Raw genomic sequence first — 576,716 nt, 5'->3', positions numbered from 1 at the left:
AGAAAAGCCCATATAGAAATTAATAATTTTGTCTTTAGAATAGGGCTTGACTAGCTTGCAGCAAATACAGCATAGTCACACTCCAAATGAAGAAGCGAAAGCAAAACCCTGAACAGCTATCCACTAAGCAGCACCATGTAATGCTGAATCAGTCAGTGGTCCTGAAGAAAAAAATAGCATGTGACTATGTTATTCAAGGCTGTCACATAATGTAACCAACTTCAACTTTAACGCTTCCCAGCTTTTCCATGCTTGAACTTGCAACTATAATGCCTTTATTTGACTGCGTGTTTACATGCACACACTTGCATGCATACATAAACGCAATAAATATACATATCAGATAGAAACAATGAGTCAAAATGATGCAAGTTTTAGAAGAAAGAACACATTACCTGAAAAGGAAAAATTCAAACTATTCTCCTAAGATGACCATGTAGTTCCATACTCTGTTATTTGGTAGTACCATTCAGGCTCCATAAGATGGCAGACCTGCATATATTTAACAGACGTTAGTGTAATGCCATTGCTGTAAATACATTGCTTTTAAAATGGTTCCTTTAAATGGATGGTGCATGTTTTTACTCAGAATGTTTTGAATGTGATATATTTAGAACTGTAAGGAGCTCTGCCTACTACTCCATATTACCTTTCCCATACTCACTGATGGCTTTGACGTGGCCTACATAGAGCACCCATTAAAAAAATAAAATGTAGCATTAGCACTGAGTGATGATTGATTTGCAATGACCTGCACTTGATCAATGTAACTCTTTCTAATAAACATGTTACTGGTATTTATTCCCATAGATTCATTCTAGCAACTTGGGCTCAAAGTAAGCTAATTCTTAGAATGTAATTGCTGTCCTGAACACACTAAAGCTCTTGAATTATCTTTTAAATAATAGTCTGCTTTACAGGAGTCTATTTGGGGCAATAATGATTTACTTGTTAACCCTGAAATTGGTATATTTATGTCCCATTGAATGATGATGTCACTTCTAAAAGCTTTTTTCAGGTTCTCTAATATTAATGTAGTTCTATTATTTGTACAGCCATTACAGTAAATTAATAAACAAATTTGCTTTATGACTAACTTACAATGTTTAAGGTTGTTCTGGAGAATACTGTGTGATGCCTTTACCAGTGCTTTATACCCATTTCCTTTCCATTTGTTAAGACCTCAAGCTGTTTTAGACCTAAGATTTTCAAACGTGAATTTTTTGAAAACGCTATCATACTTTCAATGACAAAGTAAGAAACGGAATGAGCTTGCAATCTCGCTTTTTTGTTTCACTTTAGCAAACCCTCGCTCATAAACGTTATAATTATAATTACACAGGCATATAATTTCCCCATAAAGGTTTCATTGCACTTGTTCCACTTGGCGAGGACAACAAGGAAAAGTGGCTAGATTGGTTTTAATATTTTGAAAGAATTCTTTGGAAAAAAGACATTAAGAAGTGTTCATGCCAGCAGGAAAGCAGTTTGTACTCAGTAAGGCTGTGAAAAGGAAATAATGATAATTTTAAAATAAAAAGTGTTCTACTTCCTAGCAAGCAAACAGAATAAAGGAAACAAATTACCATAGCATTTATCTCAAAATCCTTCCAATAGCACATCATGAATGTTATCCTGAAAACTGTAGTTAGGAAGAAAACTTTCACTCGAGTCAAGAAATTGGGTGGTTATGTTCATATGCAAATTTGCAATTTTTTCATACGTAAACATGCTCTTTAATAATTGCTTAGCAGTGAAACCTTATTTAAAATACTGCTCTCTGACACGTTCACAGACTTCTTGCTGACTCACTCCTCAAGAATGGGATTTTGAAAAAAAGCAACAAAACCACACCAATAACAGAAATACTGAAGAATTTAGATAATGAGTGTCTGTAACCTACTTCTACGTTTAGACGATTATTGTATCTAGGTTCGCAGATGTGCCAGGAAGTTTTTGCTGGTTTGAAACTCCCATGGTTTTTAAAGCTGTCCTGTAAGCCTCTTACTGGTGCAGAGAAGGCTTTGTTATTTGTTTGCCTCTGGTTTATCTATGCTTATTTCAATTAGAGACATATAAAAAACCTCACACAAGTGGTTGTGGCATGTCTGCGGCTCCTTATGCAACAGGGCTGCAGTGGGTTTTGGCCAGACCCAAGGGGTCCGAGACCCCCAACATGCCCCAAGTCCCAGATGAAAGCAGGCCACCCTCACGTGCCCCTGCACAGCTTTGCAGTTCAGGTCTAATTTTGCAGAAGCATCTCGTGTTGAAAGATTTTGCAGCGTTTCAGCAAGATATTTAAGAGATCACTCCTCACTTTATCGTGCGTATCCTCCTCCAGCTGTCACTCAAACTGTCACTTCCAGCAACAGTCCCAGAAATGCTTCTCACACCGATAGCGGAAGGGCAGAATAAGCAAATCTGTACTGCCACCTTTTGTGCCTCTGGCACCCTGTGTTATGGGGAAGGAATGAGAAAAGAGGCTTTGTCTTTCTGCTGCTTTTTGCTACACACACCCGTCTTTGAAGAGGTGACTGAGGAAAAGCTGCTTCCGGCCAGTTCTGGCCCCTGCGCCAAGCAATCGCTATTGCTGCAAGCTGCAGCACCCTAAAGAGGCGGGAAACCTAGCGGTAGGGCTGCTGGCACTGCCAGGACGGGCCGAGAGCCCTACGGACCCCGCAAGCCCCTGCGGGCGCGGCCACTGCCAGGCTCCGGGCGGCCGCCGCCGCCGCCGCCGCCGCCGCCATACCCGCCGCCGCCCGCAGCCTTTCCCACAGCCGCCCTCCCGTACACGCACTCCAGCATCTCCACTTGACGCATTGCAGGTAGAACGCAACCAATCAGAGGGCTTGACTCTTACCAGCTAACCATTGCAGAGTCCCTTTAGCCAATCAGGCGTTCCCTGACAAAGTGCTGCTTCAGATGCCTCAGTACCGCTTCCGTCGGTCGCCGCCGTGCCAGAAAACGGTAACCTTCCGCGAGAGGATATAGGCCGTGCTGCTAGCGAAGGCGCAGGCGAGCAGCTCGCTGTCGCCGGCTGCACGCCGAGGGAGGCCGGCTCGGCGGCGCTGGCGCTGCTCCCGGCGCCTCAGCCGCTGGCGCGGTGGGACCCGGCAGGGCGCGGGGTGCCGCTGCCGGGCCAGCAGCGGGGCTGCCGCCTTCCCCCAGGCAGTTGGCGGCCGTCGTCTCGGCCGAGCCCGGCGGAGAGCCCTCCTGCCCCGGCCCGCCGCGGCCCCGCGGGCTGCGGGAAAGGGAAGCAAAATGACAGCTGCGCTCGGGAGGCTGCGGGAGGCTCTGGGAAAGCAAAGCGGTTTGTACTGTGCCGCCCGGGCCCCTGCTGTTGGTTGTAATGTTAATCGCTATCGGCGGTCCCTGAGTGGAGACCGGGAGCCTGGAGTCGCCAGAGCCGAGCCAAAGCCTCAATTCGGGCACATCTTAAAGTGACTCCAGAGGAGCTGCTGAGCTGTCCGTGCCAAGCCGGCAAAAGGCATTTGCCAGAGACACAGCCGCGAGCCCTGCAGTGACTTTCACCGAGTTGTGAGTGTGGCCGTGGCACCTCCGAGAGCGCTGAGCAGCACCCGCTGTCCTGACCGCCCAGCGCACGGCACCCGGGAGAACCGCCAGCCCCCTAACGAGGGGCAGGTGACAAGGGAAGCATAGTGTCTTACCAAATTACTTCGATCTCCTGCAGCACACTGAAGTTCCCAGCGTATCGACAATTATTCCTCTGTAACCTTCCCTTGGGGTGCCTGGTTAAAAATCCACCCCCTTCCCCATACCCACAGAGCAAGCAACAAATACACCTTACTTTGACGTGCAGGTTCAGATGTAGCTCTGTTTTGGTGCCAACGCAACGCTGCGGTTGCTGGCCTGGGGCAGCGGTGCGAGATCCCTCACCTTACTGAACATCCAGCTGGAACAGCCTGTGCAAGGCCCTGGCAAGGGTGTCTAAGGAGGTTTGCCCTCTAAGCACGCTCCCTGGCCCCACTGGAGGCCGAGGGATTGATGTGAAGATCTTGGGACAGCCAAAATTCTAACGATAGTATTTTTTTCCAAGAGCTAAGCTAGATGACTACTTGGTGCCCGTGGACCCGTCACGGAACAGAGTTCATTTTTTTTTTTTTTTTTTTTGCAGAAGCCTGTGGGCCAGCAGTACGTCCCTGAGGAGAGAACAAGATGAGACAAACGAAAGAAGTGGGAGGAGGAGTAGGAAGATATCTATGTTTAAATGATTTAACCCCATAGTAATAATAACAAAATAGTCTATTTTGAGTCTTTTGCTTTTTGCTTATTTGATGCTGAATATCTTGTTTCAAGTTATATTTTAGTTAAGGAGATTGGTGCTCTGTAAGCACCTAAAATAGAATATGGAGATAGAGACAGCAGAAGGAGAATGGATGCCAAAGTGAAATGATCTGGAGTGCTGAGCACTGCATCAACCCACACACGGGCCCACCCCAAGGATAGTGATGCAGAGAAGTCTTAGATGGTGCTCCCTGCTTGGAAAAATGATGTCAGTATTGGCAGACCCGTAACTAAATTGAAGGCCAACCAAAATAAACTCATTAAATGTACTTCCCTTCTATATAGCATAAAACTCCCATTCTCGGTGCAGTGCACCTTTGTGTTAGGCTTGTGCTCTTTAACAGTGCTGCCGACAGCTTCACAGCCAGCAGTAACAGTGCACTTACTAAATATAAGTACTTCATTAGCATCTAGCATACTTCTGCTACCACAAAAATAAAAACAAATAGCCATTGTGTGGGGAAGGTCAGTGCTGCTTGCCATGAAAGGTGTGCACAAAGTGCTAGATGGCGGGGACAGATCAGATTTTAGGCATATTCTTATTTCACAGAAGCTGTCAGCCTCAGAATAAGGCAGGCAGAACAGAGATTTAATTAGGTAGCTGATGTGAACTGTACCCTCACAAAAAACATTGAGAAGAACAGCAGACCCCATGGGACAGCTCTATTTTTCAGGTTTACAAAGACAGACATGTTTTCTTGGTACCATTTCTGGAATCTCAACAGTGATGTGAGGGGCTTTAGGATGGAGGCACATGCACACTCTGAGGGTCAGACATTTTAAGAAGCTGGAGTTCACACATGGTAGTGCCCCCAAAGTCAAAAACCTAAAGTTCTAGACAAGAACTGGATCAAAGAGGAACCTTAAGGGGGATATCTACATTCTGGAGGCATCAGATGTTTCTGTTGTTTTAAAAATTCTTTTCACTAAAAGACTTTTAAAAAGACGAGCCCTCAGTAGAGGATTTCCTAGGTACTGCCATGCCAGGTTCCCAGGGGAGAGGCAGTCTGTTGGCTCTCTGGCAATAGGCTGCAGAGATTGGAATTAATTTTTCGGTTTCTGGGAACTGATACTAGAAATGCATCTTCTCTTCGAAGCTGTTGAAAAACTTAGGGGTGTGTCGTCCCCCCCCAAATGTTGATCAGGCAGCTAGAGAAGTTACTTCATTATCTGGTGGGTTTATTATTGATGCACGCCCAACCAACATAAAATAGCTGTCCGAATACACATAATGATTCCATAGCTTTCTTCATGTACTTAAGACAAATGAAGAAGAGTATCACCCACCTGGCAGTGATTCTAGCTTCCAGTACCTGTAATTTGGGATGTATGTGTAGTACTTCTCAGGCCAGCTCCATAGTATGGCGGGTTAGAGCGCTAGTTGTCTCTTGGACAGCAGTATTTGACATCCATTAACTCAGGTGGTTTTGATCTTGTAGCTTCTTATCCCAAGGAATCTGACAAACTGATAGAAATTGCTCACTTCGGGTGTGTGAGAGAAAGGAAGAATAAATCCCTAACTGATGCAAATTAACATGGATTTATTGACTTCAGGGCATGTTTACAGTTGCTGAAAATCTGTACCAGAAACTACAATTCTGATTTAGAATTATGATCACCCTTGAACTGCTTATATGGAATTATTGAATTTTTTACCTCCAGCTGTAGCATGAAGACTTATGACAGCCCTACCTGACCCAAAGATATTTTTTTAACATAGACCTACTACAAAATTACAATTTGGGGTTAAGTAAGGATGAGTTGTCCATTAGGGGATGTATCTGTGGATTTTACATACCTGTCTGCCTATGTCATATACGTTCCCGTATATTTATTAGTTAAATTTACCTGGGACTTCTATTGCAAAATTAATGTCCTGGTTTGCCCCACAGGAATATTCAGGTGAAAATGAATTACCCATGGACAAGGGACAGGTGTAAAAAACAATGCACACAGCTCATTTAATGATTTCCATTATGTAAAAAAGCAATCCCGAGTATCTTCGAAGATTTTTTCCCCTATGTTACATAGGACAAACTGAAACGAGAAACAACGGTACTGGAGCTGAACGAACTGATTTCCAACCTTTCTTCAGCACTTGAATTCTGAAGCATATTTGTTTACCATTGTTTATTATACCATTATAAGCTATATATTGGTTCAAAATCTGTAGCTAACAGCAACAGCTGTTCAGTTTTATCTTCGTTTTAAGACAGAAATTTCAGCCTATAAAGCAAATCAGGTTTTGGCCCACTCAGTTTTCCAGCATATTCTTAAGAAATGAAATGCAAACTCAAGCCATTCCTAATAAGGTGAATCTGACTAAGAATTGGTTTATTGTTTGTTACTTGCATCATTTAAAATTTTGAAGAATACTCTATTGAAATTAGAATTAGGAACTTTCCCCATCATTAGAATGGCTGTGCCTGTATGTTTCTTTCTATACAGAATATTTTTAAATATATTTGTGGGAAAAATAAATTGCTTTTCGTTGACAGATATATTAACTGGAATCATCATCAGAGAATATAGTTCATATACATGTATCCAACAGTGAAGAAGCATGACCTAGGTATGCTTGACAATGTGATGTAAAAATATGAAATACTTAGCAAACATACATAAATATTCTGTCATCTTCTGCATTTGATTCTTGAAAAATCGTGGATACAATTTGGCTTTTATCCATAAAAACACTAATGATAACAAAACATAAACAACAGAAAAATGGAACGAGTAACTTCTGTTTAGATCGTGAATCATCCAATGTTTACCTTCCTATGAAACTTGCAATTACGAAAACTGACAATGAAACACATACTCCAGTGTTTCTCGAGAACTCTTCATAGGACTCTGAAGAAAGGCTGGGTTTTTAAGACTGTGGAAAAGTTTTGTTCTTTTTTCATTTATTTTACATTTCAAGTCTAAAAAAAAGTAGGGGAAAACTCTTTGGTTTAAAAGAATAATTTTATAATGTTTGATCTGCAGGATGTATAACTGAGTTTATGTATGGGAGCAGGTCTGTAGTTTGCATCAGTGCAAGTCTTTTTAAGATAGGATTTTTATGGTTCCCAACTCAAACTGCCTTAAGTTTAAAACATTAAACTTTTCAAATTATTTGGCCTCAAGGATGTGAATTTACATAGCTATGTAGAAAAGGATTCACTAAATTAATTGCAATGTATTAATAATTTAGTTGTAACCAACAGCTAAATCAGTTTTATATCACCATCTAAAACTGCACAAGACAACGGACACACAACATAGGTAGCAACTACCATTATTCAGTTACATAGATGGCCTTCTAAGGCTTCATGCTCCGTGAAAATCAATAATTGTATGTGATTTTGATACCTGCTAGTGGGAATGAGGCAAATACAAAGAAATCATGAGCATATAAAAGATTGGGGGGGGTTGTGAGTTTTTTTCTCTCTCTCAAAAAGAAACAGTAACCTACAGGAACATGCATGTTCCCATTTAAAAGAGCTACCAGGTCTGGAAATGTTAAGATTAAAGCAAATTTTATTTTCACCTCTTGTAATGTGGTCAAATTCAATTCTGTTATAGCTTTTTATTTCAATGGAGTTCCACCCACTTATCTACAATCTTAGTGAAGCCCATAGAGTATTTTTTATAAGGACACTGGCTTAGATTTTCACAGCTGCCAATGGCATTTAGAAATACTGATTTTGTGGAAAACTGTCTCCCCCAAAAACACTGCCTATATGATCAGAACTTTATAGAGAGGGTAAAAACCTATTTTTTGCTATACCAACAGAATTCCAATTGACTTGAAAGACAGTACAACAAATTCAAACCCAGTTTGGGTAGCTCACACATGTAACTGGCAATATTATAGCCATGAAAACTAATTATGAATTTGTTCCAGTTGCACAGATGTTGCATGCACGTATATACTTGATTTTGGCTTCTTATACTTCTAACTTATTATATACTGGTTATCTATGCTTATTGTCATAATATCAGCCTCCCAGCTGTGCATTATATGATAGACAAACTTCTGTCCATCTGTTCTCACATCCATTCTCCCAGGGCAGATGTCTGTGAAATGTTTTAATTTTGATTTTTTTTAGCTTATGTATATATGATATGAGAAAACAATTTATATGTGTGAGGCCATGTTCTTCAGTGCTTATGTTAACAAAGCCAAGGTTGAAAAGCACACCTGGCCACGTAAGTAGTCAGGCTTAGTATTTTTACAAGTTCTTAACAGAATTCCTCCTTCTATCTTACACTGCTCCCAAAGAATGGACATAAGTCTCTGCAGAAAGAGAGACCAACACTGTAACCTTACTAGGACACTAAGGCAAAATTTGAAAATGTAACACTAGGTAGAATGGTTGTAAGTCTTTCACTGCAACTAATAAATTTATAAAATAATCTTTTGTTACTATTACAGCTTAAACACAAGTCAACCAAAGTATGCTCAGTGATAGAAAGTAAAATAATTTAGAACAGTAAATCTATCCAGTCAGAAATTCATCTTAATAGCTATTGCATACCCCTCTGTTCATAAAAAAGCTCTGTAGCAATGGGATGGCCAAGTTCTATGGTTTTAGGCACAAATACTGGGTAATTCCATGGCACAGTTCAGCTCCCACTGAGATCCAGGAGATTGTGAATGAGACTGTAGAAGACCCTGGCAAATCATTTGACATTGTATGTCATTGGAATGACAGGGGCATTTCTTGCCTGCCCACAACTGAATGTAAATTTTAAGAGAACAAAGAATACTGATCAAAATCTAGCTGTACAATTGAGTGAAAGCAAATTTACAAAGAGCAGGCAGATGCCAGTTTAGATGAGGGCTTTTCTACATAAAATAAGCAGCAAAATATTAGCATTCTGTTTTGTTTACATTTATCACTGCCGTATGTCAAATTAGGAAAAAAAATTCCCCTTAGTCAGAATGTTATTTTGGAGCATTAGCTATGAAATATATTCAAATACAGAACGATTCAATTTAACAGAAACTACTGCAGAACCTAGCTGTGGCACCTTAATTGATCATCTTGAAATTTTTCTTAAATAAAGCAAGGTAACTATATTCCAAACTACTTTAAAAGTAACTTTATTTTAAAATTTCATTTTTAATATAAATGAATTATTAGCATGAACCATCAAGAGTTAGCAAAAGTAGACACAAAAAGCTAAAAAAAAAAGGAATAAATGCACAGCAATCCTTCTGCTCAAAGGCCCTGTTAATCTTTGGCAACATGCATTGAATGTGACTGAGTGGCTTTTTACTTCACATTTCCAAGTTTCTTCACGTATGTTCAAATGCTGTAATGCTGACAGTTTGTAAGAGAATCTATATACATTTTAATTACTAGTCTCATAGTCTCTCCTCAACAGATAAATCTAATCCCTTCATTTTCTAACAAGTGAAGGTTTAGATCAACCCAAGAACATATTACATGCACTTAAAATTAACTTTAAAGACTCTAAAATAAGGCACTCACATTCTAAACCATCACATTTCAATGTTGGTAAGATTATTCTCCTAATAATACCTTCAGCCTTCCACATTAGAAACATTTTGGCCAAAGATCATGAGACTGCATTAACTCTTTATCTTTGTGAGACAATTGTACAAATTTCTTAGCCCAATATTTATATAGAATTCAGTGTTTCAATAACAAGATCTTCACCTGTGTAAGACCAGAACAATGAGGTAAATGATTTGTTCATGAACATTGTTCTTCACACATCCCTGTGCAACTCGGGGAGTTCCAAGATTCACTTATCCAAGCAAAAGCTCTTGAAGCCCACATCAATTGAACGTTGTGCCATGTTTTCCAGAAAGAAATTAAGCTGGGAAAATAAGAGCTTAAAATTGTTGGTCTGGTTTGAAAACAAAAGATCAATTTATGTGTTCTTCCATAGCAAGAAAAAAAATATTAAAAATCCAACATCACTGCTTAGTAGTTAAAAAAAAAAAAGTATATTAAAAATAGGAGGCTGGGCATTCTGCATCTAAAATGGAAGCTGTCTGTAAACCTATCATTTGCAGACTAGCCAGCTGCAAATTGGTTTTCTGACACCATTTCGTATGCTAGTTTCTACACAAATGTTAGGGTGGTTTGGTCACCAAACTATGACACATTAAATAAGCTCTTTTGTTTGCTATGAGAAATCCTTCTAGATTGTAAACAGGTAACTGTTGTGTTTGCCAACCTACCACTGTGTTCCAGAAGGGCAGGCAAATAAATTTTAACTTCAGTGGTAGAGCTATTGAAATTGTTAAACAAACAGAACCCAACTGATTTTGTCTTTATTTGAAACACTGGAAGTATGCACGATTTTTCAGAAAGAGCAAAATAGAAAAATGTATTTTAAAAGATTTAATGCTATACTGCAAGCAGATCATCAGAATTATGCCCACATTGGAAATACTGCTAGCTTCCCAATCCAGAGAGGCCCAAGCTAAAACCTTAGCTAAAAATATCTTGAGCTACAAGGAAGCTCAAAATCTAAGGGTACCTGTCATGAACGGAACCGAAATCCATGATTCCAGTGTGGGTCCATGTTTGTGCTTCCATGCCTATTAAAGGAGGTACAGTGTGAAAGCTACAATATTCACCTTATTCACCTGGGTTATTATCAGTTGGTGGACAAAATCCTCAAACCCAGAGCGGACAGAGGAGAAACGAAGAAAACATTTGACATCAGGACATGCTTTTGCTGCCTCTCACTTGTAGGCTTCAGCCCTTCTGCTGAGAAGGGGCTCAAGTGACACGTCAGTTGTAGACGATCTGATTCTGGATTGAATTTTACCGTCATCTAGATTTTGGTGCTTGCCCTACGACTGAAAAAAAGGCAGCTGTGCTCGCTTCAACATACCAGCTTTACCGTCTCTGTCATACCCGCCTTGTCGTTCAGATTTCCCGAAGAATGTGCTTTATTAACGCGATCCCCCCTGTGCCATCATCCTCTCCCAGATGCCGCCCCGCGCTCCCCGGGGGAGCGCAGGCCACCGCAGCGCCAGCGGGGATGCTGTCTAGAAAAACCGAAACGCACCAGCTCGGCCGAGAGCCCCCTCAGCCCCGGGGGTCCCAGCCTAGAGAGCGACGAGGAGATGGGGAGAGGTCTCAACGCGGGGCCAGCCGCACCCGGCGGGGTCCCCGCGGTGACGCAGCCCTGCGGCGGGCAGCTCTCTCCCCGCCGGCCCGGCCGCCCCCCGCGGTCTCCGCCGGCGCCAGCGCTCGGCGGAAAATGGCCACTGCCGGGGCCAGGCTGCCCTGGCCCCTCGGCTTGGGGGAGGAGGGGGGGGGGGGGGGCGGCCGCGCAGCCCGCGGCTGGCTGCAGCCGCGTCGCCCCGGGAGCTGGGCCTCTTCCTCGGGCGGGGTGAGGGGTGGGGGGGCTGCTCACCCGCCTGTCCCTGCGTAGCGCTTACCTCAGGGGACGAGGAGGAAGGGGAAGGGGAGAGCAGCACGGCGGGGGATGGGGAGGGGGTAGGGGGCAACCGCTGGGCTGAAGCTCGCCCCGGCCCCAGCTCCCGCAGCGGGCAGGCGGCCGCCGGCCGCACCTCTGGGGGCGAACGGCCGCAGGGGGAGGAGGGGGGGAGAGGGCCCGCCAGGGGAGGGGAGGGGCCGGGCGCGGAGGGGGCAGGGCTGTTCGCCGCAGTCACCCTCACATACCGCGCCGGGGAGGAGAGAAAAAGGCCCCGCTCTGGCGGAGGGATACAGCCTTACATATATAGTGGGACGGCGCAGGCTCACACCCCCAGCACTTCTGCGAGCCGCGCCGGGGAGCAGGCAGCCGCCGCCGCCGCTCGTGGTCGCGCAGTTCGTGCAGCCGCCGCCGGGCCCGCCGTCGCCGCGCCATGGTAGGTAGCTCGACCGATCGCGGCGCGGGGTGTCGGCTGGCGCTCAGGGGGCTCGCTGGGGCGCCGGGGACGGTCGGTGCGGTGGAGCCGGCTTCCCGCGGGGCTCCCCCCCCACTCCTCCCCGGGGAGGAGGGGGCGGTGGGAGGCCGCAGCCCTTGCCGTCCGGCTCCCCGCGGGGTGAGCGGGCTTGTGGCTATGGACGACGCCCCCCCCCCCCCCCCCCCCCGCGCGCTGCGCGGGATCGCCGCGGAGCTGTGGCCCTTCCTCTTCCGCCGCTTCCTTCCCCTTTCCCCGGGGCCTGCCGTGTGGGCGCCCCGGCCCCGCGCCGTCCCGCTGCGGCCCCGCCTCGCCTTCCCCCGCATGCGGCGTTCGCTCCCCTCCGGAAAGGGCCGGGCGCGTCTCCCCGGGGCCGGGGCCCCTCCGCCGGGCAGGGCGCGTTGCAGGGCGGGGGCCGTGCCGGGCGGGGCGCGGGTCTGCGGGCGAGGAACCCGCTCGGCTCCGGCACCAGCTGCAGTGCGCAGGGAGCGAGGGGGGGGGCGGCCCGGGGGAGGGCACCGCGCTGCAGCTACTGCGCCCTCGCCCCCCCTTCCCCCCATCCCCCAGAAAAACGCAGCAGTGGCGGCGAAGCCCATCGTTGTCTGCATTACATCATGTCTCCTCCTCTTCCTCCCCAGCCCCCGCGCACCCCCCGGCTGGGGAGGACCGGGGCGCAGTGCGCGTTGTTCGGTTGGAAGCGGCCCAATGCCTCCATGGGGGGCTCGGCGCGGGGAGCGCAGCCTTCCTTCTCCCCCGGGGGCTGCGGGGGAAGCGCCGCTGCCCCCACCGCCGGGATTGGGAGGGGGGGGAAAGGGATGGAGAAGGCTGGCTGCGGAGCTCAGGCGCCCTCCCGGCTGAAGGATGAGGACGTGGTGTGGCCGGCGGCTGGAGAGGGAGGGGAAACGGGGACGCACTGCAGCAGTGGGTGGCTGCCGGCCGGGAAGGGCGCCTGTTGCGCCGGGCGGGCTGCGAGCCTCCCGCTCCCCCGCCCGGGCGATGCCAGCCTCCGCCTCGCCTTCCTGAACGCCTCGGTAGTGGGCATCATCCGTGGCCGTCGGGCGCTGCGGTGCCAGCCCGGACTCCTCGCAGAAGAGGGCTAGAGGAAGGGCTGGGATTTTCCCGGCGGTTTTTCGCTTCCTACGACAGCAGCGAAACAGTTGCAGGCTGACCTCTAGTCGCATTTTGGCAATCTGGGTGTTCCTCGGCTCTGTCTCTCCATCTCCCCTTCCCGTCGGGGAAGGCTGACATCACCAGGACAGGATTTGATGACTTGGCTGGGTGGGGTGATGGCTCCAGCCCTGGGTACCTTTGTCCTGTAGCTAGGGCGAGCGGGCAAGGGTTGTGCCTGTTGCTCGGGAAGGTGAACCTCATGGCGGTTTGGGGTCCGGTTGCATGCTTCTGTCATCGCGGTGTGTGGGAAGTTTATTTTCTTTTTAATTCGAAATCTGATTTTTAGAAACATCTGGCGAGCTCCGGCTAGTGGGGCAGTGAGCCGGTGCTGTGGGTTGGAGGTTTTTGCCGAGGTGTGGCTCTGTTTCCTGTTCTGCGGGGCATTGAGTCTGTTATGTAAATTCCTTAGATAATCTTTAAGTAAAACCTCGCATTTTCTGGAAAAATCAAAGGAGAGCGTGGAAAGTCGAACTGGATTTTGAACACAAGTTTTTTTGCTGTTATTAAAGATTTATTAAATTTGAACTCTGTCTTCATCTGTTAGCATTTCTACCTTTTTCTTCCTCTCAACCCCCTGTGCATATGGGGAATTGTTTAATCATTACATACGGGCATGAAACCAAAACCCCAAAACACCCAACCCCAATCAATGCCTGTTTACAGGTGAAATTTGTGTATGTCATTTAAGGTATATACCAGGCTTTCAGCCCTATCCTATGACCCTGTGCAGGTGCTTAACAGATTATGTAGCCTGTTAATTCTCCATTGTATTTGTTGCTTTTTGCTGCAGTTAAATGGTTTTTGTTCTTGAAGAATAGTATTTCAGGACAAAAGGTTTACCAGATGCCTGCTTTCTCTGACCTACAAAACTCTCTGTTCTATTAGTAAAAGCTGTGCAGTAAAATGAGTTTAAAAGGAGTTAGTACCTTGTAGTCTCCAGTATTTGTGACTAGGTGTGTAAAATCCAGGGTTTTTTCTTAATTACTAAGAAAATTTATATTTTTCCATAAAGACCTGGTTAACTCCTTTGAGTCCAAACAGCAGAGTGTTTTGTGATGCTCTATCCATACAGAAGGGAGAGGCTTCTGGAAGGATGTGGCTAGCACAGTTAAGCTCTGGGAAACCCATTTAATTGCCCACTGAGCTGTATGCCTTTGAATGTAGCAGTGGCCTCTTGATGTACAGAAGATCTTAAGCAGGCATTTTAAATCTTGCCACTTAAGGTGATGTGTAAAAACAACCTGCATATCAGTGTGAGGCACCTTAAACTGCTTGCCTGAATGGAAAAATTATATGATGCTTGAAAACGGGCATTTTCTTTGTCAGAGATGGCAAAAATCTCCATAATACAGAGTAGTAATTCCTCCTAATATCACACCACAGTCCTTTCCTTTTTGTTAAGCTTGCAGTAGGCTAATACTTGATGCAATGTGGTGGGGGAGGGCAGACTTCAGTAGGGTTAGATCACTAGGTGGCACACTTGTCATTAGTCCACTAATGTGCAGATACCCCCCCCCGCAGTATTAGGGTCACTATACTGCTAGAAATGACATCCGATGTGATGTGAAACCCCAAACACATGTCATTAAGGATTTCATGCCTCTCTGACCAATTGCAAGGAGCCTGCCCCCGTGTCCTTTGCTTGACCAAATCACATTCTCCAAGTTGAAGAATGGCATGTCTGGTTCTTCATGTGCAGTTTCAAAGCAAGATAGCTTATATGCTCTTGGAAACAGCTGCAACGTGTAGGTGAATGGAATCTCCATGAAGAGGTAGAATGCCAGGGTTTGAAAATGGCTTTGTAAAAGTAATGATACATTGCTACTGAAGTCTAAAAGAAATGTGTTGTGGCTTGATGTAGCTAGAGGTAAACAGTATTCTAAAATGTTCTATTCTTCGTGTAGGCTGATCAGCTGACTGAAGAACAGATTGCTGGTAAGTATCTCGATGAGAAATGATTTTTTTTTGCTAACTCCTTGTGACTAAAAGAAAATATATCATCTCAAACATAATGGGGGAAAAAACCTTTTTGACAATTTCAAATATGTACTAACACTTTTAAAAAAATTCTGGAAGATTACTGGTTCATTGCCTCTTAATTTAGACTGCTTGTTCCTTGGACTACAGATAATGATTTTTTTTTAGACTTTCAGACTTGAGCCAAGTCCTTCTAGATTTCTTGCAAACAGAAATAATTTCTAGACTCAAGTGAACTTCTTGGAGTCAAAGCAGACCTAGGTACTCTTTTCTTTTTAATAAAGTGAAGATAAACTTGAAATGGCAACAAATAAACCTAAAATGGATTTATTACACATTAATATAAGCCAATGTCTTTTAAATAACTTCTGTCAACGTGTCTGTAATTCAAACTGGTTAGGAGAAGGAGCATTATTTGACTTTCTGGAGACCAGTCACCTGCTTGTGGCTGACATCCATTCCTATTGTCTGCTGCCTTAAAAATAGGTGGTAAATGACAACACTTAACTTTTCCCTTAAGTCTGTTAATGGTGAGGGGAATCCAGTGGGTCCCTACTCTTGTCCCAGTCAGCTGCTGTTTATGGTGCCAACTGTGCCTCAAGCAGGATGATGTTGAAATGTGTTATAGAGTTGTAATACAGATAATAGCCACTTGAAATAAGTTTGAATATATTATGTGACTTATGTGGTGGTACTGTAAGTTTTATATTAATATTAGAGAATGTTAATTCTCTCAATACATGGACAGTTATGTGAAATGTTTTTTAAAATTGTACCAGATGTTGTCAGTGGAGTGCATTTTTTAGTATACAGATTTATCATGCTGGTGATGTTACTAAACACTGGGACTGTTTCTGCCTCTAGAATTCAAGGAAGCCTTTTCCCTATTTGACAAAGATGGTGATGGTACTATCACAACAAAAGAACTGGGAACTGTCATGAGGTCATTGGGTCAAAATCCAACAGAAGCAGAATTGCAGGATATGATCAACGAGGTAGATGCTGATGGTAAGTGTTGGAAGGGTAGTTATTAGTGCTGTGATCACCTTAAGTGTGTATGACTGCCACACCTGGGCTTGGTCTGTGTAGAGATGATTCTGTGGCATTGGTCTCTTTAAGCAGTTTTGAAATACTCTATAGAATCTAAACTCAGAGAGGTGTCAGTCTTGATTGCTCTCTGCACAGCAGTCAAAGATGCTAACAGTTTTAGTGAGAATCTAAGAAAGGGGATGGGCAGAGACAAAGTTACACTATTTGCTTTTAATATTTTATGGGTCACAGGCTTCCTATTGTTATCTGACTTGCCCTGACCTGCTGGTAACCTGTGTTTCCACCCAGCTTTTCTATACAAGTTTCGTCAGCCAGTGTTGGTCTTAATAGCTGTACTAATGTCTGTGGTTTTGTCTAAGGCCAAGAATGTAGTAGGAGTGGAATAATGCTAGTCTTTCAAGAATTGAAAACAATAGGAGAGGCTGTATAGTCTAATGTAGTGTAGATCACTAATAGACAGAGGGGAGGAATTGGAGGCAAAAGCAGGAAAGTTTTTCTATCATAATTATTTTAAATGGATTCCAGAAAGGGTAGCTATGCATCTTGTTTCTGAGATTCCAGACAGGCTAGCAGTTATGAAAAGGAAAAATGCTTTCCCCTGCTCAGTGGTGTCAAGGCTTTGATCTTTTATGTTAGTTGTGACAGTGATTTTTCTCTAATACCTCTCTAAAAGAAGAGTGAAAGTATATTGGCAGGACTATAGATTATCTGATGATCAACTACATTGATTACAACTACTTTCCTAAAACTTGACCTTAGTTGCTAACTCTTGGATGCAGATACTACAAAACTTTAGGCTTTGCAGTGCTACATAGAGTTTGTGTATAGTGGTTTCTCTAGGATGTAGTCCACAATGGTGCACTGGCAGATTAAAAATGAAAAGAGACTGAGGACTTCAGTGAATATGCCTGCCCATCTGTTTAAACTTGTTTTATGGCAGAATGCTTTGCTGTTATTCTACGTGCTCATTGAGGATTTTTCAAAGTTGAGTACAAGACTGGTATTCAGATTTAGCTGATAGATAGTAGGTAAAGCTGGCCACGGTGATAAATAGCTGTGTATTTCTTAATCTGGAATTGCTAAACTGCAAAGGTTTTCTTAAATGGCATTTAATTAGCTGCTTTGGTGTGGTTAACCAATGAGTTTCTACATTTCCCTCCAGCAATGAGTAGATCTTAGCTGCACAGTGAACTATTTAATGCAGGTTTTTTAGTCATATAGGGCTGAATCCTGACTATACAAATCTAGTTTCAGGTGTTTTTAAGAACTTGTTTCTTTACCATCCCACTTTTCTCATAGCCTTGAGCAGCCTGAAGTTTTAATCCTTACTTTGAATGAATAACTTCTAAAAATGTTAGGGGTGAGGCCTGGATGTTACCAGGGATTTTCAGTTCTGCAGTGAAGTACCTATAAGAACACCTACAGCTAAGCGTATCAGAAATACCAAATAATGGCAGCTTTTCTCATGTCATTGGAATTTGCAGATCCTTGTTGCACCTTAAAGTGGTGCATTACTTCTGTGATGTATAATGTAGGTTGGTAAGGAAGTTGATTTTTAACAAGGAACAAGTACTTGAGCAGCTTAGTGGAGTGTAGTTTTGTCAGATTTTAGGTATCCTGGATAGGATATATAAAGTGCCAGCTTTATAATATGTTCTTTTCTGGAGTCTGTCACAGCAATTGGGAGATTCTGAAACTATGCAACTAATTTTGCGGAGTGATTTGAAGTAAAGATAGGTCTTAGTATTGCTTCACCTTGGAGCATCAGACTGACATTTTACTTGCAACTTGGGTGGCAAACAGTGGCTTAACACAGAGAGAAGGTGACAGTTGGTTTTGTTGTGCTGAAACACTGCAGTGACAGTGGCTACTACACATTGTAATAGCAAAAATGCAGTGGTAGCCATTTAGGGAGAAGATCCATTTCTATATGAATGGTTTACAGAGGATCTGTCAGTCTTGCCTCAAGCAAAGTTAAATGCCAGATTTTTTTTTTGTATAAGGAAAAGCATGGAAGTTTTAATTTTTGGAATTTTCTTTTTGTTAAGGCAATGGCACTATCGACTTCCCTGAATTTTTAACCATGATGGCCAGAAAAATGAAGGACACAGACAGCGAGGAAGAAATCCGTGAGGCATTCCGAGTCTTTGACAAGGTATTAATAAAAGTACAAATATTCTTTAGAAGCAGTAATGGTGTCCATCTTTTCCTCAGTGTGTTTGTTCTTGTCTAGAAGGGGAAAAAACTACTCTAGTAGAAGTAGAGGAACTGGATGGAAACAGCAAGGACTGTTCTGGAAACAGAACCAGATTTGTTGCAGGCTGGTTCTACTTGCTTTACACAGCAGGTCAAAGCTTTAGGCTCATCCATGAGGAAAACTTTCTGGCCTTTCTTCAGGAGCAGAAATGACCAGAACTTGATGCTTGTTGTGCTATGGAGGGGTTTTTGGGGGTGGAGGGGTGGGATTTTTCTGTACCTTCTGACTGTGGGGGAATGGGGAATTGTTTGCATGGAAGCACAAGGTTTTATACTTCATAGAAGCTTTTGAAGCTAAGATGATGTCAGTATTTAGAGGGACATGTTCTGTTTCCCAGATGTGAACTGTGAGGTTGCTTTCAGGGAAACTTAAGAGCTCAACTCCTTCTATCTTTAAGGATACCTGGGCATACATGATGAAGGTCAGTTATTTCCAGAACAGGGGTTCCCCTCTTTGGATTGTTTGGATATGACAGATGTTGCAAGAGAATTGTGTTGAGTAATGGATGGTGCAGCTGCTAAGCTGATGCACACATGTGTGGAAGAAAGCCTTATTACTTCTCCTTTTTATGGAAAAAAAGCAGCAGTCTCCAGTACTTTGCTGAAAATGTGCTAGTGGGAATGCTTGATTGGTTAGCACTTCATCTACCCTGTAGGGTTATTTCTGCAGACTAGATTTGTGTTTAAAGCTGTTGAGGTAGCTTATCTCCTGGTGATGGCTGTATGAACTCCTGCTCTAAGCTAGTATATTCTTCCTGTATATGGAAGAGGACAGTTTCTGAAATGGCTAGGGATGAGCTCTAGGTTTGAGTAGTGTTCATGGGAACACTGACTTAGAAGTTCTCTTTTTTCTTTTTTTTCTGCCACAAAGCTTTTCACAACTTCTTATGAGTAGAATTTAAATACCTTCTTAGAAGGTTTGTTCTGTTTTGTTTTATCTAAGAAACCTAACCTAGCACCTGCAGTCTGGTTAGGGGTAGTATTACACAGAAGAGAAAGCTGGCTTTATTTTTGCTGATGGGAAAATTGGTTGGTTGGGGTTTTTTTGGCCTTGCTTAGGCAGCAGAGACTAAACAATTTTGTTTCTGGGTTTATTTTTGAAAGCTCTTTAAAAGCATTAAAAATACCTTATCACAGCTACAAATCAAGCATACAGGTATTCTTACAGTACAGTAATTGTATAGAATGATACAGTGGTGTGTGGCTTTGTAAGGCAATGGAACTGGTACATACTGTAGGGTTATACAGTGTATCAGGTCTGTGTATCTGTCAAGTGCTGTAAGGCTGGTTCAGAAGCAGTTACTGGAAACCTAGATGTAGTTTCAGAGTTCATCCATGTCAGGATTGTTGATCATGATCTTGTGCAACTCTTTCCTCACAGGATGGCAATGGCTATATCAGTGCAGCAGAACTACGTCATGTTATGACAAACTTAGGAGAAAAGCTAACAGATGAAGAAGTAGATGAAATGATCAGAGAAGCAGACATTGATGGGGATGGGCAAGTCAACTATGAAGGTAAGAAGCTGCTTGTCTTGACTGAAAACCATTACTCTGAGTGAAAGCCTGTTGCATAGGGCATTAATTTCTGGTACCTTGAGACACCAGTTTATTCGATTGTCCACTTCTGTGAACAAAAACTTCAATGCAGTGAAAAGAGCTTTTTTTATGCGAAGTGTGTTTGAGAGACGTACCAGTCGAAGTATGCTGGAAGCAATAAATCACAGTGACATTTTATCTTTTCAGAATTCGTACAGATGATGACTGCAAAGTGAAGAGACCTCCTTTACACCTTTTTTCCTCTAGAAGAATCAAATTGAATCTTTTACTTACCTCTTGCAAAAAAAAATGTTCATTTATTCATTCTGTTTCTGTATAGCAAAACTGAATGTCAAAATACCTTCTGTCCACAAACTGCATGTAATGGTTGGTGGTCCTGTCCCCAAAAGATAAAGTTAAACATCAGTTTTACAATATAAATAATTGTACTACCTTGAAAATAAAAAAAAAGGAAGCACTTAGTGAACTCAAAAGTTCCATTTGCTAATGACTATTACACTGTTTGGGCTGGCCAGTTTTTCATGCATGCAGCTTGACAATTGAGCACAGTCAGACATTTGTATTAAAAGGAAAAAAAAACCAACCTAAAGGATCCACTCTTTTGTTCAACAGTGGATTCTAGTTCAATTTGTAGTAGAAATTGTCATAGCTGGTTTACTTTAAAATTGGTTTATACCTCAGGATGGTATGCAGCAAAATGGTTGAAGGATGCAGAACTTAGCGAAAATGCCCTAAAGGTTGAATGGTTCTCCTGTACGTAGCAGTGTGCTCCAAAAATACGATGATCTTAACTATGGATGGCATGTCTGTGTTAAAATACTGGTTTAACATTGTCTGCATTGCACTATAGTGAAACGGGTGTCGGGCTGTTACCGTTCACAAAATTTTTAAAAGAAACCTTCACCAAGGGAGCATCTTTGGACTCTCATATTTTTAAAACCTTCTGTACCATGACTTGGAGCTGGCGGAGTAGCCTGTGGACTTCAGCACAACTATCAACATCGCTGTTCAAGATATTACAATTTATGTCCATTCCAAGTTGTAAATGCTAGTCTTTTTTTCCAATAAAAGACCATTAACTTAAAGGTGGTGTTAAATGCTTTGTAAAGCTAAAATATATATATAATTGAGATAAACCAAAAAAGCAGTAGGAGGGAAGTGTTTCTATGAATGACTTGCTGCTAAATTATAATGCACATGTATGCAATAAGTTATCCCCTATCTTTTCAAGATGGCAAGAACTGACCTCCTGTAACCCAAGACCTTTGCTATAAATAAATGAACTTGTGCTTGCCTTTCATATTACGACAATGTTAATTTAGTTGGTCTCAAAGTCGTGTAATGCTGACTCGTCAACTATCAGCACAGAAGTAACACCTCATTTCACTAAAGTGGAGAGCTCTAAGCATGCATGTCAATACTGGGGAAACATGTATAGGTTGCTTATGTTATTTTTGACAGGTTATAGAAACTAGTTGGAGAATTTAGACAGCATGGACTTCATAGATATCTATGATTCTCAAACATGCCAAAAAAAGGTTTTCTCTACCCACAGAAAGAAAACAAAAGGATATATCTTTTACAATATGTAAAAAAAAAAAAAAAAACCACACCAAAATCAAACCAACCCCTAAGCCTTTTTGGAAACTGGGGCTATTATGTCTTGACTATCTTCTCAAACACTTGCATGAATTTTGTGGGGTGGAGAAGAGAATTAGGGTTGATTTAAAAACCATCTTGTTACTTCTGCTTTGCATGCATTAGCAGTGCTTAGTCATTCCAGGTCTCTGAGTAAGTGTTCTCTGATCTTCAGCCTCCCCATGAATGAGTGGTAAAGCAGCTGTGTCCACTCTTCTTTGTTTGAAAGAAGAATGCTTTTTTTTTTTTTGAATGGTGGATCCTCCTTTTGGAAGATTTATGCTTGGGAGGGAGGGACTACAGCTTAATTACCTGAGTGTAAGTTTGTTTCCAAATGTGACTGGAGTTGCAAACTTTAATTGCTTAATTGCCTTTGGTTTTGGAGAGTATTAATACAATCCCTTGAAGGAGATGAGTCTCCATTCATCCTGTCTAACTGAGGTGCCTGTGTTAAGAACTTTGTTGCATGAAATGCAGCTTTGCTCAGTGGGGGTCAAGAGACACCTCCAGAAGGCAATTGAGACTATCTGCCTTCAGTGATATTTTTTTTTTTCCTTGGGGGGTGGGGGAGTTCTGGGTGACTAGGGACCCAGACACCTTAACCAAGTGCCTAAAAGTTAGATGGGCTGAATGTAGGCAATTGTTTAGATCTAGTTGCAAAGACTTTTTGCTATGGCTGTGTATGCTGTCCTAGCAAACTGGCCATGATGATGGGAATGTCTGACTGCCCTTTGAAAGTAGAGTCTTGCATGGCAGCTGCGAACTCTACTTTGGTAGTGCTTGAGAATGACTGCACTGATTCTGTAGACCAGCTTTTAAAGAGAACGTACTCAAGAGACAGGCAAGGTAGGAGCAATAGTTGCTGCTCTGAACTAATTACTTCTGCCTGAGTGTGCAGAGAGATCTTGTCTAGTAGGTAAATGCTTCTTACCATCTATCTGTTGTTCACTCACGGTTGGTAGGGTAGTTCATTTAAGAACAGCTGCTTTTAGCTTATTCAGTGTGCTCTGTGCTTGCTAGCAAAGAGACCTCATTCCTGCAAGAGGTTCTTGGCTTGATTAGAAATTGTCTGGCAGTGTGCAGTGTTGGTATGCCCTGTAACTGAATCTGCCTGGAGGTATCTAATTATTAACTGACTTCAGTACCACATCAACCTCGAGTAAATGTATCCTCTGTACAGGACTTTAGCTCTGTTCCCTTCTGCATAGTGAATATCTAGAGAAATGAAATGGTGTCATCAAGGACTTTTTTTAAATTTTTTTTTTTCTGTGAGTGCGTGCGTGTGTGGCTTTGGCTTTTTCCAAATGTGAAAGTGTGGGCTGGATACACTTGGTGCATGGCTTAGAAACATGGGACTGGAAAGAACTTCCTGGGTCATCAGATCCAGTCCCCTGCTATTGCAGGCAACCGTGTCATATAATCCTTTTAATAAACTGATCAAGCTTAACCACCTGCTTGTAAGTGGCTTGTTTTCATGGAAGTTCTGTAACTCATGTTGCTCTCAACTGATGCAAGTAATATATGAAATATGAAGTTAATCAAAAGGTCCTCCAGCTTAGCTTTAGGTTTATCATTACACTTATTTAACTGACTTTCTCGAACCTGTTATTCTTTGCACAACACTCAGGAAAGTGTTGAATCTTTACACCCCCTTGCTACGAATAAGAGTTGGTGTGCTTGCTTATTTTTTTTAATGGAAAAGATGGATGTCTGGCTTGTTGAAATTTGTTAGATATGTTAATTGTCAAGGCAAGAAACAATTGAGTTACTTGTATTTGATACATAAATTTAAGGCTAGAGTATACATAACCATTTTTAAAATACATCAACTTGCAGTGTAGTTTTATATTTAATACTGAAATTGTACTGCTAAAGTTTAAACTGCTGTTAATCATATTCCTCTTCTGATCATAATGAAAAAATAAAGGGTAAGAAAATGCTTAACATAGATTATTCATTATCATGCTTATTTTATTAATAATTCAGGCACTGAAATGTCTCCAGGTATGGGGCATTTGTTTTGTTGGGTGGGGTGGGGCAAAGGGGGGGGCGGGTGTTACTGATGTGGTAAAGACTCTTATCCCCCAGCTGTTTTTTCACAGTTGTGCAGTTTCAGAAACACAGATACTATCAAAAACTGATCAAGAAATTACCTTAGCCCTTATTAATGCATTAAATGCACATGTGGGTGTGGGTCTCATCTGTGGGCAGTGTTCAGTGCTGCAGCTGCAAGCTCCTGTGCCCTGCCCAGGTGAGTGGGGAGGGGGATGAGGCTGTATCTTGGTCCCTATATTGCAGTACGCGTGTGATGTGAATGCAGATCCTTGTTCCTAGGTAACACCATCCTAAACTAAAAGCATGATCTTGTGGTTTACAAATAACAGTGTTAATACAGCTTGCTTTTCCCCTGCCATGAAACTAATTGGAACACTTGTCTTACTGCAGTCCACTTCGGGTTTGGTTGGGGTTTTTTGGTTTGTTTTTAAAATTTAATGATGAAGTGAGATCTGACATAAAGGACTGTGGCAGGACCATGGCATGTCTTCTGACCACAGACATCCAGCTGTCGAGTGAAGACAGACGATGAAGGCTCATTCTGTGTTTCTCCTGACTGGCATATAGGAAAACAAATGGTATACTTGCAAACAGAGCGGGTGGACCTTTAAAATCAGTAAGACAAGCACATAGAAAGTTGTGTGGGATTTTTACATCATTGCAATTCCAAAATACTAAAAGTGGGGTTTTTTAAATCTAAATGCGAGATTCTGAAGAAATTAATTAGATGATGAATTGTTTATGGATCTGGAGTTCCAAAGATTCTTGATGTTCTTTGCTATAGAAAATTTGTATGAAGGCCCAAGTCCTTGAAGGACTTTATATTTTCTAAGAACCGCTATCAGTGAGTGTCCTAGGGAAGCATTCAAAAGATATTTGTAATAGTTGATGGTTTGTTCGAAGTTTGATACTAATAAAACTGAAGTTTTGAACTGAAGTGGCCAAATATCCAAATAAATGGCAGAGCTGCTGATTAAGTAGATACTAAGAGAATCTCTTAAAGTCCCATGAAAGATTAAGCACAGCTGATACCTAGCAATAAATGAGTGCTTGTGTTGCGCTCTGCCCTACCGGTGACGGTAACCAGCAGCAGAGTAGAGCAGACCAACCTCTTGTGCTCTCTTCCCTGTAGCGCTGACAAGGACCTTGTTCTTGCCTCTCTGTGCAGTGCTTTGCTTTGCAGAGGCAGGAGCGCACTTCAGGGCGCAGCACAGCCCTTTCAGCCACCTCCAGGAGAAAAAAAAAATGGATAAAAGAAGTGTATTGCATCAGAGGGTTACATTTCTCCCAGATCCCTGTGGAGCCTGAGATGCTGAGTGACACCAGCACTGTATAGCAATGTTAGAAAAACAAAGTTGAGAAGCAGGTCTCCCAGCATTGCCACAAGGTACCCTAATAATAAGGTTGCAAGTTGCCCTTTCCGACATCCCTCTAGGTGTTGGACAAAGCTGACTCTAGCTGGCAATGAGTAGCACAGCCTTGTATGTGGTGACTGCTTGTTCTGATCTTTCATAGAAGTTTCATTGATTGGGGAATCTTGTACAGATCTCTGAAGAGCCACTTTAATTTCCATTGCCTCAGAAGTCAGCATCTGCAGAAATACTGAAAGAATTATTCATAGTACAGCCTTTCCTGGCAAAAATGCCTCCTACGATAATTAGTGGTTGAAGTACAATATGAAAACTGGGCTAATCACCTAAAAATGAACCAAAATGTTTTCTGAATATTTCTTTTTATTTCTAGATCTCTAAATATGATGTATTTGAAAAACAGATTTTTGAACAAAAGTCCTACTTGCCCTACCAGTTGCAGTATTTAAAATGGACACAATATTTGAACAGGAACCAACTGGATCAACTGAGAAATCCATAAAAAGGCATTAAATAGCATTCCCCATTTTACTGGTTTGTAGTGGGGCTGGCGATGACAATGCTGACAGTGCAGTAAGTGTTCTGAAAAAGGATATGGTGAAAGAAACGGATAGGGTGAGAGCAAAAAGAATACCTGAGCGTGGAACTGCTTTGTAGTCTTGTCTGATGGCGTATTTGTTGCCCATAAAGCTATAAATATTTGATTGTGAGCTCTCTGGCCATTACGTTTTTCTAGCAGCGGTGCTGTCACTCAGTTTGTCTGCTTTTCCTAACCTGGCCCCAAAGCCCCCCCATGCTAGCTCTACTTACACCTGAAAATATACAACCTGGAGAAGTTAGTTGTAAGTCTGCTGTGGTTCAGAACTTTCCAAACATGCTCTGCTTATTCTGAGCTTTCTGTACTAGTATATCAAAAAGAGTAATTTCCACCAGACATTCTGGTAGGAGGCAAAATATAACCTCAATTTCAGATAGGTTTTTACTGAATCTCTTTTGTTAAATAAAATACTTTAACCCAGAGTATTTAGCTCCCTAGGAACCTGTGTGCAACATCATCAAAAGTAGTTTCTCAAGGATTTTGGCATAAAAAATTGTGGATATTTTCTAGTAACTTATTTGTTTCTTTAGATACTAATAAAGTAAAAATTCCTACACACATACACCAGATGCCCTGACAATTAATCAGTATGCATGATGCTGTCCACCCTATAGCTGAATTTAAGACAAGTAGATTCAATCTGTAAATCAAGTCAGTAAGTAAAACATCTTTTCACTACTAAAGAAGATACCACGCTCTACAGCACAGTTACAAAAGCATAACTAAAGTGTGAAAATTGCCTTGCTGATTTATTTTCCGTCAAATTAATTTGTAGAGGAAGGTAAGTAATTTCTTCAATAGCTGGGGTTATTACTCTCTTCTATATTAAACACTTGCACACATGGAAAATATTATGGTGAAAGAATGGTCTTAGGGCTACAAAACTAAGCACTCAAGATTTGAAAAATACTCAATTAAGGTTATCCGTGAAACTCCAGTTTGGCCTAGTGCAAATGTGATTGCAAAACATTGTTACACCGTCTTGTCTCATACTGTACTGCCCACAGCATCTTTGCATCAGTGCATTAAATATTTCATTGCAACTTTATTTTTGAATGCATTATTCCATACCCTAGTCACTACCTACTACCCAGCTCTTGTTCCAAAGACAGAATTACAAGTTTCTTCAATTTTTCCTATGGCGCTTAAGTATCCGAGTGCTTCACAAATACTGCTTTCTTTTTAGGACACACAGCGAAGTAAGGACGTGCTTTATCCTCATCAAACAGGAGCTGAGGTGCAGTCACAGAAGTCCAAAGCAGTAGTTCTGAGAGCTCAATCTAAGACATTTTCATTTGTCAGCATCATAATCATGCCTTACATGTGGTACAAAGAGACCTCATCAGTAACGGGATCCTTCGTGTCTGAAAATCAATCTAAGCCTCTGGGTCAGGCAGTTGTTGACCAATGTGCTTAGAGGAAGTGACCACCTATAGACAGCTGAGTCCGAGCTGTTGACCTGCCCCACACAAGGACTCCACGCAGAGACCATGAGTGTGTGTTTTCCAGGGCAGCAATATCCTGCCTTGTCCAGCAGGTCAGCTTTTCTCTTCTTCCAGCCCCCATATCACTCACTATGCATTGCCTAATTTCTGCAACACAAGAAAAGAGACCAACTATGCAGAGTTTCTTTCATTGCACCATGCTGATTCAGCTCCCCTTGTGCCAGGGAAGATGAGCTAAAATAAAGAGGGTGATTTCACGCTAGGACCACAAGATAGGAGGGTGGAAGGGGAGTAGGGGAATAGAAGTGGCAAAGAAACTCAATTCTGGCACTTCCTAACTTTGAGGTGTAACTTTTTGCTTTCACTGCTGTTTCAATCCTGTAATTTACTACTGCGAGAGCGAAAGCAGAACTACACTCCCAGCACAGGAAACTCCGTTGTGTGGCATCATGGTGACACCCCTGTGAGTCATCATCTGAGCTGCTGCCTTTGGGTTGGGCACAGACTGTGACCTCTTGAGGTAACAGAGGGATGGTAAGCAAAGCTCTTCTGCTTCCTCAGCCAATCCAAAATGGGGTGGGGTGGGTGGGTGTGTGCTTTGCCCACTGGTTTGCGGAGGAAAGATGGATTTGGGGACTGTGAGAGCAGCTCAGGCCTCTGCAGGAGGCTGTGCTTTAATGGTCCTAGGCTCTTCCACCCATCCACTGTAATCACCACCTCATACCTCCTGTCCTCTGCCTGTACTGCCCCTCCCTTCCTCTCCATTTTATTCTCTACACTTCTCAGGCCCAGCTTGTGCCTCAGACTTTTCTAGGTTTCCTTGTTGCATGCTCCTTGCCCCTTCAGGGAAGTAAAAGCCACGTGCATAAAGAAAGCAAAACAAGAATTCATTCACCACTTCCCATTGGCAGGCAGGTATTTAGCCATCCCCAGGACAACAGGGTTCCATCACACATAATGGCTCCTTAGGAAGAGAAATGCCCTATTTCCAAACATTCCCGCTTCCTTCTTCTTCCCCCATCTTTTGTTGCTGAGCACAACATCATATGGTCTGGGATATCCCTTTGGTCAGTTGGGGTCAGCTGTCCCAGCTGTGTGCCCTCCTGACTTCTTGTGATCCCACAGCCCAGTTGCTGGTGGGGTGTCATGAGGAGCAGAAAAGGCCATGACTCTGTGTAAGCACTGCTCAGAGGTAGCTAAAACACCCCACTGTTTGGGTCACAAATCCAAAACCCAGCACCGTACGAGACACTGTGAAGAAAATGAACTCTATCCCAGCTCAAACCAGGACATCAGCCCATCTATTTCTCTCTCTGATGAGGGCTGCCAAAGACACATCTTCTTCCAGATCTCCATTCCCAAAATCACCCACCAACTTTTTGTCTTAACCTGCTGATTTTTCACCAAGCAATGTTCTTCTCTGTGTTGCCTAAGACAGGGCAACCACTCAAGTCAGGGTGCAGAAGAAAGTCTTCCTGTGGTCTGCTCAGGCCCCAGGTTGTAAATGTGGATCTGAGTCTTGCTTGGCTTGCAGCAGCAGAGAGCTGTGGTTGCAATAAAAAAAAAAGATACAGTGCAGGTTGCCCTGAGCTTCAAGCTGGAGCTACCTGGTCTGGGGAAAGGTAAGCTGTTGGAAGTCTACCTTGGCCACGAGTGCAGCTGTGAGGGTGCAGGGCACAGCCTCACTTATTTCCTGAAATGGTGCTTTCATCTCAGAAGAGTTACTGCTTTTGAAAATGCGAAGTGCACCACTCTCTTGTATTATACAAGTATCTTCTCGCATTCAAGAAGAGCTTTGCTGTCCACTTCTCCTGAGCAGAATCATATTAGATGTAAGCTTAAGCAGTCACTTGACCCACCATTGACACCCAACAATCCTGAGCTTAAAATGTGGTAGATTTTTAAGGGATCCTCTTTGCACATGGGTTGTTCCCAGCAGAGATCAATGCATCAAGTCTTGAATTTGGGGCCGTAATGTGGTGCAGGGTGTGTGTAAGTCTGGGACAGTGAGGAAAGTGGGACCAGGGACAGACTTTCCAGAGACACCAGGATCCTTCCCAGTCCTCTTCTCCCACCAGTTCTCCTCGCCCTCTCTCTTCCCTTCTAACCTAATCTTCATCTCTTCTTAGGCTTCATGAGCCACATTTTAATCTATTCTGCAAAGAGCACCTCACTGAACTTAACTCTGTTAATAGAATCATAGAGTCATAGAATAGTTTGGGTTGGAAGGGACCTTTAAACATCATCCAGTCCAACACCCCTGCAGTGAGCAGGGACACCTTCAACTATATCAGGTTGCTCAGAGCCCTGTCCGAACTGATCTTGAATGTTTCCAGGGATGGGGCTGCTACCACCTCTCTAGGTGAAACCTGTTCCAGTGTTTCACCACCCTCATTGTAAAAAAATTATTCCTTGTATCTAGCCTAAATCTGCCCTCTTTTAGTTTAAAACCATTATCCCTTGTCCTGTCGCAGCAGGCCCTGCTAAAAGTATTGCCCCCATCTTTGTTGTAGGCCCCCTTTAAGTACTAGAAGGCCACAATAAGGTCTCCCTGGAGTGTTGTCTTCTCAACTCTAACTCTCTCAGCCTTTCCTCATAGGAGAGGTGGTCCAGCTCCCTGATCATTTTTGTGGCCCTAATAGGCAGCTTTAGATTAGGAGATCAATTACTATTTGCTAAACTACTGCAGGAGTACCCATGCACAAAAAGTACAAGTAGGAAGCTCTCGATTGCAGAAGTATGCCTGCAGAAAAAGTCACATAAAGTTTGATTGCACTGATATTAAATTATTATGGTAGTTTGAAGTTTTATGAAGCAATAGTTATAATAATGCCATTTTAGTGCTCTGTACTTAGACGCATTAGACCTGCTTCCGTGCAGCAGGTAGTTACTATCTGGGGAAAAATAACCTTCCTTCTCTGAGGTGGCAAAAAGCTTCTTCATATCAAAGCTATTGCTGTTAGTGAATATGTATAAATGAAAAAGTAAAATCTAATAAAATATGTATAGCTAGGTACTTTTTTCCAGACTTTTGCGGTACATTGCTTACGATGAAATAATGGAATGCAGTTTAGTGCTGCTCATTTTAGCAGGATAGGGAAAATTCAGATTCTTATTCATGATTAATGTCCATCACATGCAAGTGACTTCACACTGTCAGTCAAATGGTACATTACTTCAATGATGAAGTACGAAACTAATCTGTTTGTGGATTGTGAATTACAAAAGCAATACTGAATCTCACATGCAGCTTTAGTTCCTAAGCAATTATGCAGAGGTTATAGAATCTGCTTGTATGGTAACGTAGGTATTTTTAGTGATTTACAACTTGAAGGCATTGTGTTGACCAAATTTCAGATTAAATTAATTTGAGCAGTTAACACAGTAACAATTGGAGTAGGCATTAAGGTCACGTGGCTGAATTGGTGAGAAAATGAAACCATTTTTTTAGGGCTATTGCTGGCTGCACACTGTTGATGCTAGTTTTGGAATTTATTTCGTCTCTTCAGGCTTACTCTGTTGGATTGACAAAGTCCTTTTACATGCAGGTTTTCTAATTGCATGTATTGAGTATATTTCCTTCTGAGTGAATAGGTTGCTGTTTAATATTTCAGTCTGGGATTTGACCTGTTTTGCAAATTTATCACCTTACAGCAAATTTTATTTCAATTTTATGTTTCCAAATACAAAAAATCCATCACTCTTTTCAATGAAAACCAGCAAAAGCATCACTCTACGATCATTATGTTCTGTTCCTGCACTACCAGCTTGGTGCCCGTGAACTCTGGCAGTTAGGCAGCATTAGCAGAACAAGGCAGATTCATCATTAGCTCAGAATTTCTTTGATTCTGGAGATGTAGGTCAGACCAAGTTTTACAAAATGGGGTTTTGTGGTTTCATTTAATTTTTGATTATACCCTCTATAAATAAAAAAGTTTAAAAGGAAAAAGGTGTTCCTGGTATAAACAACAGCAGGGAAGTCAGACTGATGGACTTAGGGAGGAATAAGAGATGAGTGTGTTTGGCAAAGCACTTTCGCAGAAGAGTTCCACTAGGGATGATCAGAGATTTCTCTAGAGCCAGCTCTGGAAGAATCCCTGCAGAGAAGAGAGGCAGTGGGGGCAGAAGTGTTTGAGGGAAGATCTAAAATAGATGAAAAAGGTGAAACATGCAATTGGACTTGGGAATGCAACCTGCTATAAATTATAGAACCCTGCTGCAGAAGCAAATATGCCACAACCTGCATTAAGCTCCCAGACTCCCTGCAGGGGCTGGAGGGGAAGAACCACTACACAGGAGAAGATTCAAGGAGTGCTCAGGACCTGTATAATGTGGACATTGGGGAAAAAGTATGAAGAGGTGAAAAGCAGACTTGCTTCTGGGAAAGATGTTCACCTGTACAAGTTTTGTCTGGTGCCATGCCTGTTCCAACTTGTCTGGAAGTCAAATAGCTGAGGACCATGCAGTTGCTGTCACCAGACATCGCTGTGGTCAGCCCTGGGATCATGCCTTACCCTGCTAGTCTCCAGGCTTTAGCTACTTCATTCTGGGATGCTTAAAGACATCCCGGACTTGGACTTGACAGTGGTATGTTAATGGTTGCACTCAGTGGTCTTAAAGGTCTTTCCCACTTCAGGTGATTCTGTGGTTCTGTGATCTCCGTTGTGAGGGAAGTCAGTGCTCCAAGCCTGCCTGCAGGAAGGGCAGTGCCAGCAGGGCTATCCCTGATGGTCAAGGCTGTCCTTTGTGATACAGGGGACAGAGGACAGCTTCTCTCCATCCCTGCACAGCTTTCCACCTTGCATAGAATGAGTGACCACCACTTGGTGCACAGGAAAACAGCACGCACAAGCAAGCACATGTCTCACCTCTTACTCTTCCTGAAGAGGGGAAAGCTCCATCCCACAACCTTGCACCAGTGATGCTGGGTTCAGGATAGTGAAGTTGTCAGGGGACCTAAGGCTGATGCCCAGGCTTGTGCACCCCAGTCATCAGGAAACAGATTTGGGACCCTACTGCACAGGCCCCAAGGGGGCAGGGGCTATATTGGATATAAATGTTGATGCCAAGGTGCTTACAAACATGTCCAAGAACCCAGAAAACCATTTTCAACACCATAGCCTTTAAGTGGCAGCTGAGCAGGGGTTTAGGGTCCTTGGGAGGAGTGGGACACAATTGTTTTGTATTTCCAGTTTCAGCGATGACTCTAGTGGTGGCTTGGCTTTCCACCTAGTCTTTAAAACTGACCTTGTCTCCTGTGCTGCAGTCCATGTTACCAAGCTGCGTACTGGCTTTTTAGGGCATTTTCTCTATCCAGTCATTGCCCACATGCAGTTATGCTCAACTTTTAAAGTATTAGCAGACCACAGTTTAGGACTGAAGCCTTACACAGGACTAAGCTTGAACATGGACTGTTTGATTGAAAACTGTCAGACAAGAGCTTTAAAGCATACCTGGAGCAGTTGTGAACGGTTTAAAATACAGCACGATATTTTCTAGCTCTTTCTTTAGCCTCTAGCACTAATTTTTTATTTCATCACACCAATTTTAAAACTAGCAAAATAGAGACTACAGAGAAGGTATAACAGGCCCAAAATTAACACTTAGTGGCAAAATTACAGGTGAACACTTTCCTCATTTTGAACAATTTAGCAAATGGTCTAGAAAAAGGAATATGGTGCAAAGCCGTCCAGCCCAGGTTCATTGGTTCAGATGTGACCTGCAAGAAGTTAACAGGTCGTTGCCAGCATATGCCTGCTTGGCAGTCTGCAGAGGGGTGCTGCTTATAACTTTACCCTACGTAAGTACTTGTGATTGCTGATTTCCCCTTCACAGGTGCTACTATGGCAGGGGACAATACTCATTCTCCCAGTCTGCTGGTACTGCAGTTGCTAAATAGACATCCTCATTTTCAGTGGGCTGAGCACACACAGCTCTGGAGTTTAAATGCATGCCTCTGCAGACCACCCTGCAAGTGGAGGCCAAGGCTTAGTGTGTTTCAGTGGTGAGAGGCTGCTCAAGCAGCCAGGGCTGTCCTTGTTGTTGCCCTTTGTGGGGGCCAGGGCTGGTTGCTGCAGCAGGCATGCGTGCTGGCCCAGCTGAGGCTCGGGCTTGGGCACCCACTGGGCGTCTGCCACTTCCCAGGCAGGTTTCGCAGCCCATGCCAAGAACTTTGCTGCTCCCGCCAGCACTGGCGGCTGATGAACCCAGCTTAAACCAGCCAGGAGAGACCCACCCAATGCTTCGGCCGTCCTCAAAGTCTACTCTGGCTGCTCCACAGGACTGGGCTGGAAAAGGGATTTGTTGTTGATATTGTTATTGGAGCCAACCGGCTGGCGTGAGCTCCCCCGCTCACTGCATTTTATTGCCCTTCACAAGGAAGTCAGCCGTGGAGACGGTTCCTTCCCGCCCAGCTGAAACCTCCCTGTGCCCATGGGAGCAGAGCAGCTGCCAGGCCAGATCCCGCACGGCCAGCCAGGAGCCGACCTGAGCCTGGCACTTGGGGCTCACTGGCACACGCCGCCCTAACCACCAGGCCTGGGGAAATGTGACGGTACGTCTGCATGTCGGCAGACTGGAGGGACTGGAGGAAACTGGTCTCAGCTCAGCAGCTCCCATCGCTGCTGCCCGAGATATAAACACAGGGAAGGAAACATCTTACAAATGGATGCGGGCTGTACACAGCCATCTGCATTAAACATTGGCAGCCAAGCCCCCCGCAACTTTTGGCAAATTCAGATTTAAACTTTGTCAGTGGTGTCTATCTTGTTAATCAATGAAACACCCCCATTCCCCTCTTACCCCCAAAAGCAGTATGTTTGAAATTCAGATGCAGAGAGAAATTTCACACCTTTAAACCTCCCTACCCCCCAGTTGTTTATAGCATGCCAGACATGCTGTTTCTTTTTTTTTCTCCTTTCTGGATCAATATAAACATCTTTAATACTTTTGTAACTGGTGTCTTTAAATATCATCAGGAAAACAAATACCAGTAAAGGATCATTTAAATCAAGGGACAGTTCTAGAAGGACAAATGGGTAGGAAGGGGCCCAGGATAAACCTACCTTGGAAATTAAAGTCTTCCTGGCATCAGAAGAGCATCTGGAGCCACTGTTCTGTAAGTAGCCTTGGGAGAAAAAGAATTGGCTAATTTTTGCTCAAGCTTTACCAAAGGGAATAGATGATGTGATTACCCGAATCTCCCAAAAGCCAACCCCAACCCTGTCTCTTGCCTTCATAATGGCATACAGTGGGGCTAAACAGCCAGGACTCTTTATTATATTTCAGGAAGAGTTTTATGGCAAAACTGGTGTTTTCCCAACATCCAGTCAGTTTCCCTGTTCCTAACTGAAAAGTTCCCTCCTTTTTTGGTTTGCATTTGTTGCAGTTTTTAAATATTATTTAGCAATTACAGATTCTGCTCATTATGCCCACAGTAAACTAAGCAGAAGGGTAGCTTTCCATCAAATCCGTTGAATTCTGGGTATCTTGTGCAGCTACCTTGTTGTTTTTTTTTTTTTTTTTTCTGGTTAAAATCCTCTGTTTTGCAGTGATGCTGTTAGTGAACTGCCTGCCTGCATATAAAAAACATTACCATATTATTTCCTTATGTCCTAATGATTAACTCAGCTTCTGCTTGTCTTAATTTTATCCTTTTTTAGATAACTAACAAAGTTTCTTAAGTGCTTACTCAGGTCAATGAGCTCAAGAGCTAATGCTCAGAGAGGACTTATTGGGAAATAATAATAAGAGCTCAATAAGGATTTATGAGCCTCTTTTGGTTGATGCTGAAGCCTGGTCTGAGGCAATAGTGACACGTACATTATTACCATATGCCAAATACTCAGATTTTTGCTGGAACAAGTTTGATAGTGACAGTTGACTTCCCCCAGGGCAACTTGCCTCTTATGAACATTATCTTCACTGTAAGCCTTGTTGGATGTCTTGAAGGACAAGCTGAGAACTAATTGGGAGCTGGATAGCAAAGGGCTCATGCATAAGGATGAATCCTGGGCCACAGGTAGGTGGGGTAAGGAAACCTAGTGTTAACACTTCCAAGCTGTATCTGTTACTGGGTAATTAGAAGATTTCGGTCTTCAGGGGTGCACAAACTGTATTATCCACTCAGCCATTCTTTGAATTATTCACAACTCATTTAAAAAGATAAGGGAATGAACTATAAGATGCATGCACATAAATCATAGCAAGGTCTTGCCAGTACCCGCTGTGGTCAAGAATGAAACACAGCTTCCATTGCAATCTCTTTTTGTCACATGTTCCTAATTTGGAAAATAAAATAAAAGTAGAAACAGCAACTTTGAAGCAAACATATTTGGTTTGGTCGCTCTCCAAGGTTAATATTTAGGGGAAATTTGACTATCACCTTTTTACCTTCACCTCAAATTTTTTTTTTCTTTAAAAAGAAAACAAACAAAGAAATTAAATGTGAAGTGTTCAAGTCAACAAATGCCAGGATATGCAAAAGGGAAGTTTCTAATTGCCTCATTGTCTGGCACTGCATTTTGTGGGCTTTTTTGTTAGGTTTAATATAAAGTTAAATAAAATAATATCTGTAGTTTAACTCATGCCTCGCAGACTATCCAGTGGGGCAGGTTTTCAAAGTCAGCAATAGCTTGGTTGAAAAGAGAACAGGAACTTCAGAATGGTAAATATTTTTGAAAAAAATCTGGCCTCTTTCTTAGGTAGTCAAGGCTTTCCCTGATGAACAGAGGAGGTATCACTCTCCCACCAGTTTGTCCCTCTGAGTAAAGTTCCTGAGATGGCATTGGTTGTGCAGCTTGAGTTTTAAAAAGTTTTAAAGCGCACTATTTGAAGTTGTGTATGATTAGGTAATACACAGTGCTATGCTGAAAAAAAGGGAATTGTGCACTCACAGAGAATAAAATGACCTATTAGAACCATACATGTATTAATGCAGAATTTCAATGAATATTAAATATTACAAGAATGTAATTTTGGGTTACAGTTGACTTATACATGCAATCCCATTGACTTTAACGGAGGGGAAAATTTGCTACTTTTCTTTCTTTAACAAATTGTTCATTAAATGGTTGAGAGTTCTCTGTTGAACCATGTGGCACTTGAAAACACCAGTATCTTCATTGCTGATTCTTCAGTTATGATTCTGCTGAAAGTCTCCATTAGAGTTACAATTTTGCCTTACATTATCTACTGTACTAATGGAATTACCCTCTTTTGGGCCACTTTTTACTTTGCAACAACAGTTTCTGTGTTTTGTTCTAATTTTATTTCTGCTCCTTCAAGATGGTTTTCTAATGAGTTTTTCTGTGTGAGGTGCAATGGCTTAGGTGTCTGGATGCTGCAGGCAATACAGTGCTATTCTGTAAATCCAGTGCCTACTTAGATCGTGTTAGAGGATGCAAGGTCATAGACCAAATGAAATTAACAAACTTACTGTGTAATAATCTCCTCACAGGGAAATGCATACAGCGTCTTGTGGCTATTAAGAAATTGGTTAATTAAAATAAGAAAACAAATTTGAATTACGTGCTATAAAAGTGGACATAACATCAAAGAAGGAAGGTCTGGGATTTGTCGCGGGTCCTAAAGATAGTTCACAAAGCTCTGTGGATAGTTTAGTAAATTCCTAGGCATCAGCAGTATTTGTAGGCAATAAGATTGGTGTCTTTAATGTCTAAACATATTTTATTATATGAAAATATTGCACGATCATTTTACATGGTTTGATCCTCATGCCACTGATGATACTTTTCATTGATGGCTTGAATGAGTTTAGCCTTTTCAACCTCCTAAAATAGCAAAGGTGTTCACAAGCGTTTGGACCAGCTCTTAGACATACTGTATCCCCTTGACTATAACTTATTTTAACAGGCGATGTGGACACAGTACTTGAAACTGTGCTGATGGGGTTGATATTACCAGATACTTAGCAATCCTATGAGATGTTGAGAGATTTCTAGTGAAGTCAGTGAGAGGCAGAGTGCCAGCAGAACACAAATTAGGTCCTATCTGCTTCTTTGCACTTTTTCTGAAAATGCTTGCTCTTTCGTGCTGGCTAGTTATTGCTCTGCTTTATTATTGCTTATGAAAAAGTAGCAGAATAATCAAAGTCATTCTTTTTGTAATTATATCGGAGTAGTGATTTAGTGGGACATCATGTTTTTCTAGGGGGATTTTACAAAGCTTGTTTTAGTCATCTGGAATGGAGATACACAAAGCTGTGCAGTCCCAGTACCCAGTTAAAGACTGTTGGAACAAATACGCAACATCATACATAATAGAGTTGGACAGTTTATTTATTTGGAATAAAATACTGAAGAATTGCTCCAATTAGAGTGATGTTTGTCCAGGCCATCTTTGTCAGACTTGAAAAGAAAATACTGTGCTCTTCTTGATGCTCTTTTCTGTGTTTTTCTTTCTCTCCTCACACTTAATCTCCTGGCTTACTTGCTTTCATGGCTGCTGCAAGCCATGCAATTTAAGAAAAGACCTACAAATAAGGCTGTTGTGTTTGCTACTATACATTTGTATTCAAACAAAATAAAAGGCAGTGTTTGAAGATAGGTAGAGCCTGCTGACATCACCATGGAGGTCCTTCTGCGGGCCTGGAAACCCTCACAAGGAGGACACACACCTTTTTTTCCCACTCTTTATTCACACAGAAAACATCAGCGTTTGAGCTCCGTCTGTGCCTGGCAAGCTCCTTTTGGACATGAACATTATGTGCAAGACCACAACAGGAAAATACGGCATGCTCTTGAAACTGAAGACAGGTTTTTAAGAAGATAACAGTCCATGGGGATGCTGCCTTGCTGGCAGCCAGTCTAGTCATTAGCATGCAGATGTGGTTATTGGTGCCTCTTCCAGATTCCTCCTGCCTGCAGTGCTTGCTTCTGCAGCTGGTTTCCTGGCGTATGGCTGTATGAGCTGCAGCTGCAGTGGGGGTCGTCCCTGTGTTTCTCAGTGTGGATTGCAGATTTCAGCCCCGCAGCAAGAGCAATCCTGGAAGTTTACAGCGAGGTGCACAAACTCAAGGGCTGGTAGAGTTTGTCAGCAGAGGGCATAGTCCTGGGAGGTGCCCCACAGGAGCTTCATCCCACAGGACCTGCCCATTTCCATGTAAATCGTGGCAAAGTTCAGATTTAATTTTGTTTTCTCTACATAAATCTTCCTTACGCTTAAAGCTTATAGCTAACTCTACTTTTTTCTGCTATGCAGAATATGAGATGAAGATAACGTATTCCCTAAAAAATCAGATGGTGTTCTGGAGGGCTGTGAAGACCACTGAGTTTCACAAGTAGTAACTGTAAGCCTCTTAAGACTCATGGTAATATTTTAACCAGTCATCTTTCTTCAGGCTAGAGAAAAAAAAAACCTGTCTCACCCTGCGTCTGCACACATAGCACTAGTATGATTCATCATGCTTCCCTTCTTTCTCAGAAGCTGCCTTCACAGCCGTTTGGTCCTCATATGTTCTTTCACAGAACTGAATTTGGCATTTTTTCAGAATTACAGAGCAAAGTGTTCACACCATAATCAGAAGATGGAAGAAGTTAATTTTTTTCAGGCAGTTGGGCATATTCATTTATTTCCTGCGAAGTATTTCCAGCTTCAGTGGTGGATATAGTACTCACAAAAGGGTTAAAGACTTCTCTGCAGTTGCTAGGTAATGCTGTCTTGTCATTGGGACCACTTTCTAGTTAGTGACAGCCTTTCTGGTGATGTAATGCTTAAACAGTAATTGAGGAGTGCATTAAATTACCTTTTTATTTTTCTTGTTTCCTTTAGCAAGCTAGGAAATGAAACACAAAAGCCTGCAGCATTGTGATATTCTGGCTTCATGGATAAATCAATCAAAAGCCAGAAAATACAGAAGCTGAACATTAGTCTAAGGAAACGTCTTCACCTCTGAGAGCATGAGCTCTCCTGCTAACATATTGCAATACAGCTTTTTGTAGAATACAGCTTTTTGGGTAGGACCTGTCATTTCAGTCTACCTTGGTCCAAGTGATGGGTCACTACAATTATAAATATGGAAATGTCAAATGGGCTATATCACAATTAAAAATTCCTTTGCTTGCTTTCATTTTTTTTTTTCTTCTTTCTCTTTAATTCAGCAATTAGAACTGCTCTTATAAAACAACAAGCACTGTTTGGATTCAAATTGTTTTTGGACACAGACCAAACTGCTTGAACCCACATGCAGACTAAGGTGCAGCCAGAACCCATGCAGTCAGGTCAGTTCCAGAGGTGCATTCTTTGGATATCAGATCTGAAGTAATTGCTGATTTGTTCCTAAGTAACAGGAAAACACGTTAAATTGAATACAACTATTCAATAAACATTTCATTCTCATTCCTCTTAATTTAATTCATCCAAGTGGTTCAACCCCAGATCCCTCCTTTCCTAGTGTGTAGTGTACCTGAGAAGGGAGCTGAGACTCAGTGGGGTTTTACACCCTTAAAACCCTCAGAGCTTGAGAGAGCCCTTGACCCCGGCTGTGGCACACCCCACCTGTGCTTGCTCTCTCAGCCTCTTGGGACTCCCTCCTCCAACCCCCTGCCCATCCACAGTTCTGTGTGGACTAGGGGGCTAAGATGACACCTGCCCTAAAATTGCACAACCCCAAACAAGGCTGCTTTAAAGTGAGCACAGCACAGGCTCAGCAAGTGGTCCCGGATCAACACAGCAATGCCTTCTTTCACGTGGCCTCTTTCTCCATGAATATCTTTGATCGTGAAATAGCACTGGGAGTCTGGGGACTTGGGGTGATTACAAGGTGTCTGACTATCTTTTCATGCAAGCAGGGCAAATGAACTTGCGGATGCCATCCCCGAGGCAGGATATTACCCTAGATTAGAAAGTAATCACATAATGGAGAAGCGGATATTTATATAGCTGGCACCATACAAATGGAGAAAGCTATGGGTAAACACCAGTTTATTTTCTAAATCTCTTTGCATGACCATTTATGAAGCCTTTGGTGACTAGGAGAAACTGCACACTCACTCAAATGTATATAATTGTGCTGAGCTCAGCTGATGTGCCTGGATGTTGCTGAGAGTAGCTGTCTTAACCAGCAACAGCAGCAACCCAGCATCTTTGTACTTCCCATTTGTCAAATTAAAAGGTCCTATTTCAGACTTTCTCTTATGTATACTCCTACAGTGCCATGTTCAGTGGAGACATGAAAGGAGAGCAACTGCTGTCTGAGATGTGTGTGGGATTCAGTGCCAGGAAAGGACAAGAAATCTGCAGGCTTCAGCACCTAGCTTTTTTATGCTGCCAATAAAAACTAGCAAGAATAAAATATACAGGCTGAAAGGAAAAAGGAAATAATTGTATCCTTATGTGAGCCCTCTCTGTGTTTTGGGACATGCAGTCACTGCTTAGAAAACAATACACAGGATGAGATCATTCTTGTAGTCAGGTTCAGTGCAGGTATTATTTACCAGAACCGCAGTGTACAGAGACTGTTCGCAGGGCAAGTCTCTCCTACAACAGATCTTTTGAATGCTTGTGGCAAGTACAGTGACTGCTAATACGAAAAAGTGGTAGCAGGAAAATAAATGGCTCCAGATTATGAACCATTTTAGATAGATAGATTTTATTACACTAAGTTGACTTTAAGCCTGTATGTAGGTAGCTATACTATAATAGGGATTGTGAAGTATCACCATAGCTGTGAATGGCATTTCATTTCATTAGATATATTTCTTCTTACTCACTCATTTGTCTCATCTTAAAAAACATAATCCCCTTAGACAAATACTTGATATATAATGCACTGTCCCAGCCAAGGGAGCATGCACTGTTTTGAAGTCGTCTTCTCTTGCACTTGTGTTTCTCCCCACACAGAGCAGGTGGTGGACAAATGCCTGTTGCAATGCTAAACAGCATCTGTGGGTACCACATCCATCCTGGAGGGCTGAGAGACACATGCATGTGAGGTGAAGTCTGGTTTACTGATTTGCTCATTTCTCTGTTTCTGAACCCATTATTAACAGTGGTGCCATGTCTAATGCAGGGGAAGTGTTTGAGAGAGTTACAGAAACATCGAACGCATTAAGAGAAGAAGATTTATCTCCACAAATCAAGACTTTCAGAGATAATCCCAGGATCTCTTATTGTCTTCCACGTAAGTAACAAATTCACAACAAAGACTGATACAGGATGGTAAGAGATTGTTCTACATTACTACTGAAACAGAACTACCACTTTGGTACTCTTTAAAAATACTTTTCCCTCTAAGGATCAGTACTCTCTGCAAACATCAGTTACACGAATGCACACATAACCATGCTGACTGAGGCTCCTGCCTGCAACGCCAGCAATCACTACTACCCCTGCCTTCCAGAGAAAGGGCATAGCATGCCAGCAGTCTGCCAGTCCTCTTCCAAGTATAAATCTTGGCATAAAGTGTGGTCCAAAATTATTCACCTGGTCTGTGATGCATCTAACCAGAGATAACTACAGTCACCTGAGTACCACCTGAAGAAGTCCCGGCAGTGCTGCTCACAGGGTCTTTTGTGTAGCTCCTGCGTTTGTGTCTCCACAAGCGAGCAGTATTTCCTCTTCAGTTTCCTTTCATTTGGGAGAGGTAGAACATCATCCTCATTCACTGGTTTTGCTGGAGCAGACTGAGTCTTTCCTTTTGCTAGAACAAGAAATACATAGATCAAAACCAAAGTGGAATAAACATATATTCCCTAGTCTCCATTTCCTAAGCGTATCTGAGCTTAAGTCAGCGTCTATCCAAGATCTTTCCCCACACTTTGTGGCTTCTGCATGGATCCATGAATCTTCCCCCTTGCAATGATTTCCTTTGACCACGGCTTATTTTGGAAGTGACAAGGTCTTAGCTAATATAAAAGCCTTCTCCAAAAAGAAAGGCGTTTCTTCTTACATGCACCCTGACAGGTTAATGAGTTCTAGCACCAACATCTGGCTTCTGTGTTCAGCTACTGGCAGTTTCTGACCTCTGCTGTCATCAAAATATCCACCAGGTTTTACCTCCCAGCCGGCCCTTGAAGAGCCCCGTGAGCAACAGGGTGAGTGTGCAGGGGAGCCATGCGGGGAGCTAGGGGATATGTGCCCCTACACACACACGTGAGCCAGAGACACCCATGGTTCTGGACAGAAATGGGAGATTCAGGGGCCTGTGGGGAGCTCTGCTCCATCTTCCTTTGTCTAGCACTGTCCAGGCCTAATTCTAGACTGGGCACATGTGTTTTGTCCTCCTCCCAGTTCAGCAATGGTTCCCTTCACCAAAACCCTCTTACAGTAGTGTTGTCTGCAGGATTGGGCTCCTGACAAGTTATTTCTATTCTGTACATGCATTGGGGCATTGTCATCAAATGGTTGCAGAGGTTTGTTTCTGCCTCTCCTCTCCTCAATAAATCTTCAATTTGGGAAGCAGATTTCATTTTGCTGATTCTGTCCGACTGTTCATTATGCTGGATTTCTAAGGCACTTATGCTTGGCTCAGTGATTTCTCAGAAAGGGAACGGTGCCTATTGTAGTTAACCCTGTAAAATGTCTAATGAATAATTAAATAGCATGTTGTCTGTAATTCAGCTTTGTCAGTTTGGTCAGTCAATTGCTGGTTGCTGCTCCTATCAGACAAAAACCTTGCTGTGAAGCTTGTTTAAAATTCAGCATTTGCTAATTAGCATTGTTCCGAGTGTAATTCTAAGTGCCACTTCTTCAGGCAATTCAAGAGAGCAATGTAGAACTTCAGTGTCTCTATGGAGACCATCTATAATTTAAAAGACAGAAACAACAGTTTAATGCCTTGTAATACTTAAAAAAATCACCAGTAACTCTTTCCAAAATACCCCCAAAATACAAATAGAAAAAGGATTGTGCCCTACTAGTATATGAAGCCAGTCTGTTGAAGATCGCTGAACTGGGTTAGAGATGATTCAGTGAAACTAGATGAGGGTTAAGTTAAAGTACAAGGATTAGTCTCAGGGGTTTAAATTAAATGCTGAATAAATATTTAAAATGCAAAAGATCGAATCATTAGGCACATGTGCCAGCTGTAGGAAGGTAAAAGCATTTTGTTGGATTTATGTGCAGAAAGACCAAGAAATGAATTCAACAGCCCTACTAACCATCTGGCTCACAGGACCATAAGCCATAACAGATCTTGATTTCCAGGGCAGAAACGAAGCGGGTTTGATCACCCACACTGGGCATCTTGCCTCCAGCAATGCCTTATATGCGACGCTTCAGAGAAAAAAACATTGGGCATGACAGAAAGACAGGGTCTTCTGTAAATAACTAGCAACCACACAGGCGAGCTCTGATGAATGAGTAATGCAAGATGTACGTACAAAGCTGTGCCTCCTCCTGTACAGAAGTATTACGGCTGATCAAAACCTACTGCTGAAGCTGTTGGTGCTTCAGCACGTTGGGGAGAGGAGAACTGACTGACTGCAGCAGGGCATCGGAATAAACACAGCTCCTGGGGCTCTTCAGGCTTGCAGACAGCTCACTGATGCCTTGGAAACTCTAAAATCATGAACAGAGAACAGTGCTGGGTACAGTGTGAGAAAAATATGTGGAGAGCAAAAGCCATGTTCCCTACAACCGAGGAGCAGAGTGAAAGCTCATGGTGCAGAAAAGAAGGTCTCAGTAGCTGTGAAAGAGCCCCATCCTGGTCCAGACTTACACTTTGCACCTGGCAGCTTTGGGGAGCTTCCTCGTCTGGTGGCATGTCATGAACTCTGCAGGGAGGGTGGGAAAGGGAAAACAGGAAAGGAGGAAGAGACAGGAGAGAGCCTGGGTAGGGAGGGTGGGGAGTAGGAGTACAGCAGTTCTCAAAGTTGGGTTGGAGGCACTAGATATGAGGAGAGATAAGCTCCATCCCATGATGGATGGGGAAAACACAGCACCTTGTAAGGCCCAGCACTGACCCAGGCGGGCTTTGGGTAAAAATGCTGTGTGCCCTGAATTTTGCAGGTAAAGGGGAACACAAGTACAAATCTCACCATGCAACCTGCGGGAATAGGTAGGATAAAAGGTAGGCTACTCTGCCTGAAAAGAATAAGCAGAAGCTAAAGAAAACTTCTAAAACTGAGGTCTTTATTACTCAAATTTCTCTATACCTTTTTCAAGGTTGTCTTGCAGTTGAGAGCTTCTGTTCTCCTAGTGTGAAATATCCTAAAATAAATAATGCTATCTCCTCCAATGGTGCATTATAATCAGAGTAGGAGTTTTTAAAAAGCCAAGCGGAAATGTGTGGACTAATTTCTAGCTGAGTTGATTAGAGATCAGTTTTCTTACATCCTTAAAGGTGCTTTAATACAGTAGGATTTCCTATTATACATTATTAGATCACAGGAAATATTTACTATTCAAAATTGTTAAGGAATACATTTTACCTTATTCATTGTCTTATTTCCTTTGCCCCTTCAGCAATAATATTCATTAGTGCCTGTAAAAATAGACATTTAATGAGATGTTTACTTCATTTAATTCAAGTCTAGTATTTTCTGCCTGGAGTACAATATCTACTTAGTGTTTTATTTCTCCATTAGATACACGTTAACTACGTAACTGGATATTAGGAGTGAACAGGGATTTTGTTCTTTAATACCAATAATTCTGGGTTTTTTCCCTTATTATTCACTCACTGCTCCAGCTGATGTCAGTGGAAGGATACATATAGAAATAGCGTGATCAGACAACTCAATGCACTTCATATTTCATGCGCAGCACTATTTTTCTTGAAGAAACAAATGCTTTTTTCACACCAGCTTTAGTTTTTAGGTGGCTTATGTGATATCTTGTCTTGCAACATCTTCATTTGGAGCACTAGGGCATATGCAGCCATGAGATGAAAGAAATGCTTTGGTCATGGCAGTTTTCAGAAGTCCTACTTGGCATATGATTACGGGTGTCTCACTCTGCTGCTGCCCTTGCCATCTCGCTGCTCAGCTCACTCACTTTTGTCTTCTTTTCCCCCTTTATTTTCTTGCTGCCCCAATATGCACTCTTGCTATATGTGACTAGTTACCCGAGCCTTCAGCAATCATCTTGAAACACTGTCTTCGCAGAAGCCGCCAGCATGCACTGAAATCCCGCTCCTTCCAGGTGGTAGAGTGTTGGTCGAACCAAGAAGCTGTATATGCTACACCTGTTAAGTGTCTGAAAGAACACACATAGGGTGCAATTCTGCAATCAAATGTCCATCTGTTCCAGCAAAGGTTAAACCAGTGGTCCATGGTTGCAAAACTATAGGTTTGAGTTTGCATCACAACTGTTGGTGAGTTAAAGAGGGTGAATAGCTGGAAGTGCCATACCCCTTTCTTCCTACAAAACAAGCACGTGTATCTGGGCACAGCAGGTCATACCAAGCCAAACAACAGTAGGGTTGGATCAAGCTGGCTGGATTTTGGCAAGAGCCTTACCTCCAAAGATAAATATTTTTTTATTATCTAATATTTATCCTGGAATTATGCCTCAACAACACAGCCATACCTCTGTTGAAATTTTCTGGTGGATCATCATTACTTGACTGCAAAAAAAAAAAAAAGCAAAGAAATATCCCATCAAAAACGACACCTTCTTCCACCCTCAGCTCCAGCGAGGGCATGTTTCAACACAGCTGGAATCAGCTGGAGTTTGTACCACAAGGGCATCCTGCCTGGAGCCAAAGAGGCCCCACCTCTCTAATCATATGTACATCTATTTTGAAAACAAAAAATTAGGATCCAGCTTCATCCCATTTACTTTTCTTTCAGTCTGCTGGTGTAAATAGATACAGGACATATATTAAGACTCTGTGAGATGCCTTCTGACCTACTGGATTGCACTTCAGATATCTGCTTCAGACCTCTCTTTTAATATCATGTCTTCCACTTCAGACTAGGTCAGCTATTGTTGTATTAAGAATATTAGAAGTGTTTTTGAAAATGTAGTAAATTAAAACCTACCATTTCTTATGTGTTTCTTCTTCTTTTCCAGTGACATTGTTTGGGCAATACATCGTAAAAAAAGCCTCACTACAGTGATGTATGGCACTAATCTATCATGCAAGCGCTATCTTTTTGGTGATATATTAGAACAATGCATCATTAAAACATCATCGATGTAGATATGTATTACTCAGCTACTGACTGGCAAGCAACAATATATGTATGGGGACTTAGATGGGTTTAATGTATTAAATCAAATGTACATGAACTCGAATCTAAAATAATAATCGCTGAACACTGTTAAGACTGGTGTGAAGTCGTATATTAATAGGTATAATGAGAGCCTCCGCAAGACATTTCAATTAAAAAAAAAACCACGCTGTTTTAATGAAGTGGTGGAAGCTGCCCGTCTGCCACCCACATTGTTTTCCTGTTCCAGAATGGGCCACAAGGAAAGAAAAAGGCAGAATGAAAAGATATAGGGCAATAGTCCAAAGGCATCACTGCCTCCCACAGCTTTGATGGGAAATAGGAAAAATAATAAAAGCAAGTGAAAATTTAAATGGAGAAAAGCGGTACCATTATTTTAGGATTTGCTGACAGCTTTGGGTCTTTTTAATATCCCTGACTTTGAAGTTAAAACAGGGTCTCTGGTATTTAATAAACTGGAGTGAAGTGAACCACGGGTATGGGCACTAATAAAAAAAGTGAAAGCGAAGCATGACTGTGTGTGATTCATTAGTTTCTAACAAATTATGTGGCTTTGTCCTGGAGCATTTGTTAAATTCCATGTCTTTTTCTGGAATGATTCCCTTTGCCCAAATGAAAATATGGGGGTCACATCTGCTGAGGAAAAAACATGTTGACAGAGCTCTTTGCAGACTATTTCCTTTTGTGCCAGAACATAAGACACATCTCTAGTTTCTGGATGTTGTCAGCTCTTCCTGACCCCATCATCTTTTGGAATATTCAGAAAATACTCAGGGGGTGTGGGAGAGGCTGTTGCATTCTTCTATATGGGTTCTTTTTGCCTCCAAGTGCAAGGTAAAAGCAGAAGCTGTGTTACAAACCTCTGCCTGTGCTGGTTCCTTTGGGGGGATGTTGTTAGTTTTGTAGGGATTCTCACTGACCTGAAAGGTAACTTTTTTTTTTTTTAATCATCTGCTCTTCATTTTACATGGTAAGAACGCTCCGCATGGTTAATAATTTCGTCTCATAAGCCATATAAAAAGTAACTAATTTTTCAGAAGATTATTACAGCAAAGCATAACAACTGTTTTATTCAAGTTCAAGGAACATATGGGTGTCAGAGCTGGGACTGCAGTCCGTAGGCTCCTCCCACGTTTTCCTAGACTTTAAACCATATTTACCTTCCAGAACTTCCAGTGGTCCTTCACATTAGTTTACTATTTTTTGTGAGTCTGATTTCTTATATTACCATGTTACTAGCTTAACCAAACTTTCAGGCCCACTGTCATAGCACAGCAGATTCAGCTCAGTAATATACAATATAAATCACTTATTCCCAATCTATCTTTATTCCTAAAGAGCGAAGTGGATGATTATCCCACAAAGAAGCATTCTGTGGACAGGGTTTGGAAAGAATAATCCAAACTCCAGAGTAATCTCTAAGGTGCAGATGTACCCTGCTTTGCAAAATGACAAAGTTACCTACTAATATTAGACTGAAATCAGGACATATCATGGTTCAGTGATGAAACTGCAAATTGTTTGGCTATATTAACAGAAGGAGAGAGACATGGGAGTGGGGAGCAGCATGGGGAAACCACTTGGTAGCATTTTGTAATGATGGGGAAGGGAGGGAGTGTGTTTCTGATACCGGAGGAATCATTTTCCACACAAAGACCTTTCCCTGTGTACAGCCTTGAGTGCATCCTGCACTCCACCAAGGCATGCAGCATTGACAGACATTGGGTCATCACATGCCCTGTAACTTCCAATAACTAATTTCTCTTTCCACAGAAAGAATATTACATCAATGAATATCATTGACACAGTGAGGTGGCAGCGAATGTCCTGGTTCTGCTGTTAGTGACGCAATGTAGGACAGAGAGAAAATAAACTGCCTAGTAATTCGAAGGGATTGTCTGGGAATTTTTGTGAAAATCTGAATCAATCTGAAAAATTGATGTGGATGTAAAAATTCAGTAGTACAGGGCACTGCAAACTCCCCTGTTCTTTTTGCAGTTCACGCCACAGTTTTTCTTGTGGCTTTCAGCAAGTCCCTCAGATTTTCTAAGCCCAGTCCGTAAAATCAACCTTGCAGTCTTTTGCCATGTCCTGCATAAGGAAGCAGTAAAGATTTATTCATTCTTGTTTTAAAATTGCTGTGAAGATGAAAACTGCAGTATAAATTCTGCCTGATGTTCCAGTGGCCTCCTGGTTTCAAAGGCTGCCAGGGTTAAAACGGTAGGAGACTGATTTAGGTAGAAGTCAAGACACAATGTGGCTGATGCAGGAGTCAGACAGAACATGTTCACCAGCAGCAGCCTGAGCGGGAATGACACATGGAGAGATGATATATAAAGCTCTTCAATACCATAAAGGCGCACATAAAAGAATCTCATTACTGCCTTTTGCACTCTCTAGCCACTGTTCCTACAACTCTATTGGGCTCTGGCAATAGTGAGAAACATGTTAATGAAATAGAACACTGTCTGGACCATCTGGGAAGGATATTGTGTCAGGTTGTATGATGAGATACACAGACATCCTTTGGAGTTTGCCAAGAGTGAGACAATAATATGCATGCTTAGAATAAAAACCCTGCCTTTGCAAGCAGAGAGCAAAACATCAGAGGGGCAAAGAGGTGGGAAGAGAAGCTCACACTGTGACACACAGCGGCTCTGTCAGAGCGCATGAAAGGAGCTGGCAAATGCTCCGTCAATGCCTTTCATAAAACCTGTCAAGGTAAGACAAGAGGCAAATGCCAAAGCAATGGATACCGGCATGCCTGCCTCAGTTAGAGCTGGAGCACAAACACATGAATCCACCCCACAAGGATGGTGCAACTGCTTGTTGCTGTGGATGGGAAAGTCGGTGCAGGAAAGAGCCCAGAAACTTTCACTCAGATTTTCTCTTTAAGCAATGGAACAGAGAAATTAACAGGGTTAATAAATAACTTGGAAAATTCATCAGCAATTAAGAACCAGCACCGACACATTGAAGTCCAAGCATATTGAGCACTCACAGTGTGGATGATGATGCTTGAGACGGAGCCTTATTCTTGCCTAATTGAACTTGCTGCAGATCTGAGTGGCCTCTACAACAGCACCAAAACAGGCCTGGGAACAGGAAGGGCTCCAAGTGGTGTGCTCAGCACCATCACCTGCAAGAGAGCTGAAACCCACTAGGAGAGCTGGGGCAGGAGCTGTATTTGGGAGCTGACCTGAAACCCTGTGAAATCTGTGGAAGGAGCCCCATATATAAAGCAAAAGACATTGTGATTCGTGTTACAGTGTTGTTACCATAATTTCTCTGCGTTGTGGCCATGTCTGTTGAGTTAACACATGACAGGACCCATTGCTCCAGGTGCCATACCTGTGATGCCAGCCCAGTCCCACAGCTTGGAGCTGGACTCAGTCCTGTCCACCAGCCTGGGTCTATGTCAGCCCTGAGGCCCAGAATAAGATTGAAAACACACACAAGCACATGGGAAAAAGCCATCCAAAGGGTGAGAAGCTGCAAATGATTCAGTACATTATTTTGCTATGTGGTTTCCTGGTGAGTCCAGGCTGCTGTGCAGTGACACGGTGTATTGGAGCAGCCTTCCCAGCATACATGGGAGCAAAGCAGCGCACAATGGTCTTGTAACCTACCAAAGTGCCACTGAGGTCCCCGCAACAGCCCTTTCCCTTCACACATTTAGAGGATCAATAATAACTAATTAAAACATTGCCCTCCTATGTTGCCTTTCAGTCATGGCATTTTATAGACATTACTAAACAAAGCTTCCCAGCCCCACTGGGAGGTAAGGTGATTGCTGTCCATTGATGGATATTTACAGCTGGATAAGCAAAGGCCTGGGGTGATGCAAGGCTGGTTGCTCACAGCTTTGCCCGAGTGGGCAAGGAGAGAGGCAGGGGCCAGGAAAGCTCCCCTTTTCTCTTGTGTGGCCTTTCCCAGCCCAGCTGGCCAACCGGGAAAGAGCCTGGCAGCTCTGGGGTGTCTGTCTGTCACTGTGACAAGAGGTCTTCCCCAGAGGGATGGGACTGCACATCTCACCATGCATGTGCCAGCAGCAAAGGGACTGCTCACCGAGACAGAGAAAAAGGCACAGGTCGACTGACAGACAATTTGCTCAACACCAGCAGGGCATTTTTTTGTGGCTGAGGACTGGTACCCAGGACTCTCAGTGGCGACTTCTCCCCTGTCAGTGAGATGGCATGGCTTGGGGGTAGCTGAAATGAACAGTCTGTAAGTGAGCAGGCCAAGCTTTTTATCATCTGAAAAAGGAAGATGATCAGGGTCAAGACATTGGAGTGACTTCTCATAACCAAGTTGTCTTATTAGATTGCTAGCTCCAATTTTGGGCCCAGACGTTGTAGCATATAAAAGCTGACAGAAATTTATGACAGAAAAGCTGCCTTTGGGCACTCTAGTGTCCATCGTCAGCAGTGCACACAGTCATTTAATGTTTCTTCTGGGCTTACAGGGTAAACATTGTTTTTATGTAACATACCTATGCACATGCACATATGTGCAGGAGAATCTGGGAACAGTTTTGCTGAATTCTATGTGGAGAAATTAGTCTACCTGAATGCCATGTTGAATTTCATTGCATTCATATCACCGCACATCTGGCACAGCTGTGGTCCTCTCTGGCAGACCAACAGCCTGTGCCTCCTGCAACAGCTATGTGGAAAAGGCCTTCTGTTTGCAGTTCTGCCTTCTGCAGCACTCTGCCTCCCCTAAGAGGCTTTACATGATGTAATACATATTCTGCTTTTTCATCCAGCAAGGTAAACGATCATGAAGACTCACTTTGCCTTCCTCTAAGCACAGCCTCCTCCGTGTGTAGTGAAGATAAATATTCAGGCAAGCGACTCATCTCAAAAACATCTAGGCAAGCATTCATGCTGTTTTAAAAACTCCCTGCCTGATGCAGTAGTGGCAATTGCCACAGAAAAGCCTATAAACAAAATGAACAAATAGATTCTGAACCATTCAGAATCAGGAGAAGAAAGCAATAGTAATGCTTGCTATTCTGCACCCACTTCAAAATCCAAAACAACCGACCAAAATTGTTTTCCTAGTTATCTTTTCATCCTTTCCCTAGGCCTGTTTCACAAGGTACTTAGTGGAAATGAAAGCAATAGTTTTATATAGATAAATCCATAGCATTGAAAAGAGACTGATCTCTTTTCTCTAGGTGCTCTAATGCTGCACCAGTCTATATGATGTTTGAAAACCATGTGGCAAGGAGATCATTCTCTCTTAAATTCAATAGACTTTTAGAATCACATTTATTCACTTCTATGGAGTTGTTCCATATGGGATTTCAGAGCCTTTTATAAAAGAAGGTGCACTTTTTTCTCCTCTCCCCTCCCTCCTTTGTGCTTGTTCTTTCACCAGCACAAAGCTGAAGTGAACAATAGTATACACTCGGCTTTACATCCCACAACATCCCGGACTCTGAAGAGCAGAGAATAAATACACAGCCAAGCTGTTAAAGATAGCAAGTTCAGTGCAAGGGTAACTCTGGCTCTGGCAGAAAGTTCTGGTGCTGGTGGAAGAAGGTTCATTTTAGGAGCTAAAGAAAACGCATACTGAAAGCTGGTTCTGATGTGGGCTGGCTATAAAATCCCAACTGAGTCACTCTGCTTCTCCAAGCTGCGTTTCCTACAGCTGTAAAATGGGGTTTTGGCCCAGAAGCCTGGGTAAAGGTTTTATAAGGCATTATAAAGGACTGAAAGGAAGTTAAATAACTTTGCTTTTTTCATGTGGGAGGGCAGGAGCAAAAGACAGAAGGGAAAAAAGCAAATACACTGAGTGGGAGTGTGGGGACAGGAGTTGGGACAATTTATTAATTTGGTTTCCATCTCATACTGGTAAACAACTTACAGCTGGGTGAATCTGCTTTTTGATCACTCTCTGCCTGATGAGTGTTTCCTCATGCTGGAGCCCCAGCCCCTGCTGCGTGCTGGAGGCTGCCCCTCGCTGTCCTGCCTGCCAGTGTCACCTCCCTGGAGGTGCTTGCTCTGCTTGTCCCACCTCAAGGAGCTGTGCCCAGCTGGCTGCCTCCCCACTTTGCTCCATGAGGGCAGCTGGGGTGACCGTGACTTTGCACCCTGCTGTTGCCGCGGCACCTTGCCTTCCCTCAGGCTGAAAACTGGGCTGGCGAAACATGTCTCCATCCCCAGCTGGTTTGTTACAGAAGGGGAAGGTAAACTGGTTCTGTCCCCCCAACTCAGATGTCTCTCTGGAGACATCGGTGAGATGTGGAGGCCACCCATGGAACCTTGGAGAACAGGGAGTGAGAGTGGGGCAGGTCAGAGACCTGGGTGAATCTGTGTGGGAAAGACAAGGTCTTGCTTTTGTCCCCTTCTCACCCGCATCTCTGGGAAATCATGTCCTTGCCTGCTGCTATAATCACTGATTACATGCCATTTGCCTGTTGTATTAAAGCTGCTTGCTTAATTAATATCATTTTAAAGGGCGGTCTTGGCATGAGGGAGACAAGCTGTTTTGAACTCCAGTAAACACATTTAGTATGTGATCATCATAAGCCACTCCTGCAGCCTTTCTACATTGAGCAGACAGAAAGCACCATGAGTTAATGAACTGTGTTTTAACCACCTGATGCTGGTCAAAGCTTTGATCTATTGGGTTTAAGGCTGGGTGGAGGAGGGGAGGCAGAGTGCTTTGCCACGCTCCCCGGTACAACTGAAACTGTTAATCAGCCTGCTCTGCAGTCTACTGCGGCGTTTGCTTTATTAAAGCTCCCTGCTGCCTGTACACGTTCACTGGCACAGACATCGAGAGACAAGCAAACACTTACCCAAGTGCAGAGTACTCACTGCTGCATTGCAGAGTTTACTGGCATAAAATGATGGGGGTAGGTAATCACAGGTGGAGGCTTGGGTCCTCCCTCAGCCTGCCTGCATCTGCAATATCTCATGCATTTCTGTAATAGGGGATATGAGGAGGGCTGAGGGAAAAATAATCACCTTTAGGACTCTCTTTCCAGCTCCTAAATGTCTGGATAGCTGGCATTGTTTGTACTAATCTTGAGCATGATCTGTGCTGCTTAATGCGGTTTTTATTCACAGTTACTCTATAAAACTAAAAATTAATTTCCTTTGAGGTATTCGATGGGGTAAGCATGATTTTATTTGTTATTATTATAAGCTAACCTTGCCTCTGCCCAGGGGCCCTCTATAAGATTGAGGATGCTGTTGTGCTGTGGAAGTATTCAAAGAAAATTCAGCCCCTTCAAGGCACTGGCAGCCTGAGCATTAGAGGCTTTCTGGTTTTCCTATATGTTGTTTCGTATAGAAGCTTGAGCAGGATGAAGTCATTTTTGTAGGAAATTGTACGTGATAAATTCAGTTCATTTTTTTCCCACTAATAATTCCATCTATAGGGTTATACTTTTTTCTTTCTTTTTTTTTTTTTTTTTATTTTGTGCCAGCACAGAAATACTTGATTATTCAAATAATTTATTGAGGCTTAATACCAAATTGCTGGTCTATTTTGTAATGTCTGTAACCGCATTGGATTTGCCATTTTCAACACATTTTTTTTTCTGGAAGAAAGCTGGTATTTGCTTAAAAATTGCTAGGTGTTGCTAATCTACTGCTGTAAATATGCATGTGAAAAATTAATTATAATAATTTTGTTCTTCATGAGCAGCTGATTCAGGGTTTCTTACATACCTGAGGAATAGAAGGGGAAATATCTCAGCTGCCTTTTTTTTTTTTTTTTTGATGGAACAAGGATGGCTCAGATTTCTTCTCCCTACATGTTTCCTAGTGATACAACATTGCAGTCTCCGCCTTACTTCACTTATGTCTGATTGCAGAGTATTTAGCAAAGGAATTCGAGTGCAAGGCTTAGATTTGAAGTTAACCATCCATTATACTAGGCTTTGTGAACAGATGTCAGCTGAACAGGAGATACGATTTAATACGGAGATATTAATCTTGAGGCCTATATGAAGGTGGGCTCATATCATTCTGGTTCAAGCTTGGGAGAGTTTAGGGGAAAGAAAATATTCCAGCCTGCTTTTTATTGAAAAGCCGGGATATTTCAGTCCAAGTGTGACATCTGTGGCAGCACTGGTTACTGACAGGCTTCTGGGACAACCTGGCCAGCAGGACTGTGTATTATGGGAATGACAGCTCCATGTTCGTATGGCAGCTTACCTGCTGAGTGAACACGTTCTGTGGGAAAAACATAACTTACCTAAAAAGAACTACTGGGGCTTGATTTCTACAGCTGTTGAAGACCCCATGACTCCCTTAGAAATTGGTGGGAGCCCTAAGTACCAGCTGCTTCCAAAAACAAAGTCTCATCATCAAGATGATGATCATGGAAGAGAAACCAAATACGATTTCATTATTACTTTAACCTTCCACATCCCAGTTTTCATACCAATAAAATGAGGATGACATTTTACTACCTTTAAGGAACTTTAGGGATTAATGAAAGATTATATAATCTTAGGAGTCCTGCAAGGAAGACTTGGGAAGTGACACAGTGTTATGCTGTTAAATTGCTCAAAAATGAACACTTTTTCATCATTCAAATCTTACTTTAATTCCTTCCTCCAGTGACCCTTTCAGTGTTAATCCACCACACAGAAGTGTTGCGGTTTTAATTAAAAAGGAAATCTCTATCTCACTAAGCTTAGTCTGCCATCTGATCATGCAGTATGGTTTATGGACAGTATTATCTGTCTAATTTACATCATAAAACCGTGACTTAAGCAAGGCAGAACACACTGGCATCCCTCAGTAAATAATGCTGTGCTAACCAAAGTCAGCAATGTTTTAAGGAAAATTCTACTGTAAGAATGGGGATGTGAGTACATCGCACATGGCGCTGCACACAAGGAGGGTTACAGGGACACAGAGATCTCAGTGGGATACCTCATTAAAATAAAATCTCTAAATTGAGTTTGGAGAAGCTTCTGAAAATATATGTTCCAGCTCAACAACAAGATATGAATTTGAAGCAGGATTTACTTGATTAAATTGTTTGGCTTCTGGTATAATGAAGGCTAGTGGTCCCTACTGACCTTTAAAATCTGTGTTCTTAAATATTGGCAGTGGTTATGTCCCAGGTCACTGGGAACCCCATAACTCAAGTAGCGTGGTGAGCTGCAAATCTATGAACTGTCCTGAGGGCCTGCACAGGGCAAATATTCACACTGGGCTGACTAATATCCCCAAATCCTGTCCCAGCAGGCGACAGGATCAGCACAAGTCCAGGACTCAGGCAAAAATCTCCTCTTAGTTGTTCTTATGCTTGGGTCAAGGTAAAGCAGCTGTCCCATGGCAATACAAGGGTGAAGAAGAGCAGTAAAAAGAGTTTTGCTGTTCAGCTCCCAACAGAGCTGGCACATTAAGGTAGCAAACGTGATCCAGGAGTTGCTGAGCGAAACCAGAGCCCTACGACAACTATGTTTCACATTACTGTCAGATTTTTAAAATATTGTGGGAGGAAAACAGTGGGGGAAAGAAGAGGAGAGAGAAACTGGATCTTGTATTTCTTATTAGCAGAGGAAGGAGGGAGGCACAAGATCTGTGTCACACTCTAAGCTCTTTACCTCAGAGGAAGGTGTACCACACCTGGCAGAAATTAAGTATTAATGTATCAAATGATGTCCAAAAGCACATAAAGCTCAAGGGACTGCTTATGATACCCTTTGAAAACAAGATCTAATTTAATTGATTTGCATATCCTGATACCCAATCTTGCAAATTAGCATCAGTGGGTTAATGCACTGCTACCATTAGGCTCCCTTGAGGTTATGGGAAAACTGTATTCAACAAACTGCAGGCACTGAATTGAAGTGTCTGGTCAGGGAAAACCAGATCAAACTATGTTGTCCTAATTGTGATGCAGTTTGGGATGCAGTAGAGTGGTAGCAACCCTTGGTAGAAAGAAACAGTAAATTGATTTTGCTGAGAACCTCATCAATCACCGATCACAGTGACCCATGGATCATTAATCTCATTAAAAGTTCAGCCTCATGGTGGAAGTAATAGCAGGCACACTGAAAGTGTGTGAATTAGGTATGCTTTCAAAAATTTGAACGGATCTGGCTGGCATCCTTGAGGAGAACTTAATTTCTAATTTGGGCAAATTCTTCACTGACTTTAGTTGAACTTCAGCCATTTACTCTGTGTCGGATGCCATCTTCAAGGCCTGTGGAAAATGTCCAAAAGGTATCTGCTGGCCTGTTATTGAGCCATGTTTATATATGTTTATACCCAAGTCAGGGAAGGAAGAACTGAATCAATGGGCATGGTACATCACCTCTTAATGCTGTGATTGACAACAGACCTGCTGCTGTCTGAGCTCTTTAGGTTAATAGGCTGGGAAACACGTCTGAGAGTACACAGACAGCCCTGATTTTCTGTGTTTCTGTGAATCCAAGGAGTTTGCATTGTTTTGGAGGACGATTTATGACAAACAGTAAAGAAAGTCAGTTGTTCACGTTGGTCTTTTAACTACAGCAGAGCCTATTGTATCATTGAGCTGAAGATTCTGCTGTCTTCAACACGGGCTTTCGTATAAAAAAGGATGAGTTGTGAGGGATCCTTTTTGTTAGATACTGGACTTTTGGAGGGGAAGATGCTTAATATCCCCAGGACAGTGTCAAATGCTTTGCACAAGTCCAGGTAGATGACACGAGTTGCTCTTCCCTTGTGCATAAAACTGCAATCCTGTCGCAGAAGGCCACCAAATTTGTCAGGCATAAGTTGCCCTTGGTGAAGCCATGTCGGCTGTCACCAATCACCTCCTTAGTTTCCATGTGCTTTAGCATATTTTCCAGAAGGATCTGTTCCATGATCCTGCTGGGCACAGAGGTGATGCTGACTGGCCTTAGTTCCCCAGGTCTTCCTTTCTTCCCTTTTTTAAAATAAGGGTTGTTTTTCCTCTTTTCCCGACAACAGGAATGTCGCCGAACTGCCACGACTTCTCAAATATGACGGATAGTGGCTTAGCAAATTCATCTGCCAGTTCCCTCAGGACCTGCAGATGCGTCTCATCAGGTCCCATGAGTTTGCGCACCTTCAGGTTCCTTAAATGGTCTTGAACTTGATCCTTTCCTACAGTGGGCGGTTCTTCATCCGGCCAGTCCCTGCCTTTGCCTTCTGTGCCTTGAGTGATGTGGCTGGAGCACTTGCCAGTGAAGACTGAGGCAAAAGAGTCATTGAGTACCTCAGCCTTCTCCATATCCCGGGTAACCAGGTCTCCTGTTTTCTTCTGGAGAGGGCCCACATTATCTCTAGTCTTCCTTTTGTCACTGACATACCTATAGAAGCTTTTCTTGTTGCCCTTGATGTCCCTGGCCAGATTTAATTCTATCAGGGCTTTGGCTTTCCTAACTAGATCTCTGGCTGCTCAGACAATTTCTCTGTATTCTATCCAGGTTACCTGTCCTTGCTTCCACCCTCTCTAGCCTAGGCTTCCTTTTTTGTTTGACTGCTTTGTCAGTACAGAGTCACAGTTTTCCAGCAACAAAATATGCACAGCAGCGGACTTTAAAGCCAGACAAAGCATTGTTAGTCAATCAAAGGAATTGGTTGTCATACACCTAATTGGTTCCTCTCTTCTTTCATAAGGTAGACAAATGAATCTGTGGTATTTCCTTGTACCTATTTGTAGAGTTGTAAGAGCATGTATGCAGTTGCCAAAACTCCTACTGTGCACAGCCGGAAAAATTGTACTTATTCCTCTCAGACCTTGTGAACACAATCCATGACTCTGGGTGCATCCATGCAGTCAGTTTGTAGTCAGACTTGCTACTTGGCCCTGGTCTCCCAGTCATCTACATGCAACCATATCTGCCCAGCTCCTATCTGAAGCAAGCTAAATAGCTGCCTCTGTGAAGAAACTTGGATGCAGTTGGGAGGGTTGTTCTCAAGGATCTGCACACCACACACTCTACCTACACAGACCTGGGCACATTCTCTCCCTCCTCCCACAAGCATTCTCCAGCGCCTCTAGGCTCATACTCATGCACACAAATGTCACACAACTGTGCTCACAAGACTTCTAGTTCTCATGAAAAGTACAAATCTAGGGAGCTCTAAATCAATCCTCTCATTATTTGACCACTTGAATTTTTTTACTGAGCCTTGTGAATAAAAATCTAGAAGTTTGTCAGGTGCAAAAAGAAATTCAGGAGTTCCATATTCAGGACTTCCACACTCAGGGCTTCCAGGATGTCCACATACCATGAACTGGCCGAGGCCAGTTTGTGCTGTGGGTTTGGCCTGCAGTGTAAGTAATTTGACTTCAGATTCATCAAAACAAAGGCTGCACATGTAAAGAGCTGTGATGTCAACCGTCATGCTGGTGCAGCTTGACGTATATGCTTCTGTCGTGAGCTACACCAGTTTGGAACTGATGTGCCATAGCAATATGCTCCGTGCTGTTCTGTCACCTGGGACTTGAGCATCGCACTGAGTCTGAGAGATCTAGGACCTTCACAAGCCTTGAGACAGGTTAGACTCTCTGGGGCCATTCCTTCACCCCTTCCAGCTTTATTGTAATGCTTAGGACAAGCAGAGGACCCCAAGAACAAGGCCATGCCTCTGGCATCGTCCCTAGCTCTGGTAGGTGTCTTGCCTAAGTTATATTTACTGGAGACACGAGACTAAAAACTTAGGTACAACTTTAGGAAAGATTAGATTGTTTAGGTACAACTATGTTTAGGAAAGATATACTGTGTGATTCAGGCATGCTTCATCAGAGATGGGCAGCTCAGGGGCCAGGAAAAAGAGACTCCTCTCACCCCATGCCTTGGGTACCACTCACACACACACACAAACACACACACAAGTAGCCTTTTCCACCAGCAGCCTCCCATCCTTGTTTGCCAACAACGACATCCAGGCCCCATGAGCGCTTCCATGTAACAACTTCCTATGTCACAGCTTGGCTGGCAGCTGAGAGCCAGGCATGTAATCGGGGCAACAGTAGTGCACAAACACCATCTGGCCAAAAATCATCTCTAACAGGCATCCATATGTAGCCATCCTTAGCCCCAGTTTGAGTTGGTCTTGCCTGCACCCCAATGTGTGAGGTTTTCTATGGCGGGACTCTGACACCATGTGCTGAGGAAGCAATGTCAGCAGATGCGGTCATAGCAGAAGCAGGCAGCGTGTTTTTGCAACAGCCTCTGCACTCCTTTATTTGGCTTGGCCACCTCATGAGGAGGATGCTGGTGTGGTTCTCTGCCATGCCCGGGGCAAGTGCATTCTGACCCCGATGCTGAGGAGGTGTGAGGTTACTCACCCCCAATTGCAGAGAGCAGTGGAGACTGGTAGGATGCCAGATTTGTTCTCAGAACACTGCAGTGGGGTCATGGTTCACATAGTCCTGAGGGACACGGGCCAAATTGTACAGGGCAGCCAGGGCTTGCTCTGGGTGCGAGCTGCAAAGACAGTGTAAACAGTTTTTTTGTCTCCTCCATAACAGGGTCCCAGTACATAATGGTGGGTTTGAACACAGTACGCAAACCCAAGGCTTAATCATGGATGCAGGGAAGCATACCAGACCATCGCTTCCTAGATTGTTGAGTTAAATGTGCAATGTCTAATGTTAATATTAACCTATATACTGAATGGTTTGGAAAGTACCTCTTTGTACTGAGCTCTCCCAACTGAAACACTTCAGCTGCAGAGCTCTCAGCACAGAACTCATTTTTCTGAAACTTGCTTTCCCAATTAGCTGAAAAGAGCCTGGTTGTTTTCACCCTTTTGATCACATTTTAACTCCTGTAATAGCTTTACCTGAGACGGATTGATGAGCAGAGATTCCTTTAACAATGCTATGATTATACTTTTTGTGTGAATGAAACTTTTCATGTAATTGGCCATGAATTTAGGGAAAGCCTTTTTAAACTCTATTAACATTAACCCTTCTGACTGGTATGATTCACATCTGTCACACAAGGGTATTTCACTGAGCTGTGCACTTTATTAAATGTAAATATGTAAAAGTAAACTTAGACCAGACTGAAAGTCCCGAGTCTGCTTACACCCCAACATGAACTCAGGGTCTCTGTCATATAGTTTCAAGTGCTCCAGCTGGACACGACTACCCCGTGGCAATGCTACGCTTCATCAGACATGCCTGCTTCATCCCTGCCTGACTAAAGAGTAGATTATGTGATCCAGGGCTATTACCAGTAACCTGGACAGAAACTGCATAGCTCACAGGTACAGCATGCCTAAGCCTGTGGTCAGACTGGTGCTTTCACCTCAATATTGTTGTTTTTGTCTATAGCCTGCAGAATATCTGTCCTGCCTTCATGGGCAATACACCATGGACTTGAAGAAGTTCAGGAAAATATGCTTTATGAGGAAAGACTCAGAAAGTTTACGTTGTTTTGTTTAGCCAAATGTTGACAGAGGAAGAAAGGATAACTCTTTTCAAATACATAAAAGGTCGCTGCAGAGAGGAGAGGATAACCTGTTCATTATATGTGCTGTACACAAGACAAGAAGTAAGATGCTTGGATTGCAGCAGGATAGATCAAGGGAAAAACTTCCTATCGGTAAGAAGGTGAAGGATGGAAACCAGTTATCAGGAGGGCACAGTGTTTCCACCTTTTCACCAAATGCCTGTTGGGCATGTCATAGGCAGGGGCAGGGCACCTGTGTAGCATAAGCAGGCAGAGACAGCTGGGTCTGAAGGGAGAAGAGCCTCAGTGCCCCTGAGCAGACCCCAGGTCACCGTGAGCAATAGCAGAGAGGTTCACATCCCTTTTCCCCCTCTGTTAGCAGGATTGCATAAATATCTGTCACAGGTATAACTTACTTAGGCTTATTTTCTAAGCAAAATAATTAAGTTCCAAAGCTGAGAGAAAAACCGCAGGTGATCTGATTCTTAGTTATCTATTCTGCCAGCTAGATCACAAATACCACCGTTCCTGAAATATGAAATTAAGCCAGGCTAATAATGACTTTTCACCACAGTACCATTTAACATATAGGTGTTAGGAGCAGCAGCCCCAAGTCCTAGGGGACCATGAGAAACCTTAATTAGGAGGTGTGGACTTTTTTGGGAGGAAGTGATTTGGTGGGCTAGAAAGGTATTTTTGGTGTTCTCCCTTGGATGCGACCATGAACAATACATGATCTTTGTGTCATTGTTTTTGTAGTAGGTCATATTTTCATGATGTCAAGCATGCTGCTGTCTTTTCTGCAATAAAGCTCATCTAATCAAAACAAGTCAGAGCTTATCTAAGCCCCTAGCTGGAGATATCTCTGTGGTGGCTACAGAACCAGGTTTCCTAGCAACCTAAAAGGCATTAGACAGGGTTTTGTCGACGTTTATCTGTTACATACAAAACCCCCCGTTTGAATAATGTTATGGGTGTGACATCAACTGACAAAAGCCAGGAAATTGAGAGCTGGGGCTGATTTTCTATCCTTGCTGCTCATCACGATATAAAACAAAAGGCACAGTCATGTGAGTGATGAACAGAGCAAACCAACGTTTATATTTCCTGGCTTTTGTCCCAAACGAGATGCCATTTAAATGAGGTCCTTGGGATTAATTTCCTCTGTTTAAGACAGGTTTAATGCTCACAGTAGGTAGCATGTTGGCAGCGCGGTCAGCTTTCCCATGGTCTCCCTTCTTCCTCAGAGGAAAGAGATATCCCAGCCCCTCTGTGATCTTTGGTTTCTCCATGGTGAAACCAGTTTTCAGATCGATGCCTTCAAAGGTGAAGGTTGCAAGCCTGCTCTATGCAGGGCCACCACTGCATCCTTTGGCAGTAAAGATGCTCCAGGGTAGAGCTGGTGAGGACAGTCAGGTTAAAAACTCCATCTTGCTACTGGTGCCCAACTTTATACACAGGAAGATGCCTTTTATAGTTTTCAAGGAATTCTTGGTATGGATCTTGGAATGGATCTTGTTATTAAGTGTTATGAAAACAAAAGGTCAGGAGAAAAATGAATTAATGCAGGTGGTTTTTTTTTTCCCAGATCAAAAATATACTGAGGACTGATGAATGGTCTGAAAAGTGATACTTCAGCAATGTCTTTTATTTCTCCACTTGTAGCAAGAGGAGTGTTTAAAAATCTCACAGCTTGCAGTTTGTGGAGGAGACTGATGGAGGAAGGGATGGAAGAACTACCATTGCTGCTGATTACCACTTCAAATCCTTGGGGGAAAAGTCCTCTGGAAGTGAATGGGAACTGATCACCTCTCTACAGACTTCTTGAGTCATCCCACAGAATTTAACAGAAAATAATTCTTTTGCTTCAAATTGGTATAAAGTGGCTTAAAAGTGCTAGAAAAAATGTGTTCATTTTCACAATCTAAGTTATCAGCTGGGGTAAATTAACTTAATCTGACTTCTGTGCAACTCTTTAAATGTGTACCAGCTCTGTCTCTAACTACATGGCTTTTCGTCTGTGTATTTGCAGTGCTTTAGTGGTTTCATCTCTGAGTCTTTCACACAAAAAGAACAGCCCTTTTTTACATTTGTTTGAGTCTTGACAGGAAGGGTTTATCTCCATGTAAATTTTTCCAGCCCAGTTGTGAAACCTCTAAAATGGTTAGTAAAGAAAGTTCTGATAGAACTTAGCTATAGTTGAGTACTCCCCTGTTGTAAGGGAAAATCCCCTGAATCCCTGTCAGTGGGTAAGAAGCGGGGCTTTCATCCCCTCCATTCTTCACTGTAATCTTCATTAACATAAGAGTTGGTGTTTTGCTCCACACTCATGGGATGCCATACTGTTTGAACTCCAAGGGGCTGGTGGAATAAAGGCACTTATACAGGTCTCTCTGCTGGCCACAGCCAGCATTTCTTTAGTAAGCATATCATGAATATATACACTACATATACCACAATGGAGAGGAATTACTATGCACAAGCCTTTGAAAGAAACAGAAGCAGAAGGAGGTTCTTGCACTTTCTGCCGACATCATCTTTACTGTCCATCCATTTGTTCCCCATTTAGCCTCCCTACTGGCAAAGCTTCTATTATGTGTGCAAAGACGAGACAATGGGAGCCCACTATGCGGCAAAAGCATGCATTGTTCCACAGCTCCCTATAGAAATCCCTGCGTTCATATGACCCATTTTCCAAAGTTTGGGCTTTTTTTTTTTTTTTCTGAAGGGAGAGGGTAAGAGGAAAATGGACAATTCTCACAGCTCTACACAGATTAGTGATACATTCATGCCTGTACATTGAGGTGGATAAAATAGCCATATTTTTCCCCAAAGTACTTATTTGTAATGCATGCATGAAGTCACTTAACAAGCTTAAAATATTTAGAATGTTGAGCTGAATGGACAGTATGGGGGGGGAGAAAACAAAACTAGCAGAGATAATTGAATACACTTAGCGTCATAGCAGCTTTACATAGCTGTATCATATTCTCTATGGATAACACAGCTGGGACAATATGGTTAGAGTTTTAAAATATCTAGGGATTTCTGTCTTAAGATAGTTGTCAGTAATTACAAACTTTAACATCAAACATCTTTAGCTCAGTTAAAATATACACCTCTTTAATGTATGATAAAATATTGTAAAGTAGAGAACATTTTCCCTTTGTTCTTTATTCAGGACTCAGGTAAGCAGGAAGGGTCTCCGAGAGGGTCTCTCCTGGAACTGAAGTCTGCCTTGGGGAAGCCACAGGCTGCCAAAGGCAGGTGGGTTAAAACACAGAAGACAGAAGTCCCTTAGATTTGACAGTGTTTGAAGTGCCTAATGAGATCAAGGAGAAAGGTTGCTATAACACAGGTTCATATGACCTGTAAAACTGGTAAAGTCCTTCAGCGCTGGAGAAAATCTTGCTAGATCAAATCGTAAGTTTCCAGCTTCATTCTGGCTGAGCCTAAATCTGTACTTTTGCCTTTGTTCTGAGTAGGACCATGACCTCAAATCCAGAGTTTGCAGCAGCACATCTATCTCAGCTCACATCTAATTAACTGCTCAATTAGAGCAGCATTGAGGAAACCCTGCTGTTTGGTTTCCCTTTCTCTCTGGTGCCTGATGCCACTCGTGGCACGACCACGGTTCAGCACGAAGTGCTCAGAGTGGCTGAGCCTTCCTGATTATGCACAGCAGGTTCAAGGTGAAGGTCTCCTCTGCTGGGGCTTTTCCTCTCTCTTCTGAGATAATTGACCTTGCTGCCACCACAAAGCCCTGCCCCAGGTTGTACCACTTGCACTGCAGCCAATTACCTTAGCTGGAGCTGGGGACTAGTGCCTGGCTGTTTAATTTGGAAGAGTAATATGAAGGTCACCGAGGAAGGTAATGCAGTCCTGTTGATTGAACATGTGGATAAGGGCACCACAAAAACATAATCTACTTTGTTTGGGATGCGATAAACCAGGTTTATGTATGCAGTTGGCAAGCAGTACTTCTGAGTGCTACTCCATCAGATAATCCAGACAGCAGAGCAATTACATATCCCTCCGGTCCCCTAATATGGCTTTAATCTAAGGATTAGGTCATTTTCGTATTTGTAGGGTTTTCTAAAGCAGTATGAAAAGTAACATTTATTTCCTACTTGTTTCCTGATTTTTACTCATGAAATACTTATTTCTGTAAGCAAGCAAAGGTAGTTTAAGGGGAAGATTTCTGACATTCCAAAGGGCAAAACCTCAGTGGGACAAGCCCTCTTTTTCCATCCACAGTAAGATGTCCAGAAACCCCAGAAGACTAACTGATGCAAGCAGACACAAAGCAGCTTCTCTGCATATGTGTAGATGTTTGAGGTGTTACTCCTGTGAGACTCACCACATGCATGAAGCCCAGGAGGTCTGTGGATGGGCAGTAAACTTGCTGTATAGGTCTATCCAGTCCAGCCATCACAGTGCACACCAGGGAGATCAGGTCTCTTTACAACAGTCCTGCCCAGCACTTGCACACCCCTTTCTGACAGGGACCCCTGGCTTACTGTTCTGCACTGGGCAGGGTCGTGAGAGAGAAGGAAGGAAGTGATTGTGGTGCTAAGGTATGATTGATGTGATCCTAAGGAACCTTCTGCAAATGGAGGCTGCAGATTCATTGTGCTGCCAGCCTGTGGCCTCAAGCAGACCCTGTATTCTAGCTCCTGGGATCAGGGTCCTGCATCAAAGCTGCCACGGGGTTTATATGATTCAGCTGCTAAGCAGAGGGACGGCTTTCTGACCAGGGAACTCCCATCTGTGCACATACTTCTTATCAGGTGTGAAGTGTGATTCAGTGTTGAATTCCTGGAGGTACTCCAGCAATTTTACATTCTTTCTGAAAACAAAGAACCCAGGGAGAGCTGTCACTCATGCTGCACCACTATGGATTTGGGAGAAGGTGATGATGGACCAGACACCTATAAGAGTTTAAAATGCAGAATCATTTAAAGAGTGGTTGGAGTATTTTTCCCTTCCAACCCCTAACATTCTGTGACTCTGTGATTCTTCTTCTTTTTTCTTTGGAGAGAAAGTTTTTTTATCTCTGTTTTCTCATATTACTCTTCTGAGATCAGTTTCATTTGTTTACCTCTTGAATTTTACTGTAATAAAGAATGACAAAATATCATCTGAAGGGACATGTAGGCTCTATGTCAACAACATGCATAAACATACACCTGACTACAAGCATATGTGGCTAGATGGTTCTTGTGCTTAACGACAGAAGCATCTGTCTGATGTGAGGAAACCACTAGCTAAGGCACTGCCACTGCCTGGTGTGTCAGCATTGCCTCCTCTTACCTCCCTGGCACTGGGATGCTCACACCACTACCCAAGGAAAGGTTTTTAATTACGTAGGAACTTCTCTGGGGAAAGCAAAGGTGCTAAGAGCATGCTAGGGCAGGGTGCAGCACATGAAGCCTCAGGACTGACAGAGACCTCTAGGTTCTGCTTTCATCCCAGGTAACAGTTATGTCCTCTTTCTCTGGATCTTTCAGAATTTTTCATTCTCTTTCTCAATGGAAAAAACCTTGCAGTCTCAGGACATGTCAGGTGAGGTTTTTCTGACCCAGAAAGAGAAGTATGAATGCCATTGAAAAGGGCATTGGTGAGGTCTCCTCCAGACTAGTGTGTCCAGGTCTGGTCATCCCCTGCTCCAGAGACATTAACTCCAGCAGAAACAAATGCAGAGGATATCTGGAGAATGGACAACCTATCTGACAAGAAGAAATTAGAAGTGCGACATATTACCTGGCAATGTGAAAGGGTAAGAGTAAAAGTCTTTCTCTCTTTGGATGTGGATTCACAATTGGTTTAAACCAATTGATGTCCAAGCTGTTAGCACAGGGTTTTTTGACCTCTCTCTGCCTGTGCTTCATAGTCCTGACAGCTCCCTTGGCCCATTGCTTATGCTGGCATAACTGCGGGATCAGGGTTAATTTTCAGCTAGATGAGTTTTCCGAGACTGGTTGACCATGAGGTCAGCAGTAGCACAAGCTCTAGGGCTGTGTGGAGTAAGAAGTGCGACCAGGTTGTCAAGAGCAGAAATGCAGGATGCGTCCATGGCACTGGCTGGAGGGAGGTGAGGGAATGACTGTTTGGAAGCAAACCACACATAGAGTCAGCTTAAGCTAAGCATGAAGCCAGAACTGAGAGGTTAACATCATCCAGGGAGAACTATTTAAGCTGTGGTACAAGGCTGGCACAAGAACAGGTGGACATATGGCTATGAATAAGATTAGGCTGGAAATTAAAAGGCTTCAAGCCACAAGAAGAATGGGGTTCCAAAATAACTTTCCAATGAGAGTGGGGGGGAGGGGGGTCAGAAGAAGTCAAACAAGTGTGAGATCGAGCTTAAGGAGATTTACATGACACAGTTGCTGCAATAGCGAGGAACCTGGGCCAAAGACCCAGGAAGTATATTTCCACCCTGTCTTCCCTGCTTGCTTTCATTTTGACTTTCTCTGTTACTCTCCTTTCTCCTTCTTTTTTTCTTCTGTTCCTTTTTCTACTTGGATGACAGGCCAGAAAATCCTCTCTGTACATTTTCTCTGTTGCTGTTAAATCCATTCAGCAGAACAAGGCAAGGGCAAATCCCATTCTGGTAGATCTCAATGGGCTTATTGAAGTCTGCAGGCAGAGCCAGCACGAGGCTGACCCTTGGGGCACAGGAGCAGGGGCTGTGGGAAGCCATGGTGCCCTGATGACACAGCAGAGTCCTTGCCCTCTTGGGCTTGGCTGGTTGCCCTTGCTGCTGCGCCATGGACATGCTTGTGCCTTAGCAGGCTACTCAGCTGCAATGCATTTGATTTCTGCTTGGGGAAGCCGATGACACAATGTCTATCCGAGAAGGTAGTTGAGAGGTTAGATTCATTTAGAGGATGAAATGCTCTGCGATACCCAAGTGCCTGCATAAACAGCTATGTTTCTGTGGAGCACAAAGGTCCAAAATACATGTACAGCTGTAATGACCATCACTGTGAACATTACATTCTGTTTAATTGGAAATTGAGAGGCTGACCAGGTAGCACTTGTCAGGAGGAAGCAGGAGATGCCCTGAGAGTCTGGTGCCAGGAGCCACAGGGCAGCTGCGCCTTGCCCTGCCACTGGCACTAGCTGTAAGTACCCAGCACTTTTGGAGTACAATCCTCCCATGCTCAGCAGGGCTGGTCTGAGGTGAAGCAGCACAGTGCCAGGCTTCCTCTGCCACACCGGTAGCACCATCAGAGTGTGTGATTCGATCCTGCACCACTAGGCTCTGAAATTGAGCTTGCAGAGAGCAGCTTGTTTTAACATATAGTAAATAAAAAGAAGGGCTTTTTGGCAGGGGGTATAATACATCCTGGCACTGTCTGCTTCATTTTCACTGGTGCCCACTTGCAGTGATTCTATTTTACAGTTTGCAAAATAATTGCTTTGTTTTCCTAATACGCTGTTCTGTAAAAAGTAAACATGTCTTGCAAGAAGTTGATCAATTAATATAAACCCAAGTAGTTTAGATGCTAGATAGACCAAGTCACTTTTTTCTTCTATTACACTATTGCAGCAGCTGTTTACGTCATGGGCAGTGTCCTGGTTTTGCTGGGATAGAATCTTAGGCCAGCCATGGTATGCAGGCTGTTAACAGTTTCAAGCCAGCCAGGTGCTTAAACTAGGAGGGGCAAAAGCCAGTGCAGCTGAGCCAAGCTGGCTAGCAGGTGTATCACATACCACAAATACTCATTATAAAAGGGGAAGTTTGCTTGGGGGGGGTTCTTTCTCCTGGGTCTTCTTCTCCTGTTGAAGGTTGCTATCCCTGGAGGGGCTTGCTTGTCCTTCTGCTTTCCCATTTATTGTGACTGTCTATACATTCACTGGGCTGAGTATAACTTTGTATACATACTGGCATTAGTATTAATATTAGTTTTCCTGTCTCATTAAATCCATGTTCATTTTGACCCATGGTCCTTCTCTCCATTTCCAGATTCTCCTTCCTGTCTGGTGAGGGATCATCAGGTGATAGAGCAACTGCTGTAGATTAGCCCTGGATACGGGCTAAATATACACAGGCAGTCACCTGAAAAGTTGCCACAGCTCTATTAGTTTGAATTAGTGCCTTCAATTCAGAGACAGAAAATTATTGCTTTTCACGGTTGAGGCTGCAATTCCACAAGAACCTCAGCCATACATCAGCTAGTTGCCATAGTCATGTTCTTCCTCCCACCCTGGCCATGGGACCCTGCTTCCTACATCAAACAGCTCCAGTACTAACCAGTCCTGATGCCCAGCCGCTTCAGCATGCCAAACGGGCAGAAAGATATTTGCCTTTATTTTACTAGGCCAAAGGGGGCATGTCCAAAGTCACAGGAGCTGGCCAGAGAGCAGCCAAGCCTGAGGAACCTGCAGTTAGATGGGCTCAGGCTGATGTGTAGCAACAGCATCCATGTGTTGCTCACAGTTTGTGGGGAACAGATTTAAGGAGTCCTGTGGCTTAATTCAGCATAGGTGTAAGCAGGAGCCTTCCTTAATTGCCACAGTGATAAATTAAGCTCCTTTCAGTGAAATCTAGCTATTAGAGATGACATGCACCTACATATATACCCATCTAAACACAGTATTAACAACTGAGTGAAGAATATTACAACTACTCAGTTTCTCTCTCTTGATCAGTGTTGTGTGGGTTTTCCGTTGCTGGAAAAATAAGTTAATACTCATTAAGATGGAAGTAGAATACAAACTAGAAACTTCCAAAGTGTCTGTCGCTTGCATTTGTGCAAATTAACATCTGCAGGAAACCCTAGGCCTTTGTTTTTTTTTCTGTAGATTTCAGGTTCCACAAGTAGCACTGGGCACAGGATTCATGCTGTCCTCCTGCTTACTCTAACCAGGTCATGCTCCATCAGTCCCACAGAACTTAACAACAGGTCAGTATCCTACACTGGTACCTGTTTCACCATCAGGTGACAGGGCAAACAGCTGCTAGCTGGAAGTGCCTCTGACACAGGCAGGAGGATGTGACCAGGTGTCCTTTGGGTACCATGGTCCTTCTGAGTGGCAGGTGAATATTCAGAGGATTTACAGGGTTTTTTTTTGTGGTGTGTTTTTTTTTTTTTTCCCTTTGAAAGTTTCTGACAAGGTATAATCTTTACAAAACCATTTTATTTACAGCAAATGAACACAAAATCTTTTTTGTCTAATTACAATAGAAATAAAAAACTTCCAGGACATTTTCATGCCCCAAATCTGCCTATATTCTGTGCCCGTAGAACTTGCTGCTGACTCCTTCTCGGGGCTATTCTTGCAACATCACCCATTGCTGTTTGGGCAGGTTTTGTTGTTTTTTCCCTCGCACACACATGTGCACATCAAACTTGCATTTATTTTGGCCAGAGAATCACTTTGCTTGACCCCTCATTGGGCCCAGAGTTTGTCCCATTGCATTGGATAACTGTTACTTTTATCAGGTGTTTCACTCTACAAAGGGTCTTAGCTGAGCCTGAAGGAAGTTTTTTTAGTGCTTTAACCAGATCTATGATTTTGGGTAAGACATATTAATGCCTTCCGGTATTATTAGTTCTCTTGCAGCAATGGGTAAAGTATCAGATCTTAGAGAAACACTTATCAGCTGTGATGTACTTCTCAGAAAAATCTGAGCCTATAAATAATGAAGTTCTTCCCTTGCTGGAACATCCCTGATTATCATAATCCAGAGGTATCACTACAACCTGCAAGATGTAGCCATGCACATAACAAAATTTTGCGTAATATCAAAATATCCTCTATATTTGCAGGGATCATGTAATAAAAAAGGAAGAAATTGTCCAGCATGGTGGAAATCATCTGCTTAAAATGAATTATGATTGAACAAATAGCCTGAGGACTGGAAGGAGCTCAAAAAGTCAGCAGAGCCCATGTTCTGGGTGCAAAGTAATATTGTCTACTGATCTGTGCAGAAATGTGCACATTTATATTACTTATATGTGGAAAAGCATGTCAGTTGAAGGGAAAAATAGCTGGTACTCTATCAGGTTAGACCTGATGAATACCTGCCCGGAAGCTAACCTAATATCTGCGTGCCAGACACCTGACATGATGCCCAGGCCACAGAACAGTCTGTAATAGGTCAACTTTTTGGTGAAGGGCTGTATTTACTGAGGCAGATTAAATAATATGAGACAGAAGAAGGTGGAGAAGAATTCAGCAAATGTTTGTGGTAGCTTAGTGAGGTGGGTGAAGCTATAGATATGTTTGCAGACCTTATTTTTGCTCCATCACATTCATGGCTGTTCTGCCTCCGCAGGCTTTCGCTCACCTTCTGGGGTCTTCCCAAGACATAGTCAATGCTGCCTTGAAACCTGACTGTCACTCAGTTGGCTGTTGTTCTCATGGCATCAGCGTGTAGTGCCTTTTCAGCCATCAGCTTCTGGACTTCTTGTGTGAGGTTACTGTTTCAGTTTGAATAATGTGGGATCAGAATGAACTGTGGATCCATAGATGGCTTCCTGTGCTCTCCTGCCTATTCCTTATTGGATTGTAGTTTCACAAGTATAGTTTCATTAGAAAGGCCTGCAGCGGAGATTACCTTCCCACTCTTTCCTGTTTACATCATACTGCTTATGCATGATGGGCAGAACAGTCTTTTCCTTCACTACATTCCCCATGTCAGACGTTTATAGATGCACAGAGGCCACTTTGGTTTAATTTTACAATGTCTCTGTGGGAGGGAAGGTAGGGTTAAAGTGGTTCATTTGGGCTCAGGAGCACTGGGATCGGTTCCTCACTTGATATACACATAAACTGGATAATTATTTTCATTTCTTTTTTTTATCTTGTGTCTTTTTAAAATGAGCATAATGACATTTAGATATGCAGGATCACAGCAGGCCAGAGATGACTGCTGCAGCAGTGGGCATCAACCATCACAGCTTTAAGCTCAGTTATCCCTTTCTCAAAAGAGGGAGAAATGTTTTGAAGAGGTAGGAGTTGCTGCGGTGAATTGATAACTACGACTACGACCCAGCTAGCCTGGTATTTTGTCTGGCAGGGACACCCACCAGGCTTCTAGGAGGACAAGGCAAGAGGCAGCACAGAAGGCCAACGGTGGTAATCTGCCACAAAGAAAAATCCATTCCTACACCCCCTGATATGTGAGATATTACATGGAACATGATTTACATTCCCTCCAAAATTCTTTGAGTTTGTGCTTATGATGCACTTTTAACCCATTGAAGTGCCTAAGTCCCCCTTTGAATCTACACTTTGATTCTATTCTCCACTTGCATAATGGCCTCTGACAATGACTTTCCCTGTCTAATTATTCATTGTATGAAAAAATATTCTTTGAAAGGCTTTGAATTAACAAACTTTCTGTTTAGTGGATGTCTTCTGAATCTCTGATTAGAATACTCTGTCTTTTCTGTATCAGTTCTACCAGACTTCAGAAGGATATCTCTGTGCTGTATGAACTTTGCAGTATTGTATTTTATTTTGGAGCCTTAGTGTAGAAATGGAATATGGTAAAGTCAAAAAAAAGGTCATATTTTTCCTACCATGGCCAGTGCCTGCTCAAACTAGAAGAAAAAGGATACTTTTTTCACTTAAAAATCTAAATTCTTCTTCTGGTGTAGCTGCTAGGCTTAATTTTCAGCCAGCCTATGCCTGGTACAGGCATATACAAATGCATATGAAGAAATTTCTGTTACTTCTGATGGAGTTGGTGCCATGTTTTGGCAACTAACTAGCATTGGAGATTCAAATGATCGAAATAAATATTTTTGATTGATTCATATAGTTCTATAATTGTAAATTATGAAATTTTTCAGAGACTGATGACATACCTGGACATAGTATTAGAGCATTACCTGTACAATCTTCTATCTTGCCTTAACTGTTGACTTCTTTAGTGCTATATTTAGTCTCTTGTTCAAGTGTATGCCCACATACTATAGCGTTGAATCAGTGCCTTAAGGAGAAGACACATTTTCAGAGCTGGAATGAACTCAGTGTGAGTAGAAGTTCTTGAATATACACTGCATTTGGATTTCGTCTGGGTTTGCTTCTTACACACATTCCTTTCCCTTACAGGTTTCTAGCCTGTTCAGTCACATGGACTGGATATTTTCAGTAGCTGCTTGGAAAACAGGGTGACTTAGATGGGCTGCAGCAGATCTAAGGTTTAGATTCAAGAACCTCTCAGGATGTTTGCCTGCCAAAGACAAGGAGCAAAAGAGCAGGGATTAATTTATTCAATAATGACTATGAACACATTTTATTCTCTGCCCATGGTCACCCAACTCATTTGGAAATCACAGAAGCAGGAATTTCTGATGTGAAAAGCTATGTTAAGTCCCCTAGGTCTCTTCCGTACAAACAGCAGGGTAGAAATGAGAAAAAAATGACACTTGCATGGGAGTTTCAGGTACTGGCTACCACATACTTTTCAAACTTAAAAAAGCACATTTTTTTCTCCTGCAGCAGCTGACTTTGAATGTCCTTGAAGTCTGGTATTATGCATTCTGGCAAGCAAGTAGAGAAATGAGCCAGATGCATCAATTTAGTCATATAGGGAGGTTTCTAGTAAACTTCTGCACAATGGGGTAGTGACAGTGTACTTAGTAAAGCCACATGCTTTTTTAAAAATAGTGCTATTGATTTTGTTAGTGTGTGTATCAAATGTTACCACATTCATTAGAACAGCAGCCTTCCAAACACTGCTGTAGAGCAACCAGCAGGACTGGAGTCAATATCCATCTGAATACTGGCTTGCTTTCAAAGGGCAACTTAAAATTAGGGCATTGACTTTTCATGTTATAGAGGAAAGATTTTAAAGGGAGCATTTATCAAATAGAGTTAGGCAATATTTATCAAATACAGCTAGGCTGCGGGTCCTGTTTGAGCAGGCAAAGATGCATGCATACAACCATGTACAGCAGTAGCAAAACAACACGATTTATGTTTATAGACATATATTAATGTCTAGGATAATGGTCTAGTATAGATACATGAGAATAAAGAGGAAGACGTTTATCTAAGGAAACTCAGTTCCAAACTCCTGTGTGGGTATATTGAAACATCACTGAGTAGGAATGTAATGTATTACACTGATTAAATAGATACTGTGTCTGTGCCCTTATAATGTAATTTTTCTACAGTGCTGTGAACAAAGCAACACATTAGGACAAATACATCCTTTGTTGGCAGTAGGTTTACAGCCACAAAATACAGTCCGTTGTGGCTGTTGAAAAAGAGCTAAGATAACATAGTAAAATCAACTTTTTTTTTCTCCCTCCTTGTAAGGATGAGAGATGAGAGAAGAAGAATGAGGGTCATTCCACTTCGCACAGATTTACTATGAATTTGTGACATACCTGTTTTTACTTTTTCCTTTTTGTATCTGTTCATGCAGCCCTTCAAACTTTCATGGTTCCTGAGAAAAGGCTGTGCAGAATGGGTTGTGCACCTCTGTATTCCTAATGTAAACCCATGAGGGTAATTCAAGTCTCTGGAGAACAAATGTTCCCACTGTCAGGGCACTGCTTGTTTCCTCCACTAAACTGATTAGGTTTATCTAATATCTGTGGGGTTTATTTGGTTGGTTGTTTTTTTTTTTTGTCAGGATTTCTTTTAACCCAGATAGGGTCACCAGCCCAGTTCAGCACACTGCTCCCTTGACAACTACCTACCTGCGATGGTGTGAGTGGGGAGGAGAAGAGGTGGAGATGTCTGATTGCATTGCTTTAGCTGCTGGGAAAAATGGCCATAGGAACAAAACCGAAACCACCTCCTGAAGTACCCTATTTCTCTTTCTTACTTAGAGAGGGACACAAGAACTTCAAAGCCCCTGACTTAAGCACCTTAGATAGGTGGAAGAGAATAGACATTTCCACAGTTACATACAAACTTTATCTATGTCGATTAACCCTTCAGAGATGCCTCCATTACTGCTTTCACTGCAGAAGGACACTTTGAGGTGTCTGGTGCCAGCGGGTAGAATTGTGTCCACGGTGGTGGCTCCCAGCTGGCCCAGGGACACTGTATCTGACCTGGGACTGCTGCTACAGATGCTCAAGTCAGTGAAAACTTCACAAAATCCCTTGTTGACCTTTTCCCACTTCCCAGCCACATGCTGAAGGCATTGGAACACATTTTCCCTCCTTTCTATATTTTCCTTACTTCCTCTTTTGTAATGCAGAGTGGCAGTCTAAGAAGATGATTTAGTTGGTTTTACTGTTTGCAGGTCCTGTTAATTTTTAACCTGCTTGCCACTGTGACTTGTTTGGTCAGGTTTGGGTTTTGCACACTTCTCTGAAATCTCAGCCGTGACACACTGAAAGGTCTTTTGTGATGTTATTGTGCGGCAGTTAGATTAAACAAAGGTCTTGGAGAAACTCTGTTTCTAATGGAAACAAAAGGCAGAAAAGACCTGTCTCTATTACTCTCTCTATTGAGCTGAACTCATAGTTGACACTGGATGCCTCTTTTCAGTGTGTATCTTACTTTGAACCAGGTTCACATATTCCTAGTGATGAGACTTCCCTTATTTTATTTTCTTTCATGTTAAATGCATTATTACTGCAAAAGAATCTTACTCTTTGTCTCGAGATGCATCTCCCTAAGATCTTCATTTCCTGCTCCAGAAAGAGAAACCATGGCTTTGGGCAGTCAACCTGCGTAAAGCATAGTTTTAGCAGTTTTATTGTTCTCCACAGATTATGACCTCTCTGAAGTCTCCCTGAACTGAATCTCCTCTTACTGTTAACACTATGACCAAAGTTGGGCTCTAGAGTCTAAGAGGTCACCAAGTAATCCTTATCACTGTGAAATATTGCATTTATCTTGTCTCCTTTGATGAATGCTGAACAATAATTTAAACCTTTCTTCCCTTAACAGCAGGGTAGATTTTCATCTGGAGTTGAGTCTGTCAAAACTAATTCAAGATAAAATAATCAACAGAATGAGGGAAAAGAGTATTGAGGAGCAAATATGGGGGGCACAGGGGGTTTCCTGAGTCTGCCTTGTCATTATACCACCAAAAAGCACTGTTGTAACCAGTGAAATTAATTCTTGACTTCTTTTCCACTTAAACCACCAGTTCAGAGGGTGCCTTTAAATGAATCTCTTCAAGCAGTAATTCACAGGTGGCAGCAGGCTCAGGGTGAATTTAAAACATCAGTTTGAGAAACTTGACCCCTGTGGCAGAAAGGCTGAGTTCCTAAACTCCGAAGTGTCCAAAATACAGACCCATATCTCTGTCTGATTTTATGAAATGAGACTAACATTCTTTACCAAGTTTGTAAGATACTCCCGATCAAGGCTGCCATGAATGTGCCAAGTGTCAAATTAGACTTATTTAGGTAACCCTTCTCCTCCTTCATTAGTTAACCTTCTTCTTCTCCCTTTAGTTTTGGGTACTTTGTAGCTACCAGTGACCCAGCTAGGATCTACCATGTGGATTGCACATTGAGCTCTGAGAAACACGAGGTGTGGACACTGTTTGGAAATTAGTCAAATTGCCAAGTTCAGATGATTTATTAAAAGGTAGCTTTTTATGTCCTTTTTTATATTTTTCCTTTCAAAACAATCAGATTCTTTTGGAGCATGAGAAACATAAACAGCAACACCATTTAATCCCATGAAAACTTCATTTTGGTGATGCCTTCCTGTAAATAAAACACAGTACCTCAAAAACTGCTTTCTAGAAGAAAAATGTTCTTAAATGGCCATGGACATAATATGAAAAAATATTTTTTGAAACATTTGCAGGCAAAAAACCTCAGAGGATCCTCTTGCTGCACCAGTTGCTGGACGCTTCCAGTGTGGAAGGAGAGGAAAATCTGGTTTTGCCCATGCCAGTCCCAGCCACCCTCAGCCTATACACAGAGCAGAATCTGGGCCCATTTTTTAGGGGGGGTGTAACACTTTCCCATCTGGAATGGCTGTGCTGAGGGCTGCAGTTCACCCTCTGCCTTCTGTATGAATGGACACATCAGGGAGGGTGAAGTGCACCCCCCAGGGAAGGGTGGGACATGAGGCCAAAGTGGAAGAGATGATAGAAAACTGCTCAGAAGTCAAAAGAGGTTCTATATGTTATGAACTTGATTTGTTAAATTATCTCCAGATTTTATTTTTCATTCAAAAGTGGGCTTTTTCCTGACTAGAATATTATCTATTTGAAGCCTAAATGACTTTCACACTAAAATAAAAATTAGATTTCTGGACTTGAAAATTCCATTTTAATTGAATGTTTCAGCCCTTCGGAATTTAAAGAAACTGAAACTCTCTGAAGCCAAATGGCAGACATATTATTTGAAATTTGATGACGAATTTGCCCTTAATTTTATCCAATTATTTTAAGAGGTCTTTCTGTTACAAAGCATTAAAAAGCATTACTAAGGACAGAGAAGTGCTGGCAAAATCTTTTTTTTTCTGTCATGAGGAGCCTGTACAGAATTGCGTGGGCTTAAATAAAATGTATCTTGATAGTTTACCTTAAAACTCTCTGTCCTTTTCCTCAGTTCAGCTGAATCCTATGAAATAGATACGCAGCTTGGAGAAGTTCTTCACACCCCCACAAATGCTAAAAATGGCCCTGATACAACATGTATTTATGTAACAAAATCATCTGCATTAATATCTTCCTTTCCTTTCTGCAAGAAGCACAGGAGGGACCCAGGCTGACACATTTTCATGCAGTGCCTTCCATTCTTCCCCTTGCATTTGGGGCAGCAGGGAGAAGCTGTGTTTTCCCTTAAAAAAACAGGCCATATGAAAAAAAGCAGGAATATGATGTGACTATTAATAGGGTCTTCAGCTGCAAACCTGCAGCCCAAGCTTTAGGGCTCTCTGCCTTTGAGTATTCAGTACTTTGTTATGGATCAAAATTGCTTGGTTACGAGAGTTCTGATCACTGACGTTATCCCGATCTTCCAAAATAAAGAGGGCATTAAAACAAAAACATTTCCTCTACTTTATCTGGAAAGCCAAGAGACTGGCTGGCTGATGGGATCAAGCGTGATGTATTGAGCCTTTAACCTCTTACTCACATCAGAACGAAGAGAAAGGTGTCCCCACTTGGCAGCTGTTTGCTGTCCCATTTGTCACCAATCACGTTCAGGTGGAATACTGCTCTCTAGATCACAGCCTGTCCCCAGGCACCTGGGCAGATCTATAGGCTGAGAAGAGGACTCAGGCACTGTGGGAACAAAGAGAAGGGGTTTATCTTGGCCTTCCAGGGCTGGCTCCCCGGCTGAGGTGGAGATATGCTGTCAGGAAGGGGAAGAAGAGTGAATTATAGGTACTGCTGCTGCTGCCGATAGGGTTGGAGAAAGTCTCGGTAATCCTGCCATGTTTAGCATCACCAAAATACCTGGGAAAATCAACAGCCAACAAGCCTCCCCATTTTTCATAGGGAGACTTATGTACCAGCTCTGCTGTTCCCCTACAGATATCAACAGCCGAAGGAGCTGTAGCCCTTCCTCGCACCACAGCTCACTGTGATGGCTCCCAGCTGCAAGCCGGCTCCTTGCCAGCTGCATTATTCCCAAGGGGTTGTCCCAAAGAATGACCTTCTAGGCCTGTTAAACCAATGCTCCCCCGCCCCAACCTGCTGCCTGTTGTGGAAATGAATCCTGACCAGCAGCGAGAATCAAACCAATATTCTCAACAGCAGCTGTAAACTTGATAACCTCCCTGTCCTCCTTTCTCTGCCCCCACCCCGTCCCTCCCTTTGGTTTTGAAATGAAGGCAGATACATGCTGGGAGAAGCAGTGCAGCACTCTGCTTGCAGGATAATATGCAGACCACATGTATGTATTAAAGTCTGTATGGAGTTATAATGAGCCAGGAGCATTTAAATGCAAGCCAAGGGGAATTTGCTATTCTGTGTGGGCAGATTTCAATTGTAAGGTTGGCAGCTCTGGTATCCTGTTCTCTAATGCCATGGGATGAGAAAAAATAGGCTTTTCTTTCAGAGCAGTTGATTATTGAATCCGCACCAGCTGTTCACCCTAATCCAAGCTTTCTGCGCTCGCTTCTTGTAATAGAGGCATCCCTCATCCGTCCATCCATCCGTCCATCTCCCCGTTCTCATTTTCATGGCTCTTTTGTAATCTTACAGAAAGGTGGTTAGCAGATATCAGCAATCTAAAGTGACATAAGCGTCACTACCAGGCAAGGGTTATAACTAATTAATGAGAGAAGAAAGGCACCCCCAGCCGTATACTGAAACTCAAATTATCTTTCACATCCACTGCAAGATGGGAAAAAAACCATCATGAATCAGAAGGCAGAGAACTATTTTTTAACAGTGACACCTGACTCTTGCCCGGCAAACCGTGTGGGATCAGAGCTGGAGTGAGTCCTGAGCTGGCACAGAGCGGCGGCTGTCCCTCCCGCCCCACCACAAACCGAGGGACCTGCACCCAGGCATGCGGCAGCAGTAAAGGAAATTTATCGGTTTTTTTTTTCTTTTTTCTTTTTCTTTTTTTTTCATAATAAAGGGGGAGGAAGGGGTGAGATAAGAAGTGAATTACTTCTGGGTGCTTCTCACTCAGCCTGCAATGTTATGTAAGGCTGGCACAGCTAATGTCTGCTCTGCTTCGCCATCAGCCTGGCTGTTTCACACAATTATTTCATCAGTCTCTCCTACTAGACATCACAGTGCTATTGTGATTAGTCACATTTATTAGGATAGTGGATAAAATAAAATTGGCAAGCACAGGGGCCAAGTTGCATGAGGGACTGAGTGAACACGGCTCCAGGTGGTCCCTGCCCCAGAGACATTCGAATCTCCTGGAGGAGAAGGACAAGGGACAAGGGGGCAACACACAGCAGCCAAAAGAGGGGTATGAAAGCAGCAGGAGAAATGCTGTTTCTTGAAGAGCTTTGGCAGGGGAGGGTGAGTTTAAGTGGGAATGAGCTGACTGGGAATAAAAAGCAGCAGAAGAAAGGACATTCTAGGGCAAAGTGGGGTGGAGGAAAAGGTAAAACAGTAAGTGACAAGCTGAAGAACAGAGGTTGATGGTGGGGAAAAAAGAAGAGTTTGCTCAAAAAGGCAGCCAGCACAGCAGATCCTCCCTGCCTGCATGTCTCCTGCCCATTTTGTCTGCTGCTGCTGCTGCTGCACATTTTAGCCCTCTGTCCAGTTCCCTCACAGTGTTTCTCTGTCTGAAAGGTGCCTCCTTCCCTGCTCACCATGCCCTCCTGGGCTCAGGGGATAACCCCACGCTTTGTGAAAGGGCAGCCTGTAGCCTCCTTGTTGGAAATCTTGGTTGAGTTGCAGAGACTGAGTGTAATGTCAGAACCATGCAAACTGAAAAGCTGCTTCAGCACTAAAGATTGTATCTTCAGGTCTGGAAAACACAGATCTGGGATGCTCTGGGGAATGTTGGGGAAAGTGGACTGTGTGACCTGAGAAGGGAAAGATGGACAGGCATGTACAATTGCATTCCTGTATGTTATAAACATATGGATGGGAAAATGAGCCCTTGAAGTGAGTACTTGACTTCCAGGAGCTGGAGACACCAAACTGTGTGTGTAACCTAGCTAACAATTTAAATCAGTATATCTGGACAATTTACAGATAAATCTCCATAAAGAATTGGCTTGGCAACTCATTAGCTGACAGATGTTAATATAAAAAGAGGGCTGAATGTGATTCTTGGATGTGTAGAGAGAGGAATAACTTGCAGTAGTGTTATTTTTCCTTTGCAAATGGCATTGGTGGCACTTCCAGAGGACTACAGGATAATGCTCGCATGACCACGTTTTTCAGCAGGGTATTGAAAAAATTATAAAGTTGCAGAAAAGAGTTCCAAAAAGGCTTTGAGAAAATTAGAACTATAATTTGAGATAATACTTTCCAGTAAAACATTCATAGTGCTTAACCTGCTATGTTTATCAAAAAGAAGATTGAGAAGTGTCTTGATTACAGTGTGACTACCTTCACAGCGCGAAAATACCAGGTATTAAAGAAATCTTTAATTTAGTGGAGCAAAGCATAATAAGAAACAATATTTGCAAAATGAAGCTGACCAGATAAATTTATATGAGAAATTAGACGTAATTTGTTTTTTAACAGTAGGAATGATTTCTGACTGATCAAATTTTAAGTGCCAAATTCTTCACCGGTGGGTGTGTCAGATGAGGACTAAACTCCTTTCTGAAATATTCAGTCAAATACATATTTTTTGTGATTCACTGCAGATCATACTGGGTGAAATTCAACAGCTTGTGATATAACTTGGTGGTCTTTTTTGCCTAGAACTCTGTGAACAGCCTATGTATCCACAAGAGGTCAAAGCTTTTCAGTCTACCCACTTTATCTGATCACTTCCTTCTTTACCAGCTTATAGGTGGAAAGCTGATGGATCTGTACACGTTTGCATAGTGGTTAGACCAAATCCTGGAGATCCTCCAATTCACATGCTAAATAACTATAATTAATAGTTAAAATACTTACAGCCTCAGTTTCAATCAAGACTGACTTCCAAGGGTATTTTTTGGGGCTGACAGCAACAGGAAGGCAGATATGAAGGTTATATGAGTTGGGTGAAAACTGGGCAGAAGTGCTAATTTGACAAAGTGGAAAGTCGCTTAAATCTGGCACTCAGCAGGTACCTAAAATGGTTAAAATTGACACATAGTTCTTTGAAAGTACTGTCAGAGGGTGGTTGATAGGGCGCTGGGAACTGCTGGGTGTAGAGTAGATGCTGTCTGGAATCTTCTGGATTAAACAAGTATTACATGAAGTCTGCAATCATGACTGGATTCAGTGATTCAGTAATTCAGTCACTTCTAGTCATATGGTCCTAAAACATCCACCAGCGGGCTGTGCTGGTGTGCACCAGCAGGAGCTCTAATCCAAATGCTGCAAACACATTTCTTTAGACCAGTGTGTCTCTAAGAAGGGAGCTGGTTGGCATGAACCTTGGTGTCAACAACAAAAAAGGGCAAATATGTCCCAAATATATTTTGCCAGCGAGTTTAATAGTCACAGTACTTTATAGGACTTCTGAAAATGAACTGCAGCTGCCAGGCTGTTTGTCTCAGCAATTTCTACCACCCCATGGATCCTGTCAAAAAAAAGGGAAAGAACATCCCATTTGAGCAAAAGGCTGGTACAAAGCCTGCCAGAAATCCTGCCCAAATGTGAATCAATGCAGAGCCCTTTAAACACTGTGGCCCAGCCCCACTTGTGGCAAATTTACCCCATGATGAATCAGTGCTAAAATTGTCACATCTCAGAAGCCTGTCTTTCTGTGCACAGCCTGCTCCTTTCTCACGCTTTCAAATGCACAGCCGGCCCGTTTCGTACACAGCTGCCACGGTGTGATTTGCTTTGTGTTTATGCCTCAAGCTTTGCCTCTCTGTTTCCGTGTCCCCAGCCTCAGTCTATTTTATGTCATCCTAGCTGGAATGTGTGCAAGGGAAACATCCCCTTCAGCCACACGTGAGGGCATCAGGGCTGCAGCGATGCTATAGAATCATGCCTAGTTTCTGTGATTGACTCTGGTTGCTGTTGTGGGGTGAGGGGTTGTCCTCGTACTTGCCAGCCCACTTATTCCTGCCCAGCACCCCATCAGGTGCAGCTGGGCCATGGGTCCTGGGACGCCAGTCTCTGGCAGCTCTGCCACTGCATCCTGTCCATCACCCAGGGAAGGTGCTGATGCAGCATGGCAGGGGACAGACGGCCTGACAGACACAGCATGGCTCCCAGCCCTGGCAACCTGCGGCTCCCAGCTCTCTTGGCATGGGCATATCAGGTTTGGATCTGAGCCTGGAGCTGTGGTGCAGACCCTGTGTGGTAACACGGGTGTAAATCGGGAGCGGCAGTTCTGAAGTGGGTGAAGTGGCATTGGTGTGGAGTGGCGGTACGGGGGCTATACTTCGGTTCGAGAGAGGGAGAGAGAAGGATAAAGGGAGGGAGTGCTAAGGTAACCACAGAAACATGGTATCCTTGGATATTAGCAATCGTGACCTACTTCTGGGTATTCACTCAATTTTAGTGCTGTTGACAAAGGAGGAGTAAGATGGAGGGCTTAAAGCTCTGGGAGGAAGAAAAGAATCTTGCAGTCATTTTCTAGGATTGGGATTATTCCTGGTAATATTCAGCTAATGTAAATCTTTAACAGTTTTATTCCCTTGCACATCATACTGTTTTCATTCCTGTTTTATATACCATAGAAAGTGTTTTAATAATAACTTTCTGAAATATAATGGACAGAGTTGTATTGTTATGTGTACAGTGTAGACTGGAGTGACTGATTGGGGTGTTGTTGTGCATGTATAATCTAGGTACTGTCAGTGGCACTAATCATGGTCTGTATTTGACTTAGATCAGAGAGAAACCCTTGTTCACACATGGCACCTGAACCTGCAGGGCTCCTGGCGACCCTGCTGCAGCTCAGGAAAGATCTCCACTAAAGTCAGTGAAACCACACTGTTGTAAACTCAGGAAAAAAGGTCCAGGGATTCAGTGAGATATGGAGAATTTATACTACGTAACTGAAAGCAACTGAGTCTGTCTATTTTATGCCAGATTCTTTCAGACCAAAAAGCAAATTACAAGGAAAATTACTGTGAAATCACAGCCATTCCTAAACGATCAAAGGAGGGCTTTATTGATAAACAAAAACAGATGTGAAGACAAGAATGTTGCCTGCTTTTGAGCAGTGAATGTCCACTGTAACAAGTAGAAAATACATAATTTAGGGCTTCAACTGAACACCAGTGAAGCTTTCACTTCAGTGGACCATGGACCAATGCAGTGCAAAAATCTGTACCTGGTGTGTTAATAAAGACAGAAACTGAGGTTTGAATGCATAACTAGCTTCTAGTCTTCTTTCACTTTTGACAATTCTGTTCAAAAAAAATAGTTAATAACAAATCAGAGCTTGTCAAGGTGTATTTTTCTCAGCTGCAGTTCCTTCTTCAGTCTCAAACATTTAGACTGCTGGCAAAATGAACCAGAAAGAAAAGAATCTGAGAGTCACTGGTAGTGAAAGTGTAGCTTTCCAGCATAACTTTTTATTAACTGCTAAGTGAAGACCAGATTAGCTAATACTGTTGCCTGAATTCTATTCCAGTATTTGGTATGTGCACAGCTGCCTTCTCTACAGATTTAAATCCACAGGTATTTTATAGCTCTATCTCCTGCAGAACTTGAATCTCAACAGCAGGTATTGACTAAAGACACGGCTTGAAGAAATCCTGCATAGCCTTTCACCTACACCACATGTGGCTCAAGCCGTGTTCTTAATTCTCAGAGCAGTAAATGATGTGCTCAGATTTGACTCTTCCCACTTTATGGGTGGAAAACTTGTACTAGATGGAGGTTAGATAACCTACCTAATGCCATACAATGATTCATTTTGCAATATGGAGTGGAAATTTATGAATCCCCAGTCTGACAGAGCACAAGACTGGACCCTTGCCTTCACAGGCATTGACTCCAAAATTTTCAGTATTTCTTGCATCTGTTCAAGAAGGATTCATAGTCAGCTGGTTTCTGCTGATGATTTAAGCATTGTCTCATGTAGACTTGCTTTGATCAGGCTTAGACTGTCTGGATTGAAATCTTGGCTCCGCTGAGATCAGGAAGAGTCTTACCATTGACACCAGTGAGTTGTGATTAATGAAACTAAATCTCTGCCAGTTGTTCTTACCAGCAGCCTTGTCTACTCTACATGGTAGAGCCTCACATACACGGCGCTACCCTGGCAATAAACATCATATGAACCTCTGATGGAAACAATAGTAAATTTTGGGCATGCATCCTACCCTGCCTCCTTCTGCCTCGCCTCATCCCCCACCATCAGCACAGAATTCCTGGGGAGAGCATTAAGCAGGCACAAAGAAACAAATATGGAGGGGGCGGGGTGGGGGGGACTTGTCAGCGGGCTGTGGATAATGCTGAGCTCAATGTGCAGTTTTGCAGTGCTGTCTAATGCCTATGTCCTCAGGGAGGTAGACTTTCTTATTTTGAAAAGGGCTTGTGCAGCAGGTTCATGAAAGATTTTTCAGAAAAAGCCTGCCTCAACAACCTATTAGTAACACAGCCTTATGACAGACTCAGAGATATTTCTAAAGCCGTTAGCTTAATTTATTGTGGTTGGACTGGGTGATCTGAGGCTTTATTTTTTGAGAGGAGACATTTTTTTCTGTTACACTCCAAATTTGGTGGTCTTCAATTAAAAATACGTGACACACATTGACTTTCTGGTCAGATTTTTAATACCCTCCCTGCACCATACTATACTCTTCCTGCTAGGGTGTCTTAGTAATTGAATAGTATTTCCCACAAGCCTGTACATTTCCTTCTTCATTTAAATAGTTGCTTATTCTTTCTTTACTCTAAAGCTGAACTTAAATGAAATGTAATTTACATAACAAGTCACTCAGAGACTATTGTGTGTCAAATAAAAAAACCTGCCATATTTTATCCTTTCCAACTGACAAGCAGAAAGAAATATGTTGAAAGGGATGTACCCAGTTATTAAGGGGTTTTGACAGCACTTTTTTTTATTATTATTTTTTATTTATTTTAGTAAAGTGCCCTTGTCATAAACTAGGACTTTTAAACACAAAAATATCCTGAAATATTAAACTGTGCTATCTGGACTTTATTCTTGACAACAGGCAGAATTACAAGGCAAATGACTTGTAGGGAGAAGTTACAAGAAAGAGGCAAAACTAGTAAGAGATCCATGAAGAAGTGGAGACCCAGTAAACCGGTTCTTACATATCATACATGAGCAATTCCATTGACTTCAAGTAAAACATTGTAATACCAGATCCTTTCATTCTTGTTCATCTGCTTAAAATTGAAGATGTGCTTTGCTGCATGGGATTCACAGTGAACAGTGCTTTGAAAGACTGAGTTTTAGGTAATTAGAATCTGAGCTTACAATTACCATCAAATACCTAAGGAACATTGGGCAGCAGTAAAGCCTTATATCCTGTGAAATGCACAACTGAGGTCATGACCACCTGAAGAGATTAAATATCCAAAGCAGTTTTCTAAGGCTAGCAGTTGGTTTTCATGTGCAGGTCACGTTTCAAAGCGGTAGTAATCTGCCTATGGCAGTTTTACCCACCTCCAGTGTTGTATTCTGTCCCAAGCCACATGGCATTATGAAGCCATGCTCTTCACTGAAAAAAAAAGCTTCTGCTTTTCAGCAGAGAAGTGAGTCTCTCAGTGGACTGTAACACTAATGTGCTGCAGTCAAGGTGACAAGAAAATATTTGTGGTGAAGAGAAACATGTAAGTTTTTCTTGGAAGAAGGTGGGGTCTGAGGGGGCTTGACCCCACCTGTGAGCCCTCATGGGCTGCAAGATCTGAAATCCTCCAGCACCAAGGACTGACAAGTCTGTCCATGGCCTCCATCAGCATTAGACATTTCTTCCTGGTGCCTCCATGAGAAAAAATAGCCCTGTATTTGCAGCTTTTTGCCAATTACGTGATTAGTGGGAACACTGGATATCCCACTGAGGAAAATCTAAGAATAACATTAATAATGTAATCCTTATGAATTTAAGCATCATCCAGAGCCTTTCAGAAGCAGTAGAAGGGACATGATACATCCTGCAGCTAACATGGCAACTTCAAAGTGCATGGACAGAGTATGCACAGTGCCACTAAGTGATATAAATACTTCTCTTAGCACTCCATGCCAGGCTCCCTGTTGATACAAGCTGTTCACAAGAGATCCAGGCTAAACCTATCCGGAGACAGAAGGAATCCAAAAGGTTAAGGTTTTTTAGATGGAAAGTATATGTTGTCTACAAGCTTCCAGTTACTAATTATCCAGTACGTCTTCAAAGTATCATTTTCTGCAGTGAGCTAATCTCTGTACTTTAACTTGCGTGTTTACTCACCAGGGACAGCTTGCTTTGGGAATGGTGGGGTCCACCCTCACCAGAATGACACAAAACTTAGTAGGATCCTTTTGTGCCGTATCCCCACCTCTGCTATGTGAGGACAGCACACACATTAGCACCAAGCCCACCACCACATCTCACCACACTGGGAAGTGCACATCATGAGGGGAAGCACGCTGTGCCTGCACAACACACCTCCGCAGGGATCCCCGTAAGTCAAAAAGCCTTAAAGCCAACCACAGTCCCCAGGCACATCCTGAACAATAAAAAAGTGATTATAGAAGTGCCTGCAACAGGACCAAAGCCACAGTGGAGATCCTGCAGTCACAGGATCTGGCTACATAAGATTCCATGCTGGTCTGAGGAGACACCTTCTTCCCTGTCATCTCAGAGCAGCTCAGCAAAGTAAAGGGCATTTCTGCCACTTATTACAGTGCTCACTGACAACACTACAGCAAGCATTACGCAGGCAAGGATGAGCAAGAAGATGCCGGCAGTGCCAGGCATCTATAGAGATTTGGAGTGTCCATCATCGCATCTCTGTCATAGGATGGAGGTTGCATTGTTCAGAAACGGCGACTGTCCCGAAGGACTGGCTGGGTAGAGTGAGCCAGGAAGTGGCCACTGATCCTTGGGTATTGCCTCCTCTTCCTAAAAATCTCTAGTTTTCAAACTTCTCTTTTTCTTCAGTATGTTCTTAGAAGGATGACAGGTAACAGTACATCTTGAATTGGGCTACCTGATTATTTCTGATGTGGAAATCTTTGTGCTGTGTGTGAATTTTGAATGGGAAAGGGGCATTACTCTAGCAATACGTAATGTAAGCATACAACCATAGCTTCTAGAAGATCCTAGAAGTTGCATAGGTCTCATTTTCCTTTGGACAATTCTTTTTCCTAAAACAGATTTTATGGAAAGTTCGCTGTAGGCAGTTTACCTCTGTTTTACCTGCCTTGGTTACTGGTGAAGAGAAGAGCAACTGGAGGCATTTGCAGACTATTACATTTTTAAAATCTGGGGGGGTTGCACAGCTTAGGAGTCTATATGCTTTTCTGAAAATGCTGCTCATTCATTAGAGCACTAACTTGGATGCTCAAGATGCTCCTGGCCAGCTACAGAGTTGGGTGACCTTGTATATGTTACTTAACCACTTTACACTAGTAAAAGACAACTTTCTCTTATAAGTTTTTTGTTAGAATATGAATATAAAACATTGTAAACTACTCAATGTGGCACAGTGGACAATATACATTTAAGATTGATGTTTATGTATTGATAAAGCACAAGTCTCAGATGACGTTATTTGGTGTGCTTAATCAGACAAACACTGAAATAATCAGGACCTTATTGAGGATGTAGCAAATTGTCCTAACCACACTTGTTTTGCAGAGTATCTTGATAGAAAAGGACCTTCTAGTTCAGAGCCAGAAGCTTTCCATTTGGCAGCCATGTCTCCCAGTCTCTATTCCATTTCTACATTTATGTCTTGCTGTATTCCTGGTTCCTCCTGTGCCAGGACTTTCAAAAGTGGCTACGCATCTTGGATGCTTCAATATCTGAAGAGCTCTGAGGTGCCCCCTCAGTGCCCAGGTGCTCCTGTCACAGGCTGCAGGTACAGGAGAACAGGAGATACAGACCCAGAAACAGGCTCAGAGTTCAGTCTCTTATCTCCCTAGAGCTGCAGATGTGCAAGGCAAGGCCTGAGTTCAAGCCGCTTCACATTCCTGTGTGGTTCCCCTTGTATAAATCCATCTGTGAGAAGCTCTACTGAGCCTGGGAATACACACACACATACACACACATATATCTATATATCTATATCTCTATATCTATATCTATATATCTTGGGTGCTAATACATAAAAATTTGCATTCTGCATTTTTTGCAGTCCCATAACATGTCCCATGAGACAGACAGATTAATATCAGTCAGGCCTGTTTAACCTTGTTAAGTGTGTTCAGTTCATTCCTGGGTATCGAAAGGGTTTAAGTAGTAACCAACATGCTTGTGTGAAGACATGCCCACCAGCCTGATGAACTGTGTGTTTTGACTTTTGAACAGTATAATACAGACAGAAACAGCAGATAAACATTGAGATGCCCTTTGTTTTTAGGAATAAGGATTTTCACCCGCCAGCAGAGCCAGCGTTAGTCCATACCCTGCTTCTGGGACTATCCCCATTCAAAGATCAGTTACCTCAGGGGAAGCCATAGGAAAATGCATTGAATGCTTATGGAACAATCTGCCAACAGGGGACGTTTCTTCTACTCCTACTTAGCATTTAGCCTAGACTAAAACCATGGGAATTAATTGCCCTTTAAAATGTTTTTAATCCTGTCTAATACAATCATGGCTATTTTTGTCATTCGTATCAGAATATAATTCATCTTCTCAGTCCTTTCAGGATGAAAAGTCCACCTCTGGCATTACAGTTAATGCCACTACCTGTCCTCCAGAAAATGTAGGGCATCGCAGTGAGTTCAACTTCTTATTCTTGCCATGCCATGTTCTTTTCTTTCCAAGCAAAGAAACTAAAGCACAGAGCCTGCCTGCGTGACGGCTCACTGTGGAGAAGGATAACTACTCGTGACATGGGAATAGGACCAGGAGTGGCCAAAGTCTAGAAGGAAATTGAAGCAATGCTAATGCCACAGGCCCAGATTCCTGGTCCTTTCCCATTCCACGTGTACATGCTTGCAGTGAGTTACCAAAGCAGGAGGGCTCTGCAGCACGCCTTGCCCTGCCAGAATACATCTCTCAGACACTTGTCTGTCTCCAATGGCTTTGGCCAACTCATCAGGCTCTGGGACAAGTAGACGTTACTATCCCTTTACAAGGTAAAGACATCAACAGACAGAAGTCCAACGAGGCAGACATTCTCTGGTGAAGTCCCCCTTCTGGTGCTTTATTTTACTATGGTCTACTAGTTTTGTATTGAATTCTTGTTCTCTACAAAAAGTCTTTTCTGGAAATGAAGTAAATGAACAAATACCAAGCTGGCTACTGCTATTATTGCTAATGTAATGCTAGCAACCTGTGGCCCTCCTCACAGCAGCAGCCTTGGATTATGCTTCCTACAAACCTGGGTCTGATACACATGTAAGCAGACCTAAATAGTCCTGTGATGTCCGATGTACTATACTGGCATCTAAAGAGATTAATGGTCTGTGGATAACGGATTAAGAGAAATATAGACAATATGTATACTGGTACATTTAATACAGAAATATAAGATAAAAGCACAAATATAAACTTTCCCCCTTTTCATTCTTTTTTCCTTCTTTTACACCAAGCTCTGTTGAGATTTGTCATCTTTTAAATATTTTTAGAAATAATGAAATAAGTGATGCATTGTAATCCCAGTAGAGGCCTCACCATTGTACCCTCAGGCATTGCTCTGCTATTTTAGGCTCTGAAAGAGTGCAGTTTAATAGAGTGAGAAGATCAGAAAGCTTTGTCTTTGTCCTAACTTGATGTCTGAGTCCTCTAGGATCTGCTCAAATGCCCTGGGATTTTTGCTTAGTTCTTTTAAGCATTATTCCAGTGCTGTAAGAGAAGACACTTGAGCTGGGACCATGCTTCATCTCCAGAGGCAAAGATGCTTTAGGGTAATCATTTCATTGCCTAGGGATTTGGGGGAAGTTTAAGGCATCACTGTGCCTGAGGATTTCAAGCTATATCAGGGACCAGAAGAGCCACTGGCATATATCAGAGCAGTTTCCACAGCCCAAATCAGCCCACAGCCTCCAGAGCAGCATATGCTACAGAGTATTTTCTGCTCTTAGCGCTTTTCCTTTCATCCCTGCCATCTTTGCTGGGCCTCGTAAAGCATCAGGCTTGGAGGCACAGCAAGGATTGTTCTTGTCTGTTAGTTACTCAGCTCTGGTCCACATGTGCTTCTAACTCTTACCATTCTGCGATTCCATGATCCTGTGTGCCTTTAGAAATGTACATCGGGACCAGACCTAGGGCAGAATCTGTCACTGTTGGGCTGGATTTCCAGTGATTTTCAAATTGTGACTGATGCGAACTCACTAAAGAAAAAAATCTAGAGGGATCTCATGTGACATGAATAATTAGTTATGGTCATAACTGAACAATTGTTATGAAGTGTGAGCGGCTGTGCATCTGTTTTTATCTTTATGTAATCAAACCAATATTAGAAATAAAAAATACGTAACAAATAAGTAAGGAATGCAATAAAAAATTCTTGAGAATAGTTATTCAGATTTTAAATGAGTTTCCATAAATTATTCTCATGCCTTTCCTCCCATCGTCAATGAATATTCAAGAAAAAGGTTCATGGTCAAGAGTATTCACAAAAATAGCTCGTTTTAATTAAGTGATACAGAATATTCACAGAAGTGCATTTCCTATTCATAACTGTCAAACCCACACCAGAAACCTTTCTTTAATAATTTTGCCTGCTCCAGCAGGACATGGAGACCTTCCACCCGACCTCTGTATCCCACCAAAGTGCTCAAGCTTTCTACATGCAGGAACAAGACTCCTCTCTATTTTCTCTTTAAAATTCTGCTTGATCCCACTTCATATCCACAAGAACCTGAGTATTTTTAAAATATTGTCCTCTGTCTTCTTATTTGTCTGACATTTGGCACCAAAGCCCCTTTGTTGAGCAAGATGATTTAAGCAGATGAAGCAATTGCCCAAAGCAATGACCAAAGGGAAAACATGAGTGAGGATTTGATTTCTGTGAACAAGAATATGTACTGTAAGCAGTGAAAAAGCTTGAATTAATGGTTACCTATGGCAGAAAACCAGGAGCATGCAGAAGATTTTTGTGCAAGAAAACTGAGAAAACTGCCTTTTTATTAAACCTTACTGTGATTGTGGATTTTGTGGGTGTCCTTTGTAACCAAACAGGGATCAGTAAAACCCAGTTTCCATGGACTACATGCAACCAAAAGGCATGATAGTTCTTGTTCTGTCAAAAAACACAGGGAGATGTTAAAAATCTGGTATTTGGCTGATACATCTCAAAAAAAAAAAAAAAAAAAAGGAAAAAAAGAAGATGGGAGGAGTCAATGGGGCTGGGGTAGGAGGCTGGGGGCCTTGACTACGGGGTTTCTCTGGAGTGGCTGTCTGCTCCATGGGCTGAGGTACCGTTGGAGGAGCTGGGCTGAAAAAGCAAATGGAGGAAGGAAGAAGAGCATTTCTGATCGACATCAAAAAACCCAGGAAGTGGTGCCATGCTTCTGTCAGCCACGTGGTACAACAGAGGCAGGGGACCCATGTGGGAAGGCCACAGAGCAGACAGACATGTCTTTGCCTCACTGCCCTCCATGTTTACTTAAGGCAGAGGAGGCAGCCCTTCCTGAGGTTCTTTTAACACAGGTTTTAGTAATCCATTTCACGTGAGTTTCCTGCTAACGAGAGGAGAGAGAGGAGCTGGGGCAGGCTGCGTTAGGAAGACTCATCGGGATGGAAATCACACACTCCCAGTCATCTATTTAAGAAACGTGTCAGTGCAGGAGTGGGAGCACAGTGACTCAGCGCAGGCAGTGGCAGCAGCAGTGGAGGGGACCCATGGCACCCTCCATCCTCCACCACTGCCCCTGGCTTGACCACCCCACTGGACTGCACTCCCTTCTGCCTCCCTCCGCCATCAGCAGCAAAGAGGCATCTCCAAGGAACCACTGCTGGGTGGCCCCACATCACCCCTCTTCTCCACCAGGTTGCAGAGAAGCCTGCCACAGGCATACTGTGGCTCCTGGGGAAGGGTGTTGGGGATGTGGGGTGTGAGGACAGCTTCCTTCCCTGGGAGAAATGGTGATTTCCAGCTGTGACCTGGAGCAAGATTTGCATTGGGGTCACTCCAATATTGTGTAGGGCCCAGTCTGTCCCAGAGCTGCTGGAACAGGCAGAGGAGATGGGCACACTGGTGGCTCATGCCCAGCCTGAGTGCCAGGGCTGAGGCTGCATTTGTCTGCGACAGGGCTGGTTGCGTGAGGGGCTTTACCAGTGGAAACACAGTCACAGTTTGTGCCGCTGGGCAGCATCAGGTTTTGGCAGTTTGCTGAGTCTAGACCTGCCCACAGCATGGCGTGGCACACTGGTGTGGTGTGAGGCCCGAACAGCCAGCAGCTTCCCCAGTGCTGGGACATGTCTAGCCACAAGGCTGCAGGGTCTCGGGCAGCAGCTTGTCGGCAGGGTGCATGCAATTTGTAACCCCTGTGGGTTCAGTGTTACTGGAAACATAGTAATTTAAGGTGCAGAGCCTCTTTTTCAGCTGTCCTGCGTGTTGTAAGGTAAAATGAAGCAGGCACGTATGCCCAATACCTGCTTAAGGTAAAGGTAAGGAAAACATTTGATTATTAATAACTAATTATTATATGTATGATCAGGTAGGTCTGGGTCAGTCTTAAGGAAAGTGCTACAGAACTTGTACCAGGTCACTGAATAGCCACTTAAAATTCATTTAGATTTTTAGTTTTTCTCCTCCAAAACCATCTCCCAGAGATCACTTGCAAAGCCGGAGCAGAAGGCAAGAAATGACTGTGTCTGAATGGTTTAGTTATGATAGGGGTCTACTTGGAGGGGCTAGAGACAGTTTAAGTTAAAATGGATTGTTAATGTTGGTAATGCGCATGATTGCACTCTGCTTCAAAAATCCTTTGAGGCAGGCAAGTTATCCACATCTAGATGTTGAAACACGGTAAGATTAACATTGCGTCCCATGTGTATGAAAAAATGCAGAAATTGAAGATTTGTGGGATGAATTGTTTTATTTTTTTGCCTGAAGAGAAGTAACATGTGAGCAAGAATAATTTTCAGAATTAGAGAGTTTGTGTTTTGCAAAGTGTCATGTGAATTTAGTCTCTGGCTGTAGCAGGCCATCAGTTCAGTGGCATAACCAACTAAACACAGAAAACAAACCAAACCAAACTCAAAACTTTCTTGACCAGCAAGAAAAAGATTTCACCAAATGAAGGAAGTTATGTTTGAAAAATTCTTCAGAAAGGTTGCTCAGGAGGGAGCCATTCAAGGACTTCTAGCTGTAGGGTAAGTGGAAGAGCCCTGAGGGTTTATCTGCAGTAACAGTCTTGAGAGTAACCTGTCATTGCTTCCCAGAAGGATAACATTGAATGTAATAATTAACCCATCTATAACCAGCATTTCTCTCTTAATAGAGGAAAGGGGTGGAGAACAGCCTGTCAGAGTGCTTGCTTTCTTAATTGTTGACAGCGTACCCTTGCAATGGGTACATCTAGAAAGTGCAAGATAGCACTAACTGCAGAGCAGGTGGAAGGAGGGGGAAAAAAATCCCTTGTTGGAAAGCTAGGAACACTTATAGCCAATTGGTATTTTTGAATGGAGCTAGGAGGACAATTTTCCTGCCTTTTCATCTATAAATAAACGACTAGAAATAGATTTGAGTGCTGATGGGACAGTGTGGTCTATTTTCTGCCTCTCAGCAGGATGACCTGGCTGTATGGAGGACTATCACTATCCTGTATCTCGTTTTGAGGCAAAGAGTCTCAACAGGTTGCTCAGAAAACAAGTTTAGACTGAGTAAACCGAAGAGAGTTCATATTTTGGCCTCAAAGACCGAATTCAAACATCGATAATTCAGTTGCTAGTATGCAAACCTCCAGACAGAAAACCACCAAAAGTTGCTGCCACTGATTGTTCCTGCCCAGCTCCATGCAGGGGCTTCACTTTTTCAGGATGGGCTTAGCTCTTTCTGAAAATCAGACATTAACATGCTACAAAATTTATTAGTGCTCCTCCAAGTCCTCGCTTGGGTTTTTGCTGTCTGAGGTACCCCAACAGCCAGTATTTGTTGAGAGACAGATGAGGATGAAGCCTCATTTCTTAACTTTGATACAGTGCTGTAGGAAGGGCTGACAGTTAAATAAAACTTACTGATTCAGCTCACCCAAGTATCTCCGCAGAGGAGTTGCCACACTCTTGACAACACATCAGTGTGGTGTTATGCTTCTTGAGGAACTGAATGCACGCTAGATGGAAAATGCTCTTCATTTTTCTGCTTGCATCTATGCAACTTTCATGGGGATTTTTCTTAAGCTCCTGCTGTTCTTGGTCACACTCTGTGTCAGCAAAAGGAGAAAAGGTTTGCCCTTGTCACTGCTGAATACAAATGTACTTCCTTTGGCCTGAGTCCTGGTCATCGCGGCTCTGTAGCAGAGGAGAGGAAGGAGGAGGGAAGGGGAGTGAAACTTCAGTATTACCAGCTTTGCTTGCTCGTGCCCAGTATGCAGGAAAGACTAGAGGCAATACAGCAGACCACTGTGCCAATCCAGCTGTCACCAGGGGCTGGCACATGAGCCACGGGTGTTGGAACACTGCAAAGCCACAGTGATGGCTCTCCTGTCACCAGTGGTAGCTTTAAGTCACCTTTAGTCAGTTCTACAAGTGGGGGCTTATTTGATACAAAACCAAGTGTGGTCTTTCCCAGGTGAGCCGTGTTGGACAGACTCGCTGATTCCCTTTGCAGCAAGTATGTTACAACTATTTCCCCCTTCAAACACGGTAAAGGTTCTTTCCAATGTGACATCTGAAAGGATACAGTTACTTGAAAGGGTGACAAGAAAGCTTGATGTCTTACAGTGAAACCTGTTTAAGGGTCTGTGCTCTAGCACTCAAGGAACAAAATTAAATAGACTTCTGATACTCTTGAACATTGAGTCTGTCTATATTATTCTAATCACTGTATGTTACCAACGCTTCTCAATATTGCACGAAGCAACACAGGAAGCCTTTTTATGCAAGAAAAGACATTTAACGTGTTTAACTGATTAATTTTGTAGCTGAGCCAAATGTGGACTTTTATTTGGGTGCAAGGGTTAATCCCTAAGTATCCAAAGAAGGTGTGAGCAGAAGGGATATAATTTGCAACTGCTCTAGTGTCTTTCGCCTTTGATTTTAAACACAAGGCCATGATTAGAAAAAGAATGACGGAAACCTGAGCTCTGATTATTAAAAGGCCCTTGGGAGTCATCACTGATAACCAACAAAATGTGGTTTCCTACAAAGAGCGTAAGGCAAAAAGCCTAACCTCGGTACACAAAGAGAGGGATCTGAACAGCAGGGAAATTTGTTCTGAGTATGGCACCAAACAAGAACCCATTCTGGGATCTGTGGTTTTTGGGAAGAATCAGGAAAGAAGTAGTCATGGTAAAAGTGCTTGACTAAGAGATTCCCAGTGATTAAACTAGTTGTGTTTTTAACATCATGCAGCCATGGGCTACTAACCTGAATATGAACTGGATGGAATTGCATCAGCTGTGTTAGTCAGGAGACAAGATTAAATAGCTCTAACTATCTCATTGGCCTTTACAAATTTTGTGATTCCTACCAAGTGTGGTTCCTGTGAAGGGTCTTGTGTAAGTCATGACAGGGAAAAGGGTGTCTAACTGCATGCCAGAGTTGTTCTTCTGCCTGAGGAGCAGTCAACAGCTATTACCAGACAGTACCCTGCTTTTAAATACATTATTTTGACTCCTTTGTTCTCTCATGAAAATAATTGAAAGATGATAGACTAGGGTAGAAATCAGGAAATAGACACTATTCAGTGAAGAAGCTGTGGTTTGGCTGCCGTTAAGATGTGGGTACCTTGGTGAAATAGTTGTCAGTAGTCCTTGGTTATGTTTTGTTTTCTTTTATATCTAAACCAAAAGGTGCTAAAACCTCTTGCAATGAAAGAATTACTCTGACTCTGTGCATCCTGAACTTCCCTATCTGGAAAAGATATGAACTTAAACATATGAGGAAAAACAGTCCTCCCAAACAGAAGCACAGAAATACAGCTGTAAAGTGGCAGGGGCAGGGGATGATTAAGACTCACTGAAGCCAGGATCTCCTGATTTGTGAGACTAAATCTTCTCTGATAGCAAGTCAAAGGTGAAATTTTTAAAACTTAAGTTTCTGAAAGTGACTGAGGAATCAGTTCTCAGCTGTCTGCCCAGCTTGAGAAAGAAGTTGAAAATTAATTTGGTTGCCAAAGCATAGTTTATAAGAAGTCTGTTTTCAGAAATAGCTAAAGCATCTTTGATCAGAAAATCACTTTCTAATTCTTGGGCCTTCTATATTTAGACATCTAAGAGAGTGACTTTTTCAGATGTACTAGGCAAAGCTATCCATGAAGTTGCTGGGATTTCAGTGTTGGTGAATTTTGTCTTTTTTAAGACAAAGATTTATCTTTTGTAATCACAGAGGAAAACAAACAAACAAACAAACAAAAAAAGGAAAGCTAAAAGCTGAAGGCTTAGAACCCAGGAAGTAATATTTAAAAATTATTTGTTCAATTTCATGATTTTAAGGTAAACTCTGTGATCTGGAGAGCCCAGCTCATGATTAATTCCTCTCTCCCCCTGCCAAGTTCAGGATCAAACATAACATTAGGAGTTGAGAGTTGACCATTTTGACCACAAAATTATTGTGGTGGTTTTGGTGCCCTTTGTGCTATTACAAACCACACTCTTGTATCCTTTTCTGAAAAACGGCTGTAGTAGTTTGGAACAATATAGCTTAAGTTTTGGTGGGAGGGCCACAATACTGTCATCACTGAAGTTCAGCATAGGAGTGCCATTACTCCAGCCCCTTCATCCAACTCTGGTAAATTTTGCTTTTGCTATTACAGGACACATTAGGCAAATTGATAAACTTCTAAATCAGCTGGATTTCATAAGTGAAAGAAGGTTGAGACAGGTAGATGTCTGTCTTTTGATTGACCTTATCTAACTTTTTAATCCATGTCCAACTGCAGTCAGCATGATGTGGTTGACATTGAATTTAAATATTGTGACTTCCCTACACGATTTGTCATGCATGTAGAAGAGAGAGCACTGGTAATGTCTTGACTGAGAAGAAGAGTTGCATTGTGAAGCCACTAATTTTATACACAAGAGAATTCACACAGTAAAAAGCAATCACAAACATCCTGCAATTGGAGCCAGTTTGTTCAGAGCTTGTGCCTATTAGGTGTGAGATACGTCAGCCATGACACATAAATCCCTAGGAATTTTTGCTGTCTTGTTTTTTATGTTATAGAACTACTCTGTTAGTTTTGAGCAGTAAGGCAAAGATGACAGTTGTGTTCCTCTCCTCTGACAATGGAGTTGTTCCAGATAATGTTTGCAAAGTTGTGTTTGAGGAGAGAGTAGTTGCTGGTGTAAATAGAGCAGGATGTGGGCGAGAACCCCAGGGGAGGTGAGAGCCTGGGCTGCAGGAGGGTCGGGACCATGCTGAAGGACATTGCCAAAAAGAGATGTGAGAGCACAGAGAAGGAGAGGCAAGAAAATGAGGTAATGACTTTAATGAAATAAGGAATAAATATAGATGCTTGAGAAAAGAAACAAAATATTCTGCAAAGTGACAGAGTTAATGAAATCCTTTAGATCTGTGTTCTGCAGTTGAATTCCCTGGTACCAAATTTTCCAGTGCAACCTCTTACCATTTTTTTTCCAGCTGCTGGGAATCCACAGCATGTCTTTCCTGAGTGGATTCCCTGTATCTGAACAAGGGCCGAGCTTCTGTTTCAGCGCACCTTATTCAGAGAACTAACGGCTAAGAGGGGATTGACAGGAACGGACAGTGCATTAGTGCTGGTTTGCTTTGAGCAGGTAATTTGTATTTAGTCACTGGATGGCTTGGACATTTTTCTGTAGATCACACCTCGCATTACGGAGGCTTTCTCTGCAGTGGTGCCTAAGGTAGCTGTGAAAATGCATTTTTTGCACTTCATCACTCATTTTGCCTACTAATACCAGGCCATCCACACCCAGACATGTTCATGTAAGGCAGAAATACCCAAATTTTAAAAAAGGTACTTATGCCTACTCATACTGAGTTTCGGTCTTATGCTGTTACAGTAATCATCAGACTCTCAAGGACACAGAAGTGGGTTCGTACAATACAGAGTGGATGAGCTTTTATTCATTATTTACCCAGGTTTTAGACTTGTGCACATACCTCGAAGCAAATATGAGATTTTAAATTTCTGGTACTGCGGTCAGATATAACTCAGAAGTAAAAAATACCTTGAGTGAACCTACATACTGTTTAAACTGCATTAGTCTTAGCTGCCAGAGTTGCAGGGAAGAAACCAATTATTTCAGAGAAAGTCTGGTTTTTAGGTTTGGTCGGGTTTTTTTGTCAGGTAAACTGTTCCTCATGCTGTAAAGCCCATTGAGGCGGGTCAGGGTGAAGGCGGTGCAGGTAGGAGGGAGCAGGGCAGCTGCTTGGAGCCCACCATCCACCCTCTCAATCCCCACCAGCCTTCACAGGCAGCTGCCTCACTTTCCTCCATCCCGGTGCTGGGGCAAGCATGAGGCAACAGCAAGTGCCAGTGCCCACAAGCCTGCAGGAGAAGTGGTGGCGGTGCCTGGCACAGAAAGGCAGCTGTGGGAGGCCAAGGGGGGGACAGCAGCACATAGGGGCACTGCTCCTGGCCCCAGGTCACCTGCGGCCTGGCAGCATCTCAGAGGCTCAGTGCCATGCCTTGTAGGAAATGCTGCTTCCCACCCGACGTTGCCATGGTGACAGGGAAACAGGCTCCATTTCAGGTTCTTTTCTTGGCAGCAGTGTCTGAAGGGAGAGGCCAATGCGTGGGTGCATGTCAGCCCTGCTCCACACTCTCTCACTATAATCATGTATATACATGTCTGTATATATATATATATATAAAATACATATGTACACAGGGGTTTTTTGCTAGAAAGCCCTTGCAGAGCCTGTTTGAGGAAGTGGCCTAAATGATAGCTATGAACCAGCGAATCAAGAAGGCAGCTTAAGTAGGAGAAATTTTGGGAAAACACCAGTCCATCGTTCACTGTTCAATCCAAGGCAGCATTTGGTTCTTTCCACTGCTGCCAGCTGTGCAGCAGGCATGGGAGAAGCCAGATGCCCAACACAACAGTGCTGGGTGGGGAGACAGCCTCAAGCTGAAGAGGGTCCTACTGCTGGGGAAGCTGCTACTCCCAGCAGCTCCTTAGCCATGCGCAGGAAAGTGCCTTCTGCAGAGACGGGGGGCTCTCTGGGTGAAGCGCAAGACATATTGGTGTGCCAGTGATCTCAAACCCCTTGGGGTTGGCCTTGCTATGCTTATATGACCAGGGAGATTTCAGCTGTCAAAAGGAGACACATCTCACCACAGTGAGGACAAAGCACTAACAGTGACATGCTCCAACACATTGGCAACAGGCAACTGCAAATAAACTGCTCATGTTTGTGGCCTATACATCCCTTTTACTTGCTTTTGCAGAATTAATATAGTAAGATCTTGCAGGTATTTTTGTTAATTCTTTTCCTGTATACTGGCAGCCACATACACAAGTGACCCTGCAATAACAAGGCAAGTTGTGCTTCAACAGGAGGGACACTCTGGAACAACATCTGGTCTGCAGTGTAGGGATATTTTCTCTTCTGTAATGCTATGCTAAGGTTCAGCATTGCTTTAGACTGGAATACTCCAAGGACTTTTCAAGTGCATTTTGGCTGCAGAGACCATGAAATGGTGGAGTTCAAGATCCTTAGGGCAGCGCGGAGGGCACACAGCAAGCTCACTAACCTGGACTTCAGGAGAGCAAACTGTGGCCTCTTCAGGGAGCTGCTTGATAGAGTACCATGGGATACAGCCCTGGAGGGAAAAGGGGCCCAAGACAACTGGTCAATATTCAAGGATCACCTCCTCCAAGCTCAGGAGTGATGCATCCCAACAAAGAGGAAGTCAGGCAAAAATGCCAGGAGGCCTGTGTGGATGAACAGGGAGCTCCTGGACAAACTCAAACACAAAAAGGAAGCCTAGAAAGGGTGGAAGCAAGGACAGGTATCTTGGGAGGAATACAGAGGAACTGCCTGGGCAGCCAGGGATTAGTCAGGAAAGTCAAAGCCCCAATAGAATTAAATCTGGCCAGGGACATCAAGGGCAACAAGAAAAGCTTCTATAGGTATGTCAGTGACAAAAGGAAGACTAGAGAAAATGTGTGCCCTCTCCAGAAGGAAACAGGAGACCTGGTTACCCGGGATATGGAGAAGGCTGAGGTACTCAGTGACTCTTTTGCCTCAGTCTTCACCGGCAAGGGCTCCAGCCACGCCGCCCAAGGCACAGAAGGCAAAGGCAGGGACTGGCCGGATGAAGAACTGCCCACTGTAGGAAAGGATCAAGTTCAAGACCATCTAAGGAACATGAAGGTGCACAAGTCCATGGGACCTGGTGGGATGCATCTGCAGGTCCTGAGGGAACTGGCAGATGAATTTGCTAAGCCACTATCTGTCATATTTGAGAAGTCGTGGCAGTTCGGCGACATTCCTGTTGTCGGGAAAAGAGGAAAAACAACCCTTATTTTAAAAAAGGGAAGAAAGGAAGACCTGGGGAACTACAGGCCAGTCAGTGTCACCTCTGTGCCTGAAAAGATCACGGATTGGATCCTTCTGGAAAATATGCTAAAGCACATGGAAACTAAGGAGGTGATTGGTGACAGCCAACATGGCTTCACTAAGGGCAAATTGTGCCTGAGAAATTTGGTGGCCTTCTATGACGGGATTGCGGCATTGGTGCATAAGGGAAGAGCAATTGATGTCATCTACCTGGACTTGTGCAAAGCATTTGACACTTTACTCATGACAACCTTGTCTCTGCATTGGAGAGACATGGATTTTATGGATTGACCATTTGGGGGATAAGGAACTAGCTGGATGGGCACACTCAAAGTGGCACAGTCGATGGCTCGATGTGCGAGTGGAGACTAGTGATGAGTGGCGTTCCTCAGGGGTCGGTATTGGGACTTGTGTTATTTAACATCTTTGTCAGTGACTTGGGACAGTAGGATTGAGTGCACCCTCAGCAAGTTTGCCGATGACACCAGGCTGTGTGGTGCAGTGGACATGCTGGAGGGAAGGGAAGCCACCCAGTGGGACCTTGGCAGGCTTGAGAAGTGGACCTGTGCAAACCCCATGAAGCTCAACAAGGCCAAGTGCAAGTTCCTGTACCTGGGTCAGGGCAATCCCAAGCACAAATACAGGCTGTGCAATGAGTGAATTGAGAGCAGCTCTGCGGAGAAGGTGATTCGGAGGTGTGATTAATTTTTCATTTATTCCGGCATAAATCAAGAGCATCCTGTTGAAGCTGACAGAATTTTACTGATACAAAACTCTCCAGACTTTTTGGCCCCCAAATCAATTAACTCTTGCAATTTCTGTTGGATAACATTCATCTTAGACAAGGCTTTTGATGGAGGTCATCATGTTTTCGTAGTTTAATATGGCTCAGTAGACCAGTTCCAAGTAACTTACCGTAGGGTTATGGACTACTTGTAGATTTGAAAGCCACTAAAATAAAACCATAAAGTAGGAAAGAAGATAATTGGTCCTATAATAACAGTAATCAATACCACATAAACGAGATGCATTTAAGCTTAAGAAAAAAAGAAATTGTATACATTGTGAAATAATTTTCTTTTTCCCCTGATATTTGTCTTCTTTACCAGTGTAATTTTCTTACAACATACCTCTGAGATTCGTTCTCAGTGTAGGTTTCTAGCTGGTAAGAACTCCGCACTGTTTCAGTTTCTAGAGGAAGAAATTGGAAACACAAAAGGGAATTACTCCACTGGAATTTGGCCAAAAATTGGAGCATAGTCGGGTGGCAGAATAAGAGAAAAATTCAGCAAATTAAGACAATAAGGAAATTTCAGGGTAATGAAGCTGCTTTGGCCTAACTCACTGCATTATGCTTCTCAGATGTTGCCGATGTGTCTAAAGAGTGGGAGATATGTGCTCGTAGAATCCCTTTTATAGCAAAGTGAATTTGGGCCAGTGGGATCCTACTGTTCTGGCCTTATACTTGAACATGCTTGGTCTTACTGTATCATGGATGTTTTCTTAGTGTTATAATTGTCAGAGTCACTTCTGTGTTCTGTGAAAATACGTGAAATACCATGCAAATATGTCAGTTCATATTTAGACTACTACTAAAATTCATTTTGTATGCCCTTGTGATCATTAGAACTAGTCATTGTTTTTTTCTTCCAACTATCTGAACAGCACTTAACACTTCACTGCCTGATCTGTTCCCTGTGTAGGATCAAGTGAGGATTTGGCTTCTATTGAATTACCAAGGGATAGGACAGTGTGTGCCCTTTTCCATCCTCTCCCCCCACTTGCTCACGGGAGCAGTGCTGCCTCTGAAGTGGTGTTCGGTTGATAAACTTGAGCAGTGAACTTCAGGCCTGAAACATAGCACTGCCTTTTTAGCAATGCGTCTCCCAAAATGCATGAACCGTTTGACAGGTATTACTGTGATTCCAGGTTCACTATGCCCTATACTCATCTTGCTAGGGATGGATGCCATGGGTGTGTGAGCAGAGTCAACCCTTACCTGCCTGGGCAACACACTGAGGAAGTCCTTGGGGCATCTTGCTGGAGAGACAGAGACGGGGGTAGAGCAAGAGCTGAGATCTGGTCAGGGCTGGGTTGGGATCTGAGGGATCTGCAGAGCTGGAAGTTGATACCTGTTAAATTATTGGACTGACAGATAGTTAAGGGCATGTGGAGTCTGGGCAAAGCATTCAGAAGACAGATCCTGCCTAAAATATAGCCACATAAACCCAGCATAATGCCAATGATTTTGCAGGCAATCATTACTTGAGTCTGAATCATGGCTTTAAAATTCTTTAGATACTATTATTTACCTGGGAAAAAATATGCTTCTCTATCATTGTGCTGAGCTCCCTTTGCAGAAGATAGTGTTACACTTTGCTCCTTTTTTTCTCTGGAGTTTGTCTCACCTTATGTACAGAATGATCTAAATTTACTGGAGTTTTGTCACCTGCTTCGGAAAGAAACACCTCCTTTTTCTCACTGAATCTGAAAGTTAAGTAGCAGGCAAGTCCAAACAGCCAGGGCAAACTGAGTACACTTGAGGCTCATGAAGTCCATATGTTAGTGTATCTAATAATTAAAAAATATAGTTATGTCAGTTACTGTTCCTTCCAGAGTTTTAACTTCAGTTTAATGCTGTGGAGCACATAAACAGACTCACTTTGCCTCATTCTCTTCTGCATTTCCAATTTTGCTTTCATACAGTTTTTTTATTGTAAAGTATTTACCATGAGGAGGCCGGAAATGTTTTAATCATTCAGAATTCTACTAAGAATCTTTAAGTTGCGAACCAAATGCATATTTACTTGCTTGGAAACCTGTTCATTGCCATCCAGACTGTTTGTAGCACAAAGCCTTGTGGTCTCAGCAAACTACCCTGGTCCTGTACTTGCAAAGGCAATACAAGACATACAAGCAGGAGGTGCCTGGGCAGTATCAAACACTTCAGGTTGTCCCCAGTTTCTCTGTAGATGGACAATTATCAAACCTGGTTTTGTGGTTTTTTAATGTCTGAATTATTGTCAGCTTGAACAATGGCTGTAAGTTAAAAAATGAGAACAAAGAAATGGAAGGGAGCAGTCTAGTTTTGCAGTTTAGACAAGAGAGAAAACACAATAAAGTAAGTAAGTAAGCAACATATAAAGCTAAGCTTGTTAAGGTAACTATAAAACATACTCAAACCTGTGTCCTGTGGAATTTGTGATCTAAAAGCATTGAAATTAAATTGGATGTTTAAATCTAGTGATCATGAACGAAGATATTTAAGGGACAATAACTTATATGACACCCCTGTGTGAAGAAATAGGCATATTCCATTTTAATAGTCTGATATCTTGTGGTTTGAGAGGTAAAAATATTTTGGTAATTTTGTATTCACAGTATCCTGTTGAACTAAAAGGCAACCTCACTATTTTTCTTGTTGCTATTCGAACTGGTTTATGTTCTTGCTGCAACTGGAAACCCTCCCTCCCACACGTGCGCACCTCAGTCACTCATCTAATTCAGTACCTGAATAGTCTAGTTTGTCAGGGTGAGCCAGCTCTGGCACATTCATCACCATTTATCCACTATTGAACTGTCACACTGAATGTTGACTAATACTTTGTGATGCTCTGTTGTTTTTGATAACGGTAAAGAGAGTTCCATGACAGGTTGCAGGTTGTCATTTCTGTTTTGTCACATGTAAGTAGTCTCTCATCCCATTAAACACACGTAATGTTCAGTTTTTAGAAATATTCAAGTTGGTATTTCATTTGAGCCACAAGTGGAAGAAAAATGACTGGATATCTTGAAAGCATATATTTCAGAACAGTAAACTGTTCCAAAGAGACCATCATGCTGCTGTGTATAATATCAGAAAGGCAGTGCATTGAATAGAACACAAATGCCAATTAAAAGCTGCCTCATAACAGCATAAGATCCTGGTGAAGGATTCCTCAGGTACAAGGCAGCATGTCAGTCTCCTTGGATTATACATGGATTTTCTACAACTGCAGTCTCCGATCCTACAAAAATCAGTCAATGATGTTTACTCTTTTACTGGAGTTTTTATAGTGTTTTCAGTGTGTGTTTAACTTTACAGAGCAACATGAAGCTTTAGACATTAATTCTGAATCTGAAGAATCTAAGCTAGCTGACAACAGCCTAAATGAGAGGGGATAATTATAAAAGACTCCTCATTGAAGCAAGGGTTCCCTACTCAGTTTCAAAAGATGAAGCTCACCTGAACTGGCACTATTGTGGCTTGCCTCTGAGAACAATCGTGTAGGTTAGCTCTCCTCTCACTTACATGTTATCTCTATGGCACAAAAAGGTAACATGCATAAAAAGCAGTTGTAAATGCTAAGTATTTACTGGAGATTTGGCTTGAATTAATGTTTTCTCTTGTCTCTCTCAAGTTCCTATTCACTACCTTTCTTATTTCCCATGCCTCTCTTTTTGAAGAACTGTCCCACATAAAACTTCCCTCTTGGCACCCGTATTCTGTGGGGCAATGCAAGATCTCGTCAACTCCTTTCCATCTCCTTTTTCCACTCTGAACAGCAGCTGCCTCTGGTATAGACAGGTACAGTATCTGCAACTCCCATTTTTAGTGGCATTATTAAGTGCAAAATCTTTTCCACAGTAAAGAAACCACAGAGGCAAGGAAGGGAGAGGGAGTGTGGACTCCTCTGCTGCAGGTGCAGGGAATGTTGTTGCAACAGATTATTCATGTTTGAGCAGCTTCTTCAAATCCAGTAGGCTGCTGGCTTTGCCTCCTTGTAGAAAGAAATACTGAACATTTTCTGGTTATTAATTATTCACACTGCAGAATGATTTAAAACACACGCAAATTCTCTTAGCAAGCAGTCCCTAGTAAATATATATCCTGTGAAATCCTGAGTCAGTTGTGTTGATGGCAATATTTGTAGAGATTTCAAGGGGGCTAGAATGTAATCTGGCCTACTCAGTTTAGTCCAGTTAACATGGACATCAGCATCTCCAATAAGGGAATTATCATATTTCTGTAGGGCTTGTCATAAGTGCATCTTAACTCCTCTACCTAAGTACTCATAAGGCTCCCCTCACCACCGCATGCAAATGTGAACTAGGTCTTACATAAAGTCAACTTATTGGAGCTGTTCCTGATTTACAATGGCATCAATTAAATCAGAACTGAATCTTCAAAAAAATCTCTGCAGAGTGCTTTGAGCATTATTCAGAGTGTTGTAAGAGAGCCACAAACAAAGGCATTTCTTACTGGAAGTTGAACAGATTTACTGAACTGTTGCAATGTAAACACAAACACCTTACAACTGGGTCACATTTCCTCAGACTCACTCCAGTCCTGGATAAAGAACAAGGTAAGATCAGTAACATGAATGGAAGGTTTTATTTAATCTTCTGGCTTGCTGCAACAGAGAGAATTACTACCAAGTGTGTTGAGTGACAGTTCTCTTAAAAGGAATGTCTTGAGAACATTTTAACACTGATAAAATGGTGACTAACATTTCAGAGCTGTTACAGCACTGCACCTGCAGAAAGGCCACTCCTTGGGAATCAGTCCAACGACAGAGTATAAGCTATGAGAACACAGGAGGAAAAAGATCTACAGAATGAAGAGACAAGAACTAGTCAGAAATCCAAAATATTTGTACATATTGAGTAGTACCCTTTCCCTAGAGTCAAAGCCCATGTTTCCTCCACAGGCCAGTCAGGTTTTGCAAGGGCTGGTGTCACGGTTTGAGTTTGGGCCGGCCACTAACAAATGACAGACGCTCTCTATTAACCCCTCTCCCTTCTCAAAAAGAGAAAAGGAGAGAGAACAAGGGAGAGAGACTTTACGGTTCGGGAAAGAAAACTAAAACAGCTTTAATGAAACAATAACAATAAAAGAAAATATAATAATAAGAATAAGGAAATAATGAAATATATACAATATGTACAAATACGTACAAAACCAGTACCAAACCAAACTCCCCCCCACCCTGATGACGATACGTCACCACCACGCTGCAGGGCTGGCACTGGGGCAGTCCCAGGCTGGACTCGGCAGCAGACAGGGACGGGATGCAGGAGCTGGACTCAGGCACTGGATTCAGGGATGCACGGATTGGGATCGACGACAGAAGAACAGAGTCCTCCTCAAGTGTCGGCCACCTAAGAAGAGAGAGAGACCCTCATGATCCCTCAGCTTTATACTGAATATGACGTATATGGGATGGAATACTCTGTTGGTCAGGTTTGGGTCACCTGTCCGGTTCGCTCCTCTCTGGAGGTGCGACCTTTTTACATGCTTGTGACCCTTTTCACTCCCAACACCCCAACACGGAGTACAAGATTTAGCAGTGACCTTGGTCACTACAAGAACAAGTATAAGCAAGGGCCTCTCTGCATCCCATTCCTTGGTACGAACTATAAACATCAGGCCTTATCACTGCTGGGAGCAGTCACTGTCTGCTTCTTCAGAAAATGTCGTTAGTTAGAGGAGACTTAACTGAAAAGTTAAAGCACTAAAGCAGAATTAGTTCTGATTTAGCCCAAACCAGGACAGCTGGGTGTCTGACACTGCTCTATGGCTGCCCTGGCATTTTGTGCAAGATGAAAGGTGAGTGGCTCTGTGTAAGAAGAAATGAAAGAGGTGGGGGCTGCACGAGGTGAGTCCGAACCTCCTCGTGTTGAAGCAAGCCTCTCCCTTCCAAAGCCCTCAGCCCGCAGTGAGCCAGCCTGCTTCTCCTTATTCATCAGCTGTCCTGTTCATGGATGCCCAAGCTGCCAGTTCCCTCGCTCGGCACCCATGCTGCCACCTATGCAGTGAAGGTATATCAATCTCTCCTGCAGTGTGTAGAGTGTTTAACCTCCATTTTCACCATTATAAATGAAAATCCAGGGGGAAAGGCAGAGGGGGATGTGAGAACGGTACTGGAAGAAAGAAAGGTGATGTTCAAATCCTTAGCAGCTGTGCCTTGAGTTTGGCCTACCTGACTGTCATGCATGGTGTTTGAACGGGCCTGGTACTGTAGGAGTCTGCTGTCTTTGGGATGTGATATTTAAAATGGTGTGTACACACACACACAGACACACACACACACACAGAGTGCTGACTGCTTGTACCTGATAAGGTTCTGGCTTTGCATGTTCACAGATACAAAATCAATAGGCCTGGTGTCCCAGCCAATTTGAAGAGCAGTTTGCTTTTTTTTTCCTGATTATGCTCCGTATCAGTTTTAATTGGAAGGAAGATATTTTCTTTATTTTCTTTAATTTCCTACCCTAAACTGTGATAATAATTCCCTGTGTGTTTCTCTGTAGATAGGGATGTTCCAGAACAGATAGTCTTCAGACCTTAAATACATCCATTACCATGTAATTCATCTACCACTTATCTGTGTGTAGGGAGGTTCCCTTCAACCTGCTTTGGACCTTTACCAGGGAACTGGAAATTAAAGTCTATCCAAGGAGTTTAGATCTCAAGGGTTTTTTCTTCTTCTTTTTTTTTTTTTTTTTAAAAAAACCCCTATATTTTCTTAGTTCATATGTTGATATTACTTATGAGAATGACAAGGAAATTTCCAAGCCATCAAATTTTGAACTACTGATTAAAAAAATCCCAAACAACCCTGAATGCAGTATAACAGTAGCCTAAAACCTGCTAGCTAAATGCAGACCCGTGTCTTCCTCAATGGAACAGAGAAAGGTGTTTCAACTGCAATTAAAGATATTGAAACTGATGCTGCAGTAGTGAAGCTGTGGACAACTTCAACTCTCATCAGTCATTTCTGCTATGAAAACGTCAGCCCACAAGCACAGCCACATTAGCATGGTTGAGCTGAAAAGTTGTCGGTGCACTGCTTTCAGACAATGTCCTCACTGTTAACTTCCTACGTTTCCAGTTGGCCTTGACTGCACAGCCCTGCTAGCTAGAATTTTCTCAAAATCACTGGAAATGACTGCATCACTGGCTTTGAAGGTTCCTGGTGCATAGAAGTCTATCTTTCTTCAGTAAGCTGAAATGAGTTCTGTTATCTTAAAATATTTGCTGATTTGGCTAATGGCTAGGAAACAGGACCAGGCAACTCTTCCAAAAGGTAGTAAATGACAGAAAGGGGCTGCAACTTTTATCAGCAGCACTGGGCAGAAAGATATCTGTGAGTTTCCCCTGTTCCTCTTCGTGGCCAGGTATTGACTCTGCCCTGCAGTGAGCCACCTCTGGGCTCGAGCAGTAATGCAAGCATCACAGCACACTCAGACCTGGACAATATTAACAAACCCGACTTCTGGGTCACGCCTTTGAAAGCTGTTGCACAGCCTCTTGTGTCACTTAATGGGGTTGCTACTGCTGCATGAGAGAGCTGGTTTCCCCTTGTTGAGTCTCTGCAGCTGCCTGAGTATCCACAGACCTGCCTCTTCATTGCTTTTGTGTTTTTTGAGGGCTCTGTAGAATGGATTATCAAAAACACATTCCTGGCCATGTTTCAAGCAATAAATCACTGTCTTCATGAGACTAGTGATGGACCATTCTTAGCAAGTAATTATTTGACAATGTTACTACATGTGGACAGGCTATCCTTACCCGTGATCAAAACATTGGTGCTCAAAGTAAGAATTTAGAAAAAATGTGGTAGCAAGCAGGATGTGGGCTAATATTGATTATCAGTAAAAATCCCAGAGGACCTGGAAAAATAACTGCTCTAAAAGTTTTGGAGCATGTTGTTTCCTAAAAGTGAGGAAACAAACTGATGTAGACACCAGTAAGCTGAACAAAGACGGGTTTGGCAGGGGAGTTTCTAAATCACAATATTCTACTAACCAGGAAGCGCAAATCATAAATGCTTGAAAACAGGCCTTATATATAGCTATTTCAGGTGACTGTTAGCAGAATAGTTACCTGGGACTCTAGTCCGGAAGAAGGTATGTAATACAACGTGTTGGAGTAATCTTATTATGACCTGAAAATAAGCAGGTAGACTGAGGCTGTGAAGGATGAACCCATTCATGTTTAGATCATGATAACGTAGCAATACAGTGTTGAGTGACGTGGTGACTCTGACCCACGCTTCATAAAAAGTTGTTGATAATAGCACCGGAGTAGATGAAAACAATTAAGTGATGAGTCAGGTGGAGTTTAGAGGGGTTATGACCGGGTCATCTCATCATGATTATGATAATGAAATAACAGTTGTGTTTTCAGTAGCATCTTCTATTACAAGAATAACATCTCTTTACAAGTATAACTTACTTTGAGTGGGAAACTACAGTGGCTATCTCTGGAAGGAGAAATGGTTTTGTATGCTGAGTTCAGTGCAGCTTATCAGTAAGATAAGCAAGCTGAAAAACTATATGCATGTACATAAAAATATTGTATACTACCTTACGGCATACCAGTGAAGCATGCTGTTTGATTTAGGTGTTACAAGTCTAATTCCCTTTCAGTCCTATAAAAGGACAAAATACCTTAATGCCATAGGGATGTATTTTTAACATGTACCAACTGGGATTGTGTGAGGATGATAAAATGTACAGCGCAAATAAATGGCTCAGACAGACTGATAAAGAGTAGATGCTAAACCTTCTGTGCTATATTCTCCTAGGAACTGTACCACCTACCCCAGCTATTCCCCATCTATAGTCTTTTGCTTAGCTCTAGGTCAGTCTGTATTCATTCTGCTTCAGACAGATCTTTCTGCAAACAGTCAGAATATCACAGATACTTATGACTTGAAGAATGCGACCACAAAGTACCTTTAATATTGTACAGGGGAAGGGGACAGGGAAGGAGATTTCTCCTTTCTGTTAATAATAGATCAAAATGGTTGGAGCCATTGGACTAGGGCTCTGATCTTGATGGATTAAGCAAAATTAGTCAGATCTGTAGCTAAATGAGTTGTGAAAGGGTAAATCAGGCACTGAAGAAAACAGTGTTGGATCCTCTTTCCTCTGATCCAGTTCAACATGCTTTTAAGGGGCAGTGCCATTCAAGAGTTGCTGTCTTTTTGACAAGTAATGAAGTATATAAAAAATAAAATGCAAGCACAGTCATTCATCTCTGAGACTACAGGTAGCTGGTTTCTGTTTAAGCTCTCTATACTGTACCCATAGCCTTTTAACCTTCATCAAATTCTTGTGTGTACTGTTAAATGCCAAACTTGCTTCACAGCCTCAACATTTGTGTTGAGTAGCCAACATATTCAGCTAAAAGGGAGCTGTGTTTTAAGAACAGATGAAATCATACCTATAAGCATATCAATTATAAAGCACCGATAGAAAAGCTCCCCTGTAACTGGAAGTTACTATTGCATTAAGATTTTGTTAAAGAACACAAACAGTTATATTCTCTGGAATTAGATGAGTATAGGTGATAGGATATTTGCTGAAAGGACTTGGTTAATGCATTTCAAAATCCCAAAATAGCCGTAACATAACATCCCATTTTTGATTCTCAAAAAACCTCCAGCTAATATATAAAATAGCCCTGTCGTGTAAGGTATATATTATTTCTGAGCATATCATTCAATCTGTCTCGATTTTTAGGTAGTTGATTCTTTGTGCAAAATCTTTCCTAATAAATATCATCTGAATAGTTTAGCTCATGGGTTTTTTTGCTTGTGCTGAGTCATTTTCTTCCAGGTTAGCTTCTTAGTCAACCAATAATAACTATCTGGATATCTGTAGTTTAAATCTTTTGTTAACGATGACTGGTCAATCAAACAACAGCATTTTTGTGCCTGTGTTAAAGGAATATATAAGAACTGCCATGTCAGTGTATGTGTTTGGGTGTTTGAAATAACGAGTACTTGAATATCCGTGTGTCTCAAGTATATATGCTCACTGTTTTTATTAGTACTAATAACTTCCACGTGACCTAACCTTATCTTAGCAGTAGGAACAATACACATTCACTGGAATTTCATGATTCCCTGAAACGAATCTGCCGGTAAACTATGCATTGTGTTACTAATGGTCATAGAACAGAATGGAAATGTAATGTGTTTTGTGTGTGTCCGGCAAGACCATGTCAAGAGCCAAACAGAAATGATGACTAGTTCCTAATTAATTTGTTGTAAGAAATGTGACTTGTTAACTCTTCTGTGGATGAGGTATGGAATGGGAGAACCTTGCTGACAGGTTTTAAAGGAACAGAGGAACATAAACATCACCACAATAAATTATATTTTCAGTCCATCTAAGTTAACATCCCATTTTTGACAAACTCATTTATCAGGCATTTTGGATAAAGGTGAAGGTGTAAGAAAGGCGCTGTAGGCAAATAGGAGTTTAATTCTGATCTGGAATGTGGTAGTTAGCTATTGGCATCAAAGGCAAACCATAAATTTAATAAAAAATCCAGAACGGTCCTAGCTTTACATTTTGGACATGTTAATACTTGGTTTATATTTAACATAAAGTATAAATATATTTAATATTTTTAATATTAACTTTAACGAGGCTTTTAAAACACAAACTCTGAGTCTCGAGGAGGCTTGTGGAATGCTGCACCATGGACTGTGTAGACAAGTGGAGGCCACCTGGAAGGTGAAGGGAGAAATGACTGAGCCAGTGGGAACAGTTTTATGCATTCCTGTCTAAGCTAACAGGGGAGAGTGCATTTTACAAAAGCTAATTGAAGAAGTCCTTCCAATTGCAAATCACAAATGAAAATTGACACTAATGCTGCATATTCAGAAAGCTGGCGTTGGTGAGAGACTTATGTTGCCTGTTTTCAAACGAAAGAGGTCACTCCTTTACTCATTTGTTTGGTGTTTGTCATAATAACTGTAATTACGAGGCACTACTGTGATAATTTAATGTAATTTAGCACATAATTAGGGAACAAAAATCCTACACTAATTCTTTCATGGAGCCATGCTACTAATAAATTGTGGCATTCAGTGACATCTTTCCTGTCAATGCACTCATCAGGCTTATGTAGCCTATAGTATTTTTACTTGTCTTGATTTTTTTAAAAAATGAGCACAAGTATCATAGCAGAATTACTGAGATGAGAGCTGCAAAAAAATGATCTGCCCTTTGGCAAAGAATGCTAACTTATTCATTACCCAGTGAGTACAGCTAAAAGAAGAGTGTCCTCTGAAAGCTTCATTGTCCTTTCCACGCTCCACTGATGCTCAATAGTGTCATCGCTGCTGATTCCAGGGAAAAATACTTCTATTGATGGGAGGGGGAAAAGTAATTTCAATAGGCTTTTCTGATGCAGACTCCTCTTAGTTGATCTCCAATACAGGAAACAATCTCTGATGTTTTCTCTTCATGTAAAAGAGGAAAGGATTGAACTGAGGTGTTTTGTGACTGCTCTGCATGCACACCACTGAAAACTCGGATGATGCAGTTGACATATGCTACAATCACGAAGTTGATGTAAAAGAACTAAAAACTCCTGTCTTTCAAAACCCTCCTAAGTGTTGATGTGACTATGTAAGCAATACTAGGTATACCTCTCTTCTCAAGGGATCAGGTATCCAAAGCTACGAGTTTTCCAGTCCCACGGCTTATCTTAGAGGAGTGACAATGCTTTTAAATCAGTTTTTAAAATACAAAGACTTCATCAAACTCATGTCTAGCCTGGAGAAGGCTGTAGGGATACCTGATAGAAGGGAGCAAAGACAAGGGAGCCAGACTTTTCAGTAGTGCCCACTGACAGCACAAGAGGCAGTGGACATAAATGGAAATGTGTGAGAAGTTCTGAACGCGAGAAAAATTTTTACTGTGAGGGTGGCCAAACACTGGCACAGGTTGCTCAGAGAGGTTGTAGATTCTTCCTCTGTGGAGATCAAAACCCAACTGGATATGGTCCTGGACAACCTGCGGTAGCTGACCCAGCTTGAGCAGGGCGGTTGGACAATATGATCTCGAGAGGTACCCTTCAACCTCAACCATTCTGTGATAGTTGGTTTTTTTTAAAAAAATCATCTTCCCAAGCTGTGGTCCAACTTTTTACTTAAAGAACAGACTTAATGGGATTGAGTTGAAAACATCCACCAGAGATTAGGATTTAAATTGACAGCATTTTGTGTGCCATATCATCTACCTCTGTCCAGCCAAATCATGGGGATTTCCACTGGCAAGACTATCCCTTCTGCAGTCATTTTCAATAGCATGCCAGAAACAGACTTTAACTGTCAAACCAAGACGTTTGGTTTATAACTCTTTGTACATTGTAACACTGTAATTGCAATAAATTCTGCAAGAATTAAACCTAGCAGTATTTCTGAGAGAGGGGAATGATTCTTTATTTCCATTTATATAGGGACAGAGGTGAATCAAATATCTAGCCTGTCACTGCGGATGAATGTTGGTTTTGAGTGGGACCTGCCATCTCTTAACCTGATTTAGGCTTTAGAAATGGCAAAGATCTCTGGAAATCTGTAGCTGAACGGAGCATCTGCAGCTAAAGTAAATTCAAGGAGAAAGGCGAAAGATATCCCAGGAGTAGGGTTCCCATAACCACATGTTGATTGTGTAAAAAAAGAATGAGGAGAGCACCATATTTGCTTCTGCACTGTGATCTTGTTAGCCTGTCTGAGTGCTGGAAGGGTGTGAGCTCGTAGTCCTCCCTTTCCACAAATCTGTTTTCATCAGCTCTATTCAAAACCTTTCATTCTAAAGCTGAACCCTCATAGACCTGCCCTTTCTATATCAGCCTGTTGTATGGGGATGTGGTTAATCCCCAAGCCCTTGACCTTTAGTGATTTGTACTGCTGTCAAGACACATTATACAGCTTTCCAAACTGCTCGGCACTACAGAAGAAAATGTCCACGGTAGGGGTCTTTTGTTTAAACTACCATGCAACAGGCATCAGTTTTATCATGCAAACATATTCTTATGTGTCTTCTGGGGAAACAAGTGCCCCCCATCCCTTCTCCAGAAGAATTTCGGTATGAAAAACAGAGCTGAGAAGCTAGAGTAGGTGTAGGGGAGCTCTCTGCAATTTGCAAACCAATGAAGATTATGTTATTCCTGCTGGGATAGAAGCTGAGAGGAAAATGTGAGCTTAGTATTAATACATAGGAAGATGATGGCTTGATTTTCAAAGAAAGAACATAATTTCTGAACCAGCCCATAGCTTTGATGAAAAAAGAGTTGCTGGTGTCTAGGAGCATGTGTAAGGCACTCAGGGATCTCAGCTCTACTCTTCATGGGTTTTGGAGAATAATAAGTCTATGGAAAGGTGTAGCAACTAGAGGGTGTTCTCCCTTTATCCACAGAGACAAAGACAGCAGAGGTAGCACAAATGCAGTCTCCCACTCTTGATGTTCCTTCATTCAGAGATTTAAACCTTAGGGTAGCAGGAACAATTTCTTCTCTCTGCCGATTCAGTCTTTGTCTTTTTGAGGATTTCAGCCATGCGCCTCAGCTGGACTGATGGGAGTTTTGAAATGGACAAAAAATAGCAACTCATTTCACAACCATCAGTGATGACTTCCAGCCATCAGCCTGTTGCATCTTGATAGGGAGCTGATAGAGGAGAAAGGACTTGTATGTATTAGAAATTCACACAAAAGAGAAGGATAAAGAAAGAATTTGCTTCCAATATTTACCATTTTCTTCTTAAGTATGCCATTCTCATGCCAAAGAGAGATTTCATACCAAATTTTCTAGCTGTTACCTTTAGGAATCAATTTCTTACATCACCTTGTCAACAGGAACATTTACCTTGCGTGGTAAAGGAGATTAACATCAGATGGTTCAAGGGGACTGTATCCAGTAACAATAATTTTAGCCTTACATGGACAGTGATGACCTTTAAATTAACTGGCGCAACTCAGGAAAAAGATCTTTGAGTTATGGTGGATGTTTCTCTGAAAATTGCATCTCAATATGTCAAAAATACACATAGGTATTTGTAGAGAAGGACCTGGGAGCAAACCACTAATATACCATTGCATAAATCCATAGATTGCTGGTCTCTGGAGTAGCTTGCAGCTGTGGTCATGCAACCTGGCAAGGGGAATTGTGGGACTCAGAGGCGGACTAACAAGGATAACTGGGATGATCATACTTGGGGAATAGCTCTCTGCATGGAGAATCAAACAGCCTCCGTTTTTTTTTTTGGTTTAAAAGGGAGATGACTGGGGTAGAATTGATAGATTTGATATTATCACAGATGTTGTTGATAAAGTGAGCGGGAAATGATTATACACTAGCCCTAGCAATGCAAGTTAGCCAAAGATGTTATCCATTATGCAGATATAAAACAAACAAAATGAAGTCTGTTTTCCCCTCATAATCCATCCCCACACAATAGTTCCTATATTAAAACTGTGAGACTCATTGCTATGAATTGTTGTGGAGGGCAAAAGTTCAGAAAGTTGATTAGACAACTTCAGGAAGGGTAGGTCTGTCAGAGCCTGTCAGATATCAAAGCTTGGCAGCAGCCTCCAGCTCAGAAAGTTCCCATATTGCTCACCACCGAAGCTGGGAGGCTGTTGCCACAAAGGGATTGTTCTGTCCACACCTCACTTTGCTCTTTCCTGAGCATCCCCTCCTGACAACTGCTGGAGACTGTTAAGGGGTAGCTGTAGACAGACCTATAGTCAGACCCTATCTATATTTACCTAGTTGGCTCACCACTCAGGGCCTTAAACATGTCTATGGACATTATAGTCCTGATAGCCTGGACAGAAATTCATGGCATCAACAGCACAAAATCTGCAGTGAAACATGCCCATGATTTGCACTTTGCAATTGTAACAAAGGCCTTGCTGTGATTTCTGCACAGTGCCACAGCTGAACAATGTGGTTCACAGTTCCCTGTGATTTCTCTCTACACTGTAATTGTAATCTGTCATTGTACTGCAGGAGTTTCTAACCAGTGAAAAGATAGTTTTCCTGGCTTCCCTAGTGCTACTGGCCTACTCAACAACAGAGATTTTACCAGCCTCCATGTTCCTAAAATCACACTTCCCTTCCTTGCTTTTTGAAACAGTTGGGACCTCTGATTCAGCACCTCTCCCAGTCCCCTGGCTTCCCCAGCTCCGTCCATGCCAAATAGACATGGTCTTTCAGAAAGCAGAGTTCTGCCTGGCAAAGGAAGAGGTAGGACAAAGGAGGAGATGATCAAGAAAGGGGAGAAGAGCTAGGCAAAGGGCAGACAGCTTTTTTGGGGCTCCTGCCCAAGATAAATTCTGGGTCCCTTGGTAGGGAAAGAAGCAAGCAGGAAGCCGCAGGGCCAGCAGCAGCAGGGTTTGCCGAGCTCAGCAGGAGCTGGAGGCCTGAAAGGAGCAGCTGCCTCTTAGACATCTGTCTCCCAGCACTGGCCAGACCCTGGGTTTGGCAGAGGCCAGCCTGCCCTTCGGGAGGGGGGCAGGGGGGTGGTTTCTAAGGGCCTCTGTTTCTAAACCAAGCTCAGCCCCAAGAAGGTGATCACTTAAGAAGCCCTGGCTTGTGGCTGTGAGGCAGTGACCAATCTGTGACCCTGAAGTAGTGCAGATTAGAAGTGTGAAGGATCCTAGTGAGCACTCAGCTGGTCTTGCCGTAACCCTGCTCTGCTGTCAGCAGTGTGAGATACCTGCAGGCATCAGACGGGCAGTACACTGCTGGAGTGAGAAACAAATCCAGGTAAGGCACAAAGCTTGCACCGGCTGACGCTGGGCTCCTGCAGTCATTCCCAATGGTGCTGCCGTGCCCCTGCATGGCATGACACATTCAAAATCAAACTTGCTGTACAGTCCTACTTCAAAGGTATGTGTGTGTACATACCCTGAGAGCTGCAGGAATACCTCGTCGCTGAGTGTGCAGAGTTACTTGGGTTTGCAAAATGGTATCAACTGACAGAGCAAATTATTAATGGAACAGATGCTGGCAGGGGCAGAGAGGTTTGGAAAGCTCGTCAGGATATTCACCCACCCAGCGCCAGCCACGTTCCCTCCTCGTGCCTCACGCCTGTGTTTCCAAGCTAATTTGTAATCCATTGCAATAGCTCTCAGTCTCTCCTGTGCTTTGAGTTTTCAAATCAGTCTGCCTGTCTAGAGCCATATCAAATGTTTTCAACCAGCTCCACTCTTTCACCCCTGTCAGCCGCTCTGACTAGATGAGTAGGCTCAGGAGTCAGGCAGGACTAGCAGACGTGACCTTCCGTGAATCAGCTGCAGACGGGCTCCATCTAAGGGGACTAGAGACACTCTCCAGCAAAGCTCGCCATGGTAATTTAAGACTTTACCATCTGCAGCTCCCCCTTTTTTTGGACTCGCTGTTTCATAGTGGAAGAGAAGTACTTGCTCCCACCGTAACTCACTTGCTCTACATTCCCATCATCAGCTTAAGCCAGCTCTGAAAGCTGGGGCAGTGGTCATACTGACACAGGGCCACTTGTCCCTGCCACAGGGTGAGCGCTTAGTTTGCCACAAGTTCTCCCTCCACTTTTCTGTGTTCATCAGGAAACAGTAACGCATAATCAGATGTGGGCTTTGCTGAGAAATAGGTGATTTTTTTTGTTCGTTTTTTCACAATAATTAACTCAAGAGAGACAAAATACCTTTGTTTTGCTTTGGGAGCTGCAATAGGCAATGTCAGCTCTAGAAACAGCTGCCGACTGCAGATGAATTATTTTTTTTTCCCCTGGAATATGTAGAGTAAGGTAAAGCAGCACATTTTGTAACTGAATCTCAATTTTACTAAATTTCTTCAGTGGGAAGGAGCCTTGAAAAAGCCTTTTAAAACATAAAAGTACTTTGTTGAGATGCTTTTGAATATTCTTTTAATTTGAAGCAATACTTTACTTAGAAATTTTCCTTACTGTCTTGAAGGCTCAAACAAAACATTCTGGGTCATTTTTAAGTTTCTTTGAATTGATAAAAAAAATTTCTCTGCATTTTGGTTTGCACAGAACATCTGTGTTTTTTCATTGTGGTTGACCTGAATTCCCAACATGGATGCAATTTTATTAATAATTTTTTAACATGAGAGAATCAAAATATCAGCTATTAGCATATCTTAGAGTGCATCTTGCCTGTTTATCACACAGTAGAAAAGATGCTTTCCTTTGCTTCACTACATCCTATTTGATACAGATAGAGTCTTTGTGCATTGCCCTGACAATTCCTCTGCCTCCTCCTGGCTGTCCTCACCTCTCCAGGCCTTTCTGTTGTAGCCTTCTGCTCTATGTAGGTCACTACTGCGCTTCCCTGGAGTCTCCCCTTGTTGTTTCTGAAATGAGATGCTTCATTAGCCACTCTTCAGTCTTCTGGCATTACTGACTTCTGCAGCCAGCTTGTAGACATCTCTGCTAGTGGCCGTCTTCCTCCTCTTGCTGTTTGCCCTACAGAAATAGTATCAAACACGTCCCTGAGTCAGAAACTCAGGGGAATGCCCATTAGTGTATGCTGGATTTCTACTGGGTGTGTTTCACACTCTGAATCTTATGGAACCTCATTATGTTTCTTTTGTATTTGGATGCTCGGCATAGCTAATATTTGGGGAGGACAGATAAAAGGTTTTAACATTTTTTAAAATCACTTAAATTGCTGTATTTTGGGGTAGAGGGAGGAGATTTGCAAATAAGAAGCAGCTCTATGATTCCAGCTCAAATGGCTCTTATTTTACCCTAACAAAAAGAAAAATAAATGAAGAGGAAGAGAATTATGTATATGAGTCTATGCAGCTCCCTGCCCCCTCCAACAGGAGCACTGAAACAGAACAAGGCAGGGCAGTTGTCTTCTGCTGGGAAGAGACATTTCAAAGGTAGGAAACAGGGAGAACAAAGCGTCCATGTTCCAGAGCTCTGCACACAATCACCAACAAACAAGCCTGGCAGCATCTTCATTTTCTGTAGGAGTGCGCTCCATACAGCTAATCCCCTCGTCCTGAGTTGCCATCTGGAGTATGCCACGAGCAGGTCTGTGTAATAGAGGTGTTGCAAGCCTGTGACAAGCTGGGCAGCGTACTGAGGGCCTGCCAGCAGCCATGGGCTGTTCTTGCTCTGTCACACTTGGAGCCTAATACACAAAATGTACTCGGTGAAGGGCAACCGCCTCTTGTGAGAGGTCCCCTGGAAATAAAAGCCTGCGTTGTATCAGCAGTATTTCCCTCCCACAATTTGGGAGTGGGATGGCCCTCAGCACACATCTTGGAGCTTCACCAGCACCTTGTGTCAGGGCAACTTTCAGAGAGCAGGAGAAATATCAACAGCGAGCAAAAACTGCCGAAGCCTGATGAGAGGATGCTTGTCTCCCACTGTGCTAGAAATGGCCTTTCTCCAGTCTGAATGCCAGGCGAAGGCCGTGTGGCAGCCGGTGGGCTAGCAATTGCCCTGTTGCCCTCCCCGCAGCCACCTGCAGTGCTCATTGCTCCTCATCACACACAGCCTCTGTCAACCACTCATCTCAGCCAGCAGCATCCCAGCATCCCCAGTCGCCCTACGTGCTGCCTCAGGGCAGCTGGCAGAGCCCCAGCAGCTCAGCTGGAGGGTCCCTGGGAATCCCCCCCATCTCTGCCAAGCTAACAGGCTGTGCCTCTCCCCTGGCCTGGCACCAGGGAGTCCACACTGCCCCCCACTCTTCAACAGCCCCAAGTCTCTTGGTGTGGGAACAGGGGGCCTCTGCAGGCTCTTTACAGCTATTCCTGTTTCTGCTTCTGTTGGATGATATGGTTTTTGTCTCTCCTGTCCTTCCCCAGCTTCATCAGCATCCTAATTGGGCCCAGCTCCCTTTTATGGCAGGCACGTATAGGCAAGAGCAAGTTTCCAGACTCCTGGCAAAAATTTCCACTGAAAAAGGGGAAAGATGGCTCAAAAAGCGGAGCCAAGCCCTGATGGCTATAGCCGTGTAAGACAATTTATCTCCTGGTTTTAGGCCTGTGCTCTGTACTGGGCTGTCAGAGCAGCAACAGCTCCTGGCAGCAGGGGTGCTTTCCACCCAGTGATCTCAAAGCTGTCTGCTGAGAGCGGTGGACTCTCGCTAATCACACTTCAGGGCCATGGGGAAGGAAGAATGGAGACATTGACATGATCTCCTGCCTGCCCTGCCTCGCTCCTGCCTCTCTTGACAGCTGCAATTTCTTGCCACCTTGAGACTAGGGCCCTTGTGTCACATAAGAAGTAGAAAATCATCCATTAATCTTCTTCCTGTTTTTCCCCCAGGAGTTGCTGTGCTTGTTCAGGCGGGGATGCATTTGCTTAGAAAGGCAAGCGCTGCCCATCGGCAGCGGCCACCCTTTCTCTGCCCCTCTCCGGAGGGCTCTCCCAGTGGGGAGGCAGCAGTGGCCTCCTGCTTGATGTCTATCACTGGTAAACTGGCAGACGGGTCACCTGCTGCTCCAGAAGCAAAGCACCAAGCCCCTTTGTTGATATTAACCTCAATAAGGAAAGGTGCAACTTCTGTTTGTAAAGAAAAGGAGAAAAAAGGCAAAGGTTTGGATCATGTGTCCCTGTGCCCCTCCCTCCAACAGCTTTGATCCGTTTTGGGCTTTGCTCCAAAAGCTCATTAAAAGGAAAGTACAGCCAAGTATTACTCTGAAAGAGAGGAAAAAATGGCTCATCCATCAGAAGGACAAACAGTGTCAGATACTGGTTGCTAATTTGCTCTCCCCAGGGAGATCTGCTTCTCTTTAACCAAAGGAGTGTTTTGCCACCAAGGAATGCTGACTCAGCCTGACTCTTTCTTACCCAGGGCTTCTCCCTTTCCTGGCGTGACCCCGAGACAGACATCTGCCATACCAGTTGACCTCCTCTGAAGTGCTGGCTAGGCACTGCTTGGGGAAGAGACACCTCACCAACGAGTAGATGGCACCTGGAGTCTCGTGCAACAGCTGAAATATGGCAAATAGATGCATCCCGTAACAGGACGATGGTGGCAAATAGGTAAATTCAAAAGAGAGAAATCAGTCTAAACTGTAATTCTATCAGTCTAAACTGTAATTCTGTCATTCTATTAGCCTGGAGAAAAGGAGGCTGTAGCAAGGTGGGTGTCGGTTTCTTCTCCCAAGTAACAAGCGATAGGACAAGAGGAAAAGGCCTCAGGTTGTCCCAGGGCAGGTTTAGCTTGGCCATCAGGAAATATTTCTTCACTGAAAGGGTTGTCAAACACTGTAACAGGCTGCCCAGGGAAGTGGTTGAGTCACCATCCCCAGGGACATGGTTTAGTGGTGGACTTGACGGTGCTAGGTTAACAGTTGGATTCAATGATATTAAGTGTCTTTTCCAATGTAAATAATTCTATGATTCTGTAAATGCCAAGTAAAGGAAAATAAAGCATTTCTTCAAGGTTTTTTTTTAAATGTATTTCAGGGCAAAACCAGTTATATCAGTGGTACCAGCCCAATGCTCAACAGAGTACCTAGTCAAGGCAAGGACTATGGAGAAAGCTAGATGAAGACGCAAATGTTGCATGACAACAAGGAAATGCTCTTTGTCCGAAAGTCACTCAAAAGGCTTTTGGAGCAGAAACTACTAAAGATGTTGATTTGCATTGTTGCTAGGAGCACTAGGGAAATGCCAGAAAAGTGGAAGAAAGATGGCGGGTTTTTTACTAATATTTAACAAGTATAAATGAGATTTCCATTCATGACCTCTGAGTCCAGGCAAAATAATGGAATAGCTGAATAGGATTCTTTATTAAAAAATGAAGGGAGGGGGGCTAATAAATGCCAATCATTGTCAGACTAACTGTAGACCCTTCCTTTGTTGAGCTAGTAACTCTGGTGGCTAAAGGTACAAATATTTATATGTTTACATTTAGTTTTCATCCAGGCATTTTCTTTGTGAAAACACAATGTTGTGATTAAAAAACCCAAAATGATGCATAATTCAAAGTGGAATATATTCAGTAGCTTGGAAAGTGACCAGAGCTCCTGTGTAAACTTAACTGGAGAACCATTGTTTCTGCAGGCTCGTTTCCAGTGGGGTCCTGCAGGCAACTGTAGTGTTAATCTTGCCTCTTCTCCTGCATTAACTGTGCTACATGCTTTGCGTGTGTGCGTGTGTGCCTCCTGTGGGTTTGCACCTGCCTACAGTGGCTGTTCCTTGATACCACATCTTTAATGGCTTTAGTCATCTCTTCTATATTTTAGAAGACAGTCTGCATGGGAACTGTAGGTTAGTTGTCATGGGGTAACCCTGGCAGTCCTGTCTAGCTCATCAAAAAACTGGTGCTTGTACCAACTTAGTCTCAAGAGAAAGATGTATCCTCTAGTACAGCATTAGTCAGCAGTCTCCTCTGCTTGAGCAGTTGCTATTTTTTAGTCATTGGAAGGAGGGCTGCTTCAAGAAATACCATTTGAGTCATAGGGAAATTGAGCAGGGGTCAAGTCTCACTGTCCTGAGTAGGAAGTTGCACTCCCACTTCCTTCCTGCCTCTTTCCAGAAGATCTCGATAATCCTCTCCCTCCCGCCTTTCTGTCACTGAGCTGCCTGGGGAGTGAAACCTGCCCCAGCTCCCTTGGGAGCCTGTGAAACGCTCCAAAAATGGCCTCTCCCAATCCCCACTAGCTATCTCCTTTGGTGAAGATGCAGGGTAGCTCTAAGATTTTTTATGATCCCCTCCTGCCTTGGCTTCTCTCAGTTTCACGCCCACCCCTTACTGTGTGGCTTATGGTTCCTGGTGAGGTGAGAAACAAAGTGCCCCAGCTGTGGAATGCTGGGCTGAGGGCCTGGAGGGTGGGGTAGAGCTGTCCATGGCTGTGCTCTGCCGTTAGCACCTCTTCCTACTGGGTCACCATGCCTCAGCAATGCCCACATGACCAAAGCATTTTGTCAGCTTTAATTATTATTGGTTTTGCTGCAAGTTGAATGTTTTCTGCTTAGAAAATTGATGCATAACACAAGGCAACTGTGATTTAATCCCATTTTGCAAATGGGAAAATTTTAAGTGTGTTCCTGTAAGTGATGCTACAGAGGGATGTGGCAGCGAGCCTCATGAAGAGGTGGGCTAATTCTTGGGCCAGCTTACCAAGGAGGAAATGGCTGAGGATACTTTCATCTTAGCATAGCTGGATGTGTGCATGCTTTGTAAGCGGTGCTTGAGGCAGCGCTTCCTCCCTTCAGCACACGGAGGAAGGAAACTCAGTGGTGACAACATACGGTGGAAGGTAGTGCTGACTAGTAAGTGGCAGGGAGGATGTGACTCCACATGTGTCACCGGAGTTGGGCCAGGAGCTGTGCCAGGGGAGTTTCCAGTGGCGATCACCACTGTGCCAGCAGAGAAAGGACCTCTGCAGCTTGGATGCCATGGCTGCCTAAGGAGAGACCCTGAACAAGGAGAAAGGGCTTAGCTGCTCTTCTAATAACAAAACCACTGCTGGTGCCCACACTATCCTGTTAAGGTGGGGTGGAAAGATAGGAGGGGGAGCTTTCTGGCTGATTTAGAAGAGACCTCCTGCACATCTGAGAGACCACCCCCCCCACTTCAGAAACATATGTCTTCATCATCTTGGACATGTCAGTGCCCTCATCAAGTTCTTTTGGCTGCCAGACCAAATTGCCTGTATATGTTATCCTTTCATCCAGGGTTCCCAAAGCTGCCTGCAGTCCTTGATTAAACCAGTGCCTTCCAGAAGTATGTAGGTAACAGTAAGAAGTGAGTTTCATATGATTGTATATCTTATATATTCTTTTAAATAATTTAAAACAATGTTAATTTTTATGCATGCTAAAATACTGCCGCCTCTCTAAACTGAGAAGGTGAGAAGGGAACAAAACTGTGTTCTTGCTTCCTGTGTGTGCAGGACATGTTTATCCAAGGCTAGCAGAGAGCTTCAATAACACCATCTGCAGATGTTCATTCTTACTTTGTTAAAGGTGTCCTAGTGCCTCCTGTCTTGCTGAGCCCCACACGCGGCAGGCTGATGGACTTGGTGCTTCAGCCTCTCGGGCACAGAGGGGACAAGAGGCAGCTGTGGAAACTGGGGTGGCTCTGGCAAATGCTGGCATCTCCTTGCTGCACACACAGCAGTGGCACATCCTCTGGGCTCATCGTGGCTGCTCCCGACAGCTTATCTGCACACTGGCACTGGTGCCCAAGTGCCGTCATGGTGCAGCAACACACTTTGCTGCAACTGAGGCAGTGTGGGGTTGTTCAGCTTCACTGTTTGCTGGAGTCATTTTTATTTTCGCTGTGACAGCTTTTACACAAGAAGTCAAACTCTCCTCCTAGCTAAACCTTTACTTTATTCTACCACGTTGCAATAGAAAAGTAGAAAAACTATTAATTGTCTGCAAACACCTATACCTACAGTTAATGATTTTTAGGGAATGAAAGAGGAGGCTCCAAATTCTTATTTTTTAAGCAAAAATAAAATTATGATGAACTATATCTCTTTTTCATGCTGAAGGATTGTGTGTAATGCGGGTTCTGGGCAAAAAGTCCTTCTTCTGAACTTTGTCTTTCATTCATTTTTGTGTGCTCTGATCTGCCAAGCAGGACACAGTATCTCTGAGAGCAATGGGCACAGAGAGCTGCCACTGAGCATCACCAAGCATAGGCAATGGCTACTCTGCAGCTGTCAGCTGTATGCCTCTGCAAGGGGTTACAAAAAGTTTGTCATTTCCTATGTTGTCTACATATGATAGGACCCTCTATAAACAGAAAGCAATTAGCAAGATAATCGTCTAGAGAAGGTGTAAAAGACAAAAATCTCAGACTGTGTTTTAAGTAGAAATATGCCTGTGCACTGCTGTTATGCCCATATTTCCCCTAAGCAGGATTAGCTTGTGACCAGAGGGCAGCTCATCTGTGAGCCCAGGTAATCTATTTTGAAACTGCATTTCTGAGGAGACCTCATTAGGTTGTCAAATAACACTGAAATGGCGTAACGCGCTGGTCTTCCAGGGCAGCCTTGGGCAGCCAGGCACCGCTCTCAGCGGTCAGATGATTTTCCTGTCTTGCGAGGCATGAGCTCAGGGTCTAGTGACCCTTGAATGGTGGACTGAATACAGTAGGAAGGAAGGAGAAGGACGGCCTTTGTGGATGCAGGTGGAAAAGGAACTGGATTGGTGCCAGGATGTGATGTTAAGTTGGGGTAAAGCCCTGTCCACCAGGGAGCCCTGAGTTTGTACATTTTGTTGGGATGATGTGATATATCCCAGAAGACTTCACACAGAAATCTAAGAAGTGTTTCTGGTTTCCTTCTACTATTTCTATGAGCCCATTCTTTATTTTCACCACTTTGGAAAAGTTACCATCGCAGGCATGCAGCAGAAATGACTGCAGTGTGTAATAGGTGGTGGGGTCTTGCTGTAGAACTTCTTACCATAATGAGCAGGAAGTGTTTCCACAGAGAAGCCTGAAGCCAGGGAGAAGGTCAGGCTGAGCACCTGGACCATGGCAGCAGAGAGCACTGAGTGGACTGTGACACTCCCCCAGGAGACCTGAAGCCCTGGTGGCAGAAGAGTGACCTTCTGCAGGAGTCAGGCTTGGGCAAAGGGTGCCAGTGAGTGTGCCCCACTGACAGACACTGATGCTTCTGTTCCCTGGCATGGCTTGGACACCATACAAATTGATGATATGCACCATGGCTGTACTCCAATGTGAAGGAGTATTGATGGTGGGGTTGCTCTTACTGCAGGATGTTTCAAAGCAGTATTTTTGTGGATGACTGAACATAGATTGTATGGTATTTTCCCCTTCCAATGAAGGACAGACCTTTTGACTAAAAATAAAATCCAAATTCAGCCCAGAGTGGATTCCACCAGAATATTGCTTTTGGCCAAACTGCTCTGAATTGGACGACAATGTCTGGAAAAGCTTCTGTGCCCTTTGACTGGCTAGAGAAAAAAATTGTGCTGGATCTTGGCAAATATCCCAACTCTCTTCAAAGCGCAGAAAGCTTCTCTCCTTTTTGACCTTGTTGCTATTGGACTCTTACACCAGCCAGAGTTTAGAATCTCTCAGTTTATTGTAACAAATTGAAAATGGCTGGAGATTCTTTCTCCAAGCACAGAAAGGTATGAAGCAAAGCAGATTTCATCAGCTCCAGCTTACAGAGACTGTCCTTCCTAGGAGGAAAAACATCATCCTGTACCACATAAATCTGCATTCTGCTCTGTGGGTTAGGAGACCTGTCTGCCATGTACCCAACCAGGCTGCTGTAGGAGCTGTCAGTAACAACATGCCACCTAATTTGCTCTTCCAGGGAACTCACTTCCCCCAGTTTGAAACACTGGAGTTAGTCATCATTACCTTATTAGCCCACTCTTCCATGATGTAGTATGCAAGAACATTTTTAACTACCATTGTAGTGCTTCATGGCCTTTATCCTATTGAAAGGCAAAAGAGCAACATCTGTTTTGAAGAGAAGTGCAAATGTGGGTAGAAAGTGCCTTCTCTATCCATACGTGGTGAAGACAGCTGCCATGCTCTGGAGTTGGCCCTTGGGTTGGGCAGAGGGAGGCAAGCCCTCTGGTCCATTTGTGGGGCATGGCAAGAGCAGATCCAGACCCTTCAGGAACAGACACAAGCAGGGTGCCCATCTTCCGACGTGGCCCTGCTGGTGCTGGAGACAGATGGGCCAATAGACTCCGCAGCTGACTCTGCAGTTATTCACTAGTGAGATTTGCCCATTTTCCCACCCACCTCCTGTCCTGAGAAGTGCAAGAATTTGATTTCCTTGCTGTTTCCTAGCTGGCTCCCAGTCTGAGGGTGTGAATCACAGCACCACCACCCTGCAGCCAGACTTGCCCTGAGCCAATCACTCATCACCAACAGCATGTCCATGAAGCAGGATGGTTCCTTCACTCCACCTCCTAACATCCCTCAGCCTTTGGGCTGGTGCAGTCCCTGCCTTGTTGCTGACCTGGTCAGGAAACCTGTGGAGGGCAATCCATAGCACCCGGGTGCTCCAAATTAGGCAGGCTTTTCACTGCATGCTAGGGAGTGTTGGCTCGTTCAAGTTGCACCCCTACATCTAAATAAAGTGGAGAACCTTTTTCACATAGAAAAGACTACTCATTTTGTCTGACATGGCCTCCCCTTCATCACCCACCAACCACTAGTTGCTCCTAGATCTGTGTTTCCACTTAGATATACAGGCTTTCAATTGTGGGTTTGTTTTTTGTTTTTTTTTTAAATTTAAATTCAATGTTGAGAAAGAACAAGATGAGCTCCAAGTACCAAATGTGATAGCTCTGGATTATTACACAGCATTAATCTCAGCAGTGAGTGGGAGCAAGACACTGAGGGATGCACAGCCTGAGAAAACCAGGGAGGCTCAGCAAGTAGCAGGAGCAGATAAAAGCAGACAGCTTGGGAAGATTTTTGGAAAAGAAATATCAGTATAAAGAAAGCAGACAAGAGAGAGACAATCCAGGCCACTTCCAGGGCAGACCTTTCAGCGAGTGCCAGCAGCTCTGTGCTGCTGGATGTAGAATTGTTTTATGGGTTTCTCTCATTTCCAGGCCCTTGGAAAACTATTGTCTAATGCCTGACCTAACGGGAAGTGCAACTGCTCAACACAAGGAGCACATCCAAGAAAAAAATGAAAAGCAAAAAATTAAATTCAGAGGTTGGATTTTCCTATTTTTAGCTTGTCTGCAAGTTATCCGGAGATGCATGTAACTTATTTTGGAAGACTTAGGAAGCAGAGCATTGCCAGTTCTTGCAACATAAAAAACCAAAAGTGCTGCATTTCTTGTGACAGATGATGAGCTGCAAAAGATACCTAAATACGCAGCGTCGTTAAGGGAGGCTGGTTTTAGATGGTTGCACTAAAGATTTTTTCAAGTAAAAGCTGAAACACTTGCCTCCCTAATGTTAAAGAGAGACACAGAGAGAGAGGGGGAGAGACCCAACACCTGTGTGGTTCTGGCACTGGGGTCATAAGCTATGTAACTGCTCAGAAATTAATGAATTGGGCTGTATAGGAGCTGTATAACTGTATAGGAGCTTTGCATTCCAAACCCTCCCATAAGAGTGAAGTTGCACTCTATAATTTGCAAAGATCCCCACAGGGATCTCCATGGGGATTTGGCAGCAGGAGTGTTGTTGCTGAGGGTTTGCTCATGTTACAGACAAGCCAAGTAAAGACATTGCCCACCACCAGCTCTCTTCCTGACCCCGTTAATCACTGCTCCATTCTCCAGCCTGACCTATTGGCGAGCTGCAGTCTGAGCTCCTCAAAGAGCAAACCTGAACCTTTCACTGAGCTCCCACCTATTTGAGGTCCAACCCCCAGCCCCTGGAAAGGAAACAATGCTTTAACCCCAGCCTGTGACTGCCTTGAGTCTCTCCTCTGTGCATTACCCTGCAGACACAAAGAACTTGATTTTGTTTCCCTCTGAACCACTGTGGCTCCCTGACTCCCACTGAGTTGCTCCTGATGGAGAGCTAAAACTGTCTCTCGCCAAACACAGCTACGCCTGATGCAAGTAGGCCCCCTCTTTCTTCAAGCTGCATTTACAGCTAAGGGTTTATTAGCTCCCCAGTACATTTTCTTTTTCCTGGTCAAACCAGGAATCCGGCCAAGGTGCCGTTTCCTCATGTGAGCTCTGGGAACATCAGGGTCCGAGAAGTAAAGTCACGCCAGAAGGTCACAGCCAAGGGATTTGGCTGTATTCAGTCAGGAGGTTATTGTCTGCTGTGCTCAGGAACTAATTGCTGACGAGATTATGTGTATGTAACACGTCTTGTTTCTAATCATTTAAACAAGTGTTTTCCTGGCCTTGGCATTGGCAGTGAAAATGCGATTAAAATTCAGCGAGTTTCCTCCTCTCCCTGGTAGCGAGCGTTCCCGGCGAGCCAAGGAAGGCAGCCGCCCGGCCAGGGCTGCGACCCGAGCCGTAGCCTGGGCCATAAATTCTGCGAAGGAAGATGCAAACCTCCGGGAACAGCCTGTTTCCTTGGAAGGTCTGCGGAGCCTGTTGCTCAGAGGACCCCACTGCATCCCTTCAGCAAGGAAAAGGCAGTGCTGCCCCGCAATGGACAAAAGGGATGCGGTAGCCCGAGGTCTCTCAGAATCAGATTCCCGACCTCAGGGGAGGACAGACTGGAAAAGAAGCAGATATGTCTCTGCTGATCCTGCCTGCACTATTTAAATGCCTTAAGTCTGTGCACTAGGGCTTCTGCTGATCACCTGTGGGGCCAAGGAGGAGTTGCTCAGTTGCTTGGTGCAGATCTTTAATATGGGGGAACTTGTCCTCCTGTTATTCCCATCCTCCAGCCATGCAGAGGGGTGTGGCATCAGCAAGTGATAGCATGTGGAGAGGCTGGGTTGTGCTCCCAGCAGTGTGCCTGCTAGTACCCGTGGGCTTTCGATGATGCACAGGAGGAATTGTATTTTCCAGCCCAGGTTGACGGAAACCACTACATAGCAGGCTTTCTTCCCCTCCCTCCCTCAGCTTGGGGGGGATGTCTTTTACTTCCTGTGGTCACCTGGGAATTGCCATGAAAACGTCCCAGGCTGCCACAAAGGACCTGAACATGGGCAATGACCATGGGGCTCCCCTGCACGCCTCCTGCGTGCAATACGGTTTTGACTTTCACCAGCCTTCTGTAAACTTGGGAAGTAAAGTGTGGATGCCCCCGTGTCCCCTTGCTGGTCTGTTAGCTGGTCTTAGCTGGTTGAGGGGTCCAAGCTCATATCCCAGGTGGATGCTAATTTATTCAGGAGGGCTTGCTCCTTTGGCAGATGTTCTGCATTTCACTACATCAGAGACTCAGCTGTCAGCAGAGAGGGCAACATGCATATTCAGGGCCTCCTTTAATGTCAGCTATTGCAGAAAGCGTTTGCTGCTCAGCAGTAACTATTTGAAATGCTGGGCAGCTATCAGTAACGCACCTTGGCACGCTCTATGCAAGTGAGGGAGCTCACTTGCAGGTCTCTTGAATCTTACTCCATTTATTAGAAGGGATGATTACTCTGATGTCTGCTCTGGGAAATTTTTCAGTAGCAACTGAGATCGTGAATTTGTCCACTAGGTGCAACACACTTGTACCTTATAGGGCTAATGAAATTTAAGTTTTTCTTCCAGAAGGTGTCTTAACGCACTTCTTGCAAGTTCCTTGTTCAGTGATTGCCAGTAAGCCTCTTCCCACAGCCAGCACACTACAGCAAGCACACAGGGATGTTAGCCTGGTTACTGTGCATCAGTTCCCTCAGGTTCATGTTCATGGGCATACAACGGTGGTCAAAGGCAATCAAAGGTGGTTGCTAGTGTCTTCCATCTTGTCTTATAAAGCTTCTAGTGAGAGCTGAGAGAACAGTAAATACCTAGCATGTAAGGGCCTGAGTGCTCTGCTAATAGCAGTGAAATGGGAGTTTGTGCATGTGCAAGAAACAGTTGATACAGTTGAAGTACCATATTTGTGATTTTTTTAATTTATTTACTCAGGCTTCCTGGCTTGTAATTTCACCTTTACTAAGAGCTGGAGGCCTGTGGTGTTGGAATAAATGGCACTAAGGAACCTAGAGCATGTAGTCAATGTATAAATCTAGATGCTGGTGGCTTCTCATGGTTGAAGACTTTCTTAGTCTTGCTGGAGGACAATAACTGGAATCATTGTGGTTTTGTTCTTTCAGGGTGCTCCAGACTTGAGCACATTGGAAACTATCAGAAGACAGTTACTGGAACTGTCATAACATGGCCTTCATCCAGTGCGCCGGCATTGCTGGGGCTTTCAGCTAAGACCTGGGCAAAAGCTGAACTGGTTATTCCTGCCTGAGGTTACATTCATTTGGGGTATTTAATTTCTCAAGTCTAGGAGGTTGAATGGCTTCACTGTGTCACAGTGCTTTCTTTAGGATGCTCACTAGTTATTGTGCTTCTCAAGATTACCATGCTTGCTTTTTCAAGGCAGAGGTCCGCCAGCAGCCAAGCCATGTCAGCCAAGAAGGACATAGATGTGTCTTGTAGAACATCATTTAAGGATAAACTTATGTACAGAGACCCAGAAAAGTCTTTCACAACAGCAGGGTCAGCTCACATTAATCAGTATTCCGGGTGCAGAACCTCACAGCAGGTTCACTATGTGGGACAGCTTTGCAATGCACCGCTTGGCAGCTCTGGTGGTAGAGAAGGTGTCCAATCTTCAGCTTTTGCACCAGTAAAAGGACAGTTAAAGCTTTGTTGCTAAGGCCTCATGTTGCTCAGGCCTCAGCACGAGTCTTCGTTATGAATGCTGTGCATCTATCTGACACAGTGATCTGTACAGAGCAGTGACAGTCACAAGGCGTCACCAGCTGCAGCTAGCAGCAGGTTGTGATGCTCCAGCAGCTTATCCACTTCTGGCTCTGAAGCAGGGAGCTGGCAGTGCTGAGCGAGGTGGCTCGGCTTAGCAGGTACCTCCCTTTGGAGGTCACAAGTGAGCCAAGCGTTTGCTGCCATTTCCACGCTGGTGCAATGGATGAGGGTCACCCTTGGCTGTACCCAGTATTAATTTGTGAAACCTCGCAAGCCTGCCAGCCTGTGGATTTGCTCCAGACAGACTGCAAACTCAGTGCCATTTCCACGCCCCACCCAAGGTTCAGGGTTTAGTTAACAAATTCTCATCTGCCCTGGATGGTAATGTGGAGTTAACCCAGGCACCAGCGGTGCCATCCAGCTGAATGCTCTGGGAACATTGACTGAATGTAGGTGACCATTTAGGAGAGCAACCTGCACTTCCAGGGGTCAGCAGGCTCGAAGCACTAAAAATCCTTGATCATTTCCTTGTCAGCAGGAAAGTTTGTGTGTCATATAAATTGAGAACCGCATATGGCCAGAGGTGCCCCGGTTGGGCCAGTTAGACATCCAGTTCCTACCCCTAAAACTTTGGCACTCAGTACCCTCAGGTTTGGTGTGCAAATGTGCCCAGACCATGCCTGACATGGGACCCCAGCACAGCAAGAACAGCACGCAGGCATGGCTGTGAGCACTGCTGGAGCCTCCGGCCAGGCTACAACAGCCCAGAAATTACAGCCTCCGCTCAGTCAACAGAACAGTTCAGCTCTTGTCCAATCTGGGCTGGGAGCATTTGGACCCACAGCTCCCACAGCGTAGAGGAAGGCAGACAATCAGCAGGGTAAGGAGGGGAACGAAGGAGAAAGCACCCACCTTTTGAAGCCAGCTCTCCTGCAAGGAGGAAGATAGAGTTCACAAAGGCCACATGGCGTTCAGGGTAAGGCCCTCGCCAGCAGCCTAGAGAGTGAAGCTTGGGAGCGCAGAGTCCCTGACTTGCAGAATACATATGCTTTTTTCTTTTTTGTAAGTCAGTGACTAAGATAAAGCTCTAAAACTCACAGTCACTGATACCACAGTAAAATTCCTGCAAAAGATTCAGAAAAACTGAATTTTACTAAATGAGGGAAACCAGCAATTTTAGGACCACCCAATATATGGCTAAAACAAAGCTTGTTGCAGAACCAAGCTGAACCCGAATGCTGCAGCTCTGGCCATAGAGCCATACTGTGTAATTTTTCCTGCCTCTCTTCTTACAAGCTATTTATGCTACCCCCACTCCATGTAGGCTGCAGCTGCTGCTGTGCCTGAGTGTCTCGGGCTGAGTGAGCTGCTCTCTGGAGAATGCGTTCTTCTAGGAATCAGGGCACAAAAGCCGTTGGAGCGTATTGTTCAGCATCTCCCAGTGAAACGGGAAATTGAGGACAGAGAGCACAACGGAGGCAGCGCCTGTCACTGATCCACATTGCCCTTTGCACAGAAAGGAGGCTGAAGCATCAGAACATGAAAAAAAGCATTGATATACACATAGTGGGGAGCAGAATAAAAAGGAGGCAGAAGCTACATCTGCTTTTGAACTGCCTACAGAAAAGCTAATGTGCTCTTCCTCCAAGATGGTGGAAAGTCTAGCTTTTCTGGAGCATGTCCCAGCCCTCAGGAGCACTTGTTACCTGTCTTATGACTGTCCCTGCTAAATTAGTGGGAACGGACTTGATACTGAGTACTTCTGAAAATGTATTATTTTCTCACCTTTGGCTAGAACCTTTTAGGCATTTAGCTGCTGGGTGGGTAAGTACATTTAGTGCATCATCTCTCAGATGGCATGAGGCAGTTTGGGCAAAGCCCTTGCTTGTCGTGTGTTTGTATCACCACACCACAAGGCCATCTTGTTGCTGTTAGATCTCTGGGTGTTAACAACAGTTCGGACTTGTTGTGCACCAGGATTATCACCCGGAGAACACCTCTGCTATAGGAAAGGCTTGGCACAGGTCCCTTCCCTTTCAAAGAAGAGTAAGATCTACAGGCGGCCTTGGTCTCTAAATGTAGCTAAGACTGCATCCTGAATACTGTAGTATATCATACCCAGTGAAAATCCTATTAGAAATGTCTGCAAAGTCTGGATGCTGACAGAGCTGCCTTACAAGCACGGCTAGACTGCTGGGACACAGTCCATCATGTGCCAGAGCCCAATGTTACTATTGGCCTAATTTGGGCCTACAGTGAGAGAATGATTAAAAAACTGCAACCCACAACATGTAGCACTGAATGTTTGGTGGTGATAATGGCCAAGAACCACAAATTAAGTCCATTTTGGGGCCAGGAAAGGAAATAGTTGTGCAATAGCCTCACCTCCTATTTAAATTCTCTAGAAACGGGGAATCAAGGTCTGAGATAAGAATCACAGGGTGAGGCTGATACACACTGAGGTATGTTGGCCAGGAGAGTTGTTTTGAGTCTCCTCAGTTGTGACCTATATGATCTGTGCCTCCTGTCCTCTGGCACTTCTAACAAGGCTGGGAGCTGTGGGTCTAGGCTACTGTTAGACACCAACTTATGAATTCTTGTGATGTATTTGTAAGCTACAGCGAGCAAAGTCCACATTACTTCTGAACAAGAACATCTACATAAGCATGTAGTATGTTTTTATCTTATATATTATCAGCATCACAGTTGTAATTAATGCATTTCAACTTTCCTGAGCATCTCTATTGTCACCCAGTCTCTATTTTTCAGACTACAAGGTAACAAGAGACATCAGTAGCATAATACCTCAGGCTACTATTCACAGCAAAGGCACCTCAGCTGGGAACAGAAACCCACCATGCTCTTTCCTACTGCATTTCTTAGGGCAAGTGTGGTGCTCTGCAGCCAGGACAGGAAAACTGCCTTGCAAGTACATGTGGGTGAAACCCAGCTGGGAACTGCCAGAACAACTAACTTGCGCTCTGCAACACTACTTCAGCCTTTATTTCGATGAAAACAGTGAGGGAAACAACAGTGCAGGTTCCCAGTGGGCATAATCCAGGCAACCTGATTGCTGGCTGTTTCTGAAAGGGGCTCACATCACCTCCCCGCTTCTGCTGCCTCCTCTGCAGTAAAAAAACAACCCCAAAAGTAGAGACCATGAGCACGGTGTAGCTTCACATTCAGCAGATGTAACACAACAGGGACAAAGCAAATGCAGGGACAACGTCTCATGTTCAACAGCAGCTGCTGTTGGTTTGGGTCAGGCATAAGATGAAGTTGCACCATAACCCGGCATCCAAGACATGCTTTGGTCAACCCTTCAGGTGAAGCCTCTAACCCAAACCAGATGATGAAGAACATACCAGAGTTCTCATAATAGTAGAAGATGGAAACTGTAAAAAAGTTTTTTTGCAACTGCTGGGGTGCCCTCTCCTTTTCATACGCCAGAGGAGCTTGTGCCTACTCCCTTTTTTATTTTTACTCTCTCAGACGCCAATGCCGGCTGACTCAGCACACATCATGAAGCGATTGTTCACAAAAAGGTGTGTTGTGATTTACTGCTTCATGCAGTGCTGCTACCCCATGCAACTCCTGTCCAGGGAGGCAGGGTCGGTGGGCAGGAGCACCTGATCTAGAAACCTGGCTTCCTGCAGGCTGGCCATCAGCGTGGGGAAGTACCAGAGAAGCAGGGCAATGGGATCATCAAGCAAGCAGAACTTATTCCTGAAGCACACGTGTGGGAAGAAGTGATCTCAGCCAAAGAGTGTGCAGGTTCTGTGTCAGTGAAGGCAGTGGCTGGGTGCTTCAGTCATAGGACCTGCCCTGCAGATTGCAGGGTTCCCGTTCTAGCACCCAGAAGTTTGTTACCCTAAAGACTTGCTTACAAGATTAAAAAGAAGAAAGACAAAACCCCAACACTTCTGGAAGGAACTCTTAAAAAAAATTTGTTGTCAGAAGATGGCTGTTTTACTCCAGATAAAGAGCTATTTTTGCAAGGCAGTTGAAAGGGAAACAACTTGTTATGTTTTCTGGCCTCTGTTGCCCCCTCCAGTCCTACATTAGTAGTTGGTGCTGTTTGCAAAACAATAATCCTGGAAAAACCTGCACTAATAATAATGCCTCAGGCTCATTATTTGATATACATCTGATACATGTTGGAACTGAAAATTGGGGTCAGAATTTCCTTTCCTGGCACCACCAACTTTCTACTGGAAAAGCAAAGCCTGTTTATAGAGAAGATGGATTTATATGAGTTGAAGTGAACTTGCAGAGGAACTTTTGAGTCCTCTCAAAACTTTCCGCCTTAAGTGTAAAATGCACCTGTAACCTGGCTTTCTGTAACCTGTGAGCACGTGCACGCATGCGTGAGGAAAAAAATTACACTCAAAAAAATTGCAACCAAGTCCATTTTTCTCTTTGGGGGCAAGCCCGAGGGCACACATGCCTATCAGGTGTCTGATCCTCAGCTGTGCCAACCGAAGGGTGCCCCAGCTTCACCCTTCACCGTCCTCGCAGAGGAGCAGGGCTCAGCTACAGAAGCAAACAGAAAAGCACACACTCCACACCTTTTTAAAGTCGCGTCACTGTGGTAATAACTAACAAATATTACCACTACCTTATGGCATCTTATGTCTACTGAATATTTTTTTCAAGCCAGATAGACAGGGTACTGTCAGTAACTTCATACTGAAGAGTTGCCTCTTGGGGAGGCAACTTTAGAGGCAGAGAGGGAACCAAGAGCTAGTCACGCTACTCCAATGCAGACGGGGCGGGGGGGGGGGAAGCAGGCTGTAAAAATTTAAACGTGGATGAAGCGGACAAGGGTAATCTCTCCTACAGAGATGCCCATCTTATGTAAGGACACATAGGAAATTAATTCGGCACAACTTCACATTTCATCAACCCTTTAATGCCCAAAATAGGTTTTTACACTGACTGAGTGTAAATTAAGTTTTCTCCAAATAAGTTTTCTAAATGAAGGCATATTTGGAAAGGCAAAAGCACTCTCCCTCCTACCTTCGGGAGGTTTGCCATGTGCTCCTGCTGTGCCTTACGAACTGCATCCAGAAGATCACATCTGTCAGCTGTTGTACTCTGAAAATGTCTGGGCAAAAATGACAGTACAGTGGCGTCTAGTGCTTGTCCATCCCATGACTGAGAACATAACAGGAGCCAGACAGAAGTGGTTACATCTTTCAAAAGGATATAGAAATTAAAAGGTACAGTTTTCTCTTTGAAATAAAAATTAGGGAGACTAGGCACTTGGGGTACAAAGGTGTTTTAAACTGGGAACTAGAAAGACCAGGTGACCAAGGTGGTGGCAAACCAGGATATTAGGACCATGCATCCCTGAAACAGGGAAGAACTAAGTCTGACCAACACCCACCCCACTATTTTCCCAAAAAGGTTTGGGGTTGGATTTCTTTCTGATTCTCTTTAGGTTTAACTTCACTGTCCCATCTCTTCAAGCCCACTTGCTGGCTTTGCAAGCCTGAGAGACTCTCATCAAGTTTCACATAATTGGCGATGACAACCACCAAAAGCTGAATATTCGCTACCTTCTCTATTGTCCACGAGCAGGATTCTTACCAGCTAGTTTTTTTTGTGATAATACAGATGCATGTGGAAGTGCAACACATTCCAGCATAGCCTGCCAGTGGGATCAGAGAGGGTAGTTTGGAGATGATGAGGTTAAACAGATGAAATGCTGGATAAATGTACTTGCTGAAAGCACATTTTAGCATACGAGGTTTTTAACTTGACGCTAGAGGAGAGAGAGGATGATTGCCAGATCGACAGTTAAGAAAAATGTCATTTTAACTGACAACTGAACAAACAAAGAATTAGTGAGGTAAATCTGGAACTCCAATATAGCCAGGCTTATACTATCATTCCAGGGTAGAACAGTCTACTCAGGAAAAAACAGATTTTCAAGGAAAATGATAGCATTTTTAAAAATAACCTTTGATGTTTAAAATGCATATAATTAATGACAAAAGTTTTCAAAGATACAGTTGGATTAGTTCTGCTTGGACTGGTTCTCTTGTTCCTGTGATTCTCTATCAATCATGAAAGCAAAAAAGAAATTAAATAATTCATGGAGTAAAAATGGTTACCTGCACCAAAATTAGAGATGAACTTTAACCAATTACTTGAATTATAAGTTACCTTATTTTAAGCACTGTGCAGTCAGACCTTTTAGCACACGCAACAGAGATTGCTGTTACACTCTAGCACATGCTTAATAACGAAAGGTTAACCGCTTTGAGTAGCATAAGCACACTGCAGACTAAGGGAAGTCTCCTCTGAAACCTGTTATTCCAGTCTTATGGATGAGAGAAGTGCATTTGAACCCTGTTGAAAGGCTGGAGATCTCAGGCTTGTGCAACTTGTCATTATAGTGACACAGTTGAGTGTTTGACAATGTGATTTAATAACCATTTTAAACTGGTGTTAAGTACTGGCTGCTGTGCAGAGGGGAATTTGTGTCTTCTCTTCTGCATGCTACCGTTACTACTTGTGCAGTAGATCAGATGGAAGAACTACCTGAAGCCTCTACTAGGCTTCTACCCAAAGCTTAGCAAAACCCCAGGGCAAGGGAGCAAGGGGTTGGCTTAGTTTTCAGCTAGATCAGCCCCTGATTTATCTCACCATTCATCTGAACAGCTATTATTTCTGACACAGGCTGGAGGAGCAAGAGCACACATAGATCTCTGTATCCACATAGAGATTTGGCCAGCCACAAAGTCCAGGAGTAACCCTCATGCAGATGACACGGACCCACTGGCACCAAGAGGAATAGTTCCCAGGGACTGGCTGTTCGCACGGGCATTGCTCACTTTGCTCCTGTGACTGAGATACCAGAGCGGTCTGAGAGCAGATTGCAAAAGGCAGATCCTTCTGTATACCAACTAAAATAGATTTAAAAATATTCTTGGCCTTTTTACTCTATTTAAAAAAAAAAAAAAAATTACATAACTTTTTTGTTTAAAAAGTTGAAAACTATGTTTAAACAAATGTTACTGTTTAATTCATATGCTGCAAGGATTTCCACTTCTGCCTAAAAATTCCCAAATGTACAGTCTTACAGTGATAATCCATTTTTAAAAATAGGTAGCTGAGGCTGTTCCCAAGAGGTAGAAGCTTGTGGATTTACAGTGAAACTGATTCCAGTGTAAGGTTCACTTGATATACACAACAGCGGTGACAACTTCTCCACTAGCAAAAGGTATGACACAATTAGACTGCTAACCTTTTCACTTTGGGATTTTATCAAAAGAGGCTAGGACTTTAAATTAAGTGAGAAGAATCAAAGATAAATCCTGCTTTTATAGAATTCTCCTGTTCTCTGCTTTCATCTGAAGCTCTCTTGAGAGAGGCCACCAGTCTCAGATCTAGGTGCAAACTGCCTTGTTAGAAAAGCTTTGATATTACAATAAAAGGTGAATAAATATTGTGAAGGAGCATGTCTGTGAAAGGTATTACAAATTTAAGTAACTGAACTGTGATAGCAGAAAGGCTTAGGAAGACTTGAATTAAACAAATAAAGCTTTTGTCGTATCTTTTGGCACAACAGGTACCATACAGTGGGTGCTAAAAGACAGCAGGGCCAAAGCATGTATTAAGAGCTGGGACTAGAAAAGAGAGAACAGCTGGCAAATAGGAGATTAAAAAAACCACCAAGGACAGCAGGAAGAAAACATGCAAAACAGGTACTTTAAAAGGGGAAGGAAAACTTTGATGTTTTTGCAGTGAGCAAGATGACACAATTTCTACTGGCTTTTAAATAGATTTGAAAACATGACCTATTGCAGCCTTTTAGTTCATTTTACAGAGAACATACAGCCTAAGCACTAAGCAGACACACTTCAAAAGTAGCCTCAGCCTAAAAAGTACATGAAATGCCAGGGGGGAAAAAAAGAGAGGCAAGAATGAAGAGTTCTCCCAAGTTTAAGTCTTCTGCCATTTGGAGATTCTCACTGGAGTGCGCAGAGCCTGTGTTGCAGTGAGGATCCTCCCCGCATTTGAGGCAAGGAAGCTCTGCAGCAAATGACAAAGCAAAACATTTGCTGAAATTTTTCTGAATTGTCTGCTATCTTGTGCCTTTAAGCACTGAAAAACCGCTTCTTGCCACAAACCAGGCAAATACCAAGGAGCACCGAGTCTAATGGGGAACCTGGAATTCTTCCCAGGCTCCATATAAGCCCAGCATTGTAAATAAGCAGACTCTAGACTACCCCAGCTCACGCACCCTGAATATTCAAATGACTCTTCTCCACACATTCCACAGAAACTCTGGCAAGTATTTGTCTACTAAACAATTGGCCCTATTACTACAAATACAGCAGTAATACGTTACCAGCCAACTTCTCCTTCAAGGGATGCAAAGTGCAGGAGATGTTGAGAAAGAACTATGAAGACAGGTAAACAAAACTGAAGATCTGGCTTCACTGAGAGCTGGAGTGCAAGGAATGAAAAAGGAGAAGTAGTGAAAATTTAAGGAAATGTGAAATCTGAGATAACAATACCATTAGCAAAGAGTATAGGAGCTTCTTTTCTCTGGCCTCAGGGCATTTAATTTTGGTGGTGTTCATCTTTGACACCACAGGCCCCACATCATAAAAATGTCCTCACAAGCCATCTATTTTCCCCTAGGTTCTTAACCAGGACACAGGAGAGGTTCCATTTAAAAATCATTTTATTATTAACATAATCTTCCCATTTAGCCAAGTGTGGGTCATGTATAAGGAATGTCGGTAAATATTCCATTTGAGACTTCTTTTTACATATTTCCATTGATAAATAAACTCTGAATTCACATAAAAAAGTTAAACTTAAATAACTAATATATTTTTTGTAACAGGCATACATTGGTAAAATATAAATATTCTTGTACTCAGCCTTTGCTCTAAATAGAGATACCAGTTAGCCACACATCACAGTTATTAACAACTAAAAACAAGAACTCAACTGATTTTCTGGCCTGGACTAAAATAGAGATGGAAACAGAAAATTCACATTTTGACTTTGGGCCAAAAGAGGTTGAGAGGCAGGACGAGAACAGTTTTATTAACAGCCTTGTTAAAAATAGTCTGCTCCGCCACTGAATTTTAACTTATTCTACATTTGGTAGTTGATTCCATTATAATTTTATGTAACACTCAAGTATCACTAACAAAATATGGCACATCATCCATGAACAATATAACGATGTTTCAAAACTACCAGGGCAAAAATGTAGGTGGTATGAGTGATTTGGTTCTGGCTAGCCATTTTGTCCTCTTGGTCTAACATTAATATATTGCATCACATCACTGTTTTGGCCACTTCCCTGCGAAAGACCGGAGTTTGTTACCTGCAGCTCTAAAGTTTTTCAAACCAACAAGTTACCAGGCAGCCTGATACACTGGGTTTCACTACCCAGAAGTTCACTACCCAGACCTAAATCGGTTGATCAAGATGCCCTCTCAAAGGACTCTGGGAATGATGGTAAAAGGGACCACGGGACTGCTAGCTTCAAGCTCCAGCGCCGTCAGGAAGCATTCAGTTGCGGCATCATCATTGCCTTGAGCCTGCAGCACCTCTCCCAGGCCGTTCCAGACCTCATGGGCTGTGGAGTTCACCTGGACGGCATCTCTGAGAATCTTCTCTGCCAAGCTATAGCGCCCGAGCTGGTGAAGTATCAGAGCCTGTAAGAAAACAAAGGAAAAATGGTTGAGATTGGTCAGTAGGACTTTATTGAAGCTCAAATGATAAGTTGCAACCATGAAATAAGCATAAGTAGCTCTTAGGTTCAAAGTGTTATAGACTACATAATACTTTTTTTTTTTTTTAAAGAAAAGAAACAACACGAAGCAGGACTGGACCAGGCTACTCCACACTGAGGAATCACGTGTCCTTGGTAAGGAAACAAAGACACTGCAAAAACTGAGTTGAACAACAAAAACTCCACCTGACCACCACAAACCACTAAGTACCTGAGCTTCTGTAGAAAGCTCCCATGTCTAAAGTCCTACTAAGGTGTGTGCCCTGAAGTGTTTGTATCCTGCCTGTGCACCTCATCACCCAGCTCATGTCCTATAACATCTGAGATCAACAACACACACATGGCACCATCGGCTCACAGGGACAGCAGTAACAGAACTGTATTCAGCCCAACAATGCAACCTGTGGAATGGATAGTGCGCTGGGACTAATATTGCACCAGTAGTGTATAGAGCTCCAGCAGGCAGATAACTTCCTCAGGAGCTTCCGAGACACAAATTCTTTGTCTTCCTCTGCACGACGGGATCAAATTCAACACCACACGATCCAAGAGGATGTCCAAACCCACTAGGATATGGGCTGAATAAGGCAGTGGAAATCTCCATCCATCACATTCAGCTATGTTACTGTGCCAGAAAAGTCATGGAATGACCCAGTAAGCGAGCTTTATTCCGGGATTATAATAATCCTAATGATGTTATGCATTTTTACCTTGTGACTCTGTAATGCAAAATGCATACAGACCACAAATCTTTGTCTTCCGGAAAGGCATCCTGATTACAGGCTTACAGATTCCTTGTGACTTCTCCCCTCCCAGCCCCCACTCCTTGGGCCATGATTTCTTTTATTTCCCTCTGTACATCTGTCCCTCAATTCTCATCAACCTAAGCGCCGATGATTAGAAAGTACTGAAATTCTATGCAACCCTTGAATTATCCACCATACGTTTCTGGAATTCTGCCCACCAGGCTGACTTTCAGCACGGGCAGACTGCTGACTCCATCCTACAGAGCAACAGAGCAGATCATGCTCTGAATAACAATATAAAGAGTGCTGTACAGTATTGGCAAGCAAATAAATAAATGCAATGGAAGGCTAATTTCTATCAGCCTAGCAGATGTTCTCACATAAAGGTGCTACAGGGCTTTTCTGGTTTTGAATTTTTTTTGAGTTGTCAAGTGAGTCAGCATTTCCAGAGTGAGTGAACAGTACTTCCAATCCAAAAATCAGATAAGTCTCAGGGTTGGTGGTTTTTCCCTGCAGGAGAGTGATTGTCAGTGACTGGTAGGTATCAGATGTGAAACTACAAAAAATGAAGCAAGAAACTGGTTTGACTGCATGCATCTAACCTTAGTAACATTAAAATGTTCTTAACTTTTGAGACAAGATTCTGTAATAATTTTCAAAAGTCTTCCTTCCTTTCTGTGTGAATTTGTGTATTTTATACTGATTAAACACGTGAGTACTTTGAATATTGATAATACTTTTTTTTCCCAAATATGTCAGACTATTTTCCCCGCTTGCTAAGGATGGAAGGGGTTCTTTTCAAGACCAAAGGGAACAATCAAATTTTGCAGATATAAGCCTGTTGATGAGAACAGAAACACGTTATGTCACATCTGCCCTGTTCTGTATGGAAAAAAGTGTAGCTGAGATTTCCTGGGTGATAGAACTAGAGCAAATACTAGCTGTTTGCCTGCTGTTATACTTTTCTAAGAATATAAGCTGTTTAGTACTAGTGAAGGAACTGCTCTTGCAAGGGCAGTCAGGTCGCATCCTGTACCCTTATGTTTTGAGGGCACAGCTTTTTAGAGGGAGAGTCTTCCACAAATGAGTCTTTCACTGGTCTCTCAGGCTGGGATGGTACGAAGACTCCTGCCTTGGGTAGCAGCACCGGGGCAAGGAACTTTGCTTGCAAAGAACGAATGGAGAGAAAATTAGACTTGTTTCATGCAGAGTATCAAAAGGACGGTGATATTTGGTCATTATAGCTGTGGGCTGAGCTCAAACAACCCATCTAGAGAAAGAAGGCATAATACCCTCTGATTCATTAACTCTCTTAGAATGCTGGTCAGATGTCATATATTGTGATCTCCTTCCCAGATGACTTCATTAAAATTCTGAGGCACAGAATATTTCAAATTGTTTGCGGTCCTTGCCTGACTTTGCTCTATTAAGCATTACAGTACGGACCACAGGGAGAAGGAGCAGGCATGCCTATCACGCAGCAACATCCTTCAGTGACCTCACACTGTCACCTACCCAAGAAAACTGACCTCCAGTTTATCAGCTGTCAGCACACACTTGCTCTCTGTACTAAGCCCTTCAGGAAAAAAAAATAAAACGACCCCAAAAAACTCAAACCACTAAAACCAACCAAACAAAAAACCCTATAAAAACTCCTCTAAAATTGCCCAGAAATCAAATTATCCTAGTCACAATTATCCTATCCTTCACTGCATATTTTCCTTTGCTTCCTAACGGGAAAGAAAATCTCAAAGTTACTCGTTCTGGCCTTTACCTATTTAGCAGTAAATGTACCGACAACATTTATCTGCAGAATGTTAAGTCTCTTGCTTTACGGCTGGAGATGGGCTTGAACAACACATCAACTCTGCAGAAACACAGAGGGGTCCCTAAGTGACATATGGCTCACACCTTCAGACTTGGCACGTCAGTTTAAAACCTAACCAAAATGCCTTCTCCTTATATCCTCTTTATAAATAGGCACCTAAACTTTTTTTAAAAAAAAAAGTAAATATGATAGGGATTTTGGAACCTGAATCAATCAGAAAAACTGCTATATTAATCACTCGAGCAAATAATAAGAAATATTAGCAGGAAAACACCCATTCTACAGTTTGATGAAAACAGTAAGTTCTCAAAGAATTACACGAATCTAAGGCAATCTATTTGTTCTTTGTACATTTTAAAATGCTGCAGGACTTGACAGAAGTGTTTAAGACAATTGTTGGCATCCTGCTAGGAGAAAGCAGGATCTTTCCTGCTATTGCATCTCTTTCACTAGCTCTTTCACATGAAAGAACAAGAAATTTATGACATTTGCTTCTAACGCAGTTATAAAAGCCTCTAATGTGTGTGGCTGCCTTCATTTTGCAGCTCAGTACAGTTTATTACTTTTCCCCAGTTTGGTTTGCTGAGAATTTTGGGGTTCTTCTGGGGTTGTTCTGTTTTTGGGGTTTTCTGGCAAAACACTCATCACCCCCCTAAGCGTGTTAAGGCTTCCAGCTTCTGTCTGTTCAGGATGTCTTTATGTTGTAAACTCTCTAAGCAAATGTTATTTTCCTTTTAGCCAGTTGTAATCAGAAATGGCACAAGCAGAAAGTGAAGAGAATCTCTGAAGAGACGAGGAGACTTTTTTGTGCCATCATCACAAGAAGCGAAAGCAGGGCTTCACGTCTCAAATTTCTTGATATTTACACCAGTCACTTTGAATAATCAATAGTACTCATAGATTTGTGGAGTTCAGACACTCTCTGCTCAAGGAAAGGTCAACAGCCCGTTACAGTGCCCAGGCCACCGTTGAGGCTCAGAGCTGGGAGTAGCAGGGACTTTTTAATTTCAAGAGCCTACAGAGGCTGGCTTTCTAAAAAAGGGTATTACTGAGTGCTGCCTGCAACAGGGAGGTACTGTAGTCACTACAAACAAGGTTTTACACAAGCTTCACAACGCAACAGAACAAAACCCTCTAGGAATTACTAAAAAGGGGAAAAAAGTGCTTCCAACTTTCTTCTCTGCCATAGCTTATTTTCAAGATCTTCCCAATTCTTTCCTCATCCAGTCTGGAGTACAAAGTCTCCCTCTAGTTGGTCAGTGATTTTACAGGTGCTTCCTCCCTTAGTCATGACCCTTACACTTCATTTTACATTGCGCCTGCCCCCGCAACTACTATTCTTTGCTTATTTCACCAAAGCATCTGTCCATTGTTTCTACAATGCTCAGCCAAACAGGGCCCAACCCCTGACTGAAGGCCCTTGGCACTGTTGTCAAAACAGAAGTAACTTGTTATTTATTACTCAGTATCTCCTAGACACCTACACAAATACAGCCCAGAAACACAGCTATTGAGTCAGAATAGAAAGAAATATCTTAATGTACCGTCCAAAACAACCTTCATTTACACTCTTCTTGCATATATTAAGGAATGGGGATTTTATCTTCTATATTTTGGATACTGTCTTGGGACTAATCATGTTTAGTGTTTTAACTAATGACACGTCACAAGAATTATGAGAGTGATGATACAATTAGATAAGAAAAAGTTAAGAAGATATGCTATAGAAAGCAACAGGCTGATTGTGAGAATAAGGATAACAGACGTATGGCAAAAGTCAGTAAAACAAAGTGGGAAATAACAGTAACACAGAAGTTCTGTGGCATGGTCGAAGCCTGTCAACCAAGCAGCCTGGGAGAAGCACTTGGATGTATCAGGCAACCACAGGACTACAGTGTGAAAAGGTGTCAGTGCAAAAGAGGAAAACTCAAGTGACATGAGGAGAGGCTTGCAGTAGAGAGAAAGACAACACAGACTTCAGCAGCTGTACCGTACACAGCTAAGTAGGGCCTCCTCTGGCACCTTGTGTAGTCTCCTCTATTCAACAAAGGTCATTCAAACTGAAACAGGCACAGAAAATTACTATTGGGGTAATCAATAAAAATCTTAATTTACAAGAGAAGACTAACAGACTTGGTTTGTTTAACCTAGCAAATCAAGAGCTGAGAGGAGATGAAGTTACTTGCTATAAAAAAGTAGCGAGAACAGAATAAAGAAAAACTATTTTAGTTAGAGAATAATGTTGGCACAAGAATACATGTGTATAAATCGGCTGTGAGTAAGTTTACCAAAAAAAAGTGAAAACATTCCTGGCAATTGGAGCAGAGACATTTTGGAACAGCGTTCTACTCGTGGTAGCAGGGCACAGAACAGTGTTAAGACCGAGTCCTACAGAACAGCTTGCATTCTCTGATGGTTATGGGGAGGAGACTTTCCAGAGGGCCCAGGGAGCTTCCACTACTCCTGTTCCAATATCAGGTTCTCCTGCAACTGCATTGAGAGGAAAGAGTGATAACATTTTCATGCCTATATAATATTACTACTTGATACTTCCGTTGTTAAGAACAGCTTTCTCTTGATTCCTTGGGTTGTGCTGAAGAAGCAGGTGCAGAGAAATGTCCAACTAACGAACACAAACATTAAAAAGCAAAATTATGGTAGGTATCCAGCTTACTTCTGAAAGAAGAAAACTAGTGTGACAAAATTAATGGATTCTAAAATCTTCAAATCCATGAGGCCTTTTTTTTAAAAAAAAAAAACAAACAATCCCCACACCTTATTCACAGTCTTTTGGGCACAGAAAGATGCATAATGGAATTTTCAAAAGCAGCAAGACAAGATATTTAATCAGCATTCACTTCAACAGGACCTAAATCCTTACTCCACATTGGTAACTTTCAGTATGTCATTATGTATCTATCTAGACATTTAAAATTTGGTCTATGGTGATGGCTCTATAAAACAAATCATTACAATTAATACATTCTTCAATAAGCTAGAATTATATTTTGATACATATTGGACACATCAAAATTATACTTTGGCATAGTTATTTTTGCTCTCATAATTCAACATATTAAGCTTATTTTTCATTAACTAAATGTAAGCATTTTTAAAACGGAAAACATTCAAATGAATTCTAATTTCCAAATGTAGTTTTACACAGTCTCCAAGTAAAATCTTTGGTTAGCAAATGCATCATTCTTTATTAATAAATATCATCATTCAGAATCTGAACAACATGATACAATAAGCAATTGTATAAAGCCATAATTGCTTAAATAAACATGTAGTTTAGTCTTCACTGCAAAGGTCTCTTTTTTTCTGCAAAAGGGCTTTCCCCTCTTTGCAAATTAACCTGTCATAATGATTAACCAAACAGTCAATGGAAAACACAAATCTGGAAAAATAAAACATGGGACAGAAAAATAAAACACGGGACAGAATTGGAAAACTACTTAAATAACTAATTTCTGATTTTGAAAATATGATTAAACTAGCCATTTAGAGGAGTCTAATAAGGTCACCTTTTAAAATTTGCTTTTAGGCAAATGAGAAGCTAACATTCAAATTTTTTCCATGGAACTACTTTTTAAAAATGAAAGCCATAACTATCACCCATCGTATGTCTCACCAAACCAGAGCTTTATCATACAGTGCTAATCAAGACTTGCAAACAAACAAACAAAAACAAGTAAAAAGGTAACACTACAAAGATCACAGTGGTTTTTTCAATGTGCCTAAAAATTTCTGCTCCAGAAAGCAGAAAATAAACTGTTGGTCCTGGAAACTAAACAGTTCTCAATCTCAACGGAAGCACCACTTGAGATTTTTACCTTTTATTCATTTGGTATCAAGAGGAACAATTTCATTTTCTTTAAAAAAACATAGACTATAGGTGGGAGATGACCTCAAAAGCCATGAAATTTATTTCAAAGTGGAAAAAATATAATGGGAACTTTGACCATGAGTCCATTTGCACTTTTGCCTTCTTCAGAGTGGATGCTGAACTCTCAGAACAGAAATCTCTTGTAACTCCGCAGAGAAGGAAACTAGTAGCTGGGATAAATGGAGAGTATGAGAAGAAATGTGGCCGACCTAACAGACAAGAAAGTGTCAGAGATTCTCACTGTATTTAACAAGCGCAGCCTGTTGACCTGCAAAAGATCCAACTACAGAGATTTGAGTTCTACCAGATAAGATATTATTTTTTTTCCTAGCAGGTCTATTATATGACTTGTTTGCTAAAGAGATCCTAAATTTGTACAATGCAGACCTTATTTAGCTAAAAAATACCAATAAGTGCTAAAAGTTTCCCTTGCAAAACCAACAGCTATAAGAAAACATTATAAGCACGCGGAAATTAAAAATGGACTGATTTCGCTTTTAATGATGGGAGCATGGAGACAGAAGAGCGGTGGAAATACTACTTGCCTGCTTTGCTGATGACCAGCTGAAACCCAGTAAGCTTGCAGCTGCAAATGTATAATCGGACATAGAGCTATACAGATGTGGAAAATAATGATATTTAAAGGTACAACAAAAGGCCTAAAGAACTCACTACATCCAACTCCCTAGTAGTTTTCCCAGTTGATTTTTTTTTTTTTTTTTTTTCAAACAAGTCCCAGCCTGCCTAAGAGAGAATCAGTTTTCAACCGCAGCATGCGGAAAGACATGACAGAAACATCCTGTCTTCGCTAAAAAACTTGAAAATCAAGGATTATGACCATAAACAGTCACAAAACTTAATATGTAATGTATGCACTGTAAATCCATATGCACTGTAATTTTAGCATCATGAAACTGCCCCTTGTTACATGCCGCTTTTTCAGCCTATTTTGCATGTGTTAGGGTGGCTGCTATTTTCAAACAAATCTATCAAACTTGAAGGTTTACCAGAGACTTGACAGTGTTATGCTATAATAATGAAATAGACGAAGTGTTAGCAAGGCAAAACAAGAAGAATTTGTCATGATATATGGAAGAATAAGTAAAATTCTGCTGCTATTTCCCATCCACTGTGACAAAAATACACATCTTAAATGTACTCTGTAATCAATATTTTACACTTTTGTACAGTGAAATAGCACATTATTTACATACTGTGCTCTCCTATTTTCCTTTTAGCGGATGAATTTGTGCTGAAACATGTCCATGCAATGGAAGTATGACTTTGCACAAGACATCATTTATTAACTCCTTCTTTTGAATGCATATACCAAGAACAGTTGCATGATTAGTCATTGTAAGTATTTTCTGCAAGTGCGAAAAAATTGTGACATGGTGCATCAGTTTGAAATAAGCCATTCCATCAGAAGAACGATGAATAAACATAGTTCTAAGTCTGCAATGACAGACACAGATGCATTTTAATGCAGGGATTTTGAAGGGTCTCCATATTATAAGGTTTTAAAACAACTGGATTGACCACCAACACTTACAATAAAGATAACTTTCCATAAAATAAATAAATACATATTTTTTTTATTTTGAAATGAAACTGCAACATATATGTAATTTGCTTCCAAATGCAGAATACAAAACTACTTATCTTGTTCTCTCCAATAATGTGATTCTTTTGAGTAATAAAAAGTGTGTTTCTTCAAATTTGCTCAAAAGAAAACTTCCTAGCTGAGCAGTATGGATTTTTTTTTTAATGAGGACAACTAGCTGATAATAATACAGGTGATCACTCACTAAATCAAACCAAAGCAACTGATGAACAAATATGAGCCTGTGTCTGCAGCCAACGTTTTTGTTCATTGCCTAGCCCAAAACATTGCCTGTTCTGTGTGTCCTTTCCTGCCTTGTCCCCCTCACTTGCCCTCCTCTATCCCCAGCACACCCAGAAACTGAGCTGTGTGCATTGTGTCACTGTGAAAGCAAGCTCCCAACCTCAGTTTGTTATTTCTTTACCCTTCCCCCAATGCTAACATACCCCCTAAGGTATCCAATTGCTTCCCCTGCTGCAAAACACTGGTTGCTAGGAGAAAACCGACTGCTTGGCAACAGATTTTTAAAACAACAACTCTGGCTTTGGTACTCACTGAACTTTACATTGCCAGCGTGAAATAACGAACGTGCGTGGTTGTTAGTGCATCTGTGTATTTATAACCCCCTTGAAAATGACTGACCCAGTCCAACAGGGATGTGCTTGCCTTTTAGTTCGCTACCGTTTACAGCCGATAATGCAGAAAAGTTCAAAATTGAATTTTGTTTTTAAAAATCGCTGATCATAGCCTTTCACCAAGATGGAAGCTCTTGGGGGACTTCTCTTCCTGTTACAACAACACGATCTTGCAATAGTCTGCTGTAATTTTGATTTACACTTTATGTGAAAGTTCTATCAGCTTATAAAAACACAGCATGGCTTCCATGCTACATTGCAAGAACTAATTTGACCATAGCAAGCACACTGGAAATGAATAAAACACCTTACTGATAAAATGAAACAGCTAGGGCCTTCAGGATATTATCTATCTATTTTTTCTCCACCTGAAAACTGTACTGAGGGTCCTATTTCATACGCTGTATCTACGACACAGTAAAATCACAACTATTCTCCCTTCAGAAGTCAGATGGCTACAGCTCTGGCAAGTCACCACTGGCATCAATACAACCTTAGTTCTCAGATGATGGCCAGTCCTGAATTTGGAGTACTTGTCATCTAGTGCCAACGTTTTACATTTCCTCCCAGCTGTGACACCATGAGGCGACACTGAAGTGTAAGCAATTCATCTCTCAATCACCTCCCTCCATCTGAAGCTCAGCAGCACTGTGTCTTCCCTTCCCTCCCCTCCCTCCCAGCACTGAAGCCACCCACATCACTGTCTTCTCACCTTTCCCACAAAGGAGAAAACAGGATTTCCCAGATGTATAGCATCCTTCAAGTATATACACCTGTGATGAAAACTGGTGCTGGAGGTCACAGCTACAGACAGGGCTGTTTATGAAATGGGCCCATAGTAATTCCTTAATTCAGTATATTCTTGTATACTGCCATTCATACACTCACCCCTTTCCCCCTCTATAGAAATTTTATAGATATAAGTGTATCACCTAATTGCAGTATATTCACTACTGAAATCCTACCATTTTATCAGTCTAATCTGCTGCTGTATTTCAACACTGCCTTGTTTAAAATGCAAGGCTAGGTCTACTACTGCATCATCGTGCTACCTACAGAGACTCCCAGTTTTGAGTCAAAGGGTCAGAAGTAGAGAAAATTGTATTTCTGTTACCCAAGATGTAGGACTAACATGAAAGTGTTTTCAATATCCAAAAAAGGAAAAAGCCCCCAAATCCTCCAAAACTGATCCAAGAACAGGCTACAGAAACAGAAAACCTCAGACCAAGATTCTTGAAATGAGGAGCCTCGAAGTCAGTCCACTGAGTCGATATCCAAGCATTTGAGCAAAAGCTGGATTTTTCATAAGAACTGAGGACACTGGGAATTCAGTGTCCTTACTCCACTGCCTAAAGACTAGATGACAATTTAATACATCTGAAGGTTTCTGGTTTTGAAAGCTTGTGCTCCACGCAAAATTATCATAACGTCAAGAAATTCCTGTTCTTCTGTCCATCAGTCAACCACTGATAGAATTAAATAATAAATAATAAGAAATAGCAAGAAACAACTTTTTAAGAAGCTGGTTTTCATTAATGACAGTTTTTCTATAAAATCACAATGAACATACTGGTGGTCTCTGGCTTCTAGAAATAGTAACTACAAAAATTGATCAAATATTCTAATGAAGAAATCAGTCTGAAGTTCGGGGAATAGCTTGTGTATCAAAGAAAAATCAGAGTTGCAGATCCAGTACTAGGTTCTGTGGTTAAAATTTATAATTAACAGAACCATCACAGTTCAAATCGGACATTTTGGAGACCTTTAGCTAGATGGTCACTATATTGAAAGCTAGCACTTATAGTCCATGCTTCTAAAAACTCAATACTAGAGACACTAACACTTGTCTGAACTTCTGAGACTATGGAAAAGGCATTAAAAGTGAGTGATACTCTTCTGAAGTACCTTTTCTGCATTTATGCATGTGCATTTCTCTCAAATATTCTGACAAATGCTATATTAAATATTCAGTCAGAACTGCAGTATAAAATAAAAGATGACCAGTCCTTTCATTACTAAAATAAAACAGAAATTCAAAGATTAAAGCACATTATTCACATTTTTATTCCTTTTGCCCTTAGCCAAACAGACTTTTGCATATAGAACTATGTACATACTTATGTTGTAACTATGGCTAATGTCACTGTTTCAAAAGTGTTATGACACCACAGCAGCACATACTACACTGGCATTGCAGTAACCTCTAAGAAAAACAGGTTATTTTAAATATAGCATTAATAAATATATTTTTATAGCATCCCCAGCAAACACAGCATTTTCTCCCCCCCACAAGCAGATGTGAACCGCCATCTGCTGCTTAGGCTCAACGCACTATAATGGGAAGAGACAACTCCGTGGCAGTTTGCAAAAACCTCCCAACATGAGAGGGAATGCACCCCCTTTCTTCCCCCTAGATTCTTCAATAAAAGGCAGAACTTGTAGGTAGACTGTTAACCTGTCAGTCAGAGAGGACAACTGAGAGCAGATCCATCTTCAAGGTAAGGCTATTTTCAGTGTGAAGGTGTACACCCTCCCATCTGTGCACCATCAGGCGGAGATCAGAAGAGCCAAACCCTAACCACTGGCCAAGAAACAGCTTCTAGCCTCAGAAAAATAAAATAAAACACTTCTTTATATACTGGCTTACCTTTCACAAAACCTGAAGAAGCTGAGTATACCGAAAATTAAGGACAAAAAAGCTTTGGACAATTAAAGAGAGAAACCTGAACAGCAGTATTTTGGAAATTAAAAAAAAAAAAAAGCAGCTAAAAATAGAGTTAATGTACCTCAATAAATCAGCTTTTGCTAACACTGATCTGGAAGCAAACAGTATCACTTACTTTTTATAATTCAACTTCATATACGCCTATCAGGTTTTCTCACAACTATCTCTTTGTGGATCATGGTTAATTTTTTACTTGCCAAAAATAAGGTATTTTCAGTTTAATTAACATCAGATCAGAAGAGCCCTCTTAGGTCATTCATTTTGCTCCCCTGTTGTTACAGACAACCTTAGCACAGGATTTCCTGTTCCACAGTGTTTAAAGTGTTAGGAACCCTCTTCAAATCATCCTCCCAAATTTTTCCCTAGCCGGTTTGTTTTCATCTGTTCCAGTGCCAATGTCACCTAGCCTTATTTTGATTATGCATATTCCTCTCATGTTTACAAGGAGCATATATTATTATTAAAGTTTCCTGCTCCTCCCAGGAAACGCTCCAGAGACTTTCCAGTGCTGCAGTTCAGTCACGTCAGCGCTCACTGTGTATAAGGACAACACTGCTGCAAAGCTACCGGCCAGTTTTGTCATCCAGCCACTTTAATTGGGATTTCAAGAGAATCATAGGGCCAGCCTGGTGGGAAACGCCAGGTGAAACACACGCTTTAGTTCACACTGAGGGTACACTTGCCCTGTTGGCCAGCCTCAACTGGTTTCACGGGGCATGGCAGTCTCCATATTTTGGGGATATGAAGCAACCCGTGGAGCATGAACACCACTATCTTCCATGAGAGAAGGGGAAATATGTAGGCTTATAAAATTAATGGTGAGACTACACTGTTGACAGGATGATGACGTTGATAACCAGTACAACATGATGTCTCGTGTTGGGCATGGCCAATTAATGAACAATGAAGATGCAATGAAGATGTAGCTCTTGTAGAACAATGGAGATGTAGCTCAGATGCACTAGTACTTCACCTCTTTGTCCTCCCAGTCATTTTCATACTCAGCCTTGCTATAGCATTTCATATTTGTGAAAGTCACTGCATTTCTTTTTCTAAAGGGTCTCCAAGTCTCACTTTTAATCAAACATCAGTTCCTCTTGCAACTGCTTTTCCCAAGTAGAGGTAGTATATTAACTATCCCACAATCTTTTGTTAACTTAGGTTTCATTAAATATTACTGGACTAATGATTTGTTATTTTATCTACTAGTTCTTCCAGAATTCTGGCCAACTCCTCCATACTCTTCCACCAGCAAGTACTTGCCACCATTTCCATACTTCCATTTCCACTACTAATTTTACCTTTGCCATCCAAGAGGAATATCACATCCCTGTTGAAGACTGAGGCAAAACATGAGTTTAAAGCAGTTATGGAGATTTTATAAACGGTTATCCATCACTGCACTGATTGACACAGCATGCTAAATCATATGCTGTGGTTGGTTTAAGGCCCTTGAAACTCATTTTCCAAACTGTATAATAAATCAGTGCACAGGTTGGAATCTGCAGAGAAAGTGTAATTCCAAATGTTGTTGCTCTCTCAGTCCTTTCCTTTGGTTTATTATTGTCAGCTGACAGGCAGCTGAAATAGATTTGAATCCTGCTTTCCAGAGTGTCAGAATCTTGCCCATTTGAGCCACTTTTCTAGTTCACTGGAGCACAGTTGGCAGGAAGAACACAAGAATGGCAGAAAAGGCACTCCCACAGAAAGCTAGGATTTGATCAGAATAAGCAAACTGGGAAGTTAATGCTCACTGAGTGAAAAGCTGAAATGCAGGGTGGCAGCTTCCACTTTCAAGGATAAAGCTACAGCAGTAGTGTGAGTTTGGTGGGGAAGGTGGCAATTCTTAAGGATTTGAAGTTCTTAATGGAACTTAAGGCAGCCATTGAGTGTTCGGTGACACACAAACATTTCCTACCAGCTATTGTGTTAAACATCCGTGGATTTTAACTCTGACAAAAATATTCAGATATAAATGTTACATTAAATCAAATGTAATGCACATGGCAGAAAGACTGCACCTACTAATAACACTTCTTCCAATTTTAGAAAGCTTAGGGTTTGATTCTGCAGCAAATGAGACAACTTTGGATGCCCAGGCTAAAGCCACATCATTTATTTTCAACAGAGATCACCAGCTGCTCGCACTATCATATCACAATTTCAAAGGAAATTAAGTTTGACGCATCACTTACTTTAACAGATCTGACAGCGTTTCATACTCTTTTAGACTTTTATATCAAGAACAGTTATTTCTGGCAACTTCAACCTACCAACTTCTGGCTAGGCATTCAATTAACATGACAAAGCATCATCCCAGACTGCATTTGTGTCGTAGCATTTCATAGCCCTCTGGTAAGTCATTGGGTCTGTGACCCTCATAATACCATCTGTTATGATACCATTGTGGCTACCACTTTTTCAAATGGTCATAAATCAAAAACCAGACAGAATCCCAAAGAACTTATTGTCACCTGTCAGCACAAACTGTAACAAGGACCATGAAAAAACTGCAAATTCAAATGGCTCTGCAGCTGACAAAGGTTCACTTGCTCGTCTTTTGAACATTTGTAACCACTTGACAACATCTGCCTTTATTACTTGCCCTCATGTAGAAAATAAAGGAATTTGGTTTTAAATGAGACAATACACTTTAAAAGCTATGTTTTAAATTACTTAATTTAAGGTAGTAAAACCCACTTACCAGCAGAGAAATTTTAATTCAGAAACCAAGGCAAAAGCAGTTGCCTCTTTTAGTAGGTCAGATCACCTCTGACAGAGGGCATGTATTTTTCCAAAGTGCTACCAAACACAATCTTTTTCCACATAGATTTAAAGCTCTGAAACCATTTTCACACTGTGTATTATACAGAAGAAATTTTGAATCTCCGTGATTCTTTTTTTTATTATTTTTATTCCCATAGCCCTTTGCTGATAAGGTCTTTATAATACTCACAATTCACTATTTTGTCTAAATACATTATGCTATCAAGTCATATAGCTAACTAACCTAATGTAGCAGAATACATTGTTATAGAATAATTTTGAAAAGTTAACTTTTAACAGCTATCTCCATGGGCACTGACCGTAACGAAGCCTGGTTTGGTTTTCTAATGACTGTGTCTTATATCCCTGCAGCAAAGAATTTACAAATGCTCACTGTCATGTGTACTTGCTGATATCTACTAAAAATTGGAAATCATGAAAGAGCTTCGGTAGTCTTCCCTCCTGCCTCTATTTTTGTAATACTTGCACAAGCCTAAATTATTTATATTGTTTTTTACATCATTCCCTCTTCTGTCCAGATGAAACTGGCTAAAGAATTTAAAAATTATGAAGACAAAGCTGACAACACCCCCCACAAACAATAATGATTTAGTAGGCCAGATTTCCTAAGGATATCAGTCTTAAACATTAAGTTCAATGTGTGCGATATAAAGAGTGTATCAGCAGTGGCCGAGGGAGATTGAACACACTGAGCTCCAACAAATCATTCCACCTGCATCACTGATTAAAAAACCTAATCAATGAATTAAAATGCAGAAAAGAAATGAACTCAAACATTAATTTCAGATACATCCATAAAAAACATTCATAACTTCACTTACGAAGTTTAGTTCCTGGCATAAGAGGGAAGCATTTAAAAATTTTGGTATTTTTCATCAAAGTATTTAGAAAAAAAATGGAAAGAATCAAATGCCTGCATCCTAATGGGCCTACTAATCCACGCTATATTGCTCAAGTGTTTTGGGTAGTGTCTTTCCTCACAGTGCTTAGCTTTTAACAGTGTGAACAATGTTCGTGTTTTCATATTTGTGCCAAGTAAGTGTTTAGCTAATGGACTGCTTCGCTTGGTTCATCTGCGCAGTACTAAAAGACTGAAGATTTCTTCCGGGTCAAATGCTTTATGTGAAGACATGTGGCTCTTGAGTATGAACACTCCATTTTAACATCTCAATGTTTGGCTAATACTTCTTTTCCCTTCAGTTCTATGCCAGTTCTTAAGAAAGAAAAGCTGTTTCTAAAAGCAACATTAAATTCAATGTAAGGGCTATTTCTTGAAAGCCAGCTTCCTTGAAGCACCACAACAGCATCTATTATAATACAGGATTTCTCAGATTTGTGTGAAAAAGCCACACATATATAAACTACACACATGCTTCAGGTCAGAGATTAGCAGAAAGAAGCTGTAATGCATTGTTATGTACAGAGTTTTTTTAGTTTTCTAAGAGTCCAATAAGTGCATCTCAGTACAAAACTACATTCAACAACTCGACAATAATAAATATTTACAACCATTCTGACAAACTTCAAGATATTAAACTGCCCTCTCTTGATTACCTCCCACTAATCCCAGAGTGGGAGCACAGAGTTTTGGTTTGCCACATCTTACCAAACTGATCTCCTTCCCCAGAGAATATTACCCCTCTTCAGGAAAAAGCTGGCCCGAGAAGTCTTACTCAAAACTCTATTTATTGCACGTAATGGTAATTAGATGAGCACACAAACAACGTAACAGCAAAAGGAAATTTATGACACTAGCTCTCCAAATCTGACTCATGCTACACATAAGTAAATATGCAAGAGTTATGCTCACCAGTTCATGATAGGGGCTATAATGTCTTCCCCCAAGGACATAAAACAAGACTTGGTTCTTTTTTTGTTCAAACCCAGGCAGGAGTCCGATTTGTAGGACAGGAGGATGCATCAAAGCATAGACCTGAACTGAACATCTGAGAAAAACTAACAACCCATTATAATGAAAGCAGCAAACCTTTTTCTTTCAGATCTCCATATCCACAGACTTCATATTTAGTGCTGCTTTGAAGTTAGCTTTTCTTGAACTTGGAACGTTCTACCAAGTAATAATGCAAGACAAGAAACAAAGATCTATGGAGGTAGTTTACCTTTATTACCTATAAAAGTATATTACTATAAAACAGTACTAAGTTTAACTGAGGTCTCAAAATCAGATCAAAAAGGAATCACAGAAACAAAGCACTGATGCCACAGATACTTCTGAATCAGTCTGCTATCTAAACAGCCATCTCCTTCACCAACCATCTTAGCTGCAATGACTTGGGAAATACGATATTCATTGAGCAAATCCAAGACAACTTTGACAAAATCTTGCAGAAAGGAAGATAGCTGGGGGAAAGAGAGATGTAGGTAAATGAACCGATTTATTATTTTAAAGTATTGGAAGTTCTGCAGTGGATTTGAGACAAGGTCCTCATTTTACTGGGCTGAGCTGAAATAGTTATCAAGGAGCTGTCACATATCCCTTCACTTAAACTTCACGCAAAGGCAATAACTACCAAAAAGATAATTTTTATTGATACATGGTAGAGCTGTTTTAATAATCTACATTTTAATAGGAGGTCCATCAGTGACAGTACTAAATTCAAATATCATAAGGAAAACCCTCTTAAAGTCTGCCAGTCATTTAAAGTCAAAACCCACAAAAGAAACCCTGCAGGCTCCCTTCAGCAGGCAGCAGGAATACTGATGCTGCTGCCCTAACAAGATTGACTGATACATTGGAGATCCCTGGGGGGAATATTATTTTCTTCAGCATGCAAAGGCATTGGAAAGAATAAGCACAGGAATTAAATGCAAGTCCCATGAATGTGATGCTCAGAATAAGAACTCAGGAGGCTTGTATTGTATTTAGAGCTAGGTAAGTCACAGCATCTACGCCTCAGTTTCCCCATTTCTCAACTGACAATAAATAATACATACTTCAGGGCAAAAAGCATTTGAAACCTAACATGTTGACCACTCAAATTTGTTATGAAAACAAATACTATAACCTTTTTTATATATCTAGACTTTCGATTTAGAAAAAGAATAAAAGAGATCATTGTCCTACTATCTGCCATACCAACTGTCTTAGTTGCCATACTATCTATAGCCACTCAACTTAGCCAGTTACTATTTATTCCTCTAAACTTGCTGAGATGCTTAAATATTTATGCTTAAAAATATAAAGAGCTAAAACCAAAAATGCATCTGTATGATCAAATATCAAATACTGAATTCGAGATTTAAATCAGCTATTGGTTCAACGATGTAAAAATTCATAGTGCGGAGGTAAAAAAAAAAGACTATAACTAATAGTATTTTTTCAAATGCCAAAAGTTGTTTTCAAAGTCAGTGTTTTAACGAAATGTACAGATTAGATTTGTACATATGTGATTAACTGTTGAAACTAAAGAGATCTTATCTTTTTGCTCTCTATAAAGTCCATGCGTATTAATATCAGAATTTAAAAGGTGCAGATCAACACTGCGCTGCTGATTGAAAATGTGATGAAAGCCCAAACCAGCTGTTTTCAAGTTTAGCATTACTAAGTCTCACTCATGATGTATTTTTTCACTTATATCAGCTTAGCCAAGTAGTTTACCACAATAGAAGTGGCATTAAAAGCGTTAACAATTTTAAATCTGCATTCACTGTTTCATTAGAGTGAACTTGGATTAAACACATAGTGGGTATGTTTACTTGCAGACAACAGAGTACTGGAATGAGTCTAGTTTTAGAAAACATTGATCCTTGTGCTTTTACACATAGATAACTGGCTGAAGCAAATAAACTGTACAACATAGCCGCTGATATAGGTGTACCCAGCACTCAGGTTAAACATGGTCAGCTTACCACCTCTTCGGTGAGCCTGCAGTGTTAACCAGACTTTTCAATCATTACCAAATTAAGTCAACACAAATTGAAACTCAGATCACTGTTTCACAATGCCAAACATACAGCACCAAAAGCAGTTTACAAAGATGCTGGCTTGTGACTTTAGTGTTGATGTTAATATTGCATCATGTCATAGCAACAGCATGAAAAGATCCTTTAGCAGAAAATCAGATTAAAAAGGCAACCAGACCTTCGAAGTAAAACTACAGGAATTTTCTTTTCCAAGCCAATGTAAAACCAAAACCAGAGAGATGCAGATAATCAAGTTTTGAGAACTGGATTATCTCCATCCTAGAAAAGAACAGAAAAGAAAAATAAAAGAAATCAAAGACTAGGTAGCAAGTTAATAGTGGAAGCATTTTTACTACTAAAAAAGTAGTATACTGTTTGTATTTCAGAACAAAACTCAATTTCAGTTTTCTTAAATTACATGCAAGGCCTTAGAACAACTGTTGAAGAAAGGAATGGTTAGAAGTACGGTAATAGGGAAAAATGGAATAAAACACAGTATGTGTTTGTCACTGGTGAGACACTAGGCTAGCCTGTACAGTATTTGATTAGATAGATTAATTCAAGGAAAAAAAAAAAAAAGTAAAAAACATTGTAGAACTAATTTGACTGAATTTCAGTAAAGTTTCAATATAGCTGAATATAGGAAAACAGATCAAGCTAGGGATGGCATAGAGCAGCACTAGAATATAAAAATGAGTTAAGAACCAGTTTCCACTAGTCCACCCGTCCAAGAGGGATGGATGATGGTGAGTAGATTTCAAAGTTTGGCCTCAGGCCATATCTTAATTTATTGTCTTAGCACATCGGTATCAAGAGTACTGATGAAATTTGATTGCAATGAAGTTACAGTACAGAAGCAGGTCATCCAAAGGCTTTTAATAAAGAGCTTCTGCAGTCCACAGCTTTGGCCACAATGGTTTTACTTAAAAGACCATTCTCATCTATTCCCTAAGTGTAGTTACAGAAGACAGCAGTCAGTTTTATTCAGGTAAAACCCTGGCCTTTTTTAGTGAGATGTAGTACATGAGGTGGCCAAACAGCATGTCTCCTCTTCCCTACTTGAGAAATCAAGAGATAGCAGCTTTTTGAAGAATAGTAGCTGCACAGAACTTTTTTGATACTATTTGTTGCTACTTGTTGAAAAAAATATACTCTTATATGAAGAATAATGCAAAAATAACCATCAAAGCTTAGAAAAGAACACAGTTTTCAGGGTCGGACAAAACACACTTCGGTTTTTCCAATGAGCTAAAGCTCACTGGAATAATTGCTTTCTCTGTTTGATCACCCAGATTAAAAAAATAGCCTGACATAAAAAATAGCCTTGCACTAATCTTAAAGACCAATTCTTTAACTCCGTATAAAACCAGTTAGCTACCAGAAATGTACAGTCTACATTTAAAGAAAACTAATCTTGGAGAAATATTATTATGCTCTTCATACATAGTAAGTTGGTTGAATCCTTCCAAAGTGCAAGGTTCAACTCATCTTTAAACTGTACGCTCATGAGCAGGGGAAGGACTGCTAAGTGCAATACTGGGTAGCAGGGAAGTAAAGCTTCAGTAAATGGAAACAAGGTCTTCAAATAAAATTTAAAATGAGATGAGCCGCAGAGATAAAGAGACATAAAAAGACTGTTCCAGACTATGGATTTGCAGAAAAAACTCTGTACCAGAGCAGAAAACTTATCTGGGGAATGCAGCTGTTTGACACAACCTTGGCAAAAGCAAGCATTAAAGTAATTTCCTGAGGGGCAGTTGCTTCCAGATCTCTAGTTTTGCATTACGGTAGGCCACTTTCTGCTTGATGAGGATAAGATAATGCACAATATTTAAGAAAAAGTTGTTTATAGTTCCTAGTCAGAAAAAAGGAATCATAATTGATTAGGTAACTTCTGGTCCTCTCAAGAGCAGTCTGTTGTATCAGGAAATGGCTTACGCCAAGGCAAGCCAAGCTCCCCTGTGATAGGTGTAAAGCAAAAAGCAAAAGGTAATTTCATCAGTGCACCAGAAATGCACCTAAGAATCCCAAGAGATTAACAGCAAAAGACATGCACTGATAACTCCTGTGCAATTTTATAATAATACATCATTATAAGAGAGACTGCTAAAGAGCTAGGTCTCAGACGCTTGGCCATGGTGCTACAAGTTTCTCACACACTTTTACTAACAACCACAACTAAACCACATAGAATGGTTTGTCTCATTCAGATTGCTGTTGATGGTAGCATCTAGTTATATTTCACCAGTATGCAAAGTTATGCAGCACAAGAAAAGGAAAAAACTGACAACACAGGTAGACGACTTTATATCTCAATATGTTTTGCAGTAATTAATGAGTTCTCACCTACAGAATTCTACAACAGAACTTTATATTTACCCTAAAATAAATCCTTACAAATATTTCTTTATTAATTATATGAAATTCAATTATAAATTATTAGATGCCAGATGTTGCCTACAAGCAAAAGCCCTTAGAGACTACAGGAAGGACAGCCATGCATACCAGGTGCCACATTGCTTTGATTGCTGTTTAAGTTCTATAAAGTAATACTTTAATAAATTCAATGAGCACAAAAATGCCCAGGGAAGCAAAATAATCATAATTAGCCCAGTGCATATTTCAGCAGAATGACCTAATTTGAAGTGTTTTGCAAAGTAATTCTCATATTGAAAGGCAATTACACAGAGCAAAATAAAAATTGTATTTTTCATATCCATGCAAAAAAAGCACCAGCAAGTAACCATGAAAAGGGATGTAAGAGACTATAGAGCATAGTAGGGAATAGCGCACATTTTCAGTTTCTTCCAGGTCTTCTCTCGCTTCCATTTTATTCTTTTTTTAAACAAGGAGAACTTAAATATCAAGAGCAACTATTAGCACTTTACTGACATGAGGCCTCCTGGCCATATCCTGAATTACTGGGACTAAGATTACTGACATTTTCATTCTGTTACATTAGTTGTGCTTGTTAGTATTTTTCCACTAGTAAAAATCTGTATGATTTTTCCCCTCCATCCTCTTTTAGGTGGCCAGTTACCCGGAAAAAGGCATGGAAGAAAAGGCAAAGAGTATTTTGGATATCAACAAAACCCAAGTGATGACTTTAATGTAGTCAGCCCTTTAGAGGGTAAAATGCCTAAGGAGATGCAGTCTGGAAAGACTTTTAATAGGAATTATCCTACAGAAAAAGCCTGAAAAAGTAAATTTTTCATTATGCTGTGATCAGATGCTTTTACTAACTTGCTGCTGTGTTCATCATCTCTACTTAGTACTATGAAACAAGGAGATAATTTCCATGTAAACAACTCTAAAGACTCACAAATATTTTGTGTTCTTTAAATAATATTAGACACATATTTGTCTACAGAAGCCCCAGTGCAGCTCATTAAGGTATATTTGACCCTCCCATGAGAAAACCATCAAGAGAGAGACAGAAGCCCAAAAACTTAACTTGTGAAGATCCCAACTGACACTTTTGTACGGACATTCCCAACCATATTGCATAAGCAGGCTGCATGAGGAGCAAGACTGGAAATATTTTGGAATCAACTGGCCATTCTTGCATTTGCACTGTATCCTCATGCTTAAAAAAAAAAAAAAAAAAGCTGAAGTATTTAAAACGCAGCAAAATCAAGCATGTAAAAATATCTGACTGGCAACAATCAAAATGCATCATTATTAACTAGCTATCACAGAATAGGCCATTTTATGGAACTGCGGGGCACTGCAACGTCTGCAAGATAATGACCAGTTGATAACAACTATGTTGTACGGCACATGGTTTGGCAGCACTTCACTTTTACAGTGCAGAGACTATAAGATGTGTCCAAAACATTAAGGCAGGTTCGTAGCAGAGAATATATGTACACATAAATGTATGTGTATATTATATATGCATGTAAGGTGAGTGAATATAATTGAGAAAGACATTAATCTTTTGCACCTTCCTTCCGTGATTGCTACGGGTAATATATCATGGAAATAAGGGAAGAAAGAACAAAATCTGTGTTTTATAGATTTTTTTTACCACTGGTAAAAATAAGGCAAATCTTGCATAATAGGAAGACTGTAACAAGATTTTGTCCACAAACAAGTGTTCCCATCATATTGTCTAACAGAAATCATCCCCTCTATCTACAAAGCTTGTCTTGCTTGCACTCCTAGAATCACAGAATGACTGAGGTAGGAGGGGACCTCTGGAGATTGTCTACATGCAAAGTCGAAGTAGAGTCACCTGGAGTGGGTTGCCAAGGGCTGTGTCCTGTCAGATTTTGAGTATCTCCAAGGATGCAAGACTCCACAACCTCTCTGGGCAAGTGTATGTATCTTACACCTGTATCTGAAATACTGTTACCATTACAGAAATGGTACGTGAGCGTACTCTTGTTTTCCAGCTCTCTGCCTGTCAATTACTTGAAATGGACAGTGCAGGGCAGGGAATCCCTCCTCAGATGCTTTGTTATGATGTCTTGCAAAAACAAAGCCCTGATCAAGACTGGGGCCATTGTGATGTGGATTTTATTCCTTGAACTTGAAACGATACTTGATTGCTACCCACAAATTATGATATTTAATCTGTACTTGCTGTATGTTAAACAAATTGATAATAGCTCACTTTTGACAATAGAACCCAGTTCAAAGACTTTATGCTATAAAACATGAATCAAAGCTTGAGATGAACACTACTCGTATTTTGAAAACTGAAAACAAAGATTCTTAAAACCTTCCAAGCAAAGAGAAGCAACTGTGGATTAATACTGCACACTGTGGACTGACCTGCTGCAACAGTGAATTGTGATGAATTATCCGATGGATGGAATTTTACCAGTTCCACACAATACAATAAAAACATTGCAATCATTCGTGACCTGCCACATAAAGAGGAGTAACTCTAGCCAAAGTATCTCTTCCTTCTGCCAGCATCTAACACTAATTAATTTTCCATTTTTTTAAATCGGAACAAATAGAAGTAATAAAATGGTTTCTGGCAAGCTGAGCCTGAATTGATAAACTGTGGAAAAATCTGTCACACAGATAACATGAAAACAGACAAAACCAGAAAGTTAAAGCTGAGCATACCAGGCAAAAATCCCTATATAAAAGTGTAAAAGGAAATTAAAAAAAAAAAAAAAAAAAACAACAAAACCAAACTCACTTCAATTCAGATACTTTCTTTCAAATAGAAATCTCAGGAAAGTTAACTAAAAAAAAAAATAAGAGATCTAAAAAGCACTTAAAAAGTTAAAGAAAGCTGCCTTAACCATTGCTACTAGAGTCCCAATAAATACTACACCCCAATGGCTTAGATTCCCCATCTTACTCCAGTTCCATTCAGTGCAACAACAGCACATACTGCACAAAATCAGATTACCTTTGCATCTTCAGATATTCATGGATCGTCTAAACCAAACAATGAATTTAATCCAACATGTAATATTCCTCTTGTAATGGCTGTCAGCTGGAGGACAGCACAGACAAGTTGAAACCTGTTGAAGAGTCCTTACAGAGCTCACTCTCAGGTGGCGAAAAGCATCCAAGAGTCGAGGTATTTCCTTGTTGAAAGATCTGTTCCTGCTACAGCTGCTTTAAGCCATTTGGAGTAAATACAGGGCAATGTGGAAAGAAAGTCTTTTATGAAGCAGGACCTATGTTTCATCAGCCCCAAAATATCACTTTCAGAACAACAGTTCTCAGGGGATAGGCACAGGCACTCCTGCCTGAGTAAATGGAAGCTCACTGCTTCAAGTTATAAACAAAATTAGTGCAGTAAATTCCCATAGTCACTTTCTGTTTCCAAAAAGCAACTGAATTCTAGTCTAAACTCAAATTTGTAGCAATTGTTGCTGTCAAATACTGAAAAAAAATTAATCTGTTCTAAAAGAATACTGTAAAACTCAGATAAAACATCCAGGAATCAAGAAATTACACTGATCTTCCTCCAATGGTAATCTTTAAGATATGAATCAGTATGAAATGGTTAACTGCTGTACTTGAGCTCAGTAACACTAAAATAAAAGGAGATAACTTTGAAACAAACAGGGAAAAAACCAAGCTTTCTTGATTATTCACCCTGATTCAAACTTGATTCTATTTCAAAAGCTAATGACTATGCAAGTTGGCATTATGTACTTTTTATTGCACTAAGCACCAATGGTTTTCTGTTGTAAGGCTAAAACGGAAAATATTTTCATGCAGAAAAGAATATAGCCTGTGAGTGCCACATGACAGTACAGAATTTAAAGTGCATTGAAATGGTCCTTGAGTCACTTGAACTCAACAGGCGCGTTCCAGATTAAAATGCAAGTAGAACTGTCATTGTTTGCTCAGAGTGCAGAATGTGACTGCTTGAAATATTTAGATGTGAAAGTGGTCAAATCACAGTAAAAGGCCTTCTGTAAGGAGCAGCGAGCATTTGGATGAATGTATGTTTTGCTTTCTCTACTTTCTATGAAATAACCTTGAAGTTTCTGAAGGGCAAACCCAGAATATTTTACTAACAGATCTAACAAAACCAATGAGCACTGCGATTTGGCATTAGCATTTAGCTTTATGGTAATCAGTTACAACACAAACCACCTACAAGAACCAGCGTAACGTGCTTATGACAAGCCTCTGTGGCCTAAACCGACAATTTTTACAGTATAGCGCCTGACAATAAAAAACAAATGAGTTAGTGAATGTTCCCCAGATGAGGTCCTTGTTATGAAAGAAGAATAAATACTAAAAAATACTACCTCACTGAAGGAAAAAAGTTAGTTTGGGTGACTGTGTTTAGTCTTTCTCTTCTTTAACTCCGCTGACCCCTTCAAACAGGGTCTGAACTCACGTTTCTAAAGTCTTCTCTGCTTTTCCTTTCTTTCAGTCAGCTCAACATGCTTGACAGGCTCATAAGCATATACTACCTATATGTACTGCCAGGCTTCTTTCTGGCAAAGTGTCTTTGGGTTGAAAGAAAACGTAAGAAGTCAATGTAGTTAGAAATAAGTAACAATGTATTTATAATAGAGAGGTAAAGCACACATAGTTGATCTAAGCCTTAATGAGATCTGACTTAGTTCTGCATAATTATAAGAAACTTTAACAGATATCTAACAGCGTGGACTGGGAAATATAATTCTTTAAGATAATGCTTTTTGAAAACTAATTACTACATGAGTAATTTTGGATAAGTAATTTCTCCCTTTCTGTTTTAGTTTTCTACTCTTAGAAGCTAAGCTACTAATAGGATTAACTGGCAAGTGCTATGATGAATTACTTACTATTAAAAAAATACTAGTCTTCTAGAGCTATAATGATACACAAATGCTGGAAAAACTATTTCATGTCAAGGCTACATTTAGCTAAGAAATTTTCAGCCTTAGAGAACACACAGGCTGTGTACATTCGTTTCCTGGACGATGAGTTGCAATAGTCATTGACATTTCGGGCATTACTGAATGATGGCCCATTTCACAACAGCAGTTAGGGCTACTTTCCACAACAGCACTCTGACTGCAGGAGATAAAAGGCTGTTTATTCCTTTTTCACAGGGGAGGAAAACAATGACAAAAGCAAGAAGGCAGCAGTAATGTAAAAATCTGAAGGTGATGATAAAGGGCAAGGAGAATGGAGAAAGTTGTTCAAATAAATCAATTCTGGTCAAAATCAGGCAGATGACTACCAAGTATATATGACATTCAATTGAAGTGCTAATCATCATTTTTCAATTTAGTAATTAAAGAAAATTTTGAATTTCATTGGGTGTGATAAAAAGCAATTTGAAATACAGAACACAAAATGAAGTATTTCAGACCTTTAGAACACAACTTTGCCTTGTTTTTCCAAGTGCACTATATAACTCTTAAAAACAAGAAGGCACACTGCATTTGTTCAAAAGCATTGCTGCTGCCATTTGTAGTATACTTAATTGCTACTGCCATGTTACTGCTTCACTGTTGGCAATTTGTGAGCATTCAGAGCTAGCCAAATAGCAAGCTGGTATAAACCCTGGCTTGGAGAAAATTTCAGTTAGTGACAAATGGTAAAAAACTGCACCTGAGAACAAGGCAGATCTTAAAAACAGAATACAGTTGAATGAATGTATGGATTTAAACATTAACTGTATGTGGAATAATTTAGTCGCAGAAGCAACTATAAAGAATTTTAACAGCACCTCTCTTTGAAAGAACTAGTTTTGATTTTCAGCTGATTTAATTAATAAAATCACCAACATCTTAGAAGGGACTGAAATGGCAGTGAGCACGAACACAAACACACTGCCCCCTGGAGCCAGGTCTCTGTTAGAATATCTCACAGCTTAGGTAATGTAACAGTATAACACAACCAGTTCCACTTCCCAAGAATTTAATTAAGCAGAATACAGCTAAACAAATTGTCATTTATTTGTGGATCAAGCCCCCAATATTAGGTGTCACGTTGTCTTATGTACTTCATTACTAAGGCAAATGCAGCAAGTTAACCTCTCCCTCCAAACCCTCCCATTTATCATTATTGTTTTGCTGGTGAATAGATCTCTTCCATCACTCTTAACTGCTCCAATTTTCACACCATCACCAAGTCCTCCTGTTTTTAATTTCAGTAAATCTTTAAAACAGGAGTAAATCAATGAAGACTTAGAGACAGCAGCATAATTAATATAACTTGTTTCTTTAGAAAATTGTAATTTTAGACAAATGCAGTCTTTTAATGGATCATACCAACCAATAAAAGGTAACTACATTCAATTAATACATTAGACTTCTGCAAAGAGCATGTCTTCATGGTCACATTAACAGTATATGGAGTCTGCACTTGAGACAAACGCAAGAATCTTTGTGCAGAAACTCCAAAGCACAGGACCTGCCACAGCTCATGGAAGGAAGCATATCAGTTCTCCAGCCACAAGACTGAACTTTCTATTCTTCACACATTTCTTCAGTAACTGAGATTAATAAGGTTGTTTCTGTGTAGAAACAGTAGATCGTATTCAGGAATAAGTACTTAAAGAGAGTTATGGCCAAAAAGTTGTACTGAAAAATAGCAAAGCTTCAAAGTTTAATTTTTTATCCTTCTTACCAGAGTGATATATCATCATCAAAAGGATGGATTATAAAAGGAGAAATCTTGCCTATTCCCAATAAGCCAATATTCTTGTTCATACAAATATAAAAAACCATTTTATTTAGCTTTTGTTCTTCTCTGAACAACTACAAATAACATCTCAAATCAAAGATCCAGACTTATAAACCACTAGCATCTGGAAATTTTACTGTCAGATGTCACTCATTCTAAAATTTTAATTAAAAGAAAAAAATCCTTCAAAACTGATTTCAGGTTCAACTATTTCAAATAATTTTACTTGGAGAGGCAGGGCTGGATACGTATGCTACATGCTAGAACTTGAGCCATCCTTAAATCTTACTTCCTTTTTGTTGCATTTTATATATAAAGTTATTATGATCTAGACTTGGTATTTGCCCCAAAAAAGTAATTCACCAAAGCTTATTAAATAAATCTAAGCTCTAAGGTAACTGTTATGTTGAAGCAGTAGCATTTTATATTATGGCTTTCTTAACAATGCTTAATTTTAAAATATCAAATTAATCACAGAAAATAAGATATTTTTTCAAAGAACTTTGATTAATAATTTGACTGTCATCTTAGAACTGGGAATACAACTATTACAAGTTAATATTTCAGCTGTTGTTATAGAGGCTAGTACCTCCACAGTGTTGTTGCTATAGCTCCCCTGCCACTGAGATCATATCTCTTTATAATAAATAGGTAAATATACACAAAGTGTTGAGATGTACAGATATTCATCTATACACATAGGCAAGAGTAAATACTGCAAACTTCCTCCTCAAAATACTTTTTGCAATTGCCCCAAATGGAATTACACAGACAAGTATTTTTACAGCATACATCTTTAATATTTGTATCTAAGCAGCATAAATCTCCCAGCATCTATTCAAAACAACATCTTAGTACAGAAAAGGTCTAAAGTAACAGAGAAAGCTTTTAAAAACAAAATTTTAAATTATAAGAATGCTTAAAAGGGACTGGCCAATCCAATATAATGAATAGTTATTCTTCAGCTTGCACTCAAACGGGAAATCTCATAAAAAGGGAACCCGGATTGGAAGCACAGTATTGTTCATCCCACATGCCTCTTAAAGCAGCTAATTTCTCAAGTAATTTTGAAGAGCGTTGTGTGTTTACAGACTATTTATTCAAAGGTGGATTCAGAGAAGGGGCAAAAAGATAGCCAGAAAAACATAAGCTTTCATTTTCACTGACAGCACTGCCTTAGGTTGACTGCTTGCTTCTTCAGAAAAAGGAACCCTTTGGCATTTGTCAGTAGGCTCAAATGTCTTGAAATGCTCAAAAGGTGAAACAAAAATCTTTCCCTGTGCTGCCTTCGTATCTGATCCTTTGTCTCATATGTTCCCCTCAGGGATGCATGAGAAATTTCTCTTAAATAATTCATAAACACCTAGGCAGAAACCAGCTTCTACTTCTGAACAAAAAGATTGGGTAAGAAGCTGTTCTACTCTGCTCTCTCTGGAAGACAACTGGATAAAAAAAAAGAAAGTAATTTTCCTAACATAGTAAGCCCAGAATATATACATGTATGTATATATGAAGTACATAAACACACATGCATTTATGCTGGGGAAGGCACCTTCGTACTTAAAGCTACACATTCCTTTGAGGGCAAGGCTGATTCTTTACCTTTCAAAAATCCAAGAAATCACACAGCATGAAGGTATCAATCCACATGTAGAATTCAACTTGTAGTTTGGAATTAGATAGCAGAATTACTGGTCCTTCCTCTAGACTACAATACCCAACTCCTCTCTTACCATGAGCTACCTTTATTTCCCAACAGGACTGAATATTAGGCAGATGCAAATTACTTCTTTCTCTGCAGTCTCAGGACTGAAATAGTCTTATTGCCCGCAGATCCTTTTATGTACCAACACACACAAAAGAGAGAATAAAAAGCCAGAAAAAACTGTTTCCAGTTTTTTTGCTAATAAAATATAGATTCAAAACTCATAAGCTATGCGTTACCCACACCAAGTTAAGATTTCACAATACAGCATTGTAAGTTGAGAAAAAAGTACTTACGAAAATGGACTCAGGACTTACCAGCCTCTGCATGCTTTTCACATGGGTAGGACTAATAGATAAGGCCTCTTCATACCAGCGTTTGGCTTCATCGATATTTCCACGAAGTTCAGCCACCTGACCTCTCATGTAGAGAACGTAGTGCGACATCGGAAAGAGATTAGCTGCTTCCTGGGTACACGCTGTGGCCTCAGCAGGCTTCCCAATTCCTATGTAGACTTCAGCTGTGGAAGGAATGTGAGGACCAATGAATGATTCTTGCTTCATCATACCATCACGAGACATAACATCTGCTGTATATGTAAACAGTTTCATCACATTAAATGCTGTCCCACATGACATCCCTGTCTCTACATTGGAGAGATACAGATTTGATGGATGGACCACCTGGGGGATAAGGAACTGGCTGGATGGGTGCACTCAAAGAGTGGCAGTGAACAGCCCAATGCCCGTGTGCAAACCAGTGACGAGTTGCCTTCCTCAAGGTTGGTAATGGGACTGGTGCTGTTTAATATCTTTGTTGGCAACAGGGACAGTGGGATGGAGTGCACACTCAGCACGTCTGCCAACGACACCAAGCTGTGTAGTGCCATTGACACACTGGAGGGAAGAGATGACATCCAGAAGGACCTAGACAGACTTGAGAGATGGAACCGTGTGAACCTCATGAAGCTCAACAAGGCCACGTGCAAGGTCCTGCACCTGAGTCGAGGAATCCCAAGCACAGATACAGGCTGGGCACTGAGTGGACTACGAACAGCCCTGTGGAGAAGGACTTGGGGGGGCTGGTGGGAGAAAGACTGAATGTGAGCCAGCAATGTGTGCTTACAGCCCAGAAAGCCAATCACATCCTGGGCTGCATCAACAGAGGTCTGGCCAGCAGGTTAAGGGAGGCGATTCTCCCTCTCTACTCTGCTCTGGTGAGATCCCACCTGGAGTCCTGTGACCAGCTCTGGGGCCCCCAGCACAAGAAAGACATGGACCTGCTTGAGCAGGTCCAGAGGAGGGCCACAAAGATGATCAGGGGGCTGGAGCACCTCCCCTGTGAGGACAGACTGAGAGAGTTGGGCTTGTTCAGCCTGGAGAAGAGAAGGCTCTGGGGAGACTTTATAGTGGCCTTCCAGTACTCAAAGGGGGCCAACAGGAAAGGTGGGGAGGGACTCTTTATCAGGGAGTGTAGTGATAGCATGAGGGGTGATGATTTCAAACTGAAAGAGCGGAGATTTACATGAGATATTAGGAAGAAATTTTTCACTGTGAGGGTGGTGAGACAGTGGCACAGGTTGCCCAGAGAAGCTGTGGCTGCCCCCTCCCTGGCAGTGTTCTAGGTCAGGTTGGACGGGGCTTAGAGCTACCTGGTCTAGAGGAAGGTGTCCCTGCCCATGGCAGGGGGGCTGGAACTAGATGATCTTTCAGGTCCCTTCCAATCCATACCATTATATGATTCTATGAAAGCAGCTGAGTAGCCTGACATATACTTGTCTAAATCAGATTGACTGCAGGGGAAAAAAATGTTCATTCAGTGATTAACAACTAATAATAGAACTATCCGCCTTCAATAGCTCTTATGACACTGCTATTTCACTGCCCTGCTGGATTATCTTAATCTCCTGCTGAAAGAGTGGGAGAAGAGAGGACTAAAGAGATACTAAATGCAAGAAAGAGATATTACAAGTCCTGGGCTGGATTATCTATTTCTTTTATGTTGGTATAGACTGTAGAAAAATTGAGCCTCAAAGTAATTGTACAACTGCATTCTATTGTACCACACTGTACGAGAGTCTTGTAGATTAAGGTTTAAATCAAAATGCTCCATCAAAACAGCGAAGTGATCTATCACTGTTCAAGACATACTTCTCACTGTACAGTACAGGCCACCCATCTTGATTTAAAGACTGACAGATCAGGTTCTCACACTACAGTGGTGGATTTGGCATTATGCCTAAAACTCTGAATGGGACTGATGTTTGAGTGCCTTTCTTCTGAGATAACTGCATCCAACAGATTTCATAGCATCCCTAACTAGTCAACTCCAGTACAGCAGAGTGCATAAACCTTAACTTACAGGTGATAACTGCTACGAATATTCATAATTGTTGTCACCAAAATCAATTTATAAACAATGACTAAGAAAAACTGGACTTTCAGTAGCAGTTGGTAAGTAAGCACAGTTTAAAGGTCCTACTAATTTTCTACTTTTTTAATCGATTTTTGTAGGATTGCTAGAGTAAATTCTTTTCTTACCCTAAGACCTGATCCTATTGATGGGAGAACAGACTGCTTTTTTTACCAGAAGAGCATTATTTTTCTCCTCAGTTGACTCAGTGATTACACAGAACACATTCTACCTAACATAAATAGTATGTCCATGTGGACATATGGATTAATGCATTATATTTTTAGAAACTAATGAAATGCTTTTTGATGGAAAAACATCTCATCGACATGAAGAACTAACACATGAAATTCCAGATCGAGCAACACTCTTTTTTTCCCCTAACCCTAAAAGAACCACCTCACCTAATCAGAGATAGTACTGTTTAACTAAAGAATAGTAAACCTTTACGATAATGAAGGGATCAAATTTTGAAATAAAAAGCTAAATTTAGGAGAAATTAAGTTTTTCTAGGATTTTACTTTTACTAACTGTTGGTAGAATCCAAAGAGCAAGTTTTAGCCATGATTTGAGAGTTGGACATAACAGCATAAAATGTGAATTGTACTGAGAGGTTGTTGGGTTTTTTTAAAAAAACCCCTAAAATATTTTGGAAAAGCTTTGGGTACTTCATTCTTGAGTGCTTTTCTAAAAGCTACACGGTCAATATTACTACATGAGAAACATGATTTTAGTGAGTATAAAATACACTACATTATTTAAATGCTAACCATTGAGCTCTCCTGGTTTTATTATCTCTTCTCCAGCATCACCAGACTCGAAACATATTTATAAATACACACTCCCAAGTTGTTTGATGAAATGACAAATACAATTTACACAGATTGTAAAAGGTACTACGTAAAAGCTGTAACTATTAGTAAATAATATGCAGAAACGAAAAATTACTAAAGTAGGCGATTATCTGCTACCACAATAATTCTAGACTGAAAAATAAGCAGAGATTGGCTAATTTAATAGACTGCAGTTGAAATTCTGTATTCCTTAAAGGGAAACAAGTACGGTAGCAACGGCTTTTAACACTAGCCATCAGAGGCTTCAATACTGCTTATTACATTACTGTAAGAGATACTAAATCTTGCTGTCCTGCTTACTAACTGCAGCAGAGAAACCTGACAGTTGTTAACAGACCTTCCTAAAAGTATTAAATTTAAACAAAAGAATTACTTTATGTTTAAAGTTATTATAGAGTTATTTTAAAAATAACTTCTCCTTTTCTTTACCATAAGTTATACCACCCCAAAGAATTAATAGAAAGTTGAACTTATGGCTAGTTGTTAAGCATGAAAGTTCATTCAAGAAATTTCTGAAACTGAAGAAGAGCTTTTCATTCTGAGGTAATCACTTCAAACTGAATAAAAGTGTCAAAAACCAACATGGCAAATTCAAATAAATCAGTTGTGCAAAACTGACAAGTGTCAGCAGACTTTGTAGGAAAATTTCAGAGAGGAGCAGCAGCTTGAAGAGAAACCAGGTACCAATTCTAATGTGCTCTTCTCCGATCTCCACCTAGAGAACACCAAGAATGCTTTCTGGTTCAATCCCTTCCAACGCTTACACTTGCATTTTATTGTGAATTCAATCTATTTTCCAATCAAGCTGCATAGCAATACTGAGTTCAGTCTTGATGCACTTCTCAAAGGACCATCACAGCCATTGATCATTTAGGGACAGGTCTGTTTTTTAATAGTGAGTTACTGGAGAATGTACTAATTGCAAAAGCATTTTGTTTCACATTTAAAATAAGCCTTTATGCTGTATGCCCAGAAATGAAAGGCTGAAACAGTCTGTTAATAAACACAAGATGAAAAATTAAAAGCCAGTTACTATGTGCAAAATCAGCTTCTTTGGACTGAATGTCATGATCATTTACACTAATGACAGCTGGAATGGCACTGTATACCTGTAAGAACAAGCATTTTCTCTTTTTCACATCACATATATTAGTTTGGTTAAATATACTCCACTTAGTTTTGCATGTATTAGAACTTATTTATGTAACTTTAGGATGTCTCTATAATCTAACAGGAAGAATAATTATCAATTTTTGTACTTTAAGATTTAAAGTTTGTTAAAGATTCTGCCCTCGGCCCCCCCCGCAGAAGTAAACACTGCACAACCATACAGGGAGTCAAACACTTAAATGTGGCATGGTCTCAAAAAGGAAGCAACTTCCCAATGGCAAATCTTCACTTTTATTTAAAGAACGTGTGCTGTAAGTAAGGCGCTAAGTCATTATATCACTGTTTTCTCTGCAACTAACGCATATATACTCATAAAGATACCTATCAGAATATCTGCTTTGTATTGTGCATCTGGGAGAAAACTTTATTCTGAATGTTCCTACAGTAAAGTGCTTTTCTCAAGGCTCTGGGCATTTACTGTAGCAGGATAAGTAGCTGAATACCAGAATACCTAACACTGAAATGCAGCACAAATCACCAGCCTGAAGTATCAAGAACAGGATCATTCCAAAGTGGAGAGGAAGTAGACTTGAGGTTGTGGTACCAACTCTGAAGGCAGACAGCTCTCTTTCAGCTCTTGTTTTTTTCTTTCATTGCTCCTCACATACAAAGAGAGAGAGCACTCTTTATACTTTGTTGTGTCCTTCCCCTGGATGTTTAACACTTTACTTCTTCCTCCAACCCAACTCCGTCTATTTCCCACCCATACTTCCTCCTGCCGCGAATCAAGAACATAGCCTACAGACCACGCTTGCCGAGATAGGTATTTTTAAGAGTGGTAAGTGGTCTGTGCAGCAGGTTGCAGCAGCAGACCACCAACGTGTATGCAAACCTAAGCTGTGAACTAAAAAGGAATCGGCAAAGTCCAGATGCCTCCTTTGTGGGCAAAACAGTAGCAGTCACTTGCATGGACCGGATAAGCAGCAACAGGACACGACCAACAGAAATTAAAATAACCAGTGGAACAAGCTGTCACAGAAGGCTGAGAAATTATCAGCATTATAGATGCTAAGAGTTACTGCAGATGGCCATCTGTGATGGTTTATAAATATTTAAAATCAATGATGCCACAACGCAGGGCGGGTGGCTACACTGTGCCCTGGTGGACCTTGCCTTGTTCTAATCTGTGTTGCTTTCGAGGATCCCTTCCACCCCCAAATGAGATCATTATTATTAATCACTATCCTTGCTCCTTCTTTCCAATCTTCTGGGCTTTTTCTCTAAAACACTAATTAATAACTGTGAGCCATTGCCCTATAATGACTTTCACACAATAAAATCATTAATGCAAAATAAATAGGTAAGTTAAAACGCTAAGAAATACAGTGCTGTTTTGTTGAATGTAAACATGAAGAAAAAAAATAATTATGTCACTGAAAAATGCTCAAGTCTGCGAGCACACTAAAGCAGAGCAATTGTTGACTGATTTCTAAATTACACCTTTCTGGTGCAAGTTTCAATGAAACCAATTGCTTGGTATACATTTTAACTGTGTAAAAATACACCAGATCATCATTTTCTGGTTAAAATTTCATATAATAGCCACTTGTGATATTGCATTTAGCTTGAGGCCTGAAGGAGCAAAACAACACTAAATCTGCTCAAGATGACTCCACATGTAGAAAAACAATCCTGGGTCTTTTACATTAATGAAGCTAGAAGGAAGAGAACTGAATGTGAGCTCACTATCAGAGTGATCAGAGGGACAGGTTGCTCAATAGTACTACTACCCTTTTTTTCCCACATATGCAGAGTTATTTATTTTCAAAGATAAAGCTTTTCTAGTTGTAGGAACTCTATTCAATAATGTTACTAAACATCTTTTTCCAACCAACAGAATTAGGGCACCTAAATTTCAAGTACTTCAGAAACTAAACTCTTCATGGATAAGGGAGAGAGTATTGCTTTTGTTCTACAGAAGATGTGACTCCATTGATAACAGCTGCATTATAAAACTACTGCCTTATCTTACAAAAATGTTCTTACACACAAGCAACTCTAATGTGCTTCTTATTTCTTGACTTGATCTATGATCTCACTGGCATCACGGAGACCTGGTGGGATGGCTCCTATGACTGGAGTGCTAGAATGGAAGGATACAGGCTCTTCAGGAAAAACAGGCAGGAAAGATGAGGGGAGAGTGTAGTCCTCTATGACAATGACGAGCTGGAGTGCGTGGAGCTCTGACTAGGGATGGATGAGGAGCTGACCGAGAGCTTATGGGTCAGGATTAAAGGGATGGCCGGGACAGGAGACATAATAGTGGTGGCATGCTACAGGCTGCTCAATTAGGAAGACCGAGCAGATGAGGCCCTCTATAGACAGACAAGAGCAGCCTCATGTTCACAAGCCCTGGTCCTCATGGGGGACTTCAACCACCCTGACATCTGTTGCAGAGACAAAACAGCAGGATGCAAGCAATCCAGGAGGTTTCTGGAATGCATTGATGGTAACTTCCTTCACCAAGTGATAGAGGAGCCAACAAGGAGAGGAGCTATGCTGGACCTTGTTCTCACCAACAAGGAGGGGCTGGAGGAGAACGTGAAGCTCAAAGGCAGCCTTGGCTGCAGTGACCATGAAATGGTGGAGTTCAAGATCCTCAGGGCAGCAAGGACCACACACAGCAAGTTCACCACCCTGGACTTCAGGAGAACAAACTTTGGCCTCTTCAGGGAGCTGCTTGGTAGAGTACCATGGGATACAGCCCTGGAGGGAAAAGGGGCCCAAGACAACTGGTCAATATGCAAGGATCACCTCCTCCAAGCTCAGGAGTGATGCATCCCAACAAAGAGGAAGTCAGGCAAAAATGCCAGGAGGCCTGTGTGGATGAACAGGGAGCTCTTGGACAAACTCAAAAAGGAAGCCTAGAGAAGGTGGAAGCAAGGACAGATATCTTGAGAGGAATGCAGAGCAACTGCCTGGGCAGCGAGGGATTAGTCAGGAAAGTCAAAGCTCCAATAGAATTAAATCTGGCCAGGGACATCAAGGGCAACAAGAAAAGCTTCTATAGGTATGTCAGTGACAAAAGGAAGACTAGAGAAAATGTGGGCCCTCTCCAGAAGAAAACAGGAGACCTGGTTACCCGGGATATGGAGAAGGCTGAGGTACTCAATGACTCTTTTGCCTCAGTCTTCACCGCAAGGGCTCCAGCCACACCGCCCAAGGCACAGAAGGCAAAGGCAGAGACGGGCCGAATGAAGAACTGCCCACTGTAGGAGAGGATCAGGTTCGAGACCATCTAAGGAACATGAAGGTGTACAAGCCCATGGGACCTGATGAGACGCATCTGCAGGTCCTGAAGGAACTGGCAGATGAAGTTGCCAAGCCACTATCCATCATATTTGAGAAATCATGGCATCCTGGCAAAGTTCACACTGACTGGAGAAGAGGAAACATGACCTCCATTTTCAAAAAGGGAGAAAAGGAAGACCTAGGGAACTACAGGCCAGTCAGTCTCGCCTGTGTACCCAGCAGTACAACGGAACAGATCCTTCTGGAAAATATGCTAGGTCACATGGAAACTAAGGAGGTGATTGGTGACAGCCAACATGGCTTCACTAAGGGCAAATCGTGCCTGACAAATTTGGTGGCCTTCTACAATGGGCTACAGTGTTGGTGAATAAAGGAAGAGCAATTGATGTAATCTACCTCAACTCGTGCAAAGCGTTTGATGCTGTCCTGCATGAAATCCTTGTCTCCAAATTGGAGAGACATGGATTTGATGGATGGACCACCTGGGGGATAAGGAACTGGCTGGATGGGTGCACTCAAAGAGTGGCAGTGAACAGCCCAATGCCCGTGTGCAAACCAGTGACGAGTTGCCTTCCTCAAGGTTGGTAATGGGACTGGTGCTGTTTAATATCTTTGTTGGCAACAGGGACAGTGGGATGGAGTGCACACTCAGCACGTCTGCCAACGACACCAAGCTGTGTAGTGCCATTGACACACTGGAGGGAAGAGATGACATCCAGAAGGACCTAGACAGACTTGAGAGATGGAACCGTGTGAACCTCATGAAGCTCAACAAGGCCACGTGCAAGGTCCTGCACCTGAGTCGAGGAATCCCAAGCACAGATACAGGCTGGGCACTGAGTGGACTACGAACAGCCCTGTGGAGAAGGACTTGGGGGGGCTGGTGGGAGAAAGACTGAATGTGAGCCAGCAATGTGTGCTTACAGCCCAGAAAGCCAATCACATCCTGGGCTGCATCAACAGAGGTCTGGCCAGCAGGTTAAGGGAGGCGATTCTCCCTCTCTACTCTGCTCTGGTGAGATCCCACCTGGAGTCCTGTGACCAGCTCTGGGGCCCCCAGCACAAGAAAGACATGGACCTGCTTGAGCAGGTCCAGAGGAGGGCCACAAAGATGATCAGGGGGCTGGAGCACCTCCCCTGTGAGGACAGACTGAGAGAGTTGGGCTTGTTCAGCCTGGAGAAGAGAAGGCTCTGGGGAGACTTTATAGTGGCCTTCCAGTACTCAAAGGGGGCCAACAGGAAAGGTGGGGAGGGACTCTTTATCAGGGAGTGTAGTGATAGCATGAGGGGTGATGATTTCAAACTGAAAGAGCGGAGATTTACATGAGATATTAGGAAGAAATTTTTCACTGTGAGGGTGGTGAGACAGTGGCACAGGTTGCCCAGAGAAGCTGTGGCTGCCCCCTCCCTGGCAGTGTTCTAGGTCAGGTTGGACGGGGCTTAGAGCTACCTGGTCTAGAGGAAGGTGTCCCTGCCCATGGCAGGGGGGCTGGAACTAGATGATCTTTAAGGTTCCTTCCAGTCCAACCCATTCTATGACTTGCTTCAGTGCCCCACACACGCTTGGAAAAAGTTTGATCTGATTAAGTGATAATAGATTCTGAATTAGGCTAGCAAGAAAGGGGAGGGGAAAGCACAAGGAAGTGTTTTACTTTCACAGTACCTGCATGAAGCCATATTTGAGCCAGAGTCATCCAAGGATGCAGAGGACCTTGTTTAGGTGCACTGCTTTGCAGAGATGAAGCAACCTCAGAAAGCGCTTGCTCCACTCTGGAAGCCGCTATTGATGTGGCATGGACTGAACCTGTGAAGTAATAAAACAAATTTCCATCACAGAAAGAATGAAGGCCACACACGCTGCATAAAGCATTTAATCATAACCCTTATCATAAGAGGTTTTACTCCGAACTCCTCAAGATTTAATTTACATGTACTGTTTTGGGGAACTTTTTTGAAATGCCAGGTTAATTATCCTTGTTATGAAAGCTTTTATACTGGTCTGAAAGACTATATAAAAAACACACTGAACACTGGTAACTATACCTGACAGATTTTTGGGTTGTTACTATGAATACTCTCTATTGAACTCAACACCTCTTTTCTGGCAATGTACGATCCCAAAAAAAGGTTTGTGATGGTATCGCATGCTGTAATCTTCAGGTTGCTGCATGCACTTTCTTGTTAGTAATTGCTACGTCTTTCCATAGAGTACACTTAGAGGACTATTTTAAGACTAATAACAGCACAAAAAAAAGAGAACTAAAATATACAAGATGATCACAACATACCCCATCACAAATACACAATTAAACTGCACTGAATGTAAACGTTAGCTAACTAAGAAGGATGAGCTAAAATGCCTTGTGGCAAAAAAATCCCTTGCATAAAGAACATTCCTAAAGCATACTTTGTAAAGGGTAATTCTGGCAAAATGAAGCATTTATAAGTGAGATTAGAATCTCATTGGCAAATACTACCCTTTTCAAAGTACTGGAAATAAAAAAAGTCTATGACTAGAGAATATCTAATGGCAACTGTACTTCGGATAGCCAATTACTGACAGCATATTTAGTAATGATTTTTTTTTTTTTTAAATCAAGACAATATTTTAAGCTACACTCCTTTTTGTCATCTAAGCTTCAATGCATCTCTAGTTGTTTTATAATTACAAATTATAAAATCTCAGACTGACTAGGCCTGACTAATAAATAATGGAACTGACATATTCCATATTGGATCAGATGAGAAGTCTTCTAAGCCCATCAGCATATCTTTAATGGTCAACAATGGCAGGTACCCCAAAAGAAACTACTGAATCCTGTATAGGTTGAACTGCATCCCACAAGCTCATCCTCATCACTAGCAGTTAAGAAATAAATGAAACCTTTGCTCTCAACATCACAGGTTTTCTAAGACTTTTAACAAGTAGGGATTTGCCACATAAAAAGTACATTCCTAAGTGTGACAAGATACACCAGGAACCAGAAAAGCTGAAGAAATTCCTAGTACACACATCAATGGGAAGAAGAAGTTTGTCTGAAAGTGTGCATCATGTTTCCCTTAACAGACAGAAACAAGGGAAAAGCAGCACAGGATGTAATTAGCACTTCATATGTCATTATGAACAAGGCATTGCCCTGAAACAATATCTGGCTGTGGAGTTTGCTTTCCTTTACCAGATGAAACAACTCAAACTTCAGCCTGCAGAGTTGAACATTCACTGAAGTTTTGTGTGTCTTATCTTTAAGGCTTAACTTCTGAAGAAATATAAAGGGAAAGTTGAAGTAAGAAGCACGTGGAGCATATTCCAAGAAAAACATCAGCAAAGGGACCATAAATAAGGACTAGTCACCAGTAATAATCTTCTTGTCTGACATCCATTTCTGTAAATGCACATCACTGCAGCCTGTCACTTGTTAGCCTTCCAGGGACTAATAATGAAAGAGCCTTCTCATCTCTCCAGAAGAATTTGTAAAGAAAAGACGTGATTCAATGATACAAAGAATATAATCTAATCCCTTCCTTCTGAAAAGCAAGGAAGGGATTAGATTATTTAGTGCTAAAAAGGGTTGTATTTTCTATTATTTAAAGCAAGGAATCTGGCTGCTAGCCAGGCCACAAGTAACTTTATATAGAAAGTATGCTGTTAGATTTTAAGTGTCTAGTACTTAACCATAAAGCATATAGACTACTAAAACTTTTTGTACATAAATTTCTATACAAAAAAGAACTATACTGTGATAAAATTCTTATGAGTTGCAGTGCCACCTATATTAAAGTTAAAACACAGTGGATACTGAGTGCTTCCCATGGTAATTAACTCGTAACCCAGACTTTATTCTCAGATAAATAACATTAAAAAAATTATTTCAAAAAATTTTTTTTCAAAGTGTTATTACTCAAATGCTTATATTTCCTGTTTAGGAAAAAGATATCCCTTAGCATATTGCAGCAATTAGTTCTCTGAAGAAATACACACACATACAAAGTAACGGTCGTAAAGTGTCCTTACTTCAATCAAACTACTAGAAAATAGTTATCTCCCATCTTTCAATAAATTAACACAGTTGACATAAAAACATACTTTAAATTAATCAATAACAATCTAAAATTCAGTGTGGACCAAGTCACTGTTTTAGAAACTCAGACTGTAGATTATTCAACATAATCAATTACATTTAAGCTGCATCTAAACAACATCCCAAATAAGTGGATTCTTGGGGTTTAAGTTTCAAGATCAATGATGAGCAACAATCGAAGAAACTTGGTGTAATCTTCTGCAGGGCTGTTTGGAGATCCCAGCCTTTGAAATCCTTTATGCTTCGGTCTTATTTAAAATGTAGAGAACTTAAGGATGTTGCAAAACAGAACAAGAGCATTGATAATTGGGCTTTTTGTTTGGTTTTGCTTCTTTAAAAACCCTCCTTGCAGCAGCTATTAAAAGAGGTATCAAGCACAGGGCTACAGAGTTTACAAAAGGAGGGATGACCTCTAGTACAGCCTTGCATATCTAATCACCACAGCCACTGTATCCTTTATCACACTTTTACATCTTTGCTATTACCTTTTTTTCTTTCCTTTTTTTTTTTTTTTTTTCTTAAATAACAGTAGTGTTTTGACACTGCTCAATCAGGCATCTTTCAGGTACATTGCACTCATGCTGATAGCTCTAACCCGTAAACCCCTGAATGCTTCTTTAGTATTGCCACAATTAGCTGTCATCTGGCTCATTTCTGGCTTTTTATGTTAAAACATAATTAGTAAGCTTTCATTTGTCAGACAACTAAAAATCATTTAAAGATCATTTAAAGATCCTGTACACTAAAAAGCCTTTTCTAACCTTCCTTCAAATTTTATTCAACCCTTTTCATATTAGAACTAACTTATCTGAACTATTTGTTCCTTGTTCTAACTGAGAGGTTCCCAGATTCAGACCTTTATAGTCATATTACAATTCTAAACACAAATATCCTTGCTCTTCCCAGACAACTTCTAGACCTGCTGTTATAGTATGACACTTAAGAATCAAGAAAAAAATTCCCTCAAAATACCACAAGCAGCAAAGAGTGTTTGTTTTGAAATATAAAAGCATGAGGTCTGGAAAAGTAATGTATCACCAAAATTGATCCTGGCTACTCATTTTCATTTGTTTAGTTTTGTTATGAATGCTTGTTTATACTAAAAAGTGCAAAATAAGGACTGTCTTTGCAAGATCTAGAATTCAATATTTAAATTACTTACTGATTAACATCTGGAATCACAATCACAGTGCATGCTGAAAGTGTGACAGAAGGTCTTAATCATAACAAAATGTTTCCAAACCAAAAAGGTATAACCTCCCACTCAGGTTCCCTATAAGGACATTTGTCTAGAATTTACAGTTTCTACTCACCATACTAACATAGCATCTGCAACAGCCATGGTTACGTCAATGTTTCAATTCAATCTCAAATACGAAACCTACCAACAGCCTCATACAAACACAATTTAACCAAGAAGTCAACTCACAGAAACTTTTCTTTTCGAAGTCATACCTACAGCTCAACTTCCGTGAACAATGAAGTGTTCAATTTATTCTCCTCAGGCTTTTCTTAAGATAGTTATTACTGGAGAGGCTACAAGAAACCAATCTTTTAAATACCACTTAAAAGTCATCCTATGTAAATAAGCATGTTATGACTTCTTCAGTTCTTTCCTTGGTCACTTCCCAATAAATTCTTCACAAGGTAGCCCAACAGACATGAACTAAGACGTGGACTCTATCAGCACTTAGTTGGAGAAAAGCAAAATCACTTTGCTATGTACATCAAATTTTCCTTCTGAAAATGAGTAAAAGAATGGACTGTCATCCTTCACATCAACTGACAAAAACACTACAACAGGATTTTTTTATACCACAAAAGAGAGTATCACTAAACAGTTTTACATTCATCATGTTTTCAATGTTTCAACATTTACGTTGAAAGAAAAAAATGCTTTAACAGCAATGCTCATGCAGGAGAAGAGAGGAAAAACCCCATGACTTTCAACTTTACATGCACACAAAGCTGCCAGTAAGAACATTAGTGGTGTGACATAGGGACAACTCCGTGCTAAAAAAAGCAATTGCATGATATAAAGAGGCAGTGATATAAAGAGGCAGTACCTTCTGCAGGACTAATACATCACCGAAGTGATGCATTCGACAAGACAGATTGGCAGGTTTAGACAAAAGTAACAATTTTTCCTATAATATTCTTTAAGCGTCTGAAACACCTTTCACATTCTCAGATTACAAAGCTAGATTATCTTTTGGTACAAAGTTATGCATGGAGATATTAGTAGTCAGGTATGGACAGCATCATTCATAAAGCATCCTCTCAGCTCTTTGAAAAAGACTTTCCGTGCTTAGTCTCTGTCAAATATGTTGGTTTACACATCTTCTTAGTTTTCTTTCCTCCACAAATTGGTCTCCTGTACTACCTCATAAAAATCTATGAAAAATAAAGTAAATAAATGAAAAATCTTGTAATTTACTCTTCTAAAAACACAGCTTTATCATGTAACTGATTAGAGAAAAAGAACGTTATTTCACATCCTGGTTAAAGCAGCAGTTATTTTTATTGATCTATATTCTTCATTCTCTCTTATTTACCTTGCTTTCATCATTTCATTATTTTAAAGTGTACTCTTAAGTGATTTATTCTGCAAGCAAGATTTGTATCACAAGAGAAAGTAGTAGTTTATTATGACTCATGACAGCAGTTGCATTGTTGCATTCTGGACCAACGTACTCCATAGGAGCAGCAGGGGCATAAAATCTTCTCTAATAAAGCATACTGGCAGCTGGCCATTATGTTATACAAGATCTTCCTAACAGATCTTTATTCGCAGTCCTCTAGAAATGAATACTGCCTCTTTAATTATTAAACACAAGTGTTAGTTGAGTGCATCCAGGTCTTGTAAGATTACAGCCCTTGGGGTGACTGAATGGGCAAAAAGCATCAGCCTTGCTTTACAAACTATCAAACTTCCACTACTGATGGACAAAATGTGTATGTTTTGTGGTAAAGGAAAAGGTGATATAAGTCCTTAGGAAACTAATAAAACTGCACAGTGAACACTACTTACAAACTGAAAAAAGGGAGTAAAACCCATGAAAATAGGCATCTGATGGCTTGCCTTTGAACAGATCAAACCACAAATTAAAATCCAAATTAAGAAAAACAAGAAAAAAAAAATATATAAACTAATAACTCCAAGAAAGCCAGAGGATTTCTGATAATCTTCAAACTGTAAATCAGGTTTACAGGGTTTCAAAAGATGAACAAATTATATAAGAAGATCACTGCTTACAATATTTTCATAGAGCCTTTGCTACACCACTAAAATCATGTTTCTGTTCAACAGAAATTGGAAGTCAAGATAATAATACAAAGTGCCTTTTGCTTCTTTCACTAGAAAAAAAAAAAGAGCTTAACAAGATATAGAACATGAGATTTTCAGCCCTGGTAACTATACCAACACGCTATATGCATCCAGGCAAACCTCTACTTACTCAAAGACAGAGAGCTTTAACTTTCATTAAACATTTACACTATACAAAGGACTCCAATATCTGGGGTTTTTTCATGGTTCTGCTACTTCTCATGCATATGGTGGAAGCTCCTTTCCCTGAGGATACAGTAGCTTGGAAATGGAAAACTTAGGCTTTACATAATGGAATCCATGCTTGAGCTTCTGCATTCTTTCAGTTTGCCTTCATTCTTGAGTGGGTTCTTATTAACTTGTAGCTCTGCAAAGAACAAGTAATTTAATGCTAACTGGGATGTACTGTTCATAGAGGTCTGAGCAAGTTCAACTCAACCACACCCAAACCTGTAATAGCAATCAATCAGCTATTCAAATGCTTCAAGAAGAAAGCCAGACTTCAATTAGATAAACTTCTGTAGGACACAGATTTCCTGGAGTCTAAAGGAGGCACTTTCCTTAAGTTCCAGTTACAGGCTTACATACGAGCTAGTGTTTTCAAAACTCCAGTCTTATGTCAGCTATTTTAACAGGAGAATTCTGCTAATACTCAAAGATTTATTTTCTGTATTTTGTTAGGAATTAATATCTTTGACATGACATCAGTTAAAGGCCAGCTGTCAAAAACTAATTTCTTAAGACTGGATTATAGTAAATGCAGTGACAAAAACAGTGCTATGCATAAAGCTATAAGTGAAGGACAAATTAACAGAAATGAAAAGCAGTTAAAAAGAAATGGCTGGAAAACTATGTTGATTTTACCCTGCCACCTGAACTATTCTGGCAGCATTACCGTACAGTTTGTATTCAAAGAACACGGGGATTGATCTTATGGCATGTTTGAATTGGCATCATTTCAATGAACAGAACAGCTCTTGACTTGAAGTACCATAATGCTGATTTTCAGGGCTCTAATAATTTCTGAATCATTCCAATATGCCCTACCTGCTGTATGAAAATACACTGATATATAGGCAATTTTTTCCTTCATGTGAATTTTCAGGGAAGGTTTTGGATGCAATCAGCTAAAAGCTTTCTGAAATTAAGTAACTAAAAACTGTACAGATCAGAAGGAAATTCTGTGGAAAGGACAGTCCTGTTAGGCAAAAGATGCCAGCAATAGAAATAATTTACAGCAGTAAATGCTACAAAGCAGTCTTGGCCAATAAGCTCTTTTATCAAACATCTATCATTTTCTGTAACAGTCAGGAGAACGGATTATTAAATACGTCTGCAACGTCACCTCTTTTGGGATCAGTAAAACAGTCTATTCTGATGAAACTCTCAAAACCCATTCAGTATTTAATGAAGAGCATCTGAAAGACCAGATTTCACTGACACTGTTGAAACTTAAACTGTTTAAACACAGTTTAGCAGTTATGAAGATTATCAGAAAAATACAGCACAAAATAACATGCCCATCAGGAATAGAAAGCAAATTTACAGCGAGAAGGTGTACAGGGCTCAGGAACTTGATCACAGTATGGAGAGGCTGCATGAGGCCAGACAAAGGTATCTGGTTTAGGATGAGGATGAGGAAGATGAGAAGATACAAACAGTTGGAGAGGAGACTCTGTTCTTGAGAGAGAAGATGAGGAAGTATCAGAGGCTAAAAAGCGAAACAAAGAGAATGATAAGGGTGTGGGGGGGCGGGAAAGAAAAAAGATCCAACAGGGTTTAACGGACTCATGGATGCCAAAAAATGCAAAGCATTTATTTCACCATTCAGTAAGATGGAAATGGATTCTACATAAAATAAGTATCACTTCTGAAAGCAACATAAAATACCCTGTGCTCATATGTACCCTCCTTGCATACTAAACTAGATTAAAAAAACCCAAATTAAACATTAAAAAAAATTTAAACATTTTTTCCCCTTACGTTCTAACGCATACATTTGTAAAATATATTTAAGGGGAAATAAAGACCAAAGTTTAAAACTCAGCTATTATTGTTTCTTTCTATGATAAACTCAGTGGACTGCAACCAATAGACAACAAATTGAATAATCTGTTTTTAAAAAGATTGAGTGCAACTTACCTTAACCAAAACAGCCAACTGACTCTTAAGTGATTTGTATACGCATATCTATCTTTGGATATGAAATGTGCCTGTCTCCCTGTGAGATTTTACTTCAGCGATCAACTCATCAAAACTTTTTTTTTTCTCCATATTTACTTCCCTCATCAATACATTTAAATATGGGCACACGCCACTCATGGCAAACCAGCTGAAACAGAAGGCAAACTTAGTAGATTCGCCACAGTTATTGATCAGGGCATTAGAATTAACAGTCTAGCCTTGTAAGAAATCCACGATACACTCTTTTGATACTTTAAAGGTTATACAAATTTAAACTTGAATAATTTAAAAATTTCTGATTATGGAATTGGCAAGAGCTCTATATAAAACTGTTTAAGATTTTTTTTCTTTTAATTTCAACTTTGATTAATTGATACACCTAAGAAAAAGAACGTTTTACACCCATTACCCTAGATGTTTGGGTTTTTAAAAGGATTTTAAAATTCAAATTGCAAGTACTTAAGACTTCAGATTTGAATTTTAGCTCTCATTTCATGGTACTCAGAATGGCCGAACTCAAACTAGACAGGCAGAGGGGACCACCATCATCGGTGGCAGGCAAAGCTAGGAAGGGGGAAATTTCTAACTGTTCATGTGTATACACACACATAAATGCATACACATGGTAACATTATACTGCATAAAGAGGAGGGGAGCAAACATTTCCATCCCAAGAGGATTTTTCGCAATACCTTTCCTGCATACTCCTATTTTAACATTTGGTTATTTATTTGAATGTCAAATTCCTTCTGCATTTCTCAACACTGTGGATCCACAGAATTTGCACAAGCTCTTTCAGCCTATAAAGGCCTAACATCTTGACCAACTATTGTTTCTATCTACCTTTTGTGAATAATGTTTTTTTGACAGTCTGCTTAACGTTTTCTCACTTAAACACAATGACAAACTTGACTTCTTTTATTCTTATAGTACCATAACCTTTTAATTTCTGCAAAATTTTTATATAAGCTTCTGGATGAAGAATTTTGGACATAACTTGGATACAGAACTTTCATATATATACTACTGTCCTTATTAAGTATTGGTATTGCAAAAAAGGTTTCTTCTGCTAAAATTAACAATTAAAAAATACCCAAACAAAAAAGCAACTTCAATACCCCAAAGAAACAGGAAAAAAAGAGACACGCCCCCCCCCCCCCCCCCCCCCATCCAGTCTCCACAATTTGCTTTTATTGGAAACATTATCCAAAAGGGAACCTATATTTTTAATTTCCCATCTTGTCCTCCTTGACAATAGAGATAAACTCTAACACCATAGCTGACATTCAGAAAAAAAGACAAATTGGAACTCCTAGAAAAATCAGAAGGTATGTATAGATCCTTTTTTCTCATCAAGATACTGGCTGCAGGATTTGAATCTGCAGCAAGCTTCTTGAAAAGCTCACTGTTTTGGGTAAGGGTTCATCTTTTCTTAAAAGCAGTGAGGAATATGAAAGTCTTTAAAAAGCACCAATTCTGCTCTCAAGTGTGGCAGACATACAATAGGACACCCTGAAGGTGTAGATCAAGAGATGTGTGTTCTCATAGGGGAAAAACAAACAAAACCCCACAACTAACCACAAAAAACTCCCACAACACCCCCCCAAAAAGCACTTTTTTGAAGGCATAAAATAAATTACTATATCTGTGTCTAGCTGTCTATGTATATGAAACGTTTAAAATCTAGTTGTATCCTTAAAATCAAACCATGAGCTAGACTAGAATACAGAATGATCACTATAGAATGATACAATGTTATCTTCTACATTTTAATTACATGAATACAAGAAGATGGAAAATTCCACATTAGAGGCAGCAAGCTAAATTATGCCATACTTCAGACCATATCATATTGCAATTCTTTGAAATCAGGTGACCTGATCTTTGTAAGCAAAACTGTTTGCCTCTATAGCAAGCACAGAACAGTTTCTATTTACTTATATGATTTCAGAATTAACTGAACATTCAATCCAACTTTAACTTTCAGAAGTTAAATATCTATATTGGATTTTTCTCTACTGCACAATTCTGATATTAAACAAAGAGACACATTACACATTTCAATGTATCTTAATTTATGGGTCAGTGTATTCTAATTCATAGGCTAGTAAACTTTCCCATAAGCTGTTTGTCAAAGTGTGATTAAGCAGAAATTCACATCTGAAGGATGCCAGGAAAAGCATGCTACAGTTTTGAGATAAAACCCAGGAAACAGAAAACTCCCAATATTTATAATCCAAGTAACATACTGTAAAGTTTTTTGGAACTAGCACCATCACGGTAATTCCTTCCGCGATTTTCACAGAATGCATGTCTCACCTGTTTTTTGGTTATATGACATTTAAAGCATATCAATTTGCATTGTGATAATGGAATATATTAAAATAGGCAAATTATATACTGCAAATATTTACTGACCTGTAGCAATCTTAGCTTTTTATAGTGCACCAGTGCACAACAGTTTTTTATGTATAGATCAAAATATCACAATATATATGATTTGTAATAAACAAATTTTACTTACAATGTTGAAGCTACGTCTACAGTAAGCCAACCCACCCATGTAATTATATTTTAATATCTATTAGAGATTTTAATTAATTTAATTAGCAATGATGTCTTCAGGTTTTTTGAGATAAAAGTTTTCTGATTTACCTTTTAAAAAGAAATTATGTGCAAATACCGAATGGAAGAAAAGCATAGGACTTCAGCAAACAGGCTAGTTCAGCATACTAATTTTTAGCCCACACATAGGAAAATACCACTAAGTTCAGCAAGATCCATACTACAGATATTTTCATTTACAGAGAATGTGGTCAGGAAGCACTTAATAAATAAAAAAAGAAAAAAAAAAATCTTGTATTGCACAATGTCTAGTTCTACTTCTATGACAATGAAAACATGATTTCATTTTGCAAAATAAAACAAAAAAACTAATGCAAAATCTAGCTATGGCCAAACCATTTTATTTATTTTATTGTTCAAATGCAGTTCTTACCTGTTTCAGGATCACTGAAATCTGGTAATGTAATTGTATTAAGCTGTCGTCTATCAGCTATAGCTCTGTCTAACAGGCTGCTCCCACGTCCAGAATCACTGTAATGAAGTACAGAAATTGTAAGCTATTAAAAAAATAAAAGTGTATACTGAGATAGAACTTGCATGCTGCCCTCCTCCCACAAAGGTTTTTGCTATAAGAGTTCTTGCTATGAACAAAATTAGTACCAAGCACCACTCACAGTGCACTAAGCCAGCCGCATTAAAACAGAATTAAGCTGAGCAAAACTAAATCCGTATTTACTTCAGCAATTCTGTTTTCATAATTAATATAACCACAAAGGGAATATAGTCTTTTAATTAGATTCACAGCTAACAGCTTTACAGGAAAGATTTATTGTACCTTAAATTTTTATATACTATGAGGTACAGCTCTCACAGGAAGCCGAGATGGCAGATCTAAGTTTGAAAATCCACACTTTTCCCACACTGAAGAAAAACACTAAACTCAGGACATCTAATTTTAGGTAAAGATGTTATAAAGATGCCATAACTACATTTCACATATAAAGGTGTCACTTTTATCTCTAGAGTTTTGGGGTTTTTTTGGTGTTTTGGTTTGTTTTTTTGTTTGTTTGTTTTTAATACACACACACATACACATTACCCACTGAACCTTACATTTGATCCTAATAGTGCAGTAGGAACATTTTGAACACTTCCAACACCTCAGGAGTCTAAGCAGTAGCAGTGGTTTTCACTGATTGCTCCTGTGGACAAATGCTCTTAATTTTTACTTTAGTTGTAATTCACTATCTGTCCCTCAGGCTTCTTGTTGATACACCTGCTGGAAAACTAATTGCTCCTAGAAGTGCTATTAAAGATTCAGCAGAAGAACAGGGGCTGAAGAACTAAGTGCTCCTTCTCCTTAGGATGAGGCAAGTATTGAGACACATCGACAGAAAAGTATGAGGAAGCATATATGAGTACTCTTCCTTTAATATTCTACGGTTGATTCAGTAATTTAATTTTTAGGATAGTCAGTCTCGTTCTCTTCACTACCAATTAATACTTTTTAAAAAAAACACATTTTAAAAAAAAGCACCCCACAAACTTAAAAATAATTAAGCTTTAAAGCAATTGGGCTGTTAGCCCAACTTAGCAGAGTGCAAATTTTTGTCTGATTCTCACTGAAGAGAAAAAGTTCACAAAATTCCTAGCTTAAAGCCTGAGAGACTTTAATCTAAACTGCAAGACTGGAATTCAGTACATCTTTCCATTTACCTTAAATTTAAAATCCCCTCCTTCCCAATTTTAAGTGAGAGAAGAGCAAGAAGCCTTACAGCTGCACAGTTCAAAAACCAGTAAAACAACTTCCTCTCTTTGTACAGCTGTTAATAAAATAGTATCAATAAAATTTTGCATTACCCTAACATTACTGCATGACTGATTTCCTTACAAAATGATGCCATTATAGAAATCCACAGGAAACAGAAGGGAACTTTCTGGGACACACATTATCAGCTATAGTTGTTACATCAGTTGGCACATATTTTCTGGTAACTGCTGTATTAATTAGTTCCTCAATCCACAAGCAATGACATGCCAAATGTTGCTGACAAGTAGAGCCAGGCTTAGTGTAAGTATCTTCTAAGCACAGCACAGGCATTGTGGTTTGTTCTGTTCTCCTAATGCAAACTAAGAACTTGAAAAAAATTGAACTATTTTCTAATGAACTTTAAGCAGCAGACTGAAGATAAACATTTAAACCTTCCAAGCCTTGAACCATAAAGTAAGTTTTACATTCATATTAACCATCTCATGAGGAAAACGTTTGTATGCCAACTAAAGACAAAAGAAAATTGTTCTAAATCAGCTGAACAAAGGTAAGACGCAGCGTTGCATTTATCTCTTACTTTGTATGGTATATCTAGTTATACATAATTTATTTTCCCTATTAAAAGATTGTTGAGGACACTGAACCCAAGTTTACTCTACTAAATCTGATTAATTGCAAGAAGAAATATTTAACATAAAAAACAGCTCATCAAAAAAGTGAGTTCTTATCTCATTGTGAAAATGATACATCAAAATTAAGTTTTCAGTCTAAATCAGAAGAGAAAAAGATGTTTCAAATAAGCATAAAGGATATTTAAATCTTTGAAAAACAACATTCTAAAAAGGTTTCAAATGAATAAAAGACTTTTTACTATTGACTGAAAAAACTATTAAAAAGAAACCTTCAATTATTTACAGTGGGAGACATAATTTTCAAACAGTGCTTTTCAGCAAAATGAATTGTGTGTTAAAATCATGGAGGCTGGAAAATTTAAGTTTTCAGAACAGTCCTGCATCATCATTCATCACTACATCTGGAGTGCAGCTGGGTGAATAGAACTTCCCAGTCACATTATAGGTCTCAGTATAATTGTTATTCCAGTCAGACAGATCTGGAGCACCGTGATGTAACATGAAGGCAGTCAGCCCTTAAACTTCACACAGACCATCCAAAGAAAGGTTACAGCTTGGTATCTGTATTCACTGTTTGATATAATTCTCAATGTGTGATTTGGGAAACCTGTCTCCTTCCATCATGACACTTATCCAGCTCCTGCCCATTCCATTCCTAATTGATTTTAATTTCTTACCATAAACCAGAACTTCAACAAAAGATTTAAACACAAAGATAAAAAAAGCAGTAAAAACTATCAGATGCAAAGTAGTCCTCATTAATTTTTCCACTTAGAATTTCTTGAAGGAGAACGTGACACGAAAGTTAGCAAACTGCTGTTTGAAGCTGACACAGGTAAGAGTAAGTTTTCACAGTCACTGCTGCTGTCTGAAAGAAGCATTACTTAACATGTATTTAATATAGCGCAGTAGCTCTCAGTACAACCACCCCAAAAAAGTAATGACAGGCCATGATTACAGCCTTGATCTGTGCAGAGGATGTAACTGCTGGGATCAAAGGTGAAAAGTTGTGCTGGAGTACATGCAAAGCCTCACTGAAATTAAGCTTACATAGAAATTGCGACTATTCTGCACAGCACAGCATTCTGACAATAAACTTAAATGCCTCTTCCCACCACACACAACTAGCCAACTAAAATAAACCACTACCTGATATGTTAGAAAAGAAATTCTCTCCCAGGTCCCTGCTGCTAGTTCAGTGACTTTGAGCTGAAAATAATTCAGCTCAAACTTTTCTGGTTGCTGAAGTATTTGCCTTCTACAACCCCAGACTCCTGCTCCCTGCTCCACAGCACATTATCGGAGTCCTCGATGCGCTGTGACTGACTGAAGTCCCTTCCCAGGCTTTTCCTGCCAAACACTCCAGACTCTCCTGCTCTGAACTGCTCGCTAGCTTGCTAAGGAGAGAAGCATTTTTCCCCTCTGTCCATTAGGCCAATTCTCTCAGTCTTCTTAAAATGATGCATGTGTTTACATAACTGAGATCAAACAAAGAGCAAAAACTGAACAGATAATGTTCATCATACTGCTACACAGGTATCTGATGCCACCTGGTACAAAGCTCTTCTGCTGCAGCATCCCTTCTCCAGGAACTGTTAACCCTTCAAATAAGCAGATAGCAGGAAATTCTACTTGTCCTCTTCTCCATGTACTTGATAAACGTGTTGAATAGCACCAACACAGATTTCTGCAAAGTAGACCTCCTGTTTCTTTCAGTGCTTATGTAAATATATATATGGCAAATGACCCTCACAGAAGCATTTTGGAAACCCAAATAGGCCTGTATCAACTTATCCAAATACTTGTTAATGCCTCTGAAAAACCTAAACAGGTTCACAAGCAAGACCTCCCTTTAAAAAAAAAAAGCCATGCTGACTTTGGAAGGACATCATATTTATCCATGTGACCTCTGATGGTTTTATAGTCTTAATTAACACCTATTTCTCCTTCATTTTATTTAGCAGAAGTGCCTGAAATAAATTTCCACTACAGCAATCTCTCCACTAGCCAATATAAAATGCGCTATATTCCAGATCGGGGAAAAAAATCAAGAGAATACCAGTACAGCCCCGTCAAGGAGAATGACAGTTACCCAGTCTCTGTAATCAGTCCTCATCACTTCAGACTTTATGTGCTTTGGTGTACCTTACTTCACTGAACTCCGCATAGTTTCTGCACATCCATGAGCTGATATCTTTGCACTTCAGTCTCCACATTCCCCGAGGATTAGGTAGTTCATATGAAATGCCAGACCAAACAGAAGCAGGACTGCTGACCTAATATTGCCTCAAAAGGCTACTGAGCAAGGTACCAAGCAGCCTAGAATTCTACAGCATCTTACCTTGGGTTAGTGAGATTGTAGCAGGATTTCCAAATCTGGAGCATGTGTTTACAGGTAAGGAGTGCTTCATCTGGGCCTCTGCACAGGGACTCCAATTTGACTTTTGTAAACAGTAATCTAGTGAAAAGGGAAAGAAAATTAAAAGAGAAAGAAAAGAGATTCCAGTTGAAGCAAAACATTTTTAAAGATATCAAACATCATACCAAACTGGAGAAAACATAACTTCAAAGACAGTGTTACCTTAAATAATTGTTTAATGAAGTAATTACAACAAAGTCAAATATCTAACATCATTAAAGTAACAGTGCTTTTCACAAGATGGCCTTTTGAACTGGACAGAAACAGCAGTTGACAGGATTTTTTAATTTTTTTTTTTTTTTTTTTAAAGTTAAGCAAGACAATATAGCTTAGTGAAATTAGCAGGACCACTAAAACCAGTACTTCATATGTTGAAAAGAGACATCTTCACTAAACAAAATCTTTACTACTTTTATAAGAAAAGAAAGTATTTTCCATTAACTGACTCAGATGATAGTTATCTAACATACAATTCATGAAAGAAAACAACTCGGTACTGATGCAAGTTACTTCCCTATAATATCAACTTCTATTATAGGAAATGGAACAGGCTATACTGAAAAAGATACCCCTAGACCAGATAGATTTATGGGAGGTAGTCAGCATTGGTAAGGTCAACAAGAAAATGTAGCTCCACTCTACATTATGTCGCCATCAGCAGGGACTAAAACTGATGTTTGACTTGAATTTGCAACATTTTGAACATTTACAGGTGACAACCTGAAGAAAGCACATAATTCATCAAATATGCAGCAAACTATTCATAATGGAAGCAAATGAGTTTGCCAGAAGCCACTGTAAATTAATTCTGATTTCAAAGTTGATGTTTCTAATGGCAGCAAGACAAATAAAGTGCATAGCCTCATAAGGTGACAACTGCATCCTCCTACATTCCATGTATCAGTAGAGGGTATTCCACAGAGATTACCTTAGACACCTTCCTGGATAATTAAAGACTATAAACTCAGTGTGACCATAACGGAGCTAGCCAATTGGTATGCAGATTTATAGGAGTCACAGCATCTGGGAAAGGATAATACACTGGAAAAATACTAATTTAAAAGCAATTTTTAGTACATTGTGAGATTAAAGAGCGCAAAGCAAAAGGAGAGCATGCATATAAAACTGTTAGCCTACTTTCTGTTTTTAAACCCAGGTGTACTTTGGCATTTTATTCCAGTGCAACCTTAATCATCTTAAGTGAAAAATTTATATGATTGGTCATATGGTTTGCGTGGGAAGACTGAGAAGGGTGTAGAGGGTGGGCATGTGTGAAAGCTCAGAACTTTCTTATCCCAAATACAAACTTTAAGGTTGCTAATAGTAACTGCAAACTGCCAGAGGGTTTTCTCAAGAATAAGAAATGACATCAAGTGCCTCAGCAAGTTACAGTAGCTACAGCTTTAGTGTTGCACTGATCGTCCTTTGCAGAAACTACCCAGCATGTAAATCTAAAAAAGAAACACACTACCTTAATTGTACAATGTGTGTGTTGGTGGAACTGAGGAGAAAACGAAAGGCAGGTTGCTGAGTTACTTTAAGAGAATGAGCACCTGTGGGTAAGCAAGGTAAATAAGGTCATATGGAGTCTCACCTGATGTTTTGTAGGAATGCAGAACAGAGTAATCAGTTATACTAGTTCAGCTTTCTTGCTATCATTAATTCAGATTTGAGTATACAGGGAACTAAATAGATAATTTAAAGTCCTATTTCATTTGGCAGAGCAGTCCTTTCTAGATACTCATTTAACTGTGTCTATATCATTAGAAGAAAAAATGTTCACGTCTGTCCACCATTTTACTCAACAGAGAAGAAAAAATGACAAGTAACACCCTCTTCCCCTCACACTACTTCATCTATTCTACCTTTAACATGCACACACATGTGCACACACAGCACCCAAACAACAAGACCTAGGCATCAAAACCCAAACCCAAAATCACAGGAATCTACTTCATACAATCCCTTTCCTGTTTCTCTCTACATAAAAAGAACAGAGTACTTTTTACAGTTTGAAAAGACCATAGAAGTTCAATTTTTTAAAATTTGTAATCATAGAGCACTTTACAAAAGTTACAGAACATAATAAATTCAGAGGCACTGAATTTACAAGTCATTCTAGAAAGAAGATAGTCATAATATATACATTATTATGTACAGTTTACAAACAGACTGAATTTACATTAAATGCCTTCAAGCATCTAAGATCTTCAGGAATTTTGTAGCAGAGAGAAGGCACAGGGTCACTAAACCACTAAGATCTGGCAAGAAAGAGCTAAAAGAAAAACACAGTGGGAGACAGAAAGGGAAGGGATTTGATTAAGAAATTATCTAAACACGTGCACAAAATAGTAGGAGTCTGTGCAACAAAAATGTAAGAACCCGAACTACTACTGCAGGATTCAAGGGCAAGATAGCAGAAGACAAATAACACTTGCAAGAATTAAAGGAACACATCAGAGTTTGATGCTTTTGGATGCACTTGGTACACACGCAACATGATCCCTGTTCCTTATTCATTACGGCAATCAAGGGGACTGGATGGTTGCACATTTCCCAAAATACAAACAATAAACAAAGTGTGATAGAAAACTATTCATAATTCTAATTATAAAAGGCTAGGCAATTGTATCTAATGGGGAAAAAGAAAGCACACTGATGTGGGATTATCCACACTGAACCAAAATTAATCTTTTGAATAGAAAAGGTTGCATTCATAAAGCCACACAGAGCAGTTTTCCTGGGTCCAAGGAATATTCTAATTATAAATCACAAAATAACTAAGACACTTCAGAAAACTGAGATGGGATTTTAGTAACAGAATGAAAACCTCCCAACTAAACATTTACTTAACAAATGGAGGAAGGGAAGAAAGAGGAAGAAGGCAATGGGCAGGAACACCATGTGACAAATGGGTCTCCCAAATGAACTTAATTCTTCCTAGTTTCCCTGAAATATGGCTGGAGGTACGGGTTGATAACAAGATAAACCAGCAGCTCAGGGTCAAGCATTACCAGGAAGGTTTTAGAAACCGTGAGGCAGATCATCTGAAAAAGAATTTTCTGAAAGGTCAGCTTCAAGCATCTGTGGAAACAACTCTTTTGGCACACAACCTGCATTACCGATGCAGAGAATTTTAAACTTTACAGGGACATTTTCACACCTGTTTTTAATACGCTATTAAAAATGGTGAAGAATGGATAAAAACTACCAAGAGATAGGATGATGAAAATCAAGCTGTACATTTTAGGAGTATCATGAATTATCTGGTTGCGTTTGTAAGTCAGAGGTTTAAATCATTGGCACATGGTGCAGAACAAAACATAAGAGTAACCACAGCATAGCAGGACGCACTCATGACTAGGAATGCAAGTACTGAGGAAGAGATAATATTCAAAATAGAAATGAAGAGTAGAACAAAGTGTGTCAGCGATGGCTCAAACTGGAATAAATACAACAGATAACAAGAACAGCAATCTGTTTGGGTCAAATCCTTTGGGGAAGGGAAGTAAGTAAAACAGGTTCTGTTAAAGACATCAGACTAACAGGGCATTTGCCCCAGCATCAGTGTTTGATATGGGTGAAGACCTTTATTGTTAGATAAAAATAAAGTGAGTTGTATCAATTTAGGAGACTAATTATCCAGACACAAAATGGAGAACAAATCAAACTCTTAAGTGGAAAGGCTTAGTTATTCTTGGAGCTAATAGCTGATAAATTTATGAAATAGCTACTGAAGCAGCAAATTCCAAAATCCGTTACTTCAAGACTGTTCTCCTAACTAATGAGAACTTTATAAAACAGCTGCTCATAACCTAATCCACATATCACTGGCTTTTTATTTAATAAAGAATGAAAAATCCCAAATGGGTTTATAACTAGGTCTTCGGATTTCAGTGGCATACACCCAAATAATTCGATAGTGAAGGTTAGCAAAGACATCTGAGATATAGCAGAAGCCTGGCATTTCACACAAAGATGCTAAAATGTTTAAGGATCCACATCTCAAACTGAAGAGGGAAAACTTGATGTTTGACAAGCCAGTCATTGATAACACTGGGCAAGTAAGACATCAGAAACATGGAGTGATCCTATCAAAGAATAGCAGGGGACAGAGAAGGGACAGAACATAAAGAAAAATCAGCACAGAAAGCTGCATAATAAAAAGTAAAGCTAAACTATACCTGAACAGGTTATTATACAAGAAGAGTTACAGTCCTTAAAGCCTTTTTTGTTCCTAAGTAGGGTGAAAAAGAAAATGTGTATACTAAACCAGGACAACAGGATGAAGATAAAGGATATTCAGGAATGAACCCCCAACCTCCACTATAATCCTTATCTATGTTATCTCAGGTATGAAAACAATGACAAATGGAGAATAGGAACACTTTAGAAATTATTCAAGTTAATGCAGTCAAAAATAATCAATTTTGCTGAATTGTGGAAACAGTGACACATAAGATTGTCCTTTCTAAAGTAAAAACTATAAAGAAAATATGACTCCTGTAATGACTGGGGAACAGCAACTATATTGCCAATAGTTTTTTTCTTTCCAAGAGGGAAGGCACAGATGAATACATACAATCTTAATAACGTGCAAAAATTTATACAAAGATAGCACACAAACAATGAAAGGAGTATTAGGTAACATTGTTAATGGAAAAAGGGGTTATAGTTCAAGTTTAATAAAGAGATTGTACCAAGCAACTGTGGAACTGTTACTTCAAACCTGAGCTGGCTAACAGCCAGGTTCATCAAGGTGAGACAGCTGTGAAGAGGGCAGATGCAATTCTGAAATGTAGTCGGAGCAGAAAGAGACAGTGCCATTGTACAATACCCTTGTAAGACCACATCTGGAATGTTACACATAGTTCTCATTATAACATTTAAAAACACACACATGAGAAACTTCAAATTGGAGCAGCTGCAGAGAAAGGCTGCGAGGGTGCTCAGCTGACTGAAGATTGCAGAGTATGAAAAATACTTCATTTAGTCAGTCTAGCAAAAGAAAGCCAGGAAGAGGCACAAATTCTATCTATACATACAGATGAGACAAGCACCACGAAGGAAAAAGAACAATTTATCTAAAGGATAATGTTTCCACAAAATGAGTACGTATAAAGGCCATACAGACTATTAAAACATTAACGGTAGAAATTAGGTCTCAAGATTATAAATGAAATTGTAGAAAAGACTGCTTCCTCACAGTTTGTTTTGGATAGACTGCAGAAGAGGTGGAGCAAATAATCTAAATGTTCTTAAAATACAGCTGATAAGTTTATGAAAAGTATTACAGATAGGACAAGTATAATAATGGAGCCTCGTGATTTCTGAGGTTCTTGCTAGTGCTCTATTACCTAATTGGTACAAACTAATCTATTAAATCATGACCTGAAGCTTTTCCTATGAGCCAACCAGTTTAATTTGTAGCATAGTTAAGAACTTGTGAAGATCCAAAACAAAATTGCTGTCTTCATTATGCCTCCTTCTTCTCAGCCAGCCTGTTTCACTTTTTAAAATAAAATAACCATGATGTCACAATCACCAATTGCCTTCCACAGCAACACTTTTATAATGTTAGGAGATCAAGAGGAGCTAAGTTGTCCAATACTGGCTTAAGTTACTAAGGATTTTTCTATTCTGTAGAACAAAGCAAAAATTCAAAGCAGTGAAGACCAAGCTCTGCTATGCAACAAGTAACACTATTAGTATTGAGAACTCTTAGTTGTTTCAGTGAACAGGTATTGCTCATTTTAGGTGTAACTTTAAAACCAGCTGCTTTGCTTTTGGGATCAAATAAGCAATTTTCACATGTTGCTGTGCACCATATGAACATACCAGCTTGGATCAGCCATAGCTAGATAGCTGTATTCCGCACACTGCTGCATGGAAGAGAGCTGCCTTTCATTCCCTAATTCTTTCTTCCAATTTGGCAACATGACATGCTACCTATTATCCTTCCACCAGATCTGCCTGATAGAGCATAGTCACTCAATGCAGTGGTAATCAGGAATCTCCCTAAAGCCCCTCAGACTAAAGCCTTCTACAGCAAACTTAATTCCACTAGAGTTCTTCTGAAGGGTCCCTATCCCCATATCCTGATCAAAACTGAACAGAACGCTCTATTTTCAGTTAGGATTGTATTATTCTCTTATTATATAATTATGCTCTATGATTCTATGATTCTATTTACACCATTCAGAACATAAGGAAGAGCTGTGCATAACACCAAAGGTACGTGCTTTGAAAAACATTAGTCCTTCAGTGTAACACACCAAAAGCCTTGCCAAGAAACCTTTAAAGACTATTCTCTATGCAGCGAGGTCAAGCTAACCATACCCTTCACAACAGTGAACACCTACGCCCCTTGAAGAAGCTACAATTTGAACAAATGCATCAAACCCACTTGTTACAATGCAGGATTAAAACCGCAACTACTATTGTTAACCTGCTTTGGAGTAAACTTAGTGAGTTTTAAGAGAACATTTTCAATTAATTTGTCTGTATTTCTAACTTCAGCTAACAGTATTTTTACATGATAATCAATTATTAAAAGATAGTAGGAAAGGAATTAATATACTGGGAGTCTTATAAATACGGTAACAACCAACAAACAAACCACACAGAAAGTGACAAACAATAGCATGGTCTCTCTGACAACCACATTAATTTCCACAATAGCTTAAATATAAGAATAAACTTTATATATAAATAACTCTGGTAGATAGCCTGTACTTATGAAAGCATAAAAGAAAGATGACTAATATCAGTTCTGTGTAGAGTTACATAATATTTCATTTTGGTTTCACATTTAAGTGCCCATTTGATATACCCCACAACTTCAAATCCTGGAATGCTAGAAAAATTCAAAAGAAGTTGTTCTGGTTTTAAACCTAGGCACTATGTTAAAAAAAAAAAAAAAAAACAAACCACGAACCACAGAAAAACCTCATCAAGTCTAAATGTATGACTTGTGAAATCATAACTATGGTTAGTCTAAGATCCTGTATTTAAAAAAAAAAAGCCATACAAAACCAAACACAAAAAGCGTGATGCAGAATGTAACACTATAGAAAGATACTGAAGTCTGAAAACATTTTTTTTTTAATAAACAAGGTAGGCTTCTTTTCATATGATGTGAATTTAAGGGAAAAAACAACTATGTTGACATAAAACTTACATTCACTTGCATATTTCATACAGACGCATCTCATTTCTGTAACAAACTCATAGTGTCAATTGCTTGTGTAAATTAAATCAGGTTAACTGATGGACCCCACAGAGCAATTAAAATGGGAAAGCAGTATGCAGAATGCAGAAAATCAAGTTTGAACAAATATTATTCAATATTGATGATCTGAAAGAATCTAAACCTATTCATCTTTCCTGAACAGTGTTAGCAAGTCATTCCCTGCACTCAACAATTACACATCTAGGAAAAACTTCCAATGACTGTTACAGGAAACATAAAAGAAATTAAGAAGTAGGAGGAAGCCAAACCTTAGCAAAATCAGTTTGTCTTAATCAGGACATATCATCAAGCAAGTGCCCTTCCAACAGTCTTGTAATTACTCATAAATAAATGGTTTAGAAGAAAAAGATTAAAATTAAATGAAAGCCCTAGAATTCCCAGCATTTACTTCATTCACAGTCCAGAATTCGACAACAGTTTACTGTATGCAAGTTTGTAGCTTCTTTTAAAAGGAGAAGCTAGGGCTGACAGCCTTAAGAACCTTCACTTGGGAATTCCACTTGAATCCAACAGGACTCTAATTTATGTGTAATATACTCTTTCTCTCTTAATACAGTGGGCTGATCCTGACTGGATGCCAGGTGCCTACCAAAGCCGCTCTACCACTCCCTTCCTCAGCTGGACAGGGGGAAGAAAATATAATAAAAGGCTTGTAGGAAGAGGTAAGGACAGGGAATTCACTCAGCACTTACTGTCATGGGCAAAACAGACTCAACTTGGGGAAATTAGTTTAATTTATTACCAATCAAATCAGAGAAGGCTCATGAGAAATAAATTTTAAAAATCTTAAAAACACCTTCCCCACACCCCTCCCTTCTTCCTAGGCTTAACTTCATTCTAGATTTCTCCATCTCCTTCCCACGAGCAGCGCAGGGGGACAAGGAATGGGGGTTGTGGTCAGTTCATCACATGTTGTCTCTGCCACTCCTTCCTCCTCAGGGGGAGGACTCCTCACACTCTTCCCCTGCTCCAGTGGTGCCTCCTGCAGGAGACAGTCCTCCACAAACTTCTCCGATGTGAGTCCTTCCCACAGGCTGCAGTTCTTCAAGAACTGCTCCAGCATGGGTCCCTTCCATGGGGTGCAGTCCTTCAGGAACAGACTGCTCCAGCGTGGGTCCCCCATGGGGTCACAAGTCCTGCCAGCAAACCTGCTCCAGCACGGGCTTCCCACAGAGTCACAGTCTGCTTCAGGTGCATCCACCAGCTCCAGCATGGGGTCCTGCACGGGCTGCAGGTGGATATCTGCTCCACCATGGACCTCTATGGGCTGCAGGGGGACAGGCCGCCTCACCATGGTTTTCACCAGAGGCTGCATGGGAATCTCTGCTCTGGTGCCTGGAGCACCTCCTCCTCCTCCTCCTCCTTCTTCACTGACCTTGGTGTCTGCAGAGCTGTTTCTCTCACATATTCTCACTCCTCTCTCCATCTGAAATTGCTCTTGCACAGTAACTTTTTCCCCTTCTTAAATATGTTATCACAGAGTCACTACCACCGTCATTGATGGGCTTGGCCTTGGCTAGTGGCGGGTTCATCTTGGAGCTGGCTGGCTTTAGTTCTATCAGACATAGAGGAAGCTTCTGGCAACCTCCTCACAGAAGCCAACCCTGTAGCCACCTGCTACCAAAACCTTGCCATGCAAACCCAATACACCTAATGAAAAGATCCTTATAACAGCACAGTATGAAGCTTTCCAAACAATTTGTTCAGCAGCACAGCTTAATAGCAGTCAAGCTGGATTTCTTTTTAAAAACCCAGCATATAGCTATAGGAACAAATACAGCCTTTGTACTCTAATGTGGAAATGCTTCATAGAAATAACTGACCAAGAAGCAAATAAGAATGTCAGCAAACAGGTAATTGAATATAAGCCCCCAATGAAGCAATTACGCTCAAAATCATTAACACAAGCTTTTCCAACAGACACAATGCACATGATTCTCTGTATAAGGCAGGGATAAATGATACTGAAATATTTTGTGCAGTTCTTGTTTACATGTGATGAAAACTGGCTACAGTTCAACAGTGCAACAGATAAGTGAAAGGCTTGAGAACATGCCCTACTGTCAGCAGGTATGGTGACGTTCTTATCAGAAAGGACATTTGGAGGTGACCTGATTACAGAAGCTACCATCAGAGTATGAAGTTACCAGTATTACAGAGTGCTTAGTAAAGAATAATATAAAACCCAATGTCTGGAAACAAATAAGGGATCAATTCAAACTAAGAACAAAAATACAGTCTTAATGAAGAGTGCAACTAAAACACTGAAACAAGCTACCACATGCTGCATTGGTTTCTCTAGTTTTTCCTGTGTTCTTATCAAGACTGGATGTCCTCTGGAAGGTATGCTTTAGTTAAATCTATGCTAATAGAAAAACTAAAGCAAATTTAGCAACTTCTGATATACAAAAGGTCAGGGGTTTTAAAATTGATCCTCCTGGCTTCGAACTCCATTAATTTGAGCATCCAGCTTTGACAGCTGTCCCTTTAATGCTTGCTGTAGAAAGCTTACAGCTTCACATTAGTCAACTCCAAAACATCTGCACGATCATCAAAACACAAAATGACACAACTACAAAAATATAATCTACAGGGAGAATGACAACATGAAACTAGATAGAATATGAAATACATATAGTTTTATACAGGATTTACTTACACATTCAGTGATTTTAGGTGCATCACTTCTATCACCATGACAGCCAAAGTACAGAAAGAAATTCATAGAGGTATCCGCTGCAATTGCAAAGTGAACCCTTGCACAGTCAGTCTACTCCATTTCAAGTATTCAAGGAAAGTTTTATTATCAGAAAAGACATAAATATAAATTGTCCATTACAAAACATGAAAAATCATCATTTGTAAGTACCTTGAAATACATTTTTGCATGACTGAACAAATTAATCTTATTCCCTGGCGATTTTTTTTTAATTTCTTTGACATTGCTACCCCATCAATTTCTCTTGCCTTATCTTGAAGTCAGTTTCCTCTTTCCCAATTCATCACATCTTCTCATTTTTATTCAAAGTGTCAACAGACAGGAATGAGTCTCATTTATGCAGGCTGCATTTGCAAGCTAACAAGACACAATTAATGAGAAGAGGTTAACGAACACAACTATCAGCAATGTCTACTTAAGTATTTTTTTCAGCTGCTTCTATCAATTTGGTTCTTTCAGGAAATCAAATTGACTGAATCACTGGATGCCCAACACCGGCAACAGGAGGGCAAGCAACCAAACCTAGTTTTTGTGAAAATTCCAGAAAATCACTTAATAAAAAAAGTCTCCTAAACTGTTTCTCAAACAATCACTAAACATAGCCAAAAGATGTGAAACATGTTCCAAGTGATCAGAAAAAGTGACAGATTTCTATAGTGCAAATATTAATCATAAGGGTAATCTCCTCCAACTTTGGTTGCACAGATGCCCAGCAGTGGGAAGGCCATACACATAGAGAAACATACATGAAGTAAAAATAGACAGTTCAGATCACTATTTGAAGCCTGACTCTCAAACAAGCAAAGGATGCAATAAAAACAGCTCTCCATCCCCAAAATAACACCATTTTGCAGTAACCGTGAATACGTATTCTTGGTGTGCACTGGATGGCCTCTATTGCATCCTTTGAAATATTATTCCCCATATATTTGTTCACAAAGCAGTAGCATTGCTTCTTTGCAAGGAAAAGCAGCAGTCAGTCCTGTGACTTTTGGTGGAGTTTATGTATACTGTATTCCACCTTATGAACTCAATGGCCTTAAGAAAATGTAAATCTGTAAACTATAATGAAGATAGTTTCTGACTAAAGCCAGAACAAATTAGTTATACTTGAAAACTTTTTGGTTTGAACACCCTGCGGCAGCCAGCTCATGAACGAAACTGGGATTCTTTCAATCAAGTTTCAAAGAAGAATCTACAGCCTAGCAAATATAATGCAGGGATAAGACCCTGAGGCCAATGACCGATTTGTTATATAAAGTAATATCTACCTATCAACAATGTCTTTTTTAATGGACCACTCTGTAAAAGCACATAACAACCAAAGAACAAGAAAAAAAATACAAGCCCAGCATGAAAACACACAAGCAACTGATACTGTCTTTCATGACTTACAGAAAAATCATTCCTGAGAACAAATTCATTTAACTCCCAAGACAGACAGGATCAAAATGGAATGGATTTGAAAGAGCATGTTGTCAGATGTTCACAAGAATGTATACACCAACCTGAAAGACATGATTTTGGCAAGCCTAGCAGATCACCACTACTTGTCCAACCATGTATTACTGCCCTTTCCTCAAATAATTCCTAGTGCTCAAGAAAAAAAAAGTTCAAGTTTAACCAGCATGACACAGTGTAGTGCAACTACAACCGACCTTGGGAAAACAGAATAGCGTAGCCTATTCCCTTTAATTGATAAATACACCCCCGTCCCTCAAAACATCAGTGTCTGTATCATCATACACTGCATGTACCAACCAGCTCTTCTCTTATGCCCACACGGACAACTCCCAGAAGGAAACAAGTTTGTTAATCAATGAACCGAGAGGGATGTTAAAAGACTCTGTGATTCTGGGAAATCCACTGTAGCGCAAAAGAGCCCTTGAGGGTCTGGAAGGAAAGGGCTTCATACTTTTCAGAGGAGTGACATATTGGCCTGATGCTTCTGTGAAATATTCTTGGAATAAAAAAAAAAAATCCATCACACTTCAACAAATGTAAATGTTTAAACTGTGAACTTAAGTCTTCAGTTGTCTTCAAACCTGTTACCATATGTCTTTCCTTTTTGAGTGTACTTAACATTAAAATAACATGCTTGCACTCCTCAAATAACCCATCTGCTGTTTGCTACTCCTGCCTCTTTAAAAGCTTGTCAGCTGCTATCCACCGCAGTTCAATTTTCAGATTAAAATTAGAAATTAATATTTATTATTTATTTTGCCTAATCACACTAACTTCAGGCACTACTCATCTTTATAAGTGCCCCAAGACTTGAAATAATAAGGGAGCCCCAAACATCTAAGATCAAGAAAACAGTATCACAAGTATTTCGTTAAGAAATCTAACTCTGTCTCCCTTGACTGAGAATCTACTTTCAACTAACCATGAAGTAGAAACAGAAGTGTGGTTTCAAGATTTCACATCATTCAAAAGACCAAGATACGGATTCCTTGTAACAAGCAGATAAAAAAAACAGGAAAAAGTCATGGAAAAGAGTTTGTGAATAAGGCTCCTCAGGTAATCACACATATAACTCTAAATATTGCACAAGATATACAAGCCCAATATAAACCAATGTAACACAACCACCATTACTTTGCATCACCCTGAATACACCTTCAGACTGTAATGCACAGCTCTAGGACTGCTTATGCATTCAGAGTAGGCAATCATTGGATTAAAGTAAATAAAATCCAAGGAAAACTCAAGCAGCTAAGACCTCAAGCCTCCCTCATGGTGAAGTAGTAATTTAGGATATACTGTGCCTCCTTGCTGCCTACTCTCTTCGCATTCAGGGCAGCACGGCCCTGCTTCTGTTTCAAGGGGAGAAATGGATCATCTCATCCAGTCTCCCACATAGTTTGGTGGTTAGGACTCTGAGCTGCATCATCTGTGGGTTCAAATCCTGTCAAACCGGACAAGAACTGAACTTCACATTTCTACTACAGGGACAAGTTGTCTAATGAAACGTGGAGAAAAAACAGTGTAGCTTTAGATGAATTCAAATGCTTTAGGACCTGACTGAGATTAACTACTCAGATTTTTTGGTGCTGGCACCTTACCCCCCATCTCATCAAAGCAGGGTATTCATAATCTTTTCAGTAATCTTAATCTGTTCAGTAACATTTTGTCTAGAGATCTTTTTGTCCCTGGATTAAAGCACTCAGATTTCAGAAGGCTTCAGAGGTTAGCTAGCATTTAAAAGTGGATTGATTGTACTGCTCTGAAAAACATAGCTAACTTGTTTATAAGTAGCGTGGTTACAACCCAGCATTTTAAGCTCGCAAAAAGTTTTAACTCCTAGTGCTATAAATATTCAGCAAATATCTTGCATTTTGATTATTTCTGGAAAACATTACTACATACCTATTTCACTTTTAGAGGTTTCTTAGATTTCCACCAATAGTTTTTCTAGTAAAAGTCCCAGAGCAGATTGCATATTTATGCTGCTGATACAACAAACAAAGGAAGAACAATCAACTCTCTACTCAAAGAAGAAACTATACCCTGTTGCTAACAGCACAATATGATGTTTGCTCATTCCTTCCACTCCTTTAGATAATGATGGGACACAATTCTTTGGCTCTGAGGAATTTCTTTCTACTTACTGACCTAGAGGTGCATGGGGCAAAATCATTATCTGATTGGCCATGTTTGTTCAGCAACTTTCTAGCTTTATAGAGCAGGAAGGTTAACGCTAATTTAAGATATGAAGGTATGCTTGCTGTATGCCTCAAATACTGAACATAAATTCTAGGAATGCATGAGATTTTTAAAAAACTGACCGACAACATATTTCCTAATTGATTAGAACAGAATAGTGCTGGAAAGTATCCACTTTTCAGCATGACTCAAAGTGTATTCTATGATGTCCTTGCAATCCTCTGGCAATTTACAAAGATACAGTATTAAAAACTTCTGAAAATTTCAAAGAAAAGCAAAATAGAACAAACATACTGCTGAGAACAGAGCAGGACAGCACTCAGTGCAGCAATGCAATTACAGCATACAGAGGTATGTGGATAAGAATAACAATAAAAGAAATAAGAAATAATATAAATCACAAGCTCTACATTTTACTTCAATATTTTCCAAGCACAGAGATTCATTGGGCTGCAAAGCCACCGAAGTATCATTTTGCATAAGGCTGAGGTAACGGATTCTAACAGAAATACAGAGAATACCAAGAAAAGTCTTGTACTATTTAGTTTACTAGGATTGCAGACATAACAACTTAAAGATAAAACATAAAACATGATGATATTTGAAGTGTTTACAAAAGCCAATAACGTTCCATAGATGAATAATCAAATGTTTCAGTATATCTAAAAATTAGTAAGCCTCAGAGGAAGACAAGAGGATCTCTTCCTAGCCTGCTAGGAAGTACTGTGAGATGGTATTTTTTACAGAAGTTGCAGACTAAGAAAATGGAATCAACGATACCCTAAGCACTTGTGTTTTATAGTTTATATACATGCACATACATAGTGTCAACCATTCCAAAAGCACCAGTGCACGAGAGCAGATCGTGGACTTGAGGTTTTGATAATAAATCCTTGTAAAAATAACTCAGTTACATGAAGGAATCAATCCAAATTTATATTATTGACCAGATGTGTGCGTCTGGCTGTCATATCAACTGCAGAGCACACAACGAATTTCCATCATATCCTTGACTTCTCTGGGAATCAGAAGTTACCTGACAGCACTAAAAACAAGATTCTAAAAGACTGTCTAGAGATATATACAGCTGTGTCTCACCTTGGATTCTTCAGCAATTGTTGCCACATCTAATTGAGAGAAGTATCTTGACAGTAGGAATCGCTAATTCCCTGATCTGTACCAGTAGGTTGTAGCATAGTACACTGTATCACCATGGTGTTTGTATTATACAACAGGACTAACAATTCAGAACCACTATTATGACCCATATGATTAACATCCATACATATATTAATAGAAAGACCAGTACTTCTTAAAACAACTCCGGCAATATGTTTAACCACAAGATGCAGTTATAAACAAGTATGGAAAGGCCATGAACCATATTTGAAAAACCCATAAATAAATTTGAATGCTCACAAGAGTGATTTTAAACATTTTACTGATGATCCTTTGTTCTCTTACTACAATAGGGAGAACTGCAGTTTCAGAAATACGACTTCTAGTTCATTATTATTCTGAGAGATGAAGCAGGTTCTTTGTCATTTACATTGCCACTAAGTGGCAGAAGATAAACAAGGACAGAAGATGACAGATCATGGTACTTTGAACATACTTGTTTTTAACAATTATAGGGTATTGTGGGAGTGGTGCCAAAGTTATGGAAGATTGATCAAGACTAAAATAGAAGCATGAAGCTGATGCTAAATATATAAGAATAAATATGATAAAAGACCAGGTGTTCCGAACAAGCCACACAGGAGAATGAATCTTGAGTGCATGAGAAGGCCAGACCAGAAAACCGCCTGGGAGTGTGTGTGAGAAAAGATGTGAGTGAAAACAGTCGCAACTGTGGGTGCACCAGAGAAGAATGTAAAACATCCTGCTTGGCTTTATAGTTCAGGAACAAGAGAGATGTACAGATTTGCTTGAAAAAGAGAAGCAAGGGAGCTTCCTTCGCTATGCTGCATGCCTGTGCTGATTAAAGAATATACCTAGAAAAAGGCTATGAAGTTTGTGTCTCCTTCATCACCACAGAGTATAAAATTAGGTAGCTGATACTCAATTGCCTCTCAAACCATGACTTCCTGACAGGTTATTCAGACCTGAGGAAAGCATAGACAGGTTTGGGAGAGGAACTGCTAGATAGTTCTGAAATCATGAAGCATGTTTGGAAGCCCCTAATAAGAACAGAGACAAGTTATATGTGTGTGGACAAACTACGAAGTGAGAAACAGCAAAAGACCACAAAAGCAGTAGCACAGAACTGGCTGTGAACCATGAAAGTTCTGAGAAGAGATGATCAACAGAGGTCCTGGTCAGACTTACGAGGAAAAAGGCTACAGTACCTTATATAGGCAGCCAAAAGGAGGCATGAAATGTCAAGGAACAGGAAGGAAAACCTTATAAGCTCTATTTTCAGACTAATAATTCTTAAAGAAACAATATTTTTCTGGTATGTTCATACAGTAACAATTTATGATTCAGGCCAGTAATTTAAAAGTTAAGATTGATATACTCAAAAAAATTGTCTAAATAAGCATTTAGGATATTTGTAAATCTGTGGATTACAACCTTAGTGACTGTTGGTGAAGCATCACAATGAAACATTGGAAGTTAATGGAAGCTGTGCCCTGGATATTTCGCTGTAAAGCGTTTTGTTAGATTTTCATATGAAAATAAATTTTTAAAAAACTTACAGAAGTACAAAATCCAAATGTATTTTATGATATATTTAACATGAAGAATAAACACAAAGAATGATTTCTTTCTTAAACAGCGAGAGAACATCTATTAAACATGCTTCTTCCCTGTTCACTCGTTTAGTTACCCATCAGCCAACTTCAGATGACTGGTTATTATACAGGCAAAAGAGGAGATTCTCTGTCATGATGTATTCTACAGAATAGATTCCATACAATATGCATAGAGTTATCTGTAGGATAGAATAAATCTGTCCTAGCTAATAGTAAAGTCCTGTTTATCCTTCTTAGAATATTGCGTAAAAACGAAAGACAGAAAAATACTCTAAAGCATGCAACAGGGAGAAATTATCTAAACAAAGAGCCTGTAGGAAAAAACAAAATAAGATCAACTATCCAGCTCTAGCCTCCCTTTCAAACCAAATCCTTAATCACTAAAACCAAGATTTTTAATTTTAACAAGCCTTTAATAAAAAGCAGACTTGCATTAAATGGACAGGGCAGAAGACTGTTGGAAAAAACCCCAGACTAATATTCAAATCCATCCCCTCTTGAAATGAATGAGATGAGAATCTAAGAAAAAATAAATATGAGAGAAAGCATAGAAAGCAAACATGACATTCACTCACATAAAATTTTCTGGATATTCACTCAAGGCCATATCAATGATATTCAAAGCATCATGATAGTGTTTCTGGGCTGATAGCAAGAGTGCAAGGAGATGAAGAGAGTTGGCATCATCTCCTTGTAGCTGCAGAGCCTGACGAACATAACCCAAAGCTTCTGGTATCTGATTAAAAAAAAAAAAAGGGCAGAAAAGAAATCATCACTATTAGAAGTATTGCCTACTACTCGATTGCACGTCCATACAAGTTTCAAAATATTCACCTGGGTACCATGTAGAATTCTACAGACTCCTGTAAGACACTACTCAGAAGTTTAAAATGGACCTGATGCTCTACAGTGACCAGTAAAAATTAAATAATTTATTAACACTGAAAAATAAAGATATATGTTTTAATAAAACAGTTCCTTTCAGTCCTTTAAAATATTCACTTACTATTTTTTTTCAGATATTGGTTGTATTTCTTTATGCTTTTGAAAATATTTTAAACTCGATACACTAACTAAAATGTACATCTAGACTGCAAGAGTAACTTTTCTTCACATGGAATTTCATGATCTCTTCAGCTGCATGTGCTTTTGCTCAAAATAAGTAATTGTTAAAAAGGTGAAATTTAATCAAGCAACATCAGAATTTTGGAATTCAGAAGGATGGAGTCATAGCCTGCTACTGAGAAATATTTTGTGCTATTAAAGTGACAACCCATTCCACTCTAATGTGACATAGTCCAGTGTCTCTGCTACTCATTAGCAATGAAAAGTAGTCACCTAGAGTACGTAACTACTGTGCTCAAAACTGCTTCCTAAAAAAAACATGACACAGGAAAAGGCTTACCATGACATATACAAAGTAGCTCCACATTATCCAAACTCATGTGATATATGGCAGAATCCTAAATCCCTTAAACATAATGGCTATAGAAGTTGGGTTGAGCTCTGATCTCTTTTACAGCTTTAAAATATTTTCAAGTTTTCTTAAACACATTTTTGTGATTTTGTTCACAATAACCAAACCTCCTACAAGTATTCAAAAAAGGCACAAATCTTAGCAGATACTCAAGATTTAAGCAGTGTCAAGATCCCTAAAGACTAGATTCAAGAGTCCCAGTCTCCAGATAACTAGCCTGAGCAAAGATTACACATAACAGGTAAAAATGAGGTAATAATTAACTCTGTTTTTTTCTCTATCCAGCAACATAACACTGAAACAAATAAATTCAATGGGTTATGTCTTATTTATGATCCTAGAGCTGGAAATACTACTCTCTGGAGAAGTGTACAAGACTGAAGGTGTTCACAGAGAATATTTGTTTGGCTTTTTTTCCATATATATGCACACAGGCACATGGAAACCCAAGTTTTATTGAAGAAATCTTCACTTGTATCCATCGATACATCCATTCTAATCTTCATATGACAGTGTGAGGCTGTACTTTAAAACACAACTAACCTGTCTGGATATGGCAAGCTGCAGAGCCAAGTAAAAGGCTGCCAGATGATCTGTTGGAGACAAACTGTGAGCCCTAAAAAACCAACCAAAAAAACAGTGAATTTTTCCCCTGTTAATACAGGTTAGACATACACACAAATGCATATCTATTCATATATCCATATTCAGATCACTACATGTATGCTCATTTTTTTGATATAAGTGGTGTTCATTCCACTGATTTTTCTCATACTTCTGACTCATCCTTGATTTAAAGGAAGCACTTTGGGCCATTAAATGTCATTTTAAATATAAATTAATCATGTAATTGATGTAATTTCAGCACAAATTTTAAAAATGAGCAACACAAAATGATTCTTCCATTCAAACACATTCCTGAACAAACACTAGATGTAACTGCCTAAAACCAATTGTAATAAAAATTCATTAAACTAAGTTTTCTTACAGGAAAAGGAAAAAGATCCCCCAAAACAACACGCCTTCAAAGAGAAGAATTATGTCATCTGCACAAGAAGTACCCAAGCAATCACACCGACCCTGACCAGTATGGTTCTGAAGCACAGCACTCAAAGAGGAAGAGTGGCAGCAAAGTAGATCAGTTTTGCTCATTCTTCAGACTCCCAAAGTTTAAGTACATTCTCAGTCCAGCATGCTAAGCCTCCTAGGAAGCCAGTTACTTCTTGACTTTGAGTTGCTTTGAGATTAAGTTAGCAGAGCACCTTGCTATGTAGCAATGTAAAAGAAATCTAGGCTGAACAGCTTCTTTATCACAGCATTAGAGTAAAAGGCAACATAAGATCTGACTCACCATGAACCAATGTCTGAAGTTCAGATGAAGTTTATACTGATGATCTTTTTATAAATATAACTTTTGTCCACAAAATTGTTGAGCTGCCCAATAGCAGCAGCATTTTGTGATTATTCACTCTCAAAATATTTGTAAGTACTGCTGTTGTAAGTACCCTAATTACTAAAACAAAGAAATAACTTATTTCCATATTTTTTTAAATTTTGTTTGTTTGTTTTTAATGTTTTGGTCAAATACACTTTGTCTTATTCATTTTCACACTTATTTTACAGAAGATGCACTTGTAATACACTCTATTATTTTCCTCTGTAATACAATCTTTCTGCTGCAAGATAAAGGGTTTTTTTTTTTGGGGGGGGGGGGGATCCTTGAGCATAAAGACAAAAAAAATTTATGGCTGTAACCCAAAATGATGCGTAGTAAATACTGGGCGGCAAGTCTGGAACTATTTTTTTTTAATATATATATTTGTTGCACTCTTTTAACAGAGGCTCACCTAGGAATAGGATATGTAATAATCATCTTCAGAACATCTAACGAGTCATCTCCATCAGGAGGGAGGAACAAAATTGACCTTTAAGCCATTACAACCACAAAGGGAACCTCCTGCTTCTGACTTGTGCATTTCTGTCTTCCTCAGTCCAAAGTGACAGCTCCATTAGTTTAGCAACTACACCCAACACATATCAAAGTAGTTTATCAGGGGACAGTTTCATATTTTGTTAACTTTACCTCTAAACTGGAGATTAGAGACAAACATAAAGCCTAACAGGGTCCAGGACCAGTCCTTTTTTAAATTTAAGTTCACAAATTAAGCAAGACTAAGTGAGAACAAGAGATTTTAATTTAGAGGGTACTTGTTCAGTCACCCAAGCTTCAGCTAGAGAAAGAATAAAGCTGTTACTATCTATCATCCATTTGGTGAGTTCTGTGAAACTTCAATTCACACCAACCACAGGAAAAGCACTGAAAGTCTTCCAAAATTAAAAAAAAAATAAAGTTAGTAAAACAAACACCCCCTCAGCACTATGCGAAGACGACAGCAAGCACCTTCTCACATGGCCACTATCACAAACTGGTTGCCTTGAAATCTGGCATAGGCAAGGGTCCAAAACATAACTGTATTTCTTCAGGACCTCTGTTTCTTCAGGAATTGGTCCCTTAGGTAAGTGATTAAAAAACCCACAAAAAACCCAAACCAAAACAAAAAAACTTGGCACATCAAAATACTGAGTCCAGGTCAACTGCTCGCTTTATAAACTGCTTAGGAGATGAATGGAGCATTTCAACTTCCACCTCCTGGAAAACAGCTATTTTTAAGATATGGCACAAGAAAGTGGGCACGACTCTGGTATGCTGAGCATAACATACTCTCTGTGGTAACATATTTTTGGTAACATTCTATACCTACGTTATGAACACAAGGAACCAGCAACATTATCAACCACATTGAAGTGTATTTCCTGTACAGCTGATGTATCAGGTGTGAGTCTCTCTATGAACACAAGTGGGGAAACATATAAAAATATCCTCAAAACACTGCACAACCTAAACCCTCAGAAAATTGAAATTTTCCAGACAGATCAATAGCAGGGAACAACTCTCAGAATTCTGGGAATCGCTATACTAAACTGGAGGATAGAGTCAGCAGGCGCTGAACTGCAATGGATTAGCTTCAGGCTATGGTTCACTTCATCCCTTGCTGTTTCAAAGAACCAGCAGAAGAAAGCAATTCCCTATTAGAACCTCAAAAGTAGTGAACAGGTAGAAACGGTGAGAAATGGTTAGCAAAGTATTTTTGAAACAGTGATGATTAAGTCAGTGGTCAGAGGGATGGGTGATGAACTGAGGTATAAACCAGGAGGTAGAAACCTCAGTTTCAGCATGGAGAAAGAATGCTGAAGTAATAAAAAACCCTATTAAAACCATTAAGGAACAGGAAGACCAAAAATACGTTAAAACATACTTACACACAGAGGAATAGTTAAGACAGAAAAAGGAAGGACCAATACATAAAGTTACCTGCAAAACACTTTTTCAAACCTACCCCCCCCCCCCCTCAGATACAAAATCACCAACAGAAATCCAAGACTTCACATTCCTGTTAATGTACAAATCAGTTTCCCTGAAGCATTCGGGCCTGTCTCCCCAAGTAGGGTTTTCAAGGGTATATAAACATAAAGAGAGACATATTTAGATGCTGCAGCACTTCTGCCAGCTTTGCCGTCAAGATTTTTTTCTTCTGTCATTAGGGTAGAGAAGTTCTCATTCACCTGTTTATTGCCATTACATTTGCACTGTCAAACCCCTGAGAATGACCTACTGACATCCCCAACAGGGCTACTTCTGTGTAAGGCACTTGGAAGACAGGGCATTTGCATTGTCGCTGCCTATGCTGTTAAACCTCCAGATAGATTTTTTTCTTTCCCCCTAGCTTACTACCTTACTGCCTGCATTTTACCCCTCATCCACAGCAGCAGGGCCTCAGTTATTGCTCCGCCTCTACAGAGATAATTGCAAAAGCCTGCTACACAACCTGATCAGCAACCACCTCTTCTAGAAACACTACCACATTGAACCATGACTTGAAACCTTGCATCATACAATTTTCTGTTGTAGATCAGAATACTCCCTTGAACAAATATTTTATACTAGAGAGCAACACAAATGTCTTTAACATTAAATGAAAGGAAATCCTTATAAATCAATTTAGATATTTCTGACAGAAAATGATGAAATAAACGCTAAAGAAATACATTCTGTACTCGCAAAAGGAGACTCCCAGAGGCGAAATCCTCATTACACAATCTTTTACAAGTCTCTCTTTTTAACACATAATAAAGGCTTTTCACTACATATAGCAGCATGAAATGAAAAGATTAACACCCACTCACCTCTGAAATGCAAGAAGAGCCTTTCTCTGCAAGACCTCTTGCATCCCTCGCAAAGATGCTAAAAAGGATACATTTAATCAGTCACAGACAAGATCAAGAGATTTCATTCCACATGTTCATTGAAGACGTTTTAATACACTGACTGAAAAAATGGTTGCACACAGAAGCTTTAATTTTATGTCTAGCATTCTGCTAGGTATCCTTTTTTAGGCAACACGGGAATTTCCAAACATGAATGTTTACTCTTATCTTACCATCAGTAGCCTGCAGACTGTAAGTCAATCCCAGTGCCAAGTAGCCTTTTGCTTTGAACTCTGATGTTTTGTCCCCAAGATCAACAACTGTTTTGGCAAATCTTTCAGCTTCTTCCAACTGAAAATATTACAAGACATCCATGTAAGTCTAAAACTAGCTGAATCTTTCATTATAATGAGAAGAATGCACAGTACGTATATTATGCACACTGAGTCTGTTGAAATCTCAGCCATGATTGCTTTTAAGGACTATTTTGTTTTTCAGTAGACTTAGTTTTCCTCCTAAATCCTGAGTAAAGAATACAGATTTTTAAGCTGAAGCACCCACTCCTACGGTTGAGAGAAACTCTGGCACATAACGCACAGATCATTGCCAATTTAGTGCGGTTTTGCCTTTTCTTTTCTTTTTTCTTTTCTTTTTTTTTTTTTAATAAAAAAGGCATTTTGAGTCCATACATGCCACCTACCATTTTTTCATTTCATAAATAGAGTTCTTGTCCCATTAACCATTTTTTTAAGAAAATCAATTACAAGAACTATGGCTCCAATCCTGCAAAAAAAAATGTATAGCCTTGCGGAACTCCGCATCACATACAGTTTTGCTGAATGTATGCAAACTCATAAATAAACATGTGAAAAAAGATCAAGGTTTAACAGCACACCCATGCCAGCACACTATTTAACAATCTAGGAAGAACAAAATAATATTTGAATCCATTCCAGTAAATGTAAATACTAAGTACAGTAAGCTACTCCATATGGAGTCAATCCATAGGGAACAATTTACAGAACTAGGATCTACGTTAATTATTAAGACTGTATTTTTATCAGCCTCAACAAGTCACATTTCTGCTACTGCACTGTTTCTCAATTTCTGATTGTGAGCTTTCCCTCCTCTTTTCCTCTTTTTTAAAATATACTCATTCTTCTAAAAATTACAAGTATATCTTGAAGTCCACATGATAATCTTTGATCACCTTAATGTTTTTTGTACAGATGCATCAATTTCAAAGTTACCTAAAATACAACTCAAGTAACACGTTTTGAAAGGACACTGCCCCTACTAGGAATTCAAAAACTCCAGCTGCCTGCAAACATAGTATCACCAGAAGAATCTCTTGAATATAAGAGATTTGTCTCATTATCTTCTTGCATACAGGAAACAGACATCTAAGTTGCCTTTTTCATCTCTGCATGCCAACATTTCAATTTCTAATACACTTTTAGCTATGTCTTAGGTCAGTATCAAAATATGTTACCCTGATAAATATAACCATTGCTGTCAAATATTTTAAACTAGCCATGTAGCGATGTACATTTGTACATACATATCTGCTGTATTTTTAGAGATGACCAAGTGCATGTAGTCACTATGCAAAAGTATTTGCTACATCCCTAAACCAAGATTTTGTTGCATTTCAGCACAGCTCTTGCTGAAAAGACAAAGTGGCAAAGCTTACCCAGTGGAGAGATCCCATACAGAGCTTTGCAGCAAGGAGCGGAATAGTTGCATCATCTGGTTTCAAACGTATACACTCCTTCAAGACTTTAACAGCTCGAGCAGACTGTTAAAAAAATTTTTACATTGAAATTACTAAAAACAGAAATATATTTCACAGATAGAAGATTCCTATTTCCATCATTTACTTAATTTTTCCCATGTGAAGGAGACATTACTAAATATTTTGTCCACAATTTGTCACAACTCACGCAAGTGAAACACAAGACTTTAGGCACTGCCCTTGTTATTTAACACCTATGAACTACCATTAAGTGTCCCCAGTGAAACATTTGCCCAGAACATAACTTCAATGGTACATGATTCAGAAAACAGTTTTGAGATGCATTTAAAACTTTGCTAGGCCTGTCAGCTCACAACATTTGAGCCAAGCAAATGAAAGAGCAGGAACGGGACAGTCTTCAGAACAAGTAGTATTTTAGCGTTCTTTAGTGGTTACAACACCACTTAAGAATAGCTCTGACAGAAGATTGTATGAAAGACTGCTCATCTTTTTTTAGTTCATTTGCCTCCATTCAATCACAGTTTAGAAAATAACTCAAAGTAAACAGAAAATGGGAAGAAGAATCAAGCCTCTTCAGAACCACTGCACCTAAAAATATTTTCTAAAGAAAATACAAATCATTCCTTTCCCCATACTGAAGATAAGCAAATTACCCCCACTGAGAATGGTCTATTAGAAAATTAGTATTATTTACATTACATAATGAATGTGATTTATTTTCTGTAACATGACAGTTAAAAGCAAAAAGAACTGAAAATAGAAGATTGCATCTGATAACTTAAGTTCCTAGGTTATGTAAAAATGAAAAAAAAATAATCCATTTCACTGTAATTGCACAGACTACACAGTCTCACAGACAGCAATATTAAAAAAACACCCAGAAATTCCCAAAGAAAAAAAAAAAAACAGAAAGAGCATCATAGAATCAGCATTAATTTGTACCTACGTGTACAATTCATTTATTAAAACAGCACTTAAACAAGTTGCTACTGGATAATATAGTCTGGTATAATTCATTACTTACATTCAATTAGCTTAGCTTAAGCTTGTTGGCAAGATAGTCCTTGTCATCACCTTTCAGTCTTCCTAAGTTACAAACTACTGAAAAAACAATGTTCTTTGTACAGCACTAGGCATAAATCCAGGAGTACAGTGTACACAGCTGATTTAAGAACCAGAATTATTTTCAAAAACACTACAGATGAAAATTATGGAATTGTTATCAAAAGCCATCAATAAAAGAATTACATCAGAAAATTAAGACTTACTTTTCCTGCTGCCATCAAGGACAATGCAAACTGATACCAGAGATGGAACTCTTCAAACGCAAACTTCATGGCTCTTTCTAAACACTAATTTGGGAAGCAAAATTGTTATTTAAGGGCACATTCTTCAATTATTAAGAAGATATACTAGTATAAAAATTTTCTTATAGACTCATACCTACAATACATGTAAATAAAAATTTGATTAATTCAAATAAGTTAAGTGAAAACAGTTGCCAAATTCTATATGAAAAAAAAGAAGTGAACAGAAAACTGATTTCCCATTTATTGTGTTTGTTTAAATACTTCTACTGGTACTGTCCTATTAAGTCTAAAAGAAGGAATGATAAATATAATCTCACTGAAGATACTAGCTGCAAAAGGCAGGAGATAAGTCTTAAGTGAAAAGGAAAATTGTACACACACTCCTCCTAAAGTGTGAATACTTAACAAGCAACAGCACTACAAGTACTCATCAGCACCACTTAAAAAGGGTGGGGGGTAAAGGTTCACCTGACAATATTATTTCTGTTCTTAAGAATTTTAATTTCATACTTGATATTCTGGGGAGATATTCCACTTACTAAATGAATGTCAAGGAAATTTATTATTACTAAACAGAGACTAAATATATCAAATCAGCATTATATGCTAATTTTGAAGGCTTCATACCTACTGCTGTCAATGAGAATTATCTCATTTTTGTTCTTGTTTCAGCTGGGATAGAGTTAGTTTTATTCCTAGTAGCTGGTACAGTGCTGTATTTGGGATTTAGTGTGAGACTAATGTTGGTAACACACTGATGCTTTTAGTTGTTGCCAAGTAGTGCTTATGCTAGGTTAAGGATTTTTCAGTTCTCCATACTCTACCAGCAAGCAGATGCACAAGAAGTTAGGAGGGAGCACGGCCAGGACAGCTGACCTGAACTAGCCAAAAGGGTATCCCATACAACATAATGTCATGTTCAGTATATAAACTGGGGGGAGTTGGTGGGGGGCAATCACTCCTCGAGCATCTGTTGGCAGGTGGTGAGCAATTGCATTGTGCATCACTTGTCTTTTCTTGGGTTTTATTTCTCTCTCTTTTTGTTATATTCCTTTTCATTACAATTATTACTATTATTACATTTTATTATTCTATTTTATTATTATGGTTACTGTTATTATTATATGATGAGCAGAGTGCCTCAAGGGTCAGTATTGGGACCGGTGTTATTTAACATCTTTGCTGGTGCCATGGAGAGTGGGATTGAGTGCACCCTCAGCAAGTCTGACAACAACACCAAGCTGTGTGGTGCAGTGGACACACTGGAGGGAAGGGAAGCCATCCAGAGGGACCTTGGCAGGCTGGAGAGGTGGGCCTGTGCAAACCTCATGAAGTTCAACAAGGCCACGTGCAAGGTCCTGCACCTGGGTCAAGACAATCCCAGGCACAGATATAGGCTGGGTGATGAATGGATTGAGAGCAGCCCTGCGGAGAAAGACTGGGGGGGGCTGGTGGGAGAAAGACTGAATGTGAGCCAGCAGTGTGCGCTCAAACCCCAGAAAGCCAATCACAGCCTGGGTTGCATCAAAAGCAGTGTGGCCAGCAGGTCAAGAGAGGTGACCCTCCCCCTCCACTCTGCTCTGGTGAAACCCCACCTGCAGTGCTGCAACCAGCTCTGGGGTCCCCAGCATAAGAAAGCCAGAGACCTGCTTGAGCGGGTCCAGAGGAGGACACAAAGATGATCAGGGGGTTGAAGCACCTCCCCTGTGAGGACAGGCTGAGAGAGTTGGGGTTGTTCAGCCTGGAGAAGAGAAGGCTCCCAGGAGACCTTATAGCGGCCTTCCAGTACTTCAAGGGGGCCAACAGGAAAGGTGGGGAGGGTAGTGAGATAGGGTGAGGGGGTAGGAGTTTTAAACAGAAAAGACAGGAGATTTAGATCAGATACTAGGAAGATGTTCTTTACTGTGAGGATGGTGAGGCAGTGGAACAGGTTGCCCAGAGAAGCTGTGGCTGCCCCCTCCCTGGAAGTGTTCAGGGCCAGGCTGGATGGGGCTTTGAGTGACCTGGTCTAGTGGAAGGTGTCCCTGCCCATGGCAGGGGGTTGGAACTAGATGATCTTTAAGGTCCCTTCCAACCCAACCCATTCTATGAATCTATGATTATATTTTATTTTAGTTATTAAACTGTTCTTATCTCAACCCATGAGTTTTACTTTTTTTTATTCTCCCATTCATCCCACTGGGATGTGGAAGGAGTGAGCAAGTGTCTGCGTGGTGCCTAGTTGATGGCCACGGTTAAACGACAACAATTTTGCTATGCTGATTTTTATTAATCAGACCAGCTCCAGAGAGTTGAAAGGTCCAACACTTTTTTGGATTAAACTGATTCAGCAATTAACTTTCTCATCTGCAGAGTCCAATTACATGAAGCAGCTTTTCTCCTCTAATAGCTACAATGTATATGGTAAAATGTAATACCATTAATTACTTTTCACATTCAAACTTGGCCTTAACATTACAGAAAGCACAGACAGGTGCGTAGCATGCTCCCACACTTTTACAGAACCTGAAGCAAAGAACAGCACTGAGGATGAATCAAAACATATGCAAGAAGTGCATTATTTGCCACATATAAGTAATGTATGCTAGAATTTTTCCTACTACACAATGTCCAGTATCAAGACTATTACTAAATACATTTTTATTTAATTATTATAAAGGAATGAAGTTTCTAAAAATGAATTCTTTCCAATACTGTTGTTAAAAGTTCATCATCAGATTTTAGTAGTAAGTTAACTAAATGTCTATTAAGAAAACCAACATAGGATTTATTTTCCCATCGGACTTTCCATCAGCAGAAGCAAAAAGATCACAGCAAGAAACAAATAAGTAAGTTATGTGTGATGTCTTCTCCTATTACTTTGGATACTTTGCAGAGATACCTAGGTAAAGCACACTCCTCCACCTCCCTCTGTGAACTCAGCAGAAAACAAAAGTTGCTAAATCCCTCTCCATCTCTCTGCACCGCTTAGTACAACTAAGGTGATAAACTGAGTGCCTCAAAATGAAGGAGAATGAACGCAGGCTTATCTTTTCAAATGCAGGCTTCTTTTCCAAAGAAGCGGGAGAATCTGATATTTCAGTTTTTTATAATTTTATAATTATAGGGATACAGGACACTATTGTAGACTACATTAAACGGCTTGAGTTTCAACATACTAATGGTCTATTTACTGTTCTCTTCCCTTGACTTCAAGTTCTATTTACTTGTCTTCATTCAGTATGAAATGTGACAAGTTACATGAATTTTTCTCTTGTAAGATCACAAAATTAGTAGTTAGCATGTGCAGGGGCAAGGGATGTATGTGCATATATGTGTATGTGACCTACACAACAACATGAACACCTCATAAACTGGGTTCTTCCGAACCGAGTAACAACAAGTAATTTCAAAGAGTAACGGGCTCCATCAAGAAATCAATGAGAAATACATAATAAGCAAAAGTACACTGGAAACCTGCAAATTAAGATAACGTTGAGGAAAATAGCAGGTGAGTTAACTAATTAAAAAGACATTCATCACAATCCCTCTCCTGAAAGGCAGTAATGAAACTATTGATACTGCCTTGAAAATAATCACAAATCACTACATGGACAGGTAATGTTGAACGCATTACTGAATTTTGTTGCTTAGCACTATAGTCTCCTCCTGAAAAGAATATGCTTGCAGTTAGAAAGTTGAAAGATAAGTATCTAGGAAAACTTCTGGTCTGGAAAACATCTCTCCTAGTAGGACATTGATAAACTCAATATGTCATATCCTACAAAGCTTAAAAACCAACTTGATGACAGTCAGAGTACTTTTGTTTATGCAAGAATTATGACAGTGGAAAGTTCTTTGATCTAGTTGAAGCAGCCATAAGAAACTGAAAGCCCGTTGTATAAAACCTCCATAAAGAAATGAGACCTTTTCAATTAAGAACATGACTCAGCATTAGAACAGATTAACAAGGATTTTTGCTCATTTAATATTCTTATATCACAACTAACTACTGTAAGTAATCAGCTATATCCAAACCAGAAGATGTTAAAATATTGGAACTGGGGGGTGAACACCATTTCTACGGTTAGAATAATGGTGCTTTCTGACTTGAAGCTACAACAGCTCCACTAGAGAAATCATAATTAGCTCACAGAGAATGAAGCCAGCAAGAAATTACATGCCTATTACATAACTGAACAGAATGTTTTTACATTACTGAATTTGTTTTAGTGTAATAATTTACACTATAAAAGTTTCAGACTATGGGCCATAGGATTTCAGGGCAGATACCTTCTACCCACTCACTAAACTGTAAGAGTTTCTCAAAGTCTATGTTTTCTGCTGTGAAGAACGGGAACAAATGAGATGTTCTAACCATTTCCTGATAAGTTCCTGCTGCAGCTGTGTATCTAGAGTATCAGTATGCTAAATGAAGTATTGTCTATTATACCAGGTCTTCATAAGATTACTTTATTCGTGTTCAGAATAGATACTTCATGCACATATAATAAATAAATTTTAATTGTTCTGTATTGAAATGTATTTTTCAAACATAAGGAATATTTTCTAATTTTTCAAAGAGAACATTTCAAAAGAATATACATACAATTTTGATGGAATATAACTACAAAGATGCTAGACACAGAATAAAAAAGAACAAGACCTTAAAACAAGCCTTAGACAGACTCCAGGTGTCAAAGCCCAAGGCAGTGGCTAAAACCCCTCAACTAAGAAGCTGGTCAAACATGGAGGCCCTTTAACTTTCCAGATACTTGTGGTTCTGCTTTTGTCTGTAACCAAGACCACCACCAGCACAATCAGCATCTAAAAGGCAATGAAATCAATGATCTAAGTTGAGTTAAAACATCTTCCGTTAGTTTGAACACTCAACTGTGCACAAAACACAGCAGGAAAAGGAACAGCCAGGGTTACTCATCTGTCAGCTACAGGGGCTAAACCAATCACACAGGCAGCGAGGGAAGCAAGCTCTGTGCTCTTCTCCATGTGAGGGGACTAGAAGATTTTCCTCCTACCCTTCAGGGTAATGTCCTAGACATCAAGATACATGGCTAAGAACAGAGATACCACTAGTTTTTCTGGTGAAGCAAAAAAACCCTCTTTATTAAGAAAGGCAAGAAGAATCACAAACAAGAAGTTTCATCTATTGTAACATAAATACCATCCAAAGCGTCCAAAAGGAAACAGTGGAGGAATCCCAGGAACCTGTGATGTTCTCATTAATATAATGGTTGTTTAACATACAAAAAAAAAGACAAAAAACCCACAAGAAAAAAACCCCACCACAAACAAAAGAATCGGAATTGGAACCGAGGGCTACACTACCACGGCCCAGCTGCTAGGTTAGTATATAAAAAGAAAAAGTTGCCAGCTGCTTAAAGAAGAAAAAAGAAATAAGAGTTACCTTTTCAAGTTTTTTGTTGTTTTCTTTTTTGTTGTTTTCTTTTTTTTTTTTTTTTTTTTTTACTCAATGTCTACCATTTAAAAAGTTCTTAGACTAAAATATAGGGAGCGTCACCTCTCGCAGCTTTGGTGCAACTACCTAAAACTCCATGAAGGTGGTAGTGTTTGTAGTGGCAAGTAAATGGAAATATTCCTGATTAGATTATGTTGTAGGGTTACAGTCTTGTATGAGCTTTCACACTGCTTAGTTTTGTGAAAGACTTTCTATTGTACTGATTAAGCTGATTTCTATGCTATGAACTTGCAGCTACAAAGTACTTTCAAGAAGAACGCCCAAATTTAGAGATTAGCATCACAGGAGATGCAGATTAAAGGGTGACTATGAACATATACCAGAGAAGAACCGGGGCTTTTTTTTTTTTTTCTTTTTCATTTTCATCTTAATAAAAGTCCTCTGTTACAGTAGAGAGAAACCATTTCTCAGCAAATCAATCCCTGGATACGCCTTCCTATCACACATGCTGAAGTATTCCTTCTGGATATCAATAATTAACGATGGTCAGCAACCAGTATCCTGCTGCTGGGTGAGCACTGCTTTGAGCAGCAGAAAGATCTGCTCTGCCCAAAGAACTGAAGATGTTTCTCAGGTATAAAAAACTGTTAACAATACTTGATTATTTCCTGAAGTAGTAAGTCACTGCAATTTAACAAAACACATGCAAGTTGCATATCAAACACAAGACATTTGAGATAGAGAACACACTTTCCTACAGACCTGAAAAAATAATACATTTCTGTTTTATTAACTTCAAAACCATTTTACAAATTACGAGGACCTTGGAGCACTCTGAATATTATGAGGGGTAAAAGAAAGTTTTCTTTTGAAATAAAACATCACAAATCCTTCTCCTAGTTATTTATACCTATCATTTATATCCACAATAGCTTTTATCTTTTGCCATTCCTTCCTGTTGTCTCCATTTAATGTGTATCCTTTTAAGCAGATCCCTGCCTAAAAACGATGTGAATTTCTGTGCCATTAAACATTTACCACACCTTTCACAAAATTCCTGTGCTTGACCACCTCAAGTCACTTGTATAAATTTAGATAGTAAACTTTTTGGGGTGGAAACTACCTACTGCATTTATACAGTAGCCAGAATGACAGTGTCCTGTATTTGTTTAGCCCTTAAGTACTAGCACAACTAGCATGATTAACAGAAATAAGTAACAAAGACACAGCTGAATATTCACTATTATTGACAAACCTCTGAGAGCATTTCATATTGGCCTCTTCTTCCTAAAGCTATAGTAAGTAAATCATAGACTACAGATGCACTTTGCAAACTGATGATACGATCATTTTTGTGTTCTGGTATTCTGCTCAGTACAGCATCACGGTTAGCCTGAAACATACCACAAAAAAAGAAACAGTGTCAGACATTGTAATCCAACCTATATTTTTGCTTAAAAAACTACCATTCTATTCAGACTGACAGTCAGCAATTGACGTAGGTGATATGGAGAGACAGTATCTGCTACTAATTTGTAGACAGCAAGAATCACCAATTTTATACATTAGTGGCAAGATTTATGTTTCTATATGGATTTATTTTTAATTACTTGATTCTGTGATTCTGAATTACATAAACGAGGTAATATATTTAAAATCATTGAAGAGTTCTCAGAAACCAAGTTTTTTCAAAAACATAATGTATATTCATCTTTTAAAATTTAATTTTATTTTTTGTATGCTAGTAAAATATATTAGAAGGATCTTCAAATCCTCTATTACAGCTTTTGTAAATTAAGGCAATTGATTTCTTTTCTCTTCATAACATTATGACACTATTCTCTCACTTGTGAGTGGTAACCTGCCCAGGACAACCACACTATCTACCTTCAGTAGTTACTAGTGAGAAGTGAAAATTGTCCCTGGTTCTGAGCCCATGTTTGGAATCAGGCCATGTTTGCAGTAAGGCTTTGTACTTTTCGATACTGTTTTGTGAAAGGTACATTGCAAACTTGACTCCTTAAATAAACCTTCCCTTTCAAGAAAGAAGAAAGCTGAGCTGGAATTGGCTTAAATGAATTGACCGTGTTCACAAAGAAATCTTGTTAAAGAAAAAAAGATAAAATTCAGGTCTCCCAGTAGCTAAGTCTACCTATACTGAACTACCCAATACTTCTCCCACTATACCATCAAGCCTCTGAAAATACCTTATCCTGATACCTTATCTATTTCTAGATTTCTTGATGTTTAATATTCCCATTGGTACAAATGCTGTATCTGGTAGTCAGAAGTTAAAGATTCTCTTCTCTTCTCCTCCCCCCTTTTCTTTTTTTTCTTTAATTACACAGGGCATAGCCCCCTTAATACATTTACTTAACTACACTAAATTTTAATGGGTAGCTTATTTCCCCCTTTTTTCTGAAAGGAGGAGTGACACACATTAAGGGATAATAAATTGTTTCTCTGCTTTAACAGGATAACATTTTAAGCTCTGAACATAATCAATTCATCCTTAAAATCAGAATAACCAAATATTGAAAAAATTCTCAGAGAGATACATGGAGCATAAAGTGCCCAGATATTTCAGGGATTATCAACTGAATATTCCACAGCTTGGTTTGAAAACACACACCCCCGCACACACACCCCAAACAGACGCTTTGCTTTCTTTTGATCAAGAAGTCTTTGGCTTTTCGTTTCCACACTGCATAAATATTTACTCAGCTTCAAGAACTTCTTCCTTTTTAACGCCACATTTAATCACTATTTGACTCAATTCTGTGCAGGCACAGGACAAGCTATGAACTAGCACTTGATGTGAAAAAATGGCTGACAATGCCAAAGCAGTATTATAGGAGAGGATGCCTTCTAAGTATCAAAGATACCTTATACATTTGAACAGTCATTTTCTGTGTAATTTTAAGAAAGAATGTATACAAAAACTCAAGTGCACAGTGTTTCAGAACTGCCATGGTCTCAGACACAATTAGTTAAACTGCAATGTGTCACTGGCCACACTTACCCCATACACACTTTAAGCCTGAGGCAGATGCAAGCAGTATAACTTAGTTCACCCACAGTGGAAGAAAGGATATGCTCAGCCATTTTACCATCAGCTAACAATAACACATAAGGCTGAGCGCTGGATGTGGTGATCCGTGAAACAGTAATTTGCAGCATACCCCAGAGACTGATACTGGGCCTGATCCTGTTCAAAATCTTCATTAATGATCTGAATGATGGGGGAGAGTGTACCCTCAGCAAGTTTGCTGATGATACAGAACTAGGAGGAGGAACTGCTATGCCAAAGGGCTGTGCTGCCATCCAGAGGGAGCAGAACAGGCTGGAGGAATGAGCCGACAGGAACCTCATCAAAAGATTCAAAAAAGACTAGGAAGTGCAAAGTCCCGCACGTGGGAAGGAAAAACCCCAGGCACCAGTACATGCTGGGGGCCACCCATCTGGAAAGCAGCTTGACAGAAAAGGACCTGGGGGTCCTGGTGGACACCAAGTTGAACAGGAGCCAGCAACGTGCCCTTGCTAGAAAGAATGCTACTGGTATCCAGGGCTGCGTGAGTAGGAGTGTTGTCAGCAGACTGAGGGAGGCAATCCTTCCCCTCTATTCAGCACTGGTGAGGCCACACCTGCAGTACTGGGTCCATTTCTAAGCTCCCCAGTGCCAGAGAGATATGGAGCTACTGGAGACAGTCCAACAAATGACCACTAAACAAATGACCACTAGGATGAATAAGGGACTGGAGTATCTCTTACACGAGGAAAAGCTGAGAGAGCTGGGACTCTTCAGCCTGGAGTAGAGAATGCTTTGGTGGCGGGGGGAGGAACCTTATCAATATGTAAAAATACCTGAAGGGAGGGTGCAAAGAAGATGAAGCCAAGCTCTCTTCAGTGGTGTCCAGTGACAGGACCAGAGGCAGTGGGCACAAAAAGGACAAGGGGTAATGGTTTTAAACTGAAAAGGGTAGATTTAGATTAGATGTAAGGAAGAAGTTGTTCACTGTGAGGTGGTGAGGCACTGGCACAGGTTGCCCAGAGAAGCTGTGGCTGCCCCCTCCCTGGCAGTGTTCAAGGCCAGGCTGAATGGGTCTGTGAGCAACCTGGTGTAGTGGAAGGTGTCCCTGCCCATGGCAGGGGGGTTGGAAGTAGATGACCTTTAAGGTCCCTTCCAACCAAAACCATTCTGTCATTCTACGATTAATTCAAATAAGAAGTTACGCTGTTAGAGTGTACTATTTCCCCAAAACTAGCAGTATGATTTAGGGTTCCTATATACACAGTGATTTGATTACTTTTACTTACCCAAAATGCTACTTATATGTCAGATCCTCATTCTGTTTTCAAATATTTACTTGAATAACTTCTTGAAGGACAGAAGTCTTGACACCTTATCTGTGTTTTCACTAATTCACAGACAATGCAAGGAAGGGATGACAGTAATAACACAATACCATCTCAAAACACCAATGATTTCTCAATCTTCTGGAACTATTCTTATTTCTTTCCCAAATACTAGTTTCAAAATCATAAATCACACACTACTTCATAACTACTACAGCTGAAGTACAACTGAAGTAACAACACCCAACTCTCAGAACGGTAAGTCTGTAGTGATGAACGTTTTTATGCTTAATATTCCCCTTTTCCCCCTCTAAACCTAATTTGAACAAATGACTTAGCCAAAGCAAGTCAATCATGTGAAAGACTTTATACTCTCCCAGAACAAACTCTTTTGCCTCTGATAACCTGCAATAATTACCTGTAAAGAAAAAAAAAATATTGAAGGCTTGCTAAGGATATATGCTTTACAGTGACAAGCGGATCTAACTCACAAAGAGAAAGCTGTAGGTAACCAGAAACAAGACTTAACAGGGCAGTACTTTTAATTTGTTTTTTGGCTTCTTTATGCCGATAGGTAAGTAAGTACATGTGTAAATACGTAAGTAATCAGTAGTCAGATCCTGCAGAACTGGGACTGCTTCCACTTCACACCATGACCACAGTTCACATCAGAATTGTATGTATCTCCACGAGTTGCTCAGGCACCTTACAGGGGCACAAGCAGCCCTTTTCAGCAGGAAGTATATACTGTAGCAAAACCAGCTCATGATATATGGAAACTTTTGCTCAGTCTAGTTTTCTGGTGACAGATTCTGTCACGAACATTGCAAGGCAGATCACTAGGAATGAGGAAAGTAGTTTGCAGTACAACGTAAATGTTTGCCACTTTAAAATAGTTCAAATAGGACAATGTTCACTAAAATGTTCTGATCCTATTTATCTGTATCAAACCAGAAATTATGCCAGAGCATGAAAGTATTTGAATCACCTATAGAGCTTAAGAGTCTGCCTCACTGATGTGTGGTGAGACAGACTACTATATGACGCCTCAGATTCTAGAGGTTCCACCCCTCCAGCTAGAAAAACAGCAATAACTCCAGCTTCAGCTTTTCATTTCTGCCATCTGAGAACATATAACTGACTGGGTATGAGAATGTCAGTATGTGGCAGCTGATAGATGACTAGTAAAATCATACTAAAGGAAAATATGAAAGGCTGATAAAAGGCACAACTAGGCCATGGAAAGGAATCACCTATTGAGGAAATGAGGACAGTTAAAAAAAAAAAAATAAAAAATCCAGCAGCAAAGGCTGAATGCCAGTATCATTAAAGATAATTTACAAATTTGAGTGACATCCGAGGTTTAATGCACAGTGCAAAATAACTTTTTGGCTATGTTTATTATGCTCATCTAGCAGTCCTTGATTTGTTTTTTACAACAAAAATAACTTACATTTTGAGTCTGAATGACAACCAGCTGGTGTAACAGTGGTTCATACTGCTAAGTGATGCCAAATGAAAGACCTTGCTTTGTGTTCACCTGCCTATGGCTAGGAGGAGGCTAGGTTCAGCTACTCTAAAGCAAGTAACACTTGCAGACCTCATCCTGCTGGCTCAAAGGAATAGAAGCTTGAGTTTCAGAAGTAACTGCCTGCTTTCCTAACAGAAAATGAAACACAAGTCATAAAGTGAGGCATGACAAAAAGAGTTCTATTTTCATTTGAAAGAAAAGAAAAAAAAAAAAAAAAAAAAAGGAAAACACACACACGTACAGCACATGCACATTTGCTCTATTTTACCTACCATAGATTCACTAATAAGCAGCAACAGTAAGGCTTCTTCTGTATTTTCTTGAGGACAAAAGATGCTGTTCAAAATGAGAATTTAATTATTTAACCAGAACACATTACTTTTAGGAGTAGCTTACACCAATACAGCAAGAGTATTGTAAAAAATGGAAAATTTCCAGAAAAGAGAACAGAAAGTAACTTGCATAGAAAAAATGATTGGTTAAATGCATTTCTTTCCAATGCTCTAAATGTGCATTTCAGAAAAGTTGTCCAAACACAGGAAGAGAACAAAACCACCACAGCTGTCAGAATTGAACACATTCAAATATCCCAAAATTGCACATAATTTAACAACTGTAGAATCTGTACCCATAGTTTAACTGGCCTGGAGCACCTAATCTATCTGAACTGAATCTACATCACTGATTCAAAGGTCGGCAACAAGAAACTCACAAGAACAAGATAACGTTTGTATTTTAGGCAATATGTGCATAAATACTTCTATTAGTCTTTCATCAGATATGCTTGAGAATTGTTTTCCTGTTGCATTCAATAGCTGTGAATATTTTTAAAGAGAGCCATGGCAATCTCTGACTGCTTGCCATAACCACTGTTAGTTCCAACTGGTTAAAATACTTGTTTTTAAGGAAGTAAACTTCCTTGTAACTTAATCCTGAAGGTTTGCAAACTTTACTGCTTTCTTTGAACACTAGATGCTTTCCAAAAACTTTTCTATGCTGGTGGACAGACAACAGTAATTTGCATCGGGTACAGGACTGGTAGGAATTAATTCATTCATTCTCTCTCTCACACACACACAAAACCCAAACCAGTGACTGTGTTTTAACTCCTCAGATTTCTTTCTCTAAACTGTTTCTGAATTAGCACAAGTACTATTTCCTGTTAATTCAGACCAACAGTTTTACAAATAACTGTTTAAATGTAGGAAGTAATTTCTTGTTGTTAATAAGCAATTGTCCCAAGAGCACTTAAATTACAGTAAATAAGGCAGGAAAGTAAACTTGTCTGAGATTAAAACTCCTTTTTTTTTTTTTTTTTTTAAATGCACTAGAAATTCAAGCAGTAATTAAATGCCTGAAAGGAAATGGAAAGTGAAACACATCTGAACTCCAGGTGGTTTGGAAGCAACAATGCGAATGTTTTGTGGTAATATACAGCACCTAACACCCCAAGTCAGCTGTTTTGTTCTTGGATTTTTATCTTTTAATCAATGCAAGTTGCTTACCAGATTTGGAAGAGTATTCCAAATCTTAGAAGACATTGTTATTTTTACGTAAGAAAGAAATTTCAAAACAGAGTTACTCATGAATAAGAACCACCCAGAATTGGGAATGAGGAGTGAAGAGGAAACATCAGAGCTCCCCATTTACCTATCCAGTCTTCAATGCAGAATTTAGCAACCTGGAAGTGATTTAACTTGATCAAGCGGCTATGGTTCCCAGGAAGCAGAATAATGATTGGAAATAGTTGCTGAAGAAATTACTTTCTCAGAGAAAAAACATAAGTTGCCCCAAAGAGAACAAGTAAAAAGTCACTTATCAAAATGAAAGCAAGTGTTATATTCTCCTACAACTTTGAATATGTTTAGGTACGTAAGTCAATGCTTGTCTCAAACAATGAAGATCCTCTTCATGAAGAAATTACTGGGAAATTTCTTTGACCTGTGCGTGCAAAAAGCTCAATATACTTGGCTCAACTCAGATTCACTTTCTGTGTCTCCTGACAGGTGCAGGTGTATGAGTAAAGTAATTCCAAGGTAACAGGGCAGAGCAGAAGAGGCAACTGGAAGCATGAAATGGCTACCAACCAAAGGCAAACCAAGAAATTTAACAGTTCTTCAACTGAGGATAAAGAAAACTGAAGAGGCACTAAGAGAGATCTACAAAATTACAAATGGTATCAGCCAAATCACATTCACCATTCTCAAAAGACAACAATGCAGTTATTTAATATGCCAGGCAACATATTTAGAAAAAAACAATACATCTCAGACTCAGAGTTGATGGTCAGATGAACACCTAGGAAGAAGTTCCCTACACATCTGTCTTGCTATTCATTGTCTTAGGGACTTGCTTTCAATCAACTGCTGGAGATGAGATACTTGGCTAGACATGTTTTATCTGATCTGGTATTAATCACTCTGATGAGACAAAAGAAAAGGACTTAATTACATGGCCTGTTGAAATTGTGGAAATTCATGCTTGCATGTCCCAAGAACAAGAAAATTACACTGAACAAAGCCCCACTTTTGCCAGGAGGCATGCTTCTACAAAGGGATGAGTTGAGAATGAAGAAGACAAGTTTGAAGACTGAGCATGAGAAACCTGCTATAAGTATTCTGGATCAAGCAAGGAGACTTGCTAGAAATCTTTGAAGACAAAGGCCTTTCTACTTGCTAGTAATAATGACACCATAATTATGTGGGCTTGCTGCTTTATCAAGTATTCATTAATGGAAATCTGCAATAAATGCAGCTAAATAATTCAAATGCCTGCAGTATGTCAGTATTTCATATTACAATATATAGATACTGTGAAGACTAAAATAAAATATCTCTTCAGAATTCAAGGTAGGACTACTTCTATAAGCAATCTACCACAGAAGCAGACTCTTTTGCACATAACAACAAGGTCACATAATGGAAAAAAGCTTTCACATGAACTAATATGGCATATATACTGTAAGAGATGAACAGACTTTAGGATTTGCTGTGTGAAACCAAGCAGTTTGAATGAGAAGACGTGTGACTGCATAAAAGAGAACTCCTCGTGTTTGGGCAATAAATGCACACTTTTAAAGTGCAGTGATCAAGGCGTATCCACAAACCATGTATTTCCTGTTGGGGTTTGTCTGGTTTGGTTTTTTTTTTTCCCCACAAAAAGGTTGCCTGCACGTACGGTTTGTTAACAATGTACTTGCAGACACAGCAGTTGTTTTGGCAAATTGAATGTTGAACCCTATGCCTGCATCTTTTCCTAAAGCTCAGAAGACTGCTTTTTAATGATTTCACATCCTAGACATAGTCAGACAAGACTGAAATTAAAAAACTCAAAATGCCTGGGTTTTAATCCAGCTGGACAACAATATTAAAAATAATAATAATACAAAATTCTTTGGAGAGAAAGGGTCAACAATTTCATATAGAACAGACATGAGTTTCCTCAAAAGAGATTCCCAGATCACACTGATTTCACAGAATCACAGAATAGCTGAGTTTGGAGGGGGTGCCTGGGGATCATCTAGTATAGCCCCTCCACTCAAAGCAGGGTCAACTGGGAGGTTGCCAAGGACCATGTCCAGTTGGATTTTTAATATCTCCAGTGATATTCTCCAGAATCCACTCGTAAATTTAAACAGAATTTCAATCTTCTCCATCTGCATTACTTAGCACCATCCTGCTACAGCAAATCACAATCTTGGCTACATGATTATCTCCACTGCTACAACTTATCTGTCAGTTCTCTGCTCATAGTGCTTTCAAGCATGTATCAAAAGAAGCAAGCAATAGTTGTTGACCGTATTAAATATATATACAAAATACAAGACTTCACAAGGACTTGCGTGTAGAATACAAGTAGAGCAGCGCAACGGTTGCAGATGTTGTAAAACAAGCAGGCAACAAAGTCTCGTCTGATCAAACTTAGCATCAATGACATAAAAAATAAATTAAAAACCAATACTGCCAAATGGTTATGATTTCACCAGCATGCTTTGACACAAGCAGGTGTTACTTTCAGGCAGTAAGCTACCCAAGGACTGTAATAAAGTGCAAAATTTTGTCAATATGTATTTTTGGCACTGTCAGAGTGTGTCTAAGGAAAACAACTTTATCTTAGAAACCATCTTTAATGATCAGACACAAACAAACAACAAGCTATTAACTTTTAAGAAAAAGTTAAAATTCAAGGAAATGGCTACCTACATTTAATACTAATCCTAATAGTGATCACTTTTGAAAAAAACCCCACACACTTTCAAGAAGGAAGAGATAGACACCAAAGCTACTCTAGAATTAACCATCGGATACACTGCACAAAAACGATCCATAGCATACCACTTATCTGAATCAGGGAAAGAATAAAATTCAACAAAAAGGTGGCATCAGAGAGAACTGACAAAGCTAATCTAAGAAGATTAAAAGGTAGATGCCTTGGGAAATAAAGTCCCTTTGAAATTGCTAGATAAATTGCTAGATATGGTTTAGGGTTTTTTTATAATGTTTCAGGAATTAATTTGAATCTCCATATTGCTAACTCCTTCCTTTCTATGATAAAGCAGAATAGAGGTCTAGAATCAGCACACAACTTTTAAAACGTGCAATCTCATATTTGCCACCCAGTTTGTTTTCTTTTGTACCACAGGTATAATAAGAGATATTGACTCTACCATATACCCCAGTATGGACCAAAAAAAAAAAAAAAAAAAAAAATTTTGAGAGTTGAGGGCAAAACGTCCTGTGCATACAGTGCAAACTTCTGGTTAGAGAAGCATGTTGCTTCCCTAGTTCTCTTCAGGCTATATATATATACACACACACAGCGTGGGAAATATTCCCATTCGCATTGCCTAATTCCTTCTACATTTTCAAAAATATAAACCTAATTACCCAGCGCACTGGGTAACAATTGCAATTATAGAAACGAAAGGTATAAACTCAGCCATACTTTTCTCCAGTGTATACTCGCGGTCTTCTACTGAGCGCGTAATTCTTAGTATTTGAACCTTTTCGAAGTGGATCATCTAGGGGTGATTGGTGAGGAGGATCTTCCAATGGATTCCAGTAACTCTGTTCACACATGCCTCGTAACAAAATTTCAGCCAGTTGCCTTGCTATCGTCTGTAAAAGTGAAAGACAAATATTTTCCTTAGGAACGCTGAATACAAACTTCAAAAACACTTGGATAATTTCTAATTAGGGAATAGTCATGTAGAATATATTTTCTGATATTTTAAAACATGCAAAAAACCAGGCATACTGCTGTTTGAAAGGTGCAAGTACCCAGTTCAATTCCCTAAACACACACCAAAAAAATGGCAATAACAATTTTTCAATTTTATCAGTTAAATCCAGATACTTCTGAAGTATCAACAACACCAACTGTTGCTCCTAAGAGTGGAGCACATCCAGGTATATTTTCAGATATTTTGTGCTCAATAACCTTTACTGCCTCTCCAGGCCTGGAGCAGATGTTTCTGTGGAAAAGACCACAGTGGAGCAGGTATTTCCCTGTGGTCCACAGAGAGGACTACAGTAGAGCAGATGCCCACACTGCAGCCTGCTGAGAGGACCATGGCGGAGTGGGCTGATCTTTCTGCTGGAGAATGTCCAGAGAAAGGCAACGAAGGTGGTGAAGGGTCTGGAGAACAGGTCTTAGGAGGAGCGGCTGAGGGAACTGGGGTTGTTTGGCCTGGAGAAGAGGAGGCTGAGAGGAGACCTTATCGCTCTCTACAGCTGCCTGAAAGGAGGTTGTAGTGAGGTGGGGGTCGGTCTCTTCTCCCAAGTAACAAGTGATAGGACAAGAGGAAATGGCCTCAGGTTGTGCCAGGGGAGGTTTAGATTGGACATTAGGAGAAATTTCTTTACTGAAAGAGTGGTCAAACATTGGAACAGGCTGCCCAGGGGAGTGGTGGAGCCACCATCCCTGGAGGTGTACAAAAACCGAGTAGTTGTGGCACACTAAGACATGGTTTAGTGGGCATGGTGGTGTTGGGTTGACAGTTGGACCTAATGATCTTAGAGGTCTTTTCCAACCTTAAAGATTCTATGATTCCCTGAAGGAACTGCATCCCATGGGACCACATGCTGGAGCAGGGGAAAAGGGTGCGGAACAAGGAGCAGCAAAGAGGAACTGTTATGGACTCACCACAACCCTCCACCCCCCAATGCATCACTCGGGGAATGGGAGAGTAGGGAAAGGAGGCAGAAGAGTCAGAAATAAAGGACTGAAGTTGAACCTGGGGAAAGGGGGCAGGGGGAAGGTGGTTTAGTTTTTGTCTCTGTTTTTCACCATCCTACTCTCTTTTAATTGACAATAAAAGAATTTCCCTCAAGTTGCATTTGTTTTGCCTGTGACAGTAACTGATAAGCAAACTCCCTGTCTTTACCTCCACCCAGAAGCTTTTCTATTATTTTCTCCCTGCAGTGTTAAAGGAAGGGCAGTGAGAGAGCAGCTGGGTGAAATCTGGCAGCCAGCCAAGGTCAACCCACCACCAACAGTTACAGTCCAAGATTGAACTGACTGGGGCTTCTGACACCTTGTACTTGAAGGTGTTGCTGTTGGTAAGGCTCAGCAAGAGTGAAACAAGCTTGTAGATTAGCATGAAAAAGTTTATTTTGACCAACTATTCTTGGTACCATATATTTAAATGTAGAAATAATTACATAAATATTATTTAAGTAAATAATATTAATTTAAAGCTTGGAAATCATCTTATAATCCATAACTATCAGGTTAATCTCCTCTTTAATGTTTAATGCATATGCTACAAGCTGCACGACTATACATCATGATAATGAAAACTCAGAGATTAGTATCAAGTCAGCAGAAAGAAGGCAAGATCTATATTTGCATCAGAACTGGCAGTATTTCCCAGCAACATTTCCCAGCAACAGATGTGTAATGTTTAAGCCACAGACAGCACCATATGATCTTTTTCCTCCACCTTAAGTCCTATACCATAGAAGCCCTTCATCTTTTATTCTTTGCAATATTATCCCTCTCCATTGAAAGTCTATTATTCAATAATTTAAGTATCCTTACTAGGAATCAGTTATTAAATGAATTCAGAAAACAGTCACCTCCTTTATTACCAGTCTGGAAGTTTTAAAGGCCTTTTATTAGGAAACTAATCTAGGACACTTTGGAAATCATTACATTAGAGCAAAAGAGATAAGCCTTGGCCTTTTACTACATAAAAGATGCAAAAAAAAGAAGATACATCACTCTGGACAATATAAATAACAAATCTTTATGATTTTGCTTTTATTGTTTTCCTTTAAGAGGATTTATCACAAAACCAAAGAAATGGTAACTTGGTAACTTCCAACTTAACAGAACACACATTAAAGATCCTGCGCCCTGTCCTCACTCCCATTACATTACAAAACCATGAAATAACACCACAGTGAAACTATGGTAAGTCACAAATAGGGCAATTATGATTAAGGTCTAAAGTCACAGACCAACCAGGTTTTAACCATAACCACAAACAGGAAAGAAAATAGGGGAAAGACTGGGCATCAAACATTCCTTTTTATTTTAATCATCCATTTAAGCCATGAAATGTAACCTTATAAAGTGGGGGATAATAGATCCTGATCAATATGCTGTGTTATCTGATTATTTGTCTCTATCTCACCCACTATATTTCTGCTTTACCTGCCTACTAAAATTCAGATGCTGCAAAAGGAATGTAGTTTAATAAACTTACCATTCGCAGATTTTGTGTAGTTCTTGTTTCGACAGCTCTTAGTAACTCTCTAAATCTACCAACTCCTCTCGTCAAGTTCCTGTATATAAACATAGAATTTTGACAGTATTCCAAACTTGGATGTAGTAACACCTTAATGTATTACTCAATAAAGTTGTTAAAATCCATGCTATCATTTTTTTTCCTGCATATCATCATCGCCTTTCTGTGAGATATACAGATAGACAGACAGATCGATAGTCATCTGGGAATCCCACCACTGATTACTATAACAACACTCCCTGACAGTTTATTGAAAAAAAATAAACATTTTCATGATCAGTAGATAGTTCAAGAGAAAGCAAGGAAGAGTGTAAAAGTGACTACCCCAAAATGGGAAAAGACAAAACTGAAGTTGATCTTGCTACTACAATGGTTTTAAATTTAAATTACATTAGACTTTAAAGTATAAACTTTGGAGAAAAGAAAAAAAGCATTCCATTTTAGCTGCCTCTTCACACCTTAAAATAGGGAAAGAGGAGTAAATTTTGTAATCCTCAGTGAAAGTAATGTAAAATGTTAAACTCCTTTTCAGAGAGGAAAGCGCACAAACACAGCAAGGCCCACGGTGTGGCCCGAAGAGGACTGGGGAATCAGCGTTCTGTTCTTGACTCTGGCTGGCTTTTAGTGTGACTTCTGCAACTGAAGTTTCTTTGTCTATGCTTCTTCCACTTCTGCTGCCTACACAGCTTTTGCAAAGAGATTCAAGACCCTCAGAGAGGAGGTATCATTCATACTAACAATTTTAGCAGATCTGAACTCTCTTCTCAAACAACAGATTACTCTGAATAGTCTTAAAGCTTTACCTTTTTCTCATCTCTGTATCAGTTATCTCAGCTATTTGGTTTTTTAGTGCACTTAAAAACAATTGAGAATATTTTACTTTATATTAATATAGTTGTCTTTGAACTGGTGAAGAACTGGGTTGGCTTTTTGCTGAGGTGAACAACTGATTTCTGCAACCTCATCACATAACATAGGACAGTCATTCCACTATTTGAAGTTCAGTTGCAAAACAAAATTATTTGATCAAAAGTGTGGTTTTTGTTAAGTCATTGCTGTTACGTCATATAGTTGAATTACCTTAAAATGTGATTTTCTTTATTTACACATATATTTAAAATACTGATCTTCTGAATTGCAACTTTGTACAAATTCAAAAAAGCAGCATTTTTACACAGATACTTTCTTTAAATTTAGTTGCAGATTACCGGAAACCAGAGTGTTGGATGCAAGAGATCTTGCTACAGAACAGTAGAACTCTTATCCCTTTACCTAGAGAACTACTCATCTATTTTTCTCTGCAGATTACATGGCAGAGGCCATCTCTGTTCTGTTTTATACAATAAAGGATTATCAGCATCAGAAACTTTAGTCTCCAGAACAGACAGACTTCTTCCACTAGCACAAGTTCACCTTCTAAAATACTTTCATATAAAAGCTCATTTTAAAAGAACTAGCATTTCCAAATAACAGAACCTCTACGAACTGGTTGAAAGTTACATTGAAGTAAGCCACCAGTTGGTTATAAAGAAACGATCACCAGTCACACAAGAAATAATGATTGCTTGTAAAAAGTCCACCTTTTTACAAACAGAGCTGGGCTATAGAGTGACCAGTTAGTACATATTAAAGAAAATTAATCTTGTGCACACATCTAATATGGAAACAACTGCATGAAAGATTATATTTATTTATGTATTTCACACAGGCAGGCCTCTTGACAGTTAATGAGTATCACACCAACTTCATATACTAATGGAAGTACAGAAAGTCAGTAGGCCAAATTTTAAGAAAACCTCTGAACTCAATGGAAGCCGGATACCTTCAGCACCTTTGGAAAGCCAAAATACAAATACCTACCATTCAGTAATACTACATGCCAAATATTTTAGAGAGCCAAAACCAGATCACTGGAATCCCAGCTTTAAGTCCTCTGTTCTAAGTGCATATTTGCCATGAATGGAGCTTTCTCTGAAGGACTGTATTCACAGATGTGTCCTCACAACAAGATTTAAAAAACCAGACAGACAGACTTGCCAAAAAAATTGTATGTTCCCTGAAAATTTGTCAAAAAAGACCCATGGCAGGGGGGTTGGAAATAGATGATCTATGAGGTCCCTTCCAACCCAAACCATTCTATGAGTTTATGATTCTATAAGAACTTGTCAGCTTGCAACACTAATTTCCCAGTACAGATGAAACACACACTATGTAGTAGAACTTCAAATCACAGTAATTTAAATCTTTATAAAATTTTAGGAATTAGCTTTTTTTTTTTTTTCCATGTGAAGTTTATGTCTTTTGTACAAGAACAAAAAAAAAAACTTTAAGAAAAAGTACGCAACTTATGAAAGTCCTTAAGAACTTCATGACCGGTTGTTATTAGCTACCTACTACATTTTCACAAGCATCTGCAATGGAGTGAAACTTGTGACTGAAGTTCTACTGTATCATGGAAAAAGCAGTAAGATTGTACAAAGAGAAGAAAACAAATTTAAAATACAGAATTAGGTTTTGCTTCATAAAGCATTTAACATTTATCCACTGCACAAGTGAACACAAACACAATATAGATTCATCGAGCATCTTCTACATGAAGTATACTAAAAACAATACACTTCAAAACTACAATCTAAATCACCCAAAAATTGAGTTAAATGCTTTGAGAGACAAATAATGAAGCAAAATATACCACGAACAATATGGCAGATCTCCACACTGCACTGCTTTTAGCAAAGTACATTTCCTGTATTTGTTAACAGTTTGTAACATTGGGGAGAAGAGGGTGCCAGTATTCTGGCACATACTTTTCCTGCCTAGCCTAGGAAGTACACAACTTTTACCTGCTTTTCATTATGATACGCCTTCATTTTAGCAGGTCCACCCATGCTGACTGAATGCCAGAGCAAAAGGGCAGGTTAACTTGGAAAACAACGTCCCACAGTGTCTGTAAAGGGACTTTGAGATCCCTTCCATTCTTGACACAAGGAATTTTAAGGTACATTAACATGCACTCGGAGCTGACACCATTTTCAGCAATTTCAGACAAGACAAAGACGGCCCACAGATAGACAGTGCTAGTTACGTACATATGTGTTTATACGACTGCCTCCCATCAGAATATGCTCGAGTCAAGACCTTTGAATTGCATCTTCCTAGTTTTTAAAGACCAATTAAAATGTTTGCTGCTTTAAATCTTCAAGAAAAAAAAAACTATTTGACTCTTTAAGAAGCACTATACCAGTTAAAGACTGAGAACCAGGACTTAAAGGTACAATCTGCTATTGAAAGTCTATACAGATTGATGCTCTTCGGGCTAATTTGCATCCTTTGTCTAAGAATTTGCACCCTAACCCAAACAATTTACGTTAGAACCTAATTAATTGTTCTGATGCAAGATCAACTTTTATGCTCCTTTAAAAACTTCAGGCAGCATTTCTGTTTAAAACAATGAAAATATTTTAACTGCATCTATGCAAAGGTGCTCACACCTAAACAGAGAGAGAGATATCAATAACTGTAGATATGATACAGGGAAAGTGCAGGACGAAAATTAAGGGGCAGTAAAGACAAACTTTCAATGCAGGATCAGAAGACCAGAATATAAGCATGTAGGCCAGCAGCAGCAAACTTTTGGCACAAACGTATTTGTCACTACCACCACCAAGAAGTCTCTTGGTTTTAAAAAGCATCTTTGGCATCACACACCACAGTGCTTTGGCATTAGTGGTCCAGATAAACCTCGCATCCCAGACTAATACTTCTTTTCTTTGTGTTTTAAAACACACACCAAAAAAAAGTAGAAAAGAATGCCAAAACTGCTCAATGAGAAGAAGTCTATATTTGAAGATGTTAGGATAAAAAAACCAAACACTATTCCTTACAACAAAGGGAGTGAGATCTAAACACAATATACTCAAAACAGGCTACAAAAGAAATGTTTTAAATTTAACCTCAGAAAGATTGATAAGATTAATTCACTTTGTATTTACAGCATACTTTGACAATATCTTCCCCATTAGTGTAAGGGCGGCATTCTTTGTCAGCCTTATCAATTCAAAAACCCAAATATTTCATCTAACATTGCCTTTTATACATTAAACATGGAATCAGAATAAATTTTTGCTTAGTAAGCTTAGACAGAACCTCACCTGCTCTGCAATTTGATGGCTAAATTGTCAGTACTTCTCCCATTTAAGAGAGAAAAGTATATCCAGAGCCATGCCAGTGAACAGGCCAAGTTATTTATACTAGCCTAACTATTACCTCGTTGCTGAGGTTTACTATATCTCACCTAAAAATCATTCATGGTTTGAAAGGAGAGAAACCAAGAACAATGAGATCTAGATTGCTCAACCAAGGTGATGAAACAGAAATTGCTTTTGGAATTGCAACCAATTCCCAAACACAAGTATTCACTCCTTCTCTCTCTCTCTCTTTCTCACTCTATTTATATACAGAAAAATAAATGCAATGTTTAGTAACTCAGTGGTATTTTTTGAGTTTTAAAGTCTGGGGTTTTCTCCCAAGAATTCAAATAGCAAAGAAAATTTTGTTTTAAAGGGAAGGAGTAAGGGCAGGCAAAGCTCTTGAAACACATGCTGATCAGAACAGCAGCATTTCAGTAATTTTGTTTACCAAAAAAATGTAACAATGATTTAAATCCACACACTCTAGCTAATAACTTTTGGCTGATTAAGAGTAATTTACACAGTATTAAGACCAGAAATTATTTTACATCGAATCAAGTTTCTACATAAGCAAAAAGCAAGAAATTTGACAAATCAAGAGATTGACTCTGGCAGTAACAGAACAACATCCTACTACTGAGGCATGCCATACTAGAGCAGTTGCTTTATACGGCCCTACAAAGACAAGTTAAAAAAACCTAAAATTAAAAAGGACTGAAATTCTATGGATTTCTACAATAACTTTATTAAAGGTCTAAGCAAATGGACAAGGCTAAGTCTTCTGCACAATTGATGATGCTTCAGATGGTTGTGACTAATGTCTGTGTCTGTTTTCCCTCAGGTTTAAGGAGGGGGGCATGGGGAGCAAAATTTTATCCACAATTAGAAAAATGATGGATCTAATATAATCCAAGCCACCTCAAGCAAACATCCTGGTAAGGTTTAGATATCTATCTCCAAAAGGCAACACAGTTGCAACTTCAGACAGTTCTGGTTTTCCCTCTCAGGTTTCCCTCTCTTCTTTTCACATTTTGAATATTCTCACCATACTGTATAATTTCCACAAAATATTGATTATCACTTGGTATTACTTTCTGAATTACATGTAGAAAATCCTTTACTTCCTGCCAGAATCTAAACTACTCTCTTTAAGCACACTTAAAAAAAAATTAAAGAAAAATTATACTCTTCTCATTTTACCCATTGTTAACTCATGCAGAAAGAAAAATCCCAGGTATCTCAAATTCAACACAGAAGATCATGTTCGCTTGATGCCTGAAGGTTCTTGATTGATGTTTGGGCTTATAAATGAAAGATCTTCAGTATGCTATTACAGCTACACAAGCCCAAGTATTTGAAACAGTCCAATCAAGCAGCAATTCTTGCATTCATGCACTCAAAATGAAAACAGTTACTGCCTAGACTGCAGTTCTACTGGTAGCTAAGTCTATCTAATGGTTCACTACTGAAAGAGGAAGGTCTCCTCCTCTCCTCTTGGTGTTTGTTCTCTTTTTCCACTATTCTTCCTTCTTCACATCTTCCTATTCTCACTTGCATGGTCCTATCTCTTTTCTCACAGCCACACCAGCCATTATCACACCTTCCAATGGACCAATTCATCTCATTAAAATGACAGAAAGCTGTAATTTCTTTGCTGTTTGTTTTCTGTTGTTTTGAAGAATGAAATGACTCCACAGAAGAGCCAAACAAGCACCTGAACCAGCAAAAAGCAAACAAGAAAAATGCATGCCAGGAGTGTAGGCACGGGGAAGATGAGAGCAGGTAACTCCGCTTTAGTGTCAGGATGCTACACATTTTGCTTACTACTTCTCTTGACACCATCACCTCACCTCCTCCTCAGAATGTTCTTTCATGTGCGTATGTACAACGCACTATATACATGTATATATGTGTGTGTATACACGTATATATGTGTGTGTATACACTAAGTACCAGATTCACCTATCAAGGCACAAAGACCAGATTCACAAAAGGACTTCTCCAGTTACTGGAGACAGAGTGCATTAGATGTCTTGCCCTGTAGCTCCTACTTTTTTTTTTTTGCAAGTTTCTCCTTTCAAGCAGAGATCTAGTCAAAGGAAGAAATGGGGGTAGACTAAGAAGGTGCCAAAGAAAATCATAAACAAAAAAAGCCCATTCTTGAATCCACAAGAAAAAAATGCTAAACATGCTAGAAAGTTTTACTAAAGAAATATGTTAATGTAGGGAATAAAGTAAACAGGATTTACTTTGGGAAAAATTTAATATTGTATTACACATCAGTCAATTTGTATGGTCATAAACTTTATAGTTATTTTACCTGTATTTAAAATAGAAAAACTGCTGGAGAACTAGAAGAAAAAATGTGCAACACCAACAGTGATTTTGTTTAGAATACCAAACTGAAGACCTAGGAGGCCACTCAGTTTAGTATCAAGCATGACAAAAGCATGGAGAACTCCAGCAGTGACCAACATGGGCGTAGTTCTACAACCTGTCTTAAAGATTCAAAGGTCAGAAATCAGCAGCAGAAACCACAAACGAACGATACTCTGATAAGATGCAAGATTTTAGGCAGCAACAAAAGAGCTGGGATACATCAACAGAAGTGTAACATTTGACAGAACCCAAAGAGCTAATCTGAAGCAACAGATCAAATATTTAACCTGAGACAGTGCTGAGCAAAACCAAACAAGGCCAAACCCTGAGCACTGCATGTGGTTCAGCCCTCCCAATAGTGACACCGAAAAAGAGAAATGGGGAGAGGAACAGAGAGCCACCCTTGCAATGAAGTATAGTTAATAAAGAGTTTTGTCCTTTTATTGCCACTCTTGTATTTGCTATCAGGCTGCCACACTAAAACAAAGTAGAATAGAGGGCCAGACTTCCTTTTCTCTTTTGCACACAATGGCAATTCTGAAATTGCTTACTAAGCTGCCTTTTATTTTTACACTCTTCAAATTAACCATGAACCAGTGTTCAATGTATTTGAATACATTAACTTGGGGAAAGGCAGGGAAGAGAGCCAAAACTCTCCAAATTCATACTATAGACAACACACGAATTGTGAGCTGTATATACAAACAGGGGCAACACTTTCTGGAAAGAAAAGCCTGTGCAAATACTTCAAAATATATAAGCAGAATATTTATTAGTAATCACCTTTCTTTGTACCCCTCCTCTGTTCTTTCATTGCGGGTAAGAATCCACGCAGCATTCCTAAGCATGAGGCTTACAGCAGCACTTCTTTCAGGAAGAACATAAGACCACCTCTATAAAACATCCTGCCAGTACCACAGTGAAGTAAATGAGATGAGATCACTGCTGAGTTGCTTAACAGACGTGTGTCTGTCTGAATGCAACCTCTGAGAAGCTACTTGTTTCCAAAGAAATTCTGTTTTAAAATACCCATGCTGCAGTAACATGGGGATTGGGTAAAGAGAAAGGCACAGAAACTTTGTCAAAATGATTTACACATATGCACTATACTTATGCACAGGAGTGAAAAACATGGAAGGGCATTACCTTATACCAAGAGAAGGAAGTATAACTTTCACCTTCTCATGCTTAAAACAGTGTATCAAATGGGAGTTCAGAAAAAGGTCATTTGGGACAGTGGGCCAGCGTTTGAAGGAGAATTTGGGAGGCAGAAAAGGTCAGATCTAAGGAGTGTACCAAACCCAAACAAAACTATTTCAGTCAAACACCAAAAATGCCTACATGTCCACAAACAAAAATAAATTTACAAGCATTCCTCAGTAAACCAGCTGCATAACCCATTATCCTGGCAGTTACACATTTTAAAAGGAAAGAATGTGGAAATCAGGAGGTGGGAAGGGGAATTTTCCAGTATTCACCTGAAAACATACACGTGAAGCCTGCCTGCCTTTCAAGCTTCAACTGGTGGCCAGCATTTCTGTACTATGTCTTCAAGGTATTCACAGCAGTGAATACTCACCATGGTCAGTCTAATACTGCTTTTTATCTTAAAAAAAAAAAAAAAATCAGAAACAACTTTGTAAATTGTTTGGCCAATGACAAGGAAATAATTTGAGTAACAGATACTTTGAAAGAACTCATGATTTTTCAAATGCCTCTAATCTCAGTAACAAATGAAAACAGACACACACAGCCTCAAACACCTGCACGGTATTCAAATTTTCTTAGAACTGTACCAGTGTTGTTCACTGATTTTTTAATACATAAACATGCTGGTACAACTTGATTGCTACAGCACTGCCTACAGCTTAAGATGACAGTGTTGAAGAGCCAAACAGTAATTTGGTAACTCTTTGCAAAAATGAATAGTTATTACTAGTTAAAATAAAGATGAATTGTCCTCTGGTTTTTTGTGTTTTGTGTTTTTTTAAAAGGTATGTACAGAATTAGCCTCCTAGTTCTTCCAAGAGCCAGTTTCCTTTATCACTACTGTGACCAAAATACATGCACTCTTTCCTTGGCAAACTCACCTTAATGCTTAGCAAATCACTTTGTACTACTATCATAAAGAAATCTAGCATCAATTAGTTCTCCTACCTTCTAATTTCCTCCTTTTGAAGTTAACAGGGTCAATTACCATTTCTACCATTAAAACTGGCAGCTTCCATCATTTTTAATCAATTCTAAATCATGATTTCAATATGAAAAAGAACCAATGTAACTAGTAAACAGTAATTCAAAATACTAAAAAGCTCCATGTTAAACTATTACTAAGCTTTAACAGAAATGGTCAAATGCTACATTCACAGAACACAATCTTTCTCTTGGTGAAAATATCGATCATCCAGGTACAATAATTAACCATCTTTTAGAGAAAAATCAGTATTAACAGAAAGAAACTCAAAAGACTTAATTAGTTATAGGTTACTCAGCTCACATTGAGGTGATATATCTTATTAATATTGTTCACAAAACACCCAGGGCCCAAACTTCATCAGAATTTGAACCTCCGTCTTTGGCGATACGCAGAACAACTGGCCAAGGCTCTGAGCCATGTTTCAAACATGGTTTTGGTCCAGATGGTCCCTCAGAGTCCCTTTCAACCTGTATGATCCTACGAATCCCTATCTTACAAGTTGTAAGGGAAGGGACAAAAAGAAGAAAAAAAATAAAGAAAAACTTCTGGCATAGCCATGCCATGTAGTACCTGGCATGCAAAGCAGTGCTCTTCATAACAATACCAAAACCAGAGAAGGAAATAAAAACAAGAGCATTAAATACAGCAGTAAAGCAAGCGTTTTGGGGGGGAGCAGGGGAAGCACACTAAATATTCCCTCCCCAATTTAACGATCTAATACTATTTTGTTTGCTGCCCATCACAACACAACATAAAACCAAAACCTTGAATTTGATGCCTGCAAATACGAGCAACAGCCATTGTCAGCAAAACTTGCAGTACATGGGCTAAAAAATGCTTAGAATCTTCTTGGAAAAAGTGAGCTAGAGTCAGAACTCCAACTGCAAATTATTAAAATGATCAAAATTCAACATCAACTCAGATACTATATTACTCTTTCAGTGTGCTTTGTATAACCAATTATTACAAAAGTTATTTGAGATAATTTTGAATAAAAGTGATTCCTTTATGTTTATATCCACCTTAGTCCTCTTATTTTAAGCTCCTGAAGTTAAGACACAATTCTGAGCAATAAACGCACAACAAGGACTGAAAGAGAAGGCATTCTTGATGGATGATTTTATCTGAGTATCTCAGGGAATAATAATTTCCCCTCGCATTTGAATATATTCTGTTCTTCCAATGAAAACTAACAGAGTAAGAACAGTATCTTAAATAAGGATGAGGAAAGCACCTGATATTACGGATAATAAAGTATCCTTTGAAAACTCACTTTTGTTAGCAATCACAAAACAGTGATTTTTGTCTCTATCTTGAATATGTTCTGCCTTAGTTTCATAATCACACAAACATGAAAGCAGTTCCAGGACAAAGTCATTTTGAAAACTGCAACAGAAGTAATTTTGTTTACTTTCCAATACAGCAGTGATATCTCACATATAAAGAACACAATACTTCATAAGATTTCAATGGTTTTTTTAATTTCATCTTACTTTCTCTTCTTTACTTAATGACCAATTTGTTTCGAGACTGATGTAGCATATGCAACAAGGTCTCAACAGATTCAGAGAGTGATGGGTAGCTAACACAGTATTCTAATACAGTGGATCGATGGTCATACAGTGTCTTGATGTGCATTTATGGAAAGCATTTACATAAACCCTTCTCTTATGGATTTCATCACTTAAAATCTCCAGCTGTGAGCACCCTATAGGTATACATGTGCAACAGAAGCACTTATGGATTGGCTTCAATCCACTGTCCCTCACTTGCCAATGTGACAGCTATATTCCTGTGCTATTCCTATTTATGCTATGGTGGAAAAATAAAAATAGATAAAATAAACAATTTCTATATAGACAAGTCCTAAACACCAGTAACTCTAAGGAGTTGGGGTTTTGTTGTTGTTGTTGTGCTTGTCAAACATTTTTAAGCCAATAAAAAAAATCAATTACATACAGAAAAGCTGGTTGAGTTTTTCTGTTTTGGTTTGGGTTTTGGGGAGTTAATTTTCTATTGAGAGAAAAACAGTCTTTGAGAAACAACTTCATGGAGAAAACTGGGAAGGTATGTTTCACTGCACTTGTGTCAGCACACGCAATGGTATCGTGAGGGGTACCGACCTGACCGAGGCTCCTCGGGGTCTGATTCAGCATGTGAACCATGATGGAGATTAGACCAAACTGCAGTCTGGATCCTGGACTCTGACAGAGCAATATCCTTGGAGAGGATGTGAAATGTAGGAGAAGCCAAAAAAAAAGAGCTCTGAAAGCTAGCGAAGTCTGATTTTCACACGGCAGCCACCTGGCCACCTATCTTAGACATTAACCAGGAAGCTCTTTTGCTTTAAAAGCATACACTTCCAGTATATTTCTCAACACTGCTACCTCAAAAATAAAAGCCATTTACAATTTGTCTTGTTTATCTCATAACATGAATACAAAGCAAATACTACGATAGAATTACTGGGTACACATACTGCTGTCCTTTCTCTCTCAGGGGCATCTAACTTGAAAATAGCTATGTTAAAGTACTAATGTCAAAGTTCCTGTGCTCATAGCTTTTCTTGGAACAACATCAGGACTTGGAACTCTTTCAATCTGAAATTACAACTAGACTAAATAGAAGTTGCATAATCAGCCTGAAAGACATTTGAAGTTACACATCTCAGAACGTGTTTTAAAAAGCACATAAACCCTACTTTAAGTTTTAGAACAGCTTCTTCAACTACTTTGTTACTCATTTCGAAGCTGAAATGTTTCTCTGCTCCCAAGTGAAAAATGTGTATATAGTTTGATTCTTCAGTTAAATTCTCCACGCTTTGGAAGAAAACATTAAATCTGAAGATTTGTGTCTTAATAGAGCACTAAAATAACATTCTTCTGTTCAAACTATCGCCCCTTTAATACTTTTTTTTTTTTTTTTAGATAATTTCTTTTCCATGTATTTTCAAACTGCCAGCACTTAGCAGTTAGGCTAAGTTCAGCTTCAAACACTTCCTAGTCTTTCATACAAGATAACGCATACCTGAAAGATAGTCACTTAGTCCTCTCCAAAACTTGATTTCTTAGCTTAGAAGAAAATCTCTGTACAGTGAACACAGAGGAAATTTAAAGTGGATCAACCAGCTTTCTGCGTAGGCAGCAATACTACCTATGTTACTGCTAAAATTATGCTCTTCCAGCTAGTATAAAAGTTATCTTATTTTCTTTTCTAGTTGGTAACTGACACAACACGCACAGAAATAATGCTCCCACTTCTAGTGGAAGAAGTGTAATTAAAAGCAGTGATTAGCCAACTGACCTCTAGATATGCAACAGTTACAAAAACCCACTCTATAGCAAAGGCACTTCAGAGAAATTCCATTCTCCAGCAGATTTTGAGAGATGTTTATTAGTACTTATTGAAGTGGAACTAAACTCTAAGGAACTCAGCAAAAAATCCATAAACATCTACTCAGATCTTTAAGCATGCTCTAATGCATAAACTACTACAGCCACTATGCTAGTGACAGGATAACATTTGAACTGACTCAAACCAATGCCAGGTTACAGTCTGGAGAAGGGAACTTCTCAGATTTGATTCTTCTGAGTGTCAGCCTTACTTCATGAACATACACAAATAAGAGACTCCACTGCACTGCAATATGAATAGCAGATTTAGTCTGCCCGCAAAAGCAGACAGGCACACTTTTCCTCTTCTTCTACCCTATCACTGACAAACAGTTAAACTCTTGTGACTCCCTGCCTCCTCCACAGGATTGAAGCCCTTTTAACATCTACAGCTTCAATTCGAAAAAGGTTTATTTAAAAGAAATGTTTCTATTTCTAAACTGCCTATATTAAGGGTATCTACATTTCCTCTCCTTGAAAATGTTCATATAATCTTCACAATTTTAGATTAAATTCAGACTTGAAGTATGCTGCAAAGTTTAATGGAAAGATCTTGTATCTAATTTCTGTAAATCTAATATCAGGAGGAACGACAAATGTAAAAACCAAGCAAAGCACCCTCAAAATAAATGCATTAAAAAGCAAGCTATAAATTTGTCCCTATTAGAAAAGTAAGTATCTAAAGTTGGTTTCAGTTCTGATAAACCCAAGCTCAAAACTTTGAAAAAAAAAAAAAAGGAGGGAGCAGCAACATAACTAGCAGCCTGGAACAACGTTCATATTAGGAAACCTTGAAAGGATTGGGATTGGCTCTAAATTAAGAAAGGAAACTAAAGGATATAATGGCAGGAATATGTAAAATATGTAAAATATTGATCAGCATAGCTCTTTTTCCTAACACCTTGCTTCCTCTCATACCACAAAAAAATAAAGTAGCCCTGGTCAATGAAATTGGAAGAATAAATTTAAGATTAAATACATAACATGTCATTAGCTTGTAAACTTCAAGTGACCATTGTACTAAAGGCTGCAAAAAACACCACGCTTATGTAGGAGTTAACAAGTACACCAACAGCTTCACTGTGACTAAAGTGTACATGGAGTACAATCAACCTGTTACCAGACCTATGGGCTGGACGTTCCTTAATGACCCACTACACAACCTTTGTCCAGTTGGTTTTTGTTTTCTTAATTAATCTTAATCTGCTACGTCTACTGATGATTGCTTTTATGCATGACACATCAGATTAAATGGATCATTTCCATTTCTGGCCTTCAAAATTCTTCAAAATGTGGAATTTTTAGCTTATTCTTAACCATCATCGCCACTGGGATTCTTTCAATAACTGTATTTTATTTATCTTCTGTGCAGGCATGAAAAAAAGAAATTTTATTTTTAGCTCTGGTAAATGAAAAAAATTAACTTTCAGAACATTCCATTCCTCCTGCAATTAAGTGATGAAAACAGAACTAAAATGTAACTCACAGATCACATGTAATTGCAGCACTGCTTCATTACTTTAAAAATGAGATTTCAAAAGCTAAGTGATCATTTCCATGCTGAAATCCCTGAACAGTTTGAAAACTTGGACAGCTTTTTGTCACCCTACCATCAGTAAATTAAAATCTCGAACTCTTTACAGACACTGTATGATTTCCCTTCATATCTTATTTATGTATTCGAAAAAAAAAGAGAAACATTTTTGGTACAAAACAGTAGCCCTATCAAGAGTTCCAATATTTCAATCAAACCACATTTTCCTAGTGAAATAAGATTTTAACAACAAATGTCAGAAATGTACTTAAAAACCATTTGTGCCAAGTTTTGAAGCTCTTATAAATGAAGAGTTGTATTCCTTTTTTCATTTTCTGTGATATCTGAATTTATTTTTAGGCTTTTAAGGGAAGCCTTATTTAAAATAAATTATAAAGGAACTCCCATGCAGAATCTAAAAGTAGGATCTAAAAGTATCTATAGAGCAGGTACAATAGAGATCATATACTTGTATACATACTGTTGATCTTCATGCACATATATCCTGCAGCATAATGTTAAAATAAGTGATAACTGAAGAGATTTGGAAAAAAATCACAAAATCAAAATTACAAAAATCAAGAGTTTCAATATGTTGTCAAGCACTTTCTAACAGTGTCTAGTAATAAAGTAAAAGAAATTTCAACTTTAAGGTATTTTAAGTTCTTACATTTAGTAAGTAAAAATATAAAATGCTTTCTGTTTAATAGACTTTGATTAAACGTTTTTACAATATGGAAAAAAGTACAATATGGTCAGCCTTACTATTGAAACCAAAATGTTACTACTTTATTAATAAGATGCCTCACGATTACACAATCCACAATTGCCAAAAATGACGATGCCCAGTTAGATCACAAATACAAAAACCTAAACAAAAAAGCAAACACAAAAAATTAGAACCAAATCTTACCCATTCTTGAAATATAAAACATGTGCTCTTTGAAGTCCTGTTTCCAGAAAAAACCCGAGTTCTTGCTCATGCACAGTGGGCCCCGGCTTGGGGCTTCTGTTTTGTATATTGGCATTAATTATCTAAGAGAAAAAAAGCAAAAGGGAAAAAAGTATTTAGAAAAAGAAATAGAAATCAAGTTTCGTGGGCTTCTAGACAGAAGCTAATACTTAATGTTGGAGAAATCTTTTTCATTTGTAGGCGGTGGCTAGTAGAATATTTCTATCCTTAACTCCATTCCCACCCAAATATAAATTTAGCCTTAAAGGTAATTTCTTCAACAAGCAGAAATGCCATTAAGAAAAACTTTATAATACTTTTTCAGAAATTTTTGTGAAGAATGTTATACAAAAAAGAAGTATATGAAAAAGCATACTTGCAACCTTATTCAGTAGCAGGAGGTAATGGTATTCAAAATGTAAACCCCTGTTAGGTCAGGAAAGACTGCTGCAGAAAGCAGTAAGAAGATTAAAACTGATCTCCAGAGTGATTTCCAAAAAACAATTTAGAAATAACTTAATTTGTATTACATCAACATTAAAAATGCTGTTTCAAAATGGAGAGCTATCAGCTTTCATTTGCCTTCATATTCACCACACACAGTCTACCAGCCACTAAAAGACAATAACAACAAAAAAACCCTAAAACAAAAAACCCTCAGAAAATAAAAATGTGTATGTATTTAAAAAACAGTGTGAATTGCTTTTATTTCCCCCACCACATCGAAGTTTTCCTTCCCCTTGCTTATGCTTATTTGACTCTAACTGTATCTAGTAAGCCCTTCAAAGACAACCATCAAATGACAGGCCTGAGGCTTGTAAGCAACAGGTCTGAAAAACAGGGTCGGATTGATGCTGCCAGCTTGCTTCATTCTAATAGTATTCACAAGCCAAAGAATAGAGCCCTAAGTGTGTTGTATTTTGTCCAGACAAATCTCGAAGTCTAAACAAAATGACAAAGGGTACCACAAATTTTCATTTCTTTAAAAAAATGTGTAACACTTGAAGGGTTTCTGCGAAGTGGTAAGAAACAGAAGGCAAGGTTAATGGGGTAAATGAAAACAAGAGGAGGAAATAAGAGAGCCTGTGTATCCCTTTAAATTCAGATAAATCCTGAAGCTTTTAAATCATGAAGTGTTATGCTCTTTACAAATAAAAAGCCTAACTTTAACTTTCTGTAATTCATAATCCGTAACTTATAAAATGGGAGGAAAAAGGAAAACAGTAACATGCCTAATATTCTACAGAGCTGTTTGTAGGTTATATTTGTGTTTATTGCATTAAGAAGCTCAGATATCATCAGCTTTCATCAATAAAAAACCAGGTCTCCTGCATATCTCAGATTTTAACAGTAACTGTAGTTTCAAACAAACAGTGAGTAGCAAATTAATGAGGTAAAATGACAAACGGGCAATCAAGTCCGAGAACCTTGTCCTGATCCAATTTATAGAACTATTAAGATTTATCTGAAGTTATTCTATATTTTAAAATCATATGTTTATCTAGCTATGATATCTGATGATTTTTTCATTGTCCCAGGATTGTGCCTACTAGTTGAAACAACCACTCTTTCAGTTACTATTCTGGACACGCCACTGACACGTCAAGTGTCTTGCCGACAGGTACAACGTTATTTCAGAATTCCTCCCTTCAAGTAGTTTTATAAAGAGGATTTAAGAGTTATTAGCTCCAAATAAACATCAAAAAGATCAATTTTCAATCTTCCTAGCTTCTTTTTGAATTGAAATACTTTCAAGCATTATCTGAAAAGCTAGTAATTATATAAATAACATGTAAATATTCCAACATGCGTGTTTGAAAGACACCATAATCCCATGTTCATAAACGAAATACCACAGGGCAATAAGAGGCCACAGGTCAGCATCTTCACAGAATCACAGAATAGCAGGAGTTGGAAGGGATCTCTGGAGATCATCTAGTCCAACACCCCCACCAAAGCATGTTAGCCTAGAGCAGGTCACACAGAAGTTCCGTCCCTTTTTAGATCACTAGCACTAAGAGGTCAGAATGAGACAACAGTCAGAAGGACAGCTACCAAATATCCATTAAGGTACACTAATTTAATGTCCAATTGTAAGTGTGCATTGAAGTCATCTTTTAGTTGAGTCACCAAAATGTTGGTAACACCACATCAATGAAAGACGAGCAATGCAATTCTTCAATTAAGCAAACCATCCCAGCTTACCCTTTCTATCTCCTGAAGGTACAGAAGAGCAATATCCCCAGCCTTCTCATAGCATGTAACAATTTCTTGTTCACGGTCCACATGGAGGTTGCTAGCCGAAGAAGAAATTGGCAACTTCTCAAGACAGAGTCCTGGGGGTTGGGGGAGGAAGTCAAACGAAGCATTAAAAACCAATGTTATATAATACTATAGCTAAAAACCAGTCCAGGCTAAGCCCCTTTGGTCAGGAGAAGAAACAAAGAAACGAAAAAAAAAAATTACTAAGAACTTACGAAGGCATGGTCCTCTGATATAGACACTAGTAAATACATCAATAACAGTGACAACTCCTTAACGATCATAAAACCAGAAGCAGCAATTTTTATTAAAGCATTTTTTACTTAAAAGACATAATGACAGTCTACCACAAAAGTGCCTGGTGTCTTCCTATACCAGTTTTAAATTACTGAATATATTGTCTTCACTTTTCCAGAGTGATCATAGAAACCAAGAGATGGTGAAGAAAGGCACTCAAGGTAATACTAAACTTAGTAACTGTGCAAGGCACAAGCACCTATAAAACAATTACATTTTCAAAAATGTAAGAGGTTAGGAAGTGTAATGTTTGTATTTAAATTTTGTAAGACGTGCCTCTCATCAAGGCACGAAAGTCTTTTCCTCTCAGGACTTACCCAACAAGTACATTATTTGATGCTTTCAAGGGAAAAAAAAAAAGTCTTTCCTTGTCTAAAATAAAAACCCAACAACTCTTACTAACCTATGCTATCTCCTACACAAGCCACTTCTAGTACAGTTATTGTCAAGATAATTAGAGAAAACAGTTGGAAAGGACCGCAAGAATACTAATCCATTTATCTGCCCAAGGAATCAACAAACCCCGGACACTTGTCTAACCTGTTCTTAAAAGACAATAGGGATGCCTTGGCCTTCCTACCCAAATTACTATAGAGCTCAACTATTCTCACAATCAGTATTTCTTTCTAATGTCTAGACTTCCCTCCCTAGATTAATTACTCCTAGTCTTCTTCACAGAGAGATTATTCCTTTCTTTACAAAATATTTTTACAATGTTTATCTAGAGAGAGAGACATGCTTGCAACAAAGAATATCAATTGTCACTCATTTCGCTTTTCATGCTTCCTTGACAGTTAATCAGTTTTATCTCCCTCTGGACACTCTCCAACTGGTTATCTCTATCTTGACTGACTGTGCCAAAACTTTTTATTTGAATAATTATTTGAATAATTATTGAAGTAAATATTGAAGTGTAGCACTTTTCACATGTTCTTAAGAGATCTACTTCAGGTCATTCTTCCAGCTTGTCAGCAGTAAATGCTGATCCTAAAGTGCCTTCAACTGCTCTCACATCAATACAATTCATAATTTAATGACCATATTCTCAATTCTTCATCCAAGGCTCTGAGAACCCATTGCTGGAGAAACTAAAAACAAAAACATCACCACCACACATAATTATACATTGGGCAGAAGTCTGTAGAATGCCACATAGTACAAAATCCCAGTTTGGAGAATAGTTTATCAAAGGATTTCTCTCCATCAATACTGTAAGGTAGAGACAGTATGTTTCTTTGGAATTACAATAGTTTTCTCACTAAAACAATGTGGGAAAACACAACCATCGAATCTGGAGTTTATTTACTGAAAAACTCAAAATTATGCCATATTTGTGACCTCCAGATTCTTTTAAAACATCTATTAAGTTTCAATATCTCCCTGTAGAAGTATAACTCATAAAAAATACCAAGCCATATTTCTGGCTTGAGAGGATGCCTTAATTCTGTATCAGTTTGTTGGCCACCTTTACCCTCCAATCCATCCTTTTACCAGTATTAACAACATATATCCTACAGCTCTATTTGCTAGCTATACATCCAGTTAAGGCAAAATCCTGACTCCAGTACTAACTGCTCTGCTAAAGACAAAATAGAATTCAATACACTTTCCAAAAACCTACATATTCCTAAAGCACAGCAAACACTCAAGTAGTCTTTCTCTTAAAAACCTGCTCCATCTGATTACAATAGACACTGGACCTTTCTGACATGATGCGGTTTTCACCTAACATACCTCTAAAAATTAACAATATTTTAAAATATTCTAGAGTATGTATGCTAATCTGCTTTCTTTCAATTTGTCAATAAAACAGCAAATATCCAAGAGGGTTTTGTGCTAACTGTAAGTATAGACCCAAAAGCAGCAGGATTAAACTATGGAAAAAGGTCAGCTAGCCTGTTACTGCAGTAGGCTGAACGGACCTTCTGATAAGAAGATAGAATCACAGAATCATTTAGGTTGGAAAAGACCTTGAAGATCATCAAGTCCAACCATTAACCTAGCACTGCCAAGCTCACCACTAAACCACCTTCCTAAGTGCCACATCTACACCTCTTTTAAATACCTCCAGGGATGGTGGCTCCACCACTGCCCTGGGCAGCCTGTTCCAATGTTTGACCACTCTTTCAGTAAAGAGATTTCTCCTAATGTTCAATCTAAACCTCCCCTGGCACAACCTGAGGCCATTTCCTCTCATCCTATCACTTGTTACTTGGGAGAAGAGACCGACCCCCACCTCACTACAACCTCCTTTCAGGCAGCTGTAGAGAGCAATAAGGTCTCCCCTCAGCCTCCTCTTCTCCAGACCAAACAACCCCAGGTCCCTCAGCCGCTCCTCCTAAGACCTGTTCTCCAGACCCTTCACCACCTTCGTTGCCCTTCTCTGGACACACTGCAGCACCTCAATTTCTTTCTTGTTGTGAGAGACCCAAAACTGCACACAGCATTCGAGGTGTGGCCTCACCAGTGCCGAGTACAGTGGGAAGATCTAAATGTCAGGTTGACGCTGGATAGAAAGTTTGCAGTGTCCTACACAAACACCTTCAAACTCAGACTTAGGAGTGACCATATAATGCAATAAATGAGCCGCAATAAAACTGTCAAATAACTGAAAGTACCAGGTAGTTGGTAAATCGATCACTCCTCCCCACCCCTTCTCTCCCATGGCATGAACAGCCAGTGCCCCACAGTAATCCTCCACTACATGAAACATACTACTCAACTGGCTATTTGTAGATTTGATTTGGACCTATTATTTCTATTTTTCTACTTTATGGCCACAACCACAACCTTTTTAATCTATAAAACTTACTAGAAGAACATTCTCTCATTTTAGCTGGGAATTTTCTTTAAGATATGAAAGCACCTCAGTGCTCTGCCAGAAACTTCAAGTAATGCAGAAGGGAAGTACAAAATTCTAAGTGCCCTTTGATGAAAGCATATAATACTATTTCTTAGAGAAACTTTATTATACAACTAGTATTCACCCTGGTTTTCCTGGTATGTTTATTATAACCTGGGAAAGTATATATATTTTAAGCACGCAATGCTTTGGAGCAGGAATTTCATTTGGAGAACTATCCTGAAATGACCACTGAACAGGATGGTTTGGACACAATTTGTTTTGATGATCATGGAATAATTACAATTCAATACTGTATTAAAAATGAAAACATATCAACTGGAAGAAAAACTCTGCATAAATTATGATTTCTGTAATAGGTTAAAATTAGATTCCCTCCAGACTACTCGTTTAATTTCTTTCTTAAATACTGATGAAATTTAAAAAACAATGTATTAAAGTACATAAAAGTATTATTTAATTTTAAATAGCTATAAACAGCAACATTGCAATAACAACCAGATAATACACTTCATAATAATAATTCTTCATAAGAATACTGAGATGATAAAAAGTTAATTAAAACAGGGATTATTATATTAGGCCCTCGGAAAAAGAACAATCAAGTGGTAACATACAGAACTGAGAAACATACAAATTTCAAGGAAATACGTATCACCCTTAATTATCTGCTGAAGGCTCTTGCATATATTCAGACAAGTCAGTTCTCCCCTTTGTGCTTGTTCCCACACCTGCCCGGCAGGAATCTCTGCTACTCTCCTCAAAAGGACAGGAGTTTCATTAATTGTTTATAAACTTCTTTGATATATTTGGAAAAAAGGTACATGTTACTACTACAAAATACTATTGCATTTGTTGTAGAGGTCATAGCTATTGGTTTATTTAACTTTTACTGGTTATTTTGTTTTATTTTGCATTCAAGAGTACCATGTGAATTGGCATCACAAGTTGACCTTTAAGTTTAAGCCCTTCCAGTCAAAATCACCTTCAGGTAAAAGCTTCCAACAAACTGGGTCAGTTTTATTTTGGGAAGACACTTATCTCATACATATCTAGTCCTGATATCAAGCAAGATGACTCCTGAGGGAAATGAAAGTGAGAAGCAGTGAAATGAATACCGAGTCCATGCCAGTTAAGCTTACATGTTTTGCAAAGTAACTCTAAAATTGCTTGTCAAAAGAGCAGAACAGTAACAAACAGTATTTGCACAAGGAAAGAGTATGCCTGACAGTCAAATTACATGGTAACTTGGAAAGGTTTTCCTTAGATCCTCAATAACTTTATAAATTATCTGCATTTTGTAAAAGATTCAGAAAGGAAACAGTAGATAGTTTTATCACTTATTCCAAGCAACATTCTTCTGCCTATGGTCTCAAATCAGTGGTCAAGGTTATGCCAAGTAACCAATTTTATTTTTTACAAATACAAGAGCAGACCAGTTCTACCGCCGCATGTGCACAAGCTGACCACTACCCAAAAAAAGAGGACTCCTCAGCAAGAACACCTAACAAAAACTAACAATTTTTAAGAAGTCTCCTTGCAATAGATTTGCTTACTTTTAGATAACCAACCGTTTCTATGTTAAGAACAATGACAGTAATTACTTTTCATTTACAAACCACTTTGGGAAAAAAAAAAGCGGACTTACAAGTTCTGTAGGAAAACCAATTAACTGACACTCCCACTTCATTATACAGAGTAAAACAAAAGTTAGTCTAAGGTCAAAAGGGAATCTACACCACAGTTCAGATCTTTACCAAGTACTTCCACCACCCAGACCACTACTGAGACCATTAAAAAAAAAAAAGAAGAAAAAAATCAAAAACACAAGGCTGAGAAAAGCCTATCATATCTACTGCATCGTGTATCTGAGGATTTTCCATGATGCCAGCCAGTACCCTCTCTGTATAAATTTTAGAGACAACAAATAAGAATGGACCACATGGTTTATCTACTGTTTTCAGCAGACAAATCAAACGACAGAAGGAAAAGAGTGAAAGACTCTTTTATACTTAAGTAAATAAACATGCTTTTGCAAGAGAGAGAGTCGTATTAACAGATAAAGATTTCTGGGTTTGCTTCCTGTTTTCCTTAAAAACACAAAATCCAAGTGTGTTTCAGCATACAGCACCTACTCTTCCCTACATGATATGCAAAGCAACACTGGTAAGTGTTCCAAATGCTGTAAATGCAAAAAATACCTTTCATCTCCTTTTAAAGAAACCTCATATTTAGCTTACATATTTAGAACAAACAATGATATAGACTATGGCAAACATTTATTAGTAATTTTAAAAGAGGAACTGAAACAATCTGAGTTACTGCTACCAACCAACTCCCATGGTTTATTTCTGAGCTTAGAACAAACACTGCTAATCTCACTGAAGGGAAGGACTTATTTCTAGAAGTCCTCAATCAAAGATTACGACTTGCTTGCGGAGAATTTTTTTAGAAAGCAAAGCGTGATTCTTTTTCCTCTTCAATTCCCTACTGGTATTTGTAAAGTAATTATTATAAAGTAAAGGAGGAAAAGTAAGAATATAGAGTAGGGAAATATATTTATAATAAACAACATCTTACTTTCACAGTTCTTTCTGATACACTGTCTTAATAGGAATTGCCCATTTCTTTAGACAATCTAAGGAAACACAAACCATTAATTGCTCTGATTTTTCAAGTACCTTGTATTCCACCCCCACCCCCCACACCCCCCCACCCCCCCATGACAAGTCACTGGGAAAAAAAGTCTCCAACAACTGCCAGGATCTCCTCTACGGCTAGTTTATACCCAATTGCCTTTCCAGAACAGGCAGCAAAAATAAGGTCAATACCCCCTTCTCTTGGCAAACTTGAATTTAAGGGAAGCTGCTGTGGCTAGCCACTCTTTTAAATACAGACTACTGATGGAGAATTTAATTCCATTCTGGACGACACCCAGAGCAACATAAGCACAACTTTCCAGAGTTGAAGACTGCTTTTTATCATGTATGCTAATACTTCAATGTCATTTTGTTAGCACGCGTTATGCTAGTACTTCTAATTGTCTTGAAGTTTCTCAAAGTTTAAAAGATAAAAGAAAAAACACCAGCAACACTCATCTGTTTTCTGAAGTGAACTTAATCCAAGCAGTCAATAAACCATAAAAATATTTGGGATTTCCTCTAAATGTAAGGACATTCAAATCTTTGTGTTTTCTTAAGAATACAAATTAGGCTTATTACAATATTTTTAAACAGAAGAGATCAGTATTTTCACATATGCATTTGTTTCTTAAGAACCATGTGCCAGCCACTTCTTGCTTTAGAGTACAGGTCTTTGACAGACCAGCACCTTCTAGGGGGACTGAAAATGTTCAAACTAGAGATAAAAGCTGGGAAAACGCCTAATAACTGTTGGAGTGAGTGAATCTCTCTCTGACAAACCCTCCCAAAAGCAGAAGAGCTGCACACCAGTATATGGAATGGTCATTCAAGGAAGCTGTTCGTTCAGGAGAGAGATGGTTTAACTATAAAATTTATACTGTTTTGCTGTAAATGTCAGGATTGCTCCTACAAACACCTCTGAGGAAAAAACATCAGGCTCCACTGTGACACCGGCTCTTCCTGTGGCGTGAGAAAAAAGGCCAGAATCACTAATTTTTAATTTTGGCCCAACATTTCCCCCCTCTTCTCACTCTGCCAAAGGCAAGATTCTGAAAAATTTCTAAAGATTTGGAAGAAATTAAGAACAAGAACCACCACCAAAACACTCAAGTCCTAAAGAAGTGTATCTTAATAAGAAGCATATTATTTTCATTCAGTGTTTGGATTTCAAATACCGGAGCTAAAAGCAGCACTGAACAAAGCAGGACAAACTCCTGGGTTCCCCCCCAGGCACTGCTCCAGCAGGGCAGGAGTCATAAAAATAGACTATGGAAAGACAAGCTTTAACAGACAAAGTTTGAAGTATCTGTAACACAGGCTTCCTAGTCATGGTCTGCAAACTGCTCGCTGACAGGCTGCAATGTTTGCACAGCAATATAGGAGGAGGGAACTTGAGTTCTTGACCCGTTGCCTAATGAGGCTAGAGATCCCTGGCATAATTACTAAAACAGCTTTCGTTTAGCATTCTTCCATGAAGAGCTGCTTGGTGTCTACTGACACAGGCTAACAACACGCAAGATCCCATTACAATTGTATATGATTAAAGTTAAGTGCAGCATCTTTTGCTAACTGCAAAGCAGCAATTCACATGCACCTGACACTTCCACTGAGCCTAACGAGTATTTCCATGTTTCTGTAAATAGAACTAATTAATAGCCAATCATTTAACTTGGTAAATGCAACATTAAATTTGAATATGGGTCAGCAGCAGTAAAGACAGTCTCACCTTACTCAACACACATCATCTAAATATAAACACAGTTATTTGAACAGGCCACATGAGACATAAAATGGCCTGTAGCAATAAGGCTACAATCTTGTAATGTCACAGTCTAACTTACAGACAACATCCCTCACATACTTAACAAGAATTTGTTACTGTAGTACAACACAACCATCTTGACAGATACCTGGAGTAGTATACTAATCTATACACTACACTGAATATAAACACAATTTCTTTACTAAAATCAAGTTTACAAAGTCGCAGACTTTAAGAAATGTCAAACCTGTAAATTGCTATGATCACCCATAAGCATTTGTAGAAAGAGTCACTAATTTGGAATGCCAAGTGTTATAAATCCATTTTTCAATTATGTCTTTTGACTTATGCAGCAATATCAGAATCACGTTACCAAAGATTTCAGTAAGCTTATTTCCTAGTTAAATCTATACTTCTTATTTCAGAGTTACTGACAAGTGGCACCTCCCCAAATTAACACCTTGATATCCCACTGTGCACGCAACTCATCTCTGCTTCCATAAGCAAACAAAAATTGCTTAAAAGAGATATTGCCATGCACAGCATCTGAATAATGCCTATGTGTGCTTTTCATTATACCACCTCATTCATATGCTGCTGAAAACTTGCAGAAATTTAATTGTCCTGTTCTCAGAGGCCATATCCCTAGGAGAGTATTAGCTTCAGCCATTATTAAAATGGAACCTAAATATATGCTTCTATATGATAAGAGCATATACAAATTTTTTCTGGTTGGTCTTGTAAGAGAAGGGAGTAGGAAAAGTTGAAGCTAGCTACACATGCCTGACGTGAAAAAGGAACAAAAAAAAAAAAAATAACAGTCAGACATATACAGTCTTCAATTATTTCTTTGTGGATTCATAACTTGTCTTGTTTTAATTCTTCATAAGTTAAGATTTTCCTCAGTCTCAGAATTGAGCATTGCCAATTAAACTGATCTAGAGAAGAAAGTAAAGAAACAGATACCAAAGAGACAAAATTAACCTCTTTAAGAAGGGAACCTGCTCTGCTTACCAGAAGGTGTCATCCCTAAGCAGATACTTAAAAATCAAGTATGTAATACAGCCATAAACGTGCAAAACCTCTCTACGTTTTACTCTGAGCCAAGACTTGACACCACAATCTCAAGACTGTTGTTCCCTCCCCCTGCCCAGCCTCATTTCTTAGTTTTGCTCTTGCTGCATAAGACAGCAAGCTCTAATAACTGATACATTGTACAAGCTACATCCATGGCAGAAGAAAAAAAAAATCTGCTTTTTTCTGTACTGCTTCTTAAAACTTCATATTAAAGGTATGAGCTGCTCCTTTGACCTATCATCTTAAGTGCTACTACAAAAGAAGGAAAGGCAACAGCTTCCAGCAACATTCATACACCTATTTTCAGGCTAACACTTTGTTTGCCACAATGGAGTCATGGAAACTTGCCCATCTCCTCAACACTGTCCTCCTTTTACTCCCATTTTTCTTTCCCTCATCATAGCCTCTTGAAATAAGCCGGCACCTCCAACCATAGACATTTTGCCACAGAAAATTGTTTTATCAGATGCTTCTCCTCCACTTTTGTGTCAAATGTAATTTACAAGCAGATCGGAGGAAAAAAACTAACCAACAGATCCAAGTGTGTATTCTCATGTTTTTGCAAATAGTAAGTGGCCCGTTGATTTGAAAAGCTCTGTCTTTTCATTTCTGTGTTTTATATGATATTTTAAAATTGCTCCTTTCAATTTTTTCAAGTCCTTGAATCTAAGAAAATTCTATATTTAATATCAAAACTATGATTTTATTAATACTCTATCCCACACAACACCTTCTACATACCCATACAGAGTCACTACTCAGAAGCACAGCATCAAAATCAGCTCTTTTCTTAAAGTAAAGAAAACACTAGATCTAATCTAGAACTGTATTCTATGGGCACATATACACACACACAAAAAAATCAGTGTAAGGTCAAAAAAGTATGCCTGCCCATGAAGTTAACCACATAACCATCCTCCACTACATTTCTGGTTTTTAACTTGTGAATTTGAGGAAATAGTGAAGAAAGGCAGGAAAATATCAGAATTATGCTACATAGTGTACTGTGTGGCAGTTACTTCTTTGAAGCTTTTGCATGAGATATCCCTCAACAGGGCTGCATCCTGACCTATGCTAATCAAGTTTCTGAGGCTTTGCCTCATGCATATTCATATGGCTAGTCTACTCTCTGCTGTCTTCATGGACAAAGCAGCAGGTAACTTTTCATCCGACCACTCCTGCAACTTCTAGTCAAGATAAGGTGCAAGACATCACTACTAGCAGTGGCTTTTGTTGCCAAAAGCCAGAAACAAACAAACAAACAAAACCCTTGCCCTGTTCCTTGAATTTCTTTCCAAAGCATTTTTTTGCTCACCATTACTAACAACTGCCCATAGGCTTTTCAGTCTGATGAAATACAGCAGTTCCTTTATCACCGCTCTAACAATTTTGAACATTTTCCCTAGGAGGAGTGACAGACAGGAACCACGTTCCAGCACTGCTCGGGCACTAAGGCCCTGTGATTCCCCACACATCTCAGGGTGGCAGAGCCGCATATAAGGGAAATGGAAAAATATTTCAAAGATCATTTGATAGGTTTCTTCTTAGAATTTTGCTGAAATTACACAATGTTGCATTTTGACAAATCTATTGAGAAGCTTTCTTTGGAAGATATGAAGCAGCATTTAACTAACTAGACATTCCCAAGAAAAGAGTAGCAATAACTTAATCTTCCTTGCTGGGTTTGAGAGCCTTTGAATCTTTTCCTTGACTTACTATCATTCCATATTATGCCTCTCACTTATATTTTTCTAAATATGCTGTCCTTAGCTAAAGCTATAAGCAGCACAGAGATTTAAAAGCATTCTTTTAAAGACACATACGCATTTAATTCATTTATGTAATAACAAATTTGAGGACCCCCTTTGAGAGTGCACTGCAGGCAGTAGACGGCTTTAGTTCTTTGGTTTAATGACAGAGTTATTCCAAGTTGAAGGCTGCAGGGGTGTGAAGACACTTAATTTCATGTTCTGGACTATGGTATGGAAGACTTTTGTAATGAAGACTATTGTAATTTAATGAACCTTTTGCAATGAGGTTTACAAACAACCTCGATGGATAATGCATTCAGATATACTCACTCTGTAGAGTCTGAAGAGGCAGTAACAATTTTCCTCTTGATTTTTGTCACATCTTACTTTCTAGCAACATAAATACATACAGACATATATTTATATATGTGCACACATGTATTTATACACATACATAAATACACACACCATCTCCACAGTTGAGCAAGTGTTTGTGGATCTCATTTCCTCTGCCATGCTCCAATTCCCTTTTCTCTACCCACAGTTGTCACTACTGCTGTTCCTCTTCTCCTTCTCTCTAGTCACCAGTAGATAAAACTCCAGCAAAACTTAGCTTGAACCTGATCTTGGACCCATTTTTGCACTTTGTTGCATCCATACCCATTTGCTATGTTCTGCAAGCAAGTGTTAGATGGGACATACGGGAAAGCACTCATTTCTAAGGGCTTGTAAACTGTGAACTCTCTAGGGTTACAGCGTAACACGCTCATTTAAGTACCCTGTAACAACTGCAGAAGAAGAAACATGCCAACTCAAGCATCCCACTCTATCACCTCTGAGGTTACAGAATGAAACCTCAGAGTGAGAAGGTAAGCACTCTGAGGTGGTCCCATCTTAATTAAGGAAAAAATTTTGAGGGAATTTAAAACTACCATTAGTTATCTGCCCTATGGCTTTGTCAGAAGTAAGTATCAGACCACTACACAATGGTATACAAGACTGCAAATCCACTGGAACTGGATTTGCCTCAAACTGGATTGAAATGGAGCAACTAGAACAGGTATCTTTAAACTGCCTCTGTGCAGGTTGCTGCATTGAACAGCGCAGCTGGGCTGATGCTTGCAAACAGGCAGCACAGACAGTCCCTCATTGCTTAACAACACAGCGCTACGTTCATGAACACCAAAGAAATAAAATCTAAATACTCAGAAGAATTTTATCTTTATACAATCAGGTTATCCCTTAATTTGCAAGCAGAAATACAAATCCCAGTGAAGCACAAAATCCCTGTAAGAATAACTTGTATTTAGTTGGATAATACCTACAAGCCTCAATCACCTCTAAAGAGATGCTGAATTCAGACTGAAAAGTTTTATAGTTCACTCTTACAAGGAGAAAGAATATTTTTCCAGGGAGAAGGGGAAAGAGAGTGAGAATTACCTGTACCCTATTGGGTAGAAACATATGCTATTTAGCTGTCAATTACTCTAAACTTACCCAGGCATTGAATACTAAATTTAAGACTGCTCTGTGACTTCTTCCTCATTCTAGAACACACAGAAGACCATGTTCTTGCAACTTGCTACCATGGGAAGAAGGGGTATTAAATTTTATTAATATTCCATTCAAACTGGAAACATAGTAGCAAAAAAAGATTATTCTGAACATGATCAGAACAACAACAAAACTCCAATAGTTTGCTCAGTTTGCTCAGGTAGTCAGCCACCCAGGAGAAGTGACCAAACTAATGAAGTCTAATCAAGATTAGGTCAGGCTTGATATGACAGATTTCAATGTTTAAGCATTACATTTGAAATCAGAAGCAACAATGCCCCACCCCCTCCGCATCTAGGCAGAAGACATGCAGGTTTCCTTCTCTCTCTCTTTTTTTTTTTTTTAAATGAGCCTACAAAATATTCCAGAATAGAAGAGAGCTGTATTTTACTGTTTTCTAATAAATTATTTTTACATTAAGTAAAATTAATAATACTAATCCTTTCTGCAAAATTGATGACACTATGTTCCAACCGGTATATATCTTTATGAGGTCAAATAAAACAGAGCCAGAAGAGTTGAGCTCTGGGAAAATACTGAATTAAATTACTGGGATTCCTTGGAGATATAAGCAAATTTAGGTACTTAAAGTTGATTAAGTCCAACCCTGCATTTTCATGGAAAGAACATGACAAATTCAAGAGACATTCTCATAGATTTAAAAAACACAACCAAAGCCCACAAAGCTGAGTGGAAGTCTACCCATACCAGACACTGCCAAAAAGCCCACACAGGTGTGGTATGAGAGAACTGGGCAGACTGACGTCACATAGAAGAACTTCCCATGTATTTCGTTCCCTTCTCACTTTAATCTAAATATTGCCCAGATCTAAGAAGCATCCTTTTATCTCTGCTACCAGTTAGTTCTCTTATTTTCTTGACATCTCTACAGAGAATGATTCATGCTTCTCTAACACTTACTAGAGGACTGAGTTGGTGGAAAACAGTCGCTCTCTTCCAAGACTGTTAGAAACAATCCTTGACCAGTTGTCAGTGAATGCTACGAAGTCTCTCATAAATTGTGCTTGCTGACTTTGACACTCCTCTTGCCGTAACAGAAAGTACACAGCAGACCAAAGCAAACGTTTAGACACAGTAAATTCTAACAAGCCTGCGGCATACAAACTGGCACTTTCCTCAACACTGACCCAGCTTACAGTCCATTAATGAGTTTTCTAAACTGAAGTGGCACTGCCACCTTAAGACACAAGGCCAGCATTACAATTTTCACTAGACTTAGACTAGTAAAGAAAAAAAAAAAAAGTTAACTTCACTTTCTGAATTCTTTTAAAAAATATATTCAGGTAAGAAAAATTCAAAAATAAAACTGATCAAGAAATGCACTAAGTAATTTTATGATGTTATTACTATTTTTCTCAATTAAGTAGCAATTTAGTTAAGCAATTTAGCTTAAGTTGATAATTTTAACTTTTAGGTTCTCCAGTTCTGTCCACTGCAACTGCAAAACTGCACTACTTTTGTAACTCTTAACTTTCAGCAATAGTGATAACACTTCTAGTATCTAAGTTATTGTGACATTTACATATGGAAGGGCTTTTAAATACACACATAAAAAAATTGATTGGGTGACAGCACAGTTAGAATATTAACTGAGGTAAAATTCTGATCAACCTAGCACAAACTCTGATTAATTTAAAGGAGCCAAACTGCCCTCTTATTTATCTACAAATGTGGTACTCCACCGTGTTGCACACCAAAACATTCTTCAGAGAAGATATGAATTAACTTTTTAAAAACTACTTCCACATTATCGCACTGGAAAAAGCAATCTTACCTTTAGTAGAATACGCTTCAGCAATCATCCTTAGCCTGTACGGTGGCACTGCAGTTAGCTGCAAGTCATCAACTCCAACTCTGGCATATGTGTTCAGAGCTTCTTTATAATCACCTTCCACATAGTTTAACTTGGCCATAATGAGGTTAGCTTCTTGTAGGAATTCTGGCTAGAAGGAAAAGAAATAAGAAAGGGTTTTTTTCCTGAGAAAACACAACTAATGCTTTCTGATAATTATTTGGTCTGTTTTCTGTATATATTCACTGCAGATCTCCTGAGGATACTTCTTGTAACAGAGCAACAAACCAACAAAATTCTATCTTCATGTAATATTTGGGAAGCTTGCAGTAGGGTGTAAATCCACAAAATTTCACTCCACCAAGCTACTGAAAAGCATTACCAGTCATTTTACATATTCACATATTTATTTACACACTCACCAGAAATACCTCTCAGTCAGAACCCAGCTTTGCCAAGTGGCAAAACTATTTAAAGGCAGCCTATCATTACAACCCCTCCAATGATTTTTTCCTAACACCACAAGCACAGTTGAAAATAACATGGCATCAAAGCTTAATGATATATGTTCCACAGCCTATATATTTAATTTTCACTATTTAAAAGTATCAGGGCAGAAGAAACATCTTGAAAAAAGGATTCATGGAAGAACGAAGAAAGAAAAGGAAGAGAAATTAATACTCCTGCAAATCACAGGAAACAAAATGTTACAGATGACTGTAAAACAAGGTCCTTTTGATCTCTCAAAAGATGGACATTGAGTACAGAAAAGATAAGCTGATGTAGTAGCTACAACAACAGTTAAGTAAAAGAAGGGCCAGAATGGTTAAGAACATCAAAAGTTTATGACAGAAAATGCTCTGAAGTATTAACCTTACTTTCCACACCCACAAGCACAGCTTAAGGAACCTTTCCTGAATACTTAAGAGACTATTACAGAAATTTGTGAAGTATTTTGCATTTTTTAACACTTCTATTTAATGCACTACAGAGAACGATACAGTTCTACGCTGCAAGAAGAACTTCCACAAAACAGGCTGTAAGTACTGAAGCACCCCAGAAGTCAAAGACAATCTTATTCTTCTAATGAAAGATGATTTGAGAAAATTATCTGAATAAAAATCCACGAAGAAACACAGAGCCATGAAACAGCATAGTGCTGATGGCATTCTGCGAATAGCAATAATATAAAGCACCACACAAGCACTTTCCACATTTTTCTCCATGATCAGCAGAGTACCCCAACCAATTTCAGCTTTTCTTATTCTTGCTCTGACTGACTTACATACCTTTAGGTTTCCCCTATCAAGTGCTGCTGTGAGATGTTTCCTGACCTCAGTCAGCTTTGGCCGAGGGCCCCGTGGACTACTACTCTGTTTAAGAGCATTTTCCTTCAAAAATTGTTCAAGTTTGGACTCCCCAAGGAGAAGTTCTGCCATGTCATCTGTAAATAAAGCCAAACATATGAAGTATTAGAAATCATTTTATTTCACTAACATTTCAGTGGAGGCAGCCATTGCTTGAATTTTAAATACAAACTAACCAAAACAAACAGTGTCGAGTATTCAGATTTAACACAAGTCATGTGGTACTTTGTTTTACTTTTCAATTTATCTTTTACCTGCCTGATTCATTGTAGAATCAAGTCTCCTGTGTCCTGAGCTATAATGAAATCAAACATTAACCTCAAGTCAGTATTCTCCCCTTTCTCCTTAAAAAGCAACACTTTATTCAAAAGCCTTGGTAGCTTTCTGAACACGACAGGATACACTCCCAATACTCACTTTGTCAAAAAAATGGCCTTTGTTTCACAAAATGCCTATTGCAGTTTCAAATATGAATACTGATATCAGATTAACTTATGCAACTAGTTTTAAGTTACACGTCCCTCATGATGTCTTTCATCACCATTCTGTATCTTGGCTGTAAGAATGTAGATATCACTCTGACCTTGTTAAGGCTCCAGCTACCCCAAGTCTTCAGTACCACAGTCCACTTCTCATCATTTTCTCCATTTCTTAGGAAGCTTACCACTACTTCTTAGACATGAAGGTAGAACATAATACCAGGCTGCCCAGCAAAGCTGCAGCTACCATGTTTGCCAAAATTCAAGAAACTGGTCATCCTCTACCTTGCTCTTATCCAAGACCGATAAACTGATCTTACTGAAACACGTTAAGTAGTTCCTCTAGTGAGAAGAGAGCTGTAAAAGTCATCATCTCATCATCTAGCACTTGAAAAGACCAAGTCATGTCTTGCAAGCAATGTCTGAAAAAAACAAATGTGAACTGACAATAAATAAAATAGATTTAAAAAAGGGGAAAGGCAAAAAGCTAACAATCAGAAAAGTGCTCACCGCCCTATAACCTTTAGCACTGTCCTTAGAGGTTATGGGAAAGGACAGAATGATCAGGACATGCAGAAGTCAGTGTTACTGTAGAGGAAAAGCTTTCCCTCAGGAAATATAAATGCATCAGTATTATATGATATATAATATCAGTATATATCTCTATATATACAAATAATGTTGTATTATTTCAAATACAACAAATTTCAGTCTTGTGTCAGTTGAACTAGTATATGACCCATGTACAATGCCATTATACTGTAAGCTGTAAGGACCAGTGCTATCCCATAATAAATCCTATCAAGTAGAAAGACAAAAAACCTAGAATTTTTTTTTCCCTAAAACCTCCAGCTATCTGCTGATTCTTAAACCACAGTTTATTCAAGAGAGAGCTTAAGAGACCAGACAAATAGCAAAAACATCAAGGGAGCGCTTATTTTTCCATTTATGTTTTTTTATTTGGTGTTCTAAAGAAAGATATCCATGGTAATCCGGACATTTATCTGTTCTCAACTACCATCCACTCATGTTTTACTGTTTAAATTCTACTGCAGAAGGGAAAGATCTCAGCATCCAGATGAAGACAAGCCATGCCACAGATGCAGCCTGGTTACCAGCCTGCTTAATTTCCTGTCTTATAGACCATAGTTGTCAAATTCATCAATCTCAAATTTGCAGTAATGGTTTCATTCCTTCGCCCATCAAAGTTTCTCCTGATACTATATACTGAGCTATACTCATCTCATCTCTAGGTAAGACAACACCAAATAATCTGAGTGCAATTTTCTACATATGCCTTCTTCTTTGGAGAGCACCTTCATGCCTCTTCAAAGTGCGTTTTGTTTTGCCTGAACTGTGCACTTTCTGCTCAATTTATCCTCCTGACAACAATGCACTCTTGTTACATGTTAGCCAAAAAAGTGGGTTTCTTGAAAGATAAGGAAGGGGAATAAAGTATCTCCCCGGTGCATCATTACTTTAGAGACATTTGAAAAAACAATGACACTCAGCATCTTTCAAATACATATTAAAGGCATACAATTCCCAGTTAAAAAAAAATAAAATTACTACCACTCAATAATACAGCTACAGTATAACAATAAAAATCTGATTTTTAGATGTTTATATGGCTACTAATTGCCAAGAAAAAAAGATGCTTTTGTTTACCTATTCAATGCTTATATGGCAAATGGCAGTTTAACATGCATCAGTAAGTCCACCATAAAATTTGCACATCCCTTAACACAGAAGCTGAACTGTTTATGAAGTTCGACTGAAAAATTTTCATCTCAAACATTTATTTGTTTTCTTAAACTGTACATCAAGAGAAGCTAAAAAGTTCTGACAAATATAAAGGCTCAAATTTTGTAAGGCTATACTACACTGAAGGTTAGCTAATCTCCTTGCTGGAAATCTAAAATTTCTGAACAGAACTAGAATGAGAAGGTTCTACAGTAAACAAGAATTATTTTGGTAACGCACAAGAAACCCATTGTTAGCTGCAGCAGGAAACAAGTGAGTTAAAGAGGACTTAGCACTTGGTCTATCAGGACTGAGCATGTCTATGACTTAATATGACTTGCAGAGTCCTTCCTGTATTTAGAAAACAAGGACGAAAAGAAAAATTCTTTACTACAGCATGAGTTTTACCCATACATTATATCAGAGTACAGTAGAAAGCAGGGAAAGGGGTAGTAGATGTTCTCAGCACAAGCACATGAGGGGATCTACACCAAGCTTTGAAATTCCTTGTCCACAGCTTCCATTGCTCTACCGCCTTGTAGTAGCAGCAGCCACCAGCTCTGACAGTCACGGTCAACTGCACTCCCCTAGGAAAGGGCCCAAGCCAGAGGTCCCAGACTGCCTCTCACCCCTAGCCATAGGCCGGGAGCCCACCTGAAGACTGGGTCGAGGCTTGGCCAAAGGCAAACAATTGCACTTTGCCCTCTGGAGAAGAGCAAGAGAGCCGGCCAGAAATATCTCCTTTTACTGCACCCAGCTCATTGTCCTAGACCACACTACTCATCTGTAATTTGCACAATTGTCATTTTTAATTTCAGAGGTTCTCAAAACTCTTATCATTTGAAGTTTCTTCTAATATATCATACCTGAAATTTTAAATCCTCTGACAAAATAAATGTAGAGAAGGACCCAGTTCATTCCCATACATTCACAATGTTACCAGTACAATTCCAGGAATTTTTGAAGCAATTTACACTACTTTTCCTACTCTTTCATTGAAGTCTATTCAGCAAAAACGTACCAAGCAAAGAAAAAGAAATAAGAAATGTACTTCAACACAAGGGCAGGCAATTCAGGATCATACCCAGTTTTGTGCATTTCCACAGATTACAAAACACCTCCAGAAAACCATTTCCAACATTTGGCTGTTCTCACGGTGAATTTTTTTTCCTTGCTATCCACTCAATATTTCCCTCATTGCAATTTTTGTCCATTGCTCCTGATACTTTCACTGTGCATTTCTGGCAAGAGACCACCTCCATACACAAGGGAGGCGTGGGAGATGGCAACAGCAGGATTCCCTCCTAGCCTTCCCTTTCTAAGATTTAACAAATGCAGCTCTCAAGTGGTTCGCTTAGATCGCATGCTTTCACCCCCTTATCATCTTGGTGGCCCTCCACATGGCTAACTCTACTATACCAATGTCTTTCTTGTGCTGGGGAGCCAAAACCTAGAATCAATATTCCAGATGTGGTCTCATAAGTGACAAACAGTAGGGAATAATAATTTCTCTCAGACTACATTCCTGCTAATACAGCACCGTGTACGGTTGGTCTTCATTGCTGCAAGGGTTTGGCATCAACTCATACTCCCTCTGTTGTGCACCAAGACCTTCAGATCCTTTTCTGCAAAGCTGCTTTTTAGCCAGCTGATCCTCAGGCTATATTGTTACAGTTATTCCTTCTCCCGTACAGGACCATGGCATTTGCATTTGCTGAACTTCCTAAGTTTTGCCATTAGTCCATTTCTCCAGCCTGTTGAGATCCCTCTAAACAGCAGTCATATACTCTCCCCACAGTTTTCTATCACCCACAAGACCACTGAGGGTGTGTTCTCAATGTCTACGTCACCAGGAAAAATACTAAACAGCACTGACTGCAGTATCAACCCCTGAGAGGCCCCACTTTGAATACATCACAGATCAGATTTTATTTTTTTTTAACCTATGATCAAACCTCTGAGCCCAGGCAGTTTTCCACCTACCTCCTAGTCCACCTGTCTTTTCAACTGAGCTACAAGACATACTATGGGGGACTGTGTAAAAGTCTAGACCAAGTTGAAGCCAACAATATCCACTGTCCCACTTTATCCATAGTCAGTCACTTATCACCAAAAGCTATCAGGTTGGTTAGTCCTTGATAAACCCATGTTAACTGATCCCAATCCCTCCTTATCCTTCCAACCGTCTCCAGGACATGCTCCCTAATCTTCTGAGGTTAGGCTGATCAACATGCAGCCCCTGGATCCTCCTTCTTGACCTTCTTGCAAATGGCCATACTTGCCTTTTTCCAGTCACCAGGAATCACCCTTGATCACCAGGACCATTAAAAAAATGACAGTGTCCTTGCAATGACATTGACCAGCTCTTTCAGCACCCTGACAGAACCCACCTGGGTATCAGACTTGCATATGCCCCTTTGCCTAACACAGTCATCCTCTGTGAGGGCATAATGTTTCACTCTATGAGACTTTTCCATCAAACGGAGTAATTTTCCATCAGTATCAACAGATTTTCTGCAAGCACTGATACAGTATACTAAAAAGCATCAATGGAATAGACAATTGTCACTTGTTGCAATGAAGTAAATTTTCCAAGAGAAGCAATATGCTAAAATGAGATTTTTTTATTTTTAAAGATACTCAGCATCTATTTTGTTACAGTTTATTTTCTGCACGTTCTTTCTTTTCCTTTGAAGAGAAATCTTAGCATAATTGATAAAAATCAGCAGCCTGCACAGCTTCAGTTTCAAGCTGAACCAAATAAGACATTAAACCGACCAAATCTAAACCTGATATTTTGGACCAAATCCCCTTTGATACAGTCTTATTCCAAATTCCACATGTAATTAGCATAGCCACAGTATTATTATAAACAAACAGGTAAAGTCAGGTATTATGATCAACGTTACCCTGCTCAAAGATAGCTTTAGCATAGCACTGTGTAGGACCGCACTTTCTGCAACTGTTCCATCTCTCTGGAAACCAAAAAGTGTAAACTACACGCACAGAAAAGATAGCTGATTTCATACACCAATGCAAGGCAGGTTAGTCTTTAGTGTAAGGAGTTTAACATGTGAGGTGTGAAAGGGTCTCAGAGACCAGTGACCCATGCCAAACTCACAAAACTGTGTTTCAGAACATTGTTCACAGGATGCAATTATTTGTCTTCCAAAGAACACGTCACTGAGAGGCCCTTTCAGCACAGGCATTTTACTAATAATATTCAAGACTCCAGAGAGTGTTCTGAGTCCACAATTTTTGCTTATGAGCCTCTTTTAAAAGGTGATTAAAAAAAAGAGTGGGCCTTGAAAATAATACTTGAGGTCAGCATAGTAATGGCCTACTTAGGAGAAGGACAATGAAGATTAATTTTGCTGCTTGTATTTTTAAAGCTAAGTGGTGACTTAAAAACAGGTAAAAATAAATCAAACTGTTTAAGTTTTAAGGAATGTGCAAGTGTTTACTCTAAGTTTTAAGGAATGTGCAAGTAGATACTTCCTCCCTGATCTGTGCTTATCAAACCAAAATATTTCATTTAACAAGCAACAATCTTCTTGCCTTTTATTCAGTTTAACGCTTTGCTAGGCAAACTTCATTTCCAAAGAAGGTTGAGGAAACATGACTGTCAAATAGAGTGTCATTTGTATTCCTTGCTAAAACCAGTGCTTTGATTCAGGAGCTGAAATATCATCAAGGCTGTTTGCAATGAAAAGAGTGGGGTCTATCATTGACATTCGTCAACACTTCAAATAGCAGAACTTCAAACGTGCCAAAAAAGAAAGTACCACACATGCCTTCCCTCTCATACGCATTCCTTTAAGTAGGTCTCAAAAATTCTCCTGGCCCACACTCCTGTAACAAGCATTTCTTTAATTAAGTTAAATACAGTAGATCTGTCTTTATGGAGAGACAGATAAAAAACAGAGCTAGACTGTGCACCAGCTGCCAGAGAAATTTAGTTTACATAAACTGCAAAACTATCATGGAAGCATGTGAAAGAACTAGTTTGGATAGTTACAATAGATTAGCAGGTATCTTGAAGAACAGGTTAGACACTAACAAAAAAGAAAATATACCTTGTGCTGTTAGGTGTGAAAACGTATTCCCTGAGGCATGAGGATTCTTAAAACAAAAAGTGCTGAAACCATCCCTATCACTAAAGGGGAAAACAATCATTTTGCCTGCGACCAAATAACAGCACGGGCATATGCAAGAGCAGAGTGTAGCCATACTCTCCTCCACACTCCAGTTGCTCAACAGCTGCACCATAGAAAGAGGAAGACCAGCTCTAGAAGCTCCAACTCTCATCCATTTGTGGGGCCACAATTAGAACAAGACAGGCACAGACACAGATCTAGCACCCTGCAGAAAGTTTGTAAGACTACTCCTCTAGTACACAGCAGACTTTCTTACACTGGGGAAAGTAAGTGGACAGAAACAACAGGCCTCTGGAAAATTTAATTTAGCCTCTCTCTCCCCTTCCTCTCTCTCATCCTCCTCCCTCCACCCTAAGACAAGTTTCTTCCCTCTGACAATGACTTGAAAAAATATGATACTGTCTCTAAAGACAGGACACAAACAAGAGCTAACCCTTAAATTCATGCTAGCACATACTCTGAAACCATCCAGACAGCTTAATCAAAGTAGTCTATAGCACCCAGGTATTTTGTTCCTGTCACTGATGCAAGTTAGCAAAGCTAATGATCCATCCACTAGCTAGGGACAGTCACAGTGCAGCAACATGTATTACACATACTTTCCTTCAGATGAAAGGTAGGAGAGCAGAAAACAACAGCCACAACTTACACGCAGATCCGATTAAGCATCAAAACAAAAGCTGTTCTTCTAGGTCACCCACATACAGCACAACTCACCCTTTCCCTGTACCATTGCTGTGTATCATGAGACAGGGCACCAGAAGAGAAACAGTTACTGACAGACCGTGTTTCATCACAGAAGTGCTGCACTCGCTCAGCTGCTGCTGACTAACGCTGGAAGACAACAGGTCCCAGAATGCAACCATAAAAGTTACTGCAAAGCAGGATTTTCTTATTTACCAAGTCACTCATTTGCTAAATCAGTCAGTCAGTCAGGGCCAGACATGGGCAATAAATTTATAAATCAAATTATGGCTGAGAGAGTTCTATATTAACAAAGCATTGGCTCGAGGCATGTCAATCATTCTGTGCCAGTAATATTGAGCCTTAATGGTGCTTGTAACAAAATTCTAGTTCTGTGGACGTTTCTGAAAGAAACCATTTATGAAACCACAGCTCTAGCAGAGTTTTTAACCAGTTTTAGCTATCCCTTAAGACATTCTGAAACAACATAAGTAATGTTTGAGAAGAAATTGCTTTTCCTTTTCTTCCAGCACAGTATGAGTGATCTAGACTATATTCTCCTATGAGACACTTCATAAAGACAGAATTAAACTGTGTAAGGTTTATAGATACCTTGAAGTCTAACATTCTTTCAGCCAGTCTAAATAGATGTTTCAGAAGGAAAAAAACCCCAACCTGTTAGTAAACAGTTTCAATACCATGAAACCAGTTTCACGCTTTTAGAAAACTGAGATAATTATGGATCAATATAAAAATCTTGATCAAAGGAAAGACTTCCTCTTATTCATCCATTCCCCTGCTGAAGAGTTCATCAACAACAATTACTTATTTGATGACTTATATCACAACTGCACTGCAGAACCATTTCCTAACAGGAGTAGGACAGCCTAGCTTGCCCATCTGTTTCTGCAACATCACAGTATCACTGAAATAATCTGTCTGCCTAATAGGATGTCCTCTGCCTATAATCAAAGATAAGTATGAGCTCCTTGGAAGCAAGACAAACTGAAGGATGCTTTAGGTGAGATACCCATTTCTGTTAGCTCTGAAAGCAAAAAACCCAGACACTTCTACACTTGCAAGCTGTTTTCTTTCATCTTAGAGAAAGCTTAGACACGGTCATACAAAATGTCTTCAGAAGAATCTTGTGCAGACACGACTATCCCTCTTTGCAACATAGATCAACCTTAACCACCTCCAAAATGAGAATAAAGGCCAGCATTAATACGGAGCGGAGGAAAAAACCACACATGATGACATGTCTCTGTAAATAGTGTCTAAAAATATCGTGACAGCTGCTTTGCTACTTCATTTTTAACATCTGCTTTTGAAGCAAAATTATTACCGCACTATAGGGATCCAAAGCAGTCAGTCGTAGAAAAACAGAGAACTAAAACAGAGGATTAATCTTCACTTATCCTGGGTCAAGAATCATGAAGAATACTTACTACTATTAGCTTAAAATTATGGTCCCTGTTGAATCATGCACTGAATCACATGCTAAAATACGAAATAATCAGTTTTCTGATGAATGGTACCACAATCTCTAGGCATTTGTCGAAGAACCCAGGGGTTGTTAGCAGGCTAGGTGAGAGAAAGGAAAGAATGGCAATACTGCGCACAGCTCACAAAAAACAAAAAACAAAAAACCAACCAACCCCACAACAAGAAACCACACCCTAACTGAATACAGATTAGGAGCTCTGTCTCTCATCTGGAGAATCCCTCTCCAAGACATGACTTTAGAAGTACATTCAATTCCAGTGCACACCAAGATACTTCCATAGTGAATGATTAAGTGTTCTCAATGGGACTAATGAACCTGCCACCTGTTGCTCTGTGCAGCACCAAATAGCTGCTTCATTAAAGTGCTACTTTTCCTGTGGTGGTTCAACAGCCTTGGATAAAACGAAAGCAAAACAGTGAAGGTTATCTAGGCTACAACTACTATCTATGTGGTTTGTCAAGTGTTCCTCACATTAATGCAGAAAATGTAATATTTTTTAAAGGACGTGATAATTATTTATTTTATTTGTATTTTTAACATTACAAGGAAATACTTGAAAGGTACAATGCGAACAGGCCTCTCACAGATAACACAGTTGCTATCACCTCTGTGGCAACAACTATCAGCAATCCTGCTCCTGGTCTCAAGGCTCCATGCACAAGATGTTCCTCTGCAATGAAACATCCATGTCATACTGCTGTGGTACACTGGCAAGAGTACCATGATCCTGTGCTAACAAGATAGTTACCCATTACAGAGCCTCGACAGCTCAGCATCTAAAGCGAGAATGAGTATGGGGAAAACCGATGTTTTGGTCCTTATATGCCAAATGGCATAGATTAAAAGAAGTATTTTTAGTATTTCATTCCACTCTCTTCTGAATTACACAGCTGAAAAAAATATGCAGAATTAAGATAAAATCTCCTATCACAAAGATTTAAGCAAAGAGGCTCAACCTCAGACCCAAGCCCTGAGGATCTGAATTTGAACAAGAAGTATTTAGGAATAGGAAATACATGGCAAACTAGCTACAGGATCTGAGGTGACTGGCCAAACAAACTTTCATCTTTCCTTGTAAGCAAGCAGATAACAAATCTAGAAGCGTGTTGTATCACTTCACCCACTCTCCACCAAAATCTTCAGTATTTCAAGGTAACATTTCAGACTCTTAAAAAGCACAATTGTCCAAATGCATTGAAGTCAAAAGTTCTCGGTTATCATTAGTTCCAAATGAACATACCGCATGAGGTGAGATCAATTAGATGAAGTATGGAGTTGTAAGAACAGAAGACACTGCTGCTTCACCTGCCCTGTACCAGATTCCAGAGAGGGAGAAAGGAAAAAAGAAAAAAAAAAAAAAGTAGTCTCAACTCAGGACTAAAAATTAAAAAAAAAAAATTAAAGCAGGGGATGAAAGGGTCAAGGAATAAAGAGGACAAGTATGATATTTCCAGTATCCCAATGGGACCATAAATCAACGTGTAGGATTCCAGCAAGTCGAGATTTCCCTTGTAATCTGTGTTCTGGCACATCAAATCTTACCAGAGAGAAACTAGCTTGGGAGTGAGAAAGGAAACTCATCCTACTCAATCCCTACAACTCCTATTCTCTCTAAAGGTAAAACTGAAGCCTCAGAGTACCTTAAGGGCTGCATGTTGCATTATTTTGAGAGTATTTCTCCTCAGACTTCCTACAACATGTTGGATTATTGTTACACCTAAATCTAAAAAGCAAACTGAGTAATTTTTATCCAGAAGTGGGGTGCAGCAAGAAGGATCCTAAAGGGGTCAATTGCTCCATGTAGTACCCAGAAAAAAATTTCAGAGTAAAGTTTCTGTAAAAACAGCTGAAGAGGAGAAAAATCTTAGAGAATCCCACAGAACATTTATTAATAAGGACATTTTGAAATGGAGATTTCTTCCAGAGGAGGATTTGGAAATCCTGGATCCAGAGCTGATTTCATATTCATCCGGCAGAAACAGCATGAAACACATGTCTTCTAACTGGGAACAAGTTGACCATACACTTAAAACAATATTTGCTTTGTTCATAATGCATGTTAACAGCCACTGAAAGCATTGGCTGTTCCTGAAGACGACTATTAGCAGAAGTCTCCAATTAATCATTCAAGTAACTCTGACCAGAAGTTACTTAAATTAAAATGAATGCTAAAACTAATCTTAGATTTATACAAGGTTTACACTAAAAAAAAGAAAAGCAGTATATGGATATACAGATGTCACTTATGATTCCATCACTGACTACTAAGTAGCAAGAATTCACAGCCTCACAGGATGGCTGACGTTGGAAGGGGCCTCTGGAGATCGTCTAGTCCAACACCCCTGCTCCAAGCAAGATCAACTACAGCAGGATGCCGAGAATCTTGTCCAGTCAGGTCTCTGGGAACAGTAGAAGAGTAGCTAGAGAACATGCGCAGAGCAACAGGCAATACTGGCAGAAAGGCTGCAGACCAATGCAGACGATACACATGTAAACCAGAAGCAGAAAATACAGAGTCAGCTGCTCAAAGAAACTTAATTCTACTTATTAACACCTTTAATTATACCCAGTCATTTACTTCCCTGCCTCTTAAGTACAGAGAGGGCATGGCACCTTTTTACTGTGCAGCTATGCAGTAGCCAGGCAATTTTCCTGCTAGACAACCGAGACTCGCTTTGAAGAAAAATATTATAGGCTTCCCAGACTATTTATGCATACGCAAATTTATTTCCAAAGTACCACTACCACAGAAATTTATTTTATGAGGGCACATATTATGAAGAAGAGAAAACTGCAGCAATTGTTTCAAAATATATTAATTTTATGGCTTTTTTTTTTTTTTTTTACATATTCAAGCTCCCAAATTTTTTGACATGTTAAGACCACCAGAACAGTAAACAATCAAGCCAGGACACATGCAATGTATCATCTAGATCATTAATAAGTTTCTGTTTGAATTAAACTCAGCCCATTCAGTCAAATGCAATTACGTTTGAACTAAACTTGGCCCATTCAGTCAAACGCAATGTAAAACCAAGAAGTAAGAATGAGGGTCATACCCAGGACTGGGAAGCACGAAGCGTGGGAAAACAGGATCACCATCATCTTTGGCTGTTTAACTGGGAACGCTTCTAGTAACCACACTAAGGAAGAATGATCAAATTTAGCTTCTTTCCATTTATGTTTTGTTTAAGTTACAAAGAAGATCAGAGTGACTTGGAGAAAAGCAAAAGCACATGCTGTGACAGCTAGGAATTCTTTTCAATCTTGCTTCTTGCCATGGTTCGTTTCTCAAAGGACAAACCATTTTTCCTGTGGCTACTAACAACTATTTAGATGGAAGGCAAAACCAAACCATATCATGGGGACAGTGGCTCTTGTCCATGCTCTACCAAACAGCTACATTGCAGCACAGTGCAAATTTGACAGATGACAATGGAATCCAACTTTTGTTCTTCCAAGAAGGTAAAGAAAACGGTTGACAAAAAAGAAGAAATAAGAGACTGAAGAGATCCTGACTCTGCCCAACTTCTTATACATCAAGAACACTTCCTCACTCCTAAACCTCACCATCTAGAGATTTTGGTTCGAACTTTCACTACCTTCCCTCTGTATTAATCACTGATTAACTGTCAGGTCAGAATCACAGAATGGTTTGGGTTGGAAGGGACCTTAAAGATCATTTAGTTCCAACGCCCCTGCCATGGGCAGGGACACCTTCCACTACACCAGGTTGCTCAAAGCCCCATCCAACCTGGCCTTGAACACTGCCAGGGAGGGGGCAGCCATAGCTTCTCTGGGCAACCTGTGCCACTGTCTCACCATCCTCACAGTGACAACTTCTTCCTAATATCTAATCTAGATCTCCCCTCTTCCAGTTTGAAACTGTTACCCCTCGTCCTGTCACCACACTCCCTGATAAAGAGCTCCTCCCCACCTTTCCTGTCGGCCCCCTTTGAGTACTGGAAGCTGCTTCTCTTCTCCAGGTGGAACAGCCCCAACTCTCTCAGCCTGTTCTCATAGGGGAGGTGCTCCAGCCCCTGATCATCTTTGTGGCCTCCTCTGGACCTGCTCAAGCAGGTCCATGTCTTTCTTGTGCTGGGGGCCCCAGAGCTGCATGCAGTACTGCAGGTGGGGTGTCACCAGAATAGAGGTGGAGAATCACCTCCCTCGACCTGTTCGCCATGCTTCTTTTGATGCAACCCAGGATGCAATTGGCTTTCTGGGCTGTGAGTTTTCATCCAACACCCAGGGACATTTTTCATCTATGGGATGACCCAAAGCTCAAATGAAAGCACACAGACAAGACTCCATTCCCCAGAAGAGAAGATCTTGCAGTTCTCTACCATTTGCAAAAGCCAGTCACTCAGAAAAAATGGCCTCTTCTCGTCCGTTCCTCACCCACCCCTGCCACCAGCTCCACCTGGGAAACCTCAAGTTAATTCTTGAAAGGCAGTAGCCTACACTTGTCACTCTCAGAGAATATTCTCTCAGGTACATAATCACCAGTTTTAAGACAAAAAACATCTTCTAGTAACTTTGCTGGTCTGTTTTGGGTTGTTTTTTTTTGTTTTGTCTTTTGTTGTGTTTTTTTTTGTTTTTTAATTCTATCAGCTGTTCTAAAAGCAGTAGGTCCCCTCCTTCTGCCTCTCCTTAAACTGGGCTCTAAAGCAATCCCATTAGAGCCTTGATTAATGCACAGCATTTTCTCCCCATTAAGGTAAAGAGAGTGTAATTAAATGGTAAAAAGAGAAACAGAAGTGTGGCTGGAAGCTGAGCCCAAGCAAACCTGAATTTGAAGTAACGCACACTTGAAAGATAAGCAACAACTTGTTGCCATAATTAACTGCAGAAAAAAATAAGGGAGGGCCTGGAAGCTGTTGGTGTTTTCATATCTTGGTTGCCTTTGCAAAAGACTTATGGAGAAAAACAAGTTACCGGGCTCAGGTGAGCTGCATTTGGGATTTGTCTAGAGCCAAAAGGGGTTTACCACCCACTTTTTGTAAAAGGAGCACAGTTTACACCTCCTTTTAGGAAGAAGAAGGATAGGTCTTATGTGAAACCTGGCAACACCATCCACCTTGCATAACTACATAATAGGTGTCAGCTCCCCAAGGAGCTGTCTGCACAAGGGCTCCAGCATCTAACAAGCACAAGGCTGAAAAGACTACCCCTTTATTCTAATAAAGCAGAAGCTCTAATTCATACAGGATCATGGAACAATTTGGGCTGGAAGGGACGTTTAAAGGTCATCTAGTCCAACCCCCCCGCAATGAGCAGGGACATCTTTAACTGGATCAGGTTGCTCAGAGCCCCGTCCAACCTGACCCTGAATGCTTCCAGGGATGGGGCATCTACCACCTCTCTGGGGTTGCCAGTGTTTCACCACCCTCATTGTAAAAAATTTCTTCCTTATATCTAGTCTAAATCAAGCCTCTTTTAGCTTAAAACCATTACTCCTTGTCCTATCGCAACAAGCCTGCTAAAAATATAGCCAAGGAAGTAACCAAAACAAAACAGCAATACAGAATTTCAGATTAAAGGCTTAAATGAGGAACTTAGCAGTGGAAGAGCAGCATTTGCCAAATACTGTAACACATAAGTACTCTTTTATTTCCTCCTTTCTTTCAGTGCAGCTTAAAACATTCAGGATCTACTTCCATTATCAAAGAAACAACTCCTAATTATCTGCACGGTCAGATCCTGATACCTCCGCTTTTCCAGACAATACAAGCACACATTTCAAAGTCCTTCCTTTGCTTTATCACCCTTTACATGTTACACATCAGAAACATCAGCTGTAGAGCAGCTGTATCAAAACTCAAGCTGTTGATTAATCATTGTTAATAGGCCATCACTGCAGAATACTAATATGGGTGACAAACTTAGTAACAGAGTGCTTAAGGCAAGCAGCTTTCTTCCTTCTACAATATTACAGATTTTACAGATTTCTTATGTCATAATTCCATAGGCAGTGATCAAGATAATTATAAAGACAGAATGATTTATTTGACAAAATATTTTATTCTGGCCTTAACTTCAGAGGCTAGTCTAATCTGTGAACTGAATGAACCAAGATCCTGCTGGGGAAAAAAAGCATACACACTATAAAGCTGTAGCAAAATCTGTAAAAAAGAGATTTAAAATCACTTTACAACTACCCACCACCAAAAACCCTACCACTTTTCATGCATTCCCTTCTCTTGAAGATAATACGAGATTATAGTAAAGGATTTCTGTTTATGTGTATACATTTTGAGGGGAATCACACCAATCACACACAGATCATCAGCAGGGTGAGAACTTGCAGAAACTCATGCAACTTCTCCTGAAGCAACAGAACAACTGATAACATCTCTGATCAGAGCAGCTTACTAGTATCTGCCACTATGCATTCTGCCACACATTTGCTGACACCAGAGAACTGCCCAGATTCAGCACTCTTCCTCCAGAGCCTGGTGCAGAGATTAAATGAACTCCAATGATTACAGGTCTTGCTACTAAACAAACACAAGACTATTAACCAGACATCCTCACTCCTTTCAATTTATCTCAAAATCCTGCCACTTCGCTTTTTACAAAGTTATGGTCTTCAGTCGCTCCTTATCAGATTACCAATTAAATCATGTTCAGTGCAGAGAAAACTGCAGAAAATTTAACCATCAAATTCTAAAATCTGATTATTTACAAGCCAGATTTGCAGGAAGGGTGAATGGCCCACATTTGGCACGGTTAAGGACCTTATGCCTGCTTCTTTACTACCATACAAATCAATACATTACTTTTAAACAAAGCCACAGAGTGCAACCAACCCAATATTAATATGCAAGATGTCTAATTTCTAAAATAATTACATTCATAATATACGGAAGTATCCTTATAAATGCACACAGCTATAAGCTCTAAATACCCACAAGTACTTAATTCATTCCACTCCAACAAATTACATAATTCCTCACAGTCGGAGAAGTAAGTTCCCCTGAGCAAATAAGCCAGCAGAAACTAATCCCCAAAAGAGAAGCACAGAGTTTTCTGTTGGCCCAGCACAGTAAGTCCCACCTCTGGTGTTCATTAACACAAGGGAGAGGCCAGAACACGCAACCGGGAGAAACTGCATAGAGAAGGAGCAGCTTGAGTAAAGGCAGGGAGAAAGAGCTCCTCCAAGCAACAGCAGCAAGGTGTTAGACCAGCTTGGTTACTTGTGAAATCCTACTGACTACGCTAGCATTTTCTCTTCCAGATGACAAGCCAGTTGGAATACAAGCAGCAGATCTACATCATTACTTACACTGTTGTAACACCCCTGGCTATCTGAAGAAACAAAGCTGTCAGTCAAAAGTGAGACAACACATCCTAGTACTGTCACCATCTCTGGGCTTCATTCAGAAAAAGGTGTATCCTTAGTATGCTTGTTCTGTAAATATGATAGTGAATGCAACAGAAGGAAAACAAAAAAGACAACAAATGAAGAGAGAGCTTCATTTCCACTTTTTGTGGCAATGCAAAACGGCACGTCACATCATGGTCTGCAAACTTTTCTGGTAGAGATGTAGATCTCTTTGGAAAGCTTTACACGTATAAATTGCATTACAAGCTGTATGTATAAAAACAAAACCAATTTGATAAACACCTTCTAAGTAGGGCACGAGTCCTAAGAGGTTTAGAAATCCCTGGTCTACTCTGCAGATAAGCTTTAACCATATATCTCAGGTCTTGTATTTTACAAGGGAGCAAAACAAATGAAAACTGATACGAAGTTTCTATATGTCTTACTTATATCCAGATAAAGAAGCAGCATAAAAAGTGACAAACAAAAAATGGACATGTAAAATACTTCCTGATCCTTTGGTTTTGCTACACTGCTCCTAACTCCTCTCTGCTCCCTTACTCTGCAAGGCCAAATGTGAGGAATGATACAACCAGAAACTACAGAAACAAGGTGTTGAGAGAAAAGGCAGTCAGAGAAAAAGATCACACACAAAACAACAGACAGAAATGGGATAGTAATGGTAGTAAGAAATCCATTTGGTAAGAAAGCAATGTGTTAAAAGGCTGGTGTATTTCCATCAGCAAACTTGATACTGTAGGTAATGTTCTTTCTATTTTCATGACAATGTCACAATGCTCTTGGTAGCATGTAGATCTGCGAACTTCCGAAGTGAGCATTCTCTCCCCACAGTAATGCAATATTTCACACCGGCTAAGGCTTCTACAGAACTACATCATTCTACCTCATTTGAACTATAAAAATTTGCCTCCTCAGTGCTTTTTCAGACAGAGCCATACATCTCACTGAACTTCAGCAAGGTCATATTCCATTTGCAGCAACAATGAATGGCCGGAAATAGCCGTGGAAATTCATGGATCCTTTATTTCACCCATTCAGCTGGCCACTGAACTGACCTAAGGTTTCCTCACTGTGTTTTCAAAGGAAGGAAAGAAAACATTAGAGCACTGATGTCCTGAGCACACTCTGAGCAGACACAATCTTCGTACTGAAGTCCATTGTAGCCGCTTCCTTCAAGACGCTACTGTTTCATCAAAAATTCATGACGGACTTGCAATCATCTTTGAAAAGTGATTGCTAGCTTCCAAAATTACCATTCAAACACCACAAAATTCTAGGTACCCTGAGAATCCAAATTCCCAAAGCTATGAATGACACGAAACTCTCATTAAAACTGTTGCAGAGAGGTTTCAAAACACAATCCTCGTAAGGCTGAACGCTTCAATAAAATACATGAGTCATCTGTAAGACCAACATGTTATGATAAACTTACTGAAAAAGAATCATCACTGGTATTTTATAAGTCTCACTTTTCAATATTTGATAAGAGCAACTATACAGATCTCTTAAAAACAAAAGCTTTTAATGAAAAAAAAAAGAGGATTTCAAATATACATGATCATTAACTTCAAAGTGTTGTGGTCATCATTAGTTATTTTGGGCACTGCTACACTGAACTGTGATCTTAGAGAAAATCTCTCGCTTACAGCATGTAGCATTTCATTCACACAACTGTGTTTCTGATGCCAACCAAGTTCTCCAAGACAAAGCTGTACACGGTTCTTACAGATTAAGGCCTTTATTAAACAAAGTATCCCATTCAGACTGGCTTAAAATATAAAAGAATCCTATAACAAATGCTTCTCAATTCTGGGCACAATTTAAAATACATTCTCATTGATTTCAGATACTCAACATTTACTGTTTCACCTCTTCTAATAATCTCTGAACAAGTAATTTTGCACTTGGAGGTTTTGCTAATTCTCATGAGAGTGCTTCACCACGATGCTGTTCATTTCCAATGTTAGACAAAATTCAACAAATGGGAGTCAAAATTTTCTCAGATCATTTTCTCAGAAGAAACCTTATTCAGTTAGTTAATCTAGTTGGGAACACTCATAAAATTTCATTAGTGAAAACTGCTTTAAGATTTTATTTCTAACAACTTGGGGGCTGTCTCAGTTCCACTTCAGAAGTGGTACTCGGGATGTGAAGACCTAAGGACAGCACCTTTCTTGCAACCAAACAGCCTACAGACAAGCCAAGGACCACAGCTTTGTGAACATCAAAGTAGCACAATGATTTCTATGCCAGCTGCTGCAGTTTTTGTAAATTCTGCTGTACGGGGTGTAAACAGCAAGGTGCTGGCAAGCAGGGGGCTGCAGGGGTGGCCCCTCTGGGAAGAGGCCAGGGGCTGCCCTGTCCCAGGCCCAGATGGCTCCAACAGACCCACAGCAAGACACAGCTGAGGTCCCCAGCGAAGCTGGGAGCACTTCTGGGAAAGCATTATTTAAGAAAGAGCAGGAAATGCCACATAGAGGAGGAGGTAACAAAATGAGTGAGAAACAGCCGAGGGAACTCCAAGGTCAGAGGAGGGGGAGGAGGTGCTCCAGGTGCCACAGCAGATATCCACCACCGCAGCCTGGGAAGGACCCAAGCTGCAGCAGGTGGATATGCCCTGAAGGAACTGCAGCATATGTAGAGCCTGTGCCAGAGTAGATTTTTTTTCCTGAAGGACTTCAGCCAGCAGGGAGCCCATGCCAGAGCAGAGGAAAAATGTGAGAAGGAAGGAGCAGAAGAGAGAAACCACCTCACACCGACTGTAACCTCTTTTTCCCCACCACCACACAGAGAGGGGCACAGGAGTCTGAGGCGCAGGAGTGAACTCGAGCCTGGGAAAGGGGGGAGGAAAAGTATTGTTTCCACGTCTGTCTTTCTGTTTCTTACTATCTGAATCTATTTTAACTGGCAACAAATTAAACGAATTTTCCCCAAGTTGAGCCTGTTTTGCCCACAGTAACCAGCAAGTGATCTCCCTGTCTTCATCTGAAGCTACAAGTCTTGCCCTATTTTCTGCCCCTGCCCCACTAAGGAAGGGGAGAGACTGAGCAGTTTGCTGTTAGCCAAGGCTAACCCACCATACCTGCACGTAACAAGTTTTGACCCAATCTTTCACAGGAGTGCTGATGAAGCGAGATTTGTGTTACACAGCAGGAATCTTACTACTGCTGCTGAGTCCTGGTTCTGAAGGAGAGAAATGTAATACAAACTGGGCAAGTGCCTAACAATTCTGAGTCAGGTTAAAGACTCTTCTTTCACCTATCTATTCTTTGTGAAAAATGATAAAAGTCACAGGCTTGACACAGAGCACACGTTTTCCATGATCCAAATTGTGACTATTACTTACAGAATAGCAAAGGCATGACCAATCCTTAACATTTCTCTTTCCTCTTTATCTTAAAGCTCAGTAAGTTCACAAAGCCTTTCAAATACAATCCATCAGACACAGAAATTGGTTCTAGGAAGCGGCATTTTTGCGTATCCAAAATCCTACATAAACTGTCATTTGATCCACTGTCAGGTTTCATACAGGCTCCTAATTCTACGAGGGAGCACACAGGATCCATCAGCAGAACAGAATAAACATTACAATAACCGAGACCACTCAAAATACTGCACCTCTCAAGTGCTGTGCTTCTACAGAAGTGTATACTATTGCCTTATGTGTCCACACAGACCTTCGCCTGGGAGCTGTCATTGCTATTTCTTCCTTCACCTAATTTGAGTTGCAAGCTTCAAGGGATGGAATCTCAATAACAGGAAATACTATATCAATGCAAGACAGCCCAAATAAAAATCTGTCCCTTTAAAATTTCTGTCAAATCCTCTAATCCCCATTTCCAAACAGGAGGTGTAACTAACTCCTGCTAAAGTAACAGTCTATTCTTTTGCAATAGTGCAAGACTGAAGAGATTACAAGAGAGCTTCCCCACAGGATTCCTTCCCATCTGTGTCCAAAGAGCAATAAACCCTCTTCCTATCAATGTGGATATCCTCAGTTAAAATGCTCCAGTGTTCAAGACTCAGAGCCATTTCTCTACACACCAATACATATGGAAAGAATGAAGATCCTCTACCCTCTTTTTCCTCCTCTCATGCTTTTAAATCATTCCTATGATACATTTTCCACGTTCAGCCAAAAAACCCATCTTTTGTTATCCATTCCCTAGCTGATTTGTAAAACTGAGCATTACTACAGAAGAAAGCAATAAAGTTCAGAGTAGTTTTTCTTCAATTAATTGCTTCAGATTAACTAACAACAGGGATACACACTGGAGCACCTTTGAGTTCATATTTCTCTTCACAGGTGGAAGAGGCATTGCCTCTCCTTCGTTGTCTCACTAGCTGGTAATCTTGGCCTGCAACCTGTTAGATACACCAGGATCTAGAACACAAACAACCAGTTTTAGACACTCTCAACAGCAGGGGCACATATTTCATTAAATAAGTTTCTCTCTTCCTGTGTTACTCCACAAAAGAAGAGTCCCTTATGATCACTTAGCTTACTGACTGCTGATGTTCTCAGCTAGAACATGGAAGCCACGGACATTGATGTAATCATTCCTGTGCTATCAGAAAGAGACAAAAATCTACATATGATACTTTCCCATGTTTTAAAGATCAGTAAATGCTCCAATAATTTGTATTTTGATGGGTACGGAGTCTAGAAGATACCATAATCGGAAAATCACTGAAGTATACAGTCATGCAGGCTGCATAATCTTCTCTGATACGCTTCAGTTAAGTAAGAAATACCCAGGTCAGGGAAATTTAAGTCGAACTGTCAATAACATCTGTCTAGCTCTCCCCACCAGTCTGAAATACTTTAGTACACCTTAAAACTATGAAGATCGTACTTCTCAACTGGACAGCCAGAAAACATTTGCCTTTGCTTGAACTGATCTCTAACTGTTTCACAGTCTATAACTCAGTGAAGCATGTCCTTAACTAAACATAATGCTTTCTACTTCTTCACTTGTGTTTATTTTTAGTTAGTATAATACCAGCGTGTTTCAGGATCATCACCCAGGTGTTCTCAAGACCAACACATGCAAGGTTATCCTGTCTACTCCTAAAGTCTCTCTCTTCTCTTTACTTTGATTAAATGAATTTTCCATAATTTTTTTTGAGTCGGGCTTTTCCTCTTTGATTTTTATTTCTATAGGCTTGAATCATGCAGTTTTCTTCCCTGCCTAAATGTGCAAAGCTATCACTGCTTCTGCCACACACTCCTACTGATGCCTACCCTACAGCTCATCTTCTCTATTAAACTTACCACCTCTGAATTCACCCCAAGTTCTGTCTCTGAAGACTTGATTTCTCTCTAAAAATACGTCCAGGTCCACCTCAAGCAGATGAGCCAGCCCAGAGAAGTAGACACTATCCCCATGTCTTTTCTCACACAAAAATGAAGGCATCCATGCCAAAGAGAACTTCCCTGCATCTCCCTTGTTCATTAGGCACTTCCATACCTCCGAGGGAAGTTGTGCTTTTCACCTGCTTCAGCTAAACATTTAAAAGTCTGTGATATAAGGCATAAAAGAGCAAACAAACCAATCGTAGCTTTTACAAGAAAACAAATGAAGCTGCGCTGTGTTGCTGAGGTATGTTTTTAAGCAAAAGGACAGAAGCCTTCATATGACGCGCTGTGCACAGACGCTCTGGCTAGGCAGAAGGGCATTTAGGGCTTTAGGCACGCTGTCAGCCTGCGTGCCTGTGGAACTGCAACACTCGTGATAAACCATCGCGCTGCTCAGCAGTTCAGGACGAAAACCCACAGGGCCCCGCTGCCGCCGAGACGAAACGCGGCCTCCCTCGGATTTGAGAGGGGCGCTCAGGCTGGGGGCGGGCGCCCCAGCTCGCCACCCGGCGGCGATTTCCGAGGCGCCCGCACGGCGGGGTCAGGCCCTCGGCGGCACCCGCCTCCCTCCTCGGGGCTCCTGCTCCGCGGGGCCCCGTCGGCCGAGCCGCCCCGACCCTCTGCCCGCCCCTCCAGCGGCCCCCGCGCCCCGCCGCCTCCCCGGGCACCGCAGGGTGGCCCGCAGGCCCCTCACGCCGGCCCGCCCGGCTGCACCTGCCGGGCCCGGCGTCCGGGAGCACTGCCGGCCGCCCCCCGCGGGCCCTCCGCCGCGGCCTGCCGCCTCCCGCCCTGCGCCGCACCGTTAGCGATGAGCTTGGCCGAGAGCTGCTTGACGAGCTCGGGGATCCGCTCCCACTGGCACTCCGACCGGCACCGCTCGATCTCCGTCTCCAGCCGCGAGCCGGCCTTCTTTGTGGCCATGGCCAGGCCGGGCCGGCCCGATGGGCCCCGGCGGGGGAAGGGGCCGGGGCGGCGGGAAGGGGGAGGCGGGGAAAGGACGGCGGCGGCACCGGGCGCCTGGGCGGCGGCGAGCGGCGACTGGAGCGGCGGAACTTGAGGGCTGCGGCCCGCGCCGCGCTGGCGGCGGGAGTGGCGCCACCTGGCGGGCAGCGGCGGGGAGGCGCGGGGCGGGGCCAGGCCGGAGCGGCCCGGAGCCCGCCCGGGGAGCGCGGCTACGGCCGAGGCTGCCTCCCGCGGCACCGCCGACACCGGGAGGGGAGGGGGGAGGCAGGCTGCCCGAGGAGACGGCCGCGGTGCTGAAGGTGCCGCTGGGAGCGGGGCCGGTACGGCCGGGCTCCTGCAGCCGCCGACAGGAACTGCTCCTTTACACGTTGCCGGGGGCGGGGGGGTGGAAGGAAAGTTCATCTCGTCTCGTCCTTCCCCAAGCTAATGATGACATATAGCATCACCCCGTCTGCTGTACTTCTCCACTTCCACAAAGTGTCACACAAAATTAGTTCCTGCCCACTAATGGCCGCCTCTTCCCCCACCCTGAAACCATGCGTCCACACTCGCTTCAGGGTTTTTAATCTATTTAAAGGCGTTCTCCTTCTTGTCTTCATCCACACACCTCACACCACACTTTCTCTGCGGTCTCGTGTAGCTGATACTCTTTCACAGCTTGTCCTATAGAAAAGTGGCTGGCAGCGCAGCCCACCAGCTCGATGCTCACTTGCTCCTTAGTTAAACAGCAGAGGGTACAACAAAGATCTGCACTGGACATAATTATGCCCCCTTTTGAGAAAATAAATGCATTTCCAACATTTGAGTGGAACAAAAAAATAATAGCTGAAAAAATTCAATAAATACCATGTGTCTTTGTCAAACCCTACATCACACGTGACAGACCAGTTCCACAAACTGATACACACCTCAAACAACCACCACCACGACTGATTTTCGCTGAAATATGTAGGAAAAAGACCAAGACTGCATTGAAGAAAAATCACACAAATTGCTATTTACTCTTACCAAAATAAGGGTAGAGCCCAGTGAGAGAACAGGTTTTGCAGAGATGTGATGTAATCTGCTACATAAGACAAAACATGAATTTAAATGTCCTGCTCCCCATCCTTGGGTTATACTGCAGACTTGTACAATCAGCTTTCTTTATCCCCAGAAAGGATACATGAGTAAGGCCAACACGTATTTGGTTGAGTTTGTGAGGATGACTATCCCTTTGCTGGTTTGAAGATTCAAAATACAGGGATGGATGCTATTATTGCTCTTATATGCAGTGCATCCTTTGGATCCAGCACATTTTAGTCTTCAGAAATGTCAAGATCACAAACCGAGAAGTCAAATTTGGGCAGACGTAACATACCAGCCTGAGACAGGTCAGTCATTGTTTCATAACTCCCAAGAACAATCTATCTTATTCCCCAGATCCTGTGAATTATAATCTTCAAACTCTTGGGGAACAATACGATCACCAGTCACCTTTATGTGCTGTTATATAAATAGATCAGTTAAATGTAAACATGACATGCCTATAGGCATCAGTAGAGTCATTGTCTGCATAACAGAATTTCTAAACAATTTTCTAGTTAGTGTGTGCACGTGTGTGTCTGTCACATATACTAGGGGCAGGTGGCTTCCCACATTTTGCTTTGTTTTGATCACCAGCTGAAAGATCAGAAAAAGGATGCATCTTTTCAAAGACAGAAAATCAACAATTGCCATCAAATCTTTAATTGATTGGGAACAGACCCAGGCTTGTGTCACTAAAAGCTTGCCCATGTGTTCCCCAGTTGTATCCTCAATGTAATAAATATCCACTTCCTATAAACCTTGTTTTGCTTCTATCCTCAGGCCCCCACAGCTATTGCAACTCTACAACAGGTATCAGATGTCTTCCTCAGTGTTTCAACTAATTTACTTTCCATCCCCAGTGTTATTAAAATCATAATAGCACAAAATTCAGATATTGTGATCTGCCTTTTTATCAAGTTGCTGTTAAAGCACTTTCAGGTTATAGTCCAATTTCAAAGTATACTTCAGATTTTAAAAAGTGAAATAGAAACATTGTTATGTTCTGATACTGTTTAAGAAATACAATGGAGTACTGCAGGAGTGGAAAGAAGATTTAATACTGCAACAAAAGCAAAAGGAGAAATACGTGATAAAGCATTTTTTGCTTACATGAGGTTTCAGAAGATCCAGAGAACATTAAACGGATTATAGCACAGTGTTTTACTGGAGACAGAAGACGATTAAATTAAAAATGAGGCAGGAAAGCAATGATCATTCAAAATCTTTGATATCATAACTATAGTTCTTTTACCCATAAAACTATAAGAATTAAAATTTCAACATTTGAAAAGTTAATTTATGAAAGTTATTCATATTTATTCACAACAATTTTAACACATTTTGTTAGCACAGATCACATCATTTCAGTAAAAGCTACCAGCAGAAGAATACTATTAAAATATTTACATAACAGTTCATCAGGCTTATTATCTCAACAGCTACTATTTATGAAGTAAGACATCTATGCAAAAGGAATTAGTACATTTTGAAATGCACTGGAACAATTAGAAAACATGCTTTAACATTAATAAAACTTCCATATACCCAAGACTGCTCTGAGAAGATTCCATTGTAGATGACCCATAATTGTATACGATAACAGATCTGGAATGAATACCATAGAAGTGATATAGAAAAGAAGTCTGAGACTACATATTTTGTCAATTGCCACTTATTTTTTCAAACTGAAACAAAGTGTGGTTTCTGGAATTGTCCTGTTTAGTAAACTGTTGGCACAGCCTGAAGCATACATGCACTTTGCTAGAAATAGGAAGTCTGCTTGTAAGGTGAGGTAGCTGGCTAGCTAGAACATATAGAGATATACCTGGTTTCTGAAAAGGGTGGAAAACTAAAATGCAGAAAAACTAAGATGCATGGGTCAAGCATTTTGCCTTGTGCCACTTCTCCCACTCTAATCCCCTCAAACACGGGGAAGTAAGAGCAATAATAGATAGTTCAGTGCAATTTCATGAGCTTGGTATGAAGAAACAGGAACTTTCAGTACACAGGAACACATCGATACAGTACTCTGATACATCTGGTAACCTGAAAATAAACATGGTAAAGAAGTTTTCTGCACCAGTACTCCACACAGAACTATGAGAAACAGAAGTGATGGGGTCTTAAACCAGTAAAAATGTAAAAGTTACAGAGAATATAAACTGACTTAAATAAAGTAACATTTTAATCTACTAAACATTCTATAACAAGGAATTGGGAAAAAAAAACAATTCAAAAAGTACTCGCACTTTCAAAGGTAACATTCATATAGAATGCTAGAAAAAAAAAATCACATGAGCAAAAAAAAAAACCTCAAGCAAACCTACAAGATCACTGGGTTTTTTTCTAGACAGTTTTTGGGTTCTTAGGCAAATACTATTCACTGCTGAAGTGGCATGGTATGAATCAAATCTCACCTTTGTTCTAGCTTTCCTTTATTTAAAAAAAAAAAGTTTAGACAGTATTTTCCTGACAGCTTTGCTGAAGTCAGCTCACTGGTACAGAGGCCCTTGAAAGAACAGGCTAGTTAGAGCTTAACATCCAATTTGTGTCAAAGGCTATCAATGCTTAATGGCAAGTGTTGTTTCACTGTTTACACAGAAAGTGTTTAATATGCAAATTTACCTACTACTCTGGTTTTAGTCTGGCACACTGACCAGTGGTTTGGGTTTTTTTCCAAGTAGAGCTGGTCTGAAGTTGCTAATCAAAGTGCTGATTATTAAAACTATTTTCTTCCTCACAGTTTCTATAGCATATATCACAAAGATGATGATTTTGAGGGAAATACATTACAGAAGGCAGCACAAAGGTCCTTATTTTATCTCCACAAAGTGTAAACTAGAATTAAAAAGTCAGTATTAATAAGAAGCTTTTCCTCCACACAAATCCTTATTTTACCAGTTTCTTATCTTTCAACTCAAATCAACATTTTAATGTCTATTAAGATGTTAAATGTATTCTATTGCAAGTGATCAGAGATGCGATTCAAATATTATTTGTTTTTTAAAGCAATCATATTCAACTCCTATCATCTGCAGTTCTCAAATGTGAAGCACAAAAATTTTCAGGCCAAAATGCACTAATGTGAGAAGTATTTCTCTACAGTGAAGGGCATAACTAATCAGCATTATAGAAGCAAAAATTTTACTGAAATCTTAAGTCTTTTTTTTTTTTTTTTCCAGTTAGCATAACACTGTTAGTGAAGCAAGGTAATTGCAGAGTTCTCCATTCCTACTGAAGCCAGTAATCTCAATGACATTTAGAACAGACCATATGAAAATTGTTAAAGAAAATAATTTCACAGTGACACTTGGCTCCTTTCTGAGAATATCAAATTGCAATTTAAAGGGAAGGAAAGTGAGACTGAACAGCATCCGCAAAATCAACAGTTCGACGACATGCACATTTTAAAACCTGCCACCCCTGCTTCATAGCAAGTAATAGTCATATAAGAAGTGAAATATGCTTTATCAAAATAGTTCAACTTTTCAAGGGTTTGTACTTAGATGAGTTTGTTTTGTTAAAGATAAAATAGTTACATCTGTGAATGTGCATTATTTTGTAAACCATTAAGCCCTTACTGGTGTTTGAATGTTAAAATCATACAAAAAACAATTCAGGAAAACCTAGGAACCTGAAAAGCATTTTTTTTTCTTCATAATGGACTTTTGATTTTGCAGTTTATTGCTCTCAAACTGATTCAATTCATACTGCACTTGTCAAACAATGGGCTGTACAACTGATATTTTAAAAGGAATGTAACAAATCAGGCAAATATTTATTTTTCACTATTGTATGAAATCCCTTGATGTTAATTCTTAGTCTTTAATAAATTACAGTGTTAATAGTGATTGCTATTGAAAAGCTGAATCTGAAGTTCAATTACTAATTGTGCTGCAAAAGATAAAATGTCAGACTCTGAAAGAGATACTTTCCAAGGCTGTTCATGCTAAATGGGAACCAGCATTGCCAATGAAAGAGCAACAAAGGGTATCAACTCAACTGACAATACATATTTAAAATCATATCGCTTTGGCCCAGTCTTTCATACTACATTTTAAACCTGTCATACTCTTTCTGGAAATATCCTCTACATCACAAAAAAGAAAAAAGAAAAAAGTCATCTCCCAGGATTTTTTAAAAAAGCATTTCACTGGTGTTCATAGGCTGAATAGCTGTAAGTATTCATATCTGAATTGCTGCCTGTTCCACAACTGTATTTTTACAAAGTTATGTTGCCAGTAAAGTTGCTATACTATATTAACATGCAGTAACTAACAGGAAGGAAAATAGGAAGCAAAATACTGTAGTTTGCTGTTTCTCACATTTATTGTGCCAGTGTAAAACTTTTCAGCCTGTTCAAAGACCTAAGGAATTCAAACAGATGATTTGGCTACTTTTCAGTTCACGGAAGAGCCAAGGTAAGGTCTAAGGGCCTACCATTGTGTTACACTCAGGGTAAGCCTTGTCCTGCTGTATTTCAAACTGTTGTCCCGCAGCGATGCTCGTAGGGCAGCAGGTGAAGAGGGTCTCCACACCATATATTTGCACAGTAACAAAATTGATAGACGTGATTCACCTACATGTAGCTTAATCTCTTGCTTGAGCTCAATAATCTTCATACACAAACTGAACCTCGGTGGCAAAGACATTTTCCTATTCTTTTGACTCATTTATGCAAAAAGTACCCAGAACAGAAGTGCTCTGGATTTTAAAAAATAAGTTATGTATTTTAGAAAGATGCAAGCTTCTTGCATCTTAATTAGCCCACTGCTTTTCAGTTGCTTTTTTTCTATCCAGCACAGAAAATAGTGGCAGCTCTTCTCTCTGTAGTACAATTGTTTAATTTTGTTACGTTATTGGCTTAAATCATCCTTCAGTTTTATTCCCAGATCAGTTTCTCTCTACACAGGAATCACTGTCTTCCCATAACTGCTGTTTCAAATTGCACTTCTGTGACCACTTAAGAGAAGATGAAGATCAAGTGTTTCTCACAATGAATCTACTGAGTGCAGCAGTTGAGTTACATCTCTTAAGTTCAATCCCTTTAAATAAATTCAATTCTTACATAGAAGAAAACCTTTGATTTTTCACTTTTTTTTTTTGTTTCACAATATACCTAGCTACTCACTGGTAATTAAAATTATTTGTATTATTAATAAACATCAGTATTTCCCCATTGCTATTTAAATGCATCTGGGACAAACAATGATGGTTAAATATGAAGAATCTACAGTGTCACACTGCATTCAAACATTTTCCTTGTTGCCATGAGTATTAGCAGTTAAACAACTTGCCAACAACACTGCCAGACCACCAGAGGGAGTCGAAAACTACATATAATTTCTGAAAGTTTCCAAACCTGTAGGCTACATTTTAAAACATTAACAGAAATTGCTGTATGTTGTGAGTACTACGACAAATGGGTAAGGAAAATGAAATAAATTAAAGGAATCCACAAAGATCGGGAGATGCTGAGGGTAAAGATAATGGAAAAAAAGTCTAGGAACCTCATCAGTTCATTACTATTGAGAGGTAAGAAAAATGTATGTGATATAAAGGAGTGTCCAGCAGTTATTTTTGGTCTGTGTTTGAAAATAAAAATCATGCATTGAAATTAGATTTTTCAATTATGTTATTAATTAGAGAGAAGTCTTAAAAATCAGTTGATCCAGGATTAGTACACAAAAGTCCTAAAACAAAGCGTTGCCCCCTTTGGTCTCATCAGGTCCCTCTGAATAGCTCATGGAATGCCAGGGGCATCGTCAGGACACGGGACTTGTGCCTATGTGCCAAAGGAAGGCAGAAGATTGTGGTAGAGTACAGCCTGCCTACTCTGATGTGACCCTAAGAGAAAAACCTGGTAATTTGCATACAAGGTTACATTATGATGTCCCAAAAGCAAGCTCCTTAGTAGAAAGGGGAGAAGGAGACTTCTTAAGATCAGTTGGGGCAAATTCCAAGAGACCTCCAATCAGGCAGAAATACTAAGAACTGGCAAAATGTAGACCCAGTAACAGGAGTGCTAGCTGCTATTTCTGCATAGCAAATAAGAGTTAAGAGACCCAGCCAACCAACAGTCTATCTCTGCCATAACAATTAGCAGAACCAACAAAATACTGGCTTTATGTTCAGGAAGTTAAACTTCATGTGAATAAACAGCGTTTACAAATAGATAAATAGAGAAAATAAGAACACAAAGTTGGAGACCTGCGACAAACAAATTTAAATAATAAATTAGATCTTTTTAAAAGCTATCAGGATAATTAACTACTTGGTCAAATACCAAAGAGGCAGTGTATTCTTCAGGTCCTGATGTCTCCAAACCAAAACTGGATTCTTTCCAGGTAACATGAAATGGCCAAACACAAGTTATTTGCTTTACAGAAGGCTAACTGATTTGCATTTGATACCTTGTTCTACACAGGATGTCAGATAGGAAATCACAGACCATTCCCCGAAATCCCTGCATTGTGCAGTGGCAGCCTACAAAACACCAGTCACCACCAGGAAGGCTACTGAGAACAAAGCAGCAGGCATCATTCTGCCACTCTGTAAATCATGACACGCCTGCATCTTCAGTGCTGCATGCATTTCTGGTCCCATTGGTTTGACTCAGTAGGACGTTTCTTATGTTCTTGCAGTATTCAGCTGGCTTTACTTTATCTGGGCGTACTCAACCTTTCAGAACTCTACTGCCTAAACCTTGCTCTCCTTGGCAGAAAGACAAATTCTGCTCATGTCTTCTGAGATCCTCCAGAAATTAAAATTCTTCCTCTTCACGTACTCTGCTATGTCATAGCTCCTTTCTACAAAAAGTTCAACTAGAGATTTCCAGGCAAAACTAGGACTGAGCCTCAATTCATTTAAAATACAGCAACGTGATCACAGAAGTCTCTAAAAGGTCTAGCATTTGCCTGAAACCACAGAACAGACTACTTCCAGTCTGCTTCGCTGCCTTGGAGATCATCTTACCTCTCAGCACAGACCAGGTAACAACAGAACATATGCGCTTTTTTTAGCTGCTTGATAAAAACTAAAGTAGAAAGCAATAATGTTACTGTGACTACAGTTGGTTGGGGACAAATGTGAACTATCATTCTATGGGCTTTATGTATCTTCAGTTCACAAAGATGATTCATGAGCAAAGCTTCCAGGGAATAACTGCCAGCTTTCAGCTTCTTATTGCTCCTGATGGGTCCAAGTAAAGGTCCTTGAAAATCCAAAGTTTCAGATCTGTAGGACAAAGCTGATTTCTCCTACATGCTTCTGACCAAATCCTACTTCAAAGTGTAAAAGACAAATCAGCCAGACAGTTCTGACACTTGTTGTTCAGACTCAAGTTTGAAGGTGCTATTTGAGGTTGCACTCATTCTCAAAACAGATTTTTTTTTTTTTGTATTTTTAAAACTATTCTTTTTGTACTTCTAACACTATTCATTCCCTTTATCAAATACAAGTTGTCTGAAGAGTAAGACACCTATTCATTGATCAGTGTATTTTAAGCTAGATATTTTTACACTTCTGATAAAGGGAAGTCTGTTGCATAGCCTTCCTTCATATTTTTATTCCTTCTATATATTGGACATTTGACTCTACAGGTTTTTTTGGGCAGAAAGATCCATGCATTGCCTTTCAGGACAAACAAAAAGACTAGAGAAATTGAAGTGATAAGAGCATTAAATAGAAAGCTCAGGAAAGGAACAGAACTAAGTATACAATAGGGGGAGTAAAAATAAATAATAATTTAATTTAAAAAAACACAAACCAAAACCTGCATAACCTACTTAACCCAAATGTACGCTAGAAAAACGTGGGATTCTTTAGGTATACTGATAGCATTTCACCACAGGACTTAAAATATAGGCATATTCACACATTCTTCTCCAAAAACAAGCTCCTGAGTGCTAGAGACTGGTAATATCTCAAATACTATCAGTCTGTCTTAGAGGCTTGTTCAGATACTTCTTACTGCCATAGAAGTTGTGCATAACACAACAGCCAATAAACTTCCTTGGTTATTACCTACAAAACTGCCTCTGCCCAAGTACCATCCGCCTAGCATTCAGGTGTTCAGCTTTTTTTTTTTTTTTTTTTAAATTCTTCTGTGAGAAGAGATCCCAGCACAACTTCAAGAGTCAGAAGAACAATGGGCATGCAGACCACTAGCTATCCGAGGGGAACATCCACACTGCTGCTCTGTGCTGTGCGCAGCTCTGGCAAGAACTTCTCCTAAGGGAAACAAAGGTTGACTTGTTAATAACGACATGATGTACTTCTCCAGTAGTACTTTCCATTTAACTTTGAAGCCACCACAGTGGTTAATTTAGGGCAACAGAAAAATCTCTTCCTATTTTTGAACACCACGGCCTGGAAAAGAAAATGGGCTGACCGAAGATCAAAACCTTCATTACAGTTATCATTCTACACAGCTATAGAACCTGATTGCCCAATGTTGTTCATTCCCTGGTGGTTAGCAAGACTTACTCATAAGGGAAAGTACCTTCAAGACAGAAGCCCCAACAACGTATTTTCACAAACCTGTGGCTCTGACAGGACTGGCCAACAACAGGATGGGCTTACCATCCTCCAGATCAGACTTTTAACAGCTCTAGAGACAGGAGCATTCAGGTGAGATCTGGTTCCAAAAATCTTCAATGAGTTCTGAGCAGTCATCCAGAAAACAGCTTTATTTCTTCCAGCACTGCATTCACAAAACTGTGCTCTCTTCCTAGTGCTTTTCCACATGCAAAATCAGAACCCTATCCTCATTCATTTTCTGAATATCCTGATACTGGGTAAAATAAACAACAGCAATTACTTCTCTTACTTTTTGGTAAACTTCTGCCACAAGGTTTTGCACTTTGTTGATGTGACTAAGAATTTTAGACAAGTACATACCTGTCAGAAAGAAAATCTCACTAATCTGTCGATAACTGGCATATAGTGAGTTAAGGAAATCAGTGTCCATATTGCCACCTTTACCAGTTGAAAATTGCACCATTTCCCTCCAAGAATGAAGTTCGACAGATTAATCTGGGTTTTTTTTTGGTAAAGATTTTAAGTTAAATGTGGAGACCATTGCTGCTTCAAAAGCAATGGTATGCAATCAGAACATCCTGTACATTACGGTGACACAAGGCACTCAGCATTCCCTTCTTCCCATTTCTTTCCTTCTCTCCGCTCCCTGCCCACACTGACACAAGAAATAGCACGCCCTGTTCCACTTACTGCAAATTAACACAGCCTGCTCCTTTATAACCAGCCGTCAGAATCTGTCACCAATTCGTTTCTTGCCCTTTCAGCTTCAGAGGTAAAGGCAGAAATTACGGATGATCTTCTCTACTGTGACTTTAGCAAAAGATTATTTTTTTTCTGACAGGAAATAATTTTGCAGGTTTCTTTCTCTACAGGTGAAAGGGATCAGTACAGTAAAGATATCTGTACTGCATCAAAATTTGCTGCAGTAGCATCTTAATGATAAGACTGTCAAGGTGGAAAGCCAATGCCAAGGTTTTATTCATTTTTCATAATCCAGATGTAGGTTAAGATTAAAGGCCTGTTCTCACTTTGGTGTTGAAGTAGATCTTCATTTTCCTTTTAATCTGACAGCTTTAAAATTAAAGTAGATGACCTGCCAGGACTGCATACAGATGGACTGACATGGTGATACATGTTAAGCAGAAGAGTACCTACTGAACTTAAAAGTAGCAGGGATATAGCACCTGGGGTTCTAATTCGTACAATCACTGTACAATGAACACACCAGTGGGATCCTGTTCCCTCAAGTGGGCATAGCTTCAACACTATTATGCACAGTAACTATTATGTACAGCTGAGCTGTATAGTTGAAGGATGAGAACTCATTTAAGACAACATCTGAGAAAAGCTTTGAGGTACTTGCTGCTTTTGTGAATTGATTTAGTTTCTCTTCTCCACTGTATATTGATTTTAAAGGGAAAAAAAAAGAGACATACTGTTAATAATGAGTAAACTTCTACAGACAATGCAATGACACTATTGCTTAGTCACCTCTGTCAGCGGAACTTGGGAGACAAGCCTTGGGTATTGGCCCCTTTTTGCATCATAGTCTTTAAATACAACTTCCCTCCACTTTCTTCTCACTTTGGTGTAATTCCAAAGACTAGTTTACACTTGAAGGCTTTTTTAACATAGCTGAATGTGGCATACAAGATCACACTCATAACTGATATAAAATGTACTTGGTTAGATGTAGTTATATCACCAAATATCAGTAATATACATGTATATTTTGAACTAAACTAGCTTAAGATAGTGACTACCTTTCCCAGCAGACTACTTTTGGTTATTCACAAGGCCTTAGCCTAAATACTTAGATCTTATCTTACTTATGAATATAAACCCTTGGTCACAATCATACTAAGACAATTACATACTTCCAAAAATCCCCAAGGAAAATCAGATGAACATAGATGAGACGAATGTTAAGAATTGAAGCTTGATTTGTTGACCAAGTAAAATTATCTCTTTATTAAGAAAAATGCAGCAAGTTTGCAATCAGTTTGCAGTTTCATCTGTGATAGGTTTTTGAGCAGTTCCTGAGCAATTAAAGAGTTGTGTTTTTCTCTGCTTTATTGTTGGCATTTCAAAGGAAGTTAGCAGACTTCTGCATGAATTTTGTGAATACAGCCAGATTGGTTGCCAATTTTAAAAAAAGATTTTATGTGTGAACAGTACGGATTCCTTTCTAACTCTGAACAAAGTATTAGTTTTCAAAAATCATACCATTATAGCATATTAGGTTTTGCAATGCTTCATTACTACTTTTACTTTGGATGAACTATAAAATCAACTAATCCAGTGTTAAGCAGAACGCCTTAACAAAGTTAATAGAACACTTTATTGCCCCCACCTCTGCTGGCTGAGAAGTGATACAAACACCAGAACCAAGAAAGAGGTAGAGCATGTGGCCAGCAGAAACGATCAGGAATGGCCCTGTCGGTAAGCTGTCAGGCCAGCCCAGCCCATCCCATCTACCTAAACACTTACCATCAATTGCCAGGCAGTTGCAGACTTCCTCTTCTATCACACAGAACACCCGTCAAAATGCAGGTTTTCTTCAAATTTACATTATTGCAGGTGTCTTGCATTTCACCACTCTTGCTGCTTCCAGGCACAAGAAACAAGACTGCTCCAGCTGGTCTATGTGTAATTGAAAGCATCACTTTATTTACTAGTGCAGACTACAGGAATCATCCCAAGTTTACTTTTCTACAGAGGTGTTGTGAACATCCAGAATCTATTGAACAAATGATATATTAAAATGCGGGATGGCAGCCAAGAGCTAGCCAACAGCTCCGCATGTTTTATTTTTTTACAGAATCCAGTGCCCTGTGGGTCAAAAAAGCAAACTGAGAAGTCTTTCTCACAGGTAGAACAAGATCAAAGCACTTTTATCTCTTTACAGCAGAAACAGACACGTTTTATCCTGTTCTCTCAATCCAGAATATTCAGTCAACTACCTCAGCTGAAGGAAGGCAATGTTATGTTTCACAATGTAAAAATGGGTGCTGAGAAAGACTGTCATATATGGAGGAAAAGAATAAAGACCACCAACTTCGTAAAAACACCTGGCACAATACCTGAGAAAGAACAAAAAATTCCAACTGAAGACCAAAATGTCACATAAAGATACACACTTGTGTGTAGACACACATACACACATACTCGCAGGCCTGCAGAGTTAGGAAATGTGTTTATGCTGGGTAACTGGCATGAAAGCTTGCAATTCAGTGTCAGGGAATATTACACACACATGGAGATAGCGAGGGGAGAAATCTACCCCTGAAAACATCTTCCCAGAAGCCTCTCATCTGACTTTTCATAACCTTCTTCCTCTTCTGTGGTAGCCCCCTTGTCTGATCCTCTGAATCTGTGTGAGTCAAGAACTGATTTTTAAGCACAGGTTCTCTTAAGCAAGGCATTACTTTGAATTGAGGCCTAGACATGCAATACAGCATGTAGCTACACACATGCATGTAATACATGCATATATTAAAAATGTAAGACACTTGTGCAACACATCACAACCAATAAGCATACATCATCATTCTGTGAATATTTTCTGCCAAGAATTATTCTGTTCCTGCATGAATGCTGGGGAACATGGCTGTGCAGGTATCATTATCTCATTCAGAATCGTAGCCATGGAAAAGGGCTGAGAAAATACGTGCACCATCAATGCCAACTTGAAGCCTCAATCCATTCTGGTGCAATACTGAATTTTGTGTTACCCTTCAAATCTGTTTAATAAAGCATTTTAATAAAGTGTTTTTGCAGCAGTAAACAATAGATATGCCAAATGCACTGACCCTTCTATTAAGAAACAATAAATATTTCAGCTGCTTCTCCTTATATAGAAGTGTAGAAATTTCACTAAGCCAGAGGAACATTACGTCATGTTAATTCCTTTGCACTCCTCTAAATCCTTTAGCAGAATTACCTATTAATTTCTCATATTTTTGTTTCTAAAAGCATTACAAAGAAATAGCTTTACAAAATATTGAGTACTTTAAAGATCTGATTAATAACCACACTAGTTATTTAAATCTTTACTGATAATTACTAATACGAAATTTGATTTTTCAAACAAATCTGCCCACCATACTGCTGACTGCATTACATTTCTGACAGTAGGAGATGTAGCATTACTAGGCATTAAAGTTCCTTGATGCACAGCAGCACCCTGAAGGAAACTTAATCTGAGTACAAACATAATTTACAGTCTAACACCTCTTTACCAAGGCAATATAAAGTATTTACAGTAATGAAGACTGGCTTGTACACTTCAGTTTGAAACAGTGGTAGGAGTATGAAAAATTTGGCCCGCAGTCTTTAGATGACCTAGAGTGCCAGGCTGGGCAACAGATTTAAGACAAGACAACACTGTTCTGCCAAGAGTAACTAATCTCCTGCAGAGACATCTGAGCAAGAAAACCTGCTCTTGAGCTGCCTAGTTTGCAACTTGGTTTTACCAATGTAAATGGAGATCAGCAGTTTATGTAAAGATGCTAATCTAAAAATTCAGACAGCTTAGCGTCAAGCATACCTCCTCGAGAGCTCTGTTACCTGGAGGCAGAGGTGATAAACATTTCAGCTACTCCAGGTAACTGGTTCAAAGCAAATGCAAGGTGACACCTTAGTGTACTTACCCCTGCCAAAAAGAATACCCTGGTTTTAAATTTTTATTTAATAATTACTGTTAGAGCACAAAGAAGACACAGAAATATTAATCTATAAAAGTTGTCTGTGACACAAGTGATGTATTCTAATAATTTTAGTCTCACAACAGTCTCAAAACCTGTGTGAAAAAACCTCTTTACAATACAGCCATTATCTCTAGCATTTAGTATCTTCTGCAAGCACACTCTTCCTTGTTTCATCAGTTTGTCAAGAAACAGTTTAAATTTCCCAACAGGGAAACAACTGTACTGTGCTCCTAACTTTAAGAAGTCATTTCAGCCAGGTCACAATATTCCAAATCCACCTGGTATCCAGAGGTTTCTTACACTTAAATGAAACCAAACCGAAAATTACTTTTTGTTGTCCTCATCCTGAAGACAAATTGCAAGAACTCCTCAAACTGCAAACTTTACAAGCTATCTGTTCTCCAGCCTCTCAATTCACTTGTACTGTCTGCATAACAAGTATTAATGGTGAATTGTTTGTTGTATTTACAGCAAGTTTATTGGGGAGAGGAAAAGTATTCTTTTACAAATGAGCCATGTTCACTATTGAGATTACTTCCAAAGAGAACATTCAGAAAGCAAACCTGAATATATTACATTGACAATTATTTTTCAAGATTTTAACATCGGCCACTTAAAATGGGTTGTGTTATTAGCACATATACTGATCTTTAAATATACTACTTCTACATAAACAGTGCAAATCTCAATATTCACATCAACCTGAAATTAATGCTGCAATTACTGTTGACATTCACATCAAGAAAGTAGTAAACTATTTCACATGAGCAATTCCAAAACCTCAGAATGCCATTATTAATATTAAAGAAACACAGAACAAACATGTTGGGCTTCAAAGCCTTGTTTTGATACACATAATCCCTGTAAACATGGATGTATTGTATTTGTCAATACTGATATAATTCTATAAATAAAACCACTGATATAAACAATTCCTATAACCTTTTTTGCATAGGGTTTCGATTAAGGTTACTTTAAAAGAGAGCAAGCTGTTAACAAAATCCCCTAGTCAATTAGTCTTCCATCACACAAATTTAGGCATATGATTAACTTTACACAAGGAATCTCTCCGACTTCAGTGGAAACTTACACATGTAAGCATTTGCAAACCTGGAGTCATCTTTTGCACTTAAGTTACTCCTAGTCATTGAGAATATGAGCAATAAAAGAGCTCTCCATAAATTTATAAAATATACTGATTTAAAAGTTTATGCTGATGTCTGTAAGTCACATTTATGATTCCAAACAGTTATGTACATACTATACTATCACAGTAGGAAATACTTCACTGTAGAACACCACAGTGAACAAGTTGTGAAGCACAGTGTTCAATATAATTTCCCTTTAGTATTCCCAGTGCATAAGTCGTTAACATCTACACTACACAAGGTGCCCAGGTCTAGTATTTGTTATATACAACGTAAAAGCAAGATAGAAAGAGCTTCGCAGTTTAAAGTAAGGAATGAAAACAGTGGGTAATATACAGGGATTCACTCCTCCAAAGTACAGAATTCTCCTTCACAATGACCACAGCCACCAAATACAGTGGATTTCAGGTCACTCAACCCAGAAAACAGTGCTCAGCACCTTGTAGGATGAGAGATCTGAGTGCACTTTATTATAAAACATCATCTTTTGATGTTATAAAGTGCAAAAAAGAAAACATATTCTAACATTTTACAATCACTATTAAACTGCCATATTTGCACATTGCAAAATTCAAATAACTTGGTATACATTTTATATGGACCCTATAATAACAAATGTTGAAACTGGAGTTTTTGCATCTTTAAAAAAATCTTAGTATTTTAAAGTTACTGTGTAAATATAAAAAGAAAATATAAATTATAATTAATTCTTGAAATAGATATTTTAACACGTGACCATTTTCCAAAGCATTCAAATAAGAAATTTCACTTTCTCTTATAGCATTACATTTTAGAATCTGTAAAACATTTTAAAAGTTAACTTCAAAAAGTAGAAATAAAAATTATTGTATCACGGTCCTAGACACCTTGCCCTATCAGGTATCTTTTACCTTAGATATTTTTTAAAAATTAAATAAATAAAAAAGAAAACCCTAAGTTGTTTAGAACAAGATATATGGAGTTACTTTTTAAAACAACATAAGAATTTCATAATGCTTCATATTTTGCTCTTAAAATTCAAATAAATGGGACAGAATGTAACCACAAATTTAAGAGGCCTTAAAGTACTGTACTGCTTTGGTGCATTGTACCAATAATTCTTTACATGCATGAAGAATCAAATTCTATGACATTCTTCACAGAGCTGGGTAAAAGCAGAAGATCCAAGAGTTCTATACGTGTTACAGAGCTTTCCTTTCTCTGAAGAGTGGGGAAGAAACTGGCAGGAAGATTCTGACACTAAAAAACAGTCTTCCTCCAAGCTGTACCATGAGCAGCATAGCTCCTTACCTTGAGCTTGACTGCACACTAGTAACTTAGCCCTAAGAGAATACAATGTTGGTTGTATATTATACCACATCCAGTGATACCAAACTTAATGCTAAAAAGACATGTATTGAAATACAAAGCTAAAAAGGTATGATTGAAATACATTTTTAAAGCAACAGACATTCCTGTAGCCTGTAAGCCACAGGGAGGAACGGTGGGAGAAGACAATATACGTACTACCAAGTTTATAATCACTTAAATCTTCAAGACAAGATATAATCTGTTTTTCAGTCAGAGAACTGGAAGATAGTTTCTGGGTTATTGCTGTCTGTAGGGTTTGTTGGCTGCAGTGTCTTTGTTGGTGTAGTTTTACCATGAGAATGAGAGGAAGAAGAATGTGAACTTTCACTAGAGCTGCTACGTGTCTCTGTGCTTGTACTTGTTTTTTTCATTTTCCTTCTCTTTGCAAGAGGTGCCTTGTCAACATTCTGGAGACAAAATCCTTCCCTTTTGTACTTGTTAAAGGCCTGTTTAAAAACAAAAGGTAATTCCAAGCTTTTCAAGAGGTTTAAGAAGTTTTATGGTTCTTAACTTATTACAAATGTTCTATGGTAAATTGTAAGAGAAACTGTAATCTCTTGACAGATCTCTATTGATCCTTATTGCAGCTGTAACAATAACTTTACTAGCCCTTAAATACACGTAAGAGCCAATACATAACATTATTAACTGACATCCTCCCCTCCTTGTTCTTTTTAATTTAAAAGGTTTTTTTTTTTTTTATTAAGCCTTAAACCTATTTAAGACTACATTTTCAGAAACTACACTTAAATTACAGTTTTTCTTTCAGCTCAAATTATGTTATCAGGACGTCTCAAAGTAAGAATTCCTTTCTTTCTCTCTTCTTGGTAATAAGCATCTACAAGTACTGCAGCATAAATCTGTCCACTTTCAGTTTATTCTCTGTGGAAGGAATCATGAGAACCAACACTGTGTTTGTATAACACAGCTGCAGTTCAGATGTTTTCTGTAAATACACAATAGTAGACAAGCAAGTCCATTAAAAAAACTATCCATGAAACTGAAAACATGAACTAGATGTGTTCCAGAAATTTTACCGCAATTTTGTAACCATAAGGACAAAAAGTCCGTCAGTTACTTCAGTTAAATGGAAAGTTTCTTCTTTTACAAAAAAGTTTGAAGATCTTTCAATAGATTTCTCTAAGAGACAGAATATTTATAATAGCTATTTCATGAACAGCTGTGTCTCAGTCCAGAAAACTTCATTAGTATAAATGTCTTCAAGAAATTTATTCTTGCCTCATCATTCATGTTTTCACTGGACTCAATCATAGATGTTAGGTACTGAGGAAAAAAATTGCAGCTATAAGGAATCACTGAATTATAAAGACAAATACGTATTTTTAAATTAAAAGAAAACATACAAAAATCTAGATTAATACATGACAAAACTTAGCACATGACATAAGATTTCTTAGAACTTACATGAAAGGTGGCTTTGACATACGTATGCACTGCAGCTCCTGAAGAGCCTAAGTTATCAGGAGTCATTAGGGGGTTGGATGACAGCTGGCTGCCATCCTGAAGCCATTCGTTGTATCTCAGGCTGGACATTTTAATTCTTTTGTTTGGATCCACTGTTAGAAGTCCTAATAGAAATAAATCATATTCTTTGATATTATGAGCTATTTATCTTCTTTTAAGAGAAAATGCAATTATTTTTTAAGAAAATCTCATGCATTGCTTTGGTAAGTAATGACAATATTTATCCTAGGTATGCCAGTATTTATCCTAGATAATGCTCACACAATGTTATACTATCATCCTCTCCAGAAGAATCATCAAATGCAAGAAACTGCTATTTAACTGTTTGGTAACTCACATCTCTCTTCACACAAACTCAGAACTACCACATGATTTCTTCACTTAAAACCTGTCTAGGATGAAGTTCAAGACAGTAAGCCTCATATTCTCTGCGTGATCCACTGGTCTGGATCTGGAGATGCCTAAGTTTTTGGCAGAAGAATTCCTTACAAGCCAGCTTCTACAGAAATTCAGAACTCCATCTCAGTAGAAATAAGATTGGTGTCCATCTCATGCTGAAAACATAATTAGACGCTCAAAAGCTTAAGGGGAATCAAAGCACTGCAAATGCGAACGAAGCAGTTCAGAAATACAGTAGTCTGGGTACACATTGAAAAACAGCCCGAGGAAAAAGAAAACAGTAATAAATAAATTTTCTGCAAAAGCTTTGCTTTTAAAACATCTACCTTATAACCTGGTGTTTTTACAAAAGCAAAAATAACATAAAAAATCCCCATGCTTTTAAGTATGTTTTAAGAGAGAATTCATCTTTTCTGAAGCTCTTCAGTTACTTCTAGCCCTGCTAACCTTCCATCAGCATCTCATTACATTAGAAAGCTCTCTGCTAGGCGTGCAAGTAATTTGTAATGACATTCTGATGTGTCCCCCTTCACCCATAACTTGTATTAGGGGTCAGGACATAGCTCAAGCTGTGAATACTACTGTCAGGTTAGGCACTTTGATGCTGATCCAGATATTGTATAGTTCTCTAAATTTTATCTTTTGAGAGAAAAATATAAGGTACATGAAATATTTGTGAATACATACCTTGAATTAACTCTTTAGCCTCCTCAGAAACATTTTTCCAAGCTTCTCCTTCAAAAGAAAATTCTCCCTTTTTTATTTTCTTCATAATTTCCAATGCACTGGTACATGTCAAACTTTTGTCTTGAGACTGAAATGGTACCTGTCCTGATAGCATTGTATACTGTCACGAGAACAAAAGTAGTATAATTACAAACACAGCATGTTTAGTGACAATCTTATTACTAAATATGGAGTGCTGTTGTTTGCATCATCAATGCTATACAATAAAATTTTGACTGGCATAACTTCAAGGCTATATAAAATTTTAAATATGCCATACTTTCTCTGGAGTCCTTATTACAAAAAAAACCCCCAACATTCATACGTTTCAGGAAACTATAAAACAAAACACAATGGTATTTCTAGCCAGTTTATATCTATCGAAATTCATTTTCCCTAAATCAGAATGCAGGCTGATTACTTCTCTGAAGTGAAGCTTTCGGAAGATTACATGGATGCCTGTAAAACAATATCTTTTTTTAAGAACTAGACTGTACCAAGTATTTTTTCCATTCCCAGAAATGTTGAATTCAATGTACTGCTTAGGAAAAAGAATCCCCACCCCTGGAAAACATGTCTTTGGAACCTATTATTTGTGCAGCAGTATTTTTCCTCACTTGGATTCAGCATCCACCCAATTCAAGTCTGAAATTGTGTCAAGTCCTTTGCATTTTAACAAAAAGTAAATACATACAATAAAGTTACAATTAAAAACCTCAATCACTCACCAAAATGACCCCCAAACTCCACAGATCACAAGATTCATCATAGCCGTTGTGATTCAAGAGCTCTGGGGCAGCATAATGAAGAGTAAAACATGGAGTCTTAAGAGGCTGATTATCAGGTGGTTTTAAACGAGCAAAGCCAAAATCAATTATTTTTATTTCTGAATTATCCGTTTCATCTGTAAACAATAAATTCTGAAAAGCAAAGACAAAAATCAATACCAGCACTAGGTAGAAAATTGGTTAGAATACTTAACAGTTATTTTTTCCTACATTTATTACTACAGAAAACCTCCTACTATCTAGAGAAAAGGGGAACTGGGAGATACTAGGGTAAAAAAAAAAATGGAAGAGTAGAAATAACAGTACTCTGGGGTGTAAGAAAATGTGATGTGTTTATCTGCCTCCTGTATATCTGCAAGTCAGGGTAGTTCTGTCAGATTATTAATGAAAATGGGTATTTAGCAGAGAACAGGGGGGGAAAATAATTCGAGTAACACCCACCAGAAAAAAAAAGCAAAGATATTAAGATAAATGGAGAACTGCCTTCTTCCTCAAACAAAAGTAAATTTTCTTAAGCTTCCACTTCCTTCTGGCACACTGTGAATGACAGCTTTTTTGTGTGTGGAACTCTCATTGCATGCCTTGTCTTGTGACTGAATAGTCTGTGGTCCTCAAGTGGTAAGACACTGAAGCCATATTGCCATGAGCTCAATAATGCAAAAAAAAAAAAATCATTTGAAAGTGAAGTACGGTGGACTACAAAGTGCACCAATAGAATCATAGAATCTTTTAGGTTGGGAAAGACCTTTAAGATCATTGAGTCCCACTGTTAACCTAGCACTGCCCAGTCCACCAATCTCTCAGTAGTTGTACCAACTGCTGGCTGGCATAGATCTCAAAGTCAGTATAGATATGCTTTGTGGAGGAGCCCTGGGACCAATGGCATTCAAGCACTGAAGGGCACATAGCAGTCCAACCTCGAACCAATGGCATACTCCTTACACCAAGGTAAAGAAACTTTGTATAGTTGTCCCTAAGAATTCCAGCTTTACAGACTGGAATGGGGCATCTCAGAGTTGAAGACAGACCAGTTGTTACCAGTTTGAAAGACAATCTGTTGTTCTTTTCCCTGAGTGTTTATATTGATTAAGAAAGATCCAAGAGTGAAGTTAAGTCTTCGGAGAATTGGTTGAGCCCCAGATGAATTGTAAAGTATTTCTACTCCCCCTTTCAAATTCTGAGAGGAGAGCAAAATTTTTCTGTTGCCTTTGCTGTTTAATATATGCAATGCTAGAAAATGTCTCAATATTAGAATTCCTATAGCCCTATGCAATTTTGTAATACAAAAGATGAGTGACTCAAAGCAATTCATTTCAAACTCATTAAGAAGGGGAAAAAAAATTGATTGCTAGACTGCAAGCACATCAGTAAGAACCTGAGAATTCATTATGGATAAAAAAGAATACTTGCTACAAAACAGTATTTTTGCATTCTGTACTGTTGTTATAGCTCAATGCACAATCAGAAAAGTCAGTTTTCCTTATTAAAATGTTGTGCAAAATGGATCTGAAGGAAGCCTAATTTCAGCAAAAATATTAATACGAGGATAGGTGATTAATACTATAATCTTTTTTCTATGTACATAGCCAACAATAAAAAAATTGCAGTAACATTGGTTTAAAAAGACCTCCATTAGAAAATGGAAATTGGTTATGTGTAGAAAGAAAGGTACAGTCCAAATGTCCTAAGCTGGGTTCAGACTACTTTGTTGATTAGGTAAATAAAGTGTGTTTCACAAAAACCCACATTTAAAGCTATACCCCACATATATTTTAAGAATATATAAACAACATTATCTCTGCCTTGGTATATTTTTTCCTAATATCTTTAGAACCCAGTTTACAAATTAATAACTTCACAGAAACAGTCCTCAAATCCTCTACTGAGAGGCTCCAAGTGGTCACACATGCTACACAAATTCTTTACTTCGGCAAATTCTCTATTGTCTATCCAGTATTTTTCCTCTATTTTGCAAAGCAATTTATGTGATCTAATTACTATTGCTTAAACAGAAGTCTTCCAGCCCATGCAATTAAGAAAAGCCTCATCCTTAGTGACATGCAACCAGCCATATTTTTTAAAATAGACTTATCAGTATCACAATAGATGTCAAAGCTGAACATCAAACAAATCTGTCTGGAAGCGTTAGAAAAGCAACAGAAATCCCTATACATCTTTCTACAGAAAGGTGCACTAACCACATCTATATTGGGAAGCCTGCATATCCCATACCAAGTTCATGTCTGAACCTAAAATAGTAACCTTCAAAACAACAAGACGGAAGCAGACAGGCTGGTTAAGTCCAACTTTGTGGAGGCAATATATTCCGCAAGCTGTTTGCTAACCCCTCATTATTTGGCCTTCCCAGACTTCTGTTCTTGGACATGACAGAGAATGGAAGACTGCCTAATCTACCATGCAGCTGAAGCTCTGCTTTACAGAATCTAGCCTTCATAGTCAAGATGGTAATAAGACTAAAATGACAAGAACAGGAAGACAGAAAGGATTTCTGGGGTTTGTCCTTTTAATGATTTGTTTCAATAGTTGTTTTCTTTCCTTGATGATGTCAACAGAGAAACTTTTTCCAAGAATCGCATTTTCAACTGACATAGTAGAATTTCACAATAGCTCCTCTTTATGTAATTGTTCATTTAGTACAGAGACTCCAGTACAGAGATGTTTTCAAACACATATATTTGGGACTGATTTTCAAAACCAGTTTAATACAACTCCTAGCAGACTTCTTTACCTGTTGAATTGGAATTGCTATAAAAGAGTAAGTTCATAATATACCAGAAGGTATGTTACAAAAGGATGAAACACCAGTTGGCATGGTGGATCATTTTAAACTCCAGATACAAAAGCAGTAGCTACTTCCCGGACTACAATGACTATAATAATCAATACAACTAACATCCCTACTGATGAACCAACATCAATCCACGGTAGCCTTGGGCTAAAGTAACACATATCCAAGCCCATTGTTGGCAAAGAAAAAGGAGCAAATATTGGCTTCAGGAAGCAGAACAAAGCCAGTGGTCAACCTTACCATAGTAAACTTAGTTGTCTGGAAGGCAAGATGTTGCTGCACAATAAAAATACCAGAACAAGTAATTATTGAAAAAATATTAATTGTTTCTTTTGGGAAATTACTAAACTCACTGAATTCAAATCACACATCTTTATTAACTGGCTGCATTAGTTTGTGGTTCACTGTGTTTAACTGGGACAGTAGACAGTCAAGGGTGTTGCAGCTACTTCCAAAAGAAGCCCTGCCAAGGTAATTAAGATCAAACAAAAGGAAATGTACAGGCAAAGTACCCAACCAACCTGGCTTTGCTTGTGAACTATTTCATACAATAAATATATACTCACCACTAGTAAAAACTGTCCCCAAACAGGCAAATAATGTTTTTGAACAAGTTAGAGCATAAATCATTTACAACATTAAAAAAATGTTTCCTAACAGTTACTTTTGACTATGAACAGAAAACTAGCTACAGAACTTGCTAAGTAAAAGTGGTAACATTTCATTAAAAATATAGAAGTAGAAAAATCTGTTAGAAAAGCTGGAGGAACAGAAATATGTCACATTCCAGACATTTAATAACTTAATGTCTAAACATATATAAGCAAGTCACTATACCTCAGGTTTCAGATCTCTATGGACTACTCCTACATCGTGCATATGGCTCACCGCTGAAACAAGTCTGCGCATAATATGACTGGCTTCAGTCTCACTGAAATGTTTCTTTTTCTGAATACGTTCAAGCAATTCTCCTCCTTTCAGCAATTCCATTACTAGAAACGTATGAAGCTGAAACAAAAACATGGCATGTCAGAAATTTAACATTACAAATCAACATTCATTCAGGAGCTAGGTGCTATTCCGAAAGGCTCTCAAAGTTTGAAGAAATAAAACCACTGCTCATAGCAATCTGGAAGGCCAACAAGACACGCCAAACTGCATCTCAGATGACATTTTTCCCATCAGTCTCACTGAGATTGAGGAATGCTGATGCCTTCCCCATGTCCACCCATATTTATTTACAAAAATGTAATTCTGCCATGTATATTGGTAAATTTGTAGGGAGACGAAATGCCTTTCTTTAGGCTAACAAACGAAGCTGGAAACAGCTAGGCTTTTGCTATTTAAGCCTGTTTTGATGTAGCGATACATTTCTATTAACATGCACAAGTAGTTAGCTATTTAATGTTACCAAATCCTTAAAAAGCACCCTGAAACTTTACTTTGAAATCAAAGATTATCTAGAATTTCTTCTGATTTCATCCCCTACAGAGTAGTAGCCAAAGCTACTCTATCATGAGAATCAAAATAGACATCTTCCCAAACATTAAAGAGTATTTTTTTAATTAAAAAAGTAATGGTTATTTAGATGGTGGTTCTTCTCAAGACAATAAGCAGTGACTTCCTTGATTACAAGGCAACATTAGCATGCAATCAACTGCAATTCAAGTGTCTGGCCATTAAACAAACTGACTTCTCAGGTCAGGGAAGTGAAGTTAGCATTCTCAAAAGGCAATGCATGTAGGAATGTGATGGCTTCTAGCATTTCCTTCCCCTGAATGACAGTAACAAAAGTAATATTTGCAAGCAAAGAAAGAAGTTCTGGGAAGAGGTCAAAAAAATGAAATTCAAAGAAACAGCCAGAACAGAAGGCACACAGTATTTACATATCAAGGAATAGAAGCAGGAGCTATGCAGACAGAAAGCAGTAACGCTTCTTAGAACAAACAAGGTAGCTACTAGTCACACTGTTAGTGGCTTGTGAGATACCCTCTCCTGCAAATTTTCTCTTATGTCTCGGGAATAGGTGGCAGGGAAGTCAGAAAGGATGAAGAGACTTTTCTCTGCTAAAAAGAGAAAAGTCTTGTGGCTCATCAAAAAGACTGCAACCCAACACACTATGGTTGGATTACTAATGTAGAATTTGATCAGACTTACATCACAGCAAACTAAAAACCAGAACTTTTTTTTTTTCCAAGACAAACAGCAAAAATGTCAGAACTTGAAAATGTTGATTAGTTCTGGTCTTCAGAATATTATGCATGAGTAATCTGGAAAATAATACCTAAGAGCTACCAGGAGCAACTAAAAATACAGTGGTTTGACTGGGTGAGAGTAGCTGATTCGTTCGCAGAGCAACCTGAAGAACTTTTTTTTTTTCAGATATCTGTGAGTATAGTCATTTTACTCAAAGGAAAGTGAAAAAAGTGTCCTGTTCTACACACATACACTCATACTGTACACAAATAAATAAAACAAAAGGCTTCTTTATCATTACAGATTACAGTAGAGATTTTTCATCCTTTCAGCTCATTTTAGAAGTGCTCCACATGAGCACTCTGCGGGGCCTTGTAGAAACAGCATGATGGGGATAGATGGATATTTGAAGAGGTAAGAGAGCCCATGTTCCATTAGAAAATCATAGACTAGAATCACAGAGTAATTTAGGTTGGAAGGGACCTCTGCAGGACATCTGGTCCAAACCCCTAGCTCAAACCAGGGCCAACCTCCAAGTTAGATCAAATTATGGCCTATTACATGCTGTGGAGCTTGCATTACACTAAGGAAAAAGACAACTAAGGTCTCTAAATTAACCCTAAACTGATCTCAATGTATTTTCAAATAGAGGCTCTACTTTCACATTTGGTAATTTAGCAAGCTACTTCATTATCTAGTAAAAAAATGCCAGACCGGTAATCTTCATATGCAAGTTTCCAAATTATTTCACAAGTATTCCTTTAAGAATCACAACAACCCCCACAGAAGGCGATTAGGTACCTCGGTATCATAGATATGGAAACTGGGCCATTAATATATTGCACCATGATTAACAAAGTAGACCAAGGACAGAATCAGAACCAGAATCCAGGACTAATTCTTCCAAATACTTTTTTGATTTGTGAGAGTAACTGCAAGTTCCTCGAATGCAGAACTTTTGCTCCTCCTTCTATACTGATTACACAAAAGCCATAGGAAAAAAGCCACCTCCACAGCAACAGTACGCTTAACTCCTAGAAGTTCTTGGGAAAACATATGTCAATGTATTTGGCAAGTGCCGATTACAGTTTCTTCAAAATACCTGGTCGTGATAAACCTCATGTAACTTCACTACATTCGGGTGTCCTTCGCAGAGTTTCAGAGCTGTTATTTCTCTCTGGGTGTTGGCCTCCATTCTGGAAAAATCGAGTAGTCATTTTGAACCAATTTTACTGTGCAGATTGCATATTCAAAGTGTTACCTCTATTTTTTTAATTGCTTGCAATAGAGATTTTTTTAATATTACAACTGCTTTAACACAATTAAAAGCTATTCAAACTAAGCTGAGCAAAACTCTCCACATAACACTGCAAGTTAGCACATTAAAAAACCAACCCAAATCAAACAATGTTTTTGATGCAACTGCAACTTGCTACAGCAAAAGCTGAAATTATATTATAGAATAGTTTCTATCTAAAATAAACCTTTCCCTTAGTCCAGGGCAATTTGACTTCACCTCTGTTCCTACAAATATTTGTTAGCTCAGCTTTATCTTGAAGACTCAAATTATTGGCCCAATCCTTTTCCATTCTTACAGGATAAACTCCTCCCAAAACTGTATGAAAACTATGACCTCCTACCAGAAAAAAGAGTGACATCATCTAGATATGAACTGTGTTATACAAGTGAACCCCTCAACAAGCCATTGTAAAAATCTGAAATTGAAGATATAAGATACTAGCTCCAGAACAAAAATCATTGTACAAATTCTTTCAAGTACTCAAACATTCAGCCAAAAAAGTGAACATGGTGAACATTATAAAACATATGTGAATGGGGACAGAGAAGAACATTTTGTTTTCCACTAAATATATATGATTTATTTTGAGCAAATCATGCCTGAAAATTTTTACCTAAACTCCTTATGGATAATACAGATAGGATCTCTCTCACCACACACGTTCTTAATTTTTGGTTGTTTGTCCCCCCGCCTCAATTATGACCAGAACCATGAAGAGAATTTTGTGCAAGAGAATTCTGTTTCTCTGCAGGCTTCATATAATCAACAAGTAAACCAAGCTTTTCCATCTGCATCTCTGCTGATGTTGTTTACGTTGAAAGTAGATTTCAGGTCCTTAAGAAATTTAAAAAAGCTGACTCAGTCTGGCCCCCCTAAAATACTATCAGGACCTAGGAAACAGATGAAAAAGGTCCAGTGTCGTGACCATAAACCTTTGAAATCTGTGCATGGACTTTTCTAAGTATTTCCCCTCTATGAACAGTTACCATCTCAGATTTTAAACAGACAATATAATGAAAAACAAATAAGAAGCTCTAAAACAGTAACCCAAGCAAGTTTACAGGACTCCACTGTTTCATTTGCCTTGAGACACACAAATAAATCCCAAATTGTTGGATGAAGGCAGGTCCAACACTATTAACAAAACACCACCACAGAGGAACTCTTGATCTGAATTTTCACCTCAAGTATCATGAGAAGATTTGCCTAGGTGTAAAATTCGCTTTTTTGGCACCTTTGATGGGTAGGTGTGAAAGACTGTCTGACTTTGAGGCAAAGAATTTACCAGAAACCTATTTTACTCCTCCTTTTAGCAAGAGTTACTAGTGTGGTCCTCAGAGCAATATTATTTACAGTTTAACAGTCTCTTATTCAAGGCTGGTTTGTGTCCAGCCATTCAGAGTGTGGATTTAGTGCTACCCCTAAATGCTATACAAACATGCTCTGAGTCTGCTTAAAGCGTGCAATCCTAAAAAAAAAAAAAATCTCTGTATACAGACTGCTTCTTACCTTCATTTAGCCTGGTCTACCACAATGAAGGAGAAAAAGCAAAAGAGCCTGTGAGTAGTATAATTTAGGAATGTAATTCCTAAAAGTTTAGTTCTATAGGAAGAGTCAATACTAGTTTGCTCACTATCAAGAAACAAGAAAAATCCATTAGCTTAAGATGAGATGGGAGCACTGATCTGCAGCTCTTCATGCAGTACAGAAAAAAGTTTGGATGTAGACACAAGGCAGAGATTTCCAGGTTAAAATACCAGTGTAGGTGTCTACTGTGTACTACTTGTCTAAGGTCTCATTATAATGAGTGACATTCTAGTTAACGAATCTTACAGGGTGAACTGGTTCACTGTAAAATACATACCTAGAGTAGGATTCAGTGGCCTAAGCACAGGAGAGCCTGGAAGACATCAGCCATGAAGACATCTACATAAAGGTAGTAGTCACAAGAACTGGAGGACAGAGAGGACACCAACAGATGCTAAAATGGCACAACATAGATGCCTATGTTTAAGTTACTGAATCCCACTGCTAGTGCCTGAGTATTCAAGTCTCTCTGTAAGCTCCACTAATAGTTTTGAGTAGGCCTCCTTTAATCATAGCAGACCTCAGAAAACTGACACTGACACCTATATTTAGGCACCTAATTCTTGAACTTATCCTATCCAAAAAGCATGTGATGAAACACTTAAGTCTGGTGGACAGTTACTTCTAAGAGTTTGGAAAAAACAGAGGTATAGCCAAATGTCTTGGAGAAGAGACTGCTGAACTATCATTTTGATAGCAGAACATTTAGACTTTCCTGCCAGCATTCTACAACACACTAGGGACATATTTACTAATGAATACTGCAAAATGAAGCTAAAAATCCATCCAACCCTCAAATAATCCCTTATCTTTACTCCTCTCTGGGCAGAAACTGCCATAGGCATCTGTTCTAGAAGAGGACCAGATGATCCCCATGTACAAAGCAAGCCAGCTGTCTCCATTGTCATGGTATCTTCAGAACATCCAGGAAACAGATGCAACTTAGAACTCCATAGTCTAATTCATTTTACACACACACACACACACACACACACAATTAATTAGACCTGAGGCAACCCATACTACAGATCCTTCTTAAAAGTAATGTCCTAGGCAATCAATCAGTTGGGCTGCTTAGGCAAGGGAGCTAGCATAAGCCTACGTTCAGTTCACTCAGGTCTAAAGATAGGAGGTCCTTATACCTTACTCTGGGTTAGGAGCCAAATTAGGGGAAATCAGGGTAGAATACAACTAGGAATTGGGAAAGTACTCTTCAGGTTTCTTCTTGTGTCCTCCCCAACAAGAATAACATTTTGTTTCAAAAGACTCAGAATCTTTTAAAGGACATAAGGCTACCGTAAGTTCCTGTAGATTCTTCAAATAGGAAATTATTTTAAAGTTATTTTTCCACTTCCAAAAAATGTAGCGAACATTACTCTAATCCATGGGTGACAGTAAGCAAAGAAAATATTTTTATTGTCTTATAGAATATTTATACCTTTTGCTAATTATTTTTACTGCATACTCTTGGCTAGTTTTCTTGTGTAAGCACTTTCGACAAATGGAAAAACTTCCTTCTCCCAATGGTTTCTCTTTCAGATCCAGTTCATAATGATGATAAAATGGAGAGTCCTGTTAGGAAACTGTCTGTATTTAGTTCTGCAGAATACTTTTAGCATACACAGTCAAAGACAAAGAGTAAAGTTTCATAAGAATTTTTCATCTACATTTAAAATTGTAAGAGAGCTCTCTTTTTGTAAAATATCTTAACTTCTATTTAATAAAATGCATAAACTTTATTTTAACATTCAAAGATTAAATCTTATGTTACATTAAACAAACATAGTCACTAAATAAATCACTACTACTACAATAGCTTAAGATACAAAATATTCAGACAAACAGGATCAAAGATGGCTGTACATACATTTATCCACAAAACTATGTGCTCGTTTGAAGACATCACAATAGCATGTGTTCTTATAAGGCTTCACACAACTATAAGTTTTTTGGGCAATTACATCATAGAAGGAATTCTGACAGAAAGTAGCTTCGAAAATTTCTACGATTGTTGTCTGAGTAAGAACTATCAGGAGTCAAATTACTACTGTTCCCTTAGTCTTCGGGAAAACTAGGCAATCATCTCTTTCAGATTAAACCTCAACTATTTCTTAATATTACCACATGCAAATTATATGCTTGGATCATCTGAGGAGCCATTACAGAGAACAGATAAATATTATTCATTTATCTGTTTTTTATTTTGTAATCTTTAGCCTAGCTTGTGATTGCTGCTTTGAAAGTTATATGCAGTTCCAAGTTAATCAAATTAATTCAGCTCTTGATACTATTATTACCTTCATCATAGCACTTCTGGCAATAGTTGTAGTTCCAGGCCGCTCATCCCCCATATAAAACTGAAGAGGATCTACTGTAGCTGCATTGCGTTTAAACAAAATAGAAGGTGCAACGAAAGAATATCCCTATGAAATTAAGACATCAGAAAAGGGCATAGCTTGAAATTGTTTCACACAAACTATCATACTGCACACAAAACATTAGAAGTTCCAGAAGAATTTTTCAAAGAAATCATAATTTTCGTAACATTATACAGAAACCAGAACTGGCTCATTGATAGGTAGATGTTACTGTGTTCAACGTGAACAGGTATCTTCCTGGAATTAGTTACGTGATTCTCCACAGTTATAGCTAAAACAGTAATAATCTAAAAATTCTGGTAAATAATGCTAAAAATCTGGCTCAGCTTCAATTGTTTTGGAATAGTGATAAAGGGTCATAATTTCAAACTAGCTAGCTTTCCAGAACAGCTTTAAGTTAAGGCATGAAAGAGTTTTTATGTTGTGATGTAAGTATCAAACCATTTAAAATGGCAAAACAAAATACGCTTCATGTTAATGATAGGGTATCGAAACAAGAACATCTCTGAGTACCACTGCAGGATGAATTGGATCGTATTATGACATGCATGAATTGCTTGCTACAGTCACTATAAATCTAATAACTTCCAAAATATGATGCTATATTCCTATACACTAAACATCAAGCTGTCCAAAACCAGACAAAAAACAACAAAGCACAAGGAGGGGACGGAGAGAAAGCAATCTGAACTGCTGTTCACCTCTGCAGCTTTCATACCAATTTGACAACACATGAGCTGTTTCTGCCCATTTGACAGACACGCTGTGCAGTCCAAGAAAGGACCACATAGAGGAGATGGTAAGGAAAGCTTTGTTACTGATCTATATATAGTTGTCTAGTAATTAGAGTACTGCTACAGGACATGGAAGACGTACTTTCAACTCTGTAGTTGGCTCCCACTTCCCAAACGAATACCTCAACTAGAGCACACTGTGGACATGGGCAGACTACATTGCTGTTGTCAAAAGCTGGTAGCCCAGGCTGATAGGGTCAAGATAAGACTTCTAAGGTATGAAGAATCAATCAAGGACAGATTGACTTTAGTCCAGAAGGTAGGACATTCAGCTGGGAACGAGGAGTCATGGAATTTCATGTTTGTGGTAGAACTGTTTCCACCTTTCTCAGTTTGCAATTGCTGAACAAACAGCCCTGGGAACTGGGATCGGAAATTACATAGTTAATTCCCAATAACTTAGGCAGGGGGAGAAAAGCTAGCTATACATGTGGAATTGTTCAATAAATTTATTTTTTAAAAATTTATGTGAATTCTTAAAATACCTGAAATATTCTTTCTGAAGTCTGAGGGGTTGCTGCAGGAGAATATGTTGGATCCATTTCTGTAAATTCTTCTGCAAAATTACTGACATCCAGCTCATCTCTGATAACCGGTTTAAATGGAGCTGATACTTTTTTGGCAGCTAAATCATCCCAATTCATATTCTAAACCAAAAATCAGGAAAATAAGTTCGAATCAAATGAAACTTTAACAGAAACAGATATTTGAAAGAAACTTTTCAAGAAACAAACAGTCCTAACTCCATTTGCTATTTTCCATTTGCTATTTTCCACAGGCATACGAAAAGCAATTACGCCCTACTAATTTGCTTACGTAAAGTCAAGAAGTATCACCTTTACTTGTAAGTAGACAATGCAGTTTTGTTTTGTTTTTCTAAATCAAGAGAAAGAAATGTAACAGCAGAGAATCTGAACAATTAGCACAACAGCCTTTAAATTTCTTCCTATATTTCAGCGGAAATAACATTTATATTTTTGTAAACCATAGTGCATGTATGCAGTAACTTCAACTTTTCATTGCTGATTTCTATGCTGAATTACTAATTTCAGCTTCCACAGCCTGAGAGCATAATGTCTCTGGATTCTTACTTAAATGCATTGCTAGAAGTAGGAAGCACAGATATAGTAGTTATGAGAAAATGGCTCTATTAATGTAAAGGAGTGGAACTGAAATGAAGTCAAGGTAAAGTGTTGTATAATAAAAAAAAAAGTATCTTCCAAGAAAAACAGTGAATAAAGGAAGTTTACTTTGTCAGGCTCTCTTGTAAGAGGAAGGAAATAACAGAAAGTATAAGAAGAAATTAAGAAATTAAAAAGCCAAGTTGTTGCCCATGCTGAACGTTATGATAGTTACACTGAAAGTATTTATTTGAAAGATTTAATTTACACCACCAACTTTAAAACCACCAATATTTATATCAAATAAAAATACACTTAACTTCAGATGCACCAGAAATACATACTTAGTTTTTTCAAAGAAAGCACACGAACAATTTTAACAGCAATAGATGGAACAGTACAGATATCGTACGCAAATACAATCTTTGTCATTGTTTGAAACCCAATGTTATTACACTGAAATCTGAATGGAATTAAAATCTACTAAACAAGACCAGAGATTTAATTAGGCAAAGGAAAATACAGAAGAGGCATTTATCACTAATAGTGACTTTATCAATATTAAAAATTTTACTAATCATGTTAGTAGCAAACTGTCTCTTTAAAAGCACACACACACACAACATACAATTTAAGTGTTTTCCGGTAACCTTCTGGTTAAAGTAGTGTGTCTTTTGGCTGCTTCAAGTAACTGTTAGAAACAGAGAGACTATATTAAAAATCTCCCATGCCTTTCTTGTAATATGCACAAAATCCATATACATAAGCACATGTATATTCTTACCAACTTCAGTGCAATTATTCATGCAATTAACATGTCCCTAAGCTATTCTGTTAACAAAACAACAGCATTTCTTTAGACTTGGAATTCAAAAGGCACTAACAGAGTAAGTGGTATCTGGGGAGTTTTGTTATTTGTTTTACCTGGAAAAAGGGATGCTGTTTGATTTCATCAGCATCAGTGGGACCACAACCTAGCCTCTTCTTGGGGTCTTTCATCAAAAGACGCTGAATTATATCCTTAGACAGTGCACTCATTTCTTGTGGATAAGGTGGCTCACTTTTTAATATTCTCCTGTAAAAGAGAAAACCCAACAATTATTTGGTAATTATTTAATGTGTTGTGTGTTAAATCAAAGAGTTACCATACCAACGGTACTGTTTTAACATTTCAGTTAAACTTCTATTGTACCCAAAAAGGAGATTGACAAAAGTGAAATCAACTTTTTTTTTTTTAAATAAAGGTTTGAGGAAATGAGGACATTAAACATAACATCTGTAGAAGACAAAATATGTAACAACCTACAAAAGAAAAACAATCCTCATTTCATACATACTGAACTAATACTATTTAAAAGAAACTTCATAGCTACAACAGATAGCTCCACAAAGACACTGACTTGATGCCTAACAGCAGTCAAAAAAACCAAAAACAAATTCCAGTGTTAAAAATTATTAGAAAATAAAGAGGAAAAAACAACACACTTGGGTCATTTGAAGTTTGCCCACAGCTTGTAAATTCTGTGCAGTGCTCCTGCTCTAGTCTCAAAATGAAGCACTATAACCGGAAAAGTTTTAGAGAAGTGTAACAAGATTAATCAGAAATAAAGACTGTTTCATATGAAGATCTACAAAAATGCTAGAACTATCCAGCTTAGCGAAAAGGGGACTTAAGGCGACTGGGTATGGTGTTCCCGTCAAAACGACAAACAGTAAAGCGGATAGGGACCTCACTGTCTCTTTCAATACAAGAAGTAGAAGTCATCAAGTAAAGCTAGTAAAAGTTCAAAATCTTGGAAGTCTAAGTAGAATCACATTTCAATAACTGTCTTTTATATGTGTAGCTCCCACAATTTTATATATAGAGGAAGGCAAGTTTTCCTTCAGTTACTCCAAAAGTAGATATTGAACCTATGGACTAAAGGAAACTTGGAAATGCACACGTGGACAACACATACCAAAGACACATCAACAGGCTTAAAAAGATACACACGCAAAACCCTTTAGCATACAGAATCACAGAACGGTTGAGGTTGGAAGGCACCTCTGGAGTCATCGGTACAAGCCCCCTACTCAAACATAGTCACGTAGAGCCAGTTGCCCACAACTGTGTCCAGATGCCTTTTGCGTATCCCCAAGGAGGGAGACTCCAACACCTCCATGGGCAAGCTGTGCCAGTGCCGAGTCACCCTCACAGTAAAAAAGTGCTTCCTGTTGTTCAGAGGGAACCTCCTGTGTTTCAGTTTGTGCCCGTTACCTCTATTCTGTCACTCAGCACCACTGAAAAGAGCCTGGCTCCCTCTTGTGCCCTCCCTTCAGGTATTTGTACACACTGATGAGATCCCCTTGAAACTTCCCTTCTCCAGGTGGAACAGTCCCATCTTTCTTTGCCTTTCTTCATATGCTTCAGCACCTTCGTCTTCTTAGTGGCCCTTTGCTGGACTCTGCACTTTGTCCGTGTCTCTCTTGTACTCAGAAGACCAGAACTGGACCCAGTACTGCAGGTGTGGTCTCATCATAACTGAGTAGAGAGGAAGGATCACCTTCCTCAACCTGCTGATACTTTGTCTAGTGCAGCCCAGGATACCGTTTGCTGCCTTTGCCACAAGGGCACATTGCTGGCTTGTGTTCAGCTTGCTGGCTATGTATCTCATATGCATATTCTCACTGTGGTGACTTCAGGAAGCATGATACATAGAAGGACTTAAGAGTGCCTCTGCTAAAAGCAGATTGAAGGATTTTGAAGCTATGAGAGACTGTGATGCTGAAATTATATGAGGTTGTGGCAGCACTAAAATCTCAATTGTTATATGTCTCTGACAGCTTAACTTGATCACTGCGGGACATTTCTAAATTTTGTTTGAAGTTATTGCATGACATATCCTTAGAGTCAGCTATCCCATGGGAAATTCTTTATCTTGAAATACGTAACTTCTTGGATTACTCCAAAAATACATGCAAACAGAATGTTTCCTAAATAATCTTGTTCTGCCAGTGCGGAAGGACAAAAAAAAGCTCAATATGCACATGTCCCAGGGGTTGTTTCTACTGACATAGCATTCAATTTCAAGTAAACAAAAAGGCAAAGCAAGCTAACCTCTTGGTTTAACTAACACTGAAATGAGTTAGGAAAATACAGTCTACGTTTTAAGATGGATTGTATCTTTAAATGATGTAAGGATGATCAGCAATAAGAGTCTAAATCACAGTCACTCTGCTAGCAGAAGTAACAGCAATTATAAGTCTTGTCTTCAGCTTCTGGACACTTCACAGAAAAGAAGAAGAAAACACAATATTGCCAAATGCTTTCTTAATTAGGTATATTAATATCAAATTTAAACATCACTAAACAAGAGGGTTCTTCCACTGTAGGACTGGTGGAGAAGTAAAGATTCCGCCTTTTCATAAGTCATCCAGTTTCAGAAAGCGGAAGTGGGTAAGGAAGTAAGAAAACCTTCCTGTTGTAAGACAGAAGACAGGTTATCTTGATAGCAAAGTTACTTGATTTACAGGAGGGTCAACAAAATCTACAATGTCTTCTTAGCTGGAAAAAATCAATTCACTTAGAGGAGTTCGAGGAAATGTATTTATCAACCTTTCTGATGAGAGAATCAGAAATGTATATAACAAAGAACCTGGAAAGAGACAAGTTCTCTTTGGGCTCTCAGAAGGCGGAAAAAAAAAAACCACAACCTTAAGTCAGTATTTTGTAAAATTGATTTCTAAAGCAATGGGATTGAGACTCTGTGGTGCCCTTAGAATCCAAAGACAAATACTAGAGCATTTTCCTGTCTGAAAAATGTCAGCAATTACAGATGGCCAAGTCAGATAAAAATTTGACAATGTACCTGAAAAAAATATGCTAAATTGGGATGATTGGTAACAAGGGTAACAAAGAGAACAAATGAGTAGAATTTCTCTGTGCAGCCTCAGAAGATCAGTCTCTGTAGTAGCGATGCTGATAAGTGCTAGCAATAAGATTCTTGCCCATGTCTCTGGCTTCTGATGCAAATACAAACACATAAAAAGAGAGTGAAACAAACATAAGCAGTGGAAAATCTTTTATAGAACCCTGCGCTGCAAAGTTACCAGAAAATTCTTATCCAAAAGAAGTACTGCTGCAGTAACAACACTAGTAAGTTTCGGCCTTCTAATTGCAAATTTCCACTGACATACTGCATTCTTTGGTCAGCCTGAGATCTACAATCGGTTGTACCACTGATGTGGTAACAGAGCAGAGTCTCCCAGCTGAAGCTGAGGCAGGTTTACAAAACAACTTTTTGTATTACTTGACATTCTGATCTTTGGGCAGAAACCACTCCTTAAATTCTCAGGGAAGGGAATCCCCTATAAAAATAATATCTGTCGAAACAATTAGCATACATATTTTTGCCAATAATAGTTTTGTATAAGAATATTCTATGTGAGCTGCATATATACACGCCAGTGGCATTCGTTCACAAATACTTTTGAGGTTGACTGACACTATAAAATACTAATGATGCTTTGGACTGGTTCACAGAACCACACTACAGATGTAGTGAAAAACTAAGCTAATTTCTTTGGAAGTTCCAGGAACTACTTACAATTACCATGGAATTGAAGTATGTGAAGCTGTATACACAGTAATTAAGATAGAAATCAAGCTACCAGAAAAGATAAACCATATGGGATCAACACGTGAGAGAACAGAAATTGGTGAAAACTAATCAAGTAGCTTGAACAAGTAAAGAGAGTCTGGCCTCACTAGTACAACAGTATTGAAGTGTTGCACTGAAGGGTAAATCACTCAAGGCTGTAATAGTAGCCCATAAAGTGTTCACAGAAGCTGCTTGTGTCAATTTTCTTCCCAGGATGTGTGTGCTTCTGAAAAGAAACTATGGCCTTTAGCATCAACCTTTCTTTCCTTTTCTGAATCACCTCCATCCTCTACATTTCATGTTTATGTGGTCCAGTAACAGTGACAGAAGTAACCTGGAAGAATTACATATCCCAAGTGGCAACTGTGGTCAAAGCTGCATTTTCTGCTTCTCCTACCCTAGTACAACCCCTCTGAGCTGGGATGAGCTGAGATTACCTCTGTTGATGAGAGCACTCTGGTTGTACTGAAAGCACTTTGAGAGAAACCATCCCCTGCACAGGTCAAGGAGGTTACCACTCTGGAGTCCTGGATCACTTTTATCTTACCCTTCTCCACAGCAGACTACGCAGAACTAGGAGCTAACCCCACTGGTATTGTTTTTCAGGAACTTAAGCTTTGATGAGTTTCTCCCATAAATACTACAGATCAGGAACATATATCATAATGCAAAGGACATGCTAATGAATGATAAGTAAGAGAAGGAGGTGCTTAATCTTCAGTGAGTAGATGATACAGTAGGGAAATGACACCTTGACCTTTAGATGCTCCTTCTCTTTATCAATCTCTTCAGGGCCACTCCTGTGTTAACAGGTGCAGGCTGCTGAGCCTGACAAATCAGCCAAGGAACTCTCTGATTTTGTTATGAAAAATTCCTGAAGTTGCCACCACTGATCTGTGCTAGCTCGTAGTTGAAAAACTACATAGACTGACCACAGGTTTCTTACCTGTTCTTTACTGAAGCAGCAGAGATGGGATATGTGCTTGCTGGATGAATAAAACATCCTTCTACAGAAGGCAGAGTATTAAAAACCAACCAGAAGTTCAAAAATCATGTGCCAGAGTTTGATACTATGATGTTGGTCTAAAGAGCATCTGAAGAGCATTCCAACCTCGTTCATTCCAGGGTGATAATCTTAAGGACTTCAGCACAAACACCCTTGCAATGCTCAATAAAAGCCTTATAAAGACAAACAGTGTCATTGGGAGTTTTCCAACATAGACAGCAGATTGCTCCCAGTGGTTAAGATAAAATGAAAATGGGAAACTATGCTGTTAGCCAAAAGCTGAAAGATATTTTCTTAGTTTTTCATTTTAATTAACCCTGTAAACAGCTAAACTAGTCAAAATACTGATGCACTGCATAGCTATGAAGATCCAATTTATGTCAAAGAATATGAAAACATCTATTGACAAGACAACAAATTTGGCAACTTGACTTATTGACCAATTTATCTTTTAGCACTAGATTGACCAATCTATAAACTATATTGTAGAAATTACTATTAAATATATCCACTGAGTGACCAGTTTGAAACGTAAAGCACAAGCTGTGGAAAACTAACTGAAGATGGAGTGCTTGAACAAACTAATCCCAATTCATTATTGGAAACCATAGCTATGTAACTTGTTTTAAATAGTAACAGTGAGAAACAAAACTAATTACAAGGAAGGAGGATGAAAAAGTTTAGGAAGTGGTAACCATTTAGTGCCAACCAAAGAAAGATTTTTATAGACAGAGGAAAAAAATTAAACCCAACTATTTTGGTCAAGATACAGACATAAAATATGTGAGACTGAGATGGAAGCTACCTTTCACCCTCCACTCTTGATTAGCCTGAAAGCAGATGCCTTAACCTGACTGTGGAAGAGATGGCAATAAAACATCAGAAGTGGAGAATCTGAAGCTTTTTTTTCTCCTTCCACCTGCTAAAAGACACAATCAGATCACAAAAAACTGAAAGGATCACCACAGCTGACCAACAGAGACATTAGGTTTATGCTAGAACTGTTACTATAGTCTATCATCAGGGCCCTCAGAACTGTATTATAAGCATCACCAGAAAGATACATACCCATCGTGATGTTCAGGCAATAAGAGAAAGCAATCTGTGCTGGGTTTGTGTCTGGTGGGGTTTTGATAGTGGGGGAGAGACTACAGGGGTGGTTCTTTTAAGAGGCTTCTAGAAGCTTCCCTGGCTCCAATTCGGACCCACCTCTGGCCAAGGCCAAGCCAATCAGTAACATATTTGGGGGGGGGGGGGGGGGAACCTGTTGGGCAAGTTCTTTGGGAGCAGAGGAGAGGAGGGGGATGTGAGAGAAACAACCATGCAGACACCCAGGTCAGTAAGGAAGGAGAAGGGGAAGGGTGCCAGGGCAGAAACTCCCCTGCAGCCAGTGGTGAGATGGTGGGCTGACCCCCTGCAGCCCATGAAGGTTAACAGTGGAGCAGATGCCCGCCTGCAGACGACCAGCCACAGTTAGCTGCTTCAGCCTGGGAAGGTTGTGACTCCCAAGTGAAGCCCACGCTAGAGTAGTCCATCACTGGGAGGGCTGCAGCCCACAGAACAGACCCACACTGGACCAGTTCATGAAGAGCTGCAGCCCCATGGGAAGGACTCACGTTGGAGAAGTTCATGGAGAACTGTCTTCCATGGGAGGGACCCCATGCTGGAACAGGGGAAGAGTGTGAGGAGTCCTCCCCCTGAGGAGGGCAGAGAGGTAGAGACAATGTGATGAACTGACCTCAACCCCAATTCCCCATCCCCCTGTGCCACGCAGGGGGATGAGGTAGAGAACCTGGGAGAAGAGCTGACCCTGGGAAGAAGGGAGGGCTGGGGGAAAGGTTCTTTTAAGATTTGGTTGTGTCTCTCATTACCCTACTCCAATTTGATTGGTAAATTGGTGTTGGTATTTAAGCTAAATTGATGTTGTTGCCCCAAGTTGAGCAGGAGTGAGCAAGCAGCTGCATTGTGTTTAGTTGCCAGCAGGGCAGGCCTAAACCATGACACAGTCCCAAGCTGTAACCCTGTTAAAGGGCAGAGGGACAAGCTTCCAAAGCAGAGTTTCCACCTTCAAATTTGAGAACAATTCTACCGAATGCCCTGTCTTCTCAGAACTACTACTGCCAGATTCTGCTTTGAGAAGTCAGATCTAGTATGTGCATCTCCAGATCTAGACAAGTTGAAGACTTCGATGCAATACTTCTGACTTTCTTAAAACCATCTACTTCACTGAAAGGATGAGCTGATCTGTAGGCGGAGTCACTGATGTGATTCACACTAAGCCTAGCATCAAATAGCATCCTTCATGTAGCAGAGATTTCCTAACTCATTGCTGCCTATTAGAAAAGCATCATTACATTATTGTCTATCAGTTCTTGGACTCTGGACTCCCATCTAAGCATATAAATGCTGCACATTCTAGGTAGACAGCTATAAGCGCCAGGACAAAATTCCAGAAGACACCATGGAAATTAGAAGCTGGATTTAATGACTGCTCTGTCCTTTAAAAGATCTAGCAGTCACTCGAGTCTTCACAGGCAGAGAATAAAGAATGGAATCCCAGTATATACCAGCTATGTATCTTCCCAACAGTTTTATGAAAAGGTTTTCTTGCAGAATTGTGGACAAAGTATCTTCATAGCATCTAACAGACGGCCAAATTTCACCCATCCTCCATGAAGTTTAAATAAAGTCTAATCAACTATTCCAAATAAAGAGCATAGGTTGCTATTAGCATTAAAATGCTAATATGGCATCATATTACTCTACAGATTATTTTATAGATGTATATATGTACAAAAATTGAAAAAGATACATATCTATCTGTTCATAATCCCAAACTGGTAAGATTTTTCTAAGCTACTGCACAGCAGCAAAATAATACTCCAAAAACTTCATGCTCATTTTAAATCCCTGTATGTATGACAAGACCCTCAAAAGTTCCATTATGCATGTCAAGACCCTAAAATGGATTTTTCTGTCTTTCAAGTCAGCATTACAAATCACTCACGGTCAAACCGAACACACTGTTTGTAATCAAACCCAGCCCTTGCCTATGCTTTTGCACCACAGGTTCCATCCATGGCTCTACAGCAATGGCAGTCCAGAATTCTCAAAAATGAAAGGAAGATTTGGGAAGAAGGGAGAAGAAAGGGGAGAGGGCATACTAGAAAAGGTGAAATACTTGAATGGTTCTGTGAATTTTTTTTTAATTAAGTTTAATAACCCATAACCCAAGCATGTGAACAAAAAGAATCTTCAGAGACATAAGGGAAATTGAAGCATGCACTTGTTGCACTTGCCATGAAACAGAAGTCCACACTGTTGTCAAATGGATTATGATAAAAGAACTGAACACAATCTCATCAGAAAGAGTAAAAAGACACAAATGACACAGTAACTATTTCTGACAGAACTGCACCATTCATCAGGCAGATATTTCAGAACAAGATTTCATGCTTGAATTTAACAGCAGATAGCCATTGTGCCACATAAGGGAATAAAATTATCTAAATTATAAAATTATCTTCCCACCTAGGTAAAATAAAAGAAGGACCTGGATTCATTTAGAAGAAGGCTTTATTCCTTAAGCTCACAAAAAAAAAATATCAAAGGCCACGGGAACTATGCTTTCAGGGCTTGTGGCTGAATAAGAGAAAACTGAATTCTCCAAGCCTGCTGCAATTGTCAAGTTAAAGCATATTTGGGCTACAGAATATAATTTCTGTTTAGAATAACTTTGTACCAACTCGTATCTCTGTGCCAGTTCTAGTGATTTCATTACTACTGGCAACTGTAAATATCTGATGAAGTTACCTGCAATTCAGTTTTTCATCAGTTTAGAGAGGAAATGAAGCTAGAGAGATCAACAATAGCCATGGAGACAACCTGGAACCTCTTTAATTATAGGTGTAAAATTATCTAGAGTCTGCATTCCAATTCAACAGAAAACTTTATAGAAAAGGCTGCAGACATAATTGAAAGAATTGGTATATCAAAAAAAAGGCCATTAAGTGTAAACTGCAAATGTATCCTCAGTGAGAAAATTATCAAAGAAAAAAGGAAATAAAGATCATAGCTTCTAGGCCAGACAGGCTTAGGATAAAGACAGGTACTGAAAATTCAGCTGTTATTTCTTGAAAGAGCTAAGTGTACTCATGCTAGAGATAAATTCAAGGAGGGCATTCCTGAAAAGCCATGAATATGGTAAGAAGGATTTCTAAATTTAACAAGCTAGCGTGTCAGGAAGGGCGGGTCACTCATTTCTTCCAGGCACACTCTCAAGCAAATAGCTCAAGAGCTTCCCAAGTTGCAGCAAACTCTACGCAGTCCCCTTCAATCCTTATAAAAAGGTTTTCTTTCCATCTTCTTCAAGATGCACTGCGGCTCCCTACTTTTCTCACCCTCTGCCTTGGCTGCAGGAGCACCACAGCCTGCTGATATCTCACATCCATTCTGCTGGCTCCACCCTACCCTCAGGAAAAGCCCCAAATATACTCCTGTTGCTCTCCAAGGCATGAAGCACCATTCCTCAGAAGGTTCCACATGACTCAGTCCAGCAGCCAGGACATAGAAAACAGCAGTGTTCTCATACGCTAAGCCACAGTCTTAAAAGGCACATAACATTCATTACCTAATAAACTGCAAGCATACAAAATGGATGTCACCCAGCACAGAAATTGCTATCAATGGAAAGGATTCAGAAACCATGGGTCTTATGAGTACTGAAGTAACAGAAGACAGATGAAATCAAGCCTGAAATGCAGTCATACAGTTGGAACTAATGAGATTTCAGCTATAAACTAGGGACTTATCAGTTCGAAGTGATAGAAAAGCAGAAGGAATCAGATCAATCAGTCCACCATTGGCATCAAAGAGGAACCCAAGAACAAATGAAGGAATATCTTTTTGTTCAGATGGTGAATTACTTCCATTAAACAAGATCCTCTTGAAACATCAACAGGAATAAATTGTCCATACGTAACAAAGAACACCACAAGCTAAATTAAGAAAAGGCTTTTTCAGGAAACAGGAAGACTGGGAAACAATAAAAAACCCTAAGAATTTAGCTTCTAAATGCATCAAAATAAAAGCTGAAAGACTACAAAATTGCTGTCTAAGTTTGTAGCGTAAACAGCAACTAGAACAAAAGCTTACTGAGCAACACCACAGTAAACTTGCCACAACAAATTTAGATCAGAAATTAGGTTATTAGCCATCAGAGGATAAATGCTGGCAACATTGCAGGTTCTCAGCTTCAAATTTAATCTTAAATTATCAGAAAGATTAAGATATTAAAGAGCACATAGGGACCTACCAAAAGACAGTCAAATCCTGTGGAATACGTATCTAAAAAGTTTAAGTTTTTGGAAAAAACTGTATCTGTAAAATTCAGGTCAAGTTTCTCTCTAAAAAATTTGTAACTCCTTCAGAGTCCCATTCAGTAATTCTTGGGAGTCAAAATTACCAATTCAGACATGGTGTAAGTAAGCAATCAATAAAAATTCTAACCTTAAAAAGGTCAGAAAGAGTTAATTTCAGTTTTAACTCCACCATAATGAGACCAAGAGGGTAAAGTCCTGAATTACTTCTTGTTAATGGATTCCCTTCCCCCCCATATTTTTTCTAGTGGCCCTCTTAAGTTTTCTGTTTGGTAGAGACCTAGAAACCAACAAACAGGTCTCAACCTTCCAAGAAATTGCCTGAATTTACAACAGAAGTAAAATTAATTATCTAAATAATTGATGTATGTTCTGTTGCCCATTATAACCTTAAATATCAAGTGACTTCAGGTGAGGGCCAGAACCATCGTAATACATTCCAACAGAAGAAACACTATTCTTAGTCTGGGGACAGAACTTACAAGCTGATCTTGACAGCGATTACTAATTTAAGTATCCAACTGCCCGCTCCAAGAGAAACCCAGTAGCAGGAAATGCTCATTTTGGGGGGAGATTTCAGTTATGTGTTTTGGTCAAGCTTATTGCTTTGTCTTTTTTAAGTGTTCCAATGCTTTTATATGGGTACTGAAAACAAACCCTTAAAGTGTAGAGATTACTGAACATAACAAAACTCATAGTCAGGAAAAGTTTACATGTAAAATATAAGAATGGTATAGGTTATTTCATTTTTGTAATGTATCATATTCATTTCTTCTCAGATATGCAGGCACAGCTAGAAAAGATCACGTTCTTTGTTTCACATTATACACTAATAAAATAAATATTACCTGTGACAAAAAGGTGGGAGTAGGGTACATCCTGACACTTTAAGCACGTAGTCTGATGAAGTGACCTAGCAAGAGCTAACAAAAATCTCTCTAGCTAAATATGTTTCATTACACATCAATATTTTGAATATTGTAATTTTATTTACACATAATTTCGTATTTCATTTTACTTCCTTTTCAACATTAAACATGCAACAAGGTTGAGTATCTACAAAGTTGTAGTTCCACTATAGTTTAAACAAACCAGGTCTTTTGTAAAGGTCGGTTCTATTGCTCTAATAGCCTGCTGAGATTAATAAAATCTATCTGCTTCCAGATGTTATTCAGTTAGACAGAACTGGAGTGCCACCCTGGTAGCATTTCCTTCCTGAACTTTAAATTAAAACTCTCACAACACATACTATGGCATAAGCATCACTACATATATTATATTATGGCATAAGCATCGCTTTGTGAGCAAGCACATACACTGTACTGTTTTGAATCTTACCTAGAAATCTCTGCTTGAGAATTCTTCTCTCCATCAACTGTAAATGGTGATGCTCCAGTTAATAACTCATACATAAGAACACCAACACTCCACCAATCAACAGCCTATAGAAAAACAATAATTATGTATGTTATGATATGTTGAAGTAAAATAGTTAACAAAAGAAGGAACAAAACAATGCATCCATAAAGCAACTAGCAAAGGAAGAGCCCACCTATCAATACAAAGCCAAGCCTGGATAAAATAAAGCATAAACAAGAGCAGTACTGACTGGACGTAATTTCTATGATAAATTAATTTTACTTTTGAAATCTCTCCACTTAGATTCATGAAGTCATTTCTCAAGCTGAAGTCTTCCCACTGACTACTAGAGTTCCTTTCTTTTTTCCACCCAGAATTCATTTTTATTTTTACCATTCTGAAGTAGTAAGAATTCTAAAACATACTCAAAATAACAGGAACATAAGCCTTACTAAGAAGTAGTGGAACATGAGCTTTTAGGAGCTTGAGAATGAAACTAAGGAACTTTCAAAAAGCATGATATAAGAGCACAGGTCACAGTTAATCAGGGCACCTGAAAACGCTATGGAATTTTATCTTATACTCCGTGGCAACACACATGATCTTTGGCTTCCCATATACTAATCATATTATTCACATTTCTGATGCCTCATAACTTACAAAATATTTCTCTTTCAAAAGAAAAGATGCTAGTGTGAATAATAAAAGGAAGCAGTTTAGTCATTTCAACAAAATTAATTTAACTACAGATGTTTGAATTTCTCAGTTTTACTTCCATGAAATTTGCAAATCAATGAAACTGAAGTTCTGCTTTACTTATGTTGACAACATTAATACAATACATGAATACAATTAGTGAAATGATGACAATTTGGCCTCATATTTTAGGCTTTTTCTTCAAGATACACAAAATCTGACATTTCATATATTCAGCCACAAGTGTCTAGAAAAACTAGCTGAAAAAGTCTCTGTAGTGTTACTGTATCTTTCTAAGTACACAATGATTAGAGAAAATCCCAAAGAAAGACTTCTTGGCATGAATTTTTCCAAAAGAAGGAGGATCTGCAGAATCAGAAATCAAATTTAAAAAATACTGAAATACTAGAACAAGTCTTAGACAAACAATACAACTATCTAGACGAGATTACAAATCAAAAGCATTAATGAGAGCATTGCATACTAAAATAATCTCATTTCCTCTTTTTTTAATTAAGATCTTTACATTGCTAGACATGCATTAAGTATGGAATACACTAAAAACCTCCTAACACTGCGTCACATCACATTGCCAATGGTGAGGCAAAGAGCGTATGGTGCAAAGAATTACCATCACATAGGTCACTGCAAAATCACCCTTATTTATCAGCTTACATTTGCTATCAAACTGTGAAGCTATTTCGTATTGAATACTGTATGGCTTTGCACTACATTTAATGAAAGTATCAGATAGAACCAATCAACAATAATGGAAAAGAGATTCCTCTTTAAATCAGCAAGAACATTGAACTTGTAAACACTTGAGAAGACAGAATCACAATTCAAAATGACCGATGCATTGGAGAGATGCTCTGAAACTGACAAGACTAAAGTAAGAAATACAGTGCAGGAAAAAGCTTCAATTCACAACTTCAGAAAATTCCACTTTTAATAATGACTAGGCAAGCAGTACAGTAGAAGATGATGCAGAGGTTATAGTGGAATACAAAGTAGGTGCAAGACAATGACTAAGTGAAAAGACAAAGCACATTGTATTTTGTTTAACAGAAGAATCAGGGAGGTAATCATTCTGCTGTACTTCAAACTGCCAACTCTTAGCTGAAACACTGTGCCCACTACAGTGCTCCCTACCGGAAGAAATATACAGGCAAACTCAGAGCAACAGAGAAAGAGAAGAAAAAAACCTTCTGAGGCCAAAGTCAGACTGAGTCCAGTCAGTCTAGAAAAAGGAGATGAAAGGTGAGATACATTTCCCAGTATAACATTTCTCAGTGCTTAAAGTCTGTTACAAGAGGAACTGTGATCAACTATATTCTGTGATCTTCAACAATAAGACAAATCAACTTAATCTACAGGAAGAAAAAACTGCAGAGATTAAATAGTCTCCAAAACTTCTCACATAGTGAACAATCAGAACAATTTATCTAAGAATATTGTAGAATTCTTTTAGGGAGTAGGATTTTTTTTGTTTGTTTTTGTTTCAAGTATCATCTGTGAATTGTGGTTGTCTTGATCTTTACCATCACTGACTGACACTAATTCATATCAAAACTTGAGCCTCAAGCTAAAGAGAATGATTTTTTACAATCTGAGAATATTTATAACATTAATAACCCACTCCATACTTCAAGAAAAAAAAAATTCCCTGAAGTACAATTTAAAAAATACATCAGAATTAGCGACAAACCAGTCATTTTTCCACTCTGAACTAAATAGTTTTTTATTTAAAAGGAAGCATCAGCTAAGTTTTTTTTGTTCCACTGAACGTTTAGAACAAATTTTGAACAGAACACAAATAAGCCTCAATAGCTTTTTAAGTATGCCCTTAAGATTAAAAATTGAAGATAGACAATTTTGATGTTTTTAAATATAAGTAATAATCTATTTTAGGACAACCTGAAGTAAGGCATGTTTAAATAAGATGCTAACACATTTCACAAAAACCCCTCAAGCTGAACAGCAGCATTGCCTAAAGAATTAATTTCTTTTCAATAACAAACTTAGATACAACTTACCTTATCATGTCCTGTATCTCCTCCTCTTACAATGTCTGGAGCCATGTATTCAATTGTTCCACAGAAGGAATACGCTCTCTCATTCTAGGAAAAAAAAAAAATCCACGTCAAACAATTATATTGTACAAATCATATGGGACAGATAAGGCTAATAGTTCCAAGATGCTGGCAGCAATTCTTCTCCAAATAGCTCAGAACTGCTAGCTAAATCATATTCCATCATATGTAGAGATGTATCACATAACGCTACAGAGTATTTACAGTCTTCTACAAAAAAATAAAACGTCAGAAGTTTGTGTGGCAGTCTAAGATAAACACTCAAAAATTAACGTATTGATATTTAAAAAACTTTCCCCGTAAGTCTAAATGGTCTATACATTTCAGAACTACACAAGATTCCCCAAGGTAATATAGACACGCATTCTGAAGGTTGGAACATCAATACTCTAGACAACGAATGAAACCTTTCCATTAAAAAGAGCACTTCATTGCAAGATGTACAATTTGACTAAATTGGATAAAAGATCCTTTGGGTTCCCCATATTTGGGAATTTATTATGACCTCTAGAAAAGTAATTTTGCAATGCACATATATAAAAACCACAACATTTTCTCAAGAAGAGACTTGGAGAGAGACGAGAGACAGAAAGAGAAAGGCAGACAGAGAGAGCTGTAAATCTACTTTTATTCTACACACTGAAGTTACTGTCTTGATTATGTTCAAAACTAAGCTGCTTTCACAGGCATGTATAATTGTTCCCTGTTAGTGATTTACCTTTGAGGTCAACATGAGGTCATGCTGTACCTTGCTAATGACGAAAGCACATGTGTTTGGGCCATGCAACATTGTTCCTCCCTTATCCTTCAAGCTTCTAGCATTTTGGGGAGAGATCCTGATAGGTCCTTTAAAGAAGAGTGTTCAAAAAAGCAAATATTTCAAAAGTCAGGTTTTTGCATTTGTAGATTCAGATTTGGAGTTTAAAACAGGTGCTACATATGAGAATGTACTACACTAATGAGAGGAATCTTCTAAAAGGAGAAATAGTGCTCAGTGCTACCCTGAAGCATAAAAATTAAACAGTCCAACAGCATATTATTAAACTGTATTTATTAAAATACATATACTGTGACTGATTTTGGGGGGTAAAATTCTGAGTTCAAAATAGTTAAAGGCCTCATTCTGTTCAAATATTTGCTCAAAATACTAACTTCTGAGACAAAACCATAAAATAATGAACTTTTCATGATTCCACTTTCTTTTGGCACAACTATTATTCTTCTTTATTTATGTTTTCCGATACCTGTTATCTAAAAGAAAAATAACATGACAAAAAGCAAAAACAAAAAAGAATTTCAGAAATTCTTAGCCTTCCATCCTGGCATCAACTCATCTAAAGCTATTCATATATCCCTCTGTTTATTTTTTCTTCAGCAGGGAGGGAGGGAAGGGGAAAGAAGGAAAAGGAAGGGGAGTGAAAAGTACAACATGGAAGTGTTCTTCACTTTCTACCTCTCCAAAAAGTAAAGATAATGCAGCCAAGCTGAGACTTACGAAAACAACACATAATGCTAATATATCAAAAGCAACAGATGAAAACTGTTATCATTTAGCTGCAAATTCAGCAAATAAGCTGCAAAATTATGTCTTTTTCGTCTCCATGTTCTGTAACAAAGCTAGGCTACAAGATGCTACAATGATAAGAAACAGACTGAGGAGTTGTACATGAACATATACAGCGATACAGCAAAACCCTTAAGATTTCAGGTACCTTTTGCTGGTGAAAAGGCCCACCAGAAACATTTCAAAACACACAGAATTATTAGTAGCTTTTCTGAGGAGCAATTACTATCCTTACTATATGTAATTGGTGGTTCTGATTTTCAATTATATTTCCTTTTTACATTTTTTACTTTTTACAAACATTTTAGCTTTTAATATGAAAGATGGAATTTCTGAAACAATATTGGAAAATTAGTTTCATTTCTTAAATTCACATCTGAGGTACTTTTTTGTCCCTTGCAAAATTCAGTGTTTAAAATCCCCAAAATAATTTTTGAGATTTAAAAAAAATCAGTATTGTATCATTTAAAATAATTTCTTGTAATTAAATTTCAATATGAAAAACTCATACTGTAAGTCACAAACAAGCATGTATAAATTGAACACTCTGGGATATGTTTGTAATGAGGTTTATCAAACCCCCAACTTCTAATCCACATAGGCAAGTACTTATATCCTTTAGCTTTTGCTTTCTTTTCAGTTTAGAAGTGGCCTGCTGCTGAAATTCAAAGCTGAACAGAGCCAAGAAGAAGAAAGCAGATGATTATCACAATCAGAGCTCTTAGCAAGAAATTTAGTAGTAAATTTGGAATTCAGCATTAGGTAGGGAAAAAAAACAAAAAGACTCACTGAGCATTTTCTTCACAATGAACATTGATTTGTCATAGTGTCAGAAAGCAGAAGCCCTGTTGGAACCAGCTTACGATTGTTACAGGGTGACCATTAAGAAAACACACTCTGATACCAACTATTTATAGTTTCTTATTTAACCACACACAAAAGCTCAGAGGACTACAGCACTCCCCAGTACATTAATAAAGTCAACTGTCTGAAAGCAAAGCATTCTCACTCCTGACAGATTTGCTTTCATAACATGCTCTAAAAAGTCCTGACTTCAGACAGTTGAAGTCACAAAATCTGGATACTTCTTTGTTAGACACCTCTGTTTATTTTATGTTTTATTAAATTACAAGCCCCACCAACTATATCTAGCTGTTACTTAAAGAACACAATTATTGTAGTATTTTCACTAGAAGCACATATGTAAATTTGTCACTGTTAAATATGCCTCTATAGGGAGGCACTAAGAGTCTTTGCTATTATGCATTACATGTGGGTTTAAAATCATTTTCAGAATGTTACCTCCAGTAACAGCTTCCTTTTTGTCCTCTTCCAGGCTCCCCAGTACAAGATAGACATGGACGTACTGGAGAGTCCAGCAAAGGGCCACTAAGAAGATGAAGGAGCTGAAGCATGTAAGGAAAGGTGGAGAGAGCTGGGAATGTTCCACCTGGAGAAAGGAAGGTTCAAGGGGATCTCATCAGTGTGTACAAATACCTGAAGGGAGGGCACAAGAGGGAGCCGGGCTCTTTTCAGTGGTGCTGAGTGACAGAATAGAGGTAACAGGCACAAACTGAAACACAGGAGGTTCCCTCTGAACAACAGGAAGCACTTTTTTACTGTGAGGGTGACTCGGCACTGGCACAGCTTGCCCATGGAGGTGTTGGAGTCTCCCTCCTTGGCGATACGCAAAAGGCATCTGGACACAGTTGTGGGCAACTGGCTCTACGTGACTATGTTTGAGTAGGGAGCTTGTACCGATGACTCCAGAGGTGCCTTCCAACCTCAACCATTCTGTGACAAAAGTAACTGTCAGTGGTATTTCACCATTCGTGAAATCACATTTCAGTCACAAATCAAGTATGCAGCCACCCAAAAAATTTCAAAAACCACAACCAAATCCCATTTTGTATTTTGCCCCCCTCCATTTCCATTTCATCCAACTTCATAACATGAATCCAAATTCCAGAATCCACATGATTAATACTTCCATGTTATTACATGTAAGACAAGAAAGGAAGTTATTAAACAACAACTGAATTTGGATTATCTACAGGTGAATTCTCACTGAACAACCATATCTTGCAAGTACTCCAGCTTATAAATTTTTTGTGTAATACAGAATGCTCATTTTCTTCCTTCACTTAGCTTGAGTGCCTTAAACATCAAGGTCCCCTCTTCTGAGTTACAGAATAGCAAGCAAGCAATCAGACACTAATGGAAGGGAACAGAACTGTGGCTAACCTGCCTCTAATAACTCAATATGACAATATTGACCTTGTCTTTGAAAGGGTGTCATTATAGAATCATAGAATCATTAGGTCAGAAGAGACTTCTAAGATCATCAAGTCCAACCATCAACAGCATCACGCCTACTAAACCATGTCCACAAGTGCTACATCAACATGGTTTCTGAACACCTCCAGGGATGGTGACTCCACCACTTCCGTGGGCAGCCTGTTCCAATGTTTGACCACTCTTTCAGTAAAGAAATTTCTCCTAATGTCCAATCTAAACCTCCCCTGGTGCAACTTGAGGCTATGTCCTGTCGTCCTATCGCTTGTTACTTGGGAGAAGAGACAGACCCCCACCTCACCACAGTCTCCTTTCAGGTAGCTGTAGAGAGCAGTAAGGTCTCCCCTCAGCCTCCTCTTCTCCAGGCTAAACAATCCCAGTTCCCTCAGCCACTCCTCATAAGACTTATGCTCTAGACCCTTCACCAACTTTGCTGCCCTTCTCCGGACACGCTCCAGCACCTCAATGTCCTTCTTGTAATGAGGGGCCCAAAACTGCACACAGCATTCAAGGTTTTTGTTCCCAATCAGCAGTGCTGCCATGTTTACAGATAGTCTTTGGTCTTCTAGCACACAGCAGCTGATTTTGATCTCTGGTTGTTTTTTTTTTTTCTTTACCAAGTTCAGCATCATTCCTGGATGTTTATGCAATAGCATGGTTTTTAATAAAGGTATATGATGTGGCTACTTCAAACTGGTTAGCTGCTTAACAGTGCAACAACTTTTCATGAAGCCACTGATACAAAAAGAATTTTGTTAAGAGCTCTTGATCAGTGAACATAGACAGGTTCACCTGGACAGCCAGGCAGTTCACATTGTTCAAGCATCCCCCTGTTAAATTAGAAAACGAATTTATATTCCCTTAACACTTATTCTTTGAGATTAGCTACATACTGACACTGCGGATGTGCCAGTATGTATTACCAGACTGTTTCTAACAAATACTCTAACACTACACATTTCCCACTGCACTTATGGCAATATAAAAAAAAAGATACTTCACTGCACTCATTCCAAGTTCCTCACAATCATTCTGATTGCACTGATCTGTGCATCCTAGTGAAATGTAATTGCTCTAACTTGCTATGGCAATTTTAATACCATATCTGCATGATCCCTGCCGCCTTTTCTCCAGATCATCTATTTTAGTATCTCATTTTCCTTTTCCTTCATCAAAAAAGAAAGGGCATGATTTGTCTTCCAATAGGAAATGTTGACAGCACCTAGCTACTAAGCAGCTTTAGGATAGAGAATTAGAATTCCGTGACTGTCCAAGACAGAGATGTAATGTGGATTAGCATTTGTCCTGGAAGACAGTCACTTCAAAGAAAAAAAAAAACCTCAGAGCAGTGTCGTCTTTGCTAAGACTATGGACACTGCCCTTAGCAGGTTGAACACAATTATGTCATTTCCAGAGATCAAAAAAGCTAGCTCCAGAATTCAATTGAAAGCACTGACAGAAGGATGGAGGTCTTGTACCATCATGCTCTTGACGATCTCACGGTATCCTCACTTAGGATGTGCTTTATAACCAAGGAATGCTAGGCAGGCATTTGAAATTACCTGAAGTTGTAGAAAGCACATGTGTAAACTTTTCTCCTCAAAGACAGAAAGGACTTATGCCTTCAGAGTTCTCTTAATGAGCTCCCTCATGGAGTAAAAAAAGCACATTAATAGTGGCAAAAAAAAAAAAAAAAGAGGAAGAAATTCCACTTCTCTGCAGAGACTAATCAAATTCACCACATCTACAGGGAAAAGCTGAACGACAGAGAAATGGTCACTACTATCATCACAGAATCATACAGTTGGAAAAGACCTCTAAGATCATCAACCTAACACCACCATGCACACTAAACCACGTCTAGGCTCTTGAAAGTATACATCCTTGTCAACAGCAATGCAAATTCAGTTTAGCAACATATGCAATGGTAGCTCAGACAGTTATTAAGTCTCATAACTGTTCCAACATGTCATAACAGCGTATGTGGAACAAGAACTGTAATTCCAAAGTGCATCACAGGAATTAGAGGAGACTTCATGAGGGACAAGGAATCACATACGCACAACATGCTCCTAAAAGGCTCATCTCTACCGGGCCAAGCTGCCTTTTGGCAGCCAACTACTTGGACAAAGGTCTGCTCCATTTTATCTGATTTAAGAAGTTACTGTGCTGGAAGGATGGTGTTAAGCTTCTAGGGCCACAAAACACTCACACAGACCAGATGCACTGAAAGTGTCTTATTCAATGTCCTAACAGATCCAAAAGGGCATGAAAACTAGGTAAAGAAATAGAGACAACAGATTAATGACAGGTGTTTCCCAACACCTAGGGGGTGAAGGCCTGCATTATTTTTTCACGTGCACCTAAAGATCTACATCTGAGGGAAAAGAACTGAGTTATACTTGGCTGAAGACATCTTCAGCTAGGATGACACAGGTAGACGACTGAATGTCAGTGCCAAAACTAGTATTAATTAAAAAAAAAAGTCATTTTGGAGCAGAGGACAAGATCCCAAGGGACTATTACATGGTATAACTCCCTCAATAAGCACAGAACATCATTAGTTCAGGGACTCAAAAAAAAATCGTTAACCATATCCTCTGGAAAACGAGATCTGCACAACTGGAAAACACATCTTGTGATTATCATGCTCACTCATAGTATGGCAGACAGGGCATCCAAGTCAGCTTGAAGGAAAGTACAGAGAACAGCTTTTGGAGCTCCAAAGCAAGCAAGAGGAGACAGCCCACATTGAAAGGTTCGAGACTCAAGCAGGCAAGAGCTGATGTATTGAGTACCTCCTGAGTCAATGGTGTCATCAGTACATTGCTCCTGAGTACTTAAAGGAAGTGAGCTTTCTGTTTAGACTTCTGCAGGTAACTAGAAGCTACATCAAGAGAAACAGACAATCTATGCAAACATTAAGCACAAAACGCAGCCATCTGTTGCCAAATTGGCTGTTTGTACAAGAGACAGACTGAGCAAACTGGAGCATGCCATTTGACCACTGGAAAAATGGGAGAACAAACAAACAAACAGATCAAACAAAGTCTTAAGAACCCACAAGATCTTGTTTCAGAGGCCTCAGGAAGAAAATACACACACATCAAAGCAAAGGACCCAAACAAAACCATGAAAGACTACAGAGGTGTGAATGCTGGAAAGGGTGAGTTGAGACAAAGCTAGCTAACAGAATACTAACACAGGTAAAACAAAACACCATATCTGTGAAGAACAACCAGATGCTCTGTCTAAAGTACCTAGCTTAGAATAATCAGGCATATTCTAAGCACGCTGTTCTGTATGTGTGCACCAAGCCTAAGGAGAGCATCTCTTTGCCATACAAATACTGCTTTGAAAAACTGCTTCAGAACTTAAGCATTTCTGATTTTATCTCCAAAGTGTGAATGCAGATATGGAAAGCACTCAAGTGTATTAAGACAATCATTCTACCATTTGAAGACAAATTATTTAACATTTAAATACATGGCCTTTGAAGTATTTCAACTTAACGAACTGCATTTAAACAACACGTGTCACTGCTCCAACAGACACTTAGGTCCAACAATCCTACGGCTTATTTTATTCACAACAGTCTTAGTGCAAACATATTTTAGCCAGAGGATTAGCCAAGTATTCACAGAAGCCATTCTTTTCAGCATTCACAATTCACTTTAACTACATGAAAGGTCACCTTTGAAACAGAACAGACCGTTTCTGTTCTCCAACTATTTAATGCACAAATACTTTATTCTTAACTGAGCTGGACTTCTACACTGAACATCAGACATGACACATTCTGAAACCATACTAACATCATATTCCTTCGAATCATGAAACTTGACTCCCTAAATATATTTTGCAACTTTAAAAAGCAGTGTTCTTTAATAGGGTATGTGTTCTCTAATAGGAATTCCTTGCTAATGGAAGCAATAGTAGGATACAGTCAAAAGGTTTGGTTAACCCTGAAGCACATAATTTCTAGCATAAGAATCTCAAGAAATGGATACTACACATTAGGGAAAGAGCACTTCCCAGCTATCGAATTGGCTTGAACTTTAATTTCCTTCCATTCTATATTCATATAAAATATTCTAAAATAATCAAATAGCTTAAGAATTACTCCTTTAGCGTACTCAGTATTAAAAAAACAACAACAAACCCAAAACCTAGAAACACTAAGTGCTGTTGGGCCAAAGAACACAAAGACAACCTCTAGAGCTGGAGAGTCAGAGTTGCAGTCTCTGATGGCACATATTTCATCTGTCAGCAACAACTCTGTGACTGAGTAGAGCCTAGTGACACAGAGCAAGAGGGTGCAATGGAACAACAGAAGGGAGCCAGGTAGTCCGACAGAAGCTCACTGAAGGCATTCAGGGCTGTTCTCAGGACTCACTCTCCACAAGTCCACTGAAAATTTCTCCAATCCAGACAAGAGTTACTTACTGGTTCTTGTCACATTTTTGTTACAGAGAAATACCAGAATTACTATGCATGTTTTGGATGGGTTGTTCCACAGATTTCAGCAACATTCTTATGAGATTCCTATGCTTGTCCATACTTGGTAGCTGGCAAATTAAGTTGCTTCATTCACTTAATCTGACCTCATCATTATAAAGGTTTCAAAACGTTACAACCTAGCAAGACAAGAGGAATGTTTAACTGTTGGTGGAAGTACTCTGAAACTGCACGGCAAGTTTAAACAAGGTTTTTAATCTAATACAGATATGGTCTTTCTACATAAAATCAAGCACAATTCCTCCTTATTAGATGGAGAGTAAATTCTCAGTACTAACTTGGAGATCAGGTATATAGATGAAAAATCAAACTGATTAAAACAATAGTTTAGCTAAAATTCCACATATCTTGGGTCTTTTCTTTAAGCAATGACCTAACAGGTTATACTTCATGTGAATGTGTCCGTCACAAAATCACACAAGCAACTATTATGTTTCTAACTTCTATAAAATACACCACTCTTCCATGAAAACGACTCTTACCTACAACAAATTGGAAGCAGTCTGCATGTCATATATATATGACAAAAAGATTGCCAATCTGCAGAAGACATAAATTTTCAAACAACCTTTTGGAACTGGTAAAGTTACAATCAATATAAAGACCTTGCTCTGAATTCTATGTAGTGAATAAACATTCTAGCACATGAAAATCTGTAATCCTGGCTGTTAGTCCTAAGTATTTACAACCCAAGTTTTCTCCTCTGATGCAGGGTAAGTCTTCTTATATTACTAGGTGCATGGCATGCGGTAATTTCCTGAGAGATAAAGATGCCAAAAAAAGATGTCCGTGCACACGGATAAGACTCACAACTGGGGAATGGACCACATGAAACAAATGAATGGCAGATACTAAAAATTCTTTGACACCACAGTATTGTAACTCTTGCACAAGACTGTGCATTTCCAACTTATGTTGTAAAGTAAGTTTGACCTGCAAGGATGCTGTGCTTTTGGCTCTCAAGAAGTTCAGCCGAGATGATTGCTTGCTGGATATCACAAACTACAAGGAGTAGAAACACAAAGAACCTTCATCCTTGAAGTCATTAATATTTCCTAGGTACATCAACAATCTCTAATGAAGGAAATCAAGAGGCAGCTGATCTCTCCTGCAATGAGAGATCAAGGTAGAGACTGGGAGACAAGAGCCTGGAGTACAGCCCTAAAGAAAGGGATTTGAGGGTTTTGGTCAATGGTAAGCTCAGTATGAGTCATCAGCGTGTCTAGGTGGAAAAAAAAGGGATCAACCATATCCTGGGTGCATTAAGCATGTTATACTAATAAGTTCAAAAACAATATTATTGTTTCACTACGCACATCCCTGGTGCAGCCTCACCTTGAGCACTGTGAGTAGTTTTAGGCTCCACTGTATAAGGATATAAAAATATTAGAATGTGTCCAACAAAGGGCAACAAAGATAGCAAAAGGACTAGAGGGCATGACTTTTGAGGAGAAGATGAGGATACTTGTTCAGCTAAGAGTAGAGGAGAGGGAGGTGTAACCTCATGGCTGTCCACAATGTTGTCATGATGGGCAGCAGAGATGGAGGTGCTGATTTCTGGTGTCCTGTGACAGGAAGCAAGGGAATGGCTTAAAGCTGCAAGAAGGCAAATTCAGATTGGATATTAGGAAAAAACTTCTTTACTGAGAGGGTGGTCAAGCACTGGAACAAGCTCCTCAGGGAATTGATCATGGCCCCAAGCCTGTTTGGAAAACAGTCTTACGTATATGTTTTAACTTTTAGGTGGCCCTGTATGGAGTCAGGAGTTGGACTCTATGATCCTTGTGGGCCCCTTCCAACTCAGGGTATTATACAATCCTACGATTCAATGAGACCAGAGAGTAGAATGTTTCAGCTGTGCCAGGAAACATTTCCCTGATGTACAAAAATCTTTACATATACAGAATGCTTCACAAGTCTTCACAAAACTAAAAGGAATTTAATATAGCAGATTCTTCAAGAAGATTTGTCCTTGCCAGGTATTTCCGGTATCTGCAGAAAGACTGCTGTGAATTGTGCTGGATACCATCACAGACTGCAAGGTTATATTGGATAAATGCAGAACTGCTTCTAAAGTTCCTCAAATGACTGTTTCCTTTTCTGGTATGATTAGCAATATACTGACCGTAACTAAGAAAAATTCTTTTTCTTAAGTAGTGCTTCATACAAATTCTGAACAAGAAACCCACAGAACAACCTTCTCATGCTGCTTCTCACATGGTCTTAACTTTGATGAAGTCTGTTCTTTGCATCGGCTTCGAGAGTTTAGCAGAAAAGTCAGTCTGCTCAAACAAAAGACATACAATAGATTGTATCATTCTCTTTCGAAGGTTCAACGATGGCAACTAACCTCCCAAATATGCTCTCATGACTGCTATAATAAAAAAAATTGCTTGGGAGAGCAACACTGTCCCAAAAGATACCAAGTATCTAACTTTGTATTAAAGTATTTAACAGCTCCTGGCACTAATTCAAATTGAATGTGCAGAAGTCCCAACACTCTTTGCATAAATACTTGTAACTGGATACATGGCTAGGAGTGTGACACTTCACCCAGTGATGAATAAGTCATCCCAAATGAAACCTACGTTACACTTCCACAGAAAGTCTCACTCAAGAGGGTAAGGCAGAAAAGCAGACTCCAATTCAGAACTAGAAATGGCAGCAAGAGGTAATAGTACTGGAAACATGCTAAACAGGTAGTGCACGCTCTTGAAGAATAATGCTAACGTGTTTTTATGAGGTTTCTGCAATCTTTTTGTGTGCATATTTATCAGTATCAATATAACAGGCATAGCTTCAGCCACAATAGTATGGCAAATGACCCTTCTATTTTATGGTTTTACCAATTTCCTAGTTAAAAAAGGAAGAATGTTTTAAACAATACACACTAAACTGTCACTTCTAATAAATTTACTTTATTCAAGGCATATTTGGAAATTGACAGAAGCATCATTCATTCCACTATTTTTACGAGGTCATGGAAGAAAAAAGTAATTAGTTAAGAAAAAAGCAAAGTCAGACAGCAAAGGCTAGAAAGGATATATTATGCTACTGCATTCAAGAGTAAGACTCAGACTTAACTAGGGGTATGGGTCCACCTGAAGAGTTTCACAGGTTATAAATAATTTTCTTATACTTTCAACAGCAATATATAATCTATTTCTTAATTTCCTCAAATGCCTGAAGTGGTAGATCATTTCTAGGTATGAACAGATGCCAGTATTTGTACTGTGCTAGAGAAGTCTCACTGTTGCTTTTCATTTGACTAACCCAGGGAAATATGCCGGAGTAGAACCACCTTCCTTAACTGCTTATACCTCTTAACAAATGTTTCAAGTCCAAAGTTCTCTGAGTTCCTTTATTAAAAGGACTTCAAAGTTACGCTAATTTCCAGTTTGCATTAATTGGACCTTCTCTGGGTACAGCACTGTAGCAAATAAGAGCATTTGGAAATAAAAGGAACACATCAGGATTTCTAGAATACAAGGGATAGTATAGTTATTGTTGCTATTTTGTACAGCTGTGAGTGAATGTCATGAGAGCTCTGAAAGCCATAACTTAGGATTTGGCTACAAGCATGAACAGTGAAAACTCTCCTATGATAACCATGTCAGAGCCTTGAGCTTATCAACAGGCTCTTCAACCTCTTTCCCCAATCCTAGTGGTTAAGACATCTGTGCTCAAGACCAACACTGACACAATGCAGCTGAGTAACCTGTGTGGAACCTTGTCAGGGACAGCCTCCACCTTCAGCTGGGAGGTCCAGGCTTCCATTCTTGACCCTTGTGTCAGCTGCGCTGCAGGTATGCCTGTACTTGGCTGTGTAGCTAACTGATCCTGATCCACCAACTTGAAATCCTTCCTTGACCTCCTCACAACAAGCTTGTCTGATAACCACTGGACTGTTGTCTGAGCCTGTCTTCCTGCCATTAGACTTGCTCTGATCTTGTTTGGCAGCTGTGGGATTGCACCACTAGTCAGTGAACATATTGATCTATGCCTGCCTTGCTGTCACCCTTAGCTCCCAGCTCACACCAACACGGGGAGCAGTCTCCCCATCCTGCTGCTCTGACAAACTAGTCAAAACCCACAGTTCCGCTAGACACTGATTAGAAGACTGAGGAAGTTGAGCAGTTGAAGAGTTCAGTAGTATCATGCAGTATCTCACACATCAGCTGCCAGCAAACTGTCTATAAAGCTACTGACTGAGCCAGCCATTAGTTTCCTTGCTATGTTTAATGAGAAAACCAGGACCATACGGTAAACCAAGAGAATACCGCCATAAACAGAAATTTACTCACAGTGCTGTAGAGGCCACATAGCAGAGGTGCTACTAACAAGCTGACGTGCTGAATGGATTTTGCATTTCAGGAAGATCATAAGTGAAGAATGAAAATCCTAAATTCCATGCAGAAACAGGCTCATACCTTCAGTGAATCTTAGATGTCATTCTATCCGAAAGCAGTATTATTGACATCTACCTCAAAAATAAAAACGCACCAAGAAAAAACCTGTTTCCATAGAAATCAGATATATAACATTCTTCATCATTTTACTTGTCCAGAATAACAATAATTATAGTCTCAATTTAGGAAGGCATATGAAAATTGACAGAAAAGCCCTATCATGGTTCACAGACATGATGTAGATTCAAAATGAAAAATAAAAATCCTGTTCCAACAAAAGGCATGACAGATTGACTGGTTCCTCCTTTTTCCCCCACTTTTTTTAAAAATTTTAATTCTTTTGGAAGCCTTTTTGGTCACAATACCCAGACATAACACTGGGTAATCAAGCTGTTCATATCAGAAAGTACAGCTCCATCCAAAAGATCTCTCAGCTGTAGACTGTAGCTTCTGTAGCTGCAACTTCTACTCAGGACCAAAACTATGATCTCTGCAGGACACAGAGGAGGAAGCACAAAGACAGGTAAAATGTTTAGTTGTACACTAAATGCTCTGCTGCATTCGACAAAATCATAATGAAGACTGCAGTACAGAAGTAAAGTTTTAGCCTAGATCAACAACAGGTGCAACATGGCAGACCAAAGGTGCACTAATTTGAAATGTCATCTCAAGCAGAATTAATTAAAAAAAAAGGTAATCTGAAATTAATTTTAAAAGTTAATTAAAAACCCAATGCTGGTGGCTGTTCCTACTTGAAGAAGCCAGTTAAATCAAAATACCACGTTGGTTACTATACCTTATGCCAGAGCTAGACGCACTAATGACTTCTGCTTCCAAAACATGGAATCAGGCTACTGAATTTTTCAAGCAAGAATGAGATTTGCCTGCCAGCAGCTGCCATCACAGCAGGCATTTAAAAAGGATAGCAAGAACAGCTAAATCTGGTACTGCATGCCAGCCAAGAAACATTCGACCTCTACAGCTGGGGGCCCAAAACATAACTCAATGCAAGGCTACACCCTCATCTAATGTCGAGTGGAGGTTCAAGAAACCCTTTTAACAGATTTAACAGCTATGTTTGCTTTCGTAATGCAATGCAACTGCCAATCCGCAAGGAATTCTTTAAATCAGTTCCTGATAATGGATTTGTAAAGCAAATAACTGAAAGAGAAGAAAATAAAAGTCTCAGTTCTGCAGGCAAAAAAAAAAAAATCAGAAACAGCACATTATTGTGTGGGAGGAATGCAAGTATGTACCACTGTCATTCCAGTTGAATGTTTTATACTAGGTTCTTCTCAAAATTCCAATTTTTGGAAGACTTGTTTTCTACAGCATCGTCTTTTGAAAAGAAAGAGGTTACAGTACCAAAAGAGAGAAGAAGGGTATACAAAACAAAATCTGAAGAAATCATCCTTCTTCAAATAGAGGCAAAATTATAAGGCATAAAAGAATACTGATTCTGGGAAGAATTCTACTAGATGCCACCTCAAGCCTTCAAGAATTTATTAAAAAAAGATAATGTAAAGAAAAAATGCATAGGAGATGCCAAACAAATATTTATAGTCTCAGTGAGCACCAGTGATGCAAAAAGGTAAAGTAGAAGTGAAAATTTTGCTCAAACGCAATCCATCTGGTTCTAAATTCATTTTCATATGGCCATGAATCTCTGGTCTTTTAAGTTTTTCACACCTGGTTGCCTAAGTTACCTTAAAGTTCAGCATTCACAGTAATTCAAGAGGTTAAAAAAAATAAGAAAAAAAGATTAAGGATGGCAGTGTTTGCCCTCAAGAAGTTACTACTTTTTCCCCTTGGAAAACAGAAACAGAGTTTTCCTGAGTTGACCAGCAACTTATTATTCTAAGATCCAACAGACAACAGGCTACTCCACACACAGACCAGTATTTCTCGCTAAAATGTGATTTTTAAGTGGTATATTACAATAAGAAAACAGTATCCTTAGAATAGTCACTGAAGAAATCACGATCTGTCTTGCAAAAATTCTTAACGGCACTTTGAGATTTTGGCATCAAAATCTGGACAGAATGCATTTTGTGTTCCAGTCTTCTGCATTTCTGCTCCATGCTGTGAAAGCACAATCATCTTTGTGATAGGCACGAAAAAGGGATACCTCTTGGGTTAAGGCAGTAAGAGTCACCTGATCATTGATGACCTGGTTTTGCAATTAAATGACATCAGTTCAGTTATGTGCCTTTAGAGTGTTTGGTATGTTCTCAATATTCAATTTCAGGACATATATAAACACCAAAAGAAGTACACCAATTATAGCAAAAAGTTTTTGCCATTGTTTCATTTCCTTTTCCAAAATAAGGGAACTAATGACTAATTGTTTAGACAGATCTATAACCAATCTTAACTTCTGTGGACTAACTTCACTATTCAATTTACTCTTTCCTACTTTTTTCCTCTTCGCAAAAATGTAAATCTACTCCTTGTAACTATGCCATGGCTACATCACGGAACAACTGTTTAACTAAAATGCAAGCAGATTTCTAACTCATCTTCACAAGGAAATGCTTAATGTACAGAGCACGCACTATCAAATTGAAACGATCAGACGTTATCACTTCAATTGGATGATTATAAAGGGTCTTTTAAAGTTAAATGCACAGCTAATCTACTAGGTCATTCATGTGAGACAACAGTTTGTACAGCACTAAACAGGACTCAAGTTGTAGTCACTTTCCTGTGTTCTGGACTACCTTTAAATTGCTCTAAGAATCTCTTCCTACTTCATCTACCAAAATACATAGTGGAATAACCACCTTTTTATCAGATTTCCTTTAATGAAATTTCCTTTAAAAGCTTTTTAGGAAGGCTCTGCAGAGGGACCTGGACTGGCTGGATCGATGGGCCAAGGCCAATTGTATAAGGATCAACAAGGCCAAGTGCCAGGTCCTGCACCTGGGTCACAACCACCTCACGCAGCGCTCCAGGCTTGGGGATGAGTGGCTGGAAAGTCGCTCTATGGAAAAGGACCTGGGGGTGCTTGTTGACAGCCGGCTGAACATGAGCCGGCAGTGCGCCCAGGTGGCCAAGAAGGCCAAGAGCATCCTGGCCTGTATCAGCCATAGTGTGGCCAGCAGGAGCAGGGAGGTGATCGTGCCCCTGTACTCGGCACTGGTGAGGCTGCACCTTGAATGCTGTGTGCAGTTTTGGGCCCCTCACTACAGGAAGGACATTGAGGTGCTGGAGAGTGTCCAGAGAAGGGCAACGAAGGTGGTGAAGGGTCTGGAGAACAGGTCTTAGGAGGAGCGGCTGAGGGAACTGGGGTTGTTTGGTCTGGAGAAGAGGAGGCTGAGGGGAGACCTTATCGCTCTCTACAGCTGCCTGAAAGGAGGTTGTAGTGAGGTGGGGGTCAGTCTCTTCTCCCAAGTAACTAGTGATAGGATGAGGGGAAACAGCCTCAAGTTGTGTCAGGGGAGGTTTAGATTGGATATTAGGAGAAATTTCTGTACTGAAAGAGTGGTCAAACATTGGAACAGGCTGCCCAGGGGAGTGGTGGAGTCACCATCCCTGGAGGTGTTCAAAAAACATGTTGATGTAGCACTTGTGGACATGGTTTAGTAGGCGTGGTGGTATTAGGTCAACGGTTGGACTTTATCTCAGAGGTCTATTCCAACCTTAATGATTCTATGAAAATCTTTTAAAATTACATATTAAATTTCTTTCCAGAACAAAATGTTCACTCAAGCTAATAAACGAAAACAAACAATTCAACAGTGAAAAGCATCTGACAGTTATAACTAAATTTGCAACTCTGATAGAGATTTTCAGATGACAAAACAACAATGTATCCAAACTATTCATTCTACACATCAGACAGAAGTACACAGATATCCATCCAACTGGCTTAGATTACAATTCAATCATCCCTCATACAGAATATCTACTCTTACATTATTTATTACTAAGGCATTTGCATGCTCTCACATATACTGTTTGAAGACTGACAACATTCAGTATTTACTATGTAATTTTTTTAACTTAATTAAGCAAACACAGAAACTTCAAAACAAACTCAAGGCTAATGCAGAAGACAGGTACCAATGCAGAAGAACTGAGCATTTCACTATACTCTGGAAGAAAGTATACTTTACAGGATTTAATTAACAAGAAACATGTTAACTATTATGCATGGTACAACAGAATAAATTACTATTACAAGAATTCAATGAATGTGTTCAGATTATTTTTTCTAAGATGTAAAGATCTGCATACATACTAAAGTATCATTTTTACTGTAGTTACAGAACTAAAGGAAATGTGAGGGGGGAAAAAAAAATTTAAAATGAAGTAGCATTTTAACAATAAACATTAAAATAAAGTCCAGAACTGATGACTAGGTTAAATCGACATTAACTAAAACAATTTCAGCATATAGAGCTATTAATGACGTAAGAAGATAAAAAGATAAAAATATGCTTAAGCCACAAATACAGAAGATAAAGATACTGCACAACAAGATGCAAAAAAAAAAAACCCCTTACATTTTTTAAAGGAAAATGAAACACAAGGCTCTTAAATAGCAACACCAAAGTGATTGCACTTATGCAATGAACAAAACAGAGTTGTAGAAGTTTCAACACAAGGTCTTTCAGTCCTATCAATTCCCCACACCCCCAATAATAATTTATATTAATGTCATGTGCAAATATATTCTACATTCCAGTTCAGCAGGAAGTCAACTGAGATACAGAAAAGCTTAAGGCTAAATCTTTTACCTCTTTTTTTACCTCAATTTTCTTCACAATTCAGTTGAGAATCAAAAATCAGAAACACTAGACACGAATTCACCATGGGCCTAAGAATGCAAATGCCATAAAACTTAATACTAAAAAGGTACTAGTCATTTCAATCTCTTACCTAATACCATTCTATGGTTAGGCTAATCAAACTGTGGGTCTTCATGAGATATTGTGATACTGACCCATCCTATATGAAAATTTCTTTTTATTCAACTACTTTATTCCAGTCTGGTTATTTCTTCTTTTTGCATGCAAATACAAGCATACAGACTTCATTTTAAAGATAAAATGAAGGCAAAACCAGACTACCATTTCACTTGTACAAGACAAATTTCAGTTTTTAGTGAAAAAGTACTACAAAACGCTTTAGAGCTCTTAAAATCACAGTGCTTTCAGCTTGGATTTGTAATTCATGCATGTTATAAACACTTTCACATAGTAATTGTAAAACAAAAAGGAGAGTTGACAATGCACGCTTCACACTCATGCTTCAGTAGCTGCATGGCAGAAATCAATAGGTTTCTGTTTTCCTAGAAGTCACTAGCATTTGCTTCCTTTCACACAAATGGTCCTTAGGAAAAGCAGCTTCCAATCTCTTCATTGTTAAATAGTCAATTAATCTGCTATAGTTATTATAGTCAAGAAATAGTATGCTCTTTTTTGTTATAAAACAACTTGTTAGATTCTATACTTGCTCGGGTAACTGGAAATATTTAACAACCATCAGAATAAAGCAGGGATAATGAAAACTTGGAACTATGATATTTCCTAGCAAGTATCCTTAACCACAAATTCATCTGAAATTCATAAGTACATGCAAAGAATTCTCTCTGAATTCTGAACATAGGACATGCTTGTAATTGCTGAAAATTTTTATACGTTCTTAACTTAAATATATCTTGTTTCTGAAAATACAATCCAAAGCAGGGGGTTACTAGAACAAATTCCATTTGCATAAATATATAACAGCAGTTTTAGCAAGAAGCAGGGTGGGCCAGGGAAGAAGTGAGAAGAAAGGGGGAAAACTGAAAGAATACTTCTCCGATTAAATGGAAAGTGTTACACCCCCTGAGCTGATTTATGCAGTTCTGAAATTTTATTTAAAAGTGATACCCAATGAGCATGAAAACAAATATAAAGCTATGCCTTTATACAGGCAAATTTTACCTCTTGTAAGTACATTTGTTCAGAAGTCTAAGTTAACTATCTTTTGTAATGTAAATTGTAAGTGTTCTAGTAGTAGCTGAATTGTCTACAGCAAACACAATATGAAATGTCAATTTCTACGTGTAAATGGGTCATTCTAATCATGTTTAGGTTCAGTAGCTAAGTTATAATAGCACACATGAAAACTGTTGTGAAGTGCAGACAATTCTTAGATTTTCAAAGCAAACAAGACAATTGCAATTACTTTTTTCCTTAAAAGAAACACAAGAAACGTTGAGCTTTTTTGACAGGGGATCAAATATAAAATGTGAAGGAGAATGAGAAAAAAATATCGTTAAATGAAGATATTTCTGAGATATACGGAAAACAGAATGGATTAGAGTCAGAGGAACCAACATTAAATGACCAAGCAACAAGACTGCTTTATTTAACAACTGGAGAAGGAGGAATCCAATTCACAGTGTGGGAAAAGCAGACAGGCACCTCTGATGCTTATCCAAGTCCTCCCCTTTCCTTGCACTGCTTGTAAATGATGTCCCAAAGGTAAGCACAGATAAGAAATAAGTATATTTCTAAACCCATCTGTTCTGAGACTTAAAGAGGTCATGATTCCTTATGACATTCTTATCACAGGGAACATGTTGCTTCATTCAACTTTCACTCACAGGCTGGAGGACTGCTCCTTTTCTCTCCCATCAGTGCAGCACTATCATTCCATGTACTTTGTCTCTTGTGCCCAGCACAGCTTCTCTCACAACTCTTAAGCAGGTCCTACTCTCCCTAGCCACACCTTTTACTATCATTCTTTTCTGGTGAAAACTGCATCCCCGTACTTCCTCTCTTCCACTGCTCTGGCAATCTGCAGCTAATCCCTTGTCATGCCAGTTGAACCTCCTCTTGATTTCATGCTATAATTTAAAAGGAATATAGTGACATTATCTGTACTATTTCCCTGCTTCAGAAACTAACACTTCGTATCTCTTAAAATGGTACCTCCTAAATCCTACCAGACTCCATTTGAAATGCAAATATTCTAGAGGAAACTACCAGTTATCTATTTTTAGAAAACCCCTCTGCTGCTTCTAACAAAGACTTTTAGATCTGCAGTCCCAGATTTCAATACCCCTGATACTTAAAGTGAAAGCCAAAAAATAGCCATTTTAAAATTTTCTCAAAAGTAAAATCCTGCATAATTTTGATTCTCTGAAATCTAAAAAGCATATCTGGAGATAAAACTGTACCTTACAAATAATTAACAACTAACGTCAACAGTCAGAGATCACTATGTTAGGTACTATGCACATATTTAATAAGAGATAAGCTTTTATCCTAAAAGCTTGCAATTAAGCTTATCAAAAGTGACACAAAGACATGAGAAAGAGACAAGATAATAATACATTAATTATTATTAGCATAAAGAAGAGTCATAGCATACCATTTGCCTAGTCACTGCAAAGTATTAGCACAGTCAAGCGTTTTTAAGAAGGCACCTGACAATGATAATGTAAGTGGCTTTTCAGACTTAGGTGGATCTCTCCATTTTCACACAAAGGGCAGCAGGAGGGAGCATGAAGGCATTTCAGGGAAAACTAGAACAAAGACATCTGACCACACTGCCAGGCCAAAGACCAACGAACTGAAAGCTCAAACCCCATTAAACAGACTACTAGAAGTAGGAGTCTAGAAGGCAGTTTTTCCTCCCCTCTCAAATGTGTTTGATTTCAATGAGACAGAATTTGACTTTGTGATCTTGCTGGATTCTCTCCACACTTACTGGAGATTCAAACACTCACCTCATCAGCAAGAAACTCCTTACTCAGACCAAAGTCTGTCAACACCACGTGGCCATCAGAATCGAGGAGAATATTCTCAAGTTTTATATCCCGATATATAATCCCCAACTGCAAACAGAATATTAGAAAAAGTATTTCCAAATCAGTGTAACCACATCAAGGAGACATTGTTGAACACATTTAAATATGAAGCTAGCAAAATTCCCATTATTAAGGTAACCTAACACCTCAAACTTACACCTCAAAAAGGACAATTTAAAATGCATTTAAAGAAATAACTTTCCACGAGTTAAAAATTCTCAGAAATTACATTGTGCATTAATGTCTTAAATTTTAAAGAACATACTATATCACTTGAATCTAAAAGTGACTGAATACTTGTTATTGAGTGCAAATCTCAGTTCAGCTTTCAAAGAATAAAAATGAATGCTTCTGTAATACGTTCTAGACCACACATGCATGCTTTGTAAGCCTACAAATCTACTACCTCTGAAAACTGTTAACACTCCTCACGTCTACAGTTGTGCCAAAATTTCAGAACTCTGCTGTTTAATTGATTCAAAACAAGGACAACTGAACAACAGCGCAACCCAAACCCTGTTTGTGTCAATTACAAATTAATTTTACGACATATACCATTTCATAATGATTACTAAAAATTAACGACCATTTGTCTATAACAACACTCCACACTGTAGCCTTGGTCTGGTGCACATGAATATACACTTCACTGGGCAGTATTTCTTATTACACAACTGATGTCCCATTGCTGGATAGAGTTACTATGAATTTAAAACAATCCAAAAATACGTTCTCCTTACTGACTTTATACGATGTGAAAAGAACACAGTTTTAGTTCCACAAAATCAGCACTAGGATAAAGTTACTTTACCTTGTGGAGATGTTCAAGTGCCAAAACAATTTCACCAATGTAAATTTGCACCTCATTTTCTGAGAATCTCTCTCTGTGTGAAAGGTGAGTAAACAATTCTCCTCCATTTATATAGTCTAAAAATTAGAACAAAGAACCTTATAATTTCAATTTCTGACAACTTAGTTTTCTTATTGGAATATTAATAGGTATTTTGTAAGTTATTTAATAAGATGTTCTTAGATCAGATGCTTTTACTCTACTGTAATTCAGTAATATTTCATCATGTTGTATAATACCCTACTCCCTTCTTAGAGGGCCGATGGAAGAACATGGCCAACTTTTAAATAAGCAGCAAAACTATAAAATAAGCCTCAAATATCTGTAAATTATAAATTAATTTGCGACCCCAGAGCCCCCATATTGTATTTGAGGTCTATGTATACAGAGCAGGGAACGTGCCCCGCAATATCTTACTCAACATTTTCTTGAATATGGTTTCTATAGATTCATTGGTATAACACATAAATCCATTAAAAAGGTCCAATCCTATTCTAAATAAGTTAATGCTTTGAAGAAAGCATATATACAAATTATAGACATTCTGATCTCTCTCCTCTTTTTAGTTCTCCATTTCCCTGTTTGGGAAGGAATATCAGTGGCATGAAACAACGTGAGGAAGATTATATATCTAGACCAATAAGCATATGAAAAAAATAAAGTACAAATAGACCACATGTTACCATTGCTTCTTTTTTCCAAAAACAACCCTTCAGCATTCTAATCAGAGAATATAAAGATAACAGAAACAAATTTTTAAAATATCTCTAATCAGAACCACTTAACTTCGTACAAGGTAAGAACTGAACTCCCAGGCACTGTTCTAAGGACTGTGATAGATACAAACCAAAGCTGCCACAGGAGTGGCAGAACAAGTCTAATTCTATTCATGTTAGAACACTAAGCACAGTCCAGTGAAACAACCAGCCTTCAAATTCTTGGTACTAGATCAAATGTACCACTGGCACAATGGGGGAAAAAAAAAAATCAATTCCTTAAATATAAACACCTGACAGTTAAATATCTGACGGTTCAGGTCTTGGGATTTTTTTTTTTTTTATTAGTAGTATTTTTAGTAGGTTAACCTCATGTGACAAGCTTTGTACAGAATTGGTACTCACATGGATACAAAATTTTGTTCTTTCCATCATAGCTTAAAGTCAACCTAAAAAATGGAGTCAATGCCAAATCCTGTATTCTGAAAATCTGGCAGAAGTGTAGCTACACGTCTGCACTTGATCCAGACTAAATTAATGTGGCTATGTAATCTGATGGCACAACAAATTGTATTAAATACTGCACTCAGTCTCCAATTGTAAAACCTCTGAAACTGAAATGACATGTTGCCCGCACACCAAGTTCAGCTAGGTACAAAAACAAAGGCAGAGACTGGTTTCCCACCAAATTCAGAAGCCTCTGAAACACAAATTCCAAACCAAAATCAAATGGTAATTTACAAAGATTTACATAATGACACATAGAAAACTTGCAACAAACAGTTCGGTTGGTTGTGTTGTTTTTTGTTGGTATTGTTGTGGTAGTGGTGGTGGGTTTTTTTGTCAGGGAGGGGTGAAGGCCAGTTGAAATATAAAGTAGCTTTAGGCCATGTTGTGTGGAAGGGATTTTCACTGTTAAAAAAAAAAATTAAAAGAAATTTTTATACCCCCCTCTAATTATTCTCATTTTCTGCTAAAAAAATTAAAAAGTGACCTTTCTGGCCCCAACTGATATTCTGAGAATGGATTCATGTAGACTTTGTGGGAAAGCAAAAAAAAACAAAACAAAACCCCTTTAATTACACATCAGCTTTGAATTTCTTGCTTTAAATGTCATTTTAATATTGCGTTATGGTGGGCAAATGCCTTGTCTGCACTATCTGCTGTGGAATGTTCTTCAGAATTACTGGGCTCCCTCTTCTTTGACTCTTATGAGAATATAATATCAAGCTTTTAATTTTCCCTTCATATAAGGGTTTTTTCTGGCTGCCTAATTATCCTTGTCACCTAAATTTCTCCACTAGTATGTATTTATTTTTAGGTAACTACATCAATCTCAGGTGTGAGGGGTTTTTTTGTTTTGATTTGCTGGGGTTTTTTTAATCTTTCTAATGGGATCTCAACTGCATTCTAGCCAAAAATATGTGGATTTAGAGAATGGTACTATAGTATTTATAACATGCTCACATTTAGTCTCATTTAATCTTTCATTTTTTTTTCCAAATTATTAATTAATAAATACCAAAAAAAGAGAAACTTTTAATTATTAAAGGTTAACATCAAGGAATCACAGAGATATCAATGTATTTATAACTTTTTCTTTGTCTCTTTAGTGCTAATTTTCTAGCCTGTGACAATAGTTTACATATTTCTTTAATGTTCTAGTCAGAGGAAATTTTATTGCATTTTTCAACTGTCTTGACAAAGGAATCTAGTGAATACTCCATTTAAGCTTGAGCTCCTCAGATACCTGTATTATCTCGCTGTAGCATATGAAACTTAGGTATGCACATAGAACATCTTCCTAAGAATTGACAGCCAGTGGTATAGATTCATATGACATTAATAACATTTTATTAATTTAGTGTCTAAATCAGCTGCTTAATAAAGGTTCATTAAAAAGAAGTTAAGAGCTAAAAAGAGTTGTAAAACTTCAATTAAAGGACGATTCACTTCAAATAATTCATTACAAAAATGTATTCTGCATCCAAGCATTAACTGGATCATTCATCTTTCAGTTCTTTTAAAATACTCTAAAGTAGCAGTCTTTAAAAATTGTTTGTAATTTTCTTACAAACACATCTTATATACCAAACACAAAATTTGCTGCTGATCTGAAAGGTAGAAGTATTTCTAATTGTAGAGTGATACCAAGCCTTACGAACAAGCTCTACTTTCAGCACAGAAATGTGTGATTTTGCATTGCCTCTCAACACCCAGAAATTGAAACATGCAAGTATCTCAATTCCCAAAGATCAAATGGTTTCATAACAAAAAGTTTTGGCAGCAAGCACTTCCTGAAGCAGTGAGGTTTAGAGTTGAATTTAACACACTCTTCCAGCTCCTGCAGTAAGTGTTCCTCATTATCAGGAAAAATCCTTCATCTCCTAAGATAGGACTCTCCAAAGGCCATGAAACTGGGAAATAAAGTAAAAGGAATGTAACTCCTTAGTCCCCAAAACACAACTGTCCTGAAAAAGGACATTGGCAGGGAATAGAAACACACATATACAGAACTTTTATCTGAGTTGAAAACCCTAAGAAAGTTCCTGATCAGTCTTCTGCCAACGTTGCAAATGCTACAGAAATAGCTGTGGTTCTTCATATCAACATGAAAAGCAAAATGGCAAGGACAGAAGTGAAATGAAGAATGTTCTAATAAGGTTTGCTATAGAACAGTTCATTATCAAGCATCTCTTGTAAATGGAGATTTACAGAAGTTACTGGTAGAACTTACCAAAATGAAGTATCACAATATATAAAACAAGAAACTGATCCACAATACAAGTATTTTCACCAGCATTTTACAGCAGGAAACCATACCAACAACTTGCACCTTACAGTGTTGTAATTAATTTTACCATAAATAAAGAAAAGCACAACCATCTTTAACCATCATCACTCACATTACGAGTGCATTTGTTCAGAAGAGAGATCTGCCTGATACGATCTTTCAGGTTGCAGCATTTCAGTACTAAAACAACATACTAACTGGTCAGCATAGCGACAAGTAGCCCCGTCCTCTCAGACAGATGGCAATATTTCAAAAACACTGATCACACTGAGGAAAATATACGACATGTTCTTAGAGTGAGATGTGCAGTACGTTTGAACTAGGTGGCTTTCTGTTGATTATATAATACTTCCTTATTTTTCCTTCTTTCCTACCAACTAATCCCAGTAACAAAGGCATGTTTTGTCATCCCACCTTACCAATAACCTCTTTGCCACATATGCAAAGGCAGCACACAAAGAAAAACTGAATCACTTTAATGCCCATGTTCATACAGATAAAAGAGCTTTTTCATTCGTAGTAGCAGTTTGTCTGAAAATCTGTAGAAAACTAATTCATACAGTATATAGTAACGGTTAAAAAAGCACAAATCAAAACTTCATCTTCTAGATAAGTTCAAGAAAATACTTCTCTGGTTCAGGTACTTATGGTCATATACATTTCTTGCTGCACATAAGCCATTGATAATACTTCCCCACGCTTCCCAAGTCAGAGTGGCACACCGAAGTTCAAACAGGAAAACCACAAACACAGACACTGTTGAAGATGAACAGTATTTTACTTCCTATGGTCTCTCATGCAATCTCCAAACACACAGTACTTAAGACCACATGAAAAAAAATCTACAAAACACTAAGAAGATAAAAGGGCAGAGTTGTTTTGGTTTTTTTCATTAATATTTGAATCCTGAAAACTACTCACCTAAAATGAGATGAAGCTTTGTATCCGTCTGGAAGGCATAATGTAACGTGACCAAAAATGGTGATTGCCTGATGTGCTCCAACACTTGTCGTTCTGTCCTCGTGTGCTCAGTTGTTTTGGCTTTTTGAACTATTGTTGCTTTCTTCAGTACTTTCATGGCATACAGCTTTCCAGCATCATGGCCGCTTACTTTCCTTACTAGGAACACTTTTCCATAGGCTTAAAAAAGACAAAGTAGGGAGGGGAAAAAAAACTCACAACAGTCACCTACTCATACTAAAGGTCCGTCTGATATCATTATTGTTTTCAATTACTCATTGTTATGGCAAACAGTAACTGTTCAGGCTAAAATCTTCCAGAGCACTTTGTTTCAGACTGACCTTTTCTGATCAAAATTTCAACCAAATGAAATGAACACAGTTCACAGTTAGTGACTGAACACAACATAAGCAGGAAAAACATTCAGTATTTAAAAACAATTTTAAAAGCTTATTACTTCTTCCTTTGTAATAACCTGAAATTAAACTCATACCTAGAATTTAGTAAGTTTGGAATAAGACAGATTTTTTTTTTGGTCCCCAAAATAGCCTGCCCATATTTGCACAACTTATACGCTTTCACTAATGGCTTTATAGCACTGAAGTTCCAAAGATCCACAGAAAAGCTAATGAATTCTTCCCATCAGTATCTACTACACAGGAACCTTCTGAGGCTCCCACACTAGACTTAAATGAGAATAAGCTAGAGGAATTATCACAAAAAGAAAGTTTTCTGAACACAAACAGCAAAAGAAATAGTCACCAGGACCAAAACGCAGTCTTTCCAGAGTTTCAAATTATAGAATCTAGATGTTCTGTTTACTTATTTGGTTAAAAAAACACTCCATACTGGAGTGGCAAACGTGGACATCCCCCTTGGTTTTTTTTTTTAATTTCAAATAGAAAGGGCTCCTGGTAACTGTACACAAGTAAATTTGATACCTCTAGTAGGCAAACCTGTACAAACATTAAAGGTTACAATTAGTAGATACACAAACAGGATACTATGTGAAAGAATGAGTGTTACTTTCACAGGTGTTAATAATTACTTCTATTAATAATTGTTCAAAGGAATCAAGAAGAATGAACAGTGATATGGTTGACTCACTTAGATTTCCAAAGTATTTAAGTTCCCTTATAAAAGGGTCTTAAAAACACTAAATCATGGGTGCAAAGAGGGGGGGTCCTCTCATGAACGAAGCGCTATATTAACAGGCAAAACCCCAAAAGGTTAAAAATAAATATGCAGCTTTTTCAGTGAAAGGAGGTCACCACAAGAATTCATCCTGCCCAATTCAGTCTTCTATGAACAGTGAGGAAGCTGATTTTCTTGTTTAAGTTATCTACTGCAATAGAAATTGAAGCTGACTGCTGAAAACTGTACCACAGTATCAAAATTTTAAGTAGCTGAAAAATAAAATGGCAGATAAAATTCTAAATAGGTGAATGAGTAATCCACATAAATTACGGTAATAATTAATTTGGTGTAAAGTTGTAACTGAGGAAAAAAAAATACCTGGAGTCACCACAGACAACCCTATGAGAAAACACCAGTGGTAATCCAAAAAGCAAACAGAATGTTTGAACTTCAAGGCAAGTATTGAAGGGGAAGAATGACACAAATGTACCGTCCCCCAAACCTTCAACACAAAACCAGAAATCCCTTATGCTGTGGTATGAAATCTTTGTGTGCTCGTATCTTGAGTGACATACACTATTTCAGTCTCTTCTCTCTTTGGTCCCCAGCTCCCCTCCCCACACCAGAAAAAAAAAAGGACAGGAGAACATTAAAAAAATACAGAAAATAATAAAATATTTATTCTAATTATGAAGAGAACTAAACACATCTAGACATTTTATTTAGCCTGAAAAAGTAGAATACTTAAGAAGATGCTAGAAAGTTAAAAATCAAAAATTGTACAAAGGTAAGTAAAGAAAAAAATTTCATTATTTCTAGAAATAAAATAACTAAGGGAACAAATTAAACCACCAGGTATCAAGACTAAGAACTGCCCTAAACACAAAGAGAATCTCTGGCTCAGGCAGACCCCAAACTGCAGGCTGCTACAAGTTCACTAAGGAAGCCATCATTGTATGCCTCTCCATGTTCTTGTAGGGTCTCCTTAAGCCATCTTAAGAAACAGAAAACTGAACCAGCTGGGTGTTTTCTCCAACCCCTATAGTTATTTCCACATTACTTTCTCAGAGAGAATACTCAAAACTGTAAATACACTGGATAGGGTATCCTGTCCTGATGCGAGACACTCGAATATAGTTGGTCTTTAAAAATGCTATAGCATATACCGCTCCCAGTAAGTCATTACATGTAACTCCAGATTTTTCCTGTTTTTTCCAGGTAGGTAATAGTGTTTTAAATTATCTAATGACATGTGGGTTTTTTTCCTACAACTGAGTTCTGCTTCATTCAGTATACAAAAGCGACACTGCTTATCTAAGGAACAATTCCTTTTAAGAAGTTCTTTACCCAACTCATCACACCCTAAGGAATCATGCTTGCCCTCTTTACAGAACCCATTATTCTCAACAAAAGCTTTCATGAAATAAGTTTTCACAACGTATCTCTCAAGAGTAGCAAATAAGAGTCAGAATAGGTTAGTGTAAACATATCTCTCTATTTTGGGAGACAAATGTGAGATACCCAGGCCAATCTTTTTCAAGATGTTCAGTATCATATCGCATGCACCAATTTCAATTGTAGTTATGAGATCTCCAGTATCTCTAAGTCAGACTCAATAGTCACCAGCTGGTCATCAAGAAATGGATAACCACAGACATAAAAAGATTACTTTAGTGAAAGAGGCACAGGTCGTACATCCCGTCATGATGTACAGACACAAGTGATCTGAACCAAGGTTGTACAGACCATAATACTGTCACCACAGTAATACCATTAATGCATATGCACAGTTTTAATGTTTTTCACCTGTTTTTCCAATATTGGATGTTAAATTACTTTCAGCATCTGAAAAACAGACCCCTACTACTGAGAACACTGGTTTAAAAAAAAACTGCTTCCAAAAGTAGTATTTACATCTTTATAACAAGGCACTCCTCAAAAAACGTAGGTAACACCTCTGCATTCTACGAACAGAGAACAAAAACAGTGAGGAGTATGGCCTTAGCTTGCATTTCCCAACTGCTTAAGGGAGCAGCCCTAGTTTTCACCAATTTTCAGCTGGAGCTTGATATGGAACTTCCTTGCTCCTCTCTGAAAAGCCCAGTCTACAGTAGTAAACAGAAGTTTCCTTAGGTTCCCAGGAAACGGTGGTTTTAGCAGAAGTATTGGAGAACATTAAGTTAAGCTAAATGAAAAAAGCCCTACATTTTAACACTTGGTTACCTGTATCTTTAATCATACTTTATAAAAACATACAACAATGCATCCTAAGTGGCAGAATGCTGGCAGTATATTAACAGCATCTACTACAGCTTTAATACAGCATAAGAGAAAATTATCTGGCAAGTGTAATAGCTGTAAGGAAATCTCTAGAAACTATACTAGTGTTATCACAGAAGAATTTGCAACAGAGTTTTACCATGGTACAAATTGTTTCCTCAGAAATATGAAAAGGACTGACAGAATGATGAGGATTCTCAACAGTTTTGATGAGAATAAATCTTAAATAGCACTATTTTAATCAAATGACTCATGATATATCCAACACTAGAACCTCTGATATCACCACGAGAAATCTGCTTAAAAGACAACATTGCAAAAGCAATTCATTGGAGTAGCAGCAACGAGAATGCACATAAGCTAACTGCAAGAATACCCTACCTGATAATCTTATTTCAGAAAAGCTTTTTTAATTTCCCAAAGAGCCACATTTTAATGTTCATTTTCATAAAATCTGATGCACATCTCAACTACTTCCAAGGCAAAAATATTTAGCTGGCAATATATCCCCCATAAAGGCAGACACACATAGAGGCACCAAACATTCACCCCTAAAATTCATTAGAAATATTTTAAATCATGGAAGAACTGTATCTATGTATTATACATTTACATACACAAACTATGTTAGACTGACCTTGCAGTTTATTAGAAGTAGTAAAATACAAATTTAAAGTTAAAGAAAAAAGCAATTATTAGTTGCAAATTGACATGGATATCAGGCTTGTAGGATGACTATAAGACTTCATACCAGCCATTTATACCAAATTTCCACTTAATTTGTGGGGCAGAAAAATATAACTGGTGGTTAAAACTTTCCTTTCACTACTGCCTCTTTCACTGTTGTGCTTTAACCCCAGCCAGCAACTAAACCCCACACAGCCACTCACTCCCATCCCTGTTGGGATGGGGAAAAGAATCAGAAGGGTAAAAGTGAGAAAAACTCATGGGCTGAGATACAGACTGTTTAATAGGCAAAGCAAAAGCCACGTGCACAAGCAAAGCAAAACAAGGAATTCATTCACCACTTCCCATCGGCCAGCAGGAGTTTAGCCATCTCCAGCAAAGCAGGGCTCCATCACGCGAACGGTTACTTGGGAAGACAAACACCATCACTCTGAATGTCCCCCCTGATGCCTTGTTCCCCCAGCTTTATATGCTGAGCATGATGTGATATGGCATGAAATATCCCTTTGGTCAGCTGGGGTCAGCTGTCCTGGCTGTGTCCCCTCCCAACTCCTTGTGCACCCCCAGCCCACTCACTGGTGGGGCGCTGTGAGAGGCAGAAAAGGCCTTGACACTGTGTAAGCCCTGCTCAGCAGTAACGAAAACATCCCTCTGGAAACAGCGTTGATAAGCACAAACCCAAAACACAGCCCCATACGAGCTACTATGAAGAAATTCACTCTATTCCAGCTAAAACCAGCACCTTCATAGTAATACACATCATTGTAAGTAACAATTCAGCAAGTCAGTTGAATATTCTGAAGTAACCACTTGCTGAAAGACAATGAATTAAAAATATAAAGTCGTCTTTGCTTCTTTAATCTTTCTGTATAAATATAAGCATGTTAAGCCATTGCATCACGCCAGCTAATTCTTATAGAGCAAAAGGCAAGCAATTGTTTCTGTTTATAGCACACAGGATGGTTTACCTGGACTTCTAAATCCATCAGAACTTGACATTTGTATACAGACAGTTTGAGAGGAACATTTTCAAGTATTAACATTAGCCACACCTCTTTCTTAAATTACTTTTTACTGTCAGCGTAAGAACAATCATGAGACAACACTAGGAAAAGGCTCAGAGGTACAAAATATTTAATGATTTGAATAAATTTCACTGTATTCTTGTACGATATATGACTAATGACTTCTTTCCTCTGCACTTTTTATTGTTAAAATAGTCTTTAGATTTAATCTTCCTAAAGAATTTGGAGGTAAAACTCTTACTGTGCAGGAATCTGTCTATATCAATTAAAATTTGGGATGTGGCCAAGTCAGAAAGGCATATCACTAACAGTTAAAAAAAAAAAAGAAAAAAGCCAAGCAAAAACCTTAACCACCACCAAATATGGGATGAATTTGTCCAGGTTCCAGGTTCTTAGATTGAACACGGTCCACTCTTTCCAGTCCGCTCCTCGTACAGAAAAATAATTTCCTATTGCCAAACTCTGTCTCAAATTAACCATCCCACCTTCCATTCAGTATTCAGCATAGCTGTCCTCAGCAGAAACTGAAATAAAATATTTATTGCAGTTTGGAATTATTTTTAGACACTCCCTAATTTTGGCTCACTCTCCTGAGCACAGTAACCCCACTTCTTTCTTTCTCCTCATTTTAGGAGAGAAAAGTATTTTATATTTTCTTCAATATGCTTTGAAAGATCTAACAATTTCACAGTCTTTATCAGAATACTTTCTAACCTCTCAGATGGAACTACATTATACCTTCTTGTATAACAAGGGTTTTGAGCTAATTATTTAAATCTGACATTCATCCTACCAATTTTCTTCTTGAAGGCTATGAATATATCCTTCAGATTCTGTCTTCCGCATATAAGGAGACTATCCTTCCCATATAAGCACTAAATTCCAAAAGACCACGTAAAAAAATGTTCTCCTTTATATAAGACAGTTATATTCTTGTTTCTATTATTTTTTGTCTTCATTAGTGGACTGTAGTTCAAACCGTAGATGGGATTATTAGGGCACATGCCCAAGAACCACTTGTATTGTCTTTTCTTAAGCACAGCTAAAAGACTGAATGAAAGTGGCACTTATTAAAATCATAAGCAGCAATGGTTGAGTAGCAAAAAAGAATAATCTGTGTGTAGAAAAATGTATGACCCAGAATGCACTCTACATTAACAATTTTTTTATTTTAAAAACACACTTACAAAGAACAAAACAAATAAGCCAAGTGGGCGTGCATAAACCAACACAGCCACTTTCTCTTGTTGTTCCCTTCACAGCTTTGGGAAGCAATTAGATTACTTTGCTGTAAAGTAACCTTGTTCTATAGAACAGACACTAGTTTTCTATGTCACAGGAAAGAAAAGCTTTAACTGGATAGGAGGGACAGCTGGAAAAATGAATTCAGTGGACAGGAAATCTTAAAATTCCAAATTAGCAAGGCTATACAGTAACAGTAGGAGAATAGAACTTAATAACAGACTTGAATTTCAGAAAGTATACGCTAAGTAGAACACTGGCAAGTCAGAGCAGTCAAGTTGCTCCCAGAGCAACAAGTACATCATTAATAGCTTTATTAACAGTGGCATACTGTCATGTATTTTGTTTTACTGATATCTTCAACAGGGAAGTGTATTCTATTAATAGATCCTTAATGCAACATAGAAGGATCCAACTCAGATTAAAAGGCTACTAACTCATATTTTTGCTTCTTTGGCTTTTCCTGTAAGACTCAGGTCAAAAGGGGAACACATACAATATGATATTCTTTTAACACCAAAAAAACAAAATACAACAAGCACGCTTCCAACTGAGCGTGTACAAGAACAAACGAGACATAAAGGAATGCAAGAAAGAAATGCAAATTAAAGAAAATAGTAAGTATGAAATCATGCTAAGCCATAGCATGAAGACAATGTTATAAAAAAAAATCACTTCCACAGGAGAAACATCAGTACACAAGGACACCATTTCTAATAATCTTTATTTTTTAAAAAGACAAAAAAAATTAAACTTGAAAATGAAAGTTTAAATAAATCTTCACTGCTATTACCTGCAAAAACCCAGCACTAAGTTTATACAGAACTACCACAACTCAAGCAAGGTGTCATTTAACATATTTTGAGTATCTTTAGTTATTCCAGATGCTTCATAGCAGACTATATTTAAAATATTATAATTACTTAAAATAGCATCTACAGTCATCACTTAATATGACTGTGATGTTGCAATATATTCTGCCTTGCATTACTGTAGATCATTTAAGTATCAGATAGTTTGAAAACACTTTGTATGCCACATAATTCCACAGTGAAGAATTTTAAAACTGCATCACAACTTTCATTTAGCATTAGCTACATTACAGTAATATCAGTAATACCTAAAAGCTCACACCAGGATAAGGCTTTCACTGCCAGAGTAAAGACAGCTCTTGCTTAAAAATACACAGCAACATGTAAATAGAAGCCATTAGATGCTTTCTTCCTCATTTTTCTTTAAATACTCCCAAAAAAGCAGTAGTATCCCTTGTGTCTCTGTGAATCAGTTTGTCTAAGATGGCCTCAACCCCAACCCCATCTCCAACTTCACAGAATTTACTAATGTGAAACAACAGAGAAGTTCTCAAAATTGTCAAAAAAAAACAGCACCCCAAAACCAAAAAACCCCACGGTTCTCTCTTATCCTGCCCATAATCTGGGGGCAAGTCACTAATGGAGATACAATGGCTGTTTGGAGAGGTCCCTGGGTGCCAGGAATCACCGTGCCTTCCCCATAGACCTTGATTAAAAACAAAGAGGGGTGGAAAGGGAAGAAAAAAACCCCCATATTCAACAAAATAACACCCCCCCCATCACCACTAGAAAATACTTGAAATATTTCAAATTTCTGAAAAAATTATCACTTTTTTTTTTCTGGCTGAAAGGCAAAAGGCATCTAATAAGCACCTGCAACTTGCAACGCAGCCAACAGGCAGTTACCATTTAGAGGGATGGCACTTAGCTTCACTATAATTAGATTGGCAACTATCATAGATAAAAAAAATCAGTTAGATACACATTGAAGAAGATAACCTCCTTTCTTATTCTAATAGGATAAAACCTACAGAACAAGATAATTCAGACTTTTACTTATCAATACAGAAGGCATGCAAATATCTTCTGAACTTCTTCCTCATTTTTTATGAGAGAAAGCCTAAGGATGACAACCGAAACGCAGATGAATAATCTCGTACAAGAGCGTACAAGTTCTAAATGAGGCCTGACTTTTGCACAGTATCATTTAAGACAAGTCTGCAATAAAAGCTTGCTATTCCAAATATTTTTGACTTACATGATTGTGATTATAGATTTTTCTTCATGCTGCTTCTCATTCCCCCAAGTAAATATATATTCTGGTACAAAGAACTGAGAAGTTAGAGTAGTCATACTCACTCCTCCAAACCTCAATTCAAGTACAAGAACAAGAAGTTGCAGGCCTGAACAGGACCCCACAACTCATGACACAACACTCTGAAGATACTGTAGCAAAGTTTGCATGCAAACAGGTGGTTAGAGTCTTAAGTTTCTGAAAAATAATCCCTCTGCTATGGAAGTTGTGGGGGAAAAAAGCAAGGTCTATGGCATTTAAGTTGGTTTTCCATTCTTACAGAGCAAGTCTCGTTACTGAGAAGGTAGTTCTAGAACTTCGTAAAAACTAAGTTTTTACAAAGGGGTCTTCATGTTATTAAACTAACAGCACCAGAGTCAATTTGTACAAGTTCTCTGTGGTTCTGTAACAGTGGGCCAAATATTCACAAAAATTTATTTCACAGTAGAACATTTCAGGATCATCTTAGCCAAATGGCCAACATCTTGCTTCAGTTTCTGTTCCTCTCCATTGAGTCAATGAAAGGACACAAACTCTCCCGACCATAACAATTAGAAACAGACTGAAAGTGAAGATGGTGTTCAGAACTGCATCAAAATTGTTGGTCAATATTTACAGAAGAAATGCCTTAACACAGGTATATCCTGTCGTGAAATAACGTTCTTTTGGAAACCTCTTGCAAGAAGGAGAGAGTATTTTTGCTTATTGCCATCCCCAGAACCTTCTCAAGCTAGGAAATTAAAAATCCGCAGCAAGAACATCTAGGAAGGCTGCAGAATCTCTACTAGTGGAGACTTAGTAATGAATCATTGTCAGGGATGATGAGGATAACTGCCTGAATCTTGGGCCAAGCAATTAGAGGACCTCTTCAAGTCCATTCCAGTCCTGTTTTCAGCAATTCCATGTTACTGCAAAACTGACAATTCACGGATGGTCACCTCCCCAAAAGCAAACAGAACTAGCTCCATTCTGATCAGGACATTTGCATTTAATGCTGTTCCGTAATTGGCAAACAACAACCGCTGGCACACCTAGTGCACTAGTCTTAGCTGTGACATGCTTAAGACTGAACAAAGTTTCTTGACTGCCCTGATGGTCCAGAATTCCAAAGCAAGAACCTCAGGCTATGACTGAAATTAAATACTAAAAAAGTGCAACTAGCATTTCCTTGACCAAAAAAATACTACTCTTCCTACAAATGCCATTCCAAGATACCCAAGGTGTCCTTGGATTCCTAGAGTTTGGAGGAATTTTTTAGTCAGTTCTTGAAATAGTTCGAAGTCTACTAAAACAGATGATGTTTCTGGAGCAATAGGACTACTAGAGCAGGATGAAGACAGTCAGCTTTCTCAGCTTTTTTTTTTCACACGTATACACACTGTCAATGCCATTGTCAATCCATTGAAGTCGCTTTTTCTGAAAGGTATCACTCACAAAAATTACCCTGTTAACCTGAGGGAAAAGGATAGGTTTGCACTATGAGCCTAAGGACTACCTGCTATGATTAGGAGTAGCCCAGGCCAAGAGAAATTTGGCTAATTCGTTCATGAAGAAGAGCAGGCATGGAAGGTAGCAATGAATGACAGACAACAGTAACAGGAGCATAAAGGGGTATTTCAGAGGTGTTGCCTAAAGACAGTAGGAGAATGTCAGGCTGCTACTAGTCTGAACTTGAAGACTGACACTTACAAACCACCAAAACTTACTTCAAACTCCAAATGCAATAGTTGTAATGTTAAGGTGATCTCAGACTAATGGCAGTCATAAGGGAAAAGGACAAAATTCAGAAATGAGATTGGTTTTCATATACACGCACATATACTAAAAATCCAGAGAATGTTTCCATCAGCAGGAGAGACAGACATCCTCATAAATGTATAATTGTAAGTAATTTCATTTTTGTCAACCCCGCTCAGACCAATATTGACTGCTTCAGAATAGCATTGCTGCTTCTACCTACTCTACATGTATCTATGAATATTAAAGCTTCCTTGCCTCTACCACTAACTGCTGAAATTTAACAGCAAGGGTTGAATTGTTAAGCCTGTTAAATTTAAATTTTAAAAAAAATTACTTCAGGAACAGAAAAATATACTCTCAGGCAGTTTAACAGCTTAATGAAGTTATGAAAGAATCTGTATGACAGCTAAACGTGAAAATCAAAACCCTTTCCTCTTTTCAGTAATGCTTGTGCAATTATAGCCTCATTGCTAGCCATTAATGGCTGATACCACCCAAAATTTAATATAACTAACTTATAACTTCCACAGACCTTGATGATAGTCCGCCTACATCATTATCCAACCTACTCAACACTGCATCTGATGTTAATACTGACAAAAAAAAAGTGTAAACACACTAAGAATAAAACCCATTACTTTTGGTCTGTGTATAGGCCTCTGTGTGGGTGTCCCTTTAATGAAGGAGAAACAAAGCTTTTTTGTTGGTTACAGTCAGCAATCCTACAACATCCTACAACCTCCAACATCGTGCTGAAATTCACAATATAACAGTGAACATTTTCCATCTTAAAAAATACTGGGACTTGAAGAGGACAGGAAAAGACTAGTAGAGCCAATGCCAACTCTAAACCACAAAGAGTGGAGCATCCTATTCAATAATGTACTAACATTACTGTTAAAAGATACCTGAAAATGTAATGAAATTATCATGAATTTATTAAGATCATGCCTTAACTTGATCAGATTTTTCACAAATTGTATAAAATTGTCACAAATCAAGACATTTATTTTCCTTTTTTTTAAAGAAAAAGTACATCTTCAAACGTGTTGTTAGAAGATGTGACCTCCAATTTTGCACAGTATTCGTGAGAAAAAAGTGAAGAAATTATGCTATGCAATACAAAAGTGATAAAACTTCCTAAAGGATGTTCCAATTACCAAAACCTCAGCTAGAAAACAAAACTATACTTAAGAGTAATGCTTCCAACATTCAGCTTAGAAAAACAGTGCATCTTACCCCCTGTTCCAAGAACTTTCAGGAGTTCAAAGTTTTCAATGCCAACCTTCTCTGCATGGCCTGTCAAATTTGCTGAAGAAAAAAAAATTCACATCAGACATGTAGTACACTGAAACATCATTTCGACATATTGCTACAGCTTCAGTAAAAATAAGAGCAGATGAACGAAATAAGCAGCACTAAAAGGACATTCCAGTTGAACACTGTATTCTTTTAACTTCAAAAGCAAAGGAGATCAATTTCCTTGTTGTCATCGGTGTTCCTGGAGGTATAAAAATCACAGAATAATAACTGAAGCCCATGCAGCTTGTATACACCATCTTTCATCCTATCACTGTGCACCTCTGAAAAGAGTTTAGTTCCACCATGTCTGTAATCTCTAATCACACAGAAATAGCAATCAGGTCACCCTTAGCCCTAGCACCCTGAACGCTCATGTTCCTGGATTATATGGTGCTTGGGATGACATAAGCAGAAGACCAAGAACTATTAATGCATTTAACATAGTATTACCAAACCTGTAAAGACCCTCCACTACTATCAAGTAGGAAAGACCTTGAGTCTACATAGCCAGTAAGTCTGGAAAAGTCTAAGCTACTACAAAGTTGTTTCATTTGTTGGGGAGTTTGGGAGTAGGACGTTTGACATTTATACAAATCTATACTACTGAGCATTTTTTCTGGTCTAACAGACATTTCTCTAAGCACAGAAGTGAAGAGCCCTATTTATAAAAGGAATTGTGGTGGCTTGGTTTGTTGTTGGGTTGGTTGTTTGGATGATGTTTTTTGGGGCGTTGGTTTTTTGGGGTTTTTGGGGGGGGGTTGTTGTTTTGGGAGTTTTTTTGTGTTTTGTTTTTTGCTTTTTTTTGTTTGGTTTTTTTGAGTGGTTTTTGTGGGTTTTGGTTTTGTTTTTTTTTTTTTTATAAGCTGCTAAAAGAAAGCCTTAAGCAGGTCCCAATATTTTCCATCTTTCATTCCTATCATAATATTATCTCTCCATTTACATCAATATGACTGCAAGCCATTCAGCAAAGCTGATGATCCAGGTTAAAACCAGTAAGGCAAAAAAATAACTAAGTTTTGTTATTCCTAACCAAGTTCAGTTCCCTGATCCACTTTAACGAGCAGCTGCATAAGCAGTTTTACTAGCACAATTAAAGATGCAGCATCAAGCAGCAGAAGCTGGCATGGCTGCTAAAAGAATGCCTCTCAAAGAGGACTTCAAGCCAAGTTATGTCTAAAGGCTAATGAAAAAAAGGGCTTAGGAAAGATGTGCAAGAAGCTTTCAGTAGCAGCACCACAGATTTCAAGTATAAAGAGATCTCTTAACCAAAAGAGGAACACTCTTTGACAGAAGACACTGAAATTAACTTACTCCATTCAACAGAAATTCTCATTTGGTTTGGTATTTCTAAGAAACTTGTCTTTATCAAGACAGTATGCCTTCTGTATTAATTATCAAAATACATAGTTAATCTTCATTCAGAGAACTCAAATAACTCAACAAGTCAAAACAAAACAGAAAACTTAAAGCTTCAGAAAGACATATCTCTGCAAAGGAGGAACAAGCATAAAAAATCCCAACTAAATAAATGAAAAAGCAAATGCGTGACTTATTCCAACAATCCTAGGAATCTGTACACATACACAAAATGTATCTAGTTGGGATAGGATAACGTTAGTGCTCATGCAAGGCCTTGATGAAAACTCATCTAAAATATTATTTTCAGTTCTTATCATTCATCTTTATGAGTCATTAATTAAACTTGTAATGAGTGCAGAGAGACCACTTGCAATTACTGGGAGATTAGGAAGTCTGTAACAGCTTTCAGGATTTTTTTTCTTGTACATACAGAAGTACACATGACAATGATTTTTGCAAATCTAAGGGAATCTACAAGCTACCCTAACACTACATTTAAAAAAAAAAAAAGGAAAAAAGGCAAACTAAAACCAAACATGAACATACAGCACAGTGAAATTATTAGAGAAATACTACTTTTGTGATCAGTTCCTTTCCAATAACATGTACTAGGCAAGACAGTACCAGAATCAATAATAACTCAATGAGGCAACATGCACCATATGAGCTGAACTGAAGCTTGCTGTACTATTTTCACTGCAAATAGAATAAATACTGTTGCTAGTGCTACACCACAGTCATTGCTGAAGTCAGCAGTGGGGAAGATGCACTCACATGCCAAGAATGGAGTAATAGCAGCTAAGGCAAATCTAGACCGAGTTAAGTGTCTATATAATTACAGCACATTATGTCACAGTCAGAAAGCAGCCTGTCTTTACGCACTTCGTATTACACATTACTCTTCTCAACAAGTACTGAGAACGGTACTCAATGTATGCCGTTTCAGAACGGTGACTGTCCTGCCAGGGACAGCAAGAGTCAGGGACTATCCCAAAGAGACTGACGCTAGAGTGTCCACAGTTTTAATGAAGCAGTGGATGTCACTGAAGAGATTGAGGACACACAACTCTGGATACTAGCTAAGCAAGTGCTGAACTCGGAAGTGGGAATAAATTTTTCACTGAGAAATCCACTGATTTGGAGCTTCCATTATAGAGTACTCCAGAAAGGTTTTACCATCTCACATCCTTTAAGAGCTGTCAGCAGAAGGCTTTCCAATTAAACACCCTTCTAGAAAGCAAAACAGTCATTTAATCCCGCCACATTCTTGGAATTGAATAGGAAGACAGAGTGGAACACAGAGAAACGCTGCATCTCCAGTAACACACTGAAGATTCGTAATGCTGGCTATAGTCTTAAAAAGAGATCAAGTGCTAAACTCAATCCATTAACCTAAGCTGTACCTTAAACTAAATTTAACTTGTATTTCACGTTCAGTAACATTAATAAAACCTCTCCCACTTTCATGAAGTTACATACTAAAAAGCTGAGTGATACCTAGTTTGAATTATGTACTTGTTTCATTGTGAGATGTAATTTTGCACTATCCACTTAAATCCATTTTTACTTCCATTTAGGATGTTTTAACTGTCTTATCCTAAACAAAAATAAAATTAAATGTGTTGAAGGTTATTGTAATATTCTTTACATAGTAAAAGGGAAAATCTACATCACAAATAAGCATATGATCCCTATAAAATAAGTTCCACCTCATTCTTTTTGCATTACACCAGGGAAAAAAGCTAGCCCACAAGATCAGATAGCTAAAAGGTGCTGCATAACACAGAGGTGTGATAGGACACTTGAGACATACAAACACCCTCTCAGAATTACACCCTGTAAAGTAAGAAGCATCATTATCCTAAATAGATAAATAATGACAAGTCTTCAAAGCTACAAGATTAACAATTCTTAGAAAGCACTTTTCCCAGTATTCCCATGGCTGGCAATGGCTTCCTCCAGCAGCCTCAGTTGCTGCACTCAGTCCATCTCCGATATCATACCCCAAGAAAAGCAAGCTCAAGCACTAGTGTCTGTGCCACATTCTTTCCAATTACATTGCTTCAGCAGTTCTTTGTCTTCATCCACTGAAACCAGGTGCAGCACTTTTCAACATTCTAGCTGAGATGAGGTGCAATTTTTCCAGAACGAAAGTCATCATACAGACATCTCCTTCAACTTGCTTTCAGGAGCATAAATCCCCAAAGATTAGTTATTTGCATCATCAGTCACTCCCAAGAACCCAAATGACCACTGCTGGAAGACCTTTCACAAGGAATGCTTTCTGCACTTACAAGACAATTGTTCCAAGTTTGAGAGGCTTTAAACGATTGCAACAAGAAGGTCACTACTACTAGCACTGACAGAACAATGAAAGGCTTCTTCCTCCCACCTCACAGGCTTCATCATGCTGGGATTGCTAGCAGAACCTGACCTGCCTGTGCAACCTGCACGAAGACAACATATCTGTCAAGAGTGCAACAGGATATACACTCTAGCATCTAACTAGCAGTATTTCTAGCAAAATAGTACCATAACATTTCAGTGTATGCAAAGATGCCATTCAGAAATGGCAGCTTTGGGAAAGCTTTTAATTTAAGAATTGAGCACAAGGGAAGCAGTTTTGGAAACAGAAAATTTACTTTTCCATGTCCCTTTTCTTCAAGTCTGTTGACAGATCAGCTGAAGACTACCAAGGAAGGGAACTATGCTTGGACAAGAAGAAAGTACTGCCCAAGGCAACAGGATGAGAGTTTCTCCACAAATGATCCAAAGCTACACATGACACAGCGGTATAAAGGATGGTGGTATATCATGAAAAAAAAGTAGCAAGCTGACAGCACCTTCTAGGAGACAAGCTAACTGCATAAGTGCACAATTAGGAAAATATTCCATTTACTGATTTTCCACTGTAGCCCACAGTAATCAGCATTGGACCAACATGGTAAGAAGGAGAGTATGCAGCTCAGGGCAACAGCATGATACAACAGATCAATCCAGAATCAAAGACTAACAGGAAAGGCCAAGACATCATGGCATCCATAAAGACAAAGAGGAAACAGTGGTACCAGTCGCAATTATCATCTCTGAAGGTAAAAAGAAAGCAAATATCTAGAAATAGTCCCACTGCAAAGACAAACCTCCATACGCAGAGACACCAATCCATGGAGTGGAGTATTATCATTCTTGGCCCCCTGGAAGTAGGACTCTGTTTAACTCTGGAACAAAGTATGTTTAACTCTGGAACAAAGTATTTCTGTTTGATGAACCATCTCCAGATGATGTAAGAGACGTGACTGTCACCTGCACTATACTTGAACTTTGAGACCGCCAAGTATGAACTAAGAACTGTGTAAGATGGTACCATGTAATGACTATTTGCTTTTAATTGTACTTTTGAGATCTTACAAAACAACACTTAACAGTGGCTGTTTCCAAATTGAAATGTGCCATGTCCTCTGTTTCTGGACTCCATTGCATACAGGTTTTGAAGCAACAAACAAAACTAGAACTTCCTCTACTGAACTAAATTAAGCAATCTTCAAAGACAACTTCTGCCTGAAAGCTGTGACTTGTCTCTGCTATTCTCTGCAATGTGAGACCAGCTCTGCAATTTTATTGAGTAGAATAATGAATCTCAGACAATTTAAAGCAGAACAGGGAAAGCAAGAAGGAAAACAGGATAGAAGACATTTTGTAATATTCCAAACTCTTAGGTGTCCAGTACCAAGATCAACTCGATTCTAAGCTGTTACTTCAGAGAAAGGCCCATATCCACTCACCTAACAGATGTACTTCTTTAAGTCACAGCAGCAAAGAACAGATGTTCTTTTCAAAGTTATATGAACACAAACTTCAAAATTATCCCTTACTCAGAGAGAAGAGTGGGTGTTTTTCCTTGAAATTAAGCAAAACTAGCACATTCCTTTGGGGGGGGGGAACAAAAATCACCACATAACAGAAACCACACAACTACTGCTTGTTAGACACTGACGAAAATGCATCTAGGATGTTATACTGGTTTTCCGCTATATATAAAATTGTACTTTGATTGTAAATGGTTACAGCAACTGAGAACTATTTGTGAAGGGAAGTGACAAATATTCCACAGTCCTTGAGATGTGACAGGCTATCACCAACTAGTAATTGTCAGGTCGCTGAACAAAAGTACCATTTAATCAGGACAGGGAACTATCTTACAAACTTAAAACAGAATTTAAAAAGCATAGCATCTCAAGGACTACCTGTGTTCTTCTTAGGCCAACAAAGAATTTAAAGCAAAAAATAAAACATGCACACAGTTCTGAACCCACTTCAAAGATGAGAAAATGCAATTCATGTTATTCTGAACTCTAGTATCACAACTAAGATAACTGGGGTGACAACTGTTCATTCTCTATAATATTAGATACTTAAGGAGAAGACCATCTGAACTGAAAAAAAAATTCAAGATCTCACAAAGCTGCTGATCCCATTCCAGAAGTCCTGGAAGCCAAAACTTTACAGAGCCAAAGATGACAAAGACCTCTGAAGCACCATCTAAGCAGAATACAACATGTGGAAATTCAGAAGCATGAAAGGCCGTGGGGAACATGACATGAAACTATCATTACCATTATGAAAATAGACTGAAGCTGCAGAAAACTACCCCACCAAAGTTATCATTTGCACATCAGAAGCTGAAATAAAGATAGAAGAGCAGACATCTGAGATTAATGAACCAGACCCACAACAGTCTGATCTGGAAAATGCTCCATGTTAAGATCCATTTGTATTCATCAGCAGTAGCCCTTTTGCTATTACAGAGGTGATTTTGCTATGAGGTTTGTCATTATTATGAGATGAATCACAAGGAGGTCACTAGAAGCACCTCTGTGGTTAGCTAGAAGCTTAACGTGCAGTAACAGCATACATCACATAATAGACAAAAAAAACCCAAAATGTAATTAGGTGAGATGCTAACAAATAGTTGCTATAGATAACCTAATGCTGAACAGAGTTGAAATGGTCAGATCAAAATAACAGATATATAAAGACTGCATACCTTTCAAAAAGAAATTATATTTAAGTACAAGATATGAATCAACTGTGGTCTTCACTATCATCACGAATTAGTACAACACAAAAAATACACTGAATTCAATCACAGGCACTTCAGACAGTGTTAAAAGTTAAAAGAATGTATATTAATTCATCAACAAAAGAAGAGCAACTGAAAATTTAAATGTTGATGGAAGGTATTTATGTATTAGTTTATGCAGACATTAACCAGGAAACTTCAGAATTATCCTCTCTCAGGTAAAGCTTTTATAACCATCTGTCCGAGCTAGCATAAAATATTTACAGATCTCAACAAAACATGGGAAGAGGAAACAATCGCAATAGATCCCAAACCAAAACACAATAACCAAACAAAGTGACAGTGTGTAACATCACAAAACAAAAACAAAACAAAAATCCAACAAAACAAAACATCAATAATCATTCTCCTCCTTCATAATCAAAGCTTATCAGAAGATAAATAAAAAGTATTTTGTAGTCTCGGAATTTGTTGTTAAAAGTATTGATTCTGTAAAGCGTAAAATCCAGAGACTTAAGTTGTATTAAGGATGATTCATAAACTCACTCTCTTAAAACACTCTTTATACTTCCCACAGCAATATGGAAAGACATATATTTTAATGCTTAAAAGAGAAAAGCAGAAGTAAAAGCAACCCAAGCTTTGAAATATTCAACTATTAATATCTCCTGATCTCTAAACAATATACAGGACTAGTACAGTGTCAAATTAAAAAATCCGTGCCTTACAGAAAACACAATTTTAAAAGTATCTTTAAACTTTCACAAGAACATTTCCTTTTAAAAATAAAAAAATAGAATACTGTAGAGGTGCCAGGTGTAACTCCATAGCGAAGGCTGAACACTATGTAATACGTGATTCATCATGTTTTTTAGCCATAGGAATTTTGACAATGCCTCATGATCTAACACAAACCTTACAGTTTACAAATAAATCCATTTAGTTTAAGTGCTCATTCAACAAGGGGTGACTAAGAATTTGCAGTATTAAACCCTTCAAATAGCCCATTATTGTCTGAAGCCTTTTATAGTTTTATACTGAATTATAAATTGGACTATTTGACTCAAGCGAAAGTTCCAAATTCTTCTGCCTCTGGAGACCTGCAGCTCATTGCTACATTAACTTCTGGGCTATCACATATTACAGCCAGACAAACTGCAAACTAAAGCAAGTTCTTCAGTCCAAAGCTTGTGATAGCATTAAAATGAATCCAGTATCCTTTTCAAAACAGACTTCCCAAAAGGAAAAGAACAATGTCTTAAAGCAAAACAGACAACATATATATGGCCTATCACCTATACGCATTCATGGCACATCTCAACTTCCCTTCAAGAATCTCTGCCTCTCATTGAGCAAAGCAGGGAGCACAGACGCATGCTGCAAGATGAGCAACCTCTTACCTAGTCACATACACTGAAGGTTCAGGATCCTTTGATCTTTTTTTTTTTTTCCCAAAAACAAGAGCTACGACAGAATCCAACAGAAAGGGGGACATCTGTTAACAGCTCCATTTCTTTCTTATGTCACAAGTCTTTCCCCTCTCTGCCCGTATCCTTCTCTATCACACAAATTTTTCTCTAACAGGCTTTACATTTGCCATTATTCAGTTCCATGGCAATACCAGGAAACAGAAACTATGAAGAGGCAATGATATTCTTTTTTCACTGTAAATAATACATAAATTCTCAGGTCTCCAAAAAGATTGTTTGTTGTACTAACTCTGAGGTTAGCCTTCAAAAAATAAAATCTTTTCCTTTACAAGATTCCAGAAAGAGATGCTGCAGAAAATTTCATTTTCTTATTATTTTCAGTATAGCGCTTCAGTGACAGAGACAGTCACCACTTCCTATCATTTGATCTTTGGCATATTTTTTCTTCTACTTCCTGAAAAGAGATGATGATTCCACTTTTCCCAAAACCTCATTTCCTTCCCAAAGTGAGAAAAGGAAGATGGTGACTATTCTGAAAAGGCTGAATTGTGAGGTTTCTATCAAGGAAGAAATTGTTTGTGCAACAAGAAAAGAAAAAAGAAAGAAAGAAAAAAATGTTGCTAAATGTATTAGGAGAAAAATCATTATTAACTTAAACATGTCCTAAAAGTCACTGCTGTGTCTAACCTGCAAAATAACCAACTGAAGGAACAATCATCGAAGCACACACATACTTACAGTTTCCCCAGCTGTAGGGGGACATTCTGATTCTTTCACCATTAAAATAAAATACATATACACAGAGCTGTGCCAGTATTTGTAATACAGCAAATCACATGGCATCTTGCAGAGGCACTCAAGCGTTACGCACCACAGTTCTTTCCCTATCACAGACCTGATCTACATGCCTATGAAGTGATGTTTTTTTTTCAGCAATTGCTTTTTGGTCACGCAAGATACGAGTTTCAAGTACCTAAGAATATGGGATATAGAGCTAAAATTAAGGTTGACCCTACGTATCAAAGCCAGCACTGTAAGTTCAAAGTCAAAGTTTAAAAGAAGTCAAATGATGCTATGATAGGGTTAACAATCAGCTGGGAGCTATGTAGAATAAAGCACTGCATATGCTCTAACCATGCATTTTCATATGCCGCAATACTTGCTTGAAGATAAAAACAATCATCTGTTTCATTCTTGAAGATACTAATTTCAACTTAAATTCAAGTTTTATAGTGTGTTCACTTATTCACTTGATCATAATCAACGCCTGCCTCTAACTTGTTTAATATTTTTAGAGTAATTCCAAGACCCAAGTAATTGCAAAAAGCCCAAGTGTAGGTTCATCTACATTTATTTGATTTGAATATATCGTTCTTTGTACTTTGAGTTTGTTATCAAGAGGTTCAAGCAACAACTGCCACAATATGAAAATGAGACACTCCCTTCTCAAAGAAGCCACTACTTCTACCACAACAGTACATTCTTACAAAGCACTGCGTAGACTGACCTCTTTTTCATCTGCCAACTGACAGCTACTTTCAATATGTAATTCTAAATCATTCAATTAGTCACAGAGCTAGCAACATCAAAGAAAGAACACAAAGAGGAGGGGAACACTAGAATCTAAACAAATTGCACATTAAAAGGATATTCATGGTATACAACCTCAGTATTTAAGAACAACAAAGATCCTCTGGCTCCAATTCTAGTTCTTGCACGTCCCCTCACCCTCTTTCCCAAAATGAAGCAAAAGTAAATAATCATGCTGCACACTTAAAAACTGTGGTGGGTTGACCCTAGCCAGCAGCTAGGCACCCACACAGCCCAATCCAGTACAAAAAAAAAATTATAAAAAAATATTCAAAGTATCCTATAGATTATTTATATATTTCTGTATCAACAGAAACTGCCTGCAGTTTTTCTCCTCAAATTATCACATCTCTGGTCATTGTATAAAGACAACTTCTGAAACAGTATCTTCACAACGTCTTGCATAGCAATGACACTATCGACACCTTCAGGAGTAGGAGTCTCCCAGGAGTACATGACAGAGCAGCTCCCTCCTCCACCCTAATGCTCCAGAAATAGACAAGCCATTGCTAGAAAGCATTTTTCAGAAAGCAGAGTTTTCTAAATACTTAAGAGAATAAGGGAAGACGTAACTGATTCCTATTAAGCTGAATTTCAGAAGCTTAAAAAGACACAAACAAGGTTGGGAACTTTTAAATTGAAAGCAAGTATTGATACTTCCTGAATCTATAAAGCTTTTAAGATCAGGATCAAAATGAAAATTGTTTATTATATTAGACAGCTCTTTGTCTAGTTTATATGAACGTATTTACTCCTCAAACTATCTTTAACTATCCCACAGGGATATTGCTGCCTCAACTTTTATAAAAGAAACCTAGACACAGCTAGGAAAATACCACTTCCTTTCCCCTTACCCCTTTTTCTCCTATATAGTGAAATCTAGCAACAGCCAACGAGACAAGTATGTTTTCCACCAGCTCTTTTGCTTCTTCTTTAAAGAAGGAAACTATAGTCCCTTTGGTTTCTGCGTAGCTATCAGGAAGAGCACTTTTTTTTTTTTAAAGCTGCAGTGACAGCTACGGTCCGCTGGGGCACCTCCACTGAGCCCCTAGACCCGAGTGACAGGGGGACAGAAGGCTGAACGGGACCGAGGAGACCCAGAACCACCACCTGCCTTTCCCATCGGCCCAGCAGAGAATGCCAATTACATTAACCGGGAGGGCGGCTCTCAAACTTTTGCGATGAACAGCATCATACACTCACTTTTACTTCATCAGGAAGAAAGAAGATGAGAGAAAAGGAATGAAGGACATGGGTTAATAGCACCTCCATTGTTAATAAATACAGAGAATATGCATCCTGATTATGTTTTACACGCACTTTTAAATTAACAGTAAAATCTGCATTTACTGCAGTATTCAAGTTGCCTGGAAACTTCTGAGAAGCACAGAGTCCCTATTAAAAAAAAATATATAAAGATCTTCCCCAACACAACAACCTACAACAGAACAGTTCTGCTGTATCTTGGAAAGTCACATATATTTCACGTGTTGAACTACTTCTCCAGAGGGTCTTCAAGCAACTACTGAGGTACAAGAAGATTCATAGGCTGAAAAGCCAGATAACTCTGCGGTAATATGTTGGCACGTTACCCTCCCTACAATTCCGGCATTTCACCGAGGTCAGAGAAAAGCTGTCACATAAAACGACATCATTTAGGATTGTAACAAACACCCCACCCCACCCCCCATACTGACATAGCCATAAAAGTCAAACACACCATTAAAAAAACAAAAACAAAACCAAAAAAAAAAACAAAAAACCTAACACCTCTCCTTCAAAAGCGTCAAATACCACTGGGGAAGTGGGACAGAGAAGCCAGACACGCAGCAGAAGTCCAACTGCAACACTTTTTTCAGAAATAAAAGGGACCCCCCCGCCCCCATCTCACACGCTCCTGCCCATGTCTCTCAGCTCATCCTCTTTTTCTTCCTCACCCAGATTTCCCTACTGGTCCCGACCAACTCTCCTGAACCTCCTTTCTCAGCACTTCTTCCCCAAGTCCCGGCAGCGCAGGCCCTCCCCGCCGCCCCCCGCCGCCCTCCGGCCAGAGCGCTCCCCCGAGCGCCCCCTCGTCGACACCCCCACCCCCCCCCGCCACGACCTCCCCCGGCCCGCCCCGCTCACCGTTCCTCAGCTCGTGCTTGACAGTGAGGAGCGGCAGCTCCCCTCCCTCCGCCGGGCCCGAGGGTCCCTCCATGTTCTCACAGGCGGGCGCTCCCCCGCCTCTGCCGCTCCCCGTGTGTGTGAGCGCGGAGGCGGGGGACGTCACCTGGCCTGAGGCGGATTTTATTTTCCAGGGGCGCTCCGGGGGAGAGGAGCCATGCAGGCGTGCTGGCGGCGGGGGGGCGGGGGGGAAGGGGCAGCTGTTCTCCCCTCCGCCTTGGGGAAAACGGGGAAGAAAAAAAAATCACCAAAAACCCCACACCACCCAACAACAAACAGTTATTAAAATACAGGGAGGCACACGCACGTCGGCTTCCCTCCCCCGGCCCTCAGAGCCAGCCCATGCCCTTGCGGCTCCCCTCCCCCTTGCTCCGGCCGCCCTCCCCGCCCCACAGCAGGGAGCGGAGCCGAGCCGAGCCGAGCCGAGCCCAGGGCGGCCCAGCCGGGATAGGCTGAGCGCGGCAGGAGGAGGGGGCGCCGTGAGGAGCAGCTCCTACTCAGGCGCTCGCGCCCCCTCCCTCCCCCCGCAGAGCGCTCATTGGGCGCGCGCGCCCGCGAACCTTAGCGGCTGTTGGGCAGAGAACGTTCTACGTACCTCCCCCCGCCCTTCCGCCGCGCGGCGCGTTCCCTCATTGGATCAGCGGCTGCGCCAATAGCTGGCTCCGCCTCCCTAATTTCCCCCCAATCCCTCTACTCCCTAATCTTGTTTGTAAACATTCCCGCCCGCCTCTCCCACTCCCCCCTCCCACTTGAGGGCGGGCACTGGGTTGCCTAGAGGAAAGGGAAGGCGCTGATTGACCACTGGGTCTGGCAGTCATCTGAGGGAGTGGTGGTGGCGCCCTTCCCTCGAGTTATGGGCAGGTTCCATCGTACGTGGCGGGGAGGGGGAAGTAGCCGAGGTCTTTCCCACTCTCAGTGGAGGCGAGGGGGGCCGAGCTCAAGCTTAGCGCGGGAAATGGCGGCGGCGGTACGGGGCAGCAGGGTGTCCCCTCGGCGAGGGGCGCGATGGGGCGGGGAGGAGCGAGGGGCGGCCGGGGTTTCCCCGCAGGGCCCTAACAGCCCGCCGAACTTCCGCCTCCCTGCACGGCGCGGGTGGTGTGTGCGGGCCTGCAGCAGCGGCCCGGTCGTGCGGCGGGGTTTGGCTCGGCTCGGCCGGCTCGTTGGGCTAGGGCAGCGGGAGAACTGCCGCCGCCAGTGTGGCACGTCGGTATGTCCGCTTCAGGCCAGCGCTCAGCGCCGGGTGACGGCGCCGCGGCCGTGCGGTACGCGCTCAGGTCACGCAGGCTCCAGGGCCCCACAAAATGGGGGCGTGGGTGGCGGGGCCCCCGGCGGCGGGTGAGCACAGGCCTGGCGCCGGGCTGCGCTGAGCGGGCTGCGGGGAGAGGGGCGCTCCAGGCTACGCCTGACGGGGCCTTCGCCTTTAGCCGGGGCCGGGGGGGCGCGACGGCCCGGGCTGGCGGAGCAGGAGGCGCCCGCGGCCCGGCTGCAAGGCAGCGAGCGGAGCCGTCGTCTTGGGACGTCCAAGAGGCTGAATTTACTGGAAGATAAAACAGCCTTTGTGATCGCTGAAAGGTCGCAAAGCACGGAGGAGCTTGGTTGGTTATGCCGGCTCAGGGCGCGCCTGTCAGGGGGTTGCATGCCGTGGTGTGCTGCGAGGCGGGAGTGGGGGAAGGCGCTGGGGAGGTACGTCCGTGTGTCCCGTTCACATGGCGCTGCTGGGGTCATTTTCGTTTGGTCCTTTTAGCTGCGTGGGACAAGCTCTCCTGACTGCGGGGTTTGATTTCGTTTTTAAGGAAGTTGTGTTTTGAATCGTATTAGACCTGTTCGTCTCACTTAAGCATCTGTTACGTTTTGGAAGCAATCTTACAACGTCTGAAGCAGTCCACATTTCCTTGAGACAGATCACACAAATCACTTTTCTCTCCATTTCTTATTTACAGTAATTTCTGACTTGTTGCTTTCGAATGCTGTTGCTTCCTATCCTTTGACACTGTCAACAAGATGCCAGTTGCAATGCCATGTCATATCCAACAGCTGTGTTCACGCAGAGTCTGATTCTGGTACATCAAACATCAGTGAAATAAAAAGTGTCTTCTGTTAGTCCTATATTCGCATTACAGTATTATGTATTTGTGTGTGTGTGTTTGTACGCACATATATAAAAATGTGCGTGCAAATACACGTACACTTTTCCACGGTTACTTGGATGGAGACTGAGTTAAACTTTAAAGTTGGTAAGAGCTTTCTACTATATAATTGTTTAAATACCAAATCTCGTTTTTAGGGCGCTTTTGGGATTGTTTTTCTTCCCAGAAATTAAAAATAAGATCTATGTAAGTGTTTCATAGTATTCCTGGCAAAACTTTTGAAGGTGTTTTTCACGAAGCACTACTGGTGTTCTGTTGAGGTATCTCCATGTAGCATGTGGTACAACATAACTTCTATGAAAATGTCCATCCAGTTACTGCCTTTCTGACAGTATTGTATCAAGACTATAAATATAGAAAGCCTGATCACAGAAGATGTTTTCAAACTGAAAAATAATTTATTTACTTTTGTCACTTGATTTTGTAGATTGCTGTATTGCAGTGTTACATCAGCATAATGTTAAACTACAAAAGGGAGAATAATAGAAATGCAAAATAAATTATAAATTTCATTGTTAAATTAAATTTTTGAATCTTTGCAACTAATGGCTCCTTTGTACAACTACTGAGGAGTGTCAGTTCTACTTCTTTACAAGGAGTAACAACCACTTCTGATTATTCTGTGTCCCAGATGTTAGATTTTAAAGAGACCAGTATTATATTTCATCCAGTGGCTCTACTAGCCTACACTTTGGACTAACTGTCCCTGGCAGCCTCAGAAGAGAAAAACTGAAATCTGACTCCGCTCTGTTCCTTACTAGCACTTGGTGTGAGTGGAGCTGGCAATGAATCCAGTAGCTGCTGATAGTCTTGGTTTCAGATGTTCATAGCATGACAGACTTTATCTGCTTATTTGCCTCAGGCCGAAACCTTTTTTCTCCCTTTACATTTCAGCTGAAACAGCTTTAAAGAATGAGGTGATGACCCTAAAACATTAAACCAAGGTTAATGATCCACTGTGGTAACTGCCAGCTGTGCATGTAGCAAGACACAGTGATTACCCTATATATTTAGATTTAAGTTGTGACTGGGCTTGAAAAGCACTATTGCATAAAGTGAAAGTTCAGTGTTATCACTGGGGGACCCACTGATTTGTTTGCACCGTTGGAAAAAGTAACTGAGCAACGTGGTCATTCCATTAAAAAAAAATTAAGATTTTTTTTTACATAACAATCTCTCCAGTGTTAAAATATTTTTGCAGTGGAATTCTCATGTCATATCCAGAAACAGCAGAGCAGCCCTACAGAATGCTTGGAAAGCGTCCAACCTTTTGACAGACAAAAGAGCTATACTTGTACTGAAATCCTAAACCTCCTGTCAGTAGTCTGTGAGTACGAGACTATGCTCAAGTTTTCGTTTCAACTGACCTTTTGGGAGCAGTGAAGGATTAAACTTGGTTGTGTCCTTGATTTAAGAGTGGACCTACCTTTAGTGGAATGGTGCAGGCATAGTGGACTGGTTTCACTACCTCCATCACCTTTGTCTTTGAAGGGGTATCATATGGCTTTGTGGTCGTTTGTAAAAGGACACAGTTTTGTCAGCCTTAAGGGTAGATAGGATTTACAGGTAGGTGGAAACATACAGGCTACATCTGTACCAGAAAATAAAGCAGTTTAGGACTCGTTCTTTAGGTGTCAGGGCAAGTGGCATGACATAGCATAGCATAACTTGCATGCACACTGTGAAATTCCTTCCCCTTCAAAACAGTGTGGCCTTTTCCATACTGCCTGCTGGATTTGTGGAGATTGCAAACCATTGCTGAGCTATGCTAGCCACCAGCTTGTGTGAGGACATTGTCTGGGAGAGTACTGGTCAGGGGCCCAACCATTCCCAAAAGCATGCCAGCAGTCAGAAATATGGATAGTCGCGTGCCAGTGCTCAGATTCTGCCTTTGTCCCATTTAAATCACTAACACAAGACAGTCACAGAGTCAGATGAGGGAGGAAACTTGGCTTGAGCCTGCAGCCAGAGCAGGCATGTGAAACTACAGAAAAAAATAATGGGCTGTAGAGCCACAGGGAGTGCAGAATGGTCTGTGAGAGATTCCTTTATAGTTTGGAGAAGTAAAACCAGCCTTGCTATGTCAACCGTGCTTTTAGAAGTGTGAGTGCAATTTAACTGACTGAAAATGTTATTTGCATTTTAAATAGTCATTTAGGTGTGCTGTGACACTGAACAAAGAAAATACTGTTTGTATGATGTGCATTCAATAAATTATCTCTCTACTGTTAAAAGGAAAAATACTTGATGTAAAACCAATTAAAAACTATGGGGTGATGCAGAGCCACTCTCCCTCCATAGTGTAAATGTATTTTTTTATAGTAGGAATTTCATATTCATGTGTTCAATAAGAGCAACCTGTCAGGTCAATCAACCAACAGTTTAGTGTTTGGGCTGAGTGTGCGCTGCAAGTTTGGGAACATGGAGTAACAAGAGTTCTAAAGATAGATGTCCCTTCTCTACCCCACAACACAACTGTTCAAAAATATGTGTATTTACTTCCCATTCTTAATTGTGAAGAGAGGGAGGAAAGAATGTTGTGGGAAATACCCACATGGAAAGATATTATTGAACTTAATTTAAGAAAAAGTGTCACAACATTTCCTTTTTGGTTCTAAAAGAGGTGATGTGCCAAGCTGGTTTGAGGGCTGAGGTGAAATTGAAATGCTTAGTGTACAGACTTCTGAGAGGAAATGAGAGAGAGAGAAAGAAAGAAGAAAATGAGTGCTGTAGCTGCATCTTCCAGGGTGTCACTGCTTTACAGTTTTGAGGTACTTGATTTACTTTCTTTCTGAAGGGGAGTTGCGTATGAAAAAATGTAGTTTCTATGGAGCTAAAATTGGAGGCATCTGGCACGTTCTTGTGGTCATTGAATTGTTACAGAAATAGGTGTTATTTTCAAAGTACAAATGTTGGAAAGCCAGATGATACAAAATGTTCCCCTTAATCACTCCATGGAGAACATTTGCACAGCAAGGGAAAAAGAGGATCAAATTTTTGAAACTGAGAAATGAATTTAGGGAAGGATTCCCCATGAAAGACAGTTATGGCATGAAACAGCTTTTGTGTGAGGTTTTGGTTCAGTATTAGTTCTAGCTTCTAGTTTACATATATTCTCTGTGATTTTTTTTTTTAATCTGTGACTGAACATTTTGTCCTTGATAGCTGTCAGAAAAGTAGATTGGGTAGGTAAATTTGCTGTTTAAAGCATTTTTGTATGAAACTGCTCTGGCCAACAGTTTTCTCTCTCTAAAACCACTTAATATCTTACCATGAAAGGAGAAGTTATGCTAAGCATCCAAGCCTAATAATTTTCTTAACGGAAGTGGTACAGCTCTGTCAGGAAATGGATCGTTTCTTGAAAGTGCATAGAAGTGAAGATGTGTTACTGATTCTAGAGTTACATCTTTGATTAAACTTCGGTCCTGTTTCAGTTAGTATTAATTTCTTCACTGAAAATTCATTTGCTTATTTTTTTCTTCAGTTACAGTATGGTTACAACTACTATTCCAGGCAACGCTTTGAAAAGTTTAATTGTTAAAAATCTGCATGGCTGTAAAAGAGAGACAATAAAAATATTTGTTATGTTAATTTCTTATGAGGAAAAGGAAAATGAATGAACACGGTGCAGAGGAGAAAGGAAGCAGCACTGTTTTATTGAAACAGAAATAGGGTTTTATTTCAATTTCTGATCTGCTTAAATGCTTAAGCTAGGCAGAGATGGAATTTCTAGTTGATACAATGAATTGACTTTTGGATCCTAATCCTCACTCACTCACAATAATTTGAAATTATTTTCAGATTTGTTGGAAGAAACACAGAGGGATGCTCTACTTAATGGTATTAAACCTGAGTAGTACCGACTATAGTGTAGTTAAACTCAAAATCCTTTTCAGAAGACACATGTGAATTCTTACTATTTTGAAAATTGGCTTTAAACTTTGCAGAAGGGGATTTTAGAAAGGAGAAGCTAATCAAGATGATCTGAAAGCTAGAGATGAGGAAATTAAAACTTTTAACTCAGCATAGAGACAATGAGTATGTCCTGATAGTTGCAGAAGCCATGCATCTTCTTTCACCCTCAAAGAAGGAAGCAAAAACATGAGGAAAAAAGTGATTAAATGGCAGAGCTTAAAGGTGCGCATCGTAGTTCTTAAAGAAAGCCTACCAAAAAGGAGGTGAGTGAAAAGAAGTGCCACATAAAATGGAGGGGGAAAGGCACTTTTTGGAAAGCATAAATGAAAACTAGTAAGTTCATTTCCACAACTTTTTTTTCTACTGACGTATTTAAAGATACTGCATCTGTTGCATTACTGTAGAGCAAAAAAGAGATATAATGAAGTGAACAATATTGCAGAGATTCCTTTTTTCCTTTTCGCTTTACCTTGATAAGAGTTGTATCGTTATTGATTTTGAACCTACTCTTTTAAATTTAAAAAGGTAAGATACTCCCATGAATTGAAATAACAGAAAATCCTGAAACATGGATAAATTAAGGTAAATATATTCCAGACTGAGGTGGTAGGTCTCCTGGAGTTGGAGCTCCTCAGAAAAAGTACAAAAACTCCCATTGGTTTCAAACACTGTATCAGGTGACTGGAAGGCACCTCTTAACATAGCATAATATAATATAATGTAATATCATACAATGTGATTTAATATAGGCAAGATTACAACTAAAAACTTCTTTAAAAGGACCAGGAAAATGTTTGGATGAAAGATTTGAAAGATTACGCTTAGTTTTAAAGAATGAAAAAAAAGATAAAATCATTCTAAAAACTGTAGATAAACCTGATTCCATGAACAGATACCAGATATAAAATACTACTGTGAAAAATCAGGTAGCAAAACCAGTATCTATAATAATAAATCACAAATTTTCAATACATCTAAAAAAATGGGGATTTTTTTAACTGAAGTTGCATAATTGACAATGGGATTGTAAACTGTATGACTTGGGACTAGAGCTAACCGGTAACTGGTACTCAGCAATTCTATCATTTCATTACTGTTTTTCTTAAATTTTTCATCCCATATGGATTTGTTGAGATACAGGATACAAACTAGGGTATGCCTAGCTCATCATCCCATCTCCGGCACTGGCCAATAGCAGCTGCATAGTGTCATGACAAACTCTGGTAAGAAAATTCTGAGGTTTGACTATGCAGTCTATGATAAAAGACCTCCATTTGGTTGTTTTGACTTTGCCATGTGCTAATTTCATCTGATGACCCATAATGATTTAGTTGAAAAAGAGAGTGAAGAGTTGTAACCTTTTACCTCCTCCACGCTTTTGTTGGATCTGCCCCTATTTCATAGGCAAACCTGGAATGTGAAGCACTGGTGTCCCTGCCTCAAAACGTCCAGCAAAATATTTGTTGTAGGTGCAGGTTATGCGCCAGGCACTAGCAGTTCTTTGAGCTTTCAGTAATCCATGCACAGCCCCATTTCTTTCATTTTTCTTAGGTAAAGGGCATATAGGGGAAACCTAGGTTATTCACATGTTAGAACCCTCAGTTTTAACACTCCTCTTTTCTAATGTAAAGTGTTTTCTGTGACAGTCTTTCAAGAGGGTATCAAAACCCCATTTGGTCAGAAGGCATTTTACACTCCTTTTGTAAACTCCTCAGGATTTGTGTTTTCTCTGAAGTGTTAGACTTCTGTGCAAAAAAGTGTCCCATTAAGCAATTCTCCTTTGGCTGTCATTTATTAAGTCTGGCTGAGTGTGAGGTTTGGCATTCTCCTTACAACATGTCACATTCAAAGTTAATTTCCTGTTGTGAGTGCTTGTTAACATACTGATGGGGAACATTACAGCAGTGCAGTTTATTGACATTGTCAATAATCTATTAACTCTGAGCTACTTCAACCCCCTCACCCCCCAGTGTTTTCTGGGATTTAATGAAGATTTACACTATTACCACATCTCTCTCCAGCTTCAAAGGAACACATTCCTATTCAACCAGAATTTATTACACCAAATCCACCATGTCATTGCAGAAACTCTGTAGTAAGTTATTTGCTTCCCGCTAGACACAGGGTTGCGTTCCTATGGCTAGTGAGACGCATTTTCAAAATGGGAAGTCAAATGAGGCAAACCCCACAGATTCTTAGAATTACTTGCAATATGCAGAGAAGTTAGGGTATGATGTCAACTTAATTACTCGTTTTCTGACTAACGTATATCTGCAATGTGGCCTTACAATGTCTTCCCACCGAAGCATTTGGGTTTGGATTGTAGTGAGCTATTGTGAGATGCTCTCCATTATTTTTCTAGGTCCTCAGATAACAAATTGGTTAAACTGTTCCACTGTGTGACAGTATTATTCTTTAGAAAGCTATGTGATTGAAGACAGTGGACAAGGGTGAGGTACTAGTTTGGTTTATACATAAGACAAAATAATTGCTTTAGGATAGCAAGTACCAAAGTGACAGAATTATACCTGGTTTGGGGTTGGACACAAACCCACCGCAGTCCTGGAGCACTATCCTTTGATGGATATCTAGGGAGGAGATGAGAGGGATTTCTGCAAAAATCTCCCTGCTTTTGGCAAACAGAGAGTGAGTGTTAATCCCATATTTAATCTTGTGTTTCAAGGCAGACCAGGGCCATGCTTTCTGTAGCTTTTTGTGTGCCCTTTCCAACTAGAGATATCCCATGAAAAAGTAATCATTCCTTCTCTAAGGCAGTAGTTGCCTAATCTTCCCAGTGCTTCTCCTCTGCAGAAGTAAATGCCTTCTCACCCCACCCACACGCCCCAGGAGAGCAGCCTTCCCCCCACTCCCTGCCTCTGCTACAGTAGCAGCAGCATTAGTCTTCAATTACAGAGCCGAGGATGTTATTGTCATGGTTGAGGTGATGCTGCGCATCTGCACACCATCACTTGTCTCTTCCTTTTAACGCTTTTACTTCTCTGAGTTGAAGCTTCGCGGTGCACCCTCTTTTATATTTGGGCTACAATTCGATGTATTTAGGCCCCATGGATTTGGTTGTTCTGTTTGGTTTTAGAAACTTTATTCCTGTTGAGAGTCATAAAGTAGTAAATACAGAAATCATACAGTCTTGTTAAAACAGAGCCTTGTCTAAAACAACAATAAAAGCAACACATGTAAAGAAAGTCTGCCTGTGCATCTTAGTAATAATCTTACTACCCCCTGGTCGTAGAGTGTTTATTGCTAATCTTTAGCTATTTACTTCAGAAAAGCTTATCTCGTGTCTTTCCTGGTTTGCTTGTCTTCCATCTGTCTATTAAGTCCACATATTCATGCAGTAAATATCCCAGCAGTCAAGTTACCTACAATATTTATAAGCTGTTTCAAGGAAGCCACAAATGTATTCTGATTTACTACAAAAAGATTAATTAATTCTGAATGTTATTTTATAGGTGGTATTGAGGTTATTTTCAGCAGATGTTTCAATCTAATTGAAAACATATGTTCCTGGTTTTAGTCAAGGGCAAGTGTTCAGTGCACGTAAAAGATTACATCACACTGCAGTAATGCTGAAGAGCTCTTGCTGTAGATTGATACCCCTTTGCACTGAGCAATATACAGACCCAGAACAAAAGGTACCCCCCAAAATTTCTCATTAATGTGGTATGATGAAAGCCCTTAAAGCATAACTGAAAACTAGGAAAACTTTGACTTTTTCACTGAAGCTGATTACTGTAAAGGTCAGAAATTGGTTGTCCACCAAAAATTCATGTCTATCAGGAACAAAATGGGCTATCTATAAGCATGGTATCCTCTCTATTCCTGTCTGTTTTTAAGAAAGACATTTGAGATGTGTGACTTCTGCAGAGCTCATAAACCCGTAGTCACTGAGGTTATATGCATTTCTGTTAATATTCTTAGCTATTTTTACTATACATAGATTAAATCCTAAACAATGCCCGCTTAATACATTTTGGTTTGTGTATTTTCTTTTGTATACTTAGTAACCATGGAAAAGTCACATACAGATCTTTCTGTTTGAACTGCAAGATACTCATTTTGGACTGTCTTCTGTTAATTTTGTGCAGTCTTGACATAAGTCTTTTTAATTGAGAACAGTTTACTTTATGTGATCAACCACGGAATGAATGCATATATATTAAATATATATACGCTGTCTTTTTTTTGCCTAGAGTTTGAAACTAAGTACTGATTGCAATAGTTTCCTTCTTCAAAAGGAGTGGAAAATACTATGTAATATTTTCCAAACTGAAGCTGGATCTATTCAGAATGCGTAGCTTTTAAACTTTGCAGTAAATGGGGAGGGAAGCATGTTTGTTGTTTGATCAGGACACAGATTTGCTAATTTTTATGTATGGTTTCATAGTCTTTTATATGCCTTCTGATAAACCGTCTTTTTGATGTCAAGCAAGGAAGTCTCAATTCTTTCCAGTCTGGTATTTTCATGCTCCATTGAACATGCATTATTTCTAACGATTTTCCCATGGGCACAGTGATTGTGTATCTCATTTATCTGAGGTTTTAGGTGCTTAGTAGATTCAAAATTAGCCTTGTATACCAAACTTTCTATGTCAAAGTCGTTTAATTTACAAAGACAATTATGAGAATAGAGAAAAGATTTCCATTAGGGAAATCTATCAATAGAGACTGGAGGTTGAAAGCCATTAGCTACCATCATTTTTTCAAATGTTTTAGTAGCAGTAATTTTTTTTTGGTAGCAGTCTTCCACTGCTCCATCAGTCTGACTGGAAATCATAGCAGGTTGTAGTAATGATGCCTGATCATCTTCCGTTTAGCTGATTAAAGTCCTCTCTCTTCTTTCTGTAGTGAGAAACACCTTCGGCCTACATTCAAATGGTAATGTTCTTCCATCTTTGCATATGATTAAAAATACTCTCTGATAGGTATGATATAGCGATATAGCATACAATATGCCCTGCTCTATATTATTTTTGTTTTTGTTTCCAAGTAGCTGAGCAATTATCCATTTTGTAGATTTCTCTTTTTCTGTCCAGAAATGCTGATCCTAAATAATCACTCCATTTTCAAAATTGTAGGTGGTCCTAAAAGTGTGTCTTCATACTAATGATATTGAGAGAGAAGCTAGCTAAATAGGCCTAGATTTGAACCAAACTCACTACTCCCTTTCCCCCACAATAAAACCCCCACACATTTGACTAATATTTTGGAGACAAACCCCGTAGATTTTCACGGTTCATTTTTTGCAAATGTGAGTGCTCTATTTCGATTGTACATTTTGACTTGGAGCCCGTTAATGTAAGCTGCTGAGTGCTTTTAATTTGTCTTGTCTTTTTTCACTGCATATACTGCATAGTATCACCCTTCTTTAGGAGAAGATACTGCTGTTAATAGCTAATTAATTGTATTTGGAACACTCTTCGAAGATGCTTGTCTCAAGAGGATATGTATTTATGGCATTAGGATTAAAGGAATGTCTATGTTTGTAGATTGCCTTCTATTGTAAAGATTAGTTACTTTTAAATATATTAGCTTTGAAACTGGAATCCTAATAAAACAATCCATGCAAAATTCTTGGCTTTTATATCTAGACAGTTCCCCAAGTAAATTGATTTAGGAGGTAGCTACTGGAATCTGTATGATACGCTGCAAACTGCAGTTATATGGGATAAAGTCCACTTGGCTATCAGTTTCTGAATTACCCTCTGCAAACAAAGAAAACAACCTTAGCTCCGAAGTTCCTGAACTACAGGTTGTAGAAGGCTGGAAGGACATAGCAGCTAAGTGTTGTAGATTGCATTCAGAGCATTGTTTGCTCTGATTTTAAACTCTTCCTTAGGTATGCATTATTGGCCACTATCAAAGTCAAGATACTAGGCTTGATGTAGCTCTAATCCTATCTTCTGAAGAAGACTGTTCTGATAGTTTTAAATTATTTGGACTTTATTAATGCATTAATCCACACCATGAAACTCTTAAAGCACTTTGATGTATTGGAAAGTGAAAATGCGTTTCAGAAAAGGAGGAAAATTCAACCAGATCAAAACCTAACAGTCAAACAAGCCAAGAGTCTCTTCCCATTTGAAAACAAAACAAAATTTAGCATACTCTCCATACTTAGGATGTATAATAAGTTATGTGAAAAAAATTCAAGAACAAAAATGGTTATTCAAAACTTAGTATCTTAAAGCACCTCCTAAAGAGAAGCTATGGAATTTTAAGGTACATTAATGCAATTGCCTATCTGGCATGTATACAGAAAACAGACAAAAAGATCAATAGTTGCTAGGCAGACAAAAAAAGAGCTAAACCTTATATCTGAACTGTATGATTCATCAACACTAATTGTATCAAGGGTGTTAGCTTGTTCCATACACATGTGTTTATAAAAAGCACATGTATTGCTTACATCTTTTTCTGTCTCTAACTTTTCTGTCACATCTTTCTTTACTCACATCTGTGTATAGTATATGGCATGTGTGCAAACACTTATGCAGATGGAGTATAACACAGCTAATATTTAAGCACTTCATCTGTCGAACTCAATAGGACTAGTTATATACTTATCTCTGTTACTTACACTCATAGAAGTACTATAGGTTTGAGTCCTTAAACTCTGAGCTCTGAGACAAGGTTTCATGCATATTACCTCAAACATATCTGAGAATAAACCCATAAATAAATAAATAAAATAGTAATAACTTAAATTTTGTTCTGTGTTGCTTCTGTACAAAATACGGGCTCAAATCTGTATTAAAATGGAATTTTGGAAGTAGGACATACCAAGATACACCAACCTCTGTAGCTTATTTATGTTTTAAAAATATAAAATGAGGTAATAGATGCATAAGACATTTTCAGCCCTTACCTTCTTATTGTTTGGTAATGCACATCAAAATGGCATTAACATTTCTTCTAAGTCAGCTAACTGATGGTGAAGCATTATGAGTCATTGCCTTAACACTGAGTTGCTTTTTAAAAAAGTATTTTAATGGTGATAAAAGGTATGAGGGTGATAGGCCTACTCTATTTGCCCACAGAACATAGGGAAAAGCAGTAAAAGTTCCTAATTTATCCCATGAGCTAAAAAGATGAACTGTCCGTTTTTTCAACATCTTGCGTTCTCTGCTGAAACTGCACATGAAGGCAGTGGTTTGAGATGCTCATCTGCTGTAACTGCACTGAACACAGCCATGTATTGTATAAGCCGCTGATTAGCTAACAGTGACAGCATTTAGTCATCCGATACTTGATCTAGTCTGTAAGCAGAAACTTATACGTGAAGTTCTTTGCATGACCTGTGTTAAAACCCAAGCCTAGCAGAACTCCTAAACTTCTGTCTTGCAATTGCTGCATAGCCATGGTGCTGCTGCCACCAACGGTGACGCTTTGAGGATACCATGATAGACTGACTGCGTCAGGACCACGCACGTGCTGTGAGGTCAGGCTGCGCAGGACAGTTTGATAAGGGCCTGTATCCTTTCCCTTGATTTAAAAGTGTAAAGGTAATTGGGGGTTTCCTTTTCAGAACACAGTGCTTCAGTCCAAGCCCATCTTTTTTCTTGGCATCAGGCACCATTACAGCCTGTGGCTATAGGGTAACTCATTCTCTGCTTCAAGGATTATTCTGGAGGACGAGGACAGTTGCCCAGTAGGATTACATCGTATGCTGCTCTTGAGTGATTGTTACGACTTCAGAAAGGGAGAGGCCAACCAGAGGAACAGTTGGTACTCTGCAGTACCAACACACCACTTGCAGAACCTCTCTTCCCATGGTTGATGTGATTGCCATTTGTCTATAAAACTAGTATATTCCCGATTCCTACAGTTGACTGGACAAAGGTCAGTGTAGCAACACTGATTTGCTTGGTTGAACATCGTCCAGGTCTTCCATCCCCCGTGTTACTGTCAAGCTGAGGACCTCAAAGGTTCATGTGGCATAGAGTCTCATATTGCCTCTCTATAGGCAAGGGAAAAAGAGCTATGAATGACATACAGATCTTCATTTGCATCCCACCACAAGGGGCTTTAACTATTCAGGATTATAACTCACTAGTTCTGCAAGTTCTTGTTGACAAGTTCAACAATAGTGAACGTTGCCATTAATGATTTATGGGCTCTGTAACACAGTCTACAAAATATGTAATATCTGTGGTTTCTAGAGCTTGGGCATCTTCATTAGGGACAGAGCAGCACTCACTTCTTAGGGATTGTGGTCATTGTCAGCCTTAGAGTATATGTTTGATTATTGATATTACTGCTTATCACTATTCCTTTTCATCATGCTGCTCTACTCAGTGTTGATCAGCAAGGCCCTGAGCTCTTGCAGGGAAAGTGCAGATGTGTCTGCAGGTTCCTGGCTGCACCTGACAGACCATCAAGGGCAGTTTCCAGATCATCATGACAACTACCGTTGCCATGCAGTACTGTAGTTGTCAACTATGCAGTAATGAAAACGTAATAATGCAGCCTTAAGTTGTCTAAAACTTCATAGAACTTTTCCAATTGGAATGCTGCAGAACAAAGCTGTCCAGGCATCCTTGATGCAGATTAACATACAATATGTGGGCAGCAGCGTGGATGCTCCAAGGTGAGGTAGCAGTCCAAGTGCATACCATTTGCCATCGCATAACACAGTTGCTAACAGCACTTTAACTACACTTACTCCTGGAAGTTGCAGTGAGGCATTCTTGCAGAACCTGCCCCTTATTCACCTAGTTATCCAACTCCTTGCTTAAGCCAGGAGTTACATCAGGGAAATGCTGTTTGGTCCTTTTGAGCTGTTCACAGTACTTCTTGGTCTAAGAGCCGAAGGAAGCAGTGGAATGATAGAAGTCGGTATCTCTTCATTAGAGATATTTGTGGAGGCAAATACGGTTGTGCTTGGTAGTGTTTGGAGAGGTACAATTCACTGGAGGTCCCCCAGGCACAGTCTACCGAGACACCCCCATTTCAAGGACGCTATCTGTGTGTAAATACATGGGCTGCAGTCATTCCTTTAGTGATCAGATTTAAGAATTGCTTGCTGAGGAGCAATGGATGCAGTGACTTTGCACCTGCTGGCAGGCATGTGAACCCCAAGAGAAATGGCTTAATCCTAAGGGTAGCCTCAATGACCTAACAGCAGGAGCATGGCACGTTTTTTTGGAAGCATAATATATGGTGTATAGGCAGCAGAACATCACTTACCTGTCCACATTTAGCCTGTACCCAGGGCTAAACTGTAACAGTCACTCTGTCACCTGACAACTGCTCACAAGCCAGGGAGGGGAATCACAAAAAGGAGAGCAGACCCACAGGTAGAAGTGAAAACAGATTTACTGAAATGACACCAATACCAACAAAGGTATACAAAGTTATACTCAGCCAAATGAATACTCAGCAGTCACAGCCAACAGAACAGCAGCCTTCAGGAGCAGAGAGAAGTAGGAGAAACCTCGGTAAACCTTCCCCCTTTATAATGACCATGGCATTATGGTATGGGCTACACCTGTAGCTAACTCAGGTCAGCTGCCTGGCTGACCTGAAACTTTTAACATGGCTGGCCTATAATTCTGTCCCAACCAAACCAGGACATTACCTCCAGATGGAATTCCTTGGGAGGAACAGGCACACTGTCAGCCCTGTGACCATGCATGACGTGACTGGGTGTAACCTAGGTGGTGACATACTTTCCTATCAAAATAAGCACCTGTGGCTGCTGCCTTGCAAACAAAGCAGTACAAGTCACTGTACTTTGTCCTATGGACTTCCACTTTCATTCTGCATGAATAAGACTGGGAAGAAAAATTTTCCTCACTTTAGGGATTTTTATCCAGCCAATGCTTGTCACCTTGGCTCCAATGCACAGCCCTCTGCTAGCTGGCCAATGTTGCTTTGAGAGGTGGGGGAGAGGCTGGCCTTGGTGGCTTGCAGGCAAGATCCTGCTGCATTCTTGGGCTGTCTCAGTGCCAGAAGAGGCCAAGACAGAGAACTGGTGGCTGGATCCAGCCCAGAGAACTGTGGAGCAATTCTGAAGATCTTCTGTAGCTCAGTGTAGATTGGGAAACTATATTTAAATACCACCCTTATGTTTTTTTCAATTTCTTGAAGTTGAATAAGCACTTCTTGACATCTTCTACAAAAACAACCTCTGGTTGATCATTTACTGTCTCTTCTTACTGCAGCTGGGGAGTATTACTGTCAGCAAAGTCAAAGACATGAAAGTGACATTTTTAAATCTTGATAAAGGTCCTTGTCTCCTCTTACCTTGCCATAAATGAGGTGGCTGTTCTAAAGCTTGTTGGTCTTGTGTTTTTCTAAGATGATGGGCAGGGTGTGCAGGTATTTGGATATGACCCAAGGGGTTGGAAGGATGTGTGAAGTCATGAGGCCTCATCCTTTGTAGGATAAAAAAGCCTAGTGTCGTTTAGCATAGGTTGTTCCTGTGCAAGGGCAGGGCCCAGGTCTGAACTATTGTCTAGTCTCTGACTATATTTTTCCACCTGAGAAAAAATTTATTTTGTCCCAGAGCAGAAGCTGAGTGTAAAATAGTACAAATGCAGTGGTGGGAGTTCAGGGAGCCCGTGCAAGACATGTCACACTAACATGCAGCGCTGTCTGAAATGGCTGCTTTGGAAGTGGTAATTGCTTTCTGTTATTTGTTCGTGATATACTGGGAGAAACTAAATGTTGTGTGTCTTTTTTGCAAGTTTCTCATCCTGACACAATATGCAAGATCTCAAGTATAGTCTAGCTGCTTTAAGCAGCAGAGAGAACACTAGTGGAAACTGCAGCCCTCATCTAAAGGTGCATAAACTTCAAAGGCAAATACACTGTATTTCAAATGTAAAGTTAAATCTTAATTTGCTGGATGAGCGGCTGTCTGAAAATAGACAAAGCACTTCCTTTTTGGAATGATACACAAAGCACTTCTGTGATTTGAAATTATTCATAGCAGATGGGAAGAAAAAGGATCATTAATTGGTCCTTCAAATAAAACATCAGAATTATAACCAAGAGACCTTGTTGAAAAATCAAATAGAGTAAATTTGCAGAGAAGTTTGTGCTTCTCACAGAAGTCTCTTGGCAGAATTTCAAATCAGCTTGATGATTAAGCAGCAGGTGATTTTAAACCATGTTTACAGTAACAAACCTCTGTAACCATATTCATACTAGGGCAAGGCATAGTACACAAAGGGTTTGTTAGATTATAATTAGTTTAGATTACTTTCCATTATGTATCAGTAAAGGCAGCCTGTGGGCTGGCTCATGTTTCAAGTCACCCTGCTGTTCCTGTTAGTGCAGCAGTAGCTTTGGGTAATATCTATAAAACCCTGCCCAGCAGTGTTAAGTAGTGACCCCTGCACTTTTTTGGCCAAGTTTGTCAACTTGTACATGCCACCACCCATTCTTATTATCAAACTTTAAACTGAAAATAGGACAAAAGTGATAGAAACAAAGCAGGATTATATTTTGTAAAAGTCTTTGGGCTCCTTGCAAGCAAGTCTCTAGATTATACTTTGAAAAGTCACTGCATTAAATAATAGTTATTAGTGTATCAGTACCACTGGAGAAACAGACCTGTAATCTGTGCCATCAGAAACTGATATTAACTACTTTGCAGTCTTCAAGCCAACTTGTTTCTAACTCTTAACAGCAGTACTTTTCACAGGCTGTTTATTCTCAAGTGATCCATTTTTAAAACCACAGAAATACTATATGGTTTTGGTTTTATTTCATGAATTTGCTTGACGTATAAAGGCAAAGCAGTCACACTGACACTTCTGAAGGATGTTTTAATCCTTTTGTGTTATTATATAATTTTTTGATTCATTTTTATCTGGTATGGTTTAGCACAGCGTTATGGACACACCCACTGCATCTCGAAGTGTAATCTTTCTGACACTTAAATGACATTTTTCCATTTTCTTGGCTAATGAATAATTTACAGGGTCTGGAAAGAATCTATGCTCATATTTAAATATCTGCGAAATTTATAGATTCACATTTTCATTTTGAAAGCTCTAAGGTAATACAAAAGGTTTCCCTAACTGCAGTTCCTTCTTTTTCTTTAAAGAGATTATACTCTGAAGATTGTAAAAATGCTTTATAAACTATAGCTCAATCAGCAATTTAATCCAAAGATATGTAACTTTGCGAGGGTAGTTGTTGGTTCTACTATCAAAAAATTAAGGAGGAAATAATTAGAAAAACTACGCTTAATCCAAGCCTAGCTGTAATATTTGAAGGGGAGAGAGAGATATATATCCACACATGTATGTATATATATTGAGGTTCAGAGGAGTGTGCATCTTGCAAGTCTAGGAAACCATTTGTGCATTTATTTTGTTTTATGATTTCTGAAGTTAGATTATTTTGTTTCAGATTGAGAACAGGAAAATCTCATTTAAGGTTGAAAATTGAGAGAGAATTTAAGGTATAATTAAGAGAGACAGCAAGTATATAAATTAAAAAGAGCTAGTGAGAGGAGAGAATGCATCCAAACTCCCATTGTGCCAGGGCATGCAGTCAGACGAACCAAGGAAGCAAGCCCTATAAACATCAGTCCAGGTTGGAGTTACGGAGATGGAGGTCTGAGCTCAGGGAGGAAAAGGCAGAGACAAAGGCATACTGTAGACAAAAGAAAGAGGGAGGAAACAAAAAATAGCCCAGGACATGCAACAGTAGGATGGTGCAGTGAGGCTACTCTGTCCATCATACAAGTCATCTGAAAGGCAAGGCAACCGCTTTATTAAATCTTGTCTGGAACGGCATTTTTTCTTCGTGTTGGGTTGGAGATTGCTTGGCAAAGGCAGATGGTATTGGTCACTTTTTCCCAGCATTACTGTTGAATATTTAACTCTTACCTTGATATACAGTAACTAGCTTTGTTACCAGACAAGGCTTAAAGATAGAAGCTAGTGAATCTCTAAGTTTGCAGGCAACGGTATGCCTCTTGAGAGCAGCAGGGTTTTTTAACAGCATAAAGTAACGTGCCTCTCAATATGCCTTTTTCCTAGCATGAGTTGTGGGATTCAGTGGAAATAGAGCATATTCTTTGCAATCATTTATAAAGATGAAGCTTAGAACCCGTCTCATTCCAATCACCTCAGCAAAGATCAGCACCGCACTGCACACAGTCACTCATACTCAACTAGTGCGCTGAGAACAGCATGTAGAAATGGTTAATGACATAGAGCTTCACATAGCAACAATTGATCAGAATTTCTGAATAAAAATTCACCCTCCAAATCTGGCCTTCCTGAAAATTGTTGTTGCCTAGGTAATGGGATATGTTGCAAATCAGCTGGGCCAACTTAATCAGGTAGTGTATATCTGCTTAACTCTACTGGAGTGGTGCTACACAGATAGATACTAAATGAAGATGTCACCTAACAATTTTACATTACTTATTAAAACCAGACCCAAGAACTTTTACCAAAGCTGGTACATGTCTGTGTTTCCTGACTGCCACTTTGATGCAAGGAAGTTTTTTCCTGAATATGTATGTGTATCTTTTTAATATAATGTCACTTCAATACAATATTGTTTCTGACAAGTTGATTCATTGTTCTGAACTACTGATATGGCATATGCCATACAGTCATCATTGTCTGATCACACAGCTCCTTACGTCATTCTTATAGATCATTCTTGTACATTATCATCTCTTTCCAGCTTTCAAGTTTCGTCATCCTTGTCAAGATCTGGAAGTGCAGCTCGGGATATGGTAGTGCCCACAAATCAATAGTGAGTAAGTACCATCTTAGTGTATCAGACAGAAGCATATTTTAGTAGTTATTCATGTAAGTTCAGTATGAAAAAGTCAAAATACACATGAAATACATTGAATCTTCATGTAAATCTCTAAAAAGAAGTGTTCATTTTGCTTCTAATGTGAAAAGAAATGTTTAAGAAAAGGTTCTTTAAGAATGGTCTTGACCCTTCAGTGCTACAAAGCTTTACAATATTGGTTGGTATTGTAAGTCAGGGAGTCTGATGTTAGCAGCATGACTAAGAACAAGGGGTTTTCTCAGACTGGGCTCTGTAAATGTGAAGTTTGTTGTTATGCAGCCAGTAAATGACCTGATTTTCAAATGCCGGTTACCCAAGACTGTGTCTGGTCTGCTTTAGAGGTTCCTTCCATTAAAGGCAATCCAGACTGGAAAGCCAGACCTTAGGGTCACTTGGTGAGGGGAAACACATAGGATGCTCTCAGGCACAACAGCCATCTCATAAGCTCTGTCAGCATCTTCTCTTAAGGGCTTTTTAACACTTATCCTGCACCCTGTCTTTATCTGTATCATGATCCAACAAACCTCCATGAGATAGTTTCAGGTAACAGTAAATATCAGTTATCTCAGAACAAAATGGAAGGAGTTGAAAAACCTCTGCCAGGGGACAGATCCTGATAACTGATGAACAGTTGTACCAGACCATTTAGTTAGAGCGCTGCTTGAGGGCCCCATGAAGCCAGTCTAAACGCTTCATTAGGCATCCTGATGGGACAAAGTGGGAAAGATGCTGTAAGACCTGAGTTACCTTGGTGCTTCTCCCCTGTCATCCCACACAGGCCATGGTCATGATAGCTCCAACAATTTTCCAGGAAGTCTTAGAGATGGTTGAGGAATCCAGACCTGACGATGCCCTCTCGCATAGGGAAATAACATGCTGCATAGAAACTAACCATTCCTGAGGAAGTCGAATAGCAAAAGCTAGGTTTTACTATAAGCATTTAACAGTTTTTATCATCTATCCATATTTAGCGACTAATAAAGAAAAACAGCAGCATAATCTGTTACTGATACTGTATAGCAAATACAGTGGCCTAAAGTTATAACTCAGAATGTTAATCCTATTGGATTTTCCTTATAGTTTTATAAAATCACCACAGGAACTTTAGTGATAGCAAATGGTCATAAGGTGAGTTTTATTTCTCATCTGAAAGAGATTAATAGGTCAGCTTTTATACAAAGTTAGTGTTTAAATTATTGACTTCCTAACCAGACAACAATATATTTTGCTTTGCAGCTAGGGACTAAGTTCACAATTAGGAACCACAATCCCAAGTGTTTCTGTAAGGTACTCACAGCCAACACTGCAGCACTGCTGATGTTCACAGTCCTGCAGCCTGTTAGCCACTTGCTGACATGTGAACCTAAAAGTTTTAGGGCCCTAAATGTTTGCTGGTAAAATCCCATAGGTACTTCCATTTCTGCTACTGGGCACACACTTTATGAGGGGGGAATCGGGCTTACCCAACATCAGACCAGGGTATTTGTGGTAAAATGTTGAAGCCTGGGACAAAAGCTGAAACTAATTTTCCTGAGCTTCAAACTGTCTTTCAAATCCAAGTAAGCTAGTAGTTCTTAAGGCCATCAATCTTATGGATGATTTAGATGGTTTCAAAGATGCCAGAAATAAAGAAAAACAAATCTGAAAGAATCTAATGAACACACCTGTAATTTTTTATTAGGATTGCTGTATTTAATTTGAAACCTCTTGAATGAATAATTCCAGACTGGTGTTAGAAATTCTCTTTGCAGTAAGAATAACGTCTCTTAAATTGATGCTTATAGGCCTGGATTACAGGTCAATTACATTTCTAAATCCAATTTCTTGTTATCTTTAAAGTGCGCATTTGGAATTGTTCATGATTTTGTAATGAAGACAATTTTTTTTACAGCATACGGAGTGATAACATAAAAGCAGAAAATATAAGAAAAGTTAGAAAGTAGTGAGAGTTCAGAAAAAAAAATCCAGACTGATTTCTTTTGGCTGACAATGTAATATAAAGATTTCAGAATTAAGAATAGATACAAAGCTTACTCTGAAATTCAGTGCACCCAACTTAACCTTTCAGAATTCGCAAGCTTTGGGAAACATTTTGGGCAGACAACCTGTGATGAGAGGATAATTTCAGCCAAAAAATACCGCTGCTCTTAATTCAAGTTAATTAAGGAATATGTTGCCCAGAGATATACATTTTCACAATAAAGTGTTTCACTTGTGTTCCACTCCACTGTGAGAGTGAAACTTTGTACTAACATAGTTATAGTACAAATACTGTGGACCTTTAACAGAAAAGTTAACTTTTGCTAGGAGGTTGTAACATCTCATTGTACATTAATTTACTGGCATCTTTAAAAAATAGCAGCACAGCTTCTATCTTATTTATTACTTCTTATGAATGACATCAAGAATGGCTTCCTCTGAACTAAATAAAAACTTGGAGGTTGGTAATTTGATTACTTGAAGGATAGTTCAGTTTCTTTTCTTAAAAGTGACCAAGGTTAAAATAATAAGCAGCCAAGTTGTTATTTCACCCTGAGTTGTCTTTTACTTTTTCCTAATAGTGTTGTAATAAACACTTTTTAGTTATTAGGTAGTTTGAGGGTAAAACTTTGTGTAAACTTTGACTAGATTGCAGAAGAAAGATATCTTAAATCTCCAAAAGATGTAAAAGGAGTCAGATATTGTTTGTAATTAGGGTACTTATCTGTACCTGTTCCAGATTGTACAAGTGACTTAAACACCTATATGTCTGCTTTCCCAGTGGAAGAATAGCTACGGGAGTATTCACTACTGCATAATTAATAGTTGAAAAGTACAATATGTGTGGAATGTATTAAAATAACATTTTCTGACTATAGTTCTGTCTTTACAGCAAGGTTGCATTGCTGATTGTCTAAAAGCATTTTGAACAGAGAAGTAATATTTCAGATTATAGCTTGGCAGGTTAATCCATTTGTGCTTTTGCAATATTAAAGTTAGAGTGAATTTTGTACTGCTCTAGGAAATACATATTTATCAGGGAGGAAAGAAATCTGTTTCTTACATTATAGGCCAGCGAAACTTTGCATTTTATCCTGAACGTTAAAGTGCATGTCTCTGGCTAGTTTATTGAAAGATTCAGTTTGCATTTAGTCATAAAATGTCAGTGAAATAACCTTTTGAGTTATAACTTCGAATTTCCCAGTGATGACAACTTTGGTGGAGCACAAGGAGGAAACTTAAGCCAAGTTCTCCAGCAAATCAGAATTTAAAGTGTCAAAAAAAAAAAAGTGTTTAAATTTATAATTATTTTTCTGTTAAGGGTGAAGAGATGTTTTTGACAGGAGGCTTGAAATCTCTCCTTCCACATGTGCTAAGAAGAGTAATTCGATGCAACAGGCTCAGTATTAGTAATACTTCTGGAATGGCGGAGGGTAAGTAAACCTAACAGCTCTGAGTGCAAAAGTGACTTCATTTTAGATTCGTAGGTATGTGTTTTCTTTTTTTGTTTGTGAAGGAATGTAGGAATATCAAAAGCACTGAAGTAAAGCAGAAGAAAATGTTAAGTTGACTTACATTCTTAAGTCACTTTTGGGTGTTTTTGAAATCACATTGTCAGCACCTGACACTGTGTTCTTAGATCATAACACTGTGTCAGAGAGAATGTATAATCCTACCTCTGTGAAGTACATGGACTTTGTTTTCAGTGTTTGCAGTGCATCCCTCAGCTCCCAGTTATGTCGTTGAGAAATTACAGATGCAGAAAATATTTGAAAAAACTTTAACCAAATCTGGCTTTTCTTGCATCTGTTATTATCACATTTGTAGGATGACATCCTATGTTCTTCACAGAGACTTTGCTTTGCTCAGTGCATCGGACACACTTTGTGGAGGAATTAGAGACGTATAGTTACAGAAGTGGTTTTCTACTTCATTTGTCACAGAAGTTGGAAATTACTGACTCAGCAAGACTGGGAAATAGAAGGGGGAAGGAAAACCAGTTTTATACTCAGATAACTGAATGCATTCTGGGAAACTGATTTCTGTCTTGCATCTGATAGCTGGACTTTTTCAGAAGCAGGGAAGTCTGTCATTGCTCTGATCAACTTCAAAATGTAACTGATATAAAACTAAAAAATACTGTGGCAAGTAGCTAATCAACAAAGCTGTGTGTAGTAGCATTACTATAACATATGAATGTTAAGGGTTATTTTATAGAATCATAGTGAGTCTGGAAATTGTGGTTTTCTTTTCCATCAGTACATAAGTTGAAAAATACTAACAGAAAATATGTTATAATGTTAATCATCTGAAGTTTGCCCAACTGTATTTTAAAGTGCATGTATTGCTGCAGTAGTTTTAAATATGGTAGTTTTAACATTTGAAAAAAGTATTGTTTACATACAAAACAAGTTCAGACTTCTTAGCCATGAGCATACAGCTCTGTTACACAGAGACTAAAAAACCTAGAGTAATCGGAATTTCTCAGAGTCGTTAAAATTGTCTTATGTTGTTCGGTGATATACAAGTCAAGTAATTATTTCTTACTGCTCTCATTGTCATTCACAAAAGAAATTTAAAGCTTTTTCTGAACTTCTCTAAACTGCCACATGACTGTCTTGAATAAATGCATTGGTTGATCAGCATATCCAGCTTCACTAACATTGCTTGTGAATATATTCATAATGGTGGACACATAATGCAAGTATATTGGGAAGGGAAAAATACCTTTTCATCTATAAAGGACGTAAGGATAGTTATCAGGAGGGGCAATAAAGTTGTCAAAAGAGTTATAACGAAACTTCCTGAGTTTATAGAATACCTGAAAGTTACCTACAGATTCAGTCTGCCAGCTGTGACTAGTATTTTAAATTCAGTGCTGTCTGAGTTGAATGCAATGACTAAAACCATAGTTTTAAGAATTCATGAATATCACTGGAAAGTAGAAAGTGCCTGTGCATTTCACATGGACAGCAGGGAATGAAGTTGAGGGGTAACTGAATGTACTATTTTATTCAGTGCTAAATTTAGTGTGTTTATTTAACAGAAATGTATTTCTGTATTTAGCAAGAAACTGTTTCTCTGTTTAGTAATTTTTGCTAGTAATAAAAAGAATTTTTGTGCTGAGTACTCCCAAGAGAACAGTTTGTGGGCACATTCAGTATGCAAATACATGCTTACCTCAGCCTTTGCTTTGCATTTTTCCATCAGGAATATAATTTTATCTTTTGGGTTTTTTGTTAGCTTTGCTCAAGAGTAAGATTTGGCTGATTTTGTACAGCCTTTTAAGGCAGATCGTTAATTTCAACTAATCGCTTGCCTCTTGGATGACAGACTACTGCAGTATTTAAGAAAATGAGAGCTTCTATGCAGCCTTTTACTCGCTTGTCTGATATCAGGCATGGTAATAACTTTTTAAGACTATCAATATGGAAGTTAGGGACTGTTAATTGGCAGTTTTATACACCACCGACTAGTTATATTACAAGTTTCCTCTCTGGATTTAAACAGCTGGTGTTTACATGCAGGAAAATTAAAATGGTGTTGGTATTAACTACCAATTTTTAGAAAATAAATTTTTGCTAAGTAAATGAATGTGAGCTCTCTTCATTGATATTCATTGCAAAAATGGTAATGTCTTTAGAAGCTATTGCATGGTCATAGTCAACAACCTTTTAAACCAAAGTTGATTTGAAGTGAAGAAAGTGTAGCCGTTCTGTTCATTTTAAACTTTTTGATTAGAAATAGTAGAAATGACTGACATTCAGTGTGACAGGCAAGAGTTTATACCCAAGCTGTAATTATATCTGTTAAATTGCAGCCCACAGCAAAATTCCGTAGCCAGCAAACTCTAAAGAATGGGCTACATAACGTCAAGACACCAGGAGTGTACTGTTGGACTGGCCATGATTTATAGCTTGGTATTGAATGAGAAAAAATGGTGAAAGTGTGGTAGGCAGTAGCCTTTCTTTAGCTCTGTGCTGACATTTGTAAAGTAAAGCAGTTTCCTATAGAATACTAATTTCCCAGGTTAGGTAATATATTACATTTATATATAAATTCGTAGAAATGTTTATTAAAGTAATTATGCTGTCTTCATATTTGAGTACTACAAGTGTCTGCCAACTGTTTTAGCTGTGAACAATTTCACAAACAAGAGTCCATCTAGCTATGCTTTTAAAAACATTTCAAAAAGTTGTTTAATTTAATTACAGAGTTCTGAATCAAAAATTTCCTTCAGGTCATTTTTTATAGACCATCTAAAGAAATCTGTACAGAAGAGTTATTGTTTCACAAACAAAAAGCTGAATTAATAACCAGTCATTCCTACCTTCCACAATGTCAGGCTATAAACAGGCCAATGTCGTCATTTTGCACAAGTCCCTGGCTGATGATTTCGAGAAGTTTTGCCGTGCAAATGATGGACCCCTGCCGCTGCTGTACAGAAGTAAACCAGGTGATTGGAAATGTCCTTCTCTGAGTAATGATTCTGATATCAGGTAACTACAGACCAACTCTGCTTCTCAAAGTTGTTCAGTGAGTGCTGGTGGTAATTAGGAGGGTGTCGGGAAACAGCCTGCTTACACTGTTGTACATTTTGAACAAGTTTCTTTTCTTGGAGTTGTACCTTTGAATGAAAACTACATGTAACAGCCTGATCGTCTTGTTCTTGAGAAACATCATGATAATTTTAGTGTTACAAGTATTTCTCTAATGCAAAAGTGAAATTTTGTGTAATTTCTAAATATGTATGAATTAAATAATAGGGGTTTACCTTGTTTTATTTGGTAGCGACACAGGCATGGTGACTGCATGATATCTGTAGAGTCTGAAATTTGAAAGATGTACTCCTGTAGCAAACACTGAAAGCAAGACTTAAAACAGCTCCTAATTTTTGAAGCCCTGAGGCAGGATACATATAAGGGACATTTACCTATAAAACCTAAAAAATACCAAACTCTAACATGTTCTGTTTACTGGCTTGTTTTTGTGCAGAATAAGGTGTTCTGGGGTTTTTGCATGTGTTTGTTTCAATTTCACTCAGAAAGAAAAGAAATGGATAAAGTCGTCTGTATGTTGTGGTTTGATACTGGGTTGATGTCAATTCAAACAGCTCACCTTGTTTTCAAAAAATATGATAGTGCTGTGATAACTTCTTATTTCACTAGAACTGACTGCCTACAGTACAGAAAATATGAGCATGGAACTTGTACTGGATCACTGCAAAGCCTAAAGGAGTATTCTGAAGAACTTAAGGACATGGTGACTTTTTATTTAGGCTGCAGCTTCTCTTTTGAAAAAGCAGTCCAAAATGCTGGCATTCCTGTAAGAAATGTGGAGCAAAACTGTAATGTAAGCATGTATAAGGTAAGCACATGCACATAAATAGTCTTTGTTGTATTTGTTACTGCTCAAAATCAGAACTTTTTTTTCCTACCTGCATCGTAACTTTAGGCATTTGCTAGTGCTGAGTGCATAAAAATAGAGGGTAAAATATGCCCGGCCTCAGTTCAGTGCTTTTCTCAACTTCCTTCAAGGCCAATTTGCTTTTTTATTCATTTATGATGACAGTTTTTCCCCGTGTGCTGTGGCAGCCATTTCGTTTGGATTCTGTTCTGGTTTGCCTTCTCCATTTCAGCCTATGACCCATGCACTATTCTGACCATGCCTTTATACATGTCCTCCTCTCCATACCAGCTCCAGCTTGCAGTAGGAATATTCCCTTTACGAGTCATGACAGTAGCAATTACTTCTGCACGTATGACAGCCACATTTTGGATTTTTCCTGTGACATTAGAGCCTTTAAACTGCATATTTGCTATGAACCCAGACCTCTGGGACAGAAGATATTCCCAAAGACTTGAGGTACAGCACTGAAGATTATAACTGTGCTCAGAAAGTTTCTAGTGCAGATTTTAATGTCGTCAGAAGTCCTACAATAATTCTGGCTACAGTAGGTAGACCTTTAATATTAAGAACACGTAAGTGCACATCTGCATGCCTTTTTCATTTAGTTTGGATGCTGTTCTACTAGACAAAGGTTATTGTTTTCAGTGTTAAGGTTTCACAATCTTTTTGCTATACTCCTGGTCAAAATGAAGGCACCAATGTATCTCATAGATGAGTCCTTCTACCAAGCTTAAAGAAAAAAAATACAATTATGTATCTACTTATAATATTTCAGAATTAGGAAAATATTCTAGATTATATATACTGTGAAGAGCTGTACAATGTGTTTCTTGAGCGACAGGTATGATTTTTATTATAAGATTGTTAATGAACATTTTCTATACAGCTCTAGCTGTCTGCATATCTTGTTTATGTTCAAATGCAACTTAGACATCAGACATTTTGTTCTAAAAAGCCAAATTGCTTTTTTTCTGGATAGCAAAAGTGCTTCAGCATCCCAGTTGGTGAGGATGGTGAGTTCCATAGAACCTGTCTAGAGGCCCAGAAGATTTTGTATGTGTGGAGCTGGCATGCTGCCTCTGCAGAAGTGGGTACTGCCAGCAGCAGGAGTTCCTGACCCTTGCATGCTACAGAGCACTGTAGCTACCCTGAATTCAAATACAGAGGGTAGGTTCAGATGAAGTAGAGTTGTGATACTTTTCATCAGCTTTTTCCCTTTCTGTGCAGGGAGCACACCATTGTTTTCTGACAATATTCAGAATGTACAGACCTCACCACACTGTATGCTGCGTGTACTGAAGCAAGAAATGCATAATGTTGAAAATTTTACTGATCTATATCAAGAAGCTCAAGGCTGAAATGTTTCACTCCTGCACTGCTGGATCTTAAAAAAAAAATAAATAAATATGGGATGCTAAGAATTATTTTTTTTAAAAAAGGGTTTGAAGTTAATTTGAAATTAGTATGTGGTCTTTCTAATCTCAAGTACAGCACAAAGTTTTAGACTTATTTCTTCTGATACTTTAGAAGTTTTATTCATTTTTCCTGCTAACACCTTGAATTCTTTTAAACTGACAGACAGCTGTGCCTTGCTGCAGCATTTCCACTTTTTCCTGCAACTTAGTAGTCACAATGAGACCTATTCCTGAAAGCAAGTTGGAAGCAGCTGTGCTAGCAACATCTGAATTAAAAGAAGCCCATGGAGCACCAATTCACATGGGTGACCCTGGTCAGTGTTTTTCATTTTTCACTCTGCATGCGCTTCACTGTGTATAAAAATGAAAGGGGGGGGGGGTGGGGGGGTGGTGATGGAAGGTGGTAGGACTGAAATACCTGCACCAGTAAATTTATAATGTTTTAATCCTTTTTAATGGTCACAAACCTGAATTGAAAAAAAAGAAAAAAAGGAAAAAAAAAGACAGAAAAAAGTAGGTTTTGAATGAGCTGAACACAGAGATTTCTTGGATAAAAGATAGCTGTCTGATGTAGATAAATTAAGTTATATGTCAGGGGTGGTTTTGGTAAAAAACTGTAATCACATTTTTCTAAAATGTATGCAGTTTCATTTATATGTGAATATTTCTTGCTGTGAGAGATTCCAGTGACAGGGTAGAAATGATTGACAGCACGGGGAGAGTATGTGTGGATGCATTTTGCATCTTAGCAGATGACTGTGAAAGTAAATACTGCATTATCTTTAAAAATACTGAAGTAGGGTACATGGAGCACAACACTTAAGACAGAATAAATAGGAATATGACAAGAATATATTTTTTTAAAAACCCAGCTCAAACAAGTATAGGCCTATTCTTTGCAAGGGAACACTGAAAAAAATTTATAAAGCAGGAGGCTGTTTAGAAAGGAACAAAACCAGACAAACACCTGTAAGATGGAGATAGGTGACAATAAAAAAAAAAATCCCCTCTGCTGACAGACGTTTGTCAATCAGTAGACTCATGGGGTGTATACACAGAAGGATCCCATTGCAGAGCATAGAAGGAGATGTCACTGGTTAACAGTACACTCCTGTAATATATTTGGTCTGAGTGTTTTAATCTGAGGAACTAGTAATAAGTCACTACTTTGAGTAGAGCAGGAAGATGATTGAGCAAGTGAAGGTCTCCACTATTTATTTTTAACAGAAAAGAGTAAATTATTGTATGTACAGATTATATAAATTAATTCCACAATAGACAGTGGTGTATTAAAGCATCTGAAGAATTTAAAACGAATGGAAGATAGCAAGTGCTTAGAATGACCCAGAATATTACAAGTAGGTGTTAGAGTAAAGCAAAGACAATTTAGTGAAAGCTGGGTAAGAGTGAGATGTAGTTATCTAACCCAGAGAGGTAAAAGAGCGGTTGCTCGTTTCTCTAGCTAAAGAATGTAGGAAGCTGAAGCAGTAGAAAATGTGTTCTAGAAAGAACCCATTTTGCATTACAGTCATTTATTCTTGTTTGCCAATGTTATGAATACAATTCTTCTGTTGATAGAGAAGCTTTATAACATCTTGGGAGCTCTGCATACACATCTAGTTTGTGTTTTATTGCAGAAATAAAGTGAATACATTTTTACTGATGTCATCAAGAACAAAAAGGGAAAACAAGTCAGCTCAGGTCCTGGGGACGTGCACTCAAAGGCAAACTAAATATGCCGTGTCAGTGGGACCTGCCACTGTTGCAATCCTAGCGCAGTGTCATTGAATGATGGTTGGGGTCCACCCCCCTGGCTTTGCAGTGTTACTGCTTAATTGGAATCTCTCATGATTTCATTTTTGATCAATTCTAGGACTGCTTGGAATACAAGATCTTTCCAAACCAGACTATGGAGATCCAGTTCACCTTCACCCTGGTGATATTCCAGTGTTTTGGGCCTGTGGAGTAACAGGAGTAGAAGCAGTCATCAGCTGCAGTATGCACTATGTTTGGAGACTCTTAAAATTACCCTTCAATCTCTTTTTCTCTCTCTCTTTTTTTCTTTTTTTTTTTTTTTTTTTTTTTTTTTTTTAATGTGGACTGAATGAATTGGCTGATTAGCAGCTTGATTTTGGTGTGAGCTAAAAACCACCACAACCAAACAACAAAAAGAACCTTTGGCTGGACCAATTCCAGTTGCAAAATACAGGTCTACCTTAAAGGAAGTTCTTACTGAAATTTCATCACTTTTATTTGAGTGTTTTAAAGGCAGAAATCTAAACCTCTGGCAGCATCAAAACAGCTTTTTAAAGCATTATTAAAAACTAGAAGGTTTAAGGCATTAATTTTTAAGCTTCTTTGTTTTAAAATATGATTTTGTAAGAAAGGGAAAAAACAAACAAAAGAAAACACACAAAGAAAAGCAGCCAGAAATCTTTCCAAAACGTTGTCAAGAGCTAGCAGATTGATTGACCTGGAAAAGAGTTTGTAATTATCTCATGAAGAATTTTGAACTTTTAGGTTTTGTTCTAAAATGAAGTAAATGTGACACACTCTATATAAATGAAGCTTTGTCCTCTGCACAGAGCCGTCCTGCACTTTATCCAGTCCTGCACATTTATCCAGGCATGAGCACAAAGGGCAAGAAAATGCAACTAAACCATAGTGACAGTATTATATACTGCTCTAGATCACTAGTGTGGAATGAAATCTCATATTTTAGTTCTTACTGAAAAAGCAGCTTAATAATCATAGGCAGTATAATTGGGAGGAAGTCTGCTTCGTCCTTCTCTCCTTGCAGGATCTGCTACATCCTTGTGGTTCCTTGCGGATGTTTATCTAAACTGCTCTCAACACCTGCTGTAAATACGTTCAGCACTAGGAGCAGAGACTTCTTTTTCTTTCTTACACGCAATCCCTTTTCTCTAGTCCCAAATCCAAGCTGAAAATCCTGCTCTTTCCTGTGTTCTCCAGCAGTTCCATTCATCTTCCTCATGCATCCCCGTTGCCGGGAAAGGAGAGAAAACATTTGCCAGCCTCTACAATCTGTTCCCCAAGGCAGCTGTCTATCCTGCCTTGGCCTGGAACTGACTTTTGTTTATTTCTCCATTTTCTGTATTAAAACCAGTTGTCATTAATGCATTACAGGAACTTTTTGGATGGTTTGTATCTTGCTGTGCTCCTTTCTCAGCTAGCTTGTTAAAATTCTGCCATACCACCAGCACCCATACTTCAGATGAATCTGGTAACTTCTCACAGACAATATTGTCTGCTCACATGGTTTGATGAGGTATATTAAACCTTATCAACCATGTTCCCCAACTGTTTTTAAATTACTAGCCATAGACTCCCAACAGATCTCGCACAGATAAAGAAGATATGTACTTGTTAAAGTATGTCTCCATCCTAACAAAATAAGGTTTTGCTTTTTTAAGTATACCAGTTGTGATTTATCCGACAACATACCCCATTTTGCCAAATCAAATATAATCTAGATCAAGCCTTCTGGAATTCATATAAAAACAGCAAACATTTTCAGTTCAGGGAGCTACTATGCTGTCGGGTCTAACTAAGCTTGTTGTTCACCAGGGTTTTAGAAGCTACTCGGATTCCCTTTGCCAAGGCTTACTGGTCACCTTTTGTCATTATTCCTTGGCAGTTTATACATCTCCTACGTAGGTCAGCAAGACACTGACCAGAGATGCTAGTCCCCATTTTCTTAATGCAATAAAGGACTACTCCTAGCCAGCAGGCAGTAGTTGACATAGTTTTGTCGTATCACTATTACAAGGATATTCAAAGGTATAAGAGAGACATTATAGCTTCTTACAGCACTCTAGAACCTAGAAAATTAATTTATTCTTAGAGAAAGAATATCACCCACACACTGTGCAAACTTAAGCATTAACTTGTTCTTGTGTCAATGCACTAGTTTCTTCATGCATGTCAGACGATTCTTTCAGACTTCCCAATTCCTGACACACTTCCTTGGAGGGTACTAGTGTTCAGTTGCCTCAAGTTTGTATCAGAGAGGATACTGTTGGAAAACCTGATCTTGACTGCCCACGTGAGCTTTTTAAAAGTGAAAATGTGTTTAGATGTATATGCATACATTTCTTTCTCAAAGTGTATTAATTGCTGCAGTGAACCTAAATATCACTTATTATTGTGACATAAGTGTCATCAGGCAAGGACTCTGTTGTTAAATCAAATAGCTTTTTGTGATTTTATCATCCTGATACTTCAGTGTTTTGCAATAACTACATGTTTAATTGAAGTTTTTTTCACCCGTTTCAGGAGCTCCATTAGCTTTTACTCATTCTCCTGGCTGCATGTTCATTACTGACCTAAAGAATGACAATGTCATAGTCCAATCCTCAAGAGAAGTCCCACAAGTCCACTGCATTTCTCAAGATCCTCTGCATTACAGTATTGTTTCAGCAGAAGCAGCCCAAAAGATAAAGACTCTAGAGACCTTAATTGGAATAGATCCAGGTAAAACCAAAAACTCCCTTCCTTTAGTGGATTTGTTATGAGGTAGGTATGACCTATCCTGCTTTTTTAGGTAATCCTAAAGTTCAAGGACACAGTAAGAATGTAAAGGCAGGTTTAAGATTTTAAGAATTCTTTGTGGCATACAGTGAGTTAATATAACTAGGTCTTACATTTTCTGTTACCGTACTTAATATCAGAGTCTGGCCAAAACCATTCAACCACATGGGTAATGAAATATCTGATCCTGATGACTCTGTACTCTCGAAGTACACAGAAGTATTGATGTTTACAGGAGACCGGAGAGTCCACAGGGAATAAGAACTGTTGCTAAATAAAACTGAAATTCATATGTGAAGTACAGGGCACTCCAGCATGCTGGTAACAGCTACACGAGTATTCATTGTTGAGTAAATAGCGCGTTTCTTTACATGCATTCATGATTACTGTGCTCCTACCAGAAAATTCTAGTAGTTGCATGTGCTTTTCAAACATCCCTGTCTGATGGGTGGAATTACATCAAGCTCTGCTGACATATTCAGCACTGAGGTGCTGTGTGATGGACCAAAGCGACCTCATCACCACAGAAGGTTTGAGAGGTAGGGCTGCATGTGTGCGCAAGGAAGATGAGGGGGGAATACAGGCAAACTGAATAGCACAACCATTCCTAAAATACACACTGAATTGGTCCCCTCTGTCTGCTGTAAATTCTGATCTCAGTTTCCCATAAATTTTCTGAAATCCTCTGTAGGAAGTAGTGGAAAACAGCTTATGCCCAGCTCTCCCAAGCTCTGGGCTTGGGCTGTGTGCATATGTTTGGGTCTGTTTATTTTTACTCACAGAGCCTCTCCTTTTCCCACTCTCTGGAGTTCAGCTTGGCACAATGCCATGCTCTGCAGAAATACAGGACCTAACTTAAGAGTTAGCTCATTTTATTGCTAAAGGAGAGTACAGTACTGTTTCTCGGTTAATATACCCCACTTCTCGGAGATTAATATTCCCTGCTTCTGCTGCCTAAGTTTTGTTCAGAATTTTTTTTATGTGTCCACTATCTATATATTGCCTCTATGTTATGTAGGAGGAACAGAGGGAGGAATGGCAAAGGGGAAACTGAGGACAAAAAGAGGAAGGGGGGGTGGGGGGCGGGAAAGCTGAAGATGCGAGGAGGCTACAAAACAATAGCAAGGACTTGCCTCTCGCTATCAGCCCATGAATATCGGCACATCATGCTGGTATTCGTGGTTTTCAGGAGTGCTAGCAAATTGGAAAGACTGTGCTGTGAACTTCTGTTTCTGAGTGCCAGGGAAGGGAGAGGGGATAGGAAGCGTTTGAACAATGAAAGACACACAGATAACAGAGTGTTGCCTCTTTAGGGACTTACCCATGAGGAGAGACATCTGCTAATATTCACCTGTTTCTCAAGGTCAGAAAACATGGTTCCCTGCTACATGAAGTGTTACAAAATCTTTTAGCAATCACCTGGATACCACTGCATTAATTGAGTTTATAAAGTCCCCTGGTAACATGCAATGTCTCTGAAACCTCACTTCTGTGGTTAATCATTTCATTGAGAGGAATTTATTTGGGAATTAGCTCTTCCCTAAGGCGAAGGAGTTAAACAGAGACAGAGGACCAGTTTACTAATCTGAAGTCTACATCAAAACTTCTGTAAGGTCTGGGATGCTTGAGTGGCAATCTAGCTTCAGTAGCTAGGCACGGTCTAGCATGGCTGTCACCACAGATCAGAGGAAAGCAGAGGGACAAAGGAAAGGAAACAATATGCAATAAACTCTCAGAAAAAGAAAAAACTATTTAAACTAATACCTAGAAATTCTATGTATAGTACTTTTCAAAATCCAGTTAACTGAAATTCTTAACCTGGAAGCACAGCTCGTTATCTTCATTACTCATATCCTACACCTTCCTAGGTTTCCTGAGGAAATTACCCCAATTCCTGCCTTGACCAGAGTAGAGTTCTTTTTTTCTTTTTTTTTTTTTTAACCCATTTTACGTCATTAGAGCATGCAGGTTCACCCACACAGAAACTTCAAAAGGAGAACGGTATATTGACATGCACTGCTCTCTTTAAAAACACTTTTATAGGAGACCGGGGTATCATTCATCTACGCCGCCAGGATGAGCTGCTGAAGGCTTGCCTGTCCATCTCCCATGCTCGGTCCGTGCTGATAACGACTGGATTTCCTACCCACTTCACTTATGAGCCGCCGGAAGAGAACGACGGGCCCCCGGGAGCCCTTGCTATTGCAGCTATATTGCAGGCCTTGGAGAAAGAGGTTGCCATAGTGACAGATCAGAGAGCCATGAATCTGAATAAAAAGATTATTGAAGAGGCTGTTCAACTAGGTAGGACACGTGCTTTTTTACTTTTTATCTTGCCAATTTGAGCCAAGGTTTGCTTCAGTTAATCTCACTGTCACCTAGTATGGGATTTTTTTCTTCCAGAGAATGAACCAGAGTTCATCCTCTAAGCTCTGCTCAGTGTTGCTAAGATGACATTCTGTTACACCTAGCTGGCATCAAGTTAATGCTTACGTGATTGGGTTCTGATTCTGGATTAGCTGTTTGTGATGAATTCTGGATGTCTGTTCTTATTCTTGCAGACCTATTTTCTATCTCAAGGTCCCATTTACTAGCACTAACATCCAAACGAGTTTAATTTAAACTAAGGATGCAGGGAATTTATCACAAACTCTGTAAAGACATTGAGTCCTTACTATTCTACTGTGCTGCCTTTTTTTTTTTTTAAAGTTACTTAAACACAGGTGAAGAAAAAAAAAGTACGTAGTATCTGAATTGTATTTTGTTTTCCTGTAGGAATCCTGAAGAGACCTGTCCCTCTATTAAGTTATCAAAGGGAAAGTGCTGATTCAGCTCTAACGTTTTTGTGTGAGAACGGGAATCCTGGAAGACCTAGGTAAGTGTATTCAGTTTTTGAGAACAAGTCACACCTCTACTGTGTAAAGTTATAATAAAAGTAATGACCCTGATCTAAGAAGGCCTAATGGTTACAAGTAAATCCTTGAGACTTGGAACGAACAGAACAAACTTGGAAGCCAAACACTGGTTTTGGAGCACGCACAAAGTACAGAAATGCGTGTTATTCTGCAATTATGAATTTTGGAGTACAAAAAAAAGAAACTATACTTCCATATATCAGTAACTCTTTTCCTTTGAAAAATGACTAAAATCTTTTCAGCTGTTACTCCATAGATGTACACACAAACACACACACATTATTTTACCAGTTTTTAAATGAGTGAGAAAATCAGAAAGGGAAAGTATTATGGCAGAGTCAGTGAAAGAGCTAGGAAGCGCTGTGGAGTGTGTTCACTTTCTAGAGCTTTGGCTCAAGTATGACAACTGGGAATCTGACCTGATTTAATAGAATGTCATGTGTCTGTAATAGTGTGAAAGTGGTCATCTTATTGTCTTCAGGCAGCCAAAGCCAAAGTAATAGGTGTATGCCTGCACTTCTCAATATTGATCTGAACTGTTTGCATATGCATTGTTGAGTATACAATGCTGGGCAAAAATTCGAATTTATACAAAGTGTGTGATTATGGTTAATGCACTGGAGAATTTGCTAAGTAGCTGCATGCACATTTCATTACTTAGCAGGCAAGTTACATTTCCTTTAAGTAGGCATATATTGCTCTTTTATTGATTTTCCCTTGTAAAGCATTTTTAAGTAGTTGCTTTCAGTTTGTTCTCTTTAATAAAAAGATCTTTCACCATGGTATTTGCTTCATCAACTTATTCAATTCCCACTTCTTTCCACAGGTTAGTGTATGCTATAATTGTGTGCTGTAATGTATGCGTGACAGTGTCTTCATTTTTTATGTGTTGTTTTATAGCTATGCATAATATAATTATAGCCAGTTTCTCTTTCAATTGATCCCAACAGTCCCAAAAAGCTGAAGTAAGTGTTTCTTTAAAGCAGACAACTAACCTGCTTAAGGTCTCTGGAATCACCGTAGATGCCCACCCACAAGAGCATTAAGTAATTCAGCAGAATTAGTAACCTCTTGACAGTAAAATTGGAGAAAGAGAAGAAAAGTAACTTAATTCTAAAATACGGTGACGATTTAGAACGGAGTACTAAAATTCTGCTTAAAACGTAGGACATCTGCAGTACATCTGTCTGCTTTTGTAACTAGTAAAGTAGCCATTGACTTAAGCAAAAATCCCCCAAACCTAAAGACCCAAACCAAAAAACCTCCCTAACTAGAAATGAATTAACATTTGCCAAGCAACGTACTTTAAACAGAGACTACATTTGCACTAACAAGGATTTAGGTGATCATTAATTTTCCACTTTTTTGTTTTCTTTGAAAACACTTCATAGAGACTAAAGTCTTACAAGATATTATGTATTTTAACATGAAACAAAGAGAGGCCAGATGGCCGACCCAAAAGATTGCTGGTTAGGAAGGTTTCAGGAACTTCTCCATTTCTTAGTGGCAAATGTGGTTTGAGAGAGTTGCACTAAAGCTACAAAGAAACTAGACTAACCTTTGAAAATAAACTGTAGAGAACTACACTCAGAAATAGCAAAACAGTATCCAAGTTTTACCTTGAATCCCAAATGATCAAAAAGTAGAACCAAGCACAACAGGAGAAGCAGCCAACAGACAAGTTTGTTATGTGAGAATCACAGCTTTGACTCCTCTCCTCTGTTTTTTCACATGTCTCTAACCAGATTTGATCACCTGATAGCAATAGAGCGTGCTGGGATGGCTGCTGATGGCAATTATTACAACGCCAGGAAAGTTAACATTAAACATCTTGTGGATCCCATAGATGAACTATTTTTAGCTGCACAAACCATTCCAGGAGTCACAACAACAGGTATGTGTGAGTTGGTGTTGTGTTCTCAGCAGCAAGAGAAGCACAGAACAGGAACTCTTACTGGAAGTGAGGGGGAGCAGGGGGCAGGTGATGAATAACTGCTTTTGCAGGCTACAGCTGTTTGTTGTGGTTGAATTTAAAGAGACCGTTGCTGGAGAAAAATTACAAGTTTCTATTGAAGGGTTCTCCCAGCCAAAAAAAATGGAGTTGATTTCAAAGTCATTTAAGGACACAAAAGCAAGCCCAGAGGTCTGTATCACCTCTGCATCAGTGTGCGTACGTATGCTTCTCTAAGTGTAGTTTTTGACACTGACTTTAGTCTGTATTTTATGTGTGAAAGGCAGCATAGAAAGCAAATGACTATGGAATGGAAATATTACATATTAAAACGTTATAGTTATTTTTATGATTGTTACACCTGTGTTAAAAGAGCAGTCTGGATAGAATCTTCATTTATATTGTCTTTTAGCAGCACACTTTCTTAAGCAGGGATTGCATATTTGCATCTACTGTAACAGTCCCTTCTCTAACAAAATATAATACACGGTAATAATCTTTAAAGGAGTACATTGTCCTTCCTGCCAAAACTACATTAGCATTGACTAATACATCTAATAAGAATGCTTTTGTCAACATGGTGCTCCTCTCTTTTGTCAATAGTCCTTTTTTTCCTGAAAACTTACTTGTATTTGGTCTTGAAAAAATACACCGTAGATCAAGGAGTATGTAAAGAAGGTTGTACAACATCCTTGTACAATCAAAGCTTCCTGCTATGCTGCGTGGCCCAAAACAGAGTTGAGAGATATATAATCTATGTAAAGATTAGAAACAAAATTAGAAATATGTATAACAAAATTAGAAATAGCCATGCCAGGCTGATTTCAGTCACATCAGAACATGTCTGCTGATCTGGCTTTTTTCTTCTTGTAGTGCTGTGAACTCACTCCTAAGTATTATCAAAAGCAGGGAAACTTTACCTTCTTGTTATTGATGGTTTTCAGATGTTTCCACAGAATTTAGAGAGCTCTTGCAGAGATAATGCGTAGTCTGATTTCACAGTATTGCAATAATTTAAAAGCTGTATAGTGGAAGAGTTCACTGGTATTTTTTGTTTTACCTTAAAACTTGCAATATGTTTTATTTAGATTTAATCCAAATTTTTTCCTATTCCTAAGGGGTAGCATTCAAAAAGAAGCACTCTAGATGGCAGTCTGTTGGCAATCACAGTAGAGAAGCCAAAGACTGACTGAATAAGGAGAGGAAAACTCTTTTTCATGAAGATATTTAGCAAAATGCCCCAGAGCTTTATCTGCTACAGTTCATTTCAATTCTTGGCCCTGATTTTAGACTATTGATACAAGCACTTGGTCTCTCCAGCTACTTACATAACATCACACCCTGATTCCTTTAATAAAAACACCTAATCTCTTAAAATATCTCCCAGAGCAGCTCAAAGTGGTTTATTGATTTGGCAGTGTATGCAGTGTTCTGCGAGGTGGGAATTTGAATCTGTTCAGCAGAATTTAGTTTGTTTTAAACATTCTCTGCTTATTCAAATATTCTATGAAATGTCATTAATTAAAAATACCACAGGCTTGTGAGTAAGAAGAAAAGAAGCAGTTATCCAGATTCTCTGTGTCCCATTGCGGTGAATTTTCTCTAAAGAGGTGTCTGCATAGAAAATGATTTAACAAGTCATGGGCTTCAAAAGATAATGAAGGTATCTGCTGTGATCTCTGGTGGAATTTGTGTAGATGGATATTCTATGCTGGAGAACTAATTGAGTATCTATGGAAAAACAATGTAATTGTTTCTTACATTGTCTGTCTGTTAGTGAGCATTTCTTATTTTGCTTATCACACTAACTTTGTGTGTCTGTTTTTTAACTTGATTACAGTTTCTTGGAATGGCTATTGGGTTTTCAATGTATTGCTACAAAGCCTAGCTTAACCAGGCACGAATCTGGGCCTTGGCCTTTGCATCTTGTCTCTCATTACTGGTGATTATGTACTCCTAGTGATTATGGTAATTTTTTCTAGTGGGGCTGTTTTTGGCTTTCTTCGTGTTCAGTAGGAATTTGGAGGCGTATGTCTCGTTCCAAAAGAAAATACAAATATTGTGCAGCATTAGGGCTGAATACTCATAACTTTATAGATTACAAAAGGAAAGGAAGGTGAAGTTTTCAGCCTTACAGAAGTCTTTATGTAGTGTGCTCAGAAGCAAGAAGTACTGTGTTAATAGGTGGGGAGGGGAAATGTTAGAATATTTGTTACATGCTGATTAAGTGCTGTCAAGTTTTTAATTTAAAACAAGATCTGTGTTTAAAAAAAAAAATCTGATCTGGAAGTCTGACCACAGACAAATCATGAACAATACCTACAATTGTATGGGTACCGCTATCACAAAAGTCTTGGTGTAAGCAGCAACCTTCAGGAATATACAAAATAAGAAGACATGAAATGCTGAGGTTGGAAGGACTCATTTTCCACAAAGGATTGAAATAAAAGATTAAGAGATGTTACTGAAACCAAATGCTATTTTTTTCAGCTGGCATACAGTTGACATAGCTGTATACTCTTTGTATAGGAGCTAATGAAAAGCTTTCCAAAGTACTGCATGAAAAAATGCGGTCACACTTGTTTCCCTTTCATATAAATGATTTTTAGCGCAGAAGACTGATGTTTCCTGCATTTTTCATGAATGTAGTTTCAGAAACGAATGTTGTCAGTGAAAACCTGTGTGGAAGATCCAACAGAACTATTTTTCCTCTGCCTGGAAAGCACTCAGGCCTTTAGGAGAAGAGGATTCACCTTGTCTATTATCAGACGTCTACACTTGAAATGTCTGCCTTGGGGTGAGAGGAACTGGATGTTTGAAGGGTCTGTTTCTCTCTGCTGACTTTAAAAGAAGTCTAGCTGACTGGCTCCCGTGTAGACGACTGCATTTTGTCAGGTGAATCTCATTCTGGAAATGTACAGTAAAGCGTAGTCCTCTGCCAATATATAGAGGAAAAAGAAAACCGATGGTACAGGAACATTTTCCGTGTGATGTTCTTTTCCTCCCAATGTAATGCTTATGGGGTCCATCCACAGCAGTAGATCTAATAACTGCCTAACCGTCCTGGTGACAGGACTTCCAAAAGACAAGAAAAAGCAAAGCAAGACTGATACAAAAAAACATGAGTGACAGATTAGTATCTTTTTAAAGAAACTGTTGATAATCTTCAAAGGTCAAGAATTCGTATTAGTGTTTTTAAAGAATATTAAGAGCAAAGTTTTGGATTTTAAATGTAAGAAAAATGAAAACATTATGTGGATTTTTACAAAACAGTAGTAACTACCATGTTTATGTATGATGTTAGAGGCGCCATGATTATGTCGTTACCTTTTGAAAAGTACTACCGACAAACAGATTTTAGAAAGGACCATTAAATCCCAACAGCAAAATAAATGTGAACAGATTACTAAGGCAGATAAGAAAAAGATTAGTTGTTCCATGGCAAATCCTTCTATGTAAGTTATATATCACTCAGTTACACTCCCTTTGACTATATAGACTTAAGGTGTTAAATAAAAAATTGCTGCTGAGAAATAACTTTCAATTGCACTTAAAGAAGAAATTTTATACAGACTTAGGTGAGATATTTATGCAGTTACTAAGTGTTAAATTTACCAATTTTCAGGGCTTGAAGTGTAAATTATAAATGCTGTAATTTCCCTGCTGTAACACATGCTATGCATTAGAGCACAGTCACATTTCAAATTCAAATATGATACATTGCAGTGAGGACTTGGAGCTCTTCACTGTTCTGTTTCACAGACATTAACTAGGATTTTTCTATAAAATCTTCAAACTTGAGAAGATGCCATTTAGACTAACAGGTGAAAGAGAAATGTTAATTTCAATTTAAATAGATGGATTTTTTTGGTGTTGTTTTTTTTTTTTTAATACATTGTTAAGAGACTAGAGGTACTATCCAGCTTTCATGTAATCTTCTAGTTGATGTATTATCCTCATCTCCAGATCTCTGAATGATATCTAAAAATTTTATGTCTCAAACATATAGTTGCCTAGAATTTTCCTGAAATGACATAGGTCCCCTTGATTTTACTGAAATCACAGAAATGAATACATAGTGTTTCTACTTGACCAACAAAAATCAAGGCCCCGCACCCTGAATATATGAGCACTTAAAAAAAAAAAAAAAACCAAACCCACCTAGCTATTTTTTTCGTAAATTACTAGAAATACTGATAATACACAGGGTTGGGCTCTTTGTATGCTGTGGCACAACGGTAGTGATCTGTGTAAAACAGATTGCCAGTACAGTAAGTCCTGCTTCTGCCAAAGATGTTAAGTATGTTTTTGCTTATCTTTCTGCAGTAACTTCTACTTTTAATCTCTTCTTTTAATTAAAGCTTTTAACAAGCCAAAGTTTTCTATGCTTGCTTTATTATAGAATTGTAGGCTAATTTCTCAGATTTATTTTGTTTTCTATCTTCTTTCTCTGTTTGTGCCAATATACTTATGATAATGCATTATATAGAACATTCATATAAGGCCTTCCATAAGCAAAGTTTACTATCTTAATTCTGTCTGCAGTTCATGAGCACTTGATAATTTTGGTTTCTTTTGCCTCCAGCAGTACAGCGTATATTGCATATGTATACACTTACAAGGTAGTATGTGATAGGTGATGCTTTCAGCTATTTCATTCACAATCTTCTGGTTTTAGACACTTTAGATTAAAAAGGATAAATCCTCTTGTGTGAAGCTATGAACTGTCACAGTGACTCTGGGGAAGACATGGGATGCTTTCTAAGTGGATTGTTAGTTATATGATGGTTCATACTCATTTGGTCTTTTTCTCTTTTAATAAAGGTGTTGGAGACGGAGGAAATGAATTAGGAATGGGCAAAGTAAAAGATGCTGTAAAGACGCACATAAAAAATGGAGATGTTATAGCTTGTGATGTTGATGCTGATTTTACTATTGTAGCTGGTAAGGGATTTTTTGGGGGGTGGAAAAGTCATTGATGTTTGAGAATAGAATTGACAAGAAAACATCTGTCTTTCCAACTAATTTGTCTTGGCCATTTCTTTGACAGACAAGTCTGTCTCTGTATCGTGTCCATTTTTCTGAAGTTAAGCAACTATGGTTCCAGCAGGAATGACAGAAAATTGAGGATGTTCCATGAAGAAGGTGCATTTAATTTGAAATAGTTGGGCAAATCCCGAATATCCCTGGAAAATCACACCTTAAACAAACCAACAAGGAAGACTGTAGAAGTGATCTGTGTGGGAAATTAGATGTCTAAGCACCTGTGAATCTTCAGGATAATTGATGAGCTTCCACGGGTGTGACCCTGTCAGGGTCACAGTCATATTGCTCTTACATGAAGAAATGATAAGTCCTTTCAACAGCCACTCGAGGACAGATGTACATTCTTAACGTACAAAAAAAGTTCAATACTATAGTTAAAATTATTTTCCACCCTAACGTGTCAACCAGCATGAAATAAAATTTGCAGTGAGAGAGATGTGTGCAGCAAGAACCAGTTTATGAACTGAATGGTCCATATGGTACTGGGGCTCAGGTTTCCAGGTTTCTAACGTAGATACCTAACACTCTTCATACTAAACGAACAATTTTGGGAAAAATTAGTGTGATGACAATTACATCTACTCGTTATAGCTTTACGTATATAGTATCTATAGTGCCTGTTTTGGCAATTCTGATGGTTTTTACTTTGAAAGCAACTGTCACACCCAGACCCTGCAAAGGGAAGTGAGGTGGTGGCTTGGACATGTTTAAGCATGGAAAACTACATGCACTAAAACAACATCCGCACTCTGAAAATTCTGCTATTCTGCCTCTCTGGAAATGGTATCAGGCAGCAGAGATAACTTCTCGCAGCAAGTTTCAAATCTAGTAATTTCCAATACAGTCTTGACAAAGAATCTGTCAAAGACTGTAGACTGATCTGATAACAGCTGCAGAAAATTTCTGGATATTAACTGTGTTAGAATGTCTTTTTGTATATGATACTTACACCAAGGACACGTCATCAAGACACAGACAATTAGTTTCAGCATGGTTTCATATCTTATCAAATAGCTGAACTCTAACCAGTCATCCTTTGTGACCAAAAAGGGATTCTCTGCAATGGTACAGCATTCCATCACAAAATCTGACACCAGTGGAAATCTGCCTGGTTTGGGACACTTTATCAAAATCTCCTGCCTCTGCGTGGTTAAAAGCAGACAACACTGGGCTGTAACACAGCTCCCCACAGCTCATGGACTTCACACTAAGCCAAGTGGCGCTGTGTTACAGACCATACCCATTTGAGTTTTTGCTTTGTTGGAAAGACAAGCCATGAAATAAGCTAGAGGGAAACTCGCAGAAATTCGGTCTGAAATACTAATGAAAACATTTCAATATGTTAAGCAATTGTGTATTTCTGAAATAAATGTTCCAAATTCATGTCATTGTTTAATTCATATCCATGTTCCCTTTCCCCATTGCCACATGAGACTCACTAGTACGTGCCTAATGACTCACACAGGTTAGATATCTTTACAGTAACTGTTGTTGGGGTTTTTTACAATCTGGCTTCATGGTGACATTCTTTTGCAGGGGTCTCTAACTGGGGAGGCTATGCCATTGCTTGCGCGCTGTATATTCTCAGCACTTGTGAAATACACGACCGCTACCTGAGGAAAGCTGTTGGATTTCCAGAGTTATCAAAGAAGACGACGGTCTGGCTGTCGGCACTTCCATCGGTTACCAAGGTAATTTCTGTAGGGCCAAGGAGTTGTGGCTTGCTCATGACACGTAGATGGCATCAGCTACCAGCGCTAAATCCTGCCCAGTCCAGTTCAATAGCTTACTTTCACATAGTCTTTTGGTGACTTTTGGGAATCCCTGGTGAACGAGTAGCTGCACTGTACTTAGAATATTCCGCAAAAGATTCGAGACGGAATGAACATAAAAATCCCCAAAAGTGAATGTAGTTGTGTGCTGTGACTTCAAGCACAAGACAGTGCTCCAATTTTATGGGCAGTACAAGAAATCCCTGTATTGTGATACAGTGATTGAGATTCCCCATTTGCTTCCTTAGCATAGTTCATGATTTTATAAATCTCTGTTGTAGCCTCCTTCAGATGTCTGTTTTCCAAAATCAAAAGTCACAGTTCTAATACAGGAGCCACTCCATACTTCTGATCTTTGCACGTAACTGCTGATCTATCCACCTTTTCTATTATGTTAGAACCTTTCTGTAATTTGTTTTGAATGTTTCTAAATCAAAGTTGGAGAAAGACTTGCAGATGAATATTTTTAAATGTGTTTTGACTAGTGCAGCTCTGAACAGTGTGATATTCTGGGAATGCAAAGGTTTCAGACTGAGAAAAAGTAAAATAACTGAGAGGGGTGAGAAATGACTATGATCTGTGCTCATCCTGCTAAGCACATGGCTCTATTTTTATCTTGGCAGTGTTTAAAAAAAAAAATAAACTCAACAGTCAAGTCAGGTTTGTTCCACCATAGTTGTAATAATTTGGAAGACTTCAGTTTTATTGGCAGAGTTCCTTTATAGAGACTTGGACAAAACCAGTAAGTTTGTGACCTCCAAGAGTGCTAAGAAAAACGTAAACTGTCTACATTGCCCACAACAGTGGAGTATTTCCCCTGAGATGTCAGTGCGTTCTGCATGAAATTCCCACAAAGCACCTCTTAGGTATTTGGAGTAGGTCTTACTTTTTTTTTAATTCTTGCTATTTTGATTTTTCATCTAAAGGTTTTTCATCTACAGGTCATAAAATTGAAACTGATCCCAATGTTTAGCATAGCCATATAACCACTTATCCTTTGACTTAACAAAGCATACGGCACCCTTCACTGCAATGTTTCCCAAAACCAGATTAACTACTTTTCACTTTTCAATGTTTTCTTCTGGCTACATCTACTGGGTTTGCCCTTTAAATTAAGGTATCCTAAAAACTCCTATGATCAAGACTCCTGGTAATGAGATACTGTAATTAAATGTGATATTGTGTACAGGAAATCCTTCTTGTTTTTGTTTTATGAAGCTATACAGCTGGGAACATTGATAATGACCTGATAATGGGCTATGGAAACTGCAATACTAAAATCGATTGGGGTGAAATTAACGGAAACAGTTTTGTGGAGGAGAGAAAATTACAAAATGTCTGACAAGAGAATATGATATCTCTTGATTATAAATCATGCAACAGTAAACAGTGCAGAAGATTGAACACATTAGTGTTGCCGTACTCCATTAGTATTAAAAAAAAATTCAGCCCATTTATGTTTATATGGCTACTTCCCGCCCAATCCAGCTTCTTTTAGTGCTATAATGATTACCCTAGTAAGATAAAGAGCACCACCACACCTACCCACCTCGGTGTTTATATTTGTGTGGTTGTAATTGGAAAGCGGGCATTTGGAGGGGTGCCTAAGCACCAAACCGCTTTCTTATTATGTTTTATTTTTCTGCCAAAGTGGCATTCCTTCCAGGATATAGATCATAATTACTAAATGAAGACTTCCCCTGAAGCACAAGGGTTATTTCTCTGCAGCCTGATGTTCAAGCAGTGTCAGGATCACACTGCAACAAACCCCAGAACTGTGGAGCTCTCCATTCCCAGTGAACAGAATGCTGAGATTGTTCTAAGTGCATCATTAATGTTTACATACATTTTAATAAGAGACACTGCAAAGCATTTGTTCCTTGTTGAGAACTTGATGAGCAAGAAAAAAATTTGATCTAAACAATCTTTACTTACCTTTCAGTTGTGGAGTTGAATCATAATGATGTTGGTTAATACAATATTGGTTTGATTTTTCAGATGTTCATTGTACTTCTATACCAAAGCAACTGTAGGGAAATACATTAATTCATACGTATCCAAATACAGCTAATGCTAAACATCCTGCAGTCAGCTGTGCATTTCCTTGCATCTCACAACCAGGTTAATATGTCAGGCAGTTGCTTTTTTACTGGACTCTTTATTGATGGTAAGAAATGAACTGTGTAGTATTTATTTTGAAGTTATGACCTATAAGAATATTACTTACTTTATAAATGAGCAATATATAAAGATGTGACATTTGTTTTAGCATTCTTTATTAGCTTTGTCATTCATAAGGGAGGGTTTTTCCCTGAATAAAGTGCAAATTCACAAGTTCTTTTTGTATTAATTTGATTATTTTTCTGGTTACGGCACTTCCAACAGAATTATTTACTAAAGAGAGACCTGTGAGCAAATTGCAGCACTTGACAGCTAAGGAAGCGTGCTGTACACTGTGTGTGTTCCTTACAAATGGAAACAATAGCATTTGGTAATAGAATACGGTTTATCAGGTGTGGTCATATCATATTAAGCAAGCCAGTCTTTTTTCCTCATGTAAGCAGATCAGAGAGCTCTAACTTGTAAATATGTAGGAGAAACAATTCAAATTAGAAATGAGATTTTGCATATCCAATTCAGGTGTCTCTTCTGTGACAGGAGAGATCTGATTTGCCACTTCGATATAGCTACTCAGCACTGAGAGAGAGCAGGTGTTTATATTTGCATTGATATGTATGATCATGCATATACTCTCAGCTGATAAATATTTATAATTTTATAAATTACAAAATAGTACTTTTTTATGCTACCAATGTATCCAGATAATTTCAGCTATTTAAATAGCTGTATTGTTGCTGTGTTGTTACATGTCAGGACTGACGCTATGTAACTACGCATATTTTCTCTGTGATAGAAAACCGATGCCTCATTTAACTGTTGCAGCTAAGAATTAGGATGCATTACCAGGAAATACAAGACAAATCTTTGTAAAGTGCATTCAGAAAGCATGTTCCCAAAATATACTAAATTCTCTGCTAACTAACCATGCAAGGTATGCTTTATTTTTTTCAGAAATATTTATATTTTGGCCATATATTGTATTATGTAAAATACAACCATATTGTCTCTAAATTCAGATCTAAAGCTATTGTACTCTTTATGGTTTAGAAGTCTTCCTAGAAAAAAGACTAATGCTTAAAAAGAGAATATTAAACATTTTAACTTTATAATTTTTTCATCATTAATTTGTGTCCAGGAGATACAGAACTTTGCTAGAGGTTATTGTACAGGAATATCAAACAAGAAGTATTTAAACCTGTAGAACTGTTTGTCAAGGAACACTGGTGGGGCTGTTTCAGTAGCAGTTTCCATCAAAGCAGGGTCTCACACAAATGGAAACAGAACAGTAGATCAAAGACCAGAAAAGGCATTCCTAGCAGAGAAAGGGAAAAAAAGATAGGTACATGACTATTTCAAGGTTTTATATATATATATATATATATATATATATATGTATGTATTTCAAGGTCGTATATATACCATGGGGTTGGGGCAGAGGGAAGCTAAGACACAACTAGGCTTTTTATTTTTCTTAGATTTTTTATTAACAGAATTAGAGAAATAAATTCTCTTTATAGTAAATGCTAAGACAGTAGAAGGGTTTTACTGTGTACATTTCATGTCAAATGAGAAGCACAGCAGTTTATGCTAGACATGCATCCATTTCAAACCAGGTCTTCTAATTTCACTGTTCAGACTAGTGTTTTTTTCAGAGCTGATTTTATCCCATCTTTTCATCTCACAATGCTAACTGGCTTGTAGCTCACAACCAAGGATTTTGTTCCCTCTGTGTACTTTAACAGCTCAACTTGGAAGATGTTTTGTTATCTGTTCACATTACCCTTAAGCAAGAAAGTAACTGTTACAAATGTGAAACTGAGTTGCAGTTCTAAACAAAGAATACGCTATTTCAGAAAATCACAAGGAAGCACAATTTCAGGGGTTTCTTTCTTCCCCATCCCTTTCCTGAGCAACCAGAATTCTCATAAAATCAATAGATAAAAAGAGGACAGAGGGCACAAGGCACAGAGAGATCAGAGAAGGTGCAGGAAAGGAAAAAGATTATACAGCCTGTTCAGGTGCTCTCTGTAACCTTTTTTCCAGACGTATCCTCTTTCCCTTCTCTTCTTTTTCTTTTAAAATGCATCTGCAGCCGGCTGCTACGCTGGGGAAACAACAGGCAGTCTTTTGAGATACCTTGTGTGGAGGTTCCCCTGGTTCCGATTTGTATGATACAGGAACTTGAAACCAGGCAAAAAAGGATTTGTGTTTCTGAATTGACACTGTGATGTGCTGTTTGAGGGAGTGTGAAGAACAATAATTGTTCAGTAATTAAACACCAGTCAAGACTATAAACTTTCTGACACTCCCTAAGTTCCAGATACTACACCTATTCTTTGGGACAAGGAAAAAAAGGCGTTAGCAAATTGCTGTCAAAATAAATATGGAGGATGCAGTCAGTCTCCCTTAGAATTAAAATTAAGATCTCGATGAATGCTCTTTTCTGATTCAGGATTTTAATTATATTCTGTTTCTTTGTTTTTTTAAGGAAGAAAACCTCCTGAAAACACTTGTGCAGCACGGGGTCCGCAGTGGAAAAACTGCCAGTCTGGAAATGGAAGTGGACGGGCTGCCCTTCTACAACACCCATTCGCTTATGATTGAAAAGCTGCTGCAAGAAGTGCAGCCGTGACTGCCCCTAATGGTTGCTGTATCAAGAGCTGCTCCTGTGTTATTTCCATATTCCCTGGGCTCTCACAAGGTATAAAAGATCAGAAAAAGATGACTTCGTCTCCGCGGTCTTGGCCACGCACAAGCTTTCATTGTTACCCTTCCGACGACTCTGTGAAGCGAGAAGGGGGTATCATCACGATGACTTGGTCTGCCTTCCTTTTCTGTAATCTTGTAATGACTGTGACGTGATATTAAATACTAAGGGGTGATCTGGCTCTGACAAAGCAAGCTTGTCATTAAAATGAAATATTACTGCGTTGCTGTTCCTGTTTTACTAATCTCGTAACTGCAACAGGAAGTAACTCTTGTAGCAACTTGGATTTAAAAATACCCTGTGGTGGGGAAAACAGCTGCAGTGGAGAGGGGAGGTTCGAAGCAAAAAACCCCAGAAAGTGTTATTTAGTGACAGTTGTTAAATGCAGCTCCCTTGCACGCTTCCTGTAGCCCCTCTAACCCGCTCTTCTTACGGTGGTGGATAGTTTGTGGAAGCGTGAGGAGATTAAGGAGAGAGATTTAACTGAGCTGCTGACGATAAGGGCAGCACTGCAGACCTTCTGTACAAAGGGCAGGCTATACCATTTGCCGCCTCCGTAGTAGTAGTTTGCCATTTATATATTTTGTCCCTTTCTGGGTAGTACAGAAAGGTTGTAGATATTTCAGGGTATCCTGCTGTTAAGAAAAAGTGAATTAAATACATAAATAGTGATTAAAAATTAATGCTTAGAAATTAAAATATATTGGCATTCAGTATGAAATAAATTTATGTAAATGAACTCTAGTTATAGAAATTCAGCTCCTGATGAGACTAAGTGAAGCAAAATTAAATTGTATCTCCAAGGCCTACTAACGCTGAACCGGTACCTGACAAACGGTTGTGAATTGTGCCTGACTTCTGTCATTTAAAGCTGTGATTTAGAGGTCAGGGTGTATTTGACACTGCACCTCTCAGTCAGTGACGCTTGAGCTGTCATAAAATTATTATAACGGTACAAACGGTGAGCAAACCATTGTGCTTAACAGGATGGTATCGGCAGTTGTGTTTAGCCACTGCTTTTTCCAAATGACAGTGGACTTTGAGTAGCCAGCAACACCTTGTATCTACTTTTCTTTCTGGCGGGTGAGTCTTATTATCCTTCTGTTATGCAAGACAAACACATAACTTTTTGAGAATGAGAAAAATCAGTTTGTACAAACACCACCATACTTTGAACATTAATCTTCTGAAGTCCTTGAGGATACACAACCTTGAAAGACTTAAAACAGTTGAACACATGTGAGAGAACGAAATCTTAATGCCAGACTGGCTGATGATAGACAGTCAGACTCACCAAACCTCGCAATGTTTATTTTGTGGATCAGTCATTTTTTTAGATTCATTTTATTTAAAGCCTTCTTGAATGATGTTGCAGTGAAACTGTCTTTGAAGTTTCACAATTAGAAAACAGCTCCTTTTGAAGTCTTCAAACTCTTCAAACTGTAACTATTAAGTAAAACATTTCATATGAATGCTTGAGGTTTTTGCCAAAGCCGGTAACCCTACAGGATGGTGTATGTTCACTGCTGCACAGAACCCACAAAATGAAATTGGCGTAATTTAAAAAATGTCTGTTTGGGAAGAGGCAGCTGATTTCCTTCTCTGTGTGCTCAGTAGCTTACTGACATACTACTCTAACACATGCAATGTATATTTCTCTTCCAAAACACTAACTTTTGTCAAAAAAACATTATTTAGTAGGCTTTTCCTCTTTTTTCCCCCCAAAATGCAAGTTTTAACAGCCGGATTTCATTAAGAAATATAAAATGTAATGATTTGTCTTTTTCTTTAATGTGTGTTTTTAAAATCCCTTCTTCTGTGCCGTCCCAAGCCCTGTATTTGGTCTGATAGCAATATTTAGCATATCTCTAGCAACTGTTGTAGGACCCTTGATTGACAATGTTCTGGCTGAGATGGAAAGAAAAGCTCTGAGTGAGAGTTACCTTCCTCCCATATTGGTTACAGTTCTGCAGCCTAAGCCAAACAGTTACAATGTAGACAGAACTGATAAAATACTGACTTTGGGAGGAAAAAAAAACCACCAAAAACCAAACAAACGAAAAACCCAGGAAAAAAAAAAAGAAAAGTAGAAACCCCTCCCCTGTTCTCTTGCGGGTTAGCAGGTTAAATGTTGAGAACTGCAGCAGAATGCTGGACTCCGTTACACAAGTTTCCCTCTGATTCTAAACTGCAGTGGCTGACCAAAAGCTGGCCACATCAAAGTACCAACTCAAATAAGCCTTAATCCCTCAGATGACAGTTTGATGTAATATAGCACGGTCTGCACTCCAGCTGTTTAATGTAAGCAACATGTGTAACTGCAAAGTAGTAAAGGGTAAACAGGACAGCAAATATTTTATCCTAGAACAAACCACGTGTGGGTCTTCCAGCCTGCCAGGTCATGGCAGTCCAAGCAGTTGGCTGGGTGCTTAACAGCATACTTGCACGGCATTATGGCAGTCGGGACATCCTGCCTCACCACCCCGTTGATACAGACAGGAGATTAGAGGAAAGATTAGGAGAAAGTAAAGCTAAACAGCACTAAGAGTCAGAAGAAAAAAATGCATATGTAAGGTAATTGATCCAGCGTGGTGAGTGGTCTAAGTAATGTAAAATAATTAAACAAACCAAATGTTAACCTAAGCAAAGTGAATCCTGTCCTGGGAGCGGGGACACGAGTTCTTTCTGCAAGAGAAGGGAGGACAGGATCCGTAGTCTCACAAATAGAAACTGTGGGCCAAAGCCATTAGATAGTAATTTCAAATGCAGCGTGAACAAATATAAGAAGAAAATAATAAGAACATTCTTTATTAAACACATCCACTAATTATTTCTAATATTGCACTCTGAAGGTAGTTTCCAGAAAACTTAGATTTTCCTTTTAGAAACTGGTGACAAGCAAGACTGTTACAACGACATACTTCAGATACCAGGAGTAGACTGTCTGCCTAGAGAATCTTTTGACATTTTAAAAAAACCCCAGACTGATTATACTGCTGTAAGTTATCAGCTCCAGGCTGCAGAGAGAGAAGCGTTTCAAGAAAGGTTTGAAACCACAGAAGTGAAAGGACAAAGCAATAGTCATGATGTAACAGTTACAGATACAGGAAGGTATGATGAGCAGATCACAAAGAAGAATCATACGGGATTCATTAGTATAATAAAGAAAAAAAAATGGAGATGGTGGTAGAAACAATACTACAGAGAACAACTCCTACATCTTTAACTGCCGTTACCTCTGCTTATTCCTGTATTTTGTTTCTGTCTAAACCAGGAAACACAGATCATTCATACATCACATATTTCTGAGATTGTATTTACTGAACAATGACCAAACCCTAAGCTATGGTACCTGTGGGAGAAAACAGAGTTTAAATAGAACCCATTTAACACTTTCCCTGACAAGTGCACTGTTACTTAATTGCCTGCGTGGTCTATGCTGCACAAGACACTGAAATTGCGAAGGACACGATCAAAACCTCAGCAAGGTGTAGTAGAATTTAGAAGTAACTAAATTTGTCTTTGAACACAGTTACTCGGAGAGGCACGTGGGTTCAAAGCGCCTCACATACTACCTGTTCTTTTCCAAGTCAACAGACCAAATTACTTATCCCCATTGGAGCCAAGAGTTCTCATACCTCTGAAGTCAGTAGGAGCCTCATGATGAGGTTCAACAATCTGAGATTCAACAGTCAATCAACAGACTGAAGGTCTCAGCAGATGCCGAGTTCCCTGTGCATGTTCTCCAAGGACATCTCACGTTATTGGACTGGTTGTTTTAGGAGGCTGGTTCTGGCACAGTCTCTGCAGGCCTCGAAACTGGCTGGAGGAGAAGTTATTCCAGAGAGTTACAGAAATGCAATCTTTTTCTTTTTACTTTTTGAAAGTACATATGGGGACATCTAATTTGTTCTCTCTCCAACCTTTTCAACAGATGATGACAGCTTGTAGGGAATTCTTTTCTGTGGATGCTACAGGGGCAAACAGAAGGCAGTTAAAGATGAACTCAGCAGAAGCACCCACCATAAGTACTAGCTTATTACAGTCAATGCAGTCATCTAGACAACAGGTTTTGAGTGGCACCACAATGACATAGACACATGATTGTAACTGAACTGATTTAGTGTGTCCTTTCCTCACTATTGCCGAGGTCCCAGCACCTCCAGAAACGACCTCACTGTACTGCTTCGCCAGTTAGCCTTTGGGAGGTAACACTGTTGTAATACACGGATGAATCAGGTGGATACACAAACGTGGCCATAGTTACAGATTTTAGATTAATGTCCTTTTTTGATGAATGCTATAGGCTGCCCATGTTAACTGTGGAGGAGTCCTTCATTCCAGTATCATCACCTGATATTTGTAACAACCCTGGTTGTTGGTCCTGCTGTGGCCTGTCGGGAGTTTCCGGAGCATTCAGGGGATACAATTCCTTCGGCTCAGTCCTCAGATACCCTAAGCATGTTAAACAAGAGTCTCGCATCTTGGCAAAGTTCTGGTAAGTGCTTTCACTGGAAAAACAGTACAATACTGGATCAGCAACACAGTTAAAAGTAGTCAACAGGAGAGAAACATGGTAAATATTAAATATTTTCTCAGCAAATGAGCAGTTGTTCTCCAACAAGCTACGAATCACAAGTAGGATGTGGTAGGGCCCAAAGCAAACTAAAAAAATGAAAACAGTGCTTGAAACCAGTCGTTTAATTTGGATTTTCTTCTTCTTTTGGGTGCCATGACTCTTGTGGACAACTCGTAAAATCCCGCAGTAAGAGAAGGCCAGCAGACAGAAGGGAAAAAGAAAGCCAGCAGAGAAGCGGTAGTAATTGACATAGTGCTCCCATTCTTTGATGGGGTAGTGCTCGAAGCACACCATGTGGCTCTCGGCATCCATACTGATCTCCCCGTGCATAAAGACAAAGCAGCACGTCGTTATTTCTTTGGTCCAGATAATGACGCTCACAATCGCAGCAGCCTTCATTGTCCGAAACTGTTGAAACCGAAAAGGGTGCACTACTGCGAGATAGCGATCAATGGAGATGCAGCAGAGGAAGCCCACACTGATATAGATATTCTCATACAACAGGATGCCACAAATTTTGCACAGCAGCTCATCATAGGTCCAATTGTCATGCTGTAAAACATACTGCAGCCAAAAAGGCAAAGAAAATATGTAGAGCAGGTCTGCTACCGTCAAATTGCAAAGGTAGATACCCAATTCGTTTTTAGCCTTGATCTGTAAGTAGCCATAGTACAGTGACAGGCAGTTAGCTGGCAAGCCTAATATAAATACAAATATGTATACCACAGGGGATAGTGTCTGGTGGATATCATGATTAATAATGCACTTCTCAGTCACATTCTCTGTGAAATTCACCATCTTCTGCCTCTTCCCGTATATCACTCATCAGGGTCCCAAATGAACAGGTGTAAAATTAAATTTCATCCAGTTTTGTGTATTGCTTATTTCTTCCACAAACCTTTACACTGAAGTGATGACTTGCTGCAGGATATTAATAACCTGAAGGCAAAACACATAAAAATCTTCAGAAGGGATACAGTTATCAAATATATAGCACGGTTTTCAGTAAGCTGCCTTTTCCTAGCCCTAATTTTCTTATAGTCTCTGACAGAAGATAAAGCCTATCCGGGAAATCATGATTCATGTGAGTAAGCCCTAGTACTTACCAAAAAAGTACCAGAAAATTTTGTGTCCAAGAATCCCAAAGCAAATTATGAACATCTGTTGCTTTATCTTTGCAAGTATCTGAAAGGTGAAGAAATATAATACCCGTTTTGCAGATGAGGCACAAAAGGAGTAACCTGATTTGTTCGTGATGGAAAAAATGTCTCTGGCAAACTAGCAACCCACTCAGACTTCCTTAGAGGATGCAGGGTGCACAAACCAGCTGATTTTTAATTTCCATTTCTTAAATTTCCCTTTAGATATAAGATACCATGGAACATGCAGTTCAACCCATTAGGATGAAGAAAATTGAATTTTTAGCAGTCTTTTTTACAGTGACTTGTAAACACAATCCTGAAAGCAAGCTGTATGTCTCTGTTGGAAGGACACTATAAAAATCTTTAAATGTATCCCCATGGTGTCAGTCCTACAGGATGTACTATTACAGATTCCTTATTTGCCATCAACTCTCAAAAACACTCATTTACTGTTGCTACTTACACATTTGTATCTTTCCTTTTCATCTTCATTGAATATGATTGTAATTGTTTTCACCTGAAGAATTTTCTATAATCCGAGCATATACCCATACAAACCATTCCTATACTACACTATTAATATTTAAGACACTTACAAAAATCACTGCTGACAACGGTTAGCACTGAGTTCAACTGGGACAAGTGTTCAGCCTTGAGCCAGCTCACAGCTATTAAGCCCTAGACTAAACGAAGTATCACATTCAGCATTTTATCACCTCGTGTGATATATTCACATTGTCGCAAATGCTCAGGACTGGAAAACAGTGGGACAAAGTGTGCCCAGTCTGAAGGAGATGCATGTTTTACCTGATGATGCAGAACGGCAAGACTGTTCCTTTCAATCTCCTCCCAGGAAATGCACAGTTGTAGTGTATAGTTTTGTAAGGTTAACAGCTTGTGTGCTCTTCCTACAGCTTCAGTTAGTGTGGATTCATTTCTACTCCTGTAGAAACTAAAAAGAAAATCATTTCCCTTAGGCCAGAAAAGAATTGCCTGGCTGAAATAAGTGACCAAACCTGCAAAGACTTCCAGTGTTTAGCTTCAAGCAGCATAGCACAGTCCCACAGAAATCACAGCAAACTTAAGGACACATGTAAATATTTAAGAATTAGAACATGTTTTTCATTCCTTTGCTTTTCCTCCTTTTCTTACCAACAAGCAGAACATCAGCCCCCGTTTTGATGGAAGCATTCTTGGGGATCTCAGATACCTTCAGTCATGAAACAACACGCCAACATAAGCTCATCTCTTTCAAAACTTCTACCTTCATTGTCCAATGCAGCTTATGTGAAAGACTGGTCAAGCCTAGCACAGCGCAAGCTCTGCTCTTCTTGTTCTCACGCAGCTCCTTTGTGCATCACTCCCTCCACCGTGGGTGGCACAATAGTTATTATGGATAAATAAAGTACAGCAGGAGAAATGATGCTTAAGGGATCCAAACACGGGTACCTATGGTTCAGTTTGAAGTTTGCTCCAAGAGATTGCCATGACCTCCCAAAGGAATAATGATAATGATGTTAGCAGCGCAGACGTGTACAGCAGAAATTAATCACTGAAGTTACATACAAATTTCCCAAAGGACTGTTACTTAGGTGCTATTAGTTCTCCTGTAACACTATCGAGATTCTCAATGGCTTCATAACCATCACGCAGCTCTTCTGTCTACAGAAGACCTGGCTCCACACCCACAAGGACCAGCGCACAGGATCTTTGCCAAGGCAGGTTTGATAACATATTTACCTCTTCCAATCCAGAGCTCCAGGCCAAGTACAATCATATCTGAGTTTGTATTTGATACCATTTCATTTCAGTATAATAATTCGGTGGTTTTACATGTAAGAGTTTGCCTGCACAGGATGGTTGGCAGACGTAGTTATAGTCTAAAATGCCTAAAAATCTGGAATCTATCATCTAATCTACTAACTAAAAGCATCCAGTCAGTGTCCAGCTCCTGCTGATGAGGCCAAACAGTAATTCAAAAGCTGTTGACAATTTTGAAAAGTTGAACTGTCTTTATAGGTCTAGCGTAGTTCAGCGCCGAGTTTCATTCAGTGTTAGCCAGTGAGTCAATATGGATCACGGTATGAGAAAAAGCAGATGTACTCTACAGTTGCACTGGTTTTTGACTGTTTCTTTTCCTTTAAGAACTCAAAATGGTTTTATTAAATTATTTTTGTGTCGTGGAGAACATAATCGCAAGATAATTTCCGTTTACCTTAAAAGACTTGCCAGAATGCAGATTGTGAAGAAGACTGCAAAAGTCTTGTTCATATGACATTATGCTAGTGTAACAGTAACATCTCCTGCTCCCAGAGGAAGTGCTGGAGTGGGCGGTTTCGTAGGGTAAGAAGAGAAGCCTGGCTGTTACAAATCTCTTTACCTTGTGCTACAACACAACTCCACAATTTCAAAGATGGGGATGAAAAACAAAGGTCCAGAGTCTTGCTTGTGCAATAGCTGTCTTACACTGCTCGTCTGGTCAGCGGCAGCCACGGGCTGGGAAATCCTTCCCTCATTTCAGCCTCCTCAGTGCTGGGCTCTGGGACACATCTGTGCCCTCAGACCCCTTGTGCCTGGCTAGTGACAGGCTCAGTACCCACGTGGGAAATATAAGGGTAGTTCACCTTTGCCCCAGCACCAAGGATTCTAAACATAGCTCTGCACTGGCCAGGGAGCGAAACTATGATTTTTCAACAAACCTGGTATCAAAGTACTGCAATGGCAGTGCTACACAGATGGGTGTGGAAGAGCCCACCCTGTTAGTGAGAACATAATGCACAGTACCTTACAAGCTGTCTGGAAAAGTGGAAACTGAAGGAAAGGTGATGCAGGGTATTGGAGAGAAAAGATGAATAGCTCCCCTCTTACTTGCTGACCTCGTCTGGACAGGGGGAGGAAAAAAAAGAAAAAAGTTCCTGTATGAAAAACATCTGGGGTGCAGATAATCATAAAGCTGAAAGCAGTTACAAATGGGAACACAGAGGCATTCCTTTTAGACAGCTTTAATATGGAAATAGTGCTGCTATGTGATTTTTCGAGCATAGTTTATGTAACACCTTCAGCATTATGAGTCTGCAGATATTTCCAGGCAATATTTCTCTTTCATATGTGCCCACATCTTTTAGATGATACCCATCTAAACCCAAGTCTTGAAAACAAATTAGAAGACTCTTTCCACCTACATGAGCTCTAAACAATGTCTTGCTCCTGGATTAAAAATAAAGCCAAGGATCCCCGGGCTTCAGAGTGCCTCACTTTTCCCTGGTTTAAATGAGTCAACTTTCATTACTCACTGGACAGTTCAACAACAGGTTCTTTTCTTTCCCAACTCCTTTATGTCTTAACTGCTGACAAAAATGGATCTCCCCCCTGCACCGTGAACCACAGAGCAGCTCACATGTTAAGCACTGTCTGCTGGCGTCGGCACAGGAGATAGCTCAGAGCCGCTTACAACAGCTGCCTCTTCATCTTGGACCAAGCACTTGCATGGAGGGTGGGTTTTTTTCAGTTTCAATGAACATTGCTACAATTTCACTCATAAGAAATCTGTCTGCAATTAGACCTACCTATTTTTAGCAGAGACAAATAGGACTACACCAACAGACTTCCTGTAGGAATTTGCAAAAGTTGGGCACACAGCTTGTCTCATCCGCAAAGCACTAGTTTCCATGAACAGGGAGCATAACGCGGTCGTGTGCCTTTATGTGACAGCAGCTCTCTTCTTGTTTAATCTGTCCCTACACCTGTCATACACCACAGACAGGCCTGAGTCACTCGGCTGTCATAGCAGGACTTGGACTGCGCTGTCTATCTTGGAAACAGAAACCTGAAGTTGTTTCCGTTCAGGATTTGGCTCAGATCATTACCTATACAAATGCCAGCCACTAAATTCACACACTAAGCTCGCCTAAACTTTTCAAGGGTTTATCAGCTTGGTTTGATCCTGGTTCTCAAAGCCTGGAAGAATAAGGTAAGGTAAAGAGGCTAGGAAGTGATGACCAGTAGAAGAGGCTAGGACCTAGGATGTTTCTATTGACGCAGAAGAAAACTAAAGGGAAAGACAAGTACACGAGGCACAAGCACAAATTATAGATCCAAACATAACTGAAATATTTGCTGTTATTTTTTATTCCAATCTTTAGAACAAAAATTGTGACCCACCATCTAATGAAATTTTTTTTAACAGTAGGGTAGGGGCATAGAAAAAGTAGATAAGCAAAGGCTAACAGACATTTTGAAAGTCTATGTGCACTCCAAGGGAATTAGCTAAAGCAGTTTGTGAACTATTGCTGAAGATGTTTCAGAAATTATGGTGGGTCGTGTAAAACAGGTGTAACAACTGTCTTGTGAAAAAGGGTAGTTGGAGAATTATACACCAGTCGGCCTAACTTCAACCAGAACAAGTCATCAGACAATCAATATACACATCCATGCATTTACAGAAGTGACTCACAGCTGTGGAGACTCACCCCAAGTGAGTCCGGCTATACTTTAGGAGAAGATGAAGTTGGGCTGGGGTTGGCAACTGCACTATTTCACACCCTACCTCAGAAAGATGGGAGAAGCTGTGGTGTCAGTCAGGCTGTCTGCAGGAGGACCAGCACAGGCATGGATGGGTCCTAGTTTCCCTGCAATGTGCAGACTTGCCAGGCTGCAGATCATGTTGCTGCTCCAGTGAGCAGAAAGCAAAGGAGAGTTGGAAACAATAAAGGACAGTAGTGGAAGTTGGTCTCATCTTCCGTGATTAACCCATGAACCTATTGCCTCCCCTTGCTGCCAACAGACAGTCCTGCCCCACACAGCATCACACCCAAGTATCATCCCAGTCATGTCAGTACCCCAGAAACTACCTGCCACAGCTCAGTGCCATCTCTGTCCTCATAGACTCTTCAGCCTCATTTCAGACATGACAGTTGCCTCCTCAGCTCCCGTGATACCCTAGCAATTCCTTTCTCACACAAAGCCCCCACGCACCAGGGCTGTTGATGCACAGGGGAAAGGCAGGACTTGAGAGGGAGTAGAGTCAGCAGCTGCATTTCAGGGCTGGTGAAAGCCAGGGAAGACAGAAGGGAAGACACAGAGGCAGCAAGGGCAGCAGTGCTGCAGTCAAACAGCTTGGAAGACTGCCTTAGAGATGCCGCTGCAGTAAGAGACACACGATTCAACAAGAAACAGCAGTGTCAGACCAATCTCATTTCCTTGTTTGATGAGATATGAGGGTGAACAGCTAGACAGGAAGCAACAAGTGCAACACATCTTGATTTTACGGAGACTTTTGACACATTTCAATGTGCATTCTCATTAACACCTGGGAAATCGTAACGGCGGCATGTACTGCTGGATGTGTTACATGACCACACTCGGAAAGCAGCCACCTGTAGTTCTCTATTGATCCGGAATGATGGACTGAGTTGAGGATGCAATAATCTGCCCTTCTCAGGATGCTAGTCAGTATTTATTCATAATCATATATTCATAATTATCTATTCATAATTTGGTAATTTCTATCCCATTCAGAATGGGATAGAAAATGCGCTTACTAAATCAGTGAACGATACTGTTCGCAAAGGAGTATATAAACACAGGATCTTGGTCTGAAAACAAAACAAAATCCATTGAGGGGGAAAGCAAAATTACTGTGCTTCAAAAGAAAAAAAAAATCAGATTGTCAGTATGCAATGGGGAATAGCTGGCTATGCAGCAGGATGGATAACAGCACACTTAGGTTCACTCTGTTACTGCTGAGAAGAAAAGAATTACAGTGGGATGTAGTATTTAAAGAGCACAAAGTCAGGTATTTTCTCCACTCAGCACTGGTGAAGTCTCTGGAACATTTTGCACTCTAAGAGATACACAGGCAAATTAAGAGTAGTCCAGTTATTTTGGGTAACCAAACTATATAATCCCCATTCCTCTGTCTTCACAAATTCAAAATTATATTCCCTTACAGACAGGAGCTTCCTGAAGGTAAGTTGATAGTGCTTGTGAAGCCCTCAAATGTCCTACCAATGACTGCTGAAGACAAAGCAAACAAATGGGTGGTAGGCACATTTATTAGAGGTGGAAACAATTCTAGTGAATAAAATATTTTATCCTTGTTCATCACTTGGGATAAGGCAACATGTTACTCAGCTGCTCTTCAGGGCACAATGCAAAGCCATGGAGATACGCTCAAGCTAGCACTGACTGTTATTTCAAGGACCAGAAACATCAAAGCTGCAGTGGCGTGCTACTTGGCCTGACAGATCAAAGAAAAAGGGTGCAGGAAGAAAACCAAGCTAATTCCAGTCTACTGCATTATGTTTCTACAAGAAAGGTGCTCAAGTTTTGCTCAAGTGTCTCAGCAGGGCACTGGGTTTTTTTGAGCTCAGACAGAGTTGTCATAGCTTATGTTGAGACAAAAGTCCAGTAGAAATAATGACTCTGTTCATTAAAGGTCATGGCCTGGTTTAAATATGCAAGTGGCTTGAAAATTGGGTTGCACTAAAGACCTTAAGATTTCTAATTCCTGACCTGAGTGTACTTGACTTTGATGCTCGCCTTCGTTTAGTGCAGCTCACTTTATGTGTGCCATCAATGTATCTTTTAAGTGTACGTGATTCCTTTCTCTACTGACCATACCTTCTGGTTTTTAATTGGATCAGTTTCTAAACCATTCTCAGTGAATCTGGAATTAAAATATACCACTTTAAAGACAGATACATGGTCCCTCAGAGTATAAATTATAAGTCACTACAATGGAAATTGCATAGAACTTCCGTTTTTGTCAAACCTCTATGTGAAGACCAGTTGGCTGCAAGTTTTGTTTCTGTCTTCTGCTGGTTTTGTGTTTGTAAGCAGGAAGGCTACCTCTGCTATACTTACTTCCCATTTTTTTTCTGTCTGCTTTTTTGTGTTAGAAGAACAGCCTCTGTATGTCCTTCTCTTTGCATGAGTGTCTTACAGGAGGCATACAGTAAAAAAGGGACCATATCTTTTTAAAACTTTGAAATCATCTTACGTAAATTGGAAAAAAAGCGCAAAAACTCAATTCCTCCTTAAACCAAATTCCCTTCTAAAGTTAATTTAGGCCTATACACAACTCATTCGGTGTTTGTTAACTTGCGAGTGGACCTTCTAACATGAACTTCTGTGTACAATAGTTGTTACTCTGTTTATCTGTTTCATTGGGAGGAAACCATAAAATTATTCCATAAATTATAAATCACTTTACTTTCGTCATTATTGTATGACTCCATTTATAAACCTATTGTCAGAGAAGGAAGCCAGCAACATTATTTTCAGAGCCCACATAAACAAAAGACATTAGTCACCAATCTCCAGTTTTCCCTAACAGAGACATGCAATTATTCACAGCATTGGGTAAATCACTCCATTTGCTCAAACTTTGATATCCTGGGAATTTGTCCCAACTTCTAATTTTTGCTTACCAGATTTCTCTGAAGTCTGAAGTAAGCTATTTACATTGAATATTTCATTGCTAAAACTTCAGACGCTATCTGGCTCGCAGTGGTGGGGCAGTTGAGGGTTTCATGCCCTCAACTTGTGAATTTGTCATTAGGAACTGATCATATGGATTTGAGTAGCAGGATCATGTTAAAATATTCGAATCATTGTGCTGATTTTGGCTGGCATAGAGTGAATTTTCTTCATAGTATCCAGTATGGGGCTGTTTTTTGGATCTGTGCTGGAAACAGTGTTGATAACGCAGGGGTGTTTTCGTTACTGCTGAGCAGTAATTACAGCAGCGTCAAGGCCTTTTCTGCCTCTCACAGCGCCCCACCAGTGAGTGGGCTGGGGGTGCACAAGGAGTTGGGAGGGGACACAGCCAGGACAGCTGCCCCCAGCTGACCAAAGGGATATTTCATGCCATATCACATCATGCTCAGCATATAAAGCTGGGGGAAGAAGGAGGAAGGGGTGGGGGGTGATGTTCAGAGTGGTGGTGTTTGTCTTCCCAAGTAACCGTTATGTGTGATGGAGCCCTGCCTTGCTGATTCTCTCCCCAGTCCCAGCCCGGGGGCAAAAGAGTTAGTGGCTTGTGGCGCTTAGTTGTTGGCTGGGGTTAGACCATGACAATCACAAATCTTTTGTTTCCTCGTAGTGAAATCAATGATTGTGGAAAGCATTAGATTGGACGTCACCATAAACTGAGAAATTTGACCTGTGCAGCCTAACATAAACAGTGTGGGCTGATGAATGCAATGCAGCTAGAAGCCAATGAAAACACCCCACGTATATTAGCCACATAATTAATTCAAACAATTTCATGACCTCTAAATCTAGTTCCAATGCTCATTTTCCATCAGTAAGGATGTGGTAATGTAGTTTAATCTTGCCAGTGCCCTGGCCTGCAGATCATGAAGCTCTGTAAGGAATAGCTGAATTGGTATGGATCACAAACCTAAATGTTCTATATTCAACCCACTTCATAATTCAAACAAACTCTCAATTAAGTGGGAAGCCAGCTAGAAAGCAAGCAGCTGAGCACTTCTGAATGGCCATAAGAGAGCTAAGGTACCACACACCAGTAACTTGTAATAACACAGTACCCTGTAGGCTATGCTGGAAGAGGTCACTGGGAGGACTTGTTGAAACAAAATTTACATTCCTGGAAAATGTCAATATTTCAGAAAAAAAATGACCTGAATAATCCAGATTATCATCCTAGGGTCTTATTTGTAATTTTAATTAAAGCACCAAGTAACCAACTTCTTTCTTACCTGATGTGCATTCTGCTGTATACGACACACTACACATTTCCATGGGATACGAGAAGTCAGTAATAAAACATATCCTATTTTACAGTAGAAGACCAGAAAGGATCTGGGGATTCCAGGGGTCACACACTGAACTGAATTTTAAACAACAGAATTTTATAGAACACTGGCCCCCCCCACCCCCCCATATCACATTGGGATGTCTCAGCAGGCTGTAGGTACTACCCCTCCCTCCTGTGCATCTCTGTAAGGCTCTACAGAGGTGAGCAGATCCCCCAGGATCTGCTGGCTGTGGTCAGGGAAAGTGCAGGGGAAAGGTCAGAGGTCTAGCAAAGCTGAAGACTGAGGGAGTCAGGCTTGTTTAGTCTAAAGATGACCAGATTGAGGGCAAACATAGCAACAGCCTTCAAACATATTAAAGATTGTTGCAAAGATGAGAGACGCTGGGTTAAACACCACAAAAAGCTTTCCACTAACAAAGGCAAGTGGACAACTAGGATAGACGGTGCACGGGATGTTGGGCTGTCATCACTGAACGTCTTAAAGTTTGGCAAACAACTTGACAATGGTTCAGCTGATGCCCATTGAAAGCAAAGAAATGTTTGGGGAACTCTCAGGACCTTCCCATTCTGTTCTCCACTATTATTTGCCAGGTGATGTGACACAACTCATTCCTCTTCGTGACATGACGTAGCATGGAAACAAATTGTACAAATCCAACGTGAAGTAAAATCATTTCCACAAAGGAACTTTGTTTTGAAACAAATAATCGTTTTCCAATGAGTTTTTATAAAATGTTTTTCATTTTGAAAGTTTTTTCCTAGAAATGAAAGCTGTATCAAAGTGATATCTATATGACTTCACACATACAAAAACTAATACAAAAAAAATCCATGTTCTGCTGTTGTGTCATTTCATGTCAAGATTTTCTGACTTTGGACTTCTTAGATGAGGCCTGCACATAGGAGAGACAACTTGACATGAAGGGTAAGGAAGGCATACAGGATAACAAGCAATTAGTCCCGTATCTCAGATTACTTATTCTTTATTTAGGATTAGGGCCTTTTTAGCAAATGCAAGGTCTGAACAACTGGCTGAGAACAAGGAAGTGCTGAAAAGAAACACTTTGGAAAATCCCTGTTTATGGTAATAAGAAGTTCATACAATGTGTAATTTTAGGCAAGCAGTCCAAGTGGTATCAGGAAGGTGAATCATATGACAGGAATTAGTCATGCCATAGCTGCCTCAAAGCTTTTAAAAATGACCCTCATTTACCCCTCTCCTTGCTGCTGTTAAAGTTCAGCCAGGTGGACAACATGACCCTCCAAGTATTTCACCATTGAGCTATCGTGAGTAGCTCCTACCCACAGGGGACATCTCCCTGAGGCATGGTAGATGACTTGTCCTGCAACACAGGACAGTGGGTGGAGGAAAACACATCACACCACTTTCTGCAGAAATCTCAAATCCCTGTATTCCTCAGAGAACCACTCCAAATCTTCCTTTTGACACAAGAAGCCAAAGCACCATCCTCTCTCTATTGCAAAGCAGCAGGCAAGTAAACAATAAACAACAGAAATGCTTAGAATCCCATGTCTGTGCGCTGCTCCTCATTTGGCAAGAAAAGCCAAGATTACGCAGGTCTTACTGATTAGAAGCCACACAAGCCATGATCAACATGCAGTATTACCAGTAAGGAACAAGGGCTGGAACAATTGTGTTATAGCCTGGGACTGAGAAACAGGAACTTCACCCTTTTGAACTAAATGAGTTCTGGTTCATTTTACAATCTGCAGCTTTGAGGTAAAATCACTCTTCTGATTAATTTTCCCAAACTGCATTATGGCCCCTTTTGATGCTGCAGCTTGCTCTGACACCAGCACTGTGCTCCATCAGGCAATGCCAGATGTCTTGCATAGAAATCAGTGACTTAAGGTTTAGGTCATATCTGTACCGCATTTCAACAATTTGCCTTCCTTGATCTGCCAGGGCGCCCCTCTGCCCCCAGCGCTGCCATACAGCCCCTGCTTCCCAGAGCACCCGCCCAAAGGGAGCCGTGGCCCCGCGGGAGCCGCCCGACAGATTTCTCAGCAGCCTGAGCACAGGCCACCCGTTTGCAGCACGTGGGCCATAGCACAGCGCTGGCATCCGGCACCGGTCACCAGGCACGCACCGAGGCTGAGCAGAGGGAGTCAGCTCTTAGCCTGTACCTTCGCCCAGACGCCTATGGCACTGCACATGCATAGCTGACGTGTATGCTGGGAGCAGCTTGCTCTCTGTACCCATGCGGTCTCACAGAAAGGGGAGAGGGTGCTGCAAGATGCAACGCAGTCCCTTCTGTCAAGCCTCCCCAGCATCGCTTGCTGGTTACAAGGGAAAACTTTTGTTCAAAAACTAACAAGTTGGAGACAAAAGCATGGACCAAATTATCTTTCTGCTTGCACCTTTCATAACGCTGCCTCCGGACAGAACAAGGTATAGTTAAACCCAAGCATCAGCACATCATACCCTCCAAACAGAACTATCTCATTAACCAAAAGTAGTTTGGAAAGCAACCAAGCATCCATCTGTACAACTTTTTCTCCTCCTTTACTGACAGTTCGGTGGATAGAAGTGATTTTGCAGTGCTGCTGACAATCAGTAGCTTAGGACATCAGTTATCAATGTTTGACTAGTAACATTTGACAAACAGCAAAGGCCATGTGAGAGAAAAATTTTGCTTGCTAGGTCTAACTGGAATGTGGTTGAAACTCTGCCATGTCTACAGAGATTGAGCACATCTGTTCAAGAAGCATGATAACACTCATTATTCTACGCATCAGCAAATAATGATACATTCAATAAAATCATCTCTCTTTTAAATGCTGTTTTCTGCATATATGATTCAGCATATGATTCATTTTGTACAGCAAAAGTTTTAAGACACAGTAAAGTGAAAAGCTGTTTACAATATTTGGAGACTTTTTCCTCCCTTCTCTCATTTTTCTTTGCCTTTATTATTTTTCTTCTGTTTGGATTTATTTTAATCAAAGAGAAGAAATTAATCTTAGGATAGGAGCCTGTTCAACTGACGCACCTAGCATCATGTGCACTGTCGTCATTCAAAACTGGAATAATTCTTTTGTGCCTTTGTACTATGTTTATGTTTTGGGCTTACACTGATCCCTGTTGTGAATTTCAAACATGTTTCTGTTCTAGATCCAATTCTTTCTAGTCTAGCACACCATCCGCCCTTCCACACACTTCTATTTAGCTGCACTCATTTCCTTTCAGACTCAGTTGAGCTTTTGGCTCCTGTTCTGTATTTCTGTATTTCTTCCTCAGATACAGCACTGAGGGGGAGGGGGGGCAACTTGTGCAACTGCATTTGTGCGTGTCTTTGAATAGTCTCCATCTAGCTTGTAGAGATTTAACTTTTCTAAGCTATCCCTTTTTGCAGCCTTTAACTAAGCTTCCTCGTTGTTTGCAGTTTCCCTTTTGGAGATTAACCAAGTTTCCTGTAGATCTAAGTCCATATTCGCACATAAGGCGTGTTCTCCAATGTTATTTCTCAGAATTCTCATGATTATGTAGAAGCCGCGCTCCTGGCAGAAGGTTTTCCTCTACGCTCTTTCCCTTGTTGTTGCTCTTCCTCGCTAGATGATTATTGGAAACTTTGGTCCTTTTTTTTTTTTTTTTTAACTTGAGGATACAGGACTCCAACAACCTAGTCCCCAGTAGAGAAATCGTTCTAAACAAAGTGCTGGCACCTGTATCTGCAAGGCTTCCTTACATTTTCAATTCCTGAATTTTTATTTCCTCAATTCCCTTAATTTTCATTAAAAAAATTCTTTTAGTACTCACATGATTTTAAGTGCTAGTCTCTTGCTTTCATTAACATTTAAACAAAGCCTGGCCTTCCCTTACTCCTGAGTCCCCTCATTTCCCAATCTATATGAAATTGCCTTCCTTCCTCCATTTTCTTAGTCATACCTTGAAACTGCCTCTATACCTCTGTCTGGCCTTGCATATGGTACAGGAAGCCTTCTTCAGCACAGTGCTGCTGAATTCCTGTACTTCAGCATCCTGCCTAAGCGCTTAAATGTTCTTTCCAGCACCTCTCCGTCCTACCCTTTGGATGACACTGGCCTCCACACAAGCAGTGACTGCCTGCTTCCCCTGTGTCAGAGCACTATCAGGTTTGCCACCTCTCTCCTTGGAGACAAATCCCAGCATTCTGTCTGGAGGCACAAACTCAGCCATCCATACGCTTGAAAACCCACTGACCCTTCTCTAGCCTTCTTTTAAAGAAAATTTGGACCACAACAATGGTATTAATCCAGATAAAAGAGGTTCACACAAAAACGGAAAAAAAAAAAAAATAGTTGAAGAACAATGACTTCACAGAAATTAAAAAACCCCTTCAATAGTACCAGAGAAGCAACTCACAGTGAAAGCAACAACCTTACTGTGAACCATTCACGCTTTCCAACGTGCAACTGACTAGAGAAAAGGGAGAGAATCAAATACTCATTACAGAGGAGTTCTCACAAGCTCTTGGGTGGGAGATGGAAAAGCTAACACAGGAGATGTGGGATTCCAAACCTGAAAGCTGTTCAGAAATCCAGGTCCTGCTCTGGGATGGAGGTGTCAGACCATCTCCAAAATTTGAACACAAGTTCAAATTCCAAACAATAATGTCCTGACATAAGTTGAGGGATTTTAGTTTAAGCCCCTTGTGAGATCAAAAGACAATTGCTATTTTGAAAGCTATGTCTGATCGATTCTTAAATGTGGAGCATAAAACAGATACATCCTCTAATTAGATATGTACATAGACACTAAATCATTATCCATCACAGAGTAAAAATTCTCTTTCTTCCTTTGGCAGATGGCAGACAAAATATTTCCAGATATAAAATGATCAAATTCTAATTGTTAGTAAAATATTGAGTTATACAAAAGCCAAACCAAGAGATCTCTGTAATAATATTTCCATTCTTCCCTACTGATTTAGCATTTTTTCAGGCACCATTAAAGTGACTTAAATTTGATCATATTTGCTTTTGTAACGCGTTCATTTTCAATCTTCCTTTCCTCTGCTAGCCATCTAACCTCTCTTCAAAGCTGTATGTATGTGTCTACTGTCGACCCATAGCAAACAATGTTCAAGAAAGGAAGCTTGAAAGCTTGTGGAATAAAGCAACATGTTCAGAAATGACAGACTAGGCTCATCCTAGCAGCAATAGCTGTCCGTAGCAATTTTTGAGTGCAGGACATCTCTCGTGGAGCCACAGTAACAGCAGCGGAGTGCCCTCTCCATTACCTGTAGACCAGATCAGTTTTGCATTTCTGTTCACCTCTGGAATGGTGACAGATCTGAGCCTAAGCAACCCCCGATCAAACTCCAAGGTGGAAAAAAATTTGTTGCTACAGAAACATTTTCTGGCAAGAGGGCTCCATGGAGAGAAGCAGAGTATGCTTCCAGGTGAGCCCATTTCTCAATCTCCCTCTAACAGCGTTTTAAATCTATTTATATAGTCTTTTTTCTTTCTTACACAGATTAGCTACAGTTTGTGGATGAAGCGCCTAAAATATTCTGCTTTTGCTACCCAGTAGATTAACAAAATTCAGAACATGGTTTTGGGTGGAGAAAAAGGAATTACAGTGGACGCATCCCCCAGAGAATAAACTGCAATGTTTTTCTTAGCTGCTGCTGATTACTAATACCTTTACTTAAAATTATTGGCCAGTTTCTTCTAAACATTAAAGCTGCTCTGTGTCTTTTCAAAACCAATTGCCATCAGCTGTCAGGGACAGCAGCTCTGCAAATGCTTCAGCTGGCAGAATAATTCATAACAAGCACTAAAAGCCACTCAGAATAAGCTTTATAGAAAAAACAAACCTCTTAGAGGAGACATTCAGCTAATTATAAGGTAATGAGCCTCACAAGGCCACCACATCTGGAGTTCTTTTCCCACAGTTCTTCACTTAAAAGTCATCAGCAAGTTGTGTAAATGTCCTCCTGAGTCTGAAATAACTTTTTCTTTGGTTATCACCACGCTGACAAGAGTAGCCAGTGGGAGTGAAGCCCCAGGGCAGCATGAATGCACCTGCAGGTCAGGTCTAGAAAAACTGACAGGGAGAGAATTTTCTTCTCTGTGCACTGCTCAGTGGGATGCCAAGAAAACTTGCAGTTACAGAATCAACTGGTTAATCTGAGTGACAACATCCACAGGGCTGGTTAGCGGGGGGGAAACTTACATTAATACCCACGCCTTTGTACGTCTGGCCCTGTACAACCATGCTCAGCCACAGGTAAGAATTTTCCACTCTGTCTAACCTGAGGAACCAGCCATCCCCCAGGCTCATCCGATTCAATGGCCTCTAGTATGACAACACCTATGTACACTTAGTTAGGCTGGGACTCATTTTCCTCCCTTCTCTCCCCTTTCCCCACATCTCCCATCTCTCTTTTCCCACTGTCTAGGATTGTTTACACTCCTCAGGTCCCAGAACAGAGCGAGTCTGATTTTGTCCACCAGCCACAAAGTGGGATAAATACGTCTCACTGCAGATATCAAGTGAGATGAAGGTTTTTTTTTAATGAGACACTGGAACAGCCACATCTTTCTTCATTTAAAACTGGTACTCAAATCAGAACACTGTGATGTTGTCATTGTCACACACACACCACACCCCCTCACCCTCAGCTGTGCCCTGCTATCACAGAACAACATACTGGTCTGATCCTATAAACCCAACGTTCTCTCACTGTGTACTCCCCACATCCTGCAAAGACTCCTAAAACGTTGGGGATGGACTTTCTAATCACCTAAGTTACAGCTGTATAGCCCTGAACATAAAATAAGCTGGAAACAGCTACCTTCTGCCTCTTCCCTCATGTAACAGGAAGACCTTACAGTTGCACGTGTAGAAGCAGATGACACGAGGCAACCACAACATACTAGCAATAAGATGGGGAGGCAGGAAGGATAGGAGTGAGGACAAAAAAAAAAAAAAAAGTTTCCTCAGAAAAGGAATGGAAGAATGGGTGTTAAATACACAGGATTGACTCACTTTTACTGTTGACTTGATTAAAGCAAACTTGAAAGAAGAAGTGGTCAGACACCGTACTCTTCTGGAGCCACTGTGAACACAGGGTGCTAACATGGAAAAAGTCACGAAGGGAGCTGATTAACAGGCTGCTCAGAAAGTCCCGTAATGCTCACAATGACAGTGTCACATCTTATGAGCCTACGTGCAGCCGTTTTTCCTTGCCCCACAGTTAAGTTTCCTTATTTTTTTATTAATAAATATCTGCATGTGTTCTGAACAGAAAAGGACAAGGCTGTTCTATTCTTCTAAATTCTCTATTTCTCAGCTCCCCTCCCCATATACACATGAAGCTTCAGTGATTTACCTTTCTTATTTCTTTACAAGACTGTCAAGAACTAGAAAAAGGTACTGCAACCCAGGCAACCTACAATAATGAACAAAAGGTTTTAATCCTATTTAAAAAAAAAAAAAAAAAAAGAATAGATTCATTTCTGATGAAATGGATTTAATTTCACTAAACAAACCTTCACATTTCAAGTTTCCTGAGTCAGGTTCTGAACAGCAGCAAGACAAGTGGCTTGCTTTTGAGATACAAAGACAAATCTAAACAGGTGTACACATACCACCAAGGTATATGGTTTAGCAGTTTCCTATTAGGCTTCACTTCTGACTTGTATTCTCAGCAGAAATGAAGTATTTAAATCACTTATTACTCATCCAAAATAGCTTACATCTAGTCAACTTAAACAGTCCTAATAAGTTCTGTGAAAATGACTACTGGAATTTATGTACTGGCTATTGCTCTAGTTCCTTGCTGCAAACATGAAACAGTTTCTTGGTTTATCTTATCAATTTTCTTTCATCAATACAACTTCAACATTCAGCTCTCCTTGCACTTAAGTGGAACTCTAGAAAGTTTTTTTGGAAGAACTTTTATTCAAAGTTCCCCCTAGTGGAACTTGTCAAGGAAATTAATTTTGAAGTTGTGATTTTTTTTGGACACGTTGCTTTGGTTAAGTCCTTGGACTGGCTCATTTTTGGCTCTCACAACCTAGCCAAAAAAGCATCCTGCCACCTTTCCAGAAGCCATAACCTTGCATAACCTGGATCAATGATGGAAAATTAAGTTGGTTTTAAGAATGATAGGCAAAAATGAAACTCACCTGTGAGCAGAGTTTATGCAAAGAGGTTTTCCCTGCAGCATGAAGAGCACAAAACTTCCCTTCTCCCAGCTCTTGCTCAGGCTGCTGGTGAGGCTGTCCTTCCCCCAGCTGTGAGCGAGGCTGTCGGTGAAACAGCGCAGGGGAGGAGGAGATTGTGTTCCAGCTCCTATGCTCTTTATGGTTCAACTACGAAGGAGTCAGCCCAGCCCAGCCCTCTCCCCCCTCACCCACTCATTCATAAATGAAAGAGATGAGAGTGCCAAAGGCAGACACTGAGTACGGAGACTGCGACGCACGCAGAGCGGCGTTCACACCCGCACCTACCGTCACAGGCACAAACCAGCAGATAACCGCGCTACGATCACAGCAGCTGGTGCAAAGCCCAAGTACTGCTGCTTACAGCTCATCTCAACACACACAGATGTTGCCTTGCGCAGGCATATTACCAAGTATACAGAGCATTAGTACAGGAAGCTGTTTCTAGAGCTTGCTGAGATCAAATCTTCATTATGTCCAAACACAGCAGAAGCTGATCTCTGCACAAGGGAGCATCTTCTCCGACTGTGCAAAAGCAAGGGCTGCAAGGAGGGGTTTCCTTCCTCTCTCATCTATGCAGCAAGACAGACAGAGGCATAAACAGATCAAAGGGCTTGTCCAAGGTCATTCAGGAAGACTGTAGCAGATGTAAAACCTGACCTCCTGCTAACTCACGCCACTACACTTATTCCCACAGGCATGAAAGCTGCACCATGGGATATATATTAAAGTGTCTGTCATTCGAACCAAAACACACTACTCAAAAGACCAGACAGATAGGAATTACACCACTAAAGTTGGAAACAAAAGCTGTTACCAGTTCAGGCTCTGAACTGGTACGTAACTCACCTGATGTAACACTCTGCTGTGCTGCTGTAAGGACACCAGTGACAGATAGTGCTCAGCACAGTGCTTGATGAGAGTTCCCATCTGCTCACTGTAATGGGGCGACAGTGCTCCAAGGGTGCCAGAGACAGTAAGTCTGGAAATAAGAGTCTTGTGTGGGGTGCTCTGAGACATGCTTTCTATTTCCAACCTGCTAGAAAGCAGTGTGACATAAGCACATAAACAAAACAGAAAGAGAAAAAAAAAAAAAAAAAAAACAACAAAACCAAACCAACAGGGAGAGGATACAATTATATTTACAAAACTTGGAAATACTCCAGAAGTACCCATGGCTAACGTCAGAACTGGCATCAAAAATAACTCCTCATTCCAAACACAGGCAAAGGGTATGGTATGACAGGCTCTTCAGGTATGACAGGCTACCAGATGGCAGAGCCCTTCCTCTGCCAGGGCCTCTGGTAGATAAGAGATCTCAAATTATCTGCGGGGTTAAGGGACCTCCTCTGAGTTTCTGAGGAGGGATGCAGCAGCAAAAATAGGAAATTCTTGAACATGGCCAGAAAAGACTGTAAAAAGCACTGAACAGTCCTGTCAGGCTCACTGTGCCACTCGGAGGATGGCAGAATGGACAGCATACCTGGTTGCACAGGCAAGGCCCAGGCTCCCAGAAGCTGGAGGCTGAACACCCTGTGCAATACTAAAGAATATGAAGGGTTGGTATCAAATATATCAGGGCTACTTGGAATGCTCCCTCCTTCATTTTGTTTTGGTTGGTTGGTTTTTATTTTTATTCAGCACTCACTTAGTATTTATTATTTATTTAGTATTTATATGTATTTTTATGTATAAGAACACATATATTAAGAAAATCACACGGACTTGGACCTTTCAGGAAGCAAAGTAGAACATGTGTTCCAGTGCCTTTTAATCCACAGCTATGTACCCTTGGATATCACAGGTCTTTTATTAGAATTAAAGAATTTATAAAAGATGATACTAAGAAAACGAAGTGCAGTTACTACTTTAGTAAAATGTGCACTACTCTTCAACAAGTTGCGACAGGGCATTATATTGGACTACTTGCCTTCCCCAAGAGCCTGACAGGGGCAGAGATCACTTTCCTATACAGGACTCATTGGTGGCTGTCGAGAAAGCATTTCCACCTCCTGCAGGGTCCAGGCTGCAGATGGGGAACAAGTCCTGAGAAGACCCACAGACAGTGATTACCCCTTTGGGTGCCAGGGAAAGCAGAGACACCGGTGGAAGTTTCCTAGTTCTTTCCTAGTTCCCACCTTGGCTACAATCCTCCATCATGCTGAACTGCAAATATGCTCAAAGATGTGTTAGACAGATGTTAGATACAGGTGACTAGAATACCCGGAAAGCAGAGCCAGAGCCTTGGTTATCAGAGTGTGCTAAAAAGGCAGCGCCTGACCAGCACAGCTGGTAAATCAGGCCTTGCAAGTGGAGCAGAGTCACTTCCACAAACCTCCTTTTCAAAAATTAGAGAGCAAAATAAACTCCAGAAAAATCCTGGTTTGCTTTTTGTTCACCTGGCCATTCTATATTGCTTGTCTCAGCACACACATGCTGTAAAGCAGTTTGCTAAAATAAAGGGATCCAGTGGTTTGGGTCACCTGCCCTTGTCACTTCCAAGGAGGCAGAACAGTGTCTGTTGCAGACCACAACCTCCATCATACATGCTTAGTAACTGCATGTTGGGCTGTATTTAAAACTCTAAAAATGAAAAGAAATGACAGTTTTTGTAGCCTCTTATCTCCATGATTTATACAGCAGCTATTAAAGCTGACAAATAGTTATTATTCAGTACAAGTGGCAATTCTTGCTTTTCGCTCACTTGGGTCAAATCATTTTAATGTGTGTGATGATTAAGTAACTGCACTGAATTGAATAGCTCCTGGCTTGCATGTGTCAGAACCAGAAGCAGCAAGCTTCAACAGGAATAGAGCTAAACTGGTGCTATAAATGTTGCAGATGCCACAGAAATGCAGCAGGAAGGAGGTCATCTAGACCATCTCCTTTGACAGAGGCCCAATAAGGAAACTTGGACTATCTCCTCCAAGCCTTAGCTTCTTCTCTTAAATTGCCATTGAGGAAGATTATGCCTCTCTTCTGGCAATGTGCGGCTTAAAAGTCTTGCACTAACATAAAAATCTTAGTCTTCCATGTTTCCAATTCATTAAATTTTTTCTTGTGCTTCTGTGAATGGATATGAAAAATAGTCTATTGCTAGCTTTCTCACAATGCTAATCATTTAAATGTCTCAGGACTAGTAATGCTGTCCCTCTTAAAACGTTTTTTTGTAGACTAAACAAGCCCATTTTTTCAGTCTTCTTCACAGACCACGTTTTCCAGAACTCTGCTCACTCACGTTGGTCTCATTTCCAGTCATCAGCATTCTTCTCAACATATCTCAGCGGAGGCCTTTTCTGGCACTGTTGACTCCATTTAATTCCAATTACATGATCTATGCTTTACCTATAAGGGTCAACTTTCCTATGACAGTTGATTTAAATCCTTTCAAGCAGCCATTTTTGTGAGGATAGGAGGAAAATAAACAATATCTCTCTTTTGCAGTGATAATCCACACAGACATTCCCATTTTGTGTAGCTGAGAAACAAGGACTTGCTACTGCTCTTCCTTCTGTCCTGGTACCATTTCTAGAGCCCTTGCAGGTCCAGCTCTTGCACTGCACTGAGGGGTGCCTATGAAACAGCTGCCAGTACAAGAGGGAACACTGCTGCAGGTTTCGCTGCAGCCCATGCATCTTGTTTTATCTGTTCTTCTCCTATTTTCTCTTCTGTTCTTCTCCCAGTCTAGAAATGGAAAATGGGCTTCATGTGGCTGAACGTGGGGCCCTACTAATACTGTACAGTGGTTGGGTGTGGATTACCAGCCATCATCTGCAGAGGACTGAGGACCTGTAGAGGACAAGTTGGCTTGTCCTAGAGTAAGCCCCTGCAGTACAGCTGCAGGTACTTGGTACTCCCCTTCACCTATAAAGGGAGAAAGGCCTCACTCTTGCAGAGTGAAGAGTGAAGTGATATGAATATACTACACAGCCATTCAGGAGCTCTGCCTGTTTCTTTTCACATTACTGAACAACACAGACACAGACACAAAGGAAGTTGAGAATGCAGGAATTTCTATGCAAAGACTATCAGAATGAATAAGAAGTTTTGTCAAAATCTAGGAGGCAGGGGCAGTGAAATCATTTGTAGTCATCACAGCTACTCCAGAGTCCAGGCTAGAATATTCTCTCGTTCTTGCTATCTGCAGAACAACAGACTGAATTCATCCTTCACCCAGCTATTATGCCACTAAAGACATACTGGCTTTGATGTGCGGCCTTGCAACTATTGGTTGCATGAAGGACACATGGATGACTGTGGATATGTTGGGAGTAACCAGCTGGACCTACTATGAATGCATGTGTGAACTTCTGTTCAGATATGGAAAAGAAGGTTGGTCACAGATAAGTGGAGTTCTTCAAGATGGATAGCCATGTGGGCTTCAACTCCTGTGCTGCTGCTCTTCCCTCTACTAGCATGGATCTAGGAATTTTAGTTTGAGAACAACTGTGGACATAAGGTGGTCCATATGCCAGTGCCCCAATGCAGTGGGGAAGATGGGGCCTAAATGCCCTTGAACTAACACTTCAAGGACAAAAATGTCCCTGGTCTTCAGTAACTGCAGTAGATGGTCAGTCAAAGTATGAATGTACAGTTCTCCAGACTCTGATGCTTCCCATAAAACATTGCTACAAAGATATCGTGCTAAAAACAATAAACTGGAGTTACTGAGTTTGTTCACTTTTTGCTTTTCTTCTCACTTTCAGATTTAATTTGCTTGTAAGTATACTCTCCTTTTCCTGATAAACACTGTCTGTTAAACAGAGAGAACCTGTTAGAGTTTAGCACATGAAGGGAACATTTCTTTTGATTTTAGTTACAAAACTTTACGTGGGTGAAATCTGATCCAATGAAGTCTTGTTAGTATCTGTTTTCACTCACTTGCCTGATTACGTAAGAAGAAAAAAGCACGTGTTCCTATAGGACAGGGTGGGAGACTGAAGGGAATTCAGGATCTGCCAAACAGGACTCTGTTACCATTGATATGGCTCGTTAAATAAACAAGGAAAAGGATCTGTGTTCACCAGAGCTGCCTGTGGGTAATAGGACTGGGCTTCAGGAATTCAAGATTTTTTCAATTAAAGAAGCCAAAATAAGCAAGGAAGGAAATTCTGAAACAATGAAAATTATATGAAAACTCATATTGTTAAAAATACTTAAAGACTAAACAGGAACAATATTGCCTCAATATGCAAAAAGTGATACAGACCTTCTTAAATGCATCTATCATCCTATTAGTATTTTTAAGGGCTAACAAATTCTTACTGAATTTTAACCACCAAAGATATCTGCTGGTCCTAAAACATATAACAAACAAGCTTAGAAATCATTTTAAGATCTGGCACTAAAATCCTGCTACAGATAGCAGAATTCTGTATTTATTGTGATGAGTAAATGTTCGAAAGATATCTCAACAGCTAATAAGTAGATTTTGAAACTGAAAACAAGACTGGCTCTAGACTTCATGCAAACATGCATTTTCTGCTCCACAAATACCCACAGTGGTTTGTAGCACATGGCTTGGCCATCACTTGTCACAAACACAGAGCGAAATGGAGCAATGCAAATGAGCCAAAAGAAGATGTAGGGAAGAGACACAATGAGAAGACAGTGACCGTGGTGTCACTGTGGAGGGATGTGAGGGAGGAAAGGCCCCTTGAACTGATGGCACTGGTGTGTTTGGGCAAAATGTTTGAGCAGCATGAGCAAGGATGAGGCAAAGGAGTGTGGGGAATGTTTCAGACAACAGTGGAAGAAGAGCTAAGGAAGCATCAGAAAGCACTGAGAACAGGTATGGAGATCAGGACTACAAACTGACCTCAAGACTTGAGAATGTGACAGCGTAACAGAGTCTGGCAAGGTTGGAGAGGTACAAAGACATGACAACAGCAAGATAAAATGGCAAAAACGTGAGAGGTGGCTCATACAACCTTTAGCAATGGAAGCGGGCATGGAAAGAGCAGAGAAAGTTGGAACTAGACCCAGAGGGAAACAGGGTACAAAAAGTGAGCTCAAGGGAAGGAAACAGTTAAAGATAACACTCTGGGCTGAATAACAGACAGGTCTCTAGTGCTGAAGAGGAGAAGTCATGAAGGAAGGAAAAGTGCTGGAGATAAAGTGGCTTGGCCCGATTGCAGTAGCTGGTTGCACTATCTGAGCTGTAGGACAGGATCTAGCAAGATCAAGGGTCTAGAGAACAAGTCTTATGAGGAGCGGCTGAGGGACCTGGGGTTGTTTGGTCTGGAGGAGGCTGAGGGGAGACCTTATCGCTCTCTACAGCTGCCTGAAAGGAGGATGTAGTGAGGTGGAGGTCAAGTCTCTTCTCCCAAGTAACTAGTGATAGGATGAGGGGAAACAGCCTCAAGTTGCACCAGGGGAGGTTTAGATTGGACATTAGGAGAAATTTCTTTACTGAAAGAGTGGTCAAACATTGGAACAGGCTGCCCAGGGGAGTGGTGCAGTCACCATCCCTGGAGATGTTCAAAAAACATATAGCACTTGTAAGCATGGTTTAGTGGGCATAGTGGTGTTAGGCCAATGGCTGGACTTGATGATCTTAGGGGTCTATTCCAACCTAATAATTCTCTGATCCTAAGAAGGCTCCTTTGTTTGCGTATTTCATGTAAAGTTTTTTGCTAACACACCATGTGGATGTTCTTTGGAAAGGTGGTTTTAAGCGCATATTAAACCATTAAAAGTACATTGTTCTCCATCAAACAAACATTACCTACCTCCTTTAAGCCTCAGCCATCCAGGAGCAAAATACTACTACGTAGAAACATAAGTAAGAGAAAGTAGCAACAGCAGAGAGGTCCTTGTGTCAATGAAGGTACCGAAGCTGCATTCTGGAGTGTGGACGTACTGGTGTCCTCATGAGCAGATGCCGATTTAAACTGTGCCCTAACTGATCTAAAACTAGTCTACATGGAGGACAAACAACTTTACAAGACAGCTGTGAGTTCTAACAGAAATCAGAAATGGAGCACGTAAGCTGCACAGTCCTTCTGCTTACACAATGCTGTTAATACAGCTCTCTGAATTCAGTATTCTACTCCTTTGTCTTGTTTACTTATGGATCCAAAAAGCTGTGAGCAAGCTCAAGAGACTGAGGAAGTTGAAGGTTACCAACCTTAGCTTAATTTTAGTTAAATCCCAACTAAATAGATACAAGGTCTACCCCACACACCTTGTGCCTGCCTGTTTTCTCCATTTGCTTTTTCACAGAATCACAGAATGTCTCAAGCTGGAAAGGACACATAAGGATCATCGAGTCCAACTCCCTGCTCCTTGCCGGACTACCTAAAACTAAACCATATGACTAAGAGTGTCGTCCAGATGCTCCTTAAACTCTGACAGGCTTTTGCACTGCTATGAGCAAGCAATCCTTACTCAGAGGACTGTAGTTTTAAAAAAAAGTTCCCAAGATTCTCCTTTCACAGACATTGCCCCAATTCTCAGTATTTCTTCTACTTCCACTCACAAACAGCCAAAAGGGTCCTAACAGCAGCATTCTCAAACTGATTGGGAGTTTTCCATCTCTGAAGAAGGCTGAGATGCTGCAGCTGAACATCCCCAGGTAACCAGGAGCTCTGAAACACACACCTGTGGATTAGGTATTTTATGGGGTCACAGCACACACACATGTAAATTCCAAGTTTTGGATAACGAGGGAAAAAAAACCCTCTTGCAAAGGTGCAGGGAAGCATTTTCCACGTGCTTAACAAGAATGGGATCATTTTGGTCAGATGTATTTAAAGCAGTAAGGGAACACAGATTTCCACATCCCACAACCTTCAAAATACCCTGCCAAATGGTAAAACAATCAGACTGGAAGCACTACAAAAAGCTCACATCGGTCCTTCACAGACATACTTTCCCACTCACTTCTTGCAGAAAACTCCCTCTTCCCTCCAATGCAAGTCTCTAGAGATGCCTCAGTAGTCCGCTGGGGAGCTGTGCTTCTCCAGCTGGAATATCCTTCTCAAACTCTCATGTTCTTCCCTTAGCAGTGTGTTCCCAAATGGTTTTACTAGCCATTAATGTGTCTTGCACTTCCAGAGCATGCTAACTGTTGAAAAAGTGAGTGAGGTGACCTTTGACTTGCAAATTTCAGGGATTTTCACATGGAGAAAGTGCCCACTGTTCTAGTGTGGTAGCCCAGCTTCATCCCAAATCCAAAGGTAGCCAGTGCCCGGTGTTGGAGAGGAGGGGGAGCCTCTTAAAATGTACCTGATGATGCTTTCTTAAAGCAGAGGCTGTTTAGTTCTCCCATAAACTATCTCATACCATAAATCAAAAGCATTAAACCACTATGATATTAATCTGTTTGATTTCTTAAGAGCCTGGTGCAATGAATCTCACCTATAGCTTCATTTTTCCCTTCCTAAGCACTCTCTCCCTTAGCATGACTTTCCGATCAGACCATAGGGTGTCACTCACTGAAGAGGGAGCTGGGCTCCTTCTGTTTCCCCTCTGTGCAGCACACGCTTTTCACAGGCTAACACCCATGCTTAGATCTATTGCCCTTCCTCGTTTTGGTACGCAACACACATTACGTACTTTGGCATGGCCTCACCATCAGCTACAGAATCCTCAGTTATGATAATCTTTGGTTAAAAACATGCAAGTATTTTAACTAGAGCTGATCAGAACAGCATCTGGGAATGATAGAGAACTGATGCTAGTTTCCATGGCATTGTTTTGTTTTGGACATGTTTTAGGTTCCTAGTTTCTGTGGAATAACCACATTTTCAATGCCTTGTTGTCAGTAAAAAGCAATTTTGCTCCTCCACAGCCCCCCCCAAAAAACTCCAACAGACAATAAACTGTCCCTTCCACAGCTTCAGCATGGGTAAGCACAGGTAGTCTGCCACTTGAGTGCTCACTCATCCATGTTACTTTTCAATGGGATTCTTCACAACCCTCCAAATATGAACTAACCTCAACTTCATGTCACACTTCAATACTCATTTCACTGTTTTTAGGACCCAAGTTAGCCTTTTAAGGACTTTCTCATTTGAGAAGGTTTTGAACAGTAGCTCTCTATTGTCTACCGTTCTCTTCACTTTTGAAGAAACCCGTGTGACTAGAAAAACACTTAAGTTTCACACAAAACTTGCCATAGCTTCTCCCAGTCACCTTAAATTCCTGCCAGTACTCTCTTAAATCCTAATTTTTTTCACCACTTTCCATCTGATGCCATTCTCTCTTAGTTCTTATGGCAGCCTCTAGTACCAGCTTTCCAGATAGACCTTCATGGTCCAGTCTATTTCTCCAGTTTAGCAACCCTGCAGAATGATAACTTCATTTGCTATTTTTAGTAACTGAGCTATTTCACTCTTCGCTGTCAGATCAGCTTAATCCTGCCTGGTACCAGTGATTTGTAAAAACATTCTCAAGTTTTCCACCTTGCCTTGAACAACTCCAGTGCTGCTAGGATCTGATACTTCACAAGTCTGATAGGCAGAGAAGCAATTATTAGGATAAAATTTTTGATGAAGCTTACCACTACTGATGTGGCTTTTCCCCCCTACTTTCATCTAAAAATGCAAAACCACAATTCAAATGCTCTCAGCACAGCTGGGTTCACGTTTAACAAAAAAAAAAAAAAAAGAAAAAGTGTTGATCTCTTTAGTTCCATTTAACATCCAGGTTGTAGATGTTTGTCATGAATTAACAATTTCTGCAGCATTTCTTCCATGTTCTGTCTCAAAGTCACTTACCTTTGGCTGAACTTCTAATATGCCCCCAAACATCTGGATGACTGGAAATGATTTCCAACCACATGGTGTTTCCTGATGCATCATTTTTCTAACTAAGTGCTAGCCAGTTGCCATTTTTACAATGCACTTACACTTGGAACTTCCCTCATTACAGAAAAAAGTAAATTCTATTTTTTTTTATTTTTCTGAGGTTTGTTATGAACTCCATTGACTGAAACCAGAAAAGGTCTGTTCACTTCACAGTCAGCTCCCAAGTTTGAGGAGCAGCTGAAGAGCATCTCATATAAAAAAGGTTTCCGTGACATGGTGTCTCTGTAAAGGACCTGGGCTTCAGATTTCTTGGTAAGGAGACACTGTCACTGCAGAACACACAACTCCCTAGAAGGAATTTCCACAGCAGCCGTTTCTTTTACTGCAAGAAATACCATCATAATGCAGTGTGTGTAATTTTAAGCAAAATTTGTTTCCTCCTGTCAAAGAGCTTCACTGACTTCAGAGTCTGAGCACGCTGCACGGAGCGGGTGTTGCCAAAGGCACAGCCCCTTGGCTTTCCCAGAAACCTATCAGCAACTTAGCTGCCTCCTCGGGATGGGACCCCCTTCAAAAATCTGTCCTTGAATAGAAAACATGATCTAGAGAATTAATGAGCCACATATATAAGCTGAGGCATGCCATTATTGAACAATATTACTTGAAGTATTACGTCTGGAACCATTCACAGCACTACTTAGCACACATAATTCGCAATCTTCAGAGAGCACAGGCTTCCCCCATGTCAGGAAATACCAGCACCCTACAAGGCCTTTGCCACACAGAGCTGGGAAAAGCTGGTGTGCCAAAGCCTAGGGCTCCTACGGAGAGACACCCCTTTTCCCTGGTGCTCAACAGGTACCAGTGGCTGGTACCGCAGCCAGCCGCTCGCCAGCCTGCTGCTGCACTCCCACGGCCAGGCCCGGCCGCCTGCCCACGCACAGCAGGTCTCACTACCCTTCAAAGTTGTGCAAATCGAAACAGCCGCTATTTCATCACAGTTCCCCTTTTCTTCTCGGGAGGAATCGAGCAGCTTGAAACGGTCTGGCAGCTCTGCCCCCTCCGCTTTCCCCTCACAGAAAAAGCTCTCCCGGCAGCTCCCACCAGCCCACACGAGCCAGTGCCTCGCAGCAGCTCTACCTGCCCAGCTCCTCCAGCACAAAGGCGGCAGGATTTGCTGACTACTATCTCTCTCTCTCTCAACACAACTGACTTCTCTCCCATGCTAGCTTTCACACACCGAAACACCCATTTGTCCTACCTACGACTGCTCTGGGCACCCCAGAAAGGCCAAAAGTAGCAGCACCTTAGCTCCGGGCAGGCCTTGCTCTCCCACTCACCCCATTTCTTACCCGATTGTGCAGCACACGGTGGGAGCACACTGACCTGGGAGCCACCACATTATCAAAGAAGAGTTGAAAACACTTAATGAATCGAGCAGACTGCAAAATGACTGCACCTGCCATGGCAGGACAGGCACCTATACCAAAATTTACCTTAACCTTCTCAGGAAGGCCCAAGTGCCACAGCATTGTGTGTCAACAGTTGTTCCACGTTATAATGTCTGTATTTAAAATGATCTCATACTTAAATGTACTATGTAAGTATTAAGCACATTTTTATTCAAACTCACTAGAAGTGAGAAAGTAAATAATTGTAAATACAACTCAGAAAACAACAACTAAGGTGCAAGTGACTGAGTAGGTATTTATAGCAAAAGCAGATCGACAGTAACTGACAACTCATAGATCAATTCCTCAGCACTCCAGCCTTCAGGGCAAAAAAAACCTCCAAAAAGGAGCTGGAACAAGGGAGAAACACCAGTCTTTCACCTTTAGTGATCCGGCCAAGAATCAATGCTGAGAGGGAATTTCTGGAAGAATTTCAGTTTACCAAAAACACTCAATATGTTCTAAAATTGCTATATATCACATAATTTTAAAATTGTTGCACAACTACAGTTCACAAAATAGTAGAGAAGGCAAAAAGTTCCTTTTGCCATTCTCTTTACATTCAAAGATGAGTAATTTCTCATTTTTGCAAGGCATCCTGAGAGTTAAGCACGACTGTACAAGATGCAAGCTAGGTCAAAATTGACAGTGTGCTTGGCACTGTCCAAAGTGGTCAGAGAAGCATAAAAATCTAATGGTCTGATTCTACAGTGACCTGGAAGTCATTTAATTTGCATGATCAACGCTCCTAAAGTCTTCAGTAAGAAAGTTACGATAAAACAAAGATTTCCAATATGTCTTCTGTGGCAACATTATAAAACCAAAAACAATTCTGCCACACAGAGATGCAAATCAGTACTGAGGCTTATACAAAGCTGTTGCACACAGATCTCCATCCAGCACAACGAATTGTGGTTTGTTTTTTTTTTCCAAGGAATAAAAAGTGCATCCATCTAGTTTTATTTAATCTTTATTATAAACAATTTTGTCGTTTCCAGAATGGGATTACTACATACTAGATAACAAAAACATCCTCAGATGAATCAGTTTTAGCTTTTACTACATTAAATCAGAACCAGCAAAACAAGTATTATTTTTTTTAAGGATTTAGTCTATTGCAAGAAAAACAGCTTTACAATCATGAAATAAAGGTACACATTTGATCATATATACATAAGCAGCTGATGACACTCTGGACAGAAACATACAAGGAACGCCTTTGCACATAAATAGATTTTTAAAGTATATTTCTTTCACATGTATACAAAATTATTTTGCTTTCTATACTGAGCAAAGTTCCTGGAGACATAAACAAGGATTTCTAAGAGACAAAATACCACATATCGCTTAGCATGTGGGCTGTCACACACACAAGGATGTAATAATACAATTTACACAGCACTCCTATACAATACTTGAGCTTCTTATATACATACTTACAAGACGCTTTTGTACATGAGATGCCACTTTTGCAATTGAAATGGCACCTATCCTGAAAGACTGCATTAGTTCCAGTGTTTGTATAAAAGATAAAACAAGTTTCAAAAGGCAGCACCACTTGGTTTGCAGAGTCAAGGATCCACTGAGCTGCAGCTATAGTGAAGGCAGTGGGGTAACTACACTGGCCTCTCTGTGTTTACACAGTCCCAGTGGGGAAGGTCAAGGTGTGACCCTTGAAGTCTACACACTACCTCTATAAAAATGTGCCTGTGGCAAAACCAAGTTATTTTAACAGATCTATGGCTAAAGCCACATGCTTCTCTTCAGCCTTCTCTTTAAGCTACTCAAGCCAAGCACATGGTTCCATCTTTGAGGGAGAAGTTTGGCTTTTACATGACCTTTTCAGTATGGTCAAGTAATTTATCAATGGCAGGGCTGGGTTCAACACACACACGACCTGTAAAACTTCTTTAATGCAGGTAGAAGAGGTGCACAGTGCAGCAATGATAAGTTTCTCCTGGAGTGTGGAATGCTCAGCACCTGTGAGAAGCAGATGCCAAGCCTGCTGTGAGCTTAGGTCAGGCTTCCACTTTGTTGTAGGCACAACAGTGTCAAAAGAAGGGCTGGGGTTTTGCTTCTTGTTTCTCTTAATCGTACTTTGTCCAACTAGAAAACAGTTCCCAGAGAACACTCAGAGCAGCATGCAGGTAACGCCTTTTAAGACCTGGCACAGCGTCTAGCCAAACGCTACCTGGACATCAGCGATGTCAAGCACACATGCTACTATAGCTGCATCCGTGGGTTACACACACCCATACTCATACCAAACTGTCTGCTGATCCCCCTGAGGGTCCGGAGACCCAGGAGTGCTACTGAAGCCGCTTCCTCTCACGGGCTCCTCCATTGCCCCAGCGCTGCCTTCTGGCAGCTTACCCTGGCACTTGGTCAGCAGGACATCGCCCTGGCCTTGCCCTAGGGAAATACTTCCCTCAGCGCTGCTGGAAACAGCTCTGGCAGGGGCCACTGTGGCCACCTCCCCAGTACGAGGGTCTGGCTTCGGTCTGACTTTAGGAGTGTGTGATGAGGGTGAGTAGTGTTGCCCAGGGTTCACACGTTCCTGTTGCTGCACGTTCAGATTGCTGGTGGATGCAGTGGGTGAGGCAGAGAACTGATGGAAGGACAGCGGCCTCTCATCCTTCATTGGTGCCAGGGAAAGGCGCCTCGTGTCAAGCTGCCGACAGCGGGAATCGACGCCTTGCAAGGAACCTGCCACCTTTGCAGACTGTGGCCTCTCTCTCAAGGTTGCCTGGGAGCTCGTTGGCCCAGAAGCCCTACCAGTCTGACTGACAGCATCTTTGCCCCCACGCAGCTCTGCCGATGACTTCTGAGGGCTCTCCTGCTGGCATGCCTCCGGGCCAGTGGCTCTGAGGAGGTCTGCAGAGGCTAAGCTAAATGCCCTGCTCAGTGACGTACTCCTCCTGCTCACGGTTCCAGGCTGCTGAGGCTGTGCCATCTGCCGCATCCCACTAGTAGGCTGGTGCTGCGGTGTGTGAGGAAGCTTAAGGGACCCCTGGGAGTTTGCCAGAGGCTCAGGTTCAACTTGTCTGAGGTTTGGCTTCATGTAATTTCCAGGCTTAGCCCCTCTTCCTTCTTCATTGGCGATGGTCGTCTTTACAGCTGGAGCAACAAGACTACTGGGCATCTTAGCAGCTTCCTTTCTGGATGGCTGAACCAGCAGGTTCCCAGTAACCGAAGGCTCATTTGCTTTCCTAAAGTAATCACTGAGCAAGTCATCTCTGTTACTGGAGGTGTCCTGGTGTGAGACAATACGCACATACCACATTAATGACAACAGTTTTGTTTAAGGAATCATGCAGAGCTTTGTATTCAGACAATCTTCCTTCCCAATTAATTCAACCCAAATACAACCATAGATTTTATATTTAAAGTGGGGAACAGAAGATATAAATGTTTACAGCAGGTATAAACACAAATAAAGTAGTAATATGCTCATCATAATTAGACGATGACAGCCTTGTTTGACAGATTAATTGTCTTAAATTTAAAAAATTTAATCTCAATTGCAACCTGGGCAGTAGCTCTTTTGCTTCCTTTCACATCAGTCACTGTCACTCTAACATCAGTATCACATTAATGACAGCCATTGGTATCAGCAGGTACCAATAATGGTCTGTCATCTTCCAGAATACAGTTCATCTGGATATCACTCTGATGTAACTTCAGGGATATAACAGGAGAGACTAGCTCTGGGAAATGTGCTAACGTTACAAGAAAGTTTCACCGCTTCTCCATTGATGCCCCTCACCTCTCCCAGTCAATACACACCGTGTACAATACTGCATGTGCAAAGCTGCATGTACAATATAATGAAAAAAATCATTACAAAAATGGAGAAATTATTGCTTGCCCACAATTAACTTGCAAATTTCAAGTCAGACAATTAACCTGGCAGTAGAAGAAAATACATAATGAGTATTTCATGAGGATGGTCCATGCAACCCAAAAATGGTGCTACCTGATCAGCTGTCATTGCACTATTAGTACGAGACATGCTCAGAACAGTTAAGAGACATGCTGTCTTTATAAAAAACGTGCTGAAACAAGCTCATGGAATTTATTTCTTTACTCTTCTCCAGGGAGTATGTTAAAGCTTAATATATTCATTTCACTAGCATTCCAAACGTTTCTTGCAGTCAGAAAATTCGTTTGCTAGAAGTGAACACCATCAATGGTAATAGTGCAGCAGGGAGATTTCTATGCCTAACTAACTGTTAAAGTGTTAGGGTTATTTTTAACTTCACTTTAAACTTTTGTTACGCACATTAACGTTACAGAAAGACTAGTCCTTAAAAACACGCATGTTTATGAACAAGCACTGGAAATACTTCATGAGCAATTAATGCAAGTGATCTGGCAGCCTTTAAAATAACAGCTAAGAGTTACAGTACGCTTTCGCAGGTATTAATATGCTAGCAAAAGCTGTTGTAAATTGAGAGCTGTTGCCTTCAGAGCAAGAACAACGAATACCCTGGGGATATACAGTGAAGTAGATCTCCTATTTCCCCTGCCTGTTCTGTGCCTCATGCTGTCGGGACATGAATGACTGAGGACCAATTCGGGTGACTGCGAAGGTTCCTGACGGAGGGAAGGACATAGGGAGTAGCAAGAGGGATACACTGCATCAGCTTCTAACAGAAATTGGTGCAATGAAATCATTTCACTCTCATTTAAACTGCGCCGACGCTGAAAAGGGACAAGGATGACAGAAAGAATGAAAATGGAGACATGGTCAGGTGGTTACAGACAAATAAAAATAATCAAATTTTTAAAATCTTTAAAAGCTAAGAATTGTATTTAGGGCAATGAGGGAATAGGAGGTATATTTAAATATTGCTCTGAAAATTCAAGGACCAGAATTTATCGATGCCATAAAATGGTACAGCTCTGTTGATTTCAAGACTGTTACCAAGGCATTCATGAAACAGAAACATCTGTTCGCTTACACTATCAGTGAACTGTTCCTAAGATATTAACATGCTCGACACTGCACTGCCTCACTACTGTACAGCACGTCTGAGCAGTAAAAGACAAATGCCATCTAGAAAACAAACGCTTCATTTCTGACAAACCACTTCAGCCTGTGGCATATTCTTGCAGTCTTTGAACCAACAGAACAGTGCCAGTCAGCACACAAACACACAGCACGGTGAAAGCATCAAGAACTTCTTTTGGCAAGAGAAATATTGTCTCTCAAATGCACTGATGGTATCTTTCAGATTAGGCAATGATTTTTAATAACTGCATATTTTTCACTTCAATTGAAAAATACTGTTAGGTTTAATTTCTAATTACAGATATAGTAGCTGAAAATTACACAGAAAATGTACCATTTCACAAATAAAAATACCTGGAGCTGAGAATTTACAATATAATACAAAACCTTGACCACAAATGTTTGATATTAAAAAGCCCCAGCAGTCCAATACATAGTACTTGCAGTGAATTATGTGCCTGACTTGCCACAGCTGATGCACCAAAATAAATGAGCAGAGTGCTGTGTGAAAGTTAATCTTGCCTTAGTTGGAACTGTTTCGTTCATTTTGCAAGATTCGTTAGCTCTCTGCAAGTTCCACGTGTACAAACAAGAATCTTACTGTCTTTCCTTGTTTTCCTATGTCCTCATTCCCCTGAGTCAGCTTTGAACAGTTTTTTGACACCCGAGATGGGCTATCTAGCTCTATTTACTTACTCTTGGTGGGGACAGCCTGTTGCTCTCTTCCAAGAACTCTTCCAAAGTTACCATCTCACTGCCAGGTGAGGCAGACCGTTGCCTGCCTGTGTAAGACTGGGATGGAGTACTCTGTTGAGATGTATCATAAGAGATCAAACCATTCCTGTGGGAGGAGGATTCATGCCTGCTGCTAGGGCTTAAGACAGCAGAAGCAGGGTGAAAGGGATAGGTGTCTCGGAGCAAGGCTGGTGCCTCTCTGCTTGGAACCATATCTTCACTGCTGAGACTCTCAGTTCTACCATGGATATGATCTAAGGAACCTGAGGAGAAGCATAAATATCATTAAAGACACTGTTCTTCCCTCATTTCAGTAGATTTCTCACTGACGTAGGAACTTTATCATCCAGGTCCACTTCCACACAGACTACGTGGCATTTTTGACCTTACTTTCTTCTTCCACAGAACTCAAGGCAGTCACAATTTTGAAAAATCGGGACTAGTAACAGTCTTGCAGTACATACTTTGAGCCCCTGTGTTAAGCAAGCACAACTACTTGTCCAAAGAAGAGGACTAACTCAGATTAGTAAGGGGGCCTCTCTTTACCACCTCTGTGCCACTAGGAGATCTCCCAGTCTTGGCTGTGTGTGATCTGAGCGCCAGAACCTGGCAGCAGGAAAGCAGAGAGTGGGTTTTTCCACAATGCCAGGTCTCCTGGCATCCTTCAAGGATGCACGATTTCAGGAAAAGCAAATCTCCAGAGCATACTGATGCCATGCACAAGCTGTATACCGAGTAGGAACAGCAGAGACCTGTTGTTGTAAAAAGGAGTCTCAGAGTGGCCTGATACTTGCCACGACACAATGCCAGTCAGACTGAAGCAAAACTGAACTGCCTGCCTTAAACGCCACCCCTTGCCAGAATCAATCTTGGAAAATCACTTCTTGCCAGCAGTTTTGATTCCCAAGACAGCCATGTCCAGATTGCATAATCGTTACCATTTCAAAACAACGGTCTTCAAGTTTAATTGGAAGGAAAACAGCATTTTGCACACACAGTTTCATGGAATTTCACTTCCTGTTTGTCAGAACTCAGCTGTAAAAGCTTTACCTTTCAAATTGAGAGGTGAACTACTGCTGGAAGCATTTCTACTGCTCTCTAAACTGTTTGGCCTGGACACTGAAAAACACAAAGCAAGCATTGAACAAACAGATCTTAAGTTCCTCTGATTCTCTTAAACACTTGGCTACAGTTTGCCTCCTGAAAATAGGACCTGTGCAACTAAGTCACTTTGAAAATATTAACAACGTAACATACACAGGATGCCAAAGTCTGGACAGAGTAGAAATCATCTTCATTTTTCAAGTCAAGTTGTTCAGGATCTATCTTGTTTTCCTCACTTATTTTTTGCACAAAGAGATACGTTCCATGTTTTGCTTTTGCAGCAACTATAAACAAAGTCATGTAAATACTGAAGAAGTTCAACACTAAGTTTTCTTGTCTGTTTCTCAGTTTGTTTCTTTGGAAGGAGCTGGTAACCAGCCTGCAAATTAAGCCTTCCACGAATCTCTCAGCAGGCAGCGCTGCTGCTGCTGCACCAGTGTTCCCACCATGCATCCACAGTCCCCACCCCAAATTTTTTTTTTATTGCTGATTCACTCCCTTAAGGAAGGAATTGAACATTGTCCAGAAAGATCAGCAACAAATCTGCAGGACATGTATTAAAGGGTCTGTTGCTGCAGCAATGTAACTCGTCTCAACGTCAGCATTGTTTTTGAAAATTTATTTTGGGCAAATGTCCATTAAAAGCCTCTCAATAGAAAACCAGAAGTACTTAGACCCACATTCCCAAAATGGTGTTGCGTTACTACATCTCATTCTATCATACTAATCAACCAAAATGCTCCAAACAGTTCACGTAGATGCAATGAAACAAGCCTTACGTAGAGATTCAGAGCACTAGTACATGCCACAAGCTTACCGTGCTGTCTGATGCTTGCAAACTCCACCTCGGGGGACTGCTCACATAGATTATCTTCTGAATTACAGCCTGAAAAGAGCACAAAACTTAAAAGGCAATATTAAACACAAGAAGGTTAATCCTTCAGGCCAGTCTCCAACACATTTTAGCAGTGTAGAAGACTGAGGTCATCAAGAGGCTTTTATAGAGCTGCCACTGGAGGAGCAGCCATCTAACCACTGCTGTGAAGCAGTGGGCAGGGAACCATGAGAGAACTTCCATCCAAATGTGGTCTGCCAAGACGATGACATTACAAGACTGAGGAAACCCTGTGTCTAATCAATTAAACCATTAAGCAGATAAAGTAGGAGTGAAATACTAGTGCTTTGGTTTTGTGCTTGAACACCAGTAGAAGCCACATTTCACCCAAGCACGAACTACAAAGTAGCCTGACTTGTACTAACAGCTGGTACATCAAACACACTGCACACCTTTCGGTCTGCTCTGGAGCCTGGAGATGGGGGTGGAAGTGTTCAGATGAATAGCTGAGGTCGAGTAAGTCCTGGGACCCAGTTCCACACAGCAGTGTTTTGTTGCGGAGTCTGCTGAGATTTCAACGTTATCATTGCTGCCTCCGTGATGGGAATTCCTTTTTTGCTTTAGGTCCATTAGCACTGAGTGGAGAGAGGTAAATAAATAACAGTCAACGAAAAATAACATCAGGAGATTTGTATTTATCTGCCCATACAAACATGACAAGCAGGCACAAAGAAACTGCACAACAGAGGCACCAGTTTTGCAAGCTCTTCCATAAACAGTTCAGAATTGGATAGGAAATTTCTGCCACCAGTTTTTCAATCATGTGTGCTCTCTGTAAAGTGTGGGAGTGACAAGGGCTGCTTAGTGCCAGTGGGAGGGTTGATATTATACATGCAACAATTACCATGAAAGGAGGAAGAAAAGGAGCCAAGACATGAATGCAGAAAAGATAAGTGAGGTGTGAAATTCCCATAACATTATTTCTTGCAGGTACATTTTATAAGCACTTATTTCAGTAATAAAATAGAATAAGGAAAGAGCGACAGTAGTCACGCTCTTATTCAAAGAGAAATAACGCTGATTTAGAAATTATCTAGCGTGATCCGCACACTAAGCTAATTGCTTTCAGGTTTAAATCTTTGCTGTGGGCAAGAGCTCAGCCTCTACAAGGCTAAAACTCTGCTCCTCTTATGATGCTCTGGTGCAATGATTTTTAAGTGAAATTCCTGGGATCTTAGCACGAGAACAACAAAAACTACCTGCTAGAGTATTTAGATTCAGAAAGCTGAAGACATCTTTCCTAGTGATGGGGTAGGTTAATTCACGTCTTGCAATGCTAATATAACGCTTTAAGGCACACATAAAACAGAATGAAATTTAAAGAATTTGCTATAGGAAATACCCTTAATGAGATGCAAGATTCTAGTTTTATATATATTTCTAAGGAGTACTTGCTTTACTAATAGTAACTAAATGCTGAAAGCACAGTAGAGTGCAGTGATCAAAACAAACAACTTGCAGAGACAATGGACCGACAGTTAGTTCAAAGCACAGAGCAGCAGCAAAGTTGTATTAGAGAAACGGACCAGGTTACTGTCATCTGAGATGATTCCTGGAAGCTGACTTCAGAAACAATGTTTTCTCCCAGTCTGCGTGGGTTCTATAGCACAGGGCTGGCACTTTCAGAACTAAAGTTTATGGCACACCCATAGGGGCAATTACTGGCTAAAGCCTGGCATGCAAACCTGTATTTCTAATTGACTTTGTAGATGCAGTTAACACACAGATGCCAGAATGATCAATTGCCCTGGAGACAAACTCTCTTCAGGTCCCAAAATGGGCAGCAACAGGCTGCTGTGCCAGTGTCCCTGGTTATGCCACAGAGTGCCAATATTCAGACTGAGAAGGGAGATGAGATCTTTTGGCACCTCTGCTGAGCTCCCTGTAGCGTATTGCATGTGCTGCATACGTTTCTCTAACACAGAGTGGGGACTGGACCCACACATTCACTTCAGAAGCCACCAGGGTCGTGACCATCAGGCAGTAAGAATTCTGGGCAATGGATCCATGATGAAGGTTATTCCCAATCTTAAGAGAACAAATCTACTTTCTTCTTCCAAAAAAAAAATCTGTCAAAACTGAAGCAGCAGAAACTGAAATTTTAGCTCAATTCAAGATGAATTTTCATAGCTGGAAGTGTAAAACCTTGCTAAAAGCAATTTTGAATGCAAACGTCAAGACACTTTGCGGAGAATAATTTTCCCAGTAGCTTCCACTTTACGTTCAAAGCTAGACTATCTAAAAGCAAAAATGTTAAAAAAATTGTCATTTTTAGCATTTAGTGGCACAGAATATTGAAAAAATCTCCAGGATTTGAGACTGCTCATGTATTAGATGTGTATTTTAGTAGGACTCCAACATTGTAGAAAGCATAGCAACAGCAAATCAGTTCAACACTTTAACTGGACACGATGCAAGTATGTGATTGCAAGAAAATACTGAAGCGCGTAGCAAGTTCACTTACTTATAACATGCATCACAGCCAATATACATACGCAAATGGTATGCCATGAGGTCCCCTAAAAATGTGCTGCATTGAAGAAATGATCCACAGTGTGCAATAGTGATTCATCTTCTACAGGAAAACTTAAGTCCACGTTCACTAATCTGTGCTTGTATTTAGAGTATTGCAAAGACATGTTGAGTGTTTCTATCAAGGTGTGTGTTCTTTTAAGACATGTGAAGGTTGTTTTTTGTTTTTTTGGTTTTTGTTTGTTTGTTTGTTTTTTGGGTTTTTTAAAATATTTGTCAGAAATAAATTAAGTTAAATGCTAAAGAGAAGGCGTTAGAAATCTCCCAATTCTGGGAGAGAAAGAGGTTCATTAGGAGAGGATGGGATGTCGGAAGAAGACCAGAACCGGAGCCGATTAGAGAGAGACTGATGGTTCGATGGAGATTTAGGAGACTTTTCTTTATCCTTGATTTTGCTTCTCAAAAAGGCAATCTTTTTGCGCTGCGCAGCTAAATTGTTAATCACCCAGGCATCCCAAAAAGAAGAAGAAAAAAGTAAAAAAAAGCTTGTAAATAAAACTTCAAGTGTCTTAAAACAGATTAAAGACTACACAACCAGTAAAAACAAAAAAGGCTAAACAAAGACTAACACACATATGTGGAGGACTAATTAATGCATAGCTAATTTAACTCAGATTAATGCAGAGATTAACACATACACATAAAACACGCTAATGATCTGCTAAAAAAGCATGTCCATTAAAAGATTCCTGTGAGATCACCCAAAATGTTTTTATTTAATAAAGTAAAATCAAACAGGTGTGCATGTTACTTGGTGACAATATACTCAAATTTCCTAGATGTCTTCTAGGCTTTAGTACTGATGCTCATCATCTCAACATAAGATCATCGTAATGCTGCTCACCATAAGCATGTTTCATGTAACATCAAAAAGAATGAAGCCTCAGAGACTTTCTGTTATCTCTGGCACCCCGTAAAGGCCTTGCTCTGCAGAAACCCAAGCCCCAATTCCTAGGCTGAACTCTGGATGCATGTTAATCACTTAACATCTCCTGGAATCACACAGATGATCTAAGACATGCATTTTTATTTTAAGTGAATCAACAAGCTCAAAGAATTAGAATGGAGAAATGGAAATATAAAACCCAATCAAAACAAAAACGTCAGCCAGACAGGCACTTGCAGTAGTTTATAACAACAGTTCTACCCTCCTCATCTGCTCCCCTTTTGTTTCCCACACTCCCCAGTGGGAAGATGGGAACTATTATTTAAGGATTCATTTCAAAACTGCTTCTTGAAAAGTATTCTTGGAGGACAACGAGCCATACATAGAAGCTGACAGAAGGAGGGATCTCAATAGAATAAGCAAAGCTTAGGATATATGGTACTTTTAATAAAAATCACAGTATTTATTTTGAGGAACTTTCTTTTTGATTTCCCATAATTAGGAATACCTGATTGACTGTATGACCTAACTAAACAGAAGAAAAAATCATTCCATCTTCCTTACGTCCACCTTAGAGTGTTCAAAAAATCATTTCATTATTTTACATCAAGAAATTCTTAGTTTGAGTCAAAGTCAAAACACAGTATCTTCCAAAATAATTAGATCACAATAAATTAACATTTTCTATGTTATTTCTTTTGCATGTGCGCCATCTCCTGGCAGTGGCTGTAAGACCAGCTATTACCCATCTGAAGAACAGTTGCTAAATGAATCATAGTTATCACATGGTTCAACTTTAAACTGCTCTGTTGCAGAACCCCAGTAAATTAAGTATTTCCACCAACTTATTCAGTAACATGCAATACATTCAGGCAAACCAAGAAACTATATACAAGAGCCAAAGGCAGAAGTAGTAGATAAAAGGAACAAACCAAACATAAACCAAAAAAGACACCCCCCCCTTTTAGTTTACTCAGCTTTTTAGTTTACAGAGGTTTTTTGCTTACTAAACTTTTAGTTTACTAAAAAAAGGGATATAAAACATAATGTGATGGAGTATTAACATAACCTACATATTAAATATTTTTAAGATCTTTTTAAATCTCTTTTCCAAAAATACTGTTCAGCTCATGAATTTAGGCTGGGCATGCCTTACCTTTGTTTGAAGAACTCCCAGGGTTCTCTCTCTCTTCCATAGAGTTTGACCCTTGAGAGTTATTATCCTGAGTCTCTTGGTATTTCAGTTTTTGGGAGGCAGATGAAGAGTTTACAGTCTCTGCAGATTCAGAATGCCATGGAGGGGTTTCTGCTGCTGGTTTCAACCGTTCCCTTGTAGTTTCCTTCTTTGGCTTGATTAGTTTGACTAAGGCTCTGGCTCCAATCCAGTGGTTTTTCCTGATAAAGCAGGTTTTGTGAATGGGATTCATAAAACGCTACAAGAAATACTCCCCGAAGAAGTTTACAGCTGTGCTAAAGCCATCAAGCCATCCCACATTCTTACTTGTTTACTGTCACAAATTGGTTGGAAAGATGCAGCATGAATTTCACAGAGCTTGAGATCCATTTCTCTCCCAAAGTCAAAATTATTTTACAGAAATATTTCTTCAGCATGAGAGATGTGAGAAAGACAACCGTTCCTTCTGCTAGAAAGCTAAACTACACATATGGACCCACATAAGACATTTTAACAGTGTGAAAAGCTCTACTACAGGAACAGACTGAGAAGGAAAGAAATGAAAACTGCTTTAAAGATGAATCCCTCTCTTTGCTAAGGTTATCAGTCAGGATTATGTGTGGTGGAATTAGCCTGGCTGTTCTTTGTTGTTCTTAATATAATTTCTTAAAGTCCTTTTTCTCTGATGGACTGCTTAACCCTTTTGAAAAAAACAGCTCTGGAAGCTCCTGCTGCTGCTTAGACGTATATTTGGGGTCCTTCTCCCCTCCTAGGGACAAGATGATACTCATCAGGCAAAGTGTCCCTTTTCCAATTCATACTGTTTCAGATTCCTGTATTAAAACAGAGGGCCCCACATAAAGTACTGTGTTCTGTATCAATGCAACCTGCTGCTTCAGGGAATGGCTTGCAGAGTGAGAATAAAGACAGAAGCATAGACGATATCATCCTTATTTCTGATGAAATTTCTGTTATCTCCAGTTATGGAGAGCCCTTTCTCACCCTCACAAATCTGTACAGCAATAGCAGAACTGAACCCATACGAGACTTACTTTTTTGGAGTAGGATCATAAAACTTGTACTGATCCATTATCTTTTCTTCAAGTTTTTCCTTATGTCTCCTTAAGGCATTCAATTTATCACTGTGAGGGGGAAAAGCATATTCTGAACCATCTATACGAAATTAAGCATAATGAAAAAAGTGAAGACCAAAAGCCACCACGAGAAGAAAGAGACTGAAATGTCTTCCCATCCCATAACCTTCAGAATCCTACTGGGCTCAGTCACTGTTTAGAGAAGGCAAATGTAAAAGCCTAACAAACTTGCTGACAGGTGATTCTTGTGCAATAAGCATGAAAGGTAAAAGAACAATAGCAGACTGGTGCTAGATGACTCATTAATAACTCAGGCAGAGTTTGTTTGGTGGGTGTTAAGATTAATATTTTGTTTTTTGAAAATTTGTTTTGTTCAGTCTTGTTCACACATCACTGACAATTACTCAAGGGTTAAGATCCTGACATAGTTTGAACTTCTTGCCTAGATGATAACTGGGTATTTTATTCCTGTTCTGCTTTCTCTGCTTTGACTCCAGAAATAAAAAATGTTTGATTTTTTAAGAGTACTTTGGTCTCCTGCGAGCAGTGTCAAAGCACTTTCAGCAGTGCCATGTAATCCTACTTTTTTTTTTTAACTCATTACTTTATTAACCTGCACAGTGGATGTTAGCAAATCTTTTTTCATTCAAGTAGTAGGTCTAATGCACCTCCATCACAGAACTGTCAAACACTTGAGTGCATTTGAACTGTGTTCATCCAATTTCAGCAAACAATTTCTAACATTTCAACCATATAATCTAGTACTGAAATAAAACTCAGAAAGTAACTCCTAAATCATCCTGAGGGTCTTAGACTAAAATTCTGGGGATTAAGAATACTTTTCTTCCTTCTTTCATACCTATGAGAAATTTGCTGCAGTGAGAACAGGATTCTTTGTAAATGTACAAAACATTTAAACAGAGTATTTCACTAAAGCGTGTCACCCTGTGCATGGGGGACACAGCAATGTATTGACACTTGCATCCTTAAAAACAAGAAAGGAATTATTTCTTATAATGCAAATGACAAAAACTAGAGAAGCATGAATATTTGCTGTTCTTCAGGAATCTACATGAGTCTCATAACACTAAACTTTTGTTGCAACTCAGCTCAGCTGTTTTCCAAGCTCTTCAGAAACCTTTGAGAAGCACCACTGGGTTTACCATTCACAGAATCACAGAATGTTAGGGGATGGAAGGGACCTTGAAAGATCATCTAGTCCAACTCCCATTCCATCTTTCATAACTACGTTTTCCACGTGGGTTCATCTGAATTATTTGAAAAGAGTGTGCTTGTCCAGGTGTCTCCTGAACATCCCTTTGCAGGTTAAGGCAATGAGAAGAAATTTTGTAGCTCCTCCCCATCACATATATCTCCTGAATGTGCTGGTTTTTAGACACATATCAAGGAGACCTATCATTCCCCTGCCTGTCCTTCCACTCCTGATAGATGATTTGTAATCTGTATGTGTCTAGATGACTTCTTTAGGTTTCACAATTCAAATTTCTAGTTTCTTACATGTACTGTTTCTGTTCTTCATGATACTGCTCCTTGTTCTCCATGTTCTGCTCCAGTAACATCTGATTCTGCTGGCTCAGCATCTGAATCTGACTCAGGAGATGATGGTTTTCTTCTTCCAGATTTCCCTTTAGACGGGACAGCAGCTATCAAAGAAGATAGGTTAATCTCTCCTCTGGAAGTGCACTGTAATCAAGTTAACACAATAGCATAGCAACCTGGGATACAAACTGATAAACTCCCAAGTATATGGGGGTGCTATAATGGCTACATAGCTTGACCTCCTATTTACAGTGTGCCATTCACACAATGAACATTAGCAGTATCCCTACCTATAACTACTCACCTCACAGTGGTTATCCAGCTTGGTCAGAGAGATATCCATGGACTGGTGCTGTTCTTTCAGCTCATCATAGCGTGCCTGCCAACGATTCAGCTCCAGTTGAGAGTTGTTCAGGGAAGTTTTCAGCTCTTTAGTGTGTAAATGCAGCCCTTCATACTCTGCCTTTAGTTGGCTGTGCAAGAAATTCACCCTAAACACAAAAAAGCCAGCAGGCTTATGAAGGACACTTCACAGAAAGTACCTCGCATTCAAAGACCACACCATCACATGCAGCTGCCACTAAATCAAACATTAAGTTCCAAAGACTAGCTCCTAAAGACATTTTTATTCTAAGCACATAATAAAATTTTATTAAGAAAGTAGTAATAGAATTAAAAAATACTTCAAATCTACAAAAGAGATGAAAGGAAAATAGGTAAAACATAAACCTGCTATTTCCTCAATGTGTAAGAAACACATCACAAATTTCTGAGGCACAATGTATTTAAGAGCATTTGGATACAGAGGCAGCTCTGTTTAGCATAAATAAAGAATACTCACAGAATTTTTTTTCCTGATGCATGAAATATGAGCATTAAAGTGTCCTGAACCGTTAAACATTGTAATGTTGCAAGATGATACTGTGGCATTCTTTAATAGCTTTTAATAAATCTAAAAATGTCTACAAATCATGAAGGCATAAAATTTAAAAAATAGATAAATAAAAAGAGATTTAAGTTCTGTATCTGCTGACAGATCAGCTAAGCCTTGTGCTCTGCCAGCAGTGCAATTACCATTTTGCAACATCTTCCTTTGTCCCTAGAGAAACTGAGTTGAAAACAGCAAGCTTGAGGAAACCTCCTTTACAGAGCTCTTCAGTGTTTCAAAGTACATTACAAACGGGACAGCATATGAAACTTTCATGACTGAACTTAACATATGATTTTTAAATATGATCCAATCTGACATTGTTTTAGCTCGATATGACCTTGGCCGCTTGCTTGTACCAACCTATTTCTCAAAACACCTTTGTACTATGAACAGTGGCACTGAGCTGGTTATAACGGAGAGAACCCCAGTAGCGGTACAGGCTGGGGGGGTGTTAACGTTTTACTGCTGCATTATGTAAAGTTCGGATGCTAGCTCACAAAACGGGTTTTGACAGGAGTCAACAGTTACCCAGTGATCATAGGAATCACTAAGCCCACTTCTAATAACAGGAATCAAGCCTCTTTCAGCTATTAACAAATGGCAGCTTTCTCTGGGCAGCAGAACATAAAGAGCAATGGTAACTCCTAGAACTGAATCATACTGCGTAAAAAAAAAAAAATACAGTTCTCCTTAAGGGGATAAAACTGGGTAGGAACCATTTCACATGACTTTAGATATTACTGGGGGTTCGGGGTATTTGTAGATCTACATAAAGACAAGCGCTTGGAAACAAAGCATTACAGTTGTGAACTGAACCACATGTGGAAGCTTATTTTGAAGGAGCAGAAGTCCCAGGATCAGACCACGTTTGAAGTACTGAATAACAGTATTTGTTGACAGTGTCCAAGAAGCTGATAATGTGTTAAACAAAATGATCAAACTAACAAGACGGAAATTAGGGAAAACTGACACATTAATGAAGGTATTCTGGAGCTACAGTTAACACAGCAAACAATTGTGTGATTTGCATAATTAATTTTTTAATGATACATACAAGAATTTAGCAAGGAAACCATACCTGTCCAGTTCCTCCCTCAGCTTCTGATTTTCCCCAGTCGTTATTGCATTTGTTCTCCTCTCTTGTTGGAGAACCTCTCTCTCAGTTTTTAAAACTATTTCCAACTCTTCCAATTCTGTCTTGTGTTTCATTAAACTGTTGTATCTGCAAAAAGAGAAGTATCATGCTCTCAGCTTTCATTTAAGCATTTTTCTTCTTCTAGTTCAAGATTTTTATAGGTAATACCACAACAACCAGAAAGGATTATTTTTTCCTGCCTGCTCAGTTTCATACCCATTTGTGTGGTTAAACATCTACCAAGGCTGAAGAATTCCATGCTAGTCTGTAAGTCAACAGGGAGGCTTCTAGGAAAAAAAGAATCATTTTTTTCAGCAAATTAGAATGCAACTGCTAGAACCTTATTTCAATTCCAGACTCTGATCATTTGGTAAAAAGCATGCAAGTATCCAGGGTGAGTGGAACCTGCACCATTAAACTGGAATCCTATTCACAAATAATTGTCAGTGGCAGGCTTCAAAAACCTGACTAAAAAGCAGAAAGCAGCAGCCAAAAAGCAACAAGAAAGCAGTGAAATGAGCAACAGTTTATTAAGTAACAACCTACTGCACAGTAAGTTATATGCATAGGTGATAATCTCCTGCATATTCCACACAGGTGATGAGGGTAGTATCAGTGAGTTGACATCAAAACACCTTTGAGCAGGGGCTGACCCACCTGCTTGAGTGGCTCTATTTGTTCACTAGTGAAAAACCCAAGAGCTACACCAGTATTCACAGCTGCTTCCACTGTTACCTGGTTTATACAATTTGTGCATAAACCATTCAGGGCAGAGAGACAGGCAGATGCTATCAACTATGTCTTTAATTTCTATCTCTGAAATGCTAAAATAACAGAGGTGTGGAACAACTCCCCTGACACTTGGCACAGACATCGATTAGACAGGCTCAGCCTCCCTGAGCTGCTACACCACCTGCATTCGGAAATCACCGCACAGAACAAGATGCCTTGAGACCACTTTGCGAAACAGCAACCTGTCTCAGAAGGTTTTGGTTTTTTTTTCCTCTGGTGGCCTCTGTCAGGGCCTGTGCCCATACACACACACCAGCAGAAGCCACTGGGGACACAATGTCAAAAGTCATCAGCATGTTTTTCAGTGACTGTGATAGAAGGATATAACCCCAAAATATCCCTGGGCAGATACACCCGTGCCAGTCACAGAGAAACATCTTTCTAAGCAATTTTCAAACAGCAACCAGGTGGAAGATGCAGCATTGCTTGAAAAAGCTGGACAAAACAAGCATCACCTATCTGCAGCTCTCATCCCAGCAGAGATGAATGCAAAGCCCAGTTACTCTACAGTCACAATAACTTCAAAACAGAACAAAAAGCAGCAGACAGCACCAAATACACTGCCTCCTGCCAACTTGTTTTTCTTTCAGGCTACCATTCCCTTCATTCTAGGGTCAAATTACAGCGTGTCCCAAATTCCAGTCCATTGAAGGGTCACACAGAAAAGTACCTGTCTCCCAGACAAAAGCTGCTTTTTGCTATTCATTCCTAGTAACAGCAGTGGAGTTTAATTAACCTTATTTACTTGTTTTCTTTCTCCATTGAGCCCCAGGACATTTCAAATTCAATGTCCGTACAACAAATGGAAGAACCTGAAAGCAGAGGAAGGTTTCACATCCAGCTCCAAGAAGGATTTAAGACAGACTGCGTGCCAATCCAGAGACTGAGAAGACAAACTCCACAGTCAGTCCCTTGGCAGAGATTGCCATGGCTGCCTCTGCAGAAACTGTGTTGTGAATTCTTTTGCCATTTCTGTATGATAGGGCTAGTCTGTTCATTTTCATCCAAGCTCCCTATTTTTTAAAGAGGGGTACTTACAGGGAAGCAGTATACTGGTTCAGTTTTACCAGCTTGGCCCAGCTCCACATGCTGCCTTTGAGTATGAGAACCCCTGAGGTAGACCACAGCTGCTCCCCTAGATACTAGGCGAATGGTAAGAAAGGAGAGACTGTCTGCAAAAATGCAAGTGAATCTGCATCTCTGGAGCCCTAACGAAATCTCCAAGCAAAATTTTCTTGTAGTCCAGGTTCAGCATGGAGTGTACCATTTGAGCAGAATCTATGGAACCTGACAAGCTCTACCACAGGGGCCAAGGTTAAGCATCCTGTAGGCTACTCAACACCCATGTTCACTCCACTTTGTTAAGCATCAGGCACTTGGACAGGGAGGTTTTAAAAAGACTTTCTTATACATGCAAATAAAATCCATTTTGGCTGTACTGCAATCCATTCCTGGGATAGAACAATCCTATTCCTCTTTACTCCTTTTGGCTTTCACCCTTTCTGCTGCTTTGTTAGAAGAAATACCGTGGGTAGGTGTTCGTGACTGAGAGAACTTTAAAAATGCTCGCTTATGGTAAAAAGCATGTAGCAAAAAGAACCCAGAAAAATAATTACCAGCCAGCACTGGTAACATAATAATAAAAGTCCCTGCAAGAAATAACACTCCACAGCAGGGATTCTGTTTTTCTAGTGTTTCTGCAGGATTAGACTTCTCCAGAGTAAGTCATAAAGAAATGCTCAAGGATCTTCTAATTAATTGTAGCTAGTAAGTTATTACCTCTCCTTAGTAATGTGCAATACATAAAGCAATTTTAAAAATGCAGCAAAACAGCCCAGCCTTTCTGTGTTCACCAACAGTCAGCCAAACACCGCAAAGTCATGAAACTGCTATTAATGGTAAACGACCCTAACATACTAACTCTCCTTTTCTTGCCAAGTCAAACCCACATGTCTTTGGTTTACTAGGCTATGACAGGCTATTTCACTGCAGTTACACACAACCCATTATTAATTCCCAATACAGTGCTAATACTGTGCAGATAGAGTCAAGTAAGGTTTAGTGAAATTTGTTCAGGTGCAGAAAACATTCTGTGGTTAGAATGCATCAGAGTGAACCACACAAACTCTGAGGCCTTGGCCGTACACAGCGGTTGGAGTCCACAAGCCAACTAAAGTTGCTGTGTATTTTTCTAGACAAGCTGCAGCCATAGGTTTGTGCAGGAGGGCAATCCTGCCTTAAGCAACAGAACTATGACTACAGTGCCGTCACCAACCGGGGAAAAAAACCAATTACCTTGGAGTTGGGGCAAGCAAAACCTGTCTCTTAGACACTGCACAAGCAAACTTGTTGGCTGCACTGAGCTGCTCTGAGAAAACCTAGCAGATGGTGCATCCTAGCTGAAGTTGAAAGTGAAATATTTCATCTTCGCAGTTAAATGCCTCAGACTGGCAGAAGAAAACAGTTTTCTTACAGCTGTTTTTCTAACTTTCTTCCGTCTGCTCCCTCAGCCAGCTGAACTGCACATAGCACACAATGGAGGGAAAACAAAACACACAAAAAAAGTGCCTTGTCTTTTTTTTTTTTTTTTCTAACAGCCAAATGGAGAGACAGGCTGTCCTTGGACAAACCACCTTCTAAGTATCTTTTGAGACTGATCTGCTGAGGAGGACACTCACTCTTAAAACTGCCAAAATCAACCTGTTTTGAGTATAGAGAAGGCCACCATCTGCTCCCCTGCAACATCTCTCACTGGCAGTTACATCTCAGTAACAGACAGTCCAAACTGTTAATGTTTATGATCTGAGCACTTATCACTAGAGATAACCTATTTTTAGAAAATATCTTTTTCCTTAGGCTAGCGCCATTTAATAATTGGTACTCATCCAGAAAAGAAAGAACCCAGCAAACTGCCTCACCATACTGCAGTGTGATAATCTCAAGCAAAGCCTGAATCTATGAGAACCATTAATCAGTCTGAGAGAGACTTGGTAAGCAGGAACACTGTCTGTTTAATCACTTACAGCTCATTTAGTTGACAGCCAAGCAGCTGTCAGGTCACACAGCTCTGGTGGATATTTTCTGTACTTTATCAAATCTACCACACATTGTATTGCCAGCTCCTTAGTCTTTGAGAAATAAAAGTTTGGCACCAATTTTTAGTCCGCCAAAGATCATCATTGAGCTGCTCTGAACCCAGCTCATGGTCTTGCACAGAAACAGAACATAGATGCAGATATTTTGAGGAAAATCACTAAATTGGATAAGAAAAGTTTTGAGGGGTAGGCAGAGCGGCATTTATGTAGTAGTACACTATATATATTGAGCCACACATAACTGTCAGAAAATGACAGTGACTAGAGACTAAACAATAAACAGATTACTCTGATCTCATAGTTCAATTGAAGGGCCTGAAGCAAAAGTCTTAGACCATGAGAACTAGAAAAAAATAAACAATACATCACTATTGCATAGCTAGCTCAATACAGCTTCCTTCAGGGAGCCTCCTTTGTCATGAGGTTGACGCCACGCACAATCTTCAATGATTTAAATTTCTCAAGACACATATTACTGACACATACCTAATTACCTAGGTGACTTGCAGACCTTACCATATGACTAGGAAACCAGGAGAATCTTTTTAAGGCTGCATGTTACTATAGCACAGATCCATAAATGTAGCAAGGGCACAAAGCATTCCCAAGCCCCAAGCCCATGTTTGCTAAATGACAAGAGTCTGCCACTTTTAGAGGTCTAAAAATCTAAAGCTTTGCAAATATTATCATCCAATCTTCTAATGGCAGCAAGAATGAGAAGACACTTTTTCAGGGAACAACTTAGTAGTTTCCATTTGTAATTGGAGACATTTAAGGCTAAAATTGTCACACGGGCACATTGTGGCTACATCACACCCCTGAGCAGTGAGCATACCTCTCACCCAGACCTTTGTGCTCCAGATCCAGGTTTTTGTGTAATGTTTTCAGGCAGCTGTGCTGGTTTATTAGCATTTCATATTCTGCAGACTGCCGTTCATGCAGTGAAGCAAGGTGTTCATGGTCCTGCAGCAAGGATTCATACTCAGCTTTCAACTGCTCCTTCTGTTTCAGTAGATTTTCATTCTCGTTCTCCTTGGCTGTCTGCTGATTTTGGAGTAAAGCATTCTGGGACATCAGTGAAGCACTCTGGGAGCTGAGGGTTGAATTTTCTACCTAGAGTTTCTCAAATAAAAATGAAGCATTATTTATTTATACCTACCAGTACATGCAGCAAAGGTAGTAGCAGCTTGTATCTGTATAGCATTAATCAAGAATGCCTCCTTGCTTTATAGACTTAAGACATCTATAGGCAATTTGGCATCATTTTGGTATTACTGCTGGTAGCATCCACCACATAAAGCCATGCTATCAGCTGTCTGAAAAGTATCAGGATAACCTCCAAACTGAAATAACACTGGTTTTACTGGCAGAAGCTCTTGAGCCTGAAGACCAAGATGAGCTGGAACACTTGCAACTCAACTGCATCTCTGATACTCATGTACAAAGCCAAAAGTTACCCCATGTTCGTATACAAGTAATGAAAACATAAGTTCACCCAAACTCAACAAAATTAACTGCACCACTGTGTATGGGGGCAGCACTCCTAACTTCAGTAGACAGGTAGTGCATTGATTTTATATGTTGCTTATATATTTCAATCACAGGTAATAAATAATTAAAGAGAACAAAAAAATACCTGTGAACATGCAAGAGGAAAAGCTTGAAAAGGGAAATTCACAGAAAAAAATTAGATCTAATCCAATCTTGTCCTTTAAAATTGTTCTCTTTCTCAAGCTAAGTTTATTTCTTCAAAATTAAAGTAACATTTTAAAGTATCTGTTTTCCACTGGCGATTTTGACACTTTGTCTGAAAGCATGAAAATTGTGATTGGAACTCATTGCTACAATGCCTCTTGGGAGCTTACTTGTGTCCTCCTCCAATTTCTTACAAGCTCTATCACAGGCAGAGCATTAACAGAAAAAAAGAGCAAAGATCTTTTATTCCAAAAGTGCAGCTTCTGGAACAACACATCTGGATTCTTCTGTATTGATTTTAAGAATTTCTCTCTAAATAACTACCTTCTTGACGAAGATAGCTACCAGACATAAGCTACAGAGCCAATTTCCCTCCTAGCTTGGAGAAATTCAGACCTCAAACGAAGCCTCACTTTACGGGCTTCCTCTTTATATCACTGCACTGGCCTACCAAACATTTTTTATTAGCTGTCATCTTCTCCACACCACTATAATCAAATACAGTCTCCTGGTGCAGAGGTGCAAGGTTGTCCTGACCTGGAGTTTGGCTGTCTGCGTCTGCAAGGCAGTGTTGTGCTCCTGAAGGAAGACATTTTGCTTCTGTAGTGTCAGGATCTGATTGTTGAAGGAGGCATTCTGTGTTTCCAAATGCTTCAGCTGTTCTTTAAGCAGCTGCTTCTCAGTATGCAGCGCTGCATTCTGAAAAAGAGATGGAATTGAAGGGGTGACAGGAAGAAATTAAACAGCTGTCCTGATCATTTGGAGTCCTATCAAAGATGAGACCCAATTAGTGATGATCATTCTGCAACAAATGTGCATAAGCGAACTCTTCCCAGCATTAAATGAAGGTAGGACAGATTTTATACACAGTATTAATCCCTGCAGTGATATTATACAAGACACACATAGCATTAACATCCCATGCAGCCCTGAGAGATACCCAAGGAATGTGGTAGATTTATGTGCTCCAGAAAACCCACCAGATTCCTATAAGCTCAAAAATCCAGTTCCCAGCAACCTGCTCATGATGGCAAGAGAAGTCTTGAGAGATAACAGGAAATACGAGAAGGCTTACATTCCTTTCCAGTTCAATTGCCCTGTCCTTTAGTTTCAGCAGCTCCATGGTAGCTTCTCGGTGCCCCGTTTCTAATTTGTCATTTGTTTGGTGGTTGGGAATGAGTTTCTCTGCAGAGTACCTCAGCGACTTCTGAGCATACTGCCCATCCTGTTGAGTCTGCTTAAGAGCATCAAAGTCCTTCTTTACCTGCAAAGCCAACAAGTAACAACCTTCAACACTGATTTAACAGTAGGATTTTATATCAGTAGTGATGGGGTATGCAGTTCCTCTCTTGCACTGTGAGGACTTTAAGGGATTCAACAACCATTACCCTCACTTCATGGATGGGGAAGCTGAGATACAGACAGGTAGAGGAATCCATGTCCCTTGCCCTCCAGTCTGGTGCCCTTTGACTCAAGCTCACTGTCACCTAACAAACAGGCTGTTCTCAGGTGAGATGTTTCAACTGCAGTCTTCCTCAGACTATGCTTTCATTAAAGAAGGCAGAAAAACAAGACCATGGCAATGAAAAAAACATGGAAAACCAGAGATCTGCAAATAGTGGTTATGTAAAAAACCTCCTGTCAACAATTTTTCTGAAATTGTTGCCATTATATAGAAAGGGAAAAGAGAAAGCAGTCCAGTCAAAAAAGGTTTTTGAAAAGCACATGTATGGGGGTGGGGAAGTAGAGATACCTTGTTCTTGCTGAGTTAAAAAAAAAAGAAAAAAAAAAGAAAAAAAAAAAAGCAAACATGTGAACATGCAGAACCACACCATGAACTACTTAAATTCAGTTAACCTCTTACCATGTTTAGATCATTCTGTAACTGCTGGTTCAAGTTCAGAAAGTCTTTCACTTGAGCTTCCAGCATTGCAATCTTTTCCTCTTTCACAGCTAGTGTTGTTTTTAGTGCAGATTCAGTTTTGCTCTCCAGAATCTTGTATTTTCTGAAAGACATAAGAATAGTTTTCCAATGTCTGCCACCAGGACATGAGCCACCATCTATATAGAAGACTTCACCTTCATCCATTCCAAATCTCACCACACATTACATTATATGTGTTTGCTTCTTCAGGAAAATTATTTCCTCTGCTGCCACAGATGGATACTGATATATTATAGCTGGGGAATCTGCTTTTGGAAAATTCAATCAATTTTAATAGAGGTAACACCAGCGTGATTCTACAGAAACATCTAAGAGCTACATAACTTAAAAGAAAGTAAGTTTTCCCTCTTTTTCCCCTAATGACACTGCAGAAATTTCTTCTCAAGGCTCTTCTGTACATTCTTGACAAGGAGAAAAATCCACAGTAGATTCCAAAGACTCCTATGAGATGGGTATGTTTCTCTAATCAGGTCTTACCAAGAGGCCTATATACACATGGGTTGTTGGGGTTTCTTTGTTCATTACTATAGGCCTTGCAAAGGAATTCCTTGCCTTCAGGAATTTCTTAGGCAACTTCTATGTTTATATTAACAGGTGGTTGGATCACCAATTACATGGATTAATGACAGACACTGCTTAATAGACACCATTCTTACTTGTAAAGAGAATATGAGGAGGAATACACACTGAAACAGCTACCCAGCTACTCTACTGGAGTAGAGAGGGGCTATAGTAACACTGTCTGGCATGGAGAGAGAAAATGGCATTTCTTCCTTCCATCCAAAGAAAAGTTTTGAAAAACTTGCAGTATACTGCCAAGCTTGCTACAGAAAAATATGCTTTATGTCCAAAATTGGTAAGGGTAATTGGACTGAGACAGATGAGAACTAAATAGAAAGGCAAAGGGCTCGAGTTAGGCTGAGGAAAACCTTGCAGAGTCAAACGAATGACTAAGCTCAGTTTCCTTACGTGTCATCATTGCCGTTGTCATCCTGTAGCAGCAGGTCTTTGCTCAATCCTATCTTCTCCAGTTCCTGGCTCAGTTTGTCCAGCTCACTAGACAACTGTTGACTCTTCAGCTTCTCCAGGACCAAATCCTGTAATAGCACTAACATGATTAGTTGCTGTGCAAAGGGTGGTGATAATTATCCAGCACTATAGATTATTATTTTTTTAAAGTACTGAAAAAGTCATTGGATAAAATCCTAGTTCCAAGAGGGTCAGCTAAAATTCTTCATCAGTGACAGCTGAGTACAGAATTAAACTGATTGCTTTTATTTATAGTTTACTTGGAATAAATCTGAAGAATGCTTCTTTTGGCCTTTGTCTTGCTCACTGTACTGAATTACTTCTGCAACGCTGGCACCCTGCCTGCCAGCCAAAAGAGGGAATGTGTGCAGGCCAGGAGATAGCCGTCCTTGGGCCGCAGAAGGGATGTGTGCAGGTCAGGGGGCACCAGCAGAGGGAGTTCCCACCTCTGAGCCAGGACAAAAAGCCCTGCTGAAAAGCCCAGTCAACTGCCCCCACTCCCCCAGGAGTGACAGGACTTCAGTGTGAAAGTTTCCTGAGATAATATGGTTAAAGATGTTATTACCAAGGGACTTGGGTAATAGTGCATTTTCACTACTGACTCTGAGTTTCTGACATATGGTAAATTACTGCCAAAATTAAAAATGCATCATTACATTGCCATGTAAGAGACAGGACAGCTCTGGAGACTAGAGATCTTGGTCACTTGTTCGGGTATCTAGTGGCCTGTTCCGGTTTAATTTAGGTTTCTTTGGAAGAAACTTAAGCAGAACCAGACAAGGTAGTTACACGAGGAGGAGATTTGATGGAGTTGTACTAGAAGGTGTTTCACAGAATCACAGATTGGGAAAATGCTTTGCTTTTATGCCAGTGAAGTGGTCTGTGCAAAAATGGCCTGAGAAGACATAACACCAGCCTGCATGTTTAAAAAGGACAAATAATTTTTGGTGCATAGCCAAGTTCAAACATTCCTAACATTCAAAATTCTTTGAAATGCAAATGTACCATAGAGAACTACATTGCTCATGTTTCTGCTCAAAAGCTTTCTTAAACAAGGCATGAAGAAAGAACAGTTACCGGAGCACTTCAAGTAAGAAAAAAATTATCCTGGATATCAAACAGAAGCAAGAATAAAAAAAAAAACCCACAACTTCATTAAACATACACTGTAGGTATTCAATAGTCCTCTGCTATCACAAATTTAGCCACATATTCATTCACATGGCAAGGGAAAAAAAGGTAAGGTTAAGGTCAGTGCCAGTCTTATGGTCTGTAAACAGGTCCCTTCAACATCCATGAACTCCCTCTGTACAATCTATAGAAAGTAACTAAGGAAAAGCAGACATGCTTCTGCATGGGTCTGCACCACTGGAAGTCTGCAGATGTCTCAGAAGGGAAAGATTAAAAAGGAGCCTTCTCAGAAATACTATTATTTTATTTATTTTTAAGAAAAGTTGGACAGAAACACAACTTGGGACTGTTTCAAATGTTTCTGATAAACTTTTTCTCCTCCTCAAAATCACACTAATGCTTCAAAAACTAAAATAAAACTAAGTCTTCAAGTAAATAATTGCTTACTCCATTAGCCTTGCTAAACTTACTTATTTCACTGAGCTACCGCAGCATTGACCGTTTTCCTTTGAATGCTCTTTCACAGGAAATCCTGTTTCTTGCAGGACAACAGCAGCTGGGGCAGGCAATGAAAGCAAGTTGCAATAACCTGAATCTGCTCATAGGCCACTCATGAAAGTGCCCGGTTCTGGCACACATTAGTTTGCCAATGTCCTAATGCTAATTGTGTAAAAGATCACTACTAGGAAAAGTGTGATTACTGCATTCTGCAGCGGAGAAGGGTGCTGAAAGACATCACTGCTGCTTAACAACAGAGCTGCTTAGCATACTCTCACTCTGCAGGGAAGCCTTTAGGGAAAAATGCTGTAGGCACTTGTAACGCAAAATCTTGGTGCAGCTGTTAGTGAAAGAGTTAGGTTGATCATCTGGGATGGTCTTTGTCTTAACTAAGTCTGGTTTAGAACAGGGCTGTTAACATGTCTTCAATAAGTGCTCTAATTTCTAGGCCCAAGAGTCAATCTCCCCTGCTGGAGCTCTCACGTTAGCAACAACTTTGTGGTCATAGGGCTAGAGAAAGTATCAAACTCTTTGCTTTACAGCTACCACGTGGGAGCTGTGCTAAAACCCTACTCTGCATCAAAAAAAAGACATCCTTTGAACACTTCATGTTTCTGGACACAAAGTGGTACATTGCAGTTTTTGGCAGGTTTCACTTTCCAAGACTACAGCATCTGGTGATGGCTGTTAAGGCTGTGAAGCTCTCCCAGCTCACATATTAAACAGTCACAGGATAGAAGTTTCCCTTCAGTACTTCACAGAGCTGAAATAGAAAAAGAATTGTATTGAAATCAGTAGTAGTATTTTGCTTACCTCTCTCAACGTAGCTAGTGTTCTTTTATCAATTGTAACTTGCTTTATGAGATCTTTATTGTCCTTTTCAAATTCTTTCAGCTTATTAGATGAATCTCTGAATCGAGCAATTTCTTTTTCTAGTGTCTTGTTTTCTTTCTCAGCAACTGCCAACTTTACTGTACTATCATCCAAAATAGCATCTTTCAGCTCCACTTGCTGCCAAAGCCGTTTTGTTTCTTTCTCTAGCATTTTTTTGTCTTTCTCAAGCTGAGCCATTTCTTGTTCTAGGGCTTTGTTCTCCTTTTCTAACCCCTCTAGCCGTTTAGCAGAAATCTTTAGCTCCTCAAGGTTTCTCTGGAGGACCTGATTTTCACCTTCCATTCCCTGAACTTCTTGTTCTAACTGCTGGATCTTTTTGCTGCTGTTCTCCACGATTTGCTGAAGTCTCTGGTTTTCAGAGTTGACACTCTGATAGCTTAGCTCCAGCCTCTCTGATTTCTTGCTCATTGCTTTTAACATTTCCACATTCTTTCTTAAGTCCTCTTTCTCCCTCTCCAAATCTCTATTTTCTGCTTCTATTTGTGCCATTTTTGTGCTGGTAAATCTCATGGTCTCTACCACTCTCCTAAGCTCCAGATTTTCTTCATCCAATTGCTTGTTGTCCCTTTCCAGGTCCCCAAGCCGGATGGAAATATTCTGCAATGTGTCCAGGGATTTTCTTAGCTTCCTATTTTCCACTTCCAGATCCCCATTCTCCTGCTCAAGAACTTCCACTTTTTCTGTCACTATTTTCATCGCTGCTGCCTTCTTGGTGAGTTGTTCATTCTCCCTTTCCAGTCGATGGAGCTCTTTTTCCATTTCTTCCACTCTTTCCACTTTTTCTTTAACCTGGTCAAAATCCTTTTGCAATTGTTTCTTCTCAAATTCCAGCTTGCTCAGTTTGCTACTAGTGTCTGTCACTGTTTCATGAAGGATCTTGTTCTCTTTTTCAATATCTTTTACTCTTGCCTCGCTGCTCACTTGAGATCTTTGTCTCAGGGATAAGACCACTTGATTAAGGTGATCATTTTCTTGTTTAAGGTCCTTTATCTACACAATTAAAAAGTCATGCAAATATTACTCTTCTACCTTACAAACTGCAGTAAAAATTAGTTCCAAAGCAGACAGATGATTGTGAACAAAACCATGTCCATTTAATCCAAGACAAACTTCTCAACAGTTTTCCCTGACTAAAACAAATAACCTGAACTAAAGAAACAAATTGTTACCTCTGGTAACCTGTGATTCTAACGAATTAAAAATAGTGCTATATTCCTGCTGCCAGCTAAGAAGGTCGAGGCAGAAGGAGAAAGCAAACAGGGAACCTTCAGAGAACACCTGGGAGAAGGATGCTTTGATAGGGACCATTTCTAATAAAGGCCATCTTTCTGTCTGGGTTTACATTCATCTTTGGGATCTGAAGACACAAACTACCTCTGATAAAGTGTCAGAAACCCCAAAACATTTGAAAATTTATAGCAGTTATAGATCTCATTACGGACACTTTCTGTAAGAACAGTACACTCACTTACCCCACTGGTCAAATTTCAGCTGAAGCAGTTGTGATTAAAATCAATTTAGATCAATTTGCCTTTGATTCTTATTTAGACAACATCCACAGAATCACCCTTTTCTGACGACTGAGGGTACTTCTGGTTTTACTTCCTGCCCTAGCTATGAAGCATTCATTAATTCTTACCAGAAAGAGTCTGTATACGTTCTAACTGAAATGTAGGACTTTGGTGTTAAAGTGCAGTTTTCCAGTCAGAATTCTGGGTAAGAATATTTCAAGACGAAAAGCACTACACAAATAAGACATTTTGTCATTTAATCTTCACCCCACAAAACTTGGAGTAAATTTTAACACAGATTAAAAATATACAGACCAGACACCACTGATCTGTGTCTGTATTTTCTATACTAGTCAAATTAATACAGATGATACCTTGCACGAACCTATAATAGGACAGTTTCAAGGCACTGCAGATGAACTGCAATACAGTAGTAAAAGCTGAAGAACATTTAAATTATCAGTCTAGAAGACTCAAATGCATTCTCAGCATCTTTTTAAAATAAGAGAAAAAAAGGTTAGGTGGTCAAAAAAAAATAATCCCAACTAAACCAATCAAGATGTAGAACTGGCAGATCAATCTCCTGCAATAAAACAGGGTTTTATCTGCACATCCTAAAACCAGTTAGCATCTGCCATTTAGTAAGATCCAAGGCTTTTTTCCCCAAAGAGGGACGGTCTGTCCTCACAACAGCCCAAAGATCCCTCGCTATGGTAACAGGAGCTGTAGCTAGCAAAACATGCTGGGCTTTTTTGCTTGAAGAAGCCTTTTACTTACATTTGAACAGGTTCAACATGCACTTCATAGCTCTCAGATTGCCCTACCTCCCCGAGAGAACCAGATGATCTAAATGGCATCACTAAATTACCACTACTGAGCATAACTTTTGTATTACATTTGTGAAGTTCGCACCTGTCTGTCTTTGTCAGCTTTTAGAGTCTCCATGACAACTTGTAGCTGTTCTTTATCTTTTATCAGCTCCTCGCTCAAAGTCTCTAGATCTTGATTACTTTGCTTTTCTTTTTCAATTTGATTTTGCAACTTCTCAATCTGTGTGGAAAGAACACACCAAAACACATCAGCCACAGCTTGACACAATTACTCCACTTTAAGTTACTTTGAAGACCAGAGAGGAATGAGATGGGGACTACGCTGAAAGATGTAATCCTTCCCTTCTGCAGCTTGCCAGTCTCAGAGGAGGAAATGCACTGTTCTGGTTTTCTCACAGTGCCAAGGATCTCCTTCCTGCCTATTAAGATCAGAGCACATAAGGTACAGCAGTGAGAAATGCTTCACCTGCCTGCCTGAATGCCCTGTTGTGCTCCTGCTGTCTAGTGCTCCCCTTTCTTAGGGACTTGCCTCCTCCCAGCCTCTCCATCACTGATGGCCTTAATCTACCAGTGAATGTGGAGAAAGGTAAGCCAATTCAGTGAGCAACAGAGCTAAGAAAAAAAAAAAAATCAGGCATAGAGGAAAAGCACTGGAGTTTCCAAATTTACCTTCCCTTTCCCTGTGCTTTGGTGGCCACCTGTTTTCCCCAGCAGGTAACAATACTGGATTTGAAAGATCTGTGAATAAGGTCCCAGTCCTACAATGAACAATGTCTTCTTCCTCCCTCCTTTTGAACAATGCACTAAGCACTAAAAAGCAGTAGCTCTTCAGTATTTAGACCCAAGAGAAGAGAGACCGAGTTCTCCTCGAGCCAGGAAGTATTCCTTTTTACGCTTGTAAAGTACTGTGAGCACTTACTGCTCTGCAAAAGCATCAGTTAATTTTTTTTATGTAGGTACTATGAACTTTGCCAACAGTGAAAATGTCAGTGAATAAGGTATTAACAGTGATTCTTACAAGTGGGAAATAGCTGCAGGCTGGGCTCTGCCTATGTCAACATGTGCCTCATTACAGGAAGTGTTTAAACAAGCAGGGGCTGCCCAGATTGGAGATAAGAAGGGCTTAACAGTTAGAAATGTAACCATGTTAAGGTTCATTGGTCTCAAAGGAGCAGTTCAGAGAAAGCTGGAACAAACTCAGTAACTCAGCAATAGATGGTCTTCATCAGTACCTCCCAGAAAACTGGAGGCAAGTAAAACACTACCCTGTTTACAGCTTGTTTCAGTCCAAGAAGTCAGTAATGCAGAGAAAACAGGTACTTGAACTGCTAGTACTTGACTGTGCCTGAAAGGAAGGTTTTCTATCAGTAGCTACTCTGAAAACCTTGCAAGAAATGAAAAAAATACTTACATTACTTTTCTTTCACATTATCTTCTCTTGTACTACCTGAATAATTCAGTTCTGGATACATAATCCTTCCAAGCACGAGATCAGTAGATTGCCAAGCATACTCCAACAACAATTTTTGAAAGTCTCAAGACAGTGAATGAAATCTGAGTGCAGTTAAACAACTTTGTACTATGGGTATCTCAGGAAAGTTAGAAAAAAAAAAAACCAGCACAGGCACACAACATTTGAGAAGAACACTTTTATCTGTTGTCCTGTGACTTTATACCTGCTTAACAATCCTTAAGATCTGTTGCCCTCTCCTCTGCCTACCATAGTAATCATTCTGCAACGAATCAGAGAGACTTCCCCCATTATCCCCCTTTCCCCTAACACACCCTCCTGTGGACACGTATACCCTCTAATTAAGGAGATATATGTGTGGGAGAAATACAAAAACAAGTTAGAGAAAAAGATTTAAAAACAAAAACCCCACAGACCACCCCACCCCCCCCCCAAACAACCCCAAATTCGAACACCTCAAATCAAGACTATTTTATATATATATCATGTATCAGGTCTCTGTATGCTGAGAGACAACTGTATGTCTCGCAAACTATGAAACACTGCCGACTACCTTTTTTCCCCAAATCTCCCTGAATGGGAGATGAAGTCCATCAACAACTTGACTGGCCTGTCGTATTCAGTCAACAGCTCCCACCACATTCTGTGTTTCTCTGGTGAAGAGTTCACACATTTCAATTGCTCTTAATAGTAGTATTTTTACCTGCCATTTTTTTTCCTCATTGGTTTCATATATACAGTGCTTCCCTTTCACCACACAGGCATTCCCCACTACTTTTTCTTGACTTATTTAACTACCAGAACTGTAGGTGACTGCACCACATCAACACATTCACCATCATCAAAACCATCAGACTAATTCTGGAGTCGCAACTGTTGGCACCAATACTGTGCCATAACAAGAGTTGCCCACAGGAATGTGCCTGGGGCAACGCCAAAGGTTGAACACAGTTGTTCAAGTGACTTAAATTGCTGTTCGCCACAGGTATGTGCCGAGTGCTTTATATGCTCAAATTTTAAGCATGTAAATCAGAGCTGGTGTGAATTACTTGTACACAGCAGGTCATAAATGGGAGTGTGGAAACAGGAGTACAGGGAACCGAATTTTTGCAGTTTTCCTTCTTCACTGAAGAAAGGCAAGAAGCAGAACTAGTCTCTCAACCTGGCAAAAAAATCCCTCCAGAAGATGGAATGACCTAGTGATGGATACCCATTCTCTGTGGCAGAGAAACTGGCTCTCTGCTAGTTACAATCTGGTAATCCAGGACCGGCATTTCATATCCAGAATCTTTCTCCCCTTGTCCTTTGAAAGCATTCAGTTAGCCCATAAGCAGGCCAGAGAGGATTGAAATCTTTGTATCAATGTCTCACACACACAGGTTACAGCAGTAATGGGAAAAGGAGAAATAAGCCTTCCTTTCTGCATAATTTAGCAAAGGAATGTGGAAAAAACTGACATGGAGATTTCTTATACTTGGACTAGCAAGTATCCTCTTTCCCCAATGGCACTTGGCTCAATTAATCAGAGTTCAGGATGCAAATTACTAGCCAGGCAAAAATAAAGCTAGTGGTTGGAGGTAAACTGAGCACTGTGTTTCACAATGACAAGCACTGAGCTGGCATTTGAGCTACATGTAATCACAGTTAATAATAGTGTAACACACGTATATACAAAAAATAATTTTAAAAGTGATGACCTGCATGTCTGTTACAAAGATTAGAAGAACCCAGATCTTTGCAGAGAGGGAGACACTAGAGGACTTCTAATAGCCAAAAGGGCAAGACAAAGAGAAGGAGCTGATGCAGGACTATGGACAGCAAAAAAGACTTAATTAAAAATATACTAACCTGAATTCACCTGTGTGATTTATTTGATTTTCATGGAAATAATATTAAAACTTTCAAACAAACAAAATAGTTCAATGTGGCCATGGCTTCTTTGCCTAGTAGTGACAGCCATAAGACAAAAAGGGACACAATCAACAGTGCAATCTGACAGGGGTGAACCAGCACTGAATGGCAGCTTTCATGAAACAGGAACAGTCACTTTTGCTTACAATGATGCGCATAAGTAGCCAGTGAAGTAGAAAGCAATAGAATACACCAATGATAGAATGAAATTAAATAGGTGGGCCCAAAAACGTGCCCAGTCTTCAGGGGAACATGGTTGAATTCCCTGCAATCCCTCATTGTTCAGGAATGCTGTACAGCCCTGGGTACACTGTGTTTAAAAACGGAAGAGCTCTGTTCGTTCCTGTGAGCAAATTACCTTTTTGCTAAGCTGTTGGTTTTCCTTTTCCAGTTCCACAAACTTTAGGCTGCTCTCTCTGGAGGTCAAGGAGGCATCTCTCAGCTCTTGGATTGTGTTCTGCAAGCTCTGATTATCCTTCTCTAGCTTCAGTATGCGACTCGAAGCACATTCATTCAACTCAAACACAAAGGACTTTCTGGCTGTTGAAACAGGAGAATCAGAAGGTGACATTAACCAATTCGTAAACACCTCTGTCCCTAGGTCCTTAAGATTCACTTGTATGAAGATAACTGCAGTCAGATCCTTATCATTTCAGCTTGACTACTAAGTAAACACTTTGTTAAAACAGAACCCATTTTCACAGATAACAATTAAGACCTTTAATAAATAGGGAAATATCTGAACAGATAACCTTCTTAAAAGTTACTTGCTTTTCCTAACTCTCCTTAAAGTCGCTTTAGCCATATTAGTAGGGTGTTCAATGTTAGTAGCAAAATATACTTTGATACCTTCTCATATTTCCATCAGAGGAAATAAATTGAGGGGGAAAGTAAATCACTGCAAAGGATTTACCAAAACAGTCAGATGGTGCACTTCCAAAAGCTAATGTAAACTTAGGTATTTGATCCTATTTAGTCACAGAAAAAAAATATTACAAAAGTGAGTTTCAATGCTTATCATCTTCACAGTTACTTTATCCAGAACTTCCTGAATCAGGGATGATATTTTACCACCACATATCCAGGCACAGAACATCCATCAGATGATCACAGAGAAATGGCTGAAGTTGAAATCTCAGAATTAACAAAATTTATGCAAGTTTTACGACAGAGATGTTATTTTACTCCCTATGTTTGTAGATCAAAAGTCTCACTACCTCTCAGCACCAAAACCTCATTGTTCTGTTCATTTCTCTGCTCAGCATCTGAAAAATTATAAGATTAATCCTCTGTTTCGCATGGAATAATTGCTACCCTTCACCACAAAACCACATTTCATATGAAATTGACTTTAACATTGTCTTTAAGTCTCAGAAAATTATTCATTCCTGCTAAATAATCAGCACTATTACATACAGCACACTGAGTACTTTAGAATTGGTAAGTTTCTGAGAATGGAAAAATCCCATTTGTCTCTTTCATGAGGCATCAGCTGGAGAGTTTTGGTCAAATAAAGACTCGAATAATAAATATCAACTACATACTCCAGTTGAGTTCTGTCCTGAAGCAAAGCTCATCTAAATGACTTTTTCCCCATGCTTATTTTCCAAGTGATTTTGAATAAAATATTCCAAACTACCACGTAAAATCTTCTGCTGTCTGCCATCTTTGCAGACTCAACTTGAAATCCAGGAATAGGAGGTTTTCCAGGAAGAGCTTTGCAGACTAACTCTATTTGTACAAACAAACACATTGCATTCGGACCAGCAACATGCATTGAAATCGTACTTTTAAAGAGAATTATTGTAAAAGTAGGACAGCACTTCTGTGAAATAAATTAAAGTTTCAAATTTAATGTTCTTAGTTTTTTGAAATCAGGCTTCCTTCACTAGTTTTTTTTTTTAACTACTGAATACAAAAGATTACTGATGTTCTCATTTCCTTCTCTCTTTGTCTTTGGTTAATCAGAGAGGTTCTGGAGCTCCAGTGCTGCAATGCTAAGCATCAGTGCAGTGCAGGACTCTCACCTTTTTAATTTTTTTTTTTTTTTTAAAACTACTCTGTTGAGCAAATTTCAAAAGCTATGTTTGACAGAAATTAATAAATAAGAGATAACAAAATAAAACTAGCATACTTTCTTCTACTACATCACTAGCAAAACCAAATCAGGAAGGGACAAAACTTGCTATTTGAAACAAGCCAGAAAATTAGATAATTTTACATTTTCCTCAATACTCTTCATCAAGATTTGTAAGCTTTGAGAGAACTGTTTTTTCTCCACTAACAAAATAAGCAATATCCTTGACTACACATAAGGAGGAAGAAAGTGCCATTCACTTCTCAGGCTAAGGCAAACCTGCAAGATTTGCAAGATTATTAATTACAAGTAACAATTAATGAGCCATTAATCTCAGTAAAGAGAATTTAGATCCTAGACAGCAAGTAGATTTGACAACTGGTGTCAGGCACACATTCAGTTATTTTACAAAACTTCACTGAAAACAGATCATCTGCTTACTCTAATTTATCCCTTTGTCTTCAAGTTAAACTGCTCCTGGTACACAAAGTCAAACATGCAAGTCTTATCAGAATCAGGTGAGTAATCAATAAAAGCTGCATATTGAACTGCACGAAACAGCTTGTATTTCCCAAGTTCCATTTAGCATTGCTATTTAGGCTGGTATTATTGACGGAATGAACGTTAGACACAGAAACCAACGCTAAAACCTGACTAGTGAAGGAAGCATTAGTTATGTTTGTGATAGTTACAGAAACCAAATCAACCATTCAAAAAAAATAATCAGCCAGTTATTTTAACTGTACACATTTTCCAGTATCTAGTAAAAATAAATGACTTCAGCATACACTGCTTCCTGGGACTTAAAGACCAGCTAATTGTCTGTACTAATTGTACTAAAGAATACTAAAGATCACAGACTCCTCCCAGCCATTCAGTTAGTGTGTGTGTTCAATCCAGTGTTCAGTGTGACATTTCTGCTGTGTCATTTACAAAGCTTTCTTTTTTGAAATTTTTATCATTTTACTTGAAAGTCAATCTCTTGGTGACGAACAAAATAAAAAGAAAACAGTTTAATGCTTTCAAAAGAAAGTGAACGAAACTAGAATAAATACATTTTAGAAGTTTGAAGTTAAGTGGTTGAGTGAAGGAAGTTCTCCAAGCTTGGACTCAACTTCTGTTCCTGTCTTAGTCAACCAACCTGTCTACTCTGAAAGAGACCACAAACACAACGGCTACCCCAGCTGGTACTCACTATCTGCAAGATCTGTGCTTTTAGACAGTTGTTCTAGTTCCCAGCCTAGGTGTGCAGACTCGTTCATGCTCTGTTTCTGTGCAATTTCTAAGACCATATTCTCCTCCAGCAGCTCTTCAATTCTCTTCTTGTCTGTGTCCCGGTCCTGTGCAAGACATGCATGAATGAAAATGCATATTCAGCTTGTCTGTAAGATTGTTCTGTCAGTTGAACTGCTACAAGCACAACACACGTTGAGGTTATAGAAGAATCTCCTTCAACACTGTGTGCTTGTATATTGAAATGTATGTACAGCACTAAATGTTTGCTGTGGGGTACCATACGTGCCCCAGAATGCAGTGAAGAGACACCCAACCGGGCTTGTTCAGAGTCAGCTCAGGTCCATGATACAGTTGGAGGGAGGGCGACTAAAGCGAGAACATACTGGGTGATGACAGGGCCAGTAAGGCAGGCTGGATTCAAGCTGTCTCCAGAGCTAAGCTCTTCAAAAACATGTAGCATCATGCACTGACCACTGGAGACTCTGCAAATATAACTTTGAATTCTACTGATCTTCTTCAACTCATCGCATCAAATTTGGATCCAGTCATATGGATTGGCAAGTAACATCTGCCTCGTAATTTGGGGTTTAAAATATACAGAAAACAGATCTGGAGAATGAATCTACCATTGCTTCTTGTGACTATTTTGTCCACTTGCATTTGTGGGAGCTGAAGTCAGCTACCTCAAAGGGTCCCAAATTTTCAGAAAGCATTACCCAAAAAGTCATCAAGTCATGCAGAAAAGCATCATTCAAAATCACCAGCCACTTTGGAAAGCAGAGCATGACAAGACCATTATAACACCCTGAATCAGTTATTAAACATAACTCCACAGAGCACGCCCAACATCTTTATTTCCAACAGACCCTGTTGGAAACCCTATACAGTTAAACCCCTACACAGTTAAACCCATCAAAACACATGGAGAGAAGAGGAGGACTGTTAAGTAAAATACAAGAGATGAAAAAGTATTTATTTGTTCTAGTGGGATTATAAAATTCAATGTTGATTTTTATTTATAGACAATAACCTGTCTCTTTTACATTTCCTTGTCTATGAGGCAATAAGCCATGTCTCTGACTTACACAGAAATAAATTTTGGAATTCTGTGTCTTTTGCAGCAGTAATGCATTCTTAAAGTCACTGTAATTGCTGGCGGTTTTGTTTCCAGCAAGAAAGATCATTTACTACAGTAGATTTCATTTCCTACATCTAAGAGATTTCTACCTAACTGACAGATTTTAACATCTCCATTATCAATATGTATGAAAGCCATCTGTATGTTAAAATTGTGATATATCTCCTTGCACAAAATTAAATTCATCAGTCACACACAAAGTAGCATTGGCAATATTTACACTTAACATTATAGTACTTCAAGAATTCATGTATGCGAAGTTCAAACTAAAGACCTCTTTAAAAGCACTATTGATTTATGTGCCTGTCTCCAGTGGTTTCTATGACACAAATCTGTGACGTAGCATAAAAAGAGAAGTTCAAAAAATTAGCATAATGAAAGAGAGAGGGCATACCAGCTCTACATCATGAAGTTTGGATTTCAACTGCAGATTTTCCTTCTCTAATTCATGCAGTTTATCACCACGGGCTCTTGCCACTGTTAACTGTTCTTCTAGCATGGCCTTTGTTTCAATTAATATGATGTTGTCCTCTCTTAACTCCTAGGGAGAAAAAGGAACAACGTTAATCTCGTCACGTAAACTGACTTTTCAAAGACCAAGCAACTCTCAAACCGTCACTGCAAAACACAAGAAAGAAATTTGACATGTTTCTCTGTTTCATAAAAAAGTTTTTACCTGGTATTTTCATGTAGATAATACTATGTTTAATTATTAGCAAATAAATCTAATATTTCTTACTATTTTTCCTGAATTTTATAATTTTAATGGAGTTCCTTTTGCTTTACATGATGCTAGATCAAGAGTTGCACCACAGATTCAAGACACAGAAGAGCAGCAACTGGTTCAATTCCAATTCCACTGTTATAATACCATTTCCTTAGCCAACTCACTGTAGTCCCCAGTTTCAGAACAATTATTTACTTTCAAGGGATGTTATAGTGTATTCACAACACGTTGGGGAACACTATCCATCAATACATACTATATCCATATCCCTGTTTCAGTACACTTACATGTAAATATCTGTTTAACACAAGTTTCTCTCTCTCATGAACAGAATTTTAATTCACTTAAACAAAAGTAGTTGTTTCATACTTATCACTTAACACATAACCTGCTCCGTCCCAAATAAACACATAAGCAATAACTGTACAAGCCATGTCGCTTAGCCATTACAGCTTTTGGATCTGTTTTTACTGAGAAGTTTAACTTACTACTTTGCAGCATTTGAACCAAGTTAACTACACTGCACTCCAAACACTCCTTGCAAAGAGCAACAAATGAAGCTCCGTGCACTCAAGTATTTTATCTCCAGAAACATGAAATGTCCAAAGCATAAAACCTGGCCATGCATTCTTGGTCATGTTTTAAACATATTTATTAAATTATGCCTTCTTTCAAGTTCTAACACCTCATTGCTACCTTTTACTCTTGTTTATCTTGAGGTATGTCTTGAGTCAGGGACAGAATTTTCTATGGCAAGAACATATCAGCATTTAAAAGATTAAACAGACACAAACAGGATTTTTGCTCAGAAGAGTTACAATGGGGCAAGCAATAGATCATTTAATTCTCTAAAGAAACTTCCTTTTATCTTTCTTTGCCTTCCTCCTTCCTCTCCCTATCCCTTCCCCTGCTCCAGTGAAATATGTAAAATCAGAAAGTGTGCACACAGGCAGGATGAAATGCTTATGGCTTGACAAGTTTATTCCTGGGCAACTCTCTTCAAAATGTGAAGTCCCTGCTGACATCAGCGTCCATGTCTGCCTCTCAGACCACAAACATCCAAACCAAGTAGATTCCTGAAAGATCACCAGGCATGAGCAAATCGCTTTCACTGCTTAATCAGCAACTACCTTCTCATTTTTGGGAGTAGAATCAGCCTTAAGAAGCCTTATGTGGCTCAGTTATTTAAAAAACAGAGGAACTAAGAAAAAAATAAGACAGCTGTAAAGCCCAAGTTAAAGAGTATCTGATGACAGCCACTCCCCTCGCCTTTTGATACTACAGGAGGCCATGATTTAATAGCCTTATATAGCAAGTAATCTTAGCTGTTTGCTGCATCTGGACTGTAGATGGCACAATATGGAAAGCCTCCCTTATGCACTACCACGTTGCCCTTCATCTCTCAGTTGGTCGGCTACCAACTTGCAAAATACGAAAGGAAAAATTTCTCTCCTACAGTAGCATTAAAAGGACAAGTATGTTAGTGCTTGTGAAGTGGTTCAACTACCACAATGAAAATGTCTGAGTATGCAAGAAACTAAAATAATAATAATAGTGAAACACTAACTTCCTAGAACCAGCATTTTGGGCCAAGTTTAATCTAATAGGGTCACTTCAGGGTGGGCAAACTAAAAAGGCGGACACTAAACTTATGACAGAGCAGAGGAAGTACATGACACAATGTGCTAGGTGTCATGTAAGCTGCCAGAATACCTGTAATGAAACAGCAGCATGACAAGAGTTTACTTTGCGAGATCATGACAGTCAATCTGGACCACAGCCCTAAGAAGCAAGGTGGTGTCTGACCTCAAAAACATGGCCTCAGAACTATCCCCAAAACTGCCTACCAAGCAGGAACTAGTTATTTTAGCATCTCATGAAGAGTCAAGCTATGTGCCAAGTACATACACATATCCAGGCGCTCGTACAAACCACACATCACCGGGGGCCTGAAATATAAAGAAGACCGAAGCAGTTTCCATTGAGCACCCAGGGGAGCGGACATGTCAGTTCAAAGCACTTCTGATGAAATCTTAAATTAATAACCTGGTGGAAACGCCTGCTATGGCAAAGTCAACACTGCTCACTGGTGTACCCAGGATCTGAGGATGTCTTAATATTGAGAAGTTCATGTAATTTAAATAATTACTCCATGGGAGCTTTGTAGAGTTGCATCTCAAGGCCTGGAAGGTAAAACTCTCCTAACTAAAACATGTCAGCACTAATATCTCCCAGAAGTCACTGGGTTAACATAGTTGACCTAAAAATATGTCTGGCTGCAAATTACATTTGTTAGACAATCAGCAGGTGGTGGTCATCGGGTGGTGGTGCTTCCACCGGAATTAGGGTTTATTGTTTAATTAACAAACCCACCAACATTATTTTGTAACTGTAAGTTTATTTTTAAATTGACAGCAAAAATAGTTGGCTGTGGATTTATTATTTTTTAACACACTGAATTTACTAGGCAAGGGATTAAAAAGCCCAGCTTTGTTTTATATAACTTAATTTGTGATGGTTTAATATCCAACATATATAATTTTGCTTTTGTAATTTCTAAAATAAATTACATATTGTGGTTTGGTCCGGTATCACTGTGCCTTGAAATAGCTTTAAGAATGTGCATTGTATACTCATATGGCTACAATTAACTCTGGGGGTAAGTGGTTGCACAATCAGGGTGTGTTGCTACTGGAAAACATTTTCAGAAACTAAAGTAGCAATCGGATTGTTTAAATCTGAAACTAGAGAATTTGCACATGCATTCAGACCTAGTTATTAAACAGAGTTCAAACCCCTCCCTTCTCGCAGTTCAGAAGCTGCCCCTACTGAGTCATGATACAGTTAACAGCTTGTGACAACCAAACATCGCCTTGGATAGCTGTATGAAAACACAAGAGATACTTCTGCTTTCTTTAACTTTTTACAGAAATTCCTCCCGTCACCCTGCATGGAAATGTGATTGCAGTGAGAAGGAAGAAGAACAGGGAAGGCAGACTCCCTGGCCTCAGAAAATAATCTGATCTCCTGGAGCAGCACAAGTTCAATGGAGAGGAATGTTGGGGGAAGCTTTACACTGGAGAGAAGCACCTCCTTGGAGGTAGCCCTGCATTAAGCCTGCTTCTCCACATTCACAGCTACGACCTCATTTAGCCACCCCAGCAGGAAGGTCTGCAGAGCATATTCATGTCTATGTTCCTCGAATGATGGTTAAATTAAAATGCCATTTCTGAACAACTTTGTCAAGACATACAGAGAAGGAAAACAACACACATGCCTAAACGGGTTATGTTCACACAAAGAAAGACTTGCTCCTTTTGCGCTCCTTCTTGCAATAGCTCCTTAAATCTCTTCCTGCCACCATGGCTGATTTGTATTATGTGCTTTCAGAAACTATTTGTAAGCTTGCTCACAACTCCTAAAGCTTGTCACGGTATCATACACAGAGCACATTTCATATTTTTTGCTCAAACTACCAAATGTGTATGTGAACTACAAGAAGGAAAATATTTTTTTAAGTCCGCATTTAATAGCTTTCCGCATTGATGCAGAAAGGTAAACCCACTTTTTCTTCTCACTTACAGATTCGGCGCTGGTTATTAACAACCCTGTCAAGACCCTACGAGCCTTAAGTTATCATGTTATCATAGAAAAGTGGCTTATGCCGTACTTTACACACCTACATTTTCATTGCTGTGCCTCTGCAAGATTTGTTCAGGTCTTAGGACTCTTCAGACTTAGGAGTTTAGGAAGCCAGGCGCAACCAGTAAATACCACGAGATGAATCACCACTGCACTGTCCAGTGGCAAAAAATCTCTACCATGTTACATCCCTTACAAACCGTACAATCTTGGAATTGTAAGCCAAACAGTTTTTGAGGGAGCGGGAGGAATCTGAGCAGACACTGAACTGACTCCAACCAATAACCTTTCTTTTGGAAGAGTGGAGGACTTAAGACAGATAAGACAGAAAACTGAGGGACCATGGAAAGTTGGATACTGGCTACTATGCACAGCCTTTGTGCTATTCCACAACCACAAAAAAGGCAGAATAGTGACCTGTGGAATCCTCTGAATGTATCAGCATGAAAACAGTGGAGTTTGCCTGACACTGCTACTGCTCAACACTGGCAGTCCACGGCTGTGCCAAGATTTGATCAATGATGGAAGAGGGAGTGGTGAGAATGTGAAACTCTCTGGCTATTCTAGACCACAGAGCAGCCTGCAGGCAGCTGTGCAATCCTGTCACATATCAGTAGAGCTCAGCCCCACAGCAGCAACCACCTTTGCTAAAGGTCACACTGTGGCCCGAAATTAGAAAAGTGCCATATCAATGGGAAATATTCTTTGTCCCACTACTGTATTTCAGGGAAGTATCCTTGGAGAGCCAGCACTCAGCTCTGAAGTTCAATACTTTCACTAAAAACTGACAGGGTAGAAGAGGGAGTGAGGAAAGTTGGCACAAATTTGAAACTGAAGTGGAGGTCTCTACTGAAGGGTATGTTAAGCAAGATTGGCATGCAGACAGCAGAGTAGGAAACCGCTGGCTCCAGGACAAGCAAGGAGGCTGAGAACTCAAGAACAGGAATAGCTACTCCCTTGATCTCAGATGAAGACAGGACTAAAAACTCCTCTCCTAGCTCCAACTAAATTATCTGAGCAGCAGATAGAAGCTAAGTGACTCCAGTGCACAGCCAAAAGGGAAATGCCAGGATACCACACTGATAGCTAGTGTGCCACGTTAATGCATGACTGATTTGCCAGCTTGAGGGAGGAAAACAGAGAGACAGACTTCATGCCTCCTAGTGTAAACTGGGAATTACTAAGAAGGAAGACAGGCTTTTGTAGTCTATTACTACATTTAATAACCATGCATTTTAGTGAACCTATTCATAAGCAGCAGCAGCTAGCTGGCCCCTTAGGTTAGAGAGGGGAAAAAAAAAAAATCACCTACAAAGTAGAGTTTATAGAGCAGAAATAAGGTCTGTGTTCTCAGCCAGAGGCCTGGCAAACGCCAGTTTCAACATCACTCTTCTACCTCAGACCTGGGATTTTATCTAATCATAGTGAGGTTGTCAATTCCTGAACCTCCACGTGTTCAGCAAGTCTGGATATTTATTTGACTTTGGCTGAAGTGTTACATATGTGGATTATTGAGAGTTTATGTGAGAATGGCTCAAAGAAATGAAAGGACAGAAAATAAGAGTAGTCTGACCTAAATTTGTCAGCCATGCTGTGAGCAATGACTGTGTCTAGATGATGTCCAAGGTCCTTTTAGCCTAAGTTAATTAATAATCCTAGGATGGACATAGCTGCAGGTGATTAAGTTGAGTAACTGGCATTAGTACTGGAACAAAACTATACATTTCCCATTGACATACCCCACTCAGGGTACAAAGGAAGATCCAAATTTTCCCTCCTTTCTACTACAAGCAGCAGTTGCAAAAAGGGGTGGCTAGAATTTGTCATCTGAGGTCATGCTTAAAAATGCCCAGCCATTTTAACGACAGTTGCATCTGCTACAAACCCCTAAGGAGAAACACCCAGACATTCATTTAGCTAATTTATACATGGCATTCAAAATGTTGGTTAAAGGAATAACTCTAGACACAGACATTTTACCTAACAGTAAATTTTCAAGGCTAGACTAAAGGTCTAGATTCTCTAGAAGAAGCGTCCAGAAAAGGTCTAACCTGTTTAGCCACATAATGAACTAAGCAGAGTTTATTAACACAATAGGTATTTATTTTTTCTGTGCACCAAGCACTTCTGGGCACTGAAAGACATTTTACTGTTGCTAAGTGAGTAACTATGACACATGTTACAAAATTTCTACTTGCTCTAATGTTTTGCTATAGTCAGATCAATGACAAATGAACTGGTAACAGAATAAAAGCTAAACATCAAGGATTATTCAGCAAATCTTTCTTCCAACTTCCACTTGCCTCCATGCGAGCTTTGTAAAAATCCACATCATGAAGTTTCTCTTTGCACCGAACAAGTTCCATCTCTAGTCTCTCCACACGGTTTGCCCTCTCTCTCAGAGAGTCAAGCTCATCTCTGTATGCTCGGGCAGAGCGAGCATCTGATGCCAGGTGGATATTCTGCAAGAAGTGAGGAATACACAGAGACAAAAATCTTAGTTAATACTTGAAAACATGTTCTTTAAACTTTATCTGTATTTATTTACTACTTTTAAACGTAGGCAGATAGCATTCTCCTGGTTCAGGAGTAAGAGAATTCTCCTACTAGCCAGTAAATTCTCTACAAGACAGAGAAGTTCTTCAGCCTGTTAGGACTCCGACATTTCTAATGCCTGATGCTGCATAAGCTTCGGGCATTACTAGGCTATTTGCAAGCTGAACAGATCAGACTGCTCTCACCAGTTAAGCAGAAAACGTAGCATTGCTATGCCATAGCCATAATCATCAAACAGCTTGCTGAAGTAAATTGATTTCTTCATCAAAAACCAGGCATAGTAGTATTTTTAGCGTCATACTGAAAGAAGCTTTTTTAAACAGGGAACTGTCACAATAAAACAAGCCCATCTTACCTCTTGTTTTATTTTTTGCAGCTCTAGTGTGAGCTGCTCAACTTCATGTTTAGAATCTACAAGCTGCTCAGACTTCTCTTCCCTGAAAAGTATTAGAAAAATCTTAGTAAAAATTTTTTTTCCCCTGAAACAATGCTGATTATATGGACACTGCTAGGAATTTGGAATAGACAACAAAAATCTCCTAGCGTATTCTGAACATAGAGCCTCTTCGTCATGACAGTTTCATAAAAGCAAGAGGTTTTTTCTCATGACACCATACACATAACACGGATCTAAGTTTGCAACTAATTTTTATACTAAGTATCTCTGTGTAAATCCCACCAGTGCTACTGCTGCCATAGTTTCATGGGCTTCTGGACTTCCCACTAATAATTAAAAAGTGCACCTAGCAGTTGGCATTTTGAAAAGGGGAAGAGAGAGACAAAACACAAAAAGAAAAATGGAGATAGCCATCATTCTGTGTTTAAAGACCAGTTAAGAAAGAAGAAAGATGGAACACCCATACTAGCTTCCTACTGCTATGAATAAAAAATTTGAAAGATGTGATTCTGAGAGCTCCCATGGAGGCCAGTGTACTAAAGCCAACAGGCACCTGCATTTTCAGGGTGCACAAGAGTTAATATACAAGTCTCTCTAAAAGCACAGATCACTGGTGACTCACAACTCCTGCCGGATTCTTCTCAATTTAGCCTTTGTGTCTGCCAGCTCAACTGCAAGGTGCTGCTTGTCTTCATTAGAAAGAGGGCTGGCTGGACTTGGTGAAGAATCTGGACTTGGTGCTTTCAGAGGACTTGGTGGTTGCTGAGACTGCAGATAATCTCTCTCTTGAGTGAGATCTACAATGACCTGGAAATACAGAGACATGCAGTGTCAAGAGATAAATAATACAATTGTATATATTTTTTTAAGTATTTAAAAAGGGCATCACACAGAACTGATTGCCGAGAGGGAAGGTTACACAGAGGAGGAAAGGAATCTCCACTATGCTCAGACTAAAACATTCCCTTTCCAATGCTCAAAATAAACAGTCTGTTTTGGTTGGAGAATTCATAAATCCTGTAACAACTAACAGTTTTAACTAACAGAATCAGTCAAAAGTAAGACAGAAAATTAACAGGTTAAAGAAGGGGAGAAGCGTCCTCCAGAGATCTGAAGGGAAAGGAACAGATGAGTCAGCAACAGACAGGGCCGTCTTCACACTGGAAAAATTAAAGAAGACACTGGAATCCATGATGGTAGATACCAATGGAGAGACAGGCAGGCAGTCACTGAAAGATGAATGACTTGAGCAGACACACAGAGAAAAAAAGTCTTAAGACAAAGTCACAACTTTAAACATTCTGATCTCTCCACTTCATGGAGAAACCACTCCACTCCTCTTTACCAATCATTTCACCACACTTTAGTGTTTACATGAGAATCAATGGAAAAGTCAAAAATCTTTGTACAGATTTTCAGAGGTGTGGTAGAATGGTGTAGAAGAAATAGAAACCCAGTGCACAAACAAGACAAAAGAAGGAATGGAGCCTGCATCTGCAGCTTCACATGAGCTCTATATGGGAGAAGCAAGTCATCATACTTCTGTGCATTCATCTCTCTCATCAATGAGCCTCTTGAGGTGGAAAACCATGTTCCTGGAGAGAGACTCTAGTTCTTCTGGGGCCATATCTGGGAGCTCCAGCCACTGCAAGTCAAAGACATTCTCCTGATTGTGAGTCACCTAGGAATAGGAACAACAAAATAAAAAACCACACAAAAACAAACACAAAAAAAAAAGTCTTTCCACTGGTTAATTTTAAATTTGCTTGCTGTATATGCTGCATCCCCCAGGTTATTCTACTGATCAGTTAAAAAACATATCACATTTCACCAAAACCAAGTTGTAAATAATAAACAACTACCTTAACTGTAACACTACCCAGTAATTTCTGTTATTTAGATTTTTTTATAATTATTAAGGCTGAGTTTTAAAAGTGTAAGGTGCATATTATGATCAATAGCACGTGCAACTGCATATTAGAAGTATGCAATTGTCTTACTGCAAGCACCGAGGCGGTCACCACAGGGATTTGAAGAGACTGGTCCCACACTGAACAGTTAGGCTGGCATCTCACTGAGAAGCTGCCCTGCTTTCAATTAATTTGCAATTTGCAGCTGTTACAGCTGGGAGGAGCTGCCTTTAGCATAAATGTCTCTGATTGCTGCTAGCAGTGTACCTTTCAACTGCTGTCTTACCCAACCTGATTTCATCTGAATCACTTCACAGATACCTCAGGTAAGTCTCTCAAGCTCAGTTAAAGACTGTTTCTGCTTTTGTCATAACCATGTGCTTAGTTCGCCCCGATTTTATTTTTTTTAAAGCAGAACTATTTTTTTAAGTGTAAGAGAAAAGCTCCTGTCTTAGACTTTCACCATTTGTTCCTCAAATCTGAGCATACTGGGCTTTCTACACCTGCATGCACTGACACTCAACCACAGGCACCCAGGGAGGTGCACCCAGCAGGGTCTGCTTCCACACAGCTCTCCTTTGGGTCTGCAAAGCAAGCTGGCTCCTAATGCCTACCTGTACTCCCTCCTTCACAGAAACCTTAGAATTCCAAGGAAACTTCTCTTTAAAAACAGAGTATATGTCCAATTTCAGCTGCCGATCACACTTTTTGAGACCATCTGAGCTCAGAGGCCACTGTCTGAAGCAAGCCACTGGGGAGCCTGTGTCTCACCACAGGACTTGTGGACTAAGTGCCTACATCATCGCTGCAAGGGGCACTGCAGCTCCTAAGTCATACATGTTTTTTCGAAATACTATTATCCTTACAACAATTCCTTCTACATAGCCTGTAACTGACAAGAAAGGCATTTACCACTGCATCACTATAAAATACCATGGAGCCAAGTAACATTCCCAGCGCCTATAATTTTCATCTCATAATTTGATTGCAGTAATATATTCAATCTTTTTTTTTTTTAAATGAACTTCATTAATCCATTACAAAATTCAAAGTATTAATACTTCATAGCAAAAAAACCCTATTAAGTCAAGAACGGAAGAGATAAAAAGTCAAAATAGACAATACTGAGAGTCCCACCTCCTGAATGTGTGACACAATGGCAGCCTGGGTTTCAATATCCAGTTGTTTTATTCTTTCAATAAACTCTTCTTTTCTTTCACACTGTTAAAAGAAAAAACACCCTGAAACAGTGCTACATATCCTAAAACTTACTGCACCACTTTTTATTCGAATAATAAAAAAAAAATCCCCACATTACTAATGACAAAATATTCAAGATCTACACTTCGTTACACTAGAAGGTAGTGTGGGCACAAACTATCATATGAAGCACAAACCAAATTACACATTAAATTATTTAAACTCTTTACAGTCAGTACAATTAAGGCTAAGTTAAATGGCTGGTTTTGCTCTTTAAAAACCAAGTTCAACATGCAATGAGATCAAGAGGTGGGGCAACAGCCGGAGGAAATCACCACAGCTTCATTAATGGAACTGCACAAACATAAACCTACATTTCTATTGCATCACTTAACCTGTTTGCTTGCATCGTTTAACCCATTTGCTTTGCTGTTTGCTTTTTGCTTGGTTTTGGCAATAAAGAGAGATGTATCACTTTAGATACTATTTACAGCAACACAAAATGTTGCCTGCTGGACTGAATCAACATGTGCTTTAGATAAAAAATGGGGTTGGGATAAAAATGAGTGACATTTCAGACAAACAGATTTTAGTAAATCTTTTACTTAATGCTTTAAAAGAGGCAGACATCTGCTATCTGTGTATCTGATTGTACGCTAACAACATTATTGCCTTCTTGTAACAACTCTGCATTAAGTTAAGCTTAAAGGTTTTTTTAAACTCATTTACAGTGTTCTTTCTTTTGGGGGCTGGTTCTGAATCCCAATCATTCCTTTCATTGGGAAGAACCTCAGACCCGTAAATGGGGACTGAGGATGCACAGCAGCTTGCCAAACCAGACCTTTATTCTTTGTGCTGCAATGCAACATTGAGATAGCTCAGAGCAGCCATATGTAGACAGCTTTACCCTGACATAATTGACTTGACATAGCTGAGCAGGGTAAGTGTCCTAAGGCATGACAAAAACACCAGACAGACCTACAAACAAGGTCAATTATAAGCAAAGGCTAGCCGGCAACCCAACTATTGTTTACCACCACAGAGGTTTGGTGGGCAGAACACTGATTCCTTTATCTGGTAACTGTTGTGCATTTCTGAGGAGTTTCCCATATACATCGCCTGTCTATTTATTTTAACGAATGCCGCATAAAAATACCCACATGAATATACAAAGTATCTATTCATTTTGGATTTTCTACATGTAATATTCAATCAAAAGATTATGCAAATAAAATCAAGATTCATTAAACAAATGTTATCTTATCTATCTAGTTGTTTGGCATTAATATCTACTGTTTCACTCTGTATTTTAAGTGAGAGAATAAACCAACAACAATCTTAATATCTAGAACACTGTTCAAAGCTTATCTCTTCTCACTTTGTTATCAAAGTGGACTACTTAGTTGCAAGAGTACATATCCTGTGGCTGATTAAGCACTGACAATAAACTGAGACTACTGCTATCACAGTGTGCTTCCTTTCCCCTGCATTTCTTTCATTCATCTATTGTGTCTTCTCACAATTTCAGCTCACAACCTGTCTTGAGCTGGAAATTTGTTCTTACAGCACTGATCTTTGGGTGGATTTTCTCAGTCCAGAAAAAAAAAAAAACCAAACAGTTCAAAACAATCTTATTTTTCAAGCCTTTAAGGAATGTTCACCTGCACAGCACATCCCAGAACCAACAACAACAGCTTCTTAATTTCATCCATACTTTTACCTAGAGAGGAAAAAAGGGAATCAGTACATATGTACAACAAATTAAGCACTTGCAAGTGATCCTCTCCAAAATATCTGCCTGAAAAGAGAAATAAGAACTTTGAACAAGAGCCTGAAAAACATATACATGCCCTTTATGTTACCATACTTTCCATGCAACAATACAGTTCTTATGGATTAGTTTAAAATCCCAAATACAGCAAGACTTTTTTCCCCTCAATGTGCTATCCTCACCTATATTTTCTGAGGCTTTTCTCATCAATGCAGGGGGAAAAAAAAGCCTTTAAATAGTTCAACACATATGCCCAATGTTTGTCCCTTGTTTTGTGATTAACAAGGGTGCAAACAAGCTCACCAAACCACCACCACTCTTCCTCCACCACCCCCCAAAAAAAATCAAATGAAAACAAAACAAAAAAACTCCCACCAAAACAAAACAAAAACACCCTGGGCAGAAGCGAAGGAAAGTTACTCTCAAAGAACTTGTCCTAAATTCTCTGTCTGTAAAATATTTGCTACTCAGACTTCCTAAAGCTAAATGCCATTCTGTGCACATAAATTCTCTGAGAGATGCTTTAGCAAATAGATTCTGCCTATGTTCTGCATCAAAGCGTGTTCACACTTCAAAGCACAAACCCCATGTGCTAAGAGGGATAAAAAAATGAGTGATGTAGAAGGGAGAATATGCAGCTAACCATATGCTCAGGGAGCCACGGGCGGGAGGAGACACACGCAGGTTGTTACTGCAGGGAATCCTGCTGCGACCAACAGCCCTGCCGGCCGCCTCCTAAGGTTACGAGAGAGAAAGCCGCACAAGGGGAACTGGTGTGGCTTTGAGCCAACTCCAGACCTCGTTCAATAAAATGAATGCAGGGATTGTTGGGTGGTAAAGAAAATTACACGTATCAAGGTTAGACAAAGGGAGATGGAAGGCAAGGAGCTTCAATGAGGAAATAAAAAATTATTATGGATTAGGTTCAGGAAAAGCCTGTCCTCATCCACACTAGGGGAAAAGGAAGAGAAAGAAACAGGCCACATACAGTTTTCTCTCACCCCTATACATGCATGCTTCCTGACACAGAGTGTATAACTGTGGGAGAAACGCTTTCATTTTATACCCTGCTTTACTTGGCTGTTCAATCGCTCCTATCACTAAATAGATAATAATTTCTGAGCGCAACTGTGTTCTTCAACCAACACTATGCACTTGTTAAGGCTGCACTGGCAGAAAGTTAGAGGCATGTGCAGGACTGAAGGCTGGGGAACTGGAGTTAAACTGACTGACCGGTTAAGCTACTGCAGCCCCCCAGTCACACAAAGGAACGCTGACCTCAATTACCACGGGGGTTACTTCCATTCTCAGAACGTTGCAAGCCAGCGCAGCCATGTGCAGGCAGCTTAGGAAACAACTTGGTTTTCGATTTCCTGATTTTATGGCACGCAAATGCCCTAAACCAGTCTTTAAACGTACCTTACTTGTTAAACAATTTTTCAACAACTTTTAGGAATGTTGTTCTTTAAAATATTTCAAGAATGCCCTACAGAAATGATCAGTATACTGTATGGACAAACACTAGAATTCTCAATATCCAAGTCCCACATTATTAATCATTAAGATTTTGCAAGCGGTAATTCTTCTCTTCTGCAGACACACATATTTAAAACGTGCTAGTTCACACTTCACCCTGTAAATACAACATTGTTTATTTCCCCGCAGAATATTTAAAAACTGTTTTTGAAAGATGTACAATCATTCTCACTCTTCTCCCTGTATCCAGCAGCATACATGGCTTGCTCTTTTCTAAAAAAAATAATTTAACACACAAATAACATTTCAGTCTGTGACAGTCTGATTGTTCTGTATGAGTCTGAAAAACACAACCTTAAATGTAGACAGCGTCACAAAAAAAAAACCCTCAGTAACAATAAAAAATAATCTATTACTTCACAAGCATTTCCTTTGAGGGCCCTGCTAGCCCAAGGAGATACTTAGTTTGGCCAGAAAACACTTTTTCACAAAACTGAGTTCTCATTAAGAGTTTCAGCATTAGGTTTTGTTCTGCATCAGCTTCAGAGCAGATCCAGACCAGCGATTAAATGCCTGCAGGACACACGAACAAGTTGGTAAGTTACGGAGAGCAAGTGACCCGAGCATTTGTCTCATTCTCCCAAACTTACTCAGGGCAGAACATCTTCTCCATGAGAGACTGAAGGAGTAGCCACCACGCTGCTTGCTCCAGATCATACCAGACAAATGATCTAACCTTTGCGTGCTCTGGGCACCTCCATCTGTTGACCATAAATTCCAATCCGTGCACCATGGCACCACAGCTATCTTCAGGGTAAGCCCAGTGGCTTGAAATCACTCGTTTTAGAAAACATCAGGGTTACTTTCCAACAGTAAGAGCATCTATACCATCCTGAAGACATGTGAGCTACTTAAGCCATTCAAACCACACTACCTCTCTGCACCAAAGGCAGCAGGCTTTGCTGTTCTCGCCATGAGATAACAGATGAGCACGAGTGATGCTGCATGACCCTCCAAGGTGAAAGACCTTCAGCTACTACTGCAGAATAACTTAGCAAGATCAACCCTGTTCTACCAGGGACTGACCTGGCCTGGAAATACCACTCCAAGACCTTGCCCCCACTCAGGAAGGAGGAGGAAGCTGAGGCAGACACGGCAGGGAAGGCCAAGCCAGAGTTTATAGAACGGAGTGAGAAATTAAAAGACTCGACATCATAATGAGATTATTAGTTTGCTACTGCTTTAAAGGTAACATTTCGCAGTCTGCTTTTCCCCACTAGCAGCTTTCACAGAAAACTTAGCTGTCAGGATTTTTCCAAGATTTCTTTTTTAATAAATTATTTTATGCTTACAGACATGCTATGCACATGTAATGAAAATGAGACTGTACTACCCACAAAAACACTTTGAAGGTTGAAAGGTCTACTTAGCAGATCTACTCTGCCAGCCACACAAGTGTTTCAGAAGACCATGTGTGACTTTTAAAGAGTTCAATTCCTTGGGCTTTCATTCAGAAGGTTTTTTCCCATGGGGCGGAGACAGTTTGTTGGCAGACTCGTACTCAAGCTAGGTTTCTGTAACATTTTAAAGCTTTGTAGAATAACATTATTTACAGGAGATATTTAGAAGAAATAGTATGAATGAGTACCAAAAAAAAACCCTCTACCAATCTGAAGTGCTTTATAGAGAGTTTTCAATTAACCCTTGGAAAAAGCCAGGAAGGTATTAATTACCCCTCTCCCCTTTCATCTCACCCACAGAAGAGCTGAGATACCACACACTTAAGTGGAGAGCCCAAGGTTACTAAGTGAATCAGAGGCACATCTAGGACTATTACACAGCGCAGCACCTAAGCTCTACACTCAGGACAGCACATTTTTGCTGTAATGCATGTTGAACAAAGGGACACAGTTTTCATCCCCAATTTAGTCATGCCTCCTGAACAGCAAATGATTCTGTAGTGGTTTTCAAAAGGCTTGATTTGTGCTAATATAGCAAGGTGGTAAAGTTCCTTGTGCAACTGCATCAGCAGGAATGTGCAGGCTTCCCTATGCTGCTCACTGGGATGACACAAGTCCTTCCTAGATGGCTGGGAAGAAAGTCTGCTGAGTCCACCCAGGCTTATTAGCTGACCTCACCAAGACAGCGTCCTCCTACAACCTAGGATGCAAACGCTTATGTCTGGGGCAGCTCCTGGCCGACAGGTACCCACAAGCTGAAATGAATGGACAGGATTCAAACTAGCACTTAAACAGAAAGGTGCTAATTCAAAAAAACCCCTCTTTCCTTGTACACCTTTTTGAAAATTCCACGGCAGCTGCTCTCAGGCTGCATGTTTGTGCCTGCAAGGGAGCCAGCCACCTGGGGGATTTGCAGAAAGACCATCTGCTCCCAACCGTGAGAGATGGCCAGCAGGTTTTCTGGAAAATAAAGGGAGGGAAAGCCCGAGTACCACCTGTGCATCCTGGGAGTCTCCCTGTGCCAGAGCCAGGAGACTCCTCTGCTCTCACAGGGCACAGAGGGTGGGAAACAGATGGTGGGACTCAGGGAGAAGGCGGGCAGAGGGATTAGGAGACACAACAACAAAAAAAGGAGGATCAAGGTACAGAAAGAATAAAGACAATGAAAAAAAACAAGTGGGGTAGGAAAGATGTGAGAGAAAATGGGAGCAAGAGAGCCCAAGCATGTGAAGTCTTGAGCTTGTGACGCTTCTTTCTGCACATACCTACTTTGACATTCCTCCAGCGGAGGAGAGGGAACGCCAGCACATGTAGTGCCACACACCACAGCCAGTGGATGTGCGGAGAAGCTGGGAAGGGGTGAAACACACAAGTGCCATTTTTCCCAACTGTAACAACATCCTGAGTGAGAAAACCTTGAATGCTAAATTCACTCTACTGAGGCAGTGTTTTTTTATTAACTTTATATTTTATGAACCTTTGTGCCTCTGGAGGACTGTGAAACAAAATGAGGAAGGAAACCAGACAAGAAAAAATACCCCAGTGAGTGTAGACATCTTTCATGACTTTAATGAAAAACAGTTTCTATAGACACTTGTTAGCAGGGACTTTGGGCGCTCTCATTCATAAACTTAATGTGTAATTTGAAAAGTTTTTTGAAGAGACAGAAATGAGCCTACTCAGGCAAATAAAAACTCATTTCCATTCTTGGTCTGAAAAAAAGTTAAAATCCTCGTCCACCCCCCACAATTAACTATGACTGTTTCAAAGGATTAATTGCCATCAGTTTCCAAGTACACCTGTGTTACCGTTGTGTTAAACTCAGCATGCCTAGAAACTAAGAAATTAAACAGCACCTCTAAATAGATGTTCAGGACCAGTACTGTATACTGATATTCCTTGTGCGGGCACAAGAATGAGTGCCCATTTATAAGGCATGCTAAACCCAGAGGTAATTATAAAAGGTGATTACAGTGATGCGTATAGATGATAAATACACTGGTGACTCATATTGAGCATAGGAGGATTTGTGGTGCAGTAACGAATTGAAAAAGCTGTTCAGCAAGAAAAAAATAGAGGAAGACAAAAACAGAGAGGAAATGTTATCATAGTGACTGTCTACTGTACAGTGCAATGAAGAGAATAAATCCTGTAACATCAGCTGCATTGTTCTGCAAGTTAGATTCCTGGAAAAATGTTCTTAATACTTCAATTAAAACTTTTAAGTTTCTTTTCAGCTCCCTATATTCTAGAAAACAGTCAAACCCTTCATCTTCTTACAAATATTTTTGCAACTTTTATCCCCATGGCCAAAATATGTTCCAGAAACAAGACCATAGGATCCATTTTTCTTCCTCTGGTCAAGAGGGACTTTTCATTCATATAACTTACCTACAGGACAGGAAAGGCAAAACTGGGATTTCATCATTGCCTCTCAGATCCATTCCAGCCCTGCAGACCACCTGCACCTCCATCTCCAGTTCCTAGTGCTCCCCACGTTGCCCAGCACTGTCTCTGCAGATGCCCCCTCCAGAATTCTTCTCCTTCCCTCTCAAGCTCTGTGCTGGACTGGGTCACTAACACGGAGAAAGAGGTTTCTCCTCTACCATTCTTGCCACTTTTAAACACTTCCCTCAAACTTCTCCATCATCTCTTCTCCCCATACTGCTCTCATCCCCAGCCTCCTCACTTCTCCATCAGCTTACCCTGGGGCTTCTCTGTACACATGCCAGAAGCACTGCTTCCCATGCTGATGACCACCTTGTCCTCACACCTTTATTCAATCTGCAGCCCTTCTTTAGCTCTCTTACTGACAAAGCAAATCTCTCATTTCGCTTGTTTTCCCCCTTCCCAGTACCTCTGCCTTCCTGTTGCTCCTCTCTGCGAGACACCCAGTAACAAAGACATCAACTTGACAGTCACCTGGTCATCACTCACCAGGTTGCTCACCACAGCCTATTCCTTCATTCAGCTTTTTGTACTGGTTTTACTAACTTCTCAGTCTTCTCCTCCCTGTTCTCTCTTTCCGAGCTTCTGCTCAGCCATCAGCCAGGTTCCTCTTCCTGAAGGAAGTTCCAGTTCTCCACTTCTCTAACCATTTCTTCAGCACATCTCACCAGTGATCATCTACCTCAGGGTAAGATAAAGATGAGCTTCTCTTGAAATCCTGTCCCTCAGACACTCTCCTCCTTGAACACATTCTTTGGAGCAAGCACATGTCAAGTCTTTCTTTGTTCACCACCTTACTCTGTAGTGTCTAAGCTGGGGCTGGTTCTCAAAGCCATTATGTAATACTGCTAAACAAGAGCTTCATATTTTCTTATACACACATACCTCATCAATTTTAGACATCCAGAAGTTACATTTTTGCATTCTTTATCCTCTCTTTGAGCATTCTGAATAATGCCAATGATAAGCCAGCAACGGATAAAATAAATTTTAAAAAACCACATTAAAAAAAAAACCCCAACCAAAACAAACCTCAAAATTTTAAAAGATGTCAGGAAGTGAAGAAAATTTATGGTTATAATTAAAGGAGCTGGAAGACAGGAACACACGGATGACCAAGAACTTTCCTACCAGAGACACATCAGGTACTTTGTTCAAAGACAGAAAGATCTAAGGTGCTGACGAAAACAACAGGTCAATGATGGGGAATTATAGCTAAATACAGGACAGCTTTCAAGAGTGCAGCTTCGCCAGGAATCAATGCTGTTGCTACTGCATTGAGTCTCCCACTAGCTGTTGCTCAGGAATGGCCGTGACAAGAAACCAGCCAGCCTTCTCCATTGACACTTAGCCAGCAGAGATACTGACTTGTTGTCCCAGACATCTTTATTCACTAGCATTCTTGATGCTAGCAGCCCAGGTTCTGCTCATTGCCTGTATAACTGAGATAAGCAACAGCTCTTATATTTCTGTTTTCTTCCTTACCCACAACATTAGCCTGTACAGGTGAATTAATACTGGCATTAAAGACTTTAATCTGCTTGCTGAAGAAGTGGATGCCTTACTCTTAGCTTGATTTTACTGCAGAAGTGCCAAGACTATGAATTTCAGTGATCCAACATCTGTAAGTTAATATTCTTTTCCAATATAAACCCCTTTTTTTGTACATATGCACACTACTGCTGCTAAGAGCAACACAATAAAATCTTCTGCTAAGGTTCCTGCCATTTGTTTGTTCTGGAGATACTGATTACCATGTCATTCCCCACCACTGCCGACAGAGTTCACCCAGTTTTCCTTCTTTGGCAAAAACAAATACATTGTCCTTGGCACTAGCACAGGGCTAAGGCAGAGATTGAATGGACATGCAAAATAAGTAAAAAACACAGCAATAAAACCTTTCATTTCAGGACTGTGGTTCTAAGGAGAAGTCAACGGCATTTTCAGGCTAAACAGCTTTCATTTTGTCTCACCAAAGACATTAGACTCTGGACACGAGCTCATCGGCTTCCAGGTCACTTTTGATGTGATACTTTACGTGAAATACATCCTTGCCTAGACAACATGGCCAGACACACTTTTTCCGATTTGTCATGTATGTATTTTTCTCTCCATCCTCACATATTTTTCTTCCCACACTTCATTTAGAACAGCTCCTTCACACTTCAGCGCAATTCTGCAAGACTCTTCTGATGTGTGCATATTGACACAACTGAACACATACATGACAACCAGGTGATCAGGCCCAGTCAGCATGGGTTTACGAAAGGCAGGTCCTGCTTGACTAACCTGATCTCCTATGACAAGGCGATCCGCTTAGTAGATGAAGGAAAGGCTGTGGATGTTGTCTGCCTGGAGTTTAGTAAAGCCTTTGACACTGTTTCCCACAGCATTTTGCTGGAGAAACTGGCTGCTCATGGCTTGGATGGGTGTACTCTCGCTGGGTTAAAAACTGGCTGGATGGCCGGGCCCAAAGGGTGGTGGTGAATGGAGTTCAAGCCAGTTGGCCGCTGGTCACAAGAACCCCAGGGCTCAGTATTTGAGCCAGGTTTGTTTAATATAGCCATCAATGATCTGGACGAGGGGATCGAGTGCACCCTCAGTAAGTTTGCAAACACCACCAAGTTGGGTGGGAGTGTTGATCTGCTTCAGGGTAGAGAGGCTCTGCAGAGGGATCTGGACAGGGTGGATCGATGGGCTGAGGCCAATTGTATGAGGTTCAACAAGGCCAAGTGCCGGGTCCTGCACTTGGGTCACAACCACCCCATGCAGCGCTACAGGCTTGGGCAAGAGTGGCTGGAAAGCTTCCTGGCGGAAAAGGGTCGACAGCTGGCTTAATGTGAGCTGGCAGTGTGCCCAGGGGGCCAAGAAGGCCAACAGCATCCTGGCCTGTATCAGACATAGTGTGGCCAGCAGGAGTAGAAAAGGGATCGTGCTCCTGTACTCGGCACTGGTGAGGCGGCACCTCAATATAAGACAGACACTGAGGTGCTGGAGTGTGTCCAGAGAAGGGCAATGAAGGTGGTGAAGGGTCTAGAGAACAAGTCTTATGAGGAGCAGCTGAGGGAACTGGGGTTGTTTGGTCTGGAGAAGAGGAGGCTCAGGTGGAGACCTTGTCACTCTCTACAACTACTCGAAAGGAGATTGTAGCGAGGTGGGGGTCAGTCTCTTCTCCCAAGTAACTAGCAATAGGATGAGAGGAAACGGCCTCAAGTTGCACCAGGGGGATTGGATATTAGGAAATATTTCTTCTCCTAAAGGGCTGTCAAGCACTGGAACAGGCTGCCCAGGGAAGTGGTGGAGTCACCATTCCTGGAGGTATTTAAAAGATATGTTGTTGTGACACATAGGGTCATGGTTTAGGGGTGGACTCGGCAGTGCTAGGTTAATGGTTGGACTCAATGATCTTAAAAGTATTTTCCAACCTAAATGATTCTATGATTCTATTCTAATTTAAGAAATTAAAACAAATACAAATTTTATTTAGCATTTCAGAGGAGGGGGGTAAAGAACCCAATAAACTACTCACCAGAAAGAGGATCTTTGCCAATCATTAACACATTTGGTAAATTCATTACAATCAGCTGCTGGAGGACCTCCTAAACAAAAGAGAACAGGCAAAATTCAGTGTGAAGGCATCCCAATCAATCACATCACAAAGAATACAGAGCTCCATCGATTACAAAGCTTTTAACATACTGGCAGGTCAGAGGTCACAAGAGGAAGCCTCACTTGAGAGAGAAATCACTATTTGAAGATAGCATCAGGTTGCACAGCTAACATATATTAATCACCTCTTTTAACAACAGCTAATACAGAACTTAAAGGGTCCCATGGCACTAATCAGGATAAACGCACAGCCATGCTAGACACAGCAATCGGTCATGCCTTTACCCCAGGCATGACCTATATTCATTTGATGTTCAACGTACAGCTGCTGTCATGTTTCAGGGCGTATAATGCAGCTGGTTCAACAAAGGTACCTAAGCCATTCTGTGAAGTTTGGGTAATTCAAATAATTGGTCAAATTATTTCATGGGTCTGAGATTTTAATGACAGGCTGAGGAAGTGGGTGTGGGGAAAGCTATTGAACAGGCACCTGACACTGCTCAGGGAAACTGGATTTAAAGTTCTAGATTTGCTTGCATTGTTTTTAATGAGGAATAAAACAGATTTAAGTATGTCATGAACCTCGTTTAAAGGTCAATTTATTTTGGGGGAGATGAGGGAAGGGAGGCACATTGCTTGGTCAGGTTCAGCATTTAAATGTCAGCTGCCTGAAGCTACTCTGAAATGACAGAATAGGCTGAAGGGAGAGGAAATGCTACAAGCCCTGTGGCAGGCAAAATGCTTAAAGGTGGACAAACAAATACATTGCAAAGGGGACTCTGCATAGTAATACAATCAGCCATGCACCCCAGTAACATACAGAGCACAGGAGCACAGCTGTTAGATTCAGCCTGCAGTGACCAGCAGTCACTTGTGACAATCTGAATAAAACATTTTGCAAGTATTTATTTCACATAAAAAACTTGGGAGGAAAATGGTTGTGCGATTAAAACACTGTGCTGGGATTCAGGAAACAAAGATTAGCACATATAACTGTACCAAATGCTTGGCAGGTGCCTTTTCCCTGCTTGTCTCCACTTCCCAGCCTACCTCTAGGCCACTGGGAGTGCACATGTATTGATACTTGCAGAGCATTCAAAGCAGGGGAAAAAGTACAGCAGCCAAGCACAGAAACACATTTCCTGAAACAATCACTCATTCACCCAAACACTTCCTGTCCAAGTCGCCCCATTGTTATTTCTCTGCTTTCAAAGTTACCATAGGAGGAAAATTAAGCCTGATTTAAAGAGGAAATATTTCAGCGAGCCTGCAGCATTTGATAAGTAATCAGAGTGGATGTTCTAAAAAAAAAATGTTTTGGACATAACACATTTCATTTTTTTTCCTCTGATCCACACCCAAAACATATTCCTCAGCAGTTTCTCTTTTGGATAAAGTAGAAATGCCTCAGTGCCACACACAGCTGATGGGGGTTTTGATGCTGTCAAGAAAGAAGGCTCTCCAGACCTTTATGCAATGTGAAGTTTGGCTAATGGAGGTCAAGCCCTCGCCAAGTCATTCGCCAAACGCAGTTATAGTTTGTGCATTTGAGTCACATTTAACAAAGTTTGTCTGCACCTGTTACCAAAACAGGTGCAAAACCTATTGGATTTAACAGCACATGGCTGGACTGCAATATCTGCTATGACAATACAGCGTGGCACTAAGGCTTTAAACAAAAAATGAGAATTTGCATATACCAAAGTATTGAGCTTCAATCAGTAATTTCCATGGCAAAAAAGAGAAAGAATTCTGCTTCCAGTCACCCAGCGTGTGGAGCAGCACTGAGGCAGGAATGCATAAGGAATTTGCGTTGTCTTTGTGTAATCATCAGATCAGTGGCTATTTAACTGGCAGACACAAAAGACACTACAGCTAACCTTTATGCTGTTAACATTCCCATGAGCTCCTTCTGTAAAATTATTTGAGTATACCATCCAACATAGCCATGACTTAACGCCCTCGTAGCTGTTTGAACTCAGTATTTTCTGGCAAGAATCGGACAGTCACCAAACACAAGCACAAACGGCACCAAGCCTGCGAAGTGATTTCTTAATTCAGATTGAAAGACTCAAATTGTTGCAAGAGGTGATACTCTGACCTGTTTATTTTAAAAATAAATTATTTAAACAGATAACTATCTTTATTGTTCTAAATGCCTTCACCTTCAGATTAGTGCTTGTGACGATAATACCTAGCTGTTACGCAGGGCAGCTCACCTGTAGATCTCAACACTGTATAAAGGAAGGTCAATGACATTGCCCTCCTTTTTCAAGCTAAGGAAAATGAGTCCAAGAAACAAAGTTACTACAGTTCAATAAACTATGCTCTGTTAACAGAGATGCACCAATGAACCATCCAGTTGCACAGCTACAAGTGTAAGATGAAATGTGTTAACTGAAAGCTCTTGTGCTGACACTGGTGAACGTAGCTCAGATTTTGTCGGGGTTAAAACCACAGAAAGTTAGCAAGGCTCAGCTGATGCCCAGTGACTGACTCAGTGGCTGGGATAATGTGACCATGTCTCAGGTCCGTTGCTTAAAATCCCACATCTGGAAATACAACCAAAGTTGCCTCCCTCAACAGCAAATCAGAAATTCTTCAACTTCTATCCATTTATCAATGTTTTCTCATTTTCCTTATCTGAAGCAACAATAACACAGGTTGATCATTCTGTGCCTCAGTCTGGCCTCTCTGCTCTCCTCACATCTTGCCATCCCACCCCAAAGACCCCATGAAGTCAAACTTGGGCTTCAGGCAGGGAGCTGTGCTGTTACAGCCTGTGAACCAGCACCAAGGACCAAAGCGCTCCACGGACCCAAGTGTCTCCCAGTGGACAGCTACACTGGGCATTGGGTTGACCTGGACACACTGCTGCAGCCCAGCCACCAAAAGAAATGCTAGATAAAAGGCAATGTTTCCCCACAACAGCAGCAAGTTATTGTATTATATAAAAGGATGCTGTTATGCTTGAAATCAAACATAGCTGCAAGACACGGCAGCAGAGGCAGAGATGGCGTGTATGTGTCCTTCTGCCTCTGGTGACCAGCATGGCTAGGGGCAGCACACCCAGGCAGGAGCTGCTGGGGAGCAAAGCAGGGGTTTCAAACACTTTAAATAGCCCATAAAAGCCCACAGTACTCCATAAAGCAATTGTACAAGCAAAAAAAAAAAAAAAAAAAAATCTAATTTCTCCTGTGAGAAATCTTTTAATCATTTTTACAGCACAACTAAAGCTTGGTTAAAACAGTAAAGGTTACAGCAACAACATATGGTAACAATTTCCTTGATTATTATAACAACTAGAGTCTAAGCTGCCAGCTTTACATCTAGACCATTAACCAACTCAGAGGCCAGCTACTGCAAGTCAGGAATCACCTCCCCCAGACTTCTGTTTGCCCTTTTTTTATTGTTAATGAGATTTCCATGAAAAAAATAATGTTAGTATCAAAAGTGTTATTCACGGAACCCAGTTTAAAACAAATCCCCATGAGGCTTTAGTGCAGCATCTGTAGGTGCCTAAAATGCCCCTCTGGCAAACATCAGGGTATTTTAAGCTTGAAGAGATTTGTCCAAATCAGCTCTTTTGACAGCAGTGACAGTTGCAAGAATGGATGCTTCTAGTTAGCAGGTCAATACCACTATTGCAAAATATAAAGATCAGCAGCCAAGTCTGACACTATTTGAGCCAGACCCGCAATGGGGTTTCTGTGTCCAGAGTTATGTGAGCCCGTATCAATAGGGAGGGCTTTTTAAGTTAAGGTCAAACTGGGTGTTCAGTCCTTGACTGCTCCCTCTGCTGTGCTTGCCCGCAGAGATGTGGAGCATGAAGCAGACTGAGATAACTGGCAGATCTGAGCAACCAGAAGGGTACTCCCTAAGCCAGAGGTAAGTTTTGCTGAAAGCAGCTTGGTACTCTACTCCAGGACTGGCACGCCAAGGATTCAAAAACAGTATTGTTACCTAGAAATCATGAGGTTAAACATAAATAAATAAATGCTGTATTCTCATTAGCAGCCTTCTGGCATCTAAGACATTGCTGCACACTTGCTTTGCACTGCAAGCTCTTTGCAATCACTTTGTTAAGAAAGGAGCTTAAAAAAAAAGCTAAAATTCCTCCACATTGATTCTAGCAGTCAAGGGCTTTAGGAAAAATCAAGACACATACGAGATCCAGGATAACATTCTAAGCACCAAGTTAAGCACTTAGGCTTATTAAGAGCATGAATAAATATATTCATTCCCTTCATCTAAAAGTTTCTAATTTGTTTCTGGAATGCTAAAGCACATTTTACCCACTCTTTTTTATCCTTCCAAGATCACACACACCAGATGTTTGCTCTCTGCCTCAGATCATCAGAAGAGATGCAGTGGCAGCTCCCACTCTCAAGTCACCATGATCACATTTTAACGTTTTATTTACCTGTAACAGGGTAAGTGAGTCTCCTGTAATTTTGTAGGAACAAAGTCCCCTTGGTCCATACTACACTTCAATACACATTTGCTTCTTAAAAATACATGTGCAACAGCTTGGAATAGAATGGTCCTAAGGTATTATTCTTAGCTGTATTTTTAAGTGTCAACGTAAATGGGTCAACGGCTCTTGCAAAGAATGCATTGTTAGGAAAGGAGCAGGTAAAATTGTCCTTTCCATGGCTGAGAGACCAGGCAAATACAAGCTCTACACAAAAACTTTCTCCTGCACTGCAGTACAGCACAGCATTAATGTAGAGTAACTACTAGCTTCTCATGCAGAATTAAATTAACCTCTGCCTGAAACCTAAGCAAGAAGAGAGTACTAAATAAATTATGTAAGAAGAGCAGCAGTCTACTGGCCATTGTAATTCAATGCTCAAGCCAAGCAATTCCATTTAAGTATATTGCTTGGCTATAAAATGCTAATTGCCCAGCTGACTGGAAGCCAAATGGTGCTTTCCTACTTAAAAAGCCCATGAGGAAAAACCATCACCAGCTTTATTTACACCAGCAAGGGCAAACACTACCTATGCCAGGGAATCTGGCTTACATTTCAGCTGCAACTCAGGCCAATGGAGCAAGAAAGTTCAGCAGAGCCCTATCTGTGCAGCCCTGCCAACATTTTCCTCCAATAACCTCAGTGTGGATCTGATCTCACAAACATCTTTGGAGCAGGACACATTTGGTGAAGGAGATGCTGCACGCTTAGATAAGGTCTCAGCTGGAGTCAGCGGCCATCTGCACCAGCTCAGAGCCTCGCAGCAGCAGGATGGGGTGGCAGGTTTACTCCTACACAACTTCAGGTCCCTTTGGGTGCTACCACAAAGACAGGCTAGGAGCTGCGTTTCCCAGGCAAGGTCCAAGAGACAACCGAACTCAAGCTTTTCTGGAATCAGAACTCCAAGGAAGAATGAATGCTCAGGCTAATGAACAAGTTTTAATATTAAAACACATTTTAAACAGCAAGTTGAGACACAAGAGTTGTTTAACATGTTTTTTTTTCAAAGTGTTTCAAAGTTATTCTGCAGCTTACAACAATGAAGATATGTTTTAAAAGAAAAAAAAGTCTTCCAATATAGATAAACTAGGTTTTCTTTTTTTTTTTTTTTTTTGCTATAATTACCTGAAGAGTTATTAATGTCATCAGGGAAATAATTCATAGTAAGATTCTGCAAACTGTACAACAGGGTCCCACAAAAGATTAGACAAGATGAAACAAGTTGTTGCAGGGAAATGACAAGAAAGTGAAACACAAACATCTTTTATTGAGATGTTTTCCATGTACATCTTGCCATGCAAGCACGCCTGATGACACTATGCATGTGACTCAGTACTCACAGTTTCTCTGCCAACACATTATATACATAACAAAATTTGATTAAGAACTTTGCTCATCTCTGCAACAAATCTATTCATTATGTGACAGACTAGAGGATTAGTTGTCTTTAAAGGGATTTTTTTTTCTTGAAAACCAGCAAATTACAAAGCACGCTTCTAAAGACCCTTCAAGTGGAAACCCAAAAGCCACTAAAATAACTGTTGCCTCATCTGCTGAAAGTAATCAGTTCTGACAATCGTAGACTGGAATCTCAGTGGGAGGGAATGTGAAGGAATCATACCTAGTCTTAGCCATGCTCAGCCTGTGCGGGGTGCAGATAACCCACAAAATGACATAAATATACTCAATGTAGAAGTATACCATATAAGATCAGGCTTTATATATAAAAAAATAAAAATCACACATATGCAATTCGGATGGCACATAATAGAGTAACACTAAAAATGAAACTAGAAGAGACCCAGGCACAATTATCCACCCAACTCATTGTTATGGCTCAGGTTTTGTTATTTGTATCAGAGTTGTGCAGAGGTTCCAGCCGGGAGCAAAACCTCATCCGCTGCAAGCTGCAAGTTGTACATAGCGAGGCATCCCTGGAACAAAGAGCTTGTCATATATATGCAAGGCATCAGTAGGCTGATGAAAATATAATAACAAGCAGTGGAGGAAGGAAATGAAAATAAGATTTGGTGGTTATAACATGATCCATTGTGCGCGCTCTTGCTGCTTTATGAACTGGTTAAATCAACTGCTCCAGGCTGGCACAGAACTGAATCAGTCCAGACATTGGAGGGCAAGGCAAGTCCCGATAAAAACATTTGCTTTAACATCAATGTAAGTTGTTTACAGTGCACATCGTTTACATTGCATAATAAAAATTCTATGTATATTTAATAAAGGTACTGTTACATAAATATATTATATATATAAAATATATATATAAAAAAAGTATTTTAGGACACAATTACTTTTGCTTCTAGTGCAGTGGAATCAACAATGGAGAAGCTGCCACCTCTTCACACATCAGTTGCAGAGGAAATAATTTAATTTCTTTTAATCAAACTAAATACAAAAATGTACATTTACTTCTAAAATATGCAATGAAATGTTCAATAGCTACGTACCAGCAGATTTTCTACCCTAGTTTCACTGACTCCAAGATTAATCATTTACATTAATACAACATACAGCTCTAGGTGGTGCCTAGTGGCAATATTGATCTGACCCAGAGAGGAGAAAATCCAATTGTGGAGCACTGTGTTCTCCTGCTTTTATTGCCAGCAGCACCTTCAACTAATTTACCTACTTTGTTGAAAATAAAAAGCCTATTGATTTATCCTCAATTTCTCTCTTCAAATCATGTGCAAGTGACTTCACATGTTTATAATAGGATCCAGACAAATTACTCTCAACTTCTACTTTACTTCACCTTAATCTGTCCTGGGGTGGTTTATGCAGTAACAGGGAATATGAAATGTGCTGTGTTAAAAAGCTTGTCACTTGACATTACAAATATAACCAGCTAAAATGCAATCCATCTGTTCAACACGCTTCCAGCTAATCTATGGTGGTCTCTAAGGGCTGCAATAATTTAGCCTAACACACACTAAAAAGAAACACCACAGGCCACCAGAACAGACCTGGAGCACTTCTGAATTCTCCAAAACCCAGCACCAAGGACTCTCACTTGTTTTAAGAGGAAGCCAGTTTTCCCATCCACAGTTTAAGCATATTTTGCTGGGATAAAGCTAAAAAATTTCACATCGAACTAAAACTGAGCGAGTATATTTCAGCTTTTAACACCAAAGCATGATAGCAAAGTACATTAGCCATGCAGAGCTCTGAGGTACAAACTCTGTTCCACTGCTCTTGTTCACTGGAATGAAAAATTTTACAATATTGAAATATAGCTTGCCATCAAGAAGTGAACACTAACCCAGTAAAAGCATTTTGAGGAATATTACGTATAAGATGTATTTTCTACCACTTCTCTTATTCCAAGTTTTTCTACGACTTGGGGTTTTATATGTATGCATGGAACAGACACAGTAAACACCTAACTAGGCACATTATACTAGTTCACATAAAATACATTTTATTAATACAATTTCCGTACTGCCATGAAGATGTGCAAAAATAATTAACTCAATGCAAGAATATGGTGAGTTGTGGGGCTTATTTAGAGTTTCAGAGCTAGAGATCTGCATTGCAACTTCAACACTGCAATACAAGTCTCAGGCTCTGAAAAAGCACCAAGAACTTCAAAGAAGCAGCCAGCCTCTGGAGTGACAATCATAATGCAATGCCCAAAAAAGCAGCAGCCAAAAAGTACAGGAACACAAAGGAGTTAAGAGATGCAAAGATGCAGAAATACTAGTTACACATCTTAGCAATATTGCCTTCCTAAAGGTGAATAATGAACAGAAGCTACGTAGTATAAACATACACCCATTTTGCACTTTTGCCAGTATCAAACCATCCCTTAGTATAAATGTGGCCTGAAAGAGAATGATGCATCGTGGGGAAAACTCTGTAAAACAAACTGTTAATCCCAGAAGGGCACAGAGGCATATGTGACAAGAACCATTTTGAGGTTCTTCTAGTACAAATATTGAAAAATAAAATCAAAGCCAAAGTTAATAAGAAAAATATGTGAAACTAGAAAAAATTAAAGCAGGGAGGACGCACATGAAAGAATGGGATACTTTCATGATTTCTAATTAATTCCTCATTATGAACAGTATTTTAGTAGCAAACAGAAGGCCTAACAGATGCAATCAAGTTTAATGTGAAAGTATGAATCAAATCTTATCAGTGACTAAGGGTAATAGAAGTAAAACAAACATCCAGATTGGCTGTTACCAATCTGATACTCTCAGGTCCTGTTCAAACCAGAAACTGACTAGTAATTTTCAATCTACCCCTCAGTCCCCAAAAGAAACAAGCTGCTTTACCCTGCCTCTCCTATTGATGCTGAGTAACATCCTACTGTCTCAGTAGCCCTCTTGATTGCCATGGGGTCAGGTCACAGATAAAAGTATTTCTCGTCATCAGCAAAAAGGTACCATGCCTCACCTTCACTACATCCAAACGTCCTCAGAGCTGCTCAAATATAAGGCAGTTAAAGCCTTAGAAACAAGCACAAATGTGCTCAGTCTTTCCAGGATAATACTCCCTGAATAAAAAAAGATTTAATTCACATTACATTGGTAAACCATTTTGAGAAACTTGAATGAATGGTACTTGAAGAAACGCAGAAAATAACACCTAGAAACTAAGGAGCAGTAAATACATGGACAGCATTCAGGCAGTCATGATCAACAGGGATTTTATGGGATAAAAGATGTGGGTTACTGGTTAACATTGCTCGCTTTGAAATGCATGAAAATCTTTCAGTCTGTAACTTGGGAAAAAACGGCAATCCCAAGACAATTTTTTCTGCCAGTGAAAAAAAGTGTTGTGACAGTGCTTGAAGAATACCAGAGAGAGAACTGACTGGTCTGTTAGCACTTCTCCTACTCTCTCCCCCTCACCCCTTAACATGTATATAAGTGTGAAGAAAAAAAAAGTTAATTAAGTTTAAATTAAACTGATTAATTTCCAAAAGCTTATTTAAAGATTTTTAACCATGAGTTTCCAACAAGCTTAAATCTTCTTGTGCTTGGGCAGCTTATGGGCAACTTAGTATTGAACAACAAATTAATGTTTCAGAAAGCATACGAACAGTCACTATGCCATCGGTTTATTATCTAAATTCAACAGAGGACAGGAATGTGGGCAAGAGAGGTCCTTGCGGCATTTGCAGACAACCATACGAAAATCCATGTTGGATTTACAGAAGAGGGAAGCTTTCAGCAGGTCTGATGGGAAGACAGAGAGGGTACAGGGACAAGCTATCCCACCCGGCAAGGATGCCTGACCAGACAGTAAGATGCTATGGGACAAATTAGGTGGCTGGCGAAGTACAGGGAGGGAAAAGTTTTATTGATAATGTCTGTAGGTTAAAACAAAACCAAAGGAGCTCATACATGCTACTCATCTGATTATAGTAGCTAGTTTCCCACTCGTCTTCTGCAACAATTTGACCTTCTCATCACCGAGAGCTCTTTCTTGCAGGCAACCTCCTGTCACCAACCAGTTACCAGGGACAGCAAAAACTCAAACACCAGTAATGTAGAGAGAGTCTTCGCAGTTCAGGCATGCCCCCGTCAAACACGCCTAAAAAAAAAAACCCAACTTGAAGGGGTATCATTGCAGGTTAATTTTATGAGTTCTCCAATTATTTTGAAGCAGAATTTATATCCAACATCACTACCTCGACGTATCACTGCATTATCAGTATTACCTAATTTACTCAATATCAACAAGTTCAACAAACACCCAGACAGTCCCTAGCCAGGAGATCTGCCACTGTAGCAAGAGTTGGCACATTTTTTCTAAAGGTGGGTAAAGGGAGAAGCTTCAAGTCAGACCAGATGGTTCTCCCATGCACAAATGTACAATGGTGCTTCTCTTTAAAGCCAGCAGATTACCCCAGGCAGGCAACATGCAAGGGATTTCAAAGGCCATCAGTGCTTCTTGCACTGTACAGGTGGAGAAGCCTCAGTAAATTTCACATGGCTTTCCCAAAGTAACCCAAGCACACTTGTGAAAGAAAACACTCCCAGCATTTACTGCGTCAATCACCAGTTTTACCATTAGCACTGTGCTGCAGGTATAATAGAAAAAAAAAAAAAAAAAAAAAAAAAAAAGGAGAGACCACAGAAACTAGAAACTAGCAGCGGTAAAAACAATGGTAGAGGGCAGGGAGAGTAAATCGTGGCCACGCCCTCAAAATAGCCTCTGGGCCTCTCTCATCATTCCCTTTTTGGATTTTCTACGCTGATTTGTTTTCAATAGCCAACAACCTTCCCATCTGCAGAGTCACCGTCCCCCTTGGGGGAGGGAACAGTTACCTACAGGAGAGAAACAGTCATTTGCAGTTGACACTCGGCTGTTTACAGAGTTTGCTGCCAATAATCTGCACCTCGGCAAAGCTGAGTCAGGCGTAACCCACAGGCAATTACCAGGTCAGGCTGCCAGGAACCAGGCCAGCCTCCCTGGTTTTCCCAACTTGTTGCCAACGAGGAGGCAAGAGAGGAGCCTCCCCCTCAGTCCCACCCCAAGGAGACCTTTCACCGGCATCCGATCCCTTTGTGAACTGCCAGCTGGGAGCTATCATAATTTAAAAGGATGGTGCTTCACCACCCTTAGCCCCTGAGCAGCCACCCAAGGCAAGACGGCAGCCCAAGAGGGTACCTGGGGCAGCCCCAGTACATCCTCGGACCTAGGACACTGGGGCTCGGGTCCTATCCTGTGCCATCCCCTGCCCCCCCAGCCAAGTTCACTTTTGGGCATCACATAGTAACAAATATTATGCTCTAGAAGAAATGGATATATACATATGTATCTATATACATATATATATATATACACACACACAGAGGGAGTTATGTTTATATATGTTTCTGCTATTTCTCCCCATGATTTCTGCTATTACTCCTCACTATACCCGCTCAAACCTGGGCCAAGCAAAAGCCTTCTGGAAACACCATTAGATTTGCTATACATAAGACCGTGCCACGTTCAAAAGTTTAGAACCCCCTGGCTCAGCAGCCAGAGCATTAAAAGTTTCACCCCACACCACACAGCAACAAGCTGGCTTTTTAAACACGCAACACTGAAAAAGTGATAGTACACTTTGTGTACTTGATAACATTTAAGGTCAGTCTTTTAGGGTCAGGAAAATTCAGTTATTTGGTTATTTTGAGTCTGAGAAATTACACAAAAAATTAGTTGCTCCAAACACTTCCTTTTCAGGAAAAAAAAAAAAAAGAGAAAGGGAAAAAAACATTTTGAATAAGTATAGAAAACCATAACACAAGGTGCTGTGGTACATTAATATTTTAAATCTGCAATCATTAAATCAATCCCCCTTTGTGACCGATTCATCCTCCACACACTTACAAAACCCAGTCACCTTCCACATTCTATTTCACATGTGTGCAAGAGAGAAAACCATTAAAAATTAACAGTGAAAATCCACCAAGCCACCACAAGTACACCACTCAAGTAGCAGTTAATATCACAGGACAATAAAGATCTTACTGTTGCAATTGCACAGGGAGGGAATTATTTCCTATTCCAGAAGAGAGAATATTATTACAAAAAAAAAAAAAAAAAGATAAAAGAAAGGAAAAAGTCACTTCCACAGCTGCCACAATTTCACCTATACACAGAACAGGAAACAGCCAATGTCCCTGCGCGGTAGCTGCTAGGGAAAATTTACTTATCAATGGTAATCCAGGCTATGCATTCACACACATACGCATACTTGCACATGCAAACGTTCTCTCAAGAAGAATTTTCAGTCTTGCCAGTTGTTAACAGTGCTCCCTTAAGTATCCGAAACAACTGATTAACCCCGATTAATACAATCTGTGTAATCTACTGTGAATCTTACAGATAACTCATAACTGTTAACATTAATTAACTCAGCATAGCTTTACCCTTCTTGCTCCCCCACCGGCCTCATACTGCAGACCTCAATTTAAGAGCTCTCTTCCACAACAGCCCTTAGCAGACAGCTTAGGCAGTTAAGCAGCAACGGCAAGCTTCTGATGTAGAAAACCCGGTTAAATAATTGATGCGCATTTTTAAAGTCGACTTTCTCTCCCCATTTTATACTTTTCTTCATCAGTACTTGCAGGTAGTCAGGGCACACTTAATGCATATAACACTCTGGGAATACCATGATATCATAAGAAAAAAACGTGAAGGGTGCAGCTGCATCCTAGGAGATCCCTTCTTTATGCCATCTGTCACAGAAACAGAGGTAAGCTGTGTCACTATGTTATTAACATTCAGAAAAGATTAAATTCTAATACTCCTGCTATGCCAGTTTTAAGGCTTCTGACCACTGGATTTTCTATGTCAACAAAATACAATTTCCTCTTAAGCTGGGATGTTTAGTATTTTCCTGAAAGCGAATCTCATCTATCATGTGCTCGTACAAAAGCCTCACCTACAACTGAAAGAAAAAGGAACTTTCAAGACCTTGCATTTTAACTGAAGACGCCTTAAAAATAGTCACAAAAGTTTCAAAACCAGCAAGAGCCCTCAAACACAAGGAGCTGGTCTTGCTATTGACAGAAATAGCAGAACTATGCACACTACCAAAACCCTTTCGTATGACTAGTGTAATTTTTCAATTACACTTCTTAATCTTCAGTGTCCTTTAACAGCGCATGAAGGTGGCAGGCATGTATGTTTCTAGGCAGTTTCCAAGCTGCCTCGCACAGGGATACTACCCCTTACCTACACCAGCAGAGCTCAGGTTTACTATTTAAGCAACATAATTGAGGGAAACTTAATATGACATATCGAGTGACTTGTGCTCCCTACCAACCAGATCACAAAACAGCAGTGCAACAGCTAGCTGAAAGCAGAGGAGGGAAGGATAAATTCCCAGAAAGATTGCTCCAGGCAAGAGCAACTCAAGCCTCAGGCTGCAAAGAGCAGTAACACCTCCTCCAGCCTAGCACATTTGAGCTGCGCTGCTGCGTAAAAATAAAGATTATTAGACTTTTAAAAGATACAGGTTACACAAAAGTTTATATTGTTGCAACTACTGAGCAGCAGATCTAAGCCTAGCAGCGTTCAAAGACGGCAAAACCTCTTTGGTGGTCTAGAAGAAGTCTGACTCCTAGAAGCAGCCTCAGACAAAATTTTAAGGGGCACTACAATCAGAGAAAAGTAGGACAAGCAACATCAGCAAAGTGCTCAGACTCTTCACTTCAGTGAAGCACAAAACCTTGGCAAGGAGATCCAGCTGTGTAACAGGGAAAGGAGCAATGCTAGGTCCACCGCAAACTCTGAAATGTTGACAATGTTAAGTGCTGCAGTAAGGACTCTTTGTTCTGTTTTACATGCAGCTTTTCACATAACTTATTAAAACAGGTCTGCATCATTGTTTAAACATACTTTGGTGGAGGCATTACTTTGAGTTACTTTGACAAACCTGTTTTTTGCTGAGCATCATGAATTGGTTGAGTGATGAATGGTCAATCAGAAACTGGAGCTCCATGAGAATTAGTGCAGTCACTTGCCAAAAGCAATGATGCAGTAGAACAATTGGTGCTCTTCAAACCTACAGTAAAAATTTGCATTTTGAAGCTGTGCATCTGAACTAATGGTCTTACTTCTCAGTGCTCAGAAAACATGCAGCTCCCACTAATTTTAAAGGGAGAAACACATGCTTACTCTCTGGAGGAAATAACCAGAGAAAAACCAGTAGTTATAATACAGTACCTGAATACCAGTCTAGATGCTCTGGACCTTAGTAGCACTACCTGAATTGACTACTCCTCTAAATCTCAGCATATGCCAATGATTTTATCTCCATAACATTAAGACACATGGTAAATATAGGGTGTTAAAATCAGGAATAACTTTGAATCTCCAAGCTAAGCAATTTCTCTTGACCATGTAAATATGCAGAAGATCTGCTGGGTCTCCAAAAATTACTACTGAACATTAACAGACAGTAGTAAAAGCCAGAATTTCCCCTGAGCTAATCTACAGTCACCGATGTTGCTTTCTAAGCAGCAATACAGAAACAGGCACAACCAAAACCGAAAATAAAAAGAGCGCTTGCTGCATTTCAGATTAGTAGATACATGATTCCTTGTGAATTTTGACTCAAAGTCATTCTCACGAGGTGGAGGCAACAGCCCCTTTGAAATCGACTCAGCACAATGCAGGCAGGAACTAAGCAAACTTCTTCAAACAGCTCTGCCAACACCATTCAGCTCCAAGCTGCAAAACTCCTGCTGTTTCAAACTCAGGGCCCCCTGTGAGCAGACTGCTGATTACACCAGGTTGTATGGCAGGTTTTTGATATGTGCACAGGGCAAAAGAATGAGAATGAAACCTGCCCACCGGTCGTGTTAAATAAAAGATTTCATACCACACTGAAAGAAAAGAACACTTTAGCCATCTATTTATTCCCTTGCCCCCCATTAAAGAGAAAATATATTGTGGTACACTATACACACACTCCACTCAGTGTGTCAACTCATGCAAGTGTTACTGAGCATGCTACTACCATGAAAGAAAAATGGGAGACAGCACAATGCAAACATCCTATTTCCAAAGCAGAAGAGATATGCACAATTGGGAAAAAAAAACAAAAACCCAGAGTGCTGAAATGCAGCGCTGCGGCACATTCAGTCAGGCTCTTTATTCCCAGTTACACTTGTACATTGGAGATTTGGAGCAGTCAACAAAAGGGAATAAAAACAACTCAATGGGCATTTTTCATCCTGATTCTTATGAGGGGGGCCAGAGGAATCAAACTTTTCCAAGTGTCTGTCAAATTCTGACAGGGGAGACCCTTGGATATCTCTCCCAGCAAGGGAAGAGCAAGGGCTGCCATACCAAGCAGCAGCCAGTCAGCACACACCTCACTCCACATGTACCTCAGCACATGCCTACTGTCAGGTGGAAGGCATGGGGAAAGAAAAGCTGTGTTTGTGGAGGACACAGGACCTGCAGAAAGCTCTCCCCAGTTCCCAAAGTAGTTGGTTTTATTTATGAATTTGAGCAAAGAGGCCTTTGCTGCCTAATCAAGTGCATCCCCCTTGTCTTAGTGCAGCATCACAGCTGTGAATCTCCTAATTGCATCTTTGGTATGCAGAAGGTAAGAAATCTCCATGAACAGATGACACGAAAGGCTTCGCTAGTTGGTCATAAACATGGACATCAGAGTCTTTCCTCAGGGAATGGCCAGTACAGAAATCAGATGTTCATTCTACTTCTGCCCATATGGTTCAAAGTGATGAATAATGCGCTTTGGAAAAGGAGGATGACAAAAATAATGCAACACTGCAGTAAAGCACCCATCATATTAAACAAATAACAGGTGGTGACTAAAAATACATTTTTAATGAGCGCCTCTTTATGAATGCACACAATGTAAAGTGGTTTCCACCTGCTTTGTAACACATCACTCCTGATTATGGATTAAAAATATCTCAGTTAAATGGAGCTAGATGTGTAAGCTCTTTACATTCTCTTTGGATAGCTCTTTTTTTATTTTTTTTTTTTTTTAAGATTTAGCAGCCAAACAACATGAACTGTAAAACCTGAACTCTTAATACTCACAGATTCTTTAATTAACTCCAACTTTTTTCACTAGGTAAATTTGTAATTATATGTTAAGACATGTACTTTGATGTGTGTTTTCAATGCATCTGCCTCATCAAATGTGCCGTTCTTTACATGTATACAATTAACTGAGGAAGAGGGTAGTCCAATGGTTAATGCAGAAGACAGCGTTTGAATTCCTGGGTCCAGACAGGCATGCAACACAGATCCACAGCAGTTCTTCAAAGTGAATTACTGTGTTCCCAAGCTCTTCCCAAACGAGTCTGCATGAAATCCAGTGGCCAAGAATAAGACACTACTCCACAGCTGCAGGTGCTCCTATACCACAGGATATTAAAACATCGTAAGAACCATTTCACCAGGGTTATGTATCCACTGAGAGAAAGCTAAAGAGTTAAAGAACAGTTATCCAAGATCTTCAGAAAGCAAGACTAGTTTAAATAGACTATTTCTGCAATGGAATAAGTCTCAGAATCTCAGGCAGTTAACACAGTCATGAAGTAAGACTTTGCACTATTAGAGCTACAGCGTAATGAAGTAAGTTCAGCGAAACCTGTACCCTGCTGTGTCTCAGCAGAAGAGCCATATTATCTCAAGGATTGCAGCAACAGTTTAAGCGGTTACTCAGGTCTGAATCTTCTTGCAGGAAGGTCAGCATTACAGAACACGAAAATAAATTTATTCCTCCTCTCTCAAGTGCAGCTGTCTTGTTAATCTCAAAGATGACATATTCCTCGTATATCAGTCACCACTTTAAAGCCCTGATTCATATGGAGAGACTTGGGAGCATATAGCAGGTTATTACTCCAGCAGGTTGCTTATTTCTACGAAGCATAATACTCCTTGTAATTCTTAACTGCTTTTCCCCTCGAGGGCATACAGTGTATGTCTTGGGAACTGGAACAGGCTTGCTCTGAATACCAAAGAAAATGACTTGTCATTAAAAAAGGTGAGAGGTAGTAACTCTACCATCTCCTAGTTGGTCCCTTAGAAGGATAATAATTTTAAAAAATGTTATTTTTCTCTGTTAATTATTGTTTAGGTTATATGCTTAAAAAAACCCAAAACAAACAAAAAAGGCTTGTCCCTGCAAACAGAAATTATTTTAGGCTGCTGCATATTTAGTGCTGTATTACATTAGTCAGCCTGGTTGTTCTGTTAAGCTCAAACTTCGATGACTTCTCAAGTGCCAGGAAACCAGTTCACTCCATTCATAATTTCTCTTCGATACAGCAGCAGTGTGCGCCAAAGATGTGGAACTCAAAAGGGTCTGTATCACGCGGAGCGTATGATGATTAAACAAACTGGGAGTGCTTAAACAGACACAAAAACCTCCCTCTCTCCCCATCCTCACAATAGTAAGTGCAGTGAGCGGATCTCAGTTAATGTTAAGAGCCAAACTCTGCCTTTTTATGAAAACACAACTGCCCTGAGGCCTTGAGATTTGCATCACAGAGCAGAAAAATCTTTCACATCCTTTCCTAATTTAGACTAGCAGGAAGAGCTAAGAATACCCTTCTAGCAGACTTTTCAGAGCACCCAGCAAAATGCACTGCACTGTAACTCCAGGATGGCATTTGAACGCTTCTTTGCATATACAGAGTAATTAAATGACATGCCTTATGCTAGCCAGCTAGGTACCAACAGTACATATTAAGATACACTAGTGTAATAAGCTTCAGTTTATGTGGGGAGGAGCTGTCTTATCGAAGCAGCTGACCACGACTGCAGTTCCCAACGCCACACCTGGGGAAAAAAAATAGCTTCTGTCACTGAGGATTACACAGTCTATTAACTGTAGAAATTCAAGCCATTAAGTGCAAGAAGAGAGTCTATTCAACGGGAGCTTCCTTTTGTATTGCTAAACAGCAAGACTCCAGAACAGATAGCAAACACCCCCCTGCAGAGCTCTGGTCTCTTGAGACAGTATGGGTGGAAGCATTCACAAGGGAGCACGTTCAAGCTGAGTTTACTGTATCTGAAGAGGAGGTCACCGCTCCTGAAGGCAGATGTCATACCAACATAGGTTGACAGAGCTGGTGTTGTTCAGCCTGGAGAAGAGAAGGCTCCAGGGACACCTTATAGGGGCCTTCCAATACCTGAAAGGGGCATATAAGGCGGCAGGGGAAGAACTGTTCACACTGGTTTGTAGTGATTGGATGAGGGGTAATGGTTTTAAGCTAGAAAAGGGTAGATTTAAGTTGGATATTAGGAAAAAGTTCTTTAACATGAGGGTGGTGGATCACTGGAACAGGTTGCCCAGAGAGGCAGTGGAAGCCCCATCCCTGGAGACATGCAAGGTCAGGCTTGATGGGGCTCTGAGCAACCAAACCTAGTTAGAGATGTCCCTGCTTATTGTAGGGGGGTTGGACTAGATGAGCTTCAGAGGTCCCTTCCAAATCAATACATTCTATGGTTCTATATGCCCTACACAATGCAAACTGACTTGGCTTTATGCCCACAAGTCACAGCATATCCAACAGATCAACAGAACCAGTTCTTTGAACCCAGCACCCATCCCACAGAAGGCTGGTGCTGCAAGTTTCAGAAATTCGGGAAGCTGTACGTTTCAGGTCACATGCATTCATGCTTCATGTAAGTCAAAGTCGCTGTCAATATCAACAAATCTGCCCAGCAATAAAACAAATTTCAAAGTTGTTGGTCCAATACCCACCATGAACCCAGCAAATGAGCTGATATATCAGATTTTCCCCTTCTCCCAAGTAAATTTATTAACATCTATAGTGCACCTATTCCAGGGCCAGGGCATTCACAGTCCTTTCCTCTGACAATGGTTTCACTTAATTTATTTCATATTCTTAACCTACTTCATATAAGACACACGAGGAATACAGAGAAATTGTTCAAACAGACAGGGATTAGGTGAGGAAAGCCAAGGCTCCGATAGAATTAAACCTGGCCAGGGACATCAAAGGCAACAAAAGAAAAGCTTCTATAGGTATGTCAATGAAAAAAGGAAGACTAGGGATGACGTGGGCCCTCTCCAGAAGGAAACCTGGCTACCCAGGATATGGAGAAGGCTCAACAACTCTTTTGCCTCATTCTTCACTGGCAAGTGCTTCAGCCACACCGCCCAAGGCACAGAAGACAAAGGCAGGGACTGTCAGAATGAAGAACCACCCACTGTAGGAGAGGATCAGGTTCAAGACCATTTAAGGAACCTGAAGGTGCAGAAGTCCATGGGACCTGATGAGATGCATCTGCAGGTCCTGAGGGAATTGGCAGATGAAGTGGCTAAGCCACTATCCATCATATTTGAGCAGTCATGTCAGTCTGGCAAAGTTCCTGATGACTGGAATAGAGAAAACATAACCCCCATCTTTTAAAAGGGAAAGAAGGAAGACCTGGAGAATTACAGGCCAGTCAGTCTCACCTCTGTGCCCAGCAAGATCAAAGAGTGGATCCTCCTGGGAACTATGCTAGGGCACGTGGAAAATGAGGTGATTGGTGACAGCCAATATGGCTTCACTAAGGGCAAATCACGCCTGACAAATCTGGTGGCTGCCTATGATGGGGTTACAGTGATGGTGGACAAGGGAAGAGCAACGGACATCATCTACTGGGACTTGTGCAAGGTGTTCAACACTGTTCCACACTACATCCTTGTCTCTAAACTGGAGAGACATGGATTTGATGGACGGGCCATTCAGTGGATCAGAAATTGGCTAGATGATCACACTCAAAGCATTACAGTTGACAGCTCAATGTCCAAGTGGAGACCAGTGACAAGTGGCGTTCCTCAAGGACTGGTACTGGGACCAGTGCTGTTTAACATCTTTACTGGCAACACGGACAGTGCGGTTGAGTGCACCCTCAGCAAGTTTGCTAATGACATCAAGCTGTGTGGTGCAGACGACATGCTGGAAGGAAAGGATGCCATCCAGAGGGACCTTGACAGGCTTGAAAAGTGGGCCTGTGCAAAACTCATGAAGTTCAACAAGGCCAAGTGCAAGGTCCTGCACCTGGGTCAAGGCAATCCCAGGCACAGATACAGGCTGGGTGATGAGTAGATCGAGAGCAGCCCTGCGGAGGAGGATTTTGGGGTGCGAGTAGATGAAAAACTGAGTACGAGCCAGCAATGTGTGCTCACAGCCCAGAAAGCCAACTGTATCCTGGGCTGCATCAAAAGCAGCGCGGCCAGCAGGTCAAGGAAGGAGATTCTCCACCTCTACTCTGCTCTGGTGGGACTCCACCTGGAGTACTGTGTCTGGCTCTGGGGCCCCCAGCATAAGACAGACATGGACCTGCTCAAGCAGGTCCACAGTAAGCGACGAAGATGATTAGGGGCTGGAGGACCTCCCCTGTGAGGACAAGCTGAGAGAGTTGGGGTTGTTCAGCCTGGAGAAGAGAAAGCTCTGAACAGACCTTAGAGCTGCCTTCCAGTACTTAAAGGGGGCTGACAGGAAAGGTGGGGAGGGAATCTTTGTCAGGGAGTGTAGTGCTAGAAGGGGGAATGGTTTCACACTGAAAGAGGGGAGATCTAGATTATATATTAGGAACAAAATCTTCACTGTGAGGGTGGAGAGATACCGGAACAAGTTGCTCAGAGAAGCTGTGGCTGCCCCCTCCCTGGCAGTGTTCAAGGCCAGGTTGGATGGGACTTTGAGCAACCTGGTCTAGTGGAAAGTGTCCCTGCCCATGGCAGGGGGCTTGGAACTAGATGATCTTTAAGGTCCCTTCCAACACAAACCATTCTGTGATTCCATGTGCTCTGATATAACTTTTTTCTTGTTTTGTAAAACTAGCTCTTTCTGCTTTTCTTACAAGTGCCCCAAACAAAACATTTCAGATCAAGTTAAAGATTTCACTTGGTGGCTGGTAAGGTATGAAGCAGGAAGAAGGATTTTAAAAAACTAATAATAAAAAATCATGGACCTAGTTGACATTGGAATAAGATAACAGTTAAAATTATCACAATGAATGAAAAGGAGTTAAAAATTCATACTACTTATTCATACTTTTGTACTGTAAATCAAACTAGTGTTTGAAATATCTAACAGCTGTTGCATTGGAAATGCCTTACATGTGAACTGACTGGTATGAAATATTTAACAGTATGGGGTTTTTCTTTGGTATTTCAGCTCTCCTGCTTTACACTCACACTAACTTGACAGTACAAATCTCCATAGTGAGAAACGTGTACAAGTCTGGAGATACCTGAAACTCCCGTCCCTTTTGCAATTTGTTGGTACCATATTAGGCAGAAACCATTCCTTATCATCCCTGCAAAGAACAAACAACAGTTGCACATACCCCAGCAAATGAATACGATGGTAGTCAACCACTCCACATCACTGGCACCAGCAGACAGAAGATACAGGGAAGCAACTGTAAGGTCACAGTACCCGCACAATGCATTTATTCTTACTTAAAGAAAAAAACAAAAAACACGCAACAAAACATACAGTTCAGAGAAGTAGTCTTTGATGCAATTGGTTTAGTACAGGAAGTTTGGGGTTTGTTGTGTTTGGGTTTTGTTTTTTTGGTTTGTTTTTTTTTTGTTTTGTTTTGTTTGTTTTTTTAAATACGGTTTTGTTTTGGGGTTAAGAACATAAGGATTGAGTATTTCCCAACCTTTTCTCTGCTTACACAGACATAACTTTCGGCAGCATCTCTCCACCAGTTACACAAACAAACAAAAAAATCAGAAGTGTAACACTATATACTCAAAAAAAAAAGACAAGACAGACTTAAAGCTAGGGCTAACCTGACCACCTTCTCTGGCATGCTGGTGAGGTTACTGCTCTAGAATCTCACATCCATTTATGCAAAAGTATCACACACACAACCAATAAGCTATAGCCTCTGGTTTCATGGTGCTGCAGAGGTACATTAAAAACTGCCATATAAAAAGCTTATTTAAAACTAATGTGCTGAATGCATCTGCTTGTCACCTCCTTGGCCTATTCAGTGTTGTTGGTGGAAGCAGCCAAGACTCCAGTGTATACTAAAGTTTTAAGGTAGGAATTTTATGCTACCTGTTACAGAAAGCAAAACAAATCAGGAACCCCTTTTGTGTTTGAAGAACCATTCTGCAGCATTTAGCCAACTAAAAAACCCCACTATTCTTCATTATTAACATTCTTGACTTACAAAAGGCTTTGCGGAATTAAGATTAATACAGCCTGACGGGAGAGACTTGCACAAGTATCTGTAAGAGCAAGGTGGTCTGGTTTAGGGGTTTGGTTGGTTGTTTTTTTAAAATGTATTTCATACTTAAAATTTTCCCTTTAGAGTCTCAAGAGGTTAAGTCATTGCTTACAAATGTATTTCTACTTGTTTATAAGCAAACTGAAAAGAAACTTCCAAGTGATCTGTTCTTTACAAATGGGTGACAAGAATACAGGCCTGAATGAAAAGTCTACATGCTGGAAGAGTAGAGCAGTTCAGTTCAGATTGTTATAAAAACAACCACTTTTTACTCTGTCACGTCAACTCAGCACACTCATCCGAGTGCATCTGTCTTACTAGCAGCTTGGACAGAGTGTTCAAAGCCTCCAAAACTAGGTGTCCTGCTAAGCTCAAGGCTGGGTAAGCAAGTCAGGATGAGTCCTTCTGCAGATACACAAACAGTTGCCATAAACACTGCAAAATCTCTAAGTACTGATAAAGCGTGACAAATACCTTGACATTGGTAAAGGCTGCAATATGCTGTCAAGGAGAAGAGCCAAAACAAATCATGATCTGGCAGACAGCTCTGGTTTCACAATATCCAAGTGTATCAAAGCACTGCTTAAAGACTCTGCCATGCAAGATCCTCAGCATCACAAGCTGTATCAAGTCAGTCCAAGAAAATCAGTGCCACTTAAAATCAGGTTCTATGCCATACAAAGAAAGTGCAATTGCAAGCTGAGATGCTTTAAGAAACAACAGGCCAAACTGTGGCTGTGTCTTATAGAGAGAAGTCTTCAAGCAATAAATTATTTGAAGTCTGAATCCCTCAATTGCATAGAATTTAGACCCAGCAAATTATATAAACAGAAAGGGCTAAGGGAAAAGAGGAAATCAAAATCCAATCAAGATTTTGGCGCAGGCTACAAAGAAATGCATATTGGAAGAAACACAGGACAGCTTAACCAAGTTTGAGAGTTAAAACAGAGCACTCTGGTTTAGTTTCTTCTGCATGACTGGAAGCTGGGAGCTAGATTAAGTGCCAGAGCACTGAAGTGTAAGCAAGGCTTCCAATAATGGCAGCTTTTGTGGTCCTCTACTACAGACTCATTCCTTCTGCATGTAAAGCTGTAGATACATCCACATGCTGTTTGGATAAACATTTGCCACAAACCTTGAAAGCAAAGCCTTCGATACTGACACATAGCTTTTTCATATTCAGGAAAACACAGAACACACAGGGGGCTTTTTTGTTCGGTTGTGAGGATTTTTTTCTCCTCCTTTTTGAAAGATCAAAATTGAAGAAGTAACCTTAAGACATTTATTACATTAAAAGGCAACTCCTTCTAGTTAAATGGTAGTTGTGCTTTGAAGTAACTAAACAGTATTGAGAGACTCCAAGTAACTCAAACAGGTAACTAGTCCAACTAGAAGTTTGGGGTTTTTTGGAAAAAAAAAAAGTGAAGCATGCTTTACTTTTAAGGTAACTGCTTCTCAGGACTGATTCTAGTTCTTTAGAACGTGCATCCTGACAAGTGAGCTTTTAAGGTACAGAGTAATTCTGCATTTAATATCAAAACTTAAAAAGAAATTCACCTCCTTCCAGTTTCTAGTGGTTAATACTTATATCTCCCATGGGACTCCAGCCACTTAGCTTTACTGTAACACAGCTGCTCCAAAATAAACCAGTCATTAACCTCAGTACCACCCTCCCCTTTTCTTCTAACACACACTGCCCACCAAACAGGTCTTTCTGTGACACAAATTTGATGCTTAACTCCCTTACAAATGGCCTTTGAGTGGATGTTACAGATGAGATCACATTTAAAAAACCAAACCAAACCAAACCATCTCTTTAAAGTGTGACAGAGAATTTACCTTTCTTTTGCTTCTCAACCTTACAGCAAAGAACTTGGATGTTTTTTAAAATCAATTCTTTAACATCAGGTGACTTTTTCTAGAAGAACACCACCTATTCCAGTTTAAAAATATTAATAAACTGCTAAATAATCATCTTCACAGGACAGAAAGATATTTAAAAGTAATTCATACAATATTTTTCCTCTGTGCAAAGACCACGTCTTTCCTACTACCTCCCAAAGGAGCAGATGTCTATCACTTATCTTGATCACCTAACAGGCACTAACGATGTCAAAGTCTAAAAAACAAATTAAATAAACATCTAGAGACTTTTAATAATGCTAATTATGGAAGAGAACAGACAGTGACAGTTCCACAGGGGCCATTTCAGTCTGCTGAGCAGATTTTTATTTAGACACTTTCACTGGCCATATGAGAACCCAGTAGAATCTAAACACTTAACTCCCCTTCAGCTCTACCTCTTAATCATAATGATAAAAAGGAGAGGAACCAGCTCACACACAGCTTATATTCAAACAGCCCATTAAAACAGCTATTAAAAAAAAAGGTCATTCTGCTTAAAGTACAATGTACACATACATTAATTTGTTGCTTTATTTGCTCTTTAGAGTTCGTTTCTTTAAAATCCTTCCTTTTAAAGCCCAACATATTTGCAAATGGGAGATGTATGCATGCATCAGCAAGTGACAACATTTCAATTTCTGTGCATTCATGAGCAGGTGCCTTCCCCAATTTCTGCTGGCGTAAGGTCCATACACCACATAAAGAAATACATCCTTTCCTGTGGTTTGTCTTCAGCAAAGAAACTAGCACACTAAAACTTCCTCCTGTCCCCAGGTCAGTTGCTTCCTCAGGTCCAGAGACCCACTTGGATGGGTAAATCCCTTAACAGGGGCTCATGACTCCACAACCTCCATGCCTGTTCCTTGGCCCAAGAGCACTCATATTTGCCAAAAGTACTGCATGTCAACATAAGCTCACACAGACCTTGACAATGCAAACCACATTTTGTTTTCAGAAGTAAATACAACTCTGCATTTGGATACAATGCTCTACCCAAGATCTCCCACACATTTCTGACACTGACATTCGCTTCTCCAAAACAACAGATAAGCACCACTTTAAGACATTTCAAATACCCATCTGAGATGAAAACACACTGTGGAAGAACTGCTTACATATCTAATAAGTCATTAAAAAAAAAAGCAGCATACAAAAAGGTGAGAGTTCGTTACAGACCTTTGTAACAACAGCTAATTACAACACCGTTGGAGTGGAAAGCCTAGGCCAGCTGAGTTAGAGGCACAAAGAGACACCTTTGCTCACTCTGCACCACCGGGTCACAGATGTCATTGGAACTGACAGGAACAAGTCTTGACACCAAACCTTAATCCAGAGTCAGAGTTGGGTAAGAGCAAGACTGTGGACTGAATTCAGTGTGCCACAATACAGCATGTGACGATATCCTCAGTAAAAGCCACACTGGATTAAACAACACTTTAACAGACAGATTATGCAAATAAAATAAGAGTATAAATAACTTTCATTTGCTACCTGCTATTTAAAAGCAGAAATTATTTGCTTTGGGAACTGGTATGCAATTAGTTGGGTTGTTTTGCAATCATACTTTATACATTTGTGGAATTCCTCTTCTAGTCTCTTTAAAAACTTTTTTTTTTTTACACGAAAAGGACTAAATGACATGGAATTCATTACAGAAACACAAGCAATAAAGCAATCTTTAACTTTCATTTATTATCTTTTAACAAAAATAAATCTTGAAGCTATTTTCAGCTCCAAGTGGCATGCAGGCTGTTTTCTAACTTACCCAAAATTGGTAGGCTCTACGAAACTTAGCTCCCTCCTTCACAAAATTTCAGCTGACAAAAATGCCTGAAATCCAGGCAGCAGGACTGAACACGGCTGTCTGGTGAGACTGTCTGAATCCAGATTTATGTCCTAAACCTAATATCCAAAAATATATATGTAGTAGAGGACTGAAATACCCTGTGGCTTTAGCATTTGTAATCACAGCAATAGTCTAGGAGATTAACATTAGGCCTTGGCTTTCATTAAGAAAAGCCACACACGCTCTCACATTACCCTTTTTTAAGCCATATAAAGAACACAGGGGATGCATTCTGTAATGCAGACATCCCAAGAATTGTTTTCGATTAACATGTCAGAGGTTAAATAAATACTGCTGTGGGAACAAAACGCTATTCCATACTGTAAAATTTTTACAGGTCATCTCTGTTTGCCTCCATATTTTAGGACACCACTCCTCTCTTTTCTTGGCTCAGTTTCTTCATTTGTCTGCACAACGAATTCACACCCCTTTAGCTTATTAAGCAAAACAAAGACAAGACTACACAGACACATGCCAGCTATTCTGCCCTTTCCCATATTCTAGCTCCAGGAAATTACAGGCAATAGAGTAGTTTAAAAGCCAATCTATTCTCTTCCATCTGTTTGAGGTCACTATTTCATTCTGTATTAAAATACATGCAGAGCCTCGGGGGGGAAAATGAATCTCTTTAAGCTCAGTCCTCCATTAAACTTCCAGACATAATTCAATATATCAGCCGAAATGCTGAATCCCAAAATCACAGACAATAATCTAATCACAGCCAATAATCTTCATCAGGTGTCTGACAGCATGCTACTAGCCACCTGAAACAGTAGCTCTCACCAACCTGGGAATACTTTTAAAACTGACCTCTGCAGAAATTTATTTCAACTCTGGGGCAGAAGTGTTTGTCTAGCTCGTTTCCAGAAGAACTAGACTATTCTCACCAAAAAAGCATAAGACTGGCTGGCTGGCAGTGATGACTCACCTGTCTCAGCCTCTTTCTCACTGAAATACTTGCTAACAGGACCTATACAAAACAATCAGGATCTTTGTGATTCTTATGTTCATTCCACTTGCAGCACAGTGGTACCACCATTTTCAGGCAAAGGACTAAACCGAAGACTAACATCACTAGTTCAGCATCTCCCAGAATGTTTGTGCCAAGGTCAGTCATTCCCTTGCCTTGCACCCACCACTGCAATAATTTAATATCTTCACAATCCAGTCTTACACACAACCTTCACATCTCATGATTATGCTACTGCAGAATGGAAAACCCAACTCAAAACATTTTTGTCACTGCAGGATGAACAAAACCTCATTAAGCTAAGTACCACATAAATACATATAGACAGTGTGTACCTGCAGCAAGTTTAAACTAACTAGAGAAGTCAAATGAAGGAGTGGAAACAAATACACAGCTAATAAGTTCCTACTCCAGGTTGTGCCAACGGCAAAATCTCCTGAGTCTTAGCCCACTGCCTTACTGAAATTAAGAGCATCTCTACAATAGTATGACAAATAAGTTAGTACCAAGGTACTAACTTATTTATTGTTATTATCTGTTGAAGCCTCCGATACCTTGCTCTTGAGAAAGCTGATGTTCTCAGTTTATAATCTTGGATTAAAGCTCAAGATGAAAGGTTCCCCCTAAGCAGAATTGCTAAATTAAGATCTCTAGGGAACAGGAAAGCAGTCACCCAGGCATACTGTAGTTTAACACACCAAATGGAAAAGGCTACCAAAAAAAGTGGTTTAGTTTATCTAATTCATAGGCCATTGTGGGTAGAAACTCCCCCGCTCAGAACAGAGGAATGCTTTTTGACTTAAGGGTGTGCATGTTTATGCACATTTCTAGCATTTTGGTGCTTACTAAGTGCTAAGGACTGAATTACTAGCCCACTAGAACTAGCCTGCCTAGTAGAGAAAGATTTCAACTCACAAAAGAGGACGTTGCTACTTCCAGAACTTTATTTACAGCTTGAATACAGTTGCCAGTCCACAATGCATGCCCAAATCTGGAGCTCTAAGTTTGAATTCCTCTTTGCAGTCTAGTCAACAGCTCTAAACCGGACTCAACCCTTTAAACTACAGAAACAGGAGTTGCTTATTGATCTGGAAGCTACTAGTATTGCAAGACCTTTGCTGACACACTGGGAACACCATCTTTCGCCCCAGCCTGAAGACAACACAGTCTCTTTTCCAGATGTTAGAAACACAGCCCCAGCACCACACCACTCATAGCAACAGCCAAACTCACAGGCAGCTAATTCCCTTTAACATGCCTGTTAAAATCCCCGCTGCTTGTACTTGTTTTACACAAATATAGAGCAGCCAAGTAAAAGGAAAAGGACACAGGTCTGAAGAAACATGCCTTAAAAGTAAGGCATCCTTGTTCACCATTATCTCTGAGCCCAGCTAAGTGAGTTTAGGTGGGGAGGGTAGGATTTGTGGCAATACAGTCTCTAAAAATTCAGTGAATGGTTTCATCTTTACCCCCACACGTACACCCTTTAATGGAAGTGCTAAGGGTTATGAGCTTCTTACTAAAGCTGCACAAGCCACAGTCACACTGGTTTCAGAACTGTCTTAGTATGATTTTTTTTTTTTTTTACATGAAGAGATATTTCCAACCTATTTAGAAACATGAAGTAATCTGCTAGGTATTTAGTGGCCACAACTGCAGGGAATACAGGCAAAAAAAAAAATACAGCCATGACCACATTGCAGCATTTCTTCCAACAGCATTTCTCATCCACTTAGTCCAGCTGTGGCCATAATACCCATGCAGGGACTAGCCAAGAAATTACTATGTTCTTTTTTCTTCTTCTCGCCATCAACCTCAAGTTTTTCATGTAAATGGTAGGAATCTTTGCTTGAGAATGCCATATATACTGTTGGTGTGATTACTGGTATTTTTGAAGGTTAGGAAACTAGCTGACATCAAAACCAGATCCTTTCATAAAGTTAATTTTTTATAAACCAGTATCAAAGTAATTTTTAGTTCCTTAGAAAAACACTAAACCCAAGGATTAACACACGAGCAGAAGCAGCAGAGCAAAGCCACTCCTGTCTTCCCCTGCCAGTTTGCCTTAGGCCCCTTTCAAAACTCTGTAGGTATGAGCACGTTCTCCGAGTGTTGCAGGGGCAGCTGCTCTTCATGGACACTTCAAGTACCAGCACCTACAGGATTTAAATATTCTCTACAGCATGGCAAAGGGATAGGCCAACACCACACAGGTTTTCTAGCTTTCTTCTTCCATCATCAGACATGACAGAACCAGCAACAGTAATAGCTCTTGCACAGGTTGTTGCAGCCTAAGGCATTTTGTTTTGGTTTGGGGCTTTTTTGTCCTTTTTTTAAACATTGCCAACAAACTCTGCCAGAAACAGGGATAGTGCCACACCAATATGAAGACAGTTGCCACAGCTAGGATTAATCACCATTTGGAAAAGAAGCACAAGGCCCAGGGGAATTAAGGCCATAACTCACTGTCAACAAGGGTCAAGAGTGCTTATTTCAGTGAAGCCAAACATCATTCAGTCTTGCAGTAGCAGTACTTGCACCTGAACTATGTTCAAGCCAATTTAATTGGACCAGGTTAGATAAGCCTTACTGGAGCTCCCAACAGAAGCTCTTCAAAATGAAGGCAGAGCTCAGGAACAGAGCAAGATAATTTCATTTGTGTTGCACTGGGCTAGCCAGTGTTGGCTTAAGGACCAACATTCCCAACTATGTTATCAACACAAGCCAGCAGACAACAGCTGAAGATCAATCTGTTCCATATACACTGGTTAGCTGCAGTATGGAGTAAAGACTTCACACTTTGATCAGGATGCACAACACCTGCACCACTGAGAAGTGGATGAGCACCTCTCCTCCAATACACTCAGTTCTCTATTGACCCCTTTAAACAACATCCTCACTGTAGTTACAGACAGTAATTTGTAAATCTCTGTACTAAACTATTCCCTACAAAACCATTTGGTATTCCAATTTAAAGACAGCCAAGTGTCTCAATTCAGAGCAAGAAGAGACACAAAAAACCTCAACACTATAAGCAATGAACATTTTGCTATGCTCAGCCCTTTTCCAAGATATGGCACCAACTCCAGAAGTTTTATGACCAGCCTTTTCTCCAGTGAACCAGTGCTGTAGCACTTATTAAACGCAATTAATGACAGATTCTCTTGAATGCTCATGAAATGCCGAAGTGAGTCATTTGCCTCATTTCAAAAGAGGGGCCTCTCAAGCCAATAATAGACCTGCAAAGGTGCAACTGCTCAGACAATGGGAAATGCAGAGGTGTTGCCTGCTACCACCAGTAATAAATATTACAAACCCAATTAGAGAAAAACACCAAAACCTCTTATTTTAAGAGTCTTGACAATGTTTTTCCTAGTAGCCATCAGCAATCCAGTATTGTGCAGCTGAAAGTTGTGAGAAGACAACTCTTCAGAAAGTTGTTAATGAACAAATTTGGTTAGCAAACTTCTACAAATGACATGCTATTTGAACCGGAAAAAGGCTTCTCCATTGCATTTACCCCTCCCAAGTTATGCCTGCTGAAGCACAAATAGGAACTGATCTTTATGGCTCAAATCAAAGCCGAATTCCACCAATAACCTGGTTTGTTCATAATCATTCCCAGCACAGACCCTCAAAGTAAGAGATCAGGAAAGCCCCAACACTGTGGAAGATACCTGGATTCAGGCTTCTGGATTAGACCTGTCCTTGTTTTATGAAGTAATATCCATATTAATGAGAATTTTGCTTTAACAAAGCGATTAGCTATACAAATATACAAGAAATCTGATATTAGATACGCATATACAATTACCTGAGTCAAGTAGCTTCTGAATATCAGAGTTAATTTTAGCAGTCACTTACGTCACCTTCCTCAGATACAGTTTACAGTACCATGAATTCACATCATATTCTTGGTCACTTCCTGCCCACTGCAGAGGGGCAAGTATTCTTTTGTACTACCAATGTCCTTCAATAAAGCATTTTCCTCATTCTAGGAGACCTGGTCTATCAAATTCAGTAACAGCCATAAACTTGACATGGGTCCATGAAGTGAAAGGGAATGTAAAATGTCAAGTCCACACTGCCTTTTTAGAGCTTTTGTTTCTCTTGAGGAAGCAGTAAACTCATGTCCCTATTGTTTGTCAGGAATTCCCCCTCCCCGCCCCCCTCCAGTCTGCAACAAAATTTGTTTGCATGTTTTCAGTCAGTGAGACACTACCCTCATTTTAACTTAAGCTAATGTATTAATACTACTTCATCAAACAATGCCCACAACTTCAATCTATTAAAAAAAAACCTCTACCATTCAGAAGAGGCCTAACAGTATTTAATATATTCCAAAGCATTCATTTAGTTTCATGCTGAAAAAAACTAGCAAAAACTACTTATATCAGATCCTAAAACACAAGAAACCCTCCAAATATCTAACAGAGACATTAGTACAGACACAGTGTTATACTCTGGATATACTAACAATCACACACAGAGCTCTGTTACAGCAGAGATGGCCTTAACTCCTCCCAGACTATGGAAAGTTGAAGGCTGAGCACCACCACACGAAAGGGAATCTCAGACTAGCACAGAGACCTTTTTTTGCACTGAAGATGTGATTGCGACAAGGACAAATAAGTTTCTTATATAATGTTATCACAAAGAAATGTGGTTTTATTTTAAGCTTTGTTGTAATTACACATTTTCAGGATGAAATGCAAACAATTAGCATTCAACTGCTTTGTTTACGTACAGTATATATAGTCTTCAGGCAGCAAGTTTCTTAATTTATGAACTACAACAGGAACATCACTGTTATGCCTGCTACTGTAAGCCTCAATTATTGCTTCCCAATGAAAATTCTGCGTCTTAACCTATTTTAGTTGTTGCTAGCTTTATTGGAGTATGATTTCACAGTTCAACAGCTAGGTCAACAAAACACTATGCAACATATCACATGATTCTGAATCACTTTTCTTTTTTCCTGACTCTGATATCTCTCCCCAGGTACTCTTAAAAGAGGTCAGATTATCAGCTCCAAGACAGAGAACTCGCATGAATAATAAGCTTTAGAGTTTCAACAACTCAAGGACCAGACTCTCAAATTGTAAAGCTTGTGGAGGTGAGGAGAGAGGGAGAAACACTAGTCCTGTTCCTGTCCTTAAACACGGTCAGTTTTGCTTGTAGACTCTATACACATTTACGCTGTCCAGTGGGTAACAAACAAAAAACCCTTCATCCTCTTGTTATGATCAAATGGAATTTCCCCCTAGAAATCACAAGTTTCAGGAATGACATCACATTGCATCAGCATCTCCAGTTCTCAACAATCGAGACATGGGTCAGCTGCCTTCAGAAATACACAATACCCTCCTACTTCATCTCAGTCCTGAGTTACACACTTAATTCTTCTAGCAGGCCACTGCAACTTGCCCAGATGAGTCATCCACCCCATCAGACTTTTTCAGAAGTGTCTCTCTTTTAGGCTTCCCTAAGCAAGTCCAGAAGCAGAGTAGTGACAGTAACATGAAATGGCAGTAGCAAGCTCTAGAAGAGTAAGGCATCAAAAGGCACTACTGTAGTTAAGTATTACATCTCTTCTGTACTTTGAGGACAAAGTCAACAGACAGTTTCTTCTATACATACAGAAAAGATGAAGCATTCAGGATGAGCACACTGACATCAACTCCTACAGTATATTTGTTTTGTCCATTATATGATTGAGACACACACGCAGAGGAGCATTTTAAGAGTCCTCAGTGGTTTCAGCCTGGTTTGTACTGCACAGCATTCAAATCTGGCACAAGGCGTGTAAAAGGAAACAGTAGAACAGTTACCCCTCTCACTAAGGAGCCTTAGTATACACAACAGCATGTATACAGAAATTCTATTTAGAGTAACCGAATTCACTCCAATGGCATTCCAGCAGCATCCAACACGTATCTAAGTCTGTAAAAGTGCTCAGCTGTCACCACCCTGGTTTTAGGTGAGCCCTATTACAGCAGCGGAACACTGACTGTCAGTTCAAGGATGTTGTCTGAGAAGCGCACTTAAATCTCTTAGAGAAGGAGTTCAGAACAATCAACTGCTTTAACACCTAACAACAGGTACACAAAATAAGAAGCCTTCAAGATAAGCACAAATTTATTTTTCCTAAGCAATAGTATCAAACTGAGATTTATATTCCAGCATTAAAGACACGACTTAGCACTAAATATAATGATTTATTTGCTGGCAACCCCTTTAAGAGAAGGTTACTTGTTTTAAATCAGTTTTATACCAAAAAAACATTATTCCAATTTCAGCAAACCCCTTCACATACACACCTCACAACCCCACCACAAAAGCCTTTTTACTACGTGTATCTCCAAGTGCCATCACACCCTTTGAGCACAACTTCTTCTTAAAAAAAAAAAAAAAGAGGATGGCAGGGAAGGAGCCTCGGGCCGTAAAGAAAAGCATGGCTGAAACTACTTTTGCACAAACACATTTTCCTCTCCACTTCCTGTAGCAAGCTGCTTCTTATGCCATCAGCCCCCACACTCACTGAAACTTTATAGCAATCACCACAGATCAATGAGCAGAAAGCAGAAATCTCACCTGATAGTAAGTCTTAATGTTTCTGACTAAGATGGTCAGGTTTTGAACCCGAAGATAGGTGTCATTATTTACATGCTTGTTGACACGCTGGTTGGTTGGTCGAGGATCTCTATTAAAGAAAGAAAAAAGTATTATAGTTTACTCAGTGCTAAGACTCAGCATCTCAATAATGCACCATTAGGAAAACCCTTAAAAATCTACCTATTAAACATGCTGACGTAATTATACAAGATACATATATATTGTTAGAATAAGTTCATTACCTTTGCACCTATGTATAAGTTGGAAATCTTCCTGCGTGCCACACAGTAACCTACTTTAGGTTAACTCACACAGCAATTCAGGGCAGCTTCCCTCCTTATTTATATTTCTCCAAAGAAAAGAGCATATTTAGTTTGTGCACACTACATCAAAGCAGTCTCTGATAACACAGGGTTTATCTTACTCAAATAAAGGGAAGCCTAGGAAAGACTACCATGCCTTCCTTGGCTTTGGAGTGTTATGGGAAGAGGAGGATGTTAACACTTGATCAACGATCACTGTGCGAACTGCAAAACCCAGATGTATTATACAGTGAAGGGAAAAAATGAGCACTACACTTTCATTATATCCGTATCATCTAACTAGATCTCTCTCATACACCCACTGTGTCACAAAAAACAGCTCTACTGGGCTCTAATTCTATTTGGCTTCAAGATACAAACAAAATATAAACACAGGTAGAGATATAAGCAAGACAGGAAAAAAGTTGCTAGAAAGATTTTTTTTTAGGGAAAGCAGAGTAAAGTTTTTTTCATTTTAAAGGTAGTAAATCAAAATTGTACCTGAAGCAATTTTATTTCTCAAATAAAAAACACAGCAAAAAAGCTGCAAATAATTTAATATGAATGCGCACCTTCAGATTCTCTGCGTACAACCTAACACCTTGCAACAAAAAAAAAAAAAAAAAAAAGAACCTGAAAACCTTTATCTGCCAATAGCATAGATCAAAGCCTTGCATTTCCCCTCTAACAAAGACTCTTATCAGCAAACTCCTACACAATCCAAACACCTGCCTCCCAGAGCTCTGCTTTGGCTGTTAATTAAGCCATTCACAACTCTTCCAGGGCCAAATATTGAACTTAGGCGTTGACAAGGAAATAAAAGAGGAACTCATCCAATATTTATTTTAAAAATATATCTGCCAAACTTTACATAAGTATGTCAAAGAGCTTTTTTCTCTTTTTATTTTTTTTTTTAAATGCACAACCATCCCTAAGAACCTCTCTAGTGAAAGCAGTGCTATATGGATAAATGTAACAGTATACATAGATATTCCAAAAATGAGAGAAAACTGCCTTGGCCACAGATAACATCAGACACGGTATTTATGTACGAGGGTTCAAGCGAACGGAAGCACAGATGACCAAAACTGCCACTGGCATAAACTAGCAAGACCCTACACAGCCTTTACAGCAGCAAAGGATTTTGTACACTGAGTGGCACTGTAATAAGCATGAATAAAAGAGAACAAAGAGAAGCAACTGTAACAAGCTTTTACAGTAAAATCTGTAATAAGCATTCCACTTCACTGATGCTCAGATACAGGAGTGCAGAAGCCATACCCATACAGTTTGACAGTACAGGTCTTCAGCAGCCCAGCAAGTTGGAGAAGCATAAATGGCACCTGGGTTTGAACTCGGAGAGTCCCTTGCCTCCAGCACTGAGCAGATGCCAGATCCTGAAGGAAGCTGGATGCTTAGCCTTTTCAGGCAAGGTCACAACAACAAACCAGGAAGCTGGGGATGGGAAGAAACACGCAGTAAAGAGAAGCTGGCAAATTAGAAGGGTCAGCCCACAGTTCTCATTTCCACGTGAAAGCTCATGTAGGCAGTACTCTGCTGTGCCACTGTCTGGCAGAGACCCATGTCTATGGCCAGGAAGAGAAAGCTTTGACTGTATAGTGGAGCAACACTCCGTGACCCTTGCCAAAACTGCACAAAACAGGGCAAAAATCCACAAAATGCACTGACCACAGCAAAGGAGAGGCAGTTTCTTCAACAGCTGTAGGCAGTGGAACTGCAGAACTTGGATGAGATTTTCAGAAGCACTTAAGACACAGAACAACTCCTCCTTCCAAGACAAGACCCGCTCATCTTTTGGCATCATGGAGTTAGTTGTCTGTTACAAGAACATAAGCATTGGCAGGCCCAGGCCCTCAGAAGCAGTTCTGGAGCTTTTATCCAGTGTAATTGGTTGCCACAACAGCCCTTAATGCCGCTGATCTCAGGGTCCTCTTAACCTGCAGCCAAGCTGCAGCACACAGTGTCACTCTCGCAGTCCTGCCCCCGCCGCCTCCTTCTCACAGACAACGAAGTTAAAAACTTTTCAGAAAACAGAATGTAGCTTGAAAAAAAAACATGGTTTGGATTTCTGAGTATGTTGTGTAACGAACTTCATCCAGCACCTCAGCTCACGTCAGAGTGGACACTTTGCACAAGATGTGAAAGGCCAGCACAGTCTACATTTCGAACTACCACAGCGCTTACTGTCTACACAGGGAAAACTAAACTCCTCAGCAAGCAATACCCCACTTCTTCATCTGTTACTATATTTTTCTTAATCCTGGCTCAGATAAGCTTGAGTACTGACTGCAGCTGTCCTCGATCCACAGCCAAGAACTTGAAGGAGCTGCAGAAAGTTGCTCTTGGAGGCAGTGGGAGGTTCCCCAAAAAAACCAACCCCAAACAGATTTATTCTTCCCATTTAGCAGGTAAGCTCAGTTTTATCCAGTTGAGCTGACAAAACATCTTTTGACCTAATAAGCATGAAGAACACTTACAAGAACCAAGGGTTCAAGGCATGTGTTTATTCAGAAAGAATACATTTGTGGCATTTTTCAAACATTTTCTGCGTGAGACCTCCTGCCTAGAATAACCGTATCATATTATGCGAGGTTAGCCAGACCCCTCCGGCTGCTGCTGCCCCCTCCACGTCACCCACCCGGCTCCCCAGACATCTCGGGGGACACGGACCGGGCGAGCCAGAGGAGCCAGGAGAGGCAGCAAACGGGCCTGCTGCCGGGGGAGGGGGAGCGGGCCCGGACCCACCCGCCGCCTCCCCTCCAAAGGGAGCAGAGAGCAGCCCAGGGGCAGGCAGGCCCCGCCGCAGGGAACGGGGCAAGACCCCGAGGCTGCCCGGGAAGGAGCAAGCTGCCCGGGAACCCACGGCCACATGCGCTTACCGGTCCCGGGAGAAGTGAAAGAAAGAGGCTAAAAACCTAGAGAGATCGCGGTTCTCAAAACACCACGGCCCGGACAGCCCGGCCTGCAGCAGGGAAAAGCAGGGAGGGGAAGCAGAGTCCTCAAGGGGAAAAAAAAGCACCCAGGTAAAATTGCACCATAAGGGGCAGATTCTGTGCTTAAAGACATTTCTGCCCCGAAGAAAGCAGTGCTGTTGGTAGCACAGCCTGCACATTACAGCACCTGTTTGGTTGGTGAAACTTGCTTACGAAGATTTTTACAGAAAGAAACTCTTTCCAAGGATCATACTGAGAATTAAAAAGATATTTTTTTGCAACACTAACCAGATAACCTAAACAAATTCCTGTCTGAACGTATCTGAAAAACCCCTGAACACAACCTCAACAAGATGCTTTTTCAGTACTTTGATGTTTCGTCTTTCCCTTACACCCAAATGTAAGAAAAACTACAATGCTCTTTTTTAAAAAAAACACCTACTCCTTGAGATCAAAAAGTGTTATCTCAGTAAGACTGAGGTGGCATGACTGAGGGAGGTACTTCAACCAGGAAAAAGCACGCAAGCCAAATAAACACAAGGGAAGTCTCAAACCTCACTATACACACAAACATTTTAAAGTCATCCTCCAGTTTGTACATCTTCATGACTCTTACAGGGGCACAGAGGAAAGGAAGAGCCAAGAGACAGAGGCCAAGTGACAAGTTCAGTGGGCGTGAGGCCGGCAGAACAAGTGCTTGAAGATGCAACCCCTTAAGCCACCATAAAATAAAAGTAACAAAAAAATATTTCATTTTTAAAATTCAGAATGACAATCCCACTTGAGCAATTTCTGACAAGTCATTTTGACATGTAATGGGCAAGCCCACAAGCTGGGCCCAAGGGTTACGAGATGCCAGAAGGAACCGGCTGTGCCCAGCGTCCCACAACACTCCACAGGCAACTCGCTAACCGAAAATACACCACCCTTGGATCAGTCTAACTCTCCTATCATCCAACTTCTTCCTCTACCATCAAGTGGAATGATGCCACTAAGGCTGGCACTGCTTCTAAATAGCCTGGAAAATGGTAGAAAAATGCACCTCTAAATAAGATTTAAAATTAAACTGATGCATATCTTCAACCTTCCGGTATTCATGCCATTTGCTACAAACCACAAGTAGCGGGCACTCATAACATGGCTGTTCCTGTCACATGATCTAAATTAAAGACGACAAACTGCCAGTACCACAAAACATGAGAGCAGCAATTGAAATGGAAAAAACTATTATTGTGCATTTTTATTTTGCTGGTTTTATGCAAGTAGTTTTATCAGCTGTACTCCTAATACACACTGCTGTTCACTAAATGTTATAACAGAAAAGTGGAGTCTACTATCAGTTAGAAGAATTAGAACAATTCAGTATGAAAACACTTCTGTGCTTACGTGCCTGCATGTGTAAAACCCCCACACCATTTCCCAAATAAAACTTTCAGTAAGAAGTTAAAACAGGGCAAATATTTGCTTACGCTTGCAGGTACTATGCCACAGCTGCAACTACAACACTGAAGGCAGTCTATGCAGCATCACCACGTGCTAGTTTCATACCAGGAAGTGACAAACAACTATCTGAAAAAGGTTCTTTAAAATTTGCCCACAGAGAAGCTCATTAACCTGATACACACAAATCCACCAGAAACACAGAAGCTCCGGACACAGAACTTCCACTTTGAAGATTAACAAACATTTTTGTATGCAGAACATTCAGCTAGTACTGTAAATCTGCAAAACTGGTGTCCTTCACGCATGATCAGGTTGGGGTATACACTTGGACAGAACACAGGGAAAGGAAACACTCATTCACAGCAAAATGACTTGGAAAAAAAACAAACATTTGTCTTGTTTTCAAATGTAAGCGGGGAATCCAAACGCTGCTGCCTGTCTCTTCCTATTAGATTTAACTCATTAAGCAGCTAGGCACCACTACTGAGAACACTAAGCAATCCCCAACTCTCTTCTAAAAAGGGTCTTGCTTTGTTAGGGCCAGTAAGCAAAGGGATCACCATCAAAGCCCAGCACCTGGTTCTGAACACGCTGTGGCCAGAATCTGCTTAAGCCCAGGCCGGGTTCCCTTCCTCCGCCCTTGCGCCGTGGCTACAGTTGGTGTACCTGAGCAAACCACATTTCAGTCAGGGCTAGCATTCCTGGGGGCAGTTCACTTCTGGAGAGGATGGAGCCAAGGCACAGCCTCATTTTCACCTCCTGTCATGCAGCCAGCAGGGACCCAGCAGGCAGGGAAAGCGATAGATGGCACATCTCTTTCTGGTGACACAGCTGCCTTGCTGATACAAACCCACTGTCTAAAAAAACCACTGACACCATAACCTCAAGCAGTTGGGATCTTCTCCACCCACTCTAAGTTGCCAGACAACATTTGGGCAAAATCCAACCTATTACAACAGGAACTAGAGGCTGACTACACTCGTACAACCCACTCACACCTGAAACAGCTACAGCCTTAGTTTCACTCAGTCTCCACTCAACAGGTATATCTGGATTTCTTCACAGATCCACCTGTCTTTTTGGCCATGAATTAAACTTAATCTGCTTAGCTGCAGGACAAAAATGTTTTATTTTTAATAATGAAATTCCCAAGAACTTGGCTTTTGAAATCTTCACCAAAAGAAATCTGTTGATCTGCAGCAAAGTACTGCATCATACCTGGTGTTTAGATGCAAGTTCACGTGCCTGTGTTATTTATGTTCCAGAAAACAGGCGAGCAGGGTATTTCACCTAAAAAACCTAAAAGTGAAGTAACACACGAGTGAGGAGACAGCTCCTTCACTCTGCTCCCCCCTACTCCCTGCATGTGTGTGCATGCATGCATGCACTCATGCTTTCAGGCAATCAACACTATCACAGCACGGCATATCAAATTCTAGTGGATTTATCAAAGGCCCCCATTCATACAATTTCAGCAGGAAGAAATCTCAAGCCAAGCATCTTCAGGGACCAGGACATGAAAAACTGATGAGCAAGCATTGTAAAAAAGGGATTTATTTTTCTATTCTGAAAGCTTTGCATTGCAATTTCTAAAGCTGAAATGAGGAAAAAATGAAGGTCATAGTCAGCACCTCGCTGGGTTGGGACACATAAAGACAACCGTGATCCTTTCTAAGTTAAACAGTTTTGGGCTCTTGGTAGAAAGCTCTTGGTTTCAAGCTCCTTAGACACCATTAGAAGCACTGCCAAAGCTGCCTAAAAAGGAGAAAAAAGCCCTGATTTCATAGAATGGAACAGTTTCCTACTCCACACTGCTTGCGCTTCCCCCACTTACACTTTCTGGGACACTGCTGGCAGAGATGTTTTTCAGAAAAAACAAACTTATTTCCCTGACTGCTTAAGGCAAGTAAACATGCCAGGGCACTTCTCACAAATGCATGGTACTCCACAAAATGCCAACCAGTGTCACTGCACTCGGCCTATGCACTTATCTTCCTTCTTTCAATGAGATCTTATCATTCACTCCTCGTCCCCAGAGCACTGTTAAGTTGCTCCATAGGCGTTAACGATTTTATGTCTCTTTAGATGGATTTTAACAGCCAGCTATAAAATAGTTAAAAGTTTCATACACCATCTGATAAAGCATTTCTACAGTAAGTCACTTGTAAGAATGCCACAGTTATTCAAAAGCATGCAAGTTCAACCTATTTAACAACAAAATTGCAGTATTAAGTTAATTCTTGTTTTGAAATAATAAGATTCTTTCACATATCAGATAACAGTGATAGTTTAGTTAGCTAAACCTGCAGCGGACTCAACTGTTGCTGTTGCTTGACAGTTTAGTTGGTCATCTCCATGCCAAACACAATGGTTGTAAACCAAAATCCAATTTCCCACATCTCTGAAAACTACAAGTCTGGACCTGAACGTTCATACTCAAGGCTCTAATTTGCAGAAAGCTCTTTTTTTAAAGTATAATTACTCCTTGAGGAATGCTAGAAATTATGTCTTCTCTTTATATCAGGTTTCCATCCCAGCTGTTTTATACCACTAGTTTGTTATTCCCAAGTGGGCTGATTGATCTGGATTCTGTTCTGAATCATGAATTTTCACCAGCTTCACTAAGTTCCAGTTCAGAGTTTCCACTGTTAGTAACATCACACCAGTAGACAATTTGATTATCTTTTCAGATGGAGCTGCCAGGTACCAAAAGATAACAAAATCTGCCAACTTGAGTGGGTGGGGCATGGGTTGTCAGACTTTTTAAGTTACTTTTCAAGAATTTAACTTTAAGATTCTAATACAAATTCTTCATTTAAGTTCTTGGACTTGGCTTAACATTGCAAATCACTGGTCAAGCTTCAATCGACTCCACTTAAGAGTGCAGTGCCAAAATTGAGCTACTTCCAAAGTCTCCTCCCCTAAAGTCAAATACTTCTCCCTAGAGACTCTTTAAGAGACACATTTCAGAATATTTAAAAGCAAATACAGAGAGGATAAAAAACAGTCAGGATCTGCATGCAGCGAACCAGCAACAGGAAAAGACGTGGTTGAAAAAACATAGAAGTTCTATCAACAATTCACTTCAATGTTACAGTATTTTCAGTGTTTGCTCTTTCAACCTACTTAAAAAGTCTCAAGACGTATCCTTACAGTGGTGTCCGAAAGAGGCACCACTGAAGTTGGGGCTTTTTCTTTAAATTACGTATTTAATATCGAAGTTTACACAAGAGTAGACACACTTCAGATGAAATCCTCCCCGCGAAGCTTCACATGATAAAGTACTTTCATTTCCTTATTTGTACTGCCATATACCTTCCCCTACAGCATATACGAACAACTAACAAAAAGTAACTGCTTGGGACAAAAAAAAAAAAAGCGCAACACACATGTACCACCCAAAAAAACCCTAGAAAAGTGTTAAAGCAGATTTTATAGAACTGGATTCGTTCGGGATTTTTTTTTCCTTTGTTTTCCTTAACTTCAAAGAGCAACCAAAAGGAGAAAAAAAAAAAAAAAAAAAAAAAAAAAAAAAAACACAAACACAAACCCGGTGCCTTCACCCTACATGCAACCCTTCCAGCCAGCCCGCTGCCCGGTGGCGGGGGGTACGCCGCACCGGGGAGGCCGCTCTCCCGCTGCAGCCCCCCGGGCGCGCCCGGCCCCGTTCAGCGCGGGGTTACCACCCCAACCACCACCACCACCACCCCCCCCCCGCCCCGGGAGACCACTCACATTTGCAGCATAATTTTGTTCAGGACGACGCCATCCACCAGGTCCATGTAGACGCCGAGGTTGTCCTCGTCCCCGCTCCCCAGGGCCCCGAAGGTTTTTACCTGCCGGGAGGAAGGACGGCGGGGTTGGGGGGACGGCAGGAGGGCCCAGCCGCCCCCCAAGCCCCCGCTGGGCCGGGGCCGCCCAGCCGCAGCCTCCCCCGCTCCCCGCCGCCCCTCTCTGCTCACCCAAGTCACCAAGGGGCTCTGCAGGAAGAGCTCCAGGAGCTCGGAGACGGTCACGTCCATGTCGCCGGGGCCCGGCTGGCGGCGGCGGGAGGCTGCGGGAGCGGGGCCGGCTCACTCGGGAGACAAAGGCGCGGAGCCCATGGCCCGCCGCCCCGCTGCCCGCCGGGCGCTGCCTACAGGGGAAACAATGCGCGGCTCATCGCTCCCCCACCCCCCCCGCGCCGGGGGAGACGCCGGGCCGCTCGCCGCCGCTGCGGTCCCTCCTCCAGCAGCAACAGGCCAGTCTTCCCCTGCCGAGTTCGCCGCGCAGCCACAGGAGGGGCTGCCCGGGTAGGAGGGAGCCGCGCTGGGACAGGGGGACCAAGGGGGACAGGCGCCCACGGCGAACTCCTCCGAGGCCGGGAGAAGAGGCGCGGGGCAGCCCCGGCAGCTCCGAGAGGCGGCGCGACCCTGCAAATCCCCAGCCCCGCTCCGGCCGCCGCCGCGGCGCTACCTGTGGCGGGGCGCGCCCTCGCCCCGGCAATTAGACCCGGCCCGCAGCAGAGCCGTGACAGGCACGACCCGCCGCGAATGAGAGGCGCGGAGAGGGTCGGCGCCGCCCCTGGGCGGCCGCTGGGGGAGGGGGCGGGCGGGGGCGGTCCGCGGTGAGAAGCCGGGGCGAGCTGCCGGCGGTTTCCCCGGGGCGCGCTGCCCGGTCCGGCGTCGCCCGCCCGTTGCGCCTCCTGGGAGCGGCCGCCCCGCCCCCGCGGC

General features: G+C 40.0%; 6 protein-coding genes across 9 annotated transcripts; 2 read left to right on the top strand and 4 right to left on the bottom strand.

The window, feature by feature from the left end:
• The first annotated feature begins 15,566 nt into the window (after positions 1-15,566).
• On the top strand, positions 15,567-21,502 carry CALM1 (calmodulin 1). The gene is made up of 5 exons (XM_086463623.1): positions 15,567-15,598; positions 16,202-16,345; positions 18,436-18,542; positions 20,025-20,160; positions 20,389-21,502. The coding sequence occupies exons 2-5, from the start codon at positions 16,276-16,278 to the stop codon at positions 20,415-20,417; spliced, it is 342 nt and encodes a 113-aa protein (XP_086319749.1). The 5' UTR covers positions 15,567-15,598; positions 16,202-16,275; the 3' UTR covers positions 20,418-21,502.
• Positions 21,503-140,820: 119,318 nt separating this feature from the next.
• Positions 140,821-293,994, bottom strand: TTC7B (tetratricopeptide repeat domain 7B). Of its 3 annotated transcripts, XM_086463592.1 has the most exons (22): positions 293,874-293,994; positions 271,719-271,873; positions 270,412-270,580; positions 256,614-256,744; positions 254,370-254,491; positions 239,723-239,801; positions 236,956-237,128; positions 232,284-232,347; positions 227,380-227,517; positions 220,667-220,750; positions 219,336-219,440; positions 217,876-217,993; positions 217,622-217,679; positions 213,920-213,992; positions 212,475-212,635; positions 195,429-195,545; positions 191,118-191,215; positions 187,482-187,646; positions 185,639-185,689; positions 180,192-180,332; positions 171,158-171,360; positions 140,821-141,807 (listed from the first exon to the last, which is right to left on the bottom strand). In XM_086463592.1, the coding sequence occupies exons 1-22, from the start codon at positions 293,992-293,994 to the stop codon at positions 141,586-141,588; spliced, it is 2,748 nt and encodes a 915-aa protein (XP_086319718.1). In that variant the 3' UTR covers positions 140,821-141,585. The 3 variants fall into 3 exon arrangements, with proteins under 3 accessions (XP_086319718.1, XP_086319719.1, XP_086319720.1); XM_086463593.1 differs by lacking the exons at positions 185,639-185,689; positions 187,482-187,646; XM_086463594.1 differs by lacking the exons at positions 187,482-187,646; positions 271,719-271,873; positions 293,874-293,994 and having other exon boundaries at positions 270,412-270,574.
• A 16,242-nt stretch (positions 293,995-310,236) lies between these two features.
• RPS6KA5 (ribosomal protein S6 kinase A5) lies at positions 310,237-390,698 on the bottom strand. The gene is made up of 17 exons (XM_086463423.1): positions 390,626-390,698; positions 378,977-379,048; positions 367,482-367,700; positions 363,012-363,127; positions 362,120-362,227; positions 341,551-341,634; positions 338,798-338,901; positions 327,360-327,510; positions 325,800-325,961; positions 324,440-324,565; positions 323,581-323,714; positions 320,358-320,451; positions 317,897-318,067; positions 314,191-314,382; positions 313,424-313,583; positions 312,278-312,441; positions 310,237-311,298 (listed from the first exon to the last, which is right to left on the bottom strand). Exons 1-17 carry the CDS (start codon positions 390,696-390,698, stop codon positions 311,059-311,061), a joined length of 2,370 nt encoding a protein of 789 aa, XP_086319549.1. The 3' UTR covers positions 310,237-311,058.
• A 22,217-nt stretch (positions 390,699-412,915) lies between these two features.
• Positions 412,916-440,326, top strand: DGLUCY (D-glutamate cyclase). Its single transcript, XM_086462752.1, has 13 exons — positions 412,916-412,960; positions 413,822-413,933; positions 416,846-416,999; positions 417,669-417,867; positions 419,488-419,638; positions 421,198-421,320; positions 423,621-423,818; positions 425,919-426,179; positions 426,651-426,750; positions 428,536-428,684; positions 433,566-433,685; positions 435,324-435,478; positions 440,169-440,326. Exons 1-13 carry the CDS (start codon positions 412,916-412,918, stop codon positions 440,310-440,312), a joined length of 1,911 nt encoding a protein of 636 aa, XP_086318878.1. The 3' UTR covers positions 440,313-440,326.
• Positions 440,327-444,687: 4,361 nt separating this feature from the next.
• On the bottom strand, positions 444,688-445,764 carry GPR68 (G protein-coupled receptor 68). The gene has a single exon (XM_009960912.1). It carries the CDS (start codon positions 445,762-445,764, stop codon positions 444,688-444,690), a length of 1,077 nt encoding a protein of 358 aa, XP_009959214.1.
• A 30,746-nt stretch (positions 445,765-476,510) lies between these two features.
• CCDC88C (coiled-coil and HOOK domain protein 88C) lies at positions 476,511-576,026 on the bottom strand. 2 transcript variants are annotated; one of them, XM_086461994.1, is made up of 31 exons: positions 575,967-576,026; positions 575,740-575,840; positions 567,285-567,393; positions 533,698-533,767; positions 524,675-524,733; positions 522,951-523,034; positions 521,444-521,584; positions 520,526-520,710; positions 519,862-519,943; positions 519,254-519,412; positions 512,976-513,122; positions 511,403-511,547; positions 508,489-508,670; positions 504,831-504,968; positions 502,327-503,397; positions 499,825-499,952; positions 498,775-498,916; positions 497,986-498,174; positions 497,448-497,609; positions 496,051-496,328; positions 491,272-491,415; positions 489,567-489,753; positions 489,221-489,366; positions 487,661-487,750; positions 486,591-486,829; positions 482,409-482,591; positions 481,939-482,007; positions 481,068-481,136; positions 479,979-480,280; positions 478,757-478,972; positions 476,511-477,521 (listed from the first exon to the last, which is right to left on the bottom strand). In XM_086461994.1, exons 1-31 carry the CDS (start codon positions 576,024-576,026, stop codon positions 476,511-476,513), a joined length of 6,288 nt encoding a protein of 2,095 aa, XP_086318120.1. The 2 variants fall into 2 exon arrangements, with proteins under 2 accessions (XP_086318120.1, XP_086318121.1); XM_086461995.1 differs by lacking the exon at positions 478,757-478,972.
• Positions 576,027-576,716: the final 690 nt, after the last annotated feature.

This window comes from Leptosomus discolor, chromosome 3, assembly GCF_034619465.1.
Source record: "Leptosomus discolor isolate bLepDis1 chromosome 3, bLepDis1.hap2, whole genome shotgun sequence".
Lineage (NCBI taxonomy): Eukaryota > Metazoa > Chordata > Aves > Leptosomiformes > Leptosomidae > Leptosomus > Leptosomus discolor.
Note: the sequence above shows the minus strand (reverse complement) of the source record. Positions and strands in the feature narration are given on the sequence as shown.

Coding starts and splice junctions, on each gene's coding strand:
- CALM1 (XM_086463623.1), top strand. CDS start 16,276: ATGAGGTCATTGGGTCAAAATCCAACAGAAGCAGAATTGCAGGATATG. Junction 16,346..18,435: donor CAACGAGGTAGATGCTGATG/GTAAGTGTTGGA, acceptor CTTTTTGTTAAG/GCAATGGCACTATCGACTTC. Junction 18,543..20,024: donor CATTCCGAGTCTTTGACAAG/GTATTAATAAAA, acceptor CTTTCCTCACAG/GATGGCAATGGCTATATCAG.
- TTC7B (XM_086463592.1), bottom strand. CDS start 293,994: ATGGCCACAAAGAAGGCCGGCTCGCGGCTGGAGACGGAGATCGAGCGG. Junction 227,518..232,283: donor TGCTTATTAGTGAATCTATG/GTAGGTAAAATA, acceptor GGTATGTTTCAG/GCTAACCGTGATGCTGTACT. Junction 219,441..220,666: donor CCTTGATGGCAGCAGGAAAA/GTAAGTCTTAAT, acceptor TTTTTTTAACAG/TCTGCTCGAGCTGTTAAAGT.
- RPS6KA5 (XM_086463423.1), bottom strand. CDS start 390,698: ATGGAGGGACCCTCGGGCCCGGCGGAGGGAGGGGAGCTGCCGCTCCTC. Junction 320,452..323,580: donor GTAAAAATAATTAGCAAAAG/GTATAAATATTC, acceptor CGATTTTTCCAG/AATGGAGGCCAACACCCAGA. Junction 318,068..320,357: donor ATGAGGTTTATCACGACCAG/GTATTTTGAAGA, acceptor TTTTTGTTTCAG/CTTCATACGTTTCTAGTAAT.
- DGLUCY (XM_086462752.1), top strand. CDS start 412,916: ATGACATCAAGAATGGCTTCCTCTGAACTAAATAAAAACTTGGAG. Junction 413,934..416,845: donor TACTTCTGGAATGGCGGAGG/GTAAGTAAACCT, acceptor CCACAATGTCAG/GCTATAAACAGGCCAATGTC. Junction 417,000..417,668: donor AGTAATGATTCTGATATCAG/GTAACTACAGAC, acceptor TTATTTCACTAG/AACTGACTGCCTACAGTACA.
- GPR68 (XM_009960912.1), bottom strand. CDS start 445,764: ATGGTGAATTTCACAGAGAATGTGACTGAGAAGTGCATTATTAATCAT.
- CCDC88C (XM_086461994.1), bottom strand. CDS start 576,026: ATGGACGTGACCGTCTCCGAGCTCCTGGAGCTCTTCCTGCAGAGCCCC. Junction 520,711..521,443: donor AGAGAGATGAATGCACAGAA/GTATGATGACTT, acceptor CTGTATTTCCAG/GTCATTGTAGATCTCACTCA. Junction 482,008..482,408: donor GCTCCAGAGCAGACCGAAAG/GTGTGCAGTGTG, acceptor TGCTCTTTTCAG/GCTGTAATTCAGAAGATAAT.